The sequence below is a fragment of the Trichosurus vulpecula genome, chromosome 2 (genome assembly GCF_011100635.1).
Source record: "Trichosurus vulpecula isolate mTriVul1 chromosome 2, mTriVul1.pri, whole genome shotgun sequence".
Lineage (NCBI taxonomy): Eukaryota > Metazoa > Chordata > Mammalia > Diprotodontia > Phalangeridae > Trichosurus > Trichosurus vulpecula.
The window spans coordinates 413,019,530-413,596,245 of record NC_050574.1 but is presented as its reverse complement, the minus strand read 5'-3'; the positions used below and the strand labels follow the sequence as shown (position 1 = coordinate 413,596,245).

The 576,716-nt window shown below is 38.4% G+C and overlaps 3 protein-coding genes across 5 annotated transcripts; 1 reads left to right on the top strand and 2 right to left on the bottom strand.

The window, feature by feature from the left end:
- Positions 1-155,129: 155,129 nt before the first annotated feature.
- Positions 155,130-255,843, bottom strand: CLCN4 (chloride voltage-gated channel 4). 2 transcript variants are annotated; one of them, XM_036743156.1, is made up of 13 exons: positions 255,726-255,843; positions 253,613-253,942; positions 223,691-223,845; positions 221,844-221,943; positions 217,763-217,950; positions 214,480-214,602; positions 202,094-202,300; positions 201,914-201,994; positions 200,221-200,766; positions 192,596-192,782; positions 188,977-189,375; positions 171,075-171,291; positions 155,130-156,774 (listed from the first exon to the last, which is right to left on the bottom strand). In XM_036743156.1, the coding sequence occupies exons 3-13, from the start codon at positions 223,832-223,834 to the stop codon at positions 156,684-156,686; spliced, it is 2,283 nt and encodes a 760-aa protein (XP_036599051.1). In that variant the 5' UTR covers positions 223,835-223,845; positions 253,613-253,942; positions 255,726-255,843; the 3' UTR covers positions 155,130-156,683. The 2 variants fall into 2 exon arrangements, with proteins under 2 accessions (XP_036599051.1, XP_036599052.1); XM_036743157.1 differs by lacking the exons at positions 253,613-253,942; positions 255,726-255,843 and adding an exon at positions 233,057-233,268.
- Positions 255,844-268,398: 12,555 nt separating this feature from the next.
- WWC3 (WWC family member 3) lies at positions 268,399-477,165 on the bottom strand. Of its 2 annotated transcripts, XM_036744885.1 has the most exons (23): positions 476,781-477,165; positions 395,967-396,076; positions 381,991-382,194; positions 360,846-360,922; positions 360,024-360,103; positions 345,737-345,866; positions 339,384-339,533; positions 334,826-334,899; positions 311,144-311,386; positions 302,672-302,761; positions 300,656-301,227; positions 297,502-297,622; positions 291,275-291,349; positions 290,568-290,654; positions 287,038-287,230; positions 286,288-286,455; positions 285,429-285,580; positions 283,679-283,844; positions 279,413-279,577; positions 278,295-278,387; positions 273,861-274,088; positions 273,158-273,285; positions 268,399-271,412 (listed from the first exon to the last, which is right to left on the bottom strand). In XM_036744885.1, exons 1-23 carry the CDS (start codon positions 477,071-477,073, stop codon positions 271,346-271,348), a joined length of 3,666 nt encoding a protein of 1,221 aa, XP_036600780.1. In that variant the 5' UTR covers positions 477,074-477,165; the 3' UTR covers positions 268,399-271,345. The 2 variants fall into 2 exon arrangements, with proteins under 2 accessions (XP_036600780.1, XP_036600781.1); XM_036744886.1 differs by lacking the exon at positions 476,781-477,165 and having other exon boundaries at positions 291,275-291,352; positions 395,967-396,067.
- A 60,751-nt stretch (positions 477,166-537,916) lies between these two features.
- Positions 537,917-539,003, top strand: LOC118838743 (BOLA class I histocompatibility antigen, alpha chain BL3-7-like). Its single transcript, XM_036746109.1, has one exon. It carries the CDS (start codon positions 537,917-537,919, stop codon positions 538,982-538,984), a length of 1,068 nt encoding a protein of 355 aa, XP_036602004.1. The 3' UTR covers positions 538,985-539,003.
- The last annotated feature ends 37,713 nt before the right edge of the window (positions 539,004-576,716 follow it).

Here is a 576,716-nt window from a genome sequence, read left to right as displayed (position 1 = left end):
AGCTTGCCTTTCACAGGCATGGCCGTTAAAAATCCATCTGGGTCAGATCCAGCCTGTAATAATCTAAACCTAGCAAGATTTTTGTGGTGCATCAAATAACATCACAAAAAATGAAACTGATTATATTTTAACAGAGAGGAAATGCCTGGCTACCAATGTGGTAGTCATTTCTGAATCAGCCGTCTGTACATAGTTAGACCACCAACTTAAGAAAGCAAAGATCAAATCAATACCAAATCATGTGGTGCAGCAGGGGACACTGCTGGATTTAGAGTAAGAAGACTCAAGTTTGAATCACAGCTCTCCCTGTTCACTTCCTGTGTGGCAGGAATAAGTGAGCCTCAGTTTTCCTCATCAGTAAAATAAGTGATTAGACTTGATGACTTTGGGGTCCCTTCCAGGACTAAATCTAGTATTCTATAAAACCTACAACATTTATTTTATCCACTAAGATAACTTTTAATTAATTAAACAGCTTATTTTCTCAAGCAAAATTTGTTTGCTGTTTGTTATTCAGTCTTGTCTGACTTTGTGACTCCATTTGCAGTTTTCTGGGCAAGCATACTTGGAGTGGTTTCCATTTCCTTTTCTAGTTCATTTTACAGATGAGGAAACTGAGGCAAACAGGGTGAAGAGACTTGCCCGAGATCACACAGCTAATTAGTGTCTGAGGATAGATTTGAACTCAGAAAGACAAGTCTTCCTGACTCCAGGCTCAGAATTCTATATACTTTCAGAACTTTGTTGTGGTTCAATCTTTTTTCAGTTCTGTTCTACTCTTTGTGACCCCTTTTAGGGTTTCCTTGGCAAAGATTCTGAAGTGGTTTGCCATTTCCTTCTCCAGCTCATTTTACACATGAGGAAACTGAGGCTAAGAGGAATAAATGATTTGCCCAGGGTCACACAGCTAAGCAAGTGTCTGAGGCCAGATTTGAACTCCAGAAGAGTTCAGACTCCAGGTATGATACTCTATTCACTGCTCCACCTAGCTGCCCCCAAAATTAGTTAGATGTTTGATCCTTAGTTGGAGTACTCTCCCTTCCCCAGAGTGTGTAGAAATAAGGATTGGACTTGTGATTTCATTGGTATAGGGTACTCTGAGATGAGGAAATTCCTTACGTCAATGCACGTTGGCACCTTCTCCACCATTATAGCCTCAAAAAGTTTCCTCCAGTACCTGAAGGGTTAAAGGATTTGTCTGGGGTCACAAAGCCAGTATGTGTCAAAAGCAGGACTTGAACTAATGACTTTCAAACCAACCCTCTATTCACTGAACTCTGGCTTCCTCTTACATATAACATGTACCTGAAGAAAATGTGGTTGAATTATACAAGGTGACATTGACGAGGCTAAAGAAATAAAAACAGCCCAACCTTAGCCTGGTTCTCCACACTGTCTTTTAATACTGTGGCAGCTATTTAAATGATGAAAGTGGTCATGTTTGTGTCTACCTGTGTTCATATATCCCCACATATCCCCCCACACACAATATCCCCAGCCCCTAGAGCAGTGCCTTGCACAGAATAAATACTTAATAATTGAATTGGATCTACAGGAGATGAAGAATTTTGATCAGCAGCATAGTCAATTTGGCCAGCCATGTGGAAATCAGACTTTATTATAGATAGAGGCTCTTGAAATGCCAAAATTAATAGGAATTCAACTGCTGCATTATAGACACAGACTCAATACAGTGCCTCAAACTTCAGATAAATTCCCTGATGACTACTAACCAGAATACCATTTAGTTCCAAAAGCAAATCTAAGCTATTTTTGAGGGACAAGTGGAAAAGAGGAGACTTAAGATTTTTCCTTTGCTTTCAGGATGCGGCATAGTCTTGCTTTAATATCTCAGAATGTTATAGGATGGGGCTGGAAAGCAGGGACTTGTGTGAGCTCCCTCCAGGTCCCTCCAAAAACCTATAAAAAATGGCTCTGAACAAATTCTAGAACTTCAGAACCCACAAAATAGCAGAGGGAAGCAAGATTCCAGCCCAGGACAGCCTGGATGGTGGCTGGAAGAGGTCTATCATGCACAGAGTGGAGGCGAGTGGAGCCCAGCCTGGGTGGTGGCAGGACCAACCAGACCAGGAGCTGGGCGGTACAGGCCCTAGCACCCTGAATTAGTGAGTTGTGGCAGTTACCAGACTTCTCAACCCACAAACACCAAAGACAACAGAGAAGGTTAGTGGTAAAAGCTGAGGGGGACAGAGTGAAAAGAGTTCACAGTTCAGCCACCACCCTGGGGGCAGGGGCCGGGGAGGGAGGTGCAGCTACAGAACTAGAGCTGCAGTTGCTTCCCACCCCAGGCCCACCTGGTGGGAGGAATTAAGTAGCATATCAGAGCAGGAGTGCAGAGCCTACTGAAGATTTGCATCAGGTCTGGGTTGGCAGTTCTTGGGGAAGGAGGAGTGCTGGTGTGGCAGAGCTGACTGTTATAGAAATAGCTCTGAAATCAATGGTGCATCCCCTCAAACTTGGAACAAAGTACTCTTTACTCTAAAAGCAGTCATACCCTGCTGAAAAACTCAAGGGTCAAGTAAGTTGGCTGGTAACATGGCCAGGCAGCCAAAACGCACTCAGATTCAGTCTCAGACTTTGGAATCTTTCTTTGGTGACAAAGAAGACCAAAACATACAGACAGAAGAAGTCAACAAAGTCAAAGAGCCTACAACAAAAGCCTCCAAGAAAAACATGAACTGGTCTCAGGCCATGGAAGAGCTCAGAAAGGATTTGGAAAAGCAAGTTAGAGAAGTAGAGGAAAAATTGGGAATAGAAATGAGAATGATGTGAGAAAACCATGAAAAACAAGTCAATGAATTGCTAAAGGAGACCCAAAAAAATACTGAAAAAAATATTGAAAAAAACACCTTTAAAAATAAACTAACTCAAATGGCAAAAGAGCTCCCAAAAGCCAATGAGGAGCAGAATGCCTTGAAAGGCAGAATTACCCAAATGGAAAAGGAGGTCCAAAAGACCACTGAAGAAAATACTACCTTAAAAATTAGATTGGAACAAGTGGAAGCTAGTGACTTTATGAGGTATCAAGATATTATAAAACAGAACCAAAGGAATGAAAAAGTGGAAGACAATGTGAAATATCTCATTGGAAAAACCACTGACCTGGAAAACAGATCCAGGAGAGATCATTTAAAAATTATTGGACTACCTGAAAGCCATGATCAAAAAAAGAGCCTAGATATCATCTTTCAAGAAATTATCAAGGAGAACTGCCCTGATAATCTAGAACCAGAGGGTAAAATAGAAATTGAAAGAATCTACAGATGGCCTCCTCAAAAAGATCCCAAAAAGAAAACTTCTAGGAATATTGTTGCCAAATTCCAGAGCTCCCAGGTCAAGGAGAAAATATTGCAAGCAGCCAGAAAGGAACAATTTGGGTATTGTGGAAAAAAAATCAGGATAACACAGGATCTAGCAGCTTCCACATCAAGGGACTGAAGGGCTTGGAATACAATATTCCAGAGGTCAATGGAGCTAGGATTAAAACCAAGAATCACCTACCCAGAAAAACTGAGTATCATGCTCCAAGGCAAAATATGGACTTTCAATAAAATAGAGAACTTTCAAACTTTCTCAGTGAAAAGACTAGAGCTGAATAGAAAATTTGACTTTCAAACACAAGAATCAAGAGAAGCATGAAAAGGTAAACAAGAAAGAGAAATCATAAGGGACTTACTAAAGTTGAACTGTTTTGTTTACATTCCTACATGGATAGATGATGTGTATGATTCATGAGACCTCAGTATCATAGTAGCTGAAAGGAATATGCAATATATATATATATATATATATATATATATATGTGTGTGTGTGTGTGTGTGTGTGTGTGTATGTGTATATATATATATATATGTACACATGTGTGTATCTATGTACATATATATGTAGGTGTATATATATAGACAGAGGGCACAGGGTCAGTTGAATATGAAGGGATGATACCTAAAAAAATGAAATTAAATTAAGGGATAAGAGAGGAATATATTGAGAGAGGGAGAAAGGGAGAGATAGAATGGGGTAAATTATCTCATATAAAAGTGACAAGAAAAAGCAGTTCTGTAGGAAGGGAAGAGGGGGCAGGTGAGGAAGAATGAGTAAATCTTGCTCTCATCAGATTTGACCTGAGGAGGGAATACCATACACACTCAATTGGGTATCTTACCCCACAGGAAAGAAGGAAGAAGATAAAAAAAGGGGGGGGGATGATAGAAGGGAGGGCAGACAAGGGGAGGAAGTAATCAAAAACAAACACTTTCAAAAAGGGACAGAGTCAAGGGAGCAAATTCAATAAAGGGGGATAGGTTAGGAAGGAGCAAAACTTGGTCAATCTTTCACAACATGAGTATTGTGGAAGGGTTTTACATAATGATACACATATGGCCTATGCTGAATTGCTTGCCTTCTTAGGGAGGGTGGGTTGGGAGGGAAGAGGGGAGAGAATTTGGAACTCAGTTTTAAAAACAGACGTTCAAAAACAAATGAAAAAAAGGTTTTGCATGCTACTAGGAAATAAGATGCACAGGCAATGGGGCGTAGAAATTTATCTTGCCCTACAAGAGAAGAAGGGAAAGAGGGATGGGAGGGGAGTGGGCGGACAGAAGGGAGGGCTGACTGGGTAACAGGGCAACCAGAATATATGCCATCTTGGAGTGGGCGGGGGGGGTAGAAATGGGGAGAAAATTTGTAATTCAAACTCTTGTGAAAATCAATGCTGAAAACTAAATATATTAAATAAATTAAATAAAAAATGTTATAGGACAAAAATATTGATGTTAAGACAATTCTTAATCTTTTACTTTTCTCTTTACAAAATTTAACTTCCTTTGAACAAAGACTTCTTAGAATGCTTAGAATAATATCTTTCCAGGAAACAGGAAAAAAAAAAAGGGAGAAGGTGGAGCCAAGATGGCAGAGTAAAGGCAGGGACTCACTGGGGCTCTCCCCCAAATCCCTCCAAATACCTTTAAAAAATGACTTTAAGCAAATTCTAGAGCAGCAGAATCCACAAAAAGATGGAATGAAACAAATTTCCAGCCCAAAACAACTTGGAAGTTTGGCAGCAAAGGCCTGTTGCACCAGGCTGAGAGAAGAGTTCAGTCCAGCACAGTCCATAAGCTACCCAGAGCAGGCTTCGAGGGGACAGTCACAGGCAGCAGTGGCAGTTTTCCAGACCTCTCAGCCGACAGATACAAAAGGCAACTTGGAAGGTCAGCAGGAAAGGTCTGTCACGTCCGGGTGAGAGTAAAGTCCAGCACAGTCCAGCACAGACCGCACCAGCACAGCCCAAGCCCTAGCAAACCAGGATCAGGGCTTGGGTTTGACTGAATAGGCAGCAGTAATGGCTGCTTCCAGAGCTCTCGGACCACATATGGTAAAAAGGTCGAACAACTGGGCAGAAGGAGATTACAGGCCTCTTTTTGCTAGCACTGAGGCAGGACTCTGTTGCTTCGTCCATACTTGGATCCAGGTTGCAGTCATGGGTGTCAGTCCTGAGGTGAGGAGGAGCACTAGCATAGCAGAGTTTCTGGCAGCAGTAATGTAGGGGCCTTCCTCACAGTTCCAGGGCAGAAAAGAGAGCTTTTGGTCTCTCACAGACCAGAAAACAGCCAGGAGAGTAGTAAACACCTCTCCTTAGAACATAACACCTTGGAGGAACTGAAAACTTATGGGTCCCTAGAAGGATCTCTGAAAACAACTCCTTAAAATCCTTGAAGCTTGGGACAGTGCACCCTCCACCCTGGAAGCAGAATCCTACTTTTAAGTCAAGTAATAGGCTAGAGAAATGAGCAAACAACGGGAAAGAAAACTCTCTGACTATAGAAAGCTATTATGGCAACAAGGAAGATCAAAACACACACTCAGAAGAAGACAAAAAAGTCAAAGCTCCTACATCCAAAGCCTCCAAGAAAAATATGAATTGGTCTCAGGTCATGGAAGACCTCAAAAGGGATTTTCAAAGTCAACTAAGAGAGGTGGAGGAAAAGTTGGGAAAAGAAATGAGAGTGATGCAAGAAAATAATGAAAAATGAGTCAATAGCTTGGTAAAGTAGACACAAAAATACTGAAGGGAGTAACACCTTAAAAAACAGACTAGGCCAAATGGTAAAAAAGGGTCCAAAAAGCCAATGAAGAGAAGAATGCCTTAAAAACTAGAACTGGCCAAATGGAAAAGGAAGTCCAAATGCTCACTGAAGAAAATAATTCCTTAAAAATTAGAATAGAGCAAACGGAAGCTAATGACTTTATAAGAAATTAAGAAACAATAAAACAAAACCAAAAGAATGAAAAAAATAGAAGACAGTGTGAAATAACTCATTGAAAAAAACTGACTTTGAAAATAGATCCAGGACAGATAATTTTCAAATTATTGGACTACCTGAAAGCCATGATCAAAAAAAAAAGCCTAGACATATCTTTCAAGAAATTATCAATGAAAACTGCTGTGACATTAGAGAACCAGAGGGTAAATGAGAAATTGAAAGAATCTACCGATCACCTCCTGAAGGAGATCCCAAATTGAAAACTGCGAGGAATATTGTAGCCAAATTCCAGGAGTTCCCAGGTCAGGGAGAAAATATTTCAAGCAGTCAGAAAGAAACAATTCAAGTACCATGGAGCCACAGTCAGGATAACGCAGGATTTAGCAGCTCCTTCATTAAAGACTTAATAAGGCTAAACTGTTTATACTCTTACATGGGAAGATGATATTTGTAACTCATAAGACCTTTCTCATTATCAGGGTAGTGAGGAGTATATATAGACAGAAGGCTCATAGGTGAGTTGAATATGAAGGGATATCTAAAAATGAAATTAAGGAGTGAGAGAGGAATGTACTGGGAGAGAAAGGGAGAGACAGAATGGGTAGGTTATATCACATAAAAGAGGCAAGTAAAAGCTTTTACAGTAGAGGGGAAGAGGGAGGAGGTCCAGGGGTGCAAGTGAACCTTATTCTCATCAGAATTGGCTCAAAGAGGGAATAATGTACACAGGCACTTGGCTACAGAAATCTATCTTACCCTATAGGAAAGTAGGAGGGCAAGGGGATAAGAGCAGGAAGGGTGATAGAAGGAAGGGCAGTTTAGGGGTGGGGGTAGTCAGAAGCAAAACACTTTTGAGGAGCGACAGGGTAAAATGAAAAAGAATAGAAAAAAGGGAGGAGAGTAGGATGGAGGGGAATACAGTTAGAAATAGTAACTGTGAAAAAAATTTCTGAAACAAATTTCTCTGATAAAGGTCTCATTTCTTAGATATATAGAGAACTGAGTCAAATTTATAAAAATAAGAGTGATTCCCCACTTGATAAATGACCAAAAGATCAGTTTTCAACTAGTTCTACCATGCAACCGTTCTACCGCAGTATCTGAACAAGTCATGGATATTTGACTGTGTCTGACCCTCACTCCCATGTCATTTTTCCTTGATTTGGTTCAGTTCTGTTTCCTACCTAAATAGCCCTGTTCCCTGCAAGGCAGATAGTACTTCCCAGTCTGAGGAAAGTATATAATAACAGAGAACATTAAGCACAGACAAAAATTGAATATTTTAGTGTATTAAATGCACATTATGGGTGTGAAGTAAGGATATAGTATCAGAATAGGGGTGAAAAGGAACAGATAGCTAGACTTAGAGAGGCCATGAAGCTAGATCTCCCTGAAGGATTCACCATCTCCATGGAGACGAGGGCAAAAGGACTGTTACCTCAGCCTCCTTATATGGTTAAAGGGAGATATGACTGACAGGTAGAGAGAGTATAAATAGAGGGAGCACAGATAAAGCAGGTAAGCCCTTCAGGGAAAGTGCTCTCTTCACTATGATGCCCTGTACCCAGTGGGTGGGCATCGACTGGAGGAGAGCAAGGGCTCATTTTCCTGTGTTGCCTTATTGGATGCAGGGCATCAGCAATGACTGGAGAAGGGCAAAGACCATTGCTAGAGACAGGAAGGAAGCTACTAACACAGAGAAACAAAAGGTGCCTGAAAGTCCTGACAACAACCAGGAATGTGGAGGTGATAAGGGAAGCAGCTGTGGGGCAAATGCTGAAGAATACCTGCGGAGAGCAGAAAATAGAGAATCTACTTCACTCAGGCGGCGGAGGCAGGCAGGACCACAGCCCAGGTAAACCTGGTGTTTGGAGGCTTAAGGAAGGCAAGACCAGAGCCTAAAAGGGATGCAGAATATAAAGTCTTTTTCCAAATTTCTCCAACTCCATGATGCAGGACTTACCCCCTCTTTTATTCATGTCCTTAATTCCTCTGTAATAAATATGATTTATGTTCAAGTTGGATTGTTTTGGGGGTTCTTTAGCAGGGATAGATTTGATTTCTGGCACATCCTTAGTTACTCTGTAATGAATATAATTTATCTTCAAACTTTTTTGGTTGCTGTGTCAGGGGAAACAGCTACTCAATAAATGAGTTAAATTCTGGTTGGATCTTGGTGGGGAGGGGGGGAATCATCCTCCTAAGGGATGGCTTGGGGGTGGGGATGGAGAAGGTACTGTAGGGAATCTGGGTCTGCTTTAAATTTCCCATTGCTTCTAATGGAGAAGAACAGAGGTTGTGATTATATTTTCTCTTATTGTTTCTCTTGTCCTTGATGGAGTAGAGTATATAATATAGTGAGTCAGAACTTACTAATTTAGTCTCTGAACTTAAGGTGGAGACATAGGGAAGAAACTTAAAGAGACTTAAAAAATTTTTTACATTCTCATACTTGTCCCAGAACCAATAGAAAGCCTCCTAGAAAGATCAGAAAATCAGACAAAGGTATTAACGACATTTATATAGCGCTTACAGTGTGCCAGGTGCTGTGCCTTAGCTTTCAAAAATTACCTTATTTCATTCTCACAACAACCCTGGGAGGTAAACCCTGTGAAATCCCCATTTTACAAATGAGGAAACTGAGGTAACCACTTGCCGGGTCAGTCACTCAGCTAGTCCGACTAATTCTAGGCCCAGCACTCTAAACACTCATACCTTATGACATCAGGGACTGTGAGACTGAAAATATTTGGGGCTCTTATTTTTTAACTGTGGGATTTCCTTATATTTTAACTGTAAAAGCACTGTTTTGGCTGTTATATTTGTCATTTTCTTTTGGAACTTGGTAATTAAAGGCTATAATTTTATGACAATCACTTGTTTCATCCCTGCTTATTATATTCCTCTAATTCCATTTTATGCATTTCTAGGACATCATGACACACAGACTATAATTGTGTTTGAAGTTTGTTCGTATTTCCAAGATGCTCATTTGCAGATCATAATGTGTTTGAATGGCTTCTTTAATAAGTTGCTAACGTAGCAGGCACACCCCAAGAAATGTGGTAGGATGCCTTTTTATCTTCCAAATTACACAAGTCTTGGAAACAATTTTTTAAAAATTTTCTTAAGTCATCTACTTTTCTTTTTAGCCACAAACTTCTGGAATTATTCAGGTCATCAGGTCATGTTTCCCACTCTGGAAAGTCGGTAGAGTCACAGAGCAAATGTGTTTTGTCAGTTCTTGTATTCTTCTAGCAACCCAAAACAGAACAGGAGTGACCTGGCCTACCATCACTATAGGAACCCAGGCCATTGTGCATCTGCATTATCTGGTCAAGACATATATAATGATAGAACAGCTGCTCAATTGACTTTGCTCCATCCAGACTACATACCATAGTCTAGACCAGGGGGGTTAGCAAACTAGATTGCCTGTTTTTGTATAGTCTTCCGAGTGAGTTAGCTAAGGATGGTTTCTACATTTTTAAATAGTTTTATTGTATTTTAAGATGTAAAAACCACTCTTAGCTTGTGCCTTACAAAAACAGGCAGCAGGCCAGATTTTTCCCTCAGGCCATAGTTTGGCCAACTGACCTCTGGCCTAGATAATAGGGGCATTCTTCCTCCACTTTGGTTTTTTTCTTCTGTGTGCTGTTAGGTTAAACTCTTCTGAGAAAATGTGTCAATCAGGTATGCTCTAAAATCTTAAATCTAACCCTAGCTAAAGTCTGGGAAACATCCAGATCAATTTATAAAAACATGTACTTAGCAACGATCTTCTTGGTTTAAAACACAATCTTATAACTATAGCCTACAAAACAAACAAACCAACACTTTTACGACTTCCATTCTCCCACACTCTACTGAATGCAGCTGCCATCTTGGAATCAGACCTTATTGGTCATGTTTTTTTCATCTCCAAGCCTGAACAAAAAACTGCACCCTCCCTCCATACATACTTTTTGTTGGTATCATGGAATACACACAAACATGCCATTTCCAGCAAGGATGTGGACTCAGCCTCAATGATCAATGGAATCATAGATCCTAGAACTGGAAAGGGAGGAATTTCAAAGACAAGATGTGTGAGAGGGGTGGGGGGTTGGGGATATACGGAGCCTACAGGGGAAACGGAGCCTGCAGAGGAAAAGGTGTGCAGTGACTTGCCATCCAAGCTCATATAAGTCAAGTTTAGTCAATAAACATTAAGTACCTACTACGTGCCAAGCATTTAGGTGGTACAATGGATTCATGAGAGCGCCAGGCCTGGAGTCAGGAAGGCTATTCTTCCTAAGTTCAAAAATGTCCTCAACACTGACTGTGTGGTTGAACCTGAGACAGTTACCTAACCTTATTTGCCTCAGTTTCCTCACCTGTAAAATGAGGTGGAGAAAAAAATGGCAAACCACTAACAGTATCTTTGCCAAGAAAACCCCAAATGGAGTCATGAAGAGTTGGACATGACTGAACAATAAAATATGTGCCAGGTATTGTGCTAAGGAATAAGAAAGGCAAAGACAGTCCTCACCTCAATGAGGTCACAATTTAACTAGTATTGACAATATGCAAACAACTATGTACAAACTACATATATGTACATGTATGTATGTGTATATATACGTATGTAGGTGTGGGACTGAGAACACTATTCACATTAAAAATAAACAGAGACTCTTCTTGAGAAAAGGCAAAAAGGAGTTTTATTGCTTTCTCGTGAGAAAGGACACACCCAGCATGGCCCAAGATGATGCCAGCACATATGTGTGTGTTTGTGTGTGTATGTGTGTGACATACAGCTCAAAGCAAGTTATATAGACCCTAACACAGAGTTCCTCCACCACCTGCTTGGCTCCTCTTCCCATTAATTGGGTTGGAGCTCACATTCTAAATGTGGAATCTTTTCCCAGCAACAGAGAACAAAGAACAAAAAGACAGGAGTGAGACCAGGGACTAGTGTTCAGCAAAAAAGGAGTTAAAGGTAGATAAACAGTACCTTGCAGGTGTCTATCTACTGATGTGATTTCTTATCTCTACTTTCTTAGCAGAGCAGTTTCTAAAAATATAGAAGGGGTGCAGGGTGGGGGTGGATGGTAGGAGAGGTAAGGTCTTGTCCGCCACTGAGGGGGTTTCACTATTTCAGCATTCCACTCATATATATGATAAATAGGACATCAACAGAGACAGGGTGGTAGTATATAAGAATTAAGAGGGATTGGGAAAGGCTTCTTATAGAAGGTAGGGTGTTAGCCGGGACTAAGAGGCAGAGTCAGGAGGCAGAACATTCCATGCATGAGAGAAAAAATGTCCAGAGTTGGAAGATGAAGTTTCCTGTTTAAGAAACAGTTAAGGGGCATCTAGGTGGCCCAGCAAGTAGAGCACCAGCCTACAGAGTCAGGAGGACCTGAATTTAAATCCTGGCCTCAGACACTTGACACACTTACTAGCTGTGTGACCTTGGGCAAGTCACTTAACCCCCCAAAAAAGAAACAGCTAGGAGGACAGTGTCACTAGATCAAAGAGTACAGGGAGAAGAAAAATTTTAAAATACTGAAGGGCTGGGGCAGGTCCATAAAGGACTTTAAAAAACAAACAGGATTTTGTATTTGATCTTGGAAGTGATGGAGAGCCAATTTAGTACGCTAGAGTGTGACGTGGTCTGACCTTCTTGCCATTGTTCATTTTTTGTTCTGGAAGAGGACCAATGACATCAGGAAAGCGATGTCTTGACTTGCAAGTGTGTTGGATTTAAGTGAGGGTGGGCCTGTGCATTAAATCATCAGCCTCACTCTCTCTTCCAGAGTCCATTGGACTCCAGTGGGCAAGACATAACTGGAGATGGCCCAGGATGCTGTGTGGGAGACCTTGACCTTTTTAAACTCTAAGGTCTTTCCCAGGTCTCGGTTTGTCCGAAGCAACACCCACTCAGCCTTACCTAGGTAAGAATTGAGGCGAAAGATGGCCCCAGTTTGCCTTCATAAAAGAATCAATCTGGGAGAGGGAAAATCTCCCAGAGTTTAAGAAAATAAGTTTAGCAGCTGAGTGAGGAGAGGGATGAATTAGAGCGGAAAGAGAACTGTGGTAAGCAAAACCAGTTTGAATTAGTCCAGGTGTGAGGAGGAGATGAGGGCCTGTACCAGTGCTTCTTGGGTGTTTCAGAGGAAGAGAAGGGGCAGAGGTGTTAATACTAGAGAAGGTAAAATAGACAGGACATAGCAATATATTATTGGATAGGTGGGGATGAAAGAAGGGAGTTGAGGATAACACCTACGTGGCAAGCCTGGGGCGGGAGGGAGACTACATTGCCCTGATAGCAATGGAGAAGATTATGAGTTCAGTTTTGTTAAGTTTAAGATGTTTATCCAGCAGTGGTATCAAACTCTAAAAGGAACTTGGCTCTTTAAACTACATATAAGGATCCCAGGCAAGGCCACATTGACTTAGAAAACTACATTATCTATGTTATTATTATATTTTTATTTATCTTGTTAAATATTTTACAATTATATTTTAATCTGGTTCAGGTAGCATTCCAGCAGCCACCGACATACTTGTCACCTCTAGATGTCAGCTGGGACATCCAGGTAAGATCAGAAGCAAGGATATTTGAACCCAAGGATTTACGATTCTGATCCTCTAATATTGCTCTTTTTCCCCCCATTATTACCACTTCTAGGCAAGCCTAGTTTGTTTAAAAACAAACTTTACTTATATAGCCAACTAATTTTGGCCCCTCTGAAACTTGTAGTTAATTCATCCCCTCTTAATAACTAGATGGCTTCCTGTTCAACTCTTGAGGCTACTCCCTTGGCCAACCTTTGAACTTCTATGATAGGTCTTTCCTCCCCTCGAGGCCCCAGTAGCTTTATAAACTTGTACTACTCAAATAATGTACTTAAAACATTCCCTCAACAGAATGGGCACTCTGAGAGCAGACAGAGTTTTCAGTTTCTTTGGTTTTTTGTCATTCCCCTGGTCACAGTGCCTGAGGGCCTGGCAAACCCATGTGGTGGATTGCTTTAGTGTGTTTGTTTTTCATTTAATGACACTATTTCTTGCTTTTTTTCCACAATTTTTTCAGCTTCTTGGGCTCCTTTTTTCCTCTTCTCCTTTGGGCATCTCCAAGACCTTGTTTGTTGTTTTTGTTGTTATTTTGGTTGTTGTTGCTGCGCTTCATATTCTCCCTCAGCAGTTTTAACTTATCATACTATAATTGGTTAATTTGCACACAAGACTGACTATACTAACCACTCAATCTCAGAGCTGGAAGGGGAAAAACTTTAATCCTATCGTACCTAAAAAGTAGCAAGCTTTTTCCAATGTGTATAATTACTACGCATTTATCTAGCTTTTTGCTGAAACACCTACATGATGGCATCTCACAGCTCCTGAAGTGTGTTCCCATTTTTAGATAGCTCTAATTTTGTTTAGCAACTTTTTCCTTTCTAGTCAAAACCATCCTCTGAACAATTTCCACCTCACTAATTCTATTCTCTGGGGTCAAGCAAAACAAATCTTCCGCATGACAGACTCTCACATACTTGAAAACATTTCTAATGTTTTTTTCCTGACTGTCACCTTGTTTCTGCCACCCATTGCCTAGTCTTCTTTTCTCCTGCGGTCTCATGCCCAGGTCAGTCCTTCACCTTTCCCCAGCTCTCTCTCACCATCCTAGGACAGCCCATCTCCCAAGAACCATCGTGGTTCTTGAATGTGGTCATCTAGAAATCAACACAATATTTTACACAATCTGGTCCCAGGAAGTTCTGTGGGAATCTGCCTTGTTCTAGACACACACATGTTCTGGACTCATCTTTCCAACTTTTCAAGGACATGTTATCCTATCTATGTCATCTCAAATTTGGCATAAGCAAAACTGAATTCAGCAGCTTTTTTCTGCATCGTTCTTATTATAGATTAAGAGTCTGCTAGAAGGGACCTCAGAACCTAGTCAGCTTCCTTATTTTTACAGATCAGGAAAATGACCAGGATCAGAGATATTTATTACTTGTAGTAGAGCCAATTTGGACCCAAGTCTTCTAAAATCAACTTGTAACTTATTCTACTTCTTCATTTTATGAGACATCATGTGCTATAAATGCTATGAAGTCATACAGACACACACACACACACACACACACACACAATGACTAAAAGCTAATATTCAATTCAATGGATTTATATAAGTGCCATACAGGCACTCTAGAGACTCTATAGATACAAAGAGAAAAACGAAACAGTTCTTACTCTTAAGAAAAAGATTTATTTCTCTTATGGGTAAGACTGGAATGTTGGAAGATTAATTTAACTAGCCCATAATATTTTAATGGATATGTTGAATGTTTAGGGGTCAAGATTAATGTTCCAAAATTAGTGCGTGCTGCAAAATGAATCCTGTGTGTGCTTTAGCCAATTATTATAATAATGTCATCACAACACAAGCTTGCCTACTGGACACATCTCTACTTGGGATATCCCATAATAATTAACATTTGTACAGTGCCTACTATGCTGCTACTGTACTAAAAATGTTTTACAAATATTTTATGCTCAATATTTCTGGGGCCAGACTGGAACTGAGATCTTCCTAACTCCAGGACTACTTTATCCACTATGCCACCTAGCTGCCTCTTAGTATTTATAGGTTCCTTGTTATAATCGGAATCAAGCACAAATTCTCTATCTTGGAATTCAAAGCTCTCTATTATCTGGTCTCACCTTACCCAACTACTTGTCTCCTACTGTTCCTCACACCCTTTGGACATGCTGGATCCCATATGGCTTTGCATTCTTTCTCTATCATTATTGTGCAAGACTCCATGGATCTCAAGCCTCATCTCTTCCATAATTGCCTCCATGGCAAAACTGCCCTCACCTTTTTGACAGCACTTAATCCCATACTAAATACACTTTAGCACTTTACGTTTTCTTCTGTCTGGAATTTACTTCCAAATTATTTCATGTTAGTCTCACTTCTCCCTCAAGCTTTTAAGATCCTAACAAACATAAGCCATTTCATCACAAGGACAACTAGGTAAGATGTGTTGGGCTCAGTAAAACTACATGACTGAAAAAAAAATTCAGACGATAATGCCTCTGAATGATAGTCAGTTAATCCATTTCATATTTGAAAGACTAGCACCATATACATAGTGATCAAAACCAGCATTCTGCCTTTAAAATAGTACATCAATATGTAAGATAGTTGAGCAACTCTAAGTAACCTCCTCTCCCAATCCTCCGCACTTCCCTTGAGTATTGAGAGGGCAGTATGGTATAGTTAGAAATACTAAGAAAGCACTTTTAAATTATCCTTGTCTTAAATTAGCCTTTTTTTTAAGAAAAGTGTGTAAAAGGTTAAGAAGAAAGCCAAGGTCCAAGAAAATGGATTAAGGGTAGTAACCAGATTTAGTACAGGAAATACCTTTTCTTTTAGTTCCTTAGGACTATGCCCTGAAGGGATTAGGGGAATGATCAGAAGGAAGAAGCTTCTTTGATTAAATCTTCAGTCAATGGAAGGAACTCTGAGTTTATCTTTCTAGAGCTGGAAAGAAACCTTGAAGGGAGTGGTCCCAGAAAATTTGAATGGTTTCATTTGAAAATGATTCTCCAAAAGCTTGCCTAAAGTTTTAAATGACTGTCATTTAGTTGGTTGATGCCAACTATTAATTAAACACATCTAAATTCTGTACAAATTGTCCAATCTTAACTGAAATGTTTTGTTTAAAGATTCTATATTAGGGGTTCAAAATGACTTATGTTAGAGAGATAGATGTCTGTGGGAATGGAGATACTGGGTATTTTGTCAGTTTGGACATATCTCTCTTTCCTAAGCAGGAAAAAAAAATTCCAACACTAGAATAATTTTAATTAACAAAATTGAGGCAGCTAGATAGCTCAGTGGATTAAGGGCTGGGCCTCGATTTAGTCAAGAAGATCTGAATTCAAAACTCAGCCTCAGTCACTCACTAGCTGTTTGACCCCGGGCAAGTCACAGAGGTCAGAGGTTACTCTGTTTGCCAGTAAGAGAAAGAAATGGAAAACTACGACTCCAGTACCTTTGTCAAGAAAACCCCATATGGAGTCACGAAAAGTCAGACACAACTGAATGACTGAACCACAACAAAAATTTGAATGATCGAACCACAACAAAAATTAACAAAATTGTTTCTGACCTATAGCCCAGAACTTTCTTCCATACCTGGGTTCAAATTCTACCCAGAGCTCTTACTAAACTATTTCTGTATAATCCTAGGCAAGTCACTTAACTATGTTTTCATTTCCCAACTCTAACTCACTTAAATCTATCATTTCTTTTTTCCAAGAAGCATGTCCATGCACTCAACCATCAATACATGCTCACCACCTTTGTAATCAGTATTTCACTGGACTAAAACAATTATTCCACCATTAAAACAGTCAAATGATGCCGGGACCAAATCCTATTAGAGTCATTTCAGACATCCACGGGCCTAAGCTCTGAGCATCATATTTTATGAAATAATAGCCAAGTAAGATTCCTTGTTACAATTTTTACCATTTTATATGGACTTTGGGATGCAAAGGTGAAAAGTAAAATATCCCGGCATAACATTGTTGCTAAACTCAGAGTAGGGTCACCTTGCTTTCAATCTCAGGACCTAGCAAGACATGTAGATGAAAAAGATGGTTTCTCCTTCCCTTGTTTTGGTAGCCCTGGCTCTGTTACAGAGGTGAATCACAGTGATCTAAGCAGCAGCTGCAGCTACATTGTGGAAGTTTACTTGGTTAAATACCCTCTTCTAAAATGTGTCCAAAATGGCAAACTATTTAAAATGGTGCTAAGCCCTTGGGGAAGCATCATTTTGTTGTGCCATTTGGGGCTCAACCTTTGGCAATAGAACTGGACATTTTGGATGCAACATTCTGACAGCACATAGTTCCTTCTGTGCCCAAAACTAACATCATCCAGTTCTATCCAGGAAACATTTGGATACTTGGAGATTTGACAGCTTTTCAAATTCCTATAATGGGGTCATTACATATTTTTAACATTTGAAAAGCCCGAGTGCCTTCAAGTTTGCTCTTAAGACACAAAGAACTGGCAGAATTTGGGTGAATTGTTCACATTTGGGTTTTTTATGTATAATTTTTATAAATATGAAAGCTAAAATAAGGTGCAAAAACCCTTCATAAAAGGCCCCATATGCTGCAAAGTACAATATTGTTATCATGTGTGAAAATTCGACTGTATAGTTAAGAGGGGAAATCAGAGGGCACTCAGAGAGTTAAAAACGGATCACATGTTTCCATAAACTCCATTTCTTATTTTGTCTCCTCCAGTTCATTCCAGCACAAACTACACACAGCAGACCCTCAGCTGTCTGCAACTGTGACACTGGACAAAACATTTGTTTTTAATCACAATAAACTTGATTCCTATTCATTTAAAGGCCGAAGTAACCGCTAACTTATGTGTGAGTTCAGAATAAGGCTAGAGATGCTCTAGTCCCACCCCCCTAGAGAGTATGATTGGTCTGTCATTTAGTGGAATTGCTTTCACCTGTATATTGTCCCCCTTGCAAATGACTAAACTTTTGGCCAGCTGGCACTAGAGAAGCTGAGCAGCTACATGAAGTAAGCAAAGAAAATTTCTGAACTGTGGTGTCCTGGCTAGGTCTGCCCTCTTTGTATTTTCTGAGCTGAAGGATGTCTGCCTCACCACCACAACCTGAATCTCATTGGGTGTGAGACAAATACTCATCCCACATAAGTATTTTTTGATTATTATTCATTTTTCACTGCTGTTCTCTTGTCTAGAAAACAATAAAGGGGAGAAATTTTGCATATGCTAGATAACTCATTGAACACAATGATATACTTTTTTCCACTACTTGTCTGAGGATTTCATTTGCCTGTTAAGTTGTATTCTAGTTTTCCTAGTCCTGTTAAGTTTTGTTCTAGCTTTTCTAGTGCAAAGCTTCTTCTTGCAAGACAAAAGAGGAAGCAACATAAGAATTGAATAGCATATGTGATATGTGCAAAGCTTGATAGACTTGGAATCATAGGACATGGGTTCAAATGTTGACTTCTAATTAAATATACCTGGATGACTTTGGGCAATGCTCAACTTCGCTGAGTTTGTTTCCTTATTTGTAAGAAGGTTGAACCAGATCATGACCTGGTCCCTTCCAACTCAAACTTACAATCCATTGATCCCAATTAATGACTTCTCACTATTAATAGTCTATTATCACATGTATTCTTTAATCAGTAAGTAACCAATTCTTCCTTGGACATAAGTCAAGTACCTCTCCTTGTTACTTTTTAGACGTTTTGAAGAAAAAAAAATTTTTCATTAAGGCAGTTCAGGACTTTTTCAGCTAACTCTCCTGAATAATTGAATAATTTCAAATAATTGAAACCCCAATTTATCATGGTTTCCTTGATAAGTTTGTGATATGTAGGTTGTTTCTTCCTTCTGTCTAGATGGGATGTGACAATATTGTTTCTCTCCCTCCACCAAGTTTCTTCCTGGATTTCCCCCCATATAGTCTGTCTGGGTAATGCTATCACTGGCTTCACTCAGCACTATCTTCAGAGCTGTCCAATTCCACAATGCAAACTTGCCTACTGGACGTCTCTACCTGGATGTCCTATAAACATCTCTGATTTAATATATGCAAAATGAAACTGTTCATCTCAACATCCCTAAACCTGCCATTTTTCCACACTCTCCCATTTCTGTCAAAGCACAACCATCACTTTCTAAGCTACCCAGGTTCACAACCTTGGTCAATCAGCCTTTCACTTCCCCTTCCCAATCGTTTGCCATTTCTTGCCAACTCTACCTTCATGTTATATCTCACATCTAACCCATCCATTCTTTGTTCAGGGAGATCAATCAGTCATTAAACATTTATTAAGCACCTATTATATGCCAGGTACTGTGCTAAGTACTAATGATACAAAAAGTGACAAAAAAAATAGTACCTGCACTCAAGGAGTTCACAATCTAAAGGGGGAGAAAGCAAGTAAACATATGTACAAATTGTGTGTGTGTGTGTGTGTGTGTGTTTGTGTGTGTGTAAAATAGAAAATAATTAAAAGAGGGGGAAGAACTGTCATTAAGAGGGATTGGGAAAGGTTTCTTATAGAAGACAGAGTTTTATTTGGGATAGCCAGGAAGCCAGGGAAGCCAGTAGGCAGAGTTGAAGAAAGAAAGTGTTCCAGGGATGAAAGACAGCCAGAGAAAATGATGTTTACAGTAATAAAGCCCTTGAGAAAGGTAAAATACGTTTAAACTCCTTGCTTTCAGGAATTCTCTCCTGTACCTTAAAGACTACCTAGAACAAGCATTATATCCTGTTTGCTTATCAATTAAAAGGTGAAGTAAAGCTATATTCATTAAAAGAGGTAGTATGATACGAAACATGAGAAAATTAAATCCTTAGGTTAGCTCTCAGTCTATATGAACCTAAATTAGAGTCTCTAGTCTCCAAAAAGGTAGAATTATCGTACTGAATATTATACATAAATAATTTACATATCATCTATATAAATTGTAAATGTCATATACCCCAGTAGAATGTAAACTTCTGGAGGCCAAGGACTAAAGTTTCATTTTTATCTTTGTATCACATGTTTGTAGATACATAATGTATATAATACACACATGCATATATGTGAAGATACATAGCACATACATGTGCATATTGTTTTCTATCTGTATTTTCTATGTATGTGACATATATATGTATATACACATGCACATGTATTGCTGTGTATATAAGCATGTCATACATTTGTGTATATACCCACGTGTGCACCATATTCAATACACAGGTATATAGATACATGCATGTCTTCACTTGTACTGTGTATATATACATATATGTACAATAGATATACACGGTATGTATAGACAATACATATTGTGTAAATACATGTATATATTCACATGTACAATTTGTATATGTGTGTACATGTATGTATGTGTGTGTGCATAAATTTATATGGACCAGACTTGTGATTCCATTGGTATAAATAACTAGTGAGGAAATTGCCATATTGGTAGACCAACCCCTACTCTTCAGCTCACACTCTTAGAGAGTTATCTGGGGGTACAAAGTAGTTGAGAGACCTGCCCAAGGTCAGAGACAGGACTAGACCCCAGATCTTCCTGACTCCTAGGCCAGCCCTATCCATTGTGAAACAGTGCTTCTTGCAAATACTCACTTTAAAACTAGCTTAATCTAGCTTAAGAACTGCTTATCAAGTTGAATGAATAAAAACTCCTATTCTACCATCCCATTTTATCTGTCCTGCTCCTTTTCTAATACAATGAGTTATTCTAGAACCGTATTCTCAAAGCTATGATTCTGTTTTCATCGAGTCCCACTGATACCTCTGAGACACGCTATTTCTGTGCTGTGATTTTTTCTAGGTATCGTCGGTCCCTCTCAGTAGTGATGACACCTGTAAATCCAAGTCCTTGTAGTCTAAGAAACTATTTCCTCCTCAGAGGGTCCAGCTCCATCCTTCCACCTCACCTTCCCCTCTCTCCCCGTAGAAAGAAACCTATACCTTAGGAGAAATATCTCCACATCTTTCCAATACTGTCAATTCCCAAGAGGTCTTATCTGTTTTTTCTTCTTTGTCTCTTCCTTAAAGCTCTTCTTCTACCCATTCATTCTCCCTAATAACCTGGAATTCCTCCAGTCCTTTCATCTTCTCCACTAAGGTAACCATCAAAAAACTTCCTGCATATATCACTGTTATTTGGTGATGACAGAAAAGCATCATGCATACCTCACAGAAATTCACCTTGCTCTTCGTACTTGCTAGAAAAGGGATCCTTCGTTCTCAATCATGCTTGTGATTCTCTGCTAACCAAGATGGCAAACTTCTATGTTAAGTTGGGGGTTCAAACACTGGGGACTATGATCAGGCAAGGTTTAATTTATTGAAGGTGGGCTTCCCACCTTTTCTCCAAGATCTATAGCCTCGAATCCTGGGTTTGAAAATTCTGACACTAAAAAAAACTTCTGGACTAAAGTGCAGAGACTTTTCCAGGATCACCTATATAGAAAAAGGCAGAGCCAAATCTACTTTTTCTAAGGCTAATCATTCTTTCTACACACACACACACACACACACACACACACACACACACACACACACCTTTTTTTCTACCAATACCATAAGACAAACTTGTCAGTTGACTAGCATCTATTAAACACTTCCTATGAGAATACAAACATATGTAATAAAGAGAGGAGAAAGACAACACATAAAAGAAAACTGAAATGTGTCAATTCTAGTGTTAAAGTGAGGTTTCAGGATGAAGAATTGGGACATGGTAGAGAAGATCTGGAGCATAACCTGGAGAGGCTGTTGTTATATTTGTATGCAAACAGGGTGTAAAAAAGGAGCCAAACCTTCAAAGATCCTTGGTTCTGGGCCAGCTTCCTCTAGGTCTCATTTGTTTCTACCTTAGTACCTCAAGACTTGGACCTCTGGTCTCCTTGGATGACTAGTAGTCACCACCCTCTCTTTATTCTAGGGGCCTTCAAAAACTTAAAAAGTGACACAGGCTTCCAACTTTTTGCTTTCCAGCTGCAAAGTATATGCAGCTTTTCTTTTAGGCCTTTTAAGAGTTTTTACAGCTAGTTACAGTGAAACAGTGAAAATTAAAGGAACTGTTAACAAATCTTAGTCCTTAGGAAAATGTAAGTGCAGCTAGACCCTAATCTTTCTTAGCTTCCTCTTCTTCTTCGGCATACCTTTGGTTAAAAAAAAAATGAAGTCCCTCACCTGGTTTGGGTTGGATTCCGGTTTACGTTCCCAGGCAACTACAATCTAAAACAAGATTTAAGATCACCTATATAGAAAAAGGCAGAGCCAAATCTACTTAAGATCTATTTAAGATTTAAGCAGGCAAGGCTATTAGGATGCTTAGTCCCTTCTAGAATCTGCTTCCCAGTAAATGGTCCCTGTTTGAGAACACTACTCTAATTGTCATACCCCGATACCTCCAATTTTCTCCACTTGGTCCAGGCCATTCTGCATTAACCTTAAGGTTAATCTTTGTCTTTCCTGGAAATTTCAGTGCCTCTGACTCTTGTAATTAGGCATTTCTTGACGCTATCTTTTCTCGAAGCAATTTCTTGAGGCAATCTTTGACCTGTTTGTTCTTGTTCTTAACAGTCTACCTGAAATAAATACTTTCTGGTTCTGAGGTGTTTAAGGCTAGTTTCTGGATCCAGTTGTTTTGTGCCTCAGAAGTCATGTGTCGGCAAGCAGCGTTGCATCCTGTAATCTGCCTTTATTATAATAGCTCTTTCCAAAGACCTCATGGTAAAACTGACTTTTCTTCCTGTTTCAAAATCTGTCTCCTGTATTCTGATTCTGCTTCCCCATATTGATGACTCATCTGGAATCTTAAACCTAGAAAGGACAGTAGGGTTCATCTCAGAAGTGATTTACTCAAGGTCATAGCAAGTCAGTAGCAGAACCAAGACTAGAAGAAGGTCCTCTGTCCTAATGTAGTTACTCTTTCTAATGCAACATTATGATCCCTCTCAGCATCCTTGTGGCCTGCTACAACTCTGCCACCACCAGTTGGCTCATCTAAGCATTTCAGGTAAAGAGGGAAGTGCCTGCCAAGTGAAGGAGGGAGGGTCCTACCCAAATGCCTCTTGTCTAGACATTCTATTGTAGTCTCTTTTAGCAGTCTTGGTTTCTACCCTGAATCCAAACTACTATGGATGATGAAAATCTACCAGAATTCATTTCTCAATGATTAAGAAATTCTCATTCTGTCATGCCTTCCCTATCTTAGTGATTTTGAACACTTTACTGTCATTGTTCAAACTCTATTCTCTATCCCCCCCACTGACCACTCCCTTATTTCCAATCCTGGGGACCCAAACCTCTCCCCACCCTCCCTGTCTCATTCTAAAGCTACCTATCCCTTTCTACTGTGTTCTTTGGAATGTCTACTGGACAGGTAACAAACTTGTTTTCATCTTCAGTCTTTTCCTTTCTTACATCTTTCTGCACTTAGTGATACTTTGTTCCATCCTGCGAATCTTGCTTCATATTTTTCTTCAAAAATTGAACAAGAGCTCCTTCTTTTTAGTTCTTCCTTATTTCACATCCCGCCACTATCTTCTCCTTCACCCTATCTCACATGAAGAGGTGGCCTTTCTCCTTCCCAAGACAATCCCTCTATATGCATAAATGATTCCATTCTATCTCATCTTCTCTGGTAGACTGCCTTCTCTATCATTCTCCTTTCACCAGTCTTCAATCTCTACCTGTCTACTGGATGCTTCCCTGTTGCCTAAAACATAGCCACATCTCCCCCATCCTTCAAAAACCCTCATTTGTAGACCCATCCCCACTAGTTATCATTCTGTATCTCTCCTTCCTATTGTGGCTAAACAACTGGAGCCTCCACCTCCTTTCCTTTCCCTCGCTTCTGAATTCTCTCAGTCTGGCTTCCATGCTCATCACCCAACTGAAACTACTCTTTCCAAAGCTATCTCTTATTTGCCAGATGTAATGACTTTTCCCTCAGTCCTCATTCTCCTTGATCTCTACAGCCTTTGATATCATCAATCACTCTCTTCTCCCTAGGTTTCTGTGGTGCTACTTTCTTCTGGTTCTCCCCCGACCTGTATGACTGCTCTTTCTCAATCTCATTTGCTGAATCTTCATCCAGGTCATGCCGATTAACCATGAGTAATACCCAAAATTCTGTCCTAGGCTCTCTTCTTTTATACTATTTTATTTGACCATCTCATCAGGTCCTCTGGATTCAATTATCATCTCTATGCAGATGATTCTCAGATTCTATTCGTTTAACTCTAAATACTCTCCTGACCTCCAATCTCACATCACTAGCTGCCTATTGGATATCAAACTGAGTTTCCAGTAGATATCTTAAACTTAACATGTCCAAAACTAAATACATTATCTTTCATCCAAGCTGTTTCCTCCACCTAACCTACCTCGTTTTGTCAAGGACATCACCAACATCCCACACCTCGGTCACATAGATTCACAAATGAGGTATGATTCTTAACTCCTCACATTCAAGTGGTCAAATAACCATCATTTCCACCTTCATAACATCTCTCCAGTGCACCTCCTTCTTTCTTCTAGCACTGCCATAACCCGGTGCTATTCCTCATCACTTCATGCCTGAACTATCACAATAGCTTTTTGGTTGATTTCCCTGTCTTACCTAGTCCACCCTCAACTCAGCTGTCAATCTGATCTTTCTAAAGCACAGGTCTGATCATGCAACTCCCTCATTCAGTAAACTCCAGTGACTCCCTATTACCTCCAAGATCAAATATAAGTCCTCTGGCTTCTAAAAATCTTTGTAATCTGACCCCTTCCTACTTTTCCAGTCTTCTTTTTAAAAATACATTTTTGTTGCTGTCTTTTCTTTTTCCATAACCATGGGACCCATCACTTGGAATTCATTTGCCCTAACAAGAATATTCTATAAGCATAGCATAAATTGTGTCAACAAATAGAAAAAGTTCGATGTTTGAAAGGATGAGTTGGGTGTTACCATAGCCCTTTAGAGGCAATGACATAACAACTTAGTTATTCACTGTCCAGTGAAAGTATTCAACCAATACTCAATGAGCTGGGTGTTATATGGTCTTTCAATCCAACCAAATCACAGGTTTCTAGCATCTTCAGAAATGAGCAAACTGGAACTAGCGCAGGCTGTGTAAGAGTATTCTAGCTGATTACCATCCAAGAAACATCAATCTGGACCCAAGTGGACTCAACTTTAGTGGAAAGATTACTGGGACAAGAGAGGACTTGTGTTTGCATCATGACTCACGTTAGCCAAGTCACTTAACTTTTATGACCTCAGCTTCCACATTACTAAAATGAAAACTTGTCCATCAATTGGAGAATGGCTAAACAAGTTGTGGTATATGAATGCAATGGAATACTATTGTGCTATAAGAAATGGGGAACACACAGACTTCATAATAACCTGGAAAGACCAACATGATATGATGCTGAGTGAGAGGAGCAGAACCAGGAGAACATTGTATACAACCATGGATATATTGATTCTGTGATGACTAATTTTGATACACTTGGCTCTTCTCAGCAATACAAGGTTCAAAGACAACTCCAAAGGACTCATGATGGAAAGAGCTATCTACATCCATAGAAAGAACTATGTAGTCTGAATGCAGATTGAGGCAAACTATTTGCTTTTTTAATTTTGTTTCTTCTTTCTCCTGATTCACTCCATTGGTCATAATTCTTCTTTACAACTTGACTATTGTGTAAATAAGTTTAATGAGAAGGTATATGTAGAAGATATATCGGATTCCATGCCATCTTGGGGGGGAGGGGAGAGTGGAAGGAGGGGAAGAAAATCTGGAACTCAAAAACATGCAGAACTGAGTGTTGGAAACTAAAAATTTAAAATGTTAATTAAAAAAGAGAGAAAGAAAACTTGTACTAGATGACCACTAAGGTCCCTCCTGGTATGATTCTTTCTAGTAAGGCATATACTTCTTCCTCTTGATCCTAAATCACTGGGCAAACAGAAGCATTTGCCTATAACACACTCAGATTAAACATAAAACTTACATTTTTATAGTTCATTAGAACAGCAAAGAACCTTTTACAGTTGTCATCTTATTGGATCTTCAACACTACTCTAGTAAAGAGCAAGCATTGTCTCATTTTACAGATGAGGAACTTGATGTTCTGATAGGTTAAATGAATGGCCTAAGTAATGGTAGTAATGGCCTAGTAAATTTTAGAATTGGGACTGACATCTGTGTTCTATCACTTTAACTCAGAAGACCCAACAGACTCTTTCGTCTCCCAGTTCTGTTTGTGAGTCTCCAGACTTCACCAGCATTTGTGCCTTCTCAACCTGGAACATACTTTTGCCAGCCAGAGCCCCCATTTCCAAGACCTTAATTCTTCCTTGGAGCCTCCATTTGAAGGAAAGAGCTAGGCTGACCATGTTTCATGACTCTCCCAGACTTATCTATCTCTGGACTTCACCACCATGCACATCCCCTATCCAACTTTTTTTTTAATCAGCTTCCTTTTATGTATTCTCTTCCCACATTAGGATGTAAGCTCCTTGAGGTCAAGGACTAATTTTTTGCTCGTATTTGTATCTCCAGCACTTAGCACAGTGTGTGCCACACATGGTAAACACTCAATAAATGCTTTTGGCCTGACGACTCTAAGTCTAATGTTCTTCCTGCTATATTCCGACTGTATACAACTACAAAATTGACCTTTTTTCTTTTGATTTTTTTTTGCATACAAATTTATGACACCGAGCAGCTTAACTCTGCTGAAATCCAAGTCAACTCTTAATATAACCCAAAATACCAATTCACCATTTTGATCATTTTTTTATTATTATTAAGTCATGCTTTTTCATCTCTCCCACTGATTCCTAGGAAAACCTAACAAAAGGACAGGTCTACATGAAATCCTCCCCATCCACAATATCCCCATCAAAAGCTTTGGGAACTTGGGGCAGCTAGGTGGTGTAGCGAGTAGAGTGCCGGCCCTGGAGTCAGGAGGACCTGGGTTCAAATCTGGCCTCAGACACTTGACACACTTGCCAGTTGTGTGACCTTGGGCAAGTCACTTAATCCCAATTGTCCTGCCTTCCCCCTTCCAAAAAAACTAGAAAAAAACTTTGGGAGCTTAACTAGCTGACAGAGCAAATTAAAGTTCCTATCCTCTGGGAGTTTACAAACTTGAATAAGAGATGACTTATTTGTAGTCATATGTCAATAATTCATTTTTCAACTATTTTTGTCTCAATTACCCAGGAAATTTAGGGAAAAGAAAGGGTTATAAAGATCCAACTCACTTAGCTAGTTGTAATGATGTATACATCACCCTTTGGCAAGCAGAGAAATGTGAGGATTTTGTTTTGTACTGAAATGTGTTCCCTAAAATATTTTAATGTTTTGTGAGCTACTTAAAAAAGGATCTGGTCCTTGGCTATGAATACTATTGTAAACTGGAGTAGGTGATGGGACCCTAGAGTCCACTCGTACTAGTGGCAAAAACTGAAAGCCACTAACCTCTCTTCCCTACATCAATTTGATGTCCCCCCTACTCTCAAAAAAAAAAGCAAAAATTGGGAAACACAGGAAAATCGTTTCAAAGGTCCCATTTTCCAGGATCCAAAAACCATCAGGAAAACCCATCACCATTATTTGCAAAAACCTGTACAGATAGAAATATTTTTGTCTGTGTGTTGGGGGCAGTGAGGTTTTTTTCGTTTGTTCCCCCAAACTCAGCTTAATTCATAAAGAAAAACCCACCAGAGAAAAAATGGTTAAACATTGATAGAACTTGTAATATTTTACCCTACAAACTACCTTTGTATTGCAACTACAATGAAGTTGTAATTTAAAGTTTGAAATGACCCCAGAGGTCATCTAGCATAGTCCCCTAGTTTTGTAGAAGAGGTCACTCTAGTCTGAAAGGTAGTAACTTCCCATAGATCCCAGAGGCAGTCCGTGGCACAGTTTGAACCACTGAAGACCTCATTCTACCCTCTTCTTAAATTTCTCCTGCTTTATTCTCAGCCACATACTGAGATTTTTCCCAAGGTTAATTTGCTTCTAGTATTCACAATTTCATTCATTCATTCAATAAACATTTTTTGAGTGCCTACTATGCCAAAAGTACTATGCTAAGTGTTGTTTTAGGCCTTTGTGGCAAGAGCCCAAAAGGGGTCCTGTGAGTTGAAAACAGGAATATTGTCTCAGGTCATTAACATATATAAGTTTCTAACATTAAAAGTATTGGATAGACTCTCCTTTGAATTTTGAAAGCATTTACTAGAGACTCAAAAAGATAGCAGATGGGCATGAAGAAAACAAGCATGCTGCCCAAACAGGGCTAGAAAATTAGGGCACTTCGAACATAGCTTGGGGAAAAATACCCAATGGCATTGAAGGAATTTGTTATTGTTGTTTAGTCATTTTAGTTGTGTCCAACTCTTCATGACACCATTTGGGATTTTCTTGGCAAAGATACTGGAGTAGTTTTCCATTTCCTTCTCCAGTTCATTTTATAGATGAGGAAACTGAGGCAAACAGGGTTAAGTGACTTGCCCAGCATCATAAGTGTCTGAGTCCAGATTTGAACTCAGGTCTTCCAAATTCCAGGCTGTTCTAAACCATTGCGCCACCTAGATGCCCCACTCATACCAGTCACAATTTCTAAGAATATCAGAATTGGAAGGTATCTCAGAGGCAATCCAGTTTAACCTATAATGAAACAAGAATCTTCAACAATATTCCTGGTTAGAAATCATTCAGTGCTTACTTGGAGACGACCTTCAGGATGGAGAAATCCAATGTTACCTGAGGCAGCCCTTTCCACTTTGGAACAGATTCAATTATGAGTCCATTCCCCCCTCCCCTTACATCTAGCCTGGATTTGTCCCTTACCATCCTAAGAGGACCCATTGGTCCTAGATCTGAGGCCAAGCAGAAGGAGATTAATTAACCCCTCTTCTATATAACATATCTTCAAAGACATGAAGTCAGCTATCATGCCTTTCTCCTAAATCTTCTCTTCTCAATGGTAAATAATATCTATTTTCTTTAAATGACCCTCAGATGTCATGATCTTAAGCAACTTCACCATTCTGTTTATTCTCTTCTGGGTTCTTTCCAGATAATCAACGTCTATCCTAAAATGTGGAACCCAGAACCCAATACAGTGCTTCAGATGTGATCTGACCAGGGTGCAGAGCACTGAGCAATTATTAGACTCCTAGTCCTAGAAACTGTCTCTTTTAATGCGGCTTAAGAAGGCATTAGAGCTTCTTTGACTGCCAAGTCAAGTTAATAATCCTTTATTAAGGGTCTACTACATGCTAGACACTCTTCTATTCTATTGGTTCATATTGAAATTGCCACTCACTAAAATTCTTAGATTTTTTTCCAGACAAATTGCTATCTAATCCAGCCTTCACGCTTGGTGTTTGTGAAGTTGATTTTTTTATCCAACATGCAATATTATATTGTTCATTATTAAATTTCTTTTTACTAGCAATGATCTTTGGATCCTGACTGTTATCCAATGTGTTAACTACCCTTCATATACTTCTGTCTTCTGCAAACTTGATAAGCATGCTCTCTAGGTTTTCATCTCGTCATTGATGCAAACTTTTAAATAACACAGAGCCAACCATAGAGTCCTGTGGCATTCCACAGAGGACCTTACTCCAAGCTGACATCAAATCACTATTAGCTATTCCTAGAATCAATTGACTGTTAAAAAGTACCTTAGCAGTAAAATACATGTGAAAAGCATGGTATGTATTGGAAACCTATCATGTTGCCTAACCAATATAGTTACCTAGGACGAGAAAGTTAAAACCAAATTTGTGCCAGTCAAATAGAACTATCTGGCCACTTTAGTAATACTGCATTATCCCTCTCTCTCTACAAAGATAAAGCTATTGTCAGGATACATAAGGATCTGTTATATTCCTGGCAATGCTTGGATTTAGGCTTTCTTGCAAAACAGCTGGGCCAATCTTGCCAGAAGGATTGTTATGTTCATAAAGCAGCAGAGCATCTATTATTCCAGTGGTCTTGGGAGTAGTAAAATCAGAAGCCTAGCTTCAGGGTCTTATCCATGAATTTACCACTGATGGAGCCCCTGAAATAGTTATGAGGCACATAAAAACCTAAGTAATTGGGGGATAGGAGGAGAGATATTTCCATCTGGGGCTCAGACATCTCCACAGGGGCAATGCCCCCAAATACCACAGTGGTCACAGCTCTGCCTGACTTCCTGAAAGGATTAGATCCTGAAAAGAAAGACTCAGATTTCAGTCCTGGTTTCATTTGTGACATGGACTCTCTTTCTCAATGGATCAATTTCTGAAGTCTTAAACAAAGAGAGAGATCCTTTGAGAAGGAGGTGGGTGAGAAGGAGAGCATACCTGGCACAGAGACCTAGATTCAAGTCCTGCCTCTGATACATCCTAGCTGTGTGGCCCTGGGCAAGTTACTTGACCTCTCAGTGTCCCAAGCATGTCATTAAGACTCTAAGCTGCAAAGACATAAGCATTGTTGGTAGAGTATATTTTTCCTTAAGAGTTCCTTAAGTCAATGCAATCACAAGTCTGGATAATTTTGTGTGTGTGTGTGTGTGTGTGTGTGTGTATGAATATGTCTACAAACTTTACATCACATATATCTAAAAACATAAATGCTGCATATGAGAAGCATATAAGGATAGTGGGGTGGGGAATAGGAAGGGTAGGAAAGGTAACTAAATATTCCTTTAAAGATATATTACTCTAAAGAAAGATAAATAAGATAACTGCCCAGTAAGGTTAAAAGTAAGTAAGCTCATCCTGTCCACCAAAATGGCTTTACCAGGGTTTGGCCATGGTACATGGTACAGCTTCTTAAAGCCACAGGTAAAAGTTGGATGAAACTGAACACCAAACATAGATGAACAAGCTTGTGAAGGGCTCAGCAAGCTCTCACACCTAAGGTGGCAGTGCTCCCTGAACACCCTATATGCCCCAAATTTGGACGGAAATTAATGTTAAATTCAATGAACTGTTTCTGCCAGACTTAAGCCTTAAAAACAAGTGACTTCAGTATGGCTTTAGACTATGAGAAATATCTTAGTTTTTTACAACAAGTCTCCTTTTCTTTCTGTCTCTCCTTTTTTCTCTCTCCCCTTCTCTCCCTCTCCCTCTCTCTTTTCCTTCCTCCCTCCCCTCTCTCCTTTTCTTTCATTTTGTCTCTCCTTTTATGTCTCTCTTTTTGTCTCTTTATGGGCCTGTGTCTCTGTTTTTCCTTCTATTAGACACACACACACACACACACACACACACACACACACACACACACACTAGAAGAATCAAATTCCTGACTAACTTGAGAAGAACCAATCTAGCAGTCAGCCTGCACTGGCCAGTTGAGTGGTGGAAGAAGCATTAATGAGGTGTCTGTGAGACGCTGTCCCTGGGGCAGCACAGTTCCCAGACCCTGGTCAGCTTCTGTGTCGGGGATGTCGGGAGGTAAAGTCTTGCAGACATCTGCCTCCCTGGTTTCCCTCCTGACCCTGTTCCCCCTGAATTCTTAAACTGTCCCACAAGACTCCGAGATGACATATTAGCCTGATAAATCAATGAGTGGCAAGGAGCCTAGCTAAAAGGCTTGGTTCTCTTTTGGTCAGTTTTCTGCATTCAAATAAAAGCCACAGAATAAGCAAAATGGTGGGGGATTATAGGGTTCTTTTCTTAGCACAAACTAGGATACGATTGTTTGAGTAAAATGATACCACATCTGGAGCAGTGGGTTCAGTAATGGGTGCCACATTTTAGCAGGAGCATTGACAAGTGGGAGTACATCCAGAGGAGGCCAATGCAGATGATAAAGGGGCTTGATCCCATGTTACACAAAGACTGGTAGGAGCAGAAGAGCAGCAGGAATGATTAGCTATGATGTTTCTACACATGAAGCCCAGAAATACCATCCATACTGACAGTGAATGCACCTCTCAGATAAGAATATCAGGAGAAATTCAACAAGTAAGACTAGCCACAGAATAAGCTAGTAATAGGTATAAAGGAAGTGCCTGAGTCTCAATATATTGTGAGAGTAGGACCCACTCTGCACATGTTTTCTGTTGTTTAGGCAGTATGAAATCATTTTGTGAGCGCTGATTTGAGAGTCAAATATCAGTTCTGCCACTTACTGCCTTTGTGACCTTGGGCTAGTCACATGCCTGGGCCTCAGCTTCCCCATCTGTAAAAACAACGGAGTCAGACGAGATAATCTCCAAGGATTCTTGAAATTCTATGAACCTTTGTATCTTGCTCCTGTTACATTTGGTCAGGGAGGGAGAGCAAAACTAATCAGGTATGTATACGAAGAGCTTGACGTTAGAAGGCAACATGACATAGGAGATAGAGTGCTAGATTTAGGGCAGTATGGATTGAAATCCCACCTTAAACTCTTATTAAATTGTGACCCTGGGCAAGTCACTAAATCTCTATAAGCCTCAGTTTCTTCTTCTAGAAAATGGGCTAATGATAGCACAGACCTCAAAGGTTTGTTGTGGGCTATATCACTCTGTGTCTGTGTGTGTATCTCACTATACTGCACTGTCTCCTTAAGGTCAGCTCTGTGTGTCTCTCTCCCTTCTCCCCTTCTCTATTTCACCCCTACCTCCTCTCTCCTCCGTGTGTGTCTCTCTCTCATACATAAACATATATATACGTATCGTTGTCTAATATCCCTCCAATATTTAGAAATCAGATGAGAAATTTGGATGCAAGATGATTTGGATTGAGTCCCGCCTCTGACGTACTGGCTATATGACCTTAGGCAACTCATTAACCTCTCAGTGTTCTAGGCAAGTCCTAGTAGTACTGTACTGACCTGCATTGGTAGAGGAAGTTTCCTTATCTAACAGTTCTTATATATAGTTACTATATATAATATATAATATATAGTTAAGGCAGCTAAATGGTATAGAATACTGGATTTGTTTAGAGTCAGTAAGACCTGAGTTCAAATCCTGCCTCAGACACTTACTAGCTCTGTGACCTTGGGCAAGTCACTTAACTTCTGTTTGCTTCAGTTTCCTCATCCGTAAAATGCAGATAACAGTACCATCTACCTCAAATATTGTTGGGAGAATTAAATTGAGGTAACATGTAACAGTGTTTCATATACCTTAAAGTGCTAAGTAAATGTTAGTGAAGAAGAGGAGGAGGAAGAGGAGGAAGGGAAAGAAGAGGAAGAAGAGGAAGAGGAGGAAAAGGAGGAGATGAAGATAAAATCATAGATTTTATGATAGATCGTTGGCATTGATTTGTGGTCAGTACAGAAGATGTACCAAAAATTTGAGAAAAATTCGTGAAGCGCCCAATTGAATTCAATAACCATTTCTTAATCTCTTATTTTCTATTGCCTGTATAAAAGTCTTGGAGGTAGAAGGTATATACTGTGCTATACCCTAAAGAAGAAAATCAGGACCTAGACCAGTCTATCAGGCCCACACTGTTTCAGTTGCTTTTTTTTTAAATGCAATTACAGGTCATAGGCAATTATGTGGAAGGTCAGACAAAAAAAAGCTATTGAACAACCAGCAAGGATAGCCTGGAAAGGAATTTCAATGGAACCCTGCAGCACAAATACACAAGTCTGTTTATGATAACCTTGGAATGTTTGATAATAAACAGAAGATGTTTTTGCTTTGAGCAAGTGTCCTTGGCCTCCTCACCGGGACTCCGCAGCCAACTCCTCACACACCCTTCATGCTCCTGCTCTCTTTCTCTTTGTCTGTTTCTGTCTCTCCACATTGCTCTGTTTCTCCTGTCTTTGTATCTGTCTCTGGTGTCTGTGTGCATCTCTCTGTCTCCCTCTGTCTCTCTCTCTCTCCCCCTCCTTCCCCCCAACCCTTCCCCATTTCCCAAGGATGCATACAGTCTTTGTGAATAGAAGCTGGCCATGTCTCTTAATATGAATTCTGAGAGAGGGACCCTAGAGCTATTTAGGCTCCTGGAGATTTGAAAGCCTTACACTCCACAGGCCTCTGTCCTTTGGAGTCTTCTCTTTTCTCACTGCTTCTGAAACGCTATTATTCATTATTATTATTATTGTTATCAAACTATCTAGGGAATTAGGACTGAATATAATTCAAGACCACCACCTCTGCCACTGATGCTAACCAGATGAGCCTCCAGGCAACAGCTATTGTCCAAGCAGTGTGACATTTGGGATTTATTCACCTCAAATCAATCAGGTTAATAAGGGTTGGTGGCACTGTGTTTGGGAAGGGAGGTCTTTTTGTGGGTTGAAAAGTGCAGACATCCATCCCCACCATGTGGGGCAGTGGCCACTGCCTAGAAGAGATGAATGGAAAAAGGGAACACAATGTAAGGGTACTACTACACAGAAGTAATGACCATTAAACCGTTTAAGCTGCATTTCAAAAAGGCTTTTCATCCACACAAGAACTGAGCAAACTCAAAGAAAAGAAAGGCTGGGGGGGGGGAGGGTGAAGGGAGAGAGAGAAGAGAAGATACAAGAATGAACGACCTTTGAAGTTTCTAAAAATCATACCATTTCTTCCTTCACTTCTCATAGTTTTGAAAACCAAATGCATTAAAATCAGATCTTACACAATCTTCTGGAAAATGGGGGAACCAGAAGTCCCCTGATAGATGTAGCTGTCAGCCAAATAAAAGAACTGAGCAATCTTTTAGATTGTCCCCTCCCTACTTTCCCTTTAAAAAATGAATGACTTTAGAAAGAAAAAAAAAAGCAGAATGTGGATATCACCGTGGTGCCCTTGGAAACACCATTGTTTAGGGTAATAGTATATAAATATTTTCCTAGAATTTTTCTGGAAAAAAAATAAAATAGCCAAGGTAAATTAAATGGTAAATAAAGCATGTATTTATTTCATAGCTAAGTCCTGCAGATGGGAAGCCTAGGGGAAAAAGATAAACAATTTTGTTGAAGCCTGGAAAGCAACTGAATGGGAGAGGAATAGTAATAGAAAAATGTGTATTAGGAACAGATTGTCACTGCTGAGTTTTAGCTCCAGCATGCCTTTGCAACATGCACAGCAATGCAATTCTGACCAACCCTACAAGGGCCAGCTCAAATGATGTTGTCGTTAATTCAGTTATTTTTAGTTGTGTCTTGTTCTTTGTGACCCCATTTGGGTCAATAGTAAGGAATCATGACTACATAATGACCAAAAAAGTCTTCTCCACTCATACGCAAAACATAATGGATTTTACTCCATTTGATTGTGTTAATTTTTGCTAGTACTTTAGAAATAGATTTAAGACCCAAAGCAGAAAACGCTTACATAGTCAGCGCTATTCTAATTAACAGGGAATCTGTATGAGGCATAACTACCATATCTTAACGGTGCTATGAAGATCAGTGTTCATTACTGGGAAACACTATAAAATCCTGAAGTGTCTTCTATATCACCAGAGATTAAATTCTACGCTACTATATGTCCAGTCACCCAGTTTCTCAGCCTGGGAGTAGTGATCCTCAACTCCTCACCCTCACCTCCCCCACCCAACCCACATTAAATCTGGTGCTAAAGTCTGTGGATTTTATCTTCACCATATATATCCATTTCTTTCCTCTGACACTGCCCCCACCCTGGTGCAGGCCTTCAACACCACCCCTAAGCTATTACAACAGCCTGCTGATTGATCTCCCTACCACAAGCCTTTCCCCAATCTAGCCCATCTTTCATTCAACTGTCAAAGTGATCTTCTTAAACCCAGACTTGGGGGCAAACAGGAAAACAATTTGCCAGAAACTAGGCACAGACCAACATCTCACACCACATACCAACAAAAGTCAAACTGGATACACAATTTAGACATAAAGGGTAATATATAAGTAAATTAAGGGAACATGGGAAAATGTACCTGCCTATGGATAAAGTAAACATTTATGACTAAATGAGATAGAAAGAATTACAGGAAGTAAAATGAATGATTTTGATGACATGAAGTTAAAAAGTTTTTGCACAAAATAATACTAATGCAGACAAAAAAAAACCAGAAAACAGAAAAACAGGATATTCAGGGGGGTGAATTTTACAGCAAGTTTCTCTGATATAGGCATTTCTCTTTTCAAAAGGAGAAATCCAAGCTATTAAGTCACTTGAAAAAAATACTCTCGGGGCAGCTAGGTGGTCCAGGGAGTAGAGCACCAGCCCTGGAGTCAGGAGGACCTGAGTTTAAATCAGGCCTCAGACATTTGACACACTTACTAGCTGTGTAACCTTGGGCAAGTCACAACCCCAATTGCCCTGCCTTCCCCCCTGCAAAAAAAAAAATACTCTCAATCACTATTGATTAGAGAAATGCAAATCAAAACAACTCTGAGATACCACCTCACACCCATCAGATTGCCTAATATGACAGGAAAGAAAAATGACAAACCTGGAGGGGGTGTAGAAAAATGGTGACACTCATGTACTGTTGGTGGAGTTGTGAACTAGTCCAACAATTGTGGGGAACAATTTGGAACCACACTGAAAGAACTATCAAACGGTGCATACGCTTTGACCCAGAAATACCCCTACGTATCCCAAAGAGAAGAAAAAAGGACTTATTTGTACAAAAATATTTATAGCAGCTCTTTTTGTGGTGGTAAAGAACTGGAAATAGCAGGAACACTCATCAGTTGGGGAATGGCTGAACAAGTCATGGTATGATTATAATGGTACATCATTATGCTATAAAAATGACAAGCAGTGAGTAAATTAGTGGCAGAGCAAAGATTAAGAATCCAGGGCTAAGAACCCATTAATGCCCAGACCAGTCCTCAATACCTTGTGCCTGATTGTATCCCTCTTCTTTACATCCGGAATATTTTTGTTCATAATGACACAATCTGTGGAATGAATTATGCTGCTTGATTCTGGTATTTGCCTTGGACATAAAAGTACCTTCTATATTCAAAGTCCTACCAGGAAAAAAGAAGAGAAAAAGAAATGTAGAGCAGGATGGTTTCAGAAAAACCTTGGAAGACTTATATGAACTGATATATGAACATGTTCCCAAAGACTCTGCTGCATGATCTAACATTCTAGCATGTGCCTTGCAAAGATAAGAATTACGGACATAGTGAAGATTTGAAATGTTTAAATTGTTGTTTTACTTATTAAAAAGGGTTCTACAAAAAAAAATGGGAAAAAATGGGGCAGCTAGGTGGCACAGTGAGTAGAGGACCGGCCCTGGAGTCAGGAGGATCCGAGTTCAAATCCACCCTCAGACACTTGACACACTTACTAGCTGTGTGACCTTGGGCAAGTCACTTAATCCCAATTGCCCTGCCTTCCCCCTTCCAAAAAAAAATGTGAAGTAAACAGAACCAGGAGAACATTGTGCACAATAACACTGTAATGATGATCAGCAGTGAAAGACTTAGCTACTCTTATCAAGACAATGATCCAAGGCAATTCCAAAGGACCCATAATGCAAACACCTCCAGAGAAAGAACCAATGAACTCTGAATGCAGATTGAAGCATACTTTTTTTAACTTTATTTTCTCTTTTTGTCTGTGTTTTCTTTTGCAAGATGGCTAATATGGAACCATGCTTTGCATGACTTCACACATATAATCAGTATCAAAATGCTTGTCTTCTAAAGAAGGGGGAAGGGCAGAAGGGAAGGAAATAATTTGGAGCTCAATTTCTTTTTTAATAAACAGATGCTTAAAAAATTTACTTGTAACTGGGAAATATTTAACAAAAGTCATTAAAATATACTTTTTAAATGCCCAAATCTGACCATGTCACTTTCCTACTGAATAAACTCCAGGAGCTATCTATCATCTCCAGGCTCAAATATGAAATCCTGACATTCAAAGCTCTTCATAAGCTGCCCCAACCCCTCTTTTGTAGTCTTCACACACCTTGCATGTGCATAGCACCCCACCTCATCCTTAGATAAGCATTGATGACGAAATGAGAGAGAAAGAACCACAAGTAAAACGAATAATTTCGATGACATGAAATTAAAAGGCTTTTGCATGAACAAAACTAATGCAGTTGAAAATTAGAAGGAAAACAGGGAATGGGGTGGAGGGGGCCAGATTTTATACAAGTACTCCTTGATCTGATGAGGTTTGGAGTTGACGGGTGCTCAAGACCCCAAAATATCGACATGCCGGGTCCTGCCGAATGAATTTTACTCAAGCCTTCTCAGCCAAGGAAAAAGACAAAGTTTATTAAAGATTTGCCACATTGGGTAGTCTCCTTAATAGAGCCTGAGCCTTTGTGAAGCATCTGATTGCCTTCATGGAGGCAAGATGAGACTTATATACAGAAAGATTGTGGGAGGGATTGAGGGGTGGTCGAGTAGTCTGGGTTGACTAGAGGAGGGTTTTAAGGAGGGTCTTCTTGAGGAGGAGTCTAAAGAGGATCTTGATGGAACTGGGTTGACTACAGGTCAGATTCCAGGGTGGGAAATAGCTGAAGGCTACCAGAAGATGACAGACAATAAGAGAGCTAGCTAGGGTAACAGCTAGGGTATAGATATTTGGATCAGGATCAAGGGTAGGAAACCGCAATCCAGAGGTAACCGGACAATGGAAGGCTAGGCTAGGCTATTTGGGCCTGAAAAACCAGATCGAGTAGGAAGATTCAGTGTGGGGTTCAAGGGGATTCCCACAGTCTAAACCCCATCATTCCCCCCTCAAATGAATGAGACCCAAATTCTTTTGGGGTCAGGGATGAAGGTCTCAACTTCTGAAACAGCTTCCTGCTGGCAATGGGGTGTAGAGCTGTCCTTGCCTCAATGGGTCCCATTCAAGGAGTACATAGTCTGAGCAGTTATCTGGAAGCTGATGGCTTGGAGGCTGGAGGAGATAAACCTGGCAAGGAGGTTAAACAAACAAGCATCAGACAGACAGTATAGGAGTACAGAGAAAGGACAATTTCCCTGGTGTAAAAGACAATTTTCCTGGAGGTTATTGCAGATGACTATTTCATACCTAGCTCTCCTAACCACTTGTTCTGTGTACCACACTCCTTCGGGGTTCAGGAGTGTATAGCACACCCAAAGAATTAGGTCAGGGGTATCTAAGAGCAAGGATTGATCTATGGGATGGTCAACTAGAGGTTTAGAAGCTTCCTCAATTAGAAAGGCTGTAGCAGCCACAGGGTCTAATTGTTTGAAAAACAGGCAACTGGCTTGGGGTCAGGTCCTAAAGACTGGGTTAGGACACCCAAAGCCTGTCCTCTCCTTTCATCAACATACCGAGTGAAAGGTTTTTCTAGATTGGGCAGAGCTAATGCTGGAGTGGCAATCAATTTAGAGTTCAAAGTCTCAAAAGCTTTAGCCTGGTCTGAGCCACACTCTAGAGGGAGTGAGTAAGGGCCTTGAGTAGCTGGCAACGATTGCAGTCCCTCCCAGGCCTTGAAGCTTAACTGGATATTACCAGTGATGAGAGAACACTTTAGGATCTTGGAAGGGAACTATGCCTGGGGTGGCAGAAGTAGCTTGTCCAGGAATTCCCTGATCCCATACAATTAGCTCAACTGTCTCCCACACTTTCAGTGGAACACAGGGAGTTCTGGTGAACAGAGGGAGGTTTAACTAGATTCACCATCAGGTCTCTTCCAACAAGGGGGCAAGGCAGGAGGAGAGCATAAGGAAGGAGTGAACAACAGATCCTCAAGTAGGGCAGGGAGGGGGTATGACTGGAGACATCCCTTAATTTTCCCTTCGATGGATGCCCATGACCCAATGGGTCAAGGGGCATGTAGGACCAGAGTAATTAGTTAAAACAGAGAACATAGCAATGATTAAGTGAGTAATCTCACCTTCAGCCTCCATTTTGCCCAGGGCTCAGCAAGAGAGGTGGAAAAAGTGGGAGCGCTGCCAAACCCCAGACCCCTCTGTCCTTCTGAGTTTTGAGAAGACTGGAGGACAGGGTACTGGGGGGAGGCTCCACCACTTTTCCAACCTCGCGGACAAACCTTCCACCAATGTCCCTCCTGGCCACATGGGCATGGTCCTGGAGGTTTAGGTCTTGAGGGGTTCTTCTGGGGGGGCGGCGCTCTAGAGGGGCACTTCTTGGACCAGTGACCTTCCTTGTGGCATTGAAAGCAGGTTTCTCCACTGCCCACTTAGACAGACTTCCTCCCAGGGGGCACCCTGGAGGGATGCTCTATGGGTCTTTTACTAGCCATGGCAGCAGCCAAGAATTGAGCATGTTCTCTTTCCTCTGCTGCAACCAGGTCTCTGTTGTTACTCTCCAAATCCAGTAATTGGGCCTGACGTGTTTGGGGTCCCATTGCCAATTTCTGCAGTTTCTTCCTAATATCTGCCAGATTAATCTGAGCTGAGCTAGATTGAATCTGAGAGCCTTCACAGAGGCAAGATGAGACTTATATACAGAAAGATTGTGGGAGGGATTGAGGGGTGGTCTTGAGTAATCTGGGATGACTAGAGGAGGGGTTTAGGGAGGGTCTTGAGGAGGAGCCTAAGGAGGATCTTGATGGGACTGGGGGGACTAGAGGTCAGACTCCAGGGTGGGAAATAGCTGAAGGCTACCTGGAGAAGACAGACAATAAGAGAGCTAGCGTAACAGCTAGGGTATAGATACTTGGGTCAGGATCAAGGGTAGGAAACTGCAATCCAGAGGTAACCAGACAATGGAAGGCTAGGCTAGGCCATTTGGGCCTGAAAAACCAGATCGAGTGGGAAGATTCAGGGTGAGGTTCAAGGGGGTTCCCACAATCTAAACCCCATCCAATCCAGTAATACTAGCCTCCCTGCAATTCCACAAACAAGACATCTATCTCCCAGCTTCAGACAATTTTGCTGATTTTCCCCATGCCTGGAATGCTCTCCCTCCTCATCTGCACCTCCTGGCTTCTCAGGCTTCCTTCCAGACAAAGCTAAAATTCCACACGCTGTAGGAAGCCTTTCCCAGTCTCTCTTAATTTCAGTACTCTCTCTGTTGATTACTTCCTACTTAGCCTTGTTTGTACTCAGTTGTTTGAATCTTGTCTCTCCCTTTAGATGGTGAGTTATTGAAGGCAAAGATTGTCTTTTACATTACTTTGTATCCTCAGCACTTAGCATAGTGCTTTGTACTTGGTAGGTACTTTAAAATGTTTATTGATTGACTATTTGGAAAAAATTAGGAAAAGAATGGATCCTACCAAATTTCTTCTTTGATGCAAATATGACCTTGATACCTAAACCAGAAAGGGGGTTGGGAGGGACTGAGGAAGGGAAGGAGGGAGGCAGAGAGAGAGAGAGAGAGAGAGAGAGAGAGAGAGAGAGAGAGAGAGAATGAAAGCTATAGACTAATGTCCTTGATGAACAAATGAATCTAAATGTTGAATTGTGGAATAAAATGTTAGTAAAAAGGTTGCAGAAACATATTAAAAAGAGACCATAACAAGTTGGGTAAAGACTTATTTGAAAAAAGCTTCTAGGAAAATTAGAAGGTAGCCTGGAAGAAATCTGACTTATATTATTATCTCACACCTTTACCACAATAAGTTCCAAATGAATACACAACTTAGATATGAAAGGTTATAACACAAATAAGTCAGACGATCATGGAATGAGATGCCTTCTAGAACTGAAAATAATGGAAGAGTTATTGACCAAAGAATGGTTAAAGAGAATCACAGGAGATAACATGGATTTTGAATACACGAAATTGAAAAGGTTTTGTACAAACAAAATCAAGGCATTAAAATAAAAGGTGAAACAGTATTATACCAAGAGCAAGTGAAACACGCCACAGAGTATAAGTTTTAAATGGAGAACTTATTAGCCGGAGGCCATTCAGGGTTCAACCCAAATCAGAATGGCCCAGAGTTGGGGTGGAGAAGTCAAATTTATACAATAGATCAAGGTGCAGTGGTTAATTACCTCTTGAAACTTACATATGCTATTTTAGCAGGCTTGGCAAGCCTTTGCTATTTCACTTTTTGATCATGATACATGAAGAGGAACCTCCTGAATAGATTGTAAATACAGCATATCAGAAAGCTGACCAAGTGTCAACTGAATTACAACCCAGGATCTCTGTGTCCAATTTGCCATTTACATCCCACAACATAAGATGAGGAACAATCACATAATTCAAGAGAATGTCTGGGGCTGAGGCTTTCCTCCTTCAAGGCTTTAGGCAGACCAAGGGATGCTCCAGCTGGGTTTGTTGTCACAAGACAGAGACATCTCTCAGCCCGCTCAGGAAACAAACAGAGATTGCTATCATCAGGCCCCTCCCCTGGTCAATCAGTCCATACTCCCAGAACAGTCACGGGGGCCAAGGACACCCGCTGAACGCCAACTAAGTCTGTTTTTCTTATGCAAACTGGGGTTTTTTAGTTAGGGGCTGGGGACAGGGTTTTTTTAGCAATAGCCGGCTGCTCAGGCATCACACAGCTAGGGAAATCTTTACAGCAAGCTTCTCTGATAAAAGTCTGATATCAAATATATAGACATATAATTCAAATGTATTAAAAGAAGATTCATTAAGTGATCAAATGATATGAAAAGGTAGTTATCAAAGGACAAAAGGCAAACTGTCAACAATCATATAAAAATATTCCAAATCAGTAAAATGAGAGCCATACAAGTAAAAATACTTCTTACATTCATCTGATTTTCAAAAGGAAAATGATAATATTTGAAGGGAATCTGGAAAAACAACCACATTGATACAATACTGGTAGGGTTGTCAATTGGTCTAGCCATCCTGGAAAGCAATTAGGAGCTATACCCAAAGTATCTTTCAGTGAGGGGAAAGGAGGCCTAGTAATAGAAATATAGAGAAAAGAAAGAAAAGAGCATCAATGAGATGTCAAAAAATTCATAGAAGAAAACAGAAGGAAGATCAGAGGTATATACAGAAAAGCAGGGCAGCTTTGGGACTAATGCATTAGAGTCTTTTTTATAAAAATCAAGCTAAGCATAATAGATACATGGTTCTAAATGCAATTTTTTCTTTGTATATAGTAATATTCATATTTGTTATTTAAAATTTATAATAACAAAAAATTGAAATCATTGCAAGGGGTAGGGGGGAATGAGACAGGTCTCTTCCTTCTGAGAGCTTACAATATAGTGGGTGGTAAAAATGTGTGTGTGTGTGTGCATGTACACACACATACACATATATATCTTAAAATTTTGGCATAATAATCATAAGAAAAGTACAAAGTATTTTGAAATCAAATATGGGAGACATACTTTCTAGCTAGGGGAAAACAGGAAGGACTTCTCAGAAGAGATTGTTTTTAATTAGGACTGTGATTACATGCAGAAATATTGGCAGAACCCTGAAATAATGTATCCTGCCCTCAGTTTTAATAAGATTGTTTGATTTATCCATGGATGGTTTGGGCATTTCATCAATTGCTAATGGCTGTTGTTCTTTCTTCAACAGCATACAGACCTGAGATATGGTACAGAGCAGAATTTAACAAAGAAAAGCCTGCAGGACAAGTATGGTCCCAAATTTTTGTTTTGGTCCAAAGCCTATTACTACTAATAATGCTGTACTACTAATAATAATGTACACGATCAGCCCTGATCACAGTGAAAGAAGGGAACAAGGAAAAAGAAAAAAGGAAACCTGACAACATTGATACTGATCACAGAATAACAGAATGGTGAAACTGAAAGGGAATTCAGTGGCCATCTAATCCAAATGTTTCTGGAGCAAGAATCCCCTTTAAAATATCCTCAGACACTAATGCACTGTTGGTGGAATTTTGAAGTGATCCAACCATTCTGGAGAACATTTTGGAACTATGCCCAAAGGGCTATAAAACTATGCATATCTTTTGATCCAGCAACACCACTACTAGGTCTACATCCCAAAGGCATACAAAAAAGAAAGAAAGAGAGTAGAGGACCTATTTGTACAAAATATATTTATAGCAGCTCTTTTTGTGGTGGCTAAGAATTGGAAATCAAAGTGATGCCCATCAATTGAGGAACAGCTAAACAAGCTGTGGTATATGATTGTAATGGAATATTATTGTACTATAAGAAACAACAAGCAGGATGATTTCAGAAAAATCTGGACTTATGTGAACTGATGCATAGTGAAGTGAACAGAACCAGGAGAACATTTTACACAGTAACACCAATATTGTTCAATGAAAACTATGAATGACTTGGGTATTCTCAGAAATACAATGATCCAATACAATCTCGAAGGACTGATGATGAAGCATACTATCTGCCTCCAGAGAAGGAACTGATATTGTTTGAATAAAGACTGAAGCATGTTATTTTTTTTACTTTCTTTCATTTTTTCTTTTATTCAAATTTTCTTGTATGAAATGACAAACATGGAAATACTTTACATGATTGCACATGTAAAATCTATATCTGATTGCTTACCATCTTGGGGAGGGAGGAGGGAAGAGAAGGAGGGAGGGATAGAATTTGGAACTCAAAGCCTCAAATAAAAATGATTTAAAAAATTTTCAAACATCCCCAACAAGTAGTCACCAAGTTTTTGCTTGAAGACCTCCATCAAAAAGAAACTTACTACTCTTCATCCAAACAAGGCAATCCATTCCACTATTAGTTCTAATAGTTAGAAAGTTCATTCTTTCACTAAATATAAATTTCCTTTTTTATAATTTCCACCCCTTTTTCCTAGTCCTCAGGAGCCAGAAAAAGTCTGTTCTCTCTTCCATGTGACAGATACTTAAATATTTGAAGATAAGTATTATTCCCTCCATCCCCTCCAGCCAAACTCTTCTTCAGGCCAAACATCCCTAGCTCCTTCAACCGTCCCTCATTTAGCATGATTTCAAGTGACTTCATATCCTTGTTCCTCTAAACAGGACACTTTCCAGCTTATCAACACCCTTCCCACGTGACTCATAGCCTTGAATACCATATTTTATCATGGAATTAACTTACTTCCATAATCATGAACACTATTGGGGCAGCTAGGTGGTACAGAGGATAGAGTACCACGCCCAGAATCAGGAAGACTCATTTCTCTAAGTTCAAATCTGGTTTCAGATATATACTAGCTGTGTGACCAGGGGTAGGTCATTTAACTCCGTTTACTTCATCTGTAAAATGAGCTGGAGAAGGAAATGGAAAACCACTCCGGTATCTTTGCCAGGAAAACTCCAGATGGGGTCAGGAAGAGTCAGAAATGACTGAAACAACTTAACAACAAAAATCACTCAATAGAATCTAAGAGAGCATTAGTGTTTTGTCTTGCTGCTGTTTTGTTTTTTGGTTTTTTTTAACTCCGATAGCATGTTGTTGACTCATAATGAGCTGGCATTCCATGAAATTCCCCAGGGAAGCAAAGTAGAAGAGTAATGTCCAGAGAGTTAGAAGCTGAACCAAGTTAGAATTGAGGATGACAGGTATGGGCACTCCCTCCAAAAGAGGTTCTGGGGAGAAACACCAATTAGAGGAGCCCACAGGGATGGAGGTGGAAGAGTACAGAGAGTACAATTGAACTGGTTCTTTTACAAGTTATAATCTAGGCCAGTGAATGAAGAACCCAGAAACATTTCAGACATTTGATGTCATTCAACTACGGCAACTCTGAGGCAGGAGTCTGAGGCAGGCCCCTACTTTCAATCAGTCAACAATCATTTAGTTCTACATCTGTGAAATATAAAGAAAATACAGAGTAGTTAAATAATAATCACTAACATTCCTAGAGTAGTACTTTAAAAAAAAGTCTTAAATTAAAAGACATTAAATGGCTAGGCAAAGAATTTCAAGAGATTTTCTCCACTTGAAGTATTAGTATAGAATGTCAGGAGTTGGACAAGAATATACCCCGTGGAGTGCTGAGTCCCTTTCCCACAAAACATATGGCTCAATGTTAAAAGGGCTTGGTACTCTGGTATAATACAGGATAGTCCCTTGGTCCTTCACCTTATAATGGTTGAAAGCCAGGGGAGGTTATATCAAAGAGGAGAGGCCACTAAGGAGTGACCCACTCAATGAACCTTAAAAGGGAGGGGCCTCAACATGTCTCTTCACCCCAGCCTCTGAAATATGTGTGGCATGCAGCTCTCTCCAGGTTAAGAAGAGGGGGAGGTTAAGAGGCAGCACCTCCCCCACCCCACCAGGAAGGGTGAACTGCTTTCACATGGTCCACAGTATATATGCTGGCCAAAGTAGAATTGAGAAATTGGATCTCAAAACCCTAATTGCTTCTTCTGCTTTGTTTTTCTTTCCAGACTATAGGTGACTGAACAGTAATCCCAAGATGTATATTTGCAGTCTTGGAGGCAACTCTGTGAATTCAAGAGGTTACAAGCTCTCGGCTGCTAGGTCAGTGGTGGCTGAATTTTGGAAAGAGCCCCAGACCTGCTCCAGTACTTCTGAGAAATAGCTACCAAGAGGAGAATGATCCCAACCCCTGGTTAGGCTGGCAGAAAACATGAGCCTAGAGAGATTCGTTTAGACAGTACAGAGCAAACTGCTTCATCTTTGATGTTTTAAATATCAATTTCCTGAGGGAGCATAACAGAGGCTCTCAGTTATAACTGGTACTTCTTTAAATCCATCAACACTCACTTTGTGAGTCTCTCATATGGTAAACATTTATTTTGTATGAAGGACACAAATACCTATCCCATACCTGATTTACATAATACAATGAGTAACTTTTTGGGCATTAGTAAAACCTAAACTTTAAATGATTCTCCCAGGGCTCAGGGTTGGGCACAAAAAGAGCTAGAGTTTGAGAAGGAACCTAACCCTTCTCTTTAGAGTCCAAGGTCCTATAGGCCTGAACCTAGCTAGTGAGTATATAGGTCAAAGCAGAGGAGCCTCAGTGGAAAGGAAGAGGGTAAACCCCCAGCATCCCTGCGTTCATCCGTGGCTTAATATTGTTACAATAGAATCATACATTTATGATCCAGTCTCCTCCTGAAAGTCCAACTCACATTTTAAAACTGAGAACAATAATTCCCAGTGAGGTCAAATGTCTTACTCAAGGTCACACAGGTAAGGGGCATAACCAGGATTCAAACTCAGTTCATAGAATCATAGATTTTTAGAGCAGGGAGGGACCTTAGAGGTTATTTAATGCAATCTTTTATTTGCATATATTATCACCAACAGGTGCTATGACTATTAGCCAAGTTGCTTGTTCTCCTCAGAATTACAAGGGTTTCAATGAAGTGATTCAAAATCCACCCACTGACTTTTCCCTGTGTTACCTTACTCTGGGTTCTAATATCATATAGTTTAAATATAGTTTAATAAAGATAGTTTAGATCAGTCATATCTGCTTTTTCCCCCACCTAGTAGCCATTCCCATTACGAATGACTATAAATATTTATTGACTGACTCCCTTCTTCTCTCACAGCTGTGAATCAAATTGTTGGTGCTCGTATCATTCTCTTAGTAAATAATTTAATTGAACTTAACTAAAAAGGTAATAAAATGTCAAAACATTACCCACATGTAGTGTAGATTTTATATCCCCCCATAACCTGGAGCTGAACACTGATAACTAATTCATAATTCATTCACTGTTAATGCTATTACTAAGTGATCACTGCCAATGCTTTTGGTGATTCTCACGATCACAGATTGTAATAAGTTGCTGTGACTCAGTGACCCTAAGATCTCTAACTTCCCTGATCTGCTTGATGTCCTCCTCCTATGTAACCTGAATGCTCCTAGCTCTCCTGGCCCAGCTTCCTGGCCTGAGAGCATAAAAGGTCCCAGCCTCCTAATCATTGCCACTTATACCATGTGAGTCGTCATTCACAGATGGAGACAAGGGAGGCTGCATCCAGAGAAGCTAACTGTGTCCTTACTGGATACACTTACTAATTGGAACAAATAAACCTCCTTAGTTCAATGACTCGTGCATGCCTCATTTCATCCAGACGCTGAACCTGTACTAAGAGAGTACTGACTTCAGAACCATGCCTACAACCCACGTGCATGAGCACACGGATAGCAAGATGCCAAAACTAGGGTCTCAGGAGAGCTGAGAAAGTTTCAATCACTGGCTAGCTGGCAAGAATAAAGACCAATGCTGGAAATACTGGCTGGATGCTGCTGCTGCTGCTGCTGCTGCTGCTAGAATAGGAAACTTAAATGCTGAAGATTTCAGGACAAGGCAAGGCAAAGAGAAAGAGCAGCCTTGATGTTGCTTCAGCTCTCCTTTTTATCTCGAAGGCACCTTTATCACAGTCCCCATCAGTCTCTAAATTTAGAGACCATTTAAACAGCATCATCAATTTTTTTTTTACCCCTCAGCATCACTACCCAATTGAAAAGTATAGTCACACAACTTCTATATCCTGCAGCACCACCCCACCACCCCACTTCTTAAAGAATTTGCAATCCCTGCAAAGGGAGTCACTGAGATATCTATAAACATGTATTCTAAACATACATAAATTAACAAATAGTACAGTTCCATATCCCTGCTCACAGTATAGAATACCATATTCACATTAAAACTGCATGTAGCAAGCATGAGCATATGCAACAATATAATACATAGCATATGATAAAATATATATACATATATATGTATATATATATGGCAACATTACGTACTTTCAACTAAGAGCCCAAGTATAATGTAAAATGTTACAGAGTCCTATGTAGGAACCAAACACACAGGCTTTATACAAAACTTGGTATGTTCAAATAGAGCCTCTGTTGGTTATTTCAAATTTATCCTGTATATATCTTGTTTGTAATATACTTATTTGCATGTTGTCTTCCCCATTAGACTGTGAAGAATTTGAGAGTAGGAGCTGTCTTTTACCCTTCTGTGTATCCCCAAAACTTAGCACAGAGACTGACACATAGTAGGTATGTAATAAATGTTTATTGACTTAAAGCAATAATATACTGATAGCAATGGCATCTTAGTATGTATATAAATATATATATATATTATATATGTATATATCAAAGAGGCATAACAAGCAAGAAAAACATATTGCATAAGCAACAAATGGGTCATAAACCACACATAACAATGTTTGTTGTGGTTATATAGAAAAAAATACATTGCATGCACTCCATCAATGAACATCATCTGGCTCTATCAATCCCACTGTTCCAGTTACCCTTGCTGAGAAATTGATTTGCACGGTGTCACACAGTTATTAAGTGATAGAGTCAGGTTTTCTCCTTTCAGCTTTCTCCAAATCCAGCACTCCTCCCACTGCCCAAATCCCATACTGTCCAGAGCATGAAGCCACCCATTCAGCAGCTTCTCTTCTATCTATTCTGTCTCTGACCAATCCCTTTTTTCTCTCTATATGGATATAATTCTAAAGGACTGTCTTTGGGGCACATTAGGAGTCTAGAGGCAATCCTGCTCAGTGCTCTGAATAACACCTAGCCTATTTCTTTTGGTAAATGTAAGAAAATCTCCCCAGACTTTCCTGGGCAGTTTCATGAAACCATTTCTGGCATTGAGTAAATTTATGGATTCCAGGCACTTCTGCAGTATCTTTGATCAAGGGCTACACCAGAAACTGCATTCTCAATGCATTATGCATGTTCTAATTTTCTTTCACCTGGTCCATTTCCTTAAATTCTTCATGCGTACACATTCTCTCTAGCCTGACTTATTAACTCTCTGATTAACCTTCTTCAGCTTTGCTTTTAACCAAATTCTTTGAAGCTATTTTTTAACCTCTTTTAAGTGGCAGAGATTTGTTAGTACTACTGTACTAGTCTGTAAGTCATTTTTCCAAGGGCATATAGGAGGTCATAAGTGTTGGTAGTTTTTCAAAGCCCTCTAGAGAATTTTTAACAGACTCCATATTCTGTATTAGCCATTACTAGGCTAATGGCATAGTGTATTAAGAAGGAATACAGATGTGGTCGTGAGGTATTAACATTCCCATTAACATCACAGATTAGCCTATAGGTAGGGTACTACTAACTCATGTCGGAGACAATAAATTATTAAGCATCAAGCCATCATAGTCCTGGAATGATCAACTTGAAATAAGCTATCTGCAAGATCATCATAAAAGCAAATTATGTAGAAAAGGTTAGGCTGTCAGTAATTAAGGGAAATTTAAGCATATCTTTTTTTAAGCATATCTTGAAATATTTAATTTCAGAAATATCAACCACACTGTGAATTTCATGCTGCAGTAACTATAAGTATTATGTATTCAATATTAGAGGTAAGGGCTTAAGGGGTCAATGATTTCATTGGTGTGAGGAACTCCCGCTATAGAAATTCCCCCACCAATACAGACTGACAGCTCACATGAAAGTTATAATCTAAGAGAGTTGCCCACGGTGCTGAGAGCTTGGGGTTTGTTCATGGTCCCAGGAAGTATGTGTCAGACACAAGACTTGAAACCAGGAAATCTAGAATCTAAGACTAGCCCTCTATCCACTACTCCATGTGGCCTCTCACAAAGGTATATATGTTTATATTATAGGAAAATTTTTATGAAGCATGAATATTGACCTTAAATATCAAACCTCATTCATATATCTAGGTGTGATGGAATGATAAGGTTTAAACTGAAATAATTCAATGGATCTATGCTTTTATGGATGCAAATATTCCCTCAAGTGTTACAGGCCAATGGTATCAAACTCAAAACTGGATTATTGCCCGATGCATATTGACTTAGAGAACCACAAATTAACATTATCTATGTTGTAATGCATTTTTTGTTTATTTTAATAAACATCACCTGATTACTTTTTAATCTGCTTATCCCAGGTTTGACGCCCTTGCTGGAGACCACAACCTCTCCCCCACTCCTCAACCTGTCTGATTTTCATCCTTGCCCTCCAACAAATCCTCCAGAGACAATTTACACAACATGCTGGAGGCTTAGAGGTCTTCCTCCCAGTCTCTAAATGCTGCATAGACTACACTCTTAACATTTAGACATCAGTTGTTCCTCACTTTCAGCATACGAATGGTCCCTCTTTTCGGAGCATGAATTTCTTTAATGATATTTCTAACATTCTTGTGGGCAAGTCAGTAATAATATGTTGTAGTTTACTTTCACCTCGCCCCTCTCCCATAGGCCTTTCCATTGCCTATTGGTTCTCCCAAAGTTGAATCCTTCAGAGATCACTGGTCTGCACTCATGTTGCATCATCGAAGAATACTAGTATTAAAAGATGGACAGTTTGGGATTATTGAAAGAACTCTTCAATTTCCCAAATAGAATTGATCCTGTATCCTTAATCCTGGTCAGTTTTGGGCCCAGCTCATGTTCTACCTGTAATGCTGTCCAAAATATATGTACTGGTGATCTACCGAAATAGACTGACTCTCCAAATATTCAATTTGACAAACATTTACTAAATACCTACTATATTGAAGGCAGCATGCTAGGTGAAGAGGATGCAGAAATAAAAAAGGAAACAGTCCCGGCCCTTAAGGAATTTACATTTTACTAAAGGGAAAGAATACACACACGGATAAATAAATAAGCAAAGAGGGAGAACATGAGCCTGTTTAAAACCGTTGAGATGAGTTAGGGAACCACATTGAGGCAAGTGAACTGATTTCAAGGGATGGCCAGGTGAGAGAAGCACTTAATGAGTTTGAAAATGTGTAAGTAGTAGCTTTCCTCAGCAATGCAATGATCCAAGACAATCCCAAAGGACTAATGATGAAGCATGTTATACAGCTCCAGAAAAAAGAACTGACCTTATTTGTATACAGACTAAAGCATGCTGTTTTTCACTTTCTTTCATTCTTTTTCTTTTAGTTGAGTCTTCTTGTACAAAAATGACTGATATAGAAATGTTTTACATGATTGCATATGTATAACCTATTTCTGATTGCTTACTGTCTCAGGAAGCAAAGAGGGTAGGGACAGAAGGAGGGATAAAATTTGGAACTCAAAACTTTAAAAAAAATAAACAAATATTGAAAATTGTTTAAACATTTAATTGGGGAAAAATGAAAGATATATAAAAAATAAAATAAACTGCTTTTAAATAAAATGTGTAAGTAGAAATTAAAAAGTAATCAAAAATAGAATAATGAAGGCTCTATCTCTACCAGACCAGGTTATAGCAATACTTTAAAAGAAGAAGTTGGATAACCCAAGTAATTGCAAGGAAAGTGTAAATATTAAAAATTAAAAGTATAAATATTAAAAGTATAAATTTAAAGTAACAATAATGCAGAAAGAGAAGCATATTGTTATTTAGTTTCCATTTTGTAATTGTGAAGAAGTTGTAGTTATATTGATTATCTCATTGAAATGATTTCTGATAAAGATGAAACATGATTCCTGGGTTTCAGCCAACAAAAAAAAATTTAAAATCAAAGCTTTTCACTACTGCATATGCTTGTGTCCAATCAGAAACTATAAGACTTTGGAAATGATATTACATATGGGTATGGGAAAATAACCTTTTGCTTGTTGAGGAACATTGTCATTATGACACACAGTAGGTATTTCATAAATGCTTGTTGACTTGATTAATGGATATTTAAAGTAATGGTCAAAAGTTGACCATGGATTCTAGAAAGGCCTAGTCTCTTGTTTGGAGAAAGAGGAAATAATCTGAGAGACGTCATTAAAATATAATACGAGAAACAAATGGAATTGGTTGCTGAGCTACAATTATTCTTTTTGCTCAAGACTTGCCCATCATCTCAGCTGCCATTCAACTGAGAACAAGAGAGCAAACCATAATTGCCTCTTCACAACTACCACTCATTGTTCTACCTGTGGCGCAGGGGCTGAACAGACCAAATCTAATTGATGAGGTTTAGACTGTGGGAATCCCCTTGAACCCCACCCTGAATATTCCCACTTGATCTGGTTTTTCATGCCCAAATAGCCTACCCTTGCCTTCCATGGTCTGGTTAGCTCTGGATTGCCTTCTGGCTACTTCCCACCCTTGATTCTGATCAAAATATCTATACCCTAGCTCTGTTACCCTAGCTGGAGTCTGACCTCACCCCAGTCACCCCAGTCCTTTCTAAACCCCTCCCCTAGTCATCCCAGACTACTCAAGACCACCCCCCAATCCCTCCCGTAACCTCCATGAAGGCACTCAGATTCAATCTAGCTCTGCTCAGATTAACGTGGCCCCCTGGAATTAGCATCACAAATGCTCAGGCTCCCTAAGAGTCTATCCAACATGGTGAATCCTTAATGAACTTGGTTGTTCCTTGGCTGAGAAGGCTTGAGTCGAATTCGCTCGGCATGTTGGTATTTTGGGGTCTCAAGCACCCCTCAGCCCCAAACCTCATCATCACTCCTCTGAACAACAGGGGAGGACTATTGTTTTCACTCACCACTACCCACAGGCTTCTTTTCTCCTAGCTAAACATCCCCAATTCCTTAAACCCAGAGTGTGTTGACAGGTATTTAACAACTAGCTCTTCTACACACACACACACCCCAAAAAGCTGTACATATAGCATACTTTTATATTTAATCTGCATTATTAACATTTTGTCCATCATGTCCCTAAATCCAAACAATCGATAAAACAATAAATTAAGTTGTAATTTGGAGACTTTGCCAATTTCCAGGTAAAAATGCTTACCCTGAAAACTTAACAATCAACTCTCATGCTAACTCCAGTACATCCGTGCTTCAACTCACTTTCAAGGGCCTTCACCATCTCGGGTTACCCTCCTCTAGATATTCTTCAAATTATCAATGTCCTTTACATTTATTTTAATTAATTTAAATTTACCCGATAATCTTATCATAAAGTTTAAAGGGAATAGCAAGCTATAGATAATGGATTTGCAGTTTCATGTGCTACCATCTTTTTTATTGTAATATGTTATGGAAATGCTTATTTTATTCCATAAATAAAAAATAAAATTTAAATTTAAAAAATCATCCATGTCCTTTTAATGCCATGGCATCCAGAACTGAACAGAGTAGTCCAGGTGAGGACCTACAAGGCCAGAGGACAGTGTGCTCATCACCTCCCTATTCCTGAAAACTATGCCCCTCTTAATACAGCCCAAGACTGAATTAGTTTTTTTGACTGCGATGTCACACTGCAGATTCATATTAATCTTGCAGTCCTTTTAGAGAACAACTGCTTTCTAACTGTGTCTCCCTGATATCATACTTGTAAAGTTGATTTCTTTATACCCACGTACAAAAACAGCTCCTTCTGAGGAGGGAATTGTTTCATTTGCTGTCTTTGAATTCCCAGCACATAGCATATAGCCTAACACATAGTGGGTATTTTAAAAATGCTTATTGGGTGATTAACTGATGGATTTGTCCCTATCAGATTTTTTTCTTATTAGATTCTTGCCAGTGTTCTATGCTCTTTCCTACAAAGACACTTTTGGATCCTTGTTCATTCAGTGCGTTGGCCATCCTTCCTGCCATCCTGTCATCTATATACTTCACAAGCATCTTGTCTGTACCTTGGTCTAAGACACTGTTAAAAATGTCACATAGCACAGGTACTCCACTGGAGACGCCAGGGGTGTGTGTCTGTCACTAGCACATCCCTAAGTTTACATCCCTGAAAGCTAGAATACTAAAGAACAGAAAGGCTACATGACTTGGTAAATAGAGAACCATTTGGAAATTCAGAAAGACCTAGATTCAAGTCCTATCTGTGACAGACAATGGCTGTGTAATCCTGGACATGTCACTTGACCCCTCCCCGCTCTTGCCCCCAGGTAACTCTCTAGGACAATAAATGGCAAACCCAGTACTAATCTACACTGGTAAAGGGAGTGAAATCACAAATCCAGTCCATATCCATAATAAGGAATTAGGGGAAGAGGAATGGTAGGGATGCCCCACACTAAATCAATCACTAATTCTGTTTCATCAACATGTCAGAGGGATCTGTATCATCTCACATAAGCATCTCTGTATTCTCATTCTAGACAACGTGGTAATGCAGTGGATAGAGTGGTAGGCCTGGCATCAGGAAGGCCTGAGTTCAAATCCAACCTCAGACACTTCCTGGCTGTGTGATCCTGGGCAAATCACTTAACCTCTCTCTGCCACAACTTCCTCATCTGCAAAATGGGGGAATAATAGCATGTATTACCCAAGATTGTTGTGAAGAACAAAAGAGATAATATTTGTAAAGTGCTTAGCAGAGTTCCTGGTACACGGGAAATGTTTCAATAAATATTTGTCTCCTTTCTTCTTTCTCTTTTCATTTCAAAAAGCTGTTGTGGTTTTGTTTTGGGGGAAGGGCTGTTGTTTTCGTGTTTACAATTGACAAACAGAGGTCACATCCAAGAATGTAAAAGTCTCATTTAAATACAGTGTTTTGAATCTAGACTGAATAATAATGAATTTGTATAAACCCTTTTGGGGGTAAAAAATCATTGAAGGGGAAAATCCTTTTTGATGGTATTAAGAGCTCTCCACTGGTACATCCATGGGCGATCATGATAAACATAATAAAATCATCAGCTTACACTTCCACTTAGCATAAGAATTCTTTTTCCAGTCTCATATCGCATTCTCTATCTTTTTTTGTTTCTGGTGCAGTCCAGGAATCTTTACTATATTCTCCCCTTGTCTTCATCTCTTTCAGCCTAAAGATAATGCCACACAATCATCAGCCACATGAGAGAGGCAAGGAATGCTGCAAATTTGCCTGTTCTGCACATTTGTTCAGGAGTAAGATTTTGTAATGCATGAAGTTCTGGATACTATACATTTCCTCAAAAAGAAATGACAGGCAGAATTCCACCCCTCCTCTATAGTGATTCACCGGGAGGATTGTCAACAAGGTTCCTATGGCCTATTCCTCCTCATTTTAAAAAGCTAGACTAACACTGTGTGTCTATGTCTAGCTGTAAGAGGTATGAATTTTAGTAGAGCCTCCACAGAAAACCTTTAAAAAAAAACACAGGCGAGGATTTTCAAATATACTCAAATGGATGTATGCTTTTCACTGTGGTTACTCCATCCAATAATGCTGATCATAAACCCTACCTATCTATCCATCCTGTTTGTGTCTTTCTTGGCTATGTCTTCTTGTAAGTTTGCCACATGAGGTCTGCCAAAAGTTCTGGGGGCTTCCTCACTTCCTTTTGAATCAATAAGATTCAAACGGAACACATTAGCTTCCCATCTGTCATCTCTTGCTCTTACCACTTAACCAGACCAGGTTATTGCCCCCAAGCCCAGAAGATCCCTAGCCCTCCAAGCCTCCATCTGTGCTCCCCACCAATCTGGCCCCTGCATGGAATGTGAGGGTCCCAGCTGCCCCCAGTGTCCATCAGCATGTCAGAGGAGTTGGGGGAGGGGGGCATCTACAGTCATCCTGATCTACATCCTGCCACTGAACCCAAGTGGTTCCAGAGGAGAAAGTAAGGCTGGTGACTTTGCATAGCCCTCCCTCTCTTAAATCCAATTCACTTGCAAGTCATGGCATCATCTTCCTGATGTCATAGTCCTCTTCCAGAAGGAAGGACAAACAACAGAGGAGCAACAATGAATAGCCAGTCCTCCTCCTTTCTGATCCACCACATCAGCTTGTGCACAGCACTAATGGTGGATGCTTTGGTACCCAAGGGGCTCAAAGGCTCCCATCACCAAAGACAGAAGATTCTCATTGGGTCCGTGGTTTTGAGGGGGCAAGAGACATTGTGGGCACAGCTATGTAGGTACTGATAGAGTTCCAGCAGCTGCTTCTATTCCTCTTCACTTGCACCTAGGTCCTCAATCTCTGGGCTGGTGAAGAGCTACCTTTTTACTCTTTTTTTTAATAATGTCTTTCACTTAAAATAATTGGTAAGGCTCTGCCTGCTTCATGAGAAGGCCTGGCTGCGCTGCTCACTCTCCTCTACCTGCTCACCCTCTGGTCTGTTCCCCCCCACACCTTTACACCTCCACATCAGCTGATTCACCCCTTCTCATTGATAACATCCTTTAGCTCTCTTTTCCTACATTAAAGATGGCTAGGTGGCATAGTAAACTATAAAATGAGAATAATATTAGTACCTACCTTAGAGGGTTGTTATGCGATTCAAATGAGATAATAATTTTGTAAAGCACATGCCTGGTATGCACTAAACACTTAATAAATGCTTGTTTCCTTCCCTTCCCCCCCTTTGTCAGCATTCTACCTTGTCTCACCTCTAAACTTTCTTGTTCTACCCACACTAATTCTCAGCCAAGCAATGTGGCAAAATCATGCTTTGGGAGAAAAACCTGAGTTCAGACACTTACTGTGTGACCATGGTCAAGTTATTTGAAACTCTCTGGGGCTTGGTTTCCTACTCTGTAAAAACAGAAATAATAATATAGTGGTGCTACAAGCAATACAAATTCATAGAAAGAACATTGGAAAACAATCTAGTACTGGTTAAGAAAAGAATGGTAGATCAGTGGAACAGGTTAGGCGCACAATACACAGTAGTAAACATCCATAGTCATTTAGTGTTTGATAAACTCAAAGATCCAAGCATTTGGGGTAAGACCTCAACATTTGACAAAAATTACTGGTAAAACTAGAAAGAAGTTTAGAAAAAAGTGGGTATAGACCAACATTTCACACCATATACCAAGATAAGGTCAAAGTGGATAAATGATTTAGACATAAAGGATAATATCATAAGTAAATTAAGTGAACATGGGAAAATGCACCTGCCAGATCTATAGATAAGGTAAGAGCTCATGACTAAACAAAAGACAGAAAGGATCATAGGAAGTAAATTGCATTATTTTGATTATGTAAAATTAAAATGTTTCTGCACAAACAAAACTAATGCAGCCACAATTAGAAGGAAAATAGGCAACTGGGGAACAGGGAGGATTTACAACAAATTTCTTTGATGCAGGCCTCATTTCTCAATTATATAGGGAACTGAACCAAATTTATAGAAGTAAGAGCTATTCCCAGTTGGTAAATGATCAAAGGATATGAACAGTTTTCAAAAGAAGAAATCAAAGTTATCAATACATAAAAATGCATTAAATCATTATTGATTAGAGAAATGCAAATTAAAATAGCTCTGAAATACCACCTCGTGTCTATCAGTTTGACTAATATGACGGAAGAGGCAAACGACAAATGTTGGAAGGAGCAGTGGAAAAACTGGGACATTAATGCACTGTTGGTAAAGTTGTATCCAATCACTCTGGAACTATGCTCAAAGGGCTATCAATCTATGCTTACCCTGTAACCTAGAAATACCACTGCTAAGTCTGTATCCAAAAGAGATCAAAGAAAAGGGGAAAGGACCTAATTGTTCAAAAATATTTATAGCAGCTCTTTTTGTTGTGGCAAAAATTGGAAATTGAGGGGATGCCTATCAATTGGGGAATGGCTGAACAAGTCATGGTAGATGACTGTGCTGGAATACTATTGTGCTATAAGAAATGGCAAGCAAGGTGGTTTCAAAAAAAACTAGAGAAGACTTATAGGAACTGATGCAAAGTGAAGCGAACAGAACCAGGAGACCATTGTACCTAGTAACAGCAATATTGTAATGATGATCAACTGTGAAAGACTTAGCTATTTTGATTAGGACAATGTTCCAAGATTTCAAAGGACTCATGATGAAAAATGCTATTAACCTCCAAAGAAAGAACTGGTAACTTTTAAGTGCAGATTAAAGCATACATTTTTTACTTTCTATATTTTTCTTTATTTGTGTGTGTTTTCTTCTGCAACATGGTTAATATGGAAATATGTTTTACATGACTTTCCATGTATACCAAATTGTTTGCCTTCTCAATAGATGAGGGGAATTTGGAGGGAGAAAGAGAATTTGGAACTCAAAAAATTTTTTAGAAGAATGTTAAAAATAAATAAATTTTTAAAAAATAATTTAACATGCTTCCGTTATTTCACTTATTCATTCACACAGACCTATCATCACTTGATATAGTGAATGTCAAGACTCACCGAACACCAGAACCAAAAATCCCATTCTTTGTCCAAATAAATGGACATGCAATCATGCATCATACAATGTTACGAAGTCCCTTAAATTTTGACTGCCAAAATTCATTTAGTAGCGTATAGCTTGTGGTTTCAATAACCCTTTCTTATGTGTATGGGGATATGTTTTCTTCTTTGGATCTTGTAACTACAAGCATTGTCTTTCCTCTGACAAATGAATTGATATCGTTCTCTAGAAATACGTATGTGTGTATATACATATATATACATATATATACATATATACCCCCACATGCATGCATGTACACATTTATACATACTTTCAGGGGTTCTTAATTTTTTCTATGCCATAAATTCTTTTGGAATACTGGTGAAACCTATGGACCCCTTGTCAAAATGATGTTTTAAATGCATAACACAAAATATATGAGATTGCAAAAAAAAATTTTATTGAAATACATTTATCATTTTTTAAGAAACAGGTTCGTGGACCCCAGGATAAAAACTTCTGATATATAGCTATTTTTTTTCAATTTTTTGTTTATTTGATATTCTATTTTTCTCCAATTACATCTAAAAACAATTTTTATTATTTGTTTCTTAAAACTCTGAATTCCAAATTTTCTCTCTTCCCCCCTTATCACAAAATGTGTTGCTATAAATATTTTGGAGAAGAGGGGGACTTTTTTTGCCTTTCTAGAGGTATAAGTTCAATAATGGAATCTCTGATTCAAACGATGTAAACACTCAATCATTTTGTTTGAATAATTTCAAATTGCTTTGCAAAATGTTTGTACCCTTTCATAGCTCAACGAATAACATGTTAGTGTGTCTATCCTTCCACAACCCCTCCGACACTGACCGTTGCCGTTTTTTGGTCATTTTTGCCCATCTGCAGGGTGTGATGTGAAACCTCAGGATTGTTTTGATTTGGATTTTTATTATTAGTGATTTGGAGCATTTTAATATTAATTTCTTATTGTTTTATTCATTCATTGTTTTTTGCCTGGCCCATTCTAATTTTCTCAACATTTTGTTCTTACGTGAGGTTTTCCACCATCTGTTCTAAGGTGTCAATTTTCCTTGCTTGTCTTTCCTTCTTAGCTTTTTCATTTTGTATCTCTTCTTTTATTTCTTCTAAGTATTCTTGGAGTCCCTGTGGCCAGGACCTGTTTTTTCTGAGGTCTTCTCAGAATTTGTTGTGAAGGTTACTAATTCCCTCAGGGCTTTCACCCTGGGTATCTTTCAGGCCAAGGTATTGGTGTTGAGTTTGCCTGGTTTGCTCACGTCTGAATTTAATATCTAGATTGAGGGGCCTAAACTTGGGTATTGGGTATGGGCAGGGTCTACCTGTTTCTGAATAGAGTAGGCCAGACTAGGACCCTCCTTCAAAGCACTCTAGAACTGTTCTAATGGGCTCTGCCTGGGGACTACATCTTGTTTCTGGGCTCCAGCTGTGAGCTCTGCCTGGCTCATAGAATACTATAATGCTAGGTTCCCACCACAGGCTTCACGGACTGCTCAGATTGGATTTTTCCTATAGCCTTTCTCCTACAGTTAGAAGCAGGTCACTAGTGCCCAGTTGCTCCCCACCTGTAAGCCCCAAGGACTGTTATCCCTAGACAAAAGCTCCTATAGCCAGGCTTTGGGAAGGCTCAGGCTGGTCTCAGGATCTACTGGTCTTAGTCCAAAAGTGCTGTGCTAGACAAACCCCAAAGGCCCCAAGCCTACTTTCTCTGCCTGGACTCCTACAGGGATAGAGTTTGGTGAAGGGTTGGCTGAGTTCCAGCCACATGGGTAATGCATTGCTGGCAGACGAAGATGTCTTGCTGGATCTACCCAGAATGCTCTGAAGTTGCTTTGTATGGCTAGGTACCTGCAGCTGGAGACTTCAGAGAAGGCTCAGGCTGAGCTCTAATACTATAGACTCTACGTAGTGGGGATAATGGAGGAAATGACTTGAGTGTTGGATCCCCCAGATGTCTGGAGTGGGGCACCTGCTCTCTGTCCTCTGTACTCTACTCTTGATCTACCCAGGAATGTCTATCCCAGGATCTTCACCAGAATCCAAGGGCTTCCTCTGTGGATTGCTGAGTTGAATGGGGGTAGTCCAGAAAAGAATCTTTCTAACTCTCAATAGAGTGGTACATATTTAAGCAATGATGAAGGGGATTTGAGAGAGATCTGGGACTCCTAGCACATATTCTAATTAGTGTCTCTTAACAAGGAAAGAGAGAGTGCTCCAACCTATAACCAAAGGCTTGACTCCTTTTCTACCACATACTAGTTACAACAAAAAAATCATTACAAATATTGAATAGGAAATAAACCCATTTATCCAAGTAAATAGAAATTAGAGACGTTTACAGATTAGAACATACCAGGCAATACATAGGGAATGAGCTCTCCAACTGGGAATGAGATATCTCAACTAAAAGTGTTGCTGATCTCATTAAAGGGTAATTCCCCAAATTCTCTAGAGCAGCAAGCTAGAAAGTAAGAACATGCTTGAGACTCATGCTCCTGTACACATCTGTGTCTTCCCAAAGTCTTTCTTTCTAGGGGCCCGTCTCTGAAGAGAACCTGGAACCAAATATTTCAGTGGAGACAGACAATGAGTTGGTCCTGAACTGACAGAAAGAGGAAAGCAGGTCAGATTCCTTTAGGAAACTGCAATGCTCTTCTAATGACCTCATTTCCCATGAAAGCAAAGTCTTATTTTAAAAAAAAAAAACTACTAACATTGCAGAGAAACAACTAAGTTGAGCTCCAGATAGAGTGTCAAGCATTAAGAAGACTTGAGTTCAAATCCAGCTTCAGACATAGACTATCTGTGTCCCTGGACAAGTCATTTGACCTGTCTGCCTCAGTTTCCTTAGCTGTAAGAGGAGGATAATAATAGTACCTACCTCACAGGGTTGTTATGAGGGTCAAATGAGATAATATTTGGTAAAAGCATTTAGTACAGTGCCTGGCACATATAAGGTACTTAATAAATAAATGCTCATTTCCTTCTTCCTTCCTTTCTTTCTTTCTTCCTTCCTTCCTTCCTATATGACTTCAGAGAAAATGATCTTTGAAGAATTAAAAATGATTATCACACAGAGCAATGGAGAGGTGCATAGCAGGTGTGAACAAACTCAGACATATAACCGATGAGAAACTCCAGAGAAGTAGAGGAGGAAAAGATGTCATCAAGAAATCATATGATAGGAAGAGAAGGTGGGCTGGCCACGTGGCAAGAATGGGCAATGACATATATACAACCAAAGTGCTCTGACAGTACTCACTTGATGTCATGTTATACAGAACTCTTCAGTTCTGAAGCACTTTTCACGATTATCTCATTTGCTTACTATTCTCTGTTGGTCAGTTACCCATTTATCCAAGCTTTCATGATTATCTCCGATGATCATGCTTGTTTAAATCATGAGATTATGCCTATAGAGATTCATGCCTATTCATGCTTGTAGTCTTGGATAAGCATTGGTACAAAGCATCATTTGGCATCTAAAAATTATGCTGACCACTTACCTGGAGGCCTCACCTAATTATATCTGCCTCCATCCACTGATAAAATTTCAGAGTTCTGTTTGCAGGGTTTTTTCTTTCTCTGATTCCCATAAAGGAAAAAAATGGAAAAGAGTCAAATTCATTCAATTTCTCATTAATTTCACTGTCTGATTTTCATTAGGAACTAGTCAAATGTACTTGAGCATATTTTCATTGATAGGCAGATAGGTCTGAATCAAACTAATGGAGTTCTCATCCTACTTCCATTACTGATATTTGGTGTGACCTTGTACTTGGCCTGAAATCACCGTGGTCTTCAATTCTATGCCATGTTCAATTTTTCTACACATTCTTGAATAAGAAAACAATGCTACTGACTCATTTTCAGTAGAGCATGTCTTTCAATTTGCTTTTGTATAAGTAGTGATAGATAGGCACTAATTTATCCATATACTCTCAAATAGTTGACCTTGAGTCAAGGAAATACATTTGCAAATTGACTAGCTGAAGTTAGAGAGGGAATGTGCAGCCTGGAGCCAGGGGGTGTGCTGATAAATATTTAACGAGTAGTTGGGGGGGAGGGCGGTATTGTAGAAGAAAATACTACTTTTGAGTCTAATCTGAATTATTAACATTTTCTTATGTCTAGACAACCAACAAAACAATAAATCAAGTGCTGAATGGTAGCGTTTGCTTATTTCCTAGAGGGGAATGCTCATATTGAAAATTTAATGATTAGCTCTACCTGAGCCAATTCAAGTCAGATCCAACATATCCCTCTGCCTGGACCAAGAACCGGGACAGAGAACTAAGGGGCCTCTTCAGAGTTTGAGTCTATGACCTTTGACAATATAATTCAGCAAGCATTTATTAAGTGCTTACTATTATCAAGGTGACGTGCCAAAGCCCAGGGGTGGGAAACCTGTGCTAGGCCATGGGAATTCAGAAATAAAAATGAGTCTTTCCTACCATGAAGGAGCTCATATTCCACTGACTTTAACCTCTTTAGCACAGTATTTTAAACAAGTAATCTAGCCATTAGCAACAGCAGAGTGATGCTGTGATGGGCAGTAACTAGCTAGCACATTTCTATATTAGATGACATTTGGCCCCAAGCATCCCAGTCCTCAAGGCCCCAGAAATGTTTTCCAAGGATGATATACGAGACAAATGCCACGCAAATCTGAACACAACACGGATAGGGACCAGATTTGTGATTTTATGGATATAGGAAATTCCCAAGTGATAAAACTCTTGTCTACCAGTGCAGATCAGCATCTTCTCTGCCTACAACACCTCTATGTCAAATAGAAACCAGGGTCAACTCAAATAGAAACCAGGGTCACTACAACATACATAAAGATCCCTGCAGGAGATACAGTTATGTTATAATATAGTTATGTTAATAATTATTAGTTAATTAACTAATCCTATTTAATCATAGCATATTTATTTAGAAAAACATATCAATATTATCTACATTTTGTTAAATATTTCCCAATTATATTTTAACCTGGTACAAGTTTCATTCAGAGGTGTTATGGGCCACATGTGGCTTCTAGCTACTTCTTATGTAGACACTGAGAAGTTAAGTGACTTGCCCAGGATCACACAGTGTTCCAGAAGACACAGGTCTTCCTGGCTTCAAGACTGGCTCTCTAGCCACTAAGCCAAACTATGTCTTCAAGGTTAGAATACCTTAACAAAAATATTTAAAGCCCTTTCACGCCTTTATTACAAAGCAGCTGCTAACAAAACGAAAACAAAAAAAATCATTGGATAGTGATTAAATTAATATTAATTTAAAAACTACTATTTTACTAAAATTTACTATTACTAAAATCTATTTTATTTTCCTCCTATCTCTCACTCCATGAGAAAGGAAGAAAAACAATACCCCTGTTATAGTCAAGCAAAACAAATTCCTCCACTATCCATGCCTAAATATATATGCATATGTTAAGTGTGTTGGCATGTGTATGTATATATATATATGTATGTATACATAGATTATGTACATTTGTGTATGTCTAAATGTGTAAGTGTGTAGACTTGTGTGTCTGTATGTCTCAACCTGCACTCTGAGTCTATCACCTGTCAGGAGTTAGGTAGCATCTTTCATCATGAGTCCTCTGGAATCATAACTGGTCATTGTGTTTATCAGTCATCTAAAGTCTTCCAAAGTAGCTTGTTCTTTATAATAATGTTGTTATTATATAAATTGTTCTGGTTCCTCTTAGTTCACTCTACATCAGTTTATATTCTTCCTAGGTTTCTCTGAAACCTTCCCCTTTGTCATTTCTTAGAGTACAGTATGATTACACCATGTTCATATACCATAACTTGTTCAACTGCTCCCCACTTGGTGGGCATGTCCTCAGTTTCCAATTCTTTTGTCTAATCCCACCCCTGCCAAAAAAGAGCTGCTGTGAATATTTTTATATTCATAGCACTAAGTGGTGCAATGGATAGAGCATTGGGCTTGCCTCAGACACTTACAAGCTGTGTGACCATGGGTAAGTCACTTAACCCCCTACGCCTCAGTTTCTTAATCTGTAAAATGAGCTGGAAAAGGAAATGGCAAGCCATTTCAGTATCTTTGCCAAGAAAATCCCAAATGTGGTCATGAAAAGTCAGGTATGACTGAAACAGCTGAACAAATGAGTATTTTTATACATCTAAATCCCTTTTTTCTTTCTTAAATTTGCTTTGGAGAGTATAGACCTAGTAGTGGTATTGCTAGATTAAGGAACATGTACAGTTTAATAACTTTGTAGACATAGATTCAAGAAGCTTTCCAAAATGACTAAACCAGTTCACAGCTCCACCAACAATACATTAATATACTTGTTTTTCCACAGGGAGATCTATATTACAATATGATTTGATAGAGTGAAAGACAAAGGTAACGATCATACTTCTGAATGCAAATGGAATGAACTCACCCATAAAATAGAGGGATGTGATATAATGGATTAGAAAGCAAAAGCCAACAATTTTCCATATAAAGCACATTTAAACAAACATTTATATAAAATTAAAATGATATTTTGGAGGAAAATGTATTATGCCTGAAACGAAGAAAAAAAATCAAGGATGACATTCATTATCTCAGATAAGGCAATAATAAAAATAGATATAGTTCAGAGAGATAAGCAAGGAAAATTCATTATGCATAAGCCCTTCAGAAAGAGTAGTTGAACTGGACAGAGGAGAGGAACAAGAAATTGGATGAAATCTAAATATCATGCTTTGAAATAGGAGCTTCCTAGATTTATTTAGTCTTTACTTTTTTTAAAAAAAACAATACTTTGTGGCTATTTGGGGACTTTGCTGTGCATGCCAAGATCACGTAAGATGGAGAAAACTTTGTGGGAGATGGAAGCATCTGCTTCTAAGAAAAGATGTGCTGTGCTCTACCTCATGGGTGGGAAGAGTCTCTTTCCATTTGCTGCTGAGCTGGAACAGGCTGCACCCATAAAAAACTAGACTGGAGCAGTCTTTTTCTTTCCAGTAGCATCCAGGGAGTGAAGGTCTTGGACTGACCACCTTTGTTACACCTTTGAAATTAATATCCTTTGCAAAAGCTAATCTAACTTTTAAGTGGTTAAATGGAACTGTAATCCAAAGGACCCCTAAAATTAGGGGGGAACAATCAGTTTCCTAATTTGTAAAATGAACTGGAGAAAGAAATGGCAAACCACTCCAGTATTTTTGCCAAGAAAACCCCAAATCAACTCACAAAGAGTCAGACACAACTGAATAACAATTATGCGGCAGACATCGTGACAAGAACTTTTACAAATATTATTTCATTTGATCCTCACAATAACTTTGTGAGGTAGGTACTATTCTCATCTCCATTTGACAGTTGCATAACCTTAAGCAATCAATAGTTAATGAGTTGCCTAGGATCACATAGCTAGTAAATGTCTGAGGTCAGATTTGAATTCATCTTCCTGATTCCAAGCCCACAGATCCATCCATCCACTGTGCCATCAGCTGCCACTTGTTTGGCTGAATCACAAAGAAAGTCAGGAATCCTGTGAAGCAAAGATGAGGAGGGAGATTATTCCAGGAATGAAGAACAACCAGTGCAAGATGTGGAGACAAGAGATAGATCAAGAAGGGCCATTTGGTTAGTGATGGATGGAGGGCAATGTATAATGAGTCTAGAAAGGTAGATTGGGTCTAGATTGTACAGAACTTTTAAAGTTAGAGGAGTTTGTACATTATCCTAAAGGCGATAAGGAACCATTGACATTTACTGAGTAGGGGAATGACATGGTCAGACCAATGTTTAAGGAAAATCATTTTGGCAGCTGGGTGGAGGAAGGATTGGAGTAGGGAGAGACTTGAGTCAGAAAGGAAGCTAGTTTGGAGGCTATTACAATAGCCAAGTTAGAAACGATGAGGATTTTGACAACAAAGTGGCAGCGGTGTGAATAAAGAAGAGATGGACACAAGAGACCATGAAGAGGTAGAAATGACAGGATTTGGAAACTGTTATATATTTAATGACCTGACAAGTAAGACAGCTTGGTACAGAGAAAAGAACCCCGGATTTGGAATCAAAATAGGTTGATTTAAACTTGGCTCTGTTTCTGTGTGACTCTGGCCAAGTTATTTTACCTCCTCAATTGCCTCTCATCTTTAAAATGAGAGACTTAGACCAGATGACCTCTAAGCAAAGATACTATCACCAGCAATTTTCACACCTGGAACAAGTAGTGTAAGTGGCAGGTATGTGTTTGTGCATGTGGTGGTGGTGTGTTAGAGGTTTGGTGGGCTTACCAAGACAGGATACCATTGGGAAAAAGCATAGCCCAAGATACCAAGAAGTTTCTAAGCTACTGAGAGAGGAAGAAAACTGTCCTGTTACAAACATGGCTGTTGTCATAGCCATCAAGGGAGCAAGGTAAGAAAAGGAGGAAGCATTCTGTGAGGACTAACCCTGCTAGACTTTGCTCTTCTCAGCAACACAAGGTGCAAAGACAACTCCAAAGGACTCATGATGGAGAATGCTATCCACATCCAGAGAAAGAACTATGAAGTATGAATGCAGATTGAGACACACTTTATGCTCGCCTTTTTTTCCCTTTTTTCTCTCTTTTGTTTTTGTTTTTATTTGTTTCTGTTTCTTCTTTCTCATGATTCATTCCAGTGGTCATAATTCTTCTTCATAACTTGACTAATGTGTAAATAAGTTCAATGCGAAGTTATACGTAGACGATATATCGGATTCCATGCCGTCTTGGGGAGGGAGAGGGGAAGGGGGGGAAGAAAATCTGGAACTCAAAATTATGTAGAACTGAGCGTTGTAAACTAAAAATTAACTAATTAAAAGATAAATAAATGAATGAATAAATAAATAGATAGATAAATAGGTTAATTAATTAATTTATTGATTGATTAATTAATTAATAAGAGACAAAGGAGGAAGCATGCTCAAAGATGGGCCTGTCTCAATGTATCACCCTGGGACCAAGTCTCTTTCACTTTATCCTAGTTACTACTCTCTTTCAAGGCCCTTCCCAGCTCTAAATTTACAATCCTACTATAATGTGCAAAACACAGTTCAATTTCCTTAACTATTTCCCTTTCTGGAGCTTCTTAATGTACCAGAGAAGCAAGAATAAGGTGATAGTGAAAAGCTGATGTTCAAGACAGCTCATTTAGTCTCATTTCTCTGCTTCCATCAAAGACATAGCACTTTCATAGGAATGAGTAGCAATTAAAGTTGACTTCTGAAATGTGCTTTTCTTCCCATCCAGGAAAATGGTCTCCCAATAAAGACAGCATGTGCCTCAAAGGCACAATTACTTTGTTTTTTATGGATAGAACTTAAGAAAAATGTTCCAGGAACATCCATTGGTAGTCTGTGTTTAGGCCTCCTGTGTTTTCTTTTAAAAGTAAGGAAATAAAACCATGAATAAATTTCAAAACAGATGAAGTTTGGGAATGGAATGATCTTACATTTGATAAACATATTAAAACTATCAAAATTAAGCATATCATAAGGTGAAAGAGAACCTTACTCCCACTACTACCACCAAAACAAAACAAAACAAAAAAACACCGTAAGCTTTCTCTAAACTATTCTTATGTATTTTATCATTTTATCAGAAAATAAAATAGAAACTGAATGATGATTTACCTTTGTGATCCTGGTTAAAAGTGAACCAATGGGGAATGGGAGAAAGAGTGTTGTTTAAATCTTATCTCTGCTATTTCCTGGTTTGTGACCCACACTACGTCATCTCAGTTTTTTTTTTTTTTTTTTTTTGGAAATGTGAGTATAGCCACATTAGCTTTAGTAACTCCTTAATGCTTCTAGGATAAAACAAATTCCTCTAATTTAAAACCCTTCACAGTTTGGTTCTAGCCTATTTTTCAAGGCTGATTACGTGTAACATCCCTTCACACAGGCTATGTGCTAGCCACACTGACCTGCCTGCCATGCCCCATGTACTACATTTATTCTCCTGTCTCTGCCTTTGCTCAAGTTGTCTTTCATGTCTGGAATATAGTCCTTCCTGACTTCTACCCCTTTCGGAACCTCTAGCTCCTTCAAATCTTGAGACTCCTCTCAAGTACAAATTCCTTCAATAGAGTTTTCCTGAAATTCCTAGTTGTTAGTGCCCACCAAAAATGAATTTATTCTGCATATATTTAATATTTTCTTATCTGTGAACATGTTATATCCCCCCAAATGTAAGCACATCAAGGGCAGGAACTGCCCCACTTTTTTTATTTGTATGTTTAACATCTAGTGCAGTTATTGGCACATAGTAGGCATTTCATAAATGCTTACTGACTGATTGATTGAGCTTTGCTTTAAAAATGCTCCCATTTTCTGGCTACATCCAAAGCTCTAATCCTGCCAACTGCCCCACCTTGCACACATTAGGTCAAGAAAGAGCATGGCTGGTGCCTTAGAAGTCTTTGCTGTGACTAAAACCTTAAATCTAAGATAAAACCTAAACTATCTGGCAGGGATATTAGGGTAAATCACACCCAAGAAATAAAATTGGTAATGACCTTTTAATGAGTCCTAAACAAGATAAATGCCAACAATGCCTTTCGCAAATTCAATAGAGCTGTCAGCCAATCTGAAAGCAATGGTACTCAATTTTTTTTGGACTTAGGACCCATTTACCTTCTTAAAAATGATGAAGGATTCCAAAGAACTTTTGTTTATGTGGGTTAAATCTATCAATATTTACCATACTAGAAATTTAAACTGATAAAAATTCAAAATATTTGATTCATTTAAAAATAAGCCCATTACATGTTGACATAAGTAACATATTTTATGAAAAATATTTATTACAAAACAAAAAAATTAGTGATAAGGGTGGCATTGTTTTTTACACTTTTTGCAAATTTCTGTAATGTCCTGCTTAATAGTAGACAGCTGTATTTCATATTGGTTTCTGCATTCAATCTGTTAACAATATGTTGTTTTGGTTGGAGTACATGAAGAAAATCTGGCCTAACACAGATATATAGTTGGAAAAAGGAGTATTTAACAGGCAGGTAACATCTTAGTACTATAAAAATAGTTTTGTCCCAAGGTCCTCTTGAAAGTGTCTCAGGGATTCAGACTGCTACCTTAAAGCTGTGTGTGTGTGTGTGTGTGTGTGTGTGTGTGTGTGTGTGTGTGTGCATGCATGGAGGGGAGAGATAAACTAAACCTGTGATTTCATTGGCATCAGGGAGATTCTAGTGAAGAATTTCCCCTACAAATTCAGATCAGCACCTTCAACATTTGCCTGAGGCACTAAGAGTTAAGGTCATTTGGCCAGTGTGTGTATGTCCCTCTCTTTCTATCTCTCTCTCTCTCTCTCTCTCTCTCACACACACACACACGCACACATATGCACATACATATACACACACACACATGCACATACAAGCACATGCAGAGTACGTGTCAGAAGTAGAAGCTGAGCTCAGCCCTTCCTGACTCAGTCTATCTTTCTACCCCTATACATGGCTGCCTCTCCTACTATGTAAACAGCAGCTATTATTTTTTTCCTATTAACAGACAAGTTGAAACATCAAAATGTCAATGGATCATGAAGGCTATAATTCCTTTCATTCTCTTAGACAGAGGTATCAAACTCTGGCCTACAAGCAACCTTCAAAACTCGCGAATGAGGCCAGAACCAAACTGAGATGTAATCAAGAAAGTTTAACAAAATAAATAGAAATACAGGACAACAAAGATAATGTTCATTTGTGGTTTTCTAAGTAAATATCCAGACATAGAGAGACCTGTTTCAATTTGACATTGACATAGCAGTGGGAACCATATCAGTTCTGGAGCATCTTGGAAGGTATCAGATCAGAGGCACTTCTCTGATGTGGGCCAGAGCATTATGACAATTCATGACAGATTTAAGAGGTCTCAAGTCCTGGAGAACATGCATTCCTCAGTTCATAGGAATTCAAAGTACACGGGACAAAAACTCAAAATATTCACTTTAGTAAAACTCCAGGACAGAGGAAGAACCTTCATCGAATTAATAATCCCTAGCTGATATCAAATGAGGCCTTTCAAAGACACTCTCCACTACCATCCCCACCCACAATGGATATAGACTTCATTCACTGAAAAGCCAGAGTAAAGCCTCACATCATCAGTCCTACTAAACCCTGATCTGCCTTCCTTGACAGGCATGCAAAGCCCTTTCAGAGCACCAGAAGATCAATTTTTCACTGAGCATTTTTTCTTAACAAATCTCCATTGTAAAAGGTGAAAATCTTGATACCTTAAATTCCAGTATGCCTCATGTTAAAGAAATGTTCCTTAAGTTTCTAATAAAGAAGAGAATAAAGACACAAAACAACTCAGAAATGAATTTGTGCCTTCATCCATTTATTTTTGCTCAGTCAAAAGAATTTCAAAAGAACAATCCAAAATTAACATAAATAGCTGTTAAAAGCTTCTCTTTGTAAGAAGGAAAATCTAATATTGTAGTATTGACTCATCCAAAGAATAGTATAGAAACCATAACTGAATTTATATAGTATTTCAAAGTTTTCAAAGCACTTTGCCTTAGTGCACAAGTGGCCTTCTAGGTCCTTGGATGCAGCCTTTTGTTTTACAGAACAAATTATTTTATGAAGGGGATTTATTCTATGAACTTTGGATTCAGTCAAAGGGCCACACTTGAGGACCTAGAGGGCCACATGTGGCCTTGGGGCTGCAGATTCCCCACCCCTGGAAGGTAACTCATTTATTGTTGCATTGTTGTTGTATGTCCTTTGTATTTGAAGAGGACCAATGATCTTGCAGAGTGACAATTTTCAAGTGAATTGGATTTAAGTGAGGAAAAATTATACAAAGTCATCAGCCTTCCATGACTCTTTGATGACTCTTCCAGAGTCATCAAAGTCAGTGGCAAGACAATAGTCAGTATGACTGGCAATGGCCCTCAATGCAATGGATGACTCTGGCGTCTTCAATATCTGACCAAGCTCTCAGTGCTCCATAGCACTGAGAGGTTAGGTGAATTGCCTAGGGTCACACAACATGTGTAAGAGACAGACTCTTACCCCAGGTCTTCTCAAAACTGAGACCACATCCATATACCATGCTGCCATTCATGGTTAATAAAATACAAATTAATTCAATGTGGTTTTGTCAGTTTGTATTTTTTTAACCAACAGATGCCCATAGTACTACTACAAATGAACTTTTTTCACTTTAAAAAGTTATTATTTTTGAGAAGATCCAAGTCAGCCATAGTCTATCAGTTTTGGGGAAGACAATAAAGTGTCAGGGAGATTTCAGTTATGAGAAGCAACTCACACGAACCCTACAACAACACCGAGAGGTAGATGCTGTAAACATTATGATCCCCATTTTATAAATGAAAAGAAGCTGAGAGGTAAAGAAGCATAGAGGTTAATTGACTTGTCCTGGGTCACCTGGTTGGAGAAAGCATTTAAATTCAGGTCATCCCGACTCCAAGGCTCACATTCAATCCACTATGCTTTGCTTCACTTTCTTTGGCAAAGTGGATTACAAACCCCGTCCTGATTGATGATCTGACTTTTGGCTAGAAGACAGATAATGCATCACCTGGCCCATTCCCAAAGTTTCTCCATCTTGGAAGGTCCCGTCAGAGTTTGTGTCTGATGGCGCAGCCTTCAAGAGCACAGTTTAATATTCTTTTTACAAAAATGAGCACTGTGATCTCTTGACCCTCCCTCCTCCGCAAAAACTGGAGCACCATGTATAAGGAAGGACACTGATAAACTAGAGTGCCCCACAGCAGGGTGACCAGGATGGTCAGCAGTCTCATGATCATATGATGTGAGGACTGGAGAAGGGAACTAAGAAGCATTAATCTTAAGACAGTGCTATCTATCTTCAAGTATTTGAAGAGCTGCTTCCTGGAAAAGGGATTCAATTTCTTTTATTTGGGTCCAGGGAACAGAAGGAAGAATATTGAATGAAAGCCAAAGAGACAAATTTGGGCTTGATGTAAAAAAAAAATCTTTCCTAACAATTTGTGCTTTTCCAAAAATGTAATGAATTGGGATGGGGGAAATGAGTTTCTTCTTACTAGAGGCATTCAAGAAAAATCTAGACGACCACTTTTTGTTGGTATTATTTAAGAGATTCTTGACCAGGTAAAGTTTGAAGTAACTGCTCTCTGAAGTTGAGATTCTATACAGCTAAGGTCCAGAGTGGCTTGCCCGAAAGCATACAATAAATAAATGACAGAGGAGGCCTTCCCACCGAAGACTCATGACTCAGTCCAGCCACATTCCACAATACCCAGCTGCCTCTCTGTCATAAACAGATGAAAATTCCACCTATTTTCAAATAACTCTGTTGAAGGGAATTTCACAACATTCCTCAATAATCCATTACAGTCTAACTAACCTAATAATTGAGAAATGGTGTCAACATGAGATATACTTTATCCCACAAACTATACCTTCATGATGAGGGAAGCCCATTACATTCTGTCTTGTCCTCAGTAAAGAATGTGTTTCATAAAAAAAAAAGTCAAATAGCCAGATACATCCATCACTTAGACACTTTGTTTTTCAGACTCCGTAATACCATATCTTTTGATTTAATAAACAGTATTCTCAGCAGCCTAAAAGCACCTTCTTTTTTTTTCTAGGAAGTATGTGTTTCACAGAGAACAACCCAACTGAAAATTGTTCTTGTCTGATCACATTCCAATTGAGATGTAAATGAATACATTATGTCTGATTTGAATATATATTCTTTATATGTACATGTGTCTGTGTGTATATATACATATACATATGTGTGCATACAAATGAATATATGTGTATAGTGTGCATGTATGTGTGTAATGTGTGTATGTATGTATATATATATATGTGTGTGTGTGTGTGTATACATACACACACATTCATTAAAAAATCATTCAGAGCTGGCTGAATACTTTGCACATTCTCTCATCAATGCAGCCCACCTTGAATAACAGAGCAAAGTGGATCACTGATTATTATCTACACCATTCAGCCTGTCAGTTTCCTCAGAACTAAATCGAGCCCCAGCTTTCTTCTTGCTCAGAGCCTACAGATCCTGAAATGGAAAATACCCGGCCACATGTTTCTCCTTTGAAATTGCTCTGTATTATAATATACAATCACATGTGATAAAAGAAAATGTAGGAAACATATGGCATGAGGGTCCAGAGGTATTTGGATGATTGCACTAAGCACGGCATTTAGCTGGTTCCATACAAGGACACTGGAAAAGCCTCCTGAAAAGACATTTTCAGGGGAATATTCACATGATTGTATTTGTAATCCATTCTTTTGATGTTGAAGCAGAAAGTGACAGTCTAGCAGACCTACCCATAAATCAACAGCTTGCTCTGGGGCTGTCTGGCACCCTCCTCTAACCTGTTGATCCTTTGCACTAAGAATGCCCTGTCAACTTGCACATGTTGGGACAAGCCTATAAATCTGGTTATCTTTGGGGGAGGGTGATGGAAAGGACAGTCAGGAAGAAAGGGTGAGAGGGGAGGGTTGGGAGTAAGTATAACACAGTGAATTAGGAAAACTTGAAGGAAGGCTCAAAAATCTTTGCTAAACCCACTACTTTAGCTCCACCTATGTGGGCACCATTTTTCTCTTTGCTCTAGCTCTGCTCCATGCCTAGAATGTACTCCCTCCTCACCTCTGCTTCACAGAATCCCACTCTTCCTTCAAGATATGAACTTCAATATCACCAAACATGCAAAAGCCTTTCTTGGTCCTCCCAACCAACAGTATTCCCACCAGCTATCTTGTATTAAACTACTTTGTATGTATTTGTATTTATTCTCTTCCTCTAGGCATATGATTATTTTCTCCCCAGTTAGAATGTAACCTTCTTGCAAGCAGAGCTTCTTTCATTCATTTTCTTTGTATCTCTGGTGTTTGGCACAGGCCTGGCAAATAGTAAATGCTTAATAAATGCTCAGTGGTTGATTTTTAGTTCATTTGCTTCAGTCGTGTTCAACTCTTCATGACCCCATTTGGGGTTTTCTTGGCAAAGACACTGTAGTGGTTTGCCATTTCCTTCTCCAGTTCATTTTACAGATGAGGAAACTGGAGCAAACAGAATTAAGGGATTTGTCCAGAGTCTTAAAGGTAGTGTCAGAGGTCAGATTTGAACTCAGGTCTTCCTGATTCCAGGCCCAACACTCTATCCACTGCCATCTAGCTGCCCAATCATGGTTGACTGACCTATGTGTAAAAACCTAGATCCCATGGCTTGTAATTCCATAAGGTCATAGAATCTGAGAGTTGAGAGACCTTAAAAGTCATCTGGTAGTCCCACGTAAAGAACAATAGATAACCCCCAAATCCAACAGATAAACAAACTGAGGCCCAGAAGGATAAAGTGGCCGGCCTAAGAGCACACGAGCAGAAAGTAATAATTCCTGACATTTATGTAACACTATGTCCGTTGAAAGAATAACTGACTGTAAAGCATTTTAAGGTTTGCAAATTCTTCTACGTATATCATCTTATTTGAACTTCAGGACAATCACTATAGGCATTATTATCACATACCAAGACCAAGACTTGAATCCAGATCCTCTCAGTACCAGTCCAGTGCTCTTTCTATTTCATTACATGGAAACCAAAATCAGGCTTCCTGATTTCCAATCTAGTGGCATTGAATGGAATCATCATCATCACCATCATCATCATCATCGAGGTTTGTAATGCTATCTCATTTGAGACTCGCAACAATCCTGTGAGGAAGGTAGTGCAATTACTATTAATCTCATTTTACAGATAAGAAAACTGTGCATAGTCCAGTTATGTTGTCATATAGCTAGTAAGGATTAGAGAGAAGATTTGAACCCAGCTTTTCCTAATTCTCAGTCCAGTACTCTTTTCACACTATGATGCCTTTCTATTGCAGAAATAGGATGGGTAATTTCTTTTTGGAGGGGGGAGGGATCAGAAGTGTACAAGGAACTTCTCATGAGGAAATTCCCTCTATCAATGCAGACTGGCAAATAGTGTAAATAACTTTTAGTGTTAGACTAGCCTGCGAGCTGAATAAAAGACCTCATATTGCAGTAAGAGCTTCCCAGTTGCTCCCTTTTGTTCTGCCCTTTGTCCCTAAAGAGATTCAGGTCAGCAGCTACTCCTTGCCCTAGTCCACTACCCCTAAGCAGAGGTCTCCTCCCCAGCCTGTAATGGATCTGTTTGACTCAGCTCTGGAATACAAGTGACGGAGTTACTGGTTGGCTCCTCTTCCCAATCCGAACACAGCATCAGTCCCCAAATGCTGGATCTAGGAACTCTTCTTGCCTAGGTCACAGGCCCAGGCCCAGTTTAGTCCTCTTACTGGAAGCCTCTGCTCAACACCCTCAGTTAGATCCAGGGTACAATGCCCACAGACTTCTCTCTCTATATATAACCTAGGCTAGAAAAATAAGTCACTGTGATTTTTCCTTAGTTATCTGATCAAGACTTGCTCTGGAACTCTTCCTAGTAGGTCTTTGTTGGAGTAGTTGTGGAAGGGGAGAGCTGGGCTTTACTATTTCCTTCTGCTCTGCCATATTGGTTGTTGTACCCAACATATAGTCTTAGAGAGTTGGGGTGGGGGTAGGGAGTGATTCAATGACTTATCCAGGGTATCATGGTCATAGTGTGCCAAAGGGGGGAATTTAAATCTAAGCCATAAACAATCTGATGCCAGCTCTCTAGCTACTATTTCACATTTTGTCCTAATAATATGTACAGTAGTGAAGAAATGAATATCAAATTCAAGATTGACCATTTTATATGATGAACAACATGATTTCTGTAGATAATGAAATAGATGCCCCATTGAGCTGGTCTTCTTCTTGTTGTTCAGTCATTTCAGTTGTGTCTAACTCTTCATGGTCTCATTTGGGGGTTTCTTGGCAAAGACACTGAAGTGATTTTCCATTTCCTTCTCCAGTTCATTTTTACAGATGAGAAAACTGAGGCAAACAGGGTTAAGAGACTTACCTAGGTTCACACAGAGAGTAAGTGATTTAAACCCAGGTCTTCCTGATTCTAAGCCCAGAACTCTATCCTCCTCACCACCTAGCTGCTGCTGGTAGGGATTACCTATTTAAAGTCCTATAGAAGTATGGCTAATTTTTGTTCATCCAATGAGGCTTCTCCTTTCTGACTCATCAAAGAAAGTTGGTCATACTTTGTTACCACATTAAAACCTCTGTGACCATGTTCTTTGACAACATGGAACTGAGGATAGTGGGAAATAAAAGTCCTCCTCTCATACAAGAGAAAAGCATATGATTAGTCAGGAGCAGTAGAAGTGAAGGGTAACAGATGGACAACACATGTAAGAGGCAAGAAAGGGATACAGCTGCCCTGAAGACTAGAGGTTTCTTTCCCTTCACAACTTTTCTAACAGCCATATCCCTGCTTTCATTTAATTAATTGGACTAAATGTTAATTTGCCTAACCTTAACCACTACACCAGTGTTACCTCAGACAAACTGAGACCTGAGAAAGACCTTAGCTTAAAAAGGCCAAGGTCTCCTTCTGCAACTGGGGCCATCTCCAGTCATCCTGGTCTATGTCTTGGACCCAGATGGCTCTGAAGGAAAAACTGAGGCTGGTGACTTTGCACAGTCCTGCCTCACTTAAATCCAAATCACTTGCAAGTTATGGCATCACCGTCCTGATGCCATGGTCCCCTATGAGAACAAAGGACAAACAACAACCACAACAACAGCCACTAATATCTACCATCCCATTGAGACCCATAGAGAGATGGACATGAAAACAACAGAAATCACCACCTGACCTTACTGGCTACCATTACCATAGAACCCCGCCAAGTGTACTTTGCTCCTTTTTTTCTCCCCTTTCCCTCCAATATCACTTTTTAAAAACCACGCTTATCCTTGTTCTTAGAGTTCTTTAACAGCCTCAGGTCATTCTGTGCTTTAGCATTCCATGCATTTTTCTCACAGAAATATGCCATATTTTTATATTCATACCCCATTCCTTGCTGTTATTTTCATCTTCTGCATATATCTTTTAAAAATCTAAGTTGGTTTACTAGTGCTAGTTCCCTGTATGTCCACAAAGGTTGCATTAAATATCCTTCTCTTTTCTTTCTCACTGGAGTTGTTCTCTTTGTGTCTTGAGAACTTCTTTCTTAAGCTTTCTGTTGCTTCTGAGATGGATGAATAAAGATGTTAAGAGTTTTGAAATTGTAGAATAAGGGAAATCAGGAAGTTCACCAGGGATGGTCCTAATTTTCTTGGTGAAGTAAAAGTAAGGCTAACTGCTGAAAGAGAGAGGAGAGTGGAGGTAGTATTGGGACCTCGCGAAGAAAGACGAGACATTCTTTATTCCAAATATTCAGCGGTCATTTTTGTCCTTTCTGCTATCACATTCCTCTATCTTCCAACCTTCTAATAGGGGTCAGGATTCCCTTTTACTTCATGTAATCCTTTTTATCCTCTGTTTTCAAGACCTTCTTCTCCCCTTTTTTTTTCTCCTCCTTGGCAACCTGAATATAAATAACAAGTCACTTGATACTAGCATAAATACAATACAAACATCATTATAATTTATGAAAGCCACTGTAAGTCCTTCCCTGCTCTCTATTTTGCTGGAAATTAAATCCTTAGTCTTTTGTTGTTTTTCCCATTAGCTCCATTGGAGAAATGCTTGTCAAATTGGTTATAGCAGTCTTGAACAGTAGAATTGTCCCTCCCCTCACATCTAAGCATCTGCTCTTTCTGTTAACACTTCATCTTGTTAAAACTTTGACAGACATACCCAACTTTCTTTTCCTCATCTTACTAACTTCTTATTTTGTCTTACCAAGTTCTACTATTTCTTGTCTTACAATTTTTCCATATCCTCAAGTCCTCTATTTCTAGTTGAAGATATCATCATTGGGGTGTAGGGAATGTTCAGGCAGAATGAACAGCTCTGGTTTGAAGACTTGCTGAGCCCTTTTCAGGGCTGCTCATCTACCTCTGGCATCCACCTGCCACCCAACTCTCACCTGTGGCTCCAAGAAGCCATAGCATGCACAGCAGCCACATGTCAGTGAAACTGTCTTGGTAGATGTACTAAACCTGATTGAGGGTAACAAACATGCCTCAAACCCATTGGTTAGTTAGGGGGATGTCTACCCCAAGCATGTGAAGACTTTCCCTGTGGAACAGGTAGATGAGAACAACTTGCTCCAGTGGCCATGAAGGTGGCTGAAGCAAACTCTATGGAGCACTTAGAGATTGGTCAGACATGGAAGATGCTAAGGTTAGCCAGTGCATCCTAGAAAACATAGGACAAACAATGGTCGTCTTTGATTCTCCCCTCTCCTTCATCCTCTACGTTTGAGTAGTTGTCAAGTCAACTACCATTATGCTACTCATATCAGTCTCCTGCTGTCTGCTCACATGACCACCACCTTAATTCAAGATCTTATCCCCTTCTTATCTGGACTATGTAACAATCATCTACTTGGTCTTTCAGCTTCCAGTTTCTCCTTTCTTCAATATTCCATTTTCACTGGCTCCAAAACCTTCAGTCATTCCACAAGTGCCACTAGGATACAAGAGAAATTCTTTTTTTGGTGTGTGTGGGGGGGGTTAAATCATCATCCATACCACACCCCCTAACTATGGGTGCTCTTCATTTCTCTGTCCCAGGCCCCTTACTCTTATCTGTCTACCCCTCTCTCTCATTAACCTCATCAACTTCCATGGGGTTAGTTATCATTTCTATGCCCATGACTCCCAGGTCTGAATATGCAGCCCCAGTTTCTCTCCTCATCTTCAATGTTCCATCACTAATTGTCTATTGGAAATGTCCAACTCAGTATTTTGGCTCTCTCTCCTTTTGAAATGATTGATATTTGAAAAGAAGGGCAAGGTGCTGTGGGCCTCATATTCCCTCCTACAGATGCAGATGAGTGCATAGCCCTGCTGTCTTTCCTAGTTATATGTGAAAGAGATTGGAGATGGCTGTAATCTTGAATTCTTTAAAAGGGCAGAAGAGCAAGCCAATAAGAGTGAGAATGGGGGAAGGGAATGGGATAATACATCCCCAAATGTTGCCTTGTGGTTATAAAATAACCTAGATTAGAAATGTATGTTGTTAAAAATATTCAGTTATAATCACAAAGTTAGCTTCCTTAAGAGGTCAAAACAGTAGGTAAATATCCACCCCCCCAATCCTGCAAAAAAAAAATTTAAATTCCTAAACGACTGATAAAAACCTGAAAAAGTTCAAGAACAGTCACATTTACATTTCTTAAAAGGCAGGATTCTGAAAAAAAGATGGAATTAATTGAAGTTGAGGGGAAGGCTTTATTCTTTACATCTTTTTTACATGGTTTTTTCTTTTACAATTCATTCTTTACTTTTTGCTCCCTCCTATTGATTTACATGTATAAGAAAATAAAAAAATAATACAGAGATTGAAAAACTTGAGAGGTCTTTGACCCAGACAACCCTTAGTAACTTGTCAGTGGCACAACCACTAAAATGATGCTGAATGATCGCAGTTTGGGAATCAGACATTAAGTATGGTGTTACAAAGATCTTCTGATAAGTCAGATATTCCAGAGAGATATTCCAGACTTATCCAGAGATAAGTCCAGATATTCCAGAGCATTCTTGGTAAGCAGGGAGTTGAAGTTAAAGTATAGAAAATGCCTGAAAGCATAACTTAGCAGAATGGCTGTTGTATTCCAGAAGACCTCATTGGCCCTAAAGTATGAAATGACCCTCTGTATGTATACATGTTACATGTGTTCCTTACAAGTATACAATCTTACCAAAGATGATGTATATATTTGTGGGAGAAAATGTCTCAGATTTGTGAGGGAAATATTTTATTTCTACTTTTCTGACCATGCTATTTAATTAAGTGACTTTGATTTGAACTGTTGTTTGGCTAACTAGAAAAAAGAAAATCACATGGTCAGGAGCATGTGACATGTGGTTGAGGGGCTAAGGATCCACAGAAAACCTTGAACTTGTCATGGGAAGCTGTATGGGAAAAGTGGATTGGAGGAGAGGCCCCTGAGGTGCCACATGAGAACTAGTCCTATGCAAGGGCTATCAATTTAGATAGTTTAGATACCAGTTTAGGTAGTTTTATTTTCTTAGGTAGGACATTACAATGGAGTGTCCTTCCAAGGCAACAGTTCCATTTGAGAATTCTGGAGGAAGAGGGAGGATTGGGCAGGCATGAATCAGGAATCAGTCAGAAATGGGAGACAAGGATACTGAAAAATAAAGTGAGACTATAGAGATAACAAAAATAGATTTTACATACTTCAAAAAATGGGATAGATAGGTTCAGTGCTACATAAAAATACACTATATACATGGCAGGCACAAAAAGTTTGACTAAAGATGCTGTGGAGGATGAGGTTGTAAAAGAAGCTCTGTATGTGGTGTCAGAATTCCTGGGTGCAAGTTCCAGTTGTGCCACCAGCTAGGTGAAAAATGGGCTTTAATTTTATCATCTGTTAAATGGAGGTAGAAGGCAGCATGTCATAGTGGATAGAGCTCCAGCCTTAGATTCAAGAAGACTACATTCAAAGCCTACCTCTGGCACACAACTGTCTAAGGCTATAAGTTGCAGATAAGTTTGCTGATATCTATCAGTCAAGAGGGTTTCTATATCACAGGTCTGGTGGACCAGCAAACAATGAGAATAATAATATCTCCTCTGTCTATTTTGTAAATCTGTTGTGAAGCAAGTTTGGCAAAAACTATAAAGTCCTATGTCAATATATCGATGAAAGATTGAAATCTGAGCACCCCAGTTAATATACTCAACAATACAATTTATTTCTTTAAAAACTCACTAATAAAAAGATAGCCAACACTTGGTCTAGGTCAGGGGTGGGAAACCTGCGGCCTCGAGGCCACATGTGGCCCTCTAGGTCCTCAAGTGCCGCCCTTTGACTGAATCCTGTGAAATTTGGATTCAAAGGGCCACACTTGAGGACCTAGAGGGCCACATGTGGCCTCGAGGCCTCAGGTTCCCCACCCCTGGTTTAGGTCCCCAGTTCTCTCTGTCTTTTCCCCCTCATGTTGAAGGTCTTTTGGCCATTTTATTGACACCAAAAGAAGATACAAGGTAAGTGAAATGCAAATAAGTCACTTCTGCCACTTAGCAGCTCTAACAGGAGTTTAATATAGAAAGACGTTGATAATTTCAGTCAAAATGAGAGACTCAAGGGAACATATTTCATAACTTTCCCCCTCTCCATTGCCAAGGACAATCAGACTTGGCTGTACAAAATCAGGTTGAGGTTGGAACACTGAGGGCTGACATCATAGACTAGGAAATCATGCTTTGCTCAGATCATTAGACAGTGGACTTCTATAACAATTGTGTTTAATTTACCCCTGATGAAAAGAATGTCTGCCTCCCACAGGAGTGGTTGCTGAAAATAAGGCCAAAAAAAAAAGTAGGTGTACATATCTCTGTCTTTGGATGTCAAACTGCAGACAGCAACTTGACAGAAAATGATGCCTGAGGCCAGATGGACAGGAAAGAACCAGTATGCACACAATGGAAGAAACTGCCATTAGGAGCAGATGTTTATAGAATACAAGCCTGTTAGAATGAAGAAGAGGGCATTGGCTGTGAGCTTGATGGCTTTAATCCTCTTCCCAGGAGAAATGTATGCAGGGTATCAGTAAGAGGAAAGGAATTACTATTCTTTTTCTTCCCCTTTAACAATAAAATTCTGGAAGGCATGAAGAATTCCATATCCATGATGGCCCTTGGGTCTTTTCCTTTCCAACCTTTCTAAAGTGTGAAAGTTCACTGCACTGTATTAGGAATGGAGGAGAGGGAAAATCCATGAATGGAAAAATGAACAGATGGCAATCATCAGTATTTTCCTTAGCCTTCAAAATGGAAAATATTTTAACACAGCTGACAGTAATGGAAAATTATAACTGCAGATTCAATCAGTGGTTGATGCAGGAAGAACACTGTATAGAAGCCTGAAGAGGCCAAGATCAAGGCAGTATCAGAAAAGACATGTCCATGTGAGACAAAAGGTCATGAAGACGCAGCATTTGCAACTATCAAGTCAGTCTTGGTAGAAATGGGTCTATTTAGATCATGTCTCTTCCCTCTTTGACAATCTCCAGTGATTCCCTATTGCCTCAGGGATAAAACAGAAAATTCTAAGCCTAATATTTAATATCTTTGCCAACCTCTTAGTTCCCACATACTTTTCCAAATTTATTTCATATTACTCCCCTCATGATCTCTATGTTCCAGCCAAACTGTCCTTATGAACTATGCCTCAAACTCAAGAAATTCCATTGCCTTTCTCCATGTCTTTGCCCAGAATTTCTCTCATGCATTAAATGCACTCCCTCATCACCTGCTCATCTTAGAATACTTGGCTTCTTTGAAGGTTCATCCTGGGTTCCACTTTGTCCAAGAATTTATTTCAATTCATTTCAATGTATATTTATTAAGTGCCTACCATATGCCAGGCACTATGCTAGGTGTCAGGGATACAAATAAGAAAGACCGTGTCTGCCCTCGAGGGGTTTACAGTCTAATGGGGGAAGAGAACACACAAAAGGAGATGGAGGGGGCGGGAACCAGAGGGTACCTGAAGGGAGTATCACATTCCTTGGAGTACAAATGAAGCAGAGATACAGGTGGAAAGTGGAGGGTTAATGGAGAGTCCAGATTCCAGCCTGATATAAAAGAAACCTTTGAGAGGAATTTGGTGTTTTACCTTCTAGCCTTCCAATCAGATGGGAGAGGAAGCTGGGGAAATTGAGAAGATGCTGAATATCCAAAGCCCAGTCAATCAATATGATGATCAGCTTATTCTGTGTAAGGCATCATGGAGTCCAAACCAAGCAGATCTTAATTCCCCCTTCTGGTTGTTAAGAGTTCTCTCTCTTACAGTTATTTTTTATTTATGTCCATGTACATGGCATAGCCTCCCAGTAGAAAGAAAGTAAGCACCTTGAAGATAAGAACAATTTCTTTTCTATTTTTGTATCCCTAGTACTTAACATCATGTGTTTCACATATTAGGTGTTTATTAAATGTTTGTTTAATTTAATTGAATTATTCTTAATTGCTGTTTTAGGAACAGGTAGAGAGTCAGAAAAGGATAATGACCCTATATTGGCTGTATTACTATAGAACAGTCATAAGTAGAAATTGTTTAACTTACCACCAGTAGCATTCAGGACCATTGCCATAAATTATACATTCAGTGGATATGAAGACAGGGACCTAAGACAAAGACCTCTTGACACTTAGGTGAAGCTGCTTCAGAGGAGGCCAACTCACACAGTGGAGAAATGTTGGGTAAACAGGAGAGAATGGGTGAAGAACTTACTCTAGCTCACCATCTGGAAGCTTCCTATTTTAAGTAATCATGCTTTGTAACTAAGTACTAAGCTTTTTTTGTTCCTATGCTGCTGGATTGTTAGTTCTGCCAACACCCTATAAATTAAATAGGCAACTTTTAAATTTGGTAGCCTGAGACAAAGCACCATTAACTCCCACCCTAGTTACTTCTCTGCTACATACTGAAAGTACTATAACAAGAACCTCAGATAGGAAGGAAGAGGACTAGAGAAGTTTCTTAAAATATTCCAAAAGAAACAAAGAAGCTAGAGCCTCAAACTAAAATTTTTTCACTTAGAAATTTAAGATAAGGGGGTGGAGCTCAGAGATTGGTATCCCAAATGACAGAGGCAACACACTGGATGCTATTAAACCAAACATCACTTTCTCGCTCCTCTCCAAAAAAGGATCAAATCTTATGGAAATAGAGTCCAATAGGTAATTATGCTTTGAGTGATAACTTTTCATATACACTAAAACCACAATTACATAGTCCCTCAGCTTTCACTTCTCAAGGTGCAAAAATCCCAAATTTTTTGTCCTTCTCTCATTGGTCTTATTTTCCCATGTTTTAATTGTCTTTGCAATTTCTCATGCACACTTATTCAAGTGTTCAATGTTCTTCCTAATGTAGTGCATGGTAGCCTTCAATATAAAAATTATTTCAATATGTGTCATTTTCACAGACTGAGTGTGACTTTCAAAAATAATATTTAATATCTAATACTGAAAAAATTTGGAATAATGTGTTTCAAATCCAAGGTAGATGGGACTGGCGATTTCATAAGTTCTACAGATGAGGTATCTATTTGTCCAGAAAACATAAATTTAAGTGAAATGTTTTACATAAGTAATTTTCATTTTTACTTCTAGGTTTTCTTTTAATAAAAGCTGCCCTTTGTATGTCAGCATGGCTTAAGAAAAAAAAATAGTGCATTTACCCCAAATGAATGAGAATTACAAATCCTCTAAAAATGTTTATCCATTCATTCAAAATCCATTTGTTAAGTATGCTTACTATGTGTAAAGCACTGTGCCAGATGAAAAATGATCCAGTCTTAAGTTTAGGGTCATGTTTTGTTGCCTGCTCTTGCTTTGATCTTCTGTTCATGATTCTCCAGCAAGTTCCTTGTGGGCATCTACATCAGTATCTTTAGGCAAGTCCATCTCTTCCTCCTCATTAGAAATGTTTCTATTTCTGTGTATGGAGGTAATTGACATTTGACCAATTGATTTTCATACCCATCCTCAGGTAAGGAACTTAGAGAAAGCAGAGGGCAGAGAAGAGAGGTGATAATATATTCCTATGTTAACAAAATATTAATATTGTCTTAACCCTTTCAAGGGCAGCTAGGTGGGCACTTGATTGAGTGCCGAACTAGGAATCAGGAAGACCAGAGCTCAAATCTGGACTCAGACTTTTATTAGCTATGTGACCCTGGGCAAGTCAGGATCTTGTTTGCCTCATTTCCTCATCTGCAAAGTGAACTGGAGAAAGAAATGGCAAGCCACTCTAGCATCTTTGCCAAGAAAACCCCAAAGAGGGTCAAAGAGAGTTGGACACAACTGAGACAACAATAGAATGCTCTCTCTGGATGTGCTGGCACATCTGGTCCTCCCTTTATGTGTGTCTATGCTCTAACACCTGCTAAGTCTATGGTTTTTTAAGTAGTAGTCAAGAAATCCAAATCTCATTCTCAAACACTGCTTTCTCAAAGAAATCTAACTTTCTCTTCTGAGAATTGAAATTTGTATATGTTTGTATCATATTATAAAACTGTGTTTAATTTTGGTAATTCCTATGAGTTGTGGTATGGAGAAAAGAAAATGAAGTCTTCATCAATATCAGTAAGAGATATTTATTAAAGAGCCACAAGATGAATACTAAGCACTTAGATATAGAAATATATCAAATGCTCTTTGCCCATAGGAAACATATTCAATCTATGAAGAGTGAAAGAGAAGAAGTCAAAGATGATCTTCAGTCTTCGAGCCTGATGAAATGATGTTACCATTAAGGAAAAACAAAATAACATGGAGGACAAATTAGTCTGGGTAGAGAGAGGAGAAAGATGGCAAGTTCAGTTTAAGAAATATTGAGTTACAGGTAGAAGATCAAGGTAGGTATGTGGGATTAGAACTTGAGGGAAAAAAATGAGAGTTAGGGATACACTTCCTGGAAAATTCTAATACAAGTTAAAACTATGGGAGTTGACGAGATTCACAAGCATTGAGAGAAAAAAGATCCAAAGTCAGAACTTTGAGAAGTGCCTAGGTTTGGAGGGAAAAAAGGAAACAGAAAAAGAACAATCAAAAATGTAGCAGAGGAACAAGGACACTCCATAATCACCACATCCAAAGGAAGAGAGATTTTCCAAGGAGTTGGGTAGTCAAAGATAACAAATCATGCAGAAAGGTCAGCAAGGATGACTAAAGAAAGGTCATTCGTTTTAGCAATTAGAAAAAGAATGATCCTCATGAGTAAGGGTTCTTAATTTGAGATCTTAGAAGTCTGTTGTAGATTTCATGGAGCCCAGGAACTTGAATGGGAAAAAAAATAAAATCTTTAATTTCAACATACTTGGTTTCCTTTGTAATCCTGTGCATTTTATTGTATGCATTTGAAAACATTATTCTGAGAAGGGGTCCACAGGCTTTGCTAGACTGCCAAAGGGCCCATGACACAAAAAAAAGTTTAAAACCCCTGGTAAGTCAGAGGAAACGTGAGGGAGCAAGTGGATGAGCAGGGAAATGATCATGGATTCTTAAAGGGTATTTATCCTAAGAGCACAGCCTCTGGAGTTCCTTCTAAACTGGAAAAGCTTCAAATAGGAGCCTGGCGATGGATGCTATGTCTGTTGTCCAAAGACCAACCTAGCTAAAGTCAGAAAAGCTCATCTTTATGTTGGTTATAAGGCAATGAATTTTTTTTGCCACAGTCTTAAAGACTCATCTACTAAATTATAGAGGGTTATGACCTGCCTTAATGGAGGAACTACCCAAACCAAAGAAATAATACATTCTTGAAGTAAGGAACAAGTTTGGGGTGGTATGAAAGTGGAGGCAGCAATTATAGGCTACTCTTTTGACAATTTAGGGTCACATAATTATAGAGTCATAGAATTGGGGTTTGATATGATCTCATCCACTTCCCTGGCTCTAACTTGCATGAGAAAAAAAATTCATTTTCTATTTCAACTTTTATATGAATCACAAATAATCTCTCAGATTTCCCTAACAAGTAGTTATACAGCCTTTGTTCAAAGACCTTTATTGACAGATCTCACTACTTCACAAAGTAGGTCATTTCACTTACAGACATCTCTAACTCATAGATTCTTCCCCATCTTGAACTAAAACTTGCTTCCCAGTATTTTCTACCTATCAATTCTAGCTTTGCCCTCTTAGGCCAAGTACTATTGCCCTAATCGTCTTCTTCCCCCTAAACGACAGCCTTTCGAATATTTAGAGACATCTACTATATGACCCTTTCTCCACCCCACCCCACCCTCAACCAACTCTTTTGTTTTCCAGGTGGAACATTCCATGTTCTTTTAACCAGTTACTTTATGGAATGGTCTCCAGTCTACTGACTATTCTCTGACCTCTGGGAATCATCTTAAGAAAGAATACAGCAGGTCTATAAACTCTCTTATTCTGAATAGTATACATTTCAGGTAGCATTAGCTTTTTTGACTTCCAGGTCACACTGTTGACTCATGTTAATTTTAATTCCACCCAAATAACCTAATCTTTTTTTTTTTCCAGAGGCCAGTCACCTAAGTTTCTTTTACTTTATTTGTGTGTGTGTTTTTTAACATAGGTAAAGGACTTCACATTTATCTTAATTAAATTTTATCCTAATAAGTACTTCAGCCTATCAAGATCTTTGCGGATCCTAATTCTGTTATCTAACGCATGAGTGAATTAGCAGGATTTAAAGGAAAGGGTTAGGTTTTTTTGGGGGGGGTGCTGTATTTTTGGTTTTTCATAGTTTGCTCTAGAACACCTGAGAGTGCTGAGAGTAGCAAAAGAAATAAGAAGATGCAAAAAAGAAAGCATAATTGATGGACCAAAGTCTCAGAGGAAGCAGAAGGGGATAAATCCAAGAGCAAAGGTGGAGGGGGGAGCCTTGAAAAGGAAGAGAGCTGCTCTTTCCTCTGAATGGAAGGAATGGAGAGGATAGGCAAAGATACAGATGAATTTAGAAGCCGAGAGGAGGAAAATTAAAGGCGCTTGTGTCAGACAGCTTCAATCTCAACTAAGTAGAAGTCCTCTTTTTAGAAGAAGAAAAAAATTGCCACGGGGGAAAAATAGGAAGGATTCTTAATTACATGTTCCTCCCCTTTCATCGTCAAAACACAAGGCATCTGCAACCAGCATCGAAAAGAGTAGTCTTTAATGAAGAGCAGTGGGAATTTACAGTGTAAATTAGCTGAAGGCTAGTGCCCACCTCCTCCCTCACATGTCTTAGGCATGTATGATGCTAATATAAAAGGATTTAAGAAGCAATGTCTGTAGGAACTTAGAATTCATATTACTGATTGCCAATATAGGGATAAAAATTTTGTAAGTTTTGTTTGATGTCCTGGGGGAGTGGATTAAAGGTTCTAGTCCAGTTTCATATTATTTTTTTAAGGTAATCTCAGTAAAAATTTCCCTTGTTCAATTTCCCTTTCTGTGAAATGAGAAGTTTGGATTATTGCTAAGTTACTCCCAACTCTGACATTCCATAGGTTCAAGATAGTCTTCTCACTAGAGGATAGACCCTAATACACTAGTCTCATATTAGAGGTGGCATTAAGTGATAAGATCATACATTTAGAACTAGAAGGGTCTTTAGAGGCTATCAAATCCAACATGTCATTTTACAGATAAAGAAATAGAGGTCCCGAGAGATCAAGCATCTTGTCCAAGGTCATACATTCAGTAAGTGGCAGGGACTAGATCTGAACCCAGGTCCCTTGATTCCAAACCCATGCCTTTTCCATTGTACCATAGTGGGTATGTGGGTAGAAAGGTGGCGAGGTTGCTGGAGGCCCTCTCTAGGCAGTACGTGAAAGCTGGATACCAGTGATGATGAAAGTTGTAAGATCAGATTCTGTTTTGCATAGTGCTTCTAAAGTCCACAGCTTCTGAACTCTTACTTTCAGTTTGGGAGGGAGGGGAGTGACTTTCTGAAAAGGACTCAAATAAATGTGTATTCTACTCTCTTTCCAGGGAGCATAAACCTAACAGCAAAAGGTAATCTTGGTCAATCTTAAGGAGAAATAGTTGTCCCCAAGAAGATAAAGATAAGGGCAGGGGGGATATTCACATTTCATCATTTTAAGTGGATACTTTTCCAGCAACGATTGATAACTGGAACAAGATATCTAAAATAGTGGAGAGTTTATGTCTGTTTTAAGTATTTTTGCTGCTGTTTTGTCCTTCATTTTCAAAGAGGATGGTTATGAGCGAATTGGATTTAAGTGAAGCAGAGTTCCCAAAGCTGTTAGCCTCATTCTCTCTTCCTGAGTCACAGAAGTCCAATGACAGGACGAAAGTCAAGGCAATGGCCCAGGATGGAGAAGATGACCTTAGTGTCTTCAAAGCTTGACTAAGTCCTCCACCTCATCTACTTCACCCACCTTCAAGGCTGTTGGAACAAATTGTTTTCATCTGCCCATTTACCCATATTAAGTAATTATCTCAAAGAGTCATTATACTACCAAGTTCAAGATTTTCATTGCCGTTAGCTACTGGGCTACATCTTTCTTTACGTATGTTAACCCTAATCCAAGTTTCTACTGCTTCTTCATAAGGAGAGGGCTGAGGATTATGGGGAAAGCAAACTGTTTAGCTTTTCAGATACTGAAACAACTACACACATTCTGCCCATAAAGTTGCCTGAATCCATCTTATTTCCCAATAATGCCACTGACACATTTTAACCAAATGCCAAAGTAAAGGCTGTAGTCATACTAGAGATGGTATTCGATCACAGTAGAGACCTTAGAGCCCATCAAATCCAAACATTTACAAATCATCAACTTGAGTCCATTTATAGTTGAGGAAACCGATCCTTGAGAAGTGAAATGACCTTACACAAGCAGTAAGTTGCAGAACCAAAATTTGAACTCAGATCTTCTGAGTACTTGCCACTTTGGCCAATCTCTAGAAGTCATACCAGCCCAATCTAGTCATCCAGTTTGAATCTTTGCTCTTTCTACAAGCCGCCCACTAATAAAGGAGACATCTTTACTAGTAGTAGCACCTTTGCAACAAAGAGCTGTCAATTTAATTGACCCCCACCTAACAGTGTTGGAAATATAGAGGAAGAGAAAAATAAAAGGGGGGACTTACAATTTTTTTAAAAAAGCATTTAACATCTTCAAATACCTCTGTTAAATACCCACACGGGGGTGGGGCAGAGTCAAGATGGCAGATGAAAAGCAACCCAGCTGAACTCTCTCAACATCCCCCTCCAAACAACTTTAAAATAATGTTTCAAATCAAATGCTGAAACTGCAGAGCAGAGTTAAACTCTAGGAGTCAGTCACAAGAAAGCTGGGGGCCTAGTCTCAGTTCCAAGGCAAAGAGAGCTCTAGTGCCTGTGGCTGCAGGGAATCAAAAGCCCTTGCTGGGTAAAGACCAGAGCACAGACCAAGAAAGCAGTGACCACACCACTCTCCAGATCATATACCTTAAAAACACCAAAAACTTGCAGATTCCCCAGAACTAGCTCTGAAAACAACAGCAGAAAATAGCCTGAAGCGTGTCACAGTGCCTCCCCACCTCCAGGTCAAGAAATAGATTGGAAAAATGAGCAAACAAAAAAAATTGACCATAAAAATCTATTGTGGCAGCTGGGAAATTCAGGATATAAACTCAGAAGAAGACAACCATTTGAAAGCAGCTACAAAGAAAGCCTCAAGGAAAAATGTTAATTAAACTAAGCCCAACAAGAATTCATAGAAGAGTTAAAGAAAGAGATAAGAATGGTAGAGGAAAAATTGGGAAAAGAAATAAGAGTGATACAAGAAAATTATGAAAAGAAAATTAACAGCTTGGTAAAAGAGGCATAAAAAATACTGAAGAAAATAACACTTTACAAAACAGAATTGGTGCAATGGTAAAAGAGGCACAAAAATTCACTGAAGCAAACAAAGAACTCCTTAAAAGGCAAAATAGGCCAAATGGAAAAAGGTACAAAATCTTACTGTAGAAAATAATTCCTTAAAAATTGGAATTGGGCAAGTGGAAGCTAATGACTCCATGAAACATCAAGAAACAATAAACAAAGTCAAAAGAATTTTTTAAATAAAAGAAAATGTGAGATATCTCATAAGAAAAACAACTAACCCAAAAAATAGATTGAGGAGAGATAATTTAAGATTTATTGGACTACCCGAAAGCCATAACAAAGAAAAAAAAAAGCTCAGATATCATATATCTTTTTTTTATTTTTTAGATTCTTTATTTTTAGTTTACAATACTTAGTTTCACAAGTTGTTGAGTTCCAAATTTTCTTCCCCTCCTTCCCCTCTCCCCTTCCCCCTCAAGATGACATAGAATCCAATATATGTTCTACATATAACTTCACATTAAACTTATTTATACAATAGTCAAGTTGTAAAGAAGAATTATGACCAATGGAATGAATCATGAGAAAGAAGAAGCAAAACCAAAAAAGAAGAGAAAAAAAAAGAGAGAGCAAATAGTTTGCCTCAATCTGCATTCAGACTCCATAATTCTTTCTCTGGATGTAGATAGCTCTTTCCATCATGAGTCCTTTGGAGCTGTCTTTGAACCTTGTATTGCTGAGAAGAGCCAAGTCTATCAAAGTTAGTCATCACAGAAGCAGTATGTCTGTGGTTGTGTACAATGTTCTCCTGCTTCTGCTCCCCTCATTCAGCGTCATATCATGTTGGTCTTTCCAGGTTATTATGAAGTCTGTGTGTTCCCCATTTCTTATAGCACAATAGTATTCCATTACATTCATATGCCACAACTTGTTCAGCCATTCCCCAATTGATGGGCATTCCCTTGATTTCCAATTCTTTGCCACACAACAAGAGCTGCTATAAATATTTTTGTACATATGGGTCCCTTTCCCCCTTGTGTAATCTCTTTGGGATACAGCCTTAGGAGTGGTATTGCTGGTTCAAAGGGTATGCACATTTTTATAGCCCTTTAGGCATAGTTCCAAATTGTTCTCCAGAATGGCTGGATCAGTTCACAATTCCACCAACAATGTAACAGGTTTCCAATTTTCCCACCTCCTCTCCAGCATTTATCATTTTCCTGTTTTGTCATGTTAGCCAATCTGACAGGAGAGATGCAGTACCTAAGAGTTGTTTTGATTTGCATTTCTCTAATCAGTAGTGATTTCAAGCACTTTTTCATATGCCTATAGATATCTTTAATTTCTTCCTCTGCAAACTGCCTGTTCATATCCTTTGACCATTTCTCAACTGGGGAATGACTTGTATTCCTATAAATTTGGCTCAGTTCCCTGTATATTTTAGAGACCCTAACCAGTGTAAAGATTTTCTCCCAATTTTCTGCTTCCTTCCTAATCTTTGTTGCATTGGCTTTGTGTGTACAAAAACTTTTCAATTTAACATAATCGAAGTTATCCATTTTGTATTTTGTAATGCCTTCTATCTCTTGTTGAGTCATGAATTCTTCCCTTTTCCATAAATCTTACAGGTAAACTATTCCTTGCTCTCCCAAATTGCTTACAGTATCAGTCTTTATTCCTAAATCATGAACCCATTTTGACTTTATTTTGGTATATGGTGTAAGATATTGGTCTATGCCCAGTTTCTGCCATACCATTTCCCAACTTTCCCAGCAGTTTTTGTGAAACAGTGAATTCTTAGCCCAGAAGCTGGATTCTTTGGGTTTGTCAAAGAGTAGATTGCTGTAGTCGTTGACTACTGTGTCTAATGTACCTAACCTATTTCACTGATCCACCACCACTATGTTTCTTAGCCAGTACCAAGTAGTTCTGATGACTGCTGCTTTATAATACAGTTTAATATCTAATATGGGTAGGCCACCTTCCCTAGCATTTCTTTTCATTAATTCCCTTGATATTCTGAACCTTTTGTTCTTCCAGATGAATTTTATTATTATTTTATCCAGCTCTGTAAAACAATTTTTTCGGTAGTTTGACTGGTACAGCACTGAACAAGTAAATTAATTTAGGTAAAATTGTCATTTTTATTATATTAGCTCAGCATGACCATGAGCAACTGCTGTGTTTCCATTTATATAGATCTGACTTAATTTGTGTGAAAAGTGATTTGTAATTATGTTCATGTAGGCCCTGGGTTTGTCTTGGCAGGTAGACTTCCAAATATTTTATAGTGTCTACAATAACTTTAAATGGAATTTCTCTTTCTATCTCTTGCTGTTGGACTTTGTTAGCAATATGTAGGAATACTGAGGATTTGTGTGAGTTTATTTTATATCCTGCAACTTTGCTAAAGTTTTTTATTATTTCAAGTAGTTTTTTACTCGATTCTCTAGGATTCTCTAAGTAAATCATCATATCATCAGATATCATATTTCAAGAAATTATCAAGGAAAACTGCCCTGATATCTTAGATCCAGATGGCAAAATAGAAACTAAAAGAATCCACTGATCATCTCCTGAAAGATATCTCAAAATTATAACTCCCAGGAATTTTGTAGCCAAATTCCAGGTGAAAGAAAACATATTCAATTTAAATATTATGGGGATACAATCAGGATCACACAAGATTTAGCAGCTCCCACATTAAAAGAGCAGAGGGCTTAGAATGTAATATTCTGGAAGGCAAAAGAGTTAGGATTACAATCAAGAATAATCTACCCAGCAAAATTGAGTATAATCAGGGGGGAAAATGGATATTTAATAAAAATAGAGGACTTTTAAGCATTCCTGATGAGAAGAGCAGAGCAGAATAGAAAATCTGACATTTAAACACAAGACTCAAGAGAAGCATAAAAAGGTAAATGTGAAAGAGTAATCATGAGGGTCTCAATGAAGTTAAACTGTTTATATTCCTATATGAGAAGATGATACATGTAACTCCGAAGAACTTTATCATTATTAGGGCAGTTAAAAGGAGTTTACGTAGACAGAGAACATGGATGTGGGTCAATTATGTTGGAATGATCTCAAAAAAAAATGAAGGGGTGAGAAAGAGGGATTCATTGGGAGAAGGGGGAAGATGAGGTAGAATGGGGAAAATTTTCTCACGTAAAAGAGGCATCCAGGGAAGAGCTTTTACAGTAAAGGGAGAAATGGCAGGGAAGGGGGGATGGCAGGTAATTCTTGAAACTCAATCTCATCAGAATTTGCTCAGAGAAGAATATTATATACACATATACTCAGTTATGTATAGAAATGAGATTTACCCAATAGAGAAATAGGAGGGGAAGGGGATAAGAGAAAGTAGAGAAGAGATGATACAAAGAAGGAGAGATTAAGGGAGGCAGTGGTTAGAAATGAAATAGACTTTTGAGGAGGGACAGGATAAAAAGAGAGAAGAAAAAATAGAAGAAAGTGGGATGGAGGGAAAAACACAACTAGTAATCACAACTGTGAATATGAATAGGATGAGTTCACCCAAAAAATGGAAGTGGATAGCAGAATGAATTAGAAACCAGAATCCAAAAATATGTTGTTTACAAGTGACACACTTGAAACAGAAAAGATATACACAGTTAAAACAAAGGGCTAGAGCAGAATCAAGTATGCTTCAGCTGAACTTAAAAAAAAGGGCAGGAGTAGCAATCATGATCTCTGACAAAGCAAAAGCAAAAATAGACCTGTTTAAAAGGGATAATCAGGATAACTACATTTTTCTAAAAAGGTACCATAGACAGTGAAGTCATATTTTACAGCAAGTTTGTCTGATAAACATCTCATTTCTGAGTATATACTAAGTAAAGAACTAAGTCAAATTTATAAAAAGTAAGAGCCGTTCCCCAATTGACAAATGGTCAAAGTCTATAAACAGGTGGTTTTCAGAAGAAAAAATCACAGCTATCTATAGTCATATGAAAAAAAATCTCTAAATCAAAATTGATTAGAAAAATACAAATTTTTAAAAGTCTGAGGTACTATCTCACATCTATCAGAAATGACAAATGCTGAAGGGGATGAGGAAAAAAAGTAGGTATGCTAATGAATTGTTGGCAGAGTGAATCGTGAACTGGTCCAACCATTCTGGAGAATAATTTGGAACTACATCCAAAGGCCTATAAAACTGTGCCATACCCTTTGATCCAGCAATATCACTGCTAGGTCTGTATCCAAAAGAGATCAAAAGAAAAGGATCTACATGTACAAAAATATTTACAGCAGTTCTTTATGGTGGCAAAGAATTGAAAATTGTGGGTATGCTCATCAATTTGGGGAATGGCTGAACAAGTTGTGGCATATGATTGTTATGGAGTATTGTGTTGTGGGAAATGAAGAGGTTTAAAAAAACATGGCAAGACCTAAGGGAACTGATACAAAGTGAAGTGGGAAGAACTGGGAGATCACTGTGCATAAGAACAGCACTGTCATAATAATGATCAACCATGAAAGACCCTTGGCTGCTCTGATTAATACAATGATCCAAAACAATTCCAAAGGAGTCATGATGAAAAATGCTTTTCACCTCCAGAGAGAGTACTGATGAACTCTGAGCACAAATAGAAGTATAATTTTCTTACTTTATTTTTTCTTGCTTTTAAAAATATGGCTAATATGGAAATATATTTCGCACAATTTCACATTTATAATTGATCTCATATTGCTTGCCTTCTTAGTGGGTGGGAAAGGGGTGGGAAGGAGGGAGAGGATTTGGAACTCAAAATTTAAAAAGACAAGAATGTTAAAAATAAATATTTTTTAAAAAAGAAGCACCCATTCATGTTTGTTTTTCATTCTTAAACCAGTTGTCACACTCCTCACCTTATCCTCTGTCTTCAAGGTGAATCTTCAATTATTTCCTGGCTAATGACCAAATAGAAACTTCCGGGTTTCCTTTGTGACTTGTAGTTTCAAATCTCCAACTAGGCCTATTAGCATATCCAAACAACCGTATTATAACCAGTGCTTAGCACAATGCCCAGAACATAGTAGGTACTTAATACATGTTGATTGATTGATGTTCTGTCCAATCTAGGAAAGTTCAAATCTCATGATGCCCTAGTAGAGATCAAATGTGTCTACCCAGGAAATAGCCTCCATTCAAGATATTGTTGCCAAGGAAATAACTGCCCTTGACGATGTTGTTTCACCTAAAGTTATGTGTTCATGGAACCAAAAGATGACAATAGTTGAGCTGTGCCTGTGAACTTAATGTAGTCTGAGAAAAAAAAAAACATGGTGACCCATTAGGAACTCATGGTCTATCTAAGAGAAAAGAGGAAAAAAGAACTTTCCACTGGATCCTAAGCCACATTTTTCCCAATTGAAACCTTAATCAACTCAAAATTACATCACTTTTGTCCATAATTAAAGGGATATACTTTCCAAAGTCAATGAATAAAATATGCAAAGCTGGACAAAAGCTGGTTCTGCCCAGAGGCAGATGTGAAAATGCAGCCAGCCACTTCCATCAGGCAGTGGTGACTTACTCCAAATATTTGTGGAATGCCTAAAAGGGAGAATAGATTACATCCAAGAATAAGCCTGGGCAAAAATGAGAGGTAACTTAAGTTTGACTTAAAGCTTCTGCCCCTCCTACCTCTCCTTTCAGGAGCTTCCTCCCCCTTTCTAGTGTTTTACTTCCCACAACAATACCATGCCTCCTTATGTGGATGACATTACCATTGGACCATTCTATATCAAACACATTGGGGTGGGGGGGGGAAGGAAGTGCAAGTGGTTTGAAGGTCTAAGGATCAAACGTATCCTTCATCCATCTAGGGAGAGTGTTCCTAGCCTAGAATGGACAACAAACAAGAGTCACCATGAACACTACAGTATAGCTTTACCGTCTCAGGGTAGTCCAGTGGAACACAAACTAGCAAAGTCAGGGCCTGGTGGATCATATAACCCCATGGAAGAATTGAGTAGAGTCTGGACACCTGAACCCAGAAGCAACTAAACTTGAGCAGGAGGAAGGTCAGGTATCAGGGACAGTGACAGTAATAAGTGGGCCCAACATCTGGTATCTGGATATGGAAGAGGGAATTGAATGACACAGAGACCCAGAAATCCATCTGATGATAAAATTTTAGGAATGGTAAGAAGACACTAGGAGAGAGTTTTTTAGGGCAAGGTTTTTTCTCAACACCTTTCAGATAAATTCATTCAACAAATGATACTAAGCACTACTATGTATATAACATGTACCTAAGTCTTCAAAGTAGATATTAGATGTCAAACTCTTTGAAATCAAGGACTATCTTCACCTCTTTATTTGTATCCCTACCACTGTTTTTACCACAGTGTTTTACACATAGCAAACACTTAATAAATGCTTTTTTGATCATTTGCAATAAAAGTGGGAAATATTTTCCCTTCTCTCAAGGAGCTTACAACTTGGTTGGAGAGCAGAAAGTTTCTCTGATAAAGGTCTTATATCCGAGATTCATAAGAAATGCATGCAAATTTATAACTAGAGCCATTCCTCCATTGAAAAATGGTCAAAGAATACGAACAAACAGCTTTCAAAGACAGAAATCCAAGTTGTCAAGAACCATATAAAAATGCTGCAAATCACTAATAGAGAAAGGATAATTAAAGCAATTCTGACATTCTACCTCATAATCATCTGATAAATAAAGTGACAAAAAAGGAAAATGACAATTTTTGGAGGGACTGTAGGGACACAGGAACACTAATGTACCACTGGTGAATCTGTGATTTTTTTTATAGCCATTCTGGAAAGCAATGTGAAACTGTGCCCAAAAGGCACTAAACTGTGCATTCCTTTTGACCCAGAAATAGCACTTCTAGGACTATACCACAAAAATATCAAAGAAAGGAGAAAAGGATATATAACTGCAAAAATATTTCTAACAATTCTTTTTGTACTGGCAAAAAAAAAAACCCTGGAAACTAAAAGAGTACCTTTCTATTGGGGAATGGCTAAACAAAATTATGGTATATAAATATAATGGAACATTATTGAGACCTAAGAAATTTTTTTTCAGAGTTGAGAAATGTGTGTGTCAGTGTGTTTGCGTGTGTGTATGTGAGTGCACACAGAAGTAAAATGGACTCCAAACAATTGGAATTTAGAAGGAGACATTGCTGTGGTACTTTAGTGGTCAGAAAAGCCTGGGGACTCAAGGCTGGTCTTGAAAGAAAAGTAGCATTTAGAAAAAAGTGGAGATGATAGAGAGTGGGAATGAGAGAAAGGTATTCATTTATTCAGTCAATCACTATTTATTAAGTATCTACTTTGTGCTAGGCACAATGTTATTGCTATAGATACAAAGAAAGACAAAAGACAATTCCTATCCCAAAGGAACTCACAATCTTGGAGGGGGGGGCCCAGTGGACAGCAAGCAAATAAATATGTACAAACAAACTATACAAGATAAATAGGAAATAATTAACAGAAAGAAGGCACTAGAATTAAGAGGAATGGGAAAGATTTCCTTTAGAAGGTAGGATTTTAGCTGGGACTTGAAGGAAGCTAGAGAAACCCAGGAGGTAGAGATGAAGAAGGACAGCATTCCAGGAATGGAGGAAAGCCAGAGAAAATGCCCAGAGTAGAAACATGGAGTGTCTTATTCATGGAACAACAAGGAAGTGTAAGAAATGGGTGGAGCAGTTTTGTTTCCACAGAATTGAAGGTGTACTTCTTAGTCAGCAGAACTAATAAGATTAGATTTGAGAAGGGGTTTGGTTTGGTAGTTTTCATTAGTAAACCTTGCCATCTGATATAAAAGAACCCACTCTCAGGGGGAGATGATATGATGCTTTTTTTTATGGAAGGTCTCTGTAATCAGAAATAAGCAGGTAGTGACAAAAGGGAAGGTATCTGCCAGAATCTGTTACCATTGTGAAAGAAGTTGGTTTTATGGGGGAAAATGGAAAATTGGATAAATGCAAATATGTGAAATCTTGTTGTTGTAATCAAATGACTGGTTACATTGGTGCTCCTGTGTAGTCAAATGAAAGACAGTGTTGTTTCTGGATATTGGTGGGAGTAGTTTGGACAGCGGAAAGAGAGGTTTGTGAAGAGAAGGTGCAAATGTAAGGTTGAATCATTATCCCATAGACTAAGGCTGGGATTTAAAGTTATATTGTATCTATGTGGGATAGGGTCCTTAGATGTTTTAAAGTAATATAAGAGCAATTAGGTTATTAATACAAATAGTGTAATTAATTACTGAACTAAATCAGAGACATCTTCAGTTTAGGGAAAAGAATTTCAATGTAAGTCTCTTTAAGAGAGATAAGTTGTAGAATATTTTTGTATTGATGGGAAAAGTTAAATGTGGATTTGAATTCATTGCATCTAAAACATAAAGTTAAATGGTTCAATTCTTTCAGATCAGGCATAATTAGAGAAGAATAGAAAAATAGAGGAGAAACTGATGCAAATGTGTTAGAGCAATAACTTATGATCTTAATGGGAAGATTTTATGAACAAGGGAGGAAGTGCATGCAAGCTATTTAGAGCTAGCTTTAAGGATGTTCCTTAAGCAATGTGAGATTAGAGTCATATCCTAAACCGATTATTGGAACTCACTATTCAAAGACTTAATGGGATTGTTAACTGTTTTTCTGAGTCTAACTCCAGGTGTGAGTATCAAGGAAGGCTGACCCAAGATGCCAGCAGCCCTGTGGGAGGGCAGGCATGAACTGCAGGTATGATTTCATGGTAAAGTTGAGAGGGCAACTGTTCAGCATGTGCTGAGGTGGGACCCTCTTGACCTGATCCCTTTAACTGAAACCTGGCAGACTAGGCTTGGCTCAATGCAGCTTGCAGTTTGTCACAACCTCTGCCTGGGGTTGATAGGAAGCTGGGGAAAATATGGTCCCCCTTACTCTAAGTTCCTACTCTCTTGGTGGCAAATTTCTATAATCAGAAGGTTTTGTAAGTACAGTAAAAAATCTATTAAAATAATTGATTATGGAACATCTTAGGTTACTCTAGGACTGGAACTAGCACTCCTGTATAAGTTAGGGTAGTTTATAATGGCCTTGTATAGGGTCTTGTATAAGTTAGGTTTTTTTTCTTGGTAATGGTATGGAGACAATTAGGTCAAGGGCTTGTGAGAATGTTATTTGGTTAATATCAAGCTTGTCTAAAGCTTTGTTATAATCAGTAATGTTAAAAGAAGAATGACTTGTGGTTTATTTTGTAGATGTCATCAAAGAAACATGGCATGACTAAAAGTTTATGATGTTATATGTACTGTGTTAAGAATTGGTTATCTAATGTGTTTAGGTATGTACTGGAGCCTGTTAGCTCCTTAGTGAAATATCATCCTCCTGGTGAGGATATTAATAATGAGTTAAGGTAAAGTATAAGAAACTGGGTTCTAATGGGAATTTCTTAAACATGACTATTGACTAAGGTTCCAATTATGAATTTATAAAAATGATTAGTGTATAAGGATTAGAAATGGTAACTTAAAATTGTGCTAAGGTAACTTTTGTAGGAGAATGGAAAGAAAGCTGGTTCCTACAAGAAGGCAAGGAGAAGATGCTGGAGATGGCTGGAACAAATACCAAGGATCAGAAGACTTCGCTGATGCTGTTCCCTGCCAGACAGCCTTATGGGAAGAGACTTTTGAATCTTAAAGGGACAACTGCATTATTGTTTTCTTTTGGGTCTCTGTATCTGTATTTACAAAGGGGACTGCACCCTTTGATTTGTCAATGTGTCGATCAATCCTTCCCATATTTACTTAAAGGGGTGATGGTTAAGGGGAAAAATTCAGATGAGAAAGAGAGTAAGGGAGTATTAAAAATGTGGAAACAAAAATTTGAATAAAAGAAGAGGGGGGAAATTGTAAGAAATGGGAGGAGGAGTTTTGTTTCCACAGAACTGAAGGTGTACTTCTCCCTACCCCCACCCCAGCTTTAGCAGAAACCAGGCCTCAGGTAGGTCATGTGAAAGGTCAGAGGCTCGTACACATTCTTAAATGAGCATTTGAGAAGGGCATGACGTAGGCAGTCGGGGGTTGTATCTGGCCAATGAAGAGCCTGGCGGGACATTCAAGTTGAGGGTCTGGCATCCATCTGAGTCCTTCGTACTTTCTCCTGTACTCTGTTCAGGGGAGGTACCCATTTATTCAGGAGGAATAAATGTAAATTATAATTAAAACATTCCTGACTTCCCAATGAGTCTTGCTTATTCCTAGACAATGTGAGTATGTTTCTAACAGTAGCTAGTGTCATTGGATCAAAGACCACATGGGGCAGCATAAGGTGTGAAGAGAGGCAGCTAGATGACTCCACAGATAGAGTGCTGGGCCTGGAGTCAGGAAGACCTGAGTTCAAATCCAGCCTCAGACACTTACTAGCTGTATGACCATGGGCAAAGTCGTAATCTCCCTTTGCCTTACTCTACTGGAAGAGGAAATGGCAAACCATTCCAATATTTTTGCCAAGAAAACCCCATAAACAGCATTGGCATGCAATGGTCCACAGGACCAGGAAGAATTGGGCATGACTAAACACCAACAAAGGGTAAAAAGACTGGAAAGCTGTCTGAGTCAGGAGACGTTCCAAGCTGAAAGCACAGTATGGACATGTATGTGGAGGTAAGAATAAGCAAAGCATGTCCCAAAGTCAGAAAATAGTTTAATTTGCTTGAAACAGGGAATGCATTGAGGATCACACAGAAGTGAGGTTGGAAAGATGAGTTGGGGCCAAAGTATGGCAAGCTTGGAACATAAAGTTAAGGAGTTTGGAGGTTATTCAACAGACAACTGGGAACATTCAAACATTTTGGAGCAGTGGAGTGACTAAACAAAAGTGATGTTTTAGAAAGATGGATACAGAAATATTGGTCGAATGGATTGGACATAAGATAGGCTAGAAACAGGGAAATGAGCTAAAATCATACCATATAGGTCAGAGGTGGGGAACCTGAGACCTTGAGGCCACATGTGGCCCTCTAGGTCCTCAAGTACAGCCTTTGACTGAATCCAAATTTCACAAAACAAATACCCTTAATAAAAGGATTTGTGCTGTAAAACTTGGACTCAGTCAAAAGACTGCACCCAAGGACCTAGAAGGCCACACATGGTCTCAAGGCTGCAGGTTCCCCATACCTGATGTAGATGGTCTCTTGGGCAGCTAGGTGGTGCAGTGGATAGAGTGCCAGGCCTGGAGTCAGGAAGGCTCATCTTCCTGAGCTCAAATCTGGCCTCAGATACTTATAGTGTGACCCTGTGAAAGTCACTTAACCCCATTTGCCTCAGTTTCCTCATCTGTAAAATGAGCTAGAGAAGGAAATGGCAAACCACTCTAGTACCTTTGCCAAGAAAACTCTAAATGGGGTCACAAGGGGTAAGGCCTGACAGAAATGACTAAACAACATGGGTGGTCTCTTACTCCATGTACTCATAAAGCTACCTCTGAAAACATCAAATGTAAAGCATTTATATAAAGCATTCTAACTTTGACTCTCAGTTTTCTTCTATATAAAAAATGATAGTGTTAAACTAGTTAATCTATAAAGTTCCTTCTGTTCCAAAATTACGTAATTTATTAATTAATTTACATTTATTTATTTTATTATTTAAGGAATGATAGTAGTAAAATTAATGATAGAAAATAAAAATAAATTTATTAATTAATTTCATTAATTAAAATTTTAAAAATTTAAAATCCATGTCCCAGGTACCTTGGAAGGAATAAAAACATTAAAAAGCTATAACAATGTTAGTTCCATCACCTACTGCAAGAGAACCCCTGGTCAGGAGTCAGGAGATCTGTTCAGATCCTAGAGCTAACCTTGGGCAAGTGATTTAACATATCTGGCCTCAGTTTCCTCATCTGTAATGAGCAACTTGGACTAGCCAATACTGATCATTAAAGTCCTTTCTGAGTCTTCCAAGTCTATGAATACCTTTTGTTTGGAATCACATTTGTCTAACATTGGAATGTAAACATCTCTACATCATCATATGTAGAAAGATGGTCTCTCGTAATTAGTATATTTACTGGTGTTTCACAGTGATAAATTTACTCCCCATAAATAGAACATAATGTCAAGAAATATAACCAGTCTTTTACCTTCAGGAATAACATGGGTCGATTTTTTAAAAAATATTTTGCTTTTCCCTAGGGCCTAGAAACCTATCAGTGCTCAGCTGGCCTCTTAATCCACATGACAGTTTTATGACAATTAAAATATCACCCCAAGGAGATCCTTTTTTTTCTCCATTTGACAGATTTTACTGGGCTAGTATAAGTTAATGAAGCAGAATAAAACCATGCAGCTAATATTACATTTTAAATGTAATTTAAATTTTTATTGTAAGTTAGGTTCCAAATGGAGAACGTTTTGGGCTTTGGTGTCATCCAAACAAAAACGAGACATAATGGAGGTTTAAAATCTCATTATGAAATTTGCTCTAAAACTCAGTTTCCTGATTTTACTCAAGATTTCATCTCCCTAAGATCACGTAGATTTCAAATGCAATGAAAAGTCATCCCATATCTTTGTTTAGTCAAGTGAAGCAGTCCATAGGGTATTTCTAACTATTGTCAAAACAACATTGCATTTCTTTTTCTCACTAATCAAATTTTTTTGTTCTTTCTGATGCTCCACTGATTTTACATCTCCTCCCCTCCTCCGCCCCACCTAATCTTGGCTTTTCTCATATCTGCTCAATTGTCAATTATAATTGACAAATGATCCTACTCTTCCATCCTAAGGAGGCACTGTTTACTTTGTCATAGTGTATGTAAATTGAGTTGATAACCCATGTTATCCTTCCTAGGCTTGTTTTTGTTTTTTACCCAGAGATTATTCATGGTGGCATATTTGAACTTTCCTTTTCAAAAAGGTCAAAATAAGAAAATACAAGAATGGTGCCATCAGATGCTGAAGCAGAGGAATTGCTCAGGTTTTGTAACCCCCTGCCCATTATTATGTTTTACTCCCTGCTGGTATTTTCAAATGTAATACAGACATGACAAATTAATATATGCTAGGGAAATCAAATAGTAATATTTTTCAAAATCTCATCAGAATTGATCATACAAGCTTAGTTGTTAATGTCATTGACATCAGTTGGGCCCAATGATTCTAATTCCATTCAATTTTAGAGAACAATTATTTTGTGGCTATTACTTTTGTCAAAAATTCATCCTGCTGTTTTTTCCAAACAGTAGGTGTCTTACAGATCTGTGCAGGAATCCAGTCTACAAAGGGGATGACTGACTGCTTTTCACGTTGCTTTCTAGGTATTAACTCCAACAGTTCAAATCTCTGAGGTACATATATAACCTGAATATCATCATATGTGACCAAAGACTCAAGTTGGTTCAGTTGACCACATCAGTTACAGACATCCAGCTCTGTGATTAAGTAAAATGGAAATCAGATGCCAAATTATCCAATCAGTGCCAGGTTATCAAGTAGATACAATAGGCATGTGCAGAGGGCCTCCCACCTGTATATGGACAGGTCAGGGCCAGATGAGCTGCACTTAAGCCTCAGCCTGTCAAATTTAAGCAAACAATCAAAGAGGATCTTATTATTCTATTTGTTAAAGTCAACCAAATTTGAATACAAAGCTGGGTGAAAGCTGAGGGACTTGATAGATCAATCAGGCTATCATGTAAGTATGGTCAAAATCCAAAAATGAAGAGGGAGGGAAACTAAGGCCTTAAATAGGAAAGCATTGTCAAGAGTTTATAAATTATAGGCCAGAATTATAGCATTTAGAGATGGATAAGACCTTCAACGTCACCTAGTTCAATTCCTTCATTTTACGGATGGGGGAACTGAGGCTCAGAGACATTAACATGACTTGTCAAACCAAACGCCCAAAGCCCAAATACAATGTTCTGTCCACTATAACACCATGGGATAAAAAGGAAAATGACAGAACACATTTCTTTACTGCACTTTAGGGTTTACAAAGTAGTTTCCTCACAATCCCATGAGCAGGGGTGTTCTGGTGCCAGTTCTTGCCGGCTTGTTAGAGTCGATTGTTAAATTTTCAACATGAGCATTTATAGCTTAGAAATCAGCAAAGAGGAGCGAGCTCAAGAGATCCAGTAGCTTTAGTCTCACTGGAAGCAGGGATGACAGGAGCATATGACCACAAAAGAGACCTGAATGGTTTTATAAAACATTTAACGTATATTAACTCATTTGTTCTCGACAACAACCAGGTAAGGTAAAAACTAGAGATAGAGATCTGCTTTTTTACAGATGAGGAAACTGAGTCTCAGAAAGGTTAAGGGATTTGCACAGAGTCACACAAATGGTAAGTGACAGACTGTAGACTCAAACCAGTGTTCTCTGACTACAATAAGATTTCTACTCATTAATCGATCTGTGCTTACAAGTACACCTTGGGACATCCTTGTTCTCAGCTATGGAGCCTAAATATTTTCCTACCTCTACTAGACTATAAATTCCTTGAGGTCGGGGTCCTTAGTTGTCTTATTTCTCCACTCAATCCTTAACACAATTCTTTACACATAGTGGTTACTAAATAAATGAAGGAAGAAGAGGAAAGAGGGAAGAAGGGTGGAAGGAAGGAACCAAGGAAGGAAGGGAAGAAGTAGAGATAAAAGGAGGAAGAAAAATAAGAGGAAGGAAGAAGGAAGGAAGGAAGGGAAGGAGAGAAGAAAGGAGGGAGAGAGAGAAAGAGAGGGAGAAAAGAAGGAAGGGAAGAAAAATAAAGAAGGGAAGGAAGGAAAAGAAGGAAGGAAAGGAAAGAAGAAAGGAAAAAAGGATAGAAAGGAGGGAAGGAAGGAAAAGAAGGAAGGAAAGAAGAAAGGAAAAGAAGGATAGAAAGAAGGGAAGAAAGGGAAGGAAGGAAAGGAAGAAGGGAAAAAGGAAGGGAGAGAGGGGAGGAAGGGAAGAAGAGAAGGAAGGAAGGAAGAAGGAAAGAAGGGAGGGAGGGAGCAGAAGAACCCAAATTTTCAATATGTTTACCCCTAAACTATGCCTACTCTATAAATTGGCCCAGATGTCACAGTACATCAGAAGGCTACTGATAGTATTTCCTGCCTACTAGTGAGGTCTACTAAATGAGCATTGATCCTAAAGGGCCATAATTCACAGTGGTATACAGAGACCCCAAAAGGCAGCATGGTATAAGGCAGAGGAAAAACCCATGACCCTCATGAAGCCCATAACACCCTTGAGTACAGCCAGAACCCCATTTAAATGTAGTTGGAAATATTTAACAAAATAAAGAAAAAAAAGTAGGACATAGATAGTGTTAACACGCGATTTTCTAGGTCGATATGTGGTGGCAGGAATCATTCTCTGTGGTTTAGTGGCTCCAGTTTCTATCTGAGTTTGACACCATTGCAGTAGGAGATAGATAGATAGATTACTGGCCTTGGAAACAGGAAGATCTCTGGCTTCCTAGTGATGTAATTTCAGGCACTTAACCTTTGAGTGCCCTCAGGCAACTCTCTAAGGCCTTAAATTGTGGATGAGTTGTCATTCTACATCAATGGAGGGAGTTTGCACAATGGGAATTCCCTATATTAATGAAGTCATAAAATCCAGATCGCCCACTACCAAAAAAAATTAATTAAAAGGCAGTAGTCTGGCGGTAAAGAAATCCTAAATGTTACATACACTGGAGCATTAGCTCTGGAAAGAGACTATACTTTTTAAAGTATGAGTTTAAGGCATACTAGCTGGGAAAGAGGTATTTTATTATAGAATTTTATGTCTGTGCTTTGTCTTTTTGTCATCTCATATTAAGATTGTTTTAGGGACTTGGGTTTTGTTCTTTAGACTGAGAGTAGTTCCTTTGACACATAGTGTAAAAATGCTGTGATATTTTGGGGAACATCGAGCTGCTGTTATCACATTTGTCTGTAACTGACAATTCACTCCCTAAAGTCAGACATAAGACAGAAAAGCAAACTAGTTTCAAAATAAATAATTTAGATGAGACAATACGGATGCAAGGTCATGAATTATTTTCACGTATGAAGATCTTGGCCTGGAGTGAACAATAACCTGGGACTCATATGGTCTGTGTTCTATAAAGAATAGGGAGTGTGGAGGAAGAGATAACTTTTTAACAAATATGTTTGCCAAGCTGGGCTTGGCAAGACTGAAACATCTTAGATCACTCTGTAAAGGTGGGTCAAGTTGTCCTCAATTTGTCATTAACAAAGAATGCGTTAAAGCTGTTTGGTATCGTGGTGAATAAATTCCACACTTGTTCCTTAAAGGAAGTATAAGCCTTCTCAGCTATTGGGGAAAGGTGTTAATATTTCTTTTCAAGGCAACCTATCAGAATGGTCAGAAGACATTCATTAGGCACTGTCAGAGGCCAACAGATGCTGACACATATAATGCAGCAGCTGTACATACCAGTAACTAGGTGTTATTTCCTATAGGAAAAATAATGGGTCATTTTTCCCCAGCAGGCACAAACCTATTACCTGGAATTTATGAATTGATCATTCCATTTATGCTAAGTGAATGGTGATGCAATATATTCCCACCCAGAAAGAAAGCATTTTTTTCTTGTGGTTTCCAAGTATTTTCCATACAGGTATGTTTTTGATTTAAGAGTCAGTGTAAAAGGGTTAGTCTCCATATCCTTTTCACCTACAGATCTCACTACCTCACTACAAACGATGAATGTATTTCTAAAATATGTATAAATGTAATTTCTGTAAATTGAATCACATTTTAAATGTATGAGAATTTGATATTCAAAGGAAAATGAAGATGAATCATTTATAAAGCAAAAAAACATTTTGTGGTGGATAAAGACAATCTTAACAAACTAATGTAGCTTTTTTAATGTTTGGATTCCTTTGAACAGTAAATGTATTATCTGGTGTGTTGAGGGAGAAAAGGAGGTGGGAATTAGTTAAGAATTCCACACTATCATATAATTTAATCAATCAAAAAATATATAAGCACATTCTCTATGCCAGGCATTATACTAGGTGCTAGGGGCACAAAAGCAAAAATGAAATAGTCCCTGGCCTCAAGAGGCTTACATTCTACCATGAGAAATAAAAAGTACAAATATAATTATAGTCAAAATATAAATAAGATAAATGCAAAATAAACTTTTGGATGGGGGTACTAGCACCCCAAGTCAATACAGAAAGGCCTCATGTTTTTGGTGGCATATGAACTAAGGACTGAAAGAAACGAGGAATTCTAAGAGGCAGAGGTGATGAGTAAGTGCTTTCCAGGCATTTAGATAAAACTGTGCAAAGGCCTGGAGGTGGGAAACGATGTGATATGAGAAGAACAGCCAGTTTAATTGAACTATAGAGAGAATAAAAATTGAGATGTACTGGTAGCAATATCTTAAGTATTCTCATGTAAGGTAGGGTAGTTTTTCCTTAAAGGTATTGAAAATGTAGTTGAGATTTGATCAGCTCAGGGTATTAAGCCACTGACATGGCTTCCTGGTCAGCTGGCATAAAATAGCTAGGACCTGAAAGGTTGCCCCACCCCCCCCTTCCTGAGGCTTCAGACTATAGTCCAGCTGCATGAACAAAATGGGAAAACCATGCTCACATGAATCAATGCTTTATCTTAGATGAACATCCATTCCTTCCTTGGGATATCCTTCTCCTGTTAAACCTAAGTAAACCTCCTTCTCTTAGATGTCCCATTAGTGTCTCATTTCATTTTAGTTTTAGACCAAAATTACCAGCAGAGCAGCCTGAGTAAGGCACAGCCAATTATAGAAGTAATGTGTAATAACCAAAGTAGAAATGTCAAGGGTAGCCAGGTTGGCTTTAAATGCCAAGAAGGGGTTGACATTTGATAATAAAGTAATAGTGAGGCACTGGAATTTACTGAGTAGAAGGGTGACAAGATCCAATCCAAGCTTTAGGAAATCACTTTGACATCTGTGTGGAGGATGGATTGGAGAGAGGAGAAGCTTGAAGTAGGGAGGGCAATTAGGAAGCCTATGGCAGAGTGGATAGAGGGCCAGGCCTGAAATCAGGAAGATTCATCTTTGTGAGTTCAAATCCAGCCTCAGACATTTACTAGCTATGTGACCCTGGGCATCACTTAATCTTGTTTGCCTCAGCTTCCTCATTTGTAAAACATGCTGGAAAAGGAAGTGGCAAATCATTCCAGTATCTTTGCCAAGAAAACCCTAAATGAGGTCATGAAGAGTCAGATACAACTGAGAAACAACTAAACAACAAGAAGCAATAATCCAAACGACAGGTAAGAAAGACCTGAATCAGTGTAGTGGCCATTTGGGTAAAGAGAAGGGCATAAGGGTGAAAGATATTATAGCTGTACAACCAACAAGATTTGACAATTTATTACGTATATGGATTATGGGAGAGAGAGGAGACAAAAATGTCTCCAAATTTGGAAATTAGGTGGCTAGGATAGTAGCACTCTCAAAAGAAATAGGGAAATTCAGAAAAGGATTGAATTTGTGAGGGAAAGATGAGTTCTGTTTTGAGCATGCCACATTTGAGGTGTCTACAGGACATTTAATTTAAAATTTCAAATAGACTTACAGGTCACATGCAATGAGGATATACTTCTCAATAAAAACAGAAATAAAAATGAATTCTCACTCTCCACACTATAGTTTGATATAGTTCTGGAAATATTTGCAATGGCAATAAGAGAAAAGAAAGAAATTTAATGTACAAATACTAGTAGAGAAAGTAAAACTTCCTATTTGCTGACAATATGATGATTAACTTGGAAAATCCTAGAGAATCAAAAATATTAACTGAGATAATAGCTTCAGGAAAGTTGCAGGCTACAAAATAAATCCTCGAAAAGCATCAGCATGTCTATAAAATAGTCAATATAATAATAAACTCCAAGAGGCAATAATTCTACCTAACTTTGAAAATGTATAAAATATCTAGTGGTCAATCTACCAAAGAAAATACAGTATTTATGAATTCATTTACAAAAAGCTACTTAAAGAAATAAAGAACAACTTAAATAGCTATAGGAGTATTCAATGCTCATGGTTGGGGCATACCAATACAATAAAAATGATGGTACTACCAAAGTTAATTTACAGTTTTAATGCTATTCCAATAAAATTATCAAAGGGATACTTAAGGAACACAAAAATTAGGGGAAAAAAGAGATAGATTATCAAGGGAAATTGTGAAAAGAGGTAGGAGCAAAAGGGGAAAAGTACTTCCAGACCCCAAATTATATTATAAAGCAGCAGTCATCAAAATCATTTGTTGTTGTTCAGTCATTTTTCAGTTGTGTCCAACTCTTTTGACCCTGTTTGTGGTTTTCTTGGCACAGATCCTAGAGTGGCTTGTCATTTCTTTCTCCAGCTCATTTTACAAATGAGGAAACAGAGACAAGCAGGGTTAAATGACTTGCCCAAGGTCAAACAGCTAGTAAGTGTCTAAGGCTTAATTTGAACTCAGGTCTTTCTGACTCCAGGACCATGCTGTATCTACTGCACCACATAGTTGCTCCCAAAATCATTTGGTAATGGTTAAAAAAATAGAGAGATCAATAAATAGAAAAGGGAGAAACAGAAATAATGAAACTCAATAAAACTGTTCAATAAACCAGAAAACATACTTAGAAAAAAATTCTCTATTTGAAAAAAACTGATGGAAAAACTAGAAAGGAGTTTGGCTAAAATCAGGCTGAGGTCAACATCTCAAACCATATGTCATAATGTATTCAAAATGAATATGTGAACTTAATAATAAAGATTATACTTTAAAAAAAGATCAAAAGAGAAGCAGATCATATGACTTTCATAGTTGTGGTTAGAAGATATATTCTTAACCAAAAGACAGGGTATAGTAGATAACATTGATTATATTGACCATGCAGCAAGTAAGGGTCTCAGGGTGGATCAAAATTCCAGTGTTCCTGAATCCAAGTTTAGTGATGTACTTACTACCCGCCCCCCTTAACTCTCCATGCAAGAAGTGTGCAAACAAGAAGTATCCTAAGAGGAGGTGTATGGTTTGAAAAGGAGGCGAGCTCATTATATATGTGAGAAACAACAAATGCCCTAGTATTGCCGTAGATTACACAAAATGTTAAAAGATCTAGAGCCAGTGTTTTTTCTGTGTCGTGGGCCCCTTTGGCAGTCTGGTGAAGTTTTCTCACACAATAATGTCTTTGGTTTTTTTTTTGGAGCGGGGAAGGCAGGGCAATTGGGGTTAAGTAACTTGCCCAAGGTCACACAGCTAGTAAGTGTGTCAAGTGTCTGAGGCCAAATTTGAACTCAGGTCCTCCTGACTCCAGGGCCAGTGCTCTACTCACTGCACCACCTAGCTGCCCCATCTTTACTTTTTTTAAACACTTAATATGCCCTTCCCGTCATTTTTAAAATTTATTTTATTTTTATTTTATAGAATAAAACAAACATTTCCATAACATAGCATAATTTTTAAAAAGATGCTTGCACATGAAACTGTATGTACAATTTGCTATTCCTCTTAAATATATGACAAAGTTATCATGTAAATTTATTTTTTTCTTCCCTTCCCCCCATCCTACCCTAGAGATGGTTACCATTAGATACAAATAGAAATATATATATTATATATGTAAAATTATTCTATACGTACTTCTATTTATCTGTTATTTCTCCAGATGCAGATAGCATCATTCTTCATTTGTACTTTATAGTTAATTTGGACATAAGTCAAAATAAGTTATTTGTCCAGAGTCATTCTTAAAACAAGATTGCTGTTATTGTAAACAATGTTCTCCTGGTTTATCAATATTCTTAAAACTATCATTACTAGGGAAGTTTGAAAGAAAGATTGGGACAGAATAAAGTCTTTTAAAGCATAAAATAAAATACATAGCTTTACAAAAGAAACCAATGATACAGAAATATAGTTGTCAACATATTAATAATTTCTGATAATTTCTTACCCCCATGGTATGACCCTTACAGTTAAAAATCTTGTTCTAGAGGAAAGGCTTGTCTATATGGTCATTGGATACACTGTCAATAGAGAAATTCTGGAATGATACAATCAAAAGTCCACATGGATTGGTCACAACCTGAATCAACAGGAGGGCTCACCTCAATGAAATCATAGATCTATCAAAGTAAAGCTTCTGAGGAGGCAAAATGTATGATCCTAGTTCCAAGAAAACAAATTGCAATTCCCAAGTTATATAGGGCTTCCAGGAAGTCATCCAAATGTTTCCTGGTTCTCTCCCATTCCCACAAGAACTTTCATAATAATGAGCCCTACATTGACTTTTACCCAAGTGAGCCCCTCCTCCCTACATGCAGTTTGCGGTCGGACACAGGATTCCTTCATTCCATCCTGATCATGCCAAGGTAGAGAACACTTCCCCCTCTGCCCATCTCAGATCACCAACCTAAAAATTATACATAATCATAACTGCCCTGAATTTGACTTTTAGGGATCAAGACTCATGGGGCATGCTGGTACCTTCCTCGGAGGAACATGCTACACAAAGCTGACACTATGAATGTTTTCATAAAATTTCAGGATTAAGAGTCCAGAAGTATTTGGTTCCACTTGCCTGTTTCCTTGAAGCTAGGACAAAGGGCATGCAGTTGGTTTCTCTCAGCCTCAAATGAATGAGGATTTTGTTTAGGTTTGTTTGCCTGCCAGATTCAAAAACATCTATTTCAACTCATGCACAGCCTCTTTATATGGCTGGGTTTGGAATTTATGCCTTTGCATTGGCTGGAAAGGAAAATCATTAGAGGACCCCACAATTTCACATCCTGCCTTCATAAACTAGAGATTTATGTTAAAAATGCAAAGTCATTGACGTTTGAATCTACCCTAGCTCTTTCCTGTCCAGTTGGCATGGGAGCTCCACATTTATGACAACACTCTCTTCTTATTCACTGGGGCTATTCATTTGCATCTTTACTATTTTGGTATAGCTTGGATTTCCAGCTTTTTAGCAAGCTAATGCCTGCCCCAAACCAACTGAGGATGTGCCTTTTCTTTATGAGCCAAAAGGCATTCGATATCTTGGAGGGTGGAGAGTATCAAATATCTTTGGTCACACCTTAGCTTCTGGGTAAGAAAACAGATGGCCCACAGGAAGAAGGATTTTGGGCTCTCTAGGCTCCCAAGGTGTGAGTCCAGGAGGCAAACCTAATTAAAACTAGGGGTTATTTGGGTGGGTGGGTAGGGAATATAAGGGTTTGATTTTGGGAGGATAACAGAATAACCTACCTCTGTATTTCGAAATCCCTGGAGATTGGGGGGCAGAGGCAAGGGGAAGGAGGTAAATTCAGAAAACCAAATGATGTGGGGGAATAAATGAGATTTTGAGAGCAGCAGGAATTGAAAGAGGAGAGGGTAAGATTTAGAGATGTAAACTTCCCTAAGACACGAATTATATTGAACAGAAGGTCTAGTTCACTGGGATCCTTTAAAAAGTAATAAGCAACTCATCATATTAAAGTGCCTACTATGTGCTGAGCACTATAATAAGCCCGGCAGAAACAAAGATAAAATTGAAACAGTCCCTGCTCACAAAGAGCTTGCTTGCAACTTCTTGGGGGCAACAATGTACCCCCAATATAAAAACTGAATTATCCCTGAGGCATTTCAGGTTCTGGATTAGGCAGGTACTGGTTTAGCATAGTGCCTGTCACATAGTGGGTGCTTAATAAATATTTAGTGATAGATTGATAGTCTTAGACTGAACATTTTCACATTAGCACGAGTGCTAATTTTCCATTTATTGACAAACAACAAAAGATATAGAACTCAAGGACATATGACCCAAAATCAGAACCATTGATGGTTGCAGTCACCCCCATGCCTCTTTCTGAGAGGTTCTTCTCAGATCCCAATAACAGCACTAGGGGAAAGCATCCCAAGGTCACGGAAGCATGGACCATCCTCCCTTCCCAGTAAGGTGCTGTGTCAGCCCATCGGTTGCTCTGACAATTTTCAGAATAAAGTCCAAGTGGCTCAAGGTTTCATGTCACTACCAGCAGCACTTACTCTTTTTTTTGTCATGTACCCCTTTGATAATCTGATTATCTTTGCATCTCTTTTTAAAAATTGTATTTATTTTGGTTTTTTATTTTAATTTTTTTCTTTTTTAAGCTTTCATTCATATTTTATTATTTAATATTTTTAGTTTTCAACATTGATTTCCACAAGATTTTGAGTTACAAATTTTCTCCCCATTTCTACCCTCCCCCCACTTCAACATGGATTGCTCTGTTCCCCAGTCAGCCCTCCCTTCTGTCATCCCACTCCTCCCCATCCCCTTTCCATTTACTTTCTTGTAGGGCAAGATAAATTTCTATGCCCCACTGCCTGTATATCTTATTTCCTAGCTGCATGCAAAAACTTTTTTTTGACCATCTGCTTTTAGAACTCTGAGTTCCAAATTCTCTCCCCTTTTCCCTCCCCACCCACCCTCCCTAAGAAGGCAGGCAATTCAACATAGGCCACACATGCATCAATATGCAAAACACTTCCACAAGAATCATGTTGTGAAAGACTAACTATATTTCCCTCCATCCTATCCTGTCCCCCTTTATTCAATTTTCTCCCTTGACCCTGTCCCTTTTCAAAAGTGTTTGCTTTTGATTGCCTTCCCCCCCCCCATCTACCCTCCCTTCTATCATCCCCTCTTTCTTATCCCCTTCCCCCTGCTTTCATGTGGGGTAAGATACCCAATTGAGTGTGTATATTATTCCCTCCTCAAGTCAAATCTGATGAGAGCAAGATTCACTCATTCCCCCCTCACCTTCCCCTTCTTCCCTTCCAACAGAACTGCTTTTTATTTGACATTTTTATCTGAGATAATTTACTCCATTCTATCTCTCCCTTTCTCCCTCTCTCAATATATTCCTCTCGCACCCCTTTATTTTATTTTATTTTATTTTTGAGATATCATCCCTTCATATCCAACTCACCCTGTGCCCTCTGTCTATATATATTTATCTATATATCTATATCTATCTATATCTATATATCTATATCCGTATCTACATATATATATATATTCCCTTCAACTACCCTAATACTGAGAAAGTTTTCATGAATTACAAACATCATCTTTCCTTGTAGGAATGTAAACAAAACAGTTCAACTTTAGTAAATCCTTTATGATTTCTCTTTCTTGTTTACCTTTTCATGCTTCTCTTGATTATTGTATTTGAAACAAATTTTCTATGCAGTTCTGGTCTTTTCATCGAGAAAGCTTGAAAGTCCTCTATTTTATTAAAAATCCATATTTTGCCTTAGAGCATTATACTCAGTTTGGCTGGGTAGGTGATTCTTGGTTTTAATCCTAGCTCCATTGACCTCTGGAATATCATATTCCAAGCCCTTCGATCCCTTAATGTAGAAGCTGCTAGATCTTGTGTTACCCTGATTGTGTTTCCACAATACTCTTTCTGGCTGCTTGAATTCTTTTCTCCTTGATCTGGGAACTCTGGAATTTGGTGACAATATTCCTAGGAGTTTTCTTTTTGGGATCTTTTTCATGAGGTGATTGGTGGATTCTTTCAATTTCTATTTTACCCTCTGGTTCTCAAATATCAGGGTAGTTTCCTTGATAATTTCTTGAAAGATGATGTCTAGTCTCTTTTTCTGATCATGGCTTTCAGGTAGTTCAATAATTTTAAAATTACCTCTCCTGAATCTATTCTCCAGGTCAGTGGTTTTTCCAATGAGATATTTCACATTGTCTTCCATTTTTTCATTCCTTTGGTTCTGTTTTATAATATCTTGATTCCTCATAAAGTCACTAACTTCCACTTTCTCCAATCTAATTTCTAAGGTGGTATTTTCTTCAGTGGTCTTTTGGACCTCCTTTTCCATTTGGCTAATTCTGCTTTTCAAGGCATTCTTCTCCTCATTGGCTTTTTGGAGCTCTTTTGACATTTGGGTTAGTCTATTTTTTAAGGTGTTAGTTTTTTTCAAGTCTCCTTTAGCAAGTCATTGACTTGTTTTTTATGGTTTTCTTGCATCACTCTCATTTCTCTTCCCAAATCTTTTCTTCTCTAGGCTAAACATCCTCAGTGCATTCAACAGTGGATAGACTGTTGGATTTGAACTTAGGAAGATGAGTTCAAATCCCACCTCAGAGGCTTACTTGGCTATGATCCTCACTAACCTCCAGCCTCATGCCTCCCATCTATAAAATGGGGACAGTAACGATATCTACCTCACAGGACTGTTGTGAGGATAAGATGAGATGATCTCTGTAAAGCACTTTACAAACCATAAAGTGTACTATAAATGCTAGCTATCTCAAGGACCTCCACTATCCTGGTCATTTTCCTCCAGACACGTTCAAGATTATTTACATCCTAAAATATGGTTCCTGGGACGGAACCATTACTGGAAACCAGGCTAATGGTAGGATATTTAAATTCAACTGAAATCAAATTCCTCTAGCATCCGAAGATGTATAGAGCACTTCCTTCCCAACAGTATGGTGAGGCAGGTAAAGAACATGTTAACATAGATGGAAGACAAATGGAAAATGCTGATGGAAATACTACAGATGGAAAAACTGAGATCCTGAATAGAGAACTGGTTTGCCAAGGTTTGTACAACTAGTTTGTGTCAGAACTGGGATTTGAACCCAAGTGTCATGCTCTTTCCGTTACATCACATAGCTTCTCGGAGGGGTTGCCTTTGTTCTATCGTGTCTGTTTTACCTATCTACCCTGATCAAATAATTATGATCATTAATCATTAATAAATCATCTGTTCATCTAGTACTGTATAAATGGCATAAACGTAGATACAAATTTGAGCAAAGGTGGTACAGTGGACAGAGCCCAAGTCCTGGACCCAGGAAGGCTCATCTTCCTGAGCTCAAATCTGGCCTCATACACTTACTAGCTGCATGACCCTGGGCAAGTCACTTAATCCTGAATTGCCTCAGTTTCCTCATCTGTAAAATGAGCTGGAGAAGGAAATGGCAAACAGCTCCAGTATCCTTGTTAAGAAAACCCCAAATAGGGTAACAAAGAGTCAGACACGACCAAAACAATTCAACAACAACAAAAATTTGAGCAAATCTTCTAATCATTAACTACCTAGCTCGAAAGACAGGACAAATCAGCAGGCTTAAACACATCTAAAAGTTATCTGTTACAAATAGTCTAATGGCTTAAAGATTTCCTCGTCTGACTATGGAAAAATCCCCTGAAACATTTTGTTTCTGCTATCATTCTCTCAAAAAAGGCCTGTCTGATTGCCAAGTGCTTATCCCACTGATATGTAGATACTCAATAAATATTTGCTAACTGGACGGATGATTGACATACTGACTGATTTGAGGACCTGTCTATTGACTTTGGGGCTCTAAGCTTCCGACCCATCTGAAAATTTTCCCAAATTTTTGGTCCTGCTTGTTGCTATGAAAAATGTGAAAATGTTTGTGATGGTCAGTTGTTTCAATCATATCCAACTCTTTGTGACCCCACTTGGGGTTTTCTTGGCAGAGATGTTGGAGTGGTTTGCCATTTCCTTCTCTAGCTCTTTTTCCAGATGGGGAAACTGAGGCAAACAGTGTTAAGTGATTTGTCCAGGGTCACACAGCTAGAAAGTGTCCGAGGCCAGATTTGAACTCATGAAGATGAGTCTTCTTGACTCCACTTTCTGTACTCTATCCACTGTGCCACCTAGCTGCCCATTAAGTGTTTGTGGAGAAGCTGACAAATATTGGTGAATTATAATTAGAGTTGCCTCCAAAGGCACTGGAATATTAGTCTAATGGATGCTTGACTCTGCCCAGCTCTGTCCATGGTTTCTCACGGGTACCTACACACTTTTAAACTTCCAGTTTTCTCTTAGTTTAATTCCTCATAGTCCTTCCTCATCATAAGATCTAGTTAGAACTAGAAGGAACCTCCAACATGATCTAGTCCAATCCATTTGTGGGGAACATACTTTATTAATATTGTTTGAACTTAGCTTTATGTGACTAGAAAGTGTCTAAGCCGAAGCTTATTAAAGAGAGCAGGCTGACCTCAGATGCTCCAGTTTGAAGTCATAGTCCTCTTCAAGGAATGGGTCAGTCCACCCAAAATACTTGTGTTTTAGATCCACTCACCCAGGTCTTGTTTTAGGTCCACTCCAAGCTTGTGTGTGGGGTTCACTCCAATTTTATTGAATGTTTATATTCACTTGCTCATATATCTCTCAAGCAAGCTGCCCATGTGCAGCAGTTCTTATGCTAGCCAACCAGCTACTTGTCCTCATGCCCTTGACTGAACTCTACAAAATGTGAACTTCACAGAGGAGGCAGCCACAACCTTCTCTGGCTCTCTCCTTTGCCAAACAAACAATAAAATTATTTCTAAAAATCTTTCTAGGCTCTGGGTCAGTCTCTCAACCCTCACTTCACTATAAGGAAACTAAGGCCCAGAAAAATAAAGTGACTTGCCTAAGGTCACACTGGTTGTAAGTGAAAGAGCCAGGATTTGAATCCAAATTCTCTGACTCCAAATCCAGTGTTCTTTCCACTTCACCCAAAAGCCTTCTCAAGGCATCTTCCAGGCCCTTCCCATTTTGCCTGTCTTGGCATACCTGTCTTGTGTCCTTTCCCCTGACTCTGGCCATTGATGGCACAGGTGACTCGGAGGCCATGCTGCTAGATATAGTAAGCAGAAGAAAAAGAAGCTGTCTACCCTTAATGTGATCAGAAGATATTGTGCTAGGTGTCACAGTGAGAAGAGCACCAGCCCTGGAGTCAGGAGGACCCGAGTTCAAATCAGGTCTCAGACACTTGACACACTTACTAGCTGTGTGACCTTGGGCAAGTCACTTAATGCCAACTGCCCTGCCTTCCCCCCTCAGAAAAAAAAGACTGTTCCCCCAAAAAGGAAAAAAATAATTGTATTTTTTAAAAAAAAAGATATTGTGTCATGCCTTCAGGGCCAGGGAAAATTGGGAAGTCTGCAGTTTGTTCTTGGCACCTACAAACAGACTCACCCCCTGGGTATGATGAATCACAGTAACCCAGCCCCCAAATCTGGGGGATCTTGCAAGGGCAGGCAGTGAATCATGTAGGCACCTGGTAGGGAAGAAGGAAGTGGCTTCCACTCTGGGGTAATAAAAGATCTGAAGTTTAAGTAAATCCAATCCCACCTTTATAGTCCCCAAATCGAGAGAAAGGAGGTAGGGGGAAGAAGGAGAAAAGGTACCTTTCATTATCCTGTGAACCCCTCCCCTGCATATTTGTACACATACATACATACGCACACACACACATACACAGCTCTCTTAAGGTTCACTTTTGTGACTTATGTTTTCATTTAGTCCGCCTCGATTTTCATTTCAACTGAAGTGTTAAAGAAAAAGTGATTAGAGGTAAGGACAGTGATTTGTCTCAATGCCCAACTTCCTGCAGGTGACCCTATCTACTGTGTTCATATTTTTATGGTGCCTCCTTCTCTCCTATAAAAATCCACTCTAAAAAAAATATCTGATTAACTTTTTCTGCATTGAGATGTAAGACTTTGGTAAGATTTAATACGTTGCTTTTCCATTCATTCTTTCATTCAAATGAAGTGACTTTGTACCAACCACCCTCTGCTAGTTCTTAGGGACATACAACATTTAGATCAGACAAGTCCCCTGGCCTCAGGGAACTTTACAAACTAGTAGGGTCATAAGAAATATTTATGACTGTGATTCAAAATAGGAAACAAATGCCCTAAGGAGGCACAGAATAAAATGTTAGGCAATGTCAGGAATGAGGGGGAGAAGGTCTTTTCCAAGTGAGGGAATTGGGAAAGACTTCATACCTCCAGGTGGCGGCATTTGAATGAAAGGATAAGTAGTTATTCAAAAGGCAAAAGAGAAGCTGGACAATATTCCTGGTGGTGGGAGGGTGGGGAATAACATGGGAGATGAGAGAGCATGGCATTCTCAGTGAAGAAAGTAGAACAATCTAGCTCAAGCATAGAATGTATGGAGAAAAGTAATATGAGAGAGGGCTGGAAGCCTGGGTGACACCAAATTATAGGGTACCTTGAATTGCTAGCAAATGAACTCAAACTTTACTCCAGAGTTAATAGGGAATCACTGGAGATTTCTGAGCAAGAGAAGTGACATAAGCAGATTCACAAGAAAGATTATTCTGGCAGCAAGAGGAAGATCACATCGGAGGAGGGAGAAAGAAAGTCACCATGATGTAGTAGAGAGGGCACTGGACTTAAGAGTCAGGAAAACATGAATTCAAATCCTGCCTTAGATATGTACTAGCTGTGTGACCCTGGGGAAGTCTCTTAATCTCTCTGTGCCTCAGTTTCTTCATAAGTAAAATGTCAATTTGCCTTCTAAAGTTCTACATGCAGGAAGACCCACTGGGAGGCTATTGCAATAATATAGGCAGTTACTAATAAGGTCCTCTATTGAGATGGTGGCAGTGGAAACAGGGGGCAACTAGGTGGCCCTGTAGTGGATAGAATGTGGGGTCAGAAGAGGAAGACTCATCTTCCTGAGTTCAAATCTAGAAAAACTGAGGTCCATGACAGGGAACTAGTTTGCCAAGGTTCATACAACTAGTTAGTGTCAGAGCTGGGATTTGAACCATACTCATATCGGTTGCCTTTGTTCTATCAGTCTGTTTTACCTGTCCACCCTGATCAAATAATCATTTTGTTGTACCAGAAGCGAGTGAGACACGTCACAAAGTATAAGTTTTAAATGGAGAATTTATTAGCCGGTGACCATTCAGGGTTTGCTACCCAAATCAAAATGGCGCCGAGTTCGGGTAGAGAAGTAGCTTATATAGAAAATATGGGGTACAGTGGTGAATCATCTCTTGGAATTTTACAGGCCAGGTCACAGGGTGGTGGGCGGTCCTGGGGAACAGGAACAAAGATCCTGACAGATCAAAAGATTCTGACAGGTTATTGTTAAGTGGGATAATCTTATCTATTGACATTCCTTGGAGGAGTGAGGAGTCCCAGGGACATTGGCTAAACCAAAAAGTCTGAGTCCATTCCTTATTATGCAAACTGGGGTTTTAGTTAGGGGCTGGGGGCAGGGTTCTCCTTAGCAATAACTGATTTTCCAGTACCACAATTTTATTATTTCATGTCATTGTTTCATGATCATAATGATCATTAATAAGACCTCAATTCATTTAAAGAGTAGACATAAACTTAAGCAAAGGTGGCTTAGCAGTGGATAGAGTGCCAGGCCTGGAGTCAGGAAGATTCATCTTCGTGAGTTCAAATCTGACTTCAGACACTTACTGTGTGACCCTGGGCAAGTCACTTAACCCTGCTTACCTCAGTTTCCTCATCTGTCAAATGAGCTCTAGAAGGAAATGGCAAACCACTCCTCATCCTTTCCAAAAAAAACCCCAAATGGAGTCATTAAGAGTTGAACACAACTGAATAACAAGAGTAGGAACAGAAAGGAGAGGATGAACATGAGAGATGTTGTAGAAAAGTAATTGAAAGGACTGGGTAACTGATTGGATATGAGCAAAAGGGAAGAAATCTCCATTTTACAGATGAGAAGACAGGTTCATAGTCACGGTTTAAGGGGTTTGCCCAGAGTCGAATAATGAATGATTAAGCATTGGAGGCAGGGGTCAACTCCCAGAGTCTCCTAACTGCACATCCATCTTTCCTTCAGAGACAAAAGAAATAAAGTAAGGTTGTAAGGTTTTGGACTGATAAACTACAGCATGAAAGCCAAGGTCTTTTTGTTACCAGCAGATATACATAATAAAGGCCTAGTTGTGGGCCAGGAGGGTTGGAAGGTAATGACCATATTTGCATGTCAATCAAAGAGGATTTAGGGAGCGAAGGGGGCATTGTCTATTTCCGCTCAGTGCCCCCACACCCCCTTTCACAAAGCCCCCATGGAGTATTTTGTTGTTGTTGGCAAAGACCCTAACTTGGGTTTGAGAAGCAAAGGATTCCCCATAAAGGATTAAATAGGAAGTATAATAAATTTCTTCTTGAAAAAGATTTGTGATTTCACTGATAATAGGGAACTCCCAGTAATGAAACTCTCTCTGTCAATGTACCTGCTCTGCAAATGAGAGACCTAGGGGATCCTCTGAACCATAGAGAGGTTAAGTGATTCGCTGGACACCACAAAGCTGGGAAGGGTCAGACTTGTCCTCCTGATTTCAAGGTCAGCTCTCTCTAGACTCTTCCATTCTGCTGCCTCTCACTCCAAAGAACTTCTACACCTCTCCCCCACCCCACACCCAGATATCTGGCACCATAGACTTCTTTTTTTATTGGTATTTTTTGTTTTCTCATCACCTTTATGTTTGAGTATGTCCCTCCCTTATCTGATCACCAGTGTGCCATAGTTTGTAACAAAAAATTAAAAAGAAAAAGAAAAGAAAAACAAAACAAAATAAAAAGCAGTTCAGTTAAACAAACCCAACATAAGAACTGGAGTCTGACAGTATACGCAGTGTGCTGTACCCACAAACCCACACCTCTATTAGAAGAGGGAGAAGACCACTTTCTCTTTTCTTCTCTTAGAAATATGGACTTCTAATCAGCACCACACAGAGACAGAAAAGTAAAGATAATTTTAAAAAGACCTCATCTTAGAGTGGCACACTGGTTAGCTTGGGCGGTTCATGGCCTCTCTGCTAATCACTGTTCACCTGCTCTCCTTAAGAAGAGTCTTTTAAATCATTGTACCCTAGTAAATGTAAATATGTAAATAGTAAATATGGGCTAGCTATGTGGTATAGTGGATAAAGTGCCAGGCCTGGAGTCAAGAAGACTCATCTTCCTGAGTTCAAATCTGGCCTCAGGCAGTTATTAGCTATATGACCCTGGGCAAGTCACTTAACCCTGTTTGCCTCAGTTCCTTCATCTGGAAAATGAACTGGAGAAAGAAATGGCAAACCATTCCAGTATCTCTGCCAAGAAAACCCCAAACAGGGTCACAAAGAGTCAGACATGACTAAAAACAACTGAACAATAAATGCACTTTACTAAATGAGGGCAGAAAGCCAGTAGAGGACCCTGATCAGCTGAAGCCCAGTAAATGATAGCAGTCTACATGTATAGTTCAAAGATAAAAGATTCCCAGAAAATAACATGTGATTGGCTAATATGAAAATATGTTTTGCCATGGCCTCACATATATAATGGATATCAAATTGCTTGCCTTCTCAAAGAGCTGGGAGGGGCAGGAAGAGGAGAATTTAGAACTCAAAATTTTAAAAAATGAATGTTAAAATGTTTTATATGTAATTGATAAATACTTAATGAAAGAAAAATATAGTGAAAAAAGGACTTATATGCACATATAAAAAAAAGGAAATGTAATGCTCAATTAATTAAGCCTAATAAAGAGCCGTGTGATACTAACCACCCATGTCCATAAGGAGGGGTCCTTCATATGTGTGCCCTGGACACATGTTTTCCTAGTAGATTTATCTTTACATATACTCACTGTATATATATATTCCCTATGTGGACACCTTCTTTGTATAATTTTAGTTCAGTCAGTCAATAAACATTTATTAAGAGTGTATTATATGCTCAGCACTGTGCTAAATGCTGGGGATAAGGTAAAAGACAGTCTTTCTCTCAAGGACCTTACAGTCTCATGGTGGAGGTGGAGTGGGGGAGGGGAATGGAAACAACTACGTACAAACACGTTTTATATACATATATACACATACATACACACATATACACACACACAAGATACATTGGATATCAATTCAGAGAAAGCACTACAAATAAGGGGAAATCAGGAAAGACTCCCTATGGAAGTTGGGATTTTAGCTGGAACTTGAAAAAAAGCAGGGAGAAGGGAATATGTTTATAGGAGGAGGGGGACATCTTGTCTTATAATTTTATTTGTTATGTTGTTTGATTAAATGTCTTTTGTTTTAAATTAATGTAACTACTGGCTAAGTCACAAAAGCAAGTATAATAGGGGCTTATAACTTCCAGTTTTGAGTACACACGGACCCTCAGAGTGCCTGGAACATGAGGTCGCTTTTTTAAGGACTGTGCCGGGAAGGGGGAGGGGAAGCATCCCAGTAGGTCTATAGAAGAAATCTCTACTGAGGCACAAGTGATTTTTTTCTGACATTTCTAGTCTGCCTAATATACTTGTAAGTCCAGCCTCGGGTCTGATGGAGAAGGTAAACCAATTAGGAACCTTCAATATTGCTTCTTTGGAATGTCAAGGTTTCCCCTGAGGATTTTCCCCTGTAAATATCAATCACGCTACTAAGCTGTTCTTATCTGAGTCAATAACAGTGTGTGAAGTCCACCTTGAAGGTCTAAATGCCAATTTCCTTTCTTTTTTTAATAGACCCAGAAGGGCCTCATTTGTAATCCTGGGGCTTTTCCCTTCCTCCATATAAACAGCTTCAGGGCTGTTGATGGCTGTAGATTCCTTATCCAGCAGTGAATTGGACTTTAAAAGTATTTACTTAAAAAAAAAACCCCTTTGCACCGTTCAGGACACTGTGCAACTTTAAAATCACATTCAAAAGAAATAAAGTAGTTTTGCAAATAGGTAGGAAAAGAAAATCCCACTCAAAGACAACCCAGCTAACAGAACCGCTCCCAGGCTAGTGAGCTGCTGAGACAGGTAGGAGACAGAAAGTCCTGCTAAGGGAGAAGGAGGTGATGGGAAGAAGTTTTGGAGAAGGGATGGATCTAGAAGGCACTTTTTTAGAGGGTACAAGAGAGGGGTTGCTGACAGGGTGTAGTAGCTGCTGTGGTGAAGGATCATTTTCTGTGGTTGTGTCCAAGGAGACATGGGCCATTTTTTGCTAACCAACCTATCCATATTTCAGATGCCAGACTGTTGGCACTTGGTGAAATTCTGTGCATAACGATATTTGAAACTTCAAATGTTAGTGTTCTCCACCCTTTGGCTTTCCTTTTCTATACCCTAACTGGTTCTAGTCTTTTCCTTCTAGTATATTAGTATATATAGTCAAAGGTAAGACAGATTCTTTAGTCAACATTCCCAAAATGTTATTGTTTGGAAAATTGAAACTATATGCATAGATAATAAACAAAATTGATTTCTGGCTCTGATGTTTTATCTGGGTTATAAACTCCCTTAATCTATAGCCCAAGGAAGAAAGGAAGACAGACCTTGGAATGCTGAAAGCTTTCCGCTTCATCAGCCTGGGTTTCTCTCTGACTTGACACTTTGAAATGACAAAAGAAATGCTTCAGAGGGGCTGTTTCCCTGAGCCTGGCTACGCTACTGATGAAAATAAATTAGACTATAGAAAAATCTTTCCAGAAAGAGGGGACAGATTGTCTTCCCCTTCTTTTTTCACTGCACTTTCATGAATGCAATGGGCAGTTCTGGAAGCCTGAAGCAGGGTAGCCAAAAAGTCCAAAACTTCACAGGACTGTCAGACAAGCCTGGGAGTGATTAGCAGAGGACTGATTGGTAAAACTACCTCCTTAAAATTGTAGTGGAAGCCTCTTTTGCAAGTGAAAACCACGTTGACTCATTTAGCTTCCTCGCCATTCTAATATCATGCCCTAGTTTATTGAGTATTTGAATGCCACCTACTGGGCACAAAGAGCCTTCTCTGAATTGGAACAATAAAGTTAATTCATGCCCAGCAAACTGGCACCGATTGTCAATATCCTCCTGGCCGCTGAACATTCTTCGGAGCCCAGTGCACTTTATGGAGTGCTGAGTGATGGATGGAGAATGAAAGGCATTCTTTGTCATTGTCAAATCCCCTATTCATGTTTGAGTTATGCCCACTCATCCAAAAGGAATGGATCCTGGGGTATTAGAACTGCTACCTGATATTTAATCAAGAAGGATTGCAGGTTAATGTTACTGAAATATTGGACAATTGGAAAATGCCCCTAAACGTCTTATTGAAATGCAGATCATAGCTGCTAACGTTATTTCTCTGCTGATTTGACAAGTCTCCCTGAATGATCATTCAGCACAGGTTGGACCTCTTTTTAATGCATATTGTACATCAAACATTGAGAGGCAACGTGGCATGTTGTGTGTGTGTGTCGGGGGTGGGGGGAGGAAGCATGTCCTTGGGAGTCAGAAAACCTGAATTCAGGGAGAGGTTCTACCACTTACTGTGTGACCATGGTCAAATTATTTAAACTCTGCCCCTCAGATTCCTCCTCTGTAAAAATGGAAATAATAATGTAGCAGCACCGTAGGCAGCACAGCGTTATAGAAAGATCTAGAATTTTAAAACCTTGGTTTGATTCCTGGCTCTGTTATTCGCCACCTGTGTGACCTTGGGTATGTCACTGAACCTCTGTGGCTTCACTTTCCTCAACTGCAAAACGAAGAATTTGGATGGGCTAGTCTCAAAGGTCCCTTTCAAGGTCTAAATCCTACGATCTATAACCTAACTCAGGGCAGCTAGATGGTGCAGTGGATAGAGCACTGAGCTTGAAATCAGGAAAACCTGTGTTTAAATCCAACCTCAGACACTTACTAGTTGTGTGACCCTGGGCAAGTTTCCTCATCTGTAAACTAAGCAGGAGAAGGAAATGGCAAGCCATTCAAGCATCTTCACCAAGAAAATCTCAAATGGGATCACAAGGAGTCAGACATGACTGAAAAATGACTGAACAGCAAGAACAACTATCTCATAGATTCATGACTGAAATGAATGAACAACATGAAGCGACCCAACTCAGGGACTTTTGTGAGTATTAAATGATGCTTATCCTACCTCCTAGGGTTGGTGGGTTGGCTAGTTGGCTCTCATTCCCCTGTTATTACCTTGCCCTTTCCAAGACTTTGCTCAGGCTATTTCTAACTCCTACCATCCATTTCTGTCTTCCACAGTCACTCTCTTCCTTCAAGACCCAACTTGGTAGACACCTCTAAAAAAAAGCCTACCCTGAATGCCCCAACACTTACATAGAGCAGCTAAAAGCACTCTACTCAGTGCAGAGAGAGAGACACAAGAAGGAATGAGATATAGTCTAGGTCCTAGAGAAACTTATACTACTAGGCAGCTAGGTGACACAGTGGATAGAGTGTCAAGACCAGAGTCAAGAAGACCTAAGCTCAAATCCAGCCGCAAGACACTTAGCAGCTGTGTGACCCTAGGCAAGTCGCTCAACCCTGTTTGACTCAGTTTCCTCAGCTGTAAAATGTGCTAAAGAAAGATATGACAAACCACTCCAGTATCTTTGCCAAGTAAACCCCAAATGAGGTCATGGAGAGTCAGACGTGACTGAAAAATGACAACAAAAACAACTATCTTATTGATTCTTCTCTTAAAGCAGTAAATCATCATAAACACTGACCCACACCAAAATAGATGTACTTCATACTGCTGAAGTCCTTATCTGATCTAAGAAGAGAATAATTGTATTTTAGTCCCCGAGGTCTGAGTCCTTCCATTAGATGGTTTTTCATACAAAGTTTTGAACATAAATTGACACATAAATTAAAAAATAGTTTACTTACATTACATATCAGAAGTGTAGGAGTTCTAAAGGTCAAAGAATCATGTAATCAAGTGTAAAGCTCATGGAACCTAGCCTTGGGAATCCAGTATCAAGATGGAGATGACAAGAGGAAGTAATTCTCCTCTTATAAATCTAGAAAGACTCAGAAGGGGAGGTGGTCTTTTAGGAACTGTTTACGTGAATGGAGAGAATTATAACACTGCTTTGGGGTAAAAGGAACTACATCTGTACCCAACTATGTTTTGGGAAATATGATTTAATCTACATGAGTGAATTAATATGAACATTAACATATATATGCAGAATGAATTGTGTCAGATTAGGGTTCTAATCTATGTCAAAAAAAGACAAGTCCCTTCGTATCACTGACTGCCCTAAACTTGTTATATGCTCAAATTATATGGGGATTTTTTTTGTCTCTGTTGTAACAACAAGGTTACTTGCAGCTACTATGGCTGTGTAAGGCCAATATCACCAGCACACAGGAGGGCTGCTAGCATAGATGTTCTTTGATCTGCTTTTCTAAATGAAAGCAACTTTAAGGGGTTAACAATCTTACTTTAATTAAATACATATATGTCATTCATTTAGTTCAGGGGGAAAAGTCACCACCCTGAACTTCAGAGCAAATACAAACAGAAATTGCAAATAGAGAAAATAACACAAATCAACAGACAGGCTTCTAGCTGTCTGTCCATAGCAATACATACATAGTTACCAGCGAGAAAAGCACCAACATCTGGGTTTTCCAAGCAAGGGAGCTCCTTAACAGCTATCCAGAGTCTCATCTGGCCAAATCACACAAGCACTCTTCCAATGAGTGAGCCCCAAAGCAAAATGCTAATCTCAGAGTATATATATATTTCTTTAGGGTCAGAGGGCATCACAACCATGTGACTCAACATCATGTGATTTAGGCTTTCTTGTGACTTAAGCAGGTCATCAAAGACTTTTGTTTTGTTTTGTTTTTGGACAGGGCAATTGGGGTTAAGTGACTTACCCAAGGTCACACAGCTAGTACCTGTGTCAAGTGTCTGAGGCCGAATTTGAACTCAGGTCCTCCTGACTTCAGGGCCGGTGCTCTACTCACTGCGCCACCTAGCTGCCCCACATCAAAGTCTCTCTCATCTTAGATCAGATAAGGACTTCAACAGTATTAAGTACATTTATTTTGGTATGGGTCAGTGTTTATGATGATTTACTGCTTTAAGAGAAGAATCAATAAGATAATTGTTTTTATTGTTATTTTTCAGTCATGTCTGACTCTCTGTGACCTCATTTGGGGTTTACTTGGCAAAGATTCAGTCAAACGCAAGTCTCAGTCAAAGGCACTTTGGTTGCCTTAGTGCTGAGTGCCTTAGTGAAAAGTCCCACGTTGCTTGCCATTACATCTGTACATTTTGATATTCAGTGAATAACCAAATTACAATTCAAACTAACCAATGAAAAAATGAATGAAAGATGAGAAATGAGTCGTTGGTCTGGAGGGCATTAAGAGCATTTCCACCTAGGTACCACACTTAGAAGGACAGCTAGGTGGCACAGGAGATAGAAGACCAGGCCTAGAGTCAGGAGAACATGAGTTCAAATTTGACCTTAGGTGCTTACTAGTTGTATGACCCTGAGAAAGTCATTTTACCCTATTTGCCTCAGTTCCTCATCCGTAAAATGAGCTGGCAAAGGAAATGGCAAACCACTCCAGCATCTCTGCCAAGAAAACTCCAAATGGGGTCAGAAAGAGTTGGATACAACTGAAACAACTCAACAACAAAAACCACATTTGGACGGTGAGAATGAGATGAACAGGTTCGGGGATCCTTTAGTCTCATCAGAAAGAGGAAGATAATACCTGACATTTATATGACATTTTAAAAAGCACTTTCCATACACTTCTTTGAATGGCATAACGATCCTATGGGGTACGTACTGCTGGTATCAGCCCCCGTTTGACAGATTGGGAGATGAGGGTAAGGGAAGGTAAGTAATTTGCCCATGGTCATAGTAGAGTGGAGCTTGAACTCACATCACCCCTGACTCCAAGGCCAACATTCTGACCACTGTGACAACCAATGAACGTTTATTAAATGCCTATTACATGCCAGGCATGGGGCTAGGGGCACTAAGTATACAAAGATAAAAGAATGAAAAGGCCCACGCAGGACAGTAAGTGATGAGTTTGTTTTTATATCAAACAGCATTTCTTTGTTGTTGCTGTTGTCGTTCAGTCATTTCAGGACATTTCAGCCCCCGCAGGAGCCGTACGTGTGACAAAGGAAACATGAATGCACAAGGAAACAAGTACCATCCATTGGAGATCAACCATTAATAAACGCATCTCCAAGAGGTAGTTATAGACCACGCATAAAAGTTGTTATTGTCAATTTGTTTTAAGTCATATCTGACTTTTTATGACCCCATGGACCATAGCACACCAATACTGTCCGTGGAGTTTTCTTGGCAAAGATACCGGAGTGGTTTGCCATTTCCTTCTCCAGTTCATTTTATAGATGAGGAAACTGAAGCAAACAGGGTTAAGTGGCTTGCCCAGGGTCATATAGCTAGTAAGTGTCTGAGGCTGGACTTGAACTGAATCTTCCTGATTCTAAGCCCAGAGTTCTGTCCACTACGCCACCTAGCTGCCTCCAGTGAAGCATAAAAAGCAACACTATAAACCTCACTGGTGAGAGTGAGACTAGCCACCGAAGTTCTACTGAGGACGGAAGTTCTACTGAGGATGTTATCATTCTAGTGTTGTTTAAGAGACATGATTTGGAACATGGTCCAGGGCTCAGAATTTCTGACTGCTGTTCATGCTGCTACTAGGTTCTGTTCCCTTATTACTTGTGTGACTCTTTGTGGGTTTTTCCCCATGATCTTAAAATGATGGAGGGTTTAGGGAGAGGGGATAGGGAACACTCTGGCATTCTTCATAGAGAGTAGGTTTCTCTTCAGTGTTTTTCTGTGGATTACCTGAGTAGGCTGGATGAGAGACGTGAGTAGGTTAATAGTTCAAACCCAGGCACATACCTGATAAATTTCTGCTGATGGATTTCTTCTTTCAAAGGAATGGCTCAAATAAGGGGGGAGGGACAGGAGGGAAGGGGAGAACAGTATTTAATGAATGGAAATTATTGGGGGAAAACCCCATTAATTGCTTATGGAGATTTTGAAATTTGTTTTTATAGGTGAAATGTTTCCCAGTACCGGACATAAAATGAGATCACATTAGTCAGTTAATTTTAAGATTTTATATACATTGATGTTAAATAACCTTATTCTAATTATAAACTGTCAGAACCTTCTGATCATCACTTTGTACTTTCAGATACTGAACACACACGTGGCTAAGCACAAACTATTTATACTTCAGGGCAATGGTTGACATTGGAGTTGGCAATTAATTTTAAGGAAATCCTCTGGTTGTTTTTTTTCTCCTCCTCCAATTTCTCCTGCTTTGAATATGGGTACCACTCAATTGCCAAGAAATCATACTTCTAAGACTATTTGAATTTTCCCTACTAAAAGATTTTAAATTTCCTCCTAGTCAATGCAAAAAAAGATTATTTCTGAGGGAATCTTCAAAGTGAATTCATGAATGAACTTTTTTTTAGCTTGATTGCTGGAATGAATATTTTTCGAAAAAAAAATTTTACAAGCTTTAATCATATTCTCAGCCATATTAACTTTCTTCAATTTTACGATGTTCAATTATTTTTTCTAAAACCTAGTCACATATGTTAAAGCATATTATAGTATACGAATCTAAGAAAATCGGTGAAACCTTTAAGATTCACAGGGCAGCTAAGTGGCACAGTGAATAGAGAATTGGGTTTGCAATCAGGGAGACTCAACTCTCTGAGTTCAAATCTGGCCTCAGAAACATAATAGTTGTGTTATCAACAATGCCACCAGCACTGCTGTGGGGGTGTAAGACTAGCAACACCAGCACACAGGAGGGCTGCTAGCACAGCTTCTTTGATCTGCTTTTCTAAGGAAAGCAACTTTAAGGGGCTAACAATGTTACTTTAATTAAACATATATGTGTGTGTGTGTGTGTGTGTGTATATATATATATATATATATATATATATATATATATATATATATATATGTATGTATGTATAATCATTCATTTAGTTCAGGGGGAAAAGTCAGCACCCTAAACTTCAGAGAAAATACAAACAGAAATTACAAGCAGAAATTATATAAACAGAGTAAATAACACAAATCAACCGATGCGCTTCTGGCTGTCTGACCAAGACAATACACACATCAGAGAGAGAAGCACCAATATCTGGGTTTTCAAAGCCAGTGGGGGGGGGGGGTGGTTCCTTAACAACTACCCAGATTCTCTTCTGGCCAAATCACAGGAACACTCTTCCCATGAGTAAACCTCCAAAGCAAAATGCTAACCTAAGAGCATATGTACCCTGTTTAGGGCCCTGGGGCTTAGCGCTTTCTTAGCAAAAGGGCATGGGAAAGATCTCTAATCAGGACTAGCACCACATCATATATATTGTTGCCAATCGATGGCTCTTGATTCAAACAAAGGCAAGACTCAAAGGCACTTGATTGCTTTAACGCTGAGAAGCACTCCAAAACAAAAGACAACAAAAAAGTCCCACTTTGCTTGCCATTACACTGCGTGACTCTGGGCAAGTCATTTGAGCCTGTTCACTTCAGTTTCCTCATCTGTAAAATGAGCTAGAGAAGGAAACAGCAAACCACTCCAGTATCTTTGCCAAGGAAACCCTAAATGGGGTCACAAAGAGATGTACTGAACATGCTTCATTTCAGAATATTTTTTTTGGTGGAAGGGACTATAAATTCACATGTAGGTTTCCTTGACCTTAATTCTTCCACAATAAAAAGCACGTGAGATTTAGAATCAGAGGGCCTACGCTTGAATCCTTCCCCAATTACTTGTTACCTATACAGTCTTTCCTTCCTTCCTTCCTTCCTTCCCCCCATTCTGTTCACATGGGGAATCATACTTTTGCATGTGGGTACTCTGCTCAAAGGAATATAAATTTTGATCACTGAAGCCTCACAAAATATCTTGGGGTTTGGAGCAAGATTTTTTTATTTGTTTTTTTCTTTTTCTCCCTATTTATTTATTCTATCATTTTAAAAAACTGGAACAATTAACTCTTTCATCCTGTGTAATTTCATGTATGATTTCTTGAAGTTGAGGTTTGGAAACAAAGATTGAATAAAGCCTATTGGGATTCAAATGGATCTACCTGACCATGCCTTAAACCCAAATCCCTCTGACTCTAGGTGATTGACCAATAATAGTCCTAGCTCGAGCCTCACTTGGTCATTGTTTGACTTTTGATGGCGCAGAGTGTGTAAATAGCAATCATTTCTGTTCTTCTCAGCAACCCTGAAGGTCTTCCCTTCCACGCTGATTGTTTTTTTTTATTTGGAATAGGCAAACTAAATCATCTTTTCCCTCATTTCTTACCTAGCCTTAAATCATGGAATTGGGTGTTGCCTCAGACAAACTGAGACTCGAGAAAGACCTTCCTTAGTAAACATCTGTACCATGATTACGCATTATATTATGATCTTAAAATAATGTGAACATTTGAGTTCAACTGGTAAATACCCACTGTGACTGCACAGTGAGATATAATGATGAGTCAACATAAACTTGTGACGCTGTTACTGGCAAATTGCTTTCTTTGTCTGTTACCCTACAAATCAAGTGGGCACTGGTCAATAAGGAGGGAAGCTGTATGCTTGCCTCAACTGGCCCCCATTGAGGCTTGGGGGAATGCACAAGCTGAAATGCTGTGCATGCCTTGATCAGCCCCCATCAAGGCTTGGGAGGAATTGTTCATGTGTGTTAGTCTCAACTGGCTCCCATCGAGACTTGGGAGACCTGTAGGAGTTGTAGTTCCTACTACACTCTTGCCCACCCCTGTGAGAAGAGTTAAGGAATGCTGTCGGACTTGGTGCTCCCATTATGAGCAACCCCTTTGAGAAGACTAGAATAATCTAAGCTTATTTAACCCCTTATTATGACTCCATTACTGTCTTCCTGTCTCCCCGGATCAAGAGTGAACCTGCCAGAAAAGGTCCTGCTCCCACTCCCATGGGCACTCCTGTATTACAGCGGGTAAGGCTCCAAAGGAAACAGTTTTCCCCTCTTTACATCAAGAAACCCCAGAGCTAACAGTTCATACACATGTGAGGGAGAATGCACAGAAACCCTTTGAATCACCTCTGGGACTTAATGATCAATAGAAACCTAGACACTTTAATAAAGTGATTCAAGTTGATCAAGAGATGACTGTGCCCTGTGTCTAGGTACCAGACTCACCTTGAGGGCTTTTCTTGGAAGCCCTCCTCTACATGGCTCTGTTAGCAGAGCATCTTCTACCTTCTGGTGTTCTTGAAAGAGAAGCAGAAAGACTGTGCCCAGAGTCATCACTTAAGCATGTTCAACTGAAGCAATCAAATACCTGGGGGCTGGATTGCTGCTCGGAGAAAAGAGATCTCACCTGACACTAAAAAAAAAAGACCTAAAGTTTTTCAGTCAGCCCATAACACCGCATTGTCACTAATCAAATCAGAGAGACCCTCCCCTTTTGAGATCCACAAACACCCATTGTTTATTTTAACTCTTTTTTATATCACTCTGCTTCACTTTCCCTTTCAAGACTATCTGTGAATGTCACCTGGATTAAAAGACTTTTTGGAGACAAAGAAGGTGAAAGCGTGATTTGCCCTAGGCCTATAATCATCTAACAGGACTCCAGGCTCTATATCCTTGCAAGGATAGGCCTGTCCTGGATATTTGTCATCCCTGTGTCTAATTTTTCCCTCTAATCTGATTATAAGATTCATCGTGGAGAGATTTTTCCCATCAAATATAAAGAATAAGGCAAAATCCTTATAATACGATACACTTTGCTTGAGGTTTTTAAAAAAAGAAGACACATCTGCCTCATTGCTCTTCTCAAAATTCAACGCCAAAAGATTCTCCAAGTCTGAGATATTTTTCCATCAATCTGTCTGGCTTAATTGATGTTTCTGCTACAAATGTTTTGAGTGATTGTGGTCCGAGGCACTTAGATTTTACTATATTTCTAGGCTGGTTCAAAATCATCAGAAGAGATAAATAGGGATTGTCCAATACTGAGAGAATCAACTTGTCTTTGAAATTCACCCATCGTAAAGCATTTCTAAAGAAAGAAAAAAATGAGCCAATTTTAGCGATCTCAAGGGACTTCCATAATTTTCTGTGACATCTCCCAAGACACAAAGGAAAAACTGGCATGTTTTGGTTTAAAAAAAAAAGAAAACCTTCAAGTCGCCAGATAACTTACCCCAGCATCAATTTACCTACTTTCAGAGTGGAATGATGAGAAGAGCACCATTCTTGGAGTCAAACCTAGTTTCCAGATCAGTTCTGCTACTAATTGTTAATCTAACTTAGGACAGTACTAGATGGTCTCTAAGATACCTTCTTGCCATAACTATCTGTGGTTTATTCTGAAAGATCATGGTAGGAAAAAAAATGCTTTCATCCTGCCTTCTCCTTTTGGTCCCTAATTTACAAACCAGGAATCTCCTTTTTTAAGAACTAATTCTATGTATGAAAAGCCAGTCTGAAGAAATGAGCCCGCCACATGTTATAATCCCAGAGAGGCAAGGTTGTATTGTGGTTAGAGTGTGTGCTTGGAATCGGTTTACATCCTATCCCAGGCAATTACTATCTGTGTGACTAGAAGTAATTCGTGTAACTTTTCTGAGCCTCAGGGGCCTATTCGTTAAAATAGGGTTAATTATACCAGAAGATCTTCCCCCATCAGGCTGTTGTGAAGCAAAGATGAAATAACATATGCAAACCTTAAAGCACTATGTACATTTGAGCAACTACTATAATCTAAAAATAAAATCTTTGGTGAAGAGGAAAGCACACTGGCCTGGGAGTATCAGGGCATGAGTTCCACTCCCAGCTTGATTATTAAGTAGCTGTGTGACTCTGGACAGGTCATTTCACCTTCTCTAGACCTCATCTATAATAACAGCTGCCATTTCTATGGCACATTGGGGTTTAAAGAGCACTTTAACTTGATTTGGTTTAATTTACTGTTCACGACAATCCTGTGGTGTAGACGAGGCAACCACCCCCACTTTGCTGATAGGGAAACTGAGGCTCAAAGATTCTGTGGTATATCTGGGGTCGCATAGCAGACACAGATTTCAAACCCAACTTATCTTCTCATTCCAAGAAGACTATTCTTTCCATTATAACATGCTATCTTCTTAAACCAGCTTCAAGGGCACCTTCCAGATCTAAAATGCCATGACACACTCCTACATCAGTGACTGTACTTTGAAGTCTCAGGACCAAAGGCATGACGTCAAGTGAATGCCGCTGTCATTAGCGGAAGAGAAATTGCGAAAGTGTCAACGCTAACAGCCACAACCTTACACGTTCTCATGAATCTGGCAACAGCATATGTTTTTCAGCTCCTCTCTCCAGCTCTAGTAATTATAAAACCAAACTAAAATCAAATGACATGATTTCACCCCCGGAGCAGCCCTTCCTGGGCGTCTCTAATCACTGTTTGTATTTTCACATGTCAATCTGTGGAAGCCCCAATCCCTGTTTTCTTTCCCACCTCCCTCAGCAGCTGTCACAGGAGAAGTTTGGTAGAAACAAAAGTTCCTTCCTGTAGCATTCCCTGCCCAGAGTCCCCTTTCTGCTGAATATTCATGGATAAGCCCTGAATTATTGATGGCTCTGTATACATTTCAGATTGGAAACGACAATGTTTTGCAGAGGGATCGTTCTCATTGGACCCAAAGCCAGGCCTGGCTTCTTTCATCGTTTTGCCATATCTAGATGTCCCTTCTCCCTTGATGTGCCACATCGTGGGTAAAGCTGCAACTCTCTGTGTTCAGGCTCATGGACAATTTTGAGCTCGGATTACAATATTATTTTTGTGCAGGGTTCTTTGAAGTCCCAGCTGGAGGAAAGAGAGCATTGTAGTGATTAGGGGGCCAAGCTTCTCTGGGAAGGCAGTATGCACAGATGAATACTAAATGCAATTACAAAGGAGCACCTGGATAGAAATAGAAGAATTCAGCTGGCTCCAGAGAGGATAGTTTTTATTTAGTCAAATAAAAAATCCTCATCCTCAGTAAGTACTTAATTCAGAATGAGACCGTTTTCTGCAAGAGGAAAGTGCTGAAGTGCAGAAGTTCTAACACCTCTGAAATTTGTCTATGGGGCTGGTCCTAGGCAAAATCAGAAAGGAAGCAAAGTGGTTTTGGTTTGTTTTTTTCAGAGTTCTTCCAGTCTTCCTTTGAGACCTTCTTCCTCTCATTGGATGACTCAATAAATCAAGTGACAAGCATTTATCAAACACCTGTTATGCACCAAACACTTTACTAGGTGCTAGAGATACAAATAAAATAGATGTACAGAATGATTTCACACACACACACACACACACACACACACACGCACACACAATTGTATGTAATGGTAGCCATCAGGGGTGGGGGGAGAATAGGAAGGAAAAAAGGGGAAAAAAAGAAAGTTAACATGATAACTTTATTACATATTTTAAAGGAGCAGCAAGATTTGCAGTTCCACGTGCAATATTTTTTTTACTCTACTATGTTATGGAAATGCTTATTTTATTTAATAAATTAAAAATAAATATATTTTAAGTGAGGTGATCCTTGATCTCAAGTACATTGTACTAGGATGTTAAAACATGTTCATAGATAAGTAAATACTGGCTATATACTGAATAAATAAACAACAATGGGGGCAGCTAGGTGGTGAAATGGATGGAGTCAGGGAGACTCATCTTTCTGAGTTGAAATCCAACCTCAGATAAAGGCCTCATCTCTAAAACATACAGGGAACTGAGCCAAATATATAGAAATACAAATCATTCCCCAATTGAGAAATGGTCGAAGGATTTGAACAGGCAGTTTTCAGAGGAAGAAATTAAAGATATCTATAGGCATATCAAAAAATGCTCGAAATCACTACTGTTTAGAGAAATGCAAATCGAAACAACTCTTAGGCACCACATCTCTCCTGTCAAATTGGCTAATGTGACAAAACAGAAAAACGATAAATGCTGGAGAGGATGTGGGAAAATTGGAACATTGTTACATTGCTGGTGGAGTTGTGAACTGATCCAGCCATTCTGGAGAGCAATTTGGAACTATGCCCAAAGGGCTATAAAAATGTTCATACTCTTTGACCCAGCAATACCACTTCTAGGGTTGTATCCCAAAGAGATCACACAAGTGGGAAAAGGACCCATATGTACAAAAATATTTATAGCGGCTCTTCTTGTAGTAGTTAAGAATCGGCAATCAAGGGGATGCCCATCAATTGGGGAATGGCTGAAAAAGTTGTGGTATATGAAGGTAATGGAATACTATTGTGCTATAAGAAATGGAGATGATACATACTTCATAACAACCTGGAAAAACCTACACGATATAATGCTGAGTGAGCAGAGCAGAACCAGGAGAACATTATACACAACCACAGATATATGGATTCTGTGAGGACTAACCCTGATAGATTTTGCTCTTCCCAGCAACACAAGGTGCAAAGACAACTCCAAAGGACTCACGATGGAGAGTGCTATCTACATCCAGAGAAAGAACTATGAAGTATGAATGCAGATTGAGGCACACTTTATGCTCACCTTTTTATTCCTCTCTTTTGTTTTTGTTTTTGGGGTTTTCTTTTTTGATTCTGTTTCTTCTTTCTCATTATTCATTCCATTGGTCATAATTTTTCTTCACAACTTGACTAGTGCGTAAATAAGTTCAATGTGAAGTTATACATAGAAGATATCGGATTCCATGCCGTCTTGGGGAGAGAGGCGGGGAGGGGAGGAAGAAAATCTGGAACTCAAAATTATGTAGAACTGAGTGTTGTAAACTAAAAATAAAAAAAAATTTTAAAAACTAACAAACAAAAAAAGAAGTCCAACCTCAGACACTTACTAGCTGTGTGACCCTGGGCAAGTCACTTAACCCTGTTTGCCTCAGTTTCCTCATCTGTAAAATGAGCTGGAGAAGGAAATGGCAATCTACTCTAAGTATCTTTGCCAAGAAAACTCCAAATGGGATCATAAAGAGTTAGACATGACTGAAATGACTGGACACCAACAACAAAATGACAAAGCGAGGTGGGAGGGGGGAGGCATTGACAACTTGGGGAAATCAGAAAATGCTTATTATAGTACATAGCATTTGAGCTGAACCTGGAAGAATGCTAAGGTTTCCATATGGTGGAAATGAGGAGGGAAAGCAATGTATCCATTTGGGATAGCCAGAGTGAAGGTACAGAGGAAGGAGAGAGAATGTGTTATACAGGGTATAGCAAGTAGGACCATTTACCTACAAAGGGTTCAGCAAACTACTACCTATTTTTGTAAGGTCAGGAAGCTAAGAATGTTTTTTTTTTACATTTTTAAATAAAGTTTTATTGGCAAACAGTCATGTTCATTGCTCCATGAATTATTCACGGCTGCTTTGATGCTACAACAGCACAGTTGAGAAGATGTGACAAAAGACCACACGTGGTACTATTAGCCTTCATTGCACTACAAATCTCAATGATGCAGTTATAACTCAACAGCATTTCAAGGGCCACACACATCATGGTACTGTGACATTTACTTACTTACTTTTAATTACCACTGCATATCCACCGTGTCAAAACAAGAAGAAAAAAATGTTTTGTTGTGATGTTTTGTAAAGTTTTAAAATTTTAAACAAATTCAAAATAGGAAAAGAAAAAAGAAACAAAGTTACATACTAAAACTAAAATAATACAAAAGAAGAAAAATTGCTACGTACACAGCAGAATGTGAGAGGATTCAAAATATACAGCAATAAATTTCCACTTCAAGAAAGCCTCTATAATAAATACAATGCTGTCCATCTTTTCTTTGCTTCCTTGTAAGCTCTTTTGTTCTCTGCTATGTACTTTTTACTGTTCTTTTTCCCCTCCCCCGCCCCAGAAGGCTACAATTAAGGATGGAGATATATATAGATATGTATACATGCACACACACATATACACACACATATGTGGATACATATACACATGTACATACACATATAGACATATCCAAAGATATACATATATGTACCCATACACACGTACACTTACACATATATACATACTTAGATATCAATAATCATAGACATATACATTCCTCTGCATATTTGTAAGACCATACTATGCTTATTTATTCTCTGTTTCTCTTCCTTCATAAGTCCAAGTCTTTCCATGTTTTTCCAAGTGCACCAACTCATCATTTTCTCCACCACAGCAATATTCCCACCTTATACTGTCTAGTTGTTATAAACAGTGTCACTCTTGGATTTTTCTTTTTCTTTTTTTAGTTTTTCCTCAGTCTCTCTCATTTGATCTTTAAAGTCTTTTTTAAGTTCTTCTGTGAATTCTTTTTGGGCAGGTGACCATTTGATGTTACTCTTTGGGGTAGAAGGGGATTTCTTTATTTCAGTATCCTCCTCTGAAGACAAAAGTCGTCTTCTCTATTCCCATAGTAATTCTCTATGGTTGGATTCTTTCTCCTTTGCCTGTTGCTTTTTTTTTTGGTAGTAGCTTAGTTTTTGTAATTATTTCTAGCCCCGGAGTATGAGGGATGGTGCCTTTTGACCTCAGATCCTCCTTCAGTTCTCCTCTCTGGCTTAGAACCGAAACCAAGACATCCAGCCTCCTGTAAGTGCCCACAGCCAGTGGCATCCCCATCCCACTACTTCTGCACTCACTGGGTGTGTACTGGTTTCTTCTCACCCAGGACAGCACTTCTGCACACAGCTGGGTCTGGTGTTTCTTGTCAGCAGAGGTTCTCTCAATCTTCCCCAGCTCAGACACCCAACTTCCCTCACTATCCCCAGGGCAAAATTCTGGTGGTTGGAGCCAGCAGTCTCCCAACCCAGATAACTCCAGGGCTTGCAACTTGTAGTTTAAGGGGACCTAGCCTGGAAGTGTTTACCCTTCACAGGGACCGAACTTCCCTGGGATATTTCTTCAGATATTATTTAATTGTCCCAGGAGGACCCCTGTTCTGCCCCTACTCTTATTTATTTTTACCACTCTATGTTTGCCCTGAAACACTATTTTATCTGTTTGTGGGGAAAATCTAGAGAGCTTGCAGTTTTCTGACCTACTCCACCATCTTTCCAGGATCCTCTCCTCTCATGGTCTGTTGTGATTTTTTGAGCTCAGAGTCAAGTTTGAAATTTTTTTGAATGAGAAGAATCACCTTCAAGTACTATTATAGAACATTGGATGGCTTTGGAAATTAGCTTTTGCTGCAGATTTAATGTCTCTTAATTCAATCTAAAATTATAAGGCAAACTGACACTTGTGTGCAAAATTTATACTATGATAAAGACAATTTGAGGACAACAAGATAAGTAGCATACATTTCCCATTCTATCAAATGTTAAAACAAAAGTGAGATTTCCATTTCCCCCACAAACTGCAGTGGATATTCTTTCCAAGCTCAAAACATAGTTCCAGCAGTGTTTTTTTTAGATATCTTTTAAAGTGCAAAAGAAATTTCCATATTTCCAAATCCATTTAACTGTGCAATTGAGGAGTTCCCACCTGTCCTTCAATTGGAAGGGATTAATCTACAATACAATGACATGATAAATGGCAAATATCAAGAAAAAAATCTAATTGAATTCTATAAATACCTTCCAAGTGATTAATATGCTCAATTAAACTCACATATTAAACTCATATGCTCGTGGACTGATGAAATGTGTAAAATTCGATTGCAGATCAACATAAACATACAGATCAGCATTAAAAGATGAACATTTACAATGGGTTTTGATTATAGAGAACATTAACTTTGAACCCCAATTAAGTGAAATGTTATCCCCACAAAAATTCCATCCTTGTTAGTAGCCCTGTATAATAAAAAAAGTACTCAATTATTATTATTGTATTTTTAAGTTCTTCAATAAAAACTTGTGGAATGTGTTCTCGTTCATCATACAAGTCTCTACGTAATAACCTCTATTTTGCCTCTTGGTCCACAAAGCCTAAAATATTTATTTTCGTTGTTCACTCTTCTTCATTCATGTTTGACTCTTCATGGCACCATTGGAGCTTTGTTTGGCAAGGATAGAGTGGTTTGCCATTTCCTTCTCAGGCTCATTTTACAGATGAGGAAACTGAGACACATAGAGTTAAGTGAATTGCCCAGGATCACACAGCTAGTAAGCATCTGAGGCTAGATTTGAACTTGGGTCCTCCTGACTCTAGGCCTGCTGCTCCATCCACTGTGCCACTTAGCTGCCCAAAATATTTATTTATTACCTAGTCCTTTTTGGAAAAAATTTCCAGACCCCTGAGCAAGAGCATAAAGTAGGGGAGAATAGTAGGTAATTACTCCTTCATCCTGAGGAAGAGAAATATGTAATCAGCCTGAAGAGACAGATTAGATTAGGGGTGTGTGTGTGTGTGTGTGTGTGTGTGAGACACTGCTCTTCGATCTCCTCCTCCTAGTAATAATTAATCCATGTCCTCCTCCCTATGTCTTAAGTTTTCTTCTCCTATCTCCTGGTAATATTATCAGCTCCCACATGGTTCTACAATCACCTCTATGAGGATAAGTCACCAACCTATACAACCAGCCCTCCTTTCTCACTTGAGCTCTAGAATTACCAACTTTCCCCTGGCTACTTTTGCCTGGATGTGGCCTGTTGGTCTCAAACTTAACATGTCCAAAACACAACTCACCTTTCCCCTTAAACCCAGCCCTCCTCTTAACTTTTTTATGTCTATTGATTCCTTGATCATATAGGTTCTCCCAACTTCCCCATAATTCACATGTCCTCCTCCCAAATACAATTAGTAGTGAAGTGTTGAATTTATCAATTTATCTCCATGGTAATTCTCATATCTGTCCCGTCTCTTCACTCACAAGGCACGTCCACAGTCCTAACATCTGATAAGATGTCAGTAAAGTTCTTTGCAAACCTCAAAGTACTATGTAAATGCAAGCTATTATCAGGAGCAGTTTACACCCTCATCACCTTTACTATGGCACATTACAATAGCCTCCTATGTGGTTTCCCCGTATCTAGTCTGTCTCCATTCTAATCCACCTTCCCCACAGCTGAAAATTTTATATCCCTAAGGCGTAGGTTTGACCAGGTCATTCTCCTACTCAAAATACTTCAATAGCTCCCTATTGTCTCTATAATATTTTATAAACTCCTGTTTGTCCATTAAAACCCTTCACCATTTGGTTCCAATCTTTCCAAACTGATTATATTTTGTTGTTGTACAGTGGTTTTTCAGTCACGTCTCTTCATGACCCCATTTGGGGTTTTCTTGGCAAAGATACTGGTGTAGTTTGCCATTTTCTTCTCCAGCTCATTTGGACAGCTGTGGAAACTGAGGCAAACAGGATTAAGTGACTTGCCCAGGGTTACAAGCTGGAAGTATCTGAGGCCAGATTTGAACTCATGAAGATGAGTCTTTCTGATTCCAGGCCTGGCAGTCTATCCACTGTACAACCGAGCTGCCCTTACACTTACTATTCCAAAATACCCTACATTACAGCCAAACTGGCAATAATAATTATAATTATAAGAATGGTAATAATGAGTAACTAGTATTTAAGATTTGCAAAGCACTTTACGAATATTATCTCTATCTTTAAAACAACCTTGGGACAAAGGTAATATTATCATCTTCATGTTACAGATGAAATTTAGGCAGAGTTTAAGAGACTTGCCCAGATTTACACAGCTAATAAGTGTCAGAGAAAGGATTTAAACATAGGTCTCTCTAACTCTAGGTCCAGAACTCTATATTCACTACGTCACCTGGCTGCCATTATCCCCTGTACACAATATTCTCCCTCTCTGCTTCTGTCAAGGCTTTAACCAATGTGCAAAAGGCACTCCTAACTGCCCCTCTGGGAAGGCATAGCTCTTACCAAGGCTCAGCTCAAGTAACCCCTTCTATAATAGGGCTTTCCTGATTCACCCAGTTGTTAAGGGTTCTCTCCACTTCCCCAGAATATTACAAATAATACAAAATAATACATTTGTATTTATCTTGTATTTGTTTCATATGCACTTATCTGTCTACCCTCTACCCTTCCCCCTCTCCCCCTCTCTAAAGTAAGCTCCATGAGGACAGGGACGCAATCCATTTGGATTCGTATTCTCCAGCACCTAGCATAGTGCTGGGCATTAATTAGATGCTTATGAAAATACTTTTTCAATTGAATTGGTTCCCATCCTGTGGTTTGATCCCCATAACTTATTCTCAACTCTCAGTAAGGGCAAAAACTCTCAAGATTAGACTTGAGACCACACTCTGGGAATTTTTCTGATTCAGAACATAGTGAATAAAGAATGATTTACATTCATGTTTGTACATGTAGTCTGAAAGCATGAGATAATTTAAGGAGGATGGAAAATGTAAATTGTATAAAGGTAATAATAGGAAATTATTCATTCTAGAAACTTGGTTCAAATTCTGTTTGATAAATGCAAAGTGACTGTACCTAAATTTTCTCACCCTCCTTGCTCCTAGGCCAAAAGATTAAAAGCATTGTTTGAGCTCTCAGTTCTTGGCTAAAGCATACAGGATATTGCAAAGTCCACAGTGACACACGAAGCTGAGTGGGTGCCCTAGCTAATATCGTGCCTAATTCTAACCAGTTCCATCAATCTTTGTGATTGTTAGGCCGGAACAAATTACCTACAAATATGTCAAAATTTAGTCACTGTTCCCCATACTCATAAAATTACAAGGCTCCATTCAGCACATTTAGAGCATCATGCAGAAATATTTTCTCTTATGGCTAGAAAATTGGAGGATGGTTGACCTCATAAATATGAAATTACAGGCCTCCTAAGTCAAAAGCTTCCCTCCATCCTAATTATTCAGGCTATACTCTCATTCAGTGACCCAATTACCACAGTCATCCTACTCCCTTCCTTTGAAATCATTAGAACCTTAGTCTTAGAGCTAGAAAAGCCCTCAAAGGGGTCACAGGGCCCAGCTCCTTGATGGGGAAGATATTCTTATCCACATTTTGCAAATGAGGTACTGAAGGTCCCAAGAGGTTAAGTGATCTGAGAGTACACAGATCAAATGTGATGGAAGGTGAAGTAGAATTAGGACCTGTAGGGCCCTCCCCATTATACCAGGCCCAGTATCCTGTACTTTCTCTCCACATCTCCTTATCACTTCATGGCAACCAATGGTATTAAGGCCTGACCCATAGTACCTAAGTTTAATATATTTAGTAGAAATATATGGTGCAGTCAAACTAATGTTAAGCTTAGAGTCAAAGAGGATCTAAATTCAAATCCTGGACTACCCACTGAACCTTGGGCGAGTTACTTAATCTTTCTAGACCTCAATTTCCTCAAATGAAGGGATTAGACTTGTTGCTTGTATGTGTGGGAAGGGAGTAGAAGACTTGGTAGTTAGGTCCCTTCCACCTATGATCGAAAATTGTTTTGTTAATCATTTAATGCAAAGGTGCAACCATATATAGAAATTACTTCATCTCAATGGGAACAAGAAGAAGTTTAGGAAGTGACAGGAAAGAAAATCTAGCAAGAAAGGGGGACGGACAGGAAGAAGTAGATTTCAAATTTCCTTTCAGGTGGAAAACAGGACCCATTTCACTCAGTGAAACATTGGATGTGGACAGGTGAAAAGCCTCTCTGTGTGTGAATACACCATGAACACACAAGCCCCCAAAATTGTTGTCCTTCTTCCCTTCCCTCAAGCTGTCCACTGGGTCTAACCTGTTAAGTAATCCGAGAGAGCAGAATTTATGTGTGTGTTTTCAATTCTTCTCCTTGAGTCTGTTTGGACTGGGAGAAGCCGTTTAATCTTTGAAATATGTGTTTCCGTAACAAAGGCTGGACTTACATATAAATTGCTCACATCATCTCATGAACCAGAAACCGACTGAAGGGGCTTTTTGGAAATCCCCACAAGGTGCTCATACTTATTGTTCATTCTGCAAAACCATTTCTTTAATGAAATACAATGTTGAAGAGTTGCCAAAAATAGATGCTCCCCTATCTGCCTGAACATATGGTAGTTCCTTTCTAGCCAATTAACTACCAATGAACTGGGGAGGGATTGTAACAACATGCATTCTGAGCCCTCTTTGTGCTCTGTTTTCTCAGCATTGGCTTCCTCCAGAAGATCAAAAAAAGTGGAAGCTTGTGGACTTGTCTCAACTTGGAGAAGCTCGGGGAGGCAGGTTACTAGGATTCAGCTGTGTATTCGTCAGGTCATCCTTGTTAGATTTATCTAACTTCCTCAAATTAGAGCTGAGAGGGGGCAGTCGTCCCTCGGTGAAACCAGGGAGCATTCACCACCTCTCCCCCTTCTTTTTTAAACTCCATTGTTCTTAGAAGGGCTGGATGACTGCAGAAGGCACAGCTTTCCCAGGGTTCACCAACAAGAATTACTGCCACATTAACCTTGCACTGGGGAGGTTTTCCTCTATCAGGAAGTGTGGTATATGTTCAGTTTTACGTTGTCTGAAAAGCGGCAAGTTACACACACTCCTGTGTTTCCTGAACTCTTGTTCCACACGTCAAGCTATTAAATGTCTCAGCAACCACACAATATATTTATGATTTTTTCCATCCTCAAAGCCAACAGACAAGTGTAGCCCAGTAGTATTTGCTTGTTTAAAAAAAAAATTCCCATTACTTTGGAGTTAAGGAGATACTGTTAAACATGTTACAGGGCCCTGGTTTTTCAATGTTATATTATGGGGGAAAGGTTTCAAGGAAGGAGGAAATTGAATGGTGTTTGGCTGGACTATTCTGCATTTATTTCCTGGAATTCCATAATTAATCATTTGTAAAATCTAAAAAGGAAAATTTCCTTTGACTACTGAAGTTTCTCATGTAGCTGTTTAAATAAGCTCCACCTGAAGCTATCTGGGGAACTTAAGGGCTATAGAAGATCCAATTACATACCATGGAATTCTACTGGGACATTTCTTTGAATAAAGATGGAGTCCCCACAGAAAGCCCTCTGCCTTAGCCATCCATCAGAGGACTGAGCCCAGTGCTTAAAAGTGGTTAATAATCTCCGGCCAACCTGAAGTAGACATGACTCAAAAGGAGGAATGAGAGAAATGCCTTGATGTCAAGAGACTTCACAGCCACAGAGGTTCTCTCCAATGCTTAAGACAGAGCAGATGAAGCCCAGATCATTCCAATCAAGCCCCAAGCTGCCTAGTTATCTCTGTTCCCCAGCCCCAGGCTGTATCTTTAACCCTGGCTAATTCATAAATGCAAGCCACTGGTCCCAAGGGAGGAAAGATAAGAAAGTGGGAGACAAAAAATAATTGTGTCATTGCTACTAATAGAGAAATGAGCTAAAGATCTGGCTCTACAGTTCATGGTTTAACAATGTTTCCTTTATACACCAATCACAACTTCCAACCCAAAAGGTTTTCTCCTCTGCTACATTTATGTGATGGTGAATCATCACCCAAGTATAAAATGCGCATGGTTTCATTCACTAAAAACTATCTTGACATTATCCAAGTAGCTAGATGGGTCTTTACAGGATTTCATCAAACTGCTCAGTCTTGTAGACTGCATGCTGACAAAATAGGCTAAATAGATTTTTCAATGGTATTCTCTTCAGTAGAGTTCAGCCTAGGAGTAGGCAAGCTAAGGGTTCTCCCAAGGTGTCACCTGCAGAGGAGTCCAACAAAGGACACTTTGTAAAATTAATTTTTTATAACACATAATCTTTTAGTTGTGTGACCCTTGGCAAGTCACTTAACCCTGTTTGCCTCAGTTTCCTCATCTCTGAACATGAGTTAGAGAAGGAAATGGCAAACCACTCAGTATCTTTGCCAAGAAAACCCTAAATGTGGTCATGACCCAACTAAAACATGACTGAACGACAATGACAATCTTTTAGTGCCAAAAAATTCTTCTCTGTTGAATGGAGGTATACATTCTGTGTTAAGTTAAATTACATGTGATACAGTGAAGGCACAAAGATTCTGATGGAGAGTAACATATAAGAAGCACAATTTTCAAATGTAGCAAAGTACAAGTTTGGAAGCTTGCCTAGCACACACAAATAGCTCATCTCAGCTATTCTATCACTGCCAAAGACAGCTATAATTTGGGCTTCTATCAGACAATCTCTCACCATAACATTCCTCAAGCTAGCCCTATCAAGTTATAGGTGAATTATGATCATCTTAAATCTATCAAATCACTTAGCATTATGACAGTCTCTGGTGAGTCAAATGATCCACATTTTACAGTATTATGATAATTTACCATATAAACTAGCAAAAGTGAACATCTTCTGTTGTTCTTTATAATTTACCTTCTCTTTTCTTTCTCTACTGGTCTCCCTTTGTGATCTTGTCTTCTCCCATCATCTCTTTTCAGATGATTTTAAGATTTATTGCTGGCTCAGCAAATGGCTGAGGGTAACTGCTAGACCTCAAACCTGTTGGTGAGTGAGGAGGCTGTCTAGCCCAAACATATGAAGACTTCCCGTGGGGGAATGGGCTGATGAGAACAATTTGTTCTAGTAGCTACGAAGGCACCTGAAGCAGACACTTTGGGGCACTTAGAGTTTGGTCAGCCATCAAAGATGCCATCACCAGTCATCTCGACTTCAGTGATTCTGGAAGAGACAGTGAGGCTAACAATTTTGTGCAGCTCTGTCTCACTAAAATCTAACAAATCTTCTTCAAAAAAACAAAGGACAAACAACAAACAAGAAGATTCATATCTCTAGTCCTAATCTCTCTCTCAAGCTCTGTTAGTACTTCCAAATGCGAACTAGAAATACCTGCCTAAACATACCCTTCAGATACTTAGTAGCTATGTGACCCTGGGCAAGTCACTTACCTTGTTTGCCTCAGTCTCCTCATCTGTAAAATGAGCTAGAGGAGGAAATGGCAAACCACTCCAGCATCTTTGCCAAGAAAACCCCAATGGGGTCACAAAGAGTCAGTCACGATTAAAATGACTGAACCACAAAAAAGACATCCTACAAGTACATAAACCTTTACATGTCCAACACTGTTTATCATCGATCCCTCCTCTTTCATAAATCTGCTGTCTCTATCAATGGCAGTACCATTCTCTTAATTTCTTAGATTCTTTCTCCTTCCCCTATATCCAAACACTCGCCAAGTTCTAGCAATTTTACCTATGCAAGGTCTCTCACATGTCCTTTCTTTAATATTCTCATTGCCATCATGCTAATTCAAGCCCTCATCACCTCTCACCTGGACTCTTGACCTTCTACTAACTCCCATTCTCTTGACCAGAAAGTCACATTCATCCTACTCATATTAATCTATGATATTCATATTGCATCCCATTGCAGCCTATGGTTTTCCTAATACAAAGAGATGATAATGTCCCTCTACACCACATGTTGATTAAACAACATTCAACCAAGCAAATGTTTATTAAATAACGTTTGTTGTTGTTCAGTTGTGTCTGACTCTTCATGACCTCTTTTGGGGTTTTCTTGAAAAAGATACTGGAGTGGTTTGCCAGTTCCTTCTCCAGCTCATTTTTAGAGATAATGAAACTGAGACAAACAGGGTTAAGTGATTTGCCCTAGGGTCACACTGCTAGTGTCTGAGGCCACAACTGTGCAACCTAACTGCCCCATTAAATACCTATCAAACTCTTTAGCCTGGCTTAAAGGGCCCTATATAATCTATTTCCAATTTGTGTTTCTATCTTTGCTTTGCATTGTAATACTGTACATTTTTTATATATTTTACACTCCAAACTAGCCAAAATGGATTAGTTATCTCTTCCACATTGCAGGGGTTAAGGGTGCAGTGCCCCTGCAATCTGGAAAATCTGCATAAATTTTTTTGGCCCTCCCTTCACACCAGAGAAGAAGTCTGAATTTTTTCTTTTTCTTTTATGGGGTGTTTATAGTACCCTATTGTAAAATTTGGGTTAAGCATTTGGTCATCTATGTCATCCACTGGCCTTTGTGTGTCTGCCTTCACAACAGAGAAGAAGTCTGAATTTTTTCTTTTTCTTTTATGGGGTGTTTATGGTACCTTATTGTAAAATTTGGGTTAAGCATTTGGTCATCTATGTCATCCACTGGCCTTTGTGTGTCTGCGGCTTCCACAAAACTCCCCCCAAAATTCCCATTTAATTTCTTATGCCAACCCACAATAAAGCAAAGCTGCAATGGGGAAAGTCGTGATGTGGAAAGGATAACTGTACTAGACAACCTCCAAACATATTTCAGGCTTTTCATCTTTGTTTTTATAATCCCCTCTGCCTGGAATACTCTCCCTCTCCATCTGTATCTATTGACATCCTACTTGAACCCAAGTTCAAATGCCACGTCCTTCATGAAGCCTTCCTGATGCTCTATGCTGAAAGTGATTTTCCCTTCATTTGATATCGGGGCATTTCCACTGCTTCTATACAAAATCCAATTTGTACATATAAACATAAAAATCTATTAGACATATAAATATGCCAAAACTTAACAATCATAAACAAAGTTTTTATACATACATACATACATATATATATATATATATATATATATATATATATATATATATATATATATATATATCTCCAAACATAAATGTGTCAATACACATTTGTAAGGTTATTATCTCTTTTGGACATTTTGGTTGCTGAAATGGCCAAAAAAAAGGACATTTGTGTAAGGAAAATGAATAAAAATTACTTGAGAAGAAATATCCTCTCAGATGAAATGCTGAGGACTATTCTAAGGATCTGCTCAGATGGAAGGGAAGGGAGGGGAGGGAAGAGAGAAAAGAATCAATCCTTAAGCACCTGCTATATGGCATTGTGCTAAGAACTTTACAAATATGCTACTCTTACCCCATTTTACAGACGAGGATACTAGCCTGAGAGAGGTTAAGTGACCTGTCCCAGGTCATACAGCAAGTACAGGTCTAAGACGGGATTCATACTCAGGCCTTCCAGAGTCCAAGTCCTATGTTCTATCCATTGCACCACTTATCTGTCCCAGGAAGAAATGGAAGCTGATCAAAAGATGAATTTGCATCAGGAGGTAATAAGAAAGGCTACTTACAGAATGAAGAAACTCCCAGGAGCTAGGCTGAGGAGGAGACTCAACAGCAGTCTTGCTGGGCAGTACAATGATTAGAAAAGAGACACTGCTTTAATAAAAACTGATTTGTTATGTGGAAACCTGAGCTAGCTGGCTAAAGTGTGATAGGCTCATAAGTCCTGAAAGGTCATTTGAAGACAGCCAGGTTCTCCTGGTAAGTGGAGTGCTGTGTAAGTTCATTGCTCCATTTATACCTGAAAAGAAAAAACCTTCACCCACTCAGCCTCTATGGTTTCAGGAGAAACAGAAGAAAGACAGGTTTTGCAGCAACTTTGCTGTGAGAAGAGATGTAGCTATGCTAACAGAGGATTGGACAAAGCAGAATCTCCCTGCTTTTTGAGAAACTAGCTGCATGGTTTTAGCACTCTCTACAGATTGAGAATAATTCTTTAGGGCCCAAGACAGATTTGAGAGCTTGGCAGTTCTTCAGCTAAAGAGAACTGCTCGTCCCTGAAAAAGTTTAACTCTTTTTCAGTATCCTACCAAGGGCTGCTGTGTGATAGAAGAGCTTGTCCCTCTTTCAACAGCCCGAAATCAGCAGAAAAATGTCTTTACTCAGCAAGAGTTGTGAGGACCAGATGGGAAACAGATAGCAAACAAGCAGTTTTTGCTCAGCATAGGCACATAGTACAGACTATTCTCTAAAGACACCAAGGACATCAAGTCTTCTGTCTAAAATTATGAGTTGCCCTGGCCACATGGGTTTCCCCAAAATGACCCTACGGTCTCCGTGTACATCGGTGGGAGAGTGTGAACCAAGCAATATTATTCTTGCTCTTTCCTTCTTGTCTTATAATTTAGTAAATGTTTCATGTTTGTCAATGGTATTATCGTGACTGATTTATATGAATGGAAGCTTATCTGTAAGAGCTTAGAATAGTAGCAAGGATTTAATCCCCTCACACATACCCCTGAGACCATGAGAGTGAGTTGTAGGCACAGGGTCATGCCTTTGGCCGAGGGTTACATTGGCAATAGTGGATTCCCGCACCGACACTACCTGCATACTAACGAGATCTTGAGAAAACCTGAGTGGTAGTTACAGGGTCATAGCTATGGCTGGCCCCCACTCAAAGAAAGTCTTCTAGACTTGCCATTGTGAGAGTGTGTTACAGCAGGTGAACCAATTCAGAGAATAGTGGGTAGCTCCTTGAACATCATAAACTCATTTGTCACACTAACCGTGTAAATGAGTTGGTTCTAAGGTCAGGCTAAGTCTGTGTGTGTATGTATAAAGTGTTTGTGAGTATACACACATGTGTATATACACTAATATATGTACATGTTTTACTTCCTTACTAAATTAGGTGGGCTATGAATTATAGTCAAGGAATTGCACAGAACATAAAAGAGTCCAAAAAAAATAAAATGGACTGGTCTTATGGAGAGAGGGAAAGATAATTAGTGGGGAGCATATGCATTTCATGATATCCTTGAGCTAAAGAAAATTCAAGGAAGGCTCACAGGTTCACTAGAGTACTAAGAATACAACATTATAAGTTCCTTGAGAGCAGAGGTTTTGTTTCACTTGCGTCTGTACTTTTCCAGAGTGTGCAACAAAACGTTGCTGTGTCATATTACTCAATTAGTATGAAAGAAAATTGAATCGCTAAATTTTAAGCAATTCTATCTGCATTAAATATCTTGAAGCTACGTTTTATTTAAACTCATAGCCTAAACATGATATGAAAGAAGCATCTATCCAATTCACAACATACTCCGTTCTAGTAGATTTGTTTTATTTGAAAAATAGAGTCCAAACATTAATTTTCAGTAAGGTGCCAACATTTATACAATGTGCTACAATTTTTTTTAAGCTGACATTGTTATGCTGTCATTCCAAAACCAAATGAAAATAGATGTCATATAGTTCTCACATGGGTTCATTTCCAGCATATCCAGGACATAAAATGAATCGTATTCCAGTGGCAGTTAGTTTGGGATCTGGTTAACGTCACCCAGGGTGGGTAACATTAGCTAGTCTTCTAGGATAAATGTTGGAAGCTGAGTCTAACAAAATACTGTTCATGCAAAATTAAAACAAATGTACAATACTGAACTTATGACACGATTCAAGATTTCTCGTCCACTGGGTTCTCACCTTTTCCAGTACAGCACCCTGATATTAAGTAGTGAGTTGAATTTGCATGTTAAAATTACATACTGAAGTAATCATTTCTCCCTGAAGTTGATGAAGCTGTGTTAACTTTCAGCTCTGTAGCCTTTATGAATGTTAAGAGTGAAATACATTGATAACTTCTCTTCTGCCAGGACTGCAAGGACTATTTATTTCCAGTTTTGCCATTGCCAAAGAATTATTAATCACCCCATTCAGCAAGCCTAGCAGTGAGGAATCTCTCTGTATTTGGCCTGTCCAGCATGGAAGAACCTACCAGAATTCACAGTTCACTGGCACAGTCTTCCATGCCTGAAGGTCAACCTAACACCAGGAAAAGGAATTAAGAGTGAAATTTGAGATTGATTCTAGAGAGATTGGGTCTAGAAGTAAAGTCAAACATCACGTAAGTTGTTGAATATAATGTGAATTGTTTTCAGAAATTTTATCTCACTATCAAATGGTGCAACATCTTCATTTCCAGAGAGTCCATACAAGAGTAATTTGTCTGTCTGCCTTTGATTTACCATGTTTGTCCCTGAATGGACTTCTTTAGCTGCAGAGGAAGAAGGGTGGGATTGATCATGGAAGAGACCTTAGAGATCATGTAGTCCAAGCCCTTCATTTCATGGTTAAGGAAAATGAGGATCAGTGAGGATTGCCTAAAGGTCACACAAGTAGCAAGTGACAGAGTCAGAATTTGAATCCAGGTCTTCTGATGCCAAATCCATCATACTCTCTATTGCACCATGGAAAAAGGAGCGAAAGGTAGAAAATCTAAACTGGGGAACACTGCTGTTGGTGTATTTATTGCATAAAACCCAGGCAAAATAATCAGATTACCCAGCCTTTGGTCCTGCAAATGAGTATACACCAGCCTGAAACATACACATTGTACTTATATACAATTATTAATACCACTGACCCACCTCCTATAACTGTTCCTCATATCACTAGGCTAACGGGATTAAAATATCCTATTTGTCTACGAGAAACAGCCCCAGGATTCCCCGACTAACTGGTAACTCAGCACTAGCTGAATTACCAATGTACATTTTCAAGAAAACCAGAATTGAGAGAAGCCAAATTGTTTTTAGATGGTACAGAGAGGCAAGTAAGCTTCCTCTCCCTTATTATTCACCTTAACCCAATTATTCTGGGTTTGTTTTGAGGAGCAATTAAAAACCGTGGTTGAGGGGAAACTTTGTAGTATGGCTAACGAACAGTGAAATCATGGATTCAATTCCCTATACTCATCCTATTGAATTAGAATTAAATTTTCAGCCTTATTTTCATTTGCAAACTAAAGTGCCAGCATCTCTAATCTGAGCCATGGTAGGGCAGAGACCCAACTTTCCATCTCCTAAATAACCTTGACTCTAGTGGAATACACTCTTATTAGTTTAAGTGGAGATGAAAGTCAATCTGTTGTTTTAATGATATGAGCATGTCCTATCATTGTTAAATTTCACCTTTTAAAAACTACAGTAAACTAAGAAGGCTAAAAGTGGTTCTGGATCATAGAAAATTAAAACTATGCCTCACTCTAATTCACAGTAAGGGTATGGTCTGAAGAGAGGGGGTAATCATATCATGTACATGACAAGGAATCAACTCGATCAGCTAAGGACTTTCTACCATCAACATTATTTCTCTTCCTCCATGTTTGGAGGAAATGCTTTGGTTTGTCCATGATAAAAGCCCAAGTTTAAAATATTAAGTACAGGCCCTTTTTGTTGTTTCAGTCATGTCCGAGTCTCTGTGACCCAATTTGGGGTTTTCTTGTTAAAGATACTGGAGTGATTTGCCATTTCTTTCTCCAGCTTATTTTATAGACGAGGAAACTAAGGCAAAAGTGTTTAATGTCAAATGACTTGCCCAGGGTCACATAGCTAGTAAGTGTCTAAGGCTGGATTTGAACTCAAGAAGATGAATCTTCCTGACTTCAGGCCAGACACTCTATCCTCTGTGCCACCTAGCCACCCCTCAAATTTGTAACAACTTTTACAAGGGCAGTTGATGTGATTAAAGGTTACTGAAAGAGCAAAAAAAAATGGGCCTCCATTTTAACAAAAAAAATGTTTTTAAAAATTTATTATCTTCTGGACTTTTCTTTAATGAAGAAATAGCTTTCTATGCTACTTTGTGAGGGGTAGTGTAGGGAAAAACCAGGACGGACTGATTTGTGTCAATGTGATATGACAAACTCAACAGAAATTCTCAATGTTCTTCTGTCACCTGGAAGCCTCACAAAAAATATATTCTTGCCATGTTTTTATTCAAAGTAAAAAATCTTATGTCTAAAACAAATCTGAAATGCCAAGATTGTAGATTCTGCATCTTGGGACTTAAGGCAAAGGGAGGGAAGAGGTAGGTAGGGGGGGAAATTGAAGTATCTAATTCTTCAGAAAGATTGAGTCCGAAAAGAGTAGGAATGGATCCAGAAAAGAAAAAGCCAAAGAAAAGAAAAGGGGTAATTTGACAAGTTTCATTTAAAATGACTGCACCATTGTTTAATCTCTAAGACACCTTAATCCTCACTCCCAAACTGTAGCCCTAAATGAGAAAGAAAAAATATATTTACATTCCAAAAGGGCACCAAGAGGTTGAAGCGAGCCCAATGTTCCCGAGATTTTGGTGGTCAGTCTGAAAGAACACACTTCTGTAACTTGCTGGTCCAGGTTACATCCCAGAGAGAACAGAATGGGAAGGATTTATTATCTATTTAGGGAGTTTGGGTTTTTTTTTTTTAAGCAGACTTAGAGTGGCTTTCCATCATGAACATTTACTCTATTTGACTATTGTAATTAAAAAGATCTGGTGATAAGAAGGTACTGACAACGGCTAACCTATTATGACTGTTATATGCCCCACTCGGAACTTAGAGCAAGTTTTTATTGCATGCTGGTGACATGAACCCCATTAAAAGCATTTCAACTGTCCCATGCTGAAGATTTAATCAATTAATTTAAGAAGATTTAATCAAGAGGAATAGAGAAATCAGGCTAATGCACCTGAGATACAAATAAACCACCCATTTTGGATGCCTTGAAAATAAGAATGTGTTTCTTTGTATAGAGGGCAATAAAATCCAGGACCAAATTCAAGAATATTTTCATAGTGCACTTTTAAGATCTAAGTCTTGCATAGAGAAGAGATTCATTCTCCCAACATCTTTGATTGTAACACTCAGCCATGGTGATGTCTAGGCTACAAATGAGGGACCAAAATAACCGTATGTGATAAGAGAGCAAGAAAAAGACGTTCCATGACTCTATGGATTTCTTTCCATACTTACAGCTCAAAGTCTCTTCAAATTTAATTTTTAAAACAAAGTGACAAATGTCTTTTTTATGATTCAGTAACAAAGCAACAAAACTTCAGTTACAAATAAAGAGGTTTACGTACTTGTTCCTTTATACTTTTGAATTTGAAGCTTCACATTTGTTCCTAAGTTAGGGCCTCCCACACGGTCCTCTAGCTTGATATGTTTCTCTAGTGTTATTTTTCCTTCTTTGCCATGTGTAGGCCACACTATTTATACTTACCTGGGTACCAGTTGAGTTGTTAGTAAACACTTTAGGGAAACACAGTTTGAAACCTGTAGGGGGTTAAAGTGCTAACCTATATACCCAATGATGTAACAAATGTCTCATCCTTCTTCAACTCCTTTCAGAGTTTTGTTTCACGCTGCTCCCTGTTTTTCGTTTTGGTTTGGTGGCATACTGTTGTTTCTTTTAAAAAAATGATGATGCAACCTTTTGTGTTTTTCTCCAAAATAAAGCTCACATGCCTTAGAAGTACGAGCGGCCTAATTAAACATGATGGATTCAGGGTCCTGATTTGCCATCTGGGCCATATGTCTTAGCACATCTTTTTTTGTTATGATGCCCAGCAGCCTCCTGAAACAAGGAAAGAAGAAAAGAAAGAAACAAGAGGTCAGTAATAGCCTTCTAACCATCAACAACAATAAAAATCGATCAGGATACAGAATGTGAAAATCAAAAGTACTTTGGTTCTATTTTCTGTATGGTAGGAAATACCAAGTTTGGTGCGGACATCAGAACATATTACTAAATGAGCTCAAGTTCTTAAGAAAACTGAGGAAAATTGGAAATGCTTCTTCTTGGCTTCTCCCCTCAAAAAAAAAGCATCAAATAAGCCCCAGAGAATCATGAAGGAAACTAATTGATACAATTCACATAGCTTAAGCAAAATTTCAGGCTACAAAATAAATTTTCAAAATCAACAGCATTTTGTATAGCAATAACGAAATCCAGGAGAAACAACAGAGAGGGAAGTACCATTAAAAATAAATATAAAATATATAAAATACTTGGGAGTCAATCTACCAAAGCACAGTCAGTGGTTGTATGTATAAAATTACAAAACGCTCCTTCAAGGAATAAAAAGGAGCTCAAATAATTAAAGGGCTATTCAGTGCTAGTGGCTAGTGACGATGCTACCAAATTTAATTTACAGATGTAGTGCAGTGCTAATCAAAACTAACCAAGGTATCCTTTTCAGAGCTAGACAAAATAAAATAAAAATTCATTTGGAAGAAAAAATGATCTAGAATATCACGGGAAATCATGGGGAAAGGTAGGAATAAGGGGGCAATGCTTCTTTCAGACTACAAACTAGATTATAAAGCAGTCATCAAAACCATTTAATAGTGGTTAAAAATGGTAAAGTAGATCAACAGAACAAAATAGACAAGAGAGAATCACAAACAGGAAACTCAGTAATCCAGCATTTAATAAATCCAAAAACATTAATTACCTAGGGAAAAACCACTATTAGACAAGAATTGCTAGGAAAACCACAAAGTAGAATGGCAGAAATTAGGTTTAGATCAACATTCACGCCACATAACAAAACAAATATGTGTACATACAAACACAGAAACATATATACACATACATGTGTGCACACACACACACACAAATTGCTATCATTCAATCGTATCCATCTCCTCATGACCCCATTTGGGGTTTTCTTGACAAAAATACTAGAGTGGTTTGCCATTTCCTTCTTCAACTCATATGACAGATGAGGAAACTGAGGCAGACAGGATTAAGTGACTTGCCCAGGGTCACACAGCTAGTGTCTGAGGCCAGATTTGAACTCATGATGATAATGATGATGATTTCAAGCCCAGTGCCCTATCAAACGGTACCACACTGCTGCCTTTGATGTATTGAATAGTTTTGTTGAACTGGTCTTATGTAACAAAGATGTCTTACTAGGGAAAGCAGAGGGAGGAATATCATCAGAAATAAAGGTAATGTAAAAATAAAAGATATAGATAAAAATTTTAAATATAAAAAGAAAAAAATCAGAAGCATCAAATGAATACAGGCTTGTAGAAAATATAGCCTATTAGGAAAAAGAATAGGTTTGAGATAAGAGTACCATATGTAGAATTTCAGCAAGGATTACATACGGGGACAAGGACAGTAGTATAGCAAACTTCCCAAGGAAGCAAACTGTCTATCAATACAGATCAATATCTTCTTTCCAACTTACATTCTTTGACAGCTACCTATAAACAGAGAAATTAACTTATTTGCACATAGCCAGTGTGTCAGAAGTAAGATTTGCCCCCAGGTTTTCCTAATCATAAGGCCAATCCTTTATTTACTATTCCATACCATACATACTAGCATTTAAAACTGTAGCATCATTTGAATTAAATAATAGCAGTTAATGTTTATATGCTACTTCATTGTTAATTACTTTTATAGACATCATTTGATCTTCACAACAACCATGTGAGGTAGGGAGAATATTATAATTCCCATCTTATGCTTAAAGTATATAGTATATATTCTAAACGTGGGGGGAAATAACACACACACATATACAGTGATAAGTCCAGGAATTTCTACACTGCAACCTGATAGGCATCTGGGACCCAATAAAAGTTTCTGGCAGCTCTGAAAGTCCCCCCAATTTCATTCTCCTTTCCAAAGTTCCTTGTATATTTTTCTTCCTAACTCTGATTCACTAGGATTGGGATGAGATAATGACTGGCCTCAGATAATAACTACAAGTAGATGGAAAGATAATAGAAAATGGTAAATTCTTTACAGGTTAACTTTAGATCAATCTTAACTTTAAAACATCCTATGTAGGCCCATGCAAATTGTCTGTGATGCTTAAAGTCTTTGGGATAAACTCTACCAGAGAATATATTTAATTGAAAAGGTGGAGGATTTAGATAATAATAATAATAATAATAATACCACCAGTGAATAATTTTATAATTCTTTTCAATTAATCATTTTCATATACATCAGCACATTTGATCCTCACAGCAACCCTGAATGGTCAGAACCCCCATTTTGAGGAAGGGCTACGACCAGACATTCTTGACCCTCCAGACTCTGCCATGCTTTAGTGGCTTCTCCCTCTGTCCCCGCAACCCCTGTCTTCCATGGGTGAATGTTGAAGAGGGGCTCGTATCAGCCATGTTTCATTCTCTGGGCTTTGCCACCATGTCCCTGAAAGAGTTCCCCACCCCCTGTCCCCCACCCCTTCCCACACACACTTTTCAGTTCTCTTTTACATGATGTCTTCCCCTATTAAAATATAAACCCATTGAAGGCAGGGACTGTCTTTCTTTTGGCTTCTATTTATATCCCCAGAATTTAGTACAATGCCTGCTCATAGTAAGCACTAAATAAATGCTTCTTGACTCAGTGTGTTATTGTCCCTACTTTATGCTTAAAGTAATTACTCTTTATGTCTACGAATAGAATTCTGTTGGAAACCTAGTTTGGAAAAGCAAAAACAAACACACACACACACACACACACACACACACACACACACACACACACACACACGATGAAAAGCAATCCAGAAATAAGCACTGGCCAGGCCTGATGACACAGGATTGTATTCCCTGCCACTGAGGAAGGCCAAGTCTCATGGATCACCTGAGTTTGGGAGTTCTGAGCAGCAGAAGAGCCAAAGATTATTGAGTGAGTGACCAAATTAAATGCCACACAAATATAGGGGACCCCATAGAACAAAGGGTGACCAGAATGATGACAGACGGTGAGCCAGTCCAGCTCAGAAAAAGGGAGCAGATTAAAGCCTCCAAGCTGCTCGGCAGTGGAATCACACCATGAAGTCCTCCCAACCTGGGGGAGATAGGAAGACCTCTGAAAGAAGAAAAGGAGGAGAACGAGGAGGAAGAAGGAGAACAGTAACAACGAGAAATAGGCCTTTGTCTGGGATCAAGCCTCAGCCCCATTAGTGACCAAGTAATGATTAATATGACTTCACACCAGTCACCTCTCTCAGGATCAATTTTCCAATCTGGAGCATGGGGGATAGAAGTTGGACTAGACCCATAATTGAATAGAAAGAGGACTACAGAATGAGTCACAAGAGGTAATTCACTCAATTCCCATAATTCCTTCAACACCCAAGGCACTCAACAAGTCTCCCCCTCAAGTTAGCCAGTGGTCTTTTCAATCTGAGCAACGCCAACAGCACCACAGGGGCAGCCAGGTGGTACAGTGGTTAGACTGCCAGATCTGGAGTCAGGAAGACTCATGTTCCCAAGTTCAGACACTAGCTGTGTGACCCTGGGCAAGTCAGTTAACCCTGTTTACCTCAGTTTCCTCATCTGTAAAAATAAGCTAGAAAAGGAAATGGCAAACCACTCCAGTATTTTTACCAAGAAAATTCCAAATGGAGTCACAAAGAGTTGGACATGACTAAACCAACTGAACAAAAAGGGACCACATTTAATATTTTAAAGTTAAGCCTGCCCAGAATACCCCACATGGGGTCACAAAGAGTTAGGCAATGACAAACACAACTGAACAAGAAACAGGAGAAAATGCTGCCTGCCCTTCATTGCTCTAAGGGGGTACTGTCCAGATAAAAATGCAAAACTAGAAACTCACAACCTTAGAAGAAATGGAACCATAGAAATATATCAAGTAGCAATAGTAGACTGAACACAATGAAAAAAATAGGTCAAACCACCAACTTATTTCCCCACAGAATGCTCATCGTTGCGTAAGTGCTACACCTAGACTTTATGCATGAACTATTCAGGGAAAACGTTCACATCTGGAATGAATGTCTCACACTTTTTCAACCTTTGGGACTTAAAAAAGAAAAAAACTGGCATGAAAAAACATAGGCCTGACTCAAGTAAACAAAGCCAGTTCCAGAAATGTTTGTCAAAATATTGAAACAAGACACACCTAAGGGAAGCAAGAAGCTCTCAATCTCTTTACTCATCTTTTTCAGTCTCCAAGATCTATTGCTGCTGTCGAGAAACAACTCATCCCTCCCTACTTTCCCACCCCTCACCGCCATTCCAGGCCAAGAATGAACAATGGTTGTTGTAATACTTGGACACAGTAAGACTCTAAACTCCCAGAGTTTCTAGCCTTGTGTCTCAAGGTAACCCTTTTCCCCTCCTCGTCATCTTTTTCTTTGATTTAGTTGCTTCAGGAGTTCAATTTCCATAATAACTGCACCATCCCATTCATTCAAATGGAAGTGTATATTATTCCCCAAAGTGCCATTACCCAGTTCCCTGCCAAATAAGGGTGTTTCTACAGCTGCCAGAAGCTTCCAGCAGCCTTCCAATTATCTGTAGTTAGTCTTGTACTTCCTTAATGGCCATATTTGAGCTGTTGGATACCCACCCTACATACTGAAAGTCAAAGCACTCTGGTGAACTAGGTATTCCAGTCTGTGGGTGAGGGAACCGGTGTCAGCTTTAGCTATGGTCCACAAACAACCCCTAAGGATCTTCCTTGGGTCAACTCAAAAGCCTGGGTCTTAAGAATCAAATGGTTTCTTTGTTTATTTGGCTTCCACCGGACAAGATGTGGTCTAGGTCAAGAGAAGATTCTTTTCTCGTACACACAACCCTCAAGATAGCTTTAAGTTTTATCCACCACCTGAATTGGCGAGATACTTCTAAGGTCCCAGAGTATGGGAATCTGCTCTTCAGGATAGGGTACAACATAACCCACCTGCATGAGCTTCCAGGGTACTAAACTGTAGAACCAGTAGAGAGATCTAAGTCTAGTGACTTAGATCACGGGGAAAGCACTGATTGGGATTGGGTCCATACGAGATCCTGGAGCCCACAGGAGAATGGGAAGTCCTGGCTATACCACTAAATTACAATGTGTTATTGGATCACTTTTCTCAGCTGCAGTCTCTACATCTTTCAAAAGGGAGACTAGAATAGATTATCTCTGTGATTCCTTCTAATTCAAAGGTATTATTATAAATATCATCACTTGCCTTCAGAGTGTTTTTTAAATGTTTCTTCTTTCTTCTCATGTATGGACCCAGTGACAGATTATGTTTGCCATCTGACAATCAGCCCAACTAAATACAAACAGACTAATCACCAGCAGGTTGAATATTATGCGAAGAATTCTTTGTTCATGCCAACCCAAAAATAAACAAATAAAAATTAATAACTGTCAGTACTATGTGGCCCATGGCAACTCTGCTTGTGACAGCCATAAAATGGTAAGCAGGAGTAGGGTGCTATGAACCACAGTTTACAGAACATCTATAAATATTAATTTAACCTTTGTGCTCTAAGTATGAAACTACTGTCCAAAGACCAACAAATTAATACACTATCAGAGGAACAGAACCACTGACATTCTATGTGAAATCAGAAGATGAAGAAATTACGGTTAATCGTAGGACAGCTCACAACTATCTTCAGAAAGATGAATGAAGGTGCTAAAGAAATTGGGTTCGTCATGCACCCAAGGGCAGCAAGAAATACCATTTCATGATGCATTTGGGTACTTTACCTTACAGTGCTCGTGACGAACAGAAGAAAAACCACCATGGAGACAATTACAGTTTATGCAACAACTTCTTCTGAAGATGAAAAAGCAAGGAATTTCTAGGAAAAACTTGGTAAGATTCTCCAAACTAAGTCAATAGTCATATTAAGTCCTGGTGATTTCAATGGAAAGGTAGGCATTGGGGTAGATAGTGAAACACAGGTTGGAAAATATGGTTCATGGTAAGAGCAGGACAGAGTGGACAGAGAGTCTCAAAGGCATAAAGATGCAGGTTCAAGTCCCACCTGTGACACACACCGACTGTGTGACTGAGAGAAGCATTTAATGTTTCAATACTATAGTTAATTCTTAAGACTACCAACTATAGACAGAGTTTGAACCTCCATTGCTAGAGGGAGTTCCAAATGCCAAGGAAATCAGAGATCCAGGCTGTCCCCCATGATTCACAATTAAATAAAAGAGGCCAAAGGCCTGTAGATCACTCATTAGTCTCACACCTGTATATAATGAATATTTTCATTCTATTATGTATAGCATCAAAAGGGACTGGCATGGAAACCAAACTTTTTTTTAAAGGAATCGATATTACTTGTTATTAACATAAGCATTATTTTAGAATCAGCTGTTTGTGTGCAGTCAGATCAATGATTAGTAGTTTGACCAAAATCAACACCAATTATAAGAAAATACAAAGATGAGGAACTCCCCCCACCCCAATGCAATTAAAACAATTCCAGCCTGACTTATTTAAACATTCTACTTTTAAAAATGGGAAATGAATAAAAGTACAAACACTGACATCTCGGATTACTACCATTTCTTAAAGAAGTTTACCCAAAATAAAAATCAGCCATAAGAAGGAAAATAAGAGCCTAAAGCCCACCTCAACCAAGAAACATTTGGTCTGAGAGATAGAGACATAGCAGCCAAGCAGAAAAAAAAATTAGGGAACAAACAATTTGGAAATAATTATAAAGGAGGACAAATGAAGATTGGGAACACAATCACTTCATAAAGCAACAAAAAACATTGGGGTGGGTGTAAAAGACGGCAAAAAACTTGATTTCATTTAAGTCCCAAGTGGAACAGATGCTCCTCCCAGACCATAGAGATAAATCTGGAAAATGGATAACAAATACATACAAAGTGGAACAGATTTGCCAGCATTTCCACAATGATCTCTTCTCATCACAAATCATAGAAGAACCCACACACGTCAGCTCCCAAGGTGTTAAGCAAAGAACCATAAATAGAATTTAGGAAAATGAAGCCAGGAAGAACATCTGGGTCTGATCAAAGGGACAGAGAAGGAAAGTGTGCTGGTAGTGATGCAATTTTAAAAGAATCAAGGAATTAATTTTCAAGGTACGCCAAGAATGAAAGATTCTTAAAGAATGAGTTTTGCAAAGCATTAACTGTATCTTGGACATACACTATAGATATGAATATATCCCAACTTTGATTAGGAGAAGGATAGACTAGATTGCATTTAGAAAACTATTCAGCATTTTCAATGATCCCAAGTTGTTCCCTGAAACAAAAACTCGTCTTTTCATCACCAGTATTGTTTCAGTAAGGCAATACTGCTGCAAATCATGGAATACCAAGATCTTCAAAGAATCAAGTTTGGGAGGACCCAAAAGGCAATGATAAAATGTAAGGTGGTTTTAAAAGGGCTAGAGAAACTTGCCACCAATGACCTGCATGCACAATGACTATATAAATGTGAGCTATTTATTATTTTATAATAGAGATCCATAGTTATATATATAACCCTCTTCCAATCCATAACATATTTGAAAATACTCAAAATGTTGAGTTGTTTTCTAATTTTATTTGTTAATTTCAGAATAAAAAAAAAGATAGGAAATATGTGGCCAGAAATGGAAATGGAACAGTTGTGGCAAGAATAAAAGATAATACATTATACTAGTATCCACAGAATATTAAAAGACCCAAAGAAGCCTCTACTATGTTAGGTAATTCATCTATAAAGGATGCATGGAAATACATGTATCACACAGAATGGGAAGGCATGGATGGGCTGGAATTTGTACTGGTGGGGGTGGGGAGGAATGGGAGAAAGTAGCTCTTCACTGATCTAATCACGGATCTATTCAAGTCTAATCTTAGATTGCTGCACACAAAGAACAATTTCAATTGTATACCAATTCTTCAACTCCAAGAAATAATTAATCAAGTTTTTCAATATGAGGCATGGTTTTGTGGAAAGAATTCTGGCCTGGACATCAGGAGAGCTCAGTTCTACTCCTACTAACTAAATGTATAATATCGAGTAACTCATTTCCTCTTCCCAGGATCTGTTTATTCAACTGTAAAATCATGAGACTGGGAAGGAAGGGAGGAGGAAAGGGGAGGGTTAGGATAGAGTTCCAAAATTTTAAAAAGGAAGACCAGAAGGAATCACAGACAAATGGAACAGCTCTGAAAGGTACAAATTTAATTATACATACTTGGCCACTTAACCCTGTTTGCCTCAGTTTCCTCATCTGTAAAATGAGCCAGAGAAGGAAAATGGCAAACCACTCCAGTTTCTTTGCCAAGAAGATCCCAAATGGGGTCACAAGGAGTTGGACACAGATGAAAAAGTACTGGAAAAAAGGTAAGATTACAGGTGATGAGCTTAAACTGGGAGGGGCAGAACAGCAGCTGCAAAGTGGAGTGATCAGACCTGTGATTTCACTGGCAGAGAGGACTCCAACTTCTACCAATTGAAGTGGGGGCGTTCTCTGAAATTTATAGTCTTTGAGACTAGAAAGAAGAGTTCTTTTCAAGAACTGAGGAGTTAGTAAGGTTACTGCCCAGGTTCACACAAGTCTTCTTGGCTTTGAGGCCAGTGCTGCATTATGTAATCCTACTTCTTCAACAAGTTATATAGTAAAATTAGGGAACTCATCAATCGTTAAAGTGAAAAAAGACCTTAAGTAAGCATAAATGTTGATGAAGATTTAGGTCCTCTTTTTAAAACTAGCAAAGGGCAATGAGAAAGCTGGCACTTGAGATGAGATAAATAGCAGCCCTCTAACAAAAAAAGTTCTGATGCCAAGAAAAGCTTCCTTCAATCCTCCCAGCCCTATTCGCCACAAATGAAAGGGCTACTACCAATATAAGGTTTTGTTTTGTGGTTTGCTTGTTTTTTTTTTAAAGGCAAGAAGAGGCTTTGTTGCTGAAACTATCAAACTAATATGGCTCTTCCATTTCAAAACTCTTCTTCCTCCAGTGTGCTTTTGTTTCTTCCCTCCTTCAAGGCAGCCTTCCTCGATTACTGCGCTTAGCGGTGTCTATCTCTTCAATGCTCCTCTAATTTGTCTCTTTTTTTCTTGGGCTATCTTCTTCCTACCACTGTCTCCCAGACTACTGTTCAGTAAGTGTTGACAGACCCAAGGCAAATCTGTTTTAAGTCATTACTTACCAACGTTTGCCAGTGGACAAAAACACATCTATGACCCACAAACTAGCTCCTACAAGGCAGATGTGAAGCAGTTTTAGACCCCTCCTTCTTCCCCAAGGCAACATCAAAAGGGCAGCCATTTGTCTGAAACTATTTTTTTTAGAACATCCCTTTGAAAATGTCACCTCAGTGCCACAAAAAGAAGGGATACTCCTGACTGCAAAATCATTGTAGTGGCTTATCTGTCCACAGCACAGTGAGTCCTAGACTGAAAAGGAAAGCGTGCCACAAAGAAGGCCATTCATTTTCAGCTTCTCAGGTAAAGGCGAAGGCAAGCCCAGTCTGGCAGTAGACAGCTTGCCCTAATTCGTTTAAATTGAGAATTGGAAGGCTTGATCCTTCCCAGCTATCAATTCAAGTAAATGGAGCACGGTATAGTTAACAGGTTTTACACTACTAAGAACAGTTAAGCTTTGGATTTGTCTGAGAAGGTTAACTGGACTCACACAGCTGTTTCACCCCCTGCCAAGAGCCTTGAAGAATTACCTTTCTCTCACTTTAACTTTCTCAATTTTCTTCAGGGAAATCTAACACCACTCACCTCTCTTGCCACCAGTGGGCTCGCAGGCTGTGGTGTTCAGGGGGCAAAAGGCCACAGTCTTCTCCACCAGTACCAGCTTGTATCTACGTGGGTCTGTTAATACTATTTGTGCTTTTCCCTCAGGACTCTGGGTATTTTAAGAAGCAGCTGGAGGCCCCCTTCTCAGCCTTGCCCCCATCCTCCAGCTGCCTGCTCTCCCCCATCACATCACAGACCAGGTGATCCTGACATTTGAAGATCGTTAGCAATTTTCAGCGGGGAAGGCACAAAGAGAAAGAATGAAGATGAAGAGTGAGCATGTTTGAGACATGCCTAACCTGGCTGGAAGCCCGAGGAGATGAAAGTCCCTAGCAAATAAGGATATCTTGCCAGCACTAACATATCAGCATCTGTGTTTGTTTAAAAAATACAACAAGAGAGAGTGTGATTTTGTTTTCTCATAGAACATTCGGAGCCAATTTGTGTCCCAAGATCTTCACATGAAACACTCTAGGGAGCCAATGAGTTGTGAGGGAGTATTAAGGGCAGAATTTCCTGACTAAATTGGAAATTCCAATGATAATTGACATCTAGTTTTTTATGGTTTTTTTTTTAAAGAGGCTAAAGTGTTATAAACTTAAAATGCTATGGGTGAGCACATTGGTATTTATTCTGCACGGTACTCCAGAGCACTGGAAATTCAAGTAGAGGAAGTCTAGTTTAGATACTGCCTAGGGAAATGATCTCCAGAATCAAGGTTAAGTACTTGCATTCATTAAACATTTACTGGATATCCACTACATGCAAGACGCAGCATGGGGTACGGATATTACTAAGACACACAGTCCCTGCTCTCAAGGAACTTACAATCTAGCTAATCATTTACTTCAGGCCACAAAGGCTGCATCAGCCAGGAAAGGATTGAAAAATACTGGATTATCAGTTCATACTTATCTTGGCATAGTAATAGAAGGTGCCAATTCACTCTAGTCCATGCTGGGCTTTGGGGCCTTTTTTGCCTCCTCAACCAGATTTTTATCTACCTTTCTAATAGAATCCAGGAGAATACAGGGTAGAGGAATGGATCATCAAAGGTTTACAATCAAGGAAACACATTACTTTAATATCTACCTCAACCCTTCTCTCTAAAGCTAAAATACCATCTGGCAATTTTTATAATCAAAGCCACCAGGTTGTTTGGTGGGCCCAGTATTTGGAAAATTAAGCTAGTTTCTAAGCAGCTAAAACCACCACAGCTGCTCAGCAGGGTTTGTGTGTTTGTGTGTGTGTGTGTGTGTGTGTCTGTGTTCGCGCACACATGCATACATTCACAGATGAAAATAATTTCCCCACTATTGTCAAAGAATCTACCTGATTTCCACCAAATCTAAAATTTTAGCATTACCTTCATCAGGGGTCAGTGGAAAGAACATTAGCTTTGGAGTCAAAAGCTCTGGATTCAAATCCCATCTCAGACACCCTTATTCCTTACTAACTTCCCTGAACCTGTGTCCTCACATCTGAAAAGTGAGTGAATTGGACAAGATAGCCTCAGAGGTTCTTTCCATTTGACAGCTATGATCCTACATTCTCCCCATATCCAAGCTATCATCAAAGTCTACTGAGTTATCTTTGATAATGACTTCCCTCTGTTTTCTCTGCCAAAAGCACAGTCCAAAGGATTGCACCCTCATCCTTGGACAAGTACAATTGTCTCCTGGTTAACAACAAGGTATGCGACATCTTTCTATCCTGCATACAAACTTTCAGGACAATTTTCCTCTGACACAATTACTTTGCTTTTCAAGAACCTATAACAGTCCCTTATTCTTTTAACTTTCACTTTGTCTTATATCTGCCATTAATTTGGTATCTGTCATTAATGAATTTGTCCCCTCATTTTCTTCATCTGTCATATAGGGATAATAATAGCTTCCTTGCCTGTTTCATAGTGTTATCACGAGGATGAAATGAGCTAATTATGTGTGAAGCTGCTTTCAAAAAGGAACAACATTTGCATAAAACTTTAAGGTTTGTAAGATGCTCCACGTTAAACAATGAGGTGCCACATCATATGTTACTATCATCTTTATCACTATTATTATGCTAGGAGGCTTCTCCTACACTCTCCCTCCCTCTCTCCTGCTCCCACATTTCATTTTTTGTATTCTACACACAATTAGGAGAAGCAGTTGGTTTGGTGCCTAGAAGGCTGGCCTTAAGAGTCAGGAAGACCTGAATTCAAGTCCGTCCATCCATCCGATATACTCAGTGTGCGCCTGCAAACGACTCTCTAACTACAAGTTAATAAATCAGTTACTGATCTGCAGTGGTTGATCCATTCATAAGATCACAGTACCACACGCAGAGTTTCTAGACTCAGTATTCTCTATTCCAATGACTACCAAAAAAAAAAAAGAATAGGATGCCAATGTAGTAGCCACATAACATACCATAAAGTGATCTGTCAGTTAATGGAACAATGCAACAAGGTAGTCCTTGGTTAATTACCCTAATTTAAATTGTGGTTCCTAAAATCATGGCAATTTTTCCATAATGTTTTAATTTTCACATACAGAGACATCTAGAGAACTGAGTTTTTGGTTGGTTGTTTTTTTGGAGGGGCACAGCTGATTCCTCTTTGGTCTCAAATCCCTATAATATAAAACCTTTCAGATTTCTCCATTTTCAGAACTCGGAGCAGGGGTGAACAAAAGAAAAAGTCCCCTTTTCAAAGCTGGTTTATCTTGGTGCTTATGATACATGGTCAGATATTATTCACAGGCTGGAAAGGGTCTGTTGTTGAGTATATTTTCATTAATTGCTCAAGAAGTCTGGGTCTGTTTTTGCATTGCATTCACATCCAGACTCCCCATAGAAAGAAAAAAAGAAAAAATAACTCTTGTGAGAAGACACGCTCACTGCTCAAAGTAGGATGCCAAGTGATCATTCTTCCTCTGCCCCGACCACAGTCGAAGGCAGTACAAATCACGTAGTCTCTGTCTCAGATTTCTCAGTTCTTAAGAAGGACTGACTGTTATGTGAACAGAGCCTCTAGAAGCTGTCTCCTACCATCACGCTGGATCAGTTCCCATCACCACCACCTCCCCACTTCTTTCTGCTCTCCCCCATTGTTTTCTGTTTTGGTGTCTCTTGATTATATTTTCAAACTGGCATCACCAGATGTCTTCCAGACACCTCTCCCTACACGTCCTATAAGCGTCTCAAATTCAGTATGTCCTAAGAAGATCTCTCTCTTTCTCTTCTGACTCTAAATCATCCCTCCCTACAAACCTCCCAGCTTCTGTTTGGGGGGGCCACCATGCCATCAGCTACCCAGACTCACAGCTTCAGAGGTGTCTCCAGCTCTCCCCTCTCCCCCCATCACCGTATCAACTAAGCTGCCTCATCTTGTTGATGCCCCCTCCCTGACATCTGCTGCATCCACCCTGTTCTCACCCCAATATTTGGGCCTTCATTACTTCATATCTGGATTATTGAAACAGGAAGTAAACAAGCATTTACTGAGGACCTACTACATGCCTGATCCTATATTATCTCATCTGATTCTCACAACAAAGTGCTATTATTATCCCCATACTGCCACTGAGGTAGGGGCTACTATGACCTTCATTTTAAAGGAGGAAACTGAGGCAGGCTGAAGTTAAGTGACTTGCCCAGGGTCACACAGCTAGTGTCTGAGGCTGGATTTGAACTCTGGTCTTCCTGACTCCAGGCCCAGTATTCTATCTACTGTACTTGACTAGACAGTGAACCAGTGACAGACCGCCTCTAATAGACTCCTAATTCATTTCCTAGCTTTCGGCATCATTCTTATTCAAACCATCTTCCACACAATTGTAAAATTCATCTTCCTAAAGGAAAAGTCAGACTGTGTACCATGCTCCAACTCAAGTATCTTCAGTGGCTTTCTACTGCCTCGAAGATAAAAATGCAAACTCAACAACTGGGCATTTAAATCCCTCCACAATCTGGCCTCTGCCCACTTTTACCCTTCACACACCTCTACATTCCAGTCACACCGACCTCTCTTTTGTTCCCCCCAACTCAGCGCTGAATCTCCTCCCTCTGTCTTTGCTGGAGCCATCCCATGTGCCTGAAATGTATTTCCTTCTCATCTCCACTCCTTAGAATCTTCAGTTGAGATGCCTCCTTCTCTGTCCTGATCTCCCTGGTTGCTAGTGCTCCCTGCCTCCTCGATTTTTTTTTGCATGTAATAACTATCTGAATGTGATATTCCTCAGTAGAATGTCGAGATTCTTCAGGGTAAGGGCTGTTTGTCAGTTTTGTTTTTGTGTTATATCAGCGCTGAGCATGGTGCTTTCTATGTAGGGAGGCTCAAGTTGAACTCAAGTTTGCTGTTCTACTTACCCACTACGAGTCACCAGGCACTGCCGGAGCCCCAGCTTCCGAAAGATGTCCACCACCGTCTCCATGGGGGTGTGGTCGGTGACCGTGAAGGGGCTCAGGTTGAGGATGCGCCTCAGCTTCAGCGGATGAGGGCTATTCGCAGGCAGTTCAGGGGGCTCTTCGGTGAAATACATGATGGAATTGCTCACGATCCCATCCTGCCGCTGCCTGGCATTTTCTAGGCAATGAAAGCAGGAGAGTTAGAACAAACAGCAAAAGGAAAAGAGCCTATATGTTCTAAAATATTTATAGCAGCTCTCTTTGTGGTGGCAAAGAACTAGAAACTGCAGAGATGCCCATCAATTGGGGAATGGCTGAACAAATTGGGGTATACGATTGTGATGGAATACAGCTGTGCCATCAGAAATGATGAGCTCGATGACCTTAGAAAAATGAAATAATGCACAACATAATGAAGAGAGAAATGAGCAGAACCAAGAGAACACTGTATACAGTAACAGCAATGACGTTTTAAGAAAGACTTTTAACAAATAACTCATTCTATTATAGATATGACTATTATAAATACCCAAATAAAGGATATACGAAGAAAGATTCTATCTGCATTTGGAGAAAGAACTGATAAAAAGAAGTATGCATAGAATAATTTTACATGTATATGCTCATTTGTGTCTAATGGTAGCCAGCTCTGGGAGGAAAGAAAAAGGGCAAAAAAAGAAAAAAAAAGAAATTTATATGATAACTTTATTATATATTTAAAAGGAATAGCAAGTTGTACATAATAGTTTCAATACAGTTTCACATACAATAATCTTTTTTATTATACTATGTTATGAAAATGCTTGCTTTATTCCATAAATTAAAAAAAAAATAAACAGCCTCAAGTGGCTGAGCTACTCTGCCCTAGTCTAGCAATTATTACAGCCAGCATTATATATCAGGAGCTTATTATCTTTCACAAACTAACATATACAAATTCCTTTACTGCCAATACCGACCTCAAAATATCCTTGAGAACTTAACTAATAAATTGTACGAGAGCAGGACAGTATTACAGACAAATTTCTGTTTAAGGTGCCACGATGTTATTAATCACCCAGATTCACAACTTTCAGAGGCGTCTCTAGCTCTTCTGTCTCCACCCATATCCAATCAGTTCCCCAGTCTTTCCGTGACATCTCTTACATCCATCCCCTTCTCTCCACTCACAAGGCCACCCCCACTGTTTGGGCCCTCATTACTTCTTCCCTGGACTCTTGAACCAGCTAAACGGCATGGTAGACGGAGCTGGGAAGACCTGAGTTCAAATCCAGCCTCTGACACTTACTAGCTATGCGGCTCTGGGCAAGTCACTTAACCTCCATTTGCCTCAGCTTCCTCGACTGTTAAATAATGGTCACGTCTACCTCACAGGGTTATCATGGGCATTAATGAAAGATAATATTTGTGCGCCTTGCACACAGCAGGTGCTTAATAAATGTGTTACTTCCTTCCTACTTTCCCTCCTTCCACAATGGCCCAGGTAAGACTATAATCCACAAAAATTTAAGAACAACGTTTTGTGTGTTTAATAGAAATGTATGTGTAGCGCCCGTATCAGATTGCATGCCATCTTGGGGAGCGGGGGTAGGGAGGGGGTGAAAATTTAAAACTTGTGCAAGTGAATGTTTAAAACGAAAAATAAATAAATTAATAAAAGGGGGGAAGAAACACATACATATATACGCATACATACACATGTGTATATATATACACATACATATGTGTGTATATATATATACATATATATACACACACACTGAGATTGAAATGGAGCATGTGTGTATGTCTATCATGTAAACAAAAAAGCTGGCAATGCAAAAAAAAAACAACAATATTTTAATAAATGCAGCCATCCTGAACTCTCATAATCTCCAAACTCCATGGAATCAAAACCTTTCAAAATACTGTATAGATCCCTAGCAGAAAAAAAAAATCAGAACCACATGGGAGTGAGATGGAGTACATATCCCCAGCATCCTGTATGATGCTCAAGTTGTCCCAGAGATGCTTTCAGTGTACCTAGAGAAGATGAAATTCTATGCCAATATTCTACTCAATTGTAAAAAATCAATCTTTTTATACACCTGCCCAATAAATAACATGCCAAACATGAAACAGGGGGCAGCAACAGCAGGATAGCAACTTGTCCCAGGACTGTTTCTGTTCGAACTCCACTGAAAAGATGAGGAAAAAATAGGATTATATTAGTAGTAAGAATAGTATTTTAAGGTTTACAAAGTACTTTTCATATATTATCTCATTTTAACCTCACAAAACTCCATTTCACAGAAGAGGAAACAGAGCTGCCTTGCCCAACTAGACAGTATCTGAGGCTGGGATCAGACCTGGTTTTTCCTAACATCAAGTCCAGCACTCCAGCCTCTACACTACAATGAGATCAAATTGAACATTCTTCATGAGGCCGACTCCATGATACAAACGTCACCACTGAGATTCAGAGCGCGGGTCATCCTTTCAAAGGTTCTAAAGATGGGTCTGACAAAAGCCATTGCTCCTTTGTATGGGGCAGGGTAAACCTGGTGTTCCCACCAGGGACAGCAGACAGGCTCAAAAGTGCCCAGTTACTATTAATTTTTAAAATGACATTTGTTAATTACAAATTAATTTATAATTTTCACAATGGGAATGTGAACCCTTTGCGGGATGAGAAAGAAGGCTGAGACCAAACTTGCCTCTGTGTCCAGAACTGTAAGTCTAAACACAATTATCCCCAAAGGGGAAAGAAAAACGTCTCAGGAAAGACCCCAGTTTTCTCTTGTTTTGGATTTTTCATATTTTTTAAATGAGTCATTTCTTGGATTAAAAAAATAGTAAAGTTATGATTACAATTACCCTACTTTTTTCTTTGCTGAGAACTTAGAGCTCATTAGAAATAACAGTGCAATTCTGGATACCCGGGCTGAAAACTCTTTTTAAGTAAAAATGAAACACATCTATTGGCCTCAACAGATTTGTCGAGGGCTAATGAGTAGGAAAAGATTAGAAAAGATGTATGGTGAGGTTTGCCCTAAGAATGGTTCCAGATCTGTTATAAATCTCTTCTCTTCTCACACACTATTATTCACCTATATTTCTGCTTGAAAGAATAAGACTACAATAGAGTCCTCTGTGGCCTTTCATTGCAATACACTACTCTAATGGAAAACTGGAGGCATTTGGGATCACACTGAGATGGGGGTGGAAGGAAGAAGCCTTAGTTAAAACAGAAACAGAAGGCTGGCCTGCAGAGCAAACGCCTTCAGATGATGGGGCCCACTCTGGTAACATCAAAAAGGATGAGATTCAATCAGAAATATCCTGACTGAGGTCCATCTTTTCAAAGGTCTGTATTGCATTGAGTGCTTCTTAGCTGAATCAAGACTCATCTCTTTTTCAATGATTTTACAAAAATGCTCAATGTGCGTCTATTTGGTCCTATCTTCAGGCTGATGATTCTTCACCGTCACATTGCATGTTTCTAGCAAGAGCACTTTTAAATTTTACTATATAGCTTAACCAGAGGCTTCAGACATTCAACAAAATGCCAATACAGAATCATGTACACTAATTTATGGAATCACATATTGAACACAAACATGGATGAATTTACAATAGTTTGTTGGGTTTCAAGAAAACTAATGAACACAGATGAACTAGAACTGAATCAATGTACAAAGTACTACTGAATAGGAACCTCAAAATATTCTCCAAAATGAACTGGATCTGAAAACCTAGTCTAATATTGAGTAGATCATACCTACCAAGATTCGGATAACCTAGTTCTCAATTTTCAGGTTGAACAACATCCAGGAGGGGCTCACTAAAGATGCCTGGCCGCTCACTGACAACAGGATGTATAGACAATATGAACCTGAGACAGTGATGGTTTGTTCATTCTGCTATACACATTGTGAGTATTCACCATTGCTCTCCAGAAAGATTTTAATATGGATCCTTGAAGTAGAACAACCAAGGCTTATCCTGAGATTGCAAACTGTATCCAGTGCTGTTGAAGGGGTTGAACAGAACAGGAAAGTATGGCAGGTAAAAAAAAAAGCCAGGTGCACCAGGGAGAGCCCAAAGGTAGAAACTTCCCAACTCATATGGCCCAACAATCATATTTCAAAAACACTAGAAAGAGCTGACTCAGTAATAAATACATTTTGGTGAGTGCAGAACATGGTATCAAGGGCTATCAAGAAAGATTGACGGTTTCTGTTTTTGAGTTGTTTTAACTTGTGTGGAGAATTCTCCATCAAAGTCTTCCTCTATGGCCTCATCATGGAATGAAGAGGATGCTGGGTTCTTGGAAGCTATGCTAGTACAGCAAACTGGAATATTCTACCAAGCTGGAAAGGCAAGTACAGGACTGGTAATGGATGAAGAGAACTATATTTCTGTTACACAAGGATCAGTCTCACTAAGTTTGAGAAAGTTCTTCTGTACTAGGTGAGTTTTTCTAGTCATGGGAACTCTTAGAGACCATTTCCTGCTTATAAAGAGTTTGTGATGTCCATTAGTAGAGGAAGCCCTCATGCCAACCATACTATCGGTCACTAAAGTATGAAAGAAGACAGAATTGCTTCTCTCTAGAACTCAGCTTTGGACCTAAAATCCTTGTCTGTCTCATTTTTATCATGGCCTTCCACGAAGAAAGAGGAACTGGGAGTAAACTTAGACGTTAGGGGTTCAGAGTTTATAGAAGAAAACACGCTGTGGGTTTTCCTCCTCAAAAGTTTGCCTAATAAATGTATAATGTGCACATCTTCCATGTGGAAAAACAAACAGCAACCTTGCCTCCTGTAAACACTGAAGTCATCTATTTAGATGGATGTGAAGATGCATTGGTTTGGATAAACAGTAAGACCCTTTATTAATATCTGGCCCACAAACGCTAAACAGGTGGCAAGAAACTACAACAGAGTTTATACACAGTGCACTGCACACCACAGACCCAGAGCACAAAAAAAAAACCAAACAAAAACAAAATTATCATTGGATGACATTTAAAGGTATACAGAAAGAATAAAGTTATATTATTAGTCATTCTTGTTTGTTGCTTTAATTTTTTCCAGAGTTAGTTTAAATTTTTCCAGGCAGTTTATTTAACAGGGTCCAGGAAGGTTCCAAGAAGGAAGGAGTTGACTTTGTGGCTTTGTCAATTCTCTTCTCTATTCTCATTTTGTTTACTTCATCTGAAAAACAGATGTGCCTAGTAGAGAGAGTAGGGGGTCTGGAAGCCAGAAGATTTGAAATACAATCCTGAATCTACCAGGGAACCTTTTAAAATGATCTGTTAGCTACAATATTTGGAAGGAGAGTTCCATTGTTTTAAAAAAAAGTCATTCTTTTTCTTTATAGTACATACAGCCATAATTAATAACAATCCTAGCGCGAATGTAGGTTTCATGTATACCACAAAGATGAAAATTAGCAAATTCAATGACCATCATCCTTCTATTTAGTACCTAAATCTCAAAGGTTTAAAGTTTGTTTAAAGAATGTTTTATGCCTCCATATTGACTGAATCTGACTTTTTTTTGGTGTATATAAACTGCAGGACTTGAGAAATTTATCCATATTGCAAATGCAAATGCAAGTACAATTTATTTTATTAATTGTTAATTGTGACTTGTAATATCAGTTGACACAATTAATTAAGTAAATAATTATCTTGAATATTTGAAACACAAACAGGATAATTCATGAATTTGCTAATTGTTCTTTTCTGATTCCCCAGGGGCCTCTTAACTAAAAATAGTCACTTGTTGCAATATACCTAGAAATTTATGTAAGATTTCCCACAGAATTCAAGGTAGAGTTCAATAAATGGATAAAGTATGATATAATTATAATAGGGGTCTGGCACATGCACAGACCCTATCAGCTTGCTCAGATGGTGTCTTCTTGCAAAAAACACAAGAGAGCTGCTTTGGGGAGAATTTTTATGACGTCTAAGGAAAGTGCTTTAGGGAAACTGTGGCACGTGTGGAATTTTGTAATTGGTTTTGTTGGCTTACCACGTGCTTGGGAGATTTGGGGGTTGTTGTTTTTTTATTTGCCAGGTAGCCAAAACTCTCAGCATCTTCAAAAAACGTCTGAGTTTTTGCTGCACTAGAGTCTGGGGGAACTAGGTGACCCTTTCTTTGTGACAGACTAGATGGTAAGGGGAAGAGCCTTAGTAAGACTATATGGCTCCCAAGAAATGGAGGCAGCTTGACCTTTTTGCTCCTTTTGTATTCTAGGTCTCCAACCACAAGAGAGGAAGCCACAGAAATCCAAGAGATGGAATCTAGGACAGGTTTTGTAGCAAATCCAGCCAGAGATCAAGAAATGATCTTCAAACAACGACCTCCCGGCCACACGCAGATGATTGAGAACTCATCCAGAAGTGATGCAACCTTTGGATGTGAAACTGGTGAGAACAATGCTACATTGGAACTAAGCTAAGTTTTGGACCTATTCCATCCAAAAAGAAAGTGAGCTGGTGTAGGGAAGAATACGCCCTGCAGATTCTGGTGGAAATACTTGTAAGTTTGATCTTGCTGACTTTGAGGTAAATATCCCTTTGGAAAAGCTACAAAGTGAGAAGTGGTTAAATGCAATTGGGTTGCTAGTCATTGGCTCCCTAATAAAGGGGGCAGGTATTGCTAGTGTGGGCTGCAAGCTGATGGCCACAGAACAGAGAGACCCCACAAACCCTTCAGGGTACCTGAGAACTCTGAGGAGAAATACAGCTCTCCTGTCCTGAGAGAGTGCAGCCAGAGTACACATGCTACATAATAAAAAAAGAACATTCATATTAAAGTCAGAAGACCTGAATCAAATCCTGACTCTGCTCCTCATTACCCATTTGTCCCTGGGCAACTTTTTTACCTTCTCTAAGGCTCATTCTCTCATTTATAAAATGAGAGTACTCAAGATCTTTCCTGTTCTATATCCTATGATCCTCTGATCTTAAGAAAATGAAAGTCTGAACCTATAACAGAATCTAATACATATTAATTGGTAAGATGATATAATCCGAAGCCATATGAACCCCAAGTCATATAAAAAACGAAGAGAAATAAAAGGGGATCATGAATTAGAGCCATAAAGATGCTTCAGAGACTTTGTAAGGGGTCTGCCTTGAAGTCTTTGTAATATAGGACCTATATGTACAAAAATATTTATGGCAGCTCTTTTCTGGTAGGTGGCAAAGAATTGGAAATTGAGGGGATGCCCAACAGTTGGGGAATGGCTGAACGAGTTGTGGTATATGATCGTGATAGAAGAGTATTGTGCTGTAAGAAATGACAAGCAGGATGCTCTCAGAAAAACCTGGAAAGGCTTATATGAATTGATGCAAAGTGAAACGAGCAGAATCAAGAGAACACTGTATACAGTAACAGCAGTACTGTAAGACGATCAACTGTGAATGACTTAGCTCTTCTCGGCAATACAATGATCCAAGACAACCCTGTAGGACTTATGATGAAAAATGCTATCCAACCTCAGAAAAAGAATTGATGTTACCTGAATACAGGAAGAAGCATACTTTTTTTACTTTATTTTTCCTGAGTTTTTATTTGGTCTATGTTTTCTTTTACAGCACAACTAATATGGAAATATATTTTGCATGAATACACATGTATAACCTATATCAAATTGCTTGCCTTCTCAATGGGGGGTGGGGCTGAAAATTATTTTTAAACGTAATTGAGGAAAAAGAAGATACTAAAAAAAAAAGAGAAAGAAACATAAAAAAATTTTTAAAAGTCTTTATAATATAGGAGGAGAAACAGAACCCTGGTCCTTTGTATATCATTCAGGACAGTTGCCAGTTGGATTGTGTGCTAAATTAGGGGTTAGGAAAATCTGGGTCTGAATCCCTCTTCTGACACTAAAGCCATGTTACTATAAAAATCACTTAACTCCCTCATCGGTAAAATGGGTCAAATGATATGTTTAAAACTTATCTCACAGGGTTGTTGTGATATGACCTATTATGAGAAATCATAGCACCTGTAAAATGATAGATTTCTCAGCATATTCCTAATTGTGTTGAGTCCCTGAAGGTTTTTTTAATAATATTTTATTTTTCCCCAATTACATGTTAAAATACTTTTTAAACATTGTTTTAAAAAAAGTTTTGAGTTCCACCTATCCTTTCTTCCTTCCCTCCCTTCCCCCATCCCTGAGACAGTAAGCAATCTAATATAAGCTATACATGTGCAATTGTGTAAAAAAATTTTCATATTAGTCGTTGTGTACAAGAAATGAACAAAAAAAAGAAGGAAGGAAGGGAGGAAGGAAGCAAGGAAGGTAGGAAGGAAAAGAAATTTACACAAAGTAAAGATTTATACAATTTAATATTCCATCTGGTTACAGATGGTAACATTAAAGTTTTTGGAAGGGAGAGGGAGAAGAATGCGTCTGGACATAAGATTTTGTTGATACAGGGAATTCCTAGTGTGGAAATTTCCTTCAGGATCAAATATAAAATCCTGTTTAGTAACCAAATCCCTTTAAACCTCCCCACCCAACCAAACCCTACCTTTCTAATCTTCTTATACCTTATACCCCACCATGTACTCTTCGATCCAGTGACACTGGCTTTCTTCCTATTCTTTGAACAAGACAAGCCATGTCTCAAATCCAGGCATTTTCACTGGCTGTTCCCCATACCTGGAATTTTCTCCCTTCCTCATCTCTACCCACTGGCTTCCCTGGCTTCCTTAAAGTCTCAACTAAAATCCCACCCCCTACAAGAATCCCTCCCCAATCCTCCATATATCTAGCACCTTATCTCTACTGATTTCAATTTATCCTGTATATTGTCATTTGATTTCAATTTATCCTATATATTGTCATTTGATTTCAATTTATTCTGCATATATCTTATCTGGACATAGTTGTTCACATGTTATCTTGCCCATTAGACTGTGAGCTCCTTGAGGGCAGAAACTGCCACATGCCTTTCTTTGTCTCCCTGGTACCTAGCGCAATGCTTGGCACACAGCAGACACTTCATAAATGTTTATTGACTGGCTGATTCCACTGTTGCATATTGGCTACTCATCTATAACACATTTTTAGAAAGCTGCTTGGGGTTGTTGAGCAGTTGCTCAGGGTCACACATCTACATGGGTCATAGGCAGGACTTGAAACAAGGTCTTTCTTACTCTTGGATCATTTCTTGATCGATCCGGTATGACGTGTTACCATTAAAGATATGCGGTAAAAAGTTTAGCAGTCCCAACATGAATGCAGAGTCAGGCACATAGCTGTTGTTCAATAACATGTGTTAATATGAATTACATAATCTTTGAAAGACCAGGAATTAAAAGCAAAAATTCTCTTAAATAAGCTGTCAGAATTGGTCTGCTCTGAAAATAATAAATATTTATGGAATCAATAATAATTATATTGACACTAAGTTAACAGTAACATGGTAACTTATCAGTATAAATAACCAAAATCATTTTTCCACAAAACTCATACATTAGGCGTAATTATTGCAAGTGTTAGGCATAATTTATAAGTTTTATGGGGTAGTTAAGTGACACAGCCCAGCCAGGAGTCAGGAAAATTCATCTTCCTAAGTTCAAATCTGGCCTCAGACACATACTAGATGTATGATCCTAGGTAAGTCATTTAACCCTGTTTGTCTCAGTTCCCTCATCTGTAAAATGAGCTGGAGAACGGCAAACCACTCCTTTATCTTTGCCAAAAAAACACCAAACAGGGTCACAAAGAGTTGGATACAACTGAAAAAACTGAACAACAAAACTGCAGAGAGGACTTCAGAAGTCATTTATTAATGACTGTAAAAATCTTAATTAAAACATGTGAAAGTACCTATGCAGAAAGCTCTTTGTATATCTGAGAAGCAATGTGCTATAGTGGCTGGCCTTGGATTCTGGAAGACTTGGGTTTGAGTCTTTCCTGTGGTCCATACTAGCAGTGTGCCAATGAACAAATCACTTCTCAATGTCCTAGATAACCTTCTAAGAAAAAAGTTACCAATAACTTGCTGACTTGCATCCACAGAGGTGGTTTCTTCCTAGGAATTCTTTGTATAGTAAAATAATGGGTCCAAAACTGAAATCTGTTTGACTTGCCCACACTAAAAGGGTTCTCTCCTCTTTTAAAGTGCTCCAAATAAGAAACCTTACAATCTTCCTTATTCAGAAGCCTCTTTTAACCCCTTGAAAAAAAAGATACCACATCCCAGGGTTCCAAGCTAGTTTACTTACTATAATTTCTACATTCTAGAATTTAAGAACTTTTTCTCATGTCCATTTTAAATTCAATTCAGCAAACATTTATTAAGTTCCTACTACTCACAAGGCACTGTGCTACATACTAATGATACAAAGACCCACCCTAAAGTGGCTTACACTTGACTGGCAGAATTCAACAAAGGCTGCAGGAAGATAAGCATGCCAACAGTGATAAAAAGGGAGAGGCAGGACAGCAGGGATGTGTGAAAGCATCTATCTGGGAGACCCTAATTGCTATAATTACTAAGCTCAAAAGTTTCTACAGGTAACTGGGGGAGGGGAATGCTTCCAACAAGATTAGTTAAGGCTATTGATTAGAGACAGCTGTCAGATTGGCTAACATGATGCTGGTAACTAAGGTGGGGCTCCAGGTGGGGCCAATGAAGGGAGGTGTGATTACATCTTCTCTCCCAAGTAGGCCCAAAACCCCTAGCTACTAGGTACTAAGCTGATGTGGGTGTGAAGCCCCACGGTCCTCAGGGGAGTTGCTAAGACCAGAGCCAATAGTAAGAGCTTAAGTTCTGGTAGCTCAGATGACGGCTAAAGAGTGCACAAGAAGAGAAGACAGAGCTATTTGCTTAGGGCACTCACTCTTGGTGGTGTGCTGATGTGGAGACTCTGGGCAGTTCTAGTTAAGAGCCCTCCAGCTTGTAAACCCAGATGTTCGGACTGTGTTAAACTCTGGCAACTATGCACTGAGATTTGAATCAGACAAGGTCTGTCTGTTGATGTTTTAATTTGTTTGTATTTGCTCTGAAGCTCAAGGTGCCGGCTCTTCCCCCTGAACTAAGTGAATGATATTTGTATGCTGGATTCAAGTAAGATTGTTAACCCCTTAGCATTGCTTTCCTTAGTAAAGCAGATCAAAAGAACTTGGGTTTGCAGCATTGTGTGTGCTGGTTGTTGGTTTTACACCCCCACAGCAGCTGCTAGCCGGATTGTTGCAATACATGACAAAACAGGAAAATGATAAATGTTGGAGATGCGGAAAAAAATTGGAACACTAATGCATTGTTGGTGGAGTCGTGAACTGATCCAACCATTTTGGAGAGCAATTTGGCACTATGCCCAAAGGGCTATAAAAATGTGAATACCCTTTGACCCAGCAATTACCACTACTAGGTCTGTATCCCAAAGAGATCACAAAAAAATGGGAAAAGGACCCACATGTACAAAAATATTTATGGCAGCTCTTTTTGTGGTGGCAAAGAACTGGAAATTGAGGGGATGCCCATCAATTGGGGAATGGCTAAACAAGTTGTGATACATGAATCTAATGGAATACTATCATGCTATAAGAAATGATGAGCAGGCAGACTTCAGAAAAACCTGGAAAGACTTATATGAACTGATGCTGAGTGAGGGGAGCAGAACCAGGAGAACATTGTACACAGTTACAGCCATATTGTGCAATGACTAACTTCAACAGACTTAGCTCTTCTCAATAACGCCAGGTTCTAAGACAAATCCAAAAGGCTAACGATGGAAAATGCTATCACCATCCAGAGAAAGAACCACGGAGTCTGAATGTGGATCAAAGCATACCATTTGTTCCCTCTTTTTTTGTTGTTTTGTTTTGTTGTGTTTCTTCTTTCTCATGGTTCATCCCATTGGTTATAATTCTTCTTTACGACATGACTAATGTGAAAATATGTTTAATATGAATGTATATGCAGAGCCTATGTCGGACTGCATGCCTCCTTGGGGAGGAGACAGAGAAAATTTAAAATGCAAAAACCTGTGGGACTGAATATTGAAAACTAAAAATAAATTAATAATTTTTTTAAAAAAGGACTAGTTAATGTTCGTATTTTGGGCTATACCAAAAGGCAGCTTCCAGGAATAAGGAAATCATAGCCTCTCCTCTACTCTTCTCTGGTCAGACAGCATCTGGGATATTAGGTTCAGTTTTGGGGACCACAGTTTAGACGGGACACTGAAAATCTGGAGAGTGTCCAGCATGGTGAAGGGATTTGAGTACATATCATATGAAGGTCAGTTGAATGAATCAGGAATATTTAACCTAAAAAAAAGAAAACCCAGGGTGTGGGGGAAGACATGAAATCTGTCTTCCGGTATTTGAAGGGATGTTTTGAGGCAGCTAGGAAGAACAGTGGATAAAGCACTAGGCTTGGAGTCAGGAACACTTGAATTCAAATCCAGCCTCAGACACTTCCTAGCTGTGTGACCTTGGGCAAGTCGCTTAACATCTGTTTGCCTCGGCTTTCTTCAACGTAAAATGAGGATAATAACACCTTCCTCGTGAGGATCACAGGAGATGCTTGTAAAGCACTTAACAATACGCCTGCAATATAGTACAAGCTATATAAATGTTTATTCTTTTTCTTTCCTTCCTCATCATGTGGAAAAGGCATAAGACTTAGTCTGTAGGGCACCCCTGGGGAAGAACTAAGAGCAATGAGTAAAAGCTAATGAGGCACATATAGGTTTGATGCAAGGAAAAACCCTCTAACAAATAAGAGTTTTACAAAGTGCTTTGAAGAGGCGACCAAAGGAGGTGATGAATGGTTACTCCTCCCTGGAGATCTTCCACCAATGCTAAATGACCACTGAGCATGTACGTTGTTAAGGGTGGGATCCTTTTTTCTCATGTGGCTTGGACTAGAGGATTGCGGAGGTCCCTCCAAACTCTACAATTCTGCCATCTTGATCCCATTCCTATAACCCAAAAAGATACACAGTTCCACAAATTGAGGAAGTTAACTTCTTCCCTTATACCTGGGAAGATAGACTTTTCCTGTCTGTCTCTACAGTCAAAGAAGATAAGCATCTCTGATTGCTCAAGGGTACACACTACTACTGCCTCTCCCCTAGGTTACATTACCTGTCTGACAGAAAGCAGAAAGCCATTGTTTACCTTTACTTTTTGTCTATAGACATTCCAAACATTGCTACCTAGAGAGCTATCAATTCATAAACCTAGATTCCCTCTCTACCAGTTTGATGACAATCACTATTTACCATTTGATTACAGGAATGAGTGTCAGCAGCAATTAGCCAGTAGCTTCTATGCAGGTGCCTATTCAGCTAGACAATGGGCATCTGATGCACTGACATTTATTACTTTAGTGAGGTTTTTCAAATTGTACCTTTTGCTTAAAGTCCTGGGAGAGACTGTATAATTAAAAAGGGACATCTGATTAAAATATTTAAAAACAAACCAACCCAGGCTCCATTGGAGGGGAAAGAATTATAATGCAATTCTGTATTTATCCCTAACCTATAGAAAAGATATCCCAAATGTGTAAGCAAATAGAATTTTTGGTGAGAAAAGCACTATGGTTTCTAACAGATGGAATTATGTCTGACATCACTGAGAGCGTAGGTGAGGGGAAACTGGTGGGTGTGCTTTTATTGAGATTTTCAAAAAGCTGAATTTTTTTTTAGTTGAATCACCATGGATTTGGGAGAACAACTTTTTAAATAAGAATAAGGAAGTGGCTTACAGATAGGAAACAGAGGGTAAATATACAAAAGGATTTCCCTGGTCAGAGCAAGAAAACTGTGGAATCCGTCAGGGATGGTCTGAGACTAGTTTATGGAACACTTTTGTCTGTCATACCAAAGGGAGGATACAGAGTCTATCCAGGTGTGCTGATGAACGAAGCTTTCACAGGTACTGAAGGGCTAAGCTGACGAGAATAAAACGGCAGAATGGTCTTACAAAATGCTAAATGTATTAAAAAAAATGGCGGCTGAGTTTCAGCCCAGATCTATGTCTAGAGATTATTTTCTCATAGTATATTATATTACATAATGTCATATCCCATTACATTACATTATATTGTTATGTTATATATTATATTGTATCATACAAGATATATTGTATTGCATATATGATATTGTATTATTGTATTATATTGTTATTGTATTATATTATGATATACTATGTTATATGTTATATTATAGTCTTATATCTTACATTCATGACATAAAGCAATCTGTCCCATTATGGTTGAAAATAAATATAGTTCGAAGGAAGGTTCAGGTTACCAGCCTATCATGATACAGTCGTGATCCGTCAACAGCTTCATGATACAGCGGAATGAGGTACAGTATTTGTAGTTAGAGGACCTACATTCAAATCCTGGCTCAGCTAAGCATCCAACATTTATACTGAATTTCAAGGTTTGCAAAGCATTTTTCAAATATTAGTTCATTTGATCAAAACCACTCTTAGGTACCGCATCTCTCCTGTCAGATTGGCCAACAGGAGAAAACAGGAAAATGATAAATGCCGGAGAGGATGTGGGAAAATTGGAACACTGTTACATTGTTGGTGGAGTTGTGAACTGATCCAGACATTCTGGAGAGCAAGCTGGAACTATGCCCAAAGGGCTATAAAAATGTGCATACTCTTTGACCCAGCAATATCTCTTCTAGGGCTGTATCCCAAAGAGATCACACAAGTGGGAAAGGGACCCGTATGTACAAAAATATTTATAGCAGCTCTTTTTGTGGTGGCAAAGAACTGGAAATCAAGAGGATGCCCATCAATTGGGGAATGGCTACAAACTGTGGTATATGAATGTAATGGAATACTGTTGTGCTATAAGAAATGAAGAGCAGACAGACTTCCTTACAACCTGGAATGACTTATATGAACTGATGCTGAGCGAGGGGAGCAGAACCAGGAGATCATTATACAGGATTACAGACACACAGCATCTGTAAGGACTAACTTTGATAGACTTGACTCCTCTCATTAATGCAAGGTTCAAAGACAGCTCCAAAAGACTCATGATGGAAAAAGCTACGCACATTCAGAGAAAGAATTATGGAGTCTGAATGCAGGCTGAGGCAACCTTTTTGCTCTCTCTTTTTTTTCCCTTCTTTTATGGTTTCATTTCTCCTTTCTCATGATTCATTCCATTGGTTATAATTCTTCCTTACAACTGGACTATTGTGTAAATGAGTTCAGTGTGAAGGTATATGTAGAACCTACACTGGATTACATGCCATCTTGGGGGGGGGGGGAGAGGGAGAGAAAATTTGGAACCCCAAAACTTGTAGAACTGAGTGTTATAAACTAAAAATAAAAAGTAAATTTATTATAAAAAATAAAGCAACAAGCAAAAAAAAAGAAACTAAAAGGAAACCATAAAATCATAGGATCATTTAACCTTTGTAAGCTTCCATCAACCCTAGAATTATCTGACCTCTTCCCTGAACAAATCACCGATCCTATAATGTACTGAAATAATTGGTGTTGTTCAGTCAGTCATTTCAGTAGTGTCCAAAACCCTTTTGGGGTTTTCTTAGCAAAGATACTGGAGTGGTTTGCCATTTCCAGCCATCTCCAGCTCATTTTACAGATGAGGAAATTGAGGCAAACAGGGTTATGTGACTTGCCCAGGGTCACACAGCTAGGAAGTGTCTGAGGCCAGATCTAAACCCAGGAAGAGGAGTCTTCCTGACTCCAAGGTTGGTGCTCTATCCATCGTGCCACCTGGGTGCCCAATTCATTTGTATTATACTTTATTCAAAAGATTTTATTATTTGTGGTACTTTATTCAAAAGATAGTTCTCTCACTCAGAAGCACCTGATTTAAAAGTTTTATGACTTTTATGTATGAATCCAAAAGGTATTATCCATTATCAAGTCAGCAGATTTGAAAACTTTTATCAGATTACTAAGTGCTTCTGGTCTTATGCTAAAAGAAAATCCTCTTACAGATTCATTTCCTCAGAAAAGAAGTAAAGTATACACAGAACAATAAGATATTTAAGCTCATTTGAACTCCATAAAAAAATTAACAAAATGAACCTCATCCACGTACAAGCAATTCCCAGCTTAAAATTCAGGTTCTATTCTAAAAGCTCAATTGTAAATGGATCATTCAGGACTGAGAGCACAGATCTGAAGAAGCAATGCTACATACATTACCAGTGATCTCTTAATTACTAAATCTAATAGTCTTTTCTCAATCCTTATACTTCTTGTCCTGTCTAAAGCCTTTCTCGGGGCTGGTCACCATCTTCCTCCTCTCCCCTTTCCCGTTTTCTTGATTCTTTTTTTTCCTTTTTTTTTTATTTAATATATTTAGTTTTCAGTATTGATTTTCACAAGAGTTTGAATTACAAATTTTCTCCCCATTTCTACCCTCCCCACCACTCCAAGATGGCGTATATTCTGGTTACCCTGTTCCCCAGTCAGCCCTCCCTTCTGTCACCCCACCCCCCTCCCATGCCCTTTTCCCTTCCTTTCTTGTAGGGCAAGATAAATTTCTACACCCCATTGCCTGTGTATCTTATTTTCTAGTTGCATGCAAAAACTTTTTTTTTTGTTTTTGAACATCTGTTTTTAAAACTTTGAGTTCCAAATTCTCTCCCCTCTTCCCTTCCCACCCACTCTCCCTAAGAAGTCAAGCAATTAAACATAGGCCACATGTGTATCATTCTCTTCCTATATCTGTCTGACTGCTCCAGCCATCAGTCTCTTCTTCCAACCCTGCCACCCTGAACCCTTCCCCTAGAACCACCTTGGGCTCTGATAGGCTGATAGGCAAGCTATCATCTTATCTTATGCATAACAAGATTACCAATTCTACCACAACTCTATGCAAATCATGCCATGGGAATGTCTCCTTTCCAGCTTCCTTTTATGTACTTTTCCCTGTTAGAATGTAAGCTGCTATGGAACAGGAATAGTCTTAACTTTTCTTAAATCTGTATCCTGAATGTGTAGCACAGTGAATGGCATGCAGTAAGTGCTTAATAAATATTTTATCCACTCATTTATCTAGTTATGGGGACCACTGCTATAGGTTAACTAATAATCCTAATATAATAACTAATATCCTAATATAATGCTAATAATCCTAGCCTGACAACTGACAGTGAGGGATACAGGAAGGGGAGGGGAAGGAGCAAGTAGACTCATTTCCTGAGTTTAGTGTTTGTCCTACACTTTCCCATCTCCATTTCTTTCACATACTCTCACCTCCTACCACCACTCTCCTTGGGTACCCAAGGACCTTGATACTGCCCTAACCATCCTGTATGCCTTCCGTGCTAACCAAAATTCCTATTCCTTCAGTAAAAACAGGCATTAGGTAGAAAACAATCCAACTTAATTAATTCATGCTAATGAATGAATGACTATTAAAGCTCCCTAGTGATTATCAAAAGGAGACATTTGTTAACATAGATAAACCTCTATTTTTTAAAAAAATTTAAGATTATGGAACAAAGTAAAGTTAAAATATTCAGGAAAAGTGGGGGAATGATAGCCAGAGGAAAGAGACCACCATATCTGGGAATAAGCAGTCTTCAATTTTCATGGATTCTTCCCTTCCTCCACTTATGAACTAATCTGATGGGGTGATGGGGCCATGGGCCAGAGCCCAGAATAGGAGAGGGATTCAGGGCAGAGATGGAACACATGAGTCATTTGTAAGCTGGGCATTTATAAGTCAGCAACTAAGTGAATTAGGTCTTACTTCACTTGGATAAGTTTTTCCAAGTCTTGATTCTTCATTACTTACAAATTACTTGTCTTTTAAATTTCATTTGATGCTAACACTACTATTAGCTTCTTAGTAAATATTAGGTTCATATTCTTTACTACTCACTTATAGCAAGAATGAGTTCTCTCCTCTGGGCAAAACCAATGAGGCGCTCTGAGTCTTTGGAAACCACCACAGGGAAGCCATTATAATCTGTCTCTTTAATCAGCGTCTCCACATCCTCCACCGTCATGCTGTCTTGAGTGAGCACAGAAAGTGGCGGCTCCCCACGTCTGGGCCTCATGACATCGGTTGCCAGCGTCCTGTGAGTGAACTCATCCTTCACGTCCAGAAATGGGTAACCATTTAAGTGGATGTGCGCCTCGTAGATGCCTTCTTTTCCAAACGCATCTGCTACCCACTTGCTCGTCACAGCTGCTGCCATTAGCGGTACAATGTACTCCAGACCTCCTGTTAACTCAAACATGATCACCACCAACGAAACAGTCATTCGGGTAACACCACCTGCAAAGAAAAGAAAATCTAGTCAGGCTCCAAGGTTTCGAAGGATTTGCAGCCAAAAGAGACTTAGGCTTGTCTAGACAATCTCCTTCGTTTTGTATATAAGACTACAAAGTTGAAAAGTTGTGATGGTTCTCAATATCACATAGGCAATAATAAAAAAAAAAACAAACCAGGATTCAAATGAAGGTTCTCAAATTCCAAATACAATGTTGCCTCAACATCAAGGAGTCAATTCCCATACCTACACAATGGCATGGATTGTGCAGCAATCTACAAAAATTACATATGCTAGTTCTGAACTTGAAATCAGGAAGACCCAGGTTTAAATCTTGTTCATCATTTACTGGCTTTCCTCATTTGTAAATAGGGAATAGTAGCATTTTTAATTGCTACTTCATGAGGTTTTGCGAAGTTGAAACGAGATCGTGTATAAAAAGCACTCTGCAAACTAAAATGCAATATTGCTGTCCTTCAATCTTCAGTCGTTTCCAACTCTTTGTGACTCCATTTGGGATTTTCTTGGCAAAGATACTAGAGTGGTTTTGTCATTTCTTTCTCCAGCTCATCTTACAGATGAGGAAACTGAGGCAAACAGGGTTAAGTGACTTGCCTGGGGTCACACAGCTAGTAAGTGTCTGAGGCTGAATTTAAACTCAGGAAGAGGAGTCTTCCTGATTTCGTACCACCTAGCAGCCTGAAAATGCAATACAAATATCGGTCATTATTAAGACATATAACAAAGAGAAGGTAACTCATTCTAGCGAAGTCCTGTCCAATTCTCTGATCCCGGGCCTCCAGTTTGAGGGAGAAATAAGTTACCTCAAATTGAGTCACTGAACCCACTTTTCCCCAGTTATCTACAAGTCATCTGTGTGGCTCAGGCACTGTCCCAGATATGAGAAACCATCTATAAGGACCAATTGCCTCACTTTCTGATTAGTGTTTCTGATATATGAATTAAAAGGTTTCTGATAACAAACTGGAATTTATCCTCCCCATACTAAAAATATGCTGCATAATTTCACTGATCATGGTATATCCATCCACCCCCATCTACCCATCTATCCAACCCCCCCGCCCCGGTCCATCCCACTGGGAATAAAGTTCCTGCATTTCTAAGGAGATTGAGATTATCAGACATTTAATGTAAGGATGCTGATAAACCCTTAACAGATTTCACTGCCACCATAAGCTACCACTCCTAAGAATATATAGTATATTAATAAACTTCATGTGACCAAATATTAACTACATGCAGTACTATTAACCAGCAATGGTAGTAATAAACCATATTTATATAACACTTTAAAAGAGCTTTCAACAAATGGATGAAAAAGACTAAGATTCTTAATGTTGCCACAGCTGGCATACTAGAGAACAAATATCTCCGGTTGCTGTCATTGTCAGAAAAGGTATCTCCATTCAACGGTCAGAGGAATGGTCCATCTGCCTACGGTAAAATGAGACCATCCTCCATGACTGGCTTCAAATCAAAATAATTAGAGTTCATGAAAAATATCCAAATTCACTTTAAAATGTTATTATACAAGACTGTCTTGTTTCAAGAGGATTTCACAAAGGAATTCATTTACTGTTTTTCCTTCGTTTTCAAATTCACTTATTAATCCTGAAACTAGAAGCTCATAAAGTTCAACAGGCAAGTCTACGAATCAATACTCATGGCATTCACGCCGGATTCAATGGGATTTCTATAAGGAACTCTTGCCTTTCAATTCTACTCTGTACATACATATTGGATCATCACTATCAGGCTTTAGAGACCATCTAGTCCAACCTTTTATTTTACAGACATAGAGGTAAGGTGATTTGTCAAGGACACCCAGGCACTAAGGGGCAAAGCCAAGATCTGAAACCAGCTCCTCTGACTCCAAATCCGGCTCTCTTTCCACTGTATCACACTTTCCTATTGAGTGTTTGCTTTTGTGCAAGGTATTAAATTCAGTACTAGAAATACAAAAATGACAGGCCCTGCCTTAAAGCATTTATAATCTAATTTATAATATAAACTTATAATCTAGGTAATCTAGAGAGGGTCACAATTATTTATTAAGAGAAGTCAGAATACGGCTAAGTATACAAGAGCCGCCAGGGGGGTAGAAGAGATTCAAGAAGGAAGGGTTCCCTTCCAGCAAAGCGCAGCAGAAGAAGAAACTAGGGAACATTTCAAGAAGTCGGTAAACACGAGCTGGGCCTTGAAGGAAGAGACGGATTTCAACAGGAGATGTAGGGAACGTTCCTTCTAGGCAAGGTAGCCAGTGCATAAAAATGCAAAGAGGTAAAAGAAGTGAAGACAAAACTCTGTTGCTTTGTTGTTTTTCAGTCGTGTCTGACTCTTTCTGACCTCTTTTGGGGTTTTCTTGGCAAAGATATTAGAGGGGTTTTGCCATTTCCTTTTTAGCTCATTTTACAGATGAGGAAACTGAGGCAAACAGGATTAAGTGACTTGCCCAGAGTCATGCAGTTAGCAAGTGTCTGAGACTGGATTTGAACTCAGGTCTTCTTCACTTCAGGCCTGATATTCTATCCACTGGGCCATCAACTATACAGAGAAAAGAGTCATCAGTGAATAATTTGTTTTACCCATACAAACTTTTATGTGCATTGTCAAATCGGAAATTCAGGCTTCCAAACAGCCGTATCAAAGAAGATGAGATGTTAACTTGGCATCCAAAAAAACCTTTATCTACAGCTAGAAAAGATAAATCCAAGTAAATCTCCCTCACCTTCACCCACCTCGGACAAAAAAATAATTCCTTTATTCCTCTGAAGGACAGCCATCACAGCTTCATTTCAGCATCTCTAACTGGATGACCAAATCAAATACGGAGCCAAGGTTAAAGCCCTACTCTCTTCATTCCCAGACCAGCCAACATCAATGCTTAAGAAGGCATTACTCATTTCTACCTCTCAGGGTTAGTACTAAGCCAGATCGTCTCTCTACATCTTACGTCACAATTGGGCCTTTCAGGGAAGTCTCGGTGGAAAATTCATGCCTTGAAAACCTTTGAAGATTGGCCCTCTTTTAAATTCGGTGGAACAAAAGGAGAGGAAGAATGACAATTTAGAACAGCAAAGCCTGAATGTCTGAGGCCCTACAATTCCTAGCCAAATTTCATTTTTAAAATGAAGTACATATGATGAACATGAATGTAAACCAGGATCCAGTCACATTGCTCCTGCCACCCCACAAAGGGCATACCTAGGCAGGCTGCGGCTCCCACCATCGCATAAAGTCCAGGGGTGACACAGTCCGCTCCAGGTCTGCACCAGTTCCTGAAGATGATCCAGTCATGGTGGTGGTAAGCCAGCTGTTCCACTCCTATCCCCACCATTCTGCCCGCCATGGCTCCCACAGCCATGCTGGGAATGAAAAGGCCTGAAGGGATCTCCAATGAAACACAGAGAAAAGAAAGGCATTAGGGCACAGGGGCTGGAATGTCCCACGTATCCCAGAGAATTTTTAACAGTCAGGGGTGTGGTCAGCTCCAACCAGCTCAAGCTACAAATCATGGTTTGATCTATTATCTTATGGATTATCTGGATTTAAGAAAGTGATACAAAAATGTCAATAATGCAGATCTTCCCCACTCCTCACCCTCAATCTGACTGTTAAACATTTAGGAGCATGCCCCTTGTAACAACCAAACTATCATAAGGTTATAATTAGGAGGATGCATAATTCCAACTTTCTTCTTAATCCTAGGCAATTCCTTCTTAACAACTGACAGACAGAGATACAGAGACAAGAGATAGACAAGAGAGACAAGAGACAAAAAGACACACAGGGAGAGGAAGAGGCAGAACGAGAGAGAATGCAAAAGCAAGAGCCAGAGAAAGAGAAAGAATAATAGAGGGAGAGAAAAAGGAAGAGAGACAGAGAAAATAAGTAGTTAATCAACATAAAAAGTGATAAAGAATTTTCAGCTTGTTAAATTAGTTATGTAACGTTAACCACAACTGCCATTTATAAACTAAAAGACCTAAGGAATCTTTTTCAGCTCTAGATCTAAAAGATAATAATAATTAATAATAATAATATAACCAAGAAGTATTCATTAAGGCCCTACCATAGGCCAGGCATTGTGCTAGCTGTTAAGAACACAAAGACAAAAGTGAAACAGTCCCTACCCTGAAGGAGCTTACGGAAGCATACAAAATATATACAAAGTAAAGATAAAGTGATTTCAGAAGGAAGGCACTAGTGGCTGAGGAAATCAAAAATGGCCTCATTGTAGAAGGTGATGTGTTAGCTGAGCTTTGACGGAAGCTAGGGATTTTAAGGGGAGGAGATGAGGAAGGAAAGAGTGTATTCAAGGCTTACTGAATATACTTTAAAGTCTGCCATGAGTATTCCTGGAAACAACCACGTCAAACAGGCGATATATATGAATATATAAAATATATATTTTCATATATTTTACATGTATATATAATTTACATATTATTAATGAAATAATTAATCATTGATGTTATTATTAATATAATTTATAATGCATTAATATAATATAAATACATAATAATCTGATTTCTGTGTTTCATAGATGAGGGAAGAGAGGTTCAAAGAATACCTCCTCTAATGTCACCCAGTTAGTAAGCGGTGGAGCCAGGCCTTAAAGTGAGCTTTTAAGACTGCCAAGTCTAAATGCCCTTTCTATTACAACTGATTTCTAATACTTTCAAAAAGTACTACACAGCCCACTATTAGCATGAAAGAAGAGATTTTCACTTTCATTTCCTCTTCTTCCATATCTCTGATTTGCTTGTTAGGGATTACAGAAGTGATAAACCCAACTGCAAATAACACGTAGAAATGAGCCTCTGCCGTAAGAGATTTTCTGCTGCTTTATCTCTCTCCTTTCTGTGTCATTTAGAATGAATTTTAAAATTAAATGTCAAGCAACAGAATGAAAAAGGAAGGGGGGGGGGCTCACTGACTGCTCACAGGTAAAATAAAGAAACCCAACCTTTCCCTTCAGCAGCCTTCCATCTTCCAAAATGCTTTAAAAATATTAATTCTCTTTAATACACAGCCACTTAGCCTTAGTTAAAAGAAAGTCCTAATTGCTCCAGCCTGTCAATTTTTCCTACAATATTCTCAACATTTTAGAGATGGGGCTGCAAGAAAGAGATGTGCCATATTAAAAAGAAACTATGGGAATTTTTTTTATTACCTGGGGGGGGAGGGGAGCTCAAAATTATCACTGTAATTGTGAATGTTTTGGTTTCTTTATAAATTTAAAAACTACATTCAAGATAGTTTATTATTGATAGTTGAAAGTATTGTAAAATATACCAGATTCTATTCTCAGTTGTTTTTCTTTAAATTTTGAGACTGCTTCTGACACTTTGTTCATGGAGCATCTCTTTCATTATTCCTGTCTGTGATTTTAATCAGTGCACTACAAAAGTAAACAGGCCTTGCAGCTAATAGCAGCTATCTTTGACTCCTTATCTCTGATCCCTAAAGCTGGGGGCACTTTGGAGGAAATGATGCCCTTTATAAGGGGTTCACCTTGCTCTGTGTTCATTTCATCCCAGGAAAGTCAAAGGGAAGGTTACAATCCTCTCTTGGGGAGCGTCTCTTCAAAAAACATGTTATCATTCTTATAGAGAAGAGTAAGAAATGAGTCCCTTGGATGAGATGATCAATCCTCTGAAACCTTCAGTAAGCCATTTAATCAAATGGACCAGTCCTCAAAAAAAAAATCAGGTTCTTGCTTCATTTTTACACACCCCCATATAAACCTGATTTTTTTTTTTGCCAAAAAGAAACAATGCATAAAAATAGACTTGAAAGGGAGTGATACAACTCAATTCTATTGTCTGAGAGAAGAAAAAAAGTCTTTTCACTAAGCCGGTCTCTTTGTAGAATTATTGTCAGAAGTTCACTCTGGGCAGATTTTAACAAAAGCGCTCTGAAAAACAGAAAGCTGTTTTCTCTGGTTTTGTTTAACAGGAACAAGCAAAATGCATTCTCTGGGGACAATTGCTGTAAACCCAGAACTCTCTAGGGATCCCTGACAGAAAGTAACTTGGACCAAGCTCCCTAAATATAACCGTATACTACATTTTGGCTGTGGTAAGGCAAGGAAAATTAAAAAAAAATACTCTAAACCTATGTCCCAAAGAGATAAAAGGAGGAGGAAGAAACATGTACAAAAATATTTATAGCAGCTCTTTTTGTAGTAGCAAAGAAAAAGTGGAAACTAAGGGGGTGCCTCTTAATTAGGGAATGGCTGAACAAATTATGGTATATGAGTGTAATAGAATACTATTGTGTTATAGGAAATAATGAAAGGGATTTTAGGGAAACCTGAGAAGACTTGTATGAACTGATTCAGGGTAAAATGAGCAGAACCAGGAGAACAGTTTATATGATAGCAGCAACATTGTAAAAACTCTGAAAGACTTAAGAGTTCTAATCACTACAACAACCATTCTTTATTCCAGAGGACTTATGATGAAGCACCACCTCCAGACAGAGACGTGATAAACTCAGGGTACAGAAAGAAATATCTATTTCTTGGACATGGCCCATGCAAGAATTTGTCTTATTTAATTATAAGTATTTGTCACAAGGGCTTTTTCTTCTTCCTCTTCCCCCAAAACCTCCCTCCCCAAGCCTCCTGGTGGGGAAGAGTAGATAGAAGGTAGCACCAGCAGTTAGAATGGCTGGAATGGGTCAATTTATATATTTTAAAGAGTGTGAGACTTTGAGTGGCTCTTACCCTGACTGGTTTATTCAGAGACTCTACAGGTTATACCAACTGCAAAAAAAGGCTTGGAATACCAGATGGCTAAGGAATTGTATTATGAACTGTGTTTTTGTCATAGGAGGACAAGCCTAGCTAAGTTTAGAGAGGTCCATCACCAAAAGGCTGGCTACTAGGTGAGGAATTTTTTCAACTAGGCCTGCTGAACTTGGGGTCAGGAAGACCTAGGTTAGAAGACAGCCTCAGATACTTAATAGCTTCTTGACCCTGGGCAAATCACTGAATCTCTTGGGGTCTCAGTTACATTATCTGTAAAATTAAGAGGGTTGAACTGGATGACCTCAAAGGTCCTTTTGTAGTTCCTAATGAGAGACATGCCTTTTTAAAAAGATTATCACCTTTTTACAGATTATGAGACCGAGTCCAAGAGGTTATTGGCCCAAGGTGATACAGCTAACATGTGTCTGAGGTAGGATTCTAACCCAGGTCTTCCTGATTCCAAGACCAATAATCTATCCATGCTGCTGCTATGAGGATCAAATGAGATAACATATGTAAAGCACTCTGGAAACCATAATGCCTTATAGAAAATTGAGATATTATCTATCTTCTAATTTTTTTGAGTGGGTTCAAATAAAAATGGCCCCATGAAAAATCATTATCCTTTTTATTACTTAATGTTCAGGATGACTGTAAAGGGTAGGACTCCATGGCCTTTACGAGCTCTTCCACTCCTAAATGTATGCTCTTATGATCCCATGACTGTTTTTTTGTGATTAAATAAGAATATTGAGATATAAAGTTATTTTCTGTGGACTCAATGAAAGCACCATTGGGACAATTCCAGTACGAAACAGAATGAGGATGGCATGTCCTGTCTCTCCTAACATTCTAATTCCCTCCTGTAGGTCTCTATAGTTTCAAAGTTTTTCATTTGGGGCAGCTAGGTGACTCAGTGAGTAGAGCACCAGCCCTGGAGTCAGGAGGACCTGAGTTCAAATCCGGCCTCAGACACTTGACACACTTACTAGCTGTGTGATCTTGGGAAAGTCACTTAACCCCAATTGCCCTGCCTTCCCCCCTCAAAAAAAAAAAATAAAGGAGTAAACAGTTTTACATGTAATTTGGAGATGATAAATATCATACATCAAACATGGCAAAATCCATTAAAATATTCTCAACTGGAAAAGCAAGGAATAGTTTGCCTGTCAGATTTATGAAGAACAGAATTTATGACCAAACAAGAGATAGAGAACATTATGAAATGCAAAATGGATAATTTTGATTACATTAAATGGAAAAATTTTTGCGCAAAGGCAATGCAACCAAAATTAGGAAGGAAGCAGAAAACTGGGAAAGAATTTTTATAACCAGTGTTTCTGTTATATAGAGAAATGAATCAAATCTGTAAGAATACAAGTCATTCCCCAATTGAGAAATGGTCAAAGGATATGAACAGGCAATTTTCAGAGGAAGAAATTAAAGCTATTTATAGTCATATGAAAAAATGCCCTAAATCACTATTGATTAGAGAAATGTAAATCAAAACAACTCTTAGGTACCACATCACACCTATCAGATTGGCTAACATGACAAAACAGGAAAGTGATAAATGTTGGATAAGATGTGGGAAAACTGGAACACTAATACATTGTTGGTGGAGTTGTGAACTGATCCAACCATTTTGGAGAGCAATTTGGAAACATGTCCAAAGGGTTATAAAATGTGCATACCCTTTGACCCAGCAATACCACTTCTAGGTATCCAAAGGGATCATAAAAATGGGAAAAGGACCCACATGTACAAACATATTTATAGCAGATCTTTTTGTGGTGGCAAAGAATTAGAAATTGAGGGGATGCCCATCAATTGGGGAGTGGCTGAACAAGTTGTGGTATGTGAATGTAATGGAATACTATTGTACTATAAGAAATGATGAGCAGGCAGACTTCAGAAAAACCTGGAAAGACTTACATGAACTGATGTTGAGTAAAGTGAGCAGAACCAGGAGAACATTGTACACAATTACAGACACGCTACGCGATGACTAACTTGGATAGACTTGGCTCTTCTCAGCAATGCAAGGTTCTAAGACTCAACAATGGAAAATGCCATCCACATTCGGAGAAAGAACTATGGAGTCTGAATGCAGATCCAAGCATATTACTTGCTCTCTCTCTTTTGTTTTTTTTGTTTCTTCTTTCTTGTGGTTCATCCCATTGGTTCTAATTCTTCTTTACAACATGACTAATGTGAAAATATGTTTAATATGAATGTATATGTAGAGGCTATATCAGATTGCATGCCTTCTTGGGGAGGGGAGAAGGGAGGGAGGTGGAGAAAATTTAAAACTCAAAAGCTCGTGGAACTGAATGTTGAAAACTAAAAGTAAATAATAAAAAAAATTCTCAAATTTTTATGGATCAATATTATATCTAGATGATAATGGGCAACAGTTAATTACTGTGAGGCTGTTGCTGCTGAGACTATGTCCTCACCCTCTTCCTGGGGTAGTTTATCCACCCAAATCTGGCACTCTGTCCTAGGCCTGAGCTATTCTGTTTGGTTGTTTAGGTGAGCAAAAACTCACCTAACTACATCTAGCCTACCATGATCCATACTTCACAACCCATCCAGTTATTCTACCAGGAAACCAGGTCCTATCTAGCATGAGTATTTTACCATCCCTGCCACTATACAGAATTAGAGAGTTTATAATCCCCACAACTCAGTAAAATGTAAGTAACTTGACAGCAGGGAATTGTTTCTTCTTGTTTTTCATATCTACAACATAGCATAATGCCTAGCAAACAGCAAGCACTTAATAAATGCTTTTTAAACTGGATAGAATATAACCATGTCAGCACTGACCTTTTGCTAGGCCCTAGCTGACAGAAGTGACTCCACGTTTGACCGCTGATTGACCTGTTATATTCTAGGAAGTTCCTAGGTACCAAACAACTGGCTTGTTCAGCTCCATTTAGAGTGAGGAATGCAAGGTTAGCCAACTATCAGCTTAGCAAACTTCATCTAATCCAGGTGTGTAAGATAGCACACTTTACTAATCACAGTGTCCTTGTGGATGGTAAGGGGAGTCACAGTCCAGGCTACCCACTGATTGAGTACTCCTAAGGTTCCCCCATCCCACTCAGTTCCTTTGAATCTTCCCAACAACAACCATCAGATATAAGGGCAGAAATCCAGAAGATCTGGGCCCACCATACACCTGAACCACCATAGTCACTGTGTGTCCTCTGGGACAGCCACACACACTTACATGTGGTCAACAAAATGCCTTACTTGGGATCATTTGAGCAATTCTGTTGAGTCACTTAATGTCACTCAGTTGAGCACTTAGGTTCTTTTTCTGCATCTCTCCTCACCATGATTCCCTCACAAACCATGAGATCATGCAATATTTCAGAACTGGAAAAGACTTGAAAGATCGAGTCCAATCCTCTCATCTTTATAAAGGAGTAAACCAAGGCCCTGAAAAGTTAAGTGACTTTGACTAAGGAAACAGAGGAAATTAATGAAGAGTTTTGAATAGAAGCCAGTATTTTTTAAAATCTGAAACACAGAAAAATTATTATTTGAGGTGATTCCTATACTAGGTAAAGAGACTGTACTAGATACTTTCTAAGGTTTCCTATAAATCTAAGATTCTATTATTTTATGACACAAATTGCTTTTATATTACTAGGAGTTTGGGGAAAACTTTTAAGAGTTTTCCTCAAGTAATAGATTGTATGATGGGGAGCTGTTTTTTTGTTTTGTTTTTATACCAAGATGCTCCAACCAGGCTTGGAGTCTTCTTTCTCTAATGGTGGCCATAATCCACTAACACCATCATTCTAAATCTTGTATAATTTGGGCTTTCCTCTCACAAGAAACATCTATGTGGCTTTTCAAAGTATAGTTCAGCAGTTAATCATGTACATTCACCAAGAGATAAGCTAAGATAAATACACAGTCTAGTTCCTTCTACCTGGTATGATGTCAATCAGTGGTTATCCCAGTGTCTAATTATGTTTCTTTTTTCCCCCTCATATATGAGACAGCTAACCCAGACATTTCAGGTTGGTCACTATCTTGCTTCCTTCTTCCTTACCTTCATGCCAAAAGTAAATATTGTAATGATGATTTTGAAGATGAGGGCTAAAGCCAGTTGCCACATTGCAGTATAAACCCCAGGCCCAGCTGGTCTATCAGGAATGTCATCAACGGGCCTGGTCATATTGGGGTCATTGATGTAATCACAGAGCTGGGAGGACTCCAAGGCTCCACAATCATTGAACAGCTCAGAGATGAGCTCACTGGTGCTCTGGCGCGTGTAGGGATTAGGGTAGGCAATTATGGCGGTGATGGCTGTCACCACAATGACCTCCAACACAGGATACTTTCCTAGCTGTGTGGTCTTCCGTCTTCTACACCAGGCAATGTTACAGCGAATAAAAAGGGTCCCCCAGAGACCTCCAAAGACACCAAGTAGGATGAAGGGGAAAAGTTCAGCCATGTACCAGGGTGTGTGGTATTCCACATAAAAGAGAACCAGACGGCTGTTCCCAAAGGGATTGATGGACCTCAGTGTAAAAGCAGCCACCAGGGCAGCAAAAAATGACCTCCAGAGAGTTTTTAAGGGAAAGTAGTAACTGACCTGAAACAAATAAACAGAGATAATTAGGAGTTAGCCAGGAGAAGGATAAAATTTGCATCTCGGGCCAATATACAAAACACCAAGGTTGAAAACACGCTTGATTAGAATCATCTTTCATAGAGTAGCTATGTTACCACAGGCAAAAAATTATCATTATTTTTACAGATAACTAACATTTATTCAGTTGTTGTCATTTCATATCTGACTCTGTGACTCTGTTTGGAGTTTTCTTGGCAAAGATACTAGAATAATTTGCCATTTCCTTCTCCAGTCCATTTTACAAATGAAGAAACTGAGGCAAACAGGGTTAAGTGATTTGCCCAGGATCACACATCTAGTAAGTGTCTTGAAGCCAAATTTGAACTCAGGTCTTCCTGACTCCAGGCCTGGCATTCTATCCACTGGGCCACCTGGCTACCCACATTTACTTAGTATTTTGAGCAAATAACTTCACCTCTCTTGGACTCAGTTTCCTCATTATGTAAAGTGAACAGGGTTGACTAAGTGATCGCTAAGGTCTCCCAAATTCTAACATCTTGTGGTTCATCCTAGTATTTCCATTCAAGTGCTTATCACTTGGAAAAAAAAATGGTATAAGCCCCAAACACAACAGCTAACTCACTCATTTAATTTTAGGTATGAGTAAGATACATCAGCAAAAACACTTAAATGAATTTAACCAAATCTAAAATTATAATCGGAAATTTTTATTTAGTTTCTAAGTTCTGTTTGGTTTTTAATTTGATTCACTGCTGTTTTGAAAAGATAGGAATATTAAAAGGGAAAGCCACAACCACCATTTAGTCATGGTGGGATATGGTGCCTACTATGACAGCAATCCCCCAGGACTTATTCTAAAAGTAAGAAAAATAAAGATTTAAATACTAAAAAAAGACTCCATTATGGATAAAGGAGGGTTGTTTTTTTTCTTTTTCCAAGTGAACTCTTATACAATAGCAAAAACTAATTTATACAAGCTGGTTGATGACCTACAACTAGCCTCTGCATAATTTTTCTTAAATTTAAGCCCAGGAAATTCAAAAGTATATTCTATTGTTTCAACAGTCATCAAATCATTTCTTGATAACACCACTCTTCTGTTCACCCTCACCCCAAACCATTAGTCCTCTAAGTTCTTTATTCTCACCTCTTCAAGACTGAAAAGTACACCCCCAATGGGGGCACCAAAGGCGACAGAGACCCCAGCAGCAGCTGCCGCGGAAAGCACCTACAATACAGATATTCACATATAAGTGCCAAGTTCATCACTGAAAAGGAGTGTGGAAGTGGGAGAGTGAGCTACCAAGGAAAGCTGACTCCAACTCACCTCTCTCCTCTTTCCCTCATTCTTGCTATACTTGGAAAACAGACTACTGAAGAAGTTACCACAGCAACAAGCCACATGTACTAAAGGGCCTTCCTTTCCAAGGCTGAGGCCGGAAGATACCACCAGGACCAGGGTAACAGTTTTGATCAAAAGTGTCCACTTCCCCAAGTAGCCCCTTATAATAAAGCCACTTAAGATGGTCTTTATCTGAAAGACAGAAAGGATTGAAAATAAGGTAATAAAATTCCAAGATCAGCAAAAAAAAAAACCAAAAACCATTTACACTTATCAGAGAAACGTGTTTGCTTTTTGGAATTACTGAAACAGTAAAGATGGGATTGTAGTTGCATCTAGAAATTGCTTATATCTTTAAAAAATACAGTTTTTTCCTATAGCAGTTTTTATGTATCATAATAAATAATATTAATAAATAATAAATAATATTAATATCATAATAAATAATATTAAAATCTATGCTGTCTCCTATTTTTATTTTGTGTTGTATAATATTGTATGATATTAAAATATAAATATGATAGGGATAGGAATTGGAACTGCCTGTGATTTCTCTGACACCAGGAATGCCCTAATTTATGTATGTAGGTCTGCACCTTTACTGAAACTTATAGTTTCAGAGAATCGCTTAGGACAATAAGAAGGTAAATGGTTCGAACACAGTCATTATCTATCAGAGGTGTGGCTTGAACCCAGCTCCCTATCCACTTACTCCCTGCTACCTAATACAATGAAATTAAAATCTAAATGCAATGACCCTAAAATCAATACTTCCCTCCATGAAATTTCTAGAATGTGACTGCTTTAAACATTGTAGACTTGTATAATTGTTTTTCTTGTCAATAAAATGTAAATAGTTTATCTAATGATATCCTTATGGCAACTATATGTGGGGTATTGAAGTATTTCAATGTTTTGCATCAATAACCCTAATCCTGGCAAAACCTTATTGAATAAGGCTTTGATGGTGGGTAGTAGATTCTTCTAATTTCACTGTTTTTCCATGCTGACCCCAGTTACCAAGGGCAAAGTAAAAAACTCTTTCCTTTAAATTCAACATATGTCTTTCCTTTACACATTTAGAAGTATTTCAACTGGAACTAAAATAATACTACTCCAGAGGATGAGCTTTCCATATTGAAGTACTCAGTCCCCAAACTTAATTATCTTTGAACACAGTCACTAAAAATGATGAAATGAACTTCTTTGATAACAGCCACATTTTACATAGCACATTAAGGTTTGCAAAACACTTTATGGATTATCTCATCTGATCCTCACAATGACCTTGTGAAGCAGATGCTATTATTAGGATCTCTTTTGTGCTAATAAGAAGCCCAAGGCCGAGAGAAATTAAAATGATTTGCCCAGAGTCACACAGACAATATTTGTGTCGGGTACTCCTGAGTTCAAAATCCCAGCAATCTTATCCACTGTAGCCACTGTGTCAATGTCCTTCTCAGTTATTTAATGAGATAAAGAAGTTCACATGGCACAGATTTCTTTGAATACTAGATATTCTGACTAATAATTTGAAAGCTAACTCTTTCACATTAAAAGACAAATTCAGCCTGTGTACCAGTGAACCAAAGTGGATCCCCATTGGTCAATGGGAGTGTGACCAATATCTCTGCAATTTTGTAAAACATAAATGCAGAATTTCATCATCAATGTCTGGAGCTATTTATGTGATGTAAACAAAATGTCTTTTGGACTCTCGGCCCCATCAATTTTATTCTGTCCTTCTCCTAAGCCTCTTGCCACTATCAGAGTAAGTGATGTTATAAAAAAGATCACCATGAATTCACACTATCTAACCTCACCACTAACATCTTTTATTCATTGACTGACTCTCTGTCTCTGTCCCCATGGTGGCCATCCCAAACCTCTTCTTAAGACGCCAATTCTACCCCATCCCCCTCTCTCAACATTTGACCACCTACTTTCCTGGGAGGAGTGAGTACGTTCACTGTGAATTCTGTAATCTATCTGTTCACATGCTAAGATCTCCCTATGCCCTTAAGTACCTTCTCCTTCTTCCATCCTTTTAGAGGATGAGATGGCCCTCCTTGTGAAAGCAAAATCTTCCCATTGAGTCCTCGATCTCATTCTTTTCCCGTGTTTTATAAAAAAACACCTGGCTTCAATGCATCTCCCTCTTATATCTAAGGTCTTCCTCTCTCTTCTCCTCCCCCTGAACAAATATGTTCTGGTCTCCTTTAATTCCTCCTCCCTGGTCTCCTTTAATTCCTCCTCCCCCACCTCCCTCAAACTACTATCTTAAATATCTCCTCTCTTCGCTGCTAAATATCTAGAAAAAAAATTAATCCAAACAATCTCGTCATTACCCTACAGTTTGCCTTCTACCTCCATCACTATACTGAAACAGCTCTTTCCAAAGTCACCAATATCCTGATTCCCTAATTTCGTGGCCAAGTATTCTCAGTCTTCATCCTACTTTGGGAAGCAGTATAATGGAACAAGTACCAAGTGGCCTTAGGCAAGTCTTTTAACTTCTCTGAGACTCAGTTTACTCACTTGTAAAATGGAGGGATTGAATTTGATTGGCCCTAGGGTCCTTTCCACTGTTAAATCTATGATTCTGTTACATTCCTGCAGACTTTCCCAATACTGACCAAGCCTCCTTTGTGACACCGCCACCTCCTCTGTCTTCTCTGACATTACACTCTGCTGCTTCTCCCCTTCTCTGTCTTGCTGCTCAGCCTCCAACATTGGTCTGAATTACTATTCCTGGCTCCATGAGTGCGTGTCCCATGGGGATCTGCCCTGAGTTCTCTTCTCTCCTCTCTTTATGCTTCCCTGGTGATCTTTCCCACTTCTATGTTTTCAATTGTAATTTCTACACAGATGATCCCCAAATTAATATATCCAATCTTAATCTGTTTTTTGAACTCCAGTCCCATAACATCCATGGCCAGATCACTCTACCTCAAAGCCCTGTCAGCATTTCAAATAGGAGTCCAAAGCTGACCTCGTCTTCTTCCCCCCTACACTCATCCTTCCTCGTAACTCCCCTCTTTCTGTTGAGAGCACCACTCTTACATATCTTTATCTCTTCTCTTTTTCTTACCCCCACAGTCCTTCCTAAAATATCTCTCACCATATCACTCTTCCTTTCCTCTCAAACTGACACTACCCCAATTCAAGCCTTTTCATGCCCTTGCCTGAACTATTATAACAGGAGTTTCATTTACAGGTTCTCCCCTCTCCAAGCCACCCCTCTTGCACAGCGGACAAAATAACCATCCTGATCTGATCACGTCACTCCCGTTTTCCACCTAGAGGCAGCTGGTGGTGCAGCCGATAGAGGGCTAGGCTTGGAATCAGGACGACTTGAGTTCAAACCTGGCCTCAGACGCTGACTAGCAGTATGACTCTGGACAAGTTTCCCCAACTATGAAACAGAGATAATAATAGTATCCGCCTCCCAGGGTTGTTGTGAGAATCAAATGAGATGTTTGTAAACTCTCTTCCTTCTTTCTTTCCTTCCTGACTTCCTCCCTCCTTTCTTTGCTTTCTCCCTGTTTTCAGAAACCTTCAAAGTCCTCCTATTTCTTCTAAGATGAAAAAAAAAATCAAACTAAGCCTGCCACTTAAAGCCCTAAAAAAATCTGACTCCAAATAACATTTCCAGCCTTATTCCACATTTTTACCCCCCATATATTCTATGTGGTAGCCAACTAGTTCCTATCTCCACACAACTGTACAGGTCATTCTCCCATGTATAAAATGCACACCTATCTATTGAAATCCTTCCCTTCCTTCTAATGCACTTTGGTTCCCATGAAGCCTTCTCCAATTCTCCTAGTAAGCTCTTTCTCCTCCAATTTCCATCAAAAACTCTGGATATGTCCTTTGCCACATTACATTCCAATTTACGCCACTCTTGTCTAGCTGTAGTACATCCTTATGAGTCTGTAAGCTCCTTGCGTACAAGGACTATTTTTTTTAATCTTTATATTTCCACAGTTGGAATAGATAGAGTATATACAGAGAAAGTCCATGCTGGGTGTATCTCAATTTCAATGGTATTGAGGGATTTATTCTCAAACTACCTGAAAGAAGGGGAGAGACCAAATAAATTGAAATGAATCAGCTGGTGTTACCATTGACTAAGTTACCCCAAGAATTACTGACCACTTACTTTCTAATCTGTAAAAAGTCCTTATAAAGAATATCTCATCACATGTCTACATGGTATCCTTGATGAAAATATGAAAGAACAAAAAGGCTTTCACAGTATTCTTCAGCAGATATGATTATAATCAAACAACTGACTGAAAGGTACAGATAATACAAGATCCTACTGAATTTATTGACCATAAAAATAATTGATTCACTAGAGCAAAATGCAGCCTCAAAGACTCTCCTCCAAAAAACTCTTCCACGAACATGCTAAGATCATGTAAGATGCTCAGATAAATGGAACCATAGGAAGAAATTTGTTTTATGGCATGTGTCTTCCCCGCCCACTAGCTCCTAAAATTATCTTGCACTTTAATATATTTTTATATGTTCTATATATACAAACATATAGGTGTGTACATGTATATATGCATGTGTATTCACATATATGTATGTATACAGTGATCCCTTCCACATCGCAGGGGTTGGGGCACAGCACCCCAGTGATCTGGAAAAGCCACATGAAATTTTTTGACCCTCCTTTTGTACCAGAGAAGAAGTCTGAATTTTTTCTTTTTCTTTCATGGGGTTTTTCCAACACCTTAAAAGATAAAATATTTTGATATCATACAATACTATGCACATACATTTCATGCATTTCTGAGTTTTTAAACTTTTTTGTGTCATCTGCTGGCCTTTGTGTGCTGTCTGCAGCTTCTGCAAAATTCCCCCAAACTTCCCACTTAATTTGTTATGCTGACCCACAATAACTGAAACCATAATGGGGAAAGTCATGATGTGGAAGGGATAACTGCACATGTATGGCACATACACACATATGTGTGTTCATTCAACAGGGGTCTGGTACAAACACAGGATGCCTTAGACAGCCTCTCTACATATAATTACATATCATCCATCTTTCACATTAGAAGATAAGCTTCCCAAGGACAGAATTTATTTCACTTTTGTCTTTGCATCCCTAGTACTTAACACAGTCCCTGGCACACAGAAGACACTTAATAAATGTCTGAATGGGCAAAAGTTCAGCAGAGAGACCAAATATGTTATTATCTTGTTAATAACATTATAAACTCACGTAGGAAAAATGCAGAGATAGGGAATATCTACTGCCCAAACTACGATGGATAGGGAGTCCGTTTGGCTGGTCCATTAGTATATATAATTTGGATATGCACTGCAAACATCTGACAAGCATCTTTCAGGCATAATGTAGAAGGGATTATTTCCTGGGAGAGGTAATTCAACCAAATGCTCTCAACAAAGTTTTCAAATCTGTCATTAAATGACTATATTGCATTTTAAGGATCTGCATATTCTAATGGTATAGTTTGAAAGAGAAATCCCAATTTGGGACAAAATCACCATCTTAATTTTTATCTGACTTGTGACATTAAGAGATTTGACCAGTACTTTTAAAATTCTATAAAATAACTTAATTATCTAATCAAACTAGAGAAAATGACATTTATTGCCAGAAGTCATGAAGTTCCTGTCAACTGCTTGACTGTGAATTTAGCAAAGACTCAAATTCTGATTTTGTGTAATTAATTTAGAAGCCTTCCTAACATGCAGAATATTTGTCAAAGTTGTATTTCTTTTAACAGGATTTAGGAATATCATCTATAAATACATAATAATATGTAAAGTATTATCAAATGGTATACTGTGTAATTCGAGATGATTTCTCACAGCAACTGATAGTGACTAGAGAGAAAGAGACGAGATAACTCTGTATCACTCCCTTGATTCACAAGTCTAAAGACTTAAGATAATTTGCTCTTGATTATGTCTTAGGCTATTTATAAAGAGAATTAATTACCTTATTATTAATATAGTATTATTAACAATATAATTATTATATCATAATAGCATAATCCAACAATATAATGATAATAGCTAGCATTTGCATAACACTTTGAGGTTTGCAAAGGACTTTAATCTTGATAATTACATCATGATAAATTTGGTTTTCTTTGCAATCCTATGTATCTTATTTTATGCACTTAAAAATATGACTCAGAGAAAGTTTTATAGGTTTCAAAAGACTGTCAAAAGGGTTTCTGAGAGAAAAAAGATTGAGAACCCCTGAATTAAATGATAAATAGCCTAGACAGGAGATATGGAATGTAAGTTCTTCAAAAGAATGCCCTTCTTGAGGGCAGGAACTGACTGGCACATAATAGGCGCTCTCCCAGCTCTTGATTCTAAGATACTAAGGTTTTATTTGGATTCTGTTATATCTGAAAAACACTAGAACATCTATCTTTATCCACGACTTGGGAATTATCCAAACCAGTGAAATACTACTACATACTTCTGAAAAATAATTTTAAAAAAATATTCCTCAAAATTGACTGTATAAAATTTTGTGGTGAATCCATTTCCTCCTGGCATCTTATTGCTAATAATGTTTCTACTGACTCTCCCTATTTCCTTTTCTTTTTTAAATTTTTTTTGTTACATTTTAAGTTCCAAACTGTCTCCTTCCCTCTCTCCCCATGCCACACCACAGAAAGCCGCCATCTTTCTCTGAAGGTGGATAGCATCTTCCTTTATAGGTCCTTTATAGTTACTAGCTCCTCTTCTGAGACATGCACATTGAGAAACTACAAGGACCCAATAGTTTTCAGCTAAGTGAAGGTCTAAGAATTTACAAATTTCGAATGATTGTGATCTCCGAAATATAGAGCATTTTGCAAACTCCAGTGTTAAACAAACCTTTAGTTATGGGAATGACAATGGTTCCAGCCCACTGCCCTCAGCCAGCATCCTGGGAAGCAGCCCCTGTAAAGATCCAGCTTGGTGTCTGCTCCTCCAGGTGCTACAGTTACAGCTACTGAAGACCTAGCAGGAAAAGTTCTTGCCAACAAAGTCCTTGGCACCATCAACTGGTTCAGCATCAGAAACTGGTATCATTTTGTCAGTGGAAATGACATTACAGAAGAGGCATTAACACCTGTCTTGCTACTGCACCCTAAGGACCATGGGGCCTTTCCGCCAAATTTGCAGCCGAAATATTCTACATCCATTTTCTGCCTGATTAGGATGTGAACTCCTTGAATGGAGGGATTGTCTTATTTTCCTATTTGTACACCCCAGTGCTTTGCACATAGTCAGTAAAACATTTATTAAGTACCTACTATGTGCCAGGTCTCATGCTGGGCAGTGAGATTCAAAGAAATGGAAAATGCAGTTCCTATTCTCTAGGAGCTCACAGAGTAATTAGAGAGACAATATACAAAGGGCTGTGTACAAACAAGTTACATGTAGGATAAACAGGCAATAATCAACAGAGAAAAGGTATCAGAATTCAGAGGGATTGGGAAAGGTTTCCTGTAGAAGGTAGGATGCTAGCTGGGCTTTGAAGGAAGGGAGGGAAGCCAGGAGGTGGAGAAGAGGAGGAAGAACATTGGGGATATCAGGGACGGTCAGTGAAAACACTCAGAGCTGAGAGATGGGATGCCTTGTTCAAAGAAGAGCAAGGAAGCCAATGTCACTGGATTATAGAGTATGTGACGCGGAGAAGGTGTGAGGTGTAAGAGGACTGAAAAGGTGGGGGTGGGGTGGGTAGGTTATGAAAGGCTTTGAACGCCAAATAGAGGATTTTATATTTGATTTGCAAGTGATTCAGAGCTACTGGAGTTTATTGAGTAAGGGGGTAACATAGTCAGACCTGTACTTTAGGAAGATCACCTTGACAGCAAAGTGGAGGATGGACTGGATTGGGCAGAGATTTGTGGCAGGCCAGCAGACTATTGCAACAATCCTGGTGCAACATGATAAGGGCCTGTACCAGGGTGGTGGCTTATGTGACCAAAGGAAAGGAGGTGTATTTGAGAGATGCCATGAAGTAAAATTAATAGGACTTGGCAACAGATTAGAAACAGAGTAAGGGGTCAAGGATAACATTTAGGTTGCAAGCCTGGGTGGTGCCCTCAACAGTAATAAGGAAATGTGGAATAAGGAAGAGTTTTGAGGAAAAGATGAGTTCAGTTTTGGACATGATGATTTTAAGATGTCGGAGACGGTAGATGAGGTCAACAAAGAAGTCAGGGCTGGAGAAGTCTATGTGAGAATCATCTGTAGAGATGATAACTGAATCCATAGGAGCTGATGACATCATCAAGAGAAATAGCAGAGAGAGGAAAGAGCCCTGTGGGACGCCTATAATTTAGTGGAGTGACATAGATGAAGACTCAGCAAAGCAGACTGAGAAAGAGTGGTCAGGAGGCAAACCAGTAGAGAGTTATACACCAAAAACCTAAAAAGAAAAATGTATCAAGGAGAATAGGGTGGTCAGAGAAGAAGGGAAAGGGAGGGGACTTCTAAGTACTAAAGAAAGGAAAGGGGAGTTTCTCTGGGCACTGTGGTAACAGTGTGTATATAAAGTATACAGGTAGGTTGGACATTTGCAACTTAAAGATTCGGTGTATATCCATAGTTCGGTTTATGTAATATTTCTTTGTATCTTTTTTCACGGACATTATGAAAGCACCTTGAGTAAGAAAATAGATCTCTAGGTTCCACATTTTCCTCACATTTAGGGTTATTTTTTACTTTTCCACAAAAGCTTTGTCAAACATCCAAGGTTTCCTGCCACAGTTTAAATGTCAGGAGAGCTGATGGCGGAGGTTTATGGGCAGTAGTGATGGGAGATTACTTTTAGCAATCATTCTGGTTCAGAAATTCAGCTTCAAATGTTTTGGTTCTAAAGACAGAACTACATCTAAGGGCTAACAAACAGTTTTATTACAAAAAGTTTTATTATGATTACAGAGGACAAAAATTCCTGCAAGCATCAACTATGGTCTAGGAAATTCAATAAAAAAAATAGATGGAAAAAATTACCACGAAAGGAAAGACTTATTGCAAACATATCTCAAGAAATGTACAGTTGATTCTTTTGGTTTAAGCATCAATTCCTTGTTGCGAAAGCCCCCAAAGCAAGATACAGTATCATACTTATTGCTAAAAATGTCCCATTTGATGGACAAGGGCTTGAAAACAGAGATCCTAAAAGATGCTACGTCTTTGTTAAAGGCAATGAACTAGATGAACAGAACATCTTAAGCTCGATATAGGCTTCTGGTACCCAATACGGGACATAGCTACATTAAACCTTTGAAGAAAATGCACATATTTGGGGATAAAAAATGAGAGAGGACTTTGATAAAGTAATGAATACAAAGATGGATAAGCCTTTCACATCCTTAACTGCTAAGGAACTAGCAGCTCACAGATCAGGTTATGGATGTACATACATGCTGTAATCTCACAGACAGCTGGGGCTACAAAACCCATCTATAAAGGATTATGCTTTTTATTCACCAGACTTAGAATTAACTTTAGACTGGCTTATATTTTAATTTCATCAGTTTGGGAAAATTTGATTATATTAGCCGAGATGGAAGCATAAGAGTCTTCAAAATTAAAAGGCTGATAAGGGACCAGACTGGAGGCTTAACAATTCAATTTTGCTATACGACTTAGTTATAGAAAGACCCGCAACAATAATTACTAAATAATTTCCTTACAGCTATTCATACAGGCTCTCCAGAGACACTGCTGGGAGGCTGCAGGGGAATGTTTATAGTAAGAAGCAGGTCCTGCTTAGTGTGAATAAGGAATACCCCTAAGTGGTTGCACCATTTGAATTCTCATAGCATACTTCCATTGGACTGGATTACCATATTTATATAGTGCTAATTTGAGTATGTGACCACTTCACAGGATTATTTATTTATTATTCACATCAATCAAGACCTAAATGTACATTAATATCTCTTACCTTAAAAAAGAGAGAAAAAGAAAATTGTAATTCTAGGAAAGGTGTGAGCACTAGAATACCAACACCTGGAGACCAGGTCTATGGAAAAGGGAGGAAGTACAAAGTCAAAATTGTTAAGAGATAAATGTTCTAAAAAATGTGCATCAATATTTCCAGCAGAGTTTTCATAAAAGGAGAGGAAGATCAAATAAACTATGAATCAGTTGGCTTTCCATAAAACTAAACCAAAACGCAACAGTTCAGCTTCAATTGAATCCAGTAAATGCCCTATAAAATGAATAAATGAATCATACCACTCTCTCACTCATCTTTGCGCTCTCTCTCTGTCGACTGGCTCTTTCCCTGTTGCCTACAAACATGCCTATGTCTCTTCCATCCTCAAAAACCCTTCACTTAATTCATCCGTCTTCGCTAGCAACTCTTCCCCATCTCTCTGCCCATCTGTGGCTAAAATCTAGTTCCTTTCATCTAATTATCTTAACTCTTTATAGCGTGGCTTCTGACTTCACTCAACAGAAACTACTATCACATTACTTCCATTACTGTCCAGGTTGTTTGTGCTTCCTTCTGAACTTGCTTCTTGAATAGTTTTCAGAGAGTCCTGTGATTCTTAAATTATCTCTGATTGACCCAATTTTCAGAATATGAAGGTTCTGTTGGATCACGTATTTCGCCTCCATTAAAATTCTGACCCTATGTCATCTGTCAGCCCCTTCCAATTGCTCAAATGCATTTCATCTTTCTACATTTCTTTTGATTTTTGATTTTGCATTTCAAAGTTTCTATTCATATCTTGTCTTAGATCATCCTAACAGATACAATAATAAAGAAAAGTTTGAAATATTATAAGAATTGGTTGCCAAATATAACAGCCTTTTCTCAATTCTCATCCCTCTTCACCGCTTGCATGCTAAGTAGAATGTCCCTCCCAACCTCATACTGTTCCTCAGTTGCAGGACTCGTGATAGAGAAGGAGGAAGAAACCAAGTTAATCCCTGAAGTCACCCCTCCCTCCAAACCTCACCTCCAATTACTGCTACTCCCAGGTCTTGGTATTCCTTTCTCTCTCCAACCATTTTCTTCACTCCACCACCCTTCCCTCCCCCTACATAGATAGGTTAAACAAGTCTAGGTCCTTCAACCAGGGGCTATATGTGATCTTAGACCCCTCATCACCTTAGCCTTCCTTCTTTTGGTGCTATCCAATTTACTAATACTGGAAAGTCTCTTTCTTCCATTTGCGTGATCTATGTTAATCTGATTGTACATATATAACCTATGTAAAATTACTTACCGTCTTAGGGAGAGGGGAGAAGGAAGAAGGGAGAAAATTTGGAACTCAAAATTTTAAAAAAATTTTGTTAAAATTAGTCTTTACATTCAATTACATACAATTTACATACTATTTTTAAAAAAGAAAAAAAAGATCTCTATTAACCATTTCAATACGAAGTACCTAGAAATAATTCCATTTCTTTGTTCTTCTAATCTGTGAAAAGCTAGACACTTCTCCCTTGTCTTTATCATTGTCTCCTGACTCTTCATGTTTGAATTCTTGCAGTCCCCTTAAGGCAGAACTCTGAGCTAATCTATAAACTCTTTAATAGGTAGACCAGGTAGGTTATCGATGTTTTTCAACAGACTGGCTGACTTCAATAATTCTTCTAAGGTTGGACAGTTCTCTCATTACCATTTTTTCAAATTCACTACAACACTTTGTTTTCTGCTAATACCAAATACGAACCTTCCTCTTTTCAATATCTACCCCTTACCCTCATTCTGCCCTCTGGGACCAAGAAAAACAAGTCTAACTGTTAGGAATTTCCCCCCTACAGTTTTGCTGACTTGGGTGATTATGGAAGAAAACAACAGTGTCTTGTTGTGGGTTTTTTTTTAATTCCTCTTCAGACATTTTCTTTCTTGGTCACTTATACAGATTTGTACAGAGCTATTTTTATTTATTACTTGGCTACTTTTCTGATTTTGGTCCCCTTTGCCTAAGGTTCTGGTTTCAGGAATCCACAATTATCCATAATGTCACTTCCTCTGAACATAGTCATATCTAAGTAATGAAAACTTAAGGAATTCAAAATATTTATACATATCTATACTGTGTAGCCTGAATATTGACTTAAAAAAAAGAAATACTGTCATTGACACAGCAGAATATGGAAAATACACTTTGTCACCAGCTAAGATTTCTTAGCAGTAATTTATTTCTTTGGCTTACATTACATCATAGTTTTATTTATGAGTTATTCCTTTGCCATGTGTGTTTTTGTTGTTTATGAGCTCTAGTTTGCAAAGGCCATGTGACTTATGTCTGTCAGACAGGCTTTCACTTACCTGGGCTAAAAAAAAAAATAAAACAAAAAAAACTATAAAAAGTATATAAAACCAAAAAGCAACTCACCTCTGGAATACCAGAGCCACAGGCATATGGTGCAAACACCCTGACTAAGGAGACAGCCAAAAACGCAAAAGATAGAGCCCATAGTATGTACAGAAAGTAGTTCAAAATATATGCACTGGCACCCTACACAAATGAAAACAAAACAAGAAACATAACATCAGACATTGTAAAGTCTAAAGCAATATACCCTATTATTTATTAAGATCAAAGGCATGGAGAACCTGGCCAGATTCTGTTAATGTTCCATACAGGTGTTCTTAACCTGTTTTATCTCATGGACTTCCTTGGCTATTTGGCAAAGCCTCCCATGGACCCCTCCTCAAAAAAAAAATGAAGGAAATGCTAAATTTCAGTTAGATGCTAGTAAAAATAAAGATTTTTTTCCCATCTCAGTTGACAGACTCCCTAAAAATTTGTGGCCTGTGAGTGCAAGGTTGAAAACCCTTCTTCTCTATTTATTCACTCTTTTTTCTATATTTATTTCATCTATACTTATTTACAATATTTTGATTTTTACTTTTCTGTATTTGTTTATTCTTAATTCTGCAGGAAAAAAAATTGACTGATACTGGTTTTATCTGTTATTGCTATAGACACAGCATATGTGAATATATTGCAAGGTTTCTCCATGTGCTGTTTACAGTGGCCTGCTGCTATGCAGGATATCTGGTCACAGAAAGAGTGAATTACACTGTTTGCTCTAATCATAACTTTTGCAAATGTTTGTGGAAGGAATAAGCCAGAAAAATTCAGCCTTCCAGGTCGCAGCAGATTTGTTTTGTCTACTATAAAATAGATCGTTTCTTTCAGCATTCATCGAGGCCACGTCTATACAACAGCAGGCAACCATTTTGGAAAAGAGGCCACCACCGAATAAAAGCGGGGCTTCCAGTGTTTTAAGAACTGAATTGGATCACCAATTCATTCAACCATTTATTTCAAACAACGTGTTCAAATCTATAGAGGGGAAAATTTATGAGTACAATATTCATTTTGTTGTCATGGAAACAGCACAAAAGAGCCTGTGGTCAGGGATTACTTTTATGTGACACTCCCCTTGTCCTCAACCCTTCATTTTCCTGATTCTCTGGTTAGCTGGTCTGAGGGGTGAAAATGGAGTGGGATCACACAAAAGTTCTATAGCCAACATGGCTACATGTGTACATGATAACAAAGATATGAGACTATTCTACCAACACAAACACATATAGTCATACATACACACACCCATGTTGAGTAATCAGGTTGAATCTTTCACCTACTTAAAAATGTCCTTTTTGGAGGAAAAAAATCTGCCTCACTATTAAGATTCATCCATTATACTTGTAGCATAATCTTTAAAGCAGGTCAAAAAGGTGACCAGAAGGCATTCCCAAAATACATGAGATTCTCTCATCAACCCAAATCAGGAATTTATTTTTGGACTTACAGAGGCCATGGTGGTCATGTCAGATTTCATGAGCTGAGTCTATTTAATGGACTTGAAGAAATCAATACAGAAAACCACAGGGGAAAGGGTTTAGCAAAATGACAAATTACCTTCCAAACGACTTCAGATACGGCAAGTCAATCGGGCATAAGAAAGAAAAAGTCTGCATAGATTAAGTACCCCTCCAAGAACTGTTACATTTAAGGCATTCTTCAAATTACTTCTAATGTGAATGTTGGCAACCAACTCTAGTCCTTCTATGGGTTCCTGGTCTCTCAAGGGCACATATATGTGGCTGTACACACACACACACACACACACAGGCATATATATGGATGTGTGTATGTGTATGTAAATAGATATGTGTGTAAGAGAACATGTGTGTGCATATATACACATTTCTTTTCAACAATATATAAAACTTCATATCTATAACTAAAGAATATGTTTATATTGTATGTGTATATAGATATACACTATACATGTGATTTTAAAATAAACACATGTGAGTATGCACATGTGACCATGTATAAATTGTGAGCTGGGTTAGAAATCAACTCTTATACTGCACTGACAACATGTATCTCTTTGCGTTTGCCTTTGATAAAGGCTATGTAAAGCCTCCCAACTAAAGCTTCAGTTCTCTCATTTTATGTCATATTTTCACAGAACTCATCAATTAACTTTCTTGTCATCATTTATTCGCAAATCACTCCTCTGCTGTAAATATGAAAAATAAGGGACTCATTCAATTATCATTATATAAATAAATGCTCCAAGATAAGAAAATCGAGGATAAAAACATATACGTTTGTTTGGTTTTTTGGACCAGACTTGTAATTTCAACGTTATATAAAACACCCAATGAAGAAAGTCCATATACACATAAATACGTATGTATAATATATCTATCTATCTATCTATCTATCTATCTATCTATCTATCTATCTATCTATATAAAATGCATACAATATTGTGCACACGTACACAGTGCATACTACACACACACATACACCTAGATGTGTTCAGTGGGAATTATCTAGCCCGACTATAGCATGTACGTTGGTATGTGCACACACTATATATTTGTGCGTATGCATCTATACATGTGTGTACATGCATTTCTATGTTTATGCACATTTGTTCATATATGTGAATTACATAGATTTATATGTGAATCTTTTGGTAAGTTGTACTCCATCACTTCATCTTAGCACAGATGTGACCCTTCTGAAGTCTATGCAAGCAGAAGGGAAACTCTAGCAAGTTCTACCAAATGGGGAAGGGAATATGGGCCTGGGGAGGGAATGACTGTCCATAATTCAAGAACCAGTTTAACTAAAGTTGGAGGAGATTGGCCACATGTTTTAGCCAAAGCAGCTCACAAAGATGGGTTACTAAAGAATAAAAGGGTTTCTAAGAGGGTAGAAAGAACACCTTCACCAACGAAATCACAAATCCTTTTTACAGAGTGGTTATGAAGACAGAAATAGAGTTAATGACAAAAATATAGAGAGATAGAGATGCGTCTTAGTAGAAATACACATACATACATGCATGTATATATTAAATATATAGATATGATTACATCTCTCTCCATACATATGCCCCCATACATACAGCATTCCTGAAGAGATTTCCAACTAAAATCTGGCTTATATCATCAAAGACATGCAAATGGAAAATAAAATAAAATATGTAGTCTGAGTATTAAACAAGGAAGGTCATGGACTAATCTGGAAACCAATACACAAAGATGCTTTATCTCAATCTAAAGAAGAAAAAAAGAAACCACAAGAACAGTTCTAAATGGGTCTTCTGGCTTTTAACCAGAAATCTCACTCAGGCACGTACCTCTGATTGATTTACCAGAAGCTCGGACCATTTCTGCCATAACGGACACTTGTCCCTGTCCTCAAAAGTGGTCTCATTGGATGTCCAACAGCACTGTTCATGGCTGTACCAAAATGCAGACAGGCAAACGCCCTCTTTTAGATCCGTCATCCAGTCCACAGCTAAATCTATGACTCCCGCCAAAGTGCCTGAAGGAAGGAAAGCATTTTGTTCATAAGAAGTAGCCTGAGGTCAAGAAAAATCTGTTTCTAGCATCACTGCATAGGAAAGTAAGATCTGGGTGTTAGCTTGGACTGCAACAATCTAAGCAATTAATGGGGAACCAGGAAAGGAACACAGGTCCTTTGGTGGAGTGGTCAGCAAGTGAGGCATTCCACTTCGATATATGTGTAAAGTGCTCTCTAAACCTTAAGTTGATATAGAAACGTCACATATCAGTCAATAAAAAAGCTATTGATTGAGCCCTTACTATGTGCCGGCCAAGAGGTGGGAATACAGAAAGAGGCAAAAGACAGTCCAGTCCCTGCCCTCAAGGAGCCCACAGTCTAGAGGGGCATATAGATGCAAACAATATCTACAAAATGCAATACAATGTGCAAACGACTTGGTACCAAAAAGCTCTACAGAAGACGATTTGGAGATGGTCAATAAAGGAAGCGCTGGCATTCAGAGGAACTGGGAAAGGTTTTCTGTAGAAGCCTTTGTAGAAGGTGAGGTCTTGGCTGGGATTTGAAGGAAGCTCATTTTGCCAATTTAATTCAATTACTCAGACACTCTTTCCCTTATGTATTACCTCAGAAGACAACATATCCCAGGCTCCACACAGGCACCATCATGCTAACGAGGCTTCTCTGTTTTCATTGTACTAAATGTAAAAATGGGTTTCTGGTCACGTTTTCAACATTCGGTACCCTAAGCCGAAATTCCTTCCATGCTGCAACATCAGGTCTCTTTTTTGTGGCACAACAGTGACATCTAGTGGTTAGTTTCCCCATAGCTTGCCTGAGGATCATGGGGAAACCCTTTAAAAGATACATATTCAAAAGTAGGTTTGAAATATAAATGGTGTTCAATCCATCAACATATATTTATTAAGGTAGGTACCAGGGTACTGTGCCAGACACCACAGATGCAAAGACAAAAACAGTCCTGCCCCCTCAAGGAGCTTACACTTCATCATCGAGCTCCAAATCTAAGGTCACTGAGCTCCCACAAGGAATGCCAACTGGGGAAGGGACCAAACTGATGGATTGTCTTTCTGGATCTGCCTCCAAACCTGCTCACCTATCCAGAAGAGGTATGGGACAAAAATCACTGTTTTTCACTTTGCACTGAATTCAGCTGGATAAAACATTTCCATCACCTTTATTTTCCAATTCACAGCTATCTCCTGTTCTTCTAGATCTATTCCATTTTTTTAAATGTAAAACATTAATGTAATGTTAATTTTAGCCATCTCCAACAGGTGCAGTCATGGCTCCGACAAGAAGATAGATATAAAATCCCTTCATATCAAAGAATCGGTGCATAGAATGCACCAAGTGACAAACATTGGATGATACAGAAACGGTCCTCAGACTCAGAGACGTATGGTTACATCTCCTGGAATATCACAGTTTCAGAGGAATTAAATTAAAATAAAATCAAAAAGGTTCACCCCAAAGGCAATGAAGAGTATGGTATGGATAGACTGCAATATTTGCAAAGACATGTTTGTTCATGAGAAACAGCAAAAGGGATGTCATCATATACAAGATTATAAGAAGAAAAATGGAGGAGGAGGAGAGGAAGGACAAGGAGGAGGAGGAGAAAAGAAGAATGGAGGAGGAGGGGGAGAGGAAGGAGGAGAAGGAGGAAGAGGAAAAAGAGGAGGAGGAGGGGGAGAAGAAAAGAGGAGGAGGAGAGGAAGGAGGAGAAGGAGGAGGAGAAGAAGAAGGGAGTTGGAGGAGGAGAGGAAGGAGAAGGAGGAGGAAGGAGGAGGAGGAGAACAACAACTCTAAGCCTCTTGAGAGCAGGGGCTGTCTTTTGTCTTTCTTTGTATCCACAGTGCCTGGCACATAGTAGGTGCTTAATAAATACCAGTAGACTATAGGGAGAAGAAAGGATAAGCAATAGAGGGTTTATGTCTTGCACTGTGATGTATGCAACCTCCAGAGAACTAAAGGAAAGCAACTGCGTGGGCACTCAGTGGCGAATTTACAGGAACAAAGAGGAAAGTTACACAGGATTGGCAGGTATAGAGATAAGTTGCAATCAGTTACTTGAGAGGGTACTCTCATTTCTTTCTCTTTGTACAGGCTGTTCCCCTTGCTTGGAGTCATTTCCCTTCTCCACTGAACCTCTTAGAAGCCCTTTAAGGACTAGCTCACACGTCATCTCCTATAAAACAGCTTTTTCTGACTCTCCCACTTGTTTCTGTTCATCCCCACCCGCCAATTACTCTATTTTACTCACTATTCATTTTAAACATACTATTTCTCCCCCAGTAGACAAATTCCTTGAAAGCAGGAGTTGTTTATATTTGTCTTTCTAGTCCCAAAGTCTAACACATTCTCTACCAAAAGCACATAGTAAAGTTTTCCCAACGTCTAGCACAAATACCCAGTGAGAATTTGATAAATGCTTATTGAATGAAATCATAGACACTTATAGTTGTGAAGTAATTCAGAGGTCTAGCATCTGGTCAAGGTAGATTCTGAGATAATCTTGAGTCACTTTTTTTAATTTTCCAAATTATCCCTCTCTCTCCTGGGCCAAGAAACATAGTCTGCTATAGTCTATAAATTTATTCTTTAACAAGAACACATATGTGCATATAGATGTTTGTATATATATTTGTATGTATGTGTATATAGGTATATATGTGTGTATACACACACACATACACATACACACACACACAGAGATACATAAAAGCCCAAATAAATTGATTTCTGCTCTACAGTACAACTCCCCATCAACTACGGCTCAAACCTCTTACATGTATGCTAACAAGGTTTTAGATTTCACATATCTAACTTCTTTTTCCCATTGACTCTCATTTTGTAACTGAGGTCCCATCTTGACAACAAGGGTAGAAGGAGGGGGAGCTTTAAAATGGAAGTACAACTGGTACTATAAAGGATGCCCGGGGAGGCAATGCCTTCAGGAGGGAGCCAGGTGAGTGCCAGAAGATGGAAAGAGTGAAATGAAAGCAAGTTTGCTAACTATAGAGAAGGAATTCCAGAGGACACAGTGGAATGGGATGTTGTGAGGGGAAGGGTAAAGGTAGAATAGTAGAATGGAGAGTAGGGGAGTAGCAATAAGCAATAGGAATCTCTCATACTGTATATAATAAAATCACCCCTACAGTATGTAGATGGCAGAACAGATGCTTATCTAAATTGGTGAGGGTGTTTCCTTAATGGGATCTCCCTAATCTCATGAAAAAAAACTCAAAAAAAAAACACATAGATACCTAGATAGCCAACAGGCTATTAATGGTTTGATAAGAAGGCAGATACTGAATCATAGTATCAAAGAACTGGTTCAGAGAATGTGCCAGTTCCAAAATCTTAGATCACAGAGTAATAATCCATAGATCCACAGAACTAGAACACAGGTTATTTGGTGAGTTCCTCATAATTCCAACTCAGAAGGATGGCTAAGTAACCCTGTCAATGTTCAGAGACTCAGGATGTTTCTGTTTCCTTCATGGGCCCATTATGATCAGTAAAAGCTAATCCTAAACGGTATTATATTATTTTATCCATGATATTTCCCAAATGATACTGCTTGTATCACACAAGCAGGATGGGAGGTGAACAACATGCGCCAAAATAATGACAATATTGGGGAAAGTGATGCGATAGCAAAAAAATACTACTGATATCATGGTTATACAAGACCCTCTCTAAAACACTATCCTTGGGGTTTATACTGTGAACCTGAATTACCAATGAGCCATTTAATTCCTTTTGTTATTTAAGTAATTAAACTTTCTTGGATGGAATCAAATAAAGACATTCCCCCTTTCCTATGGTAAATTCCGTTCTATGATCCGTGTTTGAAAGCAAGAGTTTTTAAATCACCATTAACACACCTGCCAACAGACCGATGAGGAGCATCACAACCCATCCTGACCAAGCATCCAACAAGCTTTTGATGAACTCCCATATGGATTCTTTGCTTTTGCTGGTTATCTGAAAACAAGCAGAAATTGCATGACATTTTGTTAATAGTTGTTTTGGGCATACCTTGGAATGCTATATATCTACACACACACACACACATATATACATATACATATATATATACACACATACATATATAACCATATAATATATATTACTATAGTAATTACTTTATTAATTTTTTAATTTCATGAACAAAGTGAGTGAAGTATGCTAGGGATAGGGACTAGCCCTGTGATTTCACTGATTTAGAGAACTCCTTGGTGAGAAGACTTCCTTTGACAGAGCAAGTTGGCATCTTCTCTTCAATTTATAGTCTTAGACTATTCCCTACAGCAGAGGTGTCAAACAAGTGACCCAGGGGCCACATGCGGCCCCCAGTACTTCCTGAGTGTGTCCTAAGGCAGATTAAAATGTTTTTTGATTTTAATGTGCTGACATATTGATAAAAATAATGTATCAATAACATAATCTATAATTATTATAATAAATAATAATAACATAAAAGATGCACTAATAAACAATAATTTTAAAAGAAAAAATAAATCTATAAATGTGTATGGTTTTCTAAGTCAACATATGGCCTGTAGGGATCCTTATGTATGGTTTAGTGCCCCTCCCCCACCCTTTCTACTTGAGTTAGATACCATTGCCCTTGAGCACTTAAAAGTTAAACTTGCCCTGGATCACACAGTCAATATATATCCAGTCTTCCTGGCTTTAAGGTTGGCTCTCTGTCCATTATGCATTGTACCCTACTTCCAAAGACCTAATTACAGTCAACTGTATTCAGGGAATGGAATTTTCTGTTTAATCAAACATCTTAGTTAGTAAAATTAATAGAGACATCACAGTACAGAAGAAAAAACTCTAGACTTGAGGTTAGTAAAGCTAGTATATGTGTGTGTTTGTGTTTGTTATTCCCAGTCCATATAGCCATCCACCTTCTCACCAATTGCCCTGCAGCTGCTGTCACCAGGCCACTGACTCTCTTGAGTTTATACCCTGGGTAACAATCCACTTATTTTTAAAACTACCTCTGTGGGGTTATGCTGTCCTGATTGGTAAGTCAACCATTGCAGTACTACGTGGTCCATCACAGACAATACTTGACATTCAGTCCCACTATACATCTCTTTGCCATCCTGCTACAGAGTCCTGACCCCAACCTTTCCACCTCTTTGTCTGGGAAAAGTAAACAAATCAATACTACCGCTGCTTCTGCGAAGACTGTGTCAGTCAACCCTCCTAGAGTTCCACTCAGTATCCCCATAACTTCCCAAATTAAAACATCCTTCCTTGGCCATCACACTCTTATTTAGAGTGTCCCGAAAGTCTTAGCGGAGCTTTGAGATTTAATAAATCAAATAAAGTAACAGCCAAAGATATTAGGCAAACACAGGAGTAGAAATAAAGAAGCAAGTATTTTGTTTTCATTTCTACAAATATAGTACGCAGTCTCCTATCATTGCATGGTGGTAAGGGAAATCTGTTATGGACTAAAAACGTGGAGTTTTAAATCCAGGCAAGAGTCAGTTAAACCTCAAAGGATGGCATTTATTAGAAAAATATAGCAGCACATGGAAAACTTTAATATCTTAAAATTTCATTATGACTTTTTAGACCTTGTATAGAGTGTCTCCTCCTATTAGAATATAAGCTCCTACAGGACAGGGACTATGCTCTTGTATCTGTGATAGGGAGCTGGAAAATAATTGGGGTCTAAGAATTGTTTTCCATCCATTCAATTACATACCTTCCTATGTCTATCTGTGTCACGTGACTTTTCCCTTAACCAGTCAATGGTGTGGAAGTCCTCATAGGTCCCAACATCAGGAAAAGGCTCATCAAGGAAATCCATCAGGTTACCAGACCCATTCATCTCTCCTGCATTAACCATATTAATAACACCTGGAAGAGAACAAGGATAGGTTCAAATTTAAACTTTATTTCCAGGCAGCCCGACTTCCCAGAAGAATAATACAGACCCACTGTTTTTCCCCTCAAAGAAAAAATGGTCACGGCACAGTTCCCAGCTCCCCCATCATCACGTCTACAGTTAGAAGAAAAACTAATAACCCAGCACCGAGTCAATGGGTTTTCATAAACATTGAACACAAAAGACCACGGCAAAGAGTGAAGTAAATTAGAATTACAGAAGATGAACCACAGAAGTACTTTGGTAGACAATTAAAGAGCTGAAATGCGGTCGCAGAAATATTGAGTGTGGATTTTCTCGGTGCCTTTAAGTATTTCTGCATCAGGAAGAGCAAACCACAGGCAGATTAAACTACATTTTAATCAAATTGAAAAGTAACTGTGGTCAACACGGGGCTAGTCACCTTACAAATCATAAAGTGGTTATATTGATTGATTTATTGACCTACAATGTAATGCAGCCACTTTAGAACTTTAAGAGGTCTTTTAGAGTTTGAAGTTTGAACCAAGTGCCAAGCCAAAAATCGTACCCATTTGTGGGCCCTGCGGGAAGTATCCTATAGCACAAGACGGTAGCAACCAACGATATTAGAGAAACAAAGAAGTAAAATAAGAAAGCGGGGAATGTGTTTTCGTTTCTACAAACATACTATGCGATCTATTATTATATGGTGTTACGGGAAATCTCTGATGAACTAAATAAGCAGAGTTTTAAATCCAGACAAGAGTCAGTCAACCCACAAAAGATGGCATTTATTAGAAAAATACAGTAGTATACGGAAAAAGCATAAAGGATGGTAAAGAATTGGGGTTTAGAGCAAAAAAAATGTTAGTGTTACTAAGATTTAACCAATGTGTGGCCCATTGGCTACTCCTTATAACCAAGACCAAAAGAAAAGGCTTTCTTTGAAACACAGCCCATGACTTTAAGCTCTGTTATGAGTTATTGTTTTTTTCAACTGTGTAATATTCTATTTCTATGAGATACTATACAAATAAGTCTCAAATATGCAATTGATGGAGTTAAAGGAAAAAAAGATCTGATGCAAGTATCCTTGATAATCCTAATATGGTCCTTGCAAAGTCCAAGGATTCCATTTTGGCAGTAGTGTGAAATGATGACTGGAGAGAGTACTGAGACAGGTATACCTGTGAGAAGGAGGACAGAAAGCTGGCCTGGACCAGGGCTTCTTCACCTGAGGTCCATAAACTAAATCAGGGCTGTCCAACCTCAGGTTTTTATGGAAACAATAGACAATGCATTTCGATTTGTCATTTTAGTGAGAGCTCTGCGGTAGCTCGACTTAATTACTAAAGCATTTATGTAAATTTCTATGCTTGTAGGTGGGCCTCATAAATCGCACTGCAGGCCACATTTTGGACAGTCCTGAACTAGATGGTGAAGTGGATGGAGTGTTGGAGCCTGGGATCAGGAAGACCTAGGTTCAAATCCAACCTCATACACTTACTAGAATTGTGGCCTTGGGCAAGTCACTCGATCTCTGCCTGCCTCTATTTTCTTGTCTGTAAATTGGGGAGAATAATAGCACCTACCTCCCAGGGTGGCTTTGACAACCAAATGAGATGATAATTGTAAAAGCACTTAGGCACACAGCGCCTAGCACATAGTAGGTGCTATACAAATGTTATCTATTATCATAGCTATTATTATAAGCTTTTAAAGTATTTTGATAACTATATAGTGATATAATTGGTTGCCTTCATAATCCTATGCATTTTATTTTATACATTATTATGAGAAGGGATCCATAGGCTGCAGCAGCCTTACTAAGGGACCCACCAAACACACAAAAAGGCAAATATCCTCTAGACTTGAAGACTAAGAAAGAAAAGGGAAGCTTTGGGGAAAACCAGCAGGATATACATTAGATTCAATATTCAGAACAAAAGCCACTGGAAAGCAGAAAACAAAACTAAAGGCCCTAAGGATCCTCTCTGGGATATTGGGCATGGGGAAGGAGGTGAATAAGAGGAAAATGGACAACTCCATCTATCCAACGTTAATGATGGATTGAGAGAAGGATAAACCCCAAGAAGGTTAAAATCACAAAGAAAGGTCTCATGCCGTACAACTGAATAAGGAATGTATAAAGAGACTGTGCTGAATGAATGAAAAAGCATTTATTAAGCACATACTATGTGCCAAGTACTATAGTAATCATGAGGGATATAAACATGAGAGTCCAAACAGTCTCTGTCTTCCAGGAGCTTACATGAGGGAGAAGGAACACGGGCAGGAAGGGACACTTTGGATAGTCACAAGAAAGCCGGGATGGAAGCAGAGGAGGCTGACATACGGCATCCAGAAATAATGGCAGATTTGATCATGGTTCGAGGCTCCGGAGGGGGTGTGTGTGTGTGTGTGTGTGTGTGTGTGGTTGGTGGCCAGGCTGTAGACAATTCACCAATCAGGACAAGAGGACCCCAAGGACAAAATTCCTCCATCTATCTAACAGAAGATTACAACACCATAAAACACTGGCTAATATGATAAATTCAGAGAAGCAGGAGAAGACTTTGAACAAATTCCAGGAGTAAACAGAACTAAGAAAATATACACTGTGCCTACAACAATGTAAAGAAAAAGAGAAAGAAATTAAATGCTGTGTAATTATGTCAGGTCGCACTTGGCCCCAGAGAAGACCTGAGAAAACACATTTCCTGCCCCTTTTGCAGAAGTAGGGGGCTACAGTTTGGGATACTGCAGCTACATCATATATGGTGGATATGCTGCTTGGATTTGCTGAACTGCCTTTTTTTTCCTCTTTCTTATTAAAGTTTTATTGTGAGGGATATAACTCTTGGGGTAGGGATATTTTCAGAATATCCCAGAATATAGGGATATATTCAGAAATGACTGATGCAAAAAAGATATCAATAAAATGTTTAATAGTAAATTAATAGTAATTAGATTAGTAAGTAAACTAATAGTAAAAAGTTTAATAGTAAAATCAAATGTTTTAACTAAATGTTTTAAACTCTCATGGAAGTTAGAGAGTGAGGAAGTATACCAGGGAAGTAAGGTATCTTGGTTTATGTTATAGTGGACAAGGACTTGGTTTCAAGTCCTAAATCTGATACACGCTAGCTGTGTGATTATGGGCAAGCTGCTTAATGTCTCAGCATGCCAGGCAAGTAAGACTAAAAGGGACAGATGAGTTGTTGATTTTTATCAGTGGAAGGGAGTTTCTACCCTGTGGCTGATAAAGCCATATTGTTGTTCAGTCATTTCACTTGTGCCCAAGTCTTCGTGACCCCATCTGGGGTTTTCTTGGCAGATCCTGTGGTGGTTTGCCATTTCCTTCAGGAGTTCATTTTACAGATGAGGAAACTGAGACAAACAGGATTAAGTGACTTGCCCGGGGTCACACAGCTGACAAAGTGTCTGAGGCCGGATTTGAACTCAGGAAGATGAGTCTTCCTGACTCCAAGCTTGGCATTCTATCCACTGTGCCACTTAGCTGCCCCAATGAAGCCACAAGTCTGCACCCAAAAAAGGGGAAGGGAAGAACCAACACATAACATGGCCCAATAGGAGGTAGTGACCAATTTTGCAAGACTCCACCATCACCATCACTGATAGACACGGATTCTGGGGACGTCATGAGCTAGGTTTGAATTAATTAGAGAACAATAAGGTATTTACCTCCAGGATGCCTTGGGTATCTCAAACAACAGGAAAAAAAAATAGAGGCAAAGTGACCTACCATCCTCAAAGCTCTATCCAATGACCAATGGAATTTCCCCAGCCTGCTATCTGGATAGAAGTCTCTCTTCATAATCTTGGGTTAATCTCTAGCATCCAATCAGTAATCCTCTCAAACTAATGAGGAAGGGGTAAGGAAATGTAAATCCTATTTCAGGAAATCCCTACTGACCAAATTGGGGAAAAAAAAATGTACTTAAAAGGGAGCACAATTTCTTTCATCATGGAGTCCCAATTGCTGTTGTGTCCTACCCAGCCTGGGAGCATTTAAGCAGAAGGGGTGTGTGGCTAGAAGCCATCACAAGGGCCTAAGTCTCGCTCTTTATGGCACACAAACAACCAGCTCAAGACTTCACCATCATTATCCACCCCCACCCCGACCCCACCTGCAATCCCACATCTCACTGTGACCTGAAGGATTCGAGGAAATAAACGTAGCTCCTGCCACAGAAAGACCGGGGACCTCTGTTATTTCCCATTCATTAAAAAGTTAATTGTGAAGAAAAGAACTCACCATGCCATATTAATAGTCCAAACTTTCAGATGTCTTTAATCGATAAACAAAATATGATCACCTAAAATAATAATAGCAACTCCTGGTAGTAGTCAAGTATAAAGTAACAGCAGCTAGTACTAATTTATGTTGTGTTTTAAGATTTGGAAAAGGATTTTACATTCATTAATTCACTTGGTGTCTACAGTCAGCAGGTGCTGTGATTAAGACCATTTATTTTATATATGAGAACACTAAGGTTGAGTAAAGGGTCAGCTCGGTGGAGCTTTCTTTTCCAAAGAAAATGGCAAACCACTCCACTATCTTTGCCAAGACGACCCCAAATGGGGTCACAAAGAGTCGGACACCACTGAAAACAACTGAACAACAAAAAAGGCTGAGCGTAATCGAATGACTTGCCTAACATTTGAACGCAGATCTTGCTGAATCTCGGTCCATCACTCCATCTACTATGCCATGTTGCCTTTTCAAGATCCTCTATCTAGTCACAACCTTAGAGAACATATAGTCTGACCTTCTCATTTACAGTGAAGTGCCTTCTTCAAGGTCATACAATAAGTTAGTGGCAAAACCAGCACTTAAATCCAGTTCTCCTGTCGATTCAACATTATTTCTGCTTCACAACGCTGGTCATTCAGAACCAAAGTTGAAAGGCAAATCATAGCAAACACAATGAAATGTAAGAGATAACATAAATTAGACCAAAAGCTTTAAAAAAAAAAAGTCTAAAACAAGACTATCCCTTGTTTCCAGGCAACAGAAGAAAGGATTCACAACCCATAAGAATTAACTGTAATTACTTTCCATCAATTCTTTCCTTCTTAACCTACCATGAATTAAGTGAAGATTTGTGTTTAATATTTTATATCTACACACAACCGTGGACTCTGGTCTGACTCAGCAAACACTAGAAGGACCAGATGCATCAACTGACGCACAATTTTTTAAACATTTACTATAATTACTCCTATTTGAGCAAACGTACTTTAAATACAAATACCTGCAAGCAGATAAGATTTTATTCTGAAATAATTTTCATCCTACTATCTCTTTTCTTTCTTTGCCTTATGGAGTTAAAAAAAATGCACTGTGCCAATTGACACAGCTTGGTCTTTTGAATCATTCTTTTTGGGGGGGGCTGGGGGGGGCAATTAAGTTAAGTGACATACCTAAAGTCACACAGCTAGTTTGGGTCTGAGGCTAGATTTGAACTTAGGTTCTCCTGACTCTAGGGCTGGATCTCTCCACTGCACTGCATAGCTTCCCCTGCCCCTTCTTAAAATTTTAATCTTTTTAAAGGTCAGTCAGCAAGATGTAAAAGGAGGAAATTAGACAGAGCTTAAGAAACCTGTGTTCAAATATCAGGCCTGCCAGGTATTGACTAGTAGTGAGACCCTGTGCAAGTCCTTTTATTTCTTTTTTTTTTTAACATTTTAAAGCTAGATTTATTTTTTAATTTTTTAATTAGATTTTTTATTGCAAGTCCCTTTATTTCTCTGGGCCTCAGCTAGCATTTAAATAGTGCTTTAAGGTTTGCAGTTCTTTACGTGTTATTTATCTGATATCCTCATCTGTAAAGTGAAGGTATAGATTAGTTCAGAATTTTCAGACCATCTTTAGAAGTTCGCAAATGCTGAGAGAAGATATCTGGAAAATGGGGGAATTTGGGAAACTTTGATATCTGGTACAAAAGGCAACAAAAAGAAAGATATTTTCCATGAAGGGCAATTAGGAAAACTTCAGAGGACATTAAGCCTATTTTCAAACTGAAAAAAAAATTTCCACATGTGATAAATAGATTTGATACTCAATTTCGCGTATAATTTTTATATGGAAAAATGTAACTAAGTATCAGCATTTCTCCCAAAAGACTCTTATTCACAAAACACAGAAAACCAGGGCTCCACAGAACAGTTTGGGAAATGCCAAATTAGATAACCTTTCATTTCACCATAAAATCCTACGACCCTTTACTAAAAAGTAAGGTGTTACACAAAAGGCTGCTATAGCATCAAAAAGCCACAAGAGGGGGTCAGGCAGTGACAGATGGCTGGGACAGATATGCATTCTACGCAGTTCCCTAATTCTGACTTTTTATAGATTCGGGGCAAGAGGTTGAGAGGTTACCAGGGTGTGATGCATGTAATCGCCAGTTACTTTTCTATTTAAAAAAAAAAAAAGTATAGTTTCCCTGGTTCTCTAAATGGAGGAAAGGACAGTGTGGAAGAACTAATCAACCTCTTTGAAAATCTTGGGAACCCCACCTTATCCCCTGCACCATATTACATTATGATTTAATTTTCTTTCTAAAGTTCAATTCTAAACCTCCATCCCTCGTCTTCCATAGTTCCCTCTCCCTCTGTCTTTCCTTCTGTCTCCTTCTTTCTGTGTCTCTGTCTTATCTCTGTCTCTGTGTGTGCCACACACACACACACACACACACACACACACACCCCTAAAACTAACAAAAGTAATGTTCAACTTAGCCCTGTTTTTTTTGGTCTATCAGCACCCTGGAGAATGACCTTTGGAGCCTGCCTGTACAAAAGTAATTTGCGGTTTTACTCAGGTTCTCTGCCAATACACAAAGCAGTGACCTTGAAGGCTAAAGAAAGAAAAGCAATCTAGTGTGATTTTTTTAAGGCTGAATGTTATCTCTGTACCCTCTTTCCACCTATCGAGCCCTGGACCTCCTAAGCCCGCTTTTGCTAAGTCTTACAAAGCGCCCAGACCTCACTGATAGATTCACCCAAGAATCTCCTCCCCAAACCTGTTTCCTGTTTATACAGCGGCTTTCCTCCTTTCTTCCTACTGCCCCAAATACATTTAACAAAATGACAAACTCTTTTGTCTGTACTGGAGATAAAAATTTTTCTCAGCTGCAACGAGGCATATATTACATTTTGCACAATTGGCAGGTAAGAAATATGGTCAGTGACTATTTATTTAATTCAACAAACGGTAAGCCCCTATTTTATAACAAGACATTCTTCTAAGTGCAAACACAAAAGCAAAAATGTCCCTGCCCTCGAGGAGCTTCCATTCTGTTAGGCAAGATTTTTTTTTTTTTAAAGACCAAGTCTCCCTATCTCAGTCTAGGCTGGAACTGCCCAATCCCACTAGTGATCATCAGCAGGGCTTGTTTCCAACTTGGGCTGGTTGGCTTCACATCAGGAAACCTGCATGAGCTCAATATATTAATCCCGCACAGCACAAATATCCCATCAGTAGAACCCACCGTAGTTCAGAACTCCCAAGTTTAATTAATTTAATTTAAAAATAAAATACTAAATTTTTTTTAAAAAAACTCCTGAGTTTAAGTGATCTGCCAGCCTCAGTCTCCCTGGTAGCTGAGATTATTACAAGCCTGTGCTATCACGACATTTAGGCTAGATTTTCATACACTTTTATGTACATTTTATGTACATTAGAAAGAGAATATGGAACGTGCTATGTTGGAAAAAGCACTGGATAGAGACAAGAGTCCTACCTTATGGCTGATTTCCTGCTTCTCTAAAATACTGATAACCTCCTACTTGTTTCTCTCATCTGGTAAAATTATATAAATGACATGAAAGTTCTTTCAAAAGCACAACATTACCATACTAATAAATCAATGGATTTTGAATATTTTATACAATACATGGAAACACATCGGGAGACTGTATAACTACCATCACAATTTTCTAACTCCTAATTTTCCAATGAAGCCATTCTCTTTTCAGTGACTGTGAAGTTTTTAGAAGGTTCCATAGTGTTCTAGGGCTCAGTGTCACCAATATAATGTCACTCATAAAAAGGAACATCTAGAGAATTTTGCTGTATGAAAGGTAATCCTGTCCTACTTAGACTGATATCACCCATCATGCCACTGATGAAAATCTTTCTCAGAAAACAGTTAAAGTCATCTCTGTTGTGGATTCTACTGTGGCATCTTATGTACTCTTAACATAGGCACAGAAAGCACTCTTAAAAATGCATCTAATGAGGGAAAATAAAAATGCATTTTCCTGGAGTCTTGCAAATCTGATTATGAGGGCTTAATGGAGGGAAAAGGAGAAAACTGCCCACATACATCTGTTAAACCAGATGCTACAAAAATCTCTGTGATAGTAAACTGAGCCATCTTTTGTCTCAACTCTTACCCAGCCCTCAGGCATTCAGTGGGCATGACAAACTGAGACCTAGTAAAGACCTTAATTTAGAAATGCTAAGGTCACCCGCTGCCAACATCCACTGGGCCAACACCAGTAGTCTTGACCCAAAGACAAATCTTGCCACTGGACTTTGATGACTCTGGAGAAGAGATGAGGCTGATGACTTTGCATGGACACCTCTGCCTCACTTAAATCCAATTCATGTGCAAGTCAAGACCTCATCACCCTCGTGACATCATTGGTCCTTTTGAAGAATGATGGATAAACAACAAAAAGCACCAAGTACAATAAAGAAGACTACCAATTCTCAGGAGACAATATCTAATAAAAGAACCATCAATAAAATCTAAGGGTAGCCTCAGTTGTCCATATACAATCTCACAAAATATGAGTAAAAGATAAATTAAATTATTAACTCTAACTCAAGGAGGCAAATTTGACCTCAAAGACTGAGACTCAGACACACTTACTAGCAGTGTGACCTTGGGCAAGTCACTTAACCAATTGCCCTGCCTTCCCCTCCTTGCAAAAAAAAAAAAAAAAGACTGAAGCTTGATGGGATAAAAATAAAAGCATTCCTGATTATATAGAAGGAAAAGACTAGATAAAAGGGACAATCCAAAAAGTACCATAATACAGAAGGTAAGTTCTTACAAGGAAATCCACAAACCTGAGTGAAAAAGCAAGGCACAGAACATCTGAGCGAGATTCAGCAGAAGGAGAAGGAAAAGCAAGGAGGAAGACGGCTTGGAAAGAGACAAGTTGTTCAGCGTGGCAATCACAAACCTGATTCAGAAGCATAATGTAGCCGAGATGGGGCACTTCAGCTATGCTGGAGTTCAGACTCTGTTGAAAGCAGAGAAGCTGACAAATTCTCATTTTGCTTTGAAGACCATTTCATTCTTTCAAAGGCGGGAGAACCCGACGAGGGGAACTTCAACTCTCGATCTCATCTTCACAAACAAGACGTTAGTAGCTAAAGTGGAAAATACGGGAACCTTGGGAGGAAGAGACCATCTCACTTTGTAATGCTTATCTTTTAAACTAGGGAGGAGGAAAGAGAGGCGGAGGGGGAAAAAGGAAGAGGGAGAGGAAGAGGGAGGGGAAGAGAGACAGAGAAAGGAAATGCAGCAGAGATTTGGGGAGAGTCGATTTCAAAAGAGTTCAAAGGAAGAAGCGTAAGGAAGATCTTATGGCCTAAAATCCTACAGGCAAAGATGGCCCAAAGATGGAAAACTTTCAAGAATAAAATTCTAATACAAACATAAGATAAAAAGAATGAAGAAGAAAAAGGAAGAACTATCTAAAGGAAACTCACTGACCAATTAAGATTTTTAAAACACACAGAAGATGGGAACAATGGCTTTTTCTCAATCCTCATCCTTGACTTCTCTTCAACCTCTCTCTTCTCTCTAGGTTTTTGGGATGCTGCTCCCTCCTGGTTTTCCCCCTATCTATCTGGCTGCTCCTCAGTCTCCTCTCCTGGATCTCCACCCAGGTTGGGCCTGTCAGCTGTGGGTATCCCCTAAGGCTTTGTCATGGGCCCTCTGTCTCCCTATACACTGTTTCATTTGCTGACTTCACCAGCTTCCATGAATTCAATTATAATGCTTTCCCTCTGAGATCTTGTTCGTACACAGTTGTTTGCATGTTGTTTTCCTCATTCCTCATTCCTCATTCCGCTATGAACTCCTTGAGAGCAGGGACTGATCTTGCCTTCCTTTGTATCCCCAGAGATTAGCACAATGCCCAAAAACACAGCAGATGTTTAATAAATGCTTGCTGACTTCACTAGAGCATAACTAAGAATGAATACAAACCAAGGTTATAGAATAACTATTAGGAGTATTAGATCACACAATGATGTGAGGCTGGTGATGAATACTTAAGTCAAAAAAAACCTGTATATTTTTTTAGCTATTTAGACCTCAAAAGGAAGCTAGGGATGAACACACCAATAAAAACAGGCAACACAAAGGTTACTCAACTTTTAATTTACTTCGATTTTCTCTAACAAAGAGAATAATGTTCAGACTGGAAAGAACAGGGCAGAAACAACTCTGGGAGATTTCAAACCCAAGATATGAGAGATGTTAAGAGAATACTTACCTATACTCATCAAATACAAAATATTTATTAAGCACCATTAAAGTTGGATGAACAATGCCCAACTGGCAAATATGATTATGAGCTACTGTCAACCATCTTTTATAAGTTATACTATAAGTTTTTAGATCAGCAAATATAAAACCAATTTTCAAAAAATGGATTCCAAGGTGATTAGCTTGATTGATTCCTGGAAAAATTCTAGAATATATCATTAAAAGGTTGATTTGTGAGCATTTAGAAAGGAAACAGGTGATCACTAAGAGCCACTGGACTCCAACAAAAACAAGCCAGGCCAGACTATCCGGATTTCCATCTTTGGCAGAGTCAATAGGTCAACTGATAAATGGAATGCCATAGACCTAGTATGCCTGGATTTCAGCAAAACATTTGAAAACGTCTTCGGTACCATGATTATGAAAAATATGGACAGACAATAATACAGTTAAGTTGAATGACTGGAGCCAAAAAGGAACCATTAACAGGCTAAGGTCAACTGGGAAGGAAAGTTCTGGTAGGGATTTATCCTTGATCTTAGGCTATCCATGAATGAATGAATAAGAACTTGTACCTACCATGGTACTATGCTGGGCACTGGAGAAACAAATACAAAAGTCCCCGACTATAAGGAGCATACATCGTAATAGAGGGATACAACACATTTAGGGAAGTAGAAGCTAGAGAAGGGAGTTTTCCTCTGGAAAATCACAGGGATTGTAAATGGAGTCATAGGTCGGTTAGTTAACTGCCATGCCCACAGAACAAGAGGCCAGAAGGAGGGCTGGGTGGAGTGGAAGAAGTACAAGAAGTACAAGCAAGGCAAAGGGTAAGACGCTCCTTGAGTAGATCCTGAGTTCTTGGTAGATGACTAAATGGAATGTAAAACATGGTCTGGGCTGGCTACATACAGTGGGTTACATGAGTTTTATTGATTCGTCCCACCACCAGGAGAGCCAAGTCCCAGGGCCAAGTGCCAAAGCGAACTGCCACCTCCCTCCTTCTGAATGCTCTATCTCTCTTACTGAATATTAGATTGCTTTAGATTTGATTATTGATCTTGCATTCCACTAAAATCTCCACATTTTCCCCCACGTAAACTGTTATCCAGAGTGGAGGAGTTTGGTCCCTGGAGAACAGGTCCTAAAGGTCACTCTTTCTGGTGGTCAATAGCAGAGCAGATGGTAAACTGCTCTTTGCTGGATAGACTCTAGTTTCCTAATAGATAGCCAGAAATTCTTACTAGACTTGGATAAAGGAATAGATGACTTTCTTAGATTTTCAGATTGCATGAAGGAAGGAAGGAAGAGAGGGAGGGAGGGAGGGAAGGAGGAAGGGAGGAAGGAAGGAAGGAACATTTATTAAATACCTACTATGTCCCAGGCACTGTGCGAAGGACTTTAATAGTATTATCTCATTTAATCTTCACAACAATGTTGGGAGGTGCTAGATTATTTCCATTTTATAGTTAAGGAAACTAAAGCAAAGGTAAAGCTACTTACCCAGGATCAAACAGTTAGTTAGTGTCTGAGACTACATTTGAACTCAAATCTTCCTTACTCCAGGCCCAGTGCTCTATCTACTGAATGACCTAGCTGCCTCTAAGACAGGATATGTAACACAGAAGAAGATTCAGGAGCCAAAAAAGATATTGACACGCTAGCACGATGAACCAAATCAATGGATCTGGTGAAATATAAATCCTTTAATATGTGGTTCAAAAAACAAATGGCATAAATTCAAGAGACAGGGCTGGATAACAGTTTATGTGAGGGGAAAATGTAGAGATTTTAGTGGAATGCAAGATCAAATCAGATATAAAGTGATCTAATATTCAGTAAGACAGATAGAGCATTCAGAAGGAGGGAGGTGACAGGCCCCCTCTTTGTCATTATTATTCATCGGATGTTTTTCAATCCTGTCCAATTCTCTGACTCTCTTGGCAAAGATACTGGATTGATCTGTCATTTCCTTCTCTGGCTCATTTCAAGGATGAGGAAACTGAGGCAAAGAGAGCGAAGTGACTTGCCCAGGGTCTGAAGTATCTGAAGACGAATATGAACTCAGGTCTTCCTGACTGCGTGGAGCTCTCTAGTTGTTCATAGGGCCATTGTGACTTGCCCAGGGTCATATGACTAGTAAGTATCTGAAGCCCAATATGAACTCAGGTCTTCCTGACTTCCTGGCGCTCTCTAGTTGTCCATAGGGCCATTGTACTCAGACCCTACCTGGAATAGCTATTGTGAACTGAAGAACACACCATAATACGAGAATTATTTCAAAGAATTGGACAGGTTCAGATTGGAGAAGATTTAGAGTGGTGGTTCTCAAGTTTTTTGGTCTCTTAAAAATTATTAGGGGCATCCTCCAAAGAGCTTTTGTCTATGAGTTACCTCTATTGATATTTACAGTATTGGAAATTAAGACATCTTAGTATTATCATGAAAATAGTTTTGACTTCACCAAACCCCAGAAAGGATTTTGAGGACCCCCAAAGATCTCCAAACCATACTTTAAGAACTGCTTAGAAGAAAACACGATAGGATTCTTTTTCATTTTTTAAAGACTATCTTGTTCAGGCTGGACAAGTCCTATTATAGATTAGAATTGCCAAATTCAAGCAATCTACCAACCTCAGCCTCCCTAGACAGGATTACAAGCATGTGTCATTATAATTGGCACATGATAAGAGTCTTATGTGGAAGACTAAAAGCCGGTGGCTCCAGAGAACAGTGAAGAACAATGGGTGGTATTCGTAGAAAGGCAGATTTCAGTGGGATGAAAAGAAAAACTTTCTAACAATTAACACTGTCCAACAACAGAATAAACTTCCCAGGAAGTAAAAGGATATTGACCTTTCCTGGAAGCCTTCAGATGAAGGCCAGATTGATGACTTCTCAGAGAAGTTACAAAGGGAATGCCTTCATAAGCATGAGATGAATGAGATTAGTGATTCTTAACCTGGGGCCCACAGATGTTCAAAAGATCTGTGGACAGATTTCAGGTGGCCCATGAATTTAGACAGGAAGAAAAATACCGCCTTTACTTTCACCGAAAAGCTTTCCCAGATTGCCAAAGGAGTCCACAACACTACAAAAAGTTTGGACTATGTGAACTCTGAAGTTCTTTCCAACAAATGCTGTGGTCCCAATAATACAGGAGAGTTGAATCAGATGTTTTATTTATTATTAACAAACACACAAAATAAGATCTCATATTCTCTATACCTCTCAATTTGTGACTTGGAGGACACAGTCTCCTTTAGAAAAAAGTCACCTGAGAAAGGCCTTCTTTCATGTTTTTCATCAAATATATTTTTAAAGTTTGCATAATAAACCTTAAATAACATAAAACTGCACTAAGACTTTTGGGACACGCTTTATATATTCTTATAAAGATTTTATGGAGATGAGAAAGCATAGAGGCTACTAGTTACTGTAGTTATACTAGTAGTTATAGTAGTTACTATATTATATTATATTATATTATATTATATTATATTATATTATATTATATTATATTATATTATGCTATATTACATTAACTGCTTTTTGCATATGTGATGATACTACCCATGATCTTTTCCATTCTTTTGGAATCTTCTCTCCTATCAGATATCTTTAAAAGTAATAATTAAATTTGTTTTGCTCGACTATACGTATTTATAACAGGAATTTTGTTTTTCCTGCTTTCTCAATTGGAGGGGGGAAGGAGAAAGGATGGAAGGAGACTGTGATTCTGAAAATAAAATTTTCATTTTCTTTAAAATAAGCATCTATATAATTTGGCACTTCCAGCAAAGATTTCTTCTGTAGGTATTTGGTGGGGGCAGTCAATCCTCCCAACTTAACCTTTTTTTTAACTGTCCTTTTTTTTCTTTTTTGCATAGGACCTATGATTTTATTTGTTCAAAGAACTTTGTGAAAGGAAATTTCCTTTATCAGTCCAGATTGAAAACTGATCTGCAATTTAGAGACTCTTGGGGTACGTGATTTGCCTGAAGTCAGACAGCCAGTCTGTATCAAAGGCAAGAACTGAGGAGGTCTTCCTGATTCCAAGGAATCTAGTTCTCTGTTATATTATGCCATGCCTGCAGCACTCTGACTTCATCTTCTTAAGTATCTTTCCTATTGAGGTGTAAATACTGAAAAGTACTATCCTTGATGATCATAGGAGATTGATACAGAAATGAAGGCAAATGCAGACTATATGGAGTCCATTCACTGTCCTTCCAGCTTTACCTCTAAAGGCGATCGGAATGACTGTGTTGTCGAGTTGTTTCAGTCATGTCCAACTGTGACCCCATTTGGGATTTTCTTGGAAAAGATACTGGAGTGGTTTGCCGTTTCCTTCTTCAGCTCATTTTACAGATGAGGAAACTGAGGCAAAAAGGGTGAAGTGACTTGCCCAGGGTCACAGAGCTAGTAAATGTCAAAGGCCACCTTTGAATTCAACTCCTCCTGACTCCAGGGCCAGTGCTCTATCAGAGCCCCTCAGAATGACGAGCTTTAGCCAAATTTCCTACCAAAGTTCCTGTTAGCTCACTTTCCCTGCTATTGCTTTTGGCTATTTTGTGAAGCGATACCATCCTTAATTTCCCATCATCTTCCTCTGAAACATTTTGCCAGCAAGCTTATACTCCAAGGTTGTGTTGCCTTCCATTGTCACGTACATTGGTGGAGGCCACGTCTAAGTTACTTGGGTCCTTTCGTTGTGCCAACTGTTTTACACTGGGTAAACTTCTCGAAGAAACGGTCATAATCGAAGACAATATCCTTACTTTTATCTATTTCCTATTTTTCAGGCTCAACAACTTGCTAAAGTAAGTCAGGAGGGAGATGTTTCAACTGCACACAATGCTAAGGACTGTGTTGCTCAACCACTTTTTCAGTCATGACCAATTCTACGTGACCCCATTTGGGGTTTTCTTGGCAAAGATACTGGAGTGGTTTCCCATTCTTCTCCAGCTCATTTGACGGAGGAGAGGAAACTGAGCCAAACCGGGTTAAGTGACTCACCCAGGGTCACCCAGCTAAGTAAGTATCTGAGGTCGGATTTGAACTCAGGAAGATGTCTTCCCGACTGCAGGCCCAGCACACTCTCTACCATGCCAACTAGCTGTCCTAATGCTGACAACATGAGGATGAAAAATGACCCCGTGTCTCCCCTCCAGGACTAATAGACAGGATAAGGCATGTAACACGAGTAAATATAAACTAAGGCAAAAAAATTGTTTACAGGCAAAAGAAAGATCTAGAGAGCAACAGAATTCATTTAAGGAGGTAATCTACTAGAGACTTATTTTTTCCTAAAAGAATAATATATAATATTATATAAGATAGATAATATAACATTATATAATATATAATATGCACTGTTTATATATTATATAAAAATAATATATAACATATATTCTGAACTTGCCATACTATTAATTTCAGGAAGATAGAAAAAGCAACCCAGAGAATTGCTATTTGAGATCAGATTTTGACGAATAAGAAGAATCGAGTTACGAAGGTAAAATTATAGAAGCCTTAAAAGAAAGTGAACACAATACCTTAAATTGCATAATTAAAAAAAAGGGGGGGAATTCCAGGCTTGATCTGATATGTACAAGAGACTTTAGAAATAGCAAACTTCAAATAATTTTGAAAAAGAACAGGAAGGAAAAGACTCTTCAGGGGAAGCCAGCTCATAAGGTCCTCAAACACAAATAATTCTGAGCATGATGAAAAGAGGAAGCTGTCCAGGGACTAGTTTGGCTGCCCAAGAGAGTACAGCTGCCCATCAGCCATCTAATATCTTCCATTCTCTCCTCTTTTACAGTTTTTGATGAAGAGGTGGCCCTTCTCTTCACCCAGCCCAGCATCTCTACTTGTATACTACTAGATCCTAACCCCTCTCCTATCCTCCAGCCAACTGTCCCCACAATTATGTCCACCCCCACCGCCATCTTCAATCTCTCTCTAGCGACTGGCTCATTCCCTCTTTCCTGCCTCCTACTCCATGTTTTTAAAAATCAAGAAAAAGGTAGGATTTGGAAAAGGGTATTTTAAATTACGCTTAAATGTCTATTAAAGTTTATGGAAAACTGCAAATGGTCAGTATAAAAACTACATAGAAAATAAATGAATCTCTACTCAGTATATTATTGCTATAGTATCAAAACTAAGAAACCCATTCTAAATTCCATTGCTGCTTGTAGAGATGGCACTGTTCTCAAAATCGGGATTTATGTTAATAGCATGTTAATAAAAAAAAAAAAACTAGAAGCTGGCAGAGTGTAAGGGTGGGGGGAGAAGGGAGGTGATAATGGGAGCAAAGAGCCTCAAGTTTTTTTAAAGTCTCAACCAACTGGGATAATGTTATATTCAGAAACACTCTGCTTCCCCTGATACCTCCTCCATCCTTAAAAAAAACAAAAACAAAAACAAAAAAAACCTCCCTCATCCCTTCAAAATCTTGTCCCAAATCTTTCCTTTCCAGGCTAAACTCACAAAAAGCTATCTATGCTCATTATCTACACTTTCTCTCATTTTACCCATTTCCTAACTTCTTGCAAATTGGTTTTTGACCTCATTACTCAAGAGAAGCTGTTCTTTCCCAAGTTACCAGTGATCTCTTAATTGACACATCTGATGGTCTTCATTCTTTTAGACAGTATTTGACAGCCACTCACTTCCCTTCAATATACTCTTCTCTTCTGAGTTATTGTGACACACTCCCTCGGTTCTCCTCCTCTCTGGCCAATCCTTCTCAGTCGCCTTTGTTGGATCATCATCCTCATGCCCCCTAACTATGGGTGTTGTCCGAGGCTTTATTCCAAGGCTCTTTCATTTGATGACCTCCTTGGCCCTCGTGGATTCAATGATCATCTCTATTCAGATGACTCATCTCTCACCTCAGTCCCCTTCTCTCCATTCACACAGCCACCATTGCTAATTGAGACCCCCCCCTCTCCCGGACTATTCCAACAGCCCCTTTACCTGGCCCCTCCCTCATCGCTCCCCCTTCCTCCAATCTACCCTCTGAGCAGCTGCCAAATAAAAAAAGATGATTGCGCATAAAACTGCAAATCTATTATGTACAAGTTGCTATTCTTTTTAAATATATAATAGTTACCATGTAAATTTCGGGTTTTTCTTTTTTTTCCCCTCCCCCCACCCTGCCCTAGAGAGGGCCATCGTTGGACACAAATATGTGCGTTTATACACATATATGTATAAAATCTTTCTATACGTATTTCTCTTTATCGGTTCATTCTCTGGATGTGGATAGCGCCTTGCTTCATAGGTCCTTTGTAGTTAATTTGGATATTTATAATAGCCAAAATGACATTTGCTCCAAGTTGTTCTCAAGACAATATTGCTGTTACCGGACACAACATTCTCTTGGTTCTGCGCATTTTGCTTTTCATTATTTGGTGCGAATCTATGCATGTTTTTCAAAGATGATGAAGCTCACCATTTCTTACTGCTCAGTAGTTCTCCCATCATAATCACATACCACAACCTGTTTAGCTATTCCCCAACTGACGGTCATCCCACCACAAAGAGAGCTGCTATAAGTATTTTAGAACATATAGAGGTTCCTTTCCTTTTTCCCTAATCGCCTTTGGAAACAGACCTAGTATTGTTGGGTCAAGAGGCATAGGCAGTTTAATAACCCTTTGGGCATAATCCCAGATTGCTCTCCAAAACGGTTGGATTAGTTCCAAAGTAAAACGTCTAACACACAGATCTGACCACGTCACTCCTCTTTCCGTAAACTCCAGAGGTTCCCTGTGACTTCCAGAAACAAATGCAAACTCTCCTGTTTTGAGGTTACAGGCCTTTACTACCAGATTCCTATAGGTCACTACTCTTCATGCTCTCATGAATCTAGTCAAATTGGCATTCCTACTGTTTCTCCTACTCTGCACTCCATCTCCCAACTCTGTCACTCACGCCTGGAACACGTCTTCTTTATCTTTGTTTCTTAGAATGCTTCAAAGCTCAGCTTAAACACTACCTTCCACCTGAGCCCTTTCCTCATCCCTCTCCCCCAGCTTCTAACTCTGTTTCACATATATTTTCTATATACTTAAATGTGTCTCTCCTGAGAGAATGTAAGTACCTTCCTGTTTCATTTCTGCCTTCATATGCTAGCATAATACTTGGCACACAACAGGTGTTGAATAAATGCTTCTGGATGGATCGAGTAAACAAGATTTTTAAATGACATGTATGTAGAAGAGGAGGAAGTAAGAGTAAAATGTCCTGATGATGAACACAAAACAGTCAAATGTGGACTCAGAGGAATAATCCAAAATGTGGAATGCCCAGAATAAGTCAAAGATTGCAATAAAGTGCCGGGGGAAAAAAAGTCATCCTTTATGTGTGTTGGGAGCCAGAGGAAGATGTGGGCATCACAGTTTTAATACGGCTATTAATAAGCAGGAAAGCATCCAGAGGATGTCTGACAGCCCCAGGGATGTTTAGTTTGGAGAAAAGAAGATTCAGGTTGGACATAACAGTTAAATTTAAGTATCTGAAGGGCTTTCATGTGGAAAAAGGAACTAGACCCAGGTTCTGTTTGACCAAAGATGACAGAACAAGAATGATGTGTGAAAGACAAAAACAGGCAAATTTGGGATTGATGTCAGGAAAAAAACCTCCTAACAATTAGAGGTGCCCAAAAGTGGAACCACTACCCCCGGAGGTACGAGTTTCCCCCTAACTGATACAGGTCTTCAAGCAAAGGCTGGACACAGAATTATAGGGGATATTGTAGAGTTTTCTTATTCAGGTATGTTTTAGATTAGATGGCCTATGAGGGGCCCTCCCAACCCTGACATTCTGAGAGCTCTTCTTACCTGAGATTAAAAGTGATATATACAAAGTCCCCAAATTACAAACCCCACTGATGAACGAAAGAGGAAGAAATGGTTTCTCTTCCTCTCCTTCCTCATTTATCTGTATTACAGGGTTTCTCTGGAATCTAGTAGAAAGAGCTGACAGGAAATCTGGGTTCAAATCTGAGCCCTGACATTCAGTGAGAGCCCAGGTGGTACACTGGGGAAAAGCCTGGACTTAGAATCAGAGGTTCAGTGGTTTTTCAGTCATGTCTCTTTGTGACCCCATTTGGGGCTTTCTTGGCAAATACCCTAAAATGGTTTGCCATTTCCTCCTCTAGCACATTTTACAGATGAGGAAACTGAGGTAAACAGGGTTAAATGACTTGCCCAGGGACACCCAGCTATTAAGTGGCTAGGGCTAGATTTGAACTCAGGAAGATAAGTTTTTCTGACCCCAGGCCCGATGCTCTATCTTACATTCACCACCTTGGAGTCAGAGGACCAGGACTCAAATCCCACCTCTTATATGTCCTACCTGTGTGATCCTGGGCAAATCATTTAAACTCCCTGGATTCTGGTTTCCTCACCCAGAAAATGGGAGGGGTCTGGCTTCCCCTTCGATGACCTCGAAGGTTTCTTCTAGCTCTAAACCTTTGATTCAATATAAACACCCCAAACTCAAGCTCAGGGCATTAATTATCACTCCAGTCCAGCTACCCCAGAACTTAAACAGCTGTTTGTTGACCACTATGTGAAGACGGCCACCATTGGTTGGTTGGGTTTTTTTTAAATGGGAAAATGAATTCTAAGTTCTAAACGACCAATTTACAAACACACTTTCAGAGAACAGTCCATCTGAAGGCTGGTGGATGGGTGGGAAAGAGGAAGAGATTGGGAGGGCAGAGACTACTTGTATTTAGAGAAAGAAAAGTGGGCTTGAGTCAGAAGAGTCTGGGTTCAAATCCTGCCTCCAATATTTGATAGCATTATAACCATGGCCAAGTTATTCAATTTCTCTAAACTTGATTTTCTTCATCTGTCAAGTGGGAATAACTGCATCTTGCTCACAGGGCTGTTATGAGTATCAAATGAGATAATGCGTATTTATAGATTTACAAACCTTGAAGTGATAATATGTGTGCGCGCACACACATGCAATAGTTACTACCTATAATATATTAAAATGACAGTGTGTGTATGCTGGTGTGTGCATGCACTGTACGCGCATGCACGTATGTACAATGTTTGTTTACAAATGTGTGCATGTGTCTGTTTTTGTGCATGTCTATGTATATACACGTGCATATATGCTATGACTATCGGCTCTCTGTACCCACACAGATATATGATAGCTAGTATACATAGTAAATGCACATATGTGTGCCTGGATATGTACATATGTGTAAGCATATAAGAATAAATGTATGTCTGTGTCTGTTTTCATGAATTTCTGTGTATACACACACACATACATACATACATACATGCTATGGTTAATGGCTCTCTGAACCCACATGCATATAAACAGCTATTATATTTTGTATATATTAAAGTGATAGCATTATATGCATATATACATATGCATGTACATGTTTTATATGTATACATGCGTATATGTACGTCTGTTTCTGTGCATATCTGTGTATTTACATACACATACGCTATGATTATTGGCTCTTTGTACCCACACACATACATCACAGCTATTATTATGTATTAAAGTTATGGCGTGTATATATGTGTATATATATATCTGTGTGTACATCTATGTATATATATATATACGTGTCTCTATGTGTATTGTGGATATACGTATGGTCCTGCACGTGGCTGCAGTATGTATACACACATGCCGCGATTGTCTTTCTGTTGGTTACTGTCCTTTGTTCTTGAAGACGACCAAAATGACATCACTATCGTCGAGTCAGGTGTCAACGTGTCCGACTACGGCTGATCAGACCAACACGAGCTCAGAAGGCTCTACCACAGGTTGGGCACGAATAGTCCGTGGGAACACTCCGGGCGGATTCTCTAAATCTGCACATCTTGCGTTTCTTTGGAGCCACTTCAATTCTGCTTTGCTCATAGAGCACAGCCCCTTCTCCGATGAGCGGTCCTGTCTCTGTGTCTCTCATGTCACACAATCAATTCCAAAGTTCTTGAGAGAGACCTTGAGAGTGTCCTTGTATCGCTTCTTCTGACCACCACGTGAACGCCTGCCCTGTGCGAGTTCTCCATAAAACAGTCTTTTGGGCAAGCATACGTTTTGCTTTCAAACAACGTGGCCAGCCTGTTGGAGTTGCGCTCTCTGAAGCAGAGTTTGAGTGCCTGGCAGTTTAGTTTGAGAAAGAACCTCAGTGTCTGGTACCTTATCCTGCCAGGTGATCTTTAGAATCTTCCTAAGACAATTTAAATGGAAGCGATTCAGTTTCCTGGCATGGCGCTGGTAGACTGTCCAGGTTTCACAGGCGTACAACGATGAGGTCAGCACCACGGCTTTGTAGACCTTCAGTGCCTCCCAAACACTGAGCTGGCTCTGGCGATGCACACATCGACCTCATCATCAATGTATACATCTGTGAAAAGTACACTACCAAGGTAAGTGAACTTATCCACAGCATTCAAAACTCCTCCATTCACAGTAACCAACGGTTCCACATATGCATGGCGTGGACCACCTGTGTTTTCTTAGTGTTAACTGCTGGGCCAAAATCAGCACAAGCAGCAGAGAACCGATCCACGCATCTCAGCTTCAGAGGCTGCATTGGAAGCACAATCATGTGCAAACAGAAAATCTTGCACCAACACTCCCTCCACTTTGGTCTTGGCTTGTAGCCTTTTTAAGTTGAAGAATTTACCATCAGTGCAGTAACTGACCTTAATGCCGTGTTTATCCTCATTGAAGGAGTTTGACAACATGGCTAAAAACATCATGGGAGCTAAAAACAAGCATGGGAGGAAGCACACAGCCTTCTTTTACTCCACTGGTGACTGGGAAATCGGCTTTCTGCATGTGGTTGCCATTTCCAACCTAGTGTTGGGACTACTGTCTAGTGTTAGGACTACTGATGTGGACCCTGGCCAACGCCTTTCCTTCCAATGGAGTCATCCTTCACAAGGCAGAACTGAGTAGCCACCACTCATTTCCACCCTTTTTACATTCTCCCCTAAGTATCTCTCCTGAGACAATACACACTCCTTACTATGTAGTGTTTTGCCTTTATATCCTCAGCACCCAGCACAAGGCCTGGAACAGAATAGGGATTTAATGAATGCTGGTGAACCAAGATTTTTAAGTGGCAGGTATAAAAGGAATGTGACCTCAGATACTTACTAGTTATACGACGCCAGGCAAGTCACTTAACCCCTGCCTGCATAAAACTGAAGAAGGAAACAGCAAACCACTCCAGCATCTTTGCCAAGAAAATTTCATGGACTGTTGGTCCACAGGGTCACAAAGAGTCAGACAGGACTGAACAGCAACCAAAACCCCACTTAGCAGATGAGAAAAGTGAGACAGATGTAAAAGTGATTTGCCCAAGGGATCACACAGTTGAGAAGGGGCAGAACTAATACACAAACCTCCAGGCTTTCTGACGTCAAATCTAATGCTTTTCCATCATTCCTTCCCAATACCAATAAACAATACTACAAGTCTCATTAATGTGTGAGGTAAAAATGATAACTAATGGTAGGCTTGAAATACTGATTTTATATATATATATATATATATATATATGTACACAGAGATACATATATTATATATAATGTACATAAACATACATATATATGTATGCATGTGTATATACACACATATGTATATATATATGTGTGTGTGTGTGTATAGTATACACACACACACACACACACATTTCATGGTTAAGAAGCAAATTGAAATTATCAGGGCTGGAAATGTAGCTTCTAATGCCTGGGCTGCAGAATATTTTAGACCCTCTCGGGTGAGAGCCATAGTCACTCAGATAGAGTTAGCCCAACAGCCTGTCTACACAGGGTGCCAATGGTAAGTTTTGTATTTCATCGGTTAACTTATTAGAAACAAAAGCTACTTTGGAAATGCATGACTGCTCTCTGAAGAAGCATACTGCTACACACACACACGATCTAAAGACTAATCCACAAAATTCTTCTAGGAGTGAAAACAAAGAAATATGGGTCTTTCCTACTTAGTCAAATGAGCTGAAGAAAAATAAAAAGCAAAAGGGGAAACACAAACCACAGAAGTCAATTTCTGAGGAAATTTTCTGAGGAAAATGAGAAAGCTCTTTGGGTATATCAATCAATCAATATTTATCAAGTGCCTACTATGTGCCAGGTGCCGCACTAAGGGCTGGATATATGTATATATGTGCTTTTCCTCTTTTAATTATTTCCTATTTAAACCCGGACATAACAGCTTTGTGCCAGAAAAGTAAACTTCATCCATTTGAATTACATTAGGGAGATCCAGAAGATCACCTGGAAAGATACAGTACCAGACACTGAGGTCCTTTCTTCGGCTGAACTGCCAAGCACTCAAACTCTACTGCAGAGAACACAACTGCGATGGGCTGGCCACATTGTATAAATACAAAACAGATGTTTGTCTACAAGACTATCTTATGGGGAACTCACACAGGATGAGGGCTGATGTGGTGGTCTGAAGAAGCGACACAAGGACGCTCCAAAAGTCTCTCTAAAGAACTTTGGTATCGATTGTGTGACATGGGAGATGTTGACGTGCCCGCTTTAAAGCAGAATTGTAGTAGCCCAAAGGAAACAGGAGATACACACATTTAGAGACATCTCCTCTCCAAATGTTGATATGGACTATTTGTGCCCGCCCTGTGGTAGAGCCTTCTGAGCTCATATTAGACTGACCAGCCACCATGGGTCACACTGTACTTTGATCCCAACATTGTGATATCATCGGTCCTCTTCAAAAATCTTGAATGAATAACAACAGTTTGCTTTGTATTTGTTTGCACGTTGTCTCCCCAGTTAGACTGTAAGCTCCTTGAGGACAAGGGCTGTTTTTTGCCTCTTTCTGTATCTGCAGTGCTTAACATAGTACCTGGAACACAGTAGGTGCTTAATAAATATTTACTGAATGAATGATTGGCATTTAAATCTTATTTACAAAACAAACAGTATTGATGTATTTATTTCACAAACAGATACCAAGGCATCATGGATTGAGAGCTAGCCTAGGTTCAAGTCTGACCTCTGACACCTACTCTGTGTCCCTGGACAAGTCATTTACGCATGTCTCTAAGGCTGTAAGTTGCAGAGGAGTTGCCATCCTGCCTGGGTAGGAGGAGTTTCTTTTAACGTTAAAATCCCAGGCCGTTTCTAATTTCCATCGGTTACATCTACAACTCTGCACACTTAATCCTCATCTTTCAGTATCTTATTTAGGATCATTAAGGAAGAGACCTTAAGAGATGATCTATTCCAAGGGCTTTGTTTTACAGATAAGGAAACTAAGGCCCTTCAAGATTCACTGACTTACCCTGGATCCCCAGGTGGAAAAGCCAAACCCAGATCATCTCACTTAAAGCTAGCCCACTCTTCCCACAAAACCATCCTCCTAAGATAAACCCTGAGAATCATATACTCAAGCTCAATCTGCATCTTTTTTTTTCTTAGCTCATTAGATTGTTTTAAAACTTCCAAATAGTCACGGTTTGGGGGGTGTCCACAGGACATATGCAAACCAAATCTACAGATCAATTCCTCACGCTGCAAGAAAAAGAAAAAAGCACGAAACCTCCTCAGTCCTGGGCCAAACTGGGAGAGTTCTAACAGGTTAATCCAACCAAGCCCTCCCTGCTTAAGTCCTCCTCAGCCTAGCTTGGAGGCGTTCTCAAAGGCAAAGCCGGTGCTACCTAACTGCACTTGAGCCTGGCAATAGATTCCAGAGGGCCAGCCTAGATAAATTCAGATAGGCCCATCACCAATGGCTTGCTCCAGAGTGGCACATTTTTCACCTACAGCAATTCTCAAAAACATTCTACTAAAGTGCATCAGCGAGGGAAATGAATTGTGCCCGTGGAGGGACAAAATCACAGATCTTTGAAGTATCATGTTATTTAAAGCAAAGTATCGTATTACTTAGAATATATAAAAGGCCTGCAGCAAATTCCAAGTTTACGGAAAAAAAAAAAGATTCTTTGTGGTGAGGTGAGGTCCTCCAGATGCTTCTGCTTATCCATGAAATTATGTTAATTGTATCAATGCCTATAACAATAATAATAATAAATAGTTAACATTCATATAGGGCCTACTATGTGTCAAGCAATTGTGCTCAGCACTTTTATGATTATTATCTCATTTGAGATACCTGGAAGGTAGGTGCTATTACTATTCCCAATTTACAGATAAGGAAACTGTGACAAACAGAGGTTTGCCCAGGGTCACGCAGTTAGCAAGTGTCTAAGGCTGAGTTTGATCTCAGGTCTTCCTGACTCCAGGCCCAGCATTCTATCCACTATGCCACTTAGCTACTACTGAATACTGAAATCTCCTAGAGGAGATCCATAATCACTAAAAAAGTCTGACCTAACTAATCACACAGAAAGAGTCAAGTGGATGAAAAATGTCCACTATCCAGATTATGTTATGAAACTTAACGGACGATCTGAAGAAAAGTTCCTAGGATGAATTAGAAAAGAGTCACAAAGGATGGACAAGCATGGATGTTTGTGATAAGCATCATTTGAGAATATCCAGATGGATAAGATCAAGATGGCAGATCCACTGGAGTAGTAGAGTAAGCAATGCTACTTAAATCATTCAATTAATAATAATTGTGTTTGCCATCTTAGAATTGAGAAGTACATTTGCTCTCTTTTTTTTTTCTTTCTTCTTTGTTGTGGCTCCTCCCATTGGTTCTAATTCTTCTTTACAACACGACTAATGTGAAAATACGTTTAATATAAATGTATATGTACAGCCTTTATCAAACTGAACCCTTCTTGGGGTAAGGGGAGGGAAAGAAGGGGGAGAAAATTTGGAACTCAAAATCTTATGGATGTGAATTTTGAAAATTAAATAAATACTTTTTTAAAAAAAGAATTGAGAAGTACTTTAGTTCATCAATTTGAGATACCACTCTCTCTCAAAGAAGTAGTCATGGGAAAATGATCCCTTCCTTTCTCTCAATAAATTTCCCAATGGAAACCAGAAGCATTCAAAGCCATCTTATTGACTGTTCTTCTGAAATATAGTCATTCCAATCATGTGTAGAATCTATCATATACTTTCCTTAAAAAGCAAATGGCATAAAATGGTGGTTCGAGGTTTCATAAAGAAACTACTTTTTGTGTTCTGCTGTGTATATGAAATGCTCTTTTTTTAGTGTTTAAGTTTAGGAAAAAAAAGTTGAAGATTTTTATTTCATTTTGTTTAATAAACGTTGTCTTTTTCAGCTTCTAAATACTTAGCACATGCTAAAGGCTACAGTTGTGATAGTCCGGAAATCAGGCTCTGCAGTTATCAGATTTGCCCAAGATCACACCAACAAGCACTTTTCTGGAAGCCTCACTTATCTAGAAAGATCAGGGAAATCCAGGAGGGAGTTTCCTCATTCCTTTAACAAAGAAAGAAACCAGAGTTCCAGTTCGTAGCCTCTAGCACTATGAAGGAACTGGAAAATCTAGATAAGAGATTCTTCCTGATAATTACCAGAGCACACTATCTTTAACCTTTTTTGATGCAAATATTCCATCCTAGGAAGCATTCTGAACATCACTGCAATCTCTCTTGACAACTCACATTACTTCTTTTCATGCACACCACAGTCCAGTCAAACCAGCCTTTTTACTATTCCTCTTAAGTAGCCCTCTCTCCTCGCTATCTCCTGTGTTCATGCTTCTGCATTGGCTGTTCCCCTTCCTGGGATGCACCTCCTCTTCCTAAGATCCCTAGTGCTACCGCCAGCATCCCAAGTGACATGTTCTAGATGAAGCCTTTCCTGACTTCCCCCAGTTGCCAGTATATTCCCCCCGACAGACACACACAAAACTAATTTTTATGTATTTTTGCATTTATTTTATATATTGTTGTTCAGTTGTCTTTGACGTTTCATGATCCGTGGAATACGCTGTCCGTGGGGTTTTCTTGGCAAGATGCTGCAGTGATCTGCCATTTCTGTCTCCAGCTCATTTTACAGATGAGGAAACTGAGGCAAACAGGGTTAAGTGACTTGCCCAGGGTCACAGCTAGTAAGTGCCTGAGTCTGGATTTGGGATTTGAACTCAGGTCTTCCTGACTCCAGGCCTGTCACTGTACCCACTTCGACACCAACTGCGGCCCCCCTTGGATTAAATGTCTCCAATTTATTACAGTGTCCTATTGAGGGTACTGATGTGATCTACATTCCCCCCTTCAAAAACTACCATACCATGTGGCATTATATTTAATTTAATATTTAATTAATTTCATATTTAAGTATGTAGGGCCCATAATAAAGGCACTATGAATAAAAAATAATTTATTTTTTCAATACTGCACGGTATTATATTGTAAAGACCTGTCAGATTTTAGATTCAAATCCTGGCCTTGACTCTTTTTAGCTCTGTGATCTCACTTTATCTCAGGTACCTGCTCTGTATAAAGAGATGATGAATCTTGTTCTATTTATTTCACAGAGTCCTTGGGAAAGAAGTGCTTTGTAAACCTTACATGTTCAATATTATGACATAGTAATCCACATGGTTAACTCCCTTGACATAGTAGATTAATTTCTCAAAAGGTACGTTTGTGTATATCAAATTTGTTCAAGCCATTTCAAGTGCAAAGAAATCTGGGATCTGGCTTTTTAAAGATGAATCCTTTTGCAAAGTGAAATTTTATCTGTATGAAAATCCAGATTTCCATACACAGTTTATACCCCGTTTCTCAGGTGGTGGTCAGACTGGCAACACCCTCAACCTTTCAGGTTAGTCCCAAGTTAGGAAGTAAGTAAAAATATCCCAAATCCAAATTCATTTTACTCCTTGTAAAAAGAAAGCAATTCAGCAGAAGTGAAATGCAAGCAGCCAGGGGAGCAAAAATCATTTTTGGTTGCACAGACATACTCATCTCTTTATAAATATTTAAGAGTGTGGGCATTTCTGAAGGACTGCTTTGCTATCCCAGTACACACATTTCCTACTGCAATGTAAAACAGTGTTGAATTTCCCTAATTAGACTTTTCACAGGCAAACAGTTACATTTGAGCTGCCTTCCTGAAGAAACAGGAAAGGAATTTTATGCAAAAGCTAAGCCCTGAAAGTATATTTTTAAAATCACCCCCTGTCAATGCTAAGAACTGAAAAGTCACCTGACCCCTCCACTCCTACATCAGCAGCTGAGTCATAGCCTTTTTTCCTCTGGCAAACCCCAGAGCTTCCATTCAGTCCTTTAAAAAGTGAGGAGAGATAGAGTGTTTTATTAATTAATTTTGAGTTTTTCCTCCCAATAAAAACCAACTTATTCTTAGAAATGCTGCCATTGTCCTCCCTCCCACAATTAGAAGCCCAAAGCTCCTAGAACTTTGGGGGCTTCATGCTGAGAAACAATATTTCTAAAAATCAGCTATTTTACTCAAAAAAAAAAAAACCCAACACTGATCCAGGAGGAAAATTTCCAATCTAAAGTGACTCCCTCTAAACTGAAAAATCCTGCAAAATAAAACTAAGAAAAAACAGGTTTCCAAAAAATTACTGAATGAAGTGCCGATGGTTAAGTGCTCTAAAGGGTTAACCAACAGGAGGTTTCCATGTTTCAGCGAGTCTTGGCCTTGATAAAATTTTGGGAGCTGAAAGTTGATTTTTCAAAAACAACTGCAGCGGCATTTTGGCTGCTCATTATTTAAGCGCTCTAACAACAGCCTGGAAATCTTCTGCATTTTAGCTCAACAGACCAGGTCTGTTCCCCATTTTTGTCCCTGTGATTGCAATCTTGAGAGGATGGCCTTTCCTTCTTGAAATCTTTTTTTTTTTAAATTAGGAGGTGAGCCAAGGCGTCAAAGGCTAGATAACCCAGCACCCCCCGCCTGCCTATCTTTTGCACAGCTGGGAAAGGAGCTTCCAGGAAGGGAATGAATGCACATCCCTACCCCCGCCCCCACCCCCACCCCCACCCCTCGCAGCCGGCGCTTGCACTAGGACACCTGAACAACGGGCCTCGCTCAGCCCCCCAGCTCCATTCGGCCGAGCCCCCGGCTGGGGGTGCAGGCCGGGAGACTCCCGCCCTGCCAGGGGCACCTGCATTCCCTCTGCTCCTAAAGCCCTCCTTTGCACCAAGTGACAAGACTCAGCTCTGACTGCGCACATCAACACCGAATGACGGGAGGGGGAAACGGACAAAGGCGAAAGCCAAAACCCAAAACCCACCGAGGTTCTGGAGAGGAGGCCTCTTACCTGCAATGCAACATCGCTCAGCCCGGCCCCACGGATCGAGAGAGCATCCTTTCTCTGGGGCTACGGCTGCCAACGCAGTGACGTCATGGGGAGAGGGAGGGGAGTCACGTGACCGAGCCCCGCCCCTCCCGGAGAGTCTCTAGAGAAACGCGGAGAGTGACACGCTGCGAATCCTCCCAGATCAATAAGAAGTAGCCATAGAAGAGCTCCTTGTTCTGCTTTTGGTCTTCTGTTTATTTCTTTCTTTTATCTCACACCAAGCCAAGGTTTCAGCCAAGCTGTTTGGCTGAAACCCTGTGGATCACTCTGTCTTTTGCAAACAGCTGTTTGCTACATTTAACAAAAATAAGGAAAAAAATGAATTATTTTTGAGCCTGTAAACTTAAGTTCTCAGATCAAGATTTTCAAGAGAAGCAAGTGAAAGCATTATTTATCAGAATCACAAGTCAACAAGCATTTATGAAGTGCCTACTATGTGCCTGGCAGTGTGCAAAATACTAGGGATACAGAAAAAAGCAAAAGCAAGCAAATAAAAAATGTCTTATTTCAAAAAAACTGTTAAGCTAAGCAGATATATCTATGTATTTTCATATTCATATTAAAATGACAACAAAGATATGGTAGGCATGCATTCATTCAACTTTTTAGATTTCTGATATCTTAATTTGAAGCCCATTCATGTTGCAATACTGTATAATATTTTACCAGTAGAGTTCTTCTTTCAACTTCCACATGTACTTTTTTACTTTTGCTTTTAAATTACAAATCAGTAGTTAGCATGAGTGGTGAAAATTCTGATATCTCTTATATATGAGATAGGATATGTGATATCTCTGAGAGAGAGATCAATATTCATATATATCCTACCACAGGATAGTACCAGTCCTATATATAGGAGATATATATATCATATCCTACATATGGAAGAAATTACAGATAGGACAGTACTTATCTTAAACATAGGAGATAACATATTTGTGATATTACACACACATATATATCATAGATTTATACTATTCATACTACTGATTTGTAACTTTAAATTATGATAAAAATATACTATGTGTACATATGTATTTATCATGTGCTTAAATACTGACATAATTAATACAGTATTCCAGCATGAATGGGCTTCAAATTAAGTTATTAGAGATCTTGAAGGAATGAATGCATGCTTGTACACCAAATCTTTGATGTAATTTTAATATGAAAATTACATATACAGGATATCACAGATTTACACAGCTTATACTAGCAACTTATTTATAACTTAAAGTTAAACAGAGCAAGGAAATTTTAATATGGCGGTTTTCTAAGAACAAACTTCTAGTAATTACTGCGGTAACTCATAGTTTTATCATGATCTTAAGAAGTGAGTCAACTTGTTAAGACAGAAGTATGTACAATGTCAACAGATCTCATTCACCACTGAGCTTCAGACTGACTAGGAAAAAAATCTATTTGTGGTCACAGTTTTACTTGGAGCAGCTTAAGATAAATTCCTGAAATGCAGAGTTTACGTTGTAAAGAGGCGGAATTTTTATATCATCTCAAATACAGTTGTTAAAAATAAATGTTTTCAAAATATGTAAACTCAAATGCAGTAGTGGCCTTCTTAGGACTTCATTTTTATTTTTGTAGGATGTTTTATTACTTCTACTCTAAATTAAAAATTTTTAATTTTTTTCTCTCCTCCCTATTCCTTTTTTAAAAACTATTTATTAATTTTCAGTTCCAAATTATCTCATTCCTCCCATCACATCCCCCGCCAACTGAGAAGGCAAGAAATTCTTGTCCCCTCCTAAAGAATTACAAAATAGTTGTAGTTTGGGGAAATAACATGGAGTTTTCCTAATGCCGGTTGGTGTTTCCTTTTCTACCTTATTTACTTTCTGGTCCTTTTTTCAACTCTCTTCAACTTTTTTCTCCAAATCAATTCATTTTCTCTTCAAACTACGGTTCTCTGGTCTCAGAACACCTACAATCCTTATAGTTTACGTAGCTATTGCAACTGTTTGCAACGCCAGATTTAAAAGAAGCTGTTTCATTTCACATTACACTCATCTAAAGTTTGTTTTTCTGAATTTTATTGCATATTATTTAAATAGCTTACCTTCTGGTTTATGATTCCCAGGGCATAATGTGAAAATGTTATGGAAATCCACTTCGACTTTGAACTAAGAGCATGACTGAGAAAGACTGAAACTCCCCCGTGAGTTTTCCAAGGCAGAGTTAAATATAGATTATGTCTTTAATGTACCCAGAATGCCCCGGAGGGTAAACAGTCAAGTCATCACATGTCCTGAGCTAGCTGGTAAATCCCTCTTTCCTCACCCTGCTCAGTCAGTCCCAGGCTCCTTTGCATACAGGCAATCCTATAAGAAAGCAGTTCACTTTCTTTGTATCAACTGTTTCTTGGATTGTGGCTGTTAGTACCAGCTTCTCTGACCTAGTGGACACAAAAACTGCATCCAGTCAGAAATGATTTTCAGCCATCCATCTGAGGTGCACAGGGCATGTTTGTGCACAAAGTGCTGCAGCTCATGTTCACAGATGAAAATGTTGGAGACTTTCCTATGTGCAGAAAAATTTATCAAGCTATAGTTTTCATTCTGGAGAAGGAAATGGCAAACCATTCCAGTATCTTTGCCAAGAAAACCCCAAATGAGGTCATAAAGAGTCGGACACAACTGAAATGATTGAATGATAAAAAAAAGTATTCATTCACATAGTACAGTTATTATTAGCAATGAGTCTATTTCCTTTCTTTTTTCAAAGTTTCTGGCGGGGGCAAAGTGGGGGGGGGGTGCTTTAAATGTCATACCAATTTTGGAACCTGAGAAAAATTGAAAAAAAAAACACCAAAAACTACACATCTGTCTTACGAGTGCAGGGTATTGCATATACTGAGACAGTTATGTTGCATCACTTTCTAAATTATCTTTTTTTTGTTACAAGGGAGGACTGAGGTGACATGAAAACAAAAGGTACCAATAAAAAGAAAAAATACTTTTGGGGGAAATGTGTTACTGTGATCACAGAACAAAGTTACTGAGCTCTTTTTTAAAAAAATTCTCATTTCATTTCTTTTATTTAATAAATACATTTCATTTATTTCCTTGGTATTTCAATGGATCAGTGAGCTCATCATTGTGGATATTTCCTTCAACAATGCTGGTCATAACCCATCCACTCCTACCACCATGCAGCTTTAGTCCATGTCCTTCTGAAAATTCTCAGGGTGGAGGACAGGCTAACCTTCTAGAGACCTTCCTTTAGATTTCTTTAGTATTGTATGGATCATCTTTTCTTTTGAGGGTGTGATTTCGGGCATGTGGCTCTTCCTTGGACTTCCAACAATGGAGGATGAGAGATTTCTTTTCCCTCCAACTTAAGAAGCAATGGTGGCTACAACTCAAGATAATGAATGCCATCAAGAAAATTCACTTACCCAGGTGAACTTGAGACTGGACCTCAGATCTCTGGCTGCCTCTTTTGCTATGTGGTTTTTATGGTTTGGGTTTTCTCTAAATATAGGTAATCAAAGAAATTCCTGAAAAGATGGATATTTCCAGCCTACATTGTGAATCTTAGAGTTCCTGGGTTCCTGAGTCAGTGTTGGTTGTCTACACAGAAAGTTCTAATTACAAGTAGCCCCCTACTAAAAAAAAAAAATCCTCTGCCGCCAGAAGAAACTTCCAGAAGGATGCTGAGCTGGAAGAAATAAGACTAGGAGCCTCATCCTTGTGAGTGGAGCAAAAACAGCCAGTTAGAGATGAAAGTGAAATATCTGTTCAGTATCTAAAAAAAGTTTTTAACTTTGGGAAGAGTATTACAGCTATGATGTGTTACTGTTTTCTGTTTTAAGTATCTATAATGCACAATTTGAGTCTCTTCTGTTTTAAATATTTCCTTTATGGTAGCAGAAATAAAAATATCTACTATACCTAAAAAAAAAATTTTAAACAAAACAACGCAAGAAAATGTTGCATGGATACCAATGCAGCACACTCCCCTGTGGAAAATTTATGGAAGGAGATGGACAAGAATTGCACAGGAGGAAGAGAGAATGAGTTATAACTTTCACTACTGGAGGAAGTACTAACATCTCTAAGTGCATAGATCCAGGAATTATCTTCATGCACAATGTAATCTCTCTTTTTAAATTTGATTTAAATTATTCTGGTTAATTTGATTTCTTCTAAGTTTGCCCTATGATGAGGTAAAAAACAAATGGTTATCACCTTTCATTGAGTGGTTCTTCAGAAACAGTGACTCAGAATTCTTCATTCTCCATATCTAATCATTCCATCTCCTTTCCCTTCCTTCAGAGACCTTATTTTTCATCCTGTGAAAATATTTTTGTTCCGCTGCTCATGATCCAAAAATTTTTGGATATTCTTCTAAAAATGTATAGGTTAAAACTTTAATCAATACAAGTTTTCTCTGCTTTGGGAATAGTTTATATTCAGAGAAATTTGAATTTTAAAAAATTTATTTTTATTTATTTGAATTTTTAAAATCTAGTCATTATAGATTTCCTTTAAAATAGTGCATTTGAAGCATAATCCTTATGTTGGAAGTTTCTGACATGTTACAAAGGGCCCAGGGGATTTTGGGGGGACTTCTTAGCATATTGCCAGAGACCAGCTGGAAATTTAACTAGTATTATGATTATTTAAAGAACGAGGTCAACTTTATCTGTCAAAGAAGAGACATGTCAATCACAATAGGAATGCAAAGATAATAGTGATACTTTCTATTATTTTTTTCAAAGCACTTCACACTTTGTAAAGCACTTCCCTATTGAAATATTAAATGGGCCTGTCAAGCCAAGAGCTCTGTAAGAGAATCACCATTCCAGTCCTTCACAAGTACAAAAAAAAATGAAATAAGCTTTTATTTAAAAAATAAACTTTGAATTAAATGAAATAAGCTTTTATTTAAAAAATAAACTTTGAATTATGAAGGGAGGGAAAGTTGACAGGCTGCTTCCTAACCACCACCCCCCCCCAAAAAAAAAGCTGTTGAAAAGCACTTCCTGGCATGATGACAGACAAAAATTTATTCATGGCCCGGATGGATGGTAGAGCACTTTAACATAAGCATATACTTCAGTGCCAAGCCCCTCTCCCTGATGTCTTCTCTCTTTTATTTTCTCTTTTCTCCAGATCTTGTTACTTCTCTTCCTTAATTTGGCATGCCAACTTCAACAGCCTTCCAAATAGTTTCCTTGCCTCCATTCTCTTGCCCTTCTAATAAATCCTACAGTCAGGTTAATCTTCTAAACCAACCCCTCTGAAGTACCACCTCACATTTATCAGATTAGCTAGCATCACAGAAAAGGAAAATGTCAAAAGCTGGAGGGGATTGGAAAACTAAGGACACCAATGTGTTGTTAATGGAGTTGTGAATTGGTCCTACCATTCTGGAGAGCCATTTGGAACTACACCCAAAAAGCTATCAAGCTGTGCACACCCTTCGACCCAGCAATGCCAGTACTAGGTCTGCACCCTAGAGATCAAAGAAAGAGGAAAAGGACCTATATGTACAAAAAATATTTATAGCAGCTCTTTGTGTGGTGGTAAATAATTAGAAATTGAGGGGATGCCCATCAACTGGGGAATAACTAAACAAGTAGTGGTATACAATTGTGATGGAATACTATTATGCTCTAAGGAATGATGAACAGGAGAAACCTAGGAAGACTTACATGAACTGATGCAAAGCGAAGTGAGCAGAATCAGGAGAACATTGTATATACAATAACATTAATATTTTAATGATAATCAACTACAAAAGACTTACCTACTCTGATAAATACAATGATCTGAGACAATTTCAAAGGACTCACCAAGAAAAATGCTATCTATATCCAGAAAGAGAACTGATAAACTCTGAGTTCATATTTAAACACACTTTGTTCACTTATTTTATTTATTTTTCTTGATTTTTTTGGCAACCTGACTAATAAGGAAATGTGTTTTGTATGACTTCACATGTATAACTGATATCATTTTCTTTGCCTTCTCAATGGCTGGGGAAGGAGCTGGATGGAGGGAGAGAAGTAGGAAATCAAAATTTTTAAAAAATGAGTGTTAAAGTAAATAAAATATAATTATTTTTTAAAACCACCTTTATCATGTAAAAAATTTCCACAGGCACTTCATCACCCATAGGATAAAGTCCAAACTTCTCAGCTTGGCATTCAAGATATTCAAAATTCACTCTAATTTGACTCTTCTCCTGGAAATTCCAATATATCTCCCTCTGCCCCGGTCAGGCCAGTCTCTTCGCTGTTCCCAGGAAACATCTTCACACGTTCTCATTTTCACATCCTCATTCTTGGTCTCTCTACCTGGATGTCCTTTCAGAATTACTCTTGCCTATGTAATTCCAATCCATCCTTCAGCCTCTAACTTAGGTTGGTTTTACTTCTTCAATACTGGAATAAAGAGGCAGGAAAGTACCCCAGTGCTGTGGTGTTGAACTCAGAAACAGGGCCACAACCATATATAAGGCTCCCTGTGCACATATGAACTTAGAAAACCACATATTAATATTATCTACGTTTTGTTGTATTTTTATTTATTTTGTTAAATATTTCCCAATTGCATTTTTATCTGGTTCTAGCACTCAAAAGTGTTGTGGGCCATATGTAGCCAGCAAGAGCTGGACTTGGAGTCAGAAAAGATTTGGAGTTCTTAGTTCTTAGACTTGCTGGCTATATGGTGGTAGGTGAATCATTTAGCACCTTTGAGACTAAATTTTCTTATTTATTAAATGAGGATAATAATGTCAGTAGCTCTTATCTCACAGGGTTGTTGTGAGGACCAAATGACAGTGCATAGCACATAGAAGGCATTTAATAAGTGTGTATTAGTTGATTTGCATAAAACGTTTTGGAAACCCTAAACCAGTATTTAAAAGAGTTATTATGATCATTCCCTCGTCATTTTAGTTGATGGAATTCAGATAGACATGTTCTTGTATCAATCCTACTTTTATGTTTACTGTTTGATGAACTATCGTAAAGGTGGAAAAATGATTTTTTTCTGGTAACTGAATAAATATATTGGAATGTTAAGTTCACCGTTCATAGGTTTAGTGAAAGCTTTGTTGGGACAATGTGAGTAGCAGACAAACCAATGGAGAAGATACTATGTATAGGATAGGACAATGGGGAGGCACCTCATCCTCTTCCTACATGGTTTTGATTTCTTCTGCTAATTGTCTATATTTTTCATCCCACATAGATTAGAAGTTATGAGTATTTGATATAGCAATATCTATTAAAACATTCTGAAATATTTATGGCTCAATGTTATTTATATTCAGCAATTGTGAGCAACACTTTGTTGACACAATGATTGAATTGTTTATTCTTTGAGTTTTCAAGTTTCCAGAATAGAGATTTGTCCTATTATTTGATGAAGGAGTAGAAATATCTGGAGTATTAATTCTGGCTACTTGACATTATCTACATAGGTATTCAGTAGGTGCTAAAATTTTGCAACTTGCAGTAATATGTTGCATCATTTCTACGCAGTGATTATGGATATTCAGTCATTTTTCAGTCCTGTCTGACTCTTCGTGTTCCCATTTGGGGTTTTCTTGGCCAAGAAACTGGAGTGGTTTGCCATTTCCTTCTCCAGCTCCTTTTACAGATAAGGAAACTGAGGAAAACAGGGTTAAGTGACTTGCCCAGGGTCACATAGTAAGCATCTGAGGCTAGATTCGAACTCAGGAAAATGAGTATTCCTGACTCCAGGCCCGGTGCTCCATTCACTTCGCCAGTGGTTTCAGTAAAATGGGATCAAAAACCAGAGGGTAGAGAGTTAAGATGAGAATGAGAGAAAAGGAAGTGGAAGCACTAGTTGTAGACAGGCCTCTCAAGAAGTTTAGCCACAGAAGAGAGGAGAGAGAGAGACAGAGACAGAGACACAGAGAGAGAAGAGAGAAAGAGAGAAGAGACACACACAGAGAGAAGAGATGGGATGATAGCTAGTGGGAATAGATGGATCAAGTGGAGGTATTTTGAGGATGGTAGACATAATTGTAGGCAATAAGGAGGCTGCCAGTACGGAGAGACTGAAGACAGTGAGAATGATGATAGAAGGAACAATCTGCTGGAGGAGACAGGATGGAAGGGTCTCACTTGTGCATGTAGAAGAGATTGCCTTGGCAAGAAGGAGCTTCTCTTCATGTGAGACAGGAATGAAGGTGAAAGTTGCAAAAGGCAGCTGAGTAATGTGAGATGAGGGAGAGGGGATAAAGGATGCTCTCAGAGAATGGCCTCAACTTTTTTTCGGTGAAATAGGAGATAAGGTTCTCAACAGAGAAGGAATAGGGAGGGGTATGATGGGAGGTTTGAGGGATAAAAAGGCATGGACAAGCCACAGTGGTGAGAGGGATGGTGAGTCAATTAGAGAGAATAAAAGGATTGCTTTACCACAGCGAGGGCTTGGTTGAGATTACGTAACATAAACTTCTAGTGGACTCAGCATGGTTTTGTGATTTTCTTCCACTTCATTCAATAGCACATGAGTAGGCGTGAAGGCAGCAGATGGTGGGAGTAATCTAAGACCAAAGCTTGGCAAAGCAAGAGAGATCGTCATCTTCTCACTTTGTGTTGGTCACATTTCCTCCTCTAGCAACTCTCTTAGCTCTTCCCACTGGAGGACTAATTTCCCTTTCAAATTGGTGAGAAAAACAAAGCAACACCCTGTCTCTCATACCAGTACCATATAGTTATAGACTCCCAAACCAAAGCTGAGGGGTCTAAGATCTAGGTCAAAGATCTGGGACTAAATTATTTATTTGCTCTGGGAAGTTGTAAGATTGAATCGATAATTCTCTTGTTTTATTCAAATCCCCTTCTTATAGAAGGTGTGGCTTTTGCTGTGACTTGAAACCAGGAAAGCTAGAGTCCCAGTCGTTTTGCATGGATTCTTTATCTCTCTCTCCCTTTCTCCCTCCTTCTCTCTCTCCCTCTCCCTCCCCCCTCCCCTCCTCCTTCCCTCCCTCTCTTTCTCTCTCTTTCTCCCTCCCTTTTTTTCTCTCTCCCTCCCTTTCTCTCTCCCTCCCTTTCTCCCCCCCTCTCTTTCTCTTTCCCCCCCAATCTCTCTATTGCCCTCCCTTCCCCCTCCCCCAAGTTGTTGCTACTACTATTTTTGTTTACTACATTACACAAAGACACATAAGGTGCGCATTCCAATACTTAAACTCATTTATCATACTTAACAGGCAAAAAAAAATCTTTTAGAAAAGAAAACAAGCAAACCCTTAAGAAATGGGGAATCGGCACAGCTTTCAGGAAGGGAGAGAGAGGGAGAAGAGAGAGGGGGATCCCTAGCCTTGAATCTACCTGTCTGGGTAAGCTTAGCGAAAATAGGATCCATCCATTTCAGTGGTGTCGCCATGCTTATCTCTGCAGAGTAACTCTCATTTCTGTAACTTGCTGAGGTTTCTGCTTTATCAGACTCCAGCTCCAGCACCGGTGGGGCTGCTCCCAGGGCACCTCCTCCTCTACTTACTTCTCTCATGCCTGTGCCTTAGATCTTTCCATGTAGGAACTGGTTATGTTACAGTGACTTAGCCTTCTTTGCTTGGAACATCTATTTCCGAGCCATTGTCTGCCACACCCAGCCTTTGTATAATTGTGGTCTCTTTTGCTTGGAGCAAGCTGAGATATCCTATCTCATAACAGGATATCAGGAACGTTACTAGCTTTTGTTGTCATGGTTTACTCATTTTTTTTCAGTTACGTGACCCTATTTGGGTTGTTCTTGGCAATATGGTTTGCCATTTCCTTCTCCAGTTCATTTTACAGATGAAGAAACTGGGGCAAACAGGGTTAAGTGACTTGCCCAGGGTCACACAGATTTGAACTCAGGTCTTCCTGATTCCAGGCCTGGTCCTTTATCTACCGCACCACCTACCTGCCACTAGCTACTTATTGGCAATAAATGGTTGTGGTCATTTGTCTTCCCATCCTGTCAGTCAATAAACATTTACAAAACACCTACTATGCGCCAGGCACATGCTAAGTATTAGAGATGCAAAGAAAAGCAAAAGATTTTCAAGGAGTTCTCGTCCTCACCAGGACTATTTTACATGCAAATGGACAAGTTGCCCAGTATTTCCATAAATAAGTAGCTTTCCAATATGCTTTAACTGGTGTGTCCTATGGAAGTAAACATTTTTCAGCAAAACTATGTCTCCTGTTGAAGACCTTGATGAAGGCATTAGGCCATCAGTTGATTTCTATCAGAGCTCTTCTAAACTGACATTGTAGCTAAGTTTCTGTTTCTCTTGCGCGTGTCTGCAATCTTCCCAAAGAACAAGTCAATAGTTAGGCATGGCTCTTGTCAAAATCAAAGAGGTAGTGAAGGAGGGAGAGAATGAGTATTTACGTAGGGCCTACTATGTGCCAGGGTCTGTGCTAAGTGTTTTACGAGTATCTCAGTTGATCCTCACAACACCCCTGAGAGGTGCTATTATTATCTTTTACACCTGAGGAAACTGAGGCAAGCAGAGATTAAAATGACAGGCCAGAAGTCATGAAGCTAGTGTCTGAGGTTGGATATGAACTCAGTTCTTCCTGACTCTAAGCCTGGGGTTCTATCCACTGAGCTACTGAGAAGCTCTTGCCTAAACATCAGCAGTGTTGTGTAAGCCTATGGCATCATTCTTGTTGTAGATGTATATACATACAGATGTACTGGGAACGCCACATATTGATTACACTGAGATTTCCTTCTGGCCTCACTGTCCCTGTCATGTCAAACAATGTGCATTTGAAACATTCCTATAATTGTGGCACCCCTTGAAAGGGCACGGTGACGACGTAGCCAAAATTAACATCTCCTTCAGGAAAGTGTTTTAAAGATCTGCTTTGATGGCAGCAGGCCCTAAAAGGAATTTCATATACTGAGAAATACTTCTCCCACTGCACTTCAGTAATAGTGCTAAAAAAAAACAGTGGAAGCTTCTAAATCATTACTGAAATGAAATTAAGATAGTTCCGAAGTACCACCTCACACCTATCCAATTGACTAATACGACAGAAAAGAAAAATGACATATGTTGGAGGGGATGTGGGAAAATACAAACACTAATGCACCATTGGTGGAGCTGTGAACTGATCCAACCATTCTGGAGAACTACACCCAAAGGGCTAGCAAACTGTGCATACCTCTTTGACCCAGCAATACCAGTACTAGGTCTATACCCTAAAGAGATCAAAGAAAAAGGAAAAGGACCTATATGTACAAAAATATTTACAGCAGCTCTTTTTGTGGTACCAAAGAATTGGAAATCAAGGGGATGCCTATCAATGGAGGAATGGCTGAACAAGTTGTGGTATACGATTGTGATAGAATATTATTGTGCTATAAGAATTCAGGATGCTCTCAGAAACACCTAGGAAGAGTTATATGAACTGATGCAAAACGAAGTGAACATGACCAAGGGAACAATGTACACACTGACAGCAATATTGTATGTTGATCAATGGAGGATGACTTAGCTATTCTCAGCAAATTAAATGATCCAAGATGATTCTGAAGGGCTTATAATGAAAAATGTTATCCACCTTCAGAGAGGGCTGATGGAGTATGAATACAGATTGAAGCATACTTTTTTAACTTTATTTTTCTTGGGTTTTTGGGGTCTGCATTTTATTTCACGACATGGTTAGTATGGAAATGTTTTGCATTACTGTGCTGGGGTAGCAAGGTGTATTGTCAGGTTGTCTTGAAAGAATTCACAGACTCAGACCATGTCCAAGCCAAGCAAAGGCATTTAAGGATTACACTCTCACTGGGCTAGACTGCTTAAGGAACTAGAAGCCTAGCAAAGCGAGACAGGGATTTTTACAGACATGCTATTAACATAACAGAATATCTGAATTTTAAAATACAGGAGGGATTTTCTAATATGGAGAAGGGTCCTAGACTTGGTGGAACTGTACATGTGGCTACCCAGAAGGCATACAGAAAAGCCCAGTGGGGGGTATTATAATAAGCCTCTCTACATCGTAAGTTCACCTAAATGTCAGTTTTTGCTATTACCGTATAGGCATCCACTTAGGGAAAGTTCCTTCTGTGATTTAGTGACCAACATCCTGCTCAGCATCCTGCTGGTGCAGCTTTTTGGCTGACTCTTGTGGTATGTCCAAAACCAGAAGGTGTGGTTTAGATCAGGACCTGCCTGCTGTTCTAGTGGGGCGTATGAGGAAGTCAGGATATTGGGGCTAGGGGCAGTGGCTAAGATTCCATCAACTATACATGTATAATCTTTATCAAATTGATTGTCTTCTCAAGGAATGGGGAAGGGAGGCAGAGAATATAGAACTCAAACATTTTTTTAAAATATTAAAAATTTTTGTTTGCATGTAATTGAGAAAAAATAAAAATAAAAATTACACATAAAAACCCAACAACAAGTTGGGTATGCCTGTACAAACCTTGGGAAATTGTTGGTCATCACCAAAATATGGCTTAGAATAGCAAATACTTATGTGGCATTTTAAGATTTGCAAAGATATGTGTGTATTTATATTTGATATTTGCACCAACCTTGATAACTAGATGCTATTACTAACACCATTTTACAGATAAGGAAATTGAGACTAACAGATATTAAGTGACTTGCCAGTGACTGCCTCATACAGTCTAAGGCAAGAATGGGACTCGGGCTAACCTGATTACAGCTCCAGCATTGCAGTATACTATCTACTTTGTTTCCTAGCTGGGTTATATTCTTACTGACTCTTCTTTTTTTATCTTTGTCATCTTCTTCTTAATAATTATTTTTTCTGCAAAAGAAGAAGAGGAGTTGTGTGTGTGGGTGTATGGGAGAGGAGATTTATGGGGGAAGTGATAGTGATATCAAAATAAAAAAGAAAAGTGTCAATTCAATGTTTAAAAAATAACACAAAAAAGTGCCAAAGAAAGATTAAAAGGTGTCAGACGAGTGGAGCAGTGAGGGAGCTATCTGTATTAAATTTAACAACTCTAAAAACAAAACAAAACAAAAAACAAAGAAAAAATGTAAGCTATTCGTGATGGTTTCATGGCTTGCAGGGATTCCCAGAAATAAATAATCATGCCCAACAAAGCAATCATTCCCAATCTACAAATTCACTAAAGCCCACTGGGATTGGGGAGAGGAAGGCCATTTTACTACCCTTTCCCTAACCATGGAACTCAAGGGAAAAGAAAGAGGTTCCTTGTGAAAAGAGTGGAGAATCTGTCTTATTGTTGTTTGTTGTTCAGTCGTTTTTCAGTCCTGTCTGACTCTTCGTGTCCCCCATTTGGGGTTTTCTTGGCAAAGATACTGGAGTGGTTTGCCATTTCCTTCTCCAGTTCATTTTACAGGTGAGGAAACTGAGGCAAATAGGTTTAAATGACTTCCCTAGGGTCATACGGATAGTAAGCCTAAGAGGCCAGATTTAAAATTTTTCTTATTGTCTAACTGGATTTCAAAGCACATATTTTCAATAGCTAATTCACAGGAGAGGTTAACCTAAGTTCTATTTCCTCTCCAGGCTCTATAGGTCACTGGGAATACAATCTCTGGTAGAATATTCATGTTAACAAATGCCTGATGCATCCAAAGAATTGGGGGTCCTGGGGAATTAATCATGGACCTTCCCTTATAATTACAGAGGACATAAGAAACTTGTGGTCTATTTCTCCTATGAGATTTCCAGCCCCCTCTGTATCACCTGTCTATAGAAGCCGGTCTTCAGAGACATCTACCTATCGCCTAGTGAAACTTACCCTCCAGTTTTGGCCATTGCAGCCTTCCTGAGGGTCAGCTGTATATATAGTCAGTGTAGTGTAGTGAAAGGAGCACTTAGCTTGGCTTTAGTTCCCAGATATAACCCTTTAAAGAGGTGTGACCTTCAGCACATGATTTAACAATTTCCTCTTTTGTAAAATACAGAGTGTCCTGTAATAAAAGTTTTGTGGTTTCATATATAACCTGCTCTTTCTGCTTGTGTTTGTTGGTGCTGGTCAAGAACAACAACTTAAAATGAAAAATAAAATACATTTGTCCTACTTACCTCCCAGGAATATCATGAGGAACAATATGATATGATAATGTATAAAAGCATTCTGTAAAGCGACCATCATTACACAGTGGGGAGAAAGCTCCCACTCTCAAAGAAGAGGAAAAGTATCGGGTCATTAAGATGGTTGGCTACCAGTAACCTGGAACTTAAAGTATCGTGAACACAGGAATTTTTAGCTCACTACAAATTACGCAACTTAAAAAAAAAATAAGGCAATTTGTCAAGAATTTTTTTTTTCTGAGGCCCTATTTGATGCACTTTTGAATGAAAAGGCTGTTGGCTTCCCACCACCTACCAAAAAAGAGACTAGAAAAAGGGCATGTGTTGAAGTTTACTTCTAGCTAATTGGTAGGCCATCCTACACCCAAACTCAACCATTTTAAAAAGCTGCAGCTTATTTCTATAGTACAATTCTCACTGTCCCACCCCCTTACCTAAATGAATGAATCAGAATAGTTTCTTTGGTAACTTAACTTTCAGTGGAAATTGTTTTTTGTTTAGGGTGATCCACCTTAGAAAATCACTCGATTATCTCCCACATGATGTTCCTGTGAGTAAGCAAGGAGGCGGCAATGGGTTTTGAAATTTACATACATGTATATATGGGGTATTGGCACTGATTCCTGCTTAAAAATGTATCAATGGTATATAATCATACATACTACATCTCCCCATTTAAGTGACAATACTGTTCACATTGTTCTTAATGTAAGTTATTTTTATTTTATAGAAGAAATACCTTCAAAGAATACAAATGACAGAATCATAGAGGACCATGACAAAAAAAAAACAACAGAGATGAATACTGATTATAACTTATTACCATGACAGAAGAGTATTCATTTCAATGGTTAGCTCCTTGGGCAGTTAACAATGATTATAGACACAGAAACAAATCCGTTTCACTTGCTGAGATGCTTTGTTGCAATACACTGAATAAACCGACTTTTTTCTTTCTTTGCTTTTGTTCGACATATTCTGGGTGCTTCTCAAATAGAAGTATTAACACTGACACCACTACACTTAATCACTTTCTGCCAAGAGTCACAGTCAAATCAGGGCAAATATTCTTAGTTAGGTAACGCAGTGACTGGGCAAAATGAAAACTAGTGAAAACACCAGCTTAAGACTTTAGGATTCTATTTTCAGGCTGAGTATTCATTATCTGGGACATTTTTAGTGACTATACATTCCATTTACTGAGTGTGAGGTATGGTATGGCAAGTTTCCCTATTTTAGCAACTGAGAAATCATGGTGTCTAAGTTCTTAAAATTCATGGCTACCTCCTGTTTTGTTTCAGGGATTCTGCTACCATCACCTTGAAGGTTCCAGCTCTAGGCCCTTTTTATTTTTCTTTTTTTTCAAGCTAGGATAGTCAGAGACAGGCTACAACAGAGGTGAAGGTGGCTCTCCAATTTGGTTAACTCCTGCCACTGACACACTGGACCTGACCCATTCCTTCCTCACATCTGTTTTTCATTTAACTAAATCTCCTCTCCTTGTTATGGTCCCACTCATTTGCAGAGACAACACAACAGAGAAGGCAGAGGAAGGCAGAACAAAGGAGGGGTAGGCAGCACAAAACAAATTGGGTGAGTGAAGGAGCTAGCTGTATTTTTTTTAATATTTTGAATTATTGAAATGGAGGCCAAGGAAAGGTTCCCACTCTGGAAAAGCAGGTTTCTATCTCAATTGGGGCAGTGAAAGGAGCTATCTGGAAAATACTGATTTTGTAATTGGCATACCAGCATTCCAGTTTTCCAACATGGCTGGTTATTTGGCAGCTGAGGCCATCACAAACCCCCATAGGAGGTCAAATGATATTTGTTTACCGCTACAGAAAGGATACGATTGCTTTCCGGTGCACAGAAAAGTGCCATGCTGGACTTTCCATTGCTGCAAACATGGTAGGAAAGAAGAATTTTTAACTATTCCCATCTATAAATCTTTTGTTAACCAAACATGTTTTGGCAGCACAGCAAAGTGCAGCATCTGGTAGGGGGAAATGCCGTTGATGGCTTTCATTTGCACAGAAATGTGGAAAATACTTTTATCTGTCGACCAGAAATTCTGATTAGTACTAATATTTTGTGAGTTGGTGAATACGTGTGTGTACGTATGTGTGTGAACATGCATAAATATATCAACAAAGCAAGACCAAAGCCAGAAGACACATAACAAATATAGAGATTACAAGTAACATAAATATTAAAGTCTTACCACCATTAAACAGACTATTTTGGGGTCTGTTTAATAATCCTGCAAAACCCACTCTTAATCCACAAAAAATGATAGCAAGGTTGGGTATGCAGGGTGGGAGTCCAAAAATTGATGAGATAAGAAAGACTAGTAGGGAGTGAAGGGGATAAAGCCTCATTTATTAGGGAGATGTCAAGGGGTGAGGACAGAAATAGAAGAAACAAAGAATTTTTTGTGACATTTTGTGGGACCCAAAACAATTTTTTTTGCTCTAAAGCTTTGTGAAGTAGGACCTACTTCATAAATGATACTGTCTCATAGTAATATGGTTTGAGATTTTAAAAAAATACCATCATGTATTTTGTTGCATAAGAACTATATTTATGACATTTTCAAGATGTCATAGGAACAAGGTGTCTCTAGATTTAGGATAATATTCTCCTACTATATACCAAATACTCTGAGGTAAATGATTTATTGCCCAAAAAAAATATGGTTGCTCACTTTCCTAAAGACACATTTCCTAGAAAGGCTATTTTCTCTAACTTGTCTGAATTGTTATATTCTTCAGTGGTTACATTAGTATGGTGATGTCTTATTCACCTATTACTTTATCCCTTGTATGTCGTCACTGGATCATCTTAGCAAAGTGGCGAGTTGGTCATTACTAATGAATGTGAGCACGGCAGGCAGCCTATCTTGACATACCCAGATAATGGAGACTTTGTATACCTGGTTTCAGATCACATAATGCATAAAGATACATTAGAGAAAATAGAAATGCAAACCTATTAGTGCACAGTAAGACTATGACATTAAGTTCTGCAATGCATAAATGGGATTTTAATCAATGTTAAAAACATTGCAGGCTATAATATTTTAATATAACACATAAACAGTGCTAAAGAATACAATACACATAAGATACAAATATTAGAAGCTGATAAAAGTGACAAATTCAGAACATAGTATTTTCATTTTCAGGTATCAGAAACAAAACCAGCCCAATAGTTCCATTCTACTGTATGACAAATACTGAAGAACAAAATTTCAGTCTTAAAATACATCTTAAAGTCAGTATTTTCCTTCAAGGAAAAAAAGTACTATAAATAAATTACAATACAGTGAATTTGCCTGAACTCACTTTGTTTCTGTCTTCCAGCCTTTAAGTCAAATAAAACAGCATTAAAAACTGTACACTCTTAACAGGATAGTTGATCTTTTATAAAATAAGCTGTCTTTAGAGATGTCAAGTTCACAGCAAGGAAAAACCAAGCCTTGCTGTAGTCACTATTATAAAATATATATGTATATATATTTATATATGTTTTTGTTTTTTACAAAATGTGTATATTAATAGCTTTGCACAAACGTTTTTAAGATAAATTTAGCTAGTCTAATAACTTCATGAAAATAAAACAGATAAATACTTCATGTTTACAACAACACATCATACATCATCAGCTGGCAGAGGAGGTATGTTAATCCTTGGTCTTGTAAAAAATGCTATCTTCTCCCTGTCAATGAAAAAAATGATGAATAAAAAAGATGATGAGAAATATTATTTTCTTCATTATAGACGATAGCTAGGATAAATTGAAATATGCCTGTCACATAGCAAGCATTTAATAATATTGAGTGGTTAACTGAGTGAGTGACATGGGGTAGTTAGGAGTTTAAGAGAAACAGCCCTTTTCAGCAGGCTTTAATCAAGGATGAGGAACAGTTGATAGAAAAGCATCTGAATGGCCTTTTAATTAAACCTACTGGCAGCTGCTAGGCTTTGTTTGCTTATCAGGTTTCACTCGGTGGATACAGAGACTTTGACACCTGCCTCCAACGCAGCCAGGCTCTGTGACCTGGGGTGAATGACTTAAACTCTAGCTGTTAAAATGATAAATCATAAAGGTGCTAAACCGCATTGGCAGAGGGAGTTTTCTCACCTTCAAGTTCCCTATCGCAATAAAATCACAGGTCCAGCCTCTATCCATAGTCCACTGTATGATGCTTTATATGGGATATGGGCAGCTGGACAGGTAGTGAGTGGATAGAGGACTGAGGGAGGGGTCAGAAAAAGTCATCTTCCTGAGTTCAAATCTGGCCTGATACACTTACTAGCTGTGTGACCCTGGACAAGTCATTTAACCCTGTTTGCCTCAGTTTCCTCATCTGTAAAATGAACTGGAGAAGGAAATGGCAAACCACTCCAGTACCTGTGCCAGGAAAGCCCCAAATGGGGTCATGAAGAGTCAGACACAACTGAAAAACAAATACAAGATGTAAGATACCACATAACCACCATCAAAAACTGTGACTCAGTCGAAAGGGTGATAAATTTGGACTCGGAGGACTTTGATTCAAATCCAACTTCTATTATTTCCTGTGTATTTTTCTGGTTTGTTTTTGCGGGGGAAACAATCAGGGTCACACAGCTAGTAAGTGTCTAAGGCCGCATTTGAACTCAGGTCCTACAGACGTCAGGGCCAGTATTCTGTCCACTGTACTACCTAGCGGCCCTTATTTTCTGTGTATTAAACAAGTCACTTAAATTTTCTGGCTATTAGTTTCCTCATCTATAAAATTAGATGGTTGGAAAAAAAAAGTTGGTCTATGCGGCTCTGAGGTTCCTTCCTGGTTATGATTCTAAAAATTTTAAGTAACATTTTTCAAATGTGAAAATGAAATTTCGTACTTAATGATCATCTCCAGGGGTGTGCCCTTCTAGGTCCATGAGTACGGTCTTTTGTTTGAGTACAAGTTTTTTTTTGTTTTGTTTTTTGAGGGGGGAAGGCAGGGCAATTGGGGTTAAGTGACTTGCCCAAGGTCACACAGTTAATAAGTGTGTCAAGTGTCTGAGGCCACATTTGAACTCAGGTCCTCCTGACTCCAGGGCTGGTGCTCTGCTCACTGCACCACATAGTTGCCCCAAGTCCAAGTTTTACAGAACAAATCCTTTTATTAAGGGGATTTGTTCTGTGAAGTCTGGATTCCATCAAAGGGCTGTACTTGAGGACCTAGAGGGCCACATGTGGCCTCTAGGCCACGGGTTCCCCACCCCCCATTTCTTGTCCAACTCCCCCCCCCAACTTTTTTACATCTGAAACAACTGAAGTTCAAAGGGTTTTTCACTGGAGAATATGAGGCAAGATAAGAAAAGGAATGGTATGCATAATTGCCTCTATGAAGGTGTTATAAAAGAAATGCATTCAAATTAAGTGACAGCATAAAAAGAGTGAGTGGGTACCATAATAAATTTTCTTACCTAAATGTTTGCACCTGAATGGGTTCCTTCTGGTTTTGCCCACGCAGCTGGTATATTTCTTTGGATGCTTTCTTAAGCATTTTCTCAGCTGCCTGTTCTTGATGATGTTCAAGTTTGGTTTGTCTTGTCTGAAGCGGAACATATTTTTTTAGAAAATAAAAAACAGAAACATTGCAACTAATCAAGCCTTTTGAGTCTAGGAAGAAGCCTGAAATGAACTGCCACAAACACATAGGAGAAGGTACTTTCTATACTCTGATATTTCCACAAAAAAGATCTACGCTGCCCCCTGGCAGTTTCAGTTTGGCCATGACAGAGAATCCCAGCTATATACAATTGAGATGAAGATGACCAGAGGGTCCCAGTGATGCCAGCATTAGCTCTGTCAAGCCCTTCTCCTACACTGATATCCACTCCGTTTAGGGACCTCTGCTTTCATATATGAGAAAAAGGCATTCTCCTTTCTCTTTCCCATATAAATAAAAGAGTACCCTTCCCCTTCCTTCCACTTGGAGGAAGAAAACTGGACTCAGCATATTCCTTATGAATCTTTACCATGTATTTTCATACATAGCATACAGTTATTTATTTTGGAAATAAAATGCTGAAAGCACAATTTTTTAATGGTATTATCTAGTTCCTTATTTTAAGACAAATATAGAAGTTGGAAATGTGTGGCTATAACATGTGCGTAGCATCTTACCTGCCTCTCTGCTTCCTTCAGCAAATTTCGGAATCGTTCATCTCGAAGAACCCAGTTGGGAAGGTCAGTTTGCCCTCGGAGCTGGGCATCTTCTAAACGTTGCCTCAGTTCTCGTAAAGCACATATCTCCTCATTCAGCTGTCTCTGTCTAGTTCGTGATGCCTGGAGGTCCAGCTCCAGGTCTAAGGATGTCCGTGCCATAAGCTCAGCCAAAGAAGACCTACAAGACTATAAAATGATTGTGATAAATCAAAATAGATTCAAGATAAGAGAAGAACTGAAACTCTGACCTAACCATTGGGAATGTTTTAACATACTTATTGATGCTCCTAACTAAGCCATAAAATATAAAGGTAGTTTATCTTCCTATGCATGTGGTTTAAGAAAAAACATCTTTGTCAGATGTCTTCCTCAAAATTATATAATTTGACAGTAGAATAACCTTGTCAATAAGCATTTATTAAGTGCCTATTACCTGCCAAGAACTGTATTAATATAAAGAGTCTCTGCACTCAGGGAAGTCACAATCTATTGGCAGAGACAACATGAAACAACTATGTACAAATGGGATATATGCAAGGTAAATTGGAGCTAATCTCAGAGAGGAAGCATGAGCATTAAGGGGGAAGAAGGTAAGAATTTTTGCAGAAGGTAGGATTTTAGCCAAGATTTGAAGGATGCCACAGAAGTCCAGAGGAAGAGACAAGGAGAATGAATAATCCGGCTATGGGGAAAGGCCAATGACAATGCAAGGAATGGAGTGTCTCATGTGAGGAAGAGCCAAGAGGCCAACGTCCCTGAATCAAAGTGTATTTGGGAGGGGGAGAAATTGGTAGGTTGTGAGGGTCTCAGGCTATAAAGGCCTTTAAAAGCCAAACCGTGGATTTTATATTTGATCCTGGAGGTAACAGGTGAAGGCAGGTTGGCTCTTTCTACTCACCATTTCATGTAATATTTTATTGATGTTTCTTCAAAGGGGCGTGGGTGTCTGTTTCTTTAATCACTAACATTTCCCAATAGTACCCCCATGCCTCCGTAACAGAAAGAGCAAAACAGACTAACTTATCAATTGTTTCTGACAACATATGTATGTTTACCTATGTTTACCACTTCCATTGAGAAGAGAGAAACAGGTTTCAGTTGTCTGGAAATAAGATTGGTTATTATTTAACCTAAATTCTGATTTATAAAAAATGTTTTCCTTAACATTAGTGAGGTCATTTTGTGTATTCTTTTGGTCCTTCATTCTTTGTGCTAAACAAGTCCATACAAATTTTCCTTTCTTACTCTAAATTCTTCTATTCATCATTTTGTATAGAGGAATTATATTCCATTACATTGACATGCCACAATTTGTTCAGGCATTCCCCAATTGATGGGCACCCGCTTTTGTTTCTAGCTTTTTAAATTTTGTTTTGTTTTTGCTACAAAAAAGTGCTGCTATGAATATTTTGATTTATAAGGAACTGTTCAGTCACGTATGACTCCTTATGACCCTATTTCTTGGCAAAGATACAGGAGTGGTTTGCCATTTGCTTTTCCAGCTCGTTTTATAGATGAGGAAACTGAGGCAAACAGGGTTAAGTCACTTGCCCAGGGTCCCATAGCTAGTTAAGTGTCTGAGGCCAGATTTGAGCTCAGGAACTGAGTCTTCCTGACTCCAGCCCCAACACTGCCCATAAGGGACCTTACCCTTTGTCTCTGAGTTCTTTGGGCTACATGCGTAGCAATGGCAATGATGACTGTCAAATGGTATGATAATTTTAGTGTATTTTCCCACATAATTCCAGCTAGGTGGCACAGCAGAATGCTAGACCTGGTGTCAGGAAGACCTGAGTTCAGATGGGATAGCTGTATGACCCTGGGCAAGTCACTTAAGTGCTGCTTGTCCCAATTTCCTCAATTGTAAAGTGGGTGTAGTAATAGCAACGACCTCAAAAGGGTGTTGAGAGATAATATTTGTAAAGCACTTAGCACACGCAGAGTAGGCACCATACAAATGTTTATTCCCTTTCCTCCTTTCCCAATTCAGAGTGCTTCCAATAGTGTATTCATGCTCCTCTCTCTCTCTCTTCCCAAATCCTCTCCAGTACTGACTATTTCCACCTGTGATTATTTTTGCCAGTCTGGTGGATATTAGGTGAAAGCTGGAATCCTTAATAAGTGCCTAACACATGCAGTGATGCAGAGACATTAAAAGTCTAAACCAACTGAGGTGAGAGCAAGGTAGAGCAAAGGAACGGTGACCTGGAAGAAAGGAGATCAAGGCTCTTGTCCCACCTCTGCCACACCTTGTGTGCCTCATCACTTCCATGGGTCTTAGTCCCTTCATTTACAAAATGTGAAGCTCTGACTAGGCGATCTCAAAGGTTACTTCAATCTCCAAGAAGTTTATTCTGAGCAATGGGTAATTAAGCTCTTAACTTTAAAGACTAAATATCTTTAAATTTGCTGCAAAGAAATTTTTACTAACATTAATTAGCAGTATGATCTACTTAATGACTCAAAAACTTTTTCTTTTTTCAGATCCAAAAATCTATTTATATAAGAATATAGGTGGCACTGGTTTTATTTTTAATTAAATGTACTGATCTCTATCCTTTCCAGAAGTGGGGGGACAATTCTACAGAATACCACATGTATTGTTGGGCTTGGTCAACATGTTTAGTTTTGCTATCCCATTTTCTTTCTCTCACTTCTAATGTTCTTTGGGATGGCCCTCTAGGAGGTAAGAGGAAGGAAATGTTGGGAAATGAAGGTGATGTAAAAACAAAAGATACCAATAATTTTTAAAAATTAAATATGTTTAGGTTGAAAAACAGGTATTTAAGCCTATCACTAATATAGCATGTGAATAAACCAACATAATCTGTTCAGAAAAGACAAAGGCAGAAAACTAGTCTGCATATAATTTAGATATTATAAATAACAGGGCAGCCTCTTTATAAACATTATGGCTGAACTGGAGAAAAAGAGGTTTTAAGCTCCTGACAAATTTAATCCATATATAAAAGCCAACAATGTACACAGAAATATGACAGCTACAGCTGCCTAGATGAAATAAATTCAATTTTTAGAAGAATTTAGTGTCTTAGTTTGTCTAACGATTTATTCATTCATTCATTATCCGATGTATGTACGACTTCTTAAGATACTGGAGCAGATGAAGACTATATTAAAAACTTCACAAGACCATACCATTTTATTTAGAAATATAAACATCTGGTAATATTATCATAGAATCATAGTGCTGCAGATAAAGAAATAAGGGCAGAACAGTTTCTATCCTTGGGAAGTTTACATTCTACTGGAGGGAGGTAAGATGTAAGCTCCCCAAGTTTTTTATTTTTAAGCGACAAAATTCTTCCATCTCCCTCCCCCATCCTATTAAAAATAAAAAAATAAAACCCTTGTAAACAAACACAACTATCCCAGTAAAACAAATTCCTACAATGGTTATACCCTTAGCTTCTTATTCTCTTTACAAACATTTGAAACAGAAATGTTGGCAACATCACCAGAGAGTCAAGACAGAAGATTTCAAGAAACAAAACAATGATACTACAAGCTACGATGCTTAAGAGAATGTAGTGAAAAGCAATTAAACTTTAAAATGTCTGTGTACCATGAAACTCTGGCACCATGAATCTCACAAAATACAAAATGCAGAAGTAGGTGTTGCAAAGAAAGCAATATAAATGACAGTGAAGAAAAGGACAACGGAAAGATGCTTGATTTGGAGTCAGGGGACCCGAATTTAAACCTCTGTTACTTGGACAAATCACTTAATCTCTCCTGGTCTCAGCTTCCTCATCTATAAAATCAGGGAATTGGACTAGATGACATCTAAAGTCCCTCCAGCTTTAAATCTATGATCCTATGCTCTCAAAAAAGACAGTCTATTCTGCTTTCTAAGAAGTCTTAATTGCTAGGAAGTTCTTCATAGAAAACTCAAATGCCTCCCTATACCATCAACTCACCGTTCTCTGTGTGCAGCCACAGAATACAAGCTAAAATATGGAAATATGTTTTACATGACTGCACATGTATAATCTATATCAAATTGCTTCCCTTCTCAAGAAGGAGGAAAGGAGGGAGGAAGAGAAATTTGGAACTCGAAATTTTTAAAAAGAATGCTAAAAATTGTTTTTACATATAATTGGAAAAATATGTAAACATTTTCACACACGCAGAGGAGACTATAAGGCAAAAATCTCTTTCACAAGACAATGCTTCATGTTTTTGAAAGCAAGATAGTCATTTTGTTGTCCTACCCCATCTTCTCTCCTCCAGAGAAGACACACCCAGTCACCACATATAAGCACAAGGTGAGTTGAAAAAGAAATTATCTCCAAAATTTGTAAACAAAACAAAAACAAAAGCAAAAAATGGAGAAAGATAATTGATACCTCATGAGTACTGTATGAAATATACCTGCTTATAGCGAAGAGTACGTCGTTCCAATGTATTTCGGACAAAGGGGGACTTTCTTGGCAGGGTTGAACTGTCACTGTCACTGCGATACAGCTGCAAGGAGCACAAAGGTAGTTAGAAATTCAAAAGGCCTTCTGGATATTTGTTACAAATTAAGTAACTTTTTACCCTTCCTGAAACTCTGCTTGATCTCTCATACATATTTCTTAATATTCATATTTTAAAAAAGGCTTTCAGCCATCACTTAAATATTTTCTGTAGTTCTATAAATCATCTAAAAATGTCTCTAGGATGTTTCATTTGACAAAGTTCCTTCCCATAAATGCAAACTACAATTTAGCTTATGTATGATGCTGACAAGCACCATTTCCATATTTATCAATAAACTTAATTGCCATTTTGTTGTTACTTCCTATGTTTAGTATGACTTGGATAACTGATTTTCTAAAAAGAGATTCATGACTACATGGATAATAAGCCAATATTACAAATCTACTGCTCTCGTAGTCAGAGGAATATTAAATTAAATATTAAAAAGAAAAAATCATAATGCCTCTTTTATAGACTCCAAAATAGAATTCATTTTCTCTGGTTCTAGTCTTTACCCTCAGGATAAATACATAACTGCGATAGTGCCAAATTAGTTGACTTGACATCCTTATTTTCCATATGAATTAACCCCAAATTCTCAAGCAACATTTAGCAACATCACAACTTAAAACCAGTGCAATCCTTAAAACATAAAAAACAAAGAGCTCTTTCTCAAGAGTCTCTAGTAATTGTACATAAATTATTCCAATTTGGGGCTGCGGTGGGATGGGGACTGGGCAGTACATGAAGGAAAAAGAAACACTCCCTACAACATGGTTTGATTCATCTCCTTTTTCTGGCAAGTGAAGAATATCTCACTTTCACAAATAAATGTGAAAGTAGAGAACTCACTTCATTCTTCACATTTAGCAAATTAAATCTAGTTGCCTAATGGTATCATATAATGGATCCTAAAGTAACATTTCAGAATATGTTTTGGGATAATACACACCCTTACCTCTCTGCATGAGCATCAAGAATTGAATTGTACTGTATTCCAAATATGCTCAAATTGATACTTTACTTACTCGGCAAACATACTGACTTCGTGCTCCAGGCGAGAAAGTCTGGGAACGAACAATTGTACTACTCCGAACAAAAGGAGAACCACGAGACCTGCGGCTGGTTCTCTCTTTTGGAAGAACTGGTACTTCTTCTGGGAAAAGATCCTCTGTGTTGGTCTCCTTATCAACCTACAAGTTAGATTATATTTACCACCACTAGTACTTCTAGGACATGAGGAAATAAAACTGATGTAATCATTCAACAAAAGCAAGTGGACATGATGAAGGATATAAAACAAGAATGGAAGTCCCTTCTTTCAAAGAATTTTCAATCTTCTTGAGGACATAAGACAAATGCCATTAAAAAAACTAGAGTTGTTTAAAGGCATCATAAAATCAAGTGTGTGATACATATAAGCATCATACATAAAAAATTGGTCATTGGGTGAAGTTAGTCAAGAAAAGTCATTGGGAAAAAATGAGTCAAACTGGACCTTGAAGGAATTGGGGATGTTAAAGGAAAAAAAAAATACAGAATATTCCAAATGGAAAAATCAGCATGAGCTATCATGTGGAAATAGACAGTATTGGAGAATGGTGGGAAGTGATTGTACTAGAAAAGAGGGTCCATACTGGGGACTAGTGAGCAAAGGAGAGAAATACATATGGTGAAGCTAGTTAGCGGAGCAGTTTGAAAATCTAACTGAGAAATCTGAATGTGATCTGAGAGAAAATCAAAACAGATTTTTAAGCAGAAGTAACATGGGAAGCAGTGTTTCAGAAAGATTAATCTGGAAGTGCTATGTGGAATAAATTGCAAAAGACAGAAGCTGGAGGTTGATGAGTCAAAAGATTAGCCTAGTAATCCAGGTATGAGAAGATGAGGGCCTCACCTAAGGTATTGGTATTGGCAATGAAAATGGAAAGGAAGGGTGAAATCCAAGAGAACTCAAAGGAAAAACTCATTGGTCACTCGAAACTCAGCTCCAAGAGGTTTTAAGCTACAAAAATCAAGCTTTTCACTTTAGTATTATTAGTTAAAATCAAGCTGGATGAATAATAGGCCAAAATGATTTGGATTTAATGGATTTTGCACTCACTACGGAGTTTGTAAAAGTGGCCCTGAGTTTTAAAGAATTAGGCTAACTTGAGCATCCATTCATTCTCTTGGTCCAGTTTCAGTTTGGCAGGCTGGCTTTAGGATTATTAGTGTACCTACTGTTTCATGCCTCATTTTTTTCATTTGAAAAGCAAAACTCAAATAGTCTACAAGCTGACAACTCATGCCAGTCCAGAGCTCAGCATTTCCTGACTTGTATGGAACAGATTTGGTAATAGATCCTGATATTATAGAACTATTTATGCTGAGCAGATTATTTAGTTTATTACTTGAATCTCTGGTTGACAGGTAACTATCGGGTAGATGCTACCTCTACATGACTCTCTCAGCTAAGGATCTCAACTTATACCTCACCTAAAAAAACAAGACCATTGGCCAAGAGCTCCCTCTTCTCCTTCCTTCTTACCTCACTTCACTACGATGTCTTCTCCCAGTTATCTCCTTCTCGTTGAGGCCAATTCTTCTACATATGACATTGGTTCCAACCCCTCCTATTTTCTCTAGTATGTGCTTCCCACTATCATTACTAATGACTTTATAGCCCTCAATCTCTCCTCATTTAGTGATTCCTTCCCTGCTGCCTATAAACATGGCACTCATGGACCCACAAGCTTCCCAGCAAAAGCTCTTGTGCTGTATCTGTCCTATCCATTCGTGGCTAAACTCCTTAGGAAAGCCATCTAGTGGAGACTATGTGTCACTACTCTTCTCACATTATTCTAAAACACCAGCAAACCAGCTTCCGACCTCATCCTTCAACTGAAACTGCTCTCCTCAAAGCTAGCTGCCTTTTGCACATTGAAATTAGATGTACTGTAGACCTCAAATTAGTATGCCCTGCAGGCATCTCAAATTCATTAGCTCTAAAACAGAACCTATGATATATTTTTCCCCAAAGCTTCCAGACATCCCTTTTACTGTAATCAATACCACAATCCTCTAGGAAAACCAGGCTTATAACCTGTGTCATTTTTGACTTTACCTGAGTTTACCTCACATATCTAATCTCTTGCCAAATCTTGCTTTTACCTTTATAACAATCCCTGTATATGCCCCCTCCTTTCCATGTACACAGCAACCACCCTTGTTCAAGTACTCAACTTCTATCACCTTGGCTATTAAAATAACTCTCTGATTCATTTTTCTACCTCAAATCCCTCCATACTCCAATCCATCCGCCAACTCAGTTGCCAAAGTGATTTTCCTAAAGCCCAGGTTTGTTTCATGACTTACTCAATAAACTCCATGGGCTCCCTATTACTTAGGATAATTATCCCACCCCCCAAAACCCCTCTATTTGGCATTTAAAGACCTTTAGAACCTGGACCCTTACTACTTTTCCATTTTTCTTATGCTTTACTCTCCATTACACACTCTATGATTCAGCTACACTAGCATAATTGATGTTCCTCACACACAAAACTTTATATTCTGACTCCAATGCCTTTGCACTGGCTATGTCTCATGCCTCAAATGTTCTCCCCCTTCTCTTCCAATTCTGAGCCTTCCTGGATTCCTTCAAGACTTAGCTCAAATCCCACTTTCCACAGGCACCTTATACTCCATCCTACCCTCCTGCTAATATTGCTTTCCCTCTCTGAGTATCTTCCGTCCACTCTGTATATTTCTACTTGAATGTTGTCTTCCCCTTTGGAATTTGGAATTTGAGCTCCTTGATGGCAAGTACCACATCTTTGTCTTTCTTTGTATTCTCAGCACTTAGCACAGTGCCTGGCATATATAGATAAAAGCTTATCAACTCAGTGTCTCTCTCTCTCTCCCTCCCCTCCTCTCCAAGTACATATTTACATATACACACACCTAGATAGATACAGATACATTTACACACATAGTCAAGATTGCTTTCTTAACTCCAGAGCCACTACTTTTTTTTTTCCACTGTACTACAATGAATCGATACCGTTCTTATTAGATTCAATTCTGAGTCTCAAGACTCAGAATTTTGAGACCATATTAGGTTTATCCTTATTTTGCCCTTATCTAGTCAAAGCCAAATCCTACTGTTATTTTCTTTATATCTCAGTGGTCAATCCTTATTGTTGGCCCACATAAAAAAACTTAGCTTATGATTCTTAACTTTGCCCAAACAATGGCAGTCTATCTTTTGCTAAATCTCTGATTCCAATCTTTCTCTTTTTTAAATTGCCCATACCCACCAACCACTATTTGAACTTTAAGGCTTAAAATCTTGCAAAGGTTCCTTCACAAATACCAAATGAAACTTTGATCATGAACTGAAGACTCTTGATGAAAATGTCCTTCCGCACAGGGCCTCCCAGCAAATAGTAAAAATTTCCCACCTCCCCTTCCCCAGTCTAATAACACTGCCCTCTCCTTGCCTTCACATATTTTCCCAAAGTATCCTTAATCTCTGGAACAGACTCGCTTGCTGAAATCCTTTCCTTCCATCAAGAACCAGCTCCTTCCTCTTCCATGAAACCTATTTGACCCCTTTAGCTAGAAAAGACCAAATCCTCTTCAACCTCTCATGGCAATCTGACTGACTTCTCCTGTTTCCTTTTCTCCTAATTTGCATATTTATTTGTGAGTACATCTCAGACCCATACTAAACTCTAAGCTATTTAGGGGCAGGAACAATATCATTTTCTGCCTTTGTATCTCTATGCCTATCTCAGCATCCTAAGGCATATTTGTTGAATTAAACTGAATTCTAATCTCCTGCCATACAAACTCCTCACCATGCCCTGCTCCTGAATATTTGTGCATGCTATTTCAAGTGGGTAGAATGACCTCCCTCTTCCAGTCCACCAAACAATTTCCTTTCTGTCACTGGAAAATTTCCTTAAATAAAACTCCCTTCCCCTGTGAAGCTTTCTGAAATTAAAAAGAGCTTTATGCTACAGCATCATTTACTGCTCCCTCCTTGTGACCATATCTAACCATCCTTCCCCCGACTACAATTAAAAATTTGTATGCATTTGTATGCTGTAATGCAGAGAATCCAACTTGTCTTGGTTTGGTTATCTGTCATTTTATTTTAGTTCCTAAATTTAAATCACAAATTCCTTAAGGAGATAGACTATATCATCTCCTAGAACAGAAGCACATTAAAGAATTTTTTCCCTAATTAGAATAATTAAAACACCAGTTACATCCAAGGCAAAAGTTGTATGACTTTCTCTACTTACCTTAAGAGAAGGAGGCTGAATCTTTCCAGAATTGTACTGATCTGCCTGACCTGCAAACATGTGTCCATGGCGGGATTCAACACCAGCACAATAGGCCTCTGGGTAAGGAGGACTGGTCTGTGTGCAATTACTACATCCACTGTCAACAGATTCTGCTTGCCAGCTCCTAAAGTCAGGACATTTTAAGAGACTCAAAAAAGGTTACCCTAAAGCACAGGATTTTATACTCCCTTTCAGACAAAAGTAACACTAGTGGTTCTAACAGCCATCTACTTAACTGACATATACACGTAAAGCATGAAGGCCTGTTTAATACGAACCTAGAATAACTCACAGGGTTTTGCAATTTGCACAAGATGACCCCATGTTTATACTAGGCTGCAATTTGCAAACTGCTGTACATCTGTAACCTCATTTGAGCCTCATACGAGCCTTGTGTGGAGGACATGGCTGGTTTTCCCACTGCCATTTTATAGACAAGAAAAACTGAAACTCAGTTGCCCAGTGGAGCCATGAGTAGAACCAAATATTCTGATTCCCACTTCAGTTCCATGTTCTTTACATTGTACCATGTTGCTTCTACTAAGCCACATGGCAAATAATATCATCCATGAAGTCCATTTTGACTTGTTATACAGATTTTGAGTACAATCTTTGACTATTCAGTCACAGAGTAATGGAAATAGGTTCCATCCATTCCTCCTTCCCTCCCTTGACTGGATATAGTGTAAGTATAACAAAAAGAAGTTACAGACTGGTTTGAGTCCAGCCTCTGCCTTCTACTAGCTATGTGTATCAATTAACCTATTTGGATTTCTGTAAAAATGAAGGAGCTCCACTGACCTTGTTTTTCAAAAATATTTTCATAAATGTGTTCCAATATAATTGGTTTGCTTTGGTATTCTATAATTTGATGCATATTTAAAAGAAGGGGTCTTAGGCTCCACCAGACTGGCAAAAGGGTCCATGAAACAATAAAGGTAAAGATTAGATAGATTAGCTGATGTTTATGATCCTTTCTGCCCCTAACATTTGATCTAATCTAATGCATTTCCTCCTGTATTCAAAGATGATCCAGGGGAGAATTATATGGAAGGAGAAAGCATTAGTAGGATATATGGAAAGAACAGGAGTATGCTTAATCATAGGAATGGAGAGGATGTTAGAAGGAGGAAGAAAGCAATTTGCTATGACTCCTTGGTGATTTAATCACACTTCAATTAGTACAAGTCCATGATGGTCAATAATTCATTCTCTGGCTTTTTTGGTTATGATTTTGTTCTGACAAATTCATTATATCAATAACTCTTCACTATGATTTCGAAGAAATACCTGAATAGCATCAATTCTGAAAAGGTGTTTGAAATAAAACTAACTTATATTTCGCTATTGGTATGAAAGTTATTTTGTTTTTATAGAAATACAAATGTTTAGCAGTGAATCTAACTGGAATCTAACCATGGAATTCACTTAATCCAATCTCTTCATTTTACCAGTGAGAAAACTGAGGCTCAGATAGATTATTTAATGAAGGTCACTCTGCTAATTAGCAACAGAATGACTAGAAACTAAATCTACTGATTCTTATATCATTGTCTTTCCATCAACTGCATGTCCTTCATGAAATGATGCTTCATTTTTCTTGTGGAATGATTGCCTAAATTCTTTCCCAATTAAACCAGAGGAGCTTTCAGCTAAAATTCATTCTTTTTCAGAAGGCAGATTCTAAAAGAGGTGGAAGACTGTTCACCTTTCAGATACAGCTTCCGCTTGATCTTCTTTCCTTTCCATCTCTAAGATTTCTTCTTCTGTATATTCCAATTTTACTCTCTCCTCTGCTAATTCTCTTTCCACTGCCTCCAGCTGGGCTGTGGTCCTGGCTAACAGTACTGTAACAGCGTCCTGAAAGAGAGAAAGAGATTCCCAGGAACCAATTTAAACCAGCAATTTCTACTGTTGAAGCAAAGAATAGATACTGTACATACAAAAGAAAATTCATTATAATACAGATAATGGTCTCCGGTAGCTCCCTAGTAGAAAAGAATTCACTCCCCATAGACTCATTAATAATACTGAAATGCATAAACCATCACCTTTTGTGGAGACCTAAGTATTCAAAACATAAAATACCTAACAATGAATCACTTGTGTTTATAAATCATTTTGCATAAAGAAAAATCTATTCTGCTGAAACCTCCAGAGGTATGTGAGGCTTTTTTTTTTAAATCATGAATGTGATTTTATCAATTTAGGAAGGTCCAGATGAGGAATTTCATGTATCAATGAAGATCAGCAACATTTCTGCAAAAATTTTAATTGAGTGGCCTGGAGGGACTAAGAGGTTGTGCATGTCTAGGGTCACACAGTGAGTATCGGTCAGAGGAGGAACTTGAACCTAGGTCTTTATGGGGGTGAGGTCAGCTCTCCATCTACTCTGCCTTGCTTCCTCTCACTATTTTAAATACTTGCTTTGATACTCTAACTATGCACTTTTACTTACTATATCCTAAATACTTTAAGATCCCAATAGATTTTCTTAAAAACTAAAATGTTAATTTTTGACAATTCCCAACACTCCAACCCCCTATAACCTAAGTAACCATCTCTACCGTTTTCACACTGGTGTTATTTCCATGACTCTCTGCTGTGCCTTCTTCCAACTGGTCACTCCCTTTGGTCCTCTGGGGGTCAGAGCTGGTGAAGACCTGGACAGAATACCAGCGCAACTGCATTTCACTGGAACTCTCATAATCAGCCAGGTTAATCTGAGCAATTCCCTGGAAATAGGTGACATAAATGAAACTAGATTACCACAAAGCATTTTCTATTTCAACAGTTATGAGAGAGAGAGAGAGAGAGAGAGAGAGAGAATAATTTAGTAGTGCCTATTTTAATCTGTCCTGGCCTTGTGACCTTGGGTTTTCAAAGGCTATGCCAAAGAAAGCACAAATTTTGGGAGATCCTACCAAGGCCAAAAGGCTACGACTATGGGTGCAGCAGCATCTGACTTGAGCTTAGCCCACTTCGGAGAGCCTCATCACCAGAAGGTTACCCACCAGGTGATGAAAATCTTTTTGCCACAATGACTCATGAAGCTCCTATAGTAATGTAAGAAAGGGTTGCAACAACTGGGAGTAGTGGTGAAAGCACCCATTCCAATGAAATCCTAGATCACTTTCTCTCAAACACTGTCTCTCTCTGTTTCTCTGTGTCCCCCCACCTTGCCCCTCCCCCACCTATGTGTGAATATACTGCTATCCTCTTCCCTTTCTGTTCTATATCCTTGAGTTGGATTAATCTAAATATTATAAATTACCATTACAAGATAACCCCCTTAAAAAAAGAAAATAACCACTTACCAGCAGTTCCTCTTGAAGTTGATGGTCAACAGAACAAACATACAGCTGAAGTGACTTTAATTTTAAGACACTTGAATGAGCAGGGATTTGGAAAACTTCATTAAATATTAATGGAGCTTGAAATTCCAGAGCTTTGGAGCAGTAAGTGTTTGGTGTGCCCGAGTCAAGAGTTGGCAAATAGACTCTAATGTGTCTGGAAGGAAATTAAAAATACAGTAAATGCTGAACAGGTATTAAACAGATAGTCATTTGATAAGATCATACAACCTACAGACGTGTGTGTGTGCATGTGTGTACACACACATACATATTTCTAATCAACGGCAATGACATACTAATAGATAACACCAAAGATATTCTTTAGCAAGAAAAGTAGTTTGGGACACTGTAAAGAGAGCTTGACTGAGAATAAGGAGACAGCTTCTACTCCCAGCTCTAACATTAATAAGCCATGAGCAGTCAATCTGTCTCTCACCTCCTCAGGTTCTTCATCTCTAAAATGAAGGGATTTGACTATGTAATTTCTAAGGCCTCTCATACCTCTAAAATTCTGTGTTTCTATATAAAACATCAAAGCTGAGTACTACTTTCATTTGACAGAAGGTTAAAAAAAAGATACTTGGGAGACTTGGGAAAGTCTTGCATAAAATTAAATTTAAAAAAATATCTATTGAGGCAGCTAAGTGGCATGGTGAATGAAGCATCGACCCTGGAATCAGGAGGACCAGAGTTCAAATCCAACCCCAGACACTTACTAGCTGTGTGACTTTGGATAAGTCATTTAACTCCAACTGCCTCACCCCCGTGTGTGTGTGTGTGTGTGTGTGTGTGTGTGTGTGTGTGTGTGTGAGTGACAGGGGGAATGAGAGAGAGAGAGAGAGAGAGAGAGAGAGAGAGAGAGAGAGAGAGAGAGAATATTAGCAAGCAGAGTGGTAGGTACTGGGAGATACAAAGACAAAGAAGAATTAGTTCCTGCCCTCAGGCTGATTACATTCAAAATACATCCAAAAGAGAAACAAGTTTAACCATCTGAAGTTAAGGTTAGAGGTTAAAAGAACAAAAAACAAGACAATCAACAAAGAGCGCTAGAAATATCTGATGAGGGAAGATGATAATAAAAGCTATTGGGATCAAGGTAGTTTCATAGAAGTACTATCTCAGCTGATCCTTAAAGGTTAATGAGAAATACAGGAAGCATAAATGAGGAAGGATCTGTGAAGATGCAGGCAAAGTTCAGGAATTGTAAATAGTCAAGTCTGGTTAGTATATATTTCAAGCAATGTGAAATAAACCTAGAAGCCAAAATATGGAGGGTTTTGAATGTCACATTAAGCAGCCTGTACTTTAAAAAAATACAACTACAATAAAAATTCACTACTTCAGATTACAGAATGACTCATGGAGAAAGTTTAGTCTTTACTATCTTTATAGTTAGCAAATTAGTGTAAATGAAATCACAAGGGGAATATTTAGCTTTAAAAATCTGCTTATAACACTTTGGGAATGCTCATTTGTAAATAATATTATAAGCATAGGTTATGGTAATTAGGGTGGAATTTTTTTTTTTTTTACTGTTTTCTCCTTTGGAATGCTGAGGTAATCAAGTACCTTTGATGGGTTTTGCTTTTCAAATGTAATGGCAAGCAAAGCAGACTTTTTGTTGTCTTTGTTTTGGAGTACTTCTCAGCACTAAGGAATCTTTGATTGAATGGGGAGTCTTTGATGACCTGCTTACATCAAGGGAATGCCTAGTTCCCATGGGTTTGAGTAGCATGGTTGTGATGCCCTTTGACCCTGAAGAAGTGTATACAAACTCAGAGGTTAACCTTTTGCCTTTGGGGGTTCACTCACTGAAAGAGTGTCCTGTGATTTGACCAGATGAGACTGCGTAGCCTTTAAGGAGCCTCCCTGGGTTTGAAAACCCAGATGTCAGTGCCTCTTTCTCTGGTAACTATGTATATATAGCTTTGGTCAGACAGCTAGAAGCCTGTCTTTTGATTTGTGTTATTTGCTCTGTTTATATTTTCTCTGTTTGTATTTGCTCTAAAGTTTAGGGTGCTGGTTTTTCCCACTGAACTAAGTGAATGATATATGAATGTTTGATTAAAGTGAGATTGTTAACCCCTTAAAGTTGCTTTCTTCAGAAAAGCAGATCAAAGAACCTGTGCTAGCAGCCCTCCTGTGTGCTGGTGTTGTTGGCCTTGCACAGTCACAGTAGGAACAAGTAGCACTGTTGTTACAGCATAGTGTAATACTGTTTAATCTCTGGTTTTTAAAATATGATGCATAAGAGATCTTGGAAAGAACTAAATGCTTTCAATCCTGGCGTCTCTCATTTCCAAGTTCACGAGCTACAGTAACTTCCTCCCTCCCTCAGCCCCCAAGGCATAAATTCTCTCCATAGCCAGAGGAACAAGGAGGGTGCAAAGTTGGGGCAATATAACAGCACCTTCTTTGTCTTCAAATGGCAATTCTTTGTAGACCTAGTGTACGTTAATGAAAGTACTAAAGAGCAGTAAAATTTCAGGATTGAATGTATGGAGTCTTAAGGGCAAAGACAATTTCATTTTTGTCTTCTTACTCCCAGAGTCTGGCAAAGTGCCTGGCACAAAGTAAGTGCTAAATGAATGCTTATTGATAGATTGATCCTTAAAAATATTTTACATTTTAGATTGGTCACTTCTCACTAGTCAATTCAAATTAGTGAGTTTCTACAGAATTTCTGTCAAGAATTGCTTTATATCCCATAAATTTAGATAGTATCTGTGTATGTTAAAATAAGAATTCATTCAAGCAAATTGTTCCTTGAATTACTATTTGTCTATTTTTCACCTAAATTATGTAGATTTCTTATATCCCTCCTTACTTAAAGGTCTATCCCTATCCTGGTATGGTGGGACCCCCACTCTTTAAGACAAAAGTATCAAATTCACATCCCAAGTGAGGCTGAACCAGATTAAAATGTTATTGGGAAATGTTTCACAAAATAAATAAAAGATGGGGCAGCTAGGTGGCACAGTAAATAGAGCACTGGCCCTGGAGTCAGGAGGACCTGAGTTCAAAATCGACCTCAGACACTTGACACACTAGCTGTGTGACTTTGGGCAAGTTACTTAACTCCATTTAACCTCCAATTGCCCTGCCTTCCCCCCTCCAAAAACAAACAAACAAACAAAAAACCCCAAAACCACAATATAACATAGATAATGTTAATTTGTGGTTTTTCTCTAGATTCATTTCTATTTGAGTTTGACACTACTACTCTAAGATTATGTTCATGGGGAAGGCAGTCCCTAGAAAGGTCTCCTAAGTTGGTGAAATCTAGGCTAGTTCTCTTTCAAGAGGCAGACTACCAGAAAGCTAGGTACTAGGTCATATATCATTTTGGCTATAGCGTTTCATGAAGAAATTGTCATCAGGCATGGAAGTAAAGGCTGCCTTCTGGACTAAGAAGGGGAGGGCATATACTAAGGAAACCCCCATGTCTTTGAAACTTGAAGAGATGAAGTTGAATTAGAGTGTTCACTTACATCTTGCAGCCTTCTTTCACAATCAGCCCAGCAAAATTCTTGAGTTGGAGGACATTCACTAGGAGACAATCATTTCCTCTATCATGCCTAGAAAATAAAACAGGGAATTCATTCACATGAATATATGCATATATATTATACACACACATCCATATATGATATTATTCCTTTGCAACTTACACAAAGCTGCTTTGTTGTATTATTGGACAATGGTTACTGCTATCATTCTGTCAGTTATTCCATAGCTACCCTTTCAAGGAAAAAACTGCTGCTGGAAACCAAAAAAGGATGAAATCGTGGTCCACTGATAAGACAATTTGAGGAATGGAAGCAAATTAGCTTCAACATCTGTGCAATTCCCCCCATCCTGCAGCAGATGGGAATGGTTATCTCAATTCCCAACAAAGATGTGTAATAATTTTTACAGACAATAAATACACACAGAGAACTTTTTTTTTTGCACCTGCCCCATTAGGACCCAGCTTCTCCTAACCTCCACTTAATATACTGACTCATTTCCACTTTTCACTTCATAACGCTGCCTATAGCAAATGCTTAATAACAGTTGTTGAAAGCTTGGACCCAAAGAGGGGATACGAGAAGACATACCTCCTCAAATCTTTGGCAGTGGAGGGATAGGGAGAGGGAATCTAGCTACCATGTCCATAGTACCAGTAAAGAAGGGAACAGATTTAGTCTGAACTCACAAAAATCCAACATGTATCTGGGGCTCTTCATTGGTGGTGGTATCATTGTATGCAGGCTCCTCGATATCCTCATTCCTATTGACAGTTGGGAAAAAGACAAGGTTACTATCCATTTAGATTTCTTTTAAAGGAATTAAACCCATCAGCTCTTTCAGTTTTGGTGATTCTCTTCTTACCAGAAAATATTGCTTTTGGAATGGACCTGAGTCTCACTTGCAGAGAGAACTTCCAATGAAGAAACTCCACCTACCAATGCAAATCAGCACCTTTTCTACAACTTAAAAGTCTTAGAGAGTGGCAGTTCATGACCACAGAGTCAGTGTGCCAGAGTTGAGCCTTGAATCCCAGTCTTACTGATTCTGAAGCCTACTCTCTGTCCAAATGATACGTACATGTGCATGCATGCACACACATGTGTAGATGTCTGTACATACATATGTCTTACACACTTATGTAGCTGTATGCATACAAGCAGGTATGTGTACATATACACACATGTATATACATACATATATATTTATACACACATATATATGTATACAGTGTGTTTTGCTAACTTTAAAGCACTATATAAATGACAGCTATCATAATTAATATTATTATTATACTATACTATCTCTTAGCGATGTTTTTTAGTAACTGGATAGGAAACCAAATGAGTAAATGCTTATCAAAACCCATAGTTAAGATGCCTCCAAAATTCTACTTTTTTTAGAAACCATCTTTTCACCATTCTCTTAAAACTCACATATAGAAAACTCATATATAGAAAATGCAATAAGAAAGAACTACTTCCATGAGTCAAAATAACTTGTTTAGTCTCTTAGTAAAATAAGCCATGGAGTGACACAGAGAGTGTGGAAACCAAAGGAACCATGGGATCACAAATTTAGAGTCAAAAGGTACCTTATCGGTTATCTAGTCCAAAGTTCTCCTTTTAACAGATGAAGAAACCAGGGATATTAAGTAATTTGCCCAACAATATACATATAGTAAACGGCAGAACCACACTTAGAACTCAAATGCTCTGATTTCAAATCCAGTACTCTTCCCACTGTACTAAACTGCCTCTCAGTCTAGACTTTGAAATAAACCAACATGAAAAACAGAAATTTTTTACCCCTGTGTGGACTGGTTATATACAGATGCTAATTAAGGAATAACTGCAACCTATTTTCTTTCTGCTAGACTGATGCTTTCACTAGTAGAGGTAGCTAGCTCTCCAGTCAGGAAATTCTCATAACACCAATGTAGTTTGGCAACTGTTAGGGAATTTACAATCTTAGAAAGTTGCTAGGAGGTTAAATGATTTGCCCAGAGTCACTCAGCTCGTTGGTGCCTGGTTCAAAACTTGAACCCAGATCTTCTTAACTAAGATTTATGGAAGATTTAATGACCATTATTTCTTTTAAGTAAGTAATGTATTAAAAAGACTATAAAATATCCACCGAATATCAGGTTAAAATTTAAATGTTCTCCGCATGTACAAAAATATTTATAGCAGCAATTTTTGTGGTGGCAAAGAACTGGAAATTGAGGGGATGCCCATCAACTGGGGAATGGCAGAACAAGCTGTGGTATATGAATGTAATGGAATGCTATTGTGCTATAAGAAATGATGAGCAGGCAGACTTCAGAAAAACCTGGAAAGACTTATATGAACTGATACTCAGTGAGAGGAGCAGAACCAGGAGAACATTGTACACAGTTACAGCCACATTGTGCAATGACTAACTTTGATAGACTTGGCTCTTCTCAGCAATGCAAGGTTCTAAGACAACTCCAAAAGGCTCATGACGGAAAACGCACACCCAGAGAAAGAATTATGGAGTCTGAAAGCAGATTGAAGCATATTATTTGCTCTCTCTCTTTGTTTGTTTTGTTTTCTTTCTTCTTTCTCGCAGTTCTTTCCATTGGTTATAATTCTTTTTTGCAACATGACTAATGTGAAAATATGTTTAATGTGAATGTACATGTAGAGCCTGTATCAGATTGCATGCCATCTTGGGGAGGGGAGAGGGGAGAAAATTTGGAACTCAAAAGCTTGTGGAACTGAATGCTGTAAACTAAAAATAAATAAAAATATTTAAAACATTTAAATGTTCTTAAAGAGAATACGATTCTTGATTTTTAGTGTTTGAAATAGGAGTTAGTCAATTGCAAATCAATGTGCATTTTTTCTAGGAATGTGGAACTATTGAAAAATCTTTACAGATGCCTAAAGGTATAATTGACCTCCATTCCTAAGGCTTTTCATGGAGTTATCTAATAAATGACTAAATAGAATAATAGTTTTGACTCTTCTATCAGCCATATGCTTTTAGAGGAAATGGCAACTAACAGCATCTGAGGTCTGGGTCTGAGGTCTGACCTCAGCATCTACTCTGTCACAGCAGGTAAGTCACTTGCCTTCTCTGCCTCTGTTTCCCAGTCTATTAAAAATTATTAATAAAATTATTAAATATATTTATTATTTAATAGAATGTTTATTAATATTAAGCATATTAATAAATAGAAATTACTAGGCATATTAAATTAATAATGACACTTGGACTACCTACCTAATGGAATTGTTTTGAAGAAAATGTGCCAAGTGCCTCTCCCCAGTAGAAGACAAACTTGATGAGTTCAGAGACTTTTATTTGTGTCTCTGTATTCCCAGCACTTAGTACAGTTTCTGGTATAGATTAAAATACTTAACAAATGATCGATAAGTGACTAGGTCTGAGTCAATTGTACAGATGATATGAAGCCAAAAAAAACTGCTTTTGAAGAAAGGCTACTGAGATTGCAAGTTATTGTTGGCCCAAGTTATCCGATTGTCTTCCCTGAGTAAATTGAGTTTGTAATTATTTAAATTTCAATTAATGGACTGGGATTCAGAAGATCTGAGCTCTAGTCTTTGCTCTGCCACTAACTGGCGATAAAACCATGGGCAAGTTAATTAACCTTTCCAAGTCTTAGTTTCCTCGTCTATAGTAGGAAGAGGCTGGATCAGGGTAGTGTCCTTCCAACTATTAAATGCTATGATTCTCCCCTTGGCTTCACCTGTGTAATATAGACAGTACAGAAATCTATTTTAAGTCTACCACTTACATTTTAATTAAGTCCAGGCATTAAATTAAAGATTGCAAAGAAAGAAAGGAAAAACAACTCAAGACTACTGGACTACTTCATCTCCCTAAATGAGAAATGGCAATCTCTGGAGGATAAGCCCAATTTGGAACCAAATAATGACTTGCATTTTTTTCTCAAAATATATAGGTCTTTTAAGAATCAAGATGAAATATTACCCTAAAATAAAAAAAATAGAAAGTTATAACAGAATCAATGTTTCTTTTAAGGAATATTACCCATGGAGGTGTTACTCTTTTAAGAAAAAGCCACGGCTGGTTCATACAGTGGACTGAGCCCTGGACCCAGAATCAGACAGACCTGAGTTCAAACCTTACCACAGACAATTACTACTTCTATCACCCTGGGCAAGTTACTTAATCTCTCTCAGCCTCATCTGTAAAAGAAGGATAATAATAGCACCTTCCTCCCAGGGTTAAAATGAGGATAAAATGCAATAATGTTCACAAAGTGATTTGCAAATCTTAAAGAAAAATATAAATGCTAGCTTAAAACAAACAAAAGCCTTGAAGAGGCCAGAGAAGAGAATCATCCATCAGTGTGTAATTAAAGACTCAATCTAGATTAAGACACACCCAAGAACAGAAGGAAAGGTGTGTAAAAGGTGCTAGTTACTAAACACTATACTACTGTATTAGCCAAAAGAGTCTTGATTTATTTCACCTTTTAAAAACTCATTTTAAACAAATGGCTAATGTGGGCTGTGCATCTTCTCCTTTTATCTGTTCTCATGTCAATTACTGACATATTCTATACCATACTAGCAATTCAGTGGATGCGAATGAGTATTTTCATACTACTTCTTCATTGGTCATTTGTTCTGAATTTTTGCAAAACAGACTTTTGCTTTCTGCCTTGAGGAAGATACTTTATATGGGCTAACTACAATTGGAAACATTTTCATATGAGAAGTTTGTTTACAAAACTTGGAGCTGATATCTAAATGTGATGATGGTAGCAAAAACAACAAATCACATTTACTTAATGATTTTTAATTTCCTTTTGGATGGGGGAAGACAACGCAGTTGGGGTTAAATGACTTGTCCAAGGACACAGCTAGTAAGTGTGTCAAGTGTCTGAGGCTGGTTTTGAACTCAGGTCTTCCTGACTCCAGGGCCAGTGTTCTACTCACTGAACCACCTAGCTGCCCCTACTTAATGATTTTTAAGGTTTAAAAAGTGCTTTTATCAAGTAGGTAGTACATGTTACCCAATATTGTCAACTTAAGTCAATTACATGCAACAATGTTGCCCTACATTGTATTCTTAAATGATCATATCAAATAAACCCTCTAAGAAACTAGTATAATGTCATATCCCCAGTGGATATTTACTCGTAATTAACTAATCATGATAATAACCCCAAGGTTATCACACAATTGAAATTAATTGTCAAGTACTAGATTTAGAGATGGAAGGACCTAGATTCAAGTCTTGTGTATGATTAACATTTTAGATATGTGACCCTAGGCAAATCTCTTAACCTTTCTAAACCTCAGTTTCCTTATCCATAAAATAGGAATAATAATAATTTTACTACTTATCTCATAGGGTTGCTGTGAGGAAAGTACTTTACAAACTTTACAGCATTATATACATGTGAAGAGTAGAACAGTCCTGCTTCTGTTGCTATCATCATCAGCATCATCATCACATACATCCTGTCTCTCCCATTAGAATGTAAGTTCTCTGAGGTTATGGACTACTTTTTTTTTATTTGCATACCCTGCACTAAGTATAGCATCTGTCTTAACTTAATAAATGTTTATCGATTGATTGTATTGAGGAAAGTGAGCCAGAAACTGATAAAGGGTACCTAGCTTTAGTAAAAGGTATAGATAATGAGGAAGGAAAGAATATCTACCCTATACTCATTTTTCCAGGTGCCTTGTTACAGAAAGATGTTACCTTTTACACAGCAGGGTCCTTGGCAATAAAATATTTTCCTTTATGCTATGTCTAGCTTCAAGGAAATATTTTCATGACTTCTCAAAAAGAATTTGAGAACTGTTTAAAATATACATTTATCACCAGTCTCTTCTATTTTCCATTTTCATTGTTTATCTGATTTAAAATTCTAATTTTCATTCCTCTATCCAAATCTTTAATTGTTTCTTTTCACTTCACTTCATCTTTAGTAGAAATAATAACAGTAACACCTCTTTTCTGTAAATACTATGATTACAAAGTTTTTATGAGGATGATGTATATATCACTATATCTGATCCTCAAAATAATTCCGTGATAAAACTAAATATCTCCATTCTAGAGATGAAAAAACTGAGGCTCAAACATTGAGTCATGCACAAAGTCAAATAGCCTATAGCTGAAAGGGCAGGAACTAGAATCAGATCTTTTGACTCTTCACCTAATGAATCTGTCCATTCTCACTATATTCTAAACCATATGCAGTATTCAGAGCAAAGTTTAAGGTAAAAATATTAATTTAAAAACATATCTAGTAATTGAATATCCTGGAGCCAACAAAAGGGATTTTTCAATGACTTTCAAGGAAACTAGTGATATTGGCAAAGAGTACAGAACCCAATTAAACATAGGTGACAAAAATTGGAGGAAGACAAAGAAAGTTTTTGGATATTTAAAAGTAACTGTAATTAGTTTTAATACTCTCCTCTATGAATATTTGAATTAAACTGATTTTCCCCTCATAGAACAGGGGAGCATAAAAATATGCCTACTGGCATAGGAGTTAGTGACTAAATATTTGTTTTAAATAATAAATGTATAATATACAATAAATGTATTATAAATAACAAATGCTTATTGAATGACTGACTCACTGAGTCAGGGCAAGGGCAGGAATCTTCTCTGCAGGGAAATAGGTGGGTGCTGGGAAAAGACCAACCCACTACCACCCTCATAAACCCACAAAGAATTTCCTTTTAGGGTTTACCACAACCTTCTTCAGAGAGATGGAGAATAAAGTTAAATGTTTTAATACTGTAAATCCAAGTGTTTTATAATATAAAGAAATCAGTATAATCATTTTGTTCAGGATCTAAAGAGAATAATGTAATATATGTCAGTAAATCATCTATGGGAAAAAGGAAGGATTAAAACAACATAGCCAACCTTTTGGTTAAAGGTTCAAATACACCACTGTCACTAGCCAGCGAATAATCAGAGAGACATGCAGAAACCCGTCTGGCCCTCCTCTCTGACCTCCTAGCGCTGTCTTCTCTTAAAGTAACTGCTGTAGAGAAAAGAAATAAAGAGTTAGAAGGTGACAAGAAACTTTGACATCTGTAGGAAAGATGCCAAGAAGTTGATGCTACTATTAATGAAAATATAAAATGAAATTTTTTATCTATGACTATTTTGATCTTTTTAAAAAAAATATACAGAGTGAGATCCAACTTTTTCTTCTGAAAAATTGGAGAAAGGAACTTTCTAGTTACTTCTCTTTGTGGCTAAAAATAACCAGACCTCTTTAAAAGCTCTTAAAAATTATTTTTTAAAAAATCACTATTTGAAAATTTTGAAATAACTTTTCCCCCCATTAACACAGAACACTATAAGAAATGTTACTCTTTGAAATCACCAATAAAAAACTTTTCTCCCATTAACCAATATGTGGAACAACAGATTAAAGTAATGTTGGATCCAAGGGTAGATTGTACATAGGTATTCAACAATGGGCATTTAAAAAATGACTGGCATAGGACCAATAAAATATTATTTTACAAAAAAAATTAGAGGAACCACAATAACTATGTCTATAAAATGAACTAAGTGCTCTTTTTTTTTGGAGAAAAGATTGGTTTTCATTGTCTCCTAGTTTGAACAATCAAGGAATGAATAGGTTTATACAACAACAATCAGATAAGACCAAAGTGAAAATTTCAGTTCATCTCAATTTCTGCAACTCATCTTCTATTCAACCAACCTATATAATAAAAATATCATGCCATGGACCTGAGGTTACAAATGTAAATTTCATCTTACTAACTATGCTAAAACTAAGGTCCGCAACCAATCTGACAGCATTAGTACAAATACTACTTCTTTCTCACCATTAACCCTGCAAAAGATAATGTAGAAATCAAAATAAAGGAAGAATTCTCAAAGAAACCCCCTGGCAGGGTCACTAGATTCACATGACCACAAAAGTTAAATGAAAGCGGTACTGTCAACAGTTGCCCTTGGTCAGAAAAAACAACATGGGAGAAACCGCTCAACATCCCAAAACATCTGCTCTTGGGTTTCAATGCAATGAAGTTAACCATAGGGAGTAAAGTACATAAAATGAGGACTAGAAATCTTAAGAGCTACATTTACTTTTAAAATCTCTTACCTTAAAAAAAAGTTCTTTTAACTATTTACATACACACACACATTCCAAGGGGAATAAAAATGCTTGAACAAAAGGAAGGAGAAACATAGTAAAAAGTATATCATGCACAAGGTTTACAGCCCAAGTGGGGCTTTCAAAATTATACAAAAAAGTTAAAGGTCTCAAAAAGTGTTTTGCAAGGATTCAGTAGTCATTAACAACCTTAAAAGAGAGTCAGAGAAATCATGTATGTGATAAGCTGTAAGACTACTACAAAGTATCCTCTTCTACATATCTTATAATACTAGGCAATGTATTTACTAGACAACAATGGAAGCCAAAGGTAAAAAAATACCAAGTTCACTTACAGTGAATGTTTCTGTTGTGCCGCATGAGAAATGAGATAAAAAGCAAAGAGTGAAAAGGTGTAGGTAGCTTTTCTAAGTTGACATTTAAAAGCAGAACATGAATACAGTCATTAATATGCCAATAACTGGATGAGAAAACTAAAGATGCCTACTGATTCAAACTAAACTAAAACCAGAAATACAGTGAAATCATGGTACATTTTAACTTAAAAATACACTGGTTATTTAAAAGTTATAATGTTTGCAAAATGAAAATTTCAAAGTCCAAGGATACTTCCCCTTCTCTCTCCTTAAAAAAAAAAGTCCAAATGATTGAAGTCTAGGTGAAAAAAATTATTTGAGAAAATATTCTTTTTTTTACCAACATTAAAGCTGCTCACTATATGTAGCAATATTGTTTTATAGGAATTATTAGACAGTGAATATAAACTGTGTGAGCTTAGGTAAGCCGATAAAACATTCTGAGCCTCCGTTCTCTAGTAAAATTAGAGGTTTAGAGTTAATTTTTTAAAAACCTGTTTCATTTAATGAACATTTGTTAAACCCTGCAGAGCATCCTTTTAAGTTCCGTGATGGAAGAGAAGGGTGCAGAGGAGAGGAGAGTTTCTGATTTCTGAGCTCATCTATATACAGAATTCCTAGTATGGGAACTCTTTCAACCAATGAAGATGATGACAATAAACATTATTTATTATCATAAATATTACAGATTTAGACTACATTCTTTCCATATGCCTCATTGGATTTACAGTTGTGTTAGGTACCTATGAATGAAACCTTATGCAATCCCTGGCCTTCAAGAGTGCTCCATTTTGACTACCTTGTTTACTATATTATTTTAATTTTCATGGAAAGTTTCCAGTCATCTGGCTGTGGTATGTGGTAACTTACCACAAGGTGGCAGTAAGAAAACACAGTATGAGCCAATTGTATTCAGAAGTTAAAATCAAAACAACTTTGCAGAGTATTTGGTACCTGTCAGGGTAGTAATGATAAACAATGAGAGGGTTTTAAAACTAAACCTAGGGTGGATTGGGGGATGAGGGGAGAGCATGGAAGAGGTAAACTTGAGAGGAAAACAAGAGGATAGGGACATAAGGGCTCATGTTGATTATTCTATTGGTACCTTAGTTTTTATAGCCTTAAAAGAAAGAACGGAAAAATTAGATTAAATAATAATTATTTTAAATTTCTTCTTTATTTCCTTAAAAATGGCAACATCTTCATATGGAAGAAGTAAACAGTTACCATTACTCTCCCCAAACTAATCTGGCCCTTAATCTGATCTCACACACACACACACACACACACACACACACACACACACACACACACACAGAGTCTATATGTATATTATCTATGATGTTGATATGACAGTATCATTTGTGGGTTTGCAGCATTATTCAAAACCTTCTAGGTAAAAAAATTCACGTCATCCTGATTCTGCCATTCATAAAAATCCCCCACCTGGTATTACTTAAAATTAAGTAATACTAAGAAATACCAAGGAGGGAGGAGAGCACGGATATACCACCTTTTTCACCCCTCACCCCTAACCCCACCAATTTTATTTATAAACACTTACTTCCACTAGTAGTTGGGGCATTTGCCGGTTGTGGTCGTAGCTGTTCTCGAACTCCTTCACCATCCCCGTGATATCCAGAATGTTGAAGTGAAGTTGTCCCCTGTGTGTCGTCATCCCCCATAGCTGAGGCTTGAGCCCTGAGCCTTTCTAGAGCTCCCATGCCTAATATTTCAAATCCATCAGACATCTGAGCAAGAGGGGAATCCCGAGAGGCAGAAAGAAAGGGTGTATCTAATGGGGAACTTGGTGGAGACAAGGAAGACAAAGAGGAACGAGAAGACAAGGAGGCTAGGGACTGAGGTGTGTCCAGGGATCTCCTTTGCTTATTGAAGTTGGAATGTCCAGTGGACTCAGAGAATGGTGCATCTTTTCCCAGAGAATCAAATGGAATTAGATCAAAGCGCAGATGCTGGCCATAATCTGCCTCTGATTTTTCATACTGGGGAAGGCCATAGATGTCTGTAAAGCTGATGGAGCTTAAGGAACCCCTGCTGGATGCCAGTGATCCCCGGCTGGATGCCAGTGATCCCCTGCTGCTCCCAGAGGACACTGTCAGAGTGCTGGCAGATAAACTGAAATAAGAAATAAAAATGCAAGCTTTATTATCATATTTTCATGACCTCTGCTTGCATACTGTTATATTCCACATAAAGGTATATGATCTCATCTACTCTATAAGATGAAAAATCCATATACCTCCTCTTGCTAACAATAACTGCTAACATTTTAATATCATCTGGTTGCGAATCTGCGAGTGTAGTTTTATGTAGAACGACAATATTAAACAGAGGAATAACTAATACCTTCTCATTCTCTTTGACAGGAAGTACTTCCCTACACAGAGTTAGGAACTACAAAATATTGATGGTGTCCAATTTTTCCTCCAAAAATTAACCATCAAATAATAGGTTCAGCATCTGTTTTTTGAATTTTTAGTGTTTGCCAATTTCTTGGTTACTCAAATCTATCTGTCGTGGTGATTCAGAGAATTCTATTTAATCATTTTGTTTTGATAAAGGAGGATATTATAGGAAGGCAGGATTTAGAAGATGATTGTTGTTGGGAAGAAAACAATGAAAATGAATCAATAAAACATTTGATTTAAGAAAAAACTGCAATTAACCCGCCTCTTTGCAGCCAGCATTTTACCCTCACTCTTTAGCCCTAAAGTAGGATAAGTATTATTCATTTTTAAATAAAAAAGATGTTATCTACTGTCATTTTATAGTTAATGACTTCTATCATGAGTCTATAGACATTAGCATTTCCACTTTGCTTTATCAATACACTGTAATTTGATTAGTTTATTTCCTAGTCATTTTTTCCCTTTGATGAAAATGTGAAATAAAATAATTTCATTAAGATGATGATAAAATGTCAAAGATAATTAAATTAAATTAGAACTACGAAATCTAGATGAAGTATGTTTCAATCACAATGGTATGCACGTGTGCATGTGTGTGTAAAACAATGCTGTGTTTTGTTTTGTTCTCTTTACTCATAATGGAGTCCAGTTTCCTCCCCTCGCCTTCAGGATTTTTTTGGTCATGGGAAAAAAATACAAGTCTCCAACACGAATTTTTTGGTTTCTTAACATATGAAGTTGAATCTTTTTCATGTTTTTCATGAAGTGATTTTTATCTTACACATTTCCATCCTACTATCTTAATTAAAATAAAAAGGCCTATGGACATGTGTACATACATAGTCACTTAGGTATTCTCAGGCAGTATTATTTTAAACATTATAAATCATTTGACCATATGTAAGTTTGCCAGCAATTTTGTTGCTCTGAATTCCCTGGAATAGATGGAATTTTTTAGACTGTAATATCTGCCTTTTTCCCACTTTATTTTGTCCAAATGATTCGTTGGTGCTTTTTAAAACTTCAATCCATTCCAGTAACTATGTTCCAGTTAATGAGAATCGCTAATAAGAATTATGAACATCATTCATTTGTAATTATCAAAGAGTAAAAGTGAAAAAGTAATGCATAACTTTATGAGAGTGACCTACCTTTTTAACTGAGATTGTAGGTAGGATGTTAAACGTGTTGCTTCTTCCAGCTGCGTAAGCAAACAATTTCGCTTTTCTTGAAGGAGAATCCTGAAATATACAACGTACGTATGAACATGTATATGCACGGACATATGCACTAACACATGTGTACTTGGAGCATCAATTGCTTGCATTCGGTCTTTTGATAATCGCTAGTGGTAGGATTTTTTTAATGAAGAAGATTTTCATACCAAGAAATTCAACTATAATTTTACAGAAAAGGCACAACATGTAGTTTTTATGCCAAAAGTTTTAGGACGATAACAATGTGAGGATGTGTTTGTATATCTTAGGAGTCTGAACCAGCCCGTTCTCACTGCACATTGAGAAGAAATCATTCACAGTTGCTTTAAGATACCCACTTTCTTAATTTTATTGAGTACAACTACTATGAATTGATCAAAAAGTCACAGAAAATATCTCCAAATTTGAAATTTTCATCCAGAAAATGAGGGGGTTGCATTCAATGATTTCTAAAGTTTGAGTTCTAAAAATTATTATGATTATTATAGAATATGGGATCCTATCTCTGACTCTGAGCGCTTACAAGTGGTCCTGACTGTTACTCCTGCCCAGGTATCCACTACTGAGACTCCATCTGTTCCCACCTAGACACTGCAGGCATTCTAAACATATAGTTGAGAGTCTAAGAGGGTGGCATCCTTATCCAGCTAGAATAGGTGGATTTTAATAGGGTCCTATAAGAAGTAACATTCAGAAGTTGTCAAACTGCACAAACCTCTTCCATTGAAGGTATACAGAATTGTTAGACAAGGGAAGAAACTAATGAGAGACCACCCTGCAAGCAGTCAACTTCCTTTCCAATTAAGATATTAATTGGCACATAGTCCAAGAATAGAACATTTTTTGCTTGAGGAGAACACAAAATCCAGAAAAAATAGAAATATATTGCCTCTGATGTAAATCATTATTTTAACTGGTAGTCAAGAAGACACTATTTAATCACTGTTTTCCATAAGAAGTGTGTTGCTGTTATTTAATATTAACTTAATAGTTTTCACACTTCAAAGATATCATACAAATTATTTCTGCTTGAGAAGCAGTCCTTCTCATGAGGGACTTTTATTTAGACAACTGTCAGTTCTTGGATCAATTGAATATTCTCTTACTCTAAGGGAAAAATTCTCATTTTAAATTTAGAGTTAATTTAAATTATAAACTGAACAAATATGAATATTTCAATATATCAAGAATAGAAGGAAAAAGAACCAGGAAACAATGAATCTCTATTAAGTATAGCTTGCTTGTTTAAAGAATATATGAAATTTAACATAATAATATTACCCTACTTGTCATTTCTTTTTGAAACTCCTTCTCTTCTGTGCATTTTTAGATGTGTCGTTGATTAGGTTTTTTGGGCATCATTGTCATGACCCATTCTCTTCCTGACTCTAATTTTCCTCTACTTCCCTAAAAAGCACCCCTCAAAGAGAATGATTTTTAAAGTCTCTATGTTTCCATTTTCATACTAGATTGAAATTGAACAGAGGTTATACCCAAAAACTTAGCAGGATTTCTGGACTGTTGAACTCTTAAAAATTATTCTTTTTATTCATCTCCAAATTTCTTAGCATGCTTCTAATGCTGAAAAGAACCTTGGAGACCATTTCATTCAACCTCTCACTTTCTTATCCATTTTTATCTGCATTTGCTTCTCTTAGACATGCCATCATCATTAAAATCTAAACTGTTCGAGAAACCTCCTTTATGTATCAAATTTATTATTTTCCTTCTTTAGGTAATATCTTACGTTTCAGTCTCTCATCTGAACTCCTCCTGTGTCTTCAGAACTTTAGCTTTCTCCTCAGCTGAATTCCTTGGAAGAATTCTAGGTGATGGAATCCTACCAATCCTTTGTATCAATTCTTTTATGTTAGTACAACAAAAATCTGTTATGTCTGCTTCTGCCTCCATTGATCATCATCCAAATGTCCTCTCCCACATTCTTCCTACCCTCCTTCTAACTCTTGGAAACTTCCTAATATACAGTGATTATCTCTTTTAATAGCTGTGTTACTATGTGAAAATCAGTTACCTGAGGTCCCTCTGAGCCTGTTTCCTATCAAAATTCAGGGTATGTATAATACTATAACTTGCTTTCTTTTCTTTATCACAAAAAAGATGGCATTCTCACTTCATCTCAAGGTTCCCACCAATTCCACTCCAAGCAAACAGGCCCCCTTGTGGGTGAGAATCAGCTCTATGATAGAAATTCTGTCTCCTCTTCCTTTTCAAGGTTGAAATATATCAAAGTTAATCAAGAAAATAGTAGCTCTTCTACATATGGACGAGAGATTGTTCTAAGAGATGTCTGGACAATTGAAATTTCCCACTATTATTTGTTCTTTTTCTATTGAAGTGGTCTGGAATACACACTGAACTTCTTCTGCCTACCACTGACCATCATCTACCTCCCCGATTTCTTCTTTTAGAAAACCGTAACTTTTTAATACAACATGTTAGCCATAGCCTTTAATAGTTGTTACTGTGGGAAAATAAATTACCTGAGGGCTTTCTTAACCCATTTCCTCATGAGGATAATAATGTAAAATGAGTAAAATAATGCTTATTAATGTCAACGCAGGGTTATTGTGAGGAAAAAAAATTTTAAAACAATAAAGTGCTGTTTAAATATGAGCATTATATATATTATAAAGTTTATAAACATTATATAGTCTATAAAATCATGAATTGCATAAAGACTAACATTCAATCAGTCATGAATCTATCTGTATTATTCTTACGTCTCTATTGTGTCCACAAGAATGAGACTGTCAAATATCTTACTGAAATCCAATACTATGTATATAACATTCCCATGATTAGCTAGCCAATTCAGTAACTGTCAAAAGGTAGTCCCAATTTCTAATACTTTAGAGACCCCAAGACAGGCAAACTTGCTCTTGTGTAGCCTGGTGCTAAGAATCGTTTTTACATTTTAAAATACAATAAAACTTTACTTACAAATGTAAAAACTATTCTTAGCTGACTGTAAGAAAACAGTAGTTGGCCAACTTGTGTTCTTGACCCTACCGTAGGCTGTTACCCAGAAGGTACCATAGATGGATACATGTAAGTGCAAATACGTAGGTGGTAAGGAGAGCTGATAGTAAACGATTGAATCAGGATCTAAAAAAGCTTCCACCATCTGTCATCACTGGACAAATACAATCAGATAAAATGTAATAGCAATACGTGTGCTGTCCTATACATAATTTTAAAAAAATCAGCAAAATAAGTACAGAACTGGGTAGATATAGCTAGGTTTTTGTGAAAAAGACTTAGTGTTGAGTTCATTAGCAAGCTCATTATGAGTGAACTCTGTGACAAAGGCTGCTGCTTCTATTGTTGTCGTTAGTATTTTACTTTTATTAAGAAAGGAGAGAGAGAAATCCAGACCTATGATTCCATCAGTGCAAGAACTCCCGGTGTATATTTATCTTACTTTTTTTTTTTTTTTTTGCATATTGTCTCCTCCATTAGATGGTCAGTTCCTTGACATCAGTGTCCCTTTTTTTGCCTTTCTTTGTATCCTCAATGCTTTGCATAGTACCTGGCACGTAATAAGCCTTTACAAAATGCTACGTGCCTGAATGGAAAATCCCTCCACTGATGCATATAAGAAATTTGCCTACCAGCTTAGAGAGTTGTCCAGGTCACTGAGAAATAAAGTGACTCACCCAGGGTCACACAGCTAGTATGCAACCATGGCAGGTCTTGAACCCAAATTGCCCTGACTCCAAACAATCTGGCTCTCAATCTACTATACCACTGATGTCAAACTCAAATAGAAGCCACTACTCCATACATAAAGATCCTTGCAGCCTGCCTACTGCCTTACTTGTAAAATATAATGTTATGTGCATTTTATTATATTTTTATTTATTTTGTTAAATATTTCCCAATTAAATTTGAATCCAGTTCTGGCTTCCCTCAGCAGTGTTTGTAGATATAATGTGTTTGACATCTCTGCACTACACCTCAGTGTCTTAAAAAAGTATAGAATTGGGGCAGTTAGGTGGCACAGTGGATAGATTACTGGTCCTGGAGTCAGGAGGATCTGAGTTCAAATCCGACCCTAGACACTTGACACTTACTAGCTGTGTGACCCTGGGCAAGTCACTTAAACCTGACTGCCTCACCAGAAAATAAATTAATAAAAAATTTAAAAATACATGCTTATAAGACATATGTATGTATGTGTGTATATATACATACACACATATAAAATCAAGAAATAGTGATAGCAAGCACTATTACACAAAGGGCTAGGCTGACCATGTCTGGGAAACTGTGTCTAGCCATTATTTTGGAAAGATACTGACAAACTGAAGAATGTTCTAGTGGCAAATGACCTAACGGTGAGGAAGAATGAAAGGAAATGGGTTATTTAATAAAAGAAAAGCAAGATGATGGTATTAAAAATATCTGAAGGGCTGTAACACAGAAACGAGATCCAATTTGTTTTGTGAGACCCTTGAATTATGACCACTGGTTAGGGGTTACAGGAAAATTGATTTTGGAGAATATAATGAAGAACTTACTAGAACTGTACAAAAATGGATGGAGAGGTCTGCTTTATGATCTAATAAATTTCCCCATCACAGAAAGGGTTCAAGCAAAGGCTGAATGATTATTTCTTTTCTGTTTACATTAAATCTGAGGATTTAGCAGGGGGTAGGAGAGATGATTCAACCAGAGATCCTTTATGAGGTAGGGATAAGGAGCAGGGAGGGAGGTCTATGAATAGAGATTTCAGGAGTTCCATGGGAAAAAAAACTACATTTTTTTTCAATAAGTGGCTTACTTTGTAATCACTTATTTTATGAACTTAAAAACATTATTCTGAGAAGAGGTCCGTAGGTTCCACCACACTCCCAAAGCGGGTCTATAACATAAAGAGCTTAAGAACCTCTTAATTTAATCATTCCATTATACCTTCTATTGTTCCATGACATTGATAGAATTTACTATTACACCTAGAGTAGGGTTCTTACTCTACATGGGGTCCGAGAAATCGGCTTTTTAATATTTTGATAACAATATTTTAATGTACTTGGTTTCCTTTATATCCTATGTATTTTATTTTACATACTTAAAAGTGTTATTCCAAGAAGGGATCCATAGGCTTTCAGACTGCCAAGAGGTCTGTGATACAAAATAAGGTTAAGAACTCCTGACACAGAGAAATCAAAATGTTACTAAAATCATATATCCTCTTTATGTGGTATTGCTTTCCAAGATTCATTATTATTAACCGCTTTGCCATGGGATAAATCAGTTTATTTTTAAAATTAGAAAGTTTGTACACATAAGGCCAAGTGGAACCAAATGTAGAAGAGATTTTCTGGATCATTAAAATATTGTCATTCAGTCATTTCAGACTCTTTATGACCCCATTAGGGATTTTCTTGGCAAAAATACTGGAGTGATTTGACATTTCCCTCTCCAGCTCATTTTACAAATGAAGAACTGAGGCAGAGTGTTAAGTAACTTGTCACACAGCTAGCAAGTGTCTGAGGCCACATTTGAACTCAGGTCCTCCTGACTCCAGGGCTGGTGCACTATTTACTGCGCCACCTAGAGGCATAAACGTTATGTTTAAACTATTAAGAAAAATGGGGTGGCAAGGCCAACCTAAGTAACTGATATATTTTATACTAAGCAAACTATCCAAATAACTTCTCTACTCTCAACTTAATATTTTATATGCAGACACAGGTAATCATCAGAAATGGTATAATGAAATTTGACACATTAATATCCTATCTAATGAAAAGAGGAAATACGTAGGGCAAAAGATTAGGCTGGTGTTTTAAGAGAAATTCTGGCTACCATTAATGCAGATAGCACCAGAAGCCTCTTCACAAGTCAAGGAGCAGAGCTGTCAAATGAAAGCAAAAGACACGGGCAATGATTAAAAGCTGACCAAATTGGCAAAATGTGACTCCTTCACAATTTCAATTCCTTCATAAGATCCTGAGACCAATAAAGCAAAAATATTTTCTTAAGAAAATTATTTTGAAATTTAGAACTCAAAATCTTACAAAAAATGAATGTTGAAAACTATCTTTACATGTAATTAGAAAAAATAAAATACATTAAAAAAGGAAAATTATTTTGAAAACTTATCAACTAAAAAAGAAAAATACTTCATGACTTCAAGAAAGTCAAGCCTGAATGTCAATGCAGTCTGCCCCCCCAAACTGTTCCTTTGTTAATACAGGAAATATGACAAAACTGGAATAGGATTCTGGCATTCTAGGTCTGCACTCGTAGCATCCCATTTAATCCTACACTACATCACCAGAACGTGCACAGCCCAAATATCTTGCCGTGCGCTCAGTTCTGGACTACTAATGCTCCTCTGACCGACTGCCTATTTTTCCACCTTTTGTTCTTGTTCAAGGATCAATAATCTAGTCAACACTACCATGAAAAGACAAGATTATCTACTTCTCTCTGACTGCATCCACAATTCCTGCTACTACCTAGACCCAACTCCCCTGGTCACACTATTCCTCTAGGCAGAGTGGCATAAGAGAAAAAGCATTGTTGGAGAATAGATAGATACAGATAGAAAGGTTAGATAAATGATACAGATAGATTAGATTGATGTATAGACATGTTAGGTAGATGATATAGACAAATATAGAGACTAGATAGATGATACAGACAAGATTATAGAGATAGATAGGTGAGATAGAAAGATGATAGATAAGACAGATAAAGCATTTATTAAGCTTACTTGCTATGTGCCAGGAACTGAGCTAAACCTTGGAATACAAATATAAGCAAAAAAAGAAAGATCATCCCTGCCCTCAAGGTGATTACATTTTAACGGAGGAAGATAACACATAAAAGGAAGCTGAAAAGGGAACAGGGAAAGAAAAGGTAGTAGTGGGAGTCATAGGCTGGTCTGGGTTTAAAAGCCAGTATTTAGCAAATAGTGGGTGCTTAATAAATACTTGTTAATTGACTAGGCTCCTAATACTCCTGTACGTAATGCTCAGAGTCTCAGTTTCCTCCTCCGTAATATGGGGATAACAGAGAAAAGTAACAAAGTGTTGTGCAGAGGTTCCCAAACTTATTCGGCCTACTACCCCCTTTTAAAAAAATTATTCAGTACTCCCCTGGAAATCCACTTTAACAGTTTTTTTTTTAATTTGTTTCATTTCAAAAAAAATATAAAATTTTTTTAAAAAAATGATGCATCTTAAATTTAATAATTTATTGTAAATTTGTGGGGTTTTTTTCCTGCATTGAAATTTTGATGATGTGACATTGTGTCATGTTACCATATAGTATCATATTGTAAACAAGTCATTACATGTACATATTCCTGCCAACGCATGCTTAACTTCCCAACAATGCCTGACATGTACGAACAGCTTTTCAAAATTTTCTTATCCTCTGTTCTTTATGCTTCCACTGCCCCCTTATTTTTATTCAATGCCCCACCAACTGCATGGGCACGTGAGGCTACTACTGCCCCCTGGATCATTCCAATGGCTCCCAGGGGGATGGTATTGCCCACTTTGGGAACCTATGGACTGTACTGGATAGGGCTGGCTTCAGAGGTAAGAAGACCTGAGTTCACAGGACCATAGACCTAGACACAGCTGAAATGGACTTTAGAATTCATTGGGTCCAACCTTCTAATTTTATAATTGAGAAAACAAAGGCCTAAAGAAGTTAAAAGACTCACCCAGGGTCACATGGCTAGTAAATGTCTGAAGAAGGATTCTTACTCAGGTATTCCTGGAAATGAATCCGTTTAAATCCAAATAAAACCTATCTATCTACCACAGCATCTCTGACACACCTGGGCTGTGTGATCATGGGCAAATCACTTGACCTCTCAAGTATCTCCAGGCAAATTTCTAAGACTATAAGAGGAGGTGCTTATTTGCTAGAAGAGGGACTTTTCTCATTGGGAGTTCCTTATACCAATGAACACTAAGTCTGCAATCACTGCAAAAACAAGTTATTTTCTAGTTTGAACTAAAGGTCAGCAACTGTTTGCACATGAGTCCATTCTTTCTACCTTCTGGCTTTAGCGCCATCCTCAATTACCTTGTTTTTTCTCTTTCTCTTGATTCTGGCTACTCTTCCTTACCTGCTCCCTTCTCAGAAGAAGAGCCTGAGTTCCCAGGAGCACAGAGCCTTACTAATAACAGTTTATTACATATTTGTCCACTTCCCATTCCTTTCCTTGACCCAAACAGAAACACTAAAAGATGCAAGTAGTTTTTCTGTATTAAAGTTTTTGGTTTTTTGTTTATTTACAAAAGTATACAAGGTCAAATAAAGTGAAGTGTTAGAAAGATGCACAACTGCAGGGTACCTCTCTCCACCCACCCTCTGGTGAAAAGAAATACCCCCAAACCAGTATTAGAATGACCAAACCTTTCTGTGGCCCCATGGGCAGATGTAGCTCTAGCCCTCTGAATCTCTTCCTCTAAACGCCTTTTCTCCTCTTCCAATCGGGCAATGTCTTCTGGAGATCGCCTCTGTCGGCTGATAAGCTGCAGTTCCTGGAGGAGAGCTTCTTTTTCTTTAATGAGCTGAAGGCGGTCCCTGTCTGCCTCTGCTATTCCTGGCCAAGACTCGTTATCTAGCAAGGCCAACTGCTGCTGTATATTTGCCACTCTTTAAAGACAGAGGGAGAAAGAGAGAGAAACAAGAAAAGGAAAGTAAGTGAAGGAGCAGAAAAACACAAGCCAAAAAATAAAAACCACACGATAAACCACATAAAGTATGTTTGGACTTTCAGCTTTAACCACATCATGAGATAAATTCATTTTCCTTGAGAATGGCAGGGGAGGAGAGGTAATGAATAGTTATTTGGCATAATCTCTTCTACTCAAGACACAACTGGAGTTAACAACAATGGATATTTTGCTTGTTTGAGGAAATCCATAAGAAGGCCAGTATTACTAAACACACACTCAAAATTCCATGCTCTTACAAATTAATTTAAACTGCCCTCATGATCCACTTCCTTAAAATGGAGGTAAGATAAGCAGTTTTAGAATGAAAACTTCCCTAGAGTAAAAGCTGTGACTTCTATTTCTATTATCCCTGCAATGTTTACTACGCACATATTAGATGCTTAATAAATACTTGTCAGTTTCCATAGTCTGAATGGCAAGATGACTATGGTCTATAAGTAAAATAAATAAATGAATAAATAAATAATTTGGGTCCAGATCTGTGATTTGGTCAACACGTGGCACTCTATGTAGAAATTCATTCACCCACCACTGGCAGAAGCTTCTTTTTAAATGTGCAATCTTAGAGAACTGCTTGGGCTGGAAGAGATTAAATAACTTCCCCAGGGTTACAGAACCTGAACGGGTCAAAGGCAGAACTCGCATCTAGTCGTCCTTTCCCCAAGACCAGCCACCAGCCCTCTGGCCATTATACTACTTTAGCCCTCTGTCTTTAGTGTATAATTTTTTAAAAACAGTATTTTATTTTTTTTCCAACTACACGTAAAGACAATTTTAAAACATTCATTTTTTTCATAAAATTTTGAGTTCCAAATATTCTCCCTCTCTCCCCCCAAGATAATAAGCAATTTGATGTTATATGTGTACAATCATGCAAAACATTTCCATATTAGTCATAACACAAAATTTTAAGAAAGAAAGAAAATAATGTGTATTTAACACAGAATGTAAGCTAGAATAGTGGACAGAGAGCAAGCTTTGAGCCAGGATGATCTAGGTGCAAGTACCACCTCTAATATACACTGAGTGTGGCCCTGGGCAAAATAATTAATTTATTAATGCCCCAGATAATTCTCAAAGACTCTCTCTTTCTTAGCAAGTGATAACCTGCATCGAAACAGGGAGTTTCCAAACACCTAGGTACATACAAGGAATTCACAGGTTTGTTCTAGAAAACGTCCTAGGAGATTCAAGTGGTATATGATGTGGTTTCTGTTTAATTTTACTGACATCTTATTTTTACATCACTTTCATTTCCAAATATACTCCACCATGACCCATTTAATTATCTCTTGTATGAAAGAAGTTAAAAACAACCCAGTTCCACAAAACGACATCAGCCAAGTCTGACTATATGTGTGTGTATGAATAAATGTGTGTATGTATATATGTGTGTATATATATATGTGTGTATGTATATGTGTATGTGTGTGTATGTATGTATGTATGTATGTATGTATCTATCTATCTATCTCACAGTCAGTCTCCAGACTCTGAGAAGAAGAAGGGAGGAGCATTTGCTCATCTCCTCTCCTTTTCCTAGCTTCTCTTCCTGGCCAAGTTCTAGGTGATTGGCATGATAAAGCACTGTTTCCCCTTTCTGTCATTCTTTCCATTTGTATATTATTGCTTTTTTTTTAAAAATCCCATCATTTAAGAATTTGAAATAATCAACTGTATGTGAAGCTCACACAGATGAAGTTGTATCTGATTGAACCTTTTTGTGTGGACTGAAATCACCTAATTCTCATTTGTTAAGAACCACCCCAAACGTTCATAAAATGCATCAAACAGAGCACAGGATACTTTACAGGTTTCTATGTGCTGTTGTTTGTCTTGGTACCAGTTCGGCATCAAGCACACTGTTTCTTCTATGATTTTTTTTGGGGGGGGGGGCGTGAAAGAGTCAGGGGTTGAAAATGAAATGAAAGAAATGTGGTCTGCGTTATTTTAAAAGTTTAGAAGGATTTCAGTTCGATGAAAAAATGATGGGATAGTTTATATTACAAAAGCAAATTTCACCCTCCCTCCCCCTTTCACTTCTCAAAAAAACCCAACCTTTTAAAAATAAGGTCAGATTTGTTTTAGCTTCATAAGTTTAAATATGGCCAGAAGAATTTGGGGCCAGGGGGAGTGTTGGGGCACGTGTTTCCTGGCTGTGACATGGAATGTCTGATCTGAACTAAAGCAAATGCTGTATATGTTCTTGTCAATCAAATACTCACACTTCAGCAGCTATTTCAGTAAAAGTAAGTCAATGAAAAAAAAATTATGCCAAAATAGAACAAAGTCTTATATTCAACGCATGGAGTGAAGAGAAACTATTAAGCAGCCAGAAAGAAATAATGTGGGAGGCACCTTTTCTCCTTGAACTCTTTTCACTCTCTCTGGTCCTCTCACTGTCCCTCACCACCCCTATTTACCAGCTCAGACCCCGTGGGGTGGCTGACCAGACAGAGTCATATTGGCTGTTCATGCTATTTGGGTGACCTAGGAGTCAAAAACTACAAACCTTCAGGTAGAAGGAGGATTGCTAAGCTTTGCCATTTGCTCTCTAGACTCGTAGGCACTGTCATCCAGGGGTGCTAATGCACCCTGATGTTACCGTCCTCTTCGAGAATGAAGGACAAACAGCAAGTTAATGCACCCTAGGTCTTCCGTTCCCCCTTGCCCCTTCCTTTCTATCTGCCCTGCAACTGAATTCTTTTATATGTGTTCTCTCCCTCAATTAGAATGTAAGTTCTTTGAGAGAAGGGACTTGGCATCTCATTTTTTCCAATGTGAATCCAAAACACACATTTAGTTCATAGTGTGCCTTTTCCCTTTTGTTTCTTCATTTATTCATATCAAATAAAGAGAGAAAATTTTCAGGTAAGTCATTTGCAATTTTTTTAAAGTCAGTACAGTGCTGGATCTGAAGTCAGGAAGCCTTGACATGAAATCCAGCCTCAGGCACATATTAGTTGTGGTAGGGTCACTTAAGTTCTGTTTGTTTCCATATCATCAACTGTAAACTGATAACAGAACCTACTTCAAAGAGTCGTTGTGACAATGAAATGAGATCATATGTGTAAAGTGCTTAGCACAGGGCCTGGCACATAGGGGCTGCTGTATAAATGCTAGCTATTATTATTAGAAAAGTTATTTTAATATTTGTGATAAATTAACACTTTATAATGCATAAGCTAATTTAACAAAATGTGCTCCATCACTCTCTATGACCCTAAATGTATGTGTGTATATATGCCTGACAGAGCAAGACAAAACATTAAAATAATTAATTAAAATGAAAAAATAATTAAACAATGAAGAGTCTGTCAGTATAGCTATTTAAGCAAGGAGTGCTTACTGGGCAGCTAGGTGCTGGGCCTGGAGTCAGGAAGACTCATGTTCACGAGTTCAGATCTGGCCTCAGATACTTTACTAGCTATGTGACCCTGGGTAAGTCACTCACCTTGTTTGCCTCAGTTTCCTCATCTGTAAACATGGGCATAATAATAGCCCACCTACCTCCCAGGGTTGTCGCAAGGATCAAATGAGACAATAATTATAAAGCACAGTGCCTGGCATACAGTAGGTGCTATGTAAATGTTAGCTATTATTTTATTTTGTTAAACATTTTGAAATTACATTTTAATCGATTTGGGCTGCAGTCCAGAGTTTTGCCAACTTTGAGTTTAACACCTTTGTTCTGACACCAGGTGCTAATCTGAACAGGTAGAGAAATTTTCTCATGGCAGGGTTTCCTTCACTAGTGAAATCACAGGTCCAATCCCAAAATAAAATAAAACGAATGAGATGGAAAGTATTGCAGAATGTCGTAAGCTAAGTGGAAAACATCAGTGTTATCCCTACATAAAGACTAAACGGAACTGATCCACTATTGGCTCTACGGTCAGAGACCACAACGCACCTGACGGTTTACAAGGAAGGTCTCTGCAGTTATTACTCAATAATGGTAGGCTGTGGGGGAGGAGGGAAGGAGAGGGAGAAAGGAAGGGAGAGAATAAGCATTTATATTGTGCTCACTATGTATGTGCCAGGCGCTGCACTAAGCAGTCTACAAATATTATCTCTTTTAATCCTCATTATCCTTTGACGTAGGGGTTGTCATTATTCTCATTTTATAGGTGATGAAACTCAGGTAAAGAGAGCTTAAGTGACTTGCCCACTGTTACCCAGCTAGTAAGTATCTGAGTCTGGATTTGAACTCGGGTCTTCCTATGTCCAGGTGGTAAACTTCTGTGGTAGCATCTTGCAAATTTTAAAAAGCCCTATACAATGCTAATGAGGATGATGACCTGAAGTTTTAGGATGCAGAAAAATCAGAAAGCTGGGCAATGATGACTCTGTGTCACATGTTCAGTGACGGACGCATGCTTGATACTTTTTCTGAGCCCTTCCCCACTCTCTCAGGCATCATAATCAGGAGTATCATGACTCTGCCAGTCTGGGTCCTACCAAATTCACAGGCCTCTACTTAAGAGATTTCTAAGTGGTTTTGACGTAATTCAGATACTTCCATTAGTCACAGAGGTTAATATCTACAACTTAGATGGGTGGGACACTAAGCCTAGTGAGCTAATGCTAACTCTCAAGGCAGTTAGTTCTATGCCAGCATGCAAGGTCCTTCACTGGATAACACTGAGATCCTGAAGGGATTAGAAATCATTTGTATAATGAAACAGATAGAGGAGTTTTACTTTAAATATACTGGTCTTAGTTGTATTTAATTTTTCTCAGAAAAGTTTCACATTAATAGCCTTCAAGAAAAGTCCATTTGTTTAAAAGTGCTAAGGCATGCCAAATGCTGTCACGGAGAAAAAGATTAATGACTGAGGCAACTAAATCAGAATAATGAATCTTTCAGGAGCAGTAATGGATCAAGTTCGACCCGAACATTTATCTAAATCTAGCTTCCCAAACCAAACATTATTGAGGCCACGTTACTAAAACTGAGAGAAAACAAATGTCTGTTATGCAAGTGCATAAGTAAGTAATGCCTAATCAGGCTTTGCATTTAGGGATATCTGTAAGCATAGTGTAGCATTGTATAATTCAACATCAAATGGAAGGAATGAATGTCTAGGACATGAATTACAGATAATCTTTCTTAAAGTGGTACAAGTTCATGCTTTTTCTATTTTGATTTATCTTATCATCTTGTTTCAATCCAAACAATTAAAATTTTTGGCAAATATATAAATTTGTATTTGTTGTATGCAGGTAGATGATATTTTGTGGGGTTTCTATTAAAAGTACTGTGTGATTGTATATACGGTATGTGTTTATTGAATTCAACCTGCCTCAGTATTTCTGTGATCTTTATACATGATCTTTTCCCTAAGGCTGCTTTTTCCCCCATTTAATCAATCAATCAATAAGCTTTCTTCCAAGCATCATACTAGTTCTTAGATACACAAAGACAAAAAAAATTAACAGTCTCTGCTTCTCTAAGGAGCTTACATTCTATCAGGACAAACAAAACACATGAACAAATAAGTAACACAAAGTAATTTCAAGAGGTTTGCTAGTAGTTGGGTGCATCAGAAAAATGACTCACGTAGGATGTGGTGTTTGAAGTGACCTTTGAGGAAGAAACTGATTCTAGGAGACAGAAGTTAGGAAATAATACATCTCAGGCATGACAGATATCCTATGCAAAAGTACAGAGAAAGGAGCTATTTACAAGGAACAGCAAGTCAGTTGGTTTAGCTGGAATGTAGAGTGAGCAGAGGGGAAGAACATATAAAAAACCTCTAACGATAGGGTGGAGGCAGATTGGGAAGGGCTTTAAATGCCCAACAGTGGAGTTCATTTTTTTAATCCTAGAGGCAATAGGAAGCTACATAAGCTTTTTGAGTTAAGGGTTGGATATATAGTCTATGACTAGGGAGGTAACCTTATGAGGGGAGAGAAGGGAATGGGTGTTGCAGAAGTAGACCTGGCAACTCACTGGATATGAGGATTTTAGAGAGGGAAGGTTCAAAAGGTGGCTCTTTAGATTGTAAACGTAGGTAACTGAAACCATGGTTGTGACCTCAATAAAAACAGGGAAGTTGGGAAGAAATGTAGCTTTAGCGGGGGAAGATAATAAGTTCTGTTTGGGGCATGTTGAATTTGAGATGCCTACGGGACATTGAATGGCAAAGGCCCAACAGGCAGCTAGTAGCATCGAACTGATACTCAGGAGAATGACTAGGGATAGAAATATAGATCTGTAAGTCCATCGTGCTAATTCATATACCACTGTTCTGCCAACCTGAAATGATTTTTGACCTGCAATTAAAATTTCTTTCATTGCTAACATTATTCCCTCTGTCCCCAAAGAAAAATATGTAGCAAAAATGGATACTGGTCAGAAAGTCCACGAAATCCCTTCTGATTCCCACCAGTTGCTAGTAACTCTTCTTTTGTAAAACAACTACTTTTTATTCATTTTATATATTATCTACTTGTGTGCACACTGCTCTATCCTAATAGAATGCTAGCTCCTTGAATTCAGGAACTATTTCGTTTTTTATCATTATATCACAAAGACCTAGTCTACTGGTTGGTACAAAGTATGGACTAAAAAACCTCTTGTTTATTAAATGAATAAGAAAATGTGATCCAGGCTTATAATGACAAAGAAAGATAATTATATTCACATTCCATACATTGCCAGAGTATCCGTGAGAAGTTTTTTTTTTTAAATCTAGAAGACATTTCAGTATATTTGATACATCTTCTTTGGAGGATTTATGGGAGAAAATGGATAAGAATTGCATGAGATGAGGTCTGTGCTCTATACTGATGGAGAGTAACCACATCGATGAGCTCATAGATCCCTGACATATAAGAAAATACTTCAAGTATGGAAATGTTTTACCCTGTCACATATTTCATAACCCATGTTCACCACATCTCCAGTTCTGACAAGAAAATCAAGAAAAATGTTTGTCTTGCTTTATATTTAATCTTCATTATTTCCCTCTGTTTAAAATAGCATCCAAAAGCTGAAGGTTGGGGGAGAAAGACTGGGGATGGGAAGGTTCAGAATATCCACTGATAGAAAATATTTTATTCTCAAAGGATAGACAAAGGCAGAGTAATAACTGGTTGAAGGCAAATGGGGCATCAACTTGAAGGGGAGAAGCAGGTACACTTTGTGGTAAGGTGTGCCTTTTTTTTTTCCAGGAAGGTATATGCCTTCACTACAGCAACTACCATCCTTGCACCTTGACACTTGATCCTACAAGGGCTCCCTATCAGGGATGAGATCTCACATCTGCAAGAACCAATATGCATATCTAAGGTAGAAGTGTCTTTGGTGAAGTCTTCTCAACTGAATCTGTCCTAGGTAAAAAAATCGTTCCAAGCTAAAGCTCTGGACAAATGATAAAACTAAGGAATCTGCCATGTTCTTGCAACCAGTTCGGGAGTTGCCTTTCATTTCAATTCAAAAAATTTTTATTATCTCTCCTATTTGTAATGAACTTTATTCTCCCATTTCTTCCATGATATTATAAAAATCATGTCATAGAATGGCACCTGTTGTCTGATACTTCTGAATAAAAGTTACTATGAACCTAACACCTCTTTACCTACTTTATAAAATACCTCCCTGACCTGCACTCTCTCACACAAACACACTAGTGTGCATAAAAACTGTTTCTTTATTTAAACCAGACATTTGGTCTATAGGTTATTTTTCATCAGTATGAATAAATATTGAAGGAAGGTATATATATTAGGAAATCAAGAGTCCAATTAACTTTACCACTGATTATTATGTAATTTTGGGTAACTTAACATTTTAAATTGCTCTCAATTTAGAAAATTGCCAAGAGTGGCACTGGCCAAAGCCAAGATACTTACTTTTTTTTTTCAAAGAAAATACTGAGTTTTTAGTAATTTGTCAGAAAGTTAAAAAAGATAAAATTTAAAAAGTGAAGAATCAGGATTAAGGGGGATAATTTCCAATGCTGTACCATTGTTGGCATGAAAAAAAAAAACCAGGTCTTCAGCCAAAATTAATCACTGCATTGTCACATTTCACAGCTTTCAAAACAAAAATAAAACACATGGCAAGAAAAGAACACTCCCATCAGGAAAAAGAAAATCTGGTTAAAGTTTACTTCAGGCAGCCATCTGGAAAAGTTTTTTGGCAGTGCTGAATACTTAGGCAAAAATATCTGTGCTTAAAACTTGTGCTCTTTTACAATGCAAATTTCATGACACATCAAGAACTACATAGTCTGCTTACTTAGAGTTCAATATTTATCAGAGTTGTCAAATTCACAGCATGTTAGAGTCAGATGGGATCATGAGGATCCTTTCATCCAATATCATCAATTTGCAAATTGGTTGCAAACTAGGTTCCAAAGACACTAAAACTTGACTGAGGTCTCACAGTTGGATCCAGTGGGGGCATCTAGTCTGGCATTATTTCTATTATACCACACTGCCTTCCTTTACAATACCCCCAAATATTGGGCAATGGGATATATATGTGCATGCAGGATGCAGATGTGATATGCTATGTGTTTTTTCCATATTTCAATGCAATGTTCCTTCCATTTTTGCTCTTGAGCTTTGGGTATAGGGCAGAGAGAGGAGAAGGGTATGACTATATTCTTGATATCTTTAAAGCCTTAAAAGTCAATGCTTTGGTGCTTGGGGGATATTCCATGTCAGCAAACTGTTTTTGGGATACTGAAAGATCTGGTTTCAAATCTATAAATCATACGTAATATAATGTAATCTATAAATCCATTTCTTCACTCAATCAGTCTTTATTGAACATCTCTGCATTGGGCTCCCAGCTGAGGGATGGGGTAGCGGTGGGAAGAGGTGATGATGATGACAAATGAGATGCATACTGATCTCTAATTATTACATATTACAATCGATTTCCAATATAACACACAGCTCCATAGAGAAATATGTTATAAAACGAAAGATATTAAGGGTTAGAATGCTGTTATGAGTCATGGTTATAGCAATTTATCCTGAGAGCAGATGATCAATGGGAAGACTTCTAGGGACAGTATATAGATTTCAACTCAGGGTACAAAAAGCAAGTGCATTCTGAAATGTTTTTTTCTTTGAAATTTCCTCCTTCTACTACTTTGAGGCATGAGAGTATGATTGAGTTTCAGAACACTATACAAAAGCTTATCACCTTTATCTGTTTTCCCCCCTAATTTTAGGTATCTTAAGTTAGTACTTCGGGGAACTTGAGTAAATAGACCAAAACCCCCCATGTTTTGAAGCAGTAAATCAAGAGCAATTTTTAAATATATTTCAATATTACCAGCGGCTGATTAACAGATAAAGTTGCCTAAATAAATGGAGTACAGGAGAGGAAATCACTAAGTCAATCAACAAACATTTATTAAGGGTCTACTATGTTCCAGGCATTGTGTTGGGCACTAGGAATGTACGAGTCAGATAGTACTAACCCTCAGGAAGGTTACATTCTAATGGGGGGAGAAGTAAGAAATAGAATGTAAACTCAGCAAGTGTTCTAGGAAGGTAAAAAAGGCAATCTCACCCGTAAAAGTTTCCTGACTCTCCTATTCCAATCCATTTTAACTACCCTTCCTTGAATCACGTTCTTAATGGATGGTGTTATTCCTATTATTCTCCTACTCATAAGCCTTCAGTGCATTTGCAAATGACTATCACGGTAAGTCCATACTCCTTGGTGATATTCAAAGGCCTCCCCCAACCTGGCATCAACATAATTTTCTATCTGGAACTCCTGGTACTAATGACTGGCTTTATGTTAACTTAATGAAATAAGCACACTATTCTTTATTCAAACTATTTCCCTCTATCATCTACACACTATCCCTCATATTTGGAATAGATTATGTTCCGTCTCTACCAATAAAAAAACTTTTCCCGTTTTTCAAAGACCAGATTATGTGTTCCCATGTCTTTGTCTCCCAGAGCTTTACACAGTGCCTAGGACACAGCAGCTGCTTTTATTATATTAATATGTTTACTGATTAACTGATTGTCCATAAAGCCTTCCCTGACAATTAACAGTAAAAAATGAGTTCTACAACTTCAGGTAGTTTCTATTACTCTGTTTGGACTTCCTCTATACATTTATCTTCTAATTTGTATAATAATGTATTTTTCTATTATATTTCTCCAACAAGAGTCCAGGTCCCTTTAAGCAGGGATAATACTTTATTTCATCTGTGGATACCAAGCACCAAAACAGTGACTTGCCCATAGCTGGTACTAAATAAATGTTTGGTTGACATAAGCTCAAGGGATGTAGAACTTAGAGCTTAAAGAGATTTAATATTGAACATCAAGAAATGCTCCTTATTTCTTCCTAGCTCAAGCTTTATTCTACTAGCACCAGATATGACTACCTTATTTTCACAAATTAATAGAAAATTACCATTTTTTCAGTTTCTAGTTTTCACATTGTATTATTTTGTTGCAGCTATAACACATAAAAAGTAAGGAAACACAAAGAAACAAAGGTATCAAGGATGGTATCACAGGCATCTATGAACAAAAGGATAGGTTTGTCATAAAGTAAGAGTGTAGGATAATCAAAGGATAGCCTATGTGTTGATAATATGTCAAGAGAAAGTTAGGAAGGACCCCAGAGTGGAACTCTGGTAGTTAACTTACTGGACACCAGGAACAAGAATCACACAGCATGCAAAGCTATGGATACGAGGAGATCTGCATCATTGGAAGGAATCTTATGACACGAATAAGACTGAAGATCTGTTTTCATATTTGAGAATTTGGAGCACTTATTAGATAATTAGTTGTAGTTTTAGAACAGTCATGAAGTGTTAGCATTAGAAGAAACATTGGTAACTATTCAGTCTCATTCCCTCATAAATAGAGATGAGGAATCTGAGAACTAGTAAGGAGACATGTACATATGATACAATGAATATACTCTACTTTCCAAATTATTTGAAAGCAGTTATAGAGGGGCCCTAGTATCTTCTAAAATTCTGCATTAATGAACTAAGAGAATCCAATACAAATTATCAAAGCTTTCTACTTATCTTATATTTTTCAGATGGATTTAATGTATATCATGAGATTTTTTCTTATGTCTTACATAAACTCTCTTTTCTCTTATCCTTATAGCCCAAATTCTATTTCACCAATAGTATTAAAGCTAAATTGTAAATGGTCACCTCAAGTATTGAATACATTGACAACCTATGATTTTCACAACCATTCATCTATTTTCAATTTATTTCTTATCTTTTAAAATGAGCTTTTAATATTTCAAGGTTTTAAAATGCATTTTACATTCCAAAAGTAATTTTGCAGCGTTTTAGTATGTGCCTAAAATATGAAGTTTATGTGCCATTTCCCTTTTTTTTTTCTGAAATAATTCTGCTGTTTGAAACAGCAGGCTGGGCTCCAGGCAAGCTGCCCAGTCTCATGTACTGCAAATGAGGAATGATGGGCCTGAATTCCTCATTCCTGTAGGTGGTATCAGGTTATTGCCTTGCAGGCTCCATCTGAATTACAACTTACATTAATATAGAATTTATTCTTCCTGTTTGTCTTAATTTGCTTTTTGCCATTCATTGGAATCAGGGAACTTTCCAGTCTAAGTCAAGTTGGCCAATTTTCAAGGAGGTAAACACTGTTTGCTTCACTCTAAGGTGAGGTGTTTTTTTTTTTACAGTGAACTCCATCACACAGTTCAAATCTACTACTCTTTGCCCATCAACTGGGGAAATGGCAAAGTAAATTAGGAAATATTAATATAATGGACACTATTGTGCTATGAGGGATGATGAAAGGGGAAGTTTCAGAGGAACTTGGGAATATTTATATAAACTACAGCAGAATGAAGTGAAAAGTACTAGGAGAATAATTTATACAACAGCAACACGGTCCAGACAAAAACCTTTGAAGGACTTAGGAACTATGACCAATGCAATGAACAATCATGATTCCAGAAGACTCATGATAAAACATGCTACTCACCTTGGCACAGACTGGTGATGCACTGAACGCACAGAATGAGACAGTTGTTTTTGGTACGGACGATGTTGTTTTGATTGACTACATGTATTTTTTACAAGTTTCTGGTTTTTTTAAATTAGGTAGTGGCAAGGTAGGAGGGAGAGAGAATAGATTTTCATTCATTGAAAATTACATTTAATAGAAAACAAAAACAGTTTAAAGCAGACAGTGCATCAGAAGTCTACTAAAACTACCACGATGAAGCTCCTGTCCATTCCATTACTTCAACTAGCTTCATTACAAAAACAGTTAAAATTGCACTTCTTGTGATAGCAAAGTATGAGAATCAAAGTAGGTGCTGGTTAACTGAGGAATGGCTGAATAAACTGTGTAATAGAAATACAAGGAAATATTACTGCTCAGAAGGAAACAATAGGGACCTTTGGTAGTGCTTGTCAAGCTCATGGTCATCAAAAGAAAAATAATTTTATAGGAAGTAGTGATAGTGAAGAATCCAAAGAAACTGGAAGGCTTTACATGAACGGATTCAAAGTGAAGTAAGCAGGACTATGAGAACAATTTGCACAACATAAAAGAAATAATGTAAAAGAAGACAATAATAAAAGAACAGAACTCTGACTCAGTGCAGTTACCACCCTGAACTTCATAGGGCTGATGGGGAAACACGGTATGCCTCTGACCTCTTCACAGAAAGGCTTTTGATTGCAGATTTTGAAGTATTGGAAGGAATCTCAGAAACCCATATCCAAAAAGTAATCTCCAGGAACAGGAGGTGTTTTAGTCTAAGGCCACTGAGGCAGGTCCTAGAACTCATTAATTCCCAAAGCCACCTATTCCACTTTTGGATTGCTCTAATCGCCAGAAAGATTTTCCTATATTAAATCTAAATTTGGCACTTTGTGTTTTCTACCTACTAATCCTGTTGTGTTCTCTGGGAGAAAGGATGGATTATACAAACCTAGGATGAGGTACATATTATCAGATATGGCTGATGTACTAATTTGTTTTACTTAGCTATACTTTTTTGTTATAAGGCAGGGTAATGTGGATTGGAGGAGGCATTAAGAAGTAAAAAGACTATCAATAAAATATTTTTTTAAAAGTTGTTGATAATTTCCCATGTGACTGCAAAGTTTATATCTTCACTTACAATTCAACTGTTATAAACACTAGAAAAGAATAAAGGGAGCTTTTCTTAAAAAAATATTTATCTCTAAAACTGAGACCAAACATTATCTGTAATGGGAGGGCATAAACTAGAAGCTTTTCCAATAAAATCAACAGTGAATCAATGATATCTATTATCAGCATTACTATTCAATATTGTACTGGAAATGCTAGTTATGGAAACAAGACAGAAAAGAGAAATTGAAGGAATAAGTATAGGCAAAGAGGAAACAAAACTATTACTTTTTTTCAGAATATGTGATGGTTTACTTAACACAAACTTCATAGAAATATAGATCTAAATAATTGGAGAAATAATAATTGCTCATGGGTAGGCTGAGTCAATATAATAAAAATGGCAATACTGCCGGTATTATTTAATTATTCAGTACCATACCACTGAAACCACTGAAGAACTACTTTATTGAGCTAGAAAAGAATAATGAAATTCATCTAAACCAACAAAACGTCAAAAATATCAAGGAAATTAATGAAAAAAAAGGAGAAAGAAGGGGGACTAACAGTACCAGATATCAAACTATACTACAAAGCTATGATCTCCAAAACAATTTGGTACTGGGTAAGAAATAAAAAGGTTAATCTGTGGAATAGATTAGGTACTCAATAAACAATAAAAAATGGGCACAGTAACCTAGTGTTTGATAAATCGAAAGAAACCAGCTTTTGGGGCAAGCACTCACTATTCAACAAAAACTGTTGGGAAAACTGGAAAGTAGTCTGGTACAAACTAGGAAGAGACAAACACCTCATGCTATATGCCAAGATAAACTCCAAATAGATTCATGCTTTTGACATAAGTGGTGAGATCATAAGCAAATTTGTGGAGCATGGGGGAAATTACCTGTCAGATCTATGCCTAGAAGAGCTCATGACTAAACAAGAGATATAGGAGTTGACAGGAGCTAAAATGGATAATTTTGATTATATAAAATTTAAAAGCTTTACACAAGTAAAACCAATGAAGTTAAAATAAGAAGAAAAGCAGGAAACTGGGGAAATAAAAACCTTTGCAGCAAATTTCTTTGATAAAGGTTTCATTTCTAAAATATATATGGAACTGAGTCAAATTTTGAAGAATAAAAAGCATTCCCCAATTGACAAACAGTCAAAGGATATGAATAGGGCAGTTTTCAAAGGAAGGAATTCAAGCTTTCAACAGCCACACAAAAATGTTTTAAGTCACCAATAATTAGAGAAATGAACACAGAAACAACTCTGAATTACCACTTCACACTCAACAGATTGGCTAAGATGACAAAGAAGGAAAACGACAGATGCTCAGGGATGTGATGCTCTGTTAGTGGAGCTGTGAAGTGGTCCCATTATTCTGGAAAGCAATTAGAAACAATTCCCTAAAAGCTATTAAACCGTGTAAACCCCTTTGCACACTAACAATACCACTGTGAGGTCTACACTCCAAAGAAATAAAGGTTAAAAAAACCACATGTATGAAACTATTTATAGAAGCTCTTTTTGTAATGAGAAAGAACTAGAAACTGAGTAGATGCCCATTAGTTAGGGAATGGCTGGATGAGGTATGGTGTATGCATGTGATTGAATATTATTGTATTGTAAGAAATGATGAAGGGGATGGTTTCTGAAAACCCTGGTAAGACTTGTATGAACTGCTACAAAGTGAGCAGAATCAGAGAATAATTTATATAGTAACAAGAATATTTTATAAATAATCAGCTTTGAAATACTTGATAACTAATAACTTTCATCATCAATAACTCTCATCAATGACCAACCACAATTCAAAAGGACTCATGATGAAACGTGAAATCCATCTCCACATAGTAATGCTGATGGTCTCAGAGAGAAGACTGTAGTATATTTTCTTCTCCTTTTTCTTTTCTGGACATGGCTAATTAATGCAATAATTTGTTTTACAAGATTACACAAAATTGTAATGATTTTTGTCTTTCTTGTCTTCTCCATGTGTGAGATAAGGGGATGGGGAGAGGAAAAGAATTCAGAACTGAAAATAAAATAAAATTTTAAAAAATTTTAATAATTAAAATTCAATACAGCAAACATGCTGAATATGTGCCAAGCACTCTTCTATGTGCTGGGGAACATACAAAGTTTGGATAAGTTATAGTTCTTGCCCTCATGGACCTTACTATCTAGGAAAGGGAGTAGCATAGTAGATAAAGTGCCAGGCCTGGAGTCAGGAAGACCTAAGTTCAAATTTGGCTTCAGATACTTACTAGCTGCGTGACCCTGAGCAAGTCACTTAACCTCTGTTTTGCTCAGTTTCTTCATCTGTAAAATGGGGATAAAAATTACACCTATTTCGCAGAGTTGTTATGCGTACCAAATGAGGTCATAATTGTAAAGAGCTCAGCACAGTGCCTGGCACACAGCAAGCCCTAAGTCAATGTTAGCTATTATAAATGTTATTATTATTAGGCACAAACTGGAATGCCTACAATACATAATAAGTAAATAAGAGAACTTTAAAGTTCCCCAAAGGAATTCCTATAATATGAATAATTATTCTTTACTCCAAATTCACAGTATGATATGATCACATACAGTTGCGAAGCTGCAAAATTTGTTTATGTCTGTGTGTAGGTGTGTTTATAGACACCATGGAAATTCAGTCACCACAAAAAGAGCAAAGTCAGTTCCCAATGTCTGGTGGAACTGTGTATTTAAGCAAGGGCTTCTTGACAGCAGATGAACTGCAGGGCCAGTATGTTTCCTGGGCCCCAGCAGAATGAAATGAGACTTAGAAAATTGGATGAACCAAATGTTTTGTTTCAGTATGAATCGGTTGTGTTTCTGTAGAAACTGTTCATTACAGGACAATTCTACGATGACTGCTCTAAGGTAAAAAGAAGTCATCGGTGTGCTATGAAATAGCTACAAACTACATTTCTCAACAAAATAAAAAAAAATTAAGCCTCAAAATTATGGTACTTCTCTGGCATTAAGGCCTGTTTTTGTGAGCCAAAGGACAGCCTTGTTTAGAGAGATAGTACCTTTCCTTCCATACACTTCAGGTACATGCAATCCATTCTTATAAGTGTCAAATGTCAATTGATTATGACAGTGATGACATAGCTTTGTGACACAAACTCTTCATTTGTTGTAAGGCTAAAAATAAGTGGAAACCGTTCAGTCCTGGGTCCTCCGACTAGAAATTAGCTATTTCTACTTTTATAAGACGTAACTGAATTCTGAAATTTCTTATCTCATTGATTCAATTAATCCTAATGTTCTCTCAGTTTTTGATCCATTGGAACCCAGTCCCTATATCCAGAGACTAGCTCAAAGGTCAAAACAGTTGTCATAAAGCCTCCATTCAGAACCTTCTTAAAAAACAATTTTGACACTTTTGGTAAATGAGGGGGTTGAACTCACTCTCCTCTGAGGTCCTTTCCAGATCTCGATCAATGGTCCTTATCAAACAATGATCTATGAAATCTGTTCCAAAGCCCAAAGAAGATTAAAAGAGGCCAACTTGAAGGGATGTAGGTAGGCTGTTAGAGGTAGAACAGTGATCACAGAAGAAGTGATAGAAGATAGTTTGAAATGCAGGGAGGAAAAAGGAAAATTTTAAAGCACAAAACACTACTGCCACATACAAAACAATGTTAGATAATTATGATGAAAACTTTGAGTCATTATATACCCAGACATGACCATTACAACACAAATTCATTTTGACTATATTCTTGTTACAAAGGAGGCTTTTTATTTGGGGGAGAAGGAAACTTGGAAGTTAGTGACAGTGATGCAAAAAAAAAAAAAAGGAGAAAGGAACATTAATGAAATATTTAAAGAAAAGGGCAGAAGGATGTCCTGAATGAAAGCAGAAATAAGCGGGGCAACACTGGTACTATTACATCAAATATGTGTGTCTATGTACATACATACCAAGCTGTACACAATAGATTTTAAAAAGGAGAAAAGTTTAAATTATGTTTCCAATGCTTCTATGAAGAAAGCAAGTTAGGAATTTAAAGTATCTTAGAAAAATGTCATCAAAAATAGTAAAAAATAAACTTTTACTGTTGAGAACGACATACTTTCTTACCTAAAAGTGACTCTGCAGAACATTTCATTTGCCAGTGATAATGCTGGGCTATGGTACTATCTGGGGCAGTTAGTGGAAAGATCAGTGAGCAGAATGTGAAAAACACCAGGATTTGTTTGTATTTCCCCACTACTGAAGCAGCGGAATTTTAACTTCTATGCTAGATTCAGTTCTTGCCAAAGTAATCTACCACTACTTGGATCCTCAGTCTCTATTGCTATAATCACATGCCTTATTTGGAGGCATTCCTAAAAATCACTCAGAAACTGTAGTTATAATAAAAACCTGGACTCATTGCTACAAGAAGCTTTGTTCATGAGGCTTGATGTCATTAACAGTCAGGCCATGGTCTGCAAAACGTGTATTTTCCCTCAAAAATTTTTTTAAAATGCAAGACCTTATTGTCAGAGTTGAAAGATGGTGGAGATATAACCTGGTAGGAAGGGCACGTTTAAAAATCCATGTCCCAGACAGATAATATGAACTTTATATCTATATTTTTTACTTCAATTACCTAAGCAATTTAGTACTCGGACAAAGAGCTCGGGACTATGATAGCCCCTAGTTTAGGAAAACACGGAATTATAACAAGGTACCTGTCCTCAAGAAACTTCTAATATCTCTAAGAAAACAAGCCGCATACAGATAATATAATGAGACATCAACATATGGCAGACATAACCGACTGACAGTATAAGATGGGCAGGGAGGAGTGATGATCTAGAGGATGCTGACTTTGTAAGAATGGGAGCTGTAGGGGTGATCTGAGAGAAGAGTTGATGGCACAGGCTAAGAAGAAACTATAAAAATAAGAAATTGTGACAAGGATTATTACCTGTTGAAGAATCCACTGGCCTGAAGGGGTATTAATACACATAAGAGTGAAAACTTTTCAAATACTTTAGGAGCAACAATTTATATGGCAAAATGAATATGCAAATTATTTTTATATCAAAGATGTTTTTCCCCCAATTTAAGCAGCATTTATTAAATGTCCACTACGTGACAGACACTGGGAAAACAAAACCAGTTACTGCTCTTAAAAAATTTGCATTTTACTGAGAGAAAACAACAGAAATAAGTAAATATACTATTTATAAAAAATGAGTCAAAGTAATGGCAAGGGAGGGGAGAGCCCTGAGAATAGAAATCAGCAGAGTTCTGTGATAGAAGGTGGCATTTAACTCACTCTGAAGGGAAAAAGGGGTTCTAAGCAACAAAGTGAAGGAGGGAGAGCATTCTAGGAATGAGGGACAGGCTGGCAAAAGCATGGAGACAGGAGATGAAATATCATATTTGGAGAATATCAAGGAGGCCAGTTTGGCTTCAACATAGTATGTGAGGGTGGCTAATTTTAGAGCAATGTTATTATCATCTTATCTGTAGTCAGGGCAGGTAGGTGGCACAGTAGATAGAGCGTAGGGCCTGGAGTAAGGAAGACTCAACTTCCTGAGTTCAAATCTGACCTCAAACACTTACTAACTGTGTGACTCTGGGCAAGACTAAGGTTAATGGGGAATAAGATCTTCCTTGCCCATCAACAGGCCTCATGTGGAACTCTTTAAGGGAAGCTTGCTTGCTAGTAGTTAATTTCTAATTAGGCACTCAGCCTATTAGCTGAAAGAGTATATATTCGGAGAGGTGAGCTTTTGCTTTGGAGGCTCGCTTATGAGAAAGATGTTGTTATTCCCTGGTGGAGACTCTGAGTGGCCGTATGTTCAGAGCTCCCCTGACTCCTCAGAGGTAAAGTCTCTCTCGATTCAGTGGTGGATGTAAAGCTTTGAGTCAGGCAGTTGAGCCCGGTCTGCTGTCTTTACTTCTCTTCTCTGTATTTTTTCCGTTTAATTAAAAAAGATTGTTGACACCTGAAAGAGCTGTCTTTTCTAGTAAAGCAGATAAAAGAATCTGTACTAGAAGCCATCCTGGGTATGCCAGTGTGGGTGCCATTACAGCAAGTCACTTAACCTTGTTTACCTCAGTTTCCTCATCTGTAAAATGAGCTGGAGAAGGAAATGGCAAAGCACTCCAGTATCTTTGCCAAGAAAACCCCAAATGGGGTCACAGAGAGTCAGACATGACTGAAAAATGACTGAATATCCACAATCACTGTGTTCTTTCCTTCTGACAAAGACTTGAGAATTATCTGCATAGAGATGGTAGCTGAAGTCATGAGAATGAATGAGACTGCCCAAGGAAAGAATATAGAGAAAGGGGTAATGAGGGCCAAGGACAGACCGGAAAGTCCAACTATAAAAAAGGGAATAAAAAGTTCTCCTATGACTTACTCTGATGTGTAGGAGCCCATCCCCATTGTGGAAAGAGTTCAGGGAAAAGAGGTAATAGTTTCTACAATGCAGTATCTGAGGACCCTCCCTTACTAAGAACATGGTTTGTAATGACTTATTATACAAGTCTGGAAGATTGAAAGGCAACATGGGGAACAGTCTGGAAGTTTAGTGGTATAGTGAATACAGAACTGACTCGGAGTCAGGAAAATCTGAGTTTGAAGCCTACCTTTATCCCTTACTACCTAAGTAAGTGATCCCAAACAAATTTTTACTTAAACTGTTTGTGCCTTAGCTTTCTCATCTGTAAAAGGAAAAGGTTAAACTCAATGGCCTCTAAATTCCCTTCCAGTTCTCCATTTAGGATGCTATGGTCCTATAACTTGTATCTTCTCAGAGGAAGGAGATGCTGATTATAAGTTAATATAGATCTGAAAATTAACCCATAGGATTGCTGCTATTGTTGTTCAGTTGTATCTGGCTGTTTGTGACCCTGTTCTGGGTTTTCTTGCCAAAGATAGTGGAGTGCTTTGTCATTTCCTTCTCAGGCTCATTTTATAGATAAGGAAACTGAGACAAACAAGGGTAACTGACTTGCCCAGGGTCACACAGCTAATAAGTGTGTGAGGCCAGATTTGAACTCAGGAAGATGACTCTTCCTGACTTCAGTCCTGACATTGTCTCCACAGAGCCACCTAGCTGTACTGCCGTCAGATTCCCTACCCATTAAACTCCCTGTATAAACTCCACTACAAAGGAAAATTTCTTAAAAATCAATCCCAATTTCTAAATGAGACTTATCAGTAATGAATTGCATGGACAGAGGATTCTAAAAGACTAAAACAACAACAAAAAAAAGTTGGGGGTATATTCTACAGTAAAACTCTAGTATACTTAGAATAGTCAATACTTCAAGAGAAATTATTTCACCAGTATGGGTATTTGCTCCCTTCACCAATACGTGTATTACAGTCCCTGCCTACCTTAGTAGACCGTCTTCATGAATGGCTGCAGCTAAAAGCCTTCATCATTTGGTAGCCAATCTTCTGATTACACAGTTCTACAACCTTAACTAGGAGGCCCTTGGAAAACAAAGACATAATCCATCACAGGCCCTTATGGAAGCTGTATTGCCATAGTAAGACTTGGCAGAGCTTCAAGCTCCATCGGCATAGTCTTTGAAAATCAACATCTCCATGCCACAATGGTGCATCATCATAGAATTTTCCTGGATGTGTACTTAGAATAGACTTTTGAAAAGGTACCTACAATGTTCTCCCTCCTTAATTCCAACTCTTAAGATTTCCACTTTCTTCAAGACTCAACTCAAGTGCCTTCTTCAATGGCCCTTTTCCACTCTACGAACTACTAGTGCCTTCTCCTGTAAGGCTCCCTTCATCTATTCTCTGTATATTTCATATGTACCTAGTTATTTATATGTTATCTTCCCCATTAGAATGTAAACTCCTTGAAGGGAGGGACCATATTTTAACTTTAAACTCAGTATTTGATATGGAGCAGGGGTGGGGAACCTGCAGCCTTCTGGCCACATGGGACCCCAAGTGTAGCCCTCTGACTGAATCCAAACCTCACAGAACAAATCCCCTTAATAAAAGGATTTGTTCTGAAAAACTGGGACTCAGTCAAAAGGTCCTACCCAAGGACCTAGAAGGCTTCTGGTTCCCCACCCCTGGTATAAAGCCTGGCAAATAATTAGTACTTTATAAATGCTTCTCAACTGACTGCCATAGAGTTGCTTTAAATAAACTCTTTTCTCATATACTCTATCTTGCCCCTAAATATATTTTTAATCAGTATAACAAGGTTATTTCTGTATTCATTTTTAGACTGCAAGAAAATATCATGCTATATTTGATAAGTAAAGGTCACAGTGAAATATGTAACAATAAACTTGACTGTAGTGATGATCTATTTTCCAAGTTTTAATACAGCACAGCGAATTCCTTGCACCCACACTGAGACGTTTCAGTAGAAACATACAAGAATGAACACAAGAATATTTAGTAGAGACAAAGGCTCTATAGAAATGGCAGCAAGCTAGGGAGAAGGAATGCATGATAAATGAAGTATGTGACCACAGAGATAACTAGTCTAGGCAAATAAGCTTTTTAGAGTTCATGTGGAAATTTAAAGCTCAACATTCTAACGTATGATGGTAAAAAAAACAGAACCAAGCTATAAAAATAGCTGCCAAACAGAAGGCCAGAAACCAAAGTTTTTAATTTTCGGTCATATGATTTGTTTTTATGGCAATTTTTACATTAAAAAACGATAACAACAACAAAATGAGATTCTAAATATGTAGAGTATATAGGTCCATTTGGACTACGTGCCAGTGGGAATAGCCGTCTCTCAGAATCATGGCATTCCTTTTTTGACATTAGAAAGTCTGTTTCATTTGAAAAAGGGGCAAAGAAAACATTTTAATACCAGCTACTACCAACTATTCTTTTTGCAAAGAATTTTCCTTTCTGATATATCAGAACACTTTGGTTGGAGAATATTTTCCCAAAGTGCACGTGGGACAATGTGACCAAAAAAATACCAATAAAATAGAAACCATGCAATGGGAGGAGAAATGTATGATTATTCACCAACACTTATTTTCACCTGTGTCCTGTGAATAAGGAAAAGAGTAGTAACATAATACCCAAAATGTCCTCCATTTTGCTGTTTTGCCTGGTTTGAACTCCATGGAACAAGATGCCCCTCCCAGGATAAGCACATCACTTCTGAACTTAACCACCTTGCAGTTAACTCAAGCTTCATTGATAACATTTCCCTCAAAACCTCCTCTCCCCTTTGACTGGTGGGCTGAAGGAAGGAGTACCAAGCCCCTCCCGATGCCTTCCTTTGTATTACCCAGAAAATGGGCTCAGCTCACTCCACTCTGCATCTATTTTTCTGCCTGATTTTCAACTCCACTGAGAGAGATGCCCCAAAGCCCTTCCCTTCTCCCCCACCTTTCTGGCCTCCTTTTGTGTGTGGTCTCCCTCCCTTAGAGTTTAAGTTCCTTGAGAGCAGAAACTGTATTTCTTTTTATTAACTGTACCCTCATTGCTTAGCATAGTGCTTGGCACATAGTAGGTACTTAATAAATGTTTATTGGATTGGCTTGGAAATGCAGCCTCATTTCTTGTTCTCTAAAGACATAATATCCACAGTGCAGATGATAAACAAATCATTCTTTCAAATTCTTTCTAATTCTTACAAACTAAAGCAGAACAGATGTTAAAATAATTTGTGAAAGCCATACATTATTTTTTTTTGTTTTCTAACACCAAAGAAACTAAAGCAGTTAGACCTTTTAAAAATTAAAATAGAGAAATATTTTCTCTAACTTCTATTGTAAGAATTGAAGATAGACCTGTATTGAGACAAAAACTTAAAAATCACTTGTTAAACTACTATAAATATAAACTATTGATTGGTGCATTGTTTTATGTTACATTTTCCACTGCTTCCTTCCAATGATATAGACAATTATGAGTTGGAACCCTGATAAAAATACACTTAAAAGTCAGTGGATTTTGTTATTGAGATGGGTATTTTAATATGCTTTTTCAAAATCAGTTTGCTATTCATAACATGAGATACCCTAACAAAGTTTGGAGAAGGAGAGAGAAGGAAAGGCAAAGGACAATTCAGGTATTTGTTTCCATCATGTGAACAATATAATGACTTCATTTCATCATTACCACCAATACAAGGCAATAAAATTTTAGTAGTATTTTAAAATTGGTATCAAAATATCCCTAAAGTCCTTCATTCACTATCAATAAAATTTAAATTAGATAAACAGAATATGATTCTTTTAAAAAAATGTACCTCTTACCTCTTTTTGGCCTCTTCATATTGCCAATTAAGTCGAACTCTGTCTACAAGTCGTGTTTTATCATCAAAGCCAAACTTTAAGTATAGTTAAAAAGGTAAAAGGTTGAAGGGGAAGAAAAAGACAACACATTAGTGACTCATCTTGCTAATATAAAATCCATCTAGATTTTCGCACCCATATAATCAATAACATTTTAAAAAATCTTTCAAATAATCTTAGCAAAGAAACGGTTTTCAATCAAAGGTAAATATCCTAAATTGGAAACTGTTACTAAAATGTTAAAAAAATTAACTTAAATGGCATACCATAGATGTAAGTCCAAATAATAAAAGCCAGAGATAAATGTGTATATTGCATTGTCATATCTTTTTCTGATTATATGTTAGTGCGACAAATTAATAAGATAAGACATTGTGTAATAAGTATTGGAAGCACAGGAAAAAGTGTAGGTCCAGTGTCACATATTATGTTTATGAATGACGGGTATTATGGGAAAATAGCATACTCTGTACGAGCACAAATCTGAAAGATCATAAGAATAAATATCAGAATTCACAAAACTGTAAATTGAACAATTTTTAAAAAAAAATTGTAATGTTTCAATATAGACTAACACAGTTGTACACTTAAGGAGGAAAATCAAACCATATGAATAGAATATGAGGAATGACTTAGGATAAAGCACATATAATTTACTGGGAAAGGGACTAGACCCATGATTTCACTGACACAGGGAACTTCCAGATTACAGTACCCCTTCAACCTTTTCTGCAACTTGGAGTCTTGGAAAGCTGCTTAGCCCTAAAAAGGTGTGTCACACATAAACATAAGCACATGCACACACACGCACACGCACACGCACACGCACACACACACACACACACAAATATTTCTTGTTTGTACATAGTGTTTTGCATGCTGTTATCTCATTAGATCATAAGGTTCTTGAGGATAGGAACTGTTTCTGCCTTTCCTAGTTTGCTCAACATTTAGTATAGTATGGGGAACATAGTAGAAGGTTAACAAATTCTTGCTGACCCGGCATGTGTATGCATATATTTAATAATTATGCATATTAAATGCTGAACATAATCAACATAGTTAAATTTCTGAAATTATTGTTATTATAATTATAGACATAGAACAGAGAATTTCCAAGACCAACAAAATCATAAGCCTGGTCCAAGAAATCAACATCAACACCACCACCATTATTATCATCATCGTCATCATCATCATTGTACTCTTAATTATCATCACCAGTCAGTTAATAAACATTTATTAAAGGTCTACTATGTGACAGGCACTATGCTAAAAGCTGAAGATGTGAAAAGACAAACCACAATCCCTAGCCTCAACAAGCTTACAATCTAATAGGGAGAATGGTAGTTGTTGTAGTAATAGTAGTAGTAGTAGTGGTAGTAGTAGCTGTGGTGGTGGTGGTGGTGGTGGCAGTGCTAGTAGCTGTAGTAATTGTAGTAATAGTAGTAGTTGTGATATTAGCAGAAATGCAAATTCAATACTGAAACGTACAGAATGGTGAGTAACGGTAGTCATGAATAGTTAGCTCTGTCAGACTCTATATCCATTATTATACCTGGCACACTACGTAATCTTCTGTGTTCAGCCTGGTGGGCAGATATGTCAATCTGATGAGAATTTCCTAGATCATACATTACAGCTGCTATTAAAAAGCTTAACCTTTGCAATAGGAGCTTTGAAGTCAGTGACATTCAATGGGTCTGCAGGGTTTGGTCTGGTTTGGTTTTCCCTCTTGATTAGGTGAGTATACTGTTCCAAGAAGAGAAAATTCTAGTACCGGGTCACATATGTATTTTCCTAACCCAATCGGAACATAACATGTTTAAAATACTCCCAGAGAATTAGACCTCTCAGTCCCCTTTTGCTAAAGAGGTTAAGTATAGTGGAAAGAAAACTGGCCTTCAGTAAGAAGACTTGGATTTTCAAGTACAATTACTATTGAACCCTGGAAAAATGATTTAACCACTGTGAGAATAAAAATAATAATGGCAATACCTTACTCAGAGGGTTGTTTTAAGGATTAAATAACAGTATGTGTGAAAGTACTTTGTAAACCATAAACACCATTCAGGTCATCTACTATTACTATCTAATTCCTAAGATTAATGATAAGACCATTAAAAGTTGCTTTTTGTTTTAACCACATTTAACTATGTATTTGTCCAACAGCCTCAGTTAGTATCTCTTGTATTATTCTCAGAAGACATGAACATTCTGTCCACTTTCTTTTTTTTATAACATATCTATATTCCACATTATTATTAAGTCATCACTTAAATCTCTCTCCCAGGTCCTTCAATCTTCATTTCTTTAAGCCCCTTTCATAGAGACTTTTTTTGTTTTATTTCTCTCTTTTGAACCAAAATTATATTTTACTCTTCCTTTTTCTTACCCAGGGTAGGGAAATCCCATTGTGAAAACTCCCTCCGCTAATGCAGATGGCATCTCATCTATAGGAACTTAAGGTGAGAACCACATAGCTAGCAAGTCTCAAAGGCAGTATTTGAACTCCTGACTCTCTAGACACAACTGCCTTTCAAGTTGCTATTTTTAAAATCATTGAGTCTAAAAATGAGATATAGTTCCCATAGGTTAAGGTATATATTCCAGTATTACCCTGCCACTCCTTAGCAAGATCTCATTTCTGATTCCTGTTCTTTTTATGGTTATAAAAAACTAGCCTACAGTCAGAGAATTGTAAGAACTAAGATCTAGACTGGGCAGGGCTTCCAGTGGCCATTTTATAGATGAGGAAACTGAGGGCCAAATAGGTTAAGGGACTTGTCTAAGGTCTTTGTTGTTGTTCAGTCATTTCGGTCATGGCTGATTCTTCATGACCCTATTTGAGGTTTTCTTGGCAAAGATACTGAGCGGTTTACCATTTCCTTCTCCAGCTCATTTTACAGACAAGGCAACTGAGGTAAGCAGGGTTAAGTGACTTGCCCAGGGTCACACATCCAATAAGTGTCTGAGGTCAGATTCAGACTCATGAATGTGAGTCTTCCTGACTCCAGGCTTGAACTTTATCTACTGCACCACCTAGCTTTTTGTCTAAGGTCTAGCAGGTAGCAATCTAACAGGTAGAATTTGAATCCACATCCTCTGATTCCAAAGCGAAGACTCACTCCCCTGAACTATGCTGCCTTTCTCCATCTGCTAAGTATGAAAACTGAACTCTCAAGAGTACAAACGCATTTTAAAGTACCTGAACCACAAACAGAAGTAACCAACAAACATAATGTGTCAGCACCTTTGGGGTATAGCTCCTGAAATTCTATTTTCAGGACTTTTTGGTGACCTATGAGACAACTTTCTGATTTTTATAGATAAGAAAACTGAGGCTGAAAGGTGAACCCACTTGCCAAAGATCACACACCAAAAGTGCTCTGCTATTTGTAACAGTAAGGAGTTTGACAAAAGTTGGTTGGGGGTGTTGGAGGGATAGTATTTAATTCCCTCATAAAAAAGATTCTAATTATTTTATTTCATCATTATCAGGCCTCTCCAACTCCTTAAGGGAATCTGGATTTCAACTTTATGAGCTCAATCAATTAATAAACATTTATTAAAATGCCTACCCATGTGCCAGGCACGGAGCTAAGTACTGAGGATACAAAAGGAGGCAAAAGACAGTCTCTGCCCTTAAGGAGCTTATAATCTAATGGAGGAGTTTGTGATCTGATGGGTTCTTCCAAGAAGAACAACAGACTTTGGAAAGATTTCTCAATAGCTTCAGTAGTGAATCCTATTGTGAATTCAATTCCTTTACCTTCGCAGAAGGTTGCTGACAAATTTCCAAGCATTCATAAGTAAAAATAATTTCAATTCAATTAGATTTTGAACACACAAGAGGCGATATTGTGTATGGCCTCAATGTCAAGAAGACCCGGGGTTCAAGGACTGTCTCCAACATATATAGGTTGTGTGACCCTGGGCAGTTTAGTTAACCTTAAGACTCCCTGAGGCAACTCAGAGACTTTTAAATTGCAAAGCACAAGATGAACTAACTGTATTCATGAAGGGGGTTTCCTCACTCGGGAGTTCCCAATTCCACTGAAATCACAGGTATGTTAAAAAAAAAAAAAGAAGAAAGAGGTATTCTATATGCCACCTTCTCAATGTATAGCTATTTAGGGGAGGATAGATGTCACTAAAATCCCATCAGGAATGACAGCAGTCAGTATTGCTACAACATCTGTAAATCACACCCTCAACAAGAAAACCCAGCAACTCAACCATCTAAATGATAAGCACAAAAATCAGGAGCAGTCTACACTCAAGTTTAATAGAGAAACAAGGGGAAACAGTATTTTTTTCTTTAGCCTTGACTGTGTGTGTGTGAGCACATATACACACACTCATTTACACACACACACACACACACACACACACACACGGCCCAAATATTTTTTAAATTAAAATGGGAAGTGAAAACAGAATAAATCATAGCAACATAAAAACACCCTTTTTTCTCCCCCTATCCTCAAGCTCTTTTCATCTCTGTCAGCCAGCATACCTCTCCAATGATGTCAGTTTGAGAACCAGCGTCACAGTATTGTTGAGGTAAACAAGAACCGCCAACTGAGCCATAATTATGGGACAAATCTTGCAGAGAGTCTGAAATACAACAGCTATTCCTGAAACCATCCGTGAGCTTAGCCAGGCTCTGAAATGGAAGAGAAAAAAAAAGAATATGAAAGCAGATGTCAGTTTCAATCCTGGTTTGTTTGTTTGTTTAGTGGCAGCTCGACCATCATGGTGTAATTTTTATCATTAAGATATAGTGTATTTCTTGCTCACCTTCCCACTTCTTCCCTCTCTTGCCCCAAATACAGGAAGAGATTTAACCCAAACAGAGGCACTTTTTCAGGGAAACAAAGTATTTTCTGAGCAGTCACAGAGTACAAGGGAAACACATATGCCCAGCAAAACCTGGGATCAGGAACACCTGAATTCAAATCCAGTCTCAGACAATTACTTGCTATATAGTGCTGGGCAAGTCATTTGACTTCTATTGGCCCCAGATTCCAAAGCCATAAAATGGGCATCATAATAACACCTACCTCCTAGGGATGTTGTGAGGATCAAATGAGATGATATCTGTAAAGTGCTTAGCACAGTGTCTGGCACAAATATATCATCACCACCATCATCACCATCATCGCCATCACCATCATCATCATCATTACCATAAATATTCAAGCTGGAAGGTCATTTACTCCAGGTCTACTTAACCTAGATCCACGGATAGATCTTAGGGGGGGTCTGTGAACTTTGACCCCAAAAAATGTGCATCTTTATTTCAGTCTATCTAGTTTACTTTGTAATCCTATGTAGTTTATTTTATTCATTTAAAAACATTTTTTCAATAATCCATAAGCTTCCCCCATCGAAGGGAGTCCACGGCACACATAAAAAAGTTAAGAACCCCTGATCTATTCCGATTTTCTCATATTAGAGATGAAGAAACTGAGATCCAGAGAGTTTTCTGTTGTTCCTTTTTTTTGGTGAGGCAATCAGGGTCAAGTGATTTGCCCAGGGTCACACAGCTAGTAAGTGTCAAATGTCTGAGTCTGAATTTGAACTCAGCTCCTCCTGACTCCAGGGCCACTGTACTATCTAGCTGCTCCTCCCCCTCCCCCTTTTAAAAAAAATAATTGGTTTCTTTTGCAATCCTATGAGTTTATTTTATTTTATTTATTCACTGGAGGCAACTGGGATTAAATGACTTGTCCAGGGTCACATAGCTAGTGAGTGTCTGTGGGAGCATTCGGACTCAGGTCCTCCTGACTCCAGGGCCAGTGCTCTATTCTCATTCCCTTTTATTCAGACTCTCTGGCTCTCAATTTCTTCATCTCTGAAATGAGAAAGTTAGGACTCAGAGAAGCGCCAAAGCTGACACAGCAGGTTATCTTGATTCTTTTATAGATTATGGAATTTAGAGATTTAGCCCAAAGGGACCTCAGAGGCCATCTAACTCCGCTCCCGTCATTTTAGAGATGAGAAGCCTGAGTCCCAAGGAGGCTATGAGTGAATCCTTGCTAATAAGGATTGGTTTATTTTTTCACATTTGTACCCTAGCACCTAACAATGCTTGTCACATGGTAGGAACTTTTAATAAACACTTGTTGGTTGTTCAGTGGTAGAAATCCCAGGTCTTCTGAATCCAGAGGCAGTGTTTTTTCCATTACAGAACCAGGCCCATTGTAGAGTGCTTGTACAAAAAAAATTGCTGGTGGCAGGCATTTCAACTCTGTAACCAATTCTACCATTTTTCTTTACCTTGGTTTTCAAATATCTATTTTGCTCATGCAAAGAAATAAGCACCTAGACTAAGATGTCCTAACTGTCTATAGGGCAAGCCCAAACTTTGAGCCTTTAGAGTCTTTCTAAATAATGATGATGGTGATATAGCTAATGTTTATATAAGCACCTACTATGTTAAGTACTTCACAATAGAGTCTCATTTGAATATCACAGTAACCTTGGATGGTAGATGCTATGATTACCATTTTACAGATGTGGAAACTGAGGCAATCAGAGGTGAAATTATCTGCCCAGAATTACATAGCTACTACGTATATGAGGCCAAATTTGAACTCAGGTCTTCCTGATTCCAGGCCCAACACTGTATCCGCTGTGCCACCTATTACAGGCAAACTACATAAAATTTGAAAAAGACCCTTAAAGTCAAATAGAATGTTTTAGAGCCAGCAGCACATACTTAACACATGTCTCCTGTCAACTCAGGCTAAGTTCACTTAATTTCTTGACCTGATTTTTCAGTTATAATTCTGTGTGGCAAAAAAATATTTTCATATGACTTCACATATGCCAGAAATAAAAAGTAAATATGTATTCTGGCATTCAGGAGAAACCACTCGTATCCTCTATTCACAATTAAATTAAAAATAAAAAGCTTGACCTTCTTCCATTTTCTAAGACTCAGTTTTTGAGATAGAGATCTTCAGCCCACTACATTAATGTAATCTATCAAATACAGAAGCTGCTCTGCACAAGACCCATCAAATGATTTTAAGGCAGAGTGTGACCCTCTCCAGAAGCCAGCAGTTCCAACATGCCTCAGGTTATTACTCATAAAGGAGTAATGGAATTTCCACAGCTAGAGTGGCCAGGAGAAATTGTTTGGTTCATGTACTCCTCTAGATCAAGGTCCACAATGTAGAGGGAAGGGGTCATCTGGATCTACAGGAAGTTTTCCTGATGATTCCAGGGGACTTCAAGGAGAGGAAAAATGGAAGAGAGTAGTAGTTCTCTCCACTAAAAATTAGAGAGAAATGCTTATCTATCTTACACAGCATGGCAAACATGGAAAAATAAACTGGACTTAGGAGTCAGGAGACCTGAGTTTTTGTCCCCCTATCTCTTATTTACCAGCCTTATGACCCTTGGCAAGTCACTGAACCTGAATCTCAGTTTCCTTATCTACATAACAGGAATAATAATTCTTTCCCTGTCTATCTCAGAGTAGTTGTGAAGGTTAAATGATGCAACATATAGGCTAACAAACTGGACTCGTGTCTTCATAAATAAAATCTTCAATTTAGCCGTTTCTTTAGTAGGTTGGTGGCATAGTAGTTAAGAGTGATAGAACTGGGGCAGCTAAGTGGCGCAGTGAGTAGAGCACCAGCCCTGGAGTCAGGAGCACCTAAGTTCAAATCTGGCCTCAGATACCTGACATGCTTACTAGCTGTGTGACCTTGGGTAAGTCACTTAACCCCAATTGCCCTGCTTCCCCCCCTCAAAAACAAACAAAAAAAAAAGAGTGACAGAACTGGGAACTGGAAAGATCTGAGTTAAAAAATTTTGCCTTGGACAACCTCTGTAACCTTGGGCAAATCACACAAACTATTTCAGCCTCGGTTTGCTTATCTGTAAAACAGGCATCATCATCATCATCATAATCAGAGTTGTGGGGTTCAAATGAGATAAGATATATACAGTGCTTTACAAACCTTAAAATGCAATGTAAATACTAGATTTATTATAAGGAACTCTCAGTTGAAGAAATTCCAGGCCGCACCTTCTCTATAAAATCTAAGGGAGTTGCTTAGAGCAGTGGGAAGTTAAAAGACTTCCTTAGGGTTACAAAGCAATTGTTATCAAAAGGAGAATTTGAACTCAGGTTTTCCTCACTTCTGGGTCAGATCTCTTTCCACGATGCCATGCTGTCTTTCTGGGTATATAAAGTGCCCTAAAACCTATGCAAATGTCTACTGTTCATTTTGTTGGTTTTTATTGTTATCCCATACAGCTAATGACATTAATCCATCCTCAACAGAATTTGTCAGCTGGTTTTTATACTTGAGATATATAGCCTTAAATTCCCCCTTAAGGACAGGAGCTAGACTAGAAGATCCCTAAATTCCCTTTTTCAACTCTAAAAATTCTATCAGCCATGGTCCTCAAAAACCCGGAATGTTCCAAAAAGACCTGTGATCTCATTAATATGAAGATTTCTTCCAGTCATGCAGATTGTATAATGCCTGTCTCCTTGCCTCTTGTCTACGACCTACAATTATATAACCACTAATGGCTGAATCAATGCTGTGGGAACCATGGGGGAGAGGAGGGTGCCTTGTTCTCTCCTGAGATTAAGGGGCTATCAGTGGAGCACCTGAACTGACCGCCTTTATCCTTCACTCTTCCCACGTGACACAACATTTCTTCACTCCTACCCCTGTCCCATGTCTCTGATACATGAACTGTTTGCATTATCTTCTCAGGGTCCAAGCTTCAGTATGACTTGCTGCAATCTCTCCTCAATCTCCTCATTCTACAGTTCCAGGCCATCCTTCTCTATCCCACAAAAACTTAAAACTCCACCCCTGGACCCCCAGCTCTGATGGGGGAGCTTTCTGCCTTATCTTGCCAGGGCTCAGGTAACTTCCTGCATTCTCTCCTCTATGCTCCCAAACAGGTACCCTTCCCTCCATTACCTCCACACTTTTCAGGACCCCTTTTTGTGTTGCTTTTCCCCCATTAAAACATAAGCTCCTTGAAGGCAAGGACTTTCTTGCTTGCTTAGATTTATATTCCTTGTACTTAGCACAGTGCATGAAGCACTCTAAGTACTGAATAAATGTTCTTCTTATCTATCTATCTATCTATCATTTCCCACACAAGATCCTTTCCTAAAGTTTTTCATCAAAGTCATGCACTTCATGCACTGATGCAAAGTGAAATAAGCAGAACCAGGAGAACACTGTACACAATATTAGCAACATTGTGCAATGATCAGCTATGAATGCCTCAGCTCTTCTCAGCAATACAATGATCCAAGACAAGTCCAAACGACTCATGATGGAAAATGCTACTGACATCCAGAGAAATAACTGATGAAGTCTGAATGCAGATAGAAACATACTATTTTCACTTTATTTTTTAAGGTTTTTTTCCTTTTGTTCTGTTTCTTCTTTTACAACATGACTACTAGTATGGAAATATGTTTAACATGATTGTACATATATAACCTATATCAAACTGCTTACCATATCAGGGAGGTGGGAAGAGAGGGAGAAAATTTGGAACTCAAAATTTCATTTTAAATATTAATGTTTTAAAAATTAAATATTAACACATTAAAATATTACTATTAAAATAAAATTAATAAAATAATGAAAGTTAATATTAGAATAAAAAGACATTAACTCTAGGTTTCTATGCAAAAATAAAACAAAGACTAAAATAAAATCCCCTCATCTGTAAAAAGAAAACAAAACAAATCCAAAAACCAACAAAGTGTGTACTTGTTATATGCTGCAATCTACTCACAGCCACCTGTTCACTGCCTTCATTTTTACTTCCTCAGAAAATGGAATCTTCTAAAATTCAGAAATATAAAATGACTCAGTTTTGAAAAGATTTACCTGAGGTGGCCAATACATCAAATCTCCCCCCTCCACTGGCATCTCCCATTTTCTTTACCTCTCCTGTGCACTTACTGTGTTCTAATTTGTGTTTTATCTATCTGGTGCCTGTTTTATTTCCTACTAGAGTGTAAGCTGCTCCAAGACCAGGAAAGTATCTCGTTTCATCCTTGTATTACTAGCGCATAGCAAAGTGCTTTGTACAAGGCAGGTGGTTAACAAATGTTATTTGAATTGAATTTTGATGGCTCAATAAACATATGGACCAGAGTCATTTAAATATTCTTCATTAATTGGTTTAGAAAGGATAATTGCCTTCTGAAGACAACAATACTAAATGTCTCTGAAAGGTAGCTAGCAGAAAAATATATGATGATGGGGGCTAGAAATGGAAAAGGCAAACGGGCTCATCCATCTAAAATGGTATTGACACTTTCCCAAGTCTCCAGGAAGAGCAGTATTGTACTTCGGCATTCAAAGCTCTCTACCATCAGGCTCTACCCTACTTTGCTGCCTGTGTCTCACATTACTACCCTCCATAGTCCTATACTCTAATCCAAATATTCTTACTCTTCTGCAAACATGTTGCAACTGCCTTGCACAGTCCAGTTTCCATGTCTTCAATCATGTTAATTCTTCTCTCAAATTTCTTCCCTCTTTACATAACTTTTTTTAATTTTTTAAAAAATATTTGTTGAATTAAGTTGCTCATTTAAGACTATAATCAAGAAAATCCCAATCCAATGTCAAGAATTAAGACCAGACTGAGTCTATTATTCTACTTCCTTTTAACAAAAGGCCATTTTTTCCTAAACATAGCACAAAGAAAAAAAAAAGGCAGAAACCAAAAAGTCAAGGCTATAATCTAGAAAAGAAAATTGCATATGTCAAAAGAGAGTGTGTGTGTGTGTGTGTGTGTGTGTGTGTGTGTGTGTGTGTGCATGTAAAGTTTAAAAGCTGTACGGTCTGACGTTCTTACTTGCATCAGGTCCCGCCTTTCTTTCTCGCCTGTACAAATAGCTTTTTTTATGGTACGGAGCTCACTCATTATAGCCTGGGCTTCATCCAGTTTGTAATTAGTATGAGCACTTGACATCTTGCGATCAATCCTGTTAAAAAAAAGTCAGAATGACAGCTTATCATTACACAAACATAGATATAAAAAGAAAAAAGGAAACACAAGGCTTAAATCGGTGGCATTCAACACACAGAGGTTATACAGTCCCTTTGACATCAAACACCTTTACAAAGTCAAAGAACGGTTAAATAACACACCAATGCATTGGCATGGTTTTGTTGACAGAACATCTTTGATACTTAATAGCTTCCTTCCTGAATATATAGGAGGTAGTATGACTTTGCTTGGCTGACTATACCTCTTTCTTGTTTCTAAAATGACACAATCTATTGTTGCCCTCACCCCTCCTTGTTGGGGGAATCCTCAATAGATTTATTTTCTTTCATTTGCTCTGGATACAAGCAGCCCAGATGAGAACAATCTGCTTCAGTGTTTCCATTTCCTCTGAGAATCATTAGGCAAGAGCATCCACTGTTTTAGTCATTTGGTGTATGAGTAACAAGGAGAAAGAACACACAGGAGGGAGGGAATAAGCCTTTATATAATACCTACTATGTGCCAGACACTGTGCTAAGCCTTTTTATGAATATGTCACTTGATTTTTCACAAGAATTCTGCAAAGTAGATGCTATTATTATTATTATCCCCACTTTACAGGCAAGGAAACAGAACAATAATGAAAATCTATTCAAATTATTCAGAATAAAAGTTCTTTAATTTTATAATCATTAGACACAAGGAAAATATTTCTGAAGAGTACTGAAGGGACTAATAAGTTACTTCTTGAGGGTCACTAGAATCCATATAGCACTTTCTAAAGAAATAAACTTAGCAATACCTCAAGATGCTGAAAAGCTCGAGATATCCGTAACAGGTAAAGTTTACTTAATTATCACCTACTGAAACACATATTTCCTTGCCCTACAGAATGGAAATCCATCTTTAAAGGAAGGAAATAAGCATTTATTAAGCACCTATTATGTGCCCGGCACTGCACTAAGTGATTTACAAATATCATCTCATTTGATCCTCACACAAACCCTGCAAGGTGCAAGTGCACATTATACAGTTGAAAAAACTTAGACAAGATAGTGGTTAAGTGACTTGTCCAGAATCACAGAGCTAGTGAATATCCAAGATTACAAACATAGCTAGTAAAAATCTGAGGCCACATTTGAACTCCTGTCTTCCTGACTCCAATTCTCATGCTCTATCTACTGAACTACCTAGCTAAAGAGAAAAGTGAAAATAAAGTACTTCTCTGTTAAAAGTGTGAAAGGACAGAACATAGCCAAGAGTACAGGTCCTGGGCTCTTTTCCTTTGCTTCCACCTGAGGTACTGAGGCAGCTTCCCAACTAAACAAAATGGCTCCTCAATGGGAGTGGAAAGCAGGGCCACTTTGCAACACCTTCTCACTTTACAATTGTACAGCATTTGATATGTTTTTCAAAGCATTTTCACTTATATTATCTTATCTGCCCAGCCTTTCCTCAATATAGCAAGCCGACCACTGTTCCTGTCTCCTTAAATTCTGAATCCCAAATGCACTATCAACTTGCATTCTGTCTCCTTTGTTCGCTCCCACTGAGCCACAAATTGCAAAAAGCTTTATTTAATAAAATTCTGAGATTGTGACAGACTGAAACATGGTATCCAGAAACATGCACTGAACAAAGAGAAAGAAGACTTGGATTCCATTCCCAGCTCTGCCATTAATGAATTGCTTATGTGGCTCTCGGCAATTCAATCTCTGTGGGCCTCAATTTCTTCATCTGTAAAAAGGAAGGGAATACATTTAATAAATTTCCCTTCCATTTTTTGATTCTATGTTGTTCTAATTCTAAAGGTTGAAATGAGCTGCTGAAGCCCAGGTAAGTTTTACACATGTAACCTAACATACACTTTTAAACAGTGGAAAGTGTTTCAATTCAAATTCATTTTGGTAGTAAATTATCCAGTGTATTTCAAATGCTTTCTCGTCCCCCTTAAAAAAACCCCAACCATTAAATTATTGAATTCTATCACCAGATAGGGCTTAGTATAGGAAAAGAGATTTCTTTTAGAGATAAACTCATATTACAGGAAAACCAGAAATATTATGACATGTGAGAAGGTAAAATCATAAAACATAGGAAAAAATCATGTTTTTTTTTTTCATTTTAGATACTATTCACAGAATCTGATTATCTCTGATGCAACGCAGGAATAAAAGACTAGACGTCACAAAACAGTAAACTTGCTTCTTGAGTTGTCTTACTTTTATTCAAAATTTAAACTAACTCATGTGTCATGCACGACACCTAGGATCGAATCTAGGCTCTGCTATCTTACTTACCTTTAATCAATTTAATTTCTCATTAAAGTTAAGCTTTAGTTTACTTATGTGTAAAGTGGAAATAGTGATATCTGAACTAGCTCCATGTTGTTTCCCTGATAGAATGTAAGCTACACAAGGGCAGGAAGGATTCCATTTTTGTCTCTATATCCCCAATAGTATGGTGCCTCACACACAGCAGTCACCTAAGAAGTGCTTATTGAAATGAATGGATTTATCAAAGGGTCCTTTTGAGGAGCAAATGAGATCATGCATCTAAAGTGTTTTCTAACTCTAAAATGTAAATATAAGCTTCTATAAGAGAATATGTTCAAGTGTCCTTACAGAAACAATTTTGCACCTTCAGTGATGTCGGCAGGTAACAAATGTTATCGATATTTCAACAAAAATGCTCTAAAGAGCCAAAATGACAATAACCAAAACAGAATACCAGCTGAAACTTCTGCTAACCATAGGGACCGCCTGCTTCCCTTGCAATAAAAGCCTATCAATAGACAAATAAAAAGAAACGTAGGAAGATTATATGAACTGATGCAGAGTGAAAGGATTAATCAGAGTCAATAAAACAATATACACAATAACTACAACAATATAAACAGAAACACACAAACAAAAATCTAAAGTGAAGATTTTAAAACTAATTAAGAATATATATGGCTCAAAAGAAGAGATATGAGAAGACACTTCTACCCCACCCCTTTGAAAAGGTGTATGGTCCACAAGTATTGTACATTGCATATATTTTCAGACTCTCTACAAGTATTAAATAGTTATGATGAATTTTTTTCCTCTTATTTTTATTTTTTTGGTCTTAAAATAGCATTATATGAAATGGCTCTCTGGGAGAGGAAAGAGGAAGAAATCTGAGGAAAATACATATCTAAAAAAACTATATTAAAAAGCATATTGATGAGTTGACTAACTTGTTAATTTTCATCTAGAGCTTATATGGGTTTTGTAAACATTCCATATTTAAAAACGTATTTCAAAGTGCTTTAGCTCATAGGGTCTTTTGAAAACTCTCAGGCCCTTTTTATACCTCTCTGCCACCACCACCGCCACTGAAAAAGGGACTGCAGAGAATCACTTCTACTGCAATACTAACAAGCACTAGCAAAAATATATGTGTGTGTATGTGTTTTTCTAGTAGTTAACATATATAATACTTTTTTTTGTTTGAGGTGAGCCCACAGTGAGGTTTAAGTAACAGTTAAGACTGTAGGTAATAAAAACATTATACACACACATACACACACATATACAAACATATGTAAATATGTATATAAACACACATGTGTATACATATACATATATATATATATATATATATATATATATATATATATATGGCTTGTCAACTGATACTTTTTCTTGATTTATGCTTAAGTGCTCATAAATTTTTATAAGTATGAAATACAAAGTAATAAGATAAAAAAAAATCCAGGAATTTAGATGATGTACATTTACACTGCCTGTACATATACAGAACACCAAGGCAGCCAGGATAGAGAATAAAGACAGTAGACTCAGAGTTCATACTGGTAATACTATTTGGTTCAGGAGTTAGCAGGATAATTCGTTCATTCTTTCTTTCTCTCATACAGTTCATTGCTCATCCATCCATCCATCCATTCAGCAAATCACCATGCCATAGTGTGAATAACACCAGGTTACACACAAAGAGCCAAGAGATATGGATTTTAAACCTGGCTTTGTCAGGGACAGTTATGGCTCTGTAACTTTAAACAGGTCCCACAGCATCTAGGATCATTGATTTAAGATAGAATGAGAATTTAGGAAGTCATTTACCCCAATACTTTTATTTTATAGATGAAGAAACAGGACAACAGCAGCACAGTAACTAGCTCTGAAATGTCTAAATTTCTACACATACAAATGATGGGGGTTGTACTAAATGATAGCTGAGATCCCTCCCACCCCTATCAAGTACTTATTGAGCAACTACTATATGGACAACGATGGGAACTGGTAAATTACAAATTTAGCAGTCTTTGACCATAAGAAGGCTACCATCTTTGTATACAGAAATTATATATTTTTAGCTACCTTCTCTTTTTTTGCCTTCTCAAAAGCCACTATTAATTTACAAAAATAACTAAGTTCATTCTTAAAAACTAATATCTACTAATTACTAATATCTAGTAATTATCATTATAATTATTTTTTCTTTTTTGTTGTTTTTACTATAAATTCAGTCATAAAAAACATATATGCTGTATATAGTAGGGGCTTCAATCTGCATTGTCTCACTGGAAATTAAGAAGCCTGAATATTCCAAAATGCACTCATGTTGAGAAATATTATTCAGCCATGACCTCTAATACAGAATTTAAGTTGAGATTAATACACAGCTCACAAAGTGAATAGTGTGGATTGTCAAGAGTATGTAAGAAGTCCCGATTTTTTTCAGAATTTGCCCTCTATTTCACTCATTTGAGCATCCTCAGACCAATACTTTATTTTATACTACCATTCCTCTTCACTGTCTTCAGACATCCATACAGTACATCACAGTCAGGATGTGTGTTTGAGGCCAAGGTTCAAGACCCAGAAATGTCTGTTGTCTAAAATCAGGAACCAATGATAGGTTCAAATAAAATTAAACTTCAGGATAAACCTTTGTAGTTGTTGGGTGCTTCTTATTGGTTTGAGTTTAAAAATTTTTTTATGCTTCTATTTTTTTTGGTGAAATACATTAAAGAGAAAGGAAGCATACTGTTCAAATAATTGAAAAAATAAAACTGAAAAGGCTTTTCAGAAATCTCACGTCACCAACCTCCTCTCTCTCCCTAAAGTGTTTTATATTAGTATGATTTAAAATGTCAAGAGAATTCCATCAGCAGGAATACTACTAATAACTAAAGAGTCTTCTAAACTCCCACATCTTGAAGAAAAATGCTGCCAGGCCTATAAGCTCATTCTCGCTTAATGCTACAGATTATATCCGAAAAGAATGGAAAGTTTTGTTAAAACTCCTGCCTTTTACATCACCAGCCCTGGCAGGGGGCCTTGAATTAACCACAGAAAGCTTCCTGCAAGCCTTCTATCAACAGCAGGTACTGTTTGAAAAGCCAGTTTTGCAGCAAGACCTGTCCCACAACCAGCAACAACGCCCTTTTTGTCTCAGCACCACTTCTGTATGTTTTCCTGTTATCAGAATATTGGTTCTGCCTGGTGTTTTCTCATGAGTCTGTGACGAATGTGATATATTTTAATCTATTCCTGTTCTAAGAGCTAACAATCCCATTCTGTTCTGAAACTTTGAAGGATTTTTTCCTCCATCTCAGCAATGCCACAGCACCAGTTTCTAATGCTCATTCAAAGAGGACCCTAAATGTGAATAAATATTCAGTCATTACACACAGATTTGAGCTTATTGATGATATTGAGGAAGAACGAGGAGCACAGTGGATAGAGAAACGAACTCAGGATCAGGAATCAATCATTCAACAACTATTTATTAAGCACCTACTTAATTACATTGCCATTCACCTTAGTTTCCTCATTTATAAAAGGAGAGTATTGGAGTAAATCACCATGCACCAGGAAGACCTGAATTCAATTTCTGCTTCTGACACATAACAGTTGGATGACCCTTGGCAAATCGCTCAATCTTTTTAGTCCCCCCAAAACTCAGAAAGATTATAAGTTGTAGGAAAGATGCTGATTTGCACTGGCAGAGGGAATTCATCTTGATGAAATTCCAAAACCGATGAAATCACAAGTTTGAATCCTGAAATAATAATGAGAAGAAAAAGGAGAAGCAGAAGCAGAAGAAGCAGAAGAAGCAGAAGAAGCAGAAGAAGCAGAAGAAGAAGAAGAAGAAGAAGAAGAAGAAGAAGAAGAAGAAGAAGAAGAAGAAGAAGAAGAAGAGGAAAAGGAGGAAAGAAGAAGATGAGAAGGAGGAGGTCTGGTAGTTAACATATATAATACTTTTTTTTGTTGTTTGAGGTCAGCCCATAGTGAGGTTTAAGTAACAGTTAAGACTGTAGGTCATAAAAACAAAGAAAATGCACATCACTTGGGGAATGATGAAACAAATATCAATGTGATGGAATGTTACTGTGCTATAAGAAATCATGACTATGAAAAATATAGGGTGGAACAGGAAAAAAACAGAATGAAATAAACAGAAGCTGGAAAACAAGGCACACAATGAGTACAACAGAAAGTACAATGGTAAAAAATAAAACAAAGCTTAAGCTGCTTCCCACCCTGAATCCTGATCCCTAGCCCTATTACCCTAGCCTTCTGTTGTCTTTAATCTCCAGGTAGCCTTTAGCTATTTCCTACCCTGGAGTCTGAACTCATCCCAGTCCCTGGAGTCTGACCTCATCTCAGTCCCATCAAGCTCCTCCTTAGACTTCTCCTCAAGACCCTCCCTAAACCCCTCCTCTAGTCACCCCAGACCACCCCTCAATCCCTCCTACAATCTTTGTGGAGGCAAGATGAAACTTATATACACAAAGATTGTAGGAGGGATTGAGGGGTAAAATAGAAATTTCAGGCAATGGCTGCCTGAAAAAGATCCCAAAAAGAAAAGTCCTAAGAATATTGTCAGCAAATTCCAGAGTTCCCAGGTCGAGGAGAAAATACTGCAAGCAGCCAGAAAGAAACAATTTGAGTATTGTGGAAACATAATCAGAATAACCCAAGATCTAGGAGCTTCCACATTAAGGGATCGAAGGGCTTGGAATATGGTATTCCGGAGGTCAATGGAGCTAGGATTAAAACCAAGAATCACCTACCCAGCAAAACTGAGTATAATAGTCCAAGGCAAAATATGAACTTTCAATAAAATAGAAGACTTCCAAGCTTTCTCAGTGAGAAGACCAGAGCTGAATAGAAACATCTGACTTTCAAACACAAGAAGCAAGAGAAGCATGAAAAGGTAAACAAGATAGAGAAATCATAAGGGACTTACTAAAGTGGAACTGTTTTGCTTACATTCCTACATGGAAAGATGATGTGTGTAATTCATGAGACCTTTCTCAGTATTAGGGTAGTTGAAGGGAATATACATATATATAGACAGAGGGCACAGGGTGAGTTGAATATGAAGGGGTGATATCTAAAAAAAAAAATTAAATTAAGGGATGAGAGAGGAATATATTGAGAGAGGGAGAAAGGGAGAGATAGAATGGGGTAAATTATCTCACATAAAAGTGGCAAGAAAAAGCAGTTCATTGGAAGGGAAGAGGAGGCAGGTGAGGGGGAATGAGTGAATCTTGCTCTCATCAGATTTGACTTGAGGAGGGAATAACATACACACTCAATTGTGTATCTTACCCACATGAAAGTAGGGGGAAGGGGATAAGAAAGGGGGGACAATAGAAGGGAGGGCAGAGAGGGGGAAGAAGTAATCAAAAGCAAACACTTTTGAAAAGAGACAGGGTCAAGAGGGAAAATTGAATAAAGAGGGCACAGGATAGGACGGAGGGAAATATAGTTAGTCTTTCACAACATGACTATTTATGGGAGTGTTTTGCATAATGATACATGTGTGGCCTATGTTGAATTGCTTGCCTTCTTAGGGAGAGTGAGTGGGGAGGGAAGAGGGGAGAGAATTTGGAATTCAAAGTTTTAAAAGAAGATGCTCAAAAAAAAAGTTGTTTTTGCATGCAACTGGGAAATAAGATATACAGGCTATGGGGCATAGAAATCCATCTTGCTCTACAAGAAAGTAAGGGAAAAAGGGATGGGGATGGGGCGGGGGAGTGGGGTGACAGAAGGGAGGGCTGACTGGGGAATGGGGCAATCAGAATATATGCCATCTTGGGGGGCAGGGTAGAAATGGGGAGAAAATTTGTAACTCAAAATCTTGTGGAAATCAATGCTGAAAACTAAAAAAGTATTAAATAATAAAGTATGTAATAAAAAAATAAATATATACATACACACACATGAGTAGTTTGGCTAAATTTTTTTACTACCTTTTTTCCTTCTCTTTCTTTTGAAATTCTTTGATATAAGAGTTAGCCCTCTGGGTAGGGGAGGGGAGATGCATCTATTCAGAAACAAAGGTGATATAAAAACCCAAGGTAGCAATTTTTTTTTAAAAGACTGTGTGTCATACAGCTAGTTACTGCACTGGTGCCCACAGGTTCTAAGTTTAACTGAGCCATTTCTTTTAAAGAGAAAACTACCCACTTATAGCCTACCTAAAATGGAATATTCACTGGCTCTTGATCTGCTCACTGCCCCCTGATCCTTACCAAATCAACATTTTTTGGTAGTCAGGGAAAAGCAAGACTCCTCCAAAATATTCCCCTCCTAGGCCCCCCCCCCCCCACCAGCCTAATGCAGGAAAACTAACAAAGGATTTAGACAGGCAGAGGCTGCCCTGCCCATTTAAAACAAGATTTCTCTGATATCTTCCAACCTGGGCATAACTTGTGTTTGCTGGGAGGCACACACCCAAACTAGACACAGTGACAATTGAAAAAGCTCTAGTGTTCAGCTATCTTCAAAGGCAGGAATGTCAAGCACTGTGTACAATGACACTTTGGGCATTGGCCATGGGATCAAAGGAGTGTGCAGAGGAACTAAAAGGGCTCACACCACAGCTCTCATTTTCAGTCTCTGCCAATGACTAATGTGTTAAACTAAAGCAGTTCCTTTTCCCCTGGACTTAGAACTCTGTGGCTGGCATGGTCCCCTGAAATCATTTGCTGGTAACTATTTCTCTCACTTCTCGAAATTTCTAACTTATTGTCCTTAAATGTTGCTTCTAGTTTTTGTTGTTTATTTGTTTTGTAAGAAATCATTTAATCAATACTTCCTTGGTTTTCTGCATCTAAAACATTTTCTGAAATTTCTCTTAGGAACTGTGCTATTTTTAAGAACTTTTAAAAAATGGATAATCTACCACTCATCTGAAAGTGTGTATACTGTGTGGGTTTGGAGAACAGTCTCCCTAGAGATCTTATATTCTATCTCCCATCTCTATGTGCACAAACCGGCCTTGATGCCTGGATTGAACTCCTTCCAAACTTCCAGCTCCAGAATCATTAGCTTCCTTTTAAGACTCATTTCCCATTTCCATCTCTAAGGGGGGCAGACTTTCCTTGTCTCCCTATTTGTTAACGTTAGCTCTTTTTTTTTTCTCAAATTATCTCTTTCCAGGCTGGTATACATGCTGCAAGCCAAAGAATAACTTAAGTTTCTTGAGGGAAAACATTCTTTTTGCTGTTTTTTTTTCCTTTGTATCCCCACCACCTAAGATAGAAACATGTACATAACAGGTTATTTATGAGGCTACAGGTGCTGCAGTGAATAGAGTGCTATACCTGGAGTCAGAAAGGCCGAAGCTCAAATCTTGCCTCAGACCAGATACTTAATAGCTGTATGGTAGGACCTAGGCAAACTATTTTACTTCTCTCTGCCTCAGTTTCTTCATCTGTAATATAGGGATAATAACAGGACCTATCTCACAGGGTTATTACTATGAGGATCAAATGAGCTAACACATATAAAGTGCTTCATAAGTCCTTAAAGAGTACATAAATGCAAGCTGTAATGATTAATGAATGTCAAATGAACTGAAAAGAATAGAGTTCTTTTTCCCACTGTCCCTGGCATCAACACTCAGCACTTTGCCTGGCATACAGTAAGCACTTAATAAGTGCTTGTTGATTTATTGGCTATCATTATATGATATTAAATCACTTCATAGGGGAAAGTAATCGAGAAGTTTCTAAGTGATTTTTTTCATTTCTCTTTGGATGTTTTGGAGCTCTGTGGTCATAACCACTAATTCCCAAAATTTGCACCCACATCCCCCCCACACACTCAATTATCATGGATTCAGTTTAAGCTTCCCCAAAACACCCTAAAGTAGTACGTAAAAAAAAATCACATAGTACACATCACTCTTTTTACTATAACAAATATTAAAAGGGGTGCATTTTAATATTGCTTTTATAAAGCACAGGAATATGTTTCATAGGTCTAATAAAATAATTAGCAAATTATTAGAGACAATGGAAAAAACATCAAAAATAAGACCTGATTAAAAGTCCCCCGCTACTCACCCCCAAAATGGTAGAAAACCAGGGTTATTAGAATGTGATCTCCTTGAGGGCAGATAGTATGTTTGTTTTTTGTTTCTTTGTTTTGTACCCCCAACACTTAGTGTGCTACCTATACGGTAAGCACTTGTTAGATTTTGTTGATTGATTTACCTACTTAGAGAGCTACCAAGAGAAATAAACTTTCTCTACCATATAATTAGGCTCAATAACAATGGACTCTATTTTTTTTCAGGTAATAAAAGAATAATTTCTTAAAGTCTCTTCCAGCTTTTTCTTTTGATATGAACATAATTTTTCATAAATTTACCCTCACTCACAGACATATGATAAACAGGCAGCATTAATTTGACATAAATACTGAAAGCCCAATATTCCCAAGTGAAGAAAGTCACTTGTCTACTCACCTTGGGCTAGTATCCATTCCTTAAAGTGAAATTAATTCTGACTTCATTCATTTCCCCAGTGTACATGTGTGGGAGGAGTTCATGAAAAATTGCATTCTTATCAAAAAAGCAGAGTTTAAGCTACTTTTAAAAAAATTATCCTCTCATTACCTGAAAGGAAAACTCACTATGCCACCTCTCTAAAAAAAGATCTTCTCTTTAAAAAAATTACAAAATATTCTATTTTTCCCCTCACTTATGCCCAAGAGGAATGAAGGATCCTGTGCCAGTAAGGAAATCTGACCAAGATAAACAAGTTGAGGTTAAAATACTAGAACCAGCCAAACTCCTAGTGAGGCACTCTGGAAAAGAATACACTGGATATTCTGGGAAGCCAGGACAGCAGAAAAAATTTCTGGAGGGAAATTGAAAGTCCTTTCTTTAAATTACTGTTGGATATGGAATCAGTGCTGTCATTTAGGAATATGGAGCAAAGTAAAAGAAGATTCAACAATAAAGTATATCAGCTTGTTCATTCTTTGATTTGGTAATCAGGTCTCTAAAAAGTTTGTGGTTCATTCGTGTCCAACTGTTTGTGACCCCTTTTTTGAAAATCCCCTTTTGGGGATTTTCTTGGCCAAGATACTGGAGTGACTTGCTATTTCCTTCTCCAGCTCATTTTACAGATAAGGAACTGAGGCGAAGAGGGATAAGTGACTTGCCCAAGGTCATATAGCTAGTAAGTGTCTAAAGCCAGATTTGAACTCAGGAAAATGAGTCTTCCTGACTTCAGGCTCCTCATTCTATCTACTGTGCAACCTAGCTGCCCATCTCTCAAAATTACAATTTCTCTTCTTGAAGTTTTGAATAAAAATTTCATTACTGTTGTTTTTAAATTCTCAACTGAGAAACATATCAGAGCCAAACCTTAACATTAACTCTTCTTAGCAGATTAGCTTGTTCAAAAAAGTGGCACCAGAAACCTGGATAGCAGAACACAAAATCATTTAACTACATTAATTCTCTCAGGCTGAATAACTCAGGAGATGAAAAGATTATTTGCCATGTGCAAAGGACTGAAAGGGTGGAATCACAACCAATATTTCCTCTTCCTCCTTTGTGGTTATGCAACATAGAACATGTGCAGCAAAAATTTAATGTTAATGGAGCGTGGGTGAGAAGCCAAGTCCAAATCAAACACTGGTTCTCAAGGCATCTTGGCCTGCAAATCAGTTAACAGATGAAAGACTGGGTCCCTGCAGTCTTGAATGTGCTAGATTATCCAATCTAGACACTAAACTGTCCAGCTTTTGAGCTCTTTGCACATGCCTTCTATCAGCCAATGGAGTGATGGGAGAGGTATGTGTATAGATCACAGGGAACTGGCATGTACAAATAAACTCTTCATGCTAGTAGGATGGTGGCGGCGGGGGGTGGGGGGCGAGAAGAGAAAGGAGGACAGTGATTAACAAATGATCAAAGAAAAGCTTTAATCCCACTAAGCAAGCTTCCACTATTGATTGGTACTATTGCTAGATGCTTTTGTATTTTATTTTTCCTATACTTTCTGCTTCAGTATCCTGAGTTCTATGTGTATTCTCCTTCCTTATTTGAGTAAGCATGTAGCTATAGATGCATTCACTACCTTTCCCCTTCCTTAAACATTTACTTCTGCCTATCAGTGATAGTTTATTTACTCAGTTAATCAAAGAGCAAATTACTTTTTACATTACATTTTGAAGAGTAGAAAGAATATTCAGGATTATATCACTTTTTTAGCCTAGATTAAATGATTAATTTAGATTATGATCATTCAAAAATATTCACATCATAAGATAATTAACTTTTTCTTAGATTAAAGCATAATTGATATGATTGAAATGATAAAAAAAACCACTGATTTGTTGAGCAATGTTATACTACTTTATCTAGCTTCAGTGAAATTTGAACAACATACCTAATTCAAAGCTAAAGCTAATGGACTAATGAAATACACACACACACACACACATATTGTATCAACTATTTGGTCAGTTTAAAAAGGGCAGTATAGTACAACTCGAAAACATACTGGCTCTGGAGCCAGAGGGCTTAGGCTGAAATTTCACCTCTGCTTAATACTTATGTATGACCTTAGACAAGTCATCTATCCTCCATGGGTCATACTCATCTCTAAAATAACAGTTGGACTAGATGGCTTCTATGGTACCATCCAGCTCTAGAATTCTATTCCTATAATTGTATAAAGTAGAAAAAGGATTAGGCTAGAAGTAGTCAGAATATAGGGTTCTGGTTGTAGCTTCTGCTGCTAATTTCTTAACCTTTCTGGGCCTCCCCCATTTGTATAGTAAAGCTAATAAGCAGATAGCAGAAGATAATTGGATTAAAGGAAATAAGCAAGAGCCTTTCCTATTCAGCACCCGAATATTTTGAGACTAGACTACTCTGAAGTCACACAAAATTGCATATATTTGAGAAAAGTAAACTTTTTTTTGCAATTTGCTTATTATTACAAAAAAGATCTGTCATTTCACCCACTGTAAAACTGAAATGTGCTAAATATTTATTTCTTGCCTTCCTATAAGCATTATACATAAGAATTATAGCCCACCTCACAAAAGTGAATTTTGTTAAGCGCTCAGGTGAAGACAGAAAGGTAATAAAGTGATTATTGATGCTTCTGGTTTCTTTTTGTTGACATAGTCAACATGGGAATTTGTTTTTTTTCAATTAAACATGTTTGCGAAAGGTTTGGGGTTTTTTTGTTTTTGTTTTTTGCTTTCTCAATGGGGTGAGAGTAGAAGGGAAGAATTTGGACCTGAAAATAAAATAAAATTGAATCTTCTTTAAAAGCTCAGATGAGAAGCAGTGGTTATACTGGTGAAAAAGGAAAACTGAACTCATTTTTACAAAAGTTAACATTAATGACTTCAGGTCAGCATGGGTTTCACTTGGTCAGCCACTGGAACCATTCATGAAGTTAATGAGTTAATGCTTCTCTAAAGAGTGAGAATTTACTCTTTATTTCTGAGTAGGAGAAATTTCAGGATTTCTTGTTTTAAATAAAGGGGGAAGACTAGATAAACAGTTTTCAAATACTGAAAAACAAAGGTGGCAGGTTCCTACATTTTTCCCCCCATTTCAAAGAGCTAAGCAGAAATCAAAAACTTGTGGTCAAGGCAGGACAGGGAAACAAAGATTTTTTTAAACTAAATACTGTGCTGTCTTCAAAACACTACCTGAAAGTATCTAACAAAGATCCACAGAATCGAAGGAATATCTATATCTATCTATGGATAGATAGATTTATACGTATACTCACATGAACATATACATACATATATACACACATATATACTCATACGTATTTATGCATATACACACACACGTATGTATTAAAACCTCTTCCACTCACTCTTGCAGTGTCTCCACTCCTTTTTCTTTATTCTGCAATTCTTGTTTCATCTGGGTCAGCTCTCGTTTTAGTCTGGAAAGCTAAAAAACAAAATATTTTTTGGGGGGGTTCAAGGTAAAGATTAATATTTCTGCTGTCTGAATTCATTTCTTTCAAAAGACAATCAATCATATGCTTGCTAACAATATAAATGCCTTACGAAAAGCGAAAACTGAAATGTTCCAGGGCATTGATGAAATGACAAACCTCACTGATCAAATGACAACAGGCACCACTGGAGTAACGACGCTTTTATCTCTCTATCAAATGATACAATTTCAAAGGGATATAATCCACCATAGAAATTGAATGACTGCTAATTCTGAAAAGATGAACAAGGTTTTAGAAATGGAATTCCTTCTTCTTCCATTACCTAATAAAGAGGATGAAAAAAAGCTAACATCTTTTTTCTACGAGAATTGAACACCTCAGGTTTTTTCTTCATTAGGTCATCTTGTCCTACTTAAGGAAACTGAAGACAAAACCTTGCAATTCATTAATTGTCAAAAGTTAGAAGAATGAAAGAAGAACTATTTACCTAATCATTGTTTCACATGGCTATTACGTTATCCATAGGATCTGAATTTTTAAAATGACACTCAAAAGTTAGCTAAAGTGAAAAAGCTATGCAAACTGATAGAAACAAAAGCTTACAAGTGGTATTATCAACCACCATTGAATGGAAAATTTTTTTAGTGTCAATAAATAGTTGAATGGAAAAACTGTATTGAAGTGAAACACACATGACAGTTTCATTCATGAAAATATGAATGTTTTACTTACTCTATCACGACGGCTTGCAATCTCTGCTTTAATTTGATATGGGTCATATTTCGTGTTTGTTGAATATCCGGAGAATGCTAAAAAGAAGGAAAACATTTTTTGCTTTACAGCAAATAGGCTTGTGCTCCATATCAACTCAACCCCCAGATCAGTCACTATATACAAAAAGCGAGAAATTTGACCTAATTCTAATGTTCATGGAAAGTAGATTTATAAAGTTAAAGTTAAAAGTCAAACTTGGCTATTTATATCCATCAATATTAAGGATCTAAAAACAATTTTTTTTTTAGTGAAAGTGTAACACTACTATTTTTCCTACCAAGAAAGCAATATCCCATTAGTTCTTTCATAATAAAAATATTTTAGTTGCAAAGCTATTAGAAAAGCAGCTATGGAAAAAGAAAGCAAACATTCAACAACTGACAGTCCATTTGCTTGATAGTTGTTACTTTGCTTGTGAACTTTCTAATCTATATCATAATAAAATGTATGACTATAGGTAACTACTTATTTTACAGCCTCATCAAAACCATTTCAATGAGTAAAATCTTAGTGATCTGATAAATTTAAGAATCAGCAGCACCGTGTAATGAATTTTAATTAATTTTAAGCTTTTAAGTTTAACTTTTATACACAGCTTCTCAACCTTACATTCTCTGTGAAAACTGAGATATACATAAAAAACACTGTCAACTTAAAACTTTCAACTTTTTTGGCAGAAATTTTCAAGCATCTCAGCTGTTTCCACATCTTCTTAAACAGAAAATCCTGTTCATTTAAACTTTTCTATCCCTTCCTCTATTTACCTAGAACACTGTTCAGAGCTTGCCTTGGCTCTATCATGTGTTACCTTTCATCAGGGATAGTTAGGTTCATTCATAGAAATCTTCACTGCCTAGCACAACAGCTTCCTTGCACTTAGTAGGTGCTTAGTAAATGTCTGGTGAATGTATTGCAGGAAGGCTTATGTGAAGTGATACGAAGTGGGGGAAAAAACAAAACCATGAGAGCATTGGGGGGAAAATGGAAATGAGCATCACTGAAACATTTAGAAATACACAAAAGAGGGAAGAAGGAAATTTAGAAGGGATCACAGTAAATCAAAGCAGTTTTGGTACTATCATATTAAATTTAACATATTTTTAAAAGTGTACATAATAAAAGTTCTCAGTTTCATATATGATTCTTTTTGTTTTTTTGTACACTGAAATGTTCACGTTTACTAATTTTAAAGTTCATAATAAAAAAGAAAAAAAATTAAAAGGCAGAACCAAGAGAATAATACACACAATAATACACACAACTACAATAATGTAACTGAAAACAAAGCCAAGGGCATTTAAACAGATTAATTGCAATTAGCAATCTTAGTTTCATAGAAGACATATTTGGTTTTTTTTTTGTTTGTTTCATAGAAGACACGTTGCAACACCTTTTTTTCCTCTCAAGAGAGAGGTGAGGGCCAACGGGTACAGAATGTTGCTCACAACGGCAGATAAGGTTGCTTTGTCAGTACATTTTGCTTAATTGTTTTTCTTTTCTACAAAGGAGAGGAAGTATAGCACGAAATAACTATGATGTTTAAAAACAAAAGTATCAGTAAGAAATCACAAACAAATGTGCTGTATTGTACTGAGGTCCTTAGGTTCCACTAAGGTATGTAAGGATTACATACCACTGTCCCTGAGCCAGATGTTCCAGCTGCCTCTTTTTCACTGTCATCTTGTCTGCTACTCCCTTCCCCATCTCTGTTCCAGTTTCTAATTACAACTTCCAATCTCTACCTCTATTCTGGGGTCCCTCTCTCCCTTCCCTTTTCTCTCTGCTTTTTTCTTGTTTCCTTTTCCTATTAATTCTTTGGGGATTTTTGGCCTTATCAGCTTTTCCTGTGAGTAGCTTGGCATTTACATCTACTGGAAACCAGTGAGGCTGATGACCTTGCCCAGCCCTCCCTCACTCAAATCAAAGTCAACTGCAAGTCATATCATCATCTCCCTGATGTCATGGTCCTCTTCAAAAACGAAGGACAAACACACAACTACCCATTGGAAATCAATGATAATCATCAATGGGCAAACCAACCATCATACTGTCTTAGATAACAATCAGAGATCTTCTTGGTGATATTCTTTGTTATATATAATATTACATTATATCATATTATATCATATAATGTTGTTGTTGTGTTACCTATAATACATATTATATAATTAACATTTATTTTGCACTTTCAAGTTTTACAAAGCACTTTATGCACATGATCTCATTTGATTCTCTTAACAACCCTGTAAGAGAAGTTCTACACCTCTTATCTCCATCTCATAGAAAACTGAGGTTCACTGAGGTTAAGTCATACAACTAGTAATTATAACATGTAGCATTCAAATACAGAACTCTCCTGACGCTAAACCCAGCATCGTTTCTACTACCCCAAATCTTTACTAACAGAGAGATACCACATCTAGGTGCAAAACTGTAGCTGCTCGGCCTTCAATAACTGAGACTTTGATATATGTAGGTTATTTTAAAACGGCTTCATTTTTGTCTATAGAGTAAATAATTCTCACAGCCAAAAAACAAAGAATTAAGTAGCAATGTAGCAGTTAAATAGCCTCAATTGAGAGTAAATGCAAAATCAATTAAAATGACTATTATGTATTTTTAAAAAATTGATCATACTGGCAATTTAGCAAAATTACACCCTTCAGCTCAGCTTGCTAGCATAGTGCAGGAGGAAAAAACTAGCCTGGGGGTCACAGGGATTAGGTTCCAAGCTCAACTCTGTCATTAACTTAGATGTGTAATCTTGGGCAAATAATTTAATTTCTCTGAGGCTAAGCTACCACATCTGTAAAAGGAAGGGGTTATGGGGCAGTTAGGTGGCGCAGTGGACAGAGTACCAACCCTAGAGTCAGAAGGACCTGAGTTTGAATCTGAACTCTGATACTAGCTTTGTGATCCTGGGCAAGTCACTTAATCCCAAATGCTGCCAATAAACAAAAGATGAAGGGGTTATAAAAGATGACCATAAAGATCCTTACAGCTCCAAAATTCTATAATTATTTATTAGTAGTTAAATAAATGCTAACTTTCATTTAAATTTTCTCAGAGAATCATAATCTCCCAAAGACTCAAATGTTCTCAAAATGGTATTGCACAAATCATCAGAACTGCTTGGTACTGGCTAAGAAATAGAATGGTGGATCAGTGGAATAGGTTAGATACACAAGACACAGAAGTCAATGACTATAGTAATCTACTGTTTGATAAACCCAGAGACTCTAGCTTCTGGGATAAGAACTCACTATTTAATAAAAACTGCTGGGAGAACTGGAAAATAGTATGGCAGAATATGAGCATAGACCAATATCTCTCACCATATACCAAAATAAAGTCGAAATGGGTACACAATTTAAATACAAAGGCTGACAGTATAAACAAACTGGGACAGCAAGGAATAGCTTACCTGTCAGATTTATGGAGACTATAAGAATTTATGACCAAACAAGAGATAGAGAATATTATGAAATACAAAATGGATAATTTCAATTGCATTAAATTGAAAAGTTTTTGTACAAACAAAGCTAATGCAACCAAGATTAGGAGGGAAGCAGAAAACTGGGAAACAGAAGTATGAGCTCTTCTACCCAGCGTGCACTTGCCTCTCCTGCCTCTAGGTATGGCAACCACCTCTTCTCTCTCTTAACTTGCCACTTCAAAGCTTGTCATGGATGATGATATGTCTGCTCTCATTTACAATGGCTCTGGAACGTGCAAAGCTGGCTTTGCAGGAGATGATGCCCCTCGGGCCGTCTTCCCTTCCATTGTTGGGTGCCCCAGACATCAGGGTGTGATGGTGGGTATGGGCCAGAAAGGCAGCTATGTGGGGGATGTGGCTCAGAGCAAAAGAGGTATTCTGACCCTGAAGAACCCCATTAAACATGGTATTGTCACCAACTAGGATGACATGGAGAAGATCTGGCATCATACTTTCTACAATGAACTCCATGCGGCCCTTGAACAGCACCCTGTGCTGCTCACAGAAGCCCCCCTGGACCTCAAAGCCAGCAGAGAAAAGATGACTCAGATTATGTTTGAGACCTTCAACACCCCAGCCATGTATGTTGCCGTCCAAGCTATGCTGTCCCTGCACGCCTTTGGTCATACCACTGGTATTGTGATGGACTCCAATGTTATGCCCTTCCCCATGCCATCCTCCATCTGGATCTGGCTGGCCGTGATCTGACAGACTACCTCATGAAGATCCTTACTGAGAGAGGGTACAGTTTCACTACCACAGCTGAGAGGGAAATCGTGCGTGACGTCAAGGAGAAGCTGTGTTATGTCGCCCTAGACTTTGAGCAGGTGATGGCTACTGCTGCATCTAGCTCCTCTCTGGAAAAAAGCTATGAGCTGCCTGATGGTCAGGTCATCACCACTGAGAATGAGAGGTTCTGAAGCCCTGAAGCTCTCTTCCAATCATCTTTCTTAGGTATGGGATCCTGTGAAATCCACGAAACTACCTTCAACTCAGTCATTAAGTGTGATGTTGACATCTGTAAGGATTTGTATGCCAATACTGTATTGTCTGGTGGCACCACCATGTACCCAGGCATTGTTGACAGGATGCAGGAGATTACAGCACAATGAAAATCAAGATCATTGGCCCACCTGAGCACAAATACTCTATTTGGATTGGAGGCTCCATCCGGCTATCTCTTTCCACCTTCCAGTAAATGTGGATCAGAAAGCAGGAGTATGATGAATCTGGGCCCTCCACTGTCTGCTGCATGCTTCTAAATGGGTGCTGTTTGTGTTTTTTGGATTTTTTTTTGTCAAAGGGTATGACATAGTAATTGCCCCCCCAAAGAGATGAGATTGGCATGGCTTTATTTGTTTTTTTGTTTTGTTTTTTGGCTCTTGACTCAGGATTTAAAAACTGGAATGGTAAAGGTGATGAGCGGTCTAAGCATGTTGGAGGCAAACATCTTTAAAGTTCTACAGTGTGTCTTCAGGACACTGATTGTACATTTGTTTTTTTTTTTTAAAATAGTCATTCCAAATATTGTATAATGTATTGTTACAGAGTTACAAGGCTCTGTAAAGGCTGTTCTCTGCTAGAGTAAAGGAGCTACGTAACAAAAATACAGATGGGAACTGGGGAAGGGGAAAGGTACTAGCATTGCTTTACATGTAAATTATGTAATCCTTGAAAAAAAAAAACCTTTTTGTATCTTCTACCTTAATACGTGCTCCTTTTTAAAAAATTGTCAGCCATAATGAATGGCCCCCTAAATTCCCTCCCTGCCCCCACCATAGATGTGAATGAAGACTTTACAATCTTCCTGCAAGTTTTATGAGACTTGTGCCAGTACTTGGGGGAGGGAAGGAGCTTTACCTGTACACTGACTTAAGACCAGTTCAAATAAAGGTACACACGTTAAAAAAAAAGAAAACTGGGAAACAATTTTTACAACCAGTGTCTCTGATACAGGCCTCATTTCTAAAAGGTATAGAGAAATGAGTCAAATTTATAAGAATACAAGTCATTCCCCAGTTGATAAATGGTCAAAGGATATGAACAGGCAGTTTTCAGAGGAAGAAATTAAAGCTATCTATAGTCATATGAAAAAATGCTCTAAATCACTACTGACTGGAGAAATGCAAATCAAAACAACTCTGAGGTACCACATCACACCTGTCAGACTGGCTAACATGACAAAATAAGAAAATTATAAATGCTAGAGAGGACGTGGGAAAATTGGAACACTAATGCATTGTTGGTGGGGTTGTGAACTGATCCAACCATTCTGGAGAGCAATTTGGAACTATGCCCAAAGTGCTATAAAAATGTGCATACCCTTTGACCTAGTAATGCCACTTCTAAGGCTGTATCCAAAGAGATCATACAAATGGGAAAAGGACATACATATACAAAAATATTTATAGCAGCTCTTTTTGTGGTAACAAAGAATTGGAAATCAAGGGGATGCCCATCAATTGGGGAATGGCTAAACAAGTTGTGGTATATGAATGTAATGGAATACTATTATGCTATAAGAAATAAGGAAGATATGGACTTCATAATAACCTGGAAAGACCTACATGATCTGATGCTGAATGAGGGGAGCAGAACCAGGAGAACATTGTATACAACCACAGTTGTATCGCTGCCGTGATGACTAACTTTGATAGACTTGGTTCTTCTCAACAATACAAGGTTCAAAGACAGCTCCAAAGGACTCATGATGAAAAGAGCTATCTACATCCAGAGAAAGAACTACACAGTCTGATGCAGATTGAGGCAAACTGTGTGCTCTCTTTTTTTCTCTTTTCTCTTTTTATTGGTTTTGTTTCTTCTTTCTCATGATTCATTCCATTGGTAATAATTCTTCTTTTCAACTTGACTATTATGTAAATAAGTTTAATGGCAAAGGTATATGTAGAACATGTATCGGATTCCATATTGTCTTGGGGGAAGAAGGGAGGGGAAGGAGGAGAAGGAAATTTGGAACTCAAAAACTTGTGGAACTGAGTGCTGTAAACTAAAAATAATAAATCTAATTAAAATACAAAAAAAATTATAGCAGCTCTTTTTGTGGTGGTCAAAAATTGGAAATGGAGAGGATGCCCATCAAATGAGGAATGGCTGAACAAGTTGTGGTATAGGAATGTAATGAAATACTACTGTGCTATAAGAAATGATGAGTAGGCAAACTTTAGAAAAACCTAGAAAGACTTATATGAAGTGATGCTCAGTGAGGGGAGCACATTGTACACAGTTATAGCCACACTGTGCAATGACTAACTTTGATAGACATAGCTCTTCTTAGCAATGTAAGGTTTTAAGACCACTCCAAAAGGCTCATGATGGAAAATGCTATCCACATCCAGAGAAAGAATTATGGAGTCTGAATGCAGACTGAAGCATACTATTTGCTCTCTCTCTTTTTTGTTTTGTTTTATTTCTTACTTTTCATGGTTCATTCCATTGGTTTTAATTCTTCTTTAGAACATGACCAATGTGAAAATATGTTTAATATGAATGTATATGTAGAGCCTAAATCAGATGCATGCCATCTTGGTGGGGAGGAGATGGAGGGGAAGAAAATTTAACACTCAAAAGCTTGTGGAACTGAATGCTGTAAAGTAAAAATTAATTAATTAATTTTAAAAAGAGAAAGAAACAGTACTGCATAGCCAGGAACTACAGATGTGGGACCCTTCATTTCCTGTCTTACTTGAACCTTTAGTCCTATCTAGGAATATTTGTAAAAATTTACTATGGTTGAGATGTGACTGTGTGTGTGTGTATGAAATTACAATAAATAACATCCTCTATAATGCTATTTTAATAGCCTGCAAAGTTCAATGTTAAGTTATAGCTCTGAAAGTTTTCGGGCACAAGAATGAACAGCAAATAAATACCTGAATGAATAAAATAATATGAAAATTATCAAAACTATAACTAGTATTTTTTTTCTTTTTTTGCAACACAGGCCAATGGTAGTGGTGGGAAAAGAGAGTAAGCTTACTTGGTTGCAGCTGCCTGAGGGGAGAGGGGGAAAGCAGTAAAAGGAAGCATACCCTGGAACACTATGAGGTTTCTAAGGTGCTGAAAGAGGACAGAGTATTCGCAGGACAATGCTTTCTGAATTTTTATCCCCAAGTTAAAGTCTCAAGACCCCACCTCAGTTATACTTCTGCATATGATTTCAGCCTATGCTAAAAACATCCCTTTGCACATGCACAAATTTTAGTTAACATTTTGGGTCATTCACATTAAAAGGAGGTAGAAAAACTTGGGAAAAGTTATTCATTGCAATGCAGAATGAATATTGCTACTGTTCACTGAAAAAAACTGGAACAAGTCGTTCCCCCCTCAACACCCCTTCCGCCCCAAGAATGACCCAATTAAATTTCTATAGAAAATATCAGCAATAATAATCCAGTTTGGAAGGGTTCAAACTCCTGCTTCTGACAGGTGTCAGCCAAGTAAACTTAATCAAGTCTCTTAATGTCAGTGTCCTAGGCAACTCACTAATATTATAACTTACAGACAAGTAGCCGATGTGCATCAGAGTAGAGTTTTCACATTGAGTCCCCCCACCACACACATGAAATCAAAGATTTGAACCCAAAATGGATAGGGTGTGGGAGAACAACATATGCTCGGTTTCGCTTCTAGTGACAAAAAGTCCATAAAAGTAATCCAAATAAGCCAGAAAGTTATATGAACTCTGATACAAGATTCTTAAATAAAGCTGTTTCTCTTTCCTTCCTTCCTTCTTTTCTTCACTCCTACCTTCCTTTATTCTTTCCTCCCTTTCTTCCCAATAAATACCCTTAATTTGCTATCAAAGCCTAATAGACCATTTCAGAGATATGAAATAAGAATACTCCAGATCCAACATTCTTACATACCAGGCATTCTTGCAATACTGCAAAGTAATAGCTGAGAGGTAGAAGATAAATCTCTCTTTCTGTGGATGTGTGGGGCTGTGGCAGTGGACTTTTGCATATGCTGTCAGATAGAGTTGAAACGCTGCTTGGTTTTGCTGAACTACTTTTTTTCTTTCTTTTTTGTTTTTGTTACAAGGGATAGGGGAGGAGGGATACTTTCAGAAATGAAGACAATATAAAAATATTTTTAAATAGCTGTTGAAAACATAGCATCAACACTAATTTTCAACCTTAAACTTTCTCTTCTATCCAAGACTTAAAGTAAGCTGCAAATGCACATGTTTAAACAGGATGCCAAATCTATTTAAGTGAAATAGTACCTCTTTCAGATCATTTAATAATAAGGAAAAACACGGAACAGAAATTTATCACAAGGTATATTATTATATCCTCCCTTGAACATACCCTACCTCATCTCTACTCATAAAATTCCTATGAATTCAGGCCTCTCTTATTTTATAAATCAAGGAATTAAAGAGCAGCAAGGTTGGAGTGACTTGCACTCTATAAAAGAATAAGTGCTGTTAAAAATTTGTGACTACGACTCGGATGTCCAGTCTGTTAGTACCATACATATTTTGCTTCCATTGGATTAGTCTTATCCATCATATGAATTATTTTTACCAAGTTTCCTAATTCCTAGTAGTCTGGTTGGACAGATGTAATGAACGACTCACAAATATCTGGTATATTGTATCGTAGAGAGAGATCAGGAATTTGGTCAGGCTTTACTGTAGAAGATTTTGGATTTTATTTGAAAGCAAAAGTGATCCACGTCGCCAAAAAAAAAAGCATTTTGCTCACTGTGGGAAACTGGTAGCAATAATAAAGAGATGAGACACCTGCAGAGAACAATTTTTTTTTTTCTAAGAATGATCTCTCCAAGAGATTACCATTTATCAGTGGTTGTGTAGCTGCAGGGATGGCTGATTAAGGGAGGTTGCTTAAGTGAACTAGAGAGCAACCTAACAGAAAAGCTAGCAAGAACAGACAGGTCCCAAACTAATACTAATTATCAAGCCAATGAGAAGATTCCCACAAAGAGGCACCTGTAAAACAATCAAGAACAGAACTGACATGAAGGGAAAAAAAAAAGGAGGAACTATTAGCAAAGGAACAGTAGTTTAAAGACCTCAAGATCCAATAATCCCATTGATGGGCCGGTTCCCCATGTGTGGTGGACACATCTCCCAGTCAAGAATTTGTTTTTTTTTTTTTAAAGTTAGTACAAGTAATTACCTCCCTACAAGCAAATAAGCCTTCCAGTCCTTGGAATTGACACTTGCCAGATAATTAGCTTCAAAAATGCAGTGATACAACCTTTCAACAGGATCCATGCTCTCCAGCCTGTACCAACATGTCCATGTCAATCAGAACAAAAGGTTGGATAGACTGTCAGTGGCTTTTATCTTAGGTCAGATAGAAGCAAGGAAATTCTTTAATGGAGAACTTGTGGAAGAGTCTTTATGGGATGGGCAGGTAGCCTCAGAAAGAATGTTGGCAGCATGGGTGACTGATAATGAAGAGCTTTACCACCACCTCATGCTGGAATTTAGGGTGGGTCTAAAGCACCACTTTCTCACTGAATTGATAAGGAAGATTCTTTCCCAGACACTAGATATCTGACCAATTTGAATATATTTCTTGGGATTTGGTTGACATAGAATCACAGAAACTTGGATATGGAAGGGAGTTTTAAAGTCACCTAAAAAAAAGCACTCATTTATTTTATATATAATCATTTATTTACATATTGTCCCCCCCAGACAGAACATAAGCTTCTTTAGGGCAAGAACTGTTGCACTTTAGGGGGTTATTTTTAATACCTAGTGCATAGCAGACGCTTAATAAATGTCTTGTGATTGGCTAATTAATTTATTCCAACCTCCCTCCCAGTGCAAAAATCCCTTCTAGAGCCCACCTGACAGGTGGTCACACAGCCTCTGCTCTAATGCCTTGAGTGATGAAAGGTTCTTAAGACAGGATGGAAAAGATAATCTAGGAAGAAAGACAGAAAATTATTGTGAGAGGGTGGAGAAAAATCAGAATCAAGAAAGAGGCAAGCAGAGTGTATTTCAAAAGTAGAGAAGAAACTCTGTACCAATATATCTATATCACAGTTATGAAACTCTCCGCTTACTGCCCTTTACCCAGAAGTCATCCTCCATGTCCCATGGAACACCAAGGAACATTCAGGTCACAGCATCTGAAAGGACTATGAACACACATACTTCCCCAATCTTCCCTATCCCACTGTGAGATCCTAGATGTTGCGCTCTGATCTAGCTGATAATTTATACAAGTCTAGGTCTTCTTGTTTATTAATATTGTTCCAATAAAAATGTCCCAATTATCTAAACCAATAATGATTGGGCTTCTTGATTCAAGAAAGAGAACTTAATCTAACTTTATATTGCCAAGAACCAAGCCACCATGCCACTTGCCAACCATGTCACCTACACTCTTGACTTTCCTCTTCCTGTCCCTGGGACTCTGTCACTGGGACCCTGGCCTCTGACGGAAAAACTTTTACTATTTATTGTCCCCAAACAAGCCACCATTCTATTTTCTAGACATTTCTAAACCACACTGCTGCTCAAGTACCTTTGCCCTCTCCCTTTCCAACTCTAGTTCTCTTTTATGTGTTATCTTCCCCTAAGGGCAGGGACTCCTCCTTCTTGAGGGCAGGGACTACCTTGCTGGCCCTTATTTGTTTCCACAGTGCTTAGCATAGTAGTTGGTACACAGGAAGTGCTTAATAATTGCATTTTCATTTATTCACTCATTCTAACTTTTCAGTTCTAAGCTGTTCATGTGTACCTGGCCAGCTATCACCATTATAACCTCATCATTTTGGGATTAAGAGGCACAATGAATATCTTAGAGAACACAAGATTTCTCTTAGTTCTAAGACATCCGCCTATAGAAAAAGCATATTGAAATCATGATCATTTTTAAATTCCCTCTTTTATTTAGAATCACTCCAATTAGGAGAGAGTAATCTAGAAGTTATGATACTTCTATCCATAAGTGGATAGAGCTGGCCTCAGACTCAGGGGGACCTGGGTTCAAGTCCCACTTCAGAAATATACTGGTATGTGACCCTGGGTAAGTAATTTACTCCCTCTGTGCCCCTGGGAAAGTCTCTTAAGACTATAAACTACAGAGCATTTACAACACTGAGTGTGTGTGTGCGTGTGTGTGTGTGGTATATGTATGTACACATACACGCACGTACACATGTGTGCATATATACTGAGTCCAGATCTTGTTTTGTGTATAAGTATTCACCAGGTCAAGGTACCTTCTTCAGTTTCCTGGCTGCAAAACATTTTCTAGGATGCCTAAGGCCCCAAATTTGGCCTCCCATTACTTTGCACAGGCCATAGTCTCCCATGCCTAGAAGGCTCTTCTTTCATACCTCTGTCTTTTAGAAACAAAAACTCCCTTCAAGGCTTAGCTCAAGTGCTGTCTTCTATACAAGAAATTTCCAGATGCAATGGATAGCATGCTTTCCACAACCCCCTAAATTATTTTTATTTACTTTAATTTTGTTTGTTTTTATTCAATTGTCTACAGGGTGTCCCTCCCACCCCACCCCAGCAAAATGTAAGCTTCTTGAAGGAAAACAGTTTTTTTCCTTTTTTTCTTTGTCCCAGTGCCTAGAATAGTACACAACTCAGACAATGGATAAATATTTGTCACATTGATTTGTATTACTACAAACACATTAATATCACTAAGGCCTGGCATTCACAGCTTAAGGATGCACATCTGTTAGATCTCAAAGGATCTCGCCAGCAGGTCTACTATTCTGGATCTTGTCACACAGTAGGAAACCCCTATTTAGCCCCATCTAGCACAGTTCTCACAGTGAAGGTTAAATAGCTCAATCTAAACTCCAGTGACAGACAGCAACTTGCTAAGAACTTGGATTAGTTCCTAGATTCCTTTCATAGTATCAATAAGCAAACTGTTCAGGGAAAAGGCACATATGTACTCGTGCTCCTGCCAATTGTCCCTGGCATTGTTAGCCCTTTAGGATAACAAGACCAAACAGTACAACACCACACACACACACACACACACAAACACACACACACACACACACACTCAGTCAAGTTCAGAAGGCAACACATAAAAATGGGAACTCCTCCCCTAAAGAATCCAGATACTTTAGGTGTCTGGGGTGTAAACCAACAGTAGTGTTGACAGGGTGTTCCATGGAAACACTAGAGTTGGTCTGCTTCTTCTATCAGAAACCACCTGTCATTTCAGAAGCATCATCCTGAACTTTTCTTTGGATAGACAAATTTCTTTGAGCCTCAGAAAGGAATGCATTTGTGACATACAATTTTCTACTTGCATTACACTCTCAGTAGCATAAAACCTAGTGGAGCATAAATTAGTTTCCTACAGTGCATCTTTCCCTAGACCCATGAACCAACTTTGTGGCCTCTATCTCTTCTACCTTCAACTGTGGCTATCATATTCCTTCACCCATAGAAAAGGAGCCTAAGTGAATTACTACTGCTTAATTTCCATAATATCTCCCTCAAAACTCCTTAATAGTTTGGTCATCATCATCATCATCATCATCCCCAACTTCTACCCATTTCAACCCACTAAACTACCAATATTGGAACCCTATGTAGACATTGAGAATGTTCTGCACATATTACTACATTTAACATTCTACTTTGTATTAAAAATAGTGCTCATCCATAAAATGGAGATGACAACACCTTTAGTAGCTATGTCACAGGGCTGTTTTGAGGATCCAATGTGATAATGTTTGAAAAACATTTTGTTAACCTTAAAGTTTTAAATAAAGATCAGAGGAGAAAAGGCAGCATGGTTTACTAGCTTCAGAATCAGGAAATCTAAGTTTGAAACCTACCTCAGACATTGAATAACTGCGTTGCGTGAGGTAGTGAGAGAATAAAGTGTGAAGGGTTCACAAGGAAAATATATATATATATATATATATATATATATATATATATATATATATATATATATATACACATATATATGTATGTACATGTATTTATATCTAAAATGTTTGAGAATCAATATTTAGAGAAGGGAAGTGGGATGAATTTGAGTCTGTGGGAATCTGATTATTTAGCCTTTAGGAATGTCTTTCTCCCCCTCCTTCTTTAGATTTATAGATGTCACCTCAGCTGTGAGTGGAATACAAGATTGTGAAAGCTTCCCTATGAATAACTCAGGCAAGGCAATATTCAAAATAGAGATAATACCTAAAAATTTAGTTAGAATGTGAACCTCACCAGGCCTAAATTTCATTTTCCTGTAAATCACATGATTTTGGGGAAATCAGATGGTATTCCCCTCTCTCCCTCCCCTCACCTATTTCCCCCTATAAGGTAATCCTGTAGCTTTATTCCTGGTTAGATTGTGAGGCTACTTGTCTCCTGCCAATGGGAATGGGGGGGAGGGGTCCAGCCTCTGGGGGTGGGATTTCTTAGGATTGTTTCTACAAGGGTATATATTTCCCCTGCTTGCCGTCTCCCCGTCGCCTCCCTCATCACTGCTAGTCTGCCCTGGTAGTGAGAGAGATGCCCAATTCTTGCGAGACTTGATCGAATAAAGCTTCTGTTTTTCCTAACTTGAAAAACCTCTTTTTTTTTTTTACTTGAGTCAGTGGTCTTCTGACCCACACAGTGTGATCACGGGCAAAGGATTGAACCTCTCTCAGCGTCATTTTCTACAGTCTTCTTATCTGTAAAGCAACCCTCCAATCCATCACCTCCTTTCATACCACAACCACCCTCATTCAGGCCTTTATTACCTCTCCCCATGACCATCAAAATAGCCTCTTAATTGTTCCTGAATACCAGTAAGGATAGTTTAGTGAGCTGATCTAAGTGAGCGTAGGGGTTTGTGGTGATGATGACCAGGTCTTTGGATGGTGGCTCTCCAGGCAAGATACTTCGAGACCTACCTAATGGGTGTTTCCCTATTTTCATTCTCTCCCCTCTACTAGATATCATCCACAGAATTGCCAAATTGATATTTCTAAAGAGCAAGTCAGTCACCTGCTTTAAAATCTTCAGTGGCTCCTCACTGCCTTCAGAGTAAAATACAAATTCCTCTGGTCGATATTCAAGGTTCTTAGCGAGGTGAATCTAATTTTAAGGACAATTACACATTACATAGACTAGATACCATGACTGGACATGCTCTTTCTTCTTACCTCTACCTTGTGGAATCCCTGGTTTCCTTCCTGCAATAGACCTTTCTTGATTCTCTAACTGTTGGTGCCCCACCTCCAAATCACTGTATATTTACTCTGTATGTATACTGATTTACTTATCCATGAACATGTTAACTTCTCCTAGTAGAATGTAAGCTTTTTTTTTTTAAGAACTCCATTTCCTTTTTTTTCTTTAATTTATTTAATATATTTAGTTTTCAGCACTGATTTTCACAAGAGTTTGAATTACAAATTTTCTCCCCATTTCTACCCTCCCGCCCACTCCAAGATGGCGTATATTCTGGTTGCCCCGTTCCCCAGTCAGCCCTTCCATCTGTCACCCCACTCCCCTCCCATCCCCCTTTCCCTTCTTCTCTTGTAGTGCAAGCTAAATTTCTATGCCCCATTACCTATGTATCTTATTTCCTACTTGCATGCAAAAACATTTTTTTTTGTTTCTTGAACATCTGTTTTTAAAACTTTGAGTTCCAAATTCTCTCCCCTCTTCCCTTCCCACACACCCTCCCTAAGAAGGCAAGCAATTCAACATAGGCCACATGTGTGTCATTATGTAAAACCCTTCCACAATACTCATGTTGTGAAAGATTAACTATGTTTTGCTCCTTCCTAACCTATCCTCCTTTATTGAATTTTCTCCCTTGACCCTGTCCCCCTTCTAAAGTGTTTGTTTTTGATTACCTCCTCCCCCTGTCTGCCTTCCCTTCTATCGTCCCCCCTTCTTTATCTTCTTCCTCCTTCTTTCCTGTGGGGTAAGATACCCAATTGAGTGTGTATGGTATTCCCTCCTCAGGTCAAATCTGATGAGAGCAAGATTCACTCATTCTTCCTCACCTGCCCCCTCTTCCCTTCCTACAGAATCGCTTTTTCTTGCCACTTTTATGCGAGATAATTTACCCCATTCCATCTCTCCCTTTCTCCCTCTCTCAATATATTCTGCTCTTATCCCTTAATTTTTTTTTTAGATATCATCTCTTCGTATTCAACTCACCCTGTGCCCTCTGTCTATATATATATATATATATATATATTTACACACACACACACACACACATATATATACACACATATACATATACACCTACACATATACATGCATAGACACACACATACGTATATATATACGTACACATATACATATGCATATTCCTTTCAGCTACTATGATACTGAGGTCTCATGAATCATACACATCATCTTTCCATGTAGGAATGTAAACAAAACAGTTCAACTTTACTAAGTCCTTTATGATTTCTCTTTCTTGTTTACCTTTTCATGCTTCTCTTGATTCTTGTGTTTGAAAGTCAAATTTTCTATTCAGCTCTGGTCTTTTCACTGAGAAAGGTTGAAAGTCCTCTATGTTATTGAAAATCCATATTTTGCCTTGGAGGATGATACTCAGTTTTGCTGGGTAGGTGATTCTTGGTTTTAATCCTAGCTCCACTGACTTCCGGAATATCATATTCCAAGCCCTTCAGTCCCTTAATGTGGAAGCTGCTAGATTCTGTGTTATCCTGATTGTTTTTCCTTAATACTCAAATTGTTTCTTTCTGGCTGCTTGCAGTATTTTCTCCTTGACCTGGGAGCTCTAGAATTTGGCGACAATATTCCTAGGAGTTTTCTTTTTGGGATCTTTTTGAGGAGGCCATCTGTGGATTCTTTCAATTCCTATTTTACCCTCTTGCTCTAGAATATCAGGGCAGTTCTCCTTGATAATTTCTTGAAAGATGATATCTAGGCTCTTTTTTTGATCATGGCTTTCAGGTAGTTCAATAATTTTTAAATTATCTCTCCTGGATCTATTTTCCAGGTCAGTGGTTTTTCTAATGAGATATTTCACATTGTCTTCCACTTTTTCATTCCTTTGGTTCTGTTTTATAATATCTTGATTTCTCATCCCACCAAAAATGGGCTCCTTAGCACTTAGTCAACAAGTGCCCTTGACTAGTTTGGCTTTTTCCCCTGAACTGAATGCTGTTTGTATGTTGGACTGGAGTAAGCTTGTCGGCCCCTTCACCTTGCTTCCCTTGCTTAAGCTGATGGAAAGAACCTGTGCTTTCCCAGTCAACCCCTTCACCTTGCTTAAGCTGATGGAAAGAACCTGTGCTTTCCTGGTCAACCCCTTCACCTTGCTTAAGCAGATTGAAAGAACCTGTGCTTTCCCCGGCGTACCTTACACCCCCGCAGAAGCCGGATGGTTAAAAGCAGCTCCCGTTGGAGCCAGAGGCTGCTAGAGCTACAGCCACAGCCACAGCCACAGCCACAGCCACAGCTGAAGCAGGAGCTGCCAGTGGCAGGGCTGACCTACGGGAGGAAGCTGAACAAGGACTTCAGGCCAGTGGGTAATCTTTTTACCATAGAGGGGGAAGCATGATTTTGCTTTACGCAATCATGCTTCTCTGTAGCCTCCTGGTTACTCTTTCAAGGCGTACTTATTGGGCCTGGAAGCTTTTGATCAATATATCAAAATGGGGTTGCTGCTTCATGGGTTGGTTACTGTGGAGCCTAAATATATGTTTTGATTCTTCTGCCTTCTACTTTGAGAGTTTCTTATATCCGGCGGTTCCGAACCTTTCAGACATGTATATGATCCTCTTTGAGATTATAAACTCTGCCCTCCTAATACAGTCACTAGCTTCCACTTGCTCCAATCTCATTTTTAACGTTGTATCTTCTTCAGTGGTCTTTTGGACCTCCTTTTCCATTTGGCTAATTCTGCCTTTCAAGGCATTCTTCTCCTCATTGCCTTTTTGGAGCTCTTTTGCCATTTGAGTTAGTCTATTTTTTAAGGCATTGTTTTCTTCAATATTTTTTTCAGTATTTTTTTGGGTCTCCTTTAGCAAGTCATTGACTTGTTTTTCATGGTTTTCTCGCATCACTCTCATTTCTCTTCCCAATTTTTCCTCTACTTCTCTAACTTGCTTTTCCAAATCCTTTTTGAGCTCTTCCATGGCCTGAGACCAGTTCATGTTTTTCTTGGAGGCTTCTGATGTAGGCTCTTTGACTTTGTTGACTTCTTCTGGCTGTATGTTTTGGTCTTCTTTGTCACCAATGAAAGATTCCAAAGTCTGAGACTGAATCTGAGTGCGTTTTCGCTGCCTGGCCATGTTCCCAGCCAACTTACTTGACCCTGGAGTTTTTCAATGGGGTATGACTGCTTGTAGAGCAAAGAGTTCTTTGTTCCAAGCTTGAGGGGATGTGCTGTTGATTTCAGAGCTACTTCTATACAGCCAGCTCTGCCACACCAGTACTCCTCCTTCCCCAAGAACCGCCAACTTGGACCTGAGGCAAATCTTAAGCAGGCTCTGCACTCCTGCTCTGATCCACCACTTAATTCCTCCCACCAGGTGGGCCTGGGGCCAGAAGTAACTGCAGCTGTAGTTCTGTAGCTGCAACGCCTCCTCTGCCCCCGGGGCGGTGGCCGAACTGGGAACTCCTTCCCTCTGTCACTGCAGCTTTTCCCACTAACCTTCTCGGTTGTCTTTGGTGTCTGTGGGTTGAGAAGTCTGGCAACTGCCACAGCTCACTGATTCAGGGCGCTAGGGCCTGTACCGCCCGGCTCCTGGTCTGGTTGGTCCTGCCGCAATCCACGCTGAGCTCCACTCCACTCTGTGCACGCTAGACCTCATCCAGCAACCATCCAGGCTGTCCTGGGCTAGAGCTCTGCTTCCCTCTGTGATTCCATGGGTTCTGCAGCTCTAGAATTTGTTCAGAACCATTTTTTATAGGTTTTTGGAGGGACCTGGCAGGGAGCTCACGCAAGTCCCTGCTTTCTAGCCGCCATCTTGGCTCCGCCCCCCAGAATGTAAGCTTCTTAAGAATAAGGACTATCTTATATTTGAAGTTCCAATGCCCAGCACATATTAAACAATTACTAAATGCTTACTGACTGATTAATTGAAATAAGGATAATAATACTCCTCTAAACACTACTAAAAATACCAATGTCAGGGATGTTGTGAGGAAAGCAATTTTTGAAACTTAAAGCACTATAGTGATTTGAATTAGTACTACTGTTATAATTTCCTTTAGGGCAAGGGCTATGCTTAAATAATCTTTATATCTCCAAGGATCTACATAATACATTGAATATAGTATGTTTCAATAAAGGTTTGTTTAAGCAATCAGCCAACATAGAACCCTCCAGTATTCTTCAGTAATTCCTTAACTTGGCTGATTTTGTTCAATTTAATTATTCAATTCAATTAACACTTATGGAGCATCTTCTATGTGCAAGAAAGACATTATCATCTTCTTGTCAAGTCTTTCCATTTGCTGCTACAAAAGTATTTTTGGCAAAGTGATCTTGGTAGCATGTGAAAGGACCTGATTAAACTGGACTTTGTCATGCATAATGAAATGTATTCACTGAGTCTTAGCAGCAGACTCTCTCAAGGCTTCAGTAGCATTTCCTGAGATCTTGGATGCATGGAAAAGAACAAAATTTAGACTAAGCGTAAGTTTGAAACAGTGGCTCCTTTGTCTTCCAAGTTCAATGAAGAGAAAACAATCAGCTTCCTAAGACTGACACTGAGCTGATGTAGCCGATTTAGCTGATCCAAAATGGTGCCTATTATTAATTAATCCATGAAGAATAAGAAGATATATGGTCTACTTCAGGGGAACGAACCATAATGTTCTAACCATCCTCTATTTTCCCAAGGAAGAATAATGCTTCATGAAATAGGTCGTAGACCTATAATTCCCCTCACAGTGGGAAGATTGGAGCCATGGACTTCCCCATAGCATGCGTGGCAAACTCAGTCAAAGCAACAGTAACATAGTAGACCAAATGAAGCAAGTAACAGATATTGTAGGATGAAACTAGGTTAAGCTCCCTAAAATTTAAAGTTGTAATGATGGCCAAACAGGCAATATGGCACAGTGGCTTGATTGCCAAGCCTGGATGCACGAAGACATGGGTTTATATTTCATGCCAGACATTTACTAGCTTTGTGACTTTGCGTAAATAACTAAATTTCTGTGTGTTTCCCAGGCAATTCCCTAAGACTTTTCTATTGCATCATAGATGGGTTGCAATCTGCCATACTGGGAATTATCCTGATGCCAAAATTACAGATTTGGATATAACTGTGTTTTATCTGGCAAACTGGTAGCTAGCACCATAAACATGTTACTCTATGCCTCTGTTTTCCTGTTTTAGTGAAATAAAATATCCCAAATACGAGCTCCTCACATAGGTGGCACAGTGGACAGAGCACTAGACCTGGAATCAAGAAGGCCTGAGTTCAAGTCCTGCTTCAGACACTTATTATCTTTGTGGCCTCCCGGGGCAAGTCACTTAAAGCACCTAACTCCCAAGGGTGTTGTGAAGACAAAATGAGATTATATTTTTAAAGTGCATTGCGAAATATAAAGTGCTATATAAATGCTATTATTATTACACAGGCTTATTAGTCATCAGGATAATCTCAATCTTGTTACCGTGGTAGCATGAAATATTCAGTAGAGTCTTTCAAAGTTGTATACGGTAAAGTGACTACTTATTCTGTAGGAGGATTATTTTACTGAGACTGGCTTAAGGCACTGTGGATTTCACTGACCAAGTCCAAAATGCCTTTGTCTCTGAAAGTGGCATAATCAGATTTCTGGTCACAGTTTGAAAGTCTGCTAAATAAGCAATCAGACAGAGTAGTCTTAAGGTCTCTGAATAAACTAGAGCACTTTGCTTAAAGATTTATGGGTATACTCTTTCTCTGTCAGAGACAGAAAAAGATCCCCACATATTTGGGGTTATTGTACTCTTCTTCTTCAGACGACTATTAGAAGCAATGTGGCATGGTGCAAAGAGTACTGAAGCTGGAGGTAGAAAAGACGCACACTCAAAATCCTACTTCTGATACTAGCCGTGTGTCCACAAGCAAATCACTGCATTTCAATTTTTTCATCTATACAGTACCTACCTCAAAGGGCGATTATTATGAGCTTCTCATGATAAAATGTGTGCAAACCACTATATAAATTCTATTTGTTGCTATTATTACCCTATTCCCCAAAGCACATTCTAACTCTATCTGAAGTGTTGAAGGAAGATGCTTTGTACATATGAAGAATCCTATCTTTCTCTCAACCTCCAAGATTAACAAACTCCCTCCTCCCCCCAAAGTGGGGGGAGGGGGAGGTAAGCCCATAGAATTATATAACCATAGAAACTTAACTATGAAATACTCACTTTTGAGTACACAGGGCCCAGCTACTCAAGACAGATTGTTATCAACACCAATTATATAATGGTTTGGGTCTAATGCATAATGATAGATGAAAGAGCCATTCTGTTGCCTTTCAGGAATGAAATAAAAATCCTAGAGATTATCTAGCTCAAGTGGAACCTAAGTGCTTTAGCTTGGAACCCTCTTGGTCATGATTCGTTAGAGAGATAACCTTTAGAGAAAGGTGTTTCCCTGAGAGGGAATATGTAAACTCACAGCTAGCATAGGAGCGGCTGTCATCTTCACACATCTTGTGCAGCTGCTGGTATTCCTCTTGGGCTAGCTCAAAACGCTGCTGCTTAATTTGGTATATCTCTTTTTTGGCATTGAGAGCCTCCTGGGCTACAATCAGATATTCCTTCAACATCCGTTCCTGCTCTCTCCTCCATTGTTCTCTTGGATCCTCAATCTGGGTAAGTTCTGAAAGAGAAAGGACAATTAGTTACAGAACAGTAAGACCTTTCTGGATGATAATAAAGATGCAGTTAAGTAGCTACTGGAAACAAAGTTTTACCATGATATAAAATAATCACTGTGTTTAGATTCTCCACATAAAAAATCTAAAGCCTGGATGATTTCTCTATCATGTAACCTTAGCTAAGAATGCCATGGTTGGGGAATATTGCCAATTTAAATTCTATATGAAAACATGTTAAGTCCATGCAATCTATAAAAGGCCCATTATGGGGGTGGAAAGCCACATAAATGAAGCATTTTAAAAGAATCTTTTCTATTTCATTCAGTCATTTTTCTCACACATCATCTTTATTGTTGATGTCGCTTCCCTGAGTACCCACAGATGGCAATGACCCTTCCCAGAATTTCTGAGAAGACACTCTGTATTATCCATAAGACTTTATATTTTAATGAAGAGCTAACCAACAAATACCCACTATCAACTTCTATAAATGGGATCTTTTCCTTCTTTCATAGTCAGATTAACAGACCTTAATCTTCTTTCACAGCTGGATTTTGTTTGTTAATTATTAATATCAGATTACATTCTATCACTCCCTTCACTTCAATGAGAAAAGATTTAAGGAAGGAGCTCAAAGTAAGATTTCCATTCTTACTGCCAGAATCCTAGGTCATGCTATATTACTTCAGTAGTCTTCCTGACTCCAGGTTCTTCCTGTCCTAATCCATCCTACACTCCGTAGCCAGAGTAAACTTCTAAAAGCACCATTCTAATAAGATTTCTCCCCAGTTGAAAAATTTTTAATAGCTCCCTATTGCTTAGGACATAAATTTAAGCTCACAATTTTAAGCTGTTCATGATATAGTACTAACTTACCAACCCAGCTTTGTTTTTCACTATTGCCAAACAGGAACATAATTGCTCTTACCAAAACAGACTGTTTTGATATTCCTCAAGTAAGCACTATATTTCTCCACATCTGTCACTTACTGAACTCATCCCCTCTTCCTGGAATGTCCTTTTGTCACTGTCCTTACCTCTCAAAATCCTATTCATTCTACTCAAATGCTACCCTTGCCAAGATTCCTTCCCTGACATTATAAAATAATTATTACTATTTCCAATGAAATGACACAATTCCAAAGAACTGATGATGAAGAATATGCCCCAGCTCCTGAGAGGAGATGGAACAAAGGTACAGAATGAGATATAGTTTTGAACAAAGCCAAAGCAGAAAATTATTTTGCTTAAATTGTAGGAGAAAGAAACCACTCGATATTAGAATTCATGAAAGAATGGCTGAAAGTCTATCACAGTTAATGTGTAATCAAGATTTTGGAAGGTCTGATTTTAAAAGATTCATAGAAAGCATCACAGAGACAAAAACTCTGCAGAGGAAATCAGCCAAAAAGGATAAAAAATTCTCAAAAATGAAATTGTGAAGAAAGAAACAAGTGTAAAAGCAGAGAAAGGAGAAGTTTTACAAAGAGAACAATGTAAATGCTCAGGGAAAGAATTAGAATCAAGTTAGGCTTTTAAAAGATATGTGTAGAAGAGGAGATAATAAAGAGAACGTATACACATGAATGACATGGTCGTATAAGAAGAATTCCAGGATTCAGAGGCTTTATGGTAAAACAGACCTTTTTCATTTCAAGCACAGGTGTGATGGTCTATAAGGATGGAATAAGATACACACTGTCAGACATGGTCAATGTTCTGGTTTGACTTAACTTTTTTTTCTTTTTAAAAGAGGAGAGAAGTGGCAGGTATGTAAAAAATAATAAAACAAAGAAAAGAATAACATGAAAAGCACTCAAGTTCAGCATGAGCTGAAACTGGCATAGAGAGCTAAGAACAACAACAACAAAAGCTGTACTGGAGGAACAAAGGAGGATAAAAGAAGGAATTGGATCATTGCTTAAGATGGATAGGAGAGAAGGCAGAACTACTCAAATCTTATTTTACTTCTTTTAGTTATCAAGAAGGATTTTTGAATTTAGAAGAATAGCAGGGAGGAGGGGAGAGAATGCTTAATGAGTTGATACCCAAGAGAAGCAAGGATAGCACATATGAGTTAAATTCACCAGATCCTAACAAACAGCTTTCCAGGGTATTCAAAGAACTAACATATTTCCAGGTCAGGGGACCAACAAGATAGCAAATTAGACATTTTCCTCAGTCTCTACTCTCAAAAAACCCCTCAAATTCCCAAAAAACCAAAGAGGAATTGTGCAACAAATGAGGAGCAATTAAAACTGCAGTCACAAGACAAAAAAAGAGAAAGGCCTGACAAGATGAAATTCTTATGAATTAATAGAAAACAAGAATTCTTAACAGACTCACTTAGCACCTCTATTCCATCATCATCAACATACCAAGCAAGGGAAACAAAACCCTAAAAAGGGCTTACACCTGGGGACCATGTTGGGATCTCCTATATCAACAGAGATTTTACCAGTATACTTCACCCCTTACAAGCATCTTGATGCAGAGTGGTAGATATTAATTCTACCAGTCATATGTGGGAAAGGAAGAAGGAAAAAATGTTACATTCTGCCCTGAATGGTCCCCTACCACCAAGGCTGCAGAGACTCAGTCTGGAGCACACTTTTTTATCTCTCCCAATCCTGAAAATGGGGCAGATTCTGATTCAGACCAACCAGAAAAGGGAAGGGAACTAAAGTCTAGCTAGAGCCAATCCTGTCTGATGTGAGGCTACTCAAGTTGGGAAATAAGGTTGATGAATCCCAAATCCCTCAAAATAGGAAGATGCTGTGGCAGCTTTGTGGCACAAGCTTGGGAGTGTACCCACCAGCAAGAGAAAAGGAATAAGAAAATCAGTAGTGGGGAAATACAAGGAAAATGTGCTGAAACACCAAAGATTTTAATGGGAAGAAAACTCATTTAAAAACCCAGGCCATAGGCAGATAAATCAACAGAGAAGATCCTAAAAGAAAATCTTGGGAAAATAAGATAAGTATTAAACCCTCAAAAGACTACATACTACAGTACAAAGGAATATTAAGTATTACAACACAAAAAAAGTAAACCAATGCTTGATAAAACACAGAATTCTGAGGAATATCAAGGTGGCATGGGTCTACAACATATTCCAGAATGGTTCAGAAGAGAAATAAAATCCACAGGACAAGAAATTTGGAATGAATGTATACATATTTATCATTAGTGATAGCTTCAATATTGTAATGAAAACTCAATTATCAGAAAAAGATTGAATCCACTGTAGAGTTTCTCTCAAAAAAAAAAAAAGAAAAAAATGTTTAACTGATTTGGAATACAAAAATACTGAAGCAAAGGAAAATCTGGCAGAATAGAAACAAAAGACAATAATAATAAAAGAATAATGATCTATTTCCAAACCAAATCCATTGACCTTAAGGATGGAATGCACAGGGACAACTTAAGGGTTTCAGGTTTTTCAGAAGAAATTTAAAAAAAAATCAAATACAGTAATACAGAAACTAATGTAAGAAAACTCTCCAAAACTTTAGAATATAGAAAACACAGCAACAATCAAAAGAATCCAAAGATTATCTCGAGGACAAAAAGAAAATACCATATGCTTCAAATTCCATAACACCATGGTTAAATATCTAACGACAAACATCATATACTGCAAAGGACTAGGAGAAAAATCTCCAAATATAAAGAAATTAAATTTAAACAATACAATATTATTCTACATCCACTAGAAACCACAAAAAAGGAATGTAATAGTTGCTGAAAAGGAGCTAGATCTGCACACCCTGCAAACCTGAGCCTAATCATCAATGCAAAAATACAGGTGTGTAACAAGAAGGGCATTTGAGGTATTTTTGAAAACAAAACAAAACAGATGGGAACAAAATTTCAACAAGCTGTCACCCCAAACACCAGAAGCACAAGATAGTCAAATTACTAAGAACACATAATGAATAAATTGCCACGTGTTTAAAAGTCATTATTTTAAAAGGGAGAAACAAAGAGACTGATTTACCATTGGTGGGGGTGGGGAGGAAGGAGGGGGAAAGCAATATTTAGAGAGATATGCACTACAACAGTGAAAGGGGATATAGCTATGATGAAAATTGGGGATCTCATGAATGTTTAATTAAGAGAGGAGAGGGGAGTTGGTACAATGAGCAACTACCTTTTCTGCCAGAGATTTGGACCTACATGGACAACAACATTCCACACAAAAAGGAATATTCAAGTTCCTAGGGGCAACTGGCATCTAGAGATTGAAGAAGGGTGTGTGAACCCACAAGGACTAAGAGATAAAATAACATAGAAAATGGGAAGAAAAATAATGGGGAGAGTAAGGGATAGAATACACCCTCACACTATACTATTGCTTGCAAGAAACATCTTGCAGACAAGAAAAGAATCAAAATGAGAGGCTGAAACAAAATTGACTGCATCAGGGGAATTTAAAAAAAAAAAAACAACACTTGCAAACATGCTACCAAGCACAGGAAAAATCAAAATATTAACAAACAAGGAAAATACATTATATGTAAAGGAATCCATAGACAATGAGCCAATATCAATATTAAATATATATGCATCAAAAGGGATAGTATCTAAATTCATAAAGGAAAAATTAACTAACTTGCAAAAAGACACAGTAATGCAATGATAGCAGGGGGAACAATTTATTACATAAGGCACTTTCTGCTGCTGTTCTTTTGTCATGTTCAACTCTTCATGGCCCCATTTGGGGTTATCTTGGCAAAGATACTAGAGTGGTTTGTCATTTTGTTCTCCAGCTCGTTTTAAAGATGAGGAAATCGAGGCAGACAGAATTAAGTGCCTTGCCCACGGTCACATAGTTAGTAAGTGTCTGAGGCTAGAGTTCAAATCAGAAAGATGAATCTTCCTAGCTCCAGGCCTGGTGCTCTAGCCACTGTGCGAACTAGCTGCCCAGGATAATTTCAACCATGGAGTATTGCTTCTATCAGCATTACTTCCCTTTTGAATTAATATTTCTGAGAATGAGATGGAAAAGAAAAAAGTGATGAGAAAGAAGATAACATAGTAACATAATTATTCTTAGAAAAAGGCACAGAAAAAAAAAGTCCACCACACAAAAGAAGCTGGAGGAGAAAGATAGGAAAGGTATTTTGAACTCACTTAACTGAAGGGGGCAGGGAAGAGAGGAAGAACCACACAATTAAATTAAATAAAGAAAATGAAATTGACAGTATAACTAAAGCCTTGTTACTAGAGAAAGTGTTCACAAATGGGACAGGAGAAAGAATCTGTAGAAATAAGGTTACACTAAAGTAGTTTAAACAAAACTAATTGTAGAGACAAAGTATTGACTTAAAAGCGGAAGAAAATAAAAACAAAAATCTTTTTTTTAAATACACTAGGAAAACTAAAAATAAATCTTCTCACTTTCAATGTCAGTGAACTAAGCTATCCAATAATGTAGAAGAATGGATAAGAAAGTACACCCTCACACTCTCCTCCTTGCAAGAAACATCTTGCAGACAAGAACAGAATCAAAGTGAGAGGCTGAAACAAAATTGACTGCATCAGGAGAATTTTTTTTTTTAAAAATCAACACTTGCAAACATGTTACCAAGCACAGGAAAAATCAAAATATTAACAAACAAGGAAAATACATTATATTCAAAGGAATCATAGACAATATCAATATTAAATATATATGCATCAAAAAGGATAGTATCTAAATTCATAAAGGAAAAATTAACTAACTTGCAAAAAGACATAGTAATGCAATGATAGCAGGGGGAAGATGTAATGAGCATTTACTTATATGGTACCTACTAACTGCCAGGCACTGGCCTAAGCCCTTGTTACAAATACTATATCATTTGATCCTCTCAAAAACCCTGTGAGGTAGGTACTATTATTATCCCCAATTTACAACTGAGGAAACTAAGGCAAACAGAAGTTAAGAAACCTATTCGGGGTCACACAACCAGTAAGTCTCTTAGGCCAGATTTGAACTCTGGTCTTTTCCAAGCCCATCCACTATGTCACCAGCTGCCTCTGTAGGAGACTTTATCATTTTTCTCTCAGAACTGTATACATCTAACAGAAAGATAAACAAAAGGGAAAATATAGAATTCAACAAACTATTAGAGAGCTTGTAGCTACAAGATTTATGGTATTTTCCGAACAGGAATATCAAAGAATACACATTTTTCTACTCACCACATAGCACTTTTACAAAAATAGACCACGTGTTAGGGTGAAGAGAAGTAGAAAATAAATTTTAAACAGCAGAATTAGTAAGTACATTCTTTACAGAACATAACACAAAAGTAGTAATCAGTTCCAGGAGCACAAGCAAAAGACACAGACCTAAATGCAGACTTAATAAATGAAATCCTAAAACCTCTGAAAGGGCCAAAAGAACAAATCATAAGAAACAATTCAAAAGTATATGAAACATAATGAGATGACAAGACAACATACCAAAATTTCTGGGATGCAGATAAAGCAGTCCTCAGATGAAAAATTATATCCCTAAAAACATACATTAAGAAAATAGAAAAAGAGAGGATTAATGAACTGAATATGCATTTGAAAAATTTAGAAAGACAACAAATAAACCCCAAATAAGCACAAAAGAGGAAATCTTGAAAATTAGAGGAAAATAGATAAATTAAAAACCAATAAAAATTATAGAACTGATAAATAAAACTAAAAGATGACTAACAACATTGATAAAACTTTAGCCAACCTGGTAAAAAAGGAGCATCAAATTAATGAAATTAAAAAATTAAGTATAATCACAGCAAACCAGAAGAAATAAAAAGCATGATCAGAGCTACTACATATAAATAATTGTATACAGAGAAGCAGAATTTAAAAGAAATGATGAATTATCCACAAAAATATAAAATACTCTAAATAACAGAACACTAAAGAGAGATTCTAAACAAACGAATCTCAAAAAAGGAAACTGGGCTAGTTGTAAAAGAGGAGCTTCTAAGGAAAAGAGGAGCTTCTAAGAAAAATATCCCCCGTATAGATGAATCTATACTAGAATTCTATCAAATTTTTAAAGAACAATTAGTGCCTATACTAAACCAATTATAAAATTGAGAAAGAAAGCTTGTTTTATGTGATGAATATAGGCCTTGGGAAGGATGAGGAAAAGAAATAAAAACTATAGACATTATGTCATTAAGTATGCAATGGGCAAACATAAAAGGCTTTCCCAGTAACATTTAAAACTTTCCCAGTAAATAGAGAAGTAAAGCAAGGATGCCCTCTTTCTCTGCTATTATTTGATGTAGTTCTTGAAGCTCTAGCAGAACAATAAGACAACAGAAATGAAAAGCATAAAGACAGATAAAGGGGAGATAAAACCATTACTACTTGCTGATGCCATAATTATTTACTTAGAAAAGTCTAGGGATTATCAAAGAAACTAGTTAAAATTATTAGGAGGTTCACTAAAGTTACTACCTATAAATTTAAATCAACAATCAACAACATTCCTATATAGCAATTATGAAATCCAGGGACCAATAATAGAAAGAGGAGTCCTATTCAAAACAGCTACAAATTTCATGAAATATGTAGGAATTAATCTAATAACATACATTCAATGCCTGTATAGATAAAATTACCAAAAAAAAACTCCTTAAAGAAATAAAGAATAACTCAAATAACTGGAGGGATATTATTCACAGCTCACGGCTGGTTTAGGCCAATATAATATCAAAAGTATATTTGACAAAGCTAGACAAAACTTTTAAAAGTTTTCATTTGGAGGAACAAATCAAAAATGAAGGAATGAAGGGAGAATAGCACTACTAGATCTCAAGCTACATTATAAGCTATCAAATCTACTTGCTACCAGTTAAAAATAGAAAAGGAGATTAATGGAAAAGATGACATAAGAAAAACCTGAAATAATTGAGCACAATAATACAATGCTCAGCATATGCAAAAGACATAAATTATCTAAGGAAGAAAAAGTCTGCAGGGATTAGAGTTGTACTAAAATTTACACTATATGCTATTATAAATTCAAAACTGATTATTATTTGAGTGATAAAGACCAAAATGCTATGAGAAAATTAGAAAAAAAAACCACATCATATACTTTTCACAGTTATGGCTAGAGGGCAAATACTTAACCAAACAATGACAGAAGCAATTACAAAAGATAACAGCAATAACTTCAATTACACAAATTTGAAAAGCTTTTGCATGAACAAAATTAATGCTACTAAGATAAGAAATGAAGCAGTGAAGTGGGGAAAAATCCTTGTATAAAATATCTCTGATAAATGTTTTTCAGACTATATAAACAACTAATATAAATGTGTGAAGCCAAAAGCTATTTCCTAATAGATAAGCGGTGAAAGAATATTAAGTTTTCAACGGAAGAGGAACAAATTATTAGCAACATATGAAATAATTCTCCAAATCACTAAAATAAGAAAAATACAAATCAAGATAATATTAAGGTTTCATTTTATGCCCCAAAATTGGCAAAGATGACAAACGATCCTAATAGTCGATGTTGGAGAGGTTGTAGAAAGACAAGCCCATTAATGCATTGTTACTGAAGCTATGAATTTTTCCAATCATTCCGAAGAACAATTTATTGAATAAAGTGGCTAAAATTTCTATACCCTATGATCCAGAGATTCTACTCTAGTAGGCACCCACTGCAACGTAGTCAATGATAAAAAGAAAAAATAGATATACATGCATATATAAAATTTTATATCAGCACTTTGTCTAATAGCAAGGAACTACAAACGAAGTAAATTCCCTTCTATTACGGAACGGCTAAATAGTTGCAGTACATGAATGCCATGGAATACACATACACACAATACACACACTGTATACTGTTATAAGAAACAATGACTATGATGACTATGTAGAAGCATGGAAAGACTTAGATGAACTAATATAAAATGAACCAGGAAAACAATATACACCAATGACTACCAACAATCTAAACTGAAAGAACAATAAGACAATTGAAACTAACCATGAAATTGTAATGACCAAGCCTGGCCCCAAAGATGGGATGAGAAGATGTCTTTGCAAGCATTTCTGAAGAGGTAGGGGACCCTGGGTGTGGAACACTGCATATGGTTTTGGACTTTTTTCAATGTTGATTGGTTTTGCTGAACTTTTTTTCTTTCATTTAAAAAAAAACTATTACAAGGGATAGTTATATGGGAGAGGGGAGAGGGAGAAAACAGTGGGAACAGTAGGTATATTAAATAAAAACAAAATACATCAATAAAATATAATTTTTTAAAGAGCTAGTAGATGTAATAGCTGAGCTTTGGAAGAATTAGAACAGGAAAATTTTTATAGAACCATAGAATCGCAATCTATAAATCAATTAGATTAACTGATTTCTAGTAAATTCTAAAAGATGTTAAATCAAGGCGACTGTGAATATCTAGAAAAGAAAAGTCATGAAAAGCTTCATCTTTGGGAGTCCATGACAGACTAAGATAATTTCCTTTTTTGACAGGGTCACACTAGTAAATCAAGGGAATGCTCTAGATATAGTTTACTTAGGTTTCAGTGAATTGACGAGGTCTCTCATGTATAGGTCTTTCATGGTATAGTCCTCGTCTGTGCTATTGTATTGATGGAAATGCTCAGTTATTTGGTGTGTGTTAAGTTTAGATATAAAAGTAAAGAAAAGAAGTCTTTTATGTTATTCTTGTGTACAAGATAAAAGAAACTTCAATGAAATCAAAGATGGCAAGCTCATGAAATAGTCAAGTGACACAAGGCTATAAGGTAGCTAAGATATTGTATGACAGATTCAGGATTTGAAAAGATGCTGACAGATTAGAAAAATTGCAAATCTGCATTGGTAAAGGGAGTTTCTTCACTGGGAGTCAACTATTAATGAATTAGTCACAGGTCTGCTAAAAATAAAAAAGTGATATATGTACATATATATGCATACATATATATGCTCAAAAAAATCAACTTCACAAGGGCAAAATGAGGGAGTCCTAGCTAAAGAATAATTCAATTCACCAAATATGGGTTTTTTAGCAGATTGAAACCTCATTATGAGTCAAGAGATCAACATGGAAGCCAGTAAAGTAAATGCAATATTATCCTCAATCTGCATTAGGACAGGCACACCTAGGTACCACGTCTACATGTGACATCCAGGTACCACATTTAGGTACCAGCCTCAGACACTAGCTATGTGACCCTGGGCAAGTTAACTTAACCTACACTTGACTCAGTTTCCTCAACTATAAAAGGAGGACAATAACAGCACCTACCTCGAAGAGTTGTTGAGGATTAAATGAGAAAATATTTATCAAGTGCTTAACACAGTCCCTGTCATGAGGTAAGTATTATATAAATGCTTATCCCTCCTTCTCCTGGTAATATCATTATAGTTGTCAGTAAATCACTATTGCTCTTCCATTCAACCTGAAACTTCTGAACATTTGGTATGAGAAATTTAATTGTTGCACCCACATAAGTCCTGCTGAAGGTAGAGAGAAATCACACAATTGGGGTACATTAACAAATTTTTGTTACACAACCTTAACTGGGCCTTCACTGCTGCTAGGCAATCCTATCTTCCTCTCTCAGCAACTCAGTATTCCACCATGCACAGCACATCTGCTAAACTTTTTCATCCCTCCTCAAGCCTCCAAGGTATCCTTCTGCTCCCACTCTCTCAGCTGAGAATCATGTCTCATATTTTACAGAAAATATTGAGGCCATTTGCCAAGAACTCTCTCTTCTCTCCTCTTCCTCTCCTCCTCCTCAGTCACCATGAGTTCCCTCTTCTTTCTTCCTTATCTCATATCACTCATTTGCTTTGTTTGTTTGTTTTTTGGAGAGGGGAAGGCAGGGCAATTGGGGTTAAGTGACTTGCCCAAGGTCACACAGCTAGTAAGTGTGTCAAGTATTGAACTCAGGTCCTCCTGACTCCAGGGCAGGTGCTCTACTCAAAGTGCCTCCTAGCTGCCCTACATATTACTCATTTGTCTCCTGCTATGATCTCCTCCGACCCCATCTCATATGAGATGGTCTTTCTCCATACCAAGCGTGACTCCTCCACTTATTCGTGTAATCCCATTCCATCCCATTTCTTCCATCAGATTATTCTCTCTATAATCTATCGTCAAGCTCTATGTATCTACCAAGCTCCTTCAAAGTCCTTCATAAGCTAGCCCTCTCCTATCATTCCAGTTTTCTTATGCTTTATTCTTCGCCAAGTACTCTTCAGTCCATTGATATTGACCTCCTTGCTGTTCCACAACAAGACATTCCATTTCTTGGCCTTAGGCATTTTCTCTGGCTGCTCCCTATGCCTGGCATGCTCTCCTTCATCATTTCAACCCACTGCCTTCTCTGGCTTCCTATATGCTCTAACTAACATCCCATCTTCTACAGGAAACCGTTTTTAATTGTTAATTTCTTAATTCTAGTGCCTTCTTTCACTGAATTATTTCCTATTCATCTGATTATAACTTTGTTTGCACACATTTATTTGTTTGTTGTCCCCCTTCATTGGATTGTGTGTTCTTTGAGGGTAGGCACTGTTTTTTTGCCTTCTTTTTTATCCCCAGCACCTAGCACAATGTCTATCACACAGTAATGTTTAATAAATGTTTATTGTCTGGCTAGCATGCCAGACGTAGCTTCCACTGCAAATTAATAAAATGACTACTATGTGAATTTGATCATATTGAATCGGATCCCAGAGCCTGTTCAAATTGGTGAACTTTGAAAATTGAAATTCTGAGCCTGAAAAGCTAAAGACAGGATGCTATAAAAGTATGCTACAGTCATTATTTATATCATTGTTAGACTGAAAACTCCTGAAATTCTGAGACTATGTCTTATCTTATGTTGTCATATAACAAATATCACATGTGTAACTGAATTGCCGTGTAATTATCACATCAAACTTTTAGAATATGAAAAATGGTGGTTCCATTGTAATTTCATGGTCATATTGATTCTGGAATACTGTATTCAATTTTGTACTTCATATTTTACATAGAGCATTAATACGACTGAGTACATTCAGTGGAAGCTTAGCAGAATGGTCAGAGCACAAGGATTAGCTGGGAGAAGATTTACAATGAGTAAGTATCAAGTATTTCAAGAGTTTTCACAAAGAAGATGGATTACACTTACTGTTCTTTGTCAAATATGGCAAAACTGGAAACAGTATGTTATGACAGAAGGATCCTAGAATTTGAAGTTAGAGGACCTGGGTTCAAATCTCAGCTGTGTCATTTATTACCCTGTGTGATCTCAGAGTATCACCAGTTTCTTTATCTGTAAAATGAGGGGGTTGGACTTAGACGATCTCCAAATATATGATCCTATGGTCTATGAACTAAAAACAATGGGTCAAAAGTTGCAGAGTAGCAGATTTCAGCTTGACAAAAGGAAAAAAAGTTTGAAGTTGTTTAAAATACAATGGGCTGCTATAGTGAGCAGTAAATTTGCATCACTGGGAATCTTCAGGAAAAGGGCTGACAACCATCCCTGACAGGGATATTGCCAGGGGAATTTCTGTTCAGGTACAGACTGGCATACATGCAAGCCATGCCACCAAGACATCTTCCAGTTCTGAAATTCCATGAAAATATTTGTTGAATGAATGAAATCAATGAAAAAAAAATGAAAGAATGCAGAGCCATGGCAAGACCACATAAACAGCCACTTTACTTACATTACTATAAGATGCAAAAAAAAAAAATTGGGCAAATAGGATGTGGAACCTATGTGGAACTGGTGGACAGAATAAGCAGTAGTGCCGGCTAAGTGCTGCATTAGGCTTAAAGTCAAGTGAGCACTTCACAACTCACATAGAAAGGTAAAGTCACTAAATCGTTTAATAAAGGATCCTAAATAGTCAAAACAGCCAAGAGTAACTTTTTAGTTGGAGTCTTTTTGGACCAGCTGAATTACTAAATGGATGAGCAAGTATTTATTGGGCACCTACTATTGCTGGCACTATACTCGGTTCTGGGATACAAGACTGAAGGAATAGACTCTGCCCTCAATGGACTCACATTCTAATGGGGGATAAAACAAATAGAGGGCAACAGAGGACAGTGAAGGGAGTTGTGATCTGGGAAATCAGGGGGATTTTAGGTGGAGACATCGGATAGTCAATTATCATGCCCTTTCAACAGCAAAGGTGGCAATGATTTAATCCAGGTTTCCAGGGGGGAAATAACAGAATTCAAAGAGTTAGGGATATCTTTCTATATTTGTCCCCTGCACAAAGAACATGTAGCCTTTTGGTGCTACAAGTTAAAATAAAATTACTATTAAAGAAAACTACTATTAAAGAAAAGCTAATGTGAACAATTAAGCATTATTCCAAGAACTTTTAAGTAACATTTGCAATAAACCATCATCTCACTATAAGAACGTTTCAGTTTCCAGACTAGATGGCAAATTTAATCCTTATATGAAGATATTAAAATGAAGTTGGTATCTTTTATGAAACATTATATTCCCTCCTTAGCAAAAGAAGGCACAATATAATTAGTATATAGGTTTTGTGCTATAATGAGTTCAGTAACATGAAAAGACTTCAGACTGTTTTTCTTTCCAATGATAACTGTATTGGGAAATATTGATTGATTTGCTCAGTAAGTGATTTTTATCTCTTGGTAATTTCTTAAGAATCAACACGTAAAACCTCGCAAAAACTTCACATTGTTTCACTCTTATTAAGTGCTATGCTTCTTGGCAAAAATAAACAAAATACAAATATAAGTCATATCACTCTACTCACGATTTATGTGGTCCATGTAATAGATTCCAATTTGTTGATCATAAACAGTTTCCCATCCTAAAGGAAGTTCATCCCCAACACAGTCAGCAAAAGTTAATGGCTTTGTAATCCTGTAAGACATAACAACGAAAATACAGTAAAAAGTCTAGTCAAGTTCTTATACTATTTCTTAATTAGCTATGAAATTTGAATTTTATTATAAATTTTGCATATTTTTTCAGGAGTGCTTGAATGTCAACAGCTTAATCACATAATTAAAAATTCAACACAAATTTTAAGATTTGTAACCAAAATTAATTTCCTTATGCTATCCAATAATTGCTAATATTCTAGTTATTCAGGGTATTAAAAGTGCAATGTTGTATCAAAATGCCAATTTCAAATTATCACTTCAATATTCCACTTGAAAAGTTATAATGAGACAGTGCAGTTTCTTGCATATAGTAGGTATTTAATAATTACTTGTTTACTTATGACGAAAAATTCTAGCTACCTTCAGAGAAAGAACTGATAGAGTCTGAATACAGGTTGAAGCACACATTGTTTTTAACTTTCCTTCTTATTCCTGGTTTTTTTAGTCTGCACAATCTATCTCTCAGGGAGGAGGAGGGAGAATTTGGAACTCAAAAATTTTTAAAACTGATATTTAAAATTTTGTTTACATGTAATTGAGAAAAAATAAAAATCAAATGTTTTAAAAATAATAAAATAATAATTACTTTTCAACTTGATTGACAGTTACACAAGTAACACAAGGTTTGTTTGGTTTTTTTTCTTTTTAATCTGTATATTTAATTGGATTGGTATGCAACATTGTAAGTAACATTACGTTACTCACAGAAATATATTATTGATCCCATTCCTTCAAAGCTCTTCCACAATAGAAACATAATTTCAATAGATTAAGAGCTGGAAGGAATCCTGAAGGATGCTGTGTTCAACATACCCTCATTTTACATATGAGAAAACTGAGGCCCGGAAAGGTTACAAAAATTGCCCTGGGTCCTAGACTGTAAAGAGAATATTCGTTCCACCGTACACAAAGCTGCTTCTCAGCAGTCTAAATTGACATAAAATCCATGTACCTGTTTTCATGTTAATCATAATTAACCAAACATTAAGAATGATGAGATTTCAGAAAACAATACAGAACCCCGCCCTGCAAAGCAACAAAAACCACCACCTAGCAAACATTTTAAAAAGGGCCTACTACGTGCGGGGCACTGGGGCACTGTATCAAGCAGCAGTCACATAACAACCGGGTGATTTACTATGCACTTCAGACTTTAAAGGGCCAAAAATTTTCTGATAAACACATCTTTTTGAGATATATCTCACGCTAAGCAGAACCCTTTTATTTCTACCTGTGATGAGACTTCTTTAAATAAAAAGCTTTCTAATTACAATTAAAACATGATTTGATTTATAGGAAAATTTTAACAACTCATCTATTATATGACACAAATAATGCCTATAGTCTCCTAAATTTAGCCAGCCATTCATTAATCCATCTGCATAAAAGTATGCTGGACAGTGATCCAAAATTTCAGTAGGTCACAAAGCCTCCTTTACCTCAAATACGGCACATTCTATGAAAAAATGTGAGCTACAGAGTGTGTGTGTGTGTGTGTGTGTGTGTGTGTGTGTGTGTGTGTGTGTGTGTTCCTTGTAGGAGGTATGATTCTCAAAAATGGTTTGGTAACAGGGCTCTGTGGTATCACCAATTATTCAATGGAAAGGGTAAGGGGCTTTAGATATTCACAAAAAAATTCTCAAAGCCAAACTAATTTAATTTTTAAAAAAAATATTTAAAGGATTTAAAGAGTCAATGTGGAAAGGACTATGAACGTGGGATAAGGAGATCCATGTTCACATACCAGTATTCTTACTTCTATACTACTTCCTTCTACTTAAAATATTTACTAGCTGAGTAATACTGGATAAGCTGCTTAATTTCTCTCACCCTCAATTTCTACATCTGTAAAATGCTAATAATTTTACTTACAATGCCAACCTGACAGGATTGTTGTTGTGAGGAAAGCATTTTGTAATCTTTATTATATAATTGAATTAATGATAGCATCATTATCATTATTAATATTACTATTAGCACGAGTCACTTCAATTTTGTGATTTCTTGATATAAACAGTCTCTTATATCTCTTGATATAAACAGTCTCTCCAATGGACAGACAATAATCTATGCATGCCTTCTAATCCAGTGAAACATTTCTCAATTTAACTCAATTCTACTTACACTTATTAAGGGCCTATCATATGCAAAGTCAAAAAAGAAAAAGTTCTCTATCATTAAGGAAACTACATTCCATCGGGGTTAAAGGGAGATGGGACCAACAAGTACTTATTAAGCACCTACTATGTGCTAGGCACTATGCTAAGTGCTTTACCAATATTATCTCATTTGATTGTCACAACACCTCTGGGAAGTAGGTGCAAGTATTCAGAGGCAGACAAAGATTCAGTGGACTTGCTCAGGGTCACGTGTTATATGTATGAGGACAAATTTGAACTCAGGACTTCTTGACTTCAAACTAAGCACTCTATACACTATACTGCCTAGTTGGAGGCAGAAAAAAAATACACAAATAACATACACATCAAGAATAACTTAAGAGGGAGAAGACACTAACTAAAGCGATCCAGAAACGTTTCATTGAAGAATTGATGCTATAGCTGAGCCTTAAAGGAAGAGAAGGATTCTGGGTCATGAAAATGAAAGATTACATTTCAGCCATGGGGAATAACTTCAGTAATCCATGGAGGCAAGAAATAGATTACCATGTCTGCAGGGTACAGCTACTAGTACAATCTAGCTGAAATGTAGGGGATTAATATGAAAAAAAAAAAACAGAAGAAAGATAGCTAAGAACCAGATTGTGGAGAGTCTTAAATGCTCAGGAAAGGCAATGCTAGTTTATAATGTAGGCAACTGAAAGACGCTGAAAGTTTTTGAGTAGGAATCACTTGGCCAGACCTCTTCTCCCCATGGTTTAGGAAAATTAGTTGAGCAGGCCTGTGGAAGACAGATTAGAGGGGGAAAAGCCTAGAAGCAGGGGACCAATTAAGAGACTGTTTCAGTACTACAGATGAGAAGTAATGAGGACCAGAATTACTGTGGTGCTGTGAAAGTAGAGAAAGGGGAATAATTCAAAAAAAAATTACTGTAGAGGTAAGATCAACAGTGCCTGACAACTTATGTGGGCAAGGGGGAGAGAAAAGACATTGACAGGTCTAAAATTAAGAACTTGATGACTGGAAGGATAAGGACACTTTCAAAAAAAATTGATAAGTATAAGAAAATTCTGGTTTGGAAAAAAAAAGCCAAAAGGAATCAAAGGTCATCAGAACAGTTTTGAAAGCTGCATGTTGAATTTATTATATGATTAAAAAGAAAAGCAAGCTGTAGATACGAGACCTGTTCTACATAAGAGAAAATGCTCATTTTCATTTGGTTTGTCAGATTCAGAATTTTAAAAAATAAAGAAGGCAATTCTCTTTCAGACATGAACTGTCTCTATAGGATGTTCAGGAGATGGCCTATAAAGAGCTGATACATGATTAAAATTCAAGTGAATGATTAAGGCATATATAGATAGGGGAGTAATCTACATAGAGATGATACTTGAACTCCTATGAGTTCATGAGAGCTCTAAGAAAGCAGAGAGAAAAAGAGAAGAGACCCCAAAATATAACCTGGGACCCCAACCACGTTCAGGGGGTAGGAGATGGGAAACAAAGGAGATAGAAAAGAATAAGTCAGACAGGTAAGGAGGAGAACTGGGGGAAGAGTGCTTCAAAGAAGCCAAAGGAGGAGAAAGCATCTGGAAGAAGCTGAATAGTAAGCAGCAAAAGCTGCAAAGAGACAATGTTCTTTCATAAAGTCCTCCAATGAACCTATCCAACAAGGTGGGAAGCCTTCTTCTAGTTCTTATAATATTTTGTGGGGATCACTGTAGCGCTAAGGCTATCTATCTGTTTATCCCTCACCTTCGCTACATAACCAGCTTTTCTTAAAGGCTGATACCTCTTAAAAAAGGTCCTTTATTTAAAGTAAAACTCTGATATATAACATAGCTAGCCTATAAATTGGGATTTAGTCCCACCCATCAATACCATCATCATAAAAGTTGTTTTACTGTTTGTGAGACAATACTTTGCAGAAGTCAGGACTAGGCAAAATGGAAATCATAAAAATCAAACTGATAATAATAGACTATTGTAACTTCAAAAAATTTAGAATCACTGAATGGAACAAAAAATGCCACAATAACAAACGTTTATCCAGTGAATTTACAGACAACCTTTTAACTTCAGTATTAGTTATATCAGAAATCCATATGCAAGAAAAATAAAAAATGAAAAATATTCATTTCCCAACTCCTCCCTCATACTCCAAAAATGTATAAGACTAAAATGAAAGAAATTTTTGGAAGACAAAGTAAAATGTTCTTTAATAAATAGTATTAATCATACCACCTACTCTGTAGAAACTCTGACACTATGACTAGTACATATTCAAACATATTAAGAAAATTGATCACATAACTGTAGATGAGGAAGAGCTAAAGCTGATAATTTAGATCTTTACTTTTTTCATTACTTTAAACTAGCTGTATAGAGAATGGTACAGCCCATGCCTTAACCCCGAATGGCAAACTATTTTTACTTTTTAAACTGAGTGCCAATGACCCACCAAAAAAAAATCAGTTAAAACCTTTAAAAGTATACAACATGCAACTAAATTACTTCAAAATTCCAAGGCATTGAGATTTTATGAATATGAATATTTCTCCCATCCAACACATACCTTCTATGCGTAGGCAGTTTTCATGAGCTGCTTTGACCCAAGAACTATACCTTGTTGGTCACCCTATTGCTGCTAAGTGCCTCACAGCTTAGGCAGGCTTGCCATCCAAGCCAACAAGCTTTAAAAAAAGTAAAGAATGTGCCATTTGTTGGGTATAATGCTATAATTACAGCATCCACTATTCTTATGAGACAATTATATAAAGGAACTCAATTAATATAAAAGGCCTTTGTAGAGCTTCATTTTAAAATATTTTTTTTCTGGAAAATGAAGTTTTAAAAACTAAAATTTTAACTAGTTTTCCTGAATAAGTATTATAGAAAATAGGCAGCATGGATTTGTAGTCAGAAGTTCTGGGTTCAAATTGTATTTCAGAGGTGTACTAGTTGTGTAACACTGTACAATCACTTAGCCTAAGTGGAGCTCAGTTTCCTCATCTGTAAAACAAAGGTGTTGGATTTGATTATTGCTAAAGTCCTTTCCATTTACTAGTCTATAGTCCTATGCATGACTGCACATAATAATAGGACCTTGATAACTACTTGTTGAATGTAGTTATATTGCTTATTTCAAGAATAATAGATACAAAGTATATTTCCAGTACCAGAGTACAAGGTCATTGAAGGCAGTGACCATCTTTGTACCCCGGTGCCTTGCATATAATAAGCATTTACTAAAGTCCAGTTGACTATTACTTAGTGCTAGATTTGAGTTCAAACATTAAACCAAAATCAAATCAACAAATATTCACTGGGCATACATTAGGTCTAAAGCACTGTTCCCTGCCTGGGCTTTGAAATTAGAGACTTTAAATGTAAGTCCTATTTGGACTAAATTAATTATTACCTAGCTGTTGGGTAGTAACTAGATGTGGATTTGAATGCAGAGAATTGTTAACCTCTGGCTTTAAATCTGTGATCCTATGGAAAGCCGTTGGCACTGATCTCAATAATGGCATTCAGAATAACTATGTTTTTTCTGCTATTTGGAACAAGCCCTTCCTAATTATTTCTCATATGGGGCACATACTCAGTCTAGTGTATTAAACGACACAAGTGCCAAAATGAAGTTTGAATACCATAAAGGAAGGTGTGGGTGGGTGACATTACTTCTCCACTGTAGAGACCACTGGAACATTATCAAAGGGACCTTTATTACTAGAGACATTGACATATGTTGAATGTCATTAATGTTAATAATAGTCCTTCCTTGTTAAGGTTTTACTTTAAAAAGTTCAGCATTTACTTGAAGAAGCAGAAGTCCAACTAAGAAATAAGTTCGTTCATTATTCTTTACGCTGAGATAGTCAGTTTCTGTTCTATATACAAAGTGAAAGCAAATTAAAGAAACTGTCTATAGATACCTGGTGTCAGGAGATGCTCTCTTCCATAAATGTACTGATAAGATGTTTTGTTTCATCATGCTTTCTATTCATCACTTAAGCAGGAAGTCAAATCCACAGACCTTCCCAAACTGTCCAGGTCTGAATAATTCCCCCATTTTCTTGAGCTCAAATATTTGCTTCTAACTCCTCTCAAATTATGTGTTCAGTTATTTCAATAGGTTTGAATCTGCTAATAATAGGCCATCAGCTTATTCCCAATGGTAACTTTAGCAAAGTAACAGCCATATACTCTATCCAATATGCTTGTCAACAATCCAAAGAAATGTGTAAAGAATATAAGCTGGAGGTAAATGCATTTACCAGACCATTACATATTTTGTGCAAAATTTTACAAGAGTAAAATCTCATTTGAACAAACATCAGTAAAACATCCAGTTCTGTCTTCTCCAGATCCTGGTCCAACAACCTAAAAATGAACACTGCCTTGAATGAGTGGGTGTAGAGGCTAGAAAGCCATCCTTAGCACCAGGAAGACGGGCTCAAGCCTCACACATACTGGCTGAGTGATCTTAAACAAGTCACTTAGCCTCTGAGTGCTCTAGGCAATTCTCTTGAGACTATAAATTACAGAGAAGGTGCCAGCCTGCACTAATAGAGGAGTTCTCTATCAAACTGCAGCTCCCCCTCCTGTTCTTTGTTAATACATTTATATCAATGTCTCTTGGAAGGCCACCCCTACATAACACAATTACTCAGAAGTCCTAGACTAGTAGAACAGTGATGTAGACCAATGGTTTCCAACCAGTAGGCCTGGTACCCCTTGGGAAGTATGAAATTATTGCAGAGTTAGCAAAACGATATATGCACCAAGCCTCATCATTTTGATCTCCTTTTGGAGACAACAAAATTGTAGTATTAATATAACTATAAGGTTAAGAGGGGAGCTATGTGACACATTTTAATGTTAAAAAATGTTTATTCTGCGAAAGACTAAGAAACAATGATGCACAAGAGCATTGGACTGGGAACCGGATCAGCGTAGCTGAGATATGCTTCTTGATTGGTTCTCATCTCCAATTCCTCCTCTCATCCAGTTCTCTCTAATTGCTTCCAAAGTACTTAATCATACAAAGCACTGCCTTGAATAGTTAACTTCCTTACTTAAAAACCTTCAACAACTCCCCATTGACCATAAAAAAACTCAAATTCCTTAGTCTACGATGTAGACTATGAAAAATGTAAAATGTAAAAATCCCTACAATTTGGTCATCCCACTCAAGGTAGAAGGGGCTGCCGCTGAAACCATCAACACCAAAACTCCAAAACTTTGATCACACTGTTTCTTTGCCTGGAATTACCTTCTCCCTACTCCTCATGAAACCTAAATTCTGTCATTCCTTCAAAGCTAAGCTCAAGTAATGGAGAGGAAAGATCACAGGATTTGCAGTGTAAGAGAATGCATTCAAGTCCTAACTGTTGTTCAGTCGTTTCAGTCAAATCCAAATCTTCATCATCCCATCTGGGGTTTTCTTGGCAAAGTTATTGGAGTGGTTTGCCATTTCCTTCCCCAGCTCATTTTACAGATGAGGAAACTGAGGCAAAAAAGGTTAAGTGACTTGCCCAGCAAGAATCTGAGGCCAGATTTGACCTCAGGAAAATGAATCTTCCTGACTTCAGGTCCAGCACTCCATCCATTGTGCCACCTAACTACCCTGACTATGGAATGAGTAAATATGAGAAACCCGACCATTAACTTAACCTCTAGTGCTCAAGCTACTATAAAGTACCAACCCATAACAGGTTTGATTTTTAATTAAAAAAAGAAAAGGTTGAACTGGATGATCTCTAAGGTGCTTCCCAGCTCTAGGCTAGGATTCTCCCCTGAAGCCACAACATAGACTACCTATCATTATTACTTAATTTTTATAAGTGTTACTATCTAGATTTTAAGTTGCTTGAAGGCAGGGGCCAGTGCCCCTTTGTATGTCCCTGTGCCTAGAGCAACAACTTGTACATTCAGTAATATCTGTTAATGCATTAATTTGCAAAACACCCAACAGCACAACCCAATTAATCATCACTCTGAGCTGACTTTAGCCCCACTATTTTGCATCATCCTCTAAAGTGTAAGCATACTTTACCATGGAAATAACAGGGTATTTTTTAAGATGCAAAAATCACCAACATACTATTTTGAAAAACATGTCAAAGTTTTCTTCTATTCCAGTCAAATGCAGTTACAGGGAAAAGGAATAGTAGCATTTCTTTTCTCCAGCAAGACAAAAACTCTCTTCCTGGCTGCTGTTTGCAAAAATCACACATACCAATCATGTTTTAACATAAACAAATAAAAAGTTTACACAATATAATTTTACCACTTCTTTCCACTGCAATTAATTGATTTCTATATTTTTAGAAGTTTGGCTACACCACAGCAATTCTGAGAGTACTTACCAGATCATTAAAATGGGATTCTAGCTGACTACTGGAAAAGGTTAGAAAGAATATGAAATAACTCTATTACCAATGTAATTCATATTTTTTCATGTTATATCAATATGTCCCTTCATAACTTGTGAGAGGCTAACACAGAAAAGGGAAAATAACACTATATTTTTTCTTTTTCTGGAATTCAATTTAAATATTAAAAATATAAACCAATTTGTGGCAGCTGGCACGAAGATTACAGACACAGCATGTTTACAATTAGTCAGGGTAGCCTAGACATTACTAACAGTTCTTGAGTTGGTTGCCACATGAGTTACAAATTTTTTTTCTCTATGACTTTTGGCAAAGGCACAAGCTCTCTTGTGCTTTTAACCTCTGGGATTTAAAAAAACCCAGAATATTTGGATTTTATATCATGAAATTATATATTTCAGTATTTTTACACTTGTTACTAGGGTCAAATCCCTGAAGTGACTAGTTTAATGATTAAAGGAAAAAGTCTGGGTTTTTTCTTAATTATCTTGACACTGGCGACAATTTGAGGACTTAAAGACCAGAGTTATCTGGATAATAATCTCATCTCCATGTAGTAATAGCGGCTGACATATGTATCTGTGAGGTTTGCTAACCTACATCATCTTACAATAGCAATCTTGATGAAGTGAGCGTTAAGGGAATTATCGTCACCTACCCCTTTTTACAACTGTAGACAAAGGGTGAAAGAGGTTAAGTGACTGGGGATGGACAGTGAAGGAAAAGCCTATATTTAATGAACTCCTTTTAAAATCCCTTACACATGATTATAAATAAATGCCCCAGTTATTCAAAGGTCCAGACTTCCAGAAGAAAAAAAAAAAGGATCACAGCCAAGAATCTAGAAGTCAATCCAAAAGGCCTTTGAAATACCAAAATAGATGTCCTAAAGCACAGCATTCTACTACAAGGGGAATCTCTTTTAGATACAGTTTTAATAGTTGTCACACAGCAGGTTAGAAGCACATATTAAAAGGAGACAGATGGGATCACTGCTATATACAGGAACACTTAGCACAGAGAAATACAGCAGCAGATGACATGACAGTGAGAGCATTTCTAGACTGCAATAAAATTATTTTCAACAATTATTTCTTGGTCCTTGCCCTCACTGAGCTTACATGCCAGCAAGGAAGACAAAACAAATAACACAGATTACCAGATTCTAGATAAATGTATATTTATGCATATATATATATGCATTTATAAACGCATACTAAAAGAAACTCAAAACAATGTGACATGGGGTAGGGAGGTAAAGCAGGTCTTCACAGACTGAGGATGGAGGGAGGCAGGGGAAAATCAGGAAAGGCTTTGAACAGAAGGTGGTATAAGGTGGGATCTGAAGGATGGATAGGAATTAAATGGACAGATAAAAGAAAAAGCACAAATTAAAATACAGGTGGAAAAGCAGAGTAAGGTGCTTTCTGGGAACAGATAAGTACAGTTGGGCTAGAATACATGAAATGGATAATCTTATTAAAGCTAGCACCAGATATTGAAAGGCTTTGAATGCCTAGCAAAAAATGTTAGAATTTTACTTGGTAAAAAATAAGGAGCCATTTTATGATGTTTTGAGTTTTCCAGTTAATTTTTCATTGAAATGACCAGAGGTATGCATAATGAAAATCAGTCTGGCAACAGTATAAAACAGGAGTGTTTAAGGTGGGAACTGTGAACTTAATATTTTAAAAAACATATTTCAATCATCATAACAAGTAGCTTTATTATAGCAGTAAAGGAAAGTGCTTTTTATAAATATTATGTCATTTTATCCTCACAACTACCATGGAAAGTAGGTGTGATAATTACCTCTATTTTGTGGATGAGGAAACTGAGTTCAAGAGAGATCAAGTGACTTAGCCAAGGCCATACAGCTATTAAACATCTGAAGCCAAAACTGAACTCACATCTTTCTGACTCCAAGGTCAGTACTCTCTCCATTGCACTGCCTAGCTACCTCTACTTAATAAAATAGGTTTCCTTTGTAATCCTATGGATTTTTACCCTATGCATTTAAAAACATTATACTGAGAAAGGGTCCACTGGCTTTACCAGATGGTCAAAGGGATTCATGACATACCTGAAAAATTAAAAACTCCCTCTCCACATACAGGACAGATTAGTGAGGCAAGAAAGAGGCAGAGCAAAAAAAAAACAAAAAAATAAAACAAAAACAAACCAACCCAGTAGAAGGCCAATACAACAGAACAGATAGGTGGTATCAGAGCCCTATTAGGGAGGTAGCAGGGGGAAAAGAGAGACCGAAATAAATACAAGAGATGTTACAAGGATAAAATCAACATGACTGGATGACAGAATATATGAGAAGATTAGAACTAAGATTCAAAGAACAGTAATAATAACAGTAGTAATTCACATTTATATGGCACTTAAAGATTTACAGAAAGAACTGGGTGGTGTCATTGGCTGATGGTGTTATGTCAGAAAATAAGCATGATCAGGGGAAAGGTTAAAAAATTTAGTTTTGGAAATTTTTCATTTAAGTCAATGGCAGAACATCCAGGTGAAGATGTCTTGAAGTACCTGGAGTCCTGACAAAGAGATGATGGACTACAAAATGCAGAACGAGACATGCTTTTTTGGATAAGAGCAATGAAAATTTTTTTTCTTGACAATGAATATATTTTTTAAAGAGTTTTCTTTCTTTTTTTTAGTTCAATTAGGGAGGACATAAAATAATTTTTGCTAATGAAAAAATTAAATTAATTTTTAAAAAGAGAAGCTGCAGGTTTGGATATGGAGCACCAAAAAAAGGTCAAAGCTGAGCATGAGAGAGAGAGAGAGAGACAGAGAGAGAGAGAAAGAGAGAGAGAGAGACACAGAGAGAGAGTGATCGAGAGAGAGAGAGAGAGACAGCGAGACAGAGAGAGACAGAGACAGAGAGGACAGAGAGAGATTGATTTTGAGATTGAGAGAGTTAGGAGTCAATTATCTACACAGAGGTGATAGCTTAAACTCTGTGAGAGAGAACTTGTCAAGCTTATCAACTGAAGAGAGGAAAGAGAATAGAGTCAAGAACAGAATCCCCTAAAAAATTAAGAAAGAAAAAAGGGAAGCCAGTGATAGAGACAGAGAAGAAGTAAGTATAGGAAGGACAAAGAGAATGTGGTGATAAAGATAAGAAAAAAAGAGCATATCCAAAAGGATATCAGTCTCATAAAAACAATTTTCCTCTAATAGATAGTAGTTGAAACTGTGAGAGTAGTTGACATCGTTACGGGAAGCAGTCTAGAAAGAAAAAGGAAGACAGTGAAACAACACTGAGAGGTCAGGAAGAAGATGTAGAAGCAGCAAACATAATAGGGAAGATGTCAGGGACACAGGAGAAGCAGATGACAAAGGGAAGTAGTCTAAGATATAAAATGCTGTAAAGGTAAAAAAGAATAAGGACTGAGCCAAGGCCACTGGATTTGACAGCTACAGGCATACCTCATTTTCTTGTGCTTCACTTTATTGCGCTTTGCAGATTTCCTTCCTTCCTTCCTTCCTCCCTCTCTCTCTCTCTCTCTCTCTCTCTCTCTCTCCTTTCTTTCTTTCTTTTTTACAATTGAAGGTTTATGGCAACTCTGCATTCAACCAAATCTATTGGTGCCATTTTTTTTTCTAACAACATGTGCTCCAATCACATCTCTGTATCACATTTTGGTAATTCTCACAATATTTCAAACCTTTTCGTTATTATTGTATTTGTCATGGTGATTGTTGATATCACTATTGTAATTGTTTGGGGGCTCCACGAACCTCACCCATATAAGACAGCAAACTTAAGAGATAAATGCCATGTGTGTTCCAACTGCTGCAACTGACTGGCTGTTGCACCATCTCTCTCCTTCTCCTAGAGCCTCCTTACTCCCTGAGACTCAACAATATTGAAGAATATTATATAAACTTAGTTGATAAAGCAGTGACAGGGTTTGAGAGGATTGATTCCAATTTTGAAAGAAGTTCTATTGTGGGTAAAATGCTATCAAATAGCATCACATGCTACAAAGAAATCTCTCGTGAAAGGAAGAGTCAATTGAGGTGACTATCTTCATCACCTTGTTTTAAGAAATTGCCACAGCCACCCCAGCCTTCAGCAACCATCAACCCTGATTAGTCAGCAGCCATCAACATCGAGGCAAGATCCTCCACCAGCAGAAAGATTAGGACTCCCTGAAGGTGCACATGATGGTTAGTATTTTTTAGCAATAAAATATTTTTTAATTAAGGTATATACATTTTTAGATACTATTATACACTTAATAAACTACAACACAGTATAAATATAACTTTTATATGTACTGGGAAACCAAAAAATTCATATGTCTTGCTATATGGTGATATTCGCTTTATTGTGGGAGTCTAGAATAGAACCTGCAGTATTTTCAAGGTATGCCTGTCAGAGGCGATCTTTGAAAAAAAGAGCTTCAGTAGAATGATGTGAATTGAAGGCAGATGGCAAGGATTCAGAGTGAATAACAAAGAAATAGCAAGCTACTTTGTAGCAGGACAGAGTGAGAAGAATAGTATCAGGAGGGGTGGATAGTCAGCTCAAGTAAAGGGGATGGATCACGCTAGTATACCGAGCAAAAGATGAAGATGCATGACAGTAAGGGGCGATTGGTCCCAGAGGACAGAGAATGTATCTGGGGATGAAGAACAAAGACAAGAGTGTGGAGGGATTAGCTTTGGCAAGGAGGATCACAGATTCCTAGATCTAGGGCTCAAAGGGACCTCAGGCATCATCTAGTCCTAACTCTTCATTTCACAGAGCAGGAAACTGTAGCCCAAGGAGGTTAACTGATTTGCACAACATGACATAGGCAGTGTCAGCCAGGATCTGAACCCATGTACCCTGACTCCAGTCCTCTTCACCCCTGAACCAAATATTTTGCTAAGATGGAGAGGAAGGAGAGAATGGTTAAAAGAACAGCAAAGTGAAGTGCTGAGGTGAGGAAAAAAGAAAAGTTTAGGAAGCACCTATCATTTGGCCCTGACCTCAGTAAGATGAAAAAAAAAATTATCTGTTCTAAAAAGCACTAGGAAAGATTTAGAAACTTCATAAAAGTAAAAAAGGATTTGTAAAGCCACCAAAAAAAATGCTGAAGGGAAATTAGGTAGTAAGATAGCTAAGCAGCAGTGAGGGCCCAACTAGTGTTAAAATATTATAAAAATGTTATAAAAATTAAGAGTTATACAATTCTCTTCAGCAACCCTTAGCAGCCCAGAGGTAGGAAAATAAGCAGCACTTTAAGAGGGAGGAGGGTGGTGAGCAAGAAGGAAATTATAGAAAGTTGAGTAGATGGCAGATTCTAGAATGGTAATGGGTGGACTTGACCTTGAAGCAGTTGGCTAAGGAGTTCAGGGAAGCAAATGAAGCTAGAACAGGAACAAGACACTGGGAGAACAGTGAAAGAGGTCTTGGAGGTCAAAATGAGAATAAAGATCGGATTCAATAAAAATGGGAAGAGGGAAAGGTATAAAAGCAGGAGACTTTGGTGGACAAAGGGAATTTCAAAGTTCTAAGATCTCAGAGGTAGGTGCACATGAAAGTGTGTTTTGATCTGAAGTGTGGTTGGCTTTCTATGGAGTATAGATGAAGGTGACAAGAACTGAAAACATAGAGAAGCTATGAAGCACCTGTGTTATAAGGGTCATCATCTCAGATACAGAAGTCAGAAAACAGAGTACAATAGGAAGAGATGGAGTACAGAAAAAAAAAAAACAAACAGCCAGGTGTTCAATTTTTGAGGAAGGTAGAAGGTTGTCCTAGAGAAGTGGCTCTTAGCCTGGTAGGGGTCCATTATATCTTTATTTTCACTAACATGCTGTAACCAGAATGGCCTTTGTTTTCTTTGAGTGACTCAATTTATCTCAGTGAGCTTTACTGGGTGCTAAGCCCCAGGCCCAAACCCCATTAGGTGTTAACGTAATCCATGTGGATGTGAACCTCCCAGGGTCCTAAGGGGAGGGGCCAACTCAAGAACCTATCACCAGAGCCTGAGCTCTGGTGATTCAGTTGATGTTTGATGATGTCTGAAGCCCTATAAGAAGGGAAGACAGAGCCATTTGTGCGGGGCTCTGGAGATGGTGTTGATGAGGAGACTCTGGGCAGCTGTAGCTAAGGAGCCCTCCAGCTTGTAAACTCGGATGCTGAAACTTTGTTGAACTCTGGTAACTCTGTGTTGGGATTTGAATCAGATTTGTTTGCATTCTGTTTTGAAGTTCAGGGTGCTGGCTTTTTCCCCTGAGCTAACTGAATGATATTCGAATGGTGAATTAAAAGTAAGCTTGTCAACCCCTTCACTTGCTTTCTTAATTAAGCAGATCAGAAGAACCTGTGCTGTTGGCAGCTTTCTGGGTGCTGGCTGTGGGTGGATCTTATACCCCCACAGAAGCTGCTAGCCAGATTGTTAAAACACATGTAACTAAAGTTCAGCTTTTCTTTCAATGTATTTAAAAACATCATTCTAAGAAAATGTTCATTGGCTTCACTAGATTGCCAAAGGGGTTCATGACACAAGAAAGGTTAGGACTCCTGCCCTAGAGATTATAGGATTATTTCAATGAGAATGGGGAAATGGTATATAAACTGATGGAATGAACTCCAAGAAGCAGAGGTAGTTCAGTAATAGCACCAAACAATTATTTCCCAATCCTTAGCATCTTGCCCCTGCAAATATAGGAGAATGATCTGGAATTAGGCATGATCTTAAAAGCTTACCACACCTCTTTTTCAACATTACTACAATCTGGGAGAGGCCTCTTTGTTTCCTGTTTCTGCAAGGGAAATCAGAACAGAATTCACATCTCTTGCAAGACTGTTTTCAACATTTCAAAACAAGCGTCTGGGTAAACCTAACAGGGAGAGAATAGATCAGTCACTTCTGGCCATGAAAAATAAATGAGCATTCTTTCTCATAATGCTAATTCTCTTGTGTATCATGAAAATTCATTTATGCACCCAAGTTCAACTCACTCTAAATGTTAAAAAATAAAGCAACCAGAACCAATCAATAAATATTTATTGAGCTCCTTTTCTACGCATAGCACTGTTTTAGGCAAGGAGAATATGAATAAGTCTATGTCAGTGTCCCAATCCTCAAGGAATTTTACAATCTAATTACGAAAACAAACCATGTATATATAAAAAGATAATTAACAACAGAAGGCAGCATGTGACAAATACCTAATGAGCAGCTTAGACAGTAACTGTCATAGGAGAAACCCAGTGATATGAACTCCAAGGAAGTTTGAAAAATATGCATCTATTTTATTTTCATCTTGGGCAGTTTTCATTCAGGATATGTTCTATTGAGCCCTCTTTTTAGCGAAGAAAACAATATATTTTAATGACATTTGTAACTATGTACCCAAACATATGAGATTTCTAGGTGGTTCAAATGACGGCTTTGCTATTTACTATTTGTCACCTTGGGGCAGCTGGGTGGCACAGTGGATAGAGTTCTGGGCCTGAAGTCAGGAAGACTCATCTCGCTGACTTCAAATCTGGCCTCAGACACTGACTAGTCTTGTAACCCTGGGTAAGTCACTTAATCCTGTTTCCCTCAGTTTTCTCATCTGTAAAAGGAGCTGGAGAAGAAAATGGCAAATTACTCCCGTATCTTTGCCAAGAAAACCCCAAACGGTGTCACCAAGGGTCAGATACAACTGAAACACCACCACCACCATTTGTTACCTTGGAGAGATTAGTGAACTTCTCCTGGCCTCAGCTGTGAGAGGGAGAGTAGTGTAACCGACACAGAACTGGGCCAGAAATCAGGGTATCTGAGTTCAAAACCAGATTCTAGCACTAAGGAGTTTTGTAACCTTGGACAAGAAAATTCCTATCTCTGAGTTTCAGTTTTCTTGCCCATAAAAATTAAGAGTTGGACTAGCTACTCTCAAGTTCTGTCCAGTTCTTATTCTTAAATCATATGCTATAGGATGTAGGATTATAGATTTAAATATGGAAGGGACCCTACAAGTCATGCAGTCCAATTCCTTCATTTTACAGATGAGGAAACTGAGGCCCAGAGAGGTTAAGTGACTTGTTCAAGGCTACATAAGAAGTTAAGTAGTGGGATTCACACCCAGTTCAAATCTAGCACCCTTTCCATTCTTGCACGGTACAGCAGAGTACACATTCATTTATGCATATAAATATTTATTCATATACATACATGTGTATGTATATATATATATATGGAAATGTTCCTTAATTATTGATTAGTATAGGACATAGTATTATTATGTAGTATATATTAAACATAAAGTATAGTTAGTATAGATTTATACTAGAATTATAATGATGAAATATCTAACCAATTCACTTTATGGAAGTCCTCCAAATGTAACTATGACATCTTGTCAAAGAGCAAGGAGATGTGGCTTTAAACTATTATGTACATTAGAAAAATCTTAGATTTTAAATGTCAAGGGAGAGGGAGCCAACACAAAAAAGCATTGTAATGTGTATCTGGAGTCAGAAATTTGATGAGGAGAAGGAGGATGACATTTATATAGTGCTTTAACGTTTGTAAAGTATTTTACAAATATCGCCTCATTTAATCCTTTACAACAATCCTGGGAGGCAAACGCTTTTATTATCCCCATTTCACAGATGAGGAAACTGAGCCAGTCACATGTTAAGTAATTTGCCCAGGATCACAAAGCCAGTATCAGAGGCCAATGCAGATTCCAGATATGCCACTCATTTTAGGACCTGCCTCCCATCACTACTTCATAGAATCATTGTTAGGAACAAACTGTATAATTGATTTGAAAGCATTTTCAAACTACAATATGTGACACCAAAGCTGACAACATTTATCTTAATCAAATCCCTGTGATTTTCTCAATTATTTTTCTGTTAAACTTGTCTTTTTGAAAGAGAAAAGCTAAAATCACATACGATTATTGCCGTATTATTGGGGTCTGCTTATTATTTTGGTGGGCCATTCCTTTCAGAACTTGGTTGCTATGCCATTCAGACATATCGTTTCATTACCTTACTAAAGATATATGTGTGTATGTATGTATATATTGTATGTATGTATGTACATGTTGCAGAAGAGTTGCTTCTCTGCATTGGTAGAGGAGTCTCCTCATCAGTGGTTCCCTACACCAATGAAGTCAGAAGTCCAGACTAAAAACAAAACAAAATTACACAAAAAATAATTGTTTCAGTGTGTACGGTATCTTTGGCCATAATGTAGTTTGCCTGTTTGTCTCTCTGGATGCTATCTAGGTTTGCTATTGCCTTATCCAAAATCACAATTGCAATTCATATAATAGAAGTAGTGGTACAATGGAGAGTTCTGGATTTGGTGTCAGGACTTTGGATTCAAATCCAGGCTCTATACCACTTACTACAGGCATATCACCATGCTCCCTGAGCCTATTTCCTCATTTGTAAAATAAAGAGTGTTGGAGAAGCTTGATGACTGCCAAAGTCCCATCCAAACCTAAATGTATGGTGTAGCCAGAATAGACTGTTTTCTTTGAATGACTCAGTTTGCCTCGTTGAGCTTCCCTGGACGCTAGGGCTTGCTCTTCCAGGGCAGGACCAGAGCCTCCTGTGTGATGAGTCGTGGCGCTGGCTGAGGGGAAGTGTGTTAACGTGGTCTACGCTGGGGGAGGGGCCAAGTCAAGAACCAATCGGCCCTGGTCGTTCAGGCGGCGCTTGATGATGTCAAAAACTCTATAAGAGGGGAGAGGACAGCTTGAAGATCCTCCTTTACTTTTCTGGTTGGAGCCAGAGATACCTACAGCCGAAGCTGAGCTGCCGGTAGCAGAGCTGACTAGAGGCTAGTGGGTAATCTTCTTACCGTAGAGGGGAAGCATGTATACGATTTTGCCTTGTACCATCTCGCTTCTCTGTGGCCTTCTGGTTACCCTTGTGAGGCGGACTTATTGGGCCTGGAAGCTTTTGATGAAAATATCAAAATGGGGATGCTGGTTTGTGGGATTGTTACTGTGGAGTGTAAATACATGCTTTAGTTCTCCTGCCTTCTGCCTGGAGAATTCCTTATATCCTGCAGTTCTGGACCTTTTAGGCACATATGAGATTCTCTTTGAAATCATAAATTCTGCCTTCCTAATATATATGGTTACATAGATAATTTATTCTTTTATATCTCATTTTATTTTCCAACATAATTTTTTCATTTATTGAAGTAAAATGTGTCAAACTGAACTGAACCCATCTTCTGCTCATGCCATTCCCCAAGTCTGAAATGTCTCACTCTTCTCCTTCCTCATTCCAACATCTCCAATTGTATAAATACTACCCACTCTTCAGACTTATCTAAAATGTTATCTTTTCTATGAAAATTGTCCTGAACAAACCATCCTAAAGTGGACTTCCCCTTCTCTCAACCCTTTCTCCACCTGTTTGTACTTTTCCGATTCCCTAATTTCCTTTTTTTTTTTACTACCATTGTTTGCAGTCTTTCTTTTATCCACCTTCCTAGATTGTAGATTACTTTCTTCAAGTCTCCCTTGAACAATGCTTTGCACATAGTAGGCACTCAGGAAATGTTTGTTGACTTAATGAATGAGAATTTCAACCACCTTGTGATAGGCACAAGTGTAAAACTGGCAAGAAAAAAAATTGTGTATTCCACTCCTCCCTTACTCCTTTCTCCAGAAACAGATCTGAAGAGCTGGCCAGGTAAGTTTTAACACTGAAGTTCTAGTTTCAAAACGAAACAAAAAACCTTGGTAAGTAGAAATGCATATATACTGAAATTGTGAGGTAGCTCTCCAAGTGGAACACCTTTCAATAGTTAGGGCATGTTTTGAATGTTAAATAAACAGGTCCAGGCAGTTCCTCTCTCTAGATCTCACAGTATTTTAAAATACTAATAATAAAAAAGATGACTTAGCAGTATGGGTTTTTTTTTTTTCTACAAAAGTTTCTGATGTTTCTTTCCTTCAACCAAGTCAGCTGAGACTTTGGGGATAATATAGGTTGATTTTTAAAATTTATATATGTAACAAAGCAAATGTTCCAAATCTGACTCCAAAGAGGAGATATGAGAAGACAACTTCCCCTATTCCTTTGCAGAGATGAGGTCTGGGGTCCATGGATATGGAACACTGCATAAGTTGTCAGATTGTTTTTGATGTATTGATCAGTTTTGCTGATTTTTTTCTCTTCCTTTTTTTCTTATTTTTTTAATAACAACTCCGCTCAGTGAAAAGACCAGAGCTGAATAGAAAATCTGACTTTCAAACACAAGAATCAAGAGAAGCATGAAAAGGTAAACAAGAAAGAGAAATCACAAGGGATTTACTAAAGTTGAACTGTTTTGTTTACATTCCTACATGGAAAGATGATATGTGTAATTCATGAGACCTCAGTATTAGGGTAGCTGAAGGGAATATACATACATATATACATACGCATATGCATATACATATACATATATATGTATATATATATATATAGACAGAGGGCACAGGGTGAGTTGAATATGAAGGGATGTTATCTAAAAACATAAAATCAAATTAAGGGATGAGAGAGGAATATATTGAGAGAGGGAGAAAGGAAGAGATAGAATGGGGTAAATTATCTCGCATAAAAGTGACAAGAAAAAGCAGTTCTATAGGAAGGGAAGAGGGGGCAGGTGAGAGGGAATGAGTGAATCTTGGTCTCATTGGATTTGACCTGAGGAGGGAATACCATACACACTCAATTGGGTATCTTACCCCACAGGAAAGAAGGAGGAAGGAGATAAAAAAGGGGGGTCAATAGAAGGGAGGGCAGATGGGGGGAGGAGGTAATCAAAAGCAAACACTTTCAAAAAGGGACAGGGTCAAGGGAGAAAATTGATCAAAGGGGGATAGGATAGGAAGGAGCAAAATATAGTTAGTCTTTCACAAAATGATTATTGTGGAAGGGATTTACATAATGATATACATGTGACCTATGTTGAATTGCTTGCCTTCTTAGAGAGGGTGGGTGGGGAGGGAAGAGGGGAGAGAATTTGGAACTCAAAAGTTTTAAAAGCAGATGTTCAAAAAAAGTTTTCGCATGCAACTAGCAAGTAAGATATACAGGCAATGGGCCATAGAAATCTATCTTGCCCTACAGGAAAGTAAGGGAAAAGGGGATGGGGGGGGAGTGGGGTGACAGAAGGGAGGGCTGACTGGGGAACGGGGCAATAAGAATATATGCCATCTTGGAGTGGTCGGGAGGGTAGAAATGGGGAGAAAATTTGTAATTCAAACTCTTGTGAAAATCAATGCTGAAAACTAAAAATATTAAATAAATAATTCCAAAATAAATAAATAAATAAATAATCCTTTGGGGGGAAAAAACAATTCTGCTTTATGAATGGCTTTCTCAGAAGAGAAGAGAGAAAGATACAAGGGGAAATTGAGACAATATGAAAACAAAAGAAATAATTTTTAATGCATTAAATAAACATCCATTGAGGCATCTGAAACCCAGGCTATGGGCAAAAATAGGAAGAAAGTTAGATGAAGAAACAAAGGCAATAAGAGGCCGAACGAGGATATGACGGGAGGAAATTTAAGTCAAAACCTCCTTGACCACACAAATATTTTTCTCCAAGCTCCTTCTACTAACCTGAAGAGAGGACCACACCTACATACTCATGTAACCAATGGCAGCATTATATTTTTAAAATTTGCTCCTGGATGGTGACCCACTCCAGAGATTGAGAACATTTTAAAAGCTCTCAAACAGACAACAAGCATTTATTAAAAGCTTACTAAATGTGTCAGACATTATGCTAAGCACCAAAGATACCAAGAAAAGCAAAAAGTCTCTGCCTTCAAGATGCTCACAATCTAAAGGGAAAGACAACATGCAAACACTACTTTCAAACCAGATAGGATAAACTGCAAGTGATCTCAGAAAGAAGGCATTGGAACTAAGGAAAGGCCTCTTTGCAGAAAGTAAGATTTTAGCTGAGATTTGAAGTCAGGAGGCAGAATAGGGAGAGAATTCCAGGCATAGAGAAATGCCTGACATGAAAATACAAAATCAGGAGATGGAGTGTCTTCTACCAGGGTCAGCAAAGAAGCCAAAGTCACTAGATGGAGGGAGGATGTTAGAAGATTGAAAAGGTAGGAAAGGACCAGGTTAAGGGTTCAGGATAAATTCTTGTGCTAATATTTTCACATTAAAAAATCTGGTAAAGAAATAAGTAATATACCTTTTTTGACTATCAATAAATATTTATGAAATTGAATTAAAGAAAACTAGGGGAACAGAAGTACAGTCAGTAAGTACACCTTATACATCCCTATGGATATGTAAGGCAGTGAGCCTGGAGTGGAGGACTGGCCTAGAGGCAAGAATTATTCAATATTAAGACAGGACTGGGCTTTACATTGATTATTAATCCTGTTCTTCCCCATTCTATCAGCCCTGTGACATGCTTTGCCTTGCCTCTTTCTCTGTTGAGTCTTGCCTTCCCACCTTACCAGCCTTTCTAGATTTTTTTTAAACTTGCCTCTCTTCCCTTTCTTTTCCCTTTCTCTCTCTCTCTCTCTGTCTGTCTCTGTCTCTCCTCTCTCTCTCTCTCTCTCTCTCTCTCTTTCTCTCTGTCTCTGCCTCTCTCTCTCTCTCTCTCTCTCTGTATCTCTGCCTCTCTCCCTCTCCCTCCTCTCTCTCTCCCTCTCTCTCTCTTCCCCTCTCTCCCCTCTCTTCTCTCTCCTTTCTCCTCTCTCTCTCTCTCTCCCTCCCTCTCTTTCTCTCCCTCCCTCTTTGTCTCTCCACCCCCGCAATTCATTACAGATCATACCCCATCTCCCACTCTACATTGTTTTCTTGGAGGTTCTCACATGCAACACTGCACCTCCCATCTCCCTCCATCTTCCCAATTTTCATAGACCATGCCCAGAATGCACTCCCTCCTCATCTGTCTTCACTCATCTGTAGCTCACTTCAAAACTCAGCACAAGTGCAACCTTATACCAGAAACTTTGCTTAATGCAGCCAGGTACTAGTGACCCACCTCTCCCTAATTACTTTTACTTACTTTATACATATTTGCTATTTACTTCCATGTCACTTATTTTCCTCCCACAACAGAATATAAACTCCTCGAGGATGGAGACTTGTTTTGTCTCTATATCCCCCAAAGCATCCTGGCATAGAGGCTAGAGAGCTAGTCTTACAGTCAGAAAGACTTGAGTTCAAGTCTCTTACCCTCTCAGTTCCTCAGTCAATCCTCTAAGACTGTACTACGGAGAAGATGCGGAAGTGCATTGGCTAGTTTTGGGAATAAAATCACAGGCCCAATGCCAGCCAAATAGTGAGTGACTCATGGAATGACTGTTCATTGACTGACTGGCCAATTATCCCACTTCCAAACTATGTGAAATTTTTTTGGAGATAATGCATAATTAATTTTAATTTTTTTTTGCCATGGATCACAAGTTTTTTTATTGTAGAAAATTTACCTATAGAATTATGTTTTGCTTACCCTGATAGTAAAATTTGTGGGCTCTGCCTAATTAATAACACGTAGTGTATGTCAAACCTCTTTAACAACAAAAATGATCTGCCTCCATTGACTTTTGTTGAATTTCACCTGTGATAACCCCAAGGGTGGTCCCGACCATCCAATGACTGCCCTGCTGTTTTTGTTGGATTCAATTAGTCACTTAATCTGTTTTCCTCAGTTTCCTCATCTGTAAAATGGACATCATAATAGCACCTACATCCCAGGGTTGTTGTGAGAATCGAATGAGATAATAATTGTAAAGCACTTAGCACAGTGCTGTATAAACGTCAGCTATTTCAATCAATATTCACCAAGGGGCTACTATGTGCAAGGTGCTGAGCACTCTGGAAAGAGCAATACATAGAACTATGCTCTTGATACATAGGTGGGAAGAACACTATTAGATTTAATCAGAGGACCTGAGTCCAAAATCTGCCCCTGCTATTTCCTACTCATATGATCCTGAGCAAGTGACTTCACTTCTCTAGACTTAAGTGTTGTCATGCATAAAATGAGAGCAGTTGGACTAAATGACCTCTAACATCCCTTGCTGTCCTATGATCCTATGAATTGATTCTCCTGCTCTGAAGAAATGACAAATAGCTTTGGGGCTTTGTTTCTTCAAGTAACCAAGTCTGGCGTGAGCCAATATTTTGTAGGCACTAACTAGAATATATTTGTTAGGGGATGGAACTTGGAGAAAGTTGTGTCATTATTACCTTTTAGTGTTTGTTCTACTTAGCTTGGAAATGACTCCTCAAAAGTGAGGCCAGGAGCCCTAAGAGGTTGGGGAGGCTTCAAGTGTAAGCCTAGGAATGGACTCTATTAGTGTTAACAAAGGACCAGCCTACCTCTAGTTCAGTTTATAAAGGCTCACCACTAGTGGGTTAGCCATGAATGAGGAATTTTTGTGATCACAGAAACTGATGAAGACCATCCACTAAGGGATGGGAGGGGTTGCATTCTAAACTGATGCAAAGTATCCAAACAGAAGAAACCAAAGGAATATAGCAAGTGTTAAAGAAATCCTTAAACTCGATAATGGCCCTTCCTTGATTTTCTAATATCATTCTGACCCTATCCTTTGCACATTTCCTCTTCTGATTAGTATCACTATGATAAATATACTAGTTTTATCTCCCTTCCTGAATTGTAAACCCTTTAAGAGACAAGGCTGTATCTTAGTACATAGGGGGGAAAATGGATTTATTTGAGGAAACTAAAGCCCAGATAGTCAAAGAAGTGTTTTGCCCAAGGAGTAAGCAGTGAAGCTAAGATTCAAACCCTAATCTTCTCACTCCAAATCTATCTTTGCAGCCCCAATACCTTGCACAGTGCCTTTCACGTAGCAGACAGAAGGGGAAGGGAACAAGCATTTATTTAACACCTACGATGTACCATGCTAAGTAAGCACTTTACAAATATTATTTCATTTGATTTTGACTCTTTTCATTTGAATAGAACTGAATTGGTTCACTAATGCCCCTGACTCATTATTAGCAAGGGAAGAATCTAGTCTAGGTACAAGATAGAAAAAATTTCTTCGCTACAAAGAAGAGTTTGTCTCCTCTCTGCCCCTTATCATTTTAATTCTCCTAATGGGGGAAGTAAGAACAGTAAATCAGCAGAGACAAGGTGGGGTCAGTAGCAGTTCAAGAGCCTCCAGTACCACACCCTCATCCATCCTGGCCCAGCCTTGACATAGGAATGTTTAGGCAAAAATTTTGCTGAGGCTGCAAACAAGTATAGAGACAAATTTTAAATGCTAAAATACAAAAAACCTACAAATGCTAACTTTTATATGTTGGCCAAAAGGGCCTGCAGTAAATGATATTTTTGGTGGTTTTGATTTTGTGATTTTGATTTTCAACTTTTGGAGGAAAAATTCATTGGATCCTTAATGATCTGATTAATCCCATCCCCTGCCAACTTCACTACACTTTGGCTTTAAAAAATATTCTACCTTATATACTATAGGAAAATATAATCAATGTGTGATTTATAAATGGGAAGACAGAGCAATCTGGGATTTTTGTTTTCAATATGCCAATTGAGGAGAATGCCAGTTATCTCAATTTTCAGTGGCACATTCCAATCCTCCAAAAACTAGAATGGCTTCCTTCACTTCTTCTGCTACAGTCTGGCTCATGGTGAATGCCAAGGCCTGCAGGATTGTTGAAATCAAGCCAGTTTGTGGCTGCTGAGGCTGGGGAGCTACACATCCCTCTTACAAAACTAACTCTCATAACTTCTCCACTCAGAACAGAGAAACCTGGAATACAGCATACACACAAACTCCTTAGAGATTTCATATTTATTCTCCCAGAAATCCAAGAAAGTATTGAATGCATAAATGAAAGTCCTGCTAGACCTGGAAGAATTTTCTCTTCCAATCCTTTGTAAAGTGCTTATTTTCCCTGAGTTGTGTTTACAATGTGCCTGTAAATTCAATCCAACACACATATCTCAAGCCAAGGCACGAAAGTGAAATAGTACTCTGCCCTCAAAGAGCTCACATTCTAGAGGGAGGGACACAACCTATATACAGAGATGTAATAATAATTAGGTGGCACTGTGGATAGCATGCGGGAGCTGAAGTCATGAAAAACTAAGTTCAATTCCTACCTCAGATACTAGCTATGTGACTCTGGGCAAGTCACTTAACATGTTTCCCTCAGTTTCTTCATGTGTTAAAAAAAATGAGGATAATAATAGCATTTACCTCTCAGGGTTGTTGTGAGGATAAAATGAAATATTTGTAAACCACAAATCAAATGAGTAAATAAAAGATTTGGAAAGGGAGAAAACATTAAGATACAGGGGCTTGGAGAGGCTCCAAAAGGAGGTAAAGATGTATGAGGTTTGACCATGTACCTTTCCTTCTCTACAAGCTTCGATGGCTCTCTAATGCCTCAAGGATAAAGCATAAATTTCTGTTAGGCACAGAGTCCTTCACAATAAGGTTCCAATCAATGTTTCAGACTGATTTAATATTACTCTTCCTCTCGCACTCTGAATTTTAGATGAACTATCCAATATGCTATGCTTCTTACATGACATGCTGTCTTCCAAACCTTGTGGGCAAAACTGGTGGAAGCTAATACCTCTCTGCCATTATTTGGAGCCCCTAGCTCCCTACATGGGGCTGCTCAGGTGCCAGTTTTTGCACTTGGCCTTTCTTGATGTCCCCAGTCATTTTCACCTCCTCTTCACCCTCAAAAAATAATTCAACTGGTGATACTGGAGAGTTATGAGTCATGAAACATTACAGTCTCTGAAGAACTGAAGGTTTGGATCTCTCAAAAAGGGCTCAAAATCAGGAGCAGGCTGCAACATTTGCAATACATCAAGCTACTCAGAAGGAACATTAAGTAGCATTATTTAAAAAAATGCAGGATCAGAAAAAGGTCATGTAGGGATAGCCTCTGTATGGAACCTACAGAAGAACAGAACACAGCCCAAGGTGTTACAGGATGGGCAGGTATGAATGGATTTCCATCAGTGTCTTTGGAGGTAATAGCCACATGATGAGATCACAGATCCACTGGAATACTAAGTGTCTAGTGTCTACGGTTGTTTATACACACAAGATTTCTAGGGGAATGGCTGAACAAGTTGTGGTATATGAATGTAACAGAATACTATCGTGGTGTAAGAAATTATGAGCAGGCAGATTTCAAAAAAACCTGAAAAGACTTAATATGAACTGATGCTGAGTAAAGTGAGCAGAACCAGGAGAACATTGTACATAGTAACAGCAACACTGTGCGATGACTATGATAGACTGTATCATCAGTACAATGACCCAAGACAATTCCAAAAGACTCATGATGGAAAATGATCTCCACATCCAGAGAAAGAACTATGGAGTCTGAATGAAGATTGAAGCAGACTATTTTCACTTTTTAAAATTTTTTTTTGTTTTCCCTTTTGTTCTGTTTCTTCTTTTACAACATGACTAATGTGGAAAAACGTTTAACAGGATTGCACATGTATAACCTATACCAGATTGCTTGCCATCTTGGAGATGGGATATGAGAGTGAGGGAGAAAAATCTGGAACTCAAAATATAAAAATGAATGTCGAAAACTATCATTACACGTAGATGGAAAAATAAAATACTATTTACTAAAAAAAAATTGTCTCTCATTTAATATTTAAAGGGATGATAAATCGTTTATTAGCTACGTACCTTTGGTAAGCCTTAATCTGTGTACCTCAGGACATACTACCTTATGTGCTATTCCTGATAAAACAACACTCCATCTACCCTCTGCATTGGATTCTCTGTCAAGCCTGGAATTTCTCTGTTTCTCAATTTACCTCAAATTCTTAGAATATTTGGTTTATTTCAAAACTTGGCTCAAGATCCATCTTCTACATATATTTTTCCTGATTCTGTGTTTTAGTTTTCCTCCCAAAACTATATTTTTTTGTATATTCTGTAAACTCATTTATATATCCATGTGTATCACCTTCCCATTTGAATGTGGGCTCCTTGAAGACAGGGACTATTTAAATTTTGTCTTTGAATTCCCAAGCACATACCATAGTCCCTGGCATATAGAAGGTGCTTAATAAATGCTTTTTGATTGATTGTCCAGACTTGTAATTTAATTGGTGTAAGGAATGCCTAAGAAGGAAACTTTTACAGATGTAGACTGGCACCATGTCTACAACTTAAGAGTCTTAGAGAGTTACCCAGTACACTAAGGAAAGTGTCTTTCTAAGGTTACAGAGGCGGTATATATAAGGTGGCACTTGAACCCAAATCATCCTGTAAAGCCAGCTCTCTATCTACTACGCCAAGCTAATTCTCAGAATTTGAAATAGAAAACACACACGGGAAATGAAGCAATCTGGTCAAAATGAACAAAATTAGAAGGATTCTGCCCCTAGGCTGATGATAGGGGATATTTGAATTCCATCCACAGAATCATTGAGTCCTAAGATTAGAAACAATTATAGAATCCAAGCCTTATCTGAAGCATGAATTTCCTCTGCAAAATCACTTATACCTGGTCATAGGATCACAGATTTAGAGCATTCACTAACTCTCACATTTCCTGGATTAGGAAGACAAGGGCCATAGGAGGCTGAGCTGGGATCTGTGGAGGAAAATGGAGGAATTGGGATAAGACAATGCTATTGTTGCAGAAGGTGGGGAATCAGTTCTATATATTGGAAAAAAATTATAACAGACCAAACTCCATCATTTTATCAATGAGGAAACTGAAGCCCAGGTATTTTAAATTATTTGCTTCAGGTGATCTGGGTTCTTTCCTCTAATCATATCTAATGGAGGGACTGGCCAGTGAGGGTCCAGTTTTTAGAACTGATTTGCCCCAGTTGACCCCAAGCACACACCTTATTCCCGTCAGTACATAAAAGGTTTTGTAAACACTCTAGAGCAAGGGTATGCCTCCTGGGTCCATGAAATTTTCTTGAAAAATATGTTTAGAATAGCTACCATTGTAAGTAAAGCTACATATTTTATTTTATGAACTTAAAAACACTATCCTGAAAAGAAGTCCTGAAAAACTTCACAAGTCTGCCATAGGGGCTCATGACAAAAAAAAGTTTATGACCTCCTATCTTAGAGCCTATAGAAACATATTTTGGATCCACTACCCTCATTTTAAATGTTGAAGTGTTTGCTGCTTAGCAACGAGGAACTGCAGCCCAGATCCTGTGAAGAGGTGATACAAATCGCAAATGAAAGTCCCAATCAACTGTGTTTGACTTTGAGACATGGACAATCAGTTATGTCTCTAACACTCAAATTGTGTTTTTTTTTTCTGTTCTTATTATGTTATGGGTACCAATTTTGTCTTTATATCACAGTCATTTTCAATCCTAACCCTTTAGATTTCACCCTTGTGACAAGGAAAAAATATTGAGAAACTGACAAAGTATGTCAACATTCTGTCCTGGGAGTCCCCTACCTCTCTGTTGTGAGAGACAGTACAACACACACACACACACACACACACACAGACGCGTGTGTTTATGTGTGTGTTTCCTTATCTTTACTCCAGGACCTTCAATGTTTTTTCCATTACCCTCTAAGGTCTCTGAGCTTGTGGGTGGGGATTCACAAAAAAAATTGTCTAAGGATCTTATGTGATTCAGAATTTGTAGAGGAGGGAGTAAAGATAAATAAAAATAATTCAATGTCTCCATAACAGAGAGGGCTGTTTAATCATTGTGATTGGAAATGTAGGCTTCTGTCCTTTAGAAATGGGCCCCTCAGAGTCACTTTTGATTCCTTCTTTTCTTTACTGAGAAAAGTTCTGATGGGGAGTGGAGTGGGGGTGGTACTCCATTATCCTTAAGGTAAGAACCATCTTTAACTTTTTGGCGTGCACTATTGTTAGGATATTGTCTCTCCCATTAGACTGTGAGTTTTCTTGAGAGCAGGAACTGTTCTTTTGCCTTTCTTCATAACCCCAGCTCTGGAAAATAGTGCCTGGAAAATAGTAGGTGCTTAATAAATGTTTACTGACTGACCTAGGGAAATGTTTATTGATCTGACCTAACACAACAGACTCAAGACACTAGGAAACCATCATCTCTCTGCTTAGTTTTAAGTCTCAGGTAGCGAAGACCAAGGATGAAAGATGGTTCAAGGTCACCTCTGCTAATTCACTTTGGGACAATTAAGAACTGACAAATTCCTATAAAGGAAGTCATTTTACAAATGTCTTTTTTGCTAAGTACAATAAATCAGCAAGCATTTATTAAATGGAGAGTCTGTTTGAGGCACTGTGCTAGGAATAAAAACATCTTGCCCTTGTTTAGGGCACTTATTTTCCTTGGAGGGGAGAACAAACAAAAGCTATGGCTCCTAAGCATAGGAGGGGATGTGCTTCCTTAGGCATTTTTGTCTCAAAATCTAAAAATAATCATCATTTTTAGAAAGAAATTATCTTAAGGTCAAGTCCATTTATTAAGGCCCTACTATATGCTGGCCACTGTGCTAAGCACTGAGGATCCAAAAAAAAGGCAGGGGGAGGGGGAACAAAAACAGTCCCTGCCCACAAGACGCTCAATATGGGGGAGTGGAGTGGAGAGAGACAACATGCCAACAACTATGTACAAATAAGTGTCTGTCTATCAAGCTATCGACATCCTTCAACATAATGTGCTTCCTTGGCAACACTATGTTTCCCAGTTTTCATTTTATGGTATTTTATATTTCTAGTCATCAAAAGAAATGTATAAATCCTCCCCCCAATCTATATAAATGAAGTGTTTTTTACCAAGTGTTCAAAAAATTACAATCTACTTTTACAAAGTGTTTTGATCTTTTTTTTCCTCTTCATTGTTTTCTAATTTTTTTAGGGCGGAGGAAATAAAAGGAACTGTTAAAGGCAGAGAGAGGGTTTTTTTTATTTCTAAAACAGTGGCACTAATATGTCTTTCTTACATCTTAAAGTTTTTGTGGTCCATGTTAATTAACATTCAATCTGGATTCTTTTTGATTCAGTCACTTGTTTTTACCTAATTGTGACAGATATTCTTTGATTCTTCATCATTAAACCACACTTTTAACACACTGGACACTGAATGTAACTTTGATCACCGGCAAATTCAGATTCCCCTTTTTTTAAAATACTGTCTCATGTCATAGTATGGGAGCCTACATTTTATCAAATACTGAACCTAATGGACAGGAAAAGGTATTTGAAAAATAAGAGAGGATTTTAATGGAGAGGTTTTTTTTAAGTGAGCAGAAACAATTGGCGGAAAAAGTAAATTCAACTGGTGTGGGAGAGGAAAAACAACAATGACCAAGAAGAGAGAGAAGAGAGGAGAACAATAACATTCCTCAGAAATTTCGACACAAATTAAGATGCAGCTGGTTCCAAATATAGCGCAACCAGAATTTTTTGAAGCCATACTCTTCGGGGCATTAGCATAAGCAACGTCTGAGGCCATAGCATAGTTTAACTACACAATCTTATTTCAAGCTTTTAAAATACATACCTTAAGATCAAGTTTTTGCCCTTATATTATGTGATAAATTGTTTGTAATCATAATCAGTAGAAAGGAAACTAGATGTAGTAGCTAGGGAGCTGACACATACTGGCTATGTATGGGCAAGTCACTTAATCTCTCAGTGATCTAGGCAACTCTCCAAGACTATAAAATTGCAGGAAAGATGCAGATAAACTTGGTAGAAGGAGTTTCTTCACCTAGAAGTTTCCTTATACCCATGAAATCACAGGTGCAATCCCTCTCCATTAAATGATAAACACTACACAAGTGTAAGTTATTATTATTACAGACAAAAATAAGGCTTTCAAATCAGTGGCATGCTGGTAAATGTTTTAACAACCAGAAGCAGGACATGCTTTTAAGTTTGATTTGTATTATTAATATTTTCTCCATCACTTTCTTGTCTAGGCAATTAACAAAATCATAAATCAAGCCCTTACTTGTAGCATTTGCCAATGTCTGGGGTGTAAAGCTCACTATGAAATTTTAATAATTGGTTCAAATGAGCTGCCTCTAGCATGCTGCTGACTTCAACTCATTCTCTTTGTTTTGAACAAGTAACTGCTTGAAAATCTTGCAGAAAGACTACTTGAAACCTTAAATTTTTTTTCTAGCAAAGGTAATCACTGAATATTCTGCTTTAATATAAGGAGTTTTTTTTATTCTTTAAGCTTATCTCTGCATGACTTCTGATGTTCACATATCTAGATATTAACAGAAATACCTGTACTTACTTTGGCCACTAAATTTCTCCACCAAATATTTTCCACATCTACAAGTGTGTAATCTATATCAGCACATCGGGACCCCATATGAGGTGGCATAAGTGAATGTGGGAGTCATGGAAAATTTGGCAACAATAAAAAGGTTTGATGTGCAAGGACCAAAATATCAGTATCAAATATTCCACCAAGATTTAATTCTTTATGTAAAAATAAACAAGTAAATCCATCTCATTAGCATGCAAATTTGCTTTCATCTTTAATGAATGGTAAAATTATATGTATACCAAAGAATTGTTTTCAAATAAATTTCTTTATGATTTATTATTAGTAAATGTTTGATTTGTATACCTATCTCATATACCCTTATACCTGCGGCTGAGTAAAAACTTCTCGGGTAAAAACAGGTTGGAAGTGGAAAAATTTTAAGAAGCCCTGATCTATTATCTTTTTTTCCCCCCGAGGGGGAAGGCAGGGCAATTGGGGTTAAGTGACTTGCCCAAGGTCACACAGTTAATAAGTGTGTCAAGTATCTGAGGCCGCATTTGAACTCAGTTCCTCCTGACTCCAGGACTGGTGCTCTACTCACCGCGCCACCTAGCTGCTCCATCCCTTGATCTATTATCAAGGCAGGAAGGGGAAGGAGAAAATTTTGGAACTCGAATTCGAAACTGTTTGAAATGGATGTAAAAGATTTCGTTCACGTGCAATTAAGAAAAATAATGAAATAAAAACTAAATGTAAAAACAATTTCTCCACCTTTTCAGGAGACTGCTTTCAATTCAAGAAATATTTATGATCAAGGCACTCTGTGAGGTGCTAGGGATACAAAAAGGAAAACACTAGTTGGAGTTAAGTACCTACCCAGAGAAAGGAACACAAAGTATAAACAAAGTAATAATGAAGAGTCATTTCAAGAGGTAGAGATCAGGAAAAGCATGAATTTGAAAAGAGAGAGTGAAAGTAGGACAACAATCAATTGAAGGCTACTGCAATTCTCTAGGGGACTGAACTAGGGTGGTGACTTGAGTAAAGAGAAGACCCACAATACAGAAGAGGCAGAATCAACATTTGGCAAATGAATAGATAGAAATTATGAGGGAGAAGGAAAAGTAAAAAAGACCAAAAAACACAATTCCAAGGTTATGAATCTGGGTGACAGGAAGCATAGCTATGCCCTCAACAGAAATAGGAAAGTTTGGAGGGGGATGGGTGAATAAGGTTGTTATATGAGTTTCATTTTTGGACATGCTGCATTTGATATGTATATGTAACATCCAGGTATGTTACTGGAGTTCAGGAAAGATATTAGCAAATATTTATTAAGCACCTCCTATGTATCAGGCACTGTACTAAGTGCTAGAAATTAAAAAAAAAAAAGTCTCAAAGAGTTCACATTCTAATGGAGGCAGCTAGGTGGCAGAGTGGATATCAGGAGAGCACCTGCTTCCCTGAGTGGTTGTGATGATTTTCACACAGATGAACGAGATGATAACTGTAATGCACTTAGCACAGTGCCTGGCACATAGTAGGCATTTGTTGGCTATTATTATTGTTATTAATGAATATTATTATTACAATTAACAAGAGGGATAGCACACAAATAACTGTGTAAAAACACTATACAGGATAAATTGGAGACAAAAGGAAGTCACTATAATGAGGATTGATAAAGGCTTCTTGTAAAAGGTAGGATTTTAGGTAAGACTTAAAGGAAACCAGAGAAGCCAGGAAGCAGAGATGAGGAGGGAAAAAATTCCAGGCATGGGAGGTGACAGCAAGTGAAAATGCCCCAAGTTGGGGGATGGAATGTCTTGTTTGAAGAACAGCAAAGCAGCTAGTGTCACTGGGTGGCAAAGTATGTGGTAAGGTATAAGGTGTAGGAGCATTGGAAAGGTGAGGAGGGGCATGTTCTGAAGGGCTTTGTACACCAAATAGAGGATTTTGTATTTGATTCTGCAGGTGATAGGGAGCCACTGAAGTACACTGAGAAGGGAGATGACATGGTCAGACCTGTACTCTAGGAAGATCACTGTGACAGCTGAGTGGAGGATGGACTGGAATGGGGGGAGATTTATGACAGGAAGACCAAGATTCCTGTAGCCTAAGGTAATAAGGACCTTCATGCACCAGAGTGGTAGCAAGTATCAGAAAAGAGAAGGCATATATGAAAGATGTCAGAATGTAAAATGAACAATACTTGGCAAAAGTTTGGATATATGGTGTGGGAAAGAATGAGGATGGCATCTAGGTTTTGAGACGAAGAGGATCATGGTATCCTCAACAGTAATAGAGAAGCTGGGAAGAGGAAAGGGTTTTGGGAAAAAGATATTAAGTTCAATTTTGAACATGTTTAAGATGTCTATGAAACATCCAGTTGAAGACGTCCAACAGGCAGCTGAAAATGTGAGACTGGAGATCTAGAGAGAGGTTAGGGCTGCAAAAGTAGATCTGAGAATTATCTGTGTAAAGATAATTGAATCCTTGGGAGCTGATGAGATTACCAAGTGTAAAAGGAGAAGAGAAGAGAGCCAAGGACAGAGCCCTGGAAGGGATCCACAGATCTAGATGAAGATCAAGCAGACTAGGAAGGAACAAACAGGCAGAAAGAGAACCAGGAAAGACTAAAGTCATGAAAACCTAGAGAGATGAGAGTATAAAGAAGAGGATGATCTATAGCTTACAGAAAGAAGTCAAGAAAGATAATGATTGAGAAAGGCCATAAGTAATTTTAAGTGAGCAGTTTCCCTTTAATGGTGAGGTTAGCTGACTGACTACTGAGAAGGTTAAGAAGAGAATGAAAGGTCAAGAAGTAATGACACTGCAGAAAATCTCAATAAATTTAGCCATTAAAGGGAGGAAAAATCTGGATAATCACTATGGGATGGATGGATCAAGTGAGGGTTTTTTGAGGGTGGGGAAGATGTGGGAATGTTTGTAGGTGTAGAAAAGCATACAGTAGACAAGGAGAAATTGAAAACAAGTGAGAGAGCAGGGATAATACAGGGAAGAATCTGTTGGAGATGACAGGATGGAATGTCATGTATGTAGAGGGGTTTGCTTTGGCAAGGAGAAGGACCAAGTCTTCATGTGAGAAGGGGTGAAGGTAGAAATAGTGCCAAAAAGGCATCTGGAACATTACAAGTTGGTGAGGAGGGAAAAAAAGAAGGCTCAGCTGGGGGCGGGGGGGTGGGGGGGGGTGGGCCTTAGATATATAAATCTGAAAGTCATCTGCATGGAAATGCCAACTGACCTTCTGGGATTGGTAAGATCACCAGGATGGCAAGAGTAGGGAAAGAAGAGAAGACGGCCCAGGATAGAGCACTGAGAGCTGCCCCAACTTAACAGATGAGAGCAAATGAAGCTTTATCAAGAAAGACTCATGGAGTGAGAAGTACATCTAATATTCCATATAATTTGTAGAATTTTACAACTAGAACTAAGGTTCAGAGTCAAAATGATCTACTTTTCAAATTCTAACCTGGGCCCAAAGGCAATCAGAGGCTCCCTACAATATTGATTATCCAGAGAAGCAGACAAATCCTAATAGACTTGACAAAGCAAACCCTTTTAATCATCTGGGGGAAAAAATCCCAAAAATCACACCCCAAAGAAGACTTTAAAGGATTTCAAATTCTGCAAGAACAGCAACAACACAAAAATTAAATTGAATACTGCAAAATTATAATAACCAGGCTTGGCCCCAAATAAGAAATATCAGAAGACTTCTTGTGAAGACAAGGGGCTATGAGTGTGAAACACTGTATATAATGTTAGACTATTTCAGTATGTTGATTTGTTGCGCTCAATTTTTCCCCTCTTTTTTTCTTCTTTGTTATCAGGGACAGCTCAAGGAGTGGAGGAAAATAATACATTGTGAAATATAGATGATATAAAGAACAAAGAGATAACAATACATTTATTTTAAAACAAATGTAAGATTTTAAATTCATATATCTACTATCAAATATTAATATCCACTTCTATTATGGTCATCACGCTACTCTCTGCACATCATATGTCATCTCAAGGGTTTTCAACTAGGCTACAGGGAGCTCGCTGAATTCTTAGCATACCCAGCATTGATCTTTTGGTGCCAAGGCCACATCAGATGCCTGGTGAGGGTTGGTTTACAGTTCACTTTGAGTAAACACTCTTTGGCTCTTACCACATGGGTTATCCCTATGGTTGGAAAACAGCATCAGACAATCTGAAGGTGAAATAATGAGTCCAGAGTTCTAACCCACAAGTCAATAAAAGAACAGGCTAATGTTTTTAGAGGCACCTGGCCTCAAAGCTAGGTTCAAAGTGAAAAGGAGTAGTCACAACTGTGACTATGACTCCTGCATTCTGTTGGTTTGTATTGTCATAATGTAGGAGTAATACAGGTTGCAACTTGCAGTCCTGTTTAGGGAATAACGAAGACCTGGCTGGGCCAGGTTAAAAACTGGTTGTCAGGGGAAAAGAACTAATTCTCTCACCAATTAATCCTGTCTTGACATATGCTTTCCAGAAGTCATGTGCTTTATCATATTTTAAAATTATGACTAGACAACTATGTTCCATGAGGAATGAAATTCCAAAAAGCAGAACTACTGGGAGAGCAAACTACAGTAATCAAATACAACTTCCAAAATTAAGATAACATACTTGAATAAGATAAAAAATTGTTATGCTTCACGGTAATTAGGCCAAAATAAATGCCAAATAGTTCAGATAAATTACTATAGTGATGCTTATTTTCACACAGCCAAACCAACTTTTTTTTAAGTGGAAGAATTAGTGAGAATAAAGAATGGAAATGGGAGAAAGAGTTGTTTTTAACCCTGTCCCTTCCATGTAAAGTGAAAGGGTCAGACTGACCTCTATAGTCTCTTCTTGTTCTTACTCTAGGATGTCAGGATGATCCTATAAACTCTTTGGTCTCTAGTCCACTTTCCTATGAGTCCCAGGAGAGTTATGAACTTTCCTTTCTCCTTTCTTTCCTTTTCCCTGTGCTAACCCCAATCCCTTTCCTGAGGGAAGAATTGGGAGGGGGCCACCACTGCCTATCCTGCTTCCTGTCTGGAGACTGAGACACAGGCTGTCCTAATCTGCTCCTGAAGGGGTGGCAGGATGGGACTGTGAAGTACTGTCACAGCAAAGGGAGATCAAATATCTTGATACTTGTGTTTCAATGTAATTGAAATTTCCTTTGTAATCCTACACATTATATTTTATGCATTTAAATCAAGCCAAGCCTGGAAAACCTGTTCTGTTTCCAAGACACCCAGGCTATGTATTGGATATCTCTGGCTACAGGCTTCAGCAAGAAGTCTTTCCCAGTACTCAAATAATCTTAGTGCTCTCTCTCTCAGATTGCCCCCCAATTTATCCTGACATATCATGTTTGTATATTGTTGTTTCCATGTTGTTTGTAAGGTCCTTGAGAGATGAACTTTTTTTTTCCTTTCTTTGTATCCCCAGATCTTAGTATGGTACCTGGCACATAATAGGAGATTAATAAATGCTAGCTGCCTGACTGACAACCACAGGTCCGTGAACTTGTTTTTAAAAATATATTTGCCAGCTACATTTTAATATATTTGATTTCCTTTGTAATCCTGTGCATTTTATTTTATGCATTTAAAAACATTTTTCTGAGGAGTAGGTTTCACCAGACTATCAAAAGCAACCATGATACAGAAAATGTTAAGAACCTCTGTGCTAGAGAAACAAAAGCTTTTCCCAGCAGCAGAATATAAACTCCTTGGGGGCAAAAACTGTCTTTGTATCCCCAGAATCTAGTACAGAGACTGGCATATTTTGGCAGGGGGGAGGGGAGTGTCCCACCTTCAAATTCACAGGTGTGCACCTTTTCCATACTCAAAAAAATCCCACCTTCTATCAATGCATATCAGCAAATTTTCTTCACCTTACAGACTTAAAAAGTCTGGGGAACAATGAGGTTAGTAATGAGGGAGAGACAACATGCAAAAGCTGAACATATAAGATATACAGTACAGAGTGTAAATGGGAAGTAATCTCAGGGGGAAGGCATCAGCAGTGAAAGGAACAGGCCTGAGAGACAGGGTGATGAAGGAGGACAGTATTCCATGCATGGGGGAAGGCCTGCAAGAACTCAGTCTGGAGATGGAGTGCAGTGTTTGAGGAATAGCAAGAAAGCCAGTGTGATGAAAGAAAACTGGAAAGGTAGCAAGTTATGAAAAGACTTAACAGCCAAACAGAGGATTTTACATTTCTTTATGGAGGCAACAGGAAGCCACTGGAGTTTACTGAAGAAAGGGAGAATGGTATGTCATGGTCAGACCTGCCCTTTAAAATCTCTTTGGCCACTGAATGGGGGATGAACTGGAGTGGGGAGAGGGGAGAGATGCTGTTATCATAGAACAAGTGTGAAGTCATGAGGGCCTTCAACAGGATGGCATAGCAAGAAAGAGGGGGGAGTGAACAGTTTCAAATGTTATAGATATGGAGTCTGAAGAAAATGTCACTAGATTTGGCCATTAGGGGGTCCATTGGTGAACTTCTTCAGGGGAAGGGACCTTGTTTCTGCCTTTTTTTGTATCCCATAACACTTAGCAGTGCTAAGCATCTCATTTTGTATTTCATTGCACACAATTAGCAACTGATACATTTTTGCTGTCTGATATTGGTGATCCTTGAGAAAAGAAAAAAAATTCAGTGGAGTATAAGAAACAGAAGCCAGATTCTAAAGAGGTTAAGGAATGAATGAGTGGTAAAAAAAAAAAAAAGCTGGGGGAAGTCTTCATTTCTCTCATTTAATCATCTCTAAAAAGAGAGGAGTGGACTAGATTAGTGAGTTGTCTATAAAGCATGAAAATCATGAGGTATATGATTCTCCAGTCTGAGGATGGTAAAGAGGGGTGAAAGACGAGTTAATGGCTTGTCTCTGACATAACAACCCTTACCCTTCCCCAACCCTATCCCCCATCCCGTATGCCCTTCACTAGAAGCAACTAGGTATCAGAGTAGAAAGAACCCAGGGCCTGGAGTCAAGCAGACTTGAATGCAAATCTGACCCCGAATCTAACTAGCTTTGTAACCCTGGGTAAGTACTTCTGTTTCCTCAACTGTAAAATGGGGATAACGATAGCACGTACTTCCCAGGATTGTTGTGAGGATCAAATAGGATAATACTTGTAAAGTACATTGCCTAACGTTGCTTGATAAATGCTTATTTCCCTTCTTCCTCCCTCCTTCCTTTCCTTCCTTTCTTCCCAATTGGCCCCCTTTCTCTTCTATGTAACTCTCAATCTTCCCCCTTTAAGTTTAGTGTTGCCCTCTTAGCTTAGTTATAACCTAAATACTTCCAACGCCTTCACAGCAGCCACTGTTGCAGATGCCATTGGAAATATCACCATTCCTAATACCAACCACTCAAAAATCATATCACCTTGGCTTATCCCCTTCACCCCTGTCCCCCTTTTAGTCTAGGTGGGACAAAATGAGTTACGCAGGATAAACAAGTATAGATATATTGTAATCTGGACTGTAGACTTCTTTATAATTATATTCCCCCCCCAAAACCCCTCTCTTTCTATCTCCCCTATTACTACTACCAACCTTCCAGTGACTCACATTCAAAACTTGGGTGAATTTCCATTGCTTGATGATCAAGGTTTATCGTGGCACAGAAGTAAACCTTAGTTACTGACTCTTATAGCAAGGGATGTATGTACACACACCTCTTATTATTACTTCATAAAACAAATCTATAATCTTGTTCATGTGTATATTCCTCTGATCAGTGTAGATCATAAACCATTTATGCTTTATAAGCAATTTTAAAAATATTATCACATAGCTCTACCACAAGAGATGTACTCAAAATTGTAGCAGTCTTCCTTAGGTCATATATATGGCAAAGACCAATGAATTTACTGACTTGTTCTGAATATCAATTTTAAGAGTTGGTCATAAAATGTTAACAAAGATACTCAAAATGTATGCTAAATGAATGAAAGTTATAGAGTATAATAAAATTTCTCATGTTTCTTATCTGGATCCCTGTACAGCAAATATAATACATTTTCTGCCTATAAATGGCAACAATTCTACTGCTCATTTTCTTGCAAGAGTGAAAATGAAGACTATCACTTGAAGGCAGAAGAGATAAAGAAAAATTTATTCAGGGGCAGGTAGGTGGCACAGTGAGTAGAGCAGTGGCCCTGGAGTCAGGAGGACCTGAGTTCAAATCCAGCCTCAGATACTTGACACACTTACTAGCTGTGTGACCTTGGGCAAGTCACTTAACCCCAATTGCCCTGCCTTCTCCCCTCAAAAAAAAAAAAGAAAGAAAAATTTGTTCAGCAAAAAAGCTTCGGGCAGACTTAAAATGTAAGGGGGGAAAAATCATTACTTTGATAAGGAAAAGGAAACACCTAAAATCTAATTCCACTTGAAAAATATCCTACAGAATCTTTGCCCATGGAGCCCTAAGACAACAGAGAATGTTTGTAAAGTTTTAGTATAGACAGTAATGCTCCGGCATGCATCCCAGCTGGTTAAATGAACAAAGAGATCAAATGGGGAAAGGACCCACATGTACAAAAATATTTATAGCAGCTCTTTTTGTGGTGGCAAAGAATTGGAAATTGAGGGGATGCTCATCAATTGGGGAATGGCTGAACAAGCTGTGGTATATGAATGTAATGGAATACTATTGTGCTATAAGAAATGATGAACAGACGGACTTCAGAAAAACCTGAAAAGCCTTCTATGAACTGATGCTCAGTGAGGGGCGCAGAACCAGGAGAACATTGTACACAGTTACAGCCACATTGTGCAATGACTAACTTTGATAGACTTGGCTCTTCTCAGCAATGCAAAGTTCTAAGACAACTCCGAAAAAACTGCTGATGGAAAATGCTATTCACATCCAGAGAAAAAATTAAGGAGTCTGAATGCAGATTGAAGCATACTATTTGCTCAAGTCTTCTCTTTTTTGTTTTGTTTCGTCTTTCTCATAGTTCATTCCATTGGCTCTAATTCTTTTTTGCAATGTGACTAATGTGAAAATATGTTTAATGTGAGTGTATATGTAGCGCCTATATTGGATTGTATGCTTTCTTGGGGAGGGGGGAAAGAAAATTTGGAACTTAAAAGCTGGTGGAACTGAATGCTGTAAAGTAAAAATAAATAATTATAAAAAAGAATAGAGGGAAATACAGAGGTCTTTTACTATACAATGAGATGCTGAAAACCATTATTCTTAAGTAACTAACTCAACTTAAATAGTATTTCCAATTTATTCTATGTGCCCTAATAGTCAAATAGTCAATTTATTAAATTAGTTAATAAAGCTATAAAAATACTGTCAAATAAAGTATTACAATACCACACGTCACAACATTCCTAGAATTCAATTCAATTCAGCTCAGCTCAATTTCTTTTCATTTAATAAGCCTTTATCGAGCACTGTGCTTGGCTCTGGAGACACAAAGATATATGAAATAAAGTAATAAGCTTGTTTTTGTTGAGTCATTTAAGTCGTATGTCCGACTCTTCGTGACCCTATTTGGGGTTTTCTTGGCAAAGATACTGGAGTCGTTTGCCATTTTCATCTCCTGCTCATTTTACAGATGAGGAAACCAAGGCAAACAGGGTTAAGTGACTTTTACAGGGTCACTGACCTAGTATCAGAAGCTGGATTTGAATTCAGGTCCTCCTGACTCCAGGGCCCAGTGCTCTATTCACTGTACCACCCAGATAACCTTACATTCTAAAACAGAATCATTTCATTTTCTCTTGTCTTGAGTCCCTCACCTTATCCTAATAAGATCCTAATAAGAGAGCTAGCTCATAGATTTATGAAAATTTCTCTTCAGGAATTAAAGAGATAATTACTCGATAATTACTGTTTAAATGACCATTAAAAGCCATAACAGCAAACTCACAGTTAAGACTTTATAAAGCATTTTACTCACAACAACCCTTTGAGGTCTATGGTACCAGTAGTATCACCACAACTTAAAAGATAAGGAAACTGAAGCCTGAGAGATTAAATGATTTGTTGGGGGCCGTAAGTGTTGAGTCAAGGTCTCTCTGGACGCCAACTCCAGATTCCTTTATATTACCCTTTATAATTCTTTCTTGATCAGAAAGAACAAAGGACAAGGATAATTTTATAGCTTCTGGTCAACACATTCCTAAGTGTACTGCCAACTTGCCTAATAGGCACACAGAATAACATGCAGACAAGCATGTCACTATCTGGGATGGCTACAAAATGTGCTAGTGCTTCAGATGGCACTCCAGTGATGCCAAGCAGTCCTGCAATGCAAATATTAATGATGAACAGCAGCCAAATCTACATTTTATAAATTCTCCCCCCAAAAGCATACACATCCTTAAAAAGTGCAGGTCTGTGTCTACATGGGGCTACCAGATATACTACTGTCACCAAACTGGTTAATTCTGTTAAGTAACCAGTCTTCTAAGTTAAACTACTTTTTGAGGAAGGGAAAGGGTCAAGTAATCAGTGAATCAAATCAACTTCTCTTTCTGATAGATATTACATCTTAAAAAAATTAAACCAAAATGCTATTTTTTTCATTCTGAAAGTTTGGCTAAGAAATATTAAAAGTATAAATTCAGTCACTGGGTTGTTAACATGGTTTTACATTGATTGTGTTATGCAAATTTATGTCAATTATACTACATCGTTGCTATTTCAGAAATTCATTCTTAATGATTAGGGGTTTAAGAAATTTTTTAATGAGAGATATTGAGGTTTAGACATGTTTTTATTAGAAACAGGTCCAATAATCTAATTAGATACACTGAAAGCCAATTTACAAACTAACTTATCTACTTAGGTTTTAACAAACTAAGTACTACATTGTATTTTATATTCTTTTCCTGTATTTTCTTTCCTTCCCTTCAACAAAATTTCACTTTGATCCTATCTTTCTATGAAGTATAAGATCTCATAGCAGAAAGATTAGCAAAAGGTCATATGCCTTGTTCAGCTTCACTTGAAGGACCACCCATGTCACAGGAAGTAGACTTGGACTGTCTTTTATCTTATTCCTGGTTCTTCAAAAAAAAATTAATCTAAACAAGAGAACTTTAAATGCAACTTTTTTGTTGCTATGTAGCTTAACTGTATACAGTTGCTTTTTTGAGAGAAAAAGATGGGACTCTTTCTTAAACTTCCCAACACTCTAGCCTTCCAAACATTCCCAGCCAACTGCTACATTGCAATCAGTTCCAGTAATTCATATGCTCATAGTACCATTATGTCATACGTTTGCTTCATGAAATAAATTCCTAATTTTTGTTTGTAGAAGTCTAGAATATGCCAAAGCTTCTTCTTGAACTCCTGGCAGAAAGGTAAAATAATCACTCTATTGAATAAAAAGTACCATGGAAAAAAAGCAAAGAACTGAAGAGGCAAGCTAATTTTCCTGTTACACACAATGACCTGCCAACTGATTATTGTACAGATTCTGTGTAAGACAAGCTGTCTTTAAATTATCAGTTTGCTTAACTGATTGATATCCAATCTTGGATGGTCGGTCATTGACATTCATCTATGACTGAATCCAGCCAGCAGACATGGGGGGCGGGAGAGAGAATTGAATTCCTGATCCAACATTAACATCTGGTTCTGTTTAATCAACATGGTTCTGTAACTGAAAACTCAAGATGGAGAAGTAACCTTAGCTCCAGTGGTGAAATGCCAAGCTGTTAGTTTTATAAATGCCAATGAGGGATATTGCCCATCAAATTACTACAAGACTGGTTAATCACCACAATTAACTAGATAGTTAAATTTTCCCCAATGTCTACATGAAAATAAGGCAGTAAATAGTCAATATGTAAAAACAATATAGAACTTTTTCCTTCAATTATCAACAAATAACAATGTGTGCCAAACACAGTAATTAATACTTACTTGCAGAAATTATTGAAACACAAGGAACAGCAGCTAACTCTTAAGAGTGACAATTTTACACAAGACTTCTTAACATAATATTTCCAAGAGCTCTTAAGCTGCATAACTGGGTAGAACCATTTCAAAATGGTTTAAAAATTATCTACATGTAATTATTCCTCAATGACTAACATACTTTCACTCTATCATACTCATTCCAACCCAGTGATTTGAACCTCTGGTTGCCACTGTTTGAAACTCATTCTTCATTGCCCATTAACCGCTTTCTCATTCTCGCCCCCCCAACCTGCTCTCCCCGCTCTCCCCACCCTGGCCACTTAACCCTTCCACTGTGCCTCTAGAATGCCCACTCGATATGTAACAAATTAGTTTTCATCTTAAACCTCTTCCTTTCTTGTTCCCTCTATCCCCTTGCACTCCTTGAGACATGTCTCCCTCTTGATGACATAGCTTCCCTAGCTACTCTACACTTTCTAAGATTCATTGCAACATAACCCCAGCTCACTGGCCTATGTGAAAGGAATTCATAAGGAACAAAACATGTTATCAATATTCAAATACATTGCGTTTTATCGAATTTTGCAAACTTAACATCAAACATTAATATAACTAAGTTTAGTAACTACTTTACATGCATTAAACACCAGAGTAACTTTTCTGTAGTTTCCACGAAATCTCAATCACAATTCTTTAAGAAAGAATGCCAAATGGCACATATAAATAAATGAAAAGTGAATGATAACTACAAACAAAAGGGGAAAAAACAAAACTTTTTATCAACATTCAAATGCAACCATTTTAAGCAGTATACCAAAAAGATATCTTTGTTATTGCATTTTATGGAATTTTGTTAACCTAATATCAAACATTAATAAAACTAAGCTCAGTGACTGCTTTAGAAGCATAAAATACCAAAGCAACCTTTCTACAATTCCCACTAAATCTCCATCACAATTCTTTAAGACAATATCTTTGTTCAGAATTGCCAAATGACACATATAAACTACAAACCAAAGGAGAAGTTTTAAGGAGGGGAGCAGTGACGGACGAATATCATTAATGATTGCAGAGGCAGTTTGAAAAGGTTTCCTAGAGGAGAAGAAATTTGAACTGGGCTTTAACGGAGAGTTAAATAAGACTTTAACAGGTAGAAAGGTGTTGTAATTCCAGGCTTAGTGGACAGCTCAAATAAATTCACAGAAATGGAAGCTATTTAATGAACCCCCTCTCCCATCCTTCTCTATGTCTTTCCAATATTCTTTCTCTTTTTTTTCCTATTCTCCCTGCCAACACATACACAAAAATTATTTCAGTAGTTATTTTTGTTATAGAAAAGATCCAGAAACTAAGAGGATGACTATATCAACTAGGGAAGAGACAAAAAAAATGTGGTATGTAAATATAATGGAATATTATTGCACCATAAGAAATGACAAGGGGGTAATTTCAGAGAAAACTGGTAAGACATATATGAATTGGTATAGAGGGCAGTCGAACCAGAACAATTTATACAGCGATAACATTAAATAAAAGAAAAAATCTTTGAAAGACTCAACTCCACTAAGTGCAATGATCAATGATTCCCAGAGACTAATGTGGTATGTTACCCCAATTCTAACAGAGAAGTAATAGACTCAGGTTGCAGAATGAGACATACATTTTCAGACATGACCAATGTAGGGTTGTTGGGTTGTTGTTGTTTTTGGTTTTTTTGCTTGACCATACATATGCTAAAATGGCTTTGTAATTCTCTTTTTTTTTCCCAACTGGAGCTGGGATGGGGAGGCAGGAGAGGAAGACGGATAGGGTAGCAAAAAAAAAAAAAAAAAAAAAACAGAAAGGAAAAGACAGAAAAGGTCATTGAAGCATCTTTTCTTAAAAAAATGCACAGAAGAGAAAAGAAGGCCAGAAACAGAGCAGTATGACAGCTTTGAAAAGTTATATGTTGAATTTGATGTGTATGTAATATATGTTTAAAGTAAGCTATACATAATAGATCTGAGTTATAAGTACAATCTTTTTATCCTGTTCTTTGTATATAGAAATGCTCTATTTCACGTTTAAGTTCAGAACAAAAAAAGTATTTCAAAAAGAAGAAATTAATGGTATAAAACATAGAAGAAAAGTCTAAGGAAGCAGATACCTGAGAGAAGAATTGGGTTTAAAAATACAAATTTAAAGATTGTGGTTCCATTGACACGATATGGGAAATAGGGCAGAGTGGAGTGTGAAATCCTTGTTGCTAGAAGGTTGGTAAATTAATGGAGGTAACACATAGAGAGTCTCTGCTCAAGCACTCTGGTTACAGATGGCATGCTCCTTGATTTGAGGGCAAGAACTGTTTTGATGAGGTTTTTTTAGGAGGGGGAGTAGGAACAACACATTTGTTCCCTGGAGACTTCAGGAAGGATGGAAAAAATCTGAGTTGAGCTGGAAAGAGGAGTTCATAATAGATGATCCTAATCTTAGCTCAGAAAAAGAAGAGGCTTATACTGAAAGAGTACTTAGGGAAGAACTAGGGGGTTAAGTAAAAAGATTCTCTTTTTTTCTGTTTGGTCACAGATGAAAATTAAAAATTGGAAAACGTGTGGAAGTAGACAACACGGTCCATCCTTCCCAATTTCCTATATATGAGAAGACTTGCAGGAAATCTATTTAAAATGTACAAAGCCAGGCTATCCACTTCCAGGGAATGCCATCTTTAATAAGACAAATTCCCAAGGAGTTCCCTAGCTTAGCAGCACTAAAATAATGTAGATGATGTGTGGTATGGACCAGTTCCTTGGGGAAAAGGAGCATTGCAAAACTGGAATGAGGACATGTGGGTGAGTAGAAAGAGAAAAAAGGATAGGCAAGGATAGTCATTTTTAATCTCTGTACAGTTCATGAGAACAGAATGTATAGATCATAGGATAATAGATTTAGAATTGGAAATGATCCTAGAAGCCATCTAGCCTAATCCGCTCCATTTTATAGATCAGGAAAATGAAGCCCAGAGGAGTCAAGAGACTTCCCCATTGTCATGTACAAAGTAGGGGGCAGAATCAGACCTCAGACTCCAAAGCCAGTGTTCTTTCCACTTTGCCATTTTCTCTTAAAATACCTAATTTGGTATCATGAAAACCCAAGTGAAGATGAGCAAGTTCCTTAATGTCTCTTACACTCAGACAAACTCCCTAAGACTATGAATCAGAGACAGGTTGTGACTCCAGTCAATGGAAGGAGTTCCCACAGGAACTCTTTAGATACTTGACTTAGTAATGTAGAAGCAGTATTTTAATAAATGTTTGTTGAATTTGTGAGAAATGGTGGGAGCATTTTTGCTTCCACAGAGTTGAACCCCCGCTCCCCCACCCCTGTCAATTCCATCAGCTTTAGCAGAAGTAAGTCAGGTGACTGATTAGAACCAGTTCTAATCAGAGCTATGATCTAGCAGAACCAGGCTTCTGGATGGGTCAAAGGTTAGAGGCTTGTACAAATGCTTAAATGAACCATTTGAGGCAGGCATGATATAGGCAGTCAGGGGGTTACATCTGGCCAATGAAGAGCCTGACAGGAGATTCGAATTGGGAGTCAATAAAGGGACTGGTGTTAGTCTGAGTCCTTGTACTCCCTTGTACTCTGTTCAGGGGATGTACCCACTTATTCAGAACGAATAAATGTAAAATATAATTAAAACCTTCCTGGCTTCCCAACGAGTATTGTTTATTTCTAGACAACATGAGTATATTTATAACAAACTGAATAGAATTTTGTACCCTGACAATACAAAAAATGCTAACCACTTAAGGTAATTTACTCCTATAAATCCTATTTGATACCAAGTGTTGTATCTATCTGAAGTGACCACTGGGATTTAGACAATTGTATCTCATTCCAATTCATCAGCCATTGACCTTCTGGAAGAGTGAAAAATAAAATAAGGAATAAAAGGTTGTGGTTTTTTTCCCTTTTAATTATTTTTTTCCTCCTCTCAACAGTAGGGTATTTTAAATTTATTTATACTTTTTCCAATAGTGTCTCACTTTGTTCATCTGCCTAAATGAGAATATAGGAAATTGGCCTAAATCCCTGTGTCTCAGTTTACACATCTGCAAAGGAAAATAGTGGCAATGCTGATGGTGTACTTCAGGAAAGATATTTAGAGAAAAAATATTTCCATCATATAAATTATGTCATGTGTTTTCTATGAAACACATTTAATATGACTTCATTCACAGTTCAGCAAAAAATAAGATATATTTTCTTATGATACCACAATCTATCTTGTAACATAGTTACTACCAAGAAAAAGGGATAGAGGCAATTACAAAAGACAAAATGTATAACTGATTTCCAAGAAACTGAAACCCTTACACAAACAAAATCAATGCATGCAGGACAAGAAGAGAAGAGGATGAATGAGAAAAAAGATCTTTACATCAAAATTCTCTGTTGAGGGTTTGCAATGCAAGGTATAAAAACAACTAACATTTTTAAGATCAAAAGCCATTCTCCAATAGATAAATGGTCAAAGGCTATAAACAGTTCTCAAAAGAAGAACTGAAAACTATTAACCATATGAAAGGATGCTCCGAATTAGTAATAATGAGAGAAGTGCACATCATACCCTGAAAACTGGCAAAAAGTACCAACAAGGGTCTGTATAGTCAGAGCTATGGTTTTTCCAGCAGCAATTATGGCTATGAGAGTTGGACCATAAGGAAAGTTGAGCGCTGCAGAATCTATATTTTAGAACTGTGGTGCTGGAGAAGACTTTTGAGAGTCCCTTGGACAGAAAGGAGATCAAATCAGTCAATACTTAAAGAGATTAGGTCAGACTATTCACCAGAAAGTCAAATACTAAAGCTAAAGCTTAAATACTCTGACCCCATCATGAGGAGACAGGACTCCATAGAAAAGACTCTGATGTTGGAAAAGACTGAAGGTAAAGGAAAAGGGACAACAAAGGATAAGATGAATAAAGAGTGTCGTGGAAACAATGGACATGAACTTGGACTGACTTAGATAGAGAGTAAAGGATAGAAGTGCCTGGTGTGCTACGATCCATGGGGTCATGACAAGCCCAACATGACTGAAGGACTAAACAACAACAACAAAAACAAAAGATATAAAGAGTCAATGTTGGAAGGATTGTGGAAAGTGAGGCATACTAGTGCACAGTACACTGTGAATCAGTACAACCATCCTGGAAAGCAATTTGGAATTATGCAAATAAAGTAACTAAAATGTTCATACCTTTTGATCCAGAGATTCCATTACTTATAACCGAAGGAGGCAACTGATGAGAAGAAAGTCCCCGTATACACCAACATATTTATAGCAGTTCTTTGTGCAATAGCAAAAAACTGGAAACAAGTAGATGTCCATTGACTGGGGAATGGCTAAGGAAATTGTGGTACATGAATGCAATAGAACACTACTGTGCTGTGAGAAATGGATGAATACAGAGAAGAATGAGAAGACTGAAATGAACTGATTCAAAATGAAGTGAGAAGGGCCAAGAAAATAATATACACATTGACTACAACAGTATAAACGGAAAAAACCTCAGTTAAAAAGAACAAGCATGACTCAAAATAAGGGATATGAGATCTTCCAAGCTTCTGACTTGGGAGTTTCAATAAATAAGTTTGCTTTGAAAAATATTACAAAATGGTTTGCTAAATTGATTGCATCTTGTCCTCACTAGCTGTTCTTAAATTTTTTGGATCTGGCCTAGTAAATTACACTTTGTGAATTACTTGTCATGTGTAATTGTTGCATTTTAAATGCACCTAATTTCACAGTGTTAAAAAAATAATTGTTTAAGGGATCTGTTTGCAAATCAAAAAGTAAGAAAATTTAATTGTGAAATGCTCTGATATGTAAGAAAAATATAAATAAAATTGACTAAATCTAAAAAAGAGAGATGCGAAGAAACTCCCAAACCACCCCTTTGCAGAGATAGAAAATTCACAAGTGTTGTATTTGGCATATACTTTCAGATTTTTTCAACATATCAATCAGCTATGCTGATTTTTCCTCTTTTTTTCTTTTTTTGTCTTTAAAAATTATGTTTGTTATATGAGATGGGGCTCTCTGGGAGGGGGAAGGGGAAAGTTGCTGGGAGAAACAATGGTGATATAAAAAAGACATAGACACTTAAAATATATAGTTAGCTATGTGTATACATGTCTCAATCTTTTCTACTAGACTATAAGCTCTATGAAATAAGTGCTTTATTCATTTTTATGACTCCTCACCAAATCTATGGACTCAACTCAACACTTTTATTAAATGAAATTAATATTTATAAAGCACATAGTATAATGCCTTGTATATAGTAGGTGTTACATAAATGTTTATTCCTCTTCCCCTTCCCTTTACCTCTTACTTCATGCATTTATGTCAACTAGCTCTCATGCACCTTGCACACTAGGAACTCAATACATGTTTGCTAAATGAATTAATTTTTAATATATTTTAGCACTTTGTAGCCTAATTTAGAGGGTTTAACAAAAATAATTCTTTTCTTGTTTTTGCTCCTTTCTCTTTAACCTACAAAGAAAATAATGTTTATGTCAGAAAAGGGCATATTCCTAAAGTTCATCTTTTTGAAAAATCTATGCTCAAGTCTGCAGGGGAAAGAAAAATCTACATTCCAGTTTCTCCTCCCTAGCTGCAAGTATATAACATTACATTTTAATTAAATGAAAAGAAAACTTTATAACAAAATGTTTTAATTCTCATCTTGAGTATCTTGTTATAGCAAAGTATTTCAGAGTTCTGCTAGGAGAGAAAAATTATTTCTAAACTAGGAGGCAGCAATGTATAGGGTTCTCTGTCTGATACCTTGAAAATATCCAGCCTGAAGGCGTTAGTGTAGGCATACCAATCATTCCGCACTGAGAAAGAGCCTTCTAAGATCCTCATCTGAAAAAGTTTCATTCTGCTTCTAAACATGGAATAGATCTTTTGGAGTCTTAAAGTAGTAGGGGCATATTTTAATTCTGTCCTGAAAGTTTATCAGTACATATAAACTTAAATCCAAGTCTGCTAATATAAAAATGAAAAGTTATATACATCCCTTAATTAAGGTTGGATTGAAAATTTTAGCTGAAGTCCTCCTACACATCAACTTTTCATACCCTTATTATGTCTCCAAACATTGTGTATCTACTGGTTTGAAAAATGAGTTTGCTTCAGATTATACAAATTTGCTAAAACTCTACACATCTCTAAATGCTTACAAATTATCAGCCTCCAAAACATTCACATCTGACTAGTGAAAATGAAAAAAAGTGACTATGAACATCTGGAAATAAACATTTCTGTATCTATTCAGGCTATTTCCAGATCAGTACATTCAACAATTGTTAGAGGGCTTTTAAAACATGATGGCTACAGTCATTTTGCCCAGCTACACAAGCAGACTAATTTACAGATTAAGACAACCTGAAGGATCCCTTTCATGGGAAAGAAAAAAAAATCTACAGTCTGGTCACATACTTTCCACAAAATTTAACCAATGAATTCGATTCCACACCCACCCATCTTCACGCACTAAGAGAATTTTGGAAAGTCTAAGATAGGGAAATGGAAAAATGAATCCACAAGGAAAAATGAAAGCCACTATGTCAAATCAGATAACCCATGTAACACATTTAAAGTGCTTTGTAAACCTTAAAGTACCATATAAATATTAGCTATTATTATGAATATTATCACTATATTGAGTCCTGTTACTAACTTTAAAAGCAAAAAAAAAAGAGGCAAAGAAGTAAGCATATGAGCTTGTCTGTGGAATAGAGATGCTCATTTAAAGGTTATCAGCCTTGAAATAAATATTAACCAATATTCATGGTAGAGAATGTGAACTTCATTTATTTTTACTATCTGTGTGCTTTGGAATGAAAAGGAATGGTTTGAGGGTTTTTTTTTTCCTTAAAGTTGTGAACACCCCATTGTTTGTGTATTTCGGAGCCTGGCCAAGGAATCTGCATGCCTTAAGCAAGTTTTGGAAATTTCCCCTTTTTCCTGTATTACTTTCTACTCCACATTTTGCACCTTTACTGCAATATATACAACTAACTAAATACGTACATGCCAGAAGAACAGAGTTTTTAGGCATTAAAAATACATCCCGAGGATTGCAGGAAGAGGGTGGAATAGCAGGACATAAAGGAGCCCATATTCACAAACACACAAGTAAAGCTTTAAAAATGCTCCAGAAGCAGCAATAATAAAGAAAGCCAAAAAGAATTACCTATAAACTCCTTCATGCAGTGAGAAGCCCTGTACAAGGAGACAAGCTAAGGTAGGTGGAAGGCAATGCATTGGTCCCAGAAAAAAGAAAAGATCACTTGGGGAATTTTTTAATGCACAGAAGAGAACAGAAGAAAGGTCAGAAAGAAGCACAAAGAAACAGCTTTGTAACCTACAGGTTAAACTTACATACTTTTTTTAAAAGCAAGCTATACATAATAAAGATTCAGAGTTACTGTTCTGATTTGTATTTAAATGCTCATCTTATATGGTATTTGTTAAGTTTAAAATACCATGTAGGCATTTACAAAAAGTAATAGAAAAAGTTCCTCATTTTGCTGCCTACTCTTATTCCTAGTTCTGATTATTCGTAAGATTGATTTACCTGACAAATATCTTGTATACAGGTTCCAAAAGTACCAATCTAAACAAGTTTTTCTCCCAGATTCTTCTTCTATAAATAGTAGTACCATATTTCTATTAAGATGAAAATATAAGACTTAATTGAACAGAGGGATGCTTTATTTCTTACCCTAAGTGCTAATAATAGAAGTAGAAAGGAGAGGATGGATATAAGAGCCAAAGCAAAGGTAGATTGAAAAGAGACTTGGAGATTGATAAGATGTGGGAAGCAAGAATTTCAAGCATAGGTATCTTGGTGAATGATGGTACCACTGACAGAAAGAGGGAAGTCAGAAGGATGAGTGAGACAGGATGAGTATAAGTCAATGATGGGCCATCAAGGTATGGATGTCTGGTAGAGAATTGAAAAGATGGGCAAGAGCTCAAGAGAGAGGTCACAGCTGGAGATAGATGTGAGTCATCTGCATAGATGTTTTGGCTGAAGCTCTGGGAGTGGAAGAGATTGCCAAGAGAGAAACTACAGGGAAGACAGCCATGGCCTTGGAAAGAACCTCGTAAATTATCTATATTAAGAGACTGGGGGAAGGAGACAATATAGCAACCAAGAAACAATTAGAAAACTAGGAAGAGAACCAAGGCTACAGTATTACAGAAGCTGAAGGAGAAGGAAGCAGTAGGACCAAGAAGGGGTAAACAGTATAAAAAGCCATAGAGAAATGAAGGAAAATGACTATTTACTGGATCTGGTGGTTAGGACATGACCAAGGATCTAGAATCCTAGTTTTACAGCTAAAAGACACTTTAAAGAGTATTTAACGCAAACCACTATTTTTTTAAAAAGGTCTTATTAATGTATTTTTTAAAGAAAAAATTTTATCATTTCCCATTCTACTAATCTCTACTTTTGGGGGGATGGGGTGGGTGAGATAATCCCTTTAATATTCACAGTTATGATAGTTTATTGTTTATTTCCCTCCATCCTATTCTCTTATCCCTTTTTTTAATTCTATACTCCACATTCCATCTTTATTTCAGTAACACAGTTGATAGAGAGCGCTGGACCTGGAGTCAGGAAGACCTGAGTTCAAATCTTGCCTCAGACCTTTACTAGCAGTGTGACCCTTGGCAAATTACTAAAAAACGAAACAAAAGAAAAAACAAAAAAGGTTTGCTTCAGTTTCCTCACTTCTAGAACTGAGGGCTGCTGTAAGGATCCAATGAGACAATGACTGGTATAGTATTACATAAATGTTAGCTATTGTTATTATTATTTGTATTCCTAGCATTTAACACAGTACCAGGCACACCATAAGCACTTGATAAAGGCTTGTTTAAAACTATTCTCCTAGTCACCTTCTCTAAAGCCTGTAGTTACCTTTAACTTGTATTCTCTGCACTTCCCACATCCAATCAATTGACAAGATCTGTCTATTCTGCTTCCAGTATCTCTCTTTGAATTACTTTCCATTCACATTTTCATCGAAATACTTTAGCTCCTCACCACTCTGATTTAAACTACTACAATAGCCTCCTAATTGATGCTATTACTCCCAGTCTCTTCCTGATCCAATCTGTCCTTCAATTCAATAAATTAAGTACATATTATGTACACACTAATGCCTATATAATATTCCTATTGCACTGGTCTGATAAAGTCACTCTTCTGTTCAAAAATATTCAATGTCTCTACATTATTTTTTAACTAAGTAAGATACAACCCCCTAAAAAGCCCTCTATGACATGGTTCCAAACCTGTCTTTCCAGACTTATCTCAGGTTGTTCCTGTTCTACTCTGTGTTCTGGTCAAATATGACCAATCTCTGTCCTCTATCCTTTGCCTTCCCTTTTCTTCCTTACTGACTTGACTTTTTTGTTTGTTTTCATTTAATTTTTCAATTGACAAAGAATTATTTTCTCTACAACACTCCAAAATGAAGCCAAGCAAGACAAATTCACACATTGTCCATGTCTAAAAATGTGTGTCTCATTCTGCAACCCGAATCCATCGCCTCTCTGTGAGAAAATAAGTAGTGTGCTTCCCTATAAAAGTAGCCTTCCCTTTATTAGTTATTACATTGATAGGAGTTTTTAATTATTTCAAAGAGGTTTGTTTTGGCAGTGTTATAGCCACTGTATAAATTGTTCTCCTGGTTCTGCTTATTTCACTCTACCTCAGTTCATACAAGTCTTCCCATGTTTCTCTGAAACCATGCCTTTGGTCATTGCTTATGCCATAACAGCGTTCCATTGCATTCATATTGCATACTTTGTTCCCTTATTTCCCAATTGATGGGCACTCACTTAGTTACCAGCTCCTTGCTACTCCAAAAAGAGCTGCTACAAACATTTTTATATGTATAGGTCCTTTCTTTCTTTCTTTAATCTCTTTGGTGTATAGGACTAGTAGCCTCACTGATTTTACTTACACTATCCTCCAATCCTAGAATGTACTTCTCCATTTCTGACTACTGAAATCTTTCTCTTTCTTCAAGATCTTACTAAAATACCACTTCCTCTTTGAAGTTTGACCTGATCTCCCCCAGATGGAAATCATTTCTACATGCTCAAATTTCTCATAGGACACATAGATACTGGAAGCCAAATAGACAGATTTTTCCTTTCCACATATTATCCATTCTATATTATAGCCAATTAGTACACCTATTGGTATCCACTACAAAACATTTCAGTGCATTGCACAATGTCTCCCTTACTTAAATGTAAACTCCTTTGAGAGGAAGGACTGTGCCTAATTTCTTCTTGTACTCCATACACATAGCACAAAACAATGCACATATTACCAGTCAATAAATATTTGTTTTACTAGGATACATGAGAAAGAAAAAATGACCAATAAAGCAAGGTCCTAAAGAAAACCAGGGAAGAAAGGCAGAAGAGTATAAGAAGAAAGGTTTGTCTTAGCAAAGATAACTATTCCTCTGAAAAGAGAAGTAAGGAAGAAAGAATTGATAAAGACACTAAGATGTCCTAAACCTTGGGAAAGGAAAGCTGAGAGCAACAATATCAGACAATAAATATCGAAATAAAGTCAGGAAGCAGAGTAAGATGGAAGAGGGAGTTTGAGAAAAGAGAAGAAGGTTTGCAATAATCATTGTAGGGAATGCAATAGAAAGTTAATAGGAGTTTAATAAATGGATTACCTGGCAGAAAGGGATGGTTCAGGTAGGATTATGAATCATAAATTTGGAATAAATAAAACAAGACATATATTTATGAATCCCAAATTATACATACTCAAGACAAGGAAGAATGAACTATATTTTTAAAAGTTTTTTAAACAAAAAATGATCCAAAATTTTTGAAAGTTTAACTATTAAAGCAGCTTAATTAGTTCTCTGGGGCAAAATGAGATAATGAACACTTACATTTATAAATGACACTTTTCTGTCTATATTTTATGAACGCCATGATGCTTCTTGTTCCTATGATCTTGGGCAAGTTGCTAAATTCCCATGAGCCTCATTTCCCTCATCTATAACATGGAGTGAGACTGGGGAGGTGGATGACCTCTGAAATCCCATCCAGCTCTATATCTACAGAAAATCATCCACTACTGTAAGAGTCTACCTGGATGGAGTTACAGTCAATAACATCATTGTCCAACAAAATCAATGGCCTTGAGAATCAAGACTAAGCAGATGAAGGCAATTATCCAATGTTGCGAAACATAGGACTACTCTCAAAATAAAGATTTTTTTTTTCAAAATAATCCCCCAAGCTGCCCATTATCAATTGGGAAATACCTAGACAAACTATGGCACATTAATATCACATTAATGTAATGGAATATTACTGCACCATTAAAAATGATGGAAGGGATAGATTTAAAGAAAACTAGGAAGACTGGCATGAACAGAGCAAATTGTCCATAAACTGCAGAGTAAACTAAGCCAACTCAGAAGAACAATTTCTATGATAAAAACAACTCTGAAAGAATTAAAACCTCTGATCAATACACTGACCAAGATTCTAAGTGTACCAATGATGAAACATGCTACCTACCTCTGGGCTAAGATGTAATAGACTATAGGTACAGAATGAATCTTACATTTTCAAAACTGGCCAATGCAAGGATTTATTTCATTCAAAAATGCATATTTTTTCAAGGTTTCTTTTTGATCTTTGTTTTTCAAGGGGGAATGGGTTGAATTGTGAAGGAGACAGAAGCTAGAAACAAGATTGCCAAAAGAAAAAGAAAAGAAAGAGGGCTATTGAAGTATATTTTTTAATGACCAGAGGAGAATGGAAGGAAGGCCAGAATAAAATATAAAAAAACGGAATAGCCTTAAAAGTTACATGTTGTGTGGCAGCTAGGTGGCGCAGTGAGTACAGCACCGGCCCTGGAGTCAGGAGGACCTGAGTTCACATCTGGCCTCAGACACTTGACACATGTACTAGCTGTGTGACCTTGGGCAAGTAACTTAACCCCGATTGCCCTGCCCCCCCCAAAAAAAAACAAAAACAAACAAAAAAAGTTTCGTGTTGAACTCACATATCTTAGATGAGATAGTATTTGCAAAGTCCTTAGTAGGTGCCTGGCACATAGCAGATACTTAATAAATGCTTGTTTTCTTCCCCTTTATATACTTCAAAGGGAAAGCAAGCTAAATGAAATATTTATTTGAGATATAAAATCCTATTTTTCTGTTTTACTTTGAACAAATATTTGGTGAAGTACAATCTTCTTTTCTGCTCAATTTTACCTGTAACAATGCTCACTTTATTTGTTGTTTGTGAAATTCAAAAATAAATAAATATAATAAAACAATCCCCCAACATATACTCTAAGGACTTAAAAGACAGAGAGAAAGGTCCTATCAGACACAAAATATTAATAGTGGCAACTTTTGCAATTACCAAGACCTAGAAACAAAGGGGATGCCAATTTCTTGGGGAATGGCTAAGCACATTGTTCTACATAAGTATAATATAAATATTATTTTGCCATACCAGAAATGAGGAATTCAAAGAAACATGGGAAGACTTAAGACATAAAATAAGGTAAGCATAACCAAGAAAACAATATATACATTGAACACAACAATGTAAATGAAAAGAACAATAAAATGAAAGTTAACAGTATGATCAAACTTAGGACAATATTCCTTCATATTTTCAGAAAGGTGAAGAACTATGGGCATGGAATGTTTCATATGCTGTCAGATATGATCAACGTGTTAGTCATTTTTAAACCAAATCTCTGGTTAAAAATTTTTAAAATTTACACATACAGACACATCAGTTATCCTCTAAACCAATAGAAACTTCTTCCTATGAACTTCCATAAAATGTTAGACCACTTTTATGGAGCTTACTGTATTCTACCTTTTGTTATAAAATTATTTTGTGCACTTGTGTTATCCTCTTACTACGGGATAACTTCAAGGACAAAAATTGTTTTATCTGTCTTTGAATGTCCCCCAATGCCTTAGTACATAGCAGTGCCCCATTATGTGTTTATTAAGAAGGTAGAAGGATGAATGAAACACAGAAATGACAGCTACTGGGACAAGAAGTCACTATTTGACAAAAACTTCTGGGAAAATTGAAAAGTAGTCTGACAGAAATTGGGCATGGACCAGTATCTCACACCATATACCAAGATAAGCTCCAAATGGGTACATGATTTAGACATAAAGGGTGATATCATCAGCAAATTAAGGGAGCATGGAAATAATTACCTGTCAGATCTACGTATGGGGGAAGAGTTTATGGCCAAACAAGAGAGAATAGTTCACAGGTAAAACGGATAATTCTGATTACATAAAATTTAAAATTTTTGCACAAAGCCAATGAAATTAAAATTAGAAGCAGGAAATTGAGAAAAACCTTTGCAGCAAGTTTCTTAGATAAAGATCTCATTTCTCAAATATATGGGGAACTGAGCCAAATTTATAAAAATAAAAGCCACTGTCTAATTAATAAATGATCAAGGGACATAAATAAGCAGTTTTCAGAGGGAGAAATCAAAGCTATTAATAGTCATGTGAAAAAATACTCTTAATCACTAATAATTAGAGAAATGTAAATTAAAATAATTCTAAGGTACCACTTTACACCCAGCAGATTGGCTTAGATGTCAAAAAAGGAAAATTACAAATGCTAGAGGAGACGTGGAAAAATAGGTACACTAATACATTGTTGATAGGTTTATGAACTAATTCAAACATTCTGGAGAACATTTTGGAACAATGTCCAGAGAGCTATAAAACTGTGTATAACCTTTGATCCAGCAATACCACTGAAAGCTCTGTATCCTGAAGAGATCAAAGGCAAAAAAAGGTTTGATACATACAAAAATATTTTTGTGGTGGCAAAAAACTGGAAATTGAGGGATACCCATCATTTGGGGAATGGCTGAACAAGCTGTGGTATATGATTGTGGTGAAATACTATCATGCTATAAGAAATGACAAGCAGGATGGTTTCAGAAAAACCTGAAAAGACTTACATGAACTGAGGTGAAGTGAGCAAAACCAGGAGAACATTATACACAATAATAGCAAGATTAGCTACTCTAAGCAATACAGTTATCTAAGGCAATTCCAAAGGAATCATTACAAAAAAATGCTATCTACCTTCAGAGAGAGAAGTGATGAACTGAGTGCAGGTTGAAGCATATTGTTTTTCACTTTATTTTTCTTGCATTTTTTTGCAACATGGCTAATATAGAAATATGTTTTGCATGACTTCACATGTAAGAAAAGAAATTCCTTCACAGTCTGAAAAAGAGAAAGCAATTTGAAACTATGCCCCCACAGCTATTAAATTGTGCATACCTTTTGACCCAGACATACCACTACTAGGTTTATACCTCAAAGAGATCAAAGAAAAAGGGGAAAGAGTTATATGAACGAAAATATTTATAGCAGCTCTTTTTTTGTGGTGGCAAAAGAATTAACAAATGAAAGAATGCCCATTAATTGGGGAACGACTGAACAAGTTATGGTATATAAATGTGATGGAATACTATTGTGTTATAAGAAATGATGAAGAGGATGGTTTCAGAAAAACCTGGGAAGACTTATATGAACCGACTCAAAGTGAAGTGAGCAGAACCAGAAGAGTTTACACAGTAAGAGCAATATTGTCAAGATGATTAACTGTGAAAGACAGTAATTCTGATCCTACCACAGTTCCAAAGGATTACATGATGAAAAATGCTATCCAGATAGAAAACTGATGGACTCAGAATGCAGACTGAAGCATATTTCTTCCCTTTCTTTCTTTTTATTTTTTGCTGGAATATTGCTAATATAGACATTTGTTTTTGCATGACTTTATATTTGTAATGAGTTTTATTTCATCTTAATTGGTAGGGGAGGGGGTAAGAAGAGGGAGAGAATCTATAATTGAAAATGAAATAAAAATGAATGGAAAAGAAGAAAATTCAAAAGAGATGAATGAATGACTAAACTAAAACAAACTGCTACACTGGTGAATCATTATACACACATGCACTTGCATGCACGAGCGTGTGCATGTGCGCGTGCACGCGCGTGCACGCACGCGCACGCACATACACACACACAAAAATCTTCATCCCAATTGATATTGATTCCATTAGTGAAAACAAGCATACTTTCATCCAATAATTAATACCAGGTTGTTATGTGGTGAGAGTCTCTATTTAGTATTGGCGCTGTTCCTAAACAATGATAACATCAGGCTTTTGGCAAGCTTCCCTGTCAATTATACTGGTCATTTCAAGTGGCCTAAAGGCCTTTAGTGTGGTTAGGCTACTGAACAGGCTTATCTACAGTGCCTACCTGTTCTTGATTAGGCAAATGTAAGGGTTTAAAATCAGTCCAGTATTTAATATAAAAGAAAGATAACCAAAGTCAAGCATTTAATCTAATTCACCACTGAAGTTTTAATTCTAAAGGCAAGGAAAACAAGGAAGGCAAGGAGTAAAATGTTAGAATTATTCAGATGATGGGACAATTTCAACTCCACAGATAAGCATTTACTCAGTATATACTGAATCTACTATGGCAAGGCACGGAGAGCATTAGAACCTAACCTGCAAGTGTAATATGAAGAAAGCACTCTAAAAATCTAATCTTTTGTTATCTTCTTGCTCAGGGTTCTCTCTTAAAATCATTCCAAGAAATAAGAGGAGGGTGGTCTTGTTCAATGAAGTAGCCACCCTATTCTTCTTATTCCTTACCCAATGCCATCTTGTTTGTAGCAGGTATTCTTCTTAATTAACCTTTCAATCTCTCCAGTCCCTTTCTGCTTTCTTTCTTCTGCTTCCTTCCATTCTCTAGTTCAAATGATATGGATGATATATTTTAGCACCTGGTGGGATTGATAGTGAAAATTTATTCCCTCCTTATTGGTTTGACTGGTTAATGAATGGAACAGTAATATCTCAGAGTGACTACAACACAGGAAGCAACATAGTGCACTGGGAAAATTGCAGTACCTAGTCAGAGGACCTAGGGTTAGATTTTGAGCTCTGCTACATACTACTTTGTGTGACCCTGGGCAATTTATTTAACCTTAAGAGTCCCCAATATCAATGTCTATAAATGAGGAAAGTTGAACTAGAAGGACTCTAAGGTACCTTCCAGCTCTACATCTATTATCCTAGAATATCCTGGTTTCACTCTCCCTCATCCCCCATATCCAGTCCGTTGCCAAATTTTGACATTGTTACCTTCACATCTCTCACATCTAATTCATTCTCTCCACTCAAGTTTTATTTTAGTTCAGTTCTTTATCACCCCTTGAGTAGATTATTGCATTAGCCTCCTAATTCGTGTCCCTGCCTCAAGTTCCTCACCATTCTAGCCCACTCTCTAGAATGCCGCCAAAGCAATTTTCCTTAATCACAGATCTGACCGTGTGATTCCCCTATTGAATCAACTCCAGTGGCTCCCTATTGCCTCTAAGATATAAAGTCCTCTTTTGACCTTCTAAAGACCTACACAACCTGTCCCCACCTAAATTTCTAACTTTACTGTCCCCTCTGAGATCCTGCCAAACTTGGCTTTTTCTCTGTACCTCATTCATAACACTGCATCTCTTTTTTCTTTGTCTTTGCTCTAGCCATCCCCCATGCCTGAAATGCCCTCCCTCCTTATCTAGACCTCAGTGTCCCTCTCTGATGGAGCACACACACTATCTTTTCCATGAAGATGTCCCTGATCCCTCCAAAATACTAGTGTCCTCTCTCCCCAAATACCTTGTGTTTCACTGCTTTTCATGAGTATATGTGTTTATTAATGTTATATTTGTACTGTATATGTTTTATGTGTGCTTGCTATCTCTCCTATCAATAAAATTTAAGTTGAGATTGTCTCATTCTTTGTACTTTCATCCCTAATATCTTGTATATACTAGATGCTTAATAAATGTGGATCGATAGGTTTAATCATCCTGTTCCTTTTATCCAAAAGAAAGTCACAAAATTGAAAGTATTAAAAATTTGAAAATGGATTAAGCAAACACCAATAAAGGAGTCTTGGAAGATGTTAGCCTTCCAAGTAATTACTTCTCTCCTTTTTTAGTAAATACTAAATGATTCCACAAAAAAAAAATATCTTTTGCTAATTACTACAATTACATTTTCCTACTTTAACTCGCCATTGTTACCTTCCCACCCCCCACCCCTCAATCTGGTTCAAAGTGTAGAAAAAATATTACAAATATTGGGAAAAGTCTTAGAAAACATTCTATTTTTAAAGTTCTGCTCATTCTTTAGCTATAATATTTAAGCTGGAAAAAAAACTACATCATGAAAATATCAGCAATTTCAGTTTCCAAATTCATAGCACTCTATTAGAACACTTTATAAGCACTTTCATACAGCTGTTGGTCTTTGCAACAATGACCCTAAAGCACAGCAATTCCTTAAATAACTTCTCGAAGGCGATATTATATCATATTAATTTTTGTTTCTGTTTCAGGACACTAAAAGATCAGTTTTCAAACTATTACAAAGATAAAAAGGTTTCAAAAGAATAGAAAAGGTCATGGACTGTATTATAACAACAAAAAGATTACTAATACCTCAATAACTACAAATACATATACCTACTTTCCTATCTCTATAAAAAAATTAGGAATGGTTTACATATAAATCAAGGGTATCCTTGATGAAAATTTGAGAAAAAAGAACAAGTCTTCCAACTGATGATCCACCCCTTGCCTCCAACAGTGTTTTTCAGTTTCCAGTCCAAAGCCATGTAGATTCCTGATTTATGAGATATCACCATATCTGGACAGCCTCAAAGCCCAGAATCTCCATGCTGCAGACTGCCTTCTTGTCATACTATTGCATACCTACTTCTAGCTCTGAAAATCTATACACTATTCCTGCAAAGTGTGTATTAATGACCTGCACTATGGCCTCCACTCATCATCAATGGCATTTCCCAGACCAAAACACCACTGCCTGGCCACCAGTTCTTTCTATGTGCTGAATTTTAACAGCTAGGTAGTGTAGGAGATAGAAACTGGATCTAGTGTTAGAAAAACATGAGTTCAAATTCATCCTCAGACTTGGACAAGTCACTTGACATCTTGGTCTGGGTTTCCTCATATCCAAAGCTAGGGTAATAATTGCACCTACCTCCCTAGGGCATTTGTGAAGACAAAATGAAATAGTATATATAAAGTGCTTTCCATGTAAATGATAACAAGGGGATAATGTCCCTCATCAAAAGTTAAGCTCCTTGAGGGCAGGGACAGTCTAGCTTTTTGTCTTTGTACTGCCAGCACATACAAGGAGAATGGAACTGCCTAGCACACAGTAAGCTTTTAATAAATACTTTTTTATTCATTCACTCATAGATGAGTATTGATAGAAGATCAAAAGTCACAGTTACATAGTGACTAAGAGGTATAAGAAATGAGAGGTCCCACTATGTTTATTGTTTGATACCCAAACAAGCATACTACTAAGTAAAATAAAACATTCTTAGAAGCTCTCCTCCAATAAAACTTGCCATATATGTGTGTGTGTGTGTTAAAATCATTGTAAAGGCAAGCAAAGTGGGGCTTTTTGCTGTTTTTCTTTCTTTTGGAGTGCTTCTTAGCACTAAGGCAATCAAGTGCCTTTGATTGAGTCTAACCTTTGTTTCAATCAAGAGTCTTTGATTTAATCAAGAGTCATTGATTGTAAACAGTATATATTGTCTGAGGTGCGGTTTTGCTTTGGTAGCTCATTCATTGGAAGAATGTTTGTGTGATGTAGCCAAATGAGACTCTGTGTAGCCGTTAAGGAGCCCCTTGGCTTTGAAAACTCAGATGTTGGTGCTTTGCTCTCTGGTAACTATGTTTATATTGCTATGGTCAGACAGTTAAAAGCCTGTCTGTTGATTTGTGTTATTTTCTCTGTTTATAATTTCTGCTTGTAATTTCTGTTTGTATTCTCTCTGAAGTTCAGGATGCTGACTTTCCCCCTAAACTAAGTGAATGATATACACATATTTAATTAAAGTAAGATTGTTAATCCTTCAAAGTTGCTTTTTTTTTAGAAATGCAAATCAAAGAACCTGTGCTAGCAGCCCTCCTGTGTGCTGGTGTTATTAGTCTTATACCCCCACAGCAGCTGCGAGCAATACTGTTGCTACAAAAATTCAAGATTCCTTAAGATGTAACTACAAAGATAATTTTGCTCAATGATCTTCTGGTTACTATCAATATCAGGCATGGCATAAAGCAGGAAGATATAATCTTTAAAGACTAAAGGTTTTTGCCATTAACATGAAAGATAAAGATTGAACCTGTGATTTCATTTCCCTCTACCAATTCAAATCAGCACCTTCTTTGAAATCTAGCCTCTCAGAATTGCCCAGAGCAGTGAGAGTAAGTGATTGTCAAGGGTCACACATTCAACATGCTAGTCAACAAGTATTCATCAAATTCCTTCTATGTGCCAGGCACTGTGCTAAGCCCTGTGGTTTGCAAAGAAAGGTAAAAGACAGTCTCCGCACTTGAGGAAGCTCACAGAGTAATGGAGAAGAAGATATGTATGTGTCAGAGGAATGTAAATTATATACAAAATAAATATGGAAGAATATAGAACAAATACAAAATAAACGCAAGGTAGTTTGGGGAAGGATGGTACTATCAGCTGGGGAGGGCACCATAAAAGTCTTCATGTAGAAGGTGATATTTGAGCTGAGTCTTGAAGAAAATAAGTTATCTTAAGAAGAAAAAGTAGGAACTTAATTCCAAGCAAAATAATTTCATTATGTAAACAACTTTCATACCAATAAACATTATATTTACTCATCTATTTTAAAACACTACCCCTTAGAAAAGGACCTGTATGTATAAAAATATTTATCGCAGCTCTTTTTGTGATGCCAAAGAATTGAAAATTGAGGGGATGCTTATCAATTGGGGAATGGCTAAACAAGTTGTGATATATGATTGCAATGAAGTACTATTGTGCTCTAAGGAATGATGAGCAAAATGATTTCAGAAAAATCTGGAAAGATATATGAACTGACACAAAGTGAAGTGAGCAGAACTAGAACACTGTAAATAATAACAATAATGTTATACTATGATCAACTGTGAGCGACTTAGCTATTCTCAGCAATACAATGATCCAAGACAATTCCAAAGGACCCATGATGAAAAAATGCTACCTACCTCCAGAAAAAGAGCTGATAAAGTCTGAATGCAGATTGAAACACATTATTTTCACTTTCTTTATTTTTCCCATGGGTTTATTTTTGGTCTGTGCTTTCTTTCACAACATGACTAATATGGAAATATGTTTTGTATGATTGCACATGTATAACCTATGTCAAATTGCTTGTCATCTCAGGGCAGGGGGGAGGGAGATGGGGGGGAGAGAATGTGGAGCTCAAAATTTTTTAAAATGAATGTTAAAAATTGTTTACATGAAATTAGGAAAAAATTAAATATTATTAAAAAACCACTACCCCTAAAAGTCAATCATTTGTTCATTCATTCATCATTTATCAGGTGTCCACTAGGTGCAATACATAATATTAGGGCAGAAACAAATATAAATGAAGCATTCTAAAAGAAAAAAAAACTTTAGGCATTCCATGGTTAACAGTAGGAATTGCTCAATAACTAATGGGTAAGGGGAAAAATAGGGAGAAAGGGGGTAGGGAATGGATGGATAGTAAGGAAAAAAACAGGAAGAAGTGAAAAGACAACAGATACTAAATATTTGCTGTTGAGACATCAGCAGCAACAGAGAGCATCTGTTTAGATACTAAGTGTCACAGTAGATAGAGTCAGGAAGATCTGACTCCAGAAATCCAGCCTCGGACACTTACTGGCTGTATGACCCTGGACAAGTTACTTACCCTCTGTTTGCCCCAGCTTCCTCAACTTGGCAGGCTTGTTAATGAGGATCAAACGAGACAGCATTTGTAAAGCACTTAGCAAAGTGCCTGGTTCATAGTAAGGGCTAAATAAATACTAGTTGTTATTATTATCCTAATACTAACATATTATTACAGGACATGTAATATCTACATAATTTAGTTTGCAATATAAATTCTTATTATTATAAGCAGTTATATTGTTGTCAAACAAGGTGGCTTGTATGCTGTTGTTTTTCAGCTGTGTCTGACTCTTTGTGACCCTATTTGGAGTTCTCTTGGCAAAGATATTGGAGTGGCTTGCCATTTATTTCTCCAGCTCATTTTTACAGATGAGGAAACTGAGGTCCAGGGTCATACAACTAGTAAGTGAATGAGGCTGGATTTGAACTCAGGATGATGAATCTTCCACACATTGTATACCAACTACCATCCAGCACATGTGGCTAGAGTTTCTGCGTAGGATAGTTTAGCTGCAGTTCTAATTGAACTGTTAGAGGCCTAAGGCTCCCCATCTCCGGTCTAACCTATAAGCTCCTAGAGAGAGGGGCAGAGGCCTTGTATCATCTAAATTTTCAAAGCTCTCCCAGAAGCACTCCCTCCCTTTAATCCAGTGATAGTGGCCTATTTGCTGTTCCTTAAACAACACACTCCATTCTCCTGACTCTGGCCATTTTCACTGGCTGTCCCTCGTACTTCGAATGCTCTCCCTCATCTGTCTCCTGGCTTTCCTGGCTTTCTAGGCTTCTGTTAAGTCTCAGCTAAAATCCCACTTTCTACAACAAGTCTTTCCTCATCCTTAGAATTAAAAATTCTAGTGCCTTCTCTCTGTTGAGTATTCCTAATTTATTCTATATATAGTTCATTGTTTACTCCATTACACTGTGAGCTCCCTGAGAGCTAGGACTATTTTACATTTCTTTTTATGCCCAGAATTTAGCACAGTGCTTGGCACATAGTAGGTGCTTCATAAATGTTTGTTGACTAGCGACTGGCCATTACTAACGTTCACCATTCTTAAAATTAAACACTCCAGTTCCTTTCCCTTCTCCTTCACACAGGGCCAAAGCATATGCTCCAATGGAATAGCCTCAGTTGCCTTACAGTCTATTTACAGATCCCACCTAATTCAGGTAAATATGTCTTTCAAAAAAACCATCCTGGAAGCGCTAGTTAGCAGCCTTTAATCTCTACCTAACTGAAGCTCCTCAGAACTGGTATTTTACACTCTTATTTAAAAGGTGCATAATGATTTCGGGGGTTGGGGGTGGGGGGTGGGGAAGTAAGCCCACAGAGCAAGAAAGATAAAATTTGGTCAAAGGTAACTTTTCAAGGAAGATAGGAGCAATCCTCTAGTCACAAAGCAACACAATAGGTATTTGGAATTTCAGAAGTGAAATTCCAAACTGCATAGCTCTAGAATGAAGAATGCCAAAGTATCTACATTATCATTTGTATTGTGATCATCAAGAACAACAAATATTTACTGAGCCTGTACCATGAATAGGGTATTGTGGGGAGCACATTATCTTAATATAAAACAGACAAATAAACAAAGAACTGCACAAATCAGAAGAATGAAGATTAGATTAGACCAAAAGGGAAAAAAAGTCTTACTGCCACATGCTTAAGAAAAATTCTCAAAACTTTATTCTATATTTCTATGACTTCTGTCAATCCTGCTCTATCTTTCATTTAGGCAGTACTTCATGACTACTCCAGATTGGAAGGAAAATCAAGTTACCTCAGCCACCAAGTGGAACAGACATGGTTCCAGTTGAAAAAGATGACAGCCCTCTGCCCTGCTATATATGGCAGATACTAACTGCTGATCATTTTCAATCATTCAACCTTCAAGGCCAACTCTACCACTTCGTAGTCATGGAACCAATTCAATGAGCATAATTATGATAGGTGCTAGGTTATGAGGACACAAAGATAAGAAATAAAAAAGTTTGGTCCAGAAGAAGCTTATCTTCTACTGGGAAGGGGAGTGGGACATCGAGGGACATATAGCAGTATCCCTCATATCCTTGAGGACAGAGGCATAGCTAAAAAATGAACTCTTTTCACTTCAGGGAGGCACCTCATGGAAAAAGCTGGAGACTGATTACCCTATGCCATAGACATACCTTTTCAGGATGACTGACCACAACTGAGCTAAAACAGTATCTCTCTTCCCCATGCATACAAGTGCCAATTCTCTCCCTCCCCCAACAGGAAAGCAAAAACAGTATCTTCTCTGCATTCAAGTCAGCCAGTCCTCTCTACAAATAGAGTACAAAGTTGAATTCCTGGAATTCTGGAGCGCAATATAAAGTGTTAACCCCTACAAACATCAAGCACCACCTGGGGCACATTATCCTGTGAGATAATACGGAAAAAGCACCAAATTCAACTTAAATGTCAGGCATTAATATTATTTTAGGAAATCTCCAACAAATTTAGGTTGGTTGGTAGTAAAAGAAAACACTGTAAAAACATATTCTGGTACAGAAACATATACCTATATTTTCTGTACGGTAGACAGCTCCAGGTATTGCTGGTTTTACCACATAGTTTATTCACAGAAAAAGAATGTGAAGGTATGATTAATGTGTTCATCATTCAGCCACAGAAGTCTAGACTTTAAGGCATTTTCCCCCCATCTCACATTATTTATTCTTGTATTTGTATAGTTACCGCCAACTGCTTTACAATTATTATCTCATATGATCCTTACAACAACTCTGGGAAGTAGGTGCTATTATTATCCCAATTTTAATGATGAGGAAACTGAGGCAAACAGATGTTTGCTCTCGGGGTCAATCAGTGTCTGAGGCTAGATTTGAACTCAGTTCTTGTTAACTCCAGGTCCAGTGTTCTACCTACCAACTGTGCCACCTAGCTAAATTAGGTTGTTTTTTTTTTTAATAAATGTTTTTATAAGAAAATTCTTGTCCTTCTTGCTCTCAAATCCAGTGCCTGGCCCATTAGTAAGAATTCAATGCTTGTTACCTTAACTTGACTTCTTAAATATATTCTACTTTGCATCATCATGAAGGATGAAATTCTAGCCTAAATTCTAGAAATCAAACACTATAAAAATGAATCTAGCAATCAACAAGCATTTATTAAGCACCTACTATGTACTAGGCGATGGGTATACACATTCTATTGGAGGACAGCATGTACATAAACAAATATATAAGAATTAAACACAAGTTAAATTTGGAGGAGGAAGGGAACTAGCAAGTAGGCAGATTATAGATTTAGCAACCTAAGGGACCTTAAAGCACATCTGGTTCAACCCCTTTATTTTATTGATGAAGAAATTGAAGCCCAGGAGATTAATAAGTATTTTGCCCAAGATCACACAAATAGTGTCAAAAAGCAGGTTCTCAGACCCCAGAGTTAGTGCATCTTTGCATATTCCCCAGTGGAAAGTAAGAAATCTTGCACTTAATTCTAAAATCTAGAAGGCAGAAGGGGCCTTCGATATCTAGTAGCCCTTATGTTACAGATGAGGTAACTGGGGCACAATGAGCTCTTTTCTTATGAACTGCTGTTATTACTAGGTACTCCTAAAATAATTCAGCTTATTCAGAACACTGCTTATTAGCAGGATTGGTATATTAGTGGCCAAAGAGAATGAAAATGCCTAACTCCCAAGATATTAATGGTATCCCCATTTTCCCAGTGTCACAGTTTTGAAGTATCTTAGTATCCTTCCATAACTCCCACCATCATCATGATATTAAATAATGACGTCATGCTGATTTTTCTTTTATGATATGTCAGACAACAACTTGACTACCACCCATTTAAGTAATATATCACCTCATTCACAGAATAATGGAATAGCCTCCAATTGACCTGGGACCTGGAAGAATCATTCACCACTTGAATATGCCCATAATTCTCCCTCCCTCATCAAGAATTTCTTCTCGCAAGGCAGAATGGTACCTTCTGAGATATTTATAGTCTCTAAAAGGATGGCCTAGAGCACTGAGAGGTTGAGTTAAGACACAGAGCCAGTACGATTTGGAGGCTAAACTTGAACCCAGGTCTTCCTGACTCCTATGCTTGCTTTCTATATACTATCATGCCAGGAAAAAAAGGTTGGGGTTAGACTGTGGTGAGCCATGAATGCCAGGTAGGGAGACTTAGCTTTATTTTCTAGCCAAAAGAGAACGACTAGACATTTCTGAGCCGGGATCGTCAATCAAAAATTATTGATTAGGCACTTTCCAGTTGCCAGGAACTGTGTTGGGGGGAGGGATACAAGGAAAAGCAAAAACATAACTGAACTCACGAAGCTTACATTCTAAAGGGGAGGCAACATGTATATAAGTAGGTAGAACTGAAATACACACAGAAAGAAGGTATTCTAAGAGCAGAAGTCACTAGTACTGGGCAGGGGGACTGGAAGGGGGTCCTGCAAGAGACATTTGTGACTTTTGTGCTGAGTCTTGAAATAAGCCAGGGATTCCAGGAGGTGGAGAGGAGGATGAAGGGCATACCAGGTGTGGGGGATGGACAGTTCCTAAGGCAGGGAAGATGGAAAAGAGCTAGTGAAAGAAACACTAAGTAGCCTAACAGTATGCAGAAGAGATTTGTATTAGAGTGAGAAGATAAGAAGGATTAAGGCTTTAACAGTCAAAGGAGTTTATATTTGATCCTAGAAGTAATAGTGAACTACTGTAGTTCATCCAGTGGTTGATGAACTGGAGTGGAGAGAGACCTTAGGGAGGTAAGAATAATTAGAAAGCTCCTGCAAAAATCCAGTGATGTTAAGGATTTCAAATAGGGTGACGGCTATGTGTGGAAAGAAGGGGACCTATAAAACATGTTGTAAAAATTAGGTTTAAAAATGAAAAGATTTGCCAGCTATATGGGGTATGTGAGAGTGATAAGTCAAAGTTGACACAGAGTTTGCTAACCTGAGTGACAAGATGGTAGTACCCTACACAGTAAGAAGTTGGAAAGAGAGGAGGATTTGGAAGAAATGATCATGAGTTGTGTTTTTGGACATGTTGAATTTGACATCTATAGAACATCCAGTTCAAAAGCAATTGGTGATGTAAGACTGTAGCTCAGGAGAGATACTGAGGTTGGATAGATAAAACAGAAATAGCCTAGAGATGATGATTTAAACCATGGGAGCTGATGAGATCATGAAAGGAGATGATATAGAGGGAAAAAAGAAAAGGGCCTAGGATAGAGCTTCAAAGGACACTCACAGTTAGTAGGTTTACCATGGACAAAGAACCAGTAAAGGAGACTGAGAGGAAATGGTCAGGTCATGGTAAGAGAGACAAGAGAGAAGAAAGGGTATCATTAAAACCCAGAGGAGCGAGTAACTAGAAGACAATGATCAACAATGTCAAATGTTACAGAGTTCAAGGATGAAGATTATCACAGGCCATAAGATTTGTCTTAGGAAAGAGCAGTTTCAGTTGAATAAGGGACACGGAAATCAGGTAGAAAAAACACTATGACAAAAGTACAGAAATGAGATGATAAGGTCACGAACAAGGGTGGTGGAAATGAGAATTCAAACAGAAGGGTTGAATAATATTTCAGTAGAAGGAAATTCAACAAGCCTTATTAAGCACTTACTACGCATCAGCCCTAGTGGATAGAGGTCTAGCCTCAGCGGCAGAAGGCTAGCCTCAGGTTCAGGAACGCAGACTATTGCTCAACTCCTGTCTCTGGAAATTTGGGTAATTTGGGGCAATTTTCTTAGCTCTCCAGGCAGTTCTCCTGAAATTATCTATGGTGCAGGCAGATAAAAATCTATGCTGACATACCGTTGATAAGATAGATATTGATAAACCAATGAAAGAAGTCAGAGTTTTGAAAGGGGGATGAGGGAGAATGGAATTCAGTTGGGTATTGTGGATACAAAGAAAAAAAATGCAAGCAGTTCCTGACCTCAAAAAGAATATATTCTTCTGGGGAGAAACCACATGTAAGTAAATATAAAGTCACTGTGGGGGACCAGGAAAGGCTTCTAATGTAGAGATGGCACTTGGGCTAAGCCCTGAATGGAACAAAGAATTCAATGAGATAAAGGAAAGAAGAAAAAGCATTCCAGGAAAAGTATGGAAGTGGTTGATGGAATATTGGTTAATTGGAAAGTAGAGTACACAAGGGACAATATGAAACCAGCTGGGAAATAAAAGTTAGGTTAAGGTTGGGAAGGGCTTTAAATGCTAGACAGGAGTTGGGAGTTGCCTAAAGGCAACAAGGAGCCAGTGAAGCTTCTTGAGCAAAGGAGTGATATGGTCAGACCTTTACTTTAAGAGTATCAATTCGTCCAAAGTATTCATGATGGAAAATGCTATCCACATCCAGAGAAGAACTGATGAAATCCAAATGCAAATAGAAGCATACTATTTTCACTTTCTTTATTTTTTTTCATGGTTCTATTCTTTTGGCCTGTTTCATCTTTCACAATATGACTAATACGGAAATATGCTTTATATGATTGCACATCTATAACCTATATCAATTGCTTAGGGACAGGGGAGTGAGGGAGGAAAGAAGATAATCCGGAACTCAACATAAAAAAAGAATGTTAAAAATTGTCTTTATATGTAATTAGAAAAAAACAAAATACTATTTTAAAAAAGAGAATACCAATTTGATGGCCGTGTAGAAGAAATATTGGAAACAGTTAAGCCTTTAGGCAGAAGTACTAAGAGGTTATTGCAATAAACCAGTAGAGATCTGATGAGGGGCTGAACCAGGGATTGAGCTATGTGAGAAGGACAAAAGTAACACATGGATACATTGAAATTTTAAGGGGAAAATGACCACCAATATATAGGGCGGAGGGAGAGAAGAATTAAGACTAGGTAGGTTTTAAGACTGGGTGACTAGTCGAACATTAATACCATTAATGATAGAGATGTTAAGAGGAAAAGCTAAGTTTTGGGTGGGGAATATAAAATGTTAATTTGAAGCTAAGAATGGTGGAGTTTTCTTTTTTGCATTTTTAAATAAAGTTTTACTATATTTTAAAAAGTAAAAATCATTCTTAGCTCCTGGGTCCTAAAATAATAATAAGCAGAAGGCAGCACTCTCCTAGTCCAGTCCAATCCACTCAGTTAAAAGATCAGGAAACCGAAGCCCAGAGATTGAAGTACTTTGTTCAAGACTGTGTAGTGAGTAGCAAAGCCAGAATTTGAACCTAAGTCACCCTTTGACTCCAAATGTAGCACTTCTTATTTTGTACCATTCTGCCTATCATTCTTCCCCACAATAAAACCTCTAAACTAGTCTACACACTAAAGCCCAAACATATCTTATACTTTCACTGTTTTAGGGGTTGAACTCACTTGTTCTCCCTAAGACTGATTTCTCATATCCCCACCCTTCTTGTCTACTTCTTGTAGATTCAAAGACTATTCATTCTTCAAGACTCAATTCAAATCCTGCCTCCTCAATTAAAGCCCTTCCGGTAGTAGACACGCAAATAAAGGTTGGTTAATAATAATGACCAACACTGGAGCACATCACATAGCCTCCTTGGATCTTAACATTGCCATCTATCTGCCATTCCACCCACGGCCTTTCAGAGTTGAAAGTCCTAGAGCTGCACTCTTTCAAACAGATCTCCAGCTCCCATCCTAAGGCAATGCTAAATTGGAAGACCTCACTACATCTAAGCTAACTTCCTACCATTGCACTGCTCTAGGCCACCTTCCCACTCCTCTCCCCCAAACACATACACACTACCTCTTTGCTCAGCAAACAATAACCAATCAATACTGCTCAGCTGTCATTAGTTTGTTTCCCCTCCACCCCCAAGTCTCCCCACTCCAGTCCATCCTTCAGTCAAATTTATCTTCCTAAAGCACAGGTTGGACCACATCATATCCCTATTCAATAAATTCCAGTCACTCCCTTTTAGCTCAAAGATCAAATATAAAATTCCATTTGGCTTTTAAAACCTTTCATAACCTGGCCCCTTCCTAACTTTCCAGATTTCTTGCACCTTCTTCCCCCTTCCGTATACTCCAGTGACAATGGTCTCCTTGCTGTTGCTCACACAAGACATTGTGCTTCCCGACTCCATGCATTTTCTTGGGTACTGACTGTACCCAATGACTGGAATTCTCACCCTCCTCATTTCCACTTCCTGGCTTCCCTGACTTCCTTCACGTGCAGCTAAAATCCCACCTTCAACAAGAAGTGTTTCTTGGTCCCCTTTAATACTAATACTTTCCCTTTAAGATTGTCTCAAATTTATCCTTCATATATCTTGTTTGTACATAGTTGTTCCCATGTTATGTCCCACACTCGAATGTGAGCTCCTTTACAGCAGGCTGTTTTTTTTTTTTTTTGGCCTTTCCTTTGTGCATTCAGTGTTTAAGAGAGCCTGGCACACAGTAAGTGCCTAATAAATGCTTGTTGCCTTCCGGAAAGGGAACATTCTTTTATTACCCTATGGCTCCATTCACCTTCTCTGTGACTTTATCTTTCTCTGGTGACCACTCACCTATTCAGTGTTGTTGTCCCCTATTAGAAAATAAGCTCATGAGGAGAAGAGTGTCATTTTTGTATTTGCATCCCCAGCATTTAGAGCAGAACCTGGGAAACAGCAAACACTTACTCCATGCTTTCTTACTCATTCATTTAACTGAAAAATGATGCTAATGAACCCTTTTTGAGCCAATCTCTACCCTTTTGGAATTTCTATTGCAATTATTGCCTGTTTAATTCATTTGATGATCATGTGGGGCTTTATGAAGCATCTAAGACTTGTGATAAATAAATATTTAAATTAGCTTATTTTTCATTTTTGTATTCTTTCTCCAATTAGGACACTTGCCTTTGCATCTGCTGAATTTCTGCTAGGTTTTACCACAGTATTCCCCACACAGTGGGCATTGCATAAATATGCACCAATTTCACCAGTGGGTAGGGTGAGTTGAACTCAAGATTTCATTTCCTTTTCTCCCCATTTGACAGTTCTACTATGTTGACTGGGATAGTGGTGAAGTTTTTTGTTTTATTACTGTTGTTTTTATTGAACCTGTGATTTCAACTGTGTACAGGTTCCCAGTGTGGAACTTTCTCTAACAATGCTGAAAGAAGCCTTCTCTCAAATTTAGTCTTAGAAAGTTGCCTGAGCAAGTGAGGGGTTAACTGACTTGCCCAGGGTCACACAGCAAATATGTATTGAAGTGGGAATTGAATCTGGCTCTTTCTGATTCCAGGCCCATTTCTCTCTCCATCAAGTCACATCAAGTCTCTGTGGCAAAGACTGGTTTAAAAAAACAAAACAGAACAGAACTGAGAGTGAAGTGTCTTCTCTATGTAAGTCCCTTAACTTTTCAAAATGTATCACTAAAGTCACTACATTATCATCTACCAGGAAGGATAACATCAGCTTTACTGCAATGTTAAAAACTAGAATGAAAACGATGAAAAGGAAACTGTGTGTTTCAAGATGACTAGGACTTATTTTTTGTATGAATCTCTCATTCTTCTTTCTTAAAAGGGTTATGACATATAATAGTTGCTGAATACCGAAAATGAAGCCATTCTTGGAGCTGGGTGTTCCTACTATTTTAGGAGCAGGTATATTATCTAAACCAACACTAAAATTACATACAAACAGAAAGGAGGTTTTTACACATAGACCAGAGAGTCATGGTGGAAAAATGAGTAGAGATTTGACCTTAAGATCAGGAAGATCTGTATAGTCACTATTCTGACACACACTGGCTGTACTGCACCATCCTGGGCAAGTCATGTTCTAAGCAACTGTCTAAAACCATACTGTGTAAGTAGCAGTTACGGTGCAGGGGTAGAAGGGAATTTCCTCACCTGGAGATGTACCAGTGAAAAGATAGATGCAGTGTGTGTGTGTGTAAAGACACACATATGTATAAGCATACGTGTGTAGATACATGTGTGTATATACTTATATGTCTGTATATATGTGTGTACATAAACACACACATATATAAACCTCAGTGTTATCAGAACTATTCAGGAATAGTTCATTTAAACTAAGGGTAAACTAAGACAAATATAGAAAAGATTTTTATAAGTTCATTCTAAACCAAAAGTTAAATTTAAGTTCATCCTGAACTAAATTTCCAAGAAGATAGCAATTATGTCCTCTACTCAGTTATTGTAGATAACACTTAATATAAAATTAGTATACTTAGATATTTATGTACAAAGTGTATGTATGCGTATGCACATATGTATAGCTTCTCCTTTAAAGCAAAATAATGTAAAACTGTTTAAAGTGTTTCAGTGTACTATAAATTTGATTAACGTATTAAGTGATTGATAATGTAGCTCACTATTTTTTTTTATTTCAGGCTTGTTATTTTATTTGTATAAGGAATATTGAATGAGGAAATTCTCTCTGCTAATGCAGATAGCACCTGTTCTGAACAAATTTGCCTGGGACACTGAGATGGCAAGTGATTTGCCCTGGATCACACACAGCTAACATGTATCAGAAGCAACACTTGAACTCAGGTTTTCCTGTTTCCCCTATCCAGTTTGACACTACAAAATTTTTAACATGTGTGCTATGTTTATCTCCTTACACCACTGTTACCCACAGGTTTCCTCTTTAATCTCCAAGATACATCTACAATTTCTATGATGAACTGTTTAGTTTTCCAGTACTGCCTTTCTTAAATTTGAGCTATAGTTAGTGACATCAAGACTCAAATAAGTTACGCCACCAAGAAAATCTCTCATGAAATATGGGCTTAAACAATTAAAAGAAGCAATAATTTTTTTCAAAATAGCCCACTGTTTACTTCCAAATTTTTTACCTCCCAAAAACTAATGAGATTTAAAATACTAGGTCACCATAGAGATGTCGATCAGGAACTGGAGTAGTGATTTTACTGGCACAAGGAAATCACTGTGGCGGAAACTCTCTCTACCAATTCATATCAACACCTTCTTAGCAACTTATCATCTTTGAATGTTGCTTAGGGCACTGAGAGGTAAATACTTGCACAATAACGCACAGTCCACGCATATGAGAGAACTTGCTACATTTTTCTAGCCCCAAGGATTGACTCCATCAAATTATGTCACAAAGGCCACCATAAATTGAGTCAAAACTATGTTCCCCAAATCATAATCTTGATTGCTTTATACTGCAACGTCTTAACCTTGATAACCATAAACAATTTTGTTGTTCTGTAGTTTCAATTCTGTCTGATTCTTGCTGACCCCATTTTGGGGTTTTCTTGGCAAAAATACTAGAGCACTTTGCCATTTCCCTCTGCAGCTCATTTTTACAGATGAGGAAACTGAGGCAAACAGGGTTAAGTGACTTGCTCACTGTCTACTAGTCCACAGCTAGTAAATGTCTCAGGTTGGATCTGAACTCATGAAGATGAGTCTTTCTGATTCCAAGCCCAGGGCTGTGGACCTGTGATTTCATTGACTGGGGAACTCATGGAAGTACAAACTCCTTTTATCAACAGATATCAGCTCTTTCTCATAAAGCATCAGAAAATTCCAATGCACTTGAAACTGAGTTATTTCTAACAGAGTATCAGAAACAATTTACAGACATATTGAGTTGATTCTACGGCTTCACATAAATTCTAAGTAGTGCCTGGTATTCTCTAAGTGCAACACTAGGTGCTAAAGGAGTCCTTATATCATTATAACCGTGACTTAAGGAAATTGCTAGTCTTGTAAATTATACATTAACCTTTTTCAATCACTCAAAATTAGTTTTGAATTCCAAAGTTTTCAGGTAAAAGTTCTAGTTAACTTGTCACAAAAACAAATGAAAAAAAAAATTACATCACAGAAAGCTTGAAGACCAGGGGTTTTTTGCTTTTGTTTTTGCTTGCACAACTGTAAAGTATTGTTTCTTAAAGAATGATATTTTAGCCACATGCCTAAAGATTCTAATATAGGAATGAACTCTTTTTTTTTTGACACCAATAATATGAAACTTCAGTTCCCATAATTCATTAATGGTCAACCCATTAGAACCTGAGTACATGGGAATTAGGTTAGGGAGAAAATGAGCTGAAATTTATCCTCTTTAGCCAATATTGAAGCTTTTTTTAAAAATTTTTATATTTTGAAAGTGATTTTAATGCTACTGAAACGTTTAGTTACATATGAAATGGCTTTGAACACTACAGCAGTAATCAACTGGTTTTGCTTAATCCTTTCTATTAATCCTTTTATAACTTAACTCTATTAAGAAAGATATGATTTACGTTCCTTTTCTCCTGTCGGCTCCCTACTTAAACCTGTTTTGATGAGACAACAACACCACAACAAAATTCTCCAGCTTTAGGGGCTTGGGGGTTGTATATTACTCGCCAGTGTGCCCCAAACAAGATTTAAACAGTGTCAGAGTCATATATGAAAATTCTCAGCTTGAAAGCACAGTTCAACATATAATAAAAATTAATTACAACTTAAAGGATAACCAGGCACTAATAAAAAGTGAGCAATGTTGTGTTGTGAAAAAGAGGAATTGCAACCATTACTATTACAATCTTTAACAGAGACTCCACTTAAACGTTTGTGGCCTGCTTAACATTCCATACATATTTCTGGCAAGGTATTATGGGAGCTGAAGTTCAAACTGTCCCCTGTTGCATTTTCACTTACTATAAAAACATTGTCTCATATAAAAAGCATAGACATGGTTTTACTTTACAAAAACCTAAAATATTGACTTTAGTTCACTGACTTTAGTTAACTAACGCCTGCCCAGTTCAACGGCAGATTAACAGAAGCAACAAAAAATGATTTTAAAAGGATTGAAAAGTCATTTTATAGCACAAATTCTGCAGCAGAATTTCAAAAAAACAAAGGGACAAAAAAAACCAAAAAAACAAAGAGGACAATGTATTATGTCAACTACAGCAGAAAGGAAAAAGAACTCATATTGCTATGTTGTTTGCCTTTAGGTATTCCATTTACCAAGCCTTATTTATGCTATTCAAACAATTGTAAACACAATGCCTACATTTATATTTATTGTAAATACCACACTAAAATATAACCACCACAACAAAAACAGAGTTTTTTCCCCCACATTATTCTCCTAAAATAATCTCGTTTCCTCAAAGGAAAGTAATATGCAAACTTTTTCATTTTCAAATTCATTGTGTACTTGAAAGAAATAAGTAAAGTGCAAAATTAAGAATGCTCTACATTCCAAGCAGTGCTACCAATTCCAGCACTGTCTAAGCCTTGATAGCTCTCAAACAGCTGTGGCTTGGGCTTTTGGTTAAAATTACAATATGATCTCACCTGATTTCCAAAATACCTTTACACTAAGCATTTCTTTCACTTATAAAATTGGATCTCATTTTATACTTCTTTCTGAGCCCCGAGCTCTAAGGAATCCAAACAAAATACTAAGGAACCTTTGAGAGAGCATGAGGAGGAAGAGGGGAAGAGTTCTGAATCAACAGTTATCAGGCAGCGAAGGAACAGGCTTCCCCTCAAGTTTATTTCAAAGTAACAAAATGCCAAGGAGTATTTCCTTTCTAGTATAGGTAGGAGGAAGCTGGCATAAAGTGACCATACAAAGTCCTTTTAAAAAAAATTAAAGTACTGAAGGCCTATAGCACTTCCTTTTGGCTTCTTTAGAAGAAGCCTGAAGTTTCAGAAGCCGTTTTAGGTGGGACAAGGTATCAGATAACAAAAGGAAACTCACTTGATTTCAGGAATACAGATGTGTACACTTAAGAACATATGTTTCTCTCTAGAAACATTAGTAGTAAGAGTAACAATACTAACTTAGCTGGTTTTACATTTGAACTAGCTTGGTTCTACTAAGAGCCCAAAACTTCACTAAGGTGAAACTTCATGAAATGAAATAAAATTTGGCCATTTTTAGCTATTGAGGAGTTACTATGAATTTTCTTTAAAAAACACCCACAACAATTTCTAAAATTCTTCTCTTTTCTGTAGTTTCCCCCAAAAATATAGTTGCTCTCATTTCCAGTCATCATTTCTCAACACATCAGGGTCCCATTAACTCAAGGGACGGAGGAAGATTCTCAGCAAGATCCCAAAGTAGAACTGCATTCATTTTAATTTGAAGAAGTAACTCTATGGCACAAAGCACATTTAGAAGGGGCTGGAGAGTAACAGAAGAAGAATAGGCCATCAAACTCCGAAATGTTTGAGAATCTCAGCTCTACCTCGCTGGACAGCAGGGTGGTTAGAGTAAAACAAAGTTCACACTGAAAACAAAGTAACCAAATCCAGGATGTCTAGGACAGACTTGTGTCTGCCTGACAGCCCATCTCACCAATTAAAAATCCCACAACTTAAAGGCTTCGGAGGGACGTGCGGAGCTCGCCCTAAGCCTGGGCAAATGGGAGAGCGTCTGCCAGCACGCGGAGGGGCTTCGTCCCTGCCTCCTGCAGCCTGGGATGTGGTTATTGCGGATTATTGATATTGTGTTAGTTGGACTACACGTCCGATTCGGGAGGATTGTTTTTTCGGGCCACCATCCCACCCCAAGCACGCAGAAGGACTGGGCGAAACCACCATCGGAAAAAGAGGGGAAAAAAAAGCCATCCATCACACACACACGAGAAGAGGAAATTCCAAGCGTCCAAGTTCTGAATCTACTGAAAGAGAGTCTGACGTGAAGGAACCGAGTCAGAATATCCGCTCCTCCATCTGGGCCTGGGGGAAGGACCGAGGCTCCTCCTGCCCTTCCCGCGGCCGCTGGAAGCTCCGCAAAGCCTGCAACGACGCTCCCCTGGCTCCCCATCGCCCAAGTCCTTCCAAACGCAACTTCCCAAACCTTGCACAGCGGGGAGGGATCTCCCCCAGCCCCAACCCGGGTCCAAAAGCTCCAAGGAGCCAGAAGGGTGGGCTTTGGTTCCTTATTTCCTGTTCCCCTCGAGTTGGGGAGGGGGAAGAGTGGGAAAAAAAGGGGTGGGAGAAAAGATGAGTCTGATCCGCGCTGTGCTTGCCTCTGCTGCTGGTACCGTCCACTGAGATCCCTGGGTGCAACTGGGAAGCATCTTAGCTAGCCCGCCCCTTCCCCCTCCTCCAACACACACAGACACACACACGTACCCCTGCCTTACCTGTCCCGGGGGTCGATCCAAGAGGTTTGCCGAGTGTTGTGATCGATGTAGAAGATGCGGCCGTCGAAGTCCCGCGCCTCCTCCCAGCCGGCGGGCAGAGGCAGCTCCGAGCTCTCCCGGCCTCTCTGCTGCTGCGGTGGCTGCGGCGGTGGCGGCGGCTGCCCGGGGCCCCCTTGCTGCTGTGGAGGCTGCTGCTGCGGCGGCGGCGGAGGCTGCTGTTGCTGCTGCTGCTGCGGTTGCTGTTGCTGCTGCTGCTGCTGCCTCCGCCGTCGGCCCCCGCTCAGCCAAGGCATGGTTACCCGGCCCCGGCCGCCGCCTCCCCGCCACACAGTCCCTGGGCCCCTGGGCTCTGTTGCCGCCGCCGCCGCCTCCCCACCCCGGGCTGGGCCAGCTGCGGCTGCCCAGCCCGGGCCCCGGCCGCCCCCCGCCGCCGCTTCCTCCGCCTCTTCCTCCAGCACTAACAACTGTCCCAACCAGCGCAGGAGGCGCGGGGAACGAAGGGGTATAGCAGGAAAGGCGGGCGACAGCAGCGGCTCCTCCGCCGCACCCGGCTCATCCTCCGCCCTCTCACGCTGCCCCCGGCTCTCCTCCGCCCGGGCCCTGGCAGCTCTGGACCTGGAGCCCGCGAACCAGTCCCGCCGCTGCGCCCGCTGCGTCTGGAAGGAACCACCGGGCACTCTCGTTGCGCTCCCGGACCGGGCCCCTTCTCCAGGCGCCGCCTAGACTTCCCCCGGGACCCTCCGCTGTCTCCCGCTCCGGCCGCTGACCCTCCGTTTGCGAGCCCACGGGTCCCTGCCCTCGAGGCAGTCCGGACCTGCACTTCTACCCGGCGCTGGATCACAGTCTCCGGGTCGCCACCGCCTCGGCTGCTACCGACGGCTCTTCCATCCCACTGGCTCTCCCGGCCATCTTCATTCCTCGTCACTGGCCATATCAGGGAGGAGGAGGGGAAGGAGAGCTAGAGCCTGGCCCTTGCCTCCTCCTCCTGCTGCTCCTCCCTCCTCCCCTTTCCTCTTCCCCCCACCCCGTCGGCTATTCCCACGCGGGGGGGATGGGGAGGGGCAGGGAGCAGCAGCACTTTCTCCACCTCCTCCTCCTCCTCCCCCTCCCAAGTCTCCTCCTTTTGGGGCTGCTCCAGCCCCTCTTCCTCCTACGCTCTGGCTGGGTCCCGGAGGCTCCAGCCGGGAAGGGAAACCGCACCAGGGGCAGGATGGGCGGCTGCTGCATCCATTGAGCTGGCCTTGATAAGGGCCTGGAGATGGCTAATCCTGACTTCCCGGCTCCCAATTCCAGGGAAGGAAGCATCAGCCTGGTTCCTACTGCTGTAACCACTACCGGTATACGAATCTGCCTGGATCTACTAGAGAGGATGTCCTCAAGGCTCTGTGGTTTGACTGGCCAGAAAACTTTGATTTCTCCCGGGTCTTTTCTGAGAGTTTTGCTATTGTCCGATCTTGTCAATTCTTCCTCTGCTTTAGAATATCCATTTTGCTCAGGGTACCCAGTGAAACCTCTCTACCTCTGATGTCAAAGAAATTGATAGGCTGAGGTAGATAAGGTTATCTCAAGAAGTAACACGCTCCCACGGACATTGGGGAGTCTTTGCATCTAGAGATCTTTTGTAAACTAACATACGTAATCATTCCTCGAATGTTTCCAGATCATAGGTTTTTGAATTGTAAGAGACTTTAGGAAACATCTAGTTCTACCTTCTCATTTGCAGAGGAGGTAAAGAGGATTAAGTGATTTGTTCAAAGTTACATAGATAATTAGAAGCAAAAATCAGTCTAGAACCCAGGTGTCCAAATTCCAAATCTAGTCCTCTTAACTCTATTATCATCTACCTCTTATGAATTCAGTTATTCCCGGAAGATGGACAAGATAACATTGAATCAATCAACAGGAAATTAAGCAGGCACTGTGATAGGCGCTAGGAAGCCATATTTTAAAAATTCAATACTTTCATTTCAAGTTCCAAATTCTCTCTCTCCCTCCCCTTTTCCCCTTTCAATATCCATTGAGAAGGCAAGAAAAACCCAGGTTGGGAAGCCATCTATGACTCGTCCAAAAACATACAGGTTCACAGAAGAAAACAGAGAGGGTTTTGTTTGTTTTGTGGTGAATTCTTTCACTATACCTGGCCCCTGACAGTATTGACAATATCCATCAGTTTTAAAGATGAGAAAGAGGAGATTTAGTGACCTTACTGACAATCAGTAACTATTATAGTCCAGATTCAAACCGAGGGCTCTTCTTACTCCAGGTCCTGCATTCTTTCCACTATCCCTTACTGCAGGGGTGGGGAACCTGCAGCCTGGAGGCCACATGTGGCCTTCTAGATCCTTGGGTGTAGTTTTTTGACTGAGTCCAAGTTTTACTGAACAAGTCCATTTATTAAGGGAATTTGTTCTGTGAAGTTTGGATTCAGTCAAAGGGCCACATCTGGGGACCTAGAGGGCTACCTGTGACCTTGATGCTGCAGGTTCCCCACCCCTGCCTTATTCCCTACATCTTGTATAAATTATCAGATTTTTTGCAAATCAAAAGTAACAGCAGGTTTTGATAATGCCTTGTACTTATATAGTACTTTACTTTCACATACATGATATCCTTTGTATAGCAGTACAAACAATACCCTCATTTTACCGGTAAGGATTGTTAAGGGGTCCCCTGAACTTGCCCTTTTGAGTTGCCATATTTTCCGAAAACACTGGACCCAGAGTATGCAAGAGGATCAGAGAAGTTGTAATTTCCCAGAGGCTGCAAGTAAGTTACTGAATGGAACCCAAGTCTTCTGACTTGACAGAGAGGAAGCTCTGGACTTGAAGTCATAGGTCCAATCCCTTAGACCTGTGTGATCTTGAGCAAGTCCCTTAACTTCTCCATTTCCTCACCTATAAAATGAGGGAAGGAGGTTGAACTTGAACCTTCCAAAGTCCTGAGTAGAAGAGGAAGATCTGTATCAGCCATCTGGGAAGAATAAGCCTGTGTGTTACACATCACTGGAGACCTAAGACAACTTTGAAGCAGAATGAGGTTACTCTAGGCATCTGGAGAACAGGGTGCTGCCAAATAGAAGAAGGTAGAAGAGTGTGGAAGATGTCCTTTACAATTTTGCCCAAAGCTAGCTCTGCAAAGTACCAAGTGTTTCACTGCTATAATAATACTAATCCTCACAGAGCCCTTACAGTTGACAAAGCATTTTCATCACCATGGACTGTCATTAATACTGCAAGTATTATTATCCTGACAACATAAGGAAAATGCAGCTCAGAGGTTAAATTACTTGTCTAGTCACAGCTAGAATTAGAATCCAAATCTTTTGACTCCAAGTCTAGTCCTCTTTCTAATTCCATACTCAACTCCTTTCCTCTGCAACTCTTCCTTTTAGTTAATTGGTGCAATTAGATTAGATGGAACATTCCCAGCCACTTTGTAATAGCAGGATTCTAGTGATCCAGGTGTTCCATCAGAGAGTGATCACCAGGTTTAGAATTTAGGGCTGAAGGTGATCTTTAAAAGAATAACAATCTGTTGGTGTGGACATACTGCAAGGAGGCAGAACTGAAAGGAGGAGGTGGGAATCATATGGATGAATAGAAGACAAAGGCAAAAAAATATGCAATACATGCTTACTAAATGAAAGGGTACTGTGATAGAAAATGCAGGAGCAATGCCAGGAAGAAGACATGGTCCCTGCCCTCATAAAGCTTGCAGTCTAGTAAGAAGAGATATTTAAATAACAAGGAATAACGTGAAAGTGCACTTCAAAGATAAAAATACAAAATACTATATTAAGAAGGGAGAGAAAACTTTTATTCTTGAGGTGTCAGGTTAGACTTCTTGGAGCAAAAATCAAGGAAGAGACAAATAGGAAGATCACTCAGAAAAAAATGATAGTTAAGTCAAAAGGCAATACGGCAAAATGGAGTTTAAATTAAAATTCCAGCTCTGCTACTCATTCCCTGAATGATCCTGGACAAATCACTTCAATTCACCCCTCTCAGGCCTCAGTGTTCTTATCTGTAAAATGAGAGATTAGATGAAATGATGTCCAACACCCCTTCTGGTTCTAGATCTCCACAAAGAGGAAAGCTTTGACTGGACTTTACAAGAACTATGTACAAATGTATATTTACTGTTATTTATTTGCAAGGTAATAGGCTCCAAAGGTCAGGCAGGAGTATAGTATGCAGCATAATGTAGAAGAAAGGGCACAGGACTTGTCAGAAGAGTTAAGTCCTGATTCTGCCACTGTATAACCTTGTACACATCACTGACCCTCAGTTGCCTTATCCATAAAATAGGGAAAATAATACTTGTGAATCTTTTGATTCTTAATGATTATTAAATGAGGTGTGAGATCAGTATTCCACAGGTTTCCAAGAAAGCTGATAGAAAGGTCCCATATATATCAAAACATTTCTTTTTTAAATAGAATTTTATTTTTCCCAATTACATGTAAAGATAATTCCAAATTTTTCCCAATTACATGTAAAGATAATTCCAAATTTTTCTCCCTCCCTTCCTTCCCCTCTGTTTCAAAAATCCGGCTAGCAGCTGCTGTGGGGGTGTAAGACCAACCCAAGCCCAACAACAAGAACGCTACCAGCATGCTGCAAAAGCACACGTTCTTTTGATCTGCTTAACTAAGGAAAGCAAGGGTAAGGGTTGACAAGCTTACTTTAATTCAGCATACAAATATCATTCACTTAGTTCAGGGGGACTGAACTTCAGAGCAAAATATAAACAAAGTACAAACATCAGCAGACAGACCTTGTCTGATCCAAATCCCAATACATAGTTACCAGAGTTTAACAAAGTCCCAACACCCGGGTTTATGAGCTAGAGGGCTTCTTAGCTACAGCTGCCTGGGAGTCTCCAAATGCCACCAAGAGTGAGAGCCCTGCACAAAATGGTTCTTTCTTGTCTTCTTATACCATTTCAGATGTCATCAAACGTCATCTGAATGACCAGAACTTAGGCTCCTATGATTGGCTCTGGAGTTAGCACCTCCCCTTAGTTAGCCCCACCTTAGTTACCAATCCACACCCACATAGGTTTTACACCTAATAGGGGTTTGGGCCTGGGGCTTAGCACCTAGTAAGACTCAATGAAATACACTGAATTACTCAAAGGAAACGAAAGCCAAACTCTTCAAGGGCACTTGGTTGAAGTAAGTGCTAAGAGCTCATTTTGCTTACCAACACACCCTCTCCCCAAGATGGCAAGCTATCTGATACAGGTTATACATGTGCAATCATGTTAAATATATTTCCTTATTAGTCATGTTGTGCCAGAAGAAACAGAACAAAAAGAGAAAACCACAAAGTAAAAGAAGTGAAAATAGTATGCTTTGGTATGCATTCACACTCCAGAGTTCTTTCTCTGTATGTGGATAGCATTTTCCATAGTAAGTCTTTTGGAATTGTCTAGGATCATTGTAGCGCTGAGGAGAGCTAAGTCTATCATGCTGGATCATCACATAATGTTGCTGTTACTGTGTACAGTGTTCTCTTGGTTCTGCTCACTTCACTCAGCATCAGTTCTTGTAAGTCTTTCCAGATTTTTCTGAAATCCTCCTGCTCATTTCTTATAGCAGAATAGTATTCCATTACATTCATATACCACAATTTGTTTAGCCATTCTGCAATTGATGGGGATTCTCTCAATCTCCTTTTCTTTGCCTCCATAAAAAGAGGTGCTATAAATATTTTTGTACCCGTAGGACTTTTTTCCTTTTTTTATGATGTATTTAAACCAAGATATTTCTGAACATCACCTTTAGTGGTAGTAAAAAAAAAAAAACAAAAGAAAAGAAAACGTGTTTCCATTCATAGGGGAATGGCTGAACAAATTGTGGCATATTAATATAATGGAATATTATTGCTCCAGAATAAATAACAAATGTGGAAGACTCAGAGAAATTTGGGAAGACTTATATGACCTAACTTAGAGCAAGGCAAGCAGAATCAAGAGAATAATATACACAATACAGGCATATCTTGGAGATATTACAGGTTCAGTTCCAGACCATGGCAATGAAGTGAATATCATGATAAAGAGAGTCACATGAATTTTTCAGTTTCCTAGTGCACATATATGTTATGTATACATCATACTGTTGTCTATTAAATGTGCAATAGTATTATGTCTAAAAAAGGACAATATTGCTAAAAAAAAATGCTAACCATCATCTGAGCTTTCAGCGAGTCTTACTCTTTTTGCTGATGAGGTCTTGCCTCGATGTTCATGGCTGCTAACTGATCAAGGTGGTGGTTGTTGAAGGTTGGAGTTGCTGTGGCGATTAAATTGAGATAATAATGAGGTTTGCTACATCAATTGACTCTTCCTTTCATGAAAGAGTTCTTTATAGCATGGGATGCTGTTTAATAGCATTTTTATACACGATAGAACTTCTTTCAAAATTGGAGTCAATCCTCTCAAATCCTGTCACTGCTTTATCAACTAAGTTTAGGTAATATCCTTCAATATTGTTGTGTCTCAGAGAACGGGGAGGCCTGAGGAGAGGGAGAGAGAACTCCCTGTGATGGAGCAATAAGAACACACACAACATTTATCAATTTAGTTTGCTGTCTTATATGGGTGTGGTTTGGGATGCCCCAAAATAATTACAATAGTAACATCAAAGATCACTGAACACAGACTACCATAACATATATAACAATAAAAAAGTTTGAAATATTTCAAGAACTACCAAATATGACACAGAGACATGATGTGAGCACAGCCTGTTGGAAAAATTGTACCAATAGACTTACTCAAGGTAGGGTTACCCAAAACCTTCAATTTATTTTTTTTAAAAGTGAAATATCTATGAAATGCAATAAAGCAAAGTACAATAAAATAAAGTATGTCTGTATACAATAAAGTAAAGGAAAACAATATTAGGAAATAACTCAAATCAATCTTGATTACAGATAACTGATAATGAGACATAGCACCCTGCTCTCCATGGAGAAATGAGTCTATTAATGAAGAATGAGGCATGGACTCTCAGGATGGTTCATGTTGCACTTTATTTTGTTTTTTTTATTTTGTACTTGTTTTTTAAGTGTGGGTCTAATTCGAGGGAATTCTCTCCCCTCTTCCCTCCCCACCAACCCTCCCTAAGAAGGCAAGCAATTCAACAGAGGCCACATGTGTATCATTATGCAAAACCCTTCCACAATACTCATGTTGTGAAAGACTAACTATATTTTACTCCCTCCTATCCTGTCCCGCTTTATTCAATTTTCTCCCTTGACCCTGTCCCTTTTTGAAAGAGTTTGCTTCTGATTACCTCCTTCCCCTATCTGCCCTCCCCTCTATCTTCCCCTCTTTTTTATTTTCTTCCTCCTTCTTTACTGTGGGGTAAGAAACCCAATTGAGTGTGTATGTTATTCCCTCCTCAGGTCAAATCAGATGAGAGCAAGATTCACTCATTCCCCCCCACCTACCCCCTCTTCTCTTCCTACAGAACTGCTTTTTCTTGCCACTCTTATGTGAGATAATTTATGCCATTCTATCTCTCCCTTTCTCCCTCTCTCAATATATTCCTCTCTCATCCCTTAATTTGATTTTTGTGGATATCATCCCTTCATATTCAGCTCACTCTGTGCCCTCTGTCTATATATATATATACATACACATATACATATAATATGTATATATACACACACATATATACACATACACATATACTTATATATACACACACATATACACATACATAATACATATATATTATACATACATGCATATAATATATATACATACACATATATGTATATTCCCTTCAGTTACCCTAATACTGAGGTCTCATGAATCATATACATCATACATTCCTATAAACAAAACAGTTCAACTTTAGTAAGTCCCTTGTGATTTCTCTTTCTTGTTTACCTTCTCATGCTTCTCTTGATTCTTGTGTTTGAAAGTCAAATTTTCTATTCAGCTCTGGTATCTAGAGAGTTTATGAAGAAGAATATGAATCCAGGTTTTCCTGACTCCAGGTGCAGTGCTCTATCCACCCTATATTACACAACTAGGGAAGCAAGGGGGATGTTGTCAACTGGTATTGAAAGAAGAAGGATTTAGTTCAATGATCTAAATAATGTAAAGGAAAACAATACTAAAAGACTTCAGAACTCTGACAAATGCAATTTCCAAATGGCTTTTCAGATCCTTTATGTATGTATGTACACACACACACACACACACACACACACACACATCTAAGATTAAAGTTTCCTTGATAGTCAGTAATCAGCCTGTGAATGATGACTGCAATTCCAGCATGGAAGAGATAGGGAAATCCAGTCTCCACCAAAAAGAGACAGGGAGATAGAGATAGAGAGATAGATGTTAAGAGTTTAACTTATGCTTGATTGTGCACTGAGAGATGAGTTATGAAATGAAGTACCCATTTTCGGATATGGATAATATCTGTTTTCTTTGACTGTACTTATTAGTTAAAAAAGAGGATTCCATATAAGGGAGGAGGTGTCGTTGGAAAGTCACGGTAACATAAAAAAGGAAAGAATAACAATAAAACATTTAAATTGGGGTATAAGCCAGTAGGTTTTTAAATCTCTAAAAACTAATATTATTATTAACTATCAAGGTAAATATTTGCTATGACCCATCCTCTAGTTATACTGTCTGACCTTCATAACCTTGGGTTGAGCATAGGCAGCTAGGTAATGCCCTGAAAAGAGTATTTTGACTTAGAGTGAGGAGGTTATGAGTTTGAATACTGCCCCCAAGAGACTCCTAGCTATATGACCTTTATCAAGTTACTTCGTCAGTCAAGGCCTCAATTTCCTCATCTGAAAAAATGACCTATTGCACTGGATGTCCTCCAAGGTCCCTTCCCAAATCTACGCTCCAGATAATTGTTTTTCTTTTAGTATTTCTTGTTTTGCTCTCTTGTAAATTCCTTTTCCTGATCTTGGAAACATTTACTGAAGTGTCATTTTCAGAATTCTTTCAAAGCATTTTAAAGTCATTTGAAGGATGTCATACAGGAAGAAAATTAAAATTTTATTGTAGTCCACCTAAATAAGGTGATCACAGATCAAAAACTCAATCAGTTCTCACCTTGGTAAACTCTACCAGACAGATTTATTTCATAAGGTAAGTCAGTCCAAAACAGCATGGGTGGGGGGTGGTAAGTTACAGAACCATAACAACACATTTTGGCCTTAAGACGTGACTAGAAAGAGCTGAAAGCGGGCCACCATGCCGTAAATGTTCACACTCCTGACTTCAGCCTTTTAGAATCCCTTGAAAGATCAACTCAGATGTGACTTCCTTGAAGAGTCTCCCAGTAGTTAGTGTTCTGAGTCCTCACTCCAAATCATTTTGTGTTGATTTTATTTCTGGTCTAGACCTGTGATTTCATTGGTGTAGGGGATTCCTATTGGGAAAACTTCCTCTGCAAATGTCAATCAGCAATTTATAGTTTTAGAGGGTAGCCTACACATTGAGAAGTTAAATGACTAACTAGCCCAGGGTCACCCAGATAGAATGCGTCAGCAAGGGACTTGAACCCAGGTCTTCTTATTCTGAGACCAAAACTATCCACTATGCCAAGGTGTCTCTCTTGAGGGTTTTTTTTTTTTTTGTATTTTCTAATCAGTGCTTGTATTTCCTCTCACTAGAACATAGAATCATTTTTGTTTTATTCCCAATGCCTGGAGATCCCAGCACAGTGCCTGGACACATAGTAGGTGCTTAATAAGTGCTCCTAAAATGGAATTGAAGAGTATGAGCATTGAAGTCATCACAGCTAAAATGTGAGAAAAATCTCCAGTGAAATCCTGCTTACCTTGAACAAACAATTCAGAGTTCTAGGAAGTTACCCTAAATCTACACATTGTGATAAAAGGGAAAAGGAAATGACAGGCTCTGGTATTCAAGTCAAAGTAAGAAATGGCTCATTGTCTGGCATTCCTTGAATATTGAAGTAATTACTCAAATTATGGGTACTTCACATATATTTCAAATAATGCAAATCCTGAAGGGGCAGGTGAATTGGCAAGCTCTTACTGACATTCACATGCATTCTTCCCTAGCTTTTTTTTTTTTTAAGGCTCAATGGAAGCAGGGTCAAACTAACAGAAGGGAGGCAGCCCTGTCTCCAAGTTTACTACCTTACCTTTACTTAGGAAGGGTAGGAGGGGGAAAGAGTTGTTTTATGATTTTATTTCCTTTGCTTTGTGTCCCTATTTGGTTTGCTGTCATGGATGATTTGTTTTCATTTAGGTTTGTGGAAGAGGGGCATGCGGACTTCATGTGGACATTGTTTGTAGTTGGGGATTCTTGTTTGTATAGGCGTAAAGTTTTGTTCATTTTTTCCTATTATTTATTAAAAGTAACTAGAAAAGAATCTAACACTTTTTATGATTCCTTAATATTTGAAAAGTGTCTTACCTTCATTTGGGCCTCACAACAATTATGTACTCTGCAGGAATCAGTAATATTCTTTTACAGATGAGAAAAATGAATATCAAAGATGTAAAGCCCACCCATGGTCTCATAGCTCATGCCTAAGGCTGGGATCTAAACCAAGATTTTCTTGATTGCATATATCCAGTGCTCTTTCCACGATGCAGCATGGCCTATCTTCCATTCTAAGTAAATTACAGGTATTCCTTTAAAAGGGTAAGCCAGACATGAACCCATATTTAAAACTTTCTATAATAGATAAGGCAGACCTAAACAAATGTGAATTATGATTACAGTTAATATTGAGCATCTCTACAATTAATAATAATAGCTAGGATATATATATGTGTGTACATATATACATATACATGTATATGTGTGTATGCATACACATACATATACACATACATGCATATATATATATAAATATATATAACTTTAAGGTTTGCAAAGCAAACCTTTTCATATTATCTCATTTGAGGTTCTCAACCACTCTGTGAGGTAGATACTATTATCATCCCATTTTACAGCTGATAAAACTGAGGCAGAGAGAGTTTAAGTGGCTTGTCCAGGGTCACACACCAGGTAAGTATCTGACACAGGCTTCAAACTCAACATCTTTCTGACTCCAAGTCAAGCATTGCTTCTACTGTGCCACTTATCTGCTTCTGGGTATTCAATGATTAATTAAAAGAATGACTGATTAAAAGAAAATCAATCTGTATGTATCTTTACAAATTGTAACTGGTATTTTGGTTTATCCTCGGTGAAATTTTTATTTCAGAGCAAATTCACATTTGGGTGAATTTTGGGTATCACTTTGCTCCCTAAGTCTCGCTCTCTTCTTAGAAGCCAACCTTAGATCTAATCCATCCATCTCGTTCCACCAAAAAAAGAGTGGGGAAGGGAGGGGAGCTTCAAGTAGGAGAAATTGTGTCATACAGGAAGTAAATAAAACAGTTCCAATTTGAACCTAGATCTTCAGAAAGTAATACAGTACTTTCCCCACTATACCGTATCCTCTCTTTCTTTGGTTTATATCCAAGTTTGAAATTGCTTTAATTCTTATCTCATTGATGTGAGTATTGCCTCCATGACTTCTCACCTCTGTGTGATTCTTGACCATGTCCTTCCATGAACTTTCTCCAGAGAATCTATTCAACAGACTAGCAGTCTTTCTCTAGGTTGCTTTATCCTGCACAGGTACCAGTAGAGTACAAAAGTTGTTCCCTTCACTCTAACTAGCCTGAAACATCTTTTTTCCATCATATATTTCCCACTCCTATTCATTGGGAAAGAAAGAAAAAACCCTTTACATATGTGTGTATATGTGTATATAATAAAAATAAATAAATAAATGTAATCAATCAAAATAAATTCCTGCATGTGCCATGCCCAGCCTCCTCCCTCCAAAAAAACAAAAAGGAAGGTAGGAAAAAGAAAGAGTAAATCTACACTGTGTCCATCAATTCTCTATCTGGAAGTGGACAGCATATTTCAAGATGAGTTCTTTGAATTTGTGGATGGTTATTGTGTTGATCAGAGGAACAAACATTTATTAAATGCCTACCATGTGGCAGGCAGTGGGCTAAGCATCTTACAAATATTAGCTCATTTGAAACATGTCATTGACCTCTCTTGCCCATTATGCTTCTCAATGCCAGCACTTTGGGCAACCCACAACTTTGATTCCCTAGAGACTGTGATATTGGTTGGTTAGTCAATTAGCAGGTATTTATTAGGTGCTTATCGTGTGCCAGGCACTCTGCTAAGTTCTGGAGATAAAAAGAAAAGCAAAAACACAACTCTCAGTGAGGTCACATTCTAATGGGGGAGACAACATACAAACAACTACATATGTACTAGAATGAAAAGAGAGAAGGCCCTGGGGGGAAGGAAGAAGGCTTCTTAAAGAAGCTGAGACTCGAGATGAGTCTCAAAGGAAAGTAGAAAAGCCTGTAGTTAAGAGGAGACAATATATTGCAGGCATTGGGTCACCCATTGAAAAGGTACAGTCAGGAGTTAAAGCATTATTTGCAAGGAACAGCAGGAATCCTGATATTGCTTCAGAGTGAAGCCTGCAGAGACTAGTCATGCATAAGAAGACTGGACAGAAAGGAAAGAGCAAGGATATAAAGGGTTATCATTGCCAGACAGAGCATTTTATATTTAATCCTGGAAATAATAGATAGGTACAGGTGCTTTTAAGAGTAGAGGGTAACATGGTCAGATCTATGTTTTAGGAAAATCATTTTGGCAGCTGAGTGAAAGATGGGCTGGGGTGGGGAGAGATATGAAGCAGGGATAGGAAGAAGGAGGCTATTGAAATCTTTTATGTATGAGGGGATGAGATGCTGCACCAAGGTATTGGGGTGTATGAGTAAAAGAGTTTTATATTCACACACACATATACATACACACATATGTATACATGTATATATACACACATGTTGTATTTCTATTTACACACACATATATACATTGTATATACAGCGTATAATACATATGTGTGTATATGCATATATGTGTGTATGTCTGTATGTGTGTGTATATATTATGTATATATGTGTATATACGTATGTGTGTATATATACACACACACATATTTATGATGTTGTGAAGTTAGAAATGTCAAGATTTTGCAACTGATTGCTGAGAAGGAGAGGTGTCAGGATAACACCAGAATTTAGAGCCCAGGTGACTGGGAAAATGGTGGTACCCTTGACAATAAGAAGGAAGTTTGAAGGAGAGGAGAATTTGAGGGAATATCAGATAATGAGTTTTGTTTTAGACATGTTGAATTTGAGATGTCTATAGCAAATATGCTTCTAGAAGGCCAAAAGGCAACTGCTAGAGCTTAGGAGAGAAGTTATAGTTGGATCTATAGCTCTATGAATAATCTGCATTGAAATGATCACTGAGGGGTGGAACCAAGATAGCAGAGCAAAGGCAGGGAATCTCCTGAGATGTCCCCCAAACTCCTCTAAAAATGACTCTAAACAAATTGTAGAGCAGCAGAACTCACAAAAAGATGGAGTGAAACAAATTTCCAGCCCCAGACAATTTGGAAGGTCAGCAGGAAAGTTCTGTTGCACCAGGGTGAGGGAGGAGTGCAGTCCAACACAGACCAGGCCAGCACAGACCAGGGTCCAGCAAATGATACCACCTTGGAAGAACTGAAAACTTACAGGTCCCTGGAAGTATCTCTGAAAACAGCTGCACAAAATCCTGACACTTGGGACAGTACACCCTCCACTCTGGAAGCAGAGCCCTATTTTTACAAAGAGTTAAAAGTCAAGAAATAGGTTGGGAAAATGAACAAACAATGTAAAAAAATCTGACAATTGAAAGTTACTATGGTGACAAAGAAGCCCAAAACATACAACCAGAAGAAGGCAACAAATATCAAAGCTCCTACATCCAAAGCCTCCAAGAAAAATATGAGTTGGTCTCAGGCCACGGAAGAACTCAAAAAAAATTTTCAAAATCAAGTAAGAGAGAGGAAAAAATGAGAAGAGAAATGAGAGTAATTCAAGAAAATCATGAAAAATGAGTCAACAGCTTGGTAAAGGAGACACCAAAAAATACTGAAGAAAATAACACCTTAAAAAATAGACTAGGCCAAATGGCAAAAAAGGCCCAAAAAGCCAATGAAGAGAATGCCTTGAAAAGCAGAACTGGCCAAATGGAAAAGAAGGTCCAAAAGCTCACTTTAAAAAATAACTCCTTAAAAATTTCAGTGGAGCAAATGGAAGATAATTACTTTATGAGAAATCAAGAAACAATAAGACAAAACCAAAAGAATGAAAAAATAGGAGACAATGTGAAATATCTCACTGGAAAAACAACTGAGCTGGAAAACAGATCCAGGAGAGATAATTTTAAAATTACTGGGCTACCTGAAAGTCATGATCAAAAAAAGAGCCCAGACATCATCTCTCAAGAAATTATCAAAGAAAACTGTCCTGATATTCTAGAGGCAGAGGGTAAAACTGAAACAATTTACCAATCACCTTCTGAAAGATACCCACAAATGAAAACTCCCAAGAATAGTATAGCCAAATTCCAGCATTCCCAGGTCAAGGAGAAAATATTGCAAGAATCCAGAAAGAAACAATTCAAGTATCATGGAACCACAGTCAAAATAACACAAGATCTAGCAGCTTCTATATTAAAGGATAGAAAGGCTTAGAATATGATATTTCAGAGGACAAAGGAGCTAAGATTACGACCAAGAATCAACTACCCAGCAACTGAGTATAATCCTTCAGGAGGAAAAGATGAACATTCAACGAGATAAAGGACTTTCAAGCATTTTTGACGAAAAGTCCAGGGCTGAATAGAAAATTTGACTTTCAAACACAAGACTTAAGAGAAGCATAAAAAGGTAAACAGGAAAGGGAAATCATAAGGGACTTAATAATTTTAAACTGTTTATATTCCTACATGGGAAGATGATATTTGTAACTCATAAGACCTTTCTCATTATTAGGGTAGTTAGAAAGAGCATATATAGACAGAGGGCACAGGTTTCAGTTGAATATAAAGGGATGATATCTAAAAAACAAAATTAAGGGATGAGAGAGGAATGTATTGGGAGAAAAGAGAAAGGGAGAGGTAGAATGGGGTAAATTATCTCACATAAAAGAGGTAAGAAAAGCTTTTGCAGTGAAGGGGAGGAGGGGGAAGGTGAGGGAGAGTGAGTGAACCTTACTTTCATCAGAATTGGTTCAAAGAGGGAATAACAGACACACTCAATTGGGTATAGAAATCTATTGTACATACCCTACAGGAAAGTAGGAGGAGGAGGGGAAAAGAGAAGGAGGTGATAGAAGGGAAGATAGATTAGGAGAGGGGAAAGTCAGAAGCAAAACACTTTTGGAGAGAAAAGAATAAATGTGGAAAGGAATAGGGTGGAGGGAAACACAGTTAGTAACAGCAAATATGAAAAAAAATTCGAAGCAAGTTTCTCTGAAAAGGTCTCATTTCTCAAAATGAGTCAAATTTGTAAAAGTAAGAGCCATTCCCCAATTCATAAATGATCAAAAGATATGATCAGTTTTCAGATGAAGTAATCAAAGCTATCTATAGTCATATGAAAAAATACTCTACCTCACTATTGATTGGAGAAATGCAAATTAAAGCAATTCTGAGGTATTACCTCATACCTATTAGATTGGTTAATAGGACAGAATAGGTAAATGACAAATGTTGGAGGGGACGTGGGGAAAATGAGACTTTAATGCACTATTGGTAGAGTTGTGAACTGATTCATCCATTCTATAGAGCAATTTGGAACTATGCTCAAAGGGCTATAAAACCATGCATACCCTTTGACCTAGCAATACAACTACTAGATCTGTATCCCAAAAGAGATAAAAAACAAAAAGGAAAAGGACCTACTGTGTCAGTAAAGCAATAATAACAATGTAGATGATAATTGTCAAAATGCCTATGTGGTTCTGTATAGGAAAGCATATGAGACTCTCTACATAGAAGGTAGAAGAAGTAAACCATTTATTCAGACACCAGAGAACCATATCCCACAAGCCATTTATCCAATCTATCAGAGCAGTAAAACATTCCATACATAATATTACAACATGGAGCCTCGTCATCCCAAAACCTTTCTGATCCCCTGCTGGGGTCTTCCCAACAACAAACTCACAGTACAGCTAAGTCAGCCTGTTCAGCTCTATCATGAGGGCGGCCATTAGCAGCCATAACTGCTCTTTCTCGCTCTCTCTCCATTTCCTGTGATATAACTTCCTTTTTTCCTGTCAGGAAGCTCCTCCTACAACATGTAACTTAGGCTTCCTGTGATGTAAGCAGGTCACATGGCCTATTAATGGGTGGGAAAAATCTTTGAATCTAAATTGCTACTACACCTACAGGTGCAAAAAAATTTATAGCAGGTCTTTTCCAGGGGCAAAGAATTGAGGGGATGCCCATCAATTGGGGAATGGCTGAACAAGTTGTGGTATGTGATTATGATGGAATACTACTGTACTATAAGAAATGATGAGTAGGATGCTCTCAGAAAAACTTGGAAAGACTTGCATGGGCTGATGCAAATGTGCTGTGTCCACAGTAACAGCAGTACTGTAAGATGATCAGCCACAAATGACTTAGCTATTCTCAGCAATGCAGCGATCCAAGACAACTCTGAAGGGCTTATGATGAAAAATTCTATCCATCCCCAGAGGAAGAACTGATGGGGTCTGAATACAGATTGAAGCATACTTGTTTTTTTTTACTTTATTCTTCTTGAGTTTTTTTTCATCTGTGCTTTTTTTTACAACATGATTATTATGGATATGTTTTGCATGACTACATATGTATAATCTATAATGAATTGCTTGCCTTCTCGCTGAGGGAGGGTGGAGAGGGAGGAAGGCAGAGAATTTGGAACTCACAAGTGTTAAAAATGAATGCTAAAATTGTTTTTACATGCAACTGGGGAAAATAAAATACTAAATAAAAACTTAAAAAAAAGAAATTATCATTGAACCAATGGAAGCTGATGTGATCATTAAGTGAAATAGTGTTGTCTTTATCCTTCCTTCTCAAAGAGGACCAAAATGACATCAATATGTTAGAGTCAAATTACAGTATGTCTGACTGTGCCTGATCAACTAATATGGTCTCAGAATCCTTTGCCACAGGTCAGGTACAAATAATCCACATGAACATTTGGAATGGATTCTCTAAATATATGCATCTCCTGTTTCTTTTGAACTACTCCAATTCTGCTTTGCTCATAGAGCACAGCACCTTTTTGATAAGGATGGGTGGTTCTGTTCCAGTATCTCTCATGTCATGAAATCAATTCCAAAGTTCTTCAGAGACCTGTAGAATGCCCTTGTATCACTTCTGACATGAGTCTTCTGCCACAATGATAGTCTTTTAGGCAAACATATATTTGTCATTTGAACAATGTGGCTATAGTGCATAGGAGTTGCACTCTCTGCAGTAGAATTTGAATGCTTGGAAGTTTAGTTCAAGAAAGGACCTCAATGTCTGGTACCTTATTCTGCCAGGTGATCTTCAGAATCTTCCTAAGACAATTCAAATGTAAGTGGTTCAGTTTCCTGGCATGGCGCTGGTAGGCTGTGCAGGTTTCACAGGCATACAACAATGAGGTCAGCACAATGGCTCTGTCTTTAGTTTGGTAGACAGTCTAATACCTTTTCCCTCCCACACTTTACTTTGGTGCCTCCCAAATACTGAGCTAGCTCTGGCAATGAGTGCCTCAACCTCATTATCAGTATGTACATCCCTGGAAAGTATACCGCCAAGGTAAGTGAACTTATCTACAGTATTCACAATTTCTCCATTTGCTTTAACCAAAGGCTCTGTATATGGTTGGTGCTGGCTGGTGGAGCATTTTTCCTTTCTTGGCGTTAATTTTTAGGCCAGAATTACACAAGCAGCAGAGAATTGATTCATACTTTGTTGCATCTCAACTTCAGAGGCTGCATTGGGTGCACAAATATTTGTAAACAAAAAAATCATGTGCTCTCCCTCCATTTTAGTCTTGGCTTGAAGCCTTTTCAAGTTAAACAATAAATTACCATCAGTGTGGTAGCTGACCTTGATGCTATGTTCCTCCTCAGTGAAGGTTTCTGACCACAGTGCTGGAGAGGGAAAATAGGGCTTAGAATGGAGTCTTGGAAAATACTTAAGGTTAGTGGGTGTGACTTGAATGAAGAACAAGCAAAGGAGACTAAGGATTTATCAGATAGGTGTAAGGAGGAGAACCTGGAGATCGATGTCTCAAAACCTATAGAGAGTATTAAGAAGGGAATGGTCAACCATATCAAAGTCTAAAGAGAGGTAAAGAAGGAAGGCCATTAGATTTGGCAATTAAGGGCTCATTGCTAACTTTGGAGAGTATTTTCAGTTGAATAATGAGGTTAGAAGTCAGGCTTCAAAGGGTTTAGAAGAGAGTGAGAAGAGAGGAAATGAAGCCAGTGAGTATAGATGGCTTTCTCAAGAAGTACTTGAGAAGGGGAGGAGAGATACAGGACAAGAGATGGGCTTCGGCCATCTTGGGTTAATAATCATCTCCAAGAGCACTGGAGTAGTTTCTGAGGACTCCTCCCCTTGCTGCCAATTCTCTCTCTCTCTGTCTCTCTTTCTGTCTCTCTGTCTCTCTCTCTCTGTCTCTCTTTTTGCAAGGCAATCGGAGTTGAATGACTTGCCCAGGGTCACACAGTGAGTAAATGTCAGTTGTTTAAGGTCAGATTTGAACTCAGGTCTTCATGTCTCCAGGGCACTGTGTAACCTAGCTGTTCCTGCTGCCAATTATCTCTAGTCAAAAAAAAGTATGGACCCCTCAAACTCACAAGCTTGGACACAGCTATCTCAGGAAAGATATTTACTCACCCAAGGTCAAGAAAGAACAAACACAAAAGAAGTAGCCCAAGTTTAGACTCAGGGTTGCCTAGGCAACATTTGTCCTTAATTTGTCATGTGCTCTTGTCCATAGATCTGATAGAATCCACAACCAGAAGGGAAGAAAAGGACTCGGGGTGGAGTCATTTCTTTATAAATGTCCTCTGAATCATTGGACCTTCAAGCTCAGTGGCCAATAAAGAACCTGTCTCATCACCTCGAAGCCCCAGGCATCCTCAGCACCGAGATACCATATGGTGTCTGCAATTTGTCCCAGGGCTGGGCTGCACATGTGGGTGGCCAGAAACACTAAGGACCATTTTGCACACGCTCTGTTCAAATCCTGTAACAACCCAGTAGAAGGGCTGTGCTGTGAAAAATGACACATATGATTGGTTCAGAGAAAGCACAGAACACTTGTGTGAACTGATATAAGGCAAAATGAACAATTTACACAATGACCAAAATAATGTTAAGAAAAAGAATTTCGAAAAACCAGAATTCTATCATTGTGATGTGGACTCTAGAAGACCATGCTTCCTGCCTTTTGTGAGGTAATGCACTAGAGCTGTAGAAAGAACCATATATTTAAAGCTATAGCAAATGTATTTGTTTTGCTTAACTATATTGGCCACAGAATTCATTAGGGTGGGGTAGGAAAGGGGAGGACTTGGTAGGTAATGAGAATGATTTTTTTTCAAAGGTGAAATGAAAGAAAAATGCTAAATAAATCTTTTAAAAATAGGTGGAAGAAAGCAAAGCACATTCACAGATGAAACTGGTGGGTAGACAAATAGACATGAAGTGAAATAAATCTGCCAATATTTCTATACTAATCCAATTTCATCTTGAATGAAGAATGAAGTACCACACATGGACCCTAATACAACAGTCAATGATAAGTTATACGGAGTAAAAATATTACTTAAGATGAAGTCAGAAAGAGCAACTTGATCTGACCAAATAAATACACAGTGAAGAAATTGGTGTTCAGAAGGGAACACAGACTAGCAGAGCAGTTTTGTTTTTGTGTTAAATTTAACAGATATTTTAAAATTCCCTGAATACTCTGTAACAAAAATTCACATACATTGTTTTATATCCACTCTTCTTTTGTGTTCTTCCCTGTTAATTGACATGTTCTTCTTTGTTGAATTAGTAAGAAAAAAGAAAAGAGTTTTAAAAGCTTGAAAAAAGAGAAAGGCATGTGGGATAGGAGTTACTGATGTCTCACCACATTTCTGGGTAGTGAGATTATAGAATCAGAGATTTAAGGATGGAAGGGACCCCAAAAGACAACCAATCCAACTGCCTCCCTCATTTTACAGATAAAGAAACTGAGTTTCAGAGGTTGGTTATTTTTTTTCTGTTCTTTTGTTGTTTTCCTTTTCCTGAGATAACTTCTTTACATTATAGTGTCACCTCCCTTCTACCCCCCACCCCCCACCCTCCAGCACCAATTTCTTACTGTGTATTTGGTGAGGTCAAGTTACTCTTCCTGACTTAATCTTAAGTAATATTTTTACTTCATATAACTTATCATTGACTGAGGCATTAGGGGCCAAGTGTGGTGGTTCATTTTTCATTCAAGACGAAATTAGATTAGCATAGAAACATTGGCAAATTTCTTACATTTCATGTCTATTTGTCTACCCACCAGTTTCATCTTGAATGTTCTTTCCATAAGGTGGCTTACTTAAGTCTCATGCCAAGTTTGTTACTATATACTTTTTTTTATCCTATTCCTTTTCTCTGTTCATGAGATGATGATGCTTTAAATCTTCTGCCATCTTCCTCTATATGCACTGCAAATATATTGTATTCTAAACTACTATTGCTTGGGGTTGCTATCTTTCTTTTTGGTAAGAAAAGCAAATATTTCCAGGATAAGAGAGTTTCTAGATTCTTTTGACCTCCTTATTTTGACAAGTAGTTTAGATCTCATATATTTTCAGGCAGTAATGATAATTTAAAACTTAGTACATGTAAAAATGAATTACATAGGTATGCTGTAAAGGGGCCAGCTAGGTGGTTCAGTGGATAGAGCTCTGAGCCTGAAGTCAGGAAGACCTAAGTTCAAATTTGGCCTCAGACACTAGCTGTGTGACCCTGGCAAGTCACCTAACCTCTGTTTGGTTCAATCCACTGAAGAAAGAAATGGCAAGCCACTCTAGTATCTTTGCCAAGAAGATCCCATGGACAATATGGCCCATGGGGTCATGAAGAGTTGGACTTGATGAAGGATCAGACTACAACAACAATAATAACAACTAGTTGTAAAATATACTACAAGGCATTCCAAAAAGTAATAGAAAAGAATTTTGGATTATCTACTCTTTTGAGTTAGAAGGTAGTGGGATATAGCAGAAGGAACACTGAAGTCAGAGGACCTTGGTTTCAGTCTGGGCGCTACTTCTTATAATCAGTGTAATCTTGGGCAGGTCATTTATGGGTGCCATTTTTCTCACATATAAAATGAAAGGAATGGATTGGTGACGTTTAAGGTCACTCTGTCTTTTAACTGATGGTCCTACACATTTTATTCTTATCTCTATAATAAGAGTGGTACAGTGGAAAAGATCAAAGGCTTTGGAATCAGAGGACTTGGGTTTAAATCCCCTCCCTGTCATTTCTAACTTCTCCAAGCTTCAGTTTTCTCATTTCTGAAATTAGGAGTTTGGATGAGATAGCCTGGTCCAGACTAGATCATGGAAAATTAAGAGTTGGCTGTGAACTGGAAACTACAATGGCTAGAAGCTCCCCACAGAACCTAAATCCGTACCAACTATTGAGGAGAAGAGTTACATGTAGGCTGCAGCATGATGGAGTCAGCTCTAATGGGCTATTGTTAAATTTTCAGTGTGAGCATTTACATCTCAATAATCTGAAATTGCTACATATTAGGGTTTGATTCATTGTTTTATTGATTTCTAGACTTAAGAAAGTATTAATAATGCAGGTTATACATAATTAAAAAAATGCTGGAGATCCTACTTGTTAAACATTCACCAGCATACCCCTATATTGTTCTATAGACATTCCTTGAATTCAGCAGTTCAGTAGAAGGCTCAAAGAAATTTATTCCTCTATAGAATAGAGTTCTACAGAGTGTAGCCTAATAATAATTTTAATAACAACAGCTGGCATTTATATAGCACTTTAAGGTTTGCACAGTGATTTGCATCTCTTTTCTCATTTGAACTCCTTAGCATCTGTAACTATGCCACCCAATCAACCAACTTTATTTTGTTGTTCTCCAAAATGAACTAAAACTGGACTAGATTCCTTCAATCCCTAAACGTACCAATTTTCCCTCACTTTTACATCTTGTGCTGGTTCCTCAGTCTGGAATGCGTTGCTTCCACAGCTCTACTTTTATGAATCTTCAACTCCTTTCAAAGTCTATCTCAAATGTTACCTTCCATACAACCTTTCGGGATCCTATACCACTTTGTGTGTCCTCCTTTTCCTTTGAACACTTATAGTACTATGTTTTTGCTTTTCTTAAGTTATGTAATTAGGTACTTAATTGACATCATATGTTTCTGCATTTTTTTGTTTGATTCTCATAATAATCATCATCCCTACTTTACAGATGATAAAACTGAGGCTCAGACAGGGTGGGAGCCTTGTCCAGGGTCACATGGCTAATAAGTATTTGAACCCAGGACTTCCTGACTCCAAGTCCAAAATTCGATCCCACTGTCTCTCATTGATCTGCATTACTTCAGAGAGTACCTACATTGATAAGATCACAGAGCCATTGGAACAGTAGAGTCAGAGAATTTGGTTGGGGCTAGGAGCCTTTTCCCAATTCCATTTTTATTGAATGCCAGGTCCATTTTTTCGTAGTGACAAGTTACATCTCATACAATGTGGGTTACATTGTCATTACTGATGACACTGGATTGCTAAAGAAACAGAGACAGGTCTGTTTGATTTCACACCTCTCTGTCCTCTTCCGGTTTTCTGCAGATTTTTTCTCACCTTACTGATACTTATTTTGTGAGATGATACTGTTTAAAATCTGCCGATTTTCCTTGTAATGTTTTGTAAGTGACCTTTTACTTGAACTTTAGATTGTCCCAGGCAAACAGTAAAACATTTGTTGGCTAAGGCAACTTTTGTGCTTTTTTGTGCTCTGTTTTTGTGACAACTGTTTTATCTCAGTGAAATCAGATCTGGGGTCTGCACCCCAAAGCAATCATTAAGATTGTAGGTCTCTAGTATCACTTCAGAAATCTGTCCCTGGCCCTATTCTGTGTGACTTGGATGAAGGCATAGATTGATTTTTATCAAATTTATAGATGACAAAAAGTTGGGTAAAATAGCCAACACATTGGATAATATTATGATCCCAAAAGATGGCTAGAATATGGGCCCACATCTAATAAGATGAAATTTAATAGGTTTAATTGTAAAGTCTTACATTTGGGTTCAAAAAATTGATTTCATAAGTAAAAAAAAATGTGGAGGTATAATAAAACAATAGTTGGTATATAAGAGACTGAGGGCTTTAATGAACTACAAATTTAGTTAATAAGTAGTGACAAACAGCACCCACAAAAGTTTATCTGATCTTAAGATACTTCAATAGAAGGATAATATGGAAGCTGATAGTACCACACCCAGAATATTGTGCTCAGTGCTGGGTCCTCCACTTTCAAAAGGGTTTGGACAAAGTAGAGAGCATGTGGAAAAGAGTGGCCAGAGGAGAGTGATTATGAGGGCAAGGAGCCTTAAGACCATGCCCAAAAAAAGGATCAGTAAATGGAGGTGAGGATGTTTAGCTTGGAAAATAAGGGGTGTGGACATAAGCACTATCTTGAAGTATATGGAAATCATAACACAAAAGAGGGTTACGTACTTGGATCCAGATGATAGAACTAGGAGCAATGGCTAGGTGATGCAAAGAAGAAGATTGAACTTGATGAAAGGAGAAACTTCTTAAACACATCTAAAAATGGCATAAGTTATCTCAAGTGATGATGGGTTACCTACTCACTTTTAAGTAAAACCTATAATGACTATTGCTTGGGATATTATAAAAAAAAAAGTTGTTGATCAGGCCCAAGTTGGATTACTGAAGCCACTGAGGCACCTTCCAAACTCTGAAATTTTATTATTCCAGGAAATGGCAATAATCAGTCAATTTCTTCATTTTATTTAGTTTCTATTTTTCAGAACAAAAACTTTAACTATGTCTGGAGGTACTGTAAGTACATATATCTTTTCTCCTTCATCCTTTCTCCCAATGTAAGGTTAATTTTGACCATTATTCAAACCACTCAACAATTTGCCACAGTGCTGCTCTCTGGAATCATGCCTGACTTCCCAAATTCCTTGAAATATTTCACTTGACCCTAAAATTTCCTCAAGCTATCTCATAATTTCCTTTCTTCAACTCCCAGCTCTAAGTACATGATCCTATGATATAGTGTCCTATGAGCCTAGAAAAAGTCATCTACATTCATTGTTTACACTTTCCCTTTTCCTCTCAACCCATGCAACATTGTTTCAACCTTCTCCCTTAAGTGAAATTCCTTACAACTAGATGTCCCATAGGCAATTCAACTCAACATGCCAAAATGAAACTGATTACATTCCTGCCCTCCCCTCGCCCCCAACCAACCCCTCTTCTGAATTTCCCTATTTGTGCTACATCCCTACATCTTGTTACATCCTTCCAACCACTTCAATATCCAACAAAGTCATATTCTACTCCTCCTTTTTCCCTCATTCCCCGTATCTAATCAGTTGCCATGTTTTCTTGATTTTTTTTCTAAAACATCCTTCACATCTGTCTATCTCTTTCTACTCACACAATCACTACCCTGGTTAATATCCCCATCTCCTCTTGCTTGTACTGTTGCAATAGTCCCCTAAGTGGACTTTTTGCCAAAAGTTTCTCCCCTCATTCTTCCTTCATATGGCTACCAAATTGGTTTTCCTAAAACACAGATTTCATCATGGCACTCCCCGATCAAGAAGCTCTAAGGACTCTCTATTAATACAAACTCCTGTTTGGATTGGCTTTTAGAACCTTTCATAATAAGATGACTCCAGGCTGCTTTTTTAGGCATATTACTCTATACATACTATCCAGTGTAGCCAAATTGATGTACTTGCTATTTCTTCTGCATAGCCTTCCATCTTTTATTTCCACGTATTTACAAAGGTTGTTCCCATTCTTGGACTACATTCCCTCCTTTCCTCCACTTTCTTAGAATACTTGGATTCTTCTGAAGTTTAATTCAAGTGATAAATTCTGCATAAGGATTATCTTGTTCCCACCACTGCTCATATGAATTTGCATTATATAGCTATATACAGTATATATATATGTATATATGCACTAGACATATTTATATATAAATACATATATGCTTTTATATACATGCATATGCATACATAATTAGTTCCTTATATATTCTGGTTTCATTTGGAGAAAAAAAAAATGTTAATATGGGTGTTCTTCCATTAGTTAATCAACTTTGTTGGACAAGTATCTCAGATTTGTAGAATCAACAGTTAATCTTTTTAGACATTCTAAAAACTGTGCTCCATAGTACCTCACATTCAGTTGAAAGGTTTGTTAGTATCAGGATATAGAAGGTTTTGAATGTCAGGTTAGCCATTATTTGACAAGCATAGTGAGCTACTGAGATGTTTTTAGTGGACAAGTCACATGAACAGATCTATGCATAAGGAAAATTAATCTGTCAGCTAAGTGTGGAAGATGAATTGTAGACAGGAGAGAACGAACTAGGAAAGCAAAGCTCTAAGGTGGTTCCATTATCCCCTGCAAAACAAATGAAGGCAACAGTGGCGTCAATAATATAGATCTCTAGATGATCCCAAAATCTCTAATATTTGCTTTTGAAATGGACTATGTGGTTGTGCTTTTTGAAACCAAATTTCTCTTCTTACTTTTGCTTTTCTTATTTCCACATTAAAATCGGTTGACATTTTTTCAGCCAACATACATTGTCTAGGCAATAGTAGCAACGATCAGAAATCCTGGTAGCAAAAGAAAACCAGCATGGAAAGAATGTTCTATAACATAACCCACAAAGCAGATAAGTCATCTGTATGTAATCAGGACCAGATAATCAGATTTTATTTTGGAAGCCAACTGCTTTGTTCATTATAAAAGAAGGGTATCTTGTTACATACAATAAATAATTTTTTTCCGGAGATTTCCTAGGAATTCCTAGCCATTTTGTCTTTACAGAAAGTTTTGCATCCATTCAGGAAAAGGACAACTTAGAGGTTGTACTAACAGATTCCCTTTCCCTCCTCCCTGCCCCACCCCATTCTCAACTTTTGTTTTAATCACAGTTAATCACAAGGGGAAGTCCAGAGAGGGATTTGCAAGGCCTGTGGGATAGTGAGTGAGAGGCCTAATACTGGAGGGAGGAAGATCCAATGATGACCTTCCCTTTCTGAATAAAGAGCTTCTCTTTCATTTCTAGTAGCATAGTATCCCCAGAGGACAATCCAATACCTAGCAGGTAGATGCAGGGTCACCTTTGTTTTTCATGAGGAGACCAGATAATTATGTCAGGAGAGGTTCTGAAGACTGAACAAATTTGTTCCTTTCACACACAAAAAGGGAGAGGAGGGGAATCATTTGGACATTTTTAACCACTTTCCAATTATATTCACATACCTCTATGTAACACAAAAGGTTCAAACATAATTCTGTTTCTTGCCTTACAGAAATTTACTTAAGGATTCAGAAAATTAAAACTGTTTATTGGATCATAGATTGAAAGCTATAGTTATCTGTTTCAAGGTGAAGGGGAAAAAACTGAAATCTAGAGATTATTTTAGTAAAGATACAGTAATTTAGTGCTTCCAAGATGCTGCCAAGAAACACCCTATCCTTGAGGTGTTTCAATGTTTACTCACTTCCCTTGGTCAATTTTTTGAGACGGAGTACAGAGGTTGGAGGGTGAATTTGTATCCACTTTGGTGGAGAAGGGAAGAAAGAAAAAATATTGTGCATGGATGATAATAACATCTGACATTGATGTAGCACTTTGAAATGCAAAAACATACATTATCTTTTTTGAGTCTCACAACAATCCTGTGAGGCTTTTTTTATAGGCATTATTATCCCCACTTACAAATGAGGAAACTGAGGCTTTAAGAGATTCAGTGACAGGACTGGTGGTCAGAAGACCTAAATTTGAAGCAGAGTCAACTGTGTGACCCTGGGCAAGACACTAAACACTGTGAGCCTCAGTTTCCTCATCTATAAGACAGCATCGACTTCACATCATTGTTGTGAGGATTAAGTGAGATAAGATATGTAAAAGTACTTTTCAAACCTTAAAGAGATACTTAAATACTAGCTATTACTTACTCAGGGTCACACAGCTAGTAAACATGTAGGAGGCAGAATATTCTCCCAGGTCTTCCTGACTCCAAGTACCACATTCTATCTATACTTCACTGTAATGGTTGGAAGTAGGAGATATGGAAACCTGAATTTTTTATTTGATTCTACACTAATCAGGCAACTCTTAATAAATTATCCTGAATGTAAAAATGTAAAATGTGAAATGAGTCCCTAAGGGAACTGATGGTTAATGTATTAGGATTTCAATTTTTAAGAAAAATTTTATCTTTTTTTAAAAAATTATTTAGTATTTTGTTTTTCCCCAGTTAGATGTCAAAACAATTTTAACACTTGTTTTTGAAACTTTAAGTTCCAAATTCTTTCCTTTTCTCCCCCATTGAGAGGGCAAGCAATTCAATATAGATTATACATGTGCAGTCATGCAAAACATTTCCATAATAATCATGTTATGAAAGAAAACATAGAAAAAAACTCAAGAAAAATAAAAGAAAAAGGTATGCTTCAGTCTGTATTCAGACACCATCAGTTCTTTCTCTGGGGATGTGAAGCACTTTTCATCATAAGTCCTTCAGAGTTGTCTTGGATTATTGTACTGCTGAGAATAGCTAACTCATTCATGGCTGATCATAAAATATTGCTGTTACTTTGTACACAATACATTTTACTTTGCATCAGCTCATGCAAGTCTTTCCAGGTTTTTCTGAGAGCATCTTGCTCATCATTTCTTGTAGTACAATAGTATTCCATCATAATCACATACCACAACTTGTTCAGCCATTCCCCAATTGATGGGCATCCCTTCAATTTCTAATTCTTTGTGCCTAGAAAAGAGATACTGTAAATATTTTTGTACATAGGTCCTTTTCCTTTTTTTAAAATCTCTGTTGGGATACAGACCTAGTAGTGAGTATTGCTAGGTCAAAGGGCATACATAATTTTACAGTCGTTTGGGCACAGTTCCAAATTGCTCTACAGAACAGTTGAACTGGTTCACAACCTTATCAACAACGCATTAAAGTCTCATTTTCCCCACATCCCCTTCAACATTTGTCATTTACCTTTTCTGTCCTATTCATCAATCTAATAGGTATGAGGTAGTACCTCAGAATTGTTTTAATTTGCATGTCTCCAATCAATAGTGAGGTAGAGTATTTTGTCATATGGGTATAGATAGCTTTGAATCCTTCATGTGAAAACTGATCATATCTTTTGATCACTTATCAATTGGGAAAGGCTCTTATTTTTATAAATTTGACTCAGTTTGAGAAATGAGGCCTTATCAGAGAAACTTGCTTCAAATTTTTTTTCCCACAGTTACTAATGCTAGCTGTATTTCCCTCCATCCTATTCCTCTTCACCTCTTTTATTCTATTCTTTCTCCTTTCACTGTGTCCCTCCTCAAAAGTGTTTTGCTTCTGACTTTCCCCTCCACCAATGTGCCCTCCCTTCTATCACCCCCCTTCTCTTATGCCCTTCCCCTCCTACTTTCCTGTAGGGCAAGATAGATTTATATACCCAATTGAGTGTGTATATTATTCCCTCTTTGAACCGATTCTGATGAGAGTAAGGTTCACTCAGTCCCCCTCTTTCCCTCTACTGCAAAAGTGTTTTCTTACCTCTTTTATGTGAGATAATTTACCCCATTCTACCTCTCCCTTTCTCTTTCTCTGAGTACATTCATCTCTCACCCCTTAATTTTATTTTTAGATGTCATCCCTTCATATTCAACTCATATTTGTGCCTCCTGTCTATATACTCCTTCTAACTATCCTAATAATGAGAAAGATCCTATGAGTTTTACAAATATCATCTTCCCATGCAGGAATATAAACAGTTTAAAATTATTAAGTCCCTTATGATTTCCCTTTCCTGTTCACCTTTTCATGCTTCTCCTAAGTCTTGTATTTGAAAGTCAAATTTTCTATTCAGCTCTGGTCTTTTCATCAAAAATGCTTGAAAGTCCTCTATTTCATTGAATGTTCAACTTTTCCCCTGAAGGATTATACTTAGTTTTGCTGGGTAGGTGATTCTTGATTGTAAGCCTAGCTCCTTTGTCCTCCAGAACATCATATTCCAAGCCCTCCACTCTGGTAATGTAGAAGCTGCTAAATCTTTTTTTTTTCCTTTTAATTAGATTTATTATTTTTAGTTTACAGCACTCAGTTCCCCAAGTTTTTGAGTTCCAAATGTTCTTCCCCTCCCCCACCCCTTCACCCCCAAGATGGTATGGAATCCAATATGTGTTCTACATATACCTTCACATTAAACTTATTTACATAACAGTCAAGTTGTAAAGAAGAATTATGACCAATGGAATGAATCATGGGAGAGAGGAAAGAAAATTTTTAAAAAAGAGGAAAAAAGGAGAGCAAATAGTTTGCCTCAATCTGCATTCAGACTCCATAGTTCTTTCTCTGTATGTAGATAGCTCTCTCAATCATGAGTCCTTTGGAGCTATCTTTGAACTTTGTATTGTTGAGAAGAGCCAAGTCTATCAAAGTTAGAAGCAATGTGACTGTCATTGTGTACAACACTCTCCTGGTTCTGCTCCCCTCACTCTGCATTATATCATGTAGGTTTTTTCAGGTTATTATGGAGTCCATATCTTCCCCATTTCTTATAACACAATAATATTCCATTACATTCACATACTACAACTTGTTTATCCATTCCCCAATTGATGGGCACCCCCTTGATTTCCAATTCTTTGCTATCACAAATTGAGCTGCTATAAATATTTTTGTACATATGGGTCCCTTTCTTACTTCTGTAATCTCTTTGGGATACAGCCCTAGAAATGGTATTGCTGGGTCAAAGGGTATGCACATTCTTATAGCCCTTTGGGCATAGTTCCAAATTGCTCTCCAGAATGGCTTGATCAGTTCACAACTCCACCAACAATGTAATAGTGTTTCAATTTTCCCACATCCTCTCCAGCATTTATCATTTTCCTCTTTTGTCATGTTAGCCAAACTGACAGGAGAGATGTGGTACCTAAGAGTTGTTTTGATTTGCATTTCTCTAATCAGTAGTGATTCGAGCATTTTTTTTCATATGCCTATAGATATCATTAATTTCTTCCTCTGAAAACTGCCTGTTCATATCCTTTGACCATTTCTCAATTGGGGAATGACTTGTATTCCTGTAAATTTGGCTCAGTTCCCTGTATATTTTAGATATGAGGCCTTTATCAGAGACACTGGTTGTAAAGATTTTCTCCCAATTTTCTGCTTTTCTCTGAATCTTTGTTGCATTGGCTTTGTCTATACAAAAACTTTTCAATTTAACATAATAAAAATTATCCATTTTGCATTTTGTAACACTCTTTATTTCTTTTTGAGTCATGAATTCTTTACTTTTCCATAAATCTGACAGGTAAACTATTCCTTGCTCTCCCAAATTGCTTATAGTATCAGCCTTTATTCCTAAATCATGAACCCATTTTGAGTTTATTTTGGTATACGGTGTAAGATATTGCTCTATGCCCAGTTTCTGCCCTACCATTTTCCAATTTTCCCAGCAGATTTGTGAAATAGTGAATTCTTATCCCAGAAGCTGGATTATTTGGGTTTATCAAAGAGTAGATTGCTATAGTCATTGACTACTGTGTCTTGTGTACCTAACCTATTCCACTGATCCACCACTCTGTTTCTTAGCCAGTACCAAGTAGTGTTGATGACTACTACTTTACAGTACAGTTTAATATCTGGTATGGCTAGGCCACCTTCCCTAGCATTTCTTTTCATTAATTCCATTGATATTCTGGACTTTTTGTTCTTCCAGGTGAATTTTTTTATTATTTTATCCAGTTCCGTAAAATAATTTTTTAGTAGTTTGGTATGGCAATGAATAAGTAAATTAATTTAGGTTAAATTATCATTTTTACTATATTAGCTCAGCCTAACCATGAGCAACTGATGTTTTTCCATTTATTTAGATCTTACTTTATTTGTGTGAAGAGTGTTTCATAATTGTGTTCATATAAGCCCTGGGTTTGTCTTGGCAGACAGACTTTGCTAAAGTTGTTTATTATTTCAAGTAGTTTTTTACTTGATTCTCTAGGATTCTCTAAGTAAATCATCATGTCATCTGCAGAGTGATAACTTAGTTTCTTCCTTGCCTTTTCTAATTCCTTCAATTTCTTTTTCTTCTCTTATTGCTAAAGCTAATGCTTCTAGTACCAAATTGAATAATAGGGGTGATAATGAACATCCTTGTTTCACCCCTGATCTTACTGGGAATGGATTTAGCTTATCCCCACTACATAAAATGCTTGATGATGGTTTTAGGTAGATGCTACTTATAATTTTAAGAAAGACTCCATTTATTCTTATGCTTTCTAGTGCTTTTAATAGGAACAGATGTTGTGTTTTGTCAAAAGTTTTTTCTTCATCTATTGAGATAATCATATGGTTTCTACTAGTTTTGTTGTTGATATTATCAATTATGCTGATAGTTTTCCTAATATTGAACCAGTCTTGAATTCCAGGAATAAATCCTACCTGGTCGTAGTGTATTATTCTTGTGATGAGTTGCTTGCAATATTTTTGCTAATATTTTATTTAAAATTTTTGCAATATTCTTTAGGGAAATTGGTCTATAATTTTCTTTCTCTGTTTTGACTCTTCCTGGTTTAGGTATTAGTACCATATTTATGTCACAAAAAGAATTTGGTAGGACTCCTTCTTCACCTACTTTCCCAAATAGTCTATAAAGTATGGGAATTAATTGCTCTTTAAATGTTTGATAGAATTCACACGTAAAACCACCTGGCACTGGAGATTTTTTTCCTAGGGAGTTCACTGATGGCTTGCTCAATTTATTTTTCTGAGATGGGGTTATTTAGGTATTTTACTTCCTCTTCTGTTAACCTGGACAATTTATATTTTTGTAAATATTCATCCATTTCCCTCAGGTTGTCACATTTATGGGCATGCAATTGGGCAAAATAATTCCTAATTATTGTTTTAATTTCCTCTTCATTGAGGTGAATTCATCTTTTTCATTTTTGATACCGGTAATTTGGTTTTCTTCTTTCTTTTTTTAATCATATTAACCAAAGATTTACTGATATTATTGTTTCTTTTTTGTCATAAAACCAGCTCTTGGTTTTGTTTATTAGTTCAATAGTTTTCTTGATTTCAATTTTATTAATCTCTCCTTTGGTTTTCAGTATTTCTAATTTGGTATTTAATTGAAGATTTTTAATTTGTTCTTTTTCTAGCTTTTTCAGTTGCATGCCCAATTTTTCTCTATTTTATTCATGTAAGCATTTAGAGATATAAAACTGAAGCTGCTAAATCTTGTGTTATTTTGACTGTGGTCCCATGATACTTGAATTGTTTCTTTCTGGCTGCTTGCAACATTTTCTCCTTGACTTGGAAACTCTGGAATTTGGCTAATCCTGGAAGTTATCCTTTTGGGATCTCTTTCAGGAGGTGATTGGTGGATTATTTCAATTTCAATTTTATTTTATCCTCTGGTTCTAGAATATCAGGGCAGTTTTCCTTGATAATTTCTTGAAAGATGATGCCTAGGCTTTTTTTTATAGCTTCCAGGTAATCCAATAATATTTAAACTATCTCTCCTGGAGCTATTTTCCAGGTCAGTTGTTTTTCCAATGAGATATATCACATTGTCTCCTATTTTTTCATTCTTCTGGCTTTCTTTATCATTTCTTGATTTCTCATAAAGTCATTAGTTTCCATTTGCTACATTTTAATTTTTAAGGAATTATTTTCTTCAGTGAGTTTTTAGATGAGCTTTTGGACCTCCTTTTCCATTTGGCCAATTCTACTTTTTAAGGCATTCTTCTCCTCATTGGTTTTTTGGGCTTCTTTTGTCATTTGGCCTAGTCTGCTTTTTAAGGTGTTATTTTCTTCAGCATTTGTTGGTGTCTCCTTTACTAAGATGTTGACTTGTTTTTCATGATTTTCTTGTATCAATCTCATTTCTCTTCCCAATTTTTCCTCCACTTCTCTTATTTGATCTTCAAATTCCTTTTTGAGCTCTTCCATGGCCTGAGACCAATTCATATTTTTCTTGGAGGCTTGGATGTAGGAGCTTTGACTTTGTTGTCTTCTTCTGAGTGAGCATTTTGATCTTCCTTGTCACCATAGTAACTTTCTTTAGTCAGAATTTTTTCCCATTGTTTGCTCATTTTCCCAGTCCATTACTTGATTTTTTAGCTCAATGTGGGGCTTTGCTTCCAGGATGGATAACACACTGTCCCAAGCTTCTGGGGTTTTGTGTGGCTGTTTTCAGAGATACTTCTAGGGACCTGTAAGTTTTCAGTTCTTCCCAGGTGGTATGGTCTAACTAGAGGTGTTTACTCCTCTACTGGCCTGTGCTCTTATTTGTGAGAGACCAAAAGCACTCTTTTCTGCTCTGTAACTGTGAGGAGGGTCCCCTTTCCACTGTTGCTCCAAGCTCTGCTATGCTAGTGCTCCTTCTCACCCCGGGACTGCCACCAGGACTGCAACCTGGATCCGAGCATGGGCAAAGCAACAGAGTCCTGCCTCAAGGCTAGCAAAAAGACCTCTATAATCTCCTGCTGACCAGTTGTTTGATCTCCTTACCATTTGTGGGCTGAGAGCTTTGGAAGCAGTTGTTGCCTCTACCAATGTTGATTCAGTCACTCCCAAGGCCTGCTCCTGGTTTGCTGGGGCCAGGGCAGGGCTGGCATGGCCTGCACTTGACTGTGTTCCCCTCTCACCCAGGTGCAATGACCTTTCCTGCTGACCTTTCAAATTGTCTTTGGCATCTGGAAACCACCACTGTTGCCTCTGATTTAGTCATCCCAAGGAATGGTCCTATTTTGCTGGGCTCTAGTCTGCACTGGCATGGCTTGTGCTGGACTGCACTCCTCTCTCAACCTGGTGCAATAGAGCTTTCCTGCTGACCTTCCATATTTTCTTGGGCTGGAAATTTGTTTCATTCTATCTTTTTGTGGGTTCTGCTGCTCTAGAATTTGTTTAGAGTCATTTTTAAAAGGCATTTGGAGGGTTTTGGTGAAGAGCTCAGGCAAGTCTTGACTCCACATACAGAAAAATCTTATTTTAACAAATAGCAACTAAAATGAACTCATCTATATACACAGTAGAATTGAGAAAGTTGTATGGGTTTCAATGTTATTTTAACTAATGAAATTGCTTGAACTTCTTTTCTATTCTGCTGCAGAGAAGAGATACTATAAGAATGGGACCAAATCAATCTTAAACAAATACCTGGTTGCATGATCAGTTCTTTAAAGACAGAATAAGCAGACCCTTCTAAGGTACCTTTGCCACTGAGTGGAATCTGAGACAATGGTAGTCATTTCATGTAATGTCACAGTCTTTCTTTTTTGTTCCTTGATTCTTTACCTTGCTCCCTTTTCTTCTTACTTCCACTACAAGTCAACAAACATTTATTAAATGCCTACTATATAAAGGGTATTATACTAGATTCTGGGGATAGAACTATAAATTGAGACCTTGGTCTCTGCCCTCTAGTTGCTAAAAATCTAATAGATGATATGATAGACACACAAATAAGTATGATTCAATGTAAAATATGTTCAAGACAAAAGAAGAATCTAGATCTAGATAAAATGCTCTAGGAAATAGGAGAGATGATTTTTATGGTTGGGGAGGAATCATGGAAAGCTTCATTGAAAAGGTAGTATCAGAGCTTGTCCTTTGAAGTAAGAGAAGGAATTTAATGGATTGAAATGTGAATGTTCCAGGTGCAGGAGATGGAGAGTGAGTAAAGGAGAGGGTGGATATATAGATTCATAGAGAGATAGAGTAATAGGTAGACTGACAAGTAGACAGACAGGTAGGTTGTTATTGTTGTGTTATTTTCAGTCATGTCTGACTCTTTGTGACAATAGTTAGGGTTTTCTTGCAAAGATACAGGAGTGGTTTGCCATTTCCTTCTCCAGCTCATTTTACAAATGAGGAAATGAGGCAAATAGGATTAAGTGAGTTGCCCAGGTTCTCACAGCTAGTAAGTGTCCGAGGCCAAACATGAACTCAAGAAGATGAGTTTTCTTGACTCCAGTTCTGGCACTCTTTCTACTGTGCCACCTAGCTGTCTCACCTATGTAGATAGATGTAAATAGATAGATAAATAGAGCATTTATTAGGGCTTACAATATGCTAGGCACTAAGAACAAAGCAGAATGGGACTTAGAGGCCTCATACAGATTTACTATCACCAATCAATATTTATTATACTGATATATATTATAGATGTTCTTAATGGGACGGGGATGTGTGCAGCCTCTGAACTTGTTTTTTAAAAAATATTTTGATTGGTTTTTTTTGTAATCTCATCTATTTCGTGCTATATATTTAAAAACGTTATTCTGTGGAGCCCATAGATTCAACAGATTGCCAAACAGGTACAGGATACAAAAAGGATAAAGAACTGGTGATCTTTTCTGGTGCCAAGATGGTGGAGTAAGGAAGGAGCTTTATGAAGCCCTCCAAAATTCCCCTCCAAACAATTAGAAAACTGCCCCAGAATTGATTTAGGAGCAAGGAAGCAGCTTACCAGTCTAGCAGGAAATGTCTGTCTCACTGGAATGGGAGAGGAGTGAGATCTAAGAGCAGCTGCAGCATCAGCTAGCCTCACAGCAGTGGGCCTATAGCAGGGCTCTGAGCCTGGAGCAATCCATAAATATGATCCTACCCTCTTGCAAACCTGCAGCCCCCTAGGCAAATTAGCAGTCTGTGCAGCACAGCAAGGTCCCACCCCAATGACCCCATCCCCAGTACAAGCCACCAGTAAAGCCTTGACCCCATTACTAACCAGTAGTGAAGTTCCACTCTGGGACTGGCCAAAAGTAAGATTCCACTCCTGGGGCCTACTAGCAGAGACCCTGTTTCCATAGCAACTTAGCAGCAGGGCCCCACACCTGGGGAAGTCCAGCAACAAGATCTCTCCTCCAGGGCCAGCCACCAGAAAGACTGTGTTACCATAGCAAGGTCCCATTCCTGAGCCCCATACCCGAAATAGGCCAACAGGGAGGTTCCACTGCCCAGTACAAGCCAGAAAGGAAGTCTACCATCCAGAGAAAGCAAGTAGCTAAACTGTGAATTCCACTGAAAGCCAGCAGTAAGACCCAGAGTGCCAGCACAGAAAGCTTGGGACAGGGCAGGACCATGGCCCAGCTCTCACATAAAAACACTAAGTCACAAAAAATGGGGAGGGCAAGAAAAATGAGCAAAACAACAAAAAAGGAGCTTGACTATAGAAAGTTACTATGGCAATATGGAGGACCCAGGCATAAACTTAGAAGAGGACAATAGGGTCAAAATGGCTACATGTGAAGCCTCAAAGAGAAATCTAATTTGGTCTCAGACCCAAAAAGTATTCTTGGAAGAGCTTAAAAAGGATTTTAAAAAGCAAATTAGAGAAGTAGAAGAAAAAAGTAGGAAAAGAAATGAAAGTAATGCAGAAGAATTACAAATAAAGAGTCAATCCCATGGGAAAAGATATAAAAAAATTTACTGAGCAAAATAAGTCCCTAAAAAATAGAATTGACCAAATAGAAAAGGAAGTACAAAAGCTTACTGAAGGAAATAATTCATTAAAAATTAGAATTGAACAAGTGGAAACTAATGACTCTATGAAGCATCAAGCTACAATAAAACAAAAGCAAAACAGCAAAAAGAAAAAAAAATAGAAGAAAATTTGAAATTTCTCATTGGAAAAACAGCTGCCCTAGAAAATAAGTCCAGGAGAGATAAAAGAGAATTAATTATTGGACTACCTAAAAGCCATTACAAAAAGAAAAAAAGTCTTGACAACATCTTTCAAGAAATTATTAAAGAAAACTGCCCTTATGTATTAGAACCAGAGGATAAAATAGAAATGGAAAGAATCCACTGATCACCACCTGAAAGAGATCCCAAAACGAAAACTTCAAGGACCATCATAGCCAAATTCAAGAGCTCACAGATCAAGGAGAAAGTATTGCAAGCAGCCAAAAAGAAACAGTTCAAGTATCATGGAGATAGTCAGGATTACACAGGATTTGGCAGCTTGAACATTAAAGAACCAGAGGGCTTGGAATGTGATATACTGGAAGGCAAAGGAGTTAGGATTACAATCAAGTATATAATCTATCGGAGCAGGGGGGGGGATGGATATTTAATGAAACAGAGGATTTTCAAGCATTTCTAATTAAAAGACCAGAGATGAATAAAAAATTTGACCTCTGAAGATAAGATGCAAGAGAAACATAAAGAAACATAAGGGTAAAAAAGAGGAAATAAGAGATTCAATAAGGGTAAGCTGTTTATATTCTTATATGGCAAGGTAATATTTGTAATAAATACACTAATTAATTAATAAATATAATAATATTACTATAATAGTGATTAGAAGGAGTATATGTAGCAGAGGGTGTGGATATGGGATGATGCCCTAAAAACAAAATAAAGGGGTGAGAAAGAAAATTGCACCAGAAGGAGGGGGGAGCTTGAATGGGGTAACTTATCCCACATAAAGCAGGCATGAAAAAGCTATTATAATGGAAGGGAAGAAATGGAGGGCGTGGCAGGTAAAGCTTCAACCTTACTGTCATCAAAATTGGTGCAAGAGGTAATAACATATATACTCAATTGGATATAGAACTCTATCTTACTCTATAAGGAAATTAAAAAAAAAACCAAGGATAATAGAAAGGGGGGAGGAGTGGCAGAAAGGAGGGTATATTGGGAAAGGCAGCCATTAGAAGTAAAACACTTTTGAGAAGGGAAAGGATGGGAGGTAAGAGAGGGAATGATGAACAAGCGAAAAATAGCATGTAAAGAAATACACAGTTTGTTATCATAACTACAAATGTAAATGGGATGAACTCACTCATAAAATAGAAGAGAATAGCAGAATGGATTAAAAACCAGAATCCTACAATATGTTGTTTACAAAAAACTCATTTGAAGCACAGAGATACACACAGTGTAAAGGTAAAAGGCTGAAGCAGAATCTATTATGCTTCAGCTGAAGCAAAGAAAGCAGGGGAAGCAATCACGATCTCAGAGAAAGCAAAAGCAAAAATAGAACTAATTAAAAGTGATAAAGAAGGAAACTATATCTTGCTGAAAAGTACCATAGACAATGAAGTCATATCAAAACTAAATATATATGCACCAAATGGTATGGCATCTAAATTTTTAAAGGAGAGGTTGAATGAGTTATAGGATAATGAGTAGATGATAAAACTTATACTAGTGGGGGACCTCAACTTTCCCCTCTCAGAACTAGATAAATCTAGCCAAAAAATAAACATGAAAGAATTAAGGAGGTGAATAAAATTCTGGAAAAGCTGAATATGATAGATCTCTGGAAAAAAGTGAATGGGAATAGAAAGGAATATACATTTTTTTAGCAGTATATAGCACCTACACAAAAACTGACAATGTATTTGGACAAAAATGCCCATTATTACCTCTATTATTTACTAGAAATGTTAGCTATAAAAAGAAAATGTTAGCAATAAAAAGAAAAAAGAAATGAAAGGAATTAGAATAGGCAATGAGGAAACAAAACTATCAATCTTTGCAGATGATGTGATGTTATACTTAGAAAATCCTAGAGAATCAACTAAAATCAACTAAAAAATTCAAATTATTAACAACTTTAGCAAAGTTGCAGGATACAAAATGAACCCACATAAATCATCAGCATTTCTATATATTACCAACAAAGTCCAGCAGCAAGAGATAGGGAAATTCCACTTAAAATAACTGTAGACAACTGTAACAACAATGTCACTAGCAGCTGTGGTGGAGGTGTAAGACCAACAACACCAGCAAGCAAGAGGGCTGCTAGCACAGGTTCTTTGATTTGTTTTTCTAAGGAAAACAACTTTAAAGGGTTAATAATCTTACTCTAATTAAACATACATATATCATTCACTTAATTCAGGAGAAAAGTCAGCATCCTGAATTTCAGAGCAAATACAGAGAAATTACAGAGAAAATAACACAAATCAACAGACAGGCTTCTCTTGGACCATAGCAATACATACATAGTTACCAGAGAGAGAAGTACCAACATCTAGGTTTTCAAAGCCGGTGGTGGGGGAACTCCTTAATGGCAGCCCAGAGTCTCATCTGGCCAAATCACAGGGACAGTCTTCCAATGAGTGAGCCCCCAAAGCAAAATGCTTACCTCCGAGTATATATATATATATATATATGTGTGTGTGTGTGTGTGTGTGCTTCTCCAGGGTCAGAGGGTGTCACAACCATATGACTCAAACTCATGTGACTTAGGCTTTCCTGTGACCTAAGCAGGTCATCAAAGATTCTTGATTCAATCAAAGACTCAGTCAAAGGCACTTGATTACCTCAGTGCTGAGAAGAACTGGAACTCCAAAAAAAAAAAAAAGGAGCAAAACAAAAAGTCTCACTTTGCTTACCACCACAACAATATCAAATACTTGGGAGTCTATCTGCCAAGACAAATCCAGGAACTATATGAACACAACTATAAAACACTTTTCACACAAATAAAGTCAAATCTAAATATTTGGAAAGATATTAGTTGCTTGTGGGTAGGCAGATCCAATAAAATAAAAGTGACAATTCTGCCTAAATTGATTGATTTATTCAGTGCCATACCAATCAAACTATTAAAAAATTATTTCATAAAGTTAGAAAAACAATAACAAAATTCAGCTGGAAGAACAAAAGTTCATGGATATCAAGGGAATCAAAGTAAAAAACGCAAAAGAAGCTAGTCTAGTCATACAGGATCTCAAACTCTATTATAAAGTGGTCATTATCAAAAGAATCTGGTTTTATCTAATAAATAGAGTGGTGGATCAGTGGAATATATTAGGTACAAATTACATTATAGTAAATCACCATAGTATTTCAGAATATGATAAATCCAAATTCCAAGATTTAGGAACAAAAACTCATTGTTTGACAAAAACTGCTGGGAAAACTAGAAAACAGTATGGCAGAAACTAGGTATAGACCAGCATCTCACACCATATACCAAGATAAGGTAAAAATGGGCACATAATTTACACAAACTGGGTAATACCATAAGCAAATTAAGACACCGTGGAATAGTTTACCTGTCAGATTTATGGATAAGGGAAGAATCCAAGACCAAAGAAGATATAGAGAGAATTATAAAATATAAAATAGATAACTTTGCTTACATAAAATTACAAAGTTAATGCACAAACAAAACCAATGCAACCAGAATTATAAAGAAAGTGGAAAACTGAGAAAAAATTTGCAACAAATTATCTCTGATAAGGCCTCATTTCTCAAATACATAGAGAACTGAGTCAAATTTATAAAAATACAAGTCATTCCCCAATCAACAAATGCTCAAAGGATATGAACAGGCAGTTTTCAGACAAAGGAATCAAATATAGTCATACGAAAAAATGCTCTAAATCAGTATTGATCATAGAAGTTCAAATTAAAACAACTCTGAAGTACCACCTCATACCTATCAGAGTGATAAATACAACAAAAAAGGAAAATGTCAGATGTTGGAGGGGATGTGGGAAAACTAGGACAGTAGCACACTCTTGGTGGAGTTATGAACTGATCCAACCATTCTGGAGAGCAATTTGGAACTATGCCCAAAGGGCTATAAAACTGTGCATACCCTTTGATTCAGTAATACCACTACTAGGTCTATATCCCAGAGACATCCAAGATAAGGAAAAAGAACCTATTTATACCAAAATATTATAGCAGCTTTTTTGTGGTAGCTAAGAATTGGAAATTGAATGGCTAAACAAGCTGTCATATATGTATTTGTAATGGAATATTATTTGCTGCAAAAAATGACAAGCAGGATGATTTCAGAAGAACCTGGAAAGACTTACATGAATTGATGCATAGTGAAGTGAACAGAACCAGGATAATGTATACAGTAACAGCAATATTGTTCAATGAAGAATTGTGAATGACTTAGCTATTCTCAGTAATACAATCATGCAAGACAATCCCAAAGGACTAAGGATGAAGATACTCAGATTGAAGCATGCTATTTTTTATTTTCTTTCTTTTTTTCCCTTTTATTCAGGTCATCATATAAAATGACTAATATGGAACTGTATTACAAAATTGCACATGTATAACCTCTATCTGATTGCTTACCATCTGGCGGGGGTGGAAGGGTGGGGAGGAACAGGAGGTGAGTGGGAGGGTGGGACAGAATTTGGAATGCAAAACTTTAGATATAAATGTTTAAAATTTTTTTAAAAAATAAAGGTATGATGAATTTGGGGGAAAAAGATCCACTGATCAAACCTACCATCCCTTATCCCCACTCCAGCACACAGTCTAAAACAGAAAATCATAAACGTCCATAATATAAGGCTACTTGGCATCCCTTTTGTATTCTTTTTCCCTCCCTTTCTGCAATTTCTTTAGAATATTGAGTTGTTTGTTTCCTTCTGTTTCCTTTAAGACCAGGACTTAGTGACACCCACTGGCAGTCACCTCTGCCAGGATTATTCAGGCTTGAAGAGGCAGCTGAGCCCTCAAAGTAAACAAAAGGAAATCTTGCTTTTTTGTTTGTTTTCATGTATTCATTTTTCAGTCATGACTGACTCTTCATGACCCCATTTGGGGTTTCCTTGGCGGAGATAGTAGAGTAGTTTGCCATTTCCTTCTCCAATTCATTTTACAGATGAGGAAACTGAGGTAAACAGGGTTGAGTGACTTGCCCAGGCAGAGGACTCTATCCATTTCTCCACCCAGCTGCCCTTGTTTATTTTTATCTTAAACCAAATGTGGATATCACACCTAACTCTTGATCATGAAATCCTACTTTAATAATTTTAATGACAATTATTGATAAAGAAGTCACAAAGAACAGGTAATTAAAACCAGTTTTCAAAAAGAAAGCTTAAATTCTCTTACCTTCCTTTTGGATATTGTTCAAGCTTATGCTGCCGCCTTGTGGAAGACTGAAAGAACACTTGGAGTTTGAGCATGATTAAGAATTTAGCCTCCAGAGGCGTGTGGGAATTTTATATTAAGTTACTCTATCTCTGGAAAATTTTAATTGTATCTTAAGTAGGACTAGTTTATGAAGATATGAAGTGATTGGTTCAGTATTTTACAAACAAACTTGTTTCATCATTGTTTACATTTAAATAAACTAATTTAAATGTATCAAATAGCATAACTTTTTGGTCACGGCTGGTAAGTTCTCATTAGCATTCTTTGTATATTCATTCGCATTCACTATTTTCCTTTTATGTAGTTACAATAAGTGTGTGCTCCATTCCTCTAGTTCTTTTTTCTTCTTTGCTTTATTTCAGAAATATTTTCCAGATTTCTTTGTATTTCTCCCATTTGTTGGTCTCAATGGTGTTAAAGTATTCCATAATGTGCGACCAAATATTTCACCATTTCCCCATGGTTCAACATTCTAGTTGCTTCCAGTTTTGTCTTGTTTTGCAGCCATATATAATGATGCTAGGAAAATCTGGGACTAGACGGCCCTTTTAAAATTCTTATTAACATTATCAGGGTAAACCAGGGCATTCTGGGAAGATGACGGGGTAGGTCAGAAATCCCTAGGCTTTCCAGATTTCTTCAAGAAACAGAAAATCTCCATTAAACAAACTTAAAGCAGAAAAATAAAGGCATAAAGCAGTTGTCTTCTTGAGAGGACTTCAGAAAAGACAAGGCCTCCAGGGCTGAGGTTTGGCCTGAATGAAGGGTCGACACTTACAGGCTGACTCCACTAAATCAACAGACAGCAGGCCCTGGAACTGCTCTGTCAGGGAACAGATTAGGCCTCAAGAAACTTCACTTCAGCAGCTCTCTCCTCATGAAGTTTTACCTCACAAATTTTCATCTAAGGAATAGCAGACAGTTGAGGGGAGAAATAAGCCAGGCCTGGTGGTGCTGACCAGAAGTAATACCAGGTTGTATTATAGTTTGTTGTTTGTCCTTCCTTCTCAAAGAGAAACAAGGACATCAGCATGATGTCTTGACTTGCAAGTGAGTTGGATTTAAGTGAGGCAGGGCTGTGCAAAGTCATCAGTCTCACTCTCTCCTTCAAGGTCAACTGAGTCCAGGGGCAAGACATAGGTCAGGGTGACTGGAGTTGACCCCAGATGCAGTAGGTAAACCAAGGTCTTTCCCAGGTTTCAGATTGAGGCAAAACCCATTCAGCAATTTAAGGCTAGGTAAGAAATAAGGCAGAAGATGGCCTGTTTGCCTACTTAAAAAAAAGGAAAGAAAGGAAAGAGGAAAAAAAAGGAAGGAAGGAGGAAGGAAGGAAGAAAGGAAGGAAGAAAAAAATGAAGGAAAGAAGGAAGGAAGAAAGAGAGGAAGGAAGAAAGGAAGGAAGGAAGAAAGGAAGAAAATAAGGAAGGAAGGAAAGAAGGAGGGAAGAAAGAAAAGAAGAAAGGAAGAAAGAAAGGAAGGAAGAAAGGAAGGAAGGAAGGAAGAAAGGAAGGAAGAAAGGAAGAAAATAAGGAAGAAAGGAAAGAAGGAAGGAAGAAAGGAAGAAAGGAAGGAAATAAGGAATGAAGAAAGAAAGGAAGGAAGGAAGGAAATAAGTAAGGAAGGAAGGAATTAAGGAAGGAAGAAAGGAAGGAAGAAAAATTCAAACTGGGAGGGGAAGACCCTCAGGGTTTCTGATCAGAACAGAATTACTATGACTAGAAGTGATACCAGGCTCTGGCTGTGAGATAGGAGGTGTAAGCAAATGCTGGGAGAGTGAGGTACTGAAGCAAGAACATTTTTGGGACAGTATGGCTAGTGGCCATGTGTGGCTTAGGGGCGGAGAGGAGTCCCTGAGGTTGAACCCTTGGACAGATTTCAGAAAATAACAGTAAGGAGGATCTGAGGCTTAGGACAACATTACCCACAACTTGGGATCAAAACTTTATTATAATAATAAGCTACTATAAATAAGATAAAAATAAAAATGAATAAGCAAAGGAAAAAGGACCCAACCATAGATAGCTACTTTGGTGTAAAAGATGATCTGAGTTAATATTCAGGAGAAGATAATGAAATAAAAACAAACAAAACAAAAGCCACTCCTATCCCAAAGAGTAACATCAAATGGTCACAAGCCCAAAAAGAGTTCTTGGAAGAGCTTCAACAGGAATTCAAAAATCACACAAGAGTATATTTTGAATGATGGAACTACTGGGTCAAAAGATGTGGTTATTTTTTAACTTTTATTGTATACTATCAGATTGCTCTCCAGAAAGTTTCTACAATTTGCAATTCTACCAGCAATGAAGGAATGTGCCTGTTTCTCCACATATCTTCCAATTCTATCACTGAAATTAATAGCTTTTTACAATTTTGGCCAATTTCTTGGGTGTGAAGTAGTACATCAAAGTTGTTTTAATTAAGACTAAATTAAATTACTAGTTTTCTAAATTAAAATTTTATTACTATCTTTTTGTTTTTAAATCTTAATTTCTTTTTTGGAAATAGTTTTTTTATTGATTTTTTTTCATCATCTAAATTTCCTTCTGTAGCCTCTTTTTTTCTTACCTAAAAGGCTATCACATATAATATAAAAAAAATTTAAAAGAAAGAGAAAAAAGCAAAACTAGTCAATACATTAAAAAATATGAAAACACATACAATATTCCACACCTATGGTCCTCTTACATCTTAAAAGGAATTATGGGAGGGGTTTTCTCATATCTCTTCTTTATGGCTATGTTCCTTGTTGTAGTTTTGCAACATTCATTAAAGATTGTTTTGCGGTGATTGTTTATTCCATTTATACTGTTATTCTCATTGTGTATAATGTTTTCTTGGCTCTGCATACTTCACTCTGCCTTAACACATGTAAGTCTTTCCATGCTTCTCAGTAACCATGACATCAATCATTTCTTATAGGACAATAGTATTCCATTACATTCCCATGTCATACTTTGTTTAGCTGCTCCCACATCAATGGGCATCAACTTCCTGTCTTTGTCTTTTCCACTGCAAAAAATGCTGATATAAATATTTTGGTATTTTTAGGGTTTTCTTCATATCAATGATGGAGCCCTTTGGGGTATGTGCCTAGTCACGTTATGTCTGTGTCAAAGGGTAAAAAGACAGGGCAGTGCCAGGATAACTGAGTAGCCAAAAGTAGTACATCTGATTTCCTCTCCACAAAACTCCAAACAGAACTAGAAGATGAATGAATGAATGAATCCTAATTTGGGGGAAAAAAAGAACCAGAAAAAGTCACAGCGATTCATTTGTATAGCTGAGGTAAGCACAGGGAAGCAGACAAAGAGGTCTGTAGACACTGGGAATGGGGTTGGGCCATTAACACATTACAAAAAGTGCTTCAAAGCTTATGTAGAGACTGTGTACCAGGGCAAGAGGAAGTCCCAGACTCAAACTGTAGCACTCTTGAACCCATACCAAGACACTGTGGAGGACTACTGGGAGCCAAGATAGTGGAGTAAGCAGTGAATTGCTACAACTCTCATATACTTAACTCCAAACAATCATAAAATAGAGCCCTAAAACAAATCCTGGAACGGCAGAACTAGCAAAAAGATGGGGTGAAACAATCTTTTAGCCCAAGAAACTTGGAGGATCATCAAGAAAGATCCATCTCACTTGAGTGAAAGGGAAGTTCAGTCCAGAATGGGAAGCATCTCAGCAAGCTCAGCAACCAGTGGGAGATACTGAGCCCCAGTGTGGTGGAGCAGGTAAATGCCAACACCAGGGTCCCTCATGTGCCTTAGCATAGCCAAGGGAACCAGCAGACTCCAGCCTCGAGGACCACCATATGCTCCAATGTGGCCCCAGGCAAAAATGCATCCTCCAGTGGCCAGACCTCTATGTGTTACAGCACAGTCACAGTCAAACAGGTAGACACTAACCCTATGGGTGACTAAGCAAATAGGCAACAGCCAGCCAGTGCCAGCCCTGCTAAGCTTCAGCTTAGCCACAGGCAAACAGGCAACCTCCAGAGGCCAGACCACCATGTGCTTCAGTGTAGCTATGAGGAAACACAGATATGCCTCACCAGGCCTCAGCACACACTAGACACCACCACTAGGCTCTCAGTACAGCACCAAGTAAGCTGCTAGACTCCTACGGCCTCCAGCAGCACTAGCCGCTGTCCCCCTGCCCTGCACACAGTACCTGCCTCAGGGCAATATCACAGCAGCACGAGGTAAACAGCCAGGGCCTGTAGCCGTTACCACAAGAAGCCTGAGACAGTGCCCTTTCCACACCCTCTGCAGAGCTCAGATTTAAAAGAAAGGAAAAAGCCCCCCCAAAAAGATGAGCAAAAAAACCCAAAAAGAGCATCTAACTATAGAAAATTATTATGATGACAGTAAAGAACAACACACAAACTCAGAAGAAGACAATAATGTGAAAACACCAAAGGCAAAACCCTAAAAAAACCCAAAACAACCCAGGAAGTGGCCTCAAGCCCAGAAAGAACTTGTAGATGAGCTCAAAAAGGAGCGTAAAAATCATGCAAGACAAGTAGAAGAAAACACAGGAAAAGAAATGAGCATTATGCAAGCATGCAAGAGAGTTGTGAGAAAAAGGTCAACAACTTGGAAAACTGCTTAAAAAGTAGAACTGGCCAAATGGAAAAGGAGATACAAAAATCCACTGAAGAAAACAACTCCTTAGAGAATAAAATTGGTCAAATGGAAAAGAAAGTACAAAAGCTAATTGAGGAAAACAACACCTTAAACGTTAGAATTGGGCAAGTGGAAGGTAATGACTCTATGAGATATTAAGAATCAATCAAACAAATTTAAAAGAATAAAGAAATGGAAGAAAATGTAAAGTACCTCGTGGGAAAAACGACTGACCTGGAAAATACAACCAGGAGAGACAGTATCAGAATCATTGGCCTACCTGAAAGTCATAATCAAAAGGAGAACCTGGACAGCATCTTTCAAGAAATTATCAAGGAAAACTGCCCTGATGTTCTGGAACCAGAGGGCAGAATAGGGATTGAAAAAAATACACTGATCACCTCAGGAAAGAGATCCCAAAATAAAAACCCCAAGGAACATGATAGTCAAATTTCAGAACTATCAGTTCAAGTTAAAAATTACTGCAAGTGGCCAGAAAGAAACAATTCAAATATTATGGAGTCACAATCAGGATCACACAGGATTTGGCAGTTACAGCATTAAAGGATCGGAGGTCATGGAACATGACATTCTGGAATGCAAAGGAGCTAGAACTACAACCAAGAATCACTTACCTGGCAAAATTAAGCATAATACATCAAGGGAAAAAATAGTCATTCAACAAAATAGAAGGATTTCAAGCCTTCCTAAGGTAAAGACCAGAATTAACCAAAAATTTGACCTCCAAATATCAAGACCCGAGAGAAACATAATCAGGTGTATTGGGAATCAAGATGGGCTCTTAGCACTTATTCAACCACATGCCCTTGAAGAGTTTGGCCTTTGTTTCCTTGATTAAATTAGGAGTCTTTGATGACCTCCTTGCCTCAAGGGAAAGGGTTTGAGTGACATGTTTGTGACATCAGAGGCTTTTAGACCATGTGGGTTTAAGTCGAATTTTTGTGATGATTTTAGGTCACGTGGGTCCTAAGCGGAGTTGCTAAGACCACAGCCAATAGTAAGAGCTTAAGTTCTGGTCCCTCAGATGATGTTTGATGATGGCTAAAGAGTGCATAAAAAGAGAAGACAGAACTATTTGCTTAGGGCTCTCACTCTTGGTGGTGCGGTGATATGGAGACTCTGGACAGCTGTAGTTAAGAGTCCCCCAGCTTGTAAACCTGGATGTTCAGACTTTGTTAAACTCTGGTAACTATGAATTGAGATTTGAATCAGACAAGGTCTGTTAATGTTTGTAATTTGTTTGTATTTGCTCTGAAGCTCAGGGTGCTGACTTTTCCCCCTGAGATGAGGGAATGATATTTGTATGTTGGATTAAAGTAAGATTGTTAACCCCTTAATGCTGCTTTCCTTAGTAAAGCAGATCAAAAGAACCTGGGCTTGTAGTGTTCTGTGAGCTGGTTGTTGTTGGTTTTACAGCCCCCACTGCAGCTGTTAGCCAGATTGTTGAAACACCAGGCAAAAAGGGAAGAGAAAACACATGGGATTCAATGGAGCTAAATTATTTACATCCCTACATAGGAAGGTGATATTTGTAACTCTTAAAAATTATATCACTAACAGTATAGATAGAAGGGATACACATAGACAGAGGGGGCAGGTATGAGGTAAATTTGAAGGAATGACATAAAAAAATCAAAGGTTGAGAAAGAAGAGTACAATGAGTGCAAAAGGAAGGGAGAGATGGATTGGGGTAAATTGTCTCAGATGAAGGGGCAAGAAAGACCTATTACATTGGAGGGGAACATGAGAGGGTGGGTGATGGGCATCGCTTGAACCTTGCTTTCATCAGTATTGGCTCAAAGAGGTAATAATATACACGATCAGTTGAATATAGAAATCTATCTTACTTGAAGTAGGAGGGGAGGAGATTAAGTAAAAAGGGTAGGAGTGGGGACTGACAGAAGGAAAGGCAGAACAAAGGAGGTCGTAGACAGAAGCAAAACACTGTTGAGGTGGGAAAGGGTGAAAGGAGAAAGAGGACAAACAGAAGAAAGAATAGGATGGAGGAGAATACACAGATAGTAATCTTAAATGTGAATGTGAATGGGATTAACTCTGCCATGAAACAGAAGCAGATAGCAGAGTAGATTTAAAAAACAGCAACCAGAATATGTTGCTTATATGAAACACACTTTAAAAAAAAAGAAACACACTTGAAGAAGAGAGACACACGCAGAGTAAAGGTAGGGGGCTGGGGCAGAATCTATTATACTTTAGCTGAAGTTAAAAAAAAAGCAGGCGTAGCAATCCTGATCTTAGACAAATAAAAAAGCAAAAATAGAGCTAATTAAAAGAGATAAAGAAGAAAACTACGTCTTGCTAAAACATACCACATAAAATGAAGCAGTCAAATTAGAAGAGTAAGGAAGGGTCTACCTGTCAGATCTATGGAGAGGGGAAGAATTCATGACCAAACAAGAGATAGAGAGCATTACAAAATGTAGAATAGATAATTTTGATCACATTAAATTGAATAGCTTTTGTACAAACAAAATCAGTGCAACCAAGATTAAAATGAAAGCAGAAAGCTGGGAAACAATCTTAATAGCAAGTATCACTGATAAAGGCCTCATTTCTCAAATGTGCAGTGAACTGAGTCAAATTTATGAGAATACAAGCTATTCCCCAACTGATAAATGGTCAAAGCATATGAACAGGTAGTTTTCAGACAGAGAAATTAAATCTACAGGCATATGAAGTGCTCTAATTTTTGATTAGAGAAATACAAATTAAAACAACTCTGAAATATCAGCTCACACCAATCAGATAGGCTGATATGACAAAAAAAGAAAATAATAAATGTTGGAGAAGGTGGGGAGAAATTTGGACACCAATGCACTGGTGAAGTTTTGAACTGGTTCGACCATTCTGGAAAGCAATTTGGAACTATGCCCAAAGGGCAACCAAACTGTGCATACCCTTTGATCCAGCAATACCACTAATAGGTCTGTATCCCAAAGAGATCATAAAAAGGGAAAGGATCTACATGTGCAAAAATATTTATAGCAATCCTATTTGTGATGGCAAAATATTAGAAGGATATCCATCAATTGGGGAATGGCTGAACATGCTGTGGTATACGAATGTAATGGAATACTATTATACAATAAGACATGATGAATAGGCAGATTTCAGAAAAAACCTTGAAAGATTTGTACAAACTGATACAAAGTGACATGAGCATTATACAACATCAGAAACATTGTGTGATGACTTGGCTCTTCTCAGCAACACAATGATCCAAGACAAGTACAAAGAACTTACAAAGGAAAGTGCTGTCCATATCCAGATAAAGAACTGATGGACTATGAATGCAGACCGAAGAATATTTTTTTCATTTACTTTATTCTTTCTTATGTTTTTCCCCTTTTGATCTGTTTCTTCTTCCCCAACTGTGACAAATATGGACAGATGTTTTATATGATAGCACATTACAAACTAATATCAAACTGCCTAACATTTTCAGAAGAGTGGAGTAGGGGAAGGAAAAGAGGAGGAAAATTTGGAACTCAAAATCTTGTAAAAATGAATGCCAAAAATTTTCTTGATATGTAATTGGGGAAAAATAAAATACTATTCAAAAGAAAAAAAAAGACATTGTGAATGACAGGGACAGGAGCCAACTGGCAGCTTTGTTGTCTACACTACCCAGTTCTGCTTCATAGATATAGAGTGAACTGAGGAGGGTGTTATTCCTGGATAGAGAAGCCCTGGGTTGACTATCAGAAAAGGAAGAAGTTCAGAATGAAGCAGCACTGGTGTGCCTCAGATCCCAAGAGCAGAGTAGGGACTCAGCTGCAACATCCAGCCCAGACAGTAGAGGAATGTCCAGCATAGGAAGCCCAGACTAAAGAGGAGCCTACTATTCTCTCTCTGACCCAATACAGCTTTCCAGCTAGCTGATAGGAGCTGAGTCCAGCAACATTCCTCTATTGCTCAGACCAAAACACAGGTCAGGAACTTTCAGAGCTCAGACCAGAGGAGCACAAATCACACTTTACCCTGGATCAGGCCAGTTTGTGGGCATTGAAAGTTTTCAGGTTCCCAACCTGTCTTTAAGATTCTAGAATAACATGTTATTCAACACTCCAACAAAGCATCAACAGAAACAGCCCAGACTTTCCCTCTGGAAGTGCCACAAAGCCCTAACATTAAATCTTTTTTTTTTTTTTTTGGCTTTTTTGGCAGGGCAATCGGGGTTAAGTGACTTGCCCAAGGTCACACAGCTAGTACGTATGTCAAGTGTCTGAGGCCGGATTTGAACTCAGGTCCTCCTGACTCCAGGGCCGGTGCTCTACTCACTGCGCCATCTAGCTGCCCCCTAACATTAAATCTTAAGTCAGGAAGTAGTCTAGAAGAAAGAAGAAATAAAACATTCCCACCATCTTGCCACTATTATGGTGGCAAGAAAGCTCAAGACAAATGCTGAAGAAGAGAATGACTCTAAAACATCTATAAGCAAGATTTCAAGAGAAAAACACAGCTCAGGTAATTAATTATAAACTCTAACGATGCAGAAAAATATTTATAGCTCTTTTTGAGGTGGCAAAGAATGGAAATCTAAGGGAGTGCCCGTAGATTGGAAAACAGATGAACAAACTTTGGCATATAAATGTGATGGAATACTATTGTGCTATAAGAAAGGACAATGAAGGAGATAGTTTCAGAGGAACCGTGGAAGACTTATATCAACTGCTGCACAGTTTTGAACTGAACCAGGAGAACAATTTATACAATGACAACAATACGGCAAAGGCAAACACCTCTGAAAGAATTAGGAGCTTTTATCAGTGTAATTTTGTTACTGTTCAATTGTTTTGCATTGTATGGGTCTCTTTGTGACCCCATTTGGGTGTTCTTGGTGAAGATCCTCAGCGTCTGCCATTTTCTTCTCCAGATTATTTTCCAGAGTAGGAAACTGAGACCAACAGGTTGAAGAGACTTGCCAAGGGTCATATATCTAGTAAATGTCTGAGGCCAAATTTGAACTCAGGAAGATGAGTCTTCCTGACTCCAGACTCCTCAAGGAGCTCTAACCATTTTGCCACCTAGCTGCCTCTTATCTTTTTAATACTCAACCATAATTACAGAAGACACATAATGGAACATGAAAACATTCTCCTGATGGGAGAAAGAGGATTCAGAATAAAGAATTAGACAAACAGTTTTTTTTTTTGGACATGGCCAATGTGGATATTTGTTTTCATTGACTATACATGTTTCTAATGGGATTTGTTTTTCTTCATTTCTCAATGAAGAAGGAGTGAGAGGGTAAGAAGGCAGATTTTTACTCACTGAAATTTTAAAATGGAGAAGGAAATTTTAGTTACTTCATTTTTATAATTCCAAATTTCTTTGCATGATTGTTGGATTGATTTATTGTTCCACCAACAATGGACTTCTGTGCTTATCTTTCTAAAAAAAGAAAAGCTAACATTTATACAGCACTTACTACACAGCCAGACATTGTGCTAACTGCTTTACAAATATTATCTCATTTGATCCTCACAACAACCCTGGGAGGTAGGTGCTATTATTATCCCCATTTTACAGATTAAGAAACTGAGGCAAGCAGCAGTTAAGTGATTTGCCCAGAATTACACAGCTAGTAAATGTCGGAGACTAGATTTGAATTCAGGTCTTATTAACTCCAGGTCCCATGCTCTATCAATAGATAGAGCCACATCTAGCACTGTCTATTCCCATTTTCGTCAACTTTGCTAATTTACTAGATGTGAGGTGAAACCTTGTGGTTATTTTGATTTTTTGTTTATTTTTTGTAAATATTATTTTGTTTCTTCTAATACACATAAAGATAGTTTTGAACATTCATTTTTTATAAGATTTTGAGTTCCAAATTTTCCTCCCTCCCTTCCTCCTCTCTGCCCTCCCTCACGTGGCAAGCAATCTAATATAGGTTATACAAATTCTACCAATGCATATCTATGTCTTTTTTGAAATTTGTGGTCTTAAAAAGTTGCCTATCTGTGTCAAAGGAAGAATTTGAACCTTGATCTTCTAGATTCAAGATTACCTTCCTATTCACTATATCACACTGCCACTCATCAAAAAATACAGTTGTTCATAATTGTTATACTTGGAAGGTATCACCATGGCAGTCAAAAGAATGTAAAATGAACAGTTTTATGGGTGGATAACTAAAATAAGTGGTAGATTACCATGGTCTCATTCCTAAGTTCAGGAGGCAGCAGGGTAGCAGCCTTTAAAAAGCTTTTCAGTCAGAGCTAGAATGAAAACGAATACTCTTTATAATAATCCAGAAGTCATCACATAAACACACAGGGCCTCATTTGTCAGGGACCTCAGAGGTCATGTAGTACAAACCATAAGAAATTAACATTCCTAACAAGAGGTTATCCAGGTCCCTCTTTTGGTGATAGGTAGCTCACTACCTCTTGTGACAGCCCATTTTCACAGTGGATAGAGTGCAGGGTCTGATGTCAGGAAGACTCATCTTCCTGAGTTCAAATCTGGCTTCAGATACTTACTAGCTATGTGACCCTAGGCAAGTCACTTAAACCTGTTTGTCTCAGTACTTCAATTGTAAAATGAGCTAGAGAAGAAAATGGCAAACCACTCCAGTATCTGCCAAGAAAACTCCAAATGGGATCAGGAGGAGTTGGCCACAACTTGAAATGGTTGAACAGCAACAACAGCTCTAGTTTTCAGAAAATTATTTCGTTTCCATGAATAGAGCTAAAATCTGACTCTCTACAACTTTCCATCCATTACAACCAATTCTGCCTTTGGGGCCAACTTCTCTGGGGAGACTCTGTAGGGCTTATGCACAGCCATGACTTCCCTAGGTTCAATTTCCAAAACAACCCACCACAAATTGGACAGATGAAACTGGAGAATAGCTCATGCCTCTAATTTGGCTGAAACATAGAGTACAAGGGAACAGAAGGACACAAGAGTGATTGAATTGATAACATAAAACCTAAAGACCTAAGCCATGGAACCAGCCATGTATTTTGAAATACCATTCCTATTCCTTTTGGTATTAAAGCTTTTCCTGTTTCTCCCAACTGCCAATTCCCTTCTTCTCAAACTATCTTGTATTTAACTACTTCCTATATTTATTAAATTTATATTTATCCTGTATATATTTCAATTTTAGTATGTATTTTAATAATTTCAATGTATATAATTTAATGCACTTTAATTTATTCCATATATTTTAATGTCAATATAGTATAATATATTTTAATATATATTATTTTAGTATCTGTATGTTTTAATTTATCCTGTATATACTTTACTTTAATGGTATTTCTTGTCTCCTCCATTAGACTATAATCCACTTGCCATTAGGGATTATTTCTTTCTATTTACTTGTATGTCCAGCCCCTAATACAAGGCTTGGCACATAGCAGGAGGTTTAATAAATACTTACTGATTAAAACTAGATAAATGAGCTTTCGAGGCCTCACAATACTTATATATTAACAAAAATAAATGTTTATTGCATTTTTTTCATTCAAGAGAGTTAGGATAAAGAGTAGCAGAATGATATAGGCATAATAGCTAACTAAACTTTATTACTACTCTCAAGGGGAGGAAGAGAACAGATGTAAACAGAGAATAGTCTTGGTATGTGGCCCTCATTGCCTCCAACCCCCATCTCAGGGATGCGCATAGTGAGGTGGCTTCCAGATGTAGAACTCTGCAATAGCTTTCACACTTGAATCAAAGACCTAGCTCCATCAGGGCTCAATTTTACACGGAGAGTTTTAGATAAAGAGCCAGCTGGCACCAACAGGAGACTTCCCTGTTATCCAATTGGGAAGACAGAGTTGCATATAGTAGGCACTAAATCAGGGGTTCTTAATATTTTTGTGTGTCAGTCTGGTGAAGGCCTAGGGTATCAAATTAGAATAATGTTGATAAAATGCACAAAACAAAATAACATAGAGTTACAAAGGAAATTAATTACATTGAGATGCAGTTATCGAAAAAAATTTTTTTAAATTCATGGACCCCAGGTTGAGAACCCCTGAACTGAATAGATATTTGTTTAGCTGAGTTGAACTGAACTGACATTTAGACTGTGAGCTTCTCCATTAAACTGTGAGCTCCTTGGGACTTTTACCTTTCTTTGTATCTCCACAGGATCTGGCTTTTAATCCTGCTATATACTTTGTAGGTATTTGGTAAATGTCTATTCACTGACGTATTCATGGCTCCCTGCCTCCTCCTGGTGTCTACCTGAAGCTCACATCAAGTGTTCTGACAGCTTTTGCTCTATACTGACCACCTATGACTTTGCTATGCCTTATCAAGAAAAGGAGCTAATTTAGATAATTCAGTCCACCAGTGTTACTTTCAAGTTTGTTTTTAAGATACTGAACCAATCACTTCATCTCCTCATGACTAGTCTTATTCAAGATGCACTTAAAATTTTCCATAGATAGAATAACTTAGTATTAGATTCCCACACGCCTCTGGAGACTAAACTCTTAATCATGCTCAAATTCCATGCGCTCTTACAGTTCTCCACAAGGTGGCGGCATAAGCACAAACAATATCCAAAAGAATTTGAACTTTTGAAAACTGATTTTAATTACCCGTTTATTGTGATTTTTCTCTAGCAATTATTGTCATTAAAATCATTAAAGTAGGTAAATCATGATCAAGGACTAGATGTGATGTTTACAATTGGTTTAAGATAAAAAAAACCAAGGGCAGCTGGGTTTCTGAGTGGACAGAAGGTGAGTCTTCTGAATTCAAATCTGACTTCAGACACTGGGTGACCCTGGGTAAGTCACTTTGCTCTGTTTGCCTCAGTTTCCTCATCTGTAAAATGAACTGGAGAAAGAAATGGCCAATCACTCTAGTACCTCTGCCAAGGAAACCTGAGGAGTTGGAAATAACTCAACAACAATCTACCTGTCTACCTGTCAGTCTGTCTGTCTATTTTTCTATCTGTTAATCTATACAATCCTCTTCTTCACTCCCTCCCACACTTGCACCCGAAACATTTACTTTTCTGTCCGTTAAATTCCTTCTCTTCCTTCAGTATTTTTTGGGTCTCCTTTAGCCAGTCATTGCCTTGTTTTCCATGGTTTTCTTGCATCCTTCTCATTTCTCTTCCCAGTTTTTCCTCTACTTCTCTAACTTGCTTTTCCAAATCCTTTCTGAGCTCTTCCGTGGCCTGGGACCGGCTCATGTTTTTCTTGGAGGTTTCTGTTGTAGGCTCTTTGACTTTGTTGACTTCTTCTGGCTGTTTGTTTTGGTCTTCTTTGTCACCAAAGAAAGATTCCAGAGTCTGAGACCGAATCTGGGTGCATTTCCGCTGCCTGGCCATGTTCCGAGCCAACTAACCTCACCCTTGAGTTTTTCAGCGGGGTCTGACTGCTTGTAGAGCTAAGACAACTATGTTCCACGCTTGGGGGGATGCGCCAGCTCTGCCACACCAGCACTCCTCCTTCCCCAAGAACCCCCAACCCAGACTGGACTTAGATCTTCAGCAGGCTCTTCACGCCTGCTCTGATCCGCCACTTAATTCCTCCCACCAGGTGGGCCTGGGGCCGGAAGCAACTGCAGCTGTAGTTCTGTAGCTGCCCCACCTCCGCTGCCCCTAGGGCGGTAGCCGAACCACGAACTCCTTCTACTCCCGCAGCTTTTCCCACTAACCTTCTCCGCCGTCTTTGGTGTTTGTGGGTTGAGAAGTCTGGTAACTGCTGCAGCTCACTGATTCAGGGTGCTAGGGCACGCTCCGCCCAGCTCTTGGTCTGGTTGGTCCATGCCACCCATGCTGGGCTCTGCTCCGCTCCACTCCCAGCTCCGTGCCCGATAGACCTTACCCAGAGACCATCCAGGCTGTCCTGGGCTGGAGCCCTGCTTCCCTCTGCTATTTTGTGGGTTCTGCAGTTCTAGAATTGATTCAGAGCTATTTTTTATAGGTTTTTGGAGGGACTCGGCGGGGAGCTCATGCTATTCCCTGCTTTCCAGCTGCCATCTTGGCTCCGCCCCGATTCCTTCTCTTCCTTCAAAGGACAAGCTCAGATACCACATTTTCAATGAAGCCTTCCCTGATTCCTCCCCCACCATAAAATCATCTCTCTTCTTATTTCTTAGATCACTTTATCTAGATCTAGATTCTTCTTTTGTCCTGAATATATTTTACATTGTATCGTACTTATTTGAGTGTCTATCATATCACCCTGTTTGATTTTTAGCAACTGGAAGACACTGTGTCTCAATTCATATTTCTATCCCCAGAATCTAGTGTAATATCCTTCATACAGTAGACACTGAACTGAAGTAAGAAGAAAAGTGAAGAAGATTGAGAATGAAGGAATAAAAAAGAAAAAAAGAAAGAGCACGGTATTATGTGAAATGACTACTATTGTCTCTGGTTCCATTTGGCAGCAAAGGTGTCTTAAAGGGTCTGCTTATTCTGTCTTTAAAGAAATGATCATGCAGGTACTTATTTAAGATTAATTTGGTTCCCATTTGCATGCTACCACTTCTTTGGAGTAGAACAGAAAAGAAGTACAACCAATTTCATTATTTAAAATTACATTGAAACCTGTATAACTTCCTCTATTCTACTGTGTATATGGAAGACTTCATTTTGGTTGTTGTCTATTAAGATAAGATTTTTTTAAAAAAGGAATAAATAAAAACTACATTGAAATCCTGATATACTAACCATCTGCCCCCTTAGGGACTCATTTCACATTTTTACATTCATAATAACTTACTGAGAATCTCCTGATCAGTGTACCATCCAATCAAAAATTCAGGTTTCCCTATCTCCTGCTGCCAACCATTATAGTGAAGTATAGATAGAATGTGGTACTTGGAGTCAGGAAAACCTGGGTGAATATTCTACATGCTTAGTAGCTGTATGACCCTGAGTAAGTAATAAATAGTATTTAGGTATCTCTTTAAGGTTTGAAAAGTATTTTTACATATCTTATCTCACTTAATCCTCACAAAAAACAGATGAAGTGGGTACTATCTTACAGATGAGGAAATGGAGGCTTGCCATGTTAAGTGTCTTGCCCAGGGTCACACAGTTGACTCAGTGCTTCAAATTTAGGTCTTCTGGTCACCAGTCCTGTCACTGAATCTCTTACAGCCTCAGTTTCTTCATATGTAAATAGGGATAGTAATATCCGTAAAATGAGCCTCACAGGATTGTGTGTGTGTGTGTGTGTGTGTTTTTGCAGGGGGGAAAGCAGGGAAATCGGAGTTAAGTGACTTGCCCAAGGTCACATAGCTAGTAAGTGTGTCAAGTGTCTGAGGCTGGATTTGAACTCAGGTCCTCCCAACTCCAAGGCTAGTGCTCTACTCACTGTGCCACTTAGCTGCCCCTATGGGATTGCTTTAAGACTCAAATGAGATACTGTATGTTAGGTACTTTTTACACTTTAAAGTGCTACATAACTGTCAGAAGTTATCATCCATACACAATATTCTTCCTTTCTTCGCTTTTCCACCAAAGTGGATACCAATTCACCCTCCAACCTCCATACTCCATCTCAAAAATTGACCAAAGGAAGTGAGTAAACATTGAAACACCCCAAGGATAGGGTATTTCTTGGAAGTATCTTGGAAGCACTAAATTATTGTATCTTTATGATTATAATCTCTTAATTTGGGTTATTTTTCCCCTTCACCTTGAAACAAGTAACTGCAGCTCTCAATCTATGATCCTATGATCAGTTTTACTTTTCTGAATACTTAAGTAAATTTCTGGGTTGGGGGAGGAATGGCAATTTGTGCTTTTTGAGATCCATACAGGTCTGTGAATATAATTGGAAAATGGCTAAAAGGTCCAAATGATTCTCCTCCATTTCCTCCTTTTTTTTTGGTTAAAGGAGCAAAATTGGTGGGTCTTCATAAGGCAAACCCTCTCCTGACATGATTATCTGGTTTCCTCATGAAAAACAATGATAACTCTACATCTACCTGGTACATATTGAATTATCTTCTGCAAATAATGTGCTACTAAGAGGGAAACAGGAGCTATTTATTCAGAAAGGTAAGGTCATTGTGGGGTCCCAATCAGAGAAAAGCCATAAAATAGAGTAATAAGTGAAAAGCCATAAAACTTGAACTCTGTGAAAGGTGGAAGCCTGGAGATGGAGACCTGTTAAAAATCATAACTTAGATACTATGGCCAATGACAGCTATAACAAGAATATTGTGACCCATATGTGACTGGTATGTGATCAATATTCAAGTCTGTGTTTGGGCATTATACCCGATAACATTGGCTTAACACCAAAGTGCATTACTCATAACTCAAAACCAAAAATATCCACCAATCAGTAGTGAGGCACTCTCTAGCTCCTCTACTCTTTGTCTATTTTCTGTAATTACCATTGGGATTTTGGGGGTTCTTTGGTGAGATCCACTGAGCCATCTGGCAGCTGCCTCAGTTTGCCCTTTTATGTAAGTAATTATAATGATTGATTAAACTCCTATAATCAGTCCGGAGTTCCTTGGCCTCTTCCTTTGGTATCAAGAACACTGCATGGTTATGGGGGAGATACAGGGTTCCCCAGCCAGGGGAATTCCAGACCTTACAATTGGTGTAGTTGCCAGGATGCCAAAGGAATGCCACAAAAGTGGGGGAGAGGTCGGAGTTGGGGGAATTTCTGGATCGTCTCCATGGTGGAGTGGCCCTGTGTTGGACACATTTGGACCATCCCATGAGTATGGGAATGCCCTGAAAATGACAAAAGGACTAGAGTCCCTTCTGGTGGGAATATGTTCTACCAGGGAGGAAAAGGGAAGGAGACAGGTAGTGGCAGATGTGAGATACTCCCTTTCTCACAGCACTGAAAGAAAAAAGCCACTACCAAGTTCCTAGACTCAGAGGCTGAGAACAGGAAGTTGCTGGGGGAATTCCAGTTAGAAGGAAACAAGCAAAAAGCCATTGTTCTCATAGCCCATAAGGCAAAGAAGAAAGAGAAACATGAGGAAACACTGTTTTGCTGGTTAGCCAGGTTGAACAGAGTTAAGCATGTAGACAAGAAAATGATAAGGGATGTAAATGTGAGAGAATCTCTTTCTCCTTCTCTTCCTCCATTCCTGGCTGACTGCAGCAGCCTGAGCATGTGAACAGAAGAGTGAGAGAAAAGCATAAAATATACTCAGTGAAGTGGAGATCATTTGAGTAGGATCAGAATCTGAAAGAAACAAGACACTTGCGGGCAAATCTTTTGGTGTCTTGTTAATTAATCCCCTAAAAGTTTTAAAAACATTCTTTCTCTCCCTCTTCATTCCTGAACTGTGGCCAGGTTTTGGAGTGTAAAAGGACAGACAATATTCAAAAGGGAGGGGAAATCTTTTTCCCCAGAATGACAGATTTGTTAAGAGAAAAAAATCATTTCACTGATTATAAAGAGATGGATTTGGGGGCTCTGTCAGTGAAATTTTCAGGGTGAAGAGAAGAAAGAAAAAAATAAGACATATACTTTGGAATAGAACTGGCACTTAACCCTTTCCTGGCTCACACTGAGAAAAGGTTTGTATGAATCAGGAAACAAAAATGTAATTGTGTTTGATTGAAATATCTACTTAGAATTTCAGGAATCTTACAAACTAAAGTTAAGTATGGTCAATTTTAAAACAACTTTTAAATTGGTAGTTGTGTTAAAATTGGAAACTTGACTATAAATTATATGCAACTCCTATTCATTTTAAGAAATCATAGAAAGCTATGAGTAAATTGATAAGCTATGGGTTCCTTCTGAGATTGTGGAACCCAGATTTCATTTAAATTCAAACATGTTCGTAAGTGTGATAATTGGGGTAGATTAAATCATAATATCAGATTGCCATCTTTACAATCTTTGGCAGTGAATTGGCTGGAAATAGTGGACCCCATGATATGAAGTATTTGGAATAAATAGCATTTGTGTAAAACATAATACTATAGTATTAAAATCACAACCCCAGATTCTGTGTAATACCATTTGGAACATAGATATAGTTGTAACTGAATTCATTCTGGCCACATTTTAAGTGAAATGTGTTACTCCTAATTTGATGCTTAAGATGAGTCAGAATTTATTATACTAGTCAGGAGCTGTGTGTGGAGGGTGTTAGAAGGAAGTTGGGTGTAGTCAGTGGATACCAGAGAACGATGACTAAACCTAATGCTGGGGATTCCTTCAGAATTTGTTCCAGTTTTCTTCCCACAACCTGTCTTTGACCATCCACGCATGACACTTTTCTAATTTCGTTTGCCATTGCGTGGAAAAAAACCTCTCTTCGGCCAATCAGAATTCAGGCTCTGCTTTTATATAAGGTAGATGTAAGTTGGTGTCAATGTTTTGATTACTGACGATGGAGGCGTATGTGCTGTCTCTACTTTTGTTTGGTTTCCTGGTACTTACAGAGACCTGGGCAGGCTCTCACTCCCTGAAATACTTCCACACCGCCATGTCTCAACCCGGGCTAGCAAAACCAAGGATCATCTCCGTAACCTACGTGGACGACCGGCAGGTCTTGAGCTTTGACAGCGACCGCGAGAGCCAGAGCCCGGAACCCAGGTTGCCGTGGATAGAGCACACCTCCTGGGAGCGGGAGACGCAGATCTTCAGGGAGGCCACGCAGCTTTTCGGAATGTGTCTGCGGGTAGCGCCCGTATACTACAACCATAGTGAGGGAGGGGTTCACACATACCAGAGACTGTCAGGCTGCGAGGTGTTCTCTAACGGGAGCTTCAGCCGCGGCTTCGTGCAATACGGCTATGACGGACAGGACGACCTGGCGCTGGATACCGAGTCTGCGCGTTGGATTGCGGTAAGCGCAGGGGCCTCGAACTGTAAGCACCAGTGGGAAGCAGAACAAAGCGATGCGAAATATTGGAAGGGCTATCTGGAGGAAGACTGCGTGTACCAGCTTAAAAGATACCTGGAGAACGGAAAGGAGACACTACTTCGGACAGATCCTCCGTCTGTACAAGTGACCCGACACACAAATTCTGACGGGGAAGTGACCCTGCGGTGCAGGGCCCAGGGCTTTTACCCTGCGGAGATCTCCCTGATTTGGCTGAGGGATGGAGAAGAACAGCTCCAGGAGACGGAACTCATTGAGACCAGACCTGCCGGAGATGGGACCTTTCAGAAGTGGGCAGCTGTGGAGATCCTCTCTGGAAGTGAACAGAAATATACCTGCCGAGTTCAGCATGAGGGACTACCCGAGCCACTCTTCCTGAAATGGGAGCCACAGTCCTCATTCGTAGGGGTCTCTGCAGGCGTCATCACGGCTCTTCTCTTCCTTGCTGCAGTCACTGTTGGAGTTGTGATCTGGAGGAAAAATACTTCAGTTGGAAAAAGAGGGAGCTATACTACAACTGCAAGTAGTGAAAGTGCCCAGGGATCAGATGTCTCTCTTACAGCAAGAGCCTAAGGGAGCTGCCTTGTGTGGAACAGAGGGGAAAAAAGAAAAACAAACACAATGAAACAGTGGCGCCTGTTTCTCCATTTCCTTTTTATTTCTGTCACCCTGTTCTCCCTGTACTGGCCTCTGTGATCAAGCCCATATGTCTGCCGGCTGAACCTTATGGTTGGGATCATCGGTGCTGTCATCCTATTATTTTGTGCCTTCTCATCATCCAACTACTTTCTCTCTGTCTTGCCAGAATTTGCAGGGAGAAAATCAGAGTGGGGGGACAGAGAGATTTTAGACTTTCCCTTTCTTCCCAGTTGTTACACTGAAGTCTGATCTTTTTCTGTAGAGAAATAACTTTTCGCCTAAGTACTGCTTTGGCTGCATCCCATAAATTTTGGTATGTTGTCTCATTGTTGTCATTCTCCTTAATGAAATTATTGATCATTTCTATGATCTGTTCTTTGACCCACTTATTCTTTAGGATTATAGATCTTTATCCTGATGTTTGTTTAATGAAAGGAAATGCATTGTGAATAATTTTTCCTGATGCCTCAGTTCCCCCCTCATTTAAATCATACTCAGGGGGTTGATGAGGTGCTTGGGTGTTTGTTCTTGGACCCCAATTTCAAGATCACATTTCTCCCTAGCCTCAAAACACTCTCCTTGATGGTTTTCTTTCCAGCCCAAGGACACTGTGCCTAGCAATTACTCATGAGTGAGCCCCAATGAAACAAACTATCTTCCCCCATTACAAGAACCAGCTGATCTTTGAAGAATTTCCCTTGTATGAACAGGGCTATCTTTTACCAGCAGAACTATCATGCATTGATTCCCGCAGTTATCATATACAATCCAGAGGTCAAGCTATAGACATCATCTCTCAAAGCTATCTTACTACAGATGTAACAGACCAAAAGTACGTTCCTTAGGACCCCTTTCCCCTGGTTTCCAGTAGTGAATGATACCTGTGACTAAGATTGCATGTTATCACCTAATTAGCATATCTGCCACATAATCCATTACTTTTCCTACATAAGCTTCAGCACCATTCCTGTTAAGTTGCAAGTTCCCTAAGGAGCTCTGCCCACTGTATTGTCATTAAAATAAACCTTTGCCACCTTGACTTAAAAAAAAAAGAATTTATTATACTATTGAGCATTAGAACAAACTGGGAAAATGTATGGATCTGAAATTTGTTAACTGAGCGACCTTAAGCAAGTTATTCCTTAATCAGGTGTGATCAGTACACAATGCCAGTAATGATGAGATGCCTGGTTTTCCATATAAAGTAATTTGGAAATGCATTCAACAGGATTGAAGTCACCTGATCAGTAATGGGTTTGTTTCAAGTTTCAAACAACATAATATTATTCCAAATTGGTAAACTTTTGTATCAGTTATGTCAAGCAACTTTTTATAAGTTAGACATTATTAAAGTGTGAACTGAAACTAAAAGATGGTGGAAAAATTGTTTAAAATTGTTTATGTTATTTTATTAGCCCTGCTAACCCCATTTTATAGTGTTTTGTAACTGCCATTTAGAGAACTGGATATTTCTACCTTTGCCTGTAGTTAAGAGGAGTTTAATAGTTTGGCAATCGTTTACGAAAGTTGTAAGATTGTTAACTAAGTTATTTGGGTTATTGTCATAATATTAAAACCTAAAATCAGTAATTGATTACTGTGTGTAGGAAGGAGGGGATGAGGTGAAAGCTTTATCAGGATTGGTTCTGTTCATTTATAGTCGTCCACTTTGGGGTATAAAGGTATGCAGCAGAGTTAGTCTACTCCACTTGGGGGGTGCTGTCAAAGATTACAGCCCACAACAGGTCTAAGAGTAGAGAGATGGATACCCCTGCCTCCCCTCCCTTAGGAAGATGGCCAAGGTCACTTCCCTTGGGCTCCCAATGTAGGGCTATAGGGGTGACAAGAGGCTCCATGTGCCAATTACTATATACTAGGATCCTAAAAATAAATCATATCCATTCTGGTAAACACCAGTGCAGAATGTGTGATACTATATGCAAACACCAAAAGATATCCTGGTGAGTGGGGAGTCATAGAAGGATGTGAGAGAAATTCAGTTAGGGCAAAACAAACTAAATTAAGACTGAAAATAGAAGACTTGCCACTTAGAGAGTATATGATTTATATTAGTCCAGCGGAAGAATATATCATGGGGTGGGTCAGATAGAGGCATCAGGATCAGCCCCTTCTCTGGGATCCCTGTTGATTCTCCTTATTTTGTAAACTTACCAGGTCCCTGGAAACCATCCGTGTGGGCAAAGTCATAAGCCCTAGGAAAAGAGCTTGTTTGGGTTATGTAGTTCCTCAACAATGAACTTGGCTTGCTGAGGATTTGCAAGTTTATGTATAATATAAAAGTGATTTCTATTAGTTGATCTTTACACTAGGACAAATTTAAACTTGAAAAGAAGAAGAAAAGAAAAACAAGTGAAAGCCATTAAGTGAAATCTCATATGTGTGAATCCTGGTCAACTTTTATTGCTTATTGCAACTCCATGAGAGTAAAACTAATTCTATCTAGCCCTAAGCTATGATTAGTGAAACTTGCCATTTCAGGTAAAAACTCTTGGGACTGTAACTGATTGTGTTTGGAGTTTTGAATTCAGGTATAATTGTCTGGTGGATCATTAAGTCAGTAATCCACCATTCAAGAAAAATGCCACAAGCTACTCAGAGGGAATGTGATCCTGAACTATTACAGTTACAAAACTATTACAGAGTTTTGCATCTGAGAAAAAGCCAAGAGGACAGCCTTGGCATCAGCCTAAGGTGGGATCCTCCTGGCTCAGTTTCCCTATTGTGTTCCTTCGAACAGGAATATTTCCCACCTGAATCTGGCTATGGTTGGTTGCCAGACTGAAATCAAACAGAGCTAATAATGTTTACCCACTACTATATGTGTTGATCAAGGAGTAAGTTTAATGTTGCTATAATCATATTCCTGCTTTTTTCTTTTATAGCAAATTTCTATAAGCAGAGAAAGTGTTCAGTGGAAGATGTGATCACAATGCAAATATATGAGATCTTGCAGTTTTCAATCTAAAGGTGTAGTAATTACATACCTCAAATAACTAGGTAAATTAGTACTGGTACTTGTCATCAGCCTACTAATATTTACAAAGTCATGTGAAAGATTAAGGCCTGAAAATAGCTCATTCTTTCAGAATGCTATGGGAATAATTGGACAAAAACAAAATGTGAAACAAAGATATGAATCTATTCATTCTGAGGTGGAAATAAGAAGCATCTTCAGTTTGTTTTGGGGAAAAGAATTTCAGTGCAATCCATTTTCTTAGAAGGATGTAACTCATGGAATAGTTTGTTACATTAATGGAAAAGTTGATCTCATTCAAGCTTATTGCTGATGTGGACATAACACATGTTTGTACTGCATGCCCTGTAGTACAAAGACATTTTATTATGAACAACTTGTTGATCAGTGCTGTTTTGGAATTAATTACTTAAGTATCTTTCCAAGTCTTTTACTATAATTGGAGTAAAGTCAGTATCTAATAAGTAAATTCATTTCTGTTACCATTGAGCCTAGGGGTGGAAAGCTTCTGCCTGCAAGAGGGTTGTTACTTATGTTTTCATATACATGACTAAATACTCAATGACATCTGATCCTCCTAGAGGAATTGTAATTAGAGTGGAAAAGTTGGACAAAGTAACAAAATCAGACAATCCTATATGTTAAATGTAAATGATTCTAATGGGGCGTGTAAAAAACTAAATTTTCTGAAGTTTCAAGCACACTCTGGGTTCCTCCTTTGATGTTCCCCCTTATGGTTCTATTTTTTTTGCAAGTTTATTTTTTAATTTAGTATTTTTAATTTTCAGCATTGATTTCCACAAGATTTTGAATTACAAATTTTCTCCCTATTTCTACCCTCTCCCCCACTCCAAGATGGCACATATTCTGATTGCCCCATTCCCCAGTCAACCCTCCCTTCTGTTACCCCCCTCTTCCCCATCCCCTTTTCCCTTACTTTCTTGTAGGGCAAGATAGATTTCTATGCCCCATTGCCTGTATATCTTATTTCCCAGCTGGGTGCAAAACCACCTTTTTTTTTGAACATCTGCTTTTAAAACTTTGAGTTCCAAATTCTCTCCCCTCTTCCCTCCCCACCAACCCTCCCTAAGAAGGCAAGCAATTCAACATAGGCCACATGTGTATCATTATGCAAAACCCTTCCACAATACTCATGTTGTGAAAGACTAACTATATTTTGCTCCCTCCTATCCTGTCCTGCTTTATTCAATTTTCTCCCCTGACCCTGTCCCTTTTTGAAAGTGTTTGCTTTTGATTACCTCCTTCCCCTATCTGCCCTCCCTTCTATCTTCCCCCCTTTTTTTATCTCCTTCCTCCTTCTTTCCTGTGGGGTAAGATACCCATTTGAGTGTGTGTGTTATTCCCTCCTCAAGTCAAATCTGATGAGAGCAAGATTCACTCATTCCCCCCCACCTGCCCCCCCTCTTCCCTTCCTACAGAACTACTTTTTCTTGCCACTTTTATGCAAGATAATTTACCCCATTCTATCTCTCCCTTTCTCCCTCTCTCAATATATTCCTCTCTTATCCCTTAATTTCATTTTTTTAGATATCATCTCTTCATATTCAACTCACCCTGTGCCCTCTGTCTATATATATATACATATGTATATACATACATACGTGTGTGTGTGTGTGTGTGTGTGTGTGTGTATTCCCTTCAGCTAACCTAATACTGAGGTCTCATGAATTATACACGTCATCTTTCCATGTAGGAATGTAAACAAAACAGTTCAACTTTAGTAAGTCCATTATGATTTCTCTTTCTTGTTTACCTTTTCATGCTTCTCTTGATTCTTGTGTTTGGAAGTCAAATATTCTATTCAGCTCTGGTCTTTTCACTGAGAAAGCTTGAAAGTCTTCTATTTTATTGAAAATCCATATTTTGCCTTGGAGCATGATAATCAGTTTTGCTGGGTAGGTGATTCTTGGTTTTAATCCTACCTCCATTGACCTCTGGAATATCATATTCCAAGCCCCAAGAAAAGATGTTCAAAAAACCAGACATCTATGTGGGACATCTGGATTCTAAGATGAAATTTGTTAATTAAATGGACATTGAAAGTGGGTTGATGATCATCATTGTACGTCTCCCATTGACAAAAAGGGGAAATTGAGAAAATCAAATTGTTCTGATCCCTTTTTATAATTGATTCTATTCTCTATCACCCCTAAATTGCCCAGGTTATGTTTATTTGTCTCCAAACCTAGTTCAGAAACTCAGTCGGCCTGTGCTGAGTTAAGTGCAGAAATTCAGCTCTCCCGCTAATCACCAAATGCCAATGGTTCTTCCTTCACCTCCCTAAGGCTGGAATGGAAGGAAATTGTAACAATTGTCGTAATTCTCTTATTGATCATGCTGTTCTCCTAATTGTGCTCATATTGGTCATGTAGTTTATGCTTACAAATAGAAACATCCCAGCTGTACCCAAAATGGCTTAGTATAGAGCTGCCCCAGAGACCTTGCAGATGATAGTTAGAAAGAATGTATGAGTGGCTTTTGTATGTACGGTGGATTGTGGGGTCCTGATTGGGGAAAAGCCATAAAACACAGTAATAAGTGAAAACGCACTATCAATATACAAATCTGTGTTTGGGCACTATACTCAATAACATTGGCCTAATACCCAAACTCATTACTCATTACTCAAAACCAAAAATATCCACCAATCAGTCATGAGGCACTCTCTAACTCCTCCATTTGCCTGTTTTCTATAATTACCATGGGGATTTTTGATATTGTTTGGTGGGAACCACTAAACTGTCTAGCCCCAGTTTGCCGTTGTATATAAATAATTATAATGATTGACTAAACTCCTATTATCAGTCTGGAGTTCCTTGGCCTATTCCTTTGATATCAAGAACACTGCACAGTTATGGGGTAGATACAGGGTTCTCCAGCCAGGGGAATTCTGGACCTTACAAACATTGTTGGATTTTTCTCCCTTCAGGCCTATACTCCTTATCCACTATCACCCAGAACTTCGAATATCCTTCTCTGGACTTCTCATGATAAATTATGTGTAAAACAGGAGTGGAGAATGGGATGCAGGGAGGAGGGAAAGGTTCTGTAAATCAAAATGGTAGGAATTCCTATGAAATCTCTGAAAAATTATTACCTTTTTCTGTTACCAAATTTTTTTGCACCCCATATAGGGTCGCAACCCATGGTTTAAGAAATACTGATCTAGAGTTCTGTATTACTGATGCCACTGTTGCCTTCTATTGTTTTGCAGGGGATAATGGAATCACCTTAGAGCTCTGTTTCCCTGTTGACTTTCTCCTCTCTACAATTTATCTACCACACTTAGTTGACAGATTAATTTTCCTTATGTATAGATCTGTTCAGGTGACATGTCCACTAAAAACTTTTCAGTAGCTCACCACTGCTTGTCAAATAATGGCTAACCTGACATTCAAAGCCTTCCACATTCTGATACCAACAAATCTTTCAATTGAATCCAACAGATTTTATTCAAGAAACATTCACTGAACAGCTCTAAGGTCTTCCACAGAAGTCCTTCTCTGATGGCTTATTGTGGCATGGAAATGACCCTAGATTTTCAAAGCTTAAGTCAGTAAAGAGAAAGATCTGACTAATTCTGATGTTGGAGTAACAGCTGGTGTCTGCTACCCAAGAATTGGCCTAGCTAATTCCAGAAGACTCAACACCCAGAGACCATGAATATCTGAGCATGGTGAATTGTGCAACAACAATGGGAAATGGTCCTCAGTTCTGTCTGAGGTGCACAGTTATTAGAATGTCTAAAATCATTAACTGTTGATTCTATAAATCTGAGATACTTGTCCAACAAGGTTGATTAACTATGAGAAAAATACCCATATTAACATTTTTACTCTAGCTGAAACTAGAATATTTAAGGAATGTATATTATGTATACGTGCAAGTATGTATATAAAAGCATATATGCATTTATATATAAATATCTAATATAGGTGTGTATGTATGTATCTATGTGTACATATATGTTCTATACTGATATATAACGGAAATTCATATGAGTGGTGGAGGGCACCAGCGACTGGTGGGAACAAGATAAACCTAATGTAGAATATAGCACTTGAATTAAACTTCAAAGGAATCCAAGGATTCTAAGAAAGAGGAGGTAAGGAGGGAATGTAGACCAAGAATGGGAACAGCCTGTGTAAAGATGTGGAGCTAGGAGATGGAAGGTTGCGGCAGAAGAAATGGCAAGTAAATCAATTCAGCTAGACTAGATATTTTTTGGAGAGTAATATGCCTAAAAAGGCAGGCTGGAGTCATCTTGTGAAGGGCTCTAAAGCCAAATCCAACAAGAGTTTGTATTTTGTCCTGGAGTCTAGAGAGGCATTAAAGCTTCTTGACCAGGGGAGTGCCATGATGAAACCTGTGTTTTAGGAAAACTAATTTGGTAACCACATGAAAGAAGAATTAGAGACAGGAGAAACTTTAGGCAAAAAAATCCACTTAGGAACCTACTGCAACAGTACAGTCAAGAGGAGATGAGGGTATGACATAGGGTAGTGATTGTGTGAGTAGAGAGAAACCGATGTGAGAGATGTTTTAGAAGAAAAATCAAGCAAACCTGGCAACTGATCAGATATGGGGAATGAGGAAGAGGGAAGAGCAGAGGATGACTTTGTTGGAAACCTGGATGGTTGGAAGGATGGTAGTGTCTTTAGCACAAGCGGGGAAATTTAGAAGAAGGGATGCTTGGGTGGGTGGGTGGGGACAGGAATGTAATGAGTTTCATTTTGGCATGTTGAGTTGATTTGCCTACGGGACATTCAGTTGTAAATGTCCAACAGGGAATTGGTGATGTGAAACCAGGCCTAAGGAAAGGCTGAATATGTGGATCTAAGAGTCATCTGCTTAGAGATGATAGTAGAAACTATGGAAGCTGATGAGTTGCCTGAGAGTCTATATAGAGAAAAGGTCCAGGTCAGATCCTTGAGTAACATCCCCTTTGAGTGGACAGTACATCAATGATGATCTAGCAAAGAATACTACGAAAGCATGACCAGACATATAAGAGACCTTGGAGACAGTAGTGTCATGAAAACCCAGGGAAGAGAGAGTATACAGGAGGAAAGATGCTCAGCGGTGTCAAATACTGCAGAGGTAACAGAAAGAATAAAGAGTAAGAAAAGGCCATTAGATTTGGTAACTGAGATTTTTTCATTGATATCATTGGGGAGAGCAATTTCACTTAAGTGAGAAGGTTGAAACAATGTTGCATGGGTTGAAAGGAAAAGGGAAGGTGTAGACAATGAATGTAGATGACTTATTTTAGTCTCATAGGACACTATATCATAGGATCATGTACTTAGAACTGGGAGTTGAAGAAAGGAAATAAGATACTTGAGGGAATTTTAGGGTCAGATATCAAGTAAAATATTACAGAGAACTGGAGGAATCATAGGCATGATTTTAGAGAGCAGCAATGCAGCAAATTGAGTGGTTTGAATAATGGTCAAAATTAACATTACATTGGGAGAAAGGATGAAGAAGAAAAGATACATATACTTACAGTAGCTCCAGACCAAGTTTTTGTTCTGAAAAATGGAAAATAAAAAAATGAAGACGTTGACTGATTATTGCTATTCCCTAAGATTATAAAATGTCAGAGTTCCGAAGGTTCCTCAGTGGCCTCAGTAATTCATCTTGGGCCTGATCAATAACCTTTTTTCCCATTATTCCAAGTAATAGTCATTATAGGTTTTACTTAAATATGGGTGGGTAACCTATCATCACTTGAGATAGCTTATGCCATTTTTAGATGTGTTTAAGAAAAGTTTTTCCTTTTCTCAAGTTAAATCTTCCTCTTTGCTTCACCTAGCCATTGCTCCTAGTTCTATGATCTGGAGTCAAGAGCATAACTCTCTTTTGTGTTACAGTCTTTCAGACACTTCAAGATAATGCTCATGGCCACATTCCTTCTCCAAGTTAAACATCCTCAGCTCCTTTTTCTGATCCTTATTCTGGGCCATGATCTTAAGGTTCTTTGCTTCACGATCACTGTCCTTCGACCATTCTTTTGTGTATGTTATCTAGTTTGTCCAAATCCTTTTGAAAGTGGAGGACCCAGCACTCAGCACAATATTCTGGATGTGGCATGATCAGGAAGGGAGTGTAACTATCAGCTCCTGTATTATGTTCCTCTTAACGTAGCTTAAGATCAGATGAACTTTTGTGGGTCCATTTAGTCACTACTGATTCATTGAATTGGCAGTTCATTAAATCCCCAGTCTCTTATATACAAACTGCTGTTTTATTATGCCTCCCCATTTTTTTTTACTTTTAAAATTGATTTTTTTGAACTCAAGTGTAAGACTTTACAATTAAACCTATTAAATTTCATCTTATTAGATGTGGGCCAATCTTCTAGCCATCTTTTGGGATCCTTATATTTTCCAATGTGTTGGTTGTTTTGCCCAACTTTGTGTCATGTATAAATTTGATTAAAAAAACAACAACCTATGACTTCATCAAAATCACTGATAAAAATGTCAAACAGATTCCTGAAATGATACTAGAGGCTTCCAAGTTAGCATTAACTTCTTAATGACTGCTTTGGGGTCTGGACCCCAGATGTAATATAACTGAGATAAAACGGTTCCCACAAAAATAGAGCACAAAAAAGCACAAAAGTTGCCTTAGCCAACAAACCCTTTTCCTGTTTGTCAAGCAAAGAGATATGATAGCCTGGGGCAATCTAAAGTTAAAGGAAAAGGTCACAAAACGTTAGAAAGGAAGTTGGCAGATTACAAATAGTATCACCTCACAAAATAACAATAAAAACCAGTAAGGTAAGAAAAATCTGCAGAAAAAGGCATAATCTTGAGAATCCTTATAGATTAAATCACAAGGAAGAGAACAGATAGATATGAAATCAAACAATCCTATCTCTGTTTCTTTAGGAATCCATTTTCATCACCAATGACAATGCAACCTCCATTGTATGAGATAAAACTTATCACTCTATGAGAAAATGGAACCGGCATTCAGTAAAATGGAATCGAGAAAAAGAGAAACCCAACCAAATACTCTTAACTCTACTGTTCCAATGGCTCTGTGATTTTATTAATGTAGGTACTCTTTGAAGCAATGCATATCAATGAGAGGCAGTGGGATAGAATTTTGGAGTGCGGGAGTCCTGGCTTCATATCCTTATTAGCCATGTGACCCTGGAGAAGGCTCCCACCTTCTCTGAGCCTCAGTTTTATCATCTGTAAAACAGGGATGATGACAATTATGAGAAACAAATCAAAAAATGCATATGTATATGATGTTAGTCAATAAACATTTATTAAGTGCCTAATTATGTAGCATAAGAAAAGCAAAAACACAGTACTGTAAGAGAAAGAGGGCACACAAAATCGTCTAAGATCTGGAAAGGTTTCATGAAGCAGGTGGTATATGAGATGGATTTTGGAAGAACTAGAAGATTAATAAAGTAGAGTTATGCAAGCAAAGCATTCCAGGCTGAGGGACCAGCACAAGATGTAAAGGTGAGGAAAAATTGGTATACTTAGGGTATTAAAGGAACCTAAAGTCTAGTTTTATTTCATTTTGGAGGTCAAGAAAATAAAGTTGGTTGACTATTATGGATATGTTTTGCATGACTACACATGTTTAACCTATATCAAATTGCATGCCTTCTCAATGCGGAAGGGGGAGGGAGGAAGGGAGAGAATTTGGAAATCAAAGTTTTAGAAATAAATGTTAAAAATCATTTTTACATGTAACGGGGGGAAAATAAAATAATAAATAGAAAACAAAAGAAAAGAAAGCTGGTTGATTAGGTGGCATAATCACAGGTGTTGTGGAGTTCAAATGACACAAGGGATATAAATCACTGTACAAACCTTAAAGTGCCACCTAAATGCCAGCTGTTTCTACTGTTGTTGCTGTCAGCCTGCAGTCTACAGACCTCTATTCTAGAGGGGACTTAATGCTTTGAGCCTTTTACTGAATTTCTGAGCTCAAGGAATGTCTGTAGAACAATACAGGGGTATGCTGGTAAATGTTTAACAACTAGGATCTCCAGAGTTTCTGTTGTTATTTTTTTAAGCATGCACATACCTTTATGTTTAGTCTGCATATGTGTAACTCTTCTCCTCAATAGTTTGTAGGGGTTTGGGTTCTTTGGCGGGCTTCTAGCCATTGTGGTTTCCAGTCTAGAGCCGACTCTTAATTTTCCATGGTCTAGTCTGGACCAGGCTATCTCATGCACACACCTAATCTCAGAAATGAGAAAACCGAAGCTTGGAGAGGTTAGAAATTACAGAGAGGGGATTTAAACCCAAGTACTCTGACTCCAAAGCCTTTGATCTTTTCCATTGTACCACAATTATTATAGAGATAAGAATAAAATGTGGAGAAACATCAGTTTAAAGACAGAGTGACCTTAAAAGTCACCAGTCCATTCCTTTCATTTTATACATGAGGAAAATGGCACCCATAAGCGACCTGCCCAAGATTACACAGAATATAAGAAGTAGAGCCCAGACTGAAATAAAGGTCCTCTGACTTCAGTGTTCCTTCTGCTATACCCCACTACCTTCTAACTCAAAAGAGGAAATAATCTAAAACTCTTTTCTATTACTTTTTGGAATGCCTTTATTATATTTTACAACAGGTTCTTATTGTGGTTGTGGGTGTGGTTGTTGTGGTTGTTGTCTAGTCATGAGGTTTTCTTGGCAAAGATACTGGAGTGATTTGCCATTTCTTCCTCCAGTAGATTGAGGCAAATGAGGTTATGTGGCTTGCCCACAGTCACACAGCCAGTGTCTCAGGACAAATTTGAACTTAGGTTTTCCTGACTCCAGGCCCCTAGAGCTCTATTGACTGAGCTACCCAGCTGCCCCCTTTACAACATGCCTATCTAACTCATTTTTATATACAATAAATTTTAAATTATCATCATTACCTGAAAAAGTTTAACAGATCTAAACTAGTTACCAAAATGAGGTCAAAAGAATCAAGAAACACTCTTATCCTGGAAATACTTGCTCTTTATACCAAAAAGAAAGGTAGCAACCCTGAACGATAGTGGTTTAGAATACAAATATATTTGTAATACACTAAAGAGGAGGATGGCAGAAGATTTAAAGCAGCATCACCTCATAAACAGAGAACAAGAACGTAATAAAAAATATACAGTAACAAGCTTGATATAAGTCAAGAGACCTTATGAAAAGAACATTCGCAGATGAAACTAGTGGGTAGAAAAATAGACATGAAATGTAATAAATTTGCCAGTGTTTCTTTGCTAATCCAATTTCATCTTGAAAGAAAAATGAACCACCGCACTTGGACCCTAATGCCCCAGTCAATGATAAGTTATATGAAGTAAAAATATTACTTAAGATGAAGTCAGGAAGAATAACTTGACCTGACCAAATACACAGTGAAGAAATTGGTGCTGGAGGGTGTTGGGGCGAGGGGGTGGAAGGGCAGCAACACTATTAGGGAAAGAAATTATCTCAGCAAAAGGAAAATATGAAAAGAACAGAAAAAAATTAACCTCTGGAATTTAGTTTCCGTATCTGCAAAATGAGGGAGGCAGATGGACTAGTTGTCCTCTGGGGTCCCTTCCACCCTTAAATCTACGATCCTGTAATCTTAATACCCAGAAATGTGATAAAATAAGTAAAATAGTCAATAACTACTAGCCCACATGCCTTTCTCCTTTCTTCAAACTTTTAAAATTCTTTTCTTTTTTCTTACTAATTCAGCAAAGAAGAACATGTCAACTAGCAAGGATAAACACAAAAGGGGAGTGGATATAAAACAATGTATGTGAATTTCTGTTACAGGGTATTCAGGCAATTTTAAAATATCTATTAAATTTAACACATGTACAAAACTGCTCTGCTAGTCTGCATTCCCTTCTGAACACCAATTTCTTCACTGTGTATTTATTAAGGCAGGTCAAGTTGTTCTTCCTGACTTCATCTTAAGTATTATTTTTATTTCATGTAACTTACCTTTGGGCTGGGGTATTAGGGTCCAAGTGTGATGGTTCATTTTTCATTCAAGATGAAATTGGCTCAGCATAGAAATATTGGCAGATAAATTTCACTTTATGTCTGTTTCTCTACCCAACCAGTTTTATCTGTTAATATTCTTTGCTGTCTTCCATCTATTTCTAAATTGTTTTATTTAGCCTTTTTTCTTTCATTTCTCCTTTGAAAAAGTCCTTCTCATTATCTCTTCTCTGTCCCCACCCCACCCTAATGAATTGTCTGACCATTATAGTCAAGTCAAACAAGTACATGGGCTATAGCTTTAAATGTAGGTTCTTTCTACACCTCTAGTGTATTACCTCACAAAAGGCAGGAAGCATGCTCTTTCAGGGTCCGCATCACATTGATCATTATTCTGGTTTTTCAAATTTGTTTTCCTTAATATTATTTTGGTCATTGTGTAAATTGCTCATTTTGCCTTGTATCAGTTCACACAAGTGTTCCGGGGTTTCTCTGATCCTATCATATGTATCAAGTCTTATAGCACAGCTGTTCTGCTACATTGTTACAGGGTTTGAACAGAGCATGTGCAAAGTGGTCCTTAGTGTTTCTGGCCACCCACATGTGCAACCCAGCCCTGGGACAAACTGAAGATATCATGTGGTATCCCAATGCTGAGAAAGCCTGGGGCTTCGAGGTGATGAAGCAGGTTCTTTCTTGGCCACTGAGCTTGAAGGTCCAATGATTCGGAGGACATTTATAAAGAAATGACTCTGCCCTGAGTCCTTTTCTTCCCTTCCAGTCGTTGATTCTATCAGATCTATGGACAAGAGCACATGACAAATAAAAGAAAAATCTTACCTAGGCAACCCTGAGCCTAGACTTGGGCTACCTCTTTTGTTCGTTCTCTCTTGACCGTAGGTGAATAAGTATCTCTCCTGAGACAGATGTGTCCAGGCTTGTGAGTTTGAAAGGTCCAGAGGTCTTTTAGGCTAGAGATAATTGGCAGCAGTGGGAAGAGTCCTCAAAAATTGACTCCAATGTTCTTGAGAATGATTATTTCATTCAGGGTTTATCTTGAAAAACCAAGCTGGACTTGGTTCTTGTCTTAGTGTCTGGATTGTTTGAATGTTCTGTTCTGATCTGAGTTCTCCTTAGAGTGTCCATATTGCTGCAATGCAGTACTCTGCTCTTTAGCTAGTTATTCAAACTATAAATATTTTAAAAATAGTTGGCGAATTTATTTTTGCTTTCTTCTCAAAACACTTTAAAAAGAGGAAATTAAATGGGAAATGAGCTTAGATCCATTTCACCCAATAGCCCTCTCAGGAAATTGCTACAACTGTTCTCCCCAGGAGAGAAGGTTGCAATTACGGAGGCTACAAACCAGTTAGATTAGTATTAAAGCCACACAATGATTCTAATCGGCTGCCCCCAAACCCCAATTCGGACCCTAATCTCCCTGCAGATATGAGTAAACTGGTTCAAGCAAGAGAAGCTCTGATTAAAGGAATGGAAATACATGCGGTTAGACCAGAGAATGTTAGTTTGAGGAAATGAGGCAAGGAGAAAAAGAGACACAAAACCAGTTTTATAACCAACTCTGAAAAAAAGCTGAAAGATATGCAGGACTTAATCCTATTAACTCTAGGGATGCCAGAATTATTAATACAGCTTTTGTCAAACAAGCATCCTCAGAGATGAGAGAGTATTTCATGAATAATTGACCTGGGGTGGGGCATGAGAAGAATGAGAAGAATATTAGTGAACTCCAAGCCATAGCTCATTTTTGAAAAGGAAAAGTCCAAGGAGAATAAGAAGGAAAAAGAAGGAAAAAGAAGGCAAAAGCAAACTCCTAGATTATTTTTACTGTGGGAAAAAATGCTAGAAATTGCAGAAAGAAAAAGGCAGATCAGGAATAGAAAATGCTGACTAGGTGAAGAAAATTTAGCACCTCTCAGAATGAAGTACACAGGCATTAGCAGAGGGAAGAATCTGTTTTTCCTACCATTGGTCCTTTAACAACAAGATAATTTTTTCATGCTGTTAAGCTCATTTTGCATTTAATTTCCTCTTTTTAAATTCCTTGAAAAGAAGGAAATATTTGTGCCAAATGGTTAAGGGATTGGTTGTGTACAAAGCTACTACTGAATGTTCACCTAATTCTCTATTTGAAACACCTAATTCTCTCTGTGTATTTGAAACAGCTGTTGTTGTTCATACTACTGCTAAGCAGATGGCATTCTAGCTATAATTAACGCTCTGATTGATCAAGGGATTCTAGTTCAATGTGAATATCCATTACCTGTTCAGAAACCTAAACCAGGCTCTGATGGCAAACCTGTCTATTGCTTTGCGCAAAATCTCTGTGCTATTAATTGACTATGTTATTCCTAGACACCCAATCTGGCTATTGTTGTCTCCTTTACTGTTGATTTCTGTTCAGCCTTTTTCGGGATTCCATTCAGTCCTGTTCAGGTTGACCTCAGACTATGACCCAGAAACAACTCCATGTCATACTTGGAGCTGCATTTTACTGTGGACAATGGATTCCATCCTTAGGTGAGACCTTTCAACCATAATTGCTCTAACTAAAGACTCTGTTCTAGAACTTCTACCTCTGCAGCCTGAACCCCTGATAGCCAGGTCTCTCCTCTTGGGGCTAGCTCTGGGAGTTCCAGATTATAATAGGCCTTTTCCCCTCTTTGTCCATGAGCATAAGGGTGTTGGCCCAGTACCTTGGACCATCCCTTCAGCCCATTGCCTATTACACCTGCCAGCAGCAAGATGCTGTCACCTCAGGAGCACCTCCATGCCTTTGAGCTGTAGCAGCTGCTGCTCTTCTAGTGGGTAAGGCTTGTGTTCTGCTTCTTGGTTCCCAGCTCATCGTGCTGCGCCCTCATGAGGTAGAAGCACTTTTGCTGAAGTGGCAAACTCAAACCTTCTCTGATCAAAAACTCACTAGATAGGAGATGACTTTCTTAGGAAAAGAAAATGTCATACGACCAAGAAGTTGAGTCCCAAAGGAAGAACTAAAAGCGAAACAGGTATCCTGGGTATGGATCACTGAAACGGGTATGGATCACTCAAATTGGTAAACCACTTCTCCCTGAGAGATTTTGCCATCATATTTGCTTTTCAGCTCATGATAGGGGCATTTTGGTATCCAGGGCATAGTGGACACAATCAACTGCAATTGACTGTGTATCCTCTTGTCACACATGTCAGTCCTATAACCAGCATGTTTTTAGGAAAAATTACTTTTTGGTGAATGTCCTTTGCTCTACACCCCATTTGAACACCTCCAAATTGACTATTTTAACATTGCTCTCTTGAATTTGTGTATAAGACCCAGGGGGAATTACATGCATTACCTTTACATGCATGCCCTTGACATTTAATATGGAAATTTGACATCATAATTTGACATCTTTTTGAAATCGAAATTAATCGAAATGATCTCCTTCTTAATTTGAAAAATTACAGGTGGTACCTTTTAAATATTTGAAAATTACACTTTTTAAAATTTGTAAAACCCATCTACTCCTTTTTGAAATGCTTTTTGGTCACCTACCTCCCTTTGCAAAAGCCCTTTCCTCAGTTTACACATCACTACTGGGTACAGATCTTTCTGTTTTGGCTTACCTTAGAGCTCTGTAAAAGTGGTTAAGAGAGCCCCAAGACAATGGGCTTGCCACCCAGCCAGGCTCATTGGACCTTTCACTGCATAATTTTCAGTCAGGTGACAGCATCTACATCAAAAGCTTTTCAAAGGACAGGAGCCATCTTGAGAGATCATTCCAGGTTCCATTAACAAATGATGTCAAGGTAGAAGAGAAAGACTTGGATTCATTGCTCTCAAAGGGGGGATAAGACAAAGAAGATGCTTCATAGTTTCCTTGTGTTTTGGCTTCTTTGCCTTGTAGCTTTATATCAGGCTGTGCCATTCTCGAGGAAAAGCTTTGAGCCAAGTGAGAATGATACCTGCTGTACCACAACACTAAGGTAAGGGCTCTCTTCAGTAACACTTCAACCTTCTCAAAGGTGTGGAAGTCCTGTCAAATCCACTTTTGCCTCCTCAGCTCTTGCCTCCTTACGTTCCAGTACTTCCTACCTTTTCATCCCTTGACTCATCAGAGCTACCTAAGTCGCAAGTCACACTTTTGGACAAGCACAATGTGGGAGTTTTTTTTTTTTACTTGACTATGCATATTTGTAGCAAGGGTTTTATTTTTCTTTTAAATTGGGGGTGGATAGGAGAGAAAGTGGGATAGGCAGCTAGTACACTGGTTAGAGTGCCAAGCCTGGAGTCAATGAAACAGTAAGGCAATAACAACAGTGTAGATGATAATTGTCAAAAGGCCCATGTAGTTCTGTATCGCAAAGTATATGAAACTCTCCACGTAGAAGGTAGAAGAAGTAAACCATAGCCCATAACCAAATGCTCAGCTCCCACAGCCACTCACCCCACTTCATCATAACAGCAAGGAACCTAAAACATTCAATACAGAATATCACAACATGGAGCCTCGACATCCCAAAACCTCTCCAACCCCCTGCTGGGGTCTTCCCCAAATACAAACTCACAGTACAACTAAGTCAGCCTGTTTAGTTCTAACAATCACGAGGGCAGCAACTAGCAGCCACCAACAGCTATATTGTCTTTCTCTCTCTCTCTTTCAGCATTTTCTGTAACATAACTTCCTTTTCCTGTCAGGAAGCTCCTCCCACCATGTAACTTAGGCTTCCTGGGACATAAGCAAGTCAACTGGCCTATTAACGGGTGGGAAGGCTCTTCAAATCAAAATTGCTAATACGGTCAGGAAGACTCATCTTCTTGAGTTCAAATCTAACCTCAGATACCGACTAGCTGTGTGATCCTGGGCAGTCATTTAGCCCTGTTTGCCTCAGTTTCCTCATCTGGAAAAAGAGCTGGAGAAGGAAAAAGCTAACCATTCCACTATATTTGCCAAGAAAATCCCAAATGGTGTCACAAAGAATGGGACATGACTGAACTTCAAAAACAACAACAACAATAAGGAAAGAAAGTAACTATTCATGGAAAAAATAAGTTGGAATTTTTTTTTGGTGCTGACTTCTTTTATTTTCAAAGGGAGAACAAAAGACTTCTCCTGCCTTCTGCCTAGAGAATTCCTTATATCCTGCGGTTCTGGACCTTTTAGGCACATATGAGATTCTCTTTGAAATCATAAATTCTGCCTTCCTAATATATTTGGCGACGAGGTGGATGGGATCGCTAGATATAAGATCTCTATTCAGAAACAGAAGAACTTCAGAGGAAGAGATGAATATCCAAGGGTGGGAGGATACATTTTATTCCTCCTTAGCAAAGGAATTGGCTAAAAAAGCCAGACCCTGTGAAAACTGGGAACCAAGGCTACAGAGAGGAGATCCTAAGGATTTGGAAAGGTGTTTACAAGAGGTTGGGATTCAGTCAGGGGCATCACTATCTAGGCAAAGCTGGATAGTGTTATCAGCCTACCGGCTAGTATATGAAAGATTGAGATTAAGTGAAAGAGATGGGGGCACTCCTACCCCACAGCAAGAAGGGGAATCTCAGAAGGCAGGAGAACTAAAGCATGTAATTACACTCCACAGTAACAAGCCCACAAACCAGCGTCCCCATTTTGATATTTTCATCAAAAGCTTCCAGGCCCAATAAGTCCGCCTCACAAGGGTAACCAGGAGGCCACAGAGAAGCGAGATGGTATAAGGCAAAATCGTATACATACTTCCCCTCTACGGTAAGAAGATTACCCACTAGCCTCCAGTCAGCTCTGCTACCGGCAGCTCAGCTTCGGCTGTAGGCGTCTCTGGCTCCAACTGGAAAAGGAAGAGAGGATCTTCAAGCTGTCCTCTCCCCTCTTACAGAGTTTTTGACATCATCAAGCGCTGCCCGAACGACCAGGGCCGATCGGTTCTTGACTTGGCCCCTCCCCCTAGCGTAGACCAGGTTAACACACCTCCCCTCAGCCAGCCCCATGACTCATCACACAGGAAGTTCTCTGATTCCTGCCATGGTCGCTGGGCTTCCTGCCCTGGAAGAGCAAGCCCCAGTGTCCAGGGAAGCTCAATGAGGTAAGCTGAGTCATTCAAAGAAAACAAAGTCCATTCTGGCTATAGTTGCGGAGATCCAGAGGTACCATCAGAGATCAAAAGTGAATTTCAGCAGGAACAGTGGCCATTAGAATACTACTGGTTCATGGCAATGAAAGCAGTAGCACTTGGATGTGGAAAGATACTCACTAGCCAAGGATAGTGGCAGCTTCAGGGAGGGACACCTCATGGCAAAGACAAGTGACTGTGATGGACTCTAGAAATGCACTAATCCTCAGAGTCCAGCAGAGAGCTAGAGTTAAGGGGAATTACATGAGAACTCCATGAAGGGGAAAAAAGACTTCTAGAGCCAGGTGTGGCAGGTAACCTTTGCCACATAAGAATACATGCTGTATTTCTGAAGTTGACAGTGAAGACAAGGGTGAAACTTGACATTTATTCCTTTTCGTTTTCATCTGATTCTATCAGGCCCAGGGTTCTAGTCAGGATCTCCTTTCTCCTAATTCCCACCTAGTGCATTAGTGATTTGTCTTAGCATTGTGTCATGGACAATTTTGACAGGAGTACCATCTGTGGCTTCAGCAAAATCATGGACAAGTATGTTGAATGGCACCATTCTTGGGGAGCACCTCAGTGTTGTCTGACGTATACTATGAGTTGGACAGATGTGATACTTTCTGTCTTTCAAATCATTTCTCTACGCATTCTCCAACGAAAGTCAACTAACCTAAGAATATTGCCCATGTTCAATTCAGGCATTTATTTTTCTGGACTATGCATATTGGTTGCAAGGGTCTTTTCCCCCCAGTGTTAGGGGGACAGAAGTAGGGGAAATGGAAGTAAATTAGAATAAATGCTGGATAATTTTTTAAAAAAAAAAGCAATTTTAAAAAAGAAAACATTTTCTTTCAGCTTTATGTTTATGGACATATGTATGTTTTACATATATACATATGTATATATATACACATATGTATATATACTCCTATAGGTGTATTTCTATGTAGTATTTACTTGTATTTCATTATAATGTATATCCACATGTCTCTGGAAAATACCTATATCAAATGTTTTTGTTGTTGTTGAGTTGCTTCAGTAATGTCTGACTCTTTGTTACCCTATTTTAATTTTTTTTTGGCAAAGTCACTGGAGATGTTTTCCATTTCCTTCTCCGGCTCATTTTTCAGATGAGGAAACTGAGGCAAACAGGGTGAAGTGACTTGCTCAGGGTTACACAGCTAGTAAATGTCTGAGGGCAGATTTGAATTCCTGTCTTTCTGACTCCAGGTCACTCACTCTATTCACTACACCCTCAGCAGCCCTACAAAATGTCACTCCAAAATGAAATTCAATCTTCAATTTACTGGCTACAACAATATTACTAGCAAGACTGAAAGAAAAAATGACTGAACTTACCATAGGCTTGGCAAGAAAAACTGTTACTGCAGGGTGGTGTAAAAGGTGTCAAAAATAATTGCTTTTTACCTTATTAAAATATTCATATATGCACATACACATATATAAGTGTATGTATGTGTCTGTGTGTCAGTAAGATGGATTTAGTGTGTGTAAGGCTGGATTTTTGTTTTTCTTTTCAGATAATTTTCCCCAGGCTCCTGGCCTGAAAAACAGTTTCTACTACACTTGTGTATCATTATATAACCCTGCAAAAAATCAATATTTGTGCTTAAAGTTATAAACATGTAATGCATGTGCACGATGCTGAATTGACATAATGCTAAATTTGATGTAACCTTGTGAAGTCACTCTTTGGCAATATATCTGCTTTGCGTGGTGCCCTATAAAACAAGTGGGCATTAGTTAGTGAGTTGGGGAACCTTTATGGTTGAATGCACATGCTGGAATACTGTATGCTGTTGTTGAGGGTTGAGGGAGATGAGGTCCAGGAACCTCAAGACTGGAGTTCTCAAACAGGGTCGTTGAGGGGGAGTACTCCTCAAGGAACCGAGTACTAAAGAGCATAGGGACCATCCGGGATGAATTCATAATCTCAAGCATTCTTTAAGTCAAGGTGGCAAAGATTTATTACACTTTTCAGTGGGCAAGAGTTCTTAAGGAGCCTGCAAACTTACAAGGGTGCAAGTAAAGTTTTTATAGAGTATTTTGGCGTCAAACACGTCAATTAGGTGTTTTGGGGTAGGATTAGGGGGTGGTTAAGGGGTGGTCAGTTATTAAAGGAACATGCACTTTTTATATCTATTGCTCAGGTATCTTACCCAGAGTTCACTGGGAAATAGCCCAAGGGGGGGTGCTACCTGGAGGTGTGGTTTTTGCCTTGAAATGTCACTAAATCAACTAACAGTCAGGGCTGGCTGGAAATATCCAGGCTGCTTCCATCAATGTCATGTTAGACAAGATAAATGTAAGGAAGTATACATATGACTATGTCTGGGATACATATCAGTGAGGTCAGTAAGTAGTAAATATTGTTATGGTCCAGTGCACAGCCAATTTAGCATGTTCACAGGGAGTCCAAACTAATAAATTCTATAGGTGCAGCTGGCCAAAGTATTAGGAAGAGAGATAAGTATTTTGGAAGGCATGCAGCCCTTGAACTGGAGAGGAAGTGAGACAGTATTTTGAGGCTAGGGAGAGACGTGATTTTAGAACTGGATGTGGTTTTAAAATTGGTGTCCAGGCACAGGCACCCAAACACCCCCACCACCTTGACTGGCTTGGGAGGGGGTAATCTGTGTTTGCCTTAACCGGGCCCCATTGAGGCTTGAGGGTATTTAGGGGAACCCTTTAGGGTTGAATGCACTAGTCATGGAGTCTAGACTAGCCCCAAGGAGATTTGGGGGTAGTTGTCCCCCCCTTCTCTCTGGCCCCTGCAAGAAGGGTGATTAGGGAATGCTGTAGGAGTCTGTAGTGCTTCCGTTATCAGCAATCCTGTGTTAGAGAAGACTAGACTAAAGTTCATTATTAACCCATTTGGAGCTCTCTTTCCTGTCTGACCAGATCAAGAGTCAACTTGTTAGCAGTTGGAGTCCGAAACCTCCAGTGCCTCCTGTGTGTTATCTGTCTAATACTGTGTATATGTATATATGCATATATGTTTAGCTTAAAAATCATGGGGTTTCTTAATAAGAGTAAGAAAATTTATTCAGCGCCCCACCCCCCCAACACACACCCTTGATGCATGCGACACCAAGAACCAAACTGGGGCAGTTTGTTCCCGGCTTCGGAGGGGGAGATGGGGGGGGGGGGGTCCTTTGCAGAGGTCAAGGGGACAGATCTGAAAGGTCACATGAGGCCGAAGAACAGAGTCCATTCAATGGCCCAAAGAGAGGGAGGGGAGCCACCGAGTTCTTCCTTCCCGAACATCCTGCCATTGCGGGAGTTAGCCTATTGGTGGGTGGGGGAGGGGGTGTTTGAAAATGGCTCCAAGCACTGGCGGGACCTACCTGGGGTCTGCCTCTCCAGGGGCTCCAGGTGCGACTCAGGAAACCCCAGCTTGGCGCACAGCACCTGCGGGCCCGCTGGCAGGAAAAAAGCCTGTGGGGAACTTTGGTAGTGGGAAGGGGATGGGATGGGGCGGGGGAAGGGGTGCTTGGGGGCTGGCTGGGGACAGGAGGGGGTGTTGGGGTTGGGGGCGGGGCACCCTTCATTCTTGACGCGCCTGCGCCTGAGAAAAGCTCCCAGGAAAGGAGAGGAGGGAGGGGGCTCAGGCGCGCGCTGGTCCTCCGCCAGCACATGCAGTACTTGCCTTAAGCTTTGAGAACACTGCCCCCACTTTGGGCCTGAGGTGCTTGGGCGGCAGGAGCAGCCCTGGCCCCCAACGGCCTCCCCTCTCAGACCCACCTTTCTTCCCGAGCTGCGGGTCCGGGCGAACTGGGACAGGGGGACGGGTCGGCTGGTCCTAGCGCCCCGTGGGCTCTGCCTTGGAGCCACAGCAGGATCCCCTGGCCCGGTAGTCCGAGGGGCAGCCCGAGGCCCCCAGCGTCGGCCTCATTGGGAAGCGGCGTCTAGGCTGCTGCGGGAGCTGCGTGTGTGAGGGCCCCCCTCCCAGTGCCCGCAAACCTGAAAGCACTTGGGGGGTCAGGAGGGGATGGGGAGCCAAGCCTAGCCCAGGCGCCGATGGGGGGAAGGTTCAGAGGTGGTGGGGGTGCGCGGGGCACGTTGGGGAGGACCGGCCCAAGGGGGCTTGGGGCTGGTTGGGTCACGGTAGGGACAACTTTGAGGTTGGTGGGCCTGAAGACAGGAGAGAGTCAAGAACAAAGCTTTGGACCCTGGGACTCAGAACAAAGCAAAACACTAAGTAAGTTATTTTCAGAGCAACAAAAGATCTTTATTTTTCATTTTCAAAGCTTAAGATCTGTGGGTAGAGATGGAACTTGGAGTTTGGCTTAGCATCACGCCATTCTCCCTCCTCATTCAGATGATTTCTTTTCTGCTTTACACTGCTCTCTGTAACCTGCCTTTTTGCTCATCCTTCCACTTTCGTCCAACCTCCATGTGGGGTTACCCTGCAGTGTGCTGGCCCAAAATTCAGATTGTAACGAACTTATCATTTAGAGATGACTGAGCTAGCCAGGTGTACAGCCTCCTTTGTGAAGGGAGGTACTGTTCCCTCCTAATAGATTCCCATCCCTGGGGTGAAGGGAGAGGGGGCCATTCCTTCACCTTTCCTGTCTTGTCTCCTGACTTGGAGGAAGGAGAGTATCACCACTTCTGCTCCAACATCTTGCTCCCTCACCTCAACTGTCTGAGGCTTTGAAGGACTACCCTGGGGTTATGAAACTCTGGACACTGAAAAATGTCTTGACATTGTGAAAAATTTCAGACTGGGGGAGGGGGGATGAAGTTAAGAGACAAATTTATTACACAGTTGCAAAAGTGGGTTACCTCTTCCCATCCACAAAGCCCCTTCCCTGTTTCCCCATTTGCTGGGTACTGTAGAGTGTACAACTTTCTGCTATGCCTGTTACACATTTAACCCCTTGTTAGGTCTCCCCTCCCAATAGACTTGTCCTATGACCATTAAAATGAGCTTTTCCTCCTCCCAGAGGAGAAATTAATACTCATGAGCTTACTGCACCAGAGTACTTCAAGCAAGACTTAACCTTTGCCCTACTTAGCTGACTCCTAGCCCCTAAACAAGATAAAACCAATTGTATCCTGTTTTTTACCCAGTTCTTCTGCCAAAGATTACTCTGAATTTATGAAGAAAAACACTTGCATTCTATTCTCTCAATTTTCCCCTTTTCTTTCAGTATGGATTTTGTTTCCATAATTTTTCAATCTCTGTTTTAGTTCTCTCTTCAAACCTATGGAAAACTTCTATACACTCATCTTCTTCACGTTCCTTGGGAATAGGTTTTCTTTTTACTACCATGATTGAGACATTTTGTTTTGTCTTCTTAGGTGTAACGACTGGCATCCCCTCTACCACATGTGAAATAAGCCTTATCAGACAAGGAATCAGGTAAGGTATAAATAATAATCCCCTAATCCTGGCAAAATTATCATTTCAAGTTGCTTCTACCATTTCACTGTCAGCCATAAATAAACCAGTTTGAATCAAACAATCCCTTCCACTTTTGAACTGGCACATGTGCCACTTTATGAATTTTTGTAGCCAAATTTTTAACTACTTACCCTTTATAGTCGATTGATAGCCAGCAATTACTCATATTTAATTTTCTGCAAACCCGTCCTTCTGCTAGAAGAAATCTTGTACTAACGTACGTTGATACACAGCTGCCCTTGTCTGGGTGGCTTGATGGGCAAGAAGTTCTAAAGCTTGTTCGGTTTGGTTAGTTGTGATCTCTATTCCTGCCTGGAGCCTAATTAATCTTATGAGGAGATATATGGGGTCCTATACCGTTAACTCCCATCTTGGGCCCAAGTTGCTGGTCCATAGGTTCGAATTATCCTTTCAGGGGGCCACTCATTTCCCCATCCATTGGCATCTCCTGCTGCTGTTATACTAGTGTCTAGATCCCTTTCGTTTCTAAGTAAATCATCATATAGAGAAATTCCCAAATCACCTCCCTTTGATCCCTCCAGGAAGAAAAACCCTGATCTCACTAATCTTACATAGTGTATTCCTGTCCAATTAAGTGGCAGGTGGGTATAGAAAGTCAGCCAACAAATCCAATAATACCCTTTTAATGCAGGTTGTTGTTCTCTAAATAACCTGGGCTCACTAGTTGTGGGAAAATACCCTTCATCCTCTCTCGTCCTAATGGCCCCGCTACCATATAAGTGGACTTACCTCTCCAGAAACTTTGTTTCTTTCTCCACTGAGAGCTGTAGTTCTTTTCTTGTGTATAGTCAACCCTACTCCAAAACTCTTTAAACAAGACCCTTGAGGTTTCATTTTCCCACTTCCATCTAATCTTAGTTAGTTTATAGTTAAATCCTTGGAATTTTCCATGATGCAATCAACTACAGCAGTATTCCTGTAACAGTCAAAGGCAATCTGAGTACAACTGTCTCAAGTGTGATACGCTAGGTCTTTTGTGATCATCATGCACTTCTTCCATTGTTGTTTCCAGTTGGGCATCGTATGTGTGTGCTGTTCCAATCATTACTATGTTTGCTACAATCTAGTACCCTCTCAGACTTTTCCCTTCTAGTATGTATCCATTCACAGGTACTTTCTCCCCCATCCCAGTTTGATTTAAGCAAAATATCCCTAGAGCCTACCTAACCAGTGGCCAACTGTGTTTTTCTGCTTGGTCCAAGAAACCAGTGCCATTCCTTACCTCTGACCGGTTGCTGAGTATCCACGCTGGACTCCAAAGTATTAGATACCATGGCCAACAATAGTTGAGGTTGAAAATGTTAACCACTGTTTTAGCTGTCTGTAAAAAGGCATTGGGAGCTATGGGAAGAGACACAATTGAGCCATAGCAGGTAGGATTAAAACTGCTATCACTAAATATGACAATGGGAGTGTCTCCTATAGTTCTGTTACTTGGTACTTTTTGATTAAGTCAAAGATACTTCTTCAATATTTTCTTCCTAGATCTCCCAATAATTCTCCCAGGGAATATGAATGTTAGTATTTTTAAGTTGGTATTATTTAGTTAGTATTATTAAGCTTATAATTCCCAGTACTACACACACAGGAACACTACACTTATTATCCCTAACTAGCTCCTACAATAAAGAGATCCTTTCTGTGATCCCTCCTCTATGTTTTTCACAAATGGCCACGAAGAATATTACTACACATATAAAAAATAGTATTACAAGAACAAGAATAATCAGTCTGAGATCTTCTGACATCCCTTCCCTTCCTGGCACAAAATAACCTTTAATGGATCAGAGCAACTTTTAACAGTCCATTCCTGGGGTTTGTCCACTAGTCCTTCCCAGTCAGGCTGAAGTTTAGTCTCCTTCCAGGATTTGATCAGCACCCAGTCCCCTGGTTTGTACTGATGCACTGAGAATTCCAATGATGGAGTCTGAGCCAACAGTCCATTCTCCCTCATATCTGAAAAGATAGTGAATAGTGTCAGTGCGTAGTTCCTCAAAAATCTATCCTTTGTCTCCAAAGTGGGGATTTCTCCCACCCTTCCTGGATAAGGTAGCCAGAACAACATTTCATAAGCTGATACACCAAGATCTTTCTGGGGTGAAGTCCTAATTCTTATTAAAGCTATTGGCAAGCATTCAGTCCATGGCAATTTCATTTCTAGTATTAATTTGGAATGTGCTTCTTTCGATTATGATTCATTCTTTCCACTTTCACAGATGAGGAAGGGTGCCAAGGAATATGAAATTCTCAGTTTATTCCCAAATAATCCATTACTCATTGTGAAATTTGGGGTGTAAAATGGCTACTACTGTCTGAATCTCTGTTTTCCACTAAGCCTTACCTTAGAATTCTATGTTCCAAAATTATCCTGGACACTTCTGCCGCTGTGTGTTAGGCAAAGGATAAGCTTAGGCCCATCCAGTTAAATGCTCTACTATAACTAATAGATGTTTAAGACTCTCTATTTTTGGCATTTCTGTAACATCTACTTGTATACTTTGGAATGGTTTAAGGCCAAGCTCCATTCCTCTTGGAGTTTGCTTTCTTAATACCCTTTTGTTTATTTTCTTAAATATAAGACATTTTTCACAGATTTGTTTAGCCACTGTATACATACACCTATACATCCGTACTTCCTTAAAGCTAGGTCACACCTTGCTTGCACTCCCCAATGGCTTCCTTGATGTAAAATTGACAAAATTTCCCTTATAATTTGCTTATTAACCATTTCTCTCCCATCTGGCAATAACCAACAGCTTTGATCCATTTCAGTTGCTCCAAATTCAATCAAATCTTTCTTTTCAGCTTCCTTAAACACAGGAATTGCTTTTGTCTCAGGGACTTGGGGAATGAACACATGCATATAGGTTCTATGGACACACTGGTCTCCTTAGCTTTCTCATCTGCTAATCTATTCCCCTTCACCTCAGATATTTCTCCTTTTCAGTATCCATTCACATGCACTATGGCGATTTCATTTGGTAACAATAAGTTGGCCAATATGTGCCTTACCAATTCCTTATACATTAACTCCTTCCCCTTGCTGGTCTTCATTCCCCTTTCATACCAAATGTTTCCAAACATATGAACTACCCCAGGAGCATGCGTGGAGTCTGCATATATAGTTCCTTCCTTTCCTTTTTAACAACTTTAGAGCTTGTTTAAGGGCATACAATTCAGAAGTTTGAGCCAATCAATTGTTAGGTAACCTATCAGATTCCTCTAAAGAGTTACTTTCACCATCAATGACAGCATACCCATTGTGTCTTCTTCCCTCTGTTATTCTAGAAGATCCATCTATGAAAAGACGATGCCCTCATGGAGGGGAATGTCTCTCAAATCTGGACTTGTCTGATAACTATGGTGTCAAGGCAATTATGTTCCACATTTTCACATTCTGTCTGCTTTTTGAAGAAAAGAGGCAGGATTGATATAAGATTCAGTCACTAACACCAAATCATCTTTTTCCATCAATATGCCCTCATATTTTAATAATTGAGAATCAGCCAGCCACCTTGCTGCCCTTTCAGTTAAAATAGTCCTAACCTGATATGGGATACTTCCTACTAGAGCTCCTCCAAATGTCAGCTTTCTATGGCAGTAGCCACTACCGCCTGTACATATTACAGCCAGCTGTGTGATACTGGATCTAGTAATTTGGAGAGGAAAGCCACTGGTCTACGTTGCCCACCCACTCCACTTCTGAGTAAGGACCACCAGTGCAGCATCTTGATCCATAGTCACAAACAAATGGAATGGGTTTTCAAGAGAGGGGAGAGAAAGCACTGGAGCCTGAATTAAGACCTGCTTCAAGTCCTCCAATAGGCCTGTCTCCTCAAGAGTCCAGTTAAGGAGATCTGGCTCCTTTTGTAGTAACTTTTGTTACAGTCTTTTTGTCTTCTGTGCCTAGGCTTCAATCCATAATCTGCAATATCCAATTAAGCCTAAAAACTTCCTCAAATCGATGTTAGTTTTGGGGAGGGGTAATTCCACAATTCCCTTAATCCTTAGAGCACTTATTTTTCTCCTCCTTTCTGATATCAAGTGTCCTAAGTACCTAACCTCCTTCTCCATGTACTGTAATTTCCTTTTGAACGCCTTAAGAACTTCTTTCCCTAGGAAATTCAGTAAAGCATTTGTTGCTTCCACTACTTTATTTTTCTTTTCTCCTGATATCAACAGATCACCTAATTCAGAATAAAATCGGCACAGTCCCAAGGGCTTTTACCGCAAATGGAAAGTCTCAGCAGTCACAGCTTAGGGTTAGATACAATTCTTTTTACTTTTATGGAGTTGCAATAAGCAATGAAAATTTACCATGACTTACACATATAAGAGATTTCACTTAACATATTTCACTTGTTTTTCTTTCCTTCTCAAGTTTAAATTTATCCTTGTGGGAAGACAAATCATTAGAAATCATTTCTATATTATCCATAAACTTGCAAATTCTGAGCATGATAACTTTATTGTTTAGGAACTCCATAACCCACACAAGCTTCTTTTTCTTTCCTTTTCTTCCTTTAGATTTGAAGATCTTTCCCACCCAATAGGCCATGTGACCTGCTTATGTCACAGGAAGCCTATGTCACATGTGATGAGAGGAGCTTGCTGAAAGGAAAAGGAAATGCTTAGGGAGCAGTTACAACAGTTAGAGTTGAGGGAAAGAGCAGGCATGTGGTGACTGTGAGTGAGTTTTGGGGAAGGCCCCAGAAGGGGTACAGATGATTTTAGGATGTCGAGGCTCCATGCTGTGATATTGTGTTTTAAGTTCCTTGCTGTTATTATAAAGTGGGCCTACTGGTTGTGGGAGCTGCTTGCTTGGTTATGGGATCTGGTCCTCTGGTGTCTGAATAAATATTTTACTTCTTCTACTTTCTATGTGGAGAGTCTCATATATTTTGTGACACAGAACCACATAGGCATTTTGCCAAGTTATCATCTATATTGTGATTATTGCCTTGCTGATACCTGGGGCTGATGATCTTGCCCACCTAGGTGGTTTCTGGGGATCTAGCAAGTTTGCAAATAAGAGGAATCAACAGGGACTCCAAAGAAGGGACAGATCTGCCTGTCTACCCTATGATATTTTCCTTCTGGACTGATAAAAAACACATACTTTCTTCATGGCAAGGCCCCTATTTTTACTCTTAATTTAATTTGTTTTGCCCTGACTGATTTTTATTTTCCCTTGACAGCAAGTTTTTCAGGGCTCCCGTATTTTGTTTTTAGGATCCCAGTATATGGTAGCTGGCACATGTGGCCTCTATAGTTTTACATTGGAGGTGACTTTGGCCATCTTCCTAAGGGAGGGTAGTAGGGACTGTCTACCTCTCTACCCTTAGAGCTGCTCTGGGATTAATTTTAGGTTTTAACATTACAATAATAATAATCCCAAATAACTTACTTAACAATCTTAGAATTTTCATAAGTGAGAGCCAAATTGTTTTAGCTGTGAAACAGGGTTAGCAGGGCTTAATAAAATGACTGGTTTTAAACAATTTTTTCCACTGTCCTTTAGTTTCAACAAAATTCAGATTAAAAATTGCTTCATCTAACATCATTTGTGGCTTACAATGGTCACTCAAATTTTACAATAAAGAATTTTGCAATACAGTTTTAGAAATACAATAACACAAACAGTAAACTTTAAGTGACATCAATTGCATTTCCAAATCATCGCATATAAAAATTATTCATAGAAGGTTGGACTTACCAAGTGCAGAGGCTGCCTGACTTCTTACCTTGTTACCTTCTTACCCTGGCCCATCCCTTTTCCCCTTCTCCCCACAGTTTTGAACATTGATGAGACTGGGGCTACTTGCCTAGAGGAGTGGGTTTCAGGGAGCCCAGTGGCCCAGGGCCCTTGCCAGTGGGGTCCCAGTTTTAGCTGCTTCCCCTCTTCCCTCCTTTTTCTCTACAGGTGAGGGAGGGTGACTCAAATTTCCTACAATTCTCTGGCACTCTTTTTTCTTAATCTGATTTGGGATGAGAAGAGTTAACATAATCTTCTAAAATGTTTTTAGCTGTTCTAACTTTTTACTGTAGCCCTAGCCTGGTCAGAGCTGGAGCCACAGGGAGAAGGATATTAAGAGGTTTTTTTTAACTTTTACTCAAGTAAACTTCACTTCTGTGTCCACCCCTTAAAAAGGTTTGTGAGAGTGGGAGCTCTGAACTTGTCAGTCAAGATGAGTGGGACTCTGGAAAAGATCCAGTGGTGCCTAGTCCCCTCATATAGGAGAGCTCAAAGCTTCATCTTTGAGGGATCTCTTTTTCAGATGTATGTATTTTCCAAATTTATCTTAGTATCAAATAGTATAATACATTCTCACTTATCTTTAAATACCAAATTAGGAGAAATAACATTTCAATCAGAATGAATTCAATTGCCTGGATCTCTATTCCAAATGATATTGCACAAACTCTGGGGTTATGATTTTAATGGTAACACAAATGTACCCCTATTATCACACTTAAGAGCATGTTTAATTTAGTTCAAGTCTGGGTTCCACAATAAGGAACTGATAGCTTATTAATTTACCCAGAGGTCTCTGTGATTTTTTAAAACAGAATAAGTTTCATATAATTTATTCAAGTTTCCAATTTTAATGCTCATACTGATTTAAAAGGTATTTTTAAATTGACCAGTACTTAACTTTAGTTTGCAAGACTCTTTAAGTTCTAGGGAGGCATTCCAGTCATGCTCATTTACCTTTGGTTGTGTCCTGATTCACACAAACCTTTTCTATTTCTGTGATGCAGGATAGGATTAAGTGCTAGTTCTATTCCAAAGTACAACCTTCGAACCTGCCTTTATTTTATTAGTGAAGCAACCCTTTTTCTCTTACATAGATTCTTTTTTTCCATCTGTTTCTCCAGCTCCAAAACTTGGCCAGAATCTAAGGAAGTAGAGAGGGAGAGAAAGAGAAAATGTTGCTTTTGTTTGTTTGTTTGTTTGTTCTGCCAACAATCTTTTACTCAATAAGAAAACTCATCATTCTTTCTAGCTAGAAGTTTTTCTTTTCTGGCTGGCTTCATTTAAAATCTTACAAGGTGTGAGACTCAGAGATTTTCACACAGACAAAGAGCAGACAAATGTGAACAGAAAGCACAGATAGTGATAACTTTTCTTGGTCCTTTGGATTATGTTGTGACCAGGCTGTATTACAGCTTAGTCCTGTGGGATGAGAGCTGGGACTGAATGCCAGTAAGGTAAGAAAATCCCCCCATAGCCATGTTCATCTCTGCAGTGGAGTCTCACCAGAAGGATGAGAAAAAAAATGAGTTCAAAAAGAACTCTCAGCAAAATTCCCAAAGAGAGCATCCTCTGTCTAGAGGGAATTTGCCAGCCACAAGGGCCTTGAACACTAGGGCCCAAGTGATCCAGTAAAGCCTTCCTAGGTTCTTGAAGGACCTCCCAGCTAAGAGAAAGGAAAACGACAGTCTGACCTTTGGATTAGGGGGGTCTGAATCAGAGACTCTGCTCCACATGGAGGTAGGGTCAGAGTAAGAGACTCTTCCCATCCAGGGATGCCACAAACTGTTGCTGTTTCATGATGTGTTCTGGCGAAACTGTCTCAAAGAATTCAGAGTTCGACCACCTCTAATCCCATGAAGTGGGCTAAGTTCCAAGAAAAACGAGCAACTTAGTAAGAAAATACAGGCAATTTTATAGTGTAATGATGCTGATTACACTGGAGAAATTATGAATATTAAAAAGGCAGGAAGGGTTTTGTTAAGGGACACACTGCATATAGAAAAACCCGTTTGGAGGGTTATGTATGTATGAATGATAATGATATTATAATATTATTATAATATAATATAATATATAATAATATAATATAATAATATTATATTATATATTAATTATATATATAATATATACATTATATATATTATAATTATAATATATATTATATTATATAATATTATATTATATTATTATAATAAGCTTCTTTATGTCATAAGTTCACCTAAAAGACAACTTTTACTATGACTGTGCAGGTACCTACTTAAGGAAATTCCCTTCTATTGTTTTGGGGTCTACATCCTCCTGGAGCACCCTGGTGGTGCTGTTTTTGATAGGCTCAGTATCGTGGTCCTGTCTGAGATTATCTGGATGTGGTTGTAGTTGAGTGAATGGACACACCTGCTGTTTCTGGGGGAAATATAAGGAATGGGTCTGGGGGCAGTGGCTAGCTAGAGGCAGTGGCTAGGATCCCACCACACGGACATACCTGCTGTTCTGTGAGAAATATGAGTTCATGGACACATCCCTTGATGTAGTGAGCAGTGGAGCATATATAAAGGAGTTAGGATATTGAGTCAAGTTTGAGGGGAATAGCTAGGTAAGGAAAAGTGGCTGTATTGAGTCTGGGGGCCTGTGGTGTGGTTAAAGCCAGACTGTAGTTAAATGAGGACATGCCTGCTGTTGAGTGGGGCCCTGAAGGAAGTTAGAATATTAGGGCTGGGGCACCTTTATTAGGATTACATCAGACACTAGTACTAATTTTGGAGGCATCAGGAACAGCTTCATGCAAAAGATGGTGCCTGTGCTGCCTCTTAGAGGGGAGAGAGGGACACTGTGAGGTTGAAATTAGGAGGGAGGGCATTTCAGAGAGGGAAGGCAAAGCAAAAAGAAATGTAGGGCTATGAATGAGGAGCAGAGAGAAGACCAAGTTTGGCTGGATATCAGATGGGACGGTGAGGTTGGAAAGTTAGGTGGGGACAGGTTGTGTAGCTCTTTGAAAGGTAAAAAGAGGTGTTTATGTCTTAGAGGCCGTAGGGACCACTGGGGTCGATTCAATAGGGGGGTCACATAGTCAGATGTGTGATTAAAGAAAATTGCTTTGGCAGGATTCCAGAAGAGTAGACTGGAGTGGTGAGAAACTTGAGGCAGAGACACAAATTAGGAGGCTAGTACAATATTCTAGTCAAAAGGTGATAAAGGACTGAACTAAGGTAGAACCTGAGGGGGGAAAATGAATTAGATGTGAGAGACATGAGGGTAGCAAAGTCGAAATGTGACAATGGACTGGATAGGGGGGTGAGGGAGAGGGAATCCAGGATATCCTAGGATAATAGAGGGAGAGCTGGAGATACCTTAGAGTCCTTCTAGTTCAACTTTCCTCATGTATAGACATGGATATTGGGCCCTCTTTAGGGCAGATCATTTGCCCAGGGTCACACAAAGTAGTATGTGGCACAGCTCAAAATCTAACCCCTGGTCCTCTGACTCCAGGTACTACATTTTTCCCAGTGCACCATGTTGCTTCCTGTGGTGTAGTCACTTTGAAATATTACTGTTCCGTTAACCAGCCAAAGTAATAAGGAAGGGATGGGTTTCCATTATCATCCCCCCAGGGACTAACACATCTTCATCCATATCATTTACAGCATGGAAGGAAGCAGAAGAAAGAAAGCAGAAAGGGACTGGAGGGATCTCAAGGGTTCATTAAGAAGAATACCTGCTACAATACCCGCCTGGGTAAAGAATAAGAAAAAGAGTGCTACTACGTATTGAACAATGTCGTAGAGTGATTTTAGGAAAGAATCCTGGGCATGAAAACAACAAAAGGTTAGATTTTTAGAGTGCTTTACAAGTAATAATTTTCTTTGTATTACATGTGCCAGTTAGGTTGTACCCCTCTCCATGCCTTGCCATAGTACACTCAATATATACTGAGGAAATACTTATCTATGGAGTTGAAATTATCCTATCGTCTGAATAATTCTAACATTTTATTCCTTCCCTTCCTTGCTCTCCCTGCTTTTACCATTAAAACTCCATTGGTGAGTTAGATTCAATGCTCGACTTCTTATGTCTTTTTCATATTAAATATTAGACTGATTTGAAACCCTAACTTTGTCTTCCCTACTCCAGGCCCAGCTCTCTAACAACTGCATCACTAAACACTATATCGTCCTCCCTTCCAACGTTTATTTTTGTGAAGTACAGAGGAATGTCATTAAAATATGGAAGAGTCCCTATATTCATAACTTAATCCAACACCAGTAATCAAAAAGTATAAGAGACTAATCCAAGATGGTGCAATAGGAAGAAGCAATGTAGCCTAGCTCCCCCTCACAACTACTCCATCAAGACCTAGAAAGTATACTAGACCAGTTCTTGATCAGGAAAAACAAAGAAAATTCAGTAATTTTTTTTTTCATCTCCAGGTGAGCATAAGAAGACAGAGGTCTGCAGACATTGAGAGAGATGTATGGAGCTGTCTGACTTGGGAACTGAAGTGAGGACTGGAGCTGAGTCCTAAAGCAAGAAGAGTTCCTGAGTCCCAGGGCCAGTCTGTAGGGTCCTGATGCTCTGCAGGAAGCAGTGACAGATGCCAACTGGCTGCTGTGTCACATGACACAGCCCTGGGTCATAGATGCAGTGCAGACTGAGGAGGGGACCTGCAGCTAGTGGGTGGGGACAGAGTAGTAATGGACTTTAGGTTATACATATTGGAGAAGGAGCAGGCAGAGAAGCAAGTAGCAGCTATGGGATTGTGACTCCTGAAGCAGAGCAGAGTCTCCGATCTTGCCCCCAACCCATTCTGAAGCCTACAGTGGGAAAATCAGGGCAGGGAGCTCAGACCAAGGGGCAGCATGCCATGCACCTACAGCACCTTCCAGCTAGCTGATGGTGACTGGGCCAGCAGAAGCCTACTAGACCTCCTAACAGGAGGGCAAGCCCAGAGTTGGGTTGCTCAAGGACAAAAATGCTAGTCAGAAGCTCGCAAATTTCTGACCAAGAGAGTAGAAATCTGACCTCACCCTGGATCACACTTCAAGCATCCAGCAGTTTTCAAATGAATTCACATTGGCATTACCCCATAGGATTTGATTTCTGCCAAGACATGATCACATTGCTCATCTTCCTGCAAACAATAGGTCTGATTTTCCCTTTGGGGGCATTCCTGGTTGTTTTCAAGAATGAACCATCCCCATTTTTCGTAGACATGTCGTTTAGTTGCTAGATGTTGTTTCATCCTCAGTAGTATTGGTGTTAGAGTCTCAGAGACCTGGAACATCTACCTGGATTTGACAGGCCTTAGCACTTTGCAATTGTCAACAGAATTTCTAGTTTAAGTGAATGAAATGGTTAAGAGAGAAATCAGGCTTTGTTTCCTATTGAGAATTTCATGTACAGCTTGTCCTTTTACAATTGGAACATTTTTCCTTTGCCACATGTATTGTTCAAGACTTTCTAGAGTACATCCTCAGGACAGAAGTCCATAAGGGAGCTGACTGGATCAACACGACAAATGCCAGATGCAGTTACGGAGAAACCAGTCCTTTGTGAACTGACCCAAAGGAGTTTCTCTAAAAGGTTTCTGGACCTATTTCTAGACAAGGCAGTATTCATTCTTTGCCATCTCGTGCTATAAGTGACTGAACTCTACAAAGACTTAATTTCTGTCCATTTCGATGTTTATAGTCTGTGGGGTGATATAATCATGTATATATCACTGTATGTCCACATATTTCATGTGTTCGTTTTATTAAAATGTTCATTAAAATGAATTCCTTAATTGTCCAAGATGGCTGCAAATACTTGGGTCCTTGAGGGGCACTCCCCCTGAACTGGAAACTCCAGTCCTGGGAGCTTAGTTTTGGGATTCCCAAATCCCTGGTTTTTTCCCCCTCAATACCTGAAGTCATGCCCGTTTTCCATCTGGAAGGAGGGGACTCAGGGGTCCTGTGTACAGGGATCCCCCCTCCGATTGTGTACCTCAGCTTCTCCCCCTGAATTCCCCCAGGGGCTTGGAGCTCTCAGGTTTGTAGAGACACCTTCAGTATTCTCAGTTTCTCCAATGGAGGCAAGGGGTGATCATGTGTAAGTAGTGCAGCTCTGCCCCACCCCAAGCTGAGCTTCAATTTCCCTCCAGAGCCCCAGCAGTCAAAGTTAAGGCTCCCCTCTCCTTGCCCCCACCTCGGACCTCAAAGGCCTCTGGAGGCCAAGGGGCTCAGAAAGGTCCCTGAATGTCTTTCCTTGGAAGAGAATTGAGGGCTCAGAGCTTCACTCAGTTTCTCCTCTGCAGTCTAAGGGTTCAGCTAGGCCATTTAAACCTCAAGGTAGAGGCCAAGTGTAAGGCACTCCAGCTGGGTCTCAGTTTACTTTCTGTGGTGGGGGCAATTCAGAGCAGTCACATGTATGGCCTGCCCCTGTAGGGTTCAGTTTTCTCTCTGGAAAGGAGTGCTCAGAACAGTATTGGGTAAGACTCCTTCTTCTAGCCTCCTTCACTTTGGGAGTGGGGTGGTGGAGCTCTGAAAGACCATGTGTAAGGCCTGCCAGGCCTTGTCTCACTTTACCTCCTCAATAGGATGTTCCAAGAAATAATCTGCAAGCCCCCCTTACAGGCTTCATTTTGGGGCAGGGTCTCAGAGCTAGGCTGCCTGTTTGCCCTCTGGGTTGGGGTAGGGTTTACAGTAACCATAGATGCAAGCCTCAGCCCCTCTAGCATGCAGGAAAGGTAGTTAGATCAGTCCAGTGTAAAGCCCTCCAATGGAGCCTCAGTTTACTGCCTCTGTTGGGGGATGGGCTCAAAGCAGTGACTGATCAGTTATCAGCTACTCCAGCCATATCTGAGTTTCCACTCTGGGTGAGTGGGGCTCAGAAGTTCATGGACCAGCTTGCTTCAGTTTGGGGGAGTGGCTCTGATAGACCAAGTGTCAGTCCCCACAATTGACATCGACTGAGGCACTTATTTCCCCCTGGGGTGGGAGAGTTCAGAGCAAGTGATGTGCAAAGCCTTCTTCCCAGGCAAGCCTCAGTTTACCCTCTGGAGCAGTAGTCACCCTCCCCTACCATGGGTTTGCCGGTGGGGGGTATGGTTAGAGCAGTCCAGTGTAAAGCCCTCCAGCCGTGCCTCAGTTTATCACCTTAGGATGGGGGGTGGAGCCATTCCAGTTTCCCCTCCCTGCTCAGCTCAGAGCCCAAGTGAGCCTTTCTCATGGGCTCTGAACCTGAAGGCAAGTTTGCTCCCCACCCCCCATGGGGGATGGGCTCAGAGCACTCATAGACAGGTTGCCTGGCCCTCTCTATCCATGCCTCAGTTTCCCCTCTGGAGAGGAGGAGTGCTCAGTGTTGCTCCCCGTAAGGAAGGC

Coding starts and splice junctions, on each gene's coding strand:
- WWC3 (XM_036744885.1), bottom strand. CDS start 477,073: ATGCCTTGGCTGAGCGGGGGCCGACGGCGGAGGCAGCAGCAGCAGCAG. Junction 287,231..290,567: donor GTGAAAGAAGGCTGCAAGAT/GTAAGTGAACAC, acceptor ATTTCCTTCCAG/ACACATTAGAGTCTATTTGC. Junction 274,089..278,294: donor GTACTCTTCGCTATAAGCAG/GTATATTTCATA, acceptor ATCATTTTATAG/TCTTGTAGGTCTTCTTTGGC.
- LOC118838743 (XM_036746109.1), top strand. CDS start 537,917: ATGGAGGCGTATGTGCTGTCTCTACTTTTGTTTGGTTTCCTGGTACTT.
- CLCN4 (XM_036743156.1), bottom strand. CDS start 223,834: ATGGTTAATGCAGGAGAGATGAATGGGTCTGGTAACCTGATGGATTTC. Junction 202,301..214,479: donor GTGGCTCTGGTATTCCAGAG/GTGAGTTGCTTT, acceptor TCTGTCTTTCAG/ATAAAGACCATCTTAAGTGG. Junction 189,376..192,595: donor GGGAGCCGCAGCCTGCCTAG/GTATGCCCTTTG, acceptor TTTTCTTTGCAG/GTGGTGTTACCCGAATGACT.